The sequence below is a fragment of the Saccopteryx bilineata genome, chromosome 3 (assembly GCF_036850765.1).
Source record: "Saccopteryx bilineata isolate mSacBil1 chromosome 3, mSacBil1_pri_phased_curated, whole genome shotgun sequence".
Lineage (NCBI taxonomy): Eukaryota > Metazoa > Chordata > Mammalia > Chiroptera > Emballonuridae > Saccopteryx > Saccopteryx bilineata.
Window position 1 is genome coordinate 39733416 of NC_089492.1, and position 576716 is coordinate 40310131.

At 39.9% G+C, this 576716-nt stretch overlaps 4 protein-coding genes and 1 long non-coding RNA gene across 8 annotated transcripts; 3 read left to right on the plus strand and 2 right to left on the minus strand.

The window, feature by feature from the left end:
- Positions 1-113772: 113772 nt before the first annotated feature.
- PTDSS1 (phosphatidylserine synthase 1) lies at positions 113773-196604 on the minus strand. 2 transcript variants are annotated; one of them, XM_066266008.1, is made up of 13 exons: positions 196216-196604; positions 181925-182016; positions 167396-167440; positions 163942-164066; positions 158811-158969; positions 154958-155109; positions 152090-152231; positions 150171-150283; positions 144574-144639; positions 127062-127161; positions 118608-118676; positions 117795-117855; positions 113773-114863 (listed from the first exon to the last, which is right to left on the minus strand). In XM_066266008.1, the coding sequence occupies exons 1-13, from the start codon at positions 196392-196394 to the stop codon at positions 114754-114756; spliced, it is 1413 nt and encodes a 470-aa protein (XP_066122105.1). In that variant the 5' UTR covers positions 196395-196604; the 3' UTR covers positions 113773-114753. The 2 variants fall into 2 exon arrangements, with proteins under 2 accessions (XP_066122105.1, XP_066122104.1); XM_066266007.1 differs by having other exon boundaries at positions 117786-117855; positions 196216-196602.
- Positions 166291-229206, plus strand: UQCRB (ubiquinol-cytochrome c reductase binding protein). 2 transcript variants are annotated; one of them, XM_066266012.1, is made up of 4 exons: positions 166291-166294; positions 226720-226792; positions 227645-227811; positions 229008-229206. In XM_066266012.1, the coding sequence occupies exons 3-4, from the start codon at positions 227650-227652 to the stop codon at positions 229083-229085; spliced, it is 240 nt and encodes a 79-aa protein (XP_066122109.1). In that variant the 5' UTR covers positions 166291-166294; positions 226720-226792; positions 227645-227649; the 3' UTR covers positions 229086-229206. The 2 variants fall into 2 exon arrangements, with proteins under 2 accessions (XP_066122109.1, XP_066122108.1); XM_066266011.1 differs by lacking the exon at positions 166291-166294 and adding an exon at positions 224053-224169 and having other exon boundaries at positions 226721-226792.
- MTERF3 (mitochondrial transcription termination factor 3) lies at positions 196780-219756 on the plus strand. Of its 2 annotated transcripts, XM_066264645.1 has the most exons (9): positions 196780-196935; positions 202575-202602; positions 204010-204352; positions 206105-206257; positions 211024-211213; positions 213212-213359; positions 213696-213767; positions 214981-215142; positions 219497-219756. In XM_066264645.1, exons 3-9 carry the CDS (start codon positions 204025-204027, stop codon positions 219689-219691), a joined length of 1248 nt encoding a protein of 415 aa, XP_066120742.1. In that variant the 5' UTR covers positions 196780-196935; positions 202575-202602; positions 204010-204024; the 3' UTR covers positions 219692-219756. The 2 variants fall into 2 exon arrangements, with proteins under 2 accessions (XP_066120742.1, XP_066120743.1); XM_066264646.1 differs by lacking the exon at positions 202575-202602.
- A 273-nt stretch (positions 229207-229479) lies between the features above and the next one.
- LOC136329594 (uncharacterized) lies at positions 229480-418809 on the minus strand. The gene is made up of 2 exons (XR_010730228.1): positions 418595-418809; positions 229480-232916 (listed from the first exon to the last, which is right to left on the minus strand). It is a non-coding gene; the product is annotated as an uncharacterized lncRNA (long non-coding RNA).
- On the plus strand, positions 336446-354772 carry GDF6 (growth differentiation factor 6). Its single transcript, XM_066264647.1, has 2 exons — positions 336446-336866; positions 351912-354772. The coding sequence occupies exons 1-2, from the start codon at positions 336446-336448 to the stop codon at positions 352874-352876; spliced, it is 1386 nt and encodes a 461-aa protein (XP_066120744.1). The 3' UTR covers positions 352877-354772.
- Positions 418810-576716: the final 157907 nt, after the last annotated feature.

The window sequence follows — 576716 nt, forward strand, 5'->3', positions numbered from 1 at the left end:
GCCTTCTCCTCGCCCATTCCCACCACCTGTTAAAGGAAAAACGTGTCTTTTCCGCCTCAGCTTCCCCATTACCCACTTGGTAAATTCCATGTTTGCCAGCCAGAGGAGGACTTAATGGTGGGCACACCAGGTGCGTGCCCTGGGCCCCAACTTCTGAAGGGCCCCACAAAATGCCAACTTTACACTTTTTTCTAATGACATCAAGTTTGGTTTCATATATGCAATTTTAACATTAATAGTACATAATATTATTTATTTATTTAAAAATATAGTTAACATGTATTTTTATTTTCCCTGTCTCTATTTTTTTAAGGGGTCCAATATTTTCTTCTGCGCCCGGGGCCTCAACCAACCTTAATCTGCTTCTGTTGCCAGCCTGTCTTTTGGGATTTTGAGATTCGGGATAAAGCCCATGGATAACAGAGACCACAGGACTAGCAGCATAGGGAAGGAAGAGAGAAGAGAAATAAACTGACTAGGTTCATGGGCTGAGCTTTGAGGAACATTTTTGGTAGAGTTGAGAGTAATGTACAAACTGAGTTTTAGGTTGAGAGAGAAAGAGTTTTTTATTTCCCCTAAATAATTTACTGAGGTGAAATTCATATAACATAAAATTAACCACTTTAAAGCAAACAGTTAAGAGGCATTTAGTTATATTCACAATGTTGTACAATTACCACCTTTATCTCATTTCTAAACGTTTTCATCACTCCAGAGTAATATAACCTGAGAAAGGGTAGTTTAAAATGTGCTGATGTGGATTATAAATTAGATCCCTAATGTTCTTCAAGACATATAAGTGAAAATTGATATTTATTCTTAATAACTTTGAGTGTAGACTTTGGTAGGACTTTGACCTACCAAAACTGGGTCATATGGGCCCGGGGGTTATTTGGGTTCTGTACACACATACAGTGATTCCATGCTTACCCCATTTCCTCCAGGGAAGGAGAACTGCACGAGTATTTGCCCTAAACAAAACCTCTGGTTTTGCACATTCCACTCTGTGGGGTCCCTACAATGCCCTTGATATTTATAATGACATGATTTCACCAGGTTAGATGTTGGAGGGAAGGAGGCACTCTCTCTGATTTGTCCTGTACCCACATCTAAGAAGAGTCTGGTCTTACTATCTCACAAAAGAGGCCCCACCAGCAGCCTTAAAGTGTGAGTTTTGAGTGTATCCAGAACCCTAGAAATACCCCTCAGGTTAGCTGAAATTCTCACTCTCATCTACACATTTCCTGAAACTTGCCACTTCTTTATCTTCTCAAGTACATATCCCACCAGCTCTCTCTGAATCCAATCCCTTGCCCCCAGACAATCAAATGCCAATAGCTTCTCCATATATTTAGGGTTTTTTAGAAGTTCATTGATTATTTTGAAAAAAAGTGTGGTTTTTGTGAGTGTTTTTTAAAATATTTTTTATAGATTTTATTTATTCATTTTTAGAGAGAAAGGAGAAAGAGAGAGCAAGAGAGAGAGAGAGAGAGAGAGAGAAAGGGAGGAGGAGCAGGAGACATAAACTCCCATATGTGCCTTGACCAGGCAAGCTAAGGGTTTCGAACTGGCGACCTCAGAGTTCCAGGTCAACGCTTTTTTATCCATTGCACCACCACAGGTCAGGCAATCATGTGCTTTTAGCATTTTCTATTTCTCACTCAAAATTACCTTGTGAAAATCCTCATTAGTCACTGGGTATGGATTTAATTCCATTTTTTTTATTGGATACATAATAATCCATAATGAGGCTCAAATTATCCATTATTATCAATTTAAATAAGTAAAACATGTATTATTTTCCAGAGGTTTTGGGTTTCCAATCCTGATAAGAAAATTTTCCCAACTGTGTATTTACTTAGATTTGCTTCTAGGCTATTTATTGTTTTATTTTATACAAATGTAAAAAATCCTTATTATGTTTAGAATTTGTTTTTGTATATAGCATAAGATGGGATTCAACTTGTTCTTTTAGAGAATAGTAAATTAGCTGATATTATGGATTAAATAGGCTATTCTTTCTTTCCCTGCTGACTTGAACTTTCAATTTCGTCATGTATTAAATGCTCCCATACAGGGATCAAGTTTTTTATCCCCTATTTTGTCCCTCTCATTGGTTCCTTTTCCTGTACAAACATACAATGACTTGATGACAATGGCTTTTGGAGTGCTCTAATATATGATGAGGTTTGGCTACCCTTACTGTCATTCTTTATTTGTGTGTGTGTGTGTGACAGAGAGAGAGACAGACGGATAGGAAGGGAGAGAGATGAGAAGCATCAATTCTTCGTTGCGGCACCTTAGTTGTTCATTGATTGCTTTCTCATATGTGCCTTGACTGGGGGGCTACAGCAGACCAAGTGACCCCTTGCTCAAGCCAGTGACCTTGAGCTCAAGCTGGTGATCCTTACTCAAACCAGGTGAGCCCACGCTCAGTCTGGTGACCTCGGGGTTTCAAACCTGGATCTTCCGCATCCCAATCTGACGCTCTGTCCACTGCATGGATGACCTGCTCAGGTGGTGGCCTGTTCAGGCTGTTATTCTTTTTCTTGTTTTTCTTCTCTTCTGGACATTTACTCCTCCATGTAAGTTTTAAGCCTTTTTTTAGCCTATGAAATAACAAAACTGGTATACATAAAATAAGACTATGGTATTAGAAGTCAAGATAATAGGTTCCCCTGGTGGAGGATGTGGGTAGGGGCTTGAAGGGGACTTCTGGGGTGCTATTTGTTTCATTTCTCTGTGGGGATATTAGCGACACAGGCACGTTTATGACCTGTCCACATTTTTGTATATACGTTATACTTCAAACCATAATTTACTTACAATCAAAAAATTTGCGGGGATTATAATTGGGACTGTATTACATTTATATTCTTTGAGAAAATGAATTTTTTATATTAACCTTTCTGAACAAATTGTATGGTGTTAAAATTTGTTCAGTTTTTGTTTTATGTTTTTATAAGTTTTTTCCAATAGTCCTGTACCATTTTTATATTTTTTCTCAATATTTTCTAGATTTTTGTCACAACAATTAGTTGAATATTTTTCTCACTTCTATTTTTAGATAAACATGCTTCAGTATGGAGAAGTAATTAGTTTTGTATGCATTTTTGTGAGTTTTCCCACCTTATCAAATTCTCTATTAGTTCTAGCGTTAGTTTCTTTTTTAACTAGGATTTCCTGGGTTTTAGAATGAAATCATGTTGTTAGTGGAAGAAATGTACTTATGTTAGTTACTTAATTTTATATTCTTATTGTGTTTCCTAAAAATCTGAAGGCACAGTTAATAGTAATGTTGAGCGCAGGCATAAATCAGGAAAAAAGAGACAAAATCATATGAAGAAAAAGAAATATATCAATACTTTATTCCTGCTTTTAACTGTTTGTAATAATCACTTTATCTTCTTACTTTATTACATTTGTTTAAATCTTGAAGTCTTTAAGAAACTACTGAATTAGAATCACAATAATGGGCATTCTTGTCCGATTCTTGATTTTAATAAAAATGCTTTTAGTATTTTGTTAATTAGAATAATATTGGCTATTAGTTTTTAATAAAAAGACTTTATTTTATCCAGTAACTAGCATTTTGTTCCTATTTTCCTTAAAACTTTAATAAAGATGGCTGCTGAATTTTATCAAATGACTTTTCATGTACTATTAATAGGGTGATTTTTTACCTTAATTGATGAAAATATTTATATTGATAGATTTCTTGATATTGTGTTCAGCAATCCTTTTTCTCCTTCGTTTCCAAGTGAGAGGAGGGAGACAGAGAGAGAGTCTCCTGCATGCACCCTGACTGGGATCCACCCAGCCACGCCTGTCTGGGGCTGATGCTCTGCCCATTTAGGGTCATGCCCACAACTTAGCTATTTCTAGTGCCTAAGGTAGAGACTACACAGAGGCATCCTCATCACCTGAGGCTAATATGCTCAAATCAATTGAGAGAGAGAAAAGGGGAGGGAGAAGGGTGGAGAAGCAGATGGTCACTTCTCCTGTGTGCTCTGATGAGGAATTGAACCCAGGACATCTGCACGCTGGGCTGACACTCTACCATGAGCCAACTGGTCAGGGCCTGTGTGTGTGTGTGTGTGTGTGTGTGTGTGTGTGTGTGTGTGTGTGAGTGAGAGAGAGAGAGAGAGAGAGAGAGAGAGAGAGAGAAAGAGAGAGAGAAACAGGGACAGACAGACAGGAAGGAAGAGAGATGAGAAGCATCAGTTCTTCGTTGCGGAACTTTTGTTATTCATTGATTGCTTTCTCATATGTGCTTTAACCAGGGGGCTCCAGCTAAGCCAGTGACACCTTGCTCAAGCCAGCAACCTTGGGCTCAAGCCAGTGACCTTAGGTTTCAAGCCCCAACCTTTGGGCTCAAGCCAGCGACCCCACCCACACTCAAACTGATGAGCCCATGGTCAAGCCAGATGAGCCTGTGCTCAAGCTGGTGACCTTGGGGTTTCGAACCTGGGTCCTCTGTATCCCAGACCAATGCTCTATCACCTGTGCCACCACCTGATCAGACATGTTTAGTAATCCTTGAATAAACTCTGCTTAGCTACAGTTTGCCATATTGCTAGATTACATTTCTTAATATTTTTAGAATTTTTGCACGTATAACTGTAAGATTTGTCGATAGTTTCCTGTTTGTACTACTTTTATTAGAGTGTAATAATAAAATTATGCTTGCTTCTTAAAATAAATTGAGAATCAATTTTTTCCATGGCCTAGAATAAATTAATTACCATTGATATAATCTATTCTTTGATGATTAGAAACCTTAGCTGTGGAACCATCTGTCTCATTTTCTTTTTTAATAGTAGATCTTAATCATTTTCTTCTCTTCCACTATAATTAGTTATTCAGGATTTCACTTCTTGGATTAATTTTGGTAATTTCCTTTAGATATTCAAACTTATTGTTATAGAGTTAGCATATAATAAATTATTATAATTATTTTCATCTCTCATATCTGTGATGATGAATCTTTTTTCATTCCCAATCTACTTTTTGTTCCCTTTTCTTTAAATCAGACTTGAGAGGCGTTTATCAATTTTGTTGAATTTTTTGAGAACTAGCCTTGGGATTTGTTTACAGTGTCTACTATGGTTTTGTTTTCTATTTAGTTCACTCAGTGTTAATGTTTGCTATTCTCCTTTAAAGTGCTTTTCTTCCTCACTGCCCTCTCCCTCTCCAGAGGTGACATAATGACTTTGTTTTTTTGTTGTTGTTGTTCTTTTATTTTTTGGTTCCACCCCTCTCCCACTTCTAGTTTTAGCTGAAATACAGAACTTTTCATTGTAGATTATTATTATTATAAGAATTTCCTGGTATAGCCACTGTGGAAAGCAGTATAAAGTTACTTCAAAAAGTTAAAACGGGAACTACCTTATGACCAGTGATTTCACTTCTGTGAATTTATCAGAATTTCCTTGGAGCATTCCTTGCCTATTTCAAGAATCCTTATCTAGAACTTACATTCTCAGGCAGCCTATCATTATGGGCTTAGATATTCTACATATGTGTATAAATAGCATCACACTTCACTTTTATTTTCTATCTTTTTCTTCTTTTCTGACCTTGAGTTCTCTGTTCTGATTCATTTGTTTAATTAGAATCCTTTCCCTAGTATTTTTCCAGGTAGGTTATGAGAAAAATACATTCTCTGAATTTTCACATACCCAATATCTTTTTTCTCACTGACAGCTGAAGGATATCTTGACTAGCATAGGAATCTTAGGTTGCAGTCCCTTTTTTTTCCCTCAAAAGTCCATGAATGTTACTCACCTAACTCCAATACCACAGAATTGATTGCTACTCTGCTTCTCGTTGTTCATTCCTTTTACCTGTGATACTGAAAGACTTACTGCTTTATCTTTGCAACTCAGAAATTTACCAAGATATGCTTTGGTGTAGAATTTGGTGTAAACTTCCAAGCCTTGCCAGACCAGGCAGTGGCACAATGAATAGAGTGTTGGTCTAGGATGCAGAGGACTCAGGTTTGAAACCCCGAGGTCGCCAGTTTAAGCGTGAGCTCATCTGCCTTAAGCACTGGCTCACCAGCTTGAGTGCAGGGTCTCTGGCTTGAGCATGGGATCTTGAGCCCAAAGGTCACTGGCTTGAGCCCAAGGGTCACTGGCTTGAGCAATGGGCCACTTGCTCTGCGGTAGCCCCCTGATCAAGGCACATATGAGAAAGCGATCAATGGACAACTAAGGAGCTGCGAGGGAGAACTGATGCTTCTTATCTCTCTTCCTTCCTGTCTGTCTGTCCCTATCTGTCCCTTTCTCTGACTCTCTTACAGTCTCTGTTGAAAAGAAAAAAAATAAACAAACTTCCAAGACTTACTGGTCTTTCTTCAATTGCAGGAAATGTTCTTGCATTGTTGTTGCAGTGTTGCGGCTTCCGCAGGTGCTATCCACCTGTCCACCTCCTACTTCTGACATCTGAGTTTCTCTTGCGGTGGCCATCTTTTTGTATTGGCTCTGTGGTTTGAATGGTTTCTCCCACTTCATCCTCCAGGCCCTGAATTGAATCTCAGCACTGACTTTCCTACTCTTTATCTAATTAACTTTGTTTTAACTTGAAAGTCATATTTGCTTGTTTAACTTCTAGGCTGTCTTTTGAAAGCTTTTCTTAAATCTCCATTGTTTCTCTTATTTTTTTTGTATAGATTATAGACTATCTCCCCTAGTAGTATTACTTTTTTAAACACCTTTACTTTTTATATACAGATTTCTTGTTGTTTTCTCTCTCTCTTTCTCTCTTTCAAGATGTTGTCCTTCTCTGATATATTATTTTTCTTTGCTTACTTCTTGGGGTTCAGGTATAGCTGTGAGTAACTTCCTACGCTATCATTCCCAAGAGCACTAAAAGGCTCTGAGGTCTCTGAGACCCTCAGGGTGGGTTGTCAGACCTCTGTGAAGGTACACAGGAAGGAAACCTTCATTTTCCTCATCTTTTCATGGCTTCCCAACTTCAAGACTAAAGATGCCTCAACCTCTCTTTTCAGCCTTTGAGATGAGCTATGCCCACAAATACAGACATTTTCCTGGGATGGCTCAGCTTCAGGTTAACCCTCCCGGGTGCTCTGTGTTCAGTGCCTCACCTGAGTCCCTTGGAAACTAGTTCCTAGGCTTCCTGTGGCCTAAAGGAAAGAAAGTTGCTTAACTTTCCTGATGCCCCCTTACTGGTTGTCAGCATCTGGCAGGAGTAGGTGAGATGGACAGGCTAAAACTGTGGTTGAGAGGAAAAGAAGTCAGGATATATTTCCCAATTTCTGCTCATTTCTACAAGTCAAAACTCTACTCAGGATGCTCATAAAACCACTTCCCTCATGAGTCCCTTCTTGATACTCCAGTCCAGCGGCCCTCAACTCTGACTGAACATTGGAATCTAGAAGGAGGTAAAACATTCGTATTTATTGAAAGTAGAATGGGCTGAATAAGTGGAGAAATGCCATTTTATGAACATTTCCTTTTTTGCTATTTCTTCTTGCTTTTCAAACAAGATATGTCATATGCTGTATCTTCTATATTCCTTCCAATGTGTTACTATCCATCTCTTGTAGGTTTGGAAACTGTATCCTCAAACTCATAAAAACTGCATGTAAAGGAGAGAAAAATGATATTGGACGAGAGTTAGGTCTACCTAGACACAAAGCATCTGAGTGTCCATGCAGTCGAACATCTATCATCCCCAGCTGAGCTGAGAGCCCTTTTCATTCCACTATTGGTTCCAGATAGGTGAGATGTGACTCTAAATACAGTAAGTTAATAGAGGGGAAATGTTACTTTAACTTCATGGCATTTGTTCCGACTCAGAATCCAATCTTTGTTGCTCTTTCTGGTGCTTATACAATGTAGCCTGAAGGCAGCGTCTCCTCATAGACACCCTTTCTCTGGCACTCCATATGCACATTTTTGAAAACTTGTCCACATAAATGTTCACTGAAGATGAAAAAGATTACCTGGGCTCTGAGCCATGTACAAGGGATGATCAGGACAGATGGAGGGAAATATCCAAGAGGTAGGAGAACACCAAATTCTTAGATTGCTGGTCTTCCCCACTGCTCCCTACTCCATGGCACTGCCTCCTAACCAATATATACAAGATATCTCAAACATCAGGCTGCACCAGGGGTTGGGAACCTTTTTGGCTGAGAGAGCCATGAACGCCACATATTTTAAAATGTAATTCTGTGAGAGCCATACAATGACCTGTGTATGTTACGTACGCATTATCCAATAAAAATTTGGTGTTGTCCTGAAGGACAGCTGTGATTGGCTCCAGCCACATGCAACCATGAACGTGAGCGGTAGGAAATGAATGGATTGTAATACATGAGAATGTTTTATATTTTTAACGTTATTATTTTTTTTATTAAAGATTTGTCTGCGAGCCAGATGCAGCCATCAAAAGAGCCACATCTGGCTCGTGAGCCATAGGTTCCCGACCCCTGGGCTACACCAAAAATTAGTAGCTATAATTGCTGGTGTTAATGATACAAGTGTGCATGATATGCAACTTTTGAAGCTTCCCTATTCAAAGATCTCTCTGACTTTTCCCATTTATCTCTGTCAACAATTGACATGAAGGTCTTTATTTATTTCAATATTTTTTGTTTATTTCTGTTTTTCAAATTATTTTTCAATTACAGTTTACACTAAATATTATTTTTTATTAGTTTCAGGTGTACAACAGAGTGATTGGATAATCACATACTTTACAGAGTGATCCCCCTATATTTCCATTACCCACCTGGCACCATACTTAGTTATTACAGTATTATTGACTATATTTTCTACACTGCACTTTACATAGGACCTTTCCTCACAAAAACTCTTTTTAAGGCAGGGTGATTGAGCAGTCTGTAGCCATTGTTTTCTGGGCTTATCTTAGAAAAAAAAAATACAAGAAAAAGAACATCTTCGTTTGAAAAATATTAACTAAATTCACACAAGTGTGTAAATACTTTTACACAGAGACTTTTATTCATCTTTGAATCTTCCAGGGCTTGCCCCTTGGAGTATGGTAGATTCAAAATGTTTGTTGAATAAATAAATAAATAAATGAGGTGAGAAAGTGAATGACTAAATTATTGAGTGAATAAGTAAGTGAATGTGAGCTCAAAAAGCTAACTGGTAGGAATATAAATAAGTACACAAAAGGTATAATATAGGACAGATAGAATGCTGAGAGGAAGTGGGAGGAAATGATCACAGCAGGTAAGATCAGTGATCTCACCCCTGGCTGCATGGTAGAGTAACCTGGAGTCTCTAAAAACCCCAAAGCTCAGGCTGCACATTCAACCTGTCAAATCAGAGTCCTTGGGGGTGATCCAGCTTTCATACTCTTTGAAGTTCCTCAGGAGATTCCCCTGTTCAGCCAGAGTTGAAAACCACTGGGATTGGAGGAGCAAAAAGGTACTCATGAGGGAAGGTGTTTTGTGAACATCCTTTAAAACTGAATAGAGCTTTGACTTGTAGAAATAAGCGGGAATTAGAGAAAGATGTCCTGACTCCTTTGCTTCCCAACCACAATTTTAGTTTGTCTATCTAACCTACTATCTACAGATGCTGACAACTGGTAAGGGGGCATCAGGGAAGTTAAGCAGCTTTCTCTGTTGTGGACCATAGGAATGCTGGGAACTAGTGTCTGAGGGACTCAGGGAGGCTCTGAACACACAGTATCTCAGGATAGCTAGCTGAAAATTTGCCACCCCAGGAGAATGTCTGTATCCATGGGCACTGCCCATCTCAAGGGCTGAAAAGGGAGGTGGAGGCTGCTTTATTTTATTTATTTATTTTTTGACAGAGACAGAGAGAGAGTCAGAGAGATGGATAGATAGGGATAGACAGACAGGAAGGGAGATATATGAGAAGCATTAATTTTTTGTTGTGGCACTTTAGTTGTTCATTAATTGCTTTCTCATATGTGCCTTGACTGTGGGGTTACAGAAGACTGAGTACCCCTTGCTCAAGCCAGCAACCTTGAGTCCAAACTGGTGAGCTTTGCTCAAACCAGATGAACCTGCACTCAAGCTAGCGACCTCAGGGTCTCGAACCTGGACCCTCCGCATCTCAGTCAGATGCTCTATCCACTGCGCCACTGCCTGATCAGGTGAAGTTTCTTTATTCTTGAGATTGGGAGGCCATAAAAGGATGAGAAACATAAAGGCTTCCTTCCTGTGTACCTTCACAGGGGTCTGATAACCCATTCTTGGGGTCTCAGAGACCACAGAGCCTTCCATTGCTCTTGAAAGTGATAACATAGGAGGTTATTCACAGCTATACCCGAGCCCTAAGAATTAAACAAAAAAACTAATGTGTAAGAGAAGGACAACAACTTGGGAGAAAACAGAACAACAAGAAATCTGAATATAAAAGATGTTTGAAAAATTAGACTTAAACCACACAGCCAGTAAGAGATGGCCACCATGAGGAAAACAGTGGTGCCAGGAGAGGAGGAACACGTGGGGAAGAGGCAACCATTTAACCACAATAAAAGAAAGTTTTCTACAGAAGAAGAAAGACCAGAAACCATCTCGGATGTTTTCACTAAATTCTACACTTGATCTTGGTAAATTACTGAATTCTAAAGGTAAAGCAATAAACTTTTATGTTCACAGGTACAAAGAAGGAGGTAGGAGATTCAGAGGGGCACTCAGATCTACTGCATTGGAAGCTAGGTGAGACTGAGTTTGGACTTCTGACCACCAGATCTGGGAGAGAATAAATTGCTATTGTTTTAAGCCACCAGATTGTGGTAATTTGTTCTACCATTTATCTTAACTATTTGGTTGAATAATTGCAATAACTGTGTTTATAATTTTTATTTTTGCTATTTGTTTTTTAAAGTTATTTCTCTTATTTTTTATGTCCTTTTGGAAAAATGCATGCAAAGTTAATGGACCCAGGATTCATAATATAAGTAGCAAATTTTGATGCCTTTCTATTTGCATTTACTGAGCAATAAAGAGTTGTTTTGCTCAATATTAATCTTATCATGAGGCTCTATAGAGCTTTAGCACAATTTACATTTTAATACTTAATTTGTATTTTAATCTTTAATAAAGGATCTGAATTTAGAATATTATAAATCTGAAAGTTAGGTAAGACATTGTTTTTCTCATAATAAGTTGTTAAAAAACAATTAGTTATTAATGATATTTCTTTTTTAATGTTTATTTTATTGATTTTAGAGAGAGGTAGAGAGAAACAGGAACATCAATCTGTTCCTGTATGTGCCCTGACCAGGAATCGAACTGGCAACCTCTGCACTTAGTGACGATGTTCTAACCAACTGAACTATCTGGCCAGGGCTTATGAATAATATTGCTAATAAAGTAAATGTTGAAAACAATCAGCTTTCACTTTTTACAAAGTTTAGATTTCCCACAGTAAAATCATAGGCTGGAAAGCAATAAGACAACTCGTTGCTCTTTTTACTTTTCTAGAAAAGGTTCTAGAACAATTGAGTGGAATGTTTTAAACTGTGCACTCAAGGAAGAAGTGTGAGTTCAGGAACCCAGGACTCATCACTCTTTCTACCCTGTTTGCTGACTGAAAAAACAACAACCATTGTTTGATTTTCAGAGGAATCCTGTCAAGACACTGAAGCCTTTTCTCCTTGTAAAAATGCAAAGACAGTCAATTCTTATTATTCATAGTAGTTGTTTTTTCTGTAAAATCACCATAAACACCGAATTGACAAATACTAAACCATTACTCCTAGGGAAAAAGCAGGGTTAGATTTCTGCCAATCTCTGGTCACAATATTGTCATTAACTGATTATTAATACATAACCTTATTTCATTTTTTTATGTCTAAGCACATCTTATTGAGCATATGTTGTTGATTCATTAATACTGAACTCAAGGCCAACAGCATAAAATTTCATGCCTGAAAAACTTATCTGATCTGTTCTTCATAGGCACATCACAGCCCCTTGCACTGAGCAGCACTAGACAGCAAGCACTTCAGCAGTATACTTGAGCATCCTTTTCAATAGCAAAGTTACCAACAAAAAGCACAAAAATGCAAAAAGAAAAATGTGGCACCAAATATACTGTAAAAAAAAAAAAGACAATGTTTACAATAGAAGAACTGAAACAAAAAGGCAGGTCAGCTTGCTTTAGGTCAGCTGGGCAGGTGAGCTTCTGTGACAGGACAGAATCCCACCAGCTCCCCAAAATATGAGCTCCTGGAACCAGACAGGGCAGTTTAACCACTAGAGGTCAAGAGCTGCTGTGTGCCCCCTCATACTCAGTTATCCTGATTGAGATACAGAAACACGTGATGACTTAGGCAAGGGAGGTCTTGAACCATCCTCTCTGGCACTTGCTGCAAACCTGGGCTAAGGAGGTGAGGCTGGTTGGCACCCTGGTCCACCCACGTTTCTCTCTACCCAAGAGCAGCCTGGAGGCACCTGGCTTTTGGGCAGTTTTCCTGGGACTGGCTTGAGGCAAGATGAGTGGGGAGAGAATGAGGATGACGAAATCTCACAATTTGACTGAGCGCTGACTTTGAATGCACTATATACCAGTACAATGTTTTCATATTAACTTATTTCATCCTCCTGGCAGTGAACAGGAGGCAGGTACCATCATTTTTAGTGATGCTCTTTTTGGGAAAGGAGGAAATTAAGACTTAATAACTTAGCCAAGGTCATCAAGCTAGTAAGTGGTATACCCAGGATTCAAATCCAGGCAGAGTGGTACCAGAGCCTGTGCTCATATCTACCAGGTCTTGAGAGAGAGAGAGAGAGAGAGAGAGAGAGATTAGGAGCCTATTAAAGGAGCACCTCACACAGTGAGCGGCCGGAGCAGGGACTTCCCAACTGCACTGGACACTCTTTCTTGCAGTCCCCTTCGTCTCCCCCTACCCAGCTCTTTCTCACAGCAACCCCCCACTTCTTTCTTTTCATGTTGACCCTCATTTTCCTTCCTAGTCTCTCATCGTTGAGTTAGGTCTGCCCTGAGACAGAAAGTAAGAAGAAAGCTCACATTATCACACATTTGGATACTTTGATAAAAATGAGGTACTATTTTTCACAGGCCACAATAACCTCATAGCAGAAGGCAGGCCTAGGAAAGGAACCCCAAAAGCAGTGGGGTGCATCTAAGGAAGACGACAGCCCACCCCCCCTAACAGAGGCCTTCTGCAGTCAGCACTGGAAGATAAATGTTCCAAAGTAAGAGCATCTTCCCAAGCCTTGGGCTTGAGTTAATTGTTTTGATAAAATGTAGGAGATTTGGCCTGTTTTAGGTGTTCAAGTCAGGATGGTGAGAAAGCCCGAGGGCAGTGTCTGAGTTTATTGAGAAGGTGTATTGGCTCGGTCTGGGGTTCCCCACACTTGCTGCCAGCAGTGCCCTCTCAGGGCTGCTTTGGCAGCTCCAGAGCCATGTTCCTCTCATCACCAGCCAGGCTCCTTTTCTCTGATGACTCTAATCTCTCTATTCGCTCCCCTGGGAGGAGCAGAGGGTCCGATGGGATGGCAGATTTCAGAAGCAGACCTTGTGTTGATATCTTACCAAGAGACTGATGAATGAAGACATTTTGCCCCGCGTGGCAGCTGCTGGAAGACAGGTGTGTTGATGCGGCATGGACAGGGGAGTTATAAAGCAAGGTCACTACTGCCTGCGGGCCTCCTGGGGTCAAGTGGGTAAACTGCCTTTATTTGCATACCAGACATAAAGACCTAAAGTCCTCTGTTCTTTTGGGGCTGAATAGTAAAAGTTAATCTAGAATAATGCCTACTGTACAACTGAATTGGGATCTTTTTGCCCCATTCTCCTTTTCAGCCTGTTTTCTTGCTGGCTCCCTCAGCAGCGTAAAGGATCTTGCTCCTGGGGCCCAAGGCTAGAGACAAAACATCTTCTTTCAAACATTTTGGCTTCAGCTCTCATTAGGGTCCACTGAGAATACACCCAGGGAGGTGAGGGACCTAGAGGCACTTTAAGGGTACTTGGTATTCACTGGCACCTCTAATCCCAAAAAGGAGAGAAGAAACCTGATTTTAATATGAACCAAGCGCATGCATAGGAGCTTATAAAACACTGTGTGGCCTCTCTTGTTTTAAAAAGGATCAACTGCCTGACCAGGTGGTGGTACAGTGGATAGAGCATCAGACTGAGGTGAGGAGGACCCAGGTTCGAAACCCCGAGGTCGCCAGCTTGAGCGCAGGCTCATCTGGTTTGAGCAAGGCTCACCAGCTTGAGCCCAACATCACTGGCTTGAGCAAGGGGTTACTCAATCTGCTGTAGCTCCCCCCTCCCCAGTCAAGGCACATATGAGAAAGTACTCAGTGAACAACTAAGGTGCTGCAATGAAGAATTGATGCTTCTCATCTCTCTCGCTTCTTGTCTGTCTGTCCCTGTCTGTCCCTCTCTCTGTCTCTGTCACACAAAAAATAAAAATAAAAAATAAGATGGATCAACCACTCCAGTATATTTTTTTAAATTTAATTATGAAATAGTTCAGATATACAGAAGTCAGAAAGATCATTATAATGAATAGCAGTTTACCAAGTATCCATCTTAAATAGATGTTACCAGGACGGTTGAAGCCCCTGTGTGAATTACCCTGCTCACATGCATCCTCTTCACTCTGGAGGCAGGCCCTGAACTGGCTCTGGTGCTGACCATTCCCTTGTACGTCTTTGTGCTTTAATTACACTTATAAGAATCTCTGTATAACACATTGTATAGTTTTGCTTATTAAAACATTTATTTAAAATGGATTGTGTAGTGTATATCCTTGAGGCCTGCTTTTGTTATTAAACTTTTTAATTTTTAATTTCTTGTATTGACAAGGTTTTGAGTGATCCACTCAAAATATGACCCTCTCTACCCCATGCATAGTGCCCCCCATGCCGAATGCAAAGTCTCTTTCATTCCCATTTTACCCCCTTGGCTCCCCTTCCCCTAACTCCATTCCCCCTTTCCCTCTGGGAATTGCTACCCTGTTGTCTGTATCTATGTGTTATGTATTTATAATTTGGCTAATCCCTTTACCTTCTTTGGTCCCATTTCCTCTTCACCCTTCACTCTGACAGCTGTCTACCTGTTCTCTGTGACCCGGACTCTGTTTCTGCTTTGCTTCTCAATGTATACTGTGTTCATTAAATGCTACATATAAGTGAGATCATATGGTATTTGTCTTTCTCTGCCTGGCTTATTTCATTTAGCAAAATAATCTCAAGGTCCATCCATGCTGTTGGAAAAGGTAAGATTTCTTCTTTTTCATAGTTGAATAGTATTCCATTGTGTAAATGTACCATAGCTTTTTTTATCCACTCCTCCACAGATAGACACTTGGGCTATTTCCAGATCTTGGCAATTGTAAACAATGCTGCAATGAACATGGGGGCAAATATCTTATTTTGAATTAATGTTTTGGGATTCCTAGGATATATTTCTAAAAGTGGGATAGCTGGTTCATATGGCAGTTCCATTTTTAATTTTTTGAGGAAACACCATACTGTTTTCCACAGTGGCTGCACCAGTCTGCATTCCCACCAGCAGTGCAGGAGGGTTCCATTTTCTCCACACCCTCGCCAGCACTTGTTGTGTGTTGATTTGTTAATGAAAGCCATTCTGGCAGGTGTAAGGTGATATTTCACTGGAGGTTTAATTTGCATTTTTCTGATAATCAGTGATGTTGAGCATTTTTTTTCATATGCTCGTTGGCCATCTGTGTGTCCTCTTTGGAGAAGTGTCTATTTAGGTTCTTTGCCCATTTTTTAATTGAATTGTGTGCCATTCAATTAAAACTCCCAGTGTTGAGTTTTAGGAGTTTTAGGAGTGCTTTATAAATTATGGTTAATAAACCTTTATCAGATGTATTATTGAATATATTCTCCCATTGAGTGGGTTGTCTTTTTATTTTGTTAATGGGGTCTTTTCACTGTACAAAAGCTTTTTTATTTGATATAGTCCCATTTGTTTATTTTGTCTTTTATTTCACTTGTTTTCAAAGATATATCAGAAAAATGTTGCTACAGGAAATGTCTAAGAGTCCACTGCCTGTTTTCTTCTAGGATATTTATGGTTTTGCAACTTACATTTTAATTTTTCATCCATTTTGAGTTTGTTTTTCTGAATGGTGTAAGGTGGTAGTCAAGTTTCATTTTTTGCATGTAACTGTTCAATTTTCACAACACCATTTATTAAAGAGACTCTATAGTATACTCTTGCTTCCTTTGTCAAATACTAGTTGACTATAAAGGTGTGGGTTTATTTCTGGGTATGCTGTTCTGTTTCATTAATCTGTATACCTGTTCTTATACCAGTACCAAGCTGTTTTCTTTACAATGGCCTTGTAGTATAACTAGATATTAGGAAGTGTGATACCTTCCACTTTGTTCTTCAGTTTAAAGATTGCTGAGGCTATTTTGGTTCTTTTCTGGTTCCATATAAATTTTTGGAATAGTTATTCTAGATCTGTGAAGTATGCCATTGGTATTTTAAAAAGAATTGCATTGAATCTATAGAATGCTTTGGGTACTATGGACATTTTAATGATGTTAATTATTCCTCTTCATGAACACAGTATATGCTTAAACTTGTTTGTATCTTCCTTGATTTCTTTTTTCAATGTATTATATAAATAATTTTCCAATTACAAGTCTTTTACCTCCTTGGTTAAATTTATTTCTAGGTACTTTATTTTCTCTGTTATTGCAATAGTGAATGAGATTGCTTCCTTAATTTCTCTTTCTGACAGTTTACTATTGAGGTATAAAAATGCCACTGATTTCTGAATATTAATTTTATGTCCTGACACCTTTTTGAACTCATTTATCAGGTTTAGTAGTCATTTGGTTGAGACTTTAGTGTTTTCTATATACAGTATCATGTCACAGCAAATAATGACAGTTTTACTTCTTCTTTTCCAATTTAGATGCCTTTTATTTCTTCTTATCTAATTGCCATGACAAGGACTTCCAGAACTATGTTGAATAAGAGCAGTGAAAGGAGACACCCCTGTCTTGTTCTTGATTTTAAGGGTTTGCTTTTAATTTTTACCCATTGTGTATGATGTTGGCCATTGGTTTGCCAGATATGGCCTTTGTTATGTTGAGGTATGTTCTCTGTATTTCTACCTTGCTGAGAGTTTTGATCATAAATGGGTACTGAATTTTATCGAATGCCTTTTCTGTATCTATTGATATGCTCATGTGATTTTTATCCTTCATTTTGTTTATGTGATGAATCACATTTATTGATTTGCGAATATTGTACCAGCCTTGCCTAGCCTCCCCAGAATAGATCACACTTGACCATGATGTATGATCTTTGTAGTGTATTGCTGGATCTGGTTTGCTAATGTTTTGTTGAGAATTTTAACATCTATGTTCATCAAGATATTGGCGTATAGTTTTTTTCTTTGTAATGTCTTTACCTGGTTTTTTGTTGTTGTTGTTGTTTTTGTTTGTTTGTTGGGATTTTTTTGTATTTTTTTCTGAAGTTGGAAATGAGGAGGCAGTCAAACAGACTCCCGCATGCGCCTGACCGGGATCCACCCAGGGGCATTGCTCTGTTGCAATCAGAGCCCTTCTAGCACCTGAGGCAGAGGCCATGGAGCCATCCTCAGCGCCCGGGCCAACTTTGCTCCAATGGAGCCTTGGCTGCATGAGAGGAAGAGAGAGACAGAGAGGAAGGAGAGGGGGAGGAGTGGAGAAGCAGATGGGCGCTTCTCCTGTGTGCCCTGGCTGAGAATCGAACCTGGGACTCCTACACACCAGGCCGATGCTCTACCGCTGAGCCAACCGGCCAGGTTTACCTGGTTTTGAAATTAGGATAAGGCTTGCTTTGTAAAACGAGCTTTGAAGTCTTTCCTCTTCTTGAATTTTTTGAGAAAGATAAGCATTAGTTCTTCTTTGAATGTTTGGTAAAATTCACCAGCTATACAGACCAGGGCTTTGGTTTGCTGGGAGTTTTTGATAACTGTCTCATTTGTTGTAATCAGTCTGCTTAGATTTTCTGATTCTTCCAGATGAGTTTTGGAAGACTGTATGTTTCTAGGAATTTATCTCTTTCTCTCAGGTTGTCCAATTTTTTGGCATTTGGTTCTTCATAGTATTTTCTTACAATTCTTTCTATTTCTGTGATATCAGTTGTTACCTATCCTCTTAAATTTCTAATTTTATTTTTTTCAGTCTTCTCTCTTTTTTTTTTGTGATGAGTCTGGTTAAAGGTTCATAAACCTTGTTTACCTTTTCAAAGAACCAGTTCTTCGTTTCATTGATCTTTGATTTTGGGGGGTTTGGTTTTTTTTATTCTCTATGTCATTTATTTTTGCTCTGATCTTTATTATTTTCTTCCTTCTACCTACTCTGGGCTTTGTTTGTTGTTGTTTTTCCTGGTACTTTTTAGGATTCTATTTTATCTGAGATTTTTCTTGTTTCTTGTGGTAGTACTGTAATGCTATGAACTTCCTTCTCAGAACTGCTTTCACTGTGTTCTGTAAATTTTTTGTTTGTTTGTCTTTTGTATTTTTCCAAAGTGAGAAGCAGGGTAGGGGTGGCAGACAGACAGACTCCCACATGCACCAGACCGGGATCCACCTGGCATGCCCACCAGGGGGTGATGCTTGGCCCCTCTGGGGCATTGCTCCACTGCAACTGGAGCCATTCTAGCACCTGAGATGGAGGCCATGGAGCCATCCTCAGTGCCCGGAGCCAACCCTGCTTTCATAGAGCCCTGGATGGGGGAGAAGGAGAAAAAGAAAGAAAGGAGAGGGGGAAGGGTGGAGAAGCAGATGGGCGCTTCTCCTGTGTGCCCTGGCAGGAATTGAACCTGGGACTTCCACCTGCTGGGCCGATGCTCTACCACTGAGCCAACCAGCCAGGGCAGATTTTTGATTGTTGTATGTTCATTTTTATTTGTTTCAAAGGACTCTTTTATTTCTTCCTTGATCTCATTGTTAACCCATTTGTTACATAATAACATGCTACTTAGTCTCCAAGTGTTTGAATGTTTTCGTTTTTCTATTGCAGCTGATTTCTAGTTTCATGCCAGTGTAGTCAGAGAAAATTCTTGATATAATTTTTACCCTCTTAAATTTATTGAGACTCGTATTTTGTCCTAACACATAATCTATCCTAGAAAATGTACCATGAGCACTTGAATAGAATGTATATTATACTGCTTTTGAGTGAAATGTTGTGAAGATATCAATTAAATCCTGTTGATCTAGTGTGTCATTTAAGGCCACTGTTTCTTTGTTGACTTTTTGTCAGGAGGATCTATCCATTGATGTTAGTGGGGTGTTAAAAATCCCCTACAGCCCTGGCCAGGTGGCTCAGTGGCAGAGCGTCAGCCCAGCGTGTGGAAGTCCTGGGTTCTATTTCTGGTTCAAGGCACATGGGAGAAGTGACCATCTGTATCTCTACCCCTCCCTCTTTCCTCTCTCTCCCCTCCCCTCCTGCAGCCAAAGTGATTAGAGCAACCTGACTCAAATGATTAGAGCAACTTGGCCCTCGGCACTAAGGATGGCTCCGTGGCCTCACCCCAGGCACTGAAATGGCTCTGTTTTGAGTAATGGAGTAGTGACCCCAGAGGGGCAGAGCATCATCCCCTAGTGCAGGGGTCCCCAAACTACAGCCCGCGGGCCACATGTGGCCCCCTGAGGCCATTTATCTGGCCCCCACCGCACTTCCGGAAGGGGCACCTCTTCATTAGTGGTCAGTGAAAGGAGCATAGTTCCCATTGAAATACTGGTCAGTTTGTTGATTTAAATTTACTTGTTCTTTATTTTAAATATTGTATTCGTTCCCATTTTGTTTTTTACTTTAAAATAAGATATGGGCAGTGTGCATAGGAATTTGTTCATAGTTTTTTTTATAGTCCGGCCCTCCAACGGTCTGAGGGACAGTGAACTGGCCCCCTGTGTAAAAAGTTTGGGAACCCCTGCCCTAGTGGGCTTTCCAGGTGGATCCCCATCTGGGAGCATGCTGGAGTCTGTCTCTGCCTTTCTAGCTCTTTGCTTCTCAATAATAATAATAATAATAATAATAATAAACCCTACTATTATTGCATTTCTATCTCATCTTTAATGTCCATCAATATTTGCTTTATATACTTAGGTGCTCCCATATTGGGTGCATAAATATTTACAATGATTATATCCTTTTGTTGCATTGCTCCCTTTACCATTATGTAGTGACCCTCTTTGTCCCTTACTATAGCCTTTGTTTTAAAGGCTATTTTCTCAGTTATAATACTGCTACCCCAGCTTCTTTTTCTTTTCATTTCTATTTGCATGGAATATTTTTCCACCTTTTCACTTTCAGTCTATGTGTATATTCTGTTCTGAGGTGTGTGTCTTGTAGACAGTATACATACGAGTCTAATTTTCTTATCCATACAGCTACCTTATTTCTTTTGACTGAAGCATTTAATCCATTTACTGTTAAGGTTATTATTGATATGTGCCTATTTTTTATTTAAACCTAGAATCCTCTTTCTCTTGAATTTTGTTTCATTTCCTTTCTTATAGCAAGCCCTTTAACGTTTCTTGCAGTAATTGTTTGGTGGTAATGAATTCTTTGAGCCTTTTTCTTTTGTCTGGAAAATTCTTTGTTTCTCCTTCCATTATAAATGATAGCTTTGCTAGATGGAATAGTCTTCATTGTAGGTCTTGTTTTGCATCCCTTTGAATATTTTCTGCCTGTCTCTTCTGGCCTAAAGCGTTTCTGTTGAGAAGTCAGATGTCAGCCTTATAGAGGCTCCTTTGAAGTAATTAATTCATTTTCTCTTGCAGCTTTTAGTATTCTTTGTTTCTTATCATTGGCAATTTAATTATAGTGTTCTTGTAGTGGGCCTCTTGGGTTCCTCTTTATTGGAACTCTCTGTGTTTTTTGAACTTGTATAATTTTTTCCTTCATCAGTTTTGGGAACTTTTTAGCTATGATTTCTTCAAACAATTTCTCTATTCCTCATTCATTTTCTTCTCCTTTAGGAACCTGTAATATGCAGGTTGTTTCCTTCATTTTGTTGCAGAGGTCTCTTGAAGTTTTCTTGGCCTTCTTCAGCTTCTTTTTGCTTTTTTGCTTCTATTCTTACATTTTTCTTGTCCTGTAAACTTCTGATTTAATCTTCCATTTCATCTGGGCTGCTGTTAATTTTTTCTAGTGAAGTCTTCTTTACAGATATTATATTTGCCCATTTCTGATTGTTATTTTTTTTTATGGTTTCAATGTATGCTTACTAAGTTCTCTGGTAATCCATTCTTACTCTAAGATCCTTGAATATCCTAATAACCATTGTTTTAAACTTTGGATCTGGTAGTTTGGTTATTTCCATTTAACTATATTTTTTTCTAGATATTTCTCTTTTTGATTTATTTGAGTCATATTTCTTTATCTTCCCATTTTGTCTGTGTATTAGATAGCTCTGCTCTGACTTCCAAATTTCTTGTTGCCTCTTTATGAGGAAGATGGGCTCAGTGCTACTAACCTCTAGGCCACCTAAACTCCTTGCTCTAGGAATGATTCTTGAAGATTATGTGTACCCTCCTGTTGTACGTGCGTCTTGAATACTCTTGGCCCTTTGTGGGTGCAGTTATCCTTTCAAGCTGGATGGTCTTATGTGTCAACCTTGATCATGTGATTTAGACTCTGTGCAGTGTCTGTCCTGTGAGGCATAGTTATTCTCAGCAGGGGCTGGTGCCTGCTGAACTTCTCCTTTGAATGTGCTGCTTGTATGGCTAGCTGAATGTAGTGTTGGTGCAATCTGCCATCCAATACTGATTGTGTTGGTTCTGATTCTTTTGGGGCAGGGTTTGTATATGAGTTGATGTCAGAGATTAATCTGTTTGTTATTTAATAACATGTTATTTAGCCCCCCAAGTGTTTGAATGTTTTTTAGTTTTTCTATTGCTGGGGAGCCTCTGGTCTCAAGGAGGAAGATTGAGAGAGTATTCTACTAGGGCTGACTGTGCCCACCCCTCCAAAGTTAGCTCAGCCCCTCAACTGGTCGCAATAATCGTCTCCAAGGAACTCACACTTTGAATGCCATGGGTTACCTGTTTGGAGCTACCACTGCATCCACTGTTTGTGTCTGTGTTTTCTGTGCCTGGGTGTGTGTGGGAGGGGCCACCCTGTGTATAAGAATCAGCTTCTTCTTGTATAGAGCTGATAGCAGCTCTTTTAAAGGGCTCAAGTTCTTTAAGATTTTCTTCCACTTTTCAGCTGCTCCACCTTCTCTTGTAGCTGCTTGGTCTTCCCACAGAGTCTTCTGTAGAAAGACTGTACAGTATGTGTAGATAATGTGTAGATTGGCTTCATCCCACCAACCTCCACTGGTTGTAAGCTTATTGAATTAGGACAGTGGTCGGCAAACCGCAGCTCATGAGCCACATGTGGCTCAATCAGATTCAGGACGTTTTTAGCAAAAGCCAGCTTAGGAGTACCCTAATTAAGTTAATAACAATGTACCTACCTATATAGTTTAAGTTTAAAAAAATTGGCTCTCAAAAGAAATTTTAATCGTTGTACTGTTGATATTTGGCTCTGTTGAATAATGAGTTTGCTGACCACTGATAGGACAACTGTGGCTGGGATAATGTTAGCGGAACCCCCTACTACAAAGGTCACTTGTTCAGGAGCTCTGTACCATGACAGCATCCCCTATTCCACAGCCTGATCCCTCAGCCATTGTTGGATATTCCTATTCTGTTTCTCCCTAGCAAGGTGGGCAACAGGTTCAGATTAGGTGGGGCTGACAGTTCCCTCTGCAGCAGTTTTTTTCAGCTGGGGAGTCCCTGTTCTCAGGGAGAAAGATCGAAAGAGTCTTCCCTAGGGCTGGTTATGCCTTCCCCAAAAGCTGGCTCAGCCCTCGACTGATCCCAATAACAGGTTCTGAAAAACTCACACTTTGAATGTCATTTCTCTAAGCTTCTCTCCCTTCCCATTGTGGAATGCAACCCAGTGGGGGAGTATATCCAGGACTTTGGGCAGCTGACTATGAAACTCTACCTCATCCAATGCATGTGAGCTGCTGTACAGGCTTTAACCACTGAAAGCAGAATTTGCCTCAGCTGGGTTTGGTGCCTGATGAGCAATCCCTCTGGAGATGCTGCTCTGATATAGTCTGTAGCTGACCACTGAATGTGTTGATTCTGGGCCTCTGAGGAGAAAACTTGGTGTGTAGATCAGTGTAAGAAACTGCCTGTGACTGGTCCTCAGCAATTCTTTTGAAGCTATAAGCCATCCAGGATTTATAGCTGCCTCTGCTGGGCATAGGTGTACATGGAAGGACCAAGGTGCACACCTAGGCCAGCTTTTACCAGCAGTGGACTTGGGGGCAAGTCAGCAAAATTCCCTGAGGTATGCTTTCTGCTGCCTTTGTCTGGTAGCTGCTTGTTGGGCTCAGCCACTATAAGAACTCTGGTAGAGTCTAGAGCCTGGGGCAATTCAGGCATTAGAAAAGGTGATGGGTGTGGCTCCCACTCCAGAACCCCAGGTCTCAGTCCGTCCTGAATTTTTTCACAGTCCTCAGTAGGGTGTGGCCACTAGGAGTTCAGTAGTGTGGCTTCTGAAACCCAGGGATTTGGTCTGACCACAGTCTGGACAGTTTCTACTGAACCTCTGATGAGGCAGAAGCACCAATCATATTCTCAAGAGGGTGTGGGGAAAAACTCCAGCCTCAATGCCAGAAAACTGAATCATTATCCCCACATCTATTTCCTGGCCAAGGCTTACTTCTCAGAACAGCCCAATCTCCATAGGGTGGGGCAAGAGAAATTCTTGATGGTGGGACATTTGCTTTCACTCAGGCTGATGCCACAGGGAAGTGATTGCTATACCCAAGAAATATGGTGACTGCAGTATTGGAGAATGATTCAGCACAAGTGTTTTAGTGGCTGTACCCCAGCACATCTCTCCCCAGGGCCACCAATTGCACACTCTCATCACATGACTCTAGTCCTCTCAGCCCTCCTTCCACTGGAGGCCAGGGTAAGTGGTTGGGAACAAGATTTTTTGCATTGGCCCTTTAATAAGGTGTCTGCATCTCTGAAACCTCTGATCTCTTTCTTGCAGACAGAAATCTCACTTCTTTTCACTGCCAAATGCTATGTGGGCACTTCTAGGCTCTGGTGCTCTAGGCTGGGGCTGCTGACCTGTGGCTTAGGAACCACACCTCTCAAGGAAAATCACTTAGGAAAAACTTCCCCAACAAGCTGAGAGTCCCTCCATATCTCTGCCCTTCCTATCCATCTTGATGTGGCTTCTGCGACTTCTTGGTTATGGACCTCACTTCATTTAGATCTAAATTGTGTTTTCAGGATGATTGTTCTTAAATTTAGTTTTAACTCCAGTTTGGTCCTGGGAGCCAGCAATTGGAACATCAACCTACACTGTTGCCATCTTGGAATCTTCTCAAGCGTTTCTTTTTTTTTCACTTCTTCATCAGCACTTGTTTGTGGATTTATTGATGATAGCCATTCTGACAAGTGTGTGAGGTGATACCTTATTGTGGTTTTAATTTGCATTTCTCTGATGGTTAGTGACATTGAGCATCTTTTCAAATGTCTATTGGCCAGCTCTATGTCATCTTTGAAGAAATATCTATTCTTTCATTTTTAATTATATTGTTTGATTTTTTTGGTGTTGTGTTATATGCTTTTTTAAAAATTTTTGAACATTAATCTTTTAGCAGATGTACAGTGTGTCCGCAAAGTCATGGTGCACTTTTGACCAGTCACAGGAAAACAACAAAGGATGATAGAAATGTGAAATCTGCACCAAATAAAAGGAAAACCCTCCCAGTTTCTGTAGGATGATGTGGCAGCATGTGCACATGCGCAGATGATGACATAACACCGTGTATACAACGGAGCAGCCCACGGCCATGCCAATCAAGATGTGGACAGTACAGAGCAAAGTTCAATGTGTTCTGTGGCTCGCTAAATTCGAATCCATGACCAAAGTGCAATGTGAATATTGGCACGTTTATAATGAAGCGCCACCACATAGGAATAACATTACTCGGTGGGATAAGCAGTTGAAGGAAACCGGCAGTTTGGTGGAGAAACCCCATTCTGGTAGGCTATCAGTCAGTGACGAGTCTGTACAGGCTATACGGGATAGCTACCTAAGGAGCCCTAAAAAATCTGTGTGTGAGCCCAAATCGAACTGCACTGAATAGGTATGAAACTGGGAGAGTTTTCCTTTTATTTGGTGATTTTACATTTCTATCGTCTTTTGTTGCTTTCCTGTGACTGGTCAAAAGTGCACCATGACTTTACAGACACATTGTATTGTTGGCAAATATGTTCTCTCATTCAGTAGGTTATATTTTGATTTCATTGATGGTTTTATTTGTTTGAAAAAAAACATTTTAGTTTGATGTATTCTCATTTGTTTATTCTTTCTTTTGTTTCCCTTGCCTGAGGAGATATATCAAAGAAAAACATTGCTAAGAAAAAATTTAGTTCATTGCCTATGTTTTTTTCTAAGAGTTTTATGGTTTTCATTCTTACACTTAAGAATCAGTTTTGAGTTTATTCTTTTATGTGGTGTAAGAAGGAGGTCTAGTTTTTTGTTTGTTTGTTTTGCATGTATCTGTCTAATGTTTCCACCATCATTTATTGAATAGACTCTCTTTACCTCATTGTATGTTCTTCCCTCCTTTGTCATATATTAATTGAGCATATAGGCATGGGTTTATTTCCGGGCTCTCTATTGTATTACATTTATTTATCTGTTTATTTTTATGCCAGTATCAAGCTATTTTTTTGTTTTTTGGGTTTTTTTGTTTTTTGGTTTTTTTGTACTTTTCTGAAGTTGGAAACTGGGAGGCAGTCAGACAGATTCCTGCATGCGCCCGACCAGGATCCACCCGGCACGCCCACCAGGGTGCGGTGCTCTGCCCATCCGGGCATCGCTCTGTTGCAACCAGAGTCATTGTAGCGCCTGAGGCAGAGGCCATGGAGCCATCCTCAGTGCCTGGGCCTGGAACTTTGCTCCAATGGAGCCTTGGCTGCAGGAAGGGAAGAGAGAGACAGAGAGGAAGGAGAAGGGGAGGGGTGGAGAAGCAGATGGGCACTTCTCCTATGTGCCCTGGCCGAGAATCAAACCCGGGACTCCTGCATACCAGGCCAACGCTCTACCACTGAGCCAATCGGCCAGGGCTGTATCATGCTGTTTTGATGGCTATAGAGTTGCAATATAGTTTGATACTGGGTCATGTGATACCTCCAACTTTGTTCTTCTTTCTCAAGATTGCCATGGGTAGTTGGAGTCTTTTGTGTTTCCATATATATCTTTGGAATATTTTTTTCATTCTATAGAAAATGCCATTGCTATTTTGACAGAGATTGCCTTGAATATATAGATTGCTTTAGGTAGTATGAACATTTTAATCATGTTAATTATTTCTATCCATGAGCATGGTATATCTTTGTGTTAATTTGTATCTTCTTCAATTTCTTTCTTCAATATCTTATAATTTTCTGAATACAAGTTTTTGCCTCCATATTTAAACTTATTTCTAGGTATTTGTTATGAACAAGTGTAAATGAGATTGCTTTCTTACATTTTGTGATAATTCATTATTAATGTAAAATATACAACTGATGTTTTAATATTTATTTTGTACCATTACTTTACTGAATTCAGTTTTTAGTTCTAGTAGTATTTTGGTGGAAACTTAAGGTTTCTCTATATAAAGCATTATATCATCTGCAAATAATGACAGCTTTACTTTTTCCTTTCCAATTTGGAAGTCTCTTATTTCTTCTTTTTGTCTGACTGTGGTGGCTAGGACTTCTAATACTATGTTGAATAAGAGTAGTGAAAGTGAATATCCTGGTCTTGTTTCTGATTGGGAAGAAAATGCTTTTAGCTTTTCCCCATTGAATATTATGTTAGCTGTGGGTTTGTTATATATGGAATCTATTATGTTGAGGTATATTCCCCCTACTCCCTCTTTGCTTAGAGCTTTTACCATAAATAGGTGCTAGATTTTGTCAAATGCTTTTTATGCATTATTGATATAATCCTATGTTTTTTATCTTTTATTTTTTTAATGTTGTGTATTATATTAATTGATTTACAGAGAGTGAACTAAGCTTGCATTCCAGGAATAAATCCCATTTGACCAAGGTGTATGATCTTTAATGAAGTGCTGATTAGCTTTGGTTTGCTAATGTTTTCTTGAAGACTTTTAATCTATGTTCATCAATAATATTGGCTTATACTATTCTTTATTTGTAATGACTTTGTCTAGTTTTGAAACTGGGATAATGCTGTCCTTATATAATGAGTTTGGAAGCCTTCCCTCCTCTTAATTTTTTAAAATAGCTTGGGAAGAATAGGTTTGATTTTTTTTTTTTGAATGTTTGGTAATATTCACCTATGAAGTCATTTGGTTCAAAACTTTTATTTGTTGTAAACTTTTTAGAATTACTGATTCAGTTTTATCGGTCATAATTGGTCTGTTCAAATTTTCTGCTTCTTTTTTATTCAGTCTTGGAAGAATGTATGTTTCTAGGAATTTATCCATTTCTTTCAGTTGTCCAGTTTGATGGCATATAATTGTTCACTGTACTTTTCTATAACTTTTTTTATTTCTGTGATTTCAGTTGTTACTTCTCTATCATTTTGTTGATTTGGGTTTTCTTTTTTTTTTTCTTGTTGAGTTTGGTTTAAGGTTTAGCGATCTTGATTGTCTTTTCAAAGAACCAGCTCTTGGTTTTATTGATCTTTTGTATTTTTTTAAATTCTATTTATTTTTATTCTTACTTTTATTATTTTATTCTTCAACTCACTTTGGGCTTTGTTTGAATTTTTTTTTCTAGGTCTTTTAGGTATATGGTTAGAATATATCTTTGAAATTTTCTTTTTTTTTTTTTTTGAGGTAGTCCTGAATTACTATAGATTTCCCTCTTAAAATTGCTTTTGCGGCCCTGGCTGGTTGGCTCAGCGGTAGAGCGTCGGCCTGGCATGCGGGGGACCCGGGTTCGATTCCCGGCCAGGGCACATAGGATAAGCGCCCATTTGCTTCTCCACCCCCGCTCCTTCCTCTCTGTCTCTCTCTTCCCCTCCTGCAGCCGAGGCTCCATTGGAGCAAAGATGGCCCGGGCGCTGGGGATGGCTCCTTGGCCTCTGCCCCAGGTGCTACAGTGGCTCTGGTCACAGCAGTGTGACCCCCCAGAGGGGCAGAGCATCGCCCCCTGGTGGGCAGAGCGTCGCCCCTGGTGGGCGTGCCAGGTGGATCTCGGTCGGGCGCATGCGGGAGTCTGTCTGTCTCTCCCCGTTTCCAGCTTCAGAAAAATACAAAAAAAAAAATTGCTTTTGCTGTGCACCATAGAATTTGGGTTGTTGTGTTTTTATTCACATTTGCCTCAAGATATCTTTTGATTTCTTCCTTGATCTCACTGTTAATCCATGTATTGTTTATTAATCTGTTTTTTAGCCTACAATTGTTTGTATATTTTAATTTTTTCCTTGTAATTAATTTCTAGTTTTATATCAATGTGATCAGAGAAGATGCTTGATATGATTTCAGTCTTCTTAAATTTATTGTGATGTTTTTGTGGCCTAATATGTAATCTGTCATGCAAACTGTTCTATGTGCACTTGAAAAGAGTGTATATTCTGATATTTTTGAGTAAAATAATCTAAAAATATCAATTAAATAATCTAGCTTAATGTGTCATTTAAAGCTGCTGGTTCCTTGTTGGTTTTATGTCTGAATGATCTATTCATTGATATCAAAGGAGTATAAATTCCCTTACTATAATTGTATTTTTATCCATCTCTCCCTTTAAATCTGTCAATATTTGCTTTATATATTTAATTGCTCTATATTGGGTACAAAATGTTTATAAGGGTTATAATGTCTTCTTGTACTGATCTTTTTATTATTTGTAGTGTTCTTCTCTCTTACTGTATCCTTTATTTTAATGTCTATTTTGACAGATTTAAGTATAGCTACTCCAGCTTTTTAAAAAAATTTTCATTGGCATAAAATATTTTTCTCCATCTCTTTACTTTCAGTTTGTGTGTGTCATTTGTTCTGAGGTGGTCTCTTATAGATAGCATGTATATGGGTCTTATATTCTTAGCTAGTCAGCTAGTACATGTCTTTTGTTTAGATCATTTAACCATTTACATTTAAAGTAATTATTAATAGGTACATAATTATTGCCATTTTATTATTCATATTTATTTGTATACAGAAGTATTAATCTTGAAATGCTGTTTTTGTGGTGATGAACTCCTTTAGCTTTTCTTATCTGGGAAACTCTTTTTTTTTTTTTTTTCTGAAGCTGGAAACAGGGAGAGACAGTCAGACAGACTCCTGCATGCGCCCAACCTGAATCCACCCGGCACGCCCACCATGGGGCGAAGCTCTGCCCACCAGGGGGCGATGCTCTGCCCATCCTGGGCGTCACCATGTTGCGACCAGAGCCACTCTAGCGCTTGAGGCAGAGGCCACAGAGCCATCCCCAGCGCCCGGGCCATCTTTGCTCCAATGGAGCCTTGGCTGCGGGAGGGGAAGAGAGAGACAGAGAGGAAGTTGCTGCGGAGGGGTGGAAAAGCAAATGGGCGCTTCTCCTGTGTGCCCTGGCCGGAATCGAACCCGGGTCCTCCACACACTAGGCCGATGCTCTACCACTGAGCCAACCGGCCAGGGCTGGGAAACTCTTTATCTCTCCTTCTATAATATATGATAGTCTTTTGGGGTATAATAGCCTTGGTTATGTGTCCTTGCTTTGTATCACTTTAAATATTTCATACCAATCCTTTCTGGCCTGCAGTTTCTATTGATATAGCAGCTGACTGTTTTATGAGACCTCTCTGTAGGTAACTAACTCTCTCCCTCTTGCTGCTTTTAAGATACTGTCCTTGTCTTCAGCATTTGCCACTTTAATTATAATATGTCTTGGTGTAGGCCTCTTTGGGTTATTCTTGTTTGGGATACTCTCTGCTTCTTAGACTTATGTGTTTTTTCCTGAACCAGGTTGAGGATATTTTCAGTCATTATTTCTTCAAATAGGTTCTCAATGCTTTGGTCTTTCTCTTCTTTTTATGGTACCCCTATGATGCAGATGTTGCTTGGCTTGATGTTCTCAAAGGTCTTCTAAACTATCTTCAGTTTTTAATTTTTTTTCTTTTTACTGCTCTAATTGGGTGTTTTCTTCCTTGTTATCTTCCAGAGTTTTGATTTGATCCTCTGCTTCATCTAATCTGCTGTTGATTTGTTCCTGTATATTTATTTTAATTATGGTATTCTTCATTTCTGACTGGTTCTCTTTTATGGTTTCTATGTCCTTTCTATGTGCTGTTGAAATTCTCACTCAGTTTCTTGAAATCTTTATAACCATTGTTTTGAACTCTGTATCTAGCAGATTGCTTGACTCTATTTTTTAGGAGTTTTATTTTTCTGTACATTTCTTCTTTAATTTGGGACTTTTTGTCTCCCTATTTTCATTTTCTCTCTGTGTTTGTTTCTAGGTATTATATAAATCTTTTCTGTTTTCTAGTTTTGGTAGGGTGGCTTTATGTAGTAGGTGTCCTGTGAGGTTCAGTGGCTCAGTGACCCTGACCATCTGAGTAGGGTGCTCAAGGTATATCCCTCTATGGGTTATGTGTTCCCTAGTGTTGTGGTATAGCCTTGATTGCTGTTGACATATCCATGGGTAGGGTTGATCCTCAGCTGGCTCGCTGTGAGGACTGGCCCCAACCACAGTAGAGTTGCTATGGGGAGCCTGACTCCTTGAAATGAAATTTGCCCCAATTTGATCTTTTGCCTGATAAGACCTCCCTTTGGGTATGATACTTGTGAAGCTAATAGCATCGTGCCCTATTTTGGTCTGAAACCAGACATCAGGTGTGTTGGTTCTGGGACCTCTTAGGAGGGATTGTAGGCAGTGCCAGATGCTTTCTTTGATAAGCTCAGATTTACCTGTTAGGAGCTACAAAACAATCTACAGTTGATAGCTGTTTATTCCAGGCCTGGATGCATGTAGGGGGGGTGCCAAACTGAACACTGAGGCTTGCTGCCACCAGTACCAAACGTGGAATAGATCAGCAAAAGGCCCAATATGAGTAATGAGAGTGGACATCCTTGCCTTGTTCTTGATTTTAGGGGAAAGCATTCAGCCTTTTATTAAGTATATTATCTACAAGCTATTGGTACATACTCTTTAATAAAAGTTGAGAAAGTTCATTTTTATTCTTATTTTTTCTGAGTTTTTATTATGAATACATGCTGAATTTTGCTAAATGCTTTTTTTGGGTGCCAATTGATGAGATCATTTGATTTTTCCTCTTTAGCTATTAAAATGGTAGATTATATCAATTCATTTTCAAATATTGAACCAGCCTTGTATTCCCTGAGTAAACCTCCTTTGGGAGGGTGGAATAAATCATTGAAGCATACTTTGCTGAATTTTAAGCCAAGTGAGAAACAATATGAATTCACCAGGTAGTAAAAGAGTAAAAAAGAAAAAAAAAAGAAAAAAAATCCATGGTTAGATAGAACATTTACAAAGTCACTGAGTCATAAAACTGGCTTTTTTGAAGGAAAAAATTCCAATATTTCAGCATGGTTGGAATGTTTAGTTCAAGAGGGCAAGTGGTAGGAGATGGGGCTAAAATATAGGCAAGAAAGAGCTCCAAGTGTTTGTATGCTGTGCTCTGGACATTGGCTTTTCACTTGTGGGTGATGGCAACCACTGTTAGGCTGCGTATAAGGAATGATCCAGTAAATTTTGCCTTTTAGAAACTCTGTGATAAGAGAACTGGAGGACTGAGCCAGAGAAGGAGAATGAATAGAATACTATAGGAGCCCTTGTTGGTTAGCTCTGTTGGTTAGAGCGTCATCACTGTATGTCAAGATTGCAGGTCCAATCCCTGGTCAGGACACATAAGAATCAACCAATAAATGCATTAATAAGTGGAACAACAAATTAATGTTTTCTTTTTTCTCCCCTCATCCTCTATCTAAAAAAACAAAACAAAACAAACAAAAAACACTATAGGAAGAATCCAGGAAAGGAAGGATGGAGACCTGCATTCTAACACTGAACTCATCTTTCTTCTTCAAATGCTTCTCCTCTGTCCCCTGACTTTACACAAACTGACACCCTAGCCTCCTTATCCACCATTCTACCATTTGTCCCAGGTCATCTCAAATTCTTCTTTCTTTTGTCTCCTATTGGCCCATCCTGTTGGTAGTGTCTCTGTGTCCTTGTTCTCTTCTGTCTCTTTTCTCTGTTCACTGCCACCAACTCAGTGAACCTGGAATATTCATAGTCTCCTTATTATATCCCTACTTTGGTGTTTTATCCACCTCCAAACTATTTTTCATTTTAGCCCTTGCTTTCATCTTTGAAACTACTTCATCTAATCAAAAGACTTCTGCTTATCTACAACAACTTCAAAAATGGTTTGTGTGGTCTGGATCAAATGGAACAGACTTCTGGATGCCTTTGGGCAAGGATTGGATTCTCAGAGGAACTCCTTTGGGAATTCTTTGAGAGAAATCTCACGTGAATTGTTAGAGGGCCCCTTGTGCAAGGGCAGCCATCTGTAGGGCAGAGCTTTAGTGCCTGAAGAAATACTTCCCTTTGGCACATCTGCCCATCATTAAACTCTGATCATTTCTCTTTGTGGCCTTTCTTTCAATCAGACTAATTCAGCACACACAGGGGCACTCAGTGTGTACTTGTTGAACTGAACTGAACATGTTTTACCAGGTTATTGCTTTATTTTTTTTAACCTAATCTGCATTTCTGAAACTTTATTTACCCTGCTCATACCTAAATATTAGAAAATCATTTTCCTCTCTTTGCTTTCCTGTGTTTGGCCTCAAATTTATGGGAGGCAAAAACCTTGACTCTGCTATGCTCACCTAGGACCCCTGAACACTGAATCTGTGTACCAGGGTTATTTCCCCAGGCTCATGAGGCACTTTTTGGTCTGGATTGTGACACTCTTGGGGGCAGGAATTGAGCTGTCTGCGTGATGAAGGTAGAGCATGATACTCTAGTCCCTGCTCATCCAGAGACATAGGTGTATTTATTTAGTAAATAAGTGCTAATGTTTGGTTAGGTGTGAGGTTCTCAGCAAGTCATTCTAAGTACACAAACAAACATACTATCCTTAAACACCCCTCATCTAGTCTATCACCATCTCAACCCCTATGACACACCTGAATTCTTTACCTTCCTTTATTATATTCCTTTTATATCTTCTCCCCTAAGACCTTTTATGTCTCTGCACATCCTAGGCATTCACTCTGGATAGTATATGTACCTGACTCCTCCTCTTTCTCTCTTCCTGCTTTAGATTGTTTGTTCAAATCCAATGCATCTCCAAGTCTAGTGCATCAAAATATCCCCCAACACCTTTTCATGTCCATTTTATCCCCACCAATTATTTATTTGCCAAGTTCTATGTAGGAGTGGGAAATAAATGTCTATTGTGTTTATGCCATTAAATATATGGCTTTTTTGTTTTAGCAATTAGTATAACTAACTAATATAATATAATCTTCTTTTAATACTCACATGTGGGGAGATGACGTCAGAGTAATGGCGTGGTAGGAAGCGATACCAATAAATCTCCCCAAACACTCAACAAGATCTTCAACCAGAAACAGAAAAATCTATCCTTGGAGCCTCCAGATATTCCGCAATACACCCGAAGGCATGGTCAAGCGAAAAATTGGCTAAATATATAATCAAACCCCTAAGGAAATAGGAAGTAAGAAACACTCCGCCTTCCTCACTAACCTAAATAGGGCTGCTTTCACTGGGAACTGAGAGTATAGGAACTAAGGCGGGCAAAGGGGGTGAATAGATCCTGGCCGTGGCACAAATGGCCGAACCAGGCTGTGGCACGGAGATCCAAGCCGAGGAAAAACTGAGCTTGTAGCAATCCAATCAATACAAGCTAACGCTCATGCCAAATCCAGACAAAGAAAGACAAGTGGGGCAGCCATTTGCCCCGATCTCCTGGTCAGCGCGTGCAGATAGTGGGTGAGAGATTTCTGCTAGAGCCCCGGGAGTTGGAGCCTGTGTTACCCCACAGAGAGGCAGAGTCAGAGGCCTTTGTGGGGGCCAAAAGCAGAATCTCCAGGCCGCCCCAGCACCCTGAAAAAGCCACACATGGGGAGGGAGTGAGAGCTAATTCCAACACTGGAACTTTTCCGTGCAGGTGGGGTTCTCTCTTGGAGTGTGAGACGGCCGGCCTGATATCCTGGTTGGCGCACATGGAGAGTGGGCAAGAGATCTCTTCGAGCACCTCGGGAGTGGGCACCCATGTTACCCAAAGAGAGGCAGAGTCAGAGGCCTTTGTGTGGGCCAAAAGCAGAATCTTGGGCCACCCCAGCACCCTGAAAAAGCCGCACATGGGGTGGGAGTGAGAGCTACTTCCAATGCTGGAACTATTCCGTGCGGGCATGGGTCTCACTCAGAGTGTGAGACGGCCGGCCTGATATCCCGGTTGGCGCTCACGGAGAGTGGGCAAGAGATTCCTCCGAGTGCCATGGGAGTGGGCGCCGTGTTCCCGGACAGAGGAGCAGAGTCAGGGGCCTTTGTGTGGGCTGAAAGCAGAATCTCAGGCCACCCTAGCGCCCTGAAAAAGCCACGCATGGGGAGGGAGCAAGAGCTAATTCCAATGCTGGAACTTTTCCATGCGGGCGGGGGTCACATTCAGAGTAAGAGACAGCCTGCTCCATACCCTGGTCTGTGCGCACAGATAGTGAGTGGGAGATTCCTCCAAGCACCCCGGGAATGGGTGCCTGCCCGTGTTACCGGACAGAGTGGCAGAGTCAGAGGTCTTTGTGTGGGCAGAAGCCCTGCCTGATTATGCTAGCAGCTCTGACTGATTGAGCCTTACCCAGAGCCCTGTGCTGAGTGGGAATAGAGTGGGGATTTGCCAGCTCTTTAAGCCTCTTACTATCCAGGCAGAGGAGCAGCAACCCCATAGCTGAATCATCAGGCTACTAATTCAGGAAGGAAAGACTAGCAGAGAGGCTCAGGGAACATGGACTATCTCACTGTCAGAGCCTACAAATGCTAATGAGCCTCGACTGCCAACGAGACTGAAGCCCAATATATGACATCATCATAGAGACTTATCAACTGCAAACCTCTACCTGAGCGTGCCACAAGGGGCAGAACCCGGGGTACAGAGTCACTGACAAGGAAGAGGGAGAGAAAAGAAAAAGCAAGAAGATAACCTCTCAAAATCAAGAATAATCCATAGTCTTTATAACCTATCCCATTTTATTATATTTGTTTGTTCGTTTCTCTTATCTTCATGTCTTGATTATTTTTTCCTCTTCCAATTTGGTCATTTAATTCTCTGCTGGTCTTACTCTCTCCTCTCCTTGAACTACACTACCCATGAGTGTTACATCTCCCATTATCTTCTCTTTGTTCCTCCTTTCTCTCTATGAGGGTTGCACTCCAAAACTCTTAAATCTCTCTCTTTCTCCTTTTCTTCTTTTTTCTTCTTTTAGTGGTTCCCTCTTTTTTTTCCTCTCTCTTTCTTCTCTCCCTCTATATTAGTTTCTTCCTTTCTCCTTTACGTCTCCTCTCATTCAACACTCAATAATGAACAAACTATCTTATCTGGGACTCAAACTTATGTTTGTGGCATTTGGGGGGGGTTTACTTCACTTTTGTAACTCACTAGCAGTGCTCTCAACCCTGACTCTCCATTTTATCTAGTTCTTGTTCCATTAAATACAATAGTAATTTTTTAATTCCCCCCCCATTTTCAAGTTTCCCTCTTATTCCTTTCATCATATCTCTTAGTCAACCAACACCTAAAAGTAAATCATTTTATGCTTGACCCAAATTTTTTCATTATTTTCATTTTGTGGGTCCATACCGCCTTCTTTTGCCCCTTTATTACTTCTCCCAAACTCAGGCCCTCCATTATAGACATTGTTTGTTCTATTTAGCACAATGTAATTCACAGTTTACCACAAGATTTTCTCAAGAAGAAGGGGAGAGGAGAGGAGAGGAAAAATATGAGGTGGAGAATAACTTTTTTTTAAATTTTTAATTTTTTTAAAATTCTTTTCTATTCTTTATTTTTATTTTTTAACTTTTTATTATTTATTAAAACTCATTAATACTATCAACAAAACCACCCTCAGATGCCATTAAGGAAGAGAACATCGAATATCATGGATACAAAAGAAAGAGAGGTAACACAGATAGATGAGGAAAAATCTATGGAGAAAAAAATTAATATATTGGAAACCTTGGAGCCAAATGACAGAGAATTTAACACAGAAATCCTAAAAATACTCAGAGATATACAAGAAAACATGGATAGGCAATTTAGGGAGCTCAGAAAACAACTCAATGAACACAGAGAATATATTACCAAGGAAATTGAAACTATAAAAACAAATCAAACAGAGGTGAAAAACTCAATTTACGAGCTGAAAAACGAGGTAACAAGCTTAGCTAATAAAACAGGGCAGATAGAAGGTAGCATTAGTGAAATACAAGACAAGCAACTTGAGGCACAACAGAGAGAAGAAGAAAAAGACTCAAAAATTAAAAAAAAATGAGATAACCCTACACAAATTATCTGACTCCATCAAAGAGAATAACATAAGAATAATAGGTATATCAGAGGGAGAAGAGAGAGAAAGTGGAATGGAGAACATACCAAATAATAGATGAGAACTTCCCAAGCCTGTGGAAAGAATTAAAGCCTCATATTCAAGAAGCAAACAGAAGTCCGAGTTTTCTTAACCCCAACAAACCTACTTCAAGGCATATCATAATGAAATTGGCACAAACCAATGACAAAAAAAAAATTCTCAAGGAAGCCAGGGAAAAGAAGAATACAACATATAAAGGAAGGCCCATTAGATTATCATCTGATTTCTCAACAGAAACTCTACAAGCTAGAAGAGAGTGGACCCCAATATTTAAAGTCCTGAAAGAGAGGAACTTTCAGCCACGAATACTATACCCATCAAAGCTATCCTTCAAATATGAAGGAGAAATGAAAACATTCACAGATACAGAAAAGATGAGGGAATTTATCGTCAGAAAATCCCCACTCCAGGAATTACTAAAGGGGGTTCTCCAATCAGATACAAAGAACAAAAAAAAAAACAAAGCCCAAAGTAAAAGCTCCAAGGAGAATATAATAAAACCAAATTTAAACTGTGAGAACAACAACAAAAAAAGGGGGGGGTAGAGGATGGAGATTAACAGTAGCAAAGGATGATGGAGTGCAAAAGTACTCACAAGATAGTGCACTACAATGAACAGGGTAGGAACCCTTTTCATTACTCAATGGTAACCACCATTGAAAAAACCACCACAGAAGCACGTGAATTAAAAAAGATAACAACAGAGGAAAGATGTATGGAATACAACCAAATAAAAACACAAGATAGAAAAACTAAAGAGAAGGATTAAACAAGACACAAAACTAACAGAAAGTACTCTATAAAATGGCAGTAGGGAACTCACAACTGTCAATAATTACACTAAATGTAAGCGGATTAAACTCACCAATAAAAAGGCACAGAGTAGCAGAGTGGATTAAAAAAGAAAATCCAACTGTATGCTGCCTACAAGAAACTCATCTAAGCAACAAGGATAAAAACAAATTCAAAGTGAAAGGCTGGAAAACAATACTCCAAGCAAATAACATCCAAAAAAAAGCAGGTGTAGCAATACTCATATCTGATAATGCTGACTACAAGACAGCAAAAATACTCAGAGACAAAAAATGGCCATTTCATAATGGCTAAGGGGACACTGAATCAAGAAGACATAACAATTCTTAATATATATGCACCAAACTAAGGAGCACCAAAATATATAAGACAGCTACTTATTGACCTTAAAACAAAAACTGACAAAAATACAATTATACTTGGAGACCTCAATACACCGCTGACGGCTCTAGATCGGTCATCCAAACAGAGAATCAACAAAGACATAGTGGCCTTAAACAAAACACTAGAGCACCTGGATATGATAGACATCTACAGGACATTTCATCCCAAAGTGACTGAGTATACATTTTTCTCCAGTGTACATGGATCATTCTCAAAAATTGACCATATGTTGGGCCACAAAAACAACATCAGCAAATTCAGAAAAATTGAAGTTGTACCACACATATTTTCTGATCATAAAGCCTTGAAACTAGAATTCAACTGCAAAAAAGAGGAAAAAAATCCCACAAAAATGTGGAAACTAAACAACATACTTTTAAAAAATGAATGGGTCAAAGAAGAAATAAGTGCAGAGATCAAAATATATATATAGACAAATGACAATATGACAGTATCAGAATCTATGGGATGCAGCAAAAGCAGTAATAAGAGGGAAGTTCATATCACTTCAGGCATATATGAACAAACATGAGAGAGCCCAAGTGAACCACTTAACTTCACACAGTAAGGAACTGGAAAAAAAAGAACAAAGACAACCCAAAAACAGCTGAAGGAAGGAGATAATAAAAATCAGAGCAGAAATAAATGAAATAGAGAACAGAAAAACTATAGAAAAAATTAATAGAACAAGGAGCTGGTTCTTTGAAAAGATCAACAAAATTGACAAACCCTTGGCAAGACTTACCAAGGAAAAAAAGAAATAACTCATATAAACAAAATCCAAAATGAAAGAGGAGAAATCATCACGGACATTGTAGATATACAAAGAATTATTGTAGAATACTATGAAAAACTTTATGCTTCTAAATTCAACAACCTAGAAGAAATGGATAAATTCCTAGAATAATACAACTTTCCTAGACTGAGTCAAGAAGAAGCAGAAAGCCTAAACAGACCTATTAGTAGAGAACAAATAGATAAAAAACCATTAAAAACCTCCCCAAAAATAAAAGTCCAGGCCCTGACGGCTATACTAGTGAATTTTATCAAACATTTAAGGAAGACTTGGTTCCTATTCTACTGAAAGTCTTCCAAAAAATTGAAGATTAAGCAATACTTCCAAACACATTTTAAGAGGCTAACATAACCCTCATACTGAAACCAGGCAAGGATGGCACAAAAAAGAAAACTACAGACCAATATCTCTAATGAATACAGATGCTAAAATACTAAACAAAATACTAGCAAATGGAATACAACAACATAATAAAAAGATAATACATCATGATCAAGTGGGATTCATCTCAGAATCTCAAGGATGGTTCAACATACGTAAAACGGTTAACGTAATACACCATATCAACAAAACAAAGAACAAAAAACACATGATCTTATCAATAGATGCAGAAAAGGCATTTGATAAAATACAACACAATTTTATGTTTAAGACTCTCAACAAAATGGGTATAGAAGGAAAATATCTCAACATGATAAAGGCCATATATGATAAACCATCAGCTAACATCATATTAAATGGCATAAAACTGAAGGCTTTCCCCCTTAAATCATGAAAAAGACAGGGTTGTCCACTCTCTCCACTCTTATTTATTGTGGTGCTAGAGGTTCTAGCCAGAGCAATCAGACAAGACAAAGAAATAAAAGGCATCCATATCAGAAAAGAAGAAGTAAAGGTATTACTTTTTGCAGATGATATGATCCTATACATCAAAAACTCCAAAGAATCCACAAAAAGACTACTAGAAACAATAAGCCAATACAGTAAGGTCACAGGATACAAAATTAACATACAAAAGTCCATAGCCGTTCTATATGCCAACAATGAAACATTTGAGAACGAACTCAAAAAAATAATCTCCTTCAGGATTGCAACAACAACAACAAAAATACCTAGGAATAAACATAACAAAGAATGTAAAGGACTTATATAATGAAAACTATAAACCATTGTTAAGGAAAATCAAAAAAGATATAATGAGATGGAAGAATATTTCTTGTTCTTGGTTAGGAAGAATAAATATAATCAAGATGGCCATATTAACCAAAGCAATATACAAATTTAATGCAATTCCCATCAATATTCCAATGACATTTTTTAAAGAAATGAAACAAAAAATCATCAGATTAATATGGAACTATAAAAAACCCCGAATAGCCAAAGCAATCCTAAAGAAAAAGAATGAAGCTGGGGGCATTACAATACCTGACTTCAAACTATATTATAGGGCCACGATAATCAAAACAGCATGGTATTGGGAGAAAAATAGACACTCAGACCAATGGAACAGAATAGAAAGCCCAGAAATAAAACCACATATATATGGTCAAATAATTTTTTATAAAGGGGCCAACAACACACAATGGAGAAAAGAAAGCCTCTTCAACAAATGGTGCTGGGAAAACTGGAAAGCCACATGCAGAAGAATGAAACTCGACTACAGTTTGTCCCCTTGTACTAAAATTAATTCAAAATGGATCAAAGATCTAAATATAAGACCTGAAACAATAAAGTACATAGAAGAAGACATAGGTTCTAAACTCATGGACCTGGGTTTTAAAGAGCATTTTATGAATTTGACTCCAAAGGCAAGAGAACTGAAGGCAAAAATTAATGAATGGGACTACATCAGACTAAGAAGTTTTTGCTCAGCAAGAGAAAGTGATAACAAAATAAACAGAAAGCCAACTAAATGGAAAATGATATTTTCAAACAACTGCTCAGATAAGGGTCTAATATCCAAAATATACAAAGAACTCATAAAACTCAACAACAAACAAACAAACAATCCAATAAAAAAATGGGAAGAGGACATGAACAGACACTTCTCCCAGGAAGAAATACAAATGGCCAACAGATATATGAAAAGATGCTCATCTTCTTTAGTTATTAGAGAAATGCAAATCAAAACTGCAATAAGATACCACCTCACACCTGTTAGATTAGCTATTATTAACAAGACAGGTAATAGCAAATGTTGGAGAGGCTGTGGAGAAAAAGGAACCCTCATTCACTGTTGGTGGGAATATAAAGTAGTACAACCATGTTCATTGCAGCATTGTTCACAGTGGCCAAGACATGGAAACAATCAAAAAGTCTGTCAATAGATGACTGGATAAAGGAGATGTGGCACATATATACTATGGAATACTACTCAGTCATAAGAAATGATAACATCAGATCATTTACAGCAAAATGGTGGGATCTTAATAACATTATACGAAGTGAAATAAGTAAATCAGAAAAAACCAGGAACTGCATTATTCCATACATAGGTGGGATATAAATGCGAGACTAAGAGACATTGATAACAGTGTGGTGGTTACGGAGGGTGGGGGGAGAGGGAGAGGGAAAGGGGGAGGGGGAGGGTCACAAAGAAAACTAGATAGAAGGTGACAGAGGACAATCTGACTTTGGGTGATGGGTAAGCAACATAATTGATTGAAAAAATAACCTGGACATGTTTTCTTTGAACATATGTACCCTGATTTATTGATGTCACCCTAGTAAAATTAATAAACAAATATATATATACACTCACATTTGAATTTTATTTTAAGAAGAAATAAAGAAGTTACCGGACAAGAAAAAACTAAAGCAGTTTGTTACCACCAAATCCGTATTATAGGAAATATAAAAGGCCCTTCTTGAAGAAGAAAAAAACAGAGAAACATAGTTGAAAACAAAATGGAAACACATATGAATGTTAAAATAATCACTTTAAATGTAGATGGCTTACATGCTCCAATCAAAAAACATGGGTAGCTGAATGAATAAGAGAACATGACCCATATATATGCAGTCTAGAAGAGATCCACCGCAGAATAAAAGATACACAAAGACTAAAAAGTAAAGGATTGAAGAAAGATATTTCATGCAAAAAAAAAAAAAAGTTGAGGTAACAATACTTATATCTAACAAAATAGACTTTAAAGCAAAGGCTATAGTAAGAGATAAAGGACACTACAAAATGATAAAGGAAGCAATGCAACAAGAGGATATAACCCTTGTAAACATTTATGCTCCCCAAATAGAAGCACCTAAGTATATAAAGCAAATTTTGATGGACATAAAGGGAGAGATCAACAGCAATGCAGTCATAGTAGGGAATTTTAATACCTTATTGACACAATTGGATACATCTTCTGGATGTATCCAATCAACAAGGAAACTTCAGCCTTAAATGACACATTAGCTCACTTGAATATAATTGATATCTTCAAAGCATCTTACCACAAAGCAGCAGAATATACATTCTCTTCAAGTGCACATAGAATATTTTCTAGGATAGACCACATGGTTAGGACATAAAAAGAAGTCTCAATAAATTTAAGATGACTGAAATCATATTAAGCATCTTCTCTGATCATAATGGTGTGAGACTAGAAATCAATCACAAGGAAAAAAGAAATACACAGATAGAAAGGCTACATAACATGTTATTAAACAATGAATGAGTTAACAATGATATCATTGAACAAATCAATATATACCTTGAAACAAATAAAAATGAGAACTAAACAACCCTAAATCTACAAAACATATAAAAGTTGTTCTAAGAGGGAAAATTTTAGCATTATAGGCCTACATTAAGAAAAAAAAAACTCAACTAAAAATATTTTACCTATACTTAAAAAAACTTTAAAAAACAAACAAACAAAGCTAAAAGTGAGTAGAAAGAAGAAAATAATAGACAAGAGCAGAAATAAACAAAACAGAAACTAAAACAATACAAAAAACTAATAAAACAAAGAGCTGATTCTTTAAAAAGATAAATATTGACAAATCTTTCACAGATTTATCAAGAAAATAAGAGATAAGATCCAGAAAAATAAAATCAGAGATGAAAGAGGAGAAGTAACAATTGACACCAAAGAAATACAAAGCATTGTAAGAAAATATTATGAACAACTATATCCCAACAACTTGGACAATCTGCATGAAATGGATAAATTCCCAGAAATGTACAATCTTCAAAACTGAATCAAAGAGAATCAGAGAATCTACATAAACAGATTACAGCCAATGAAATTGAAGAAGAAATAGAAAAAAAAATCTCAACAAACAAAAGTCCTTGACCAGATGACTTCACTGGTGAATTTTGCCAAATACTCAAAGAATTAACATTTATCTTTCTCAAATTCCTCCAGAAAATTCAACAGAAAGGAAGACTGACTAGTTCATTGTAACAAGGCCAGTATCATCCTAATTCCAAAACCAGATAAAGACACTACAAAGAAATAATATTACAGGACAATATCCCTGATAAACATTGATGCTAAAATCCATTTTAACAAAATAGTAGCAAACCAGATCCAGCAATACATTAAGAAGGTCATATGCCATGATCAGATGGGATTTGTTTCAGGAATGCAAAGTTGGTACAACACCTGCAAATCAATAAATGTGATACACCACATAAACAAAATGAAGGATAAAAATCACATGATTATATCAATAGATTCATAAAAAGCATTTGATAAAATCCAGCACTCATTTGTGTTTTAAAAAATTTCAGCAAAGTGGGAATACAGGAAACATACCTCAATATAATAAAGGCCATATGTAACAAACCCACAGCCAACACTATACTCAATGGCCAAAAACTAAAAATGTTTCCCTTAATATCAAGAACAAGACAAAGGGCCCTGGTTGGTTGACTCAGTGGTAGAGTGTTGACCTGGTGTGCAGGAGTCCCGGGTTCAATTCCTGGCCAGGGCACAAAGGAGAAGCGCCCATTGGCTTCTCCACCCCTCCCTCTCTCCTTCCTATCTGTTTCTCTCTTCCCCTCCCGCAGCCAAGGCTCCATTGGAGCAAAGTTGGCCCGGGTGCTGAGGATGGCTCCATGGCCTCTGCCTCAGGCGCTAGAATGGCTCTGGTTGCAACAGAGCAACACCCCAGATGGGCAGAGCATCGCCCCCTGGTGGGCATGCCGGGTGGATCCCGGTCGGGCGCATGCGGGTATCTGACTGCCTCCCCATTTCCAACTTCAGAAAAATACACACACAAAAAAAGAACAAGACAAAGATATCTGCTATCATCACTTCATTCAATATAGTACTGGAAGTCCTAGCCACAACAATCAGATAAGAAGAAATAAAAGGCATCCAAATTGGAAAAGAAGAAGTAAAACTGTCATTATTTGCAGATGATGTGGTAGTGTATATAGATTCCATAAAAAAAAAAATCTATTAGAACTGATAAATGAATTAAGTAAAGTAGCAGAATACAAAATAAATACCCAGAAATCAGTTGCATTTTTAAAAACCAATAATGATCTCTCACAAAGGTAAACCAAGAAAATAATCCCAATTGCTTCAAAAATAATAAAATGTCTATGAATAAATTTAACTAAGGATGTAAAAGATCTGTGCTCAGAAAATTATGATAATGAAGAAATACAGTGAATAAGATACAAGCAAGTGGAAGCATATATTATGTTTATAGATATTAAAAATTAACATTATTATAATGTCCATATTACCTAAAGCAATCTATAAGCCAATGCAGTCCCTATCAAGATACCAATGGAATATTTCACAGAATGAGAACAAATATTCCAAAAATTTATATAGAACCACAAATAATCCAAAATAGCCACAGCAATCTTGAGAAAGAGAAACAAGTTGGAGAAATCATGCTACCTAATATCAAATTGTACTACAAAGTCATTGTCACCAAAACAGCATTGTACTGGCATAAAAATAGACATTTAAATCAATGGAACAGAATAGAAAGCCCAGAAATCTACCTAACTCTGTATGTTCAATAAATACTTGATAAAGGAGGCAAGAACACACAATGGGGTAAAGATAATCTATTCAATGTACAATGTTGGAAAAATTGAATAGATATATGAAAAAAAATGAAACTAAACCACCTTCTTACAACATACATAAGAATAAACTCAAAATGGATTAAAGACTTTAATGTTAGACAAGAAACTACAAAAATCCTAGAAGAAAACAGGCAATAAAATCTTAGACTTTTCTCATAGCAATATTTTTCTGATATATCTCTTTAGCAAGAGAAAAAGAGTGAAGATAAACAAATGGAACTACATCTAACTAAAAAGTCTTTAACAGAAAAGGAAAGCATCAACCAAATGAAAAAAAACAACACATTGAATGGAAGAATATATTTACTGATAAATCTGATAAGAGAGAAATACCCAAAATTTATAAAGAAGACCAGAACCCAACACCAGAAACAACAACAATCCAATTAAAAAATAAGAAAAGGACTTGAATAGACACTTCTCCAAAGAAGACATACAGATGGAAAATATACATATGAAAAGATGCTCAACATCATTAATCATCAGAAAAATGCAAATTAAAACCACAATGAGATATCACCTCGCACCTGTCAAAATAGTTATAATCCATAAATCAACAAACAGCAAGTGCTGGCTAGGTTGTGGAAAAAAGAGAATCCTCATGCACTGTTGGTGGGAATGCACATTGGTACAGCCACTGTGGAGAGCAGTATGGATTTAATTGAAAACAATAAAAATGGAACTGCCTTTTGACTCAGTGATCCTACTTCTAGGAATATATCCTAAGAGTCCAGAAACACTGATTTGAAAGAATATATGCACCTCTATGTTCATTGCAGCATTATTTACAATAGTCAAGACTTGGAATCAGCCCAAGTGCCCATCAGAAGATAAGTGGATAAAAAAGCTGTGGTACATTTATACAATGAAATTCTATGTGGCCATAAAAAGAAGGAAATCTTACCTTTTGTGATGGCATGAATGGACTGGAAGATCATTATGCTACATGAAATAATCCAATCAAAGAAAGACAAGTACCATATGATTTCACTCATACGTGAAAGCTAATGAACAAAATTAACTAACAAGCCAAATAGAAAAAGACTCACCCAGAGAGTAGGCTGACATCTGTATGCTGGCGGTTGGATGAAGGAGGTGGAGGGATAGAGCAAATAAGGACAAAAAATTTAAAAAAGCTCATGGACATGACAGTGGTGTGGTGATTGGTAGGGGCAGAGAGGTAAAAAGAGAGTATGAGGGAATAAATGTTGATGGATGAAAACTTGACGTGGGGGACTGAACACACAATTCTGTGTACAGAGATGTGTTGTAGACCTGGGTACCTGAAACCTGTGTGATTATGTTAACTAGTGTCACCCCAAGAAAATTCAATTTAAAAAAGCAAATAGTTGAATTTTTATAAGCAAAATGTCTAATACCATTTTGTTGCACCCTAAAGTTCACAATAGACACCCCACTCTGGAGATCCATGGCATAGGCATAGGTCATCTGTGGGCTTAGAAAGGAGATGGGTACTGTTAGCTGTGCTTGTGGGCTCTGGATAAGTAGAAGAGCAGTCAAGATGAAAGACATTTCCAGAGTATAGAAACAGGCAGGGTTGTCTGGGTATTGGGGGGGGGGGGGCAGTGAGTAAGCCAAGGGGCTAGAAGTAACTAAGATTCTGAGTGTCAGTGCTAAGGCTAATGACACAAGTGGACTAGCCAGGAGAAAAGCTAGATTTGGGGGGAAATATAAATAACATAATGTGAACAGAGGTCATTTATGTGGACCTAACTTTGAACAGGGTAAGCAAATGGTAGCTGGACACTGGATTTAATGTCAACCAAGGAGAAGAACGACACAAGATTTTGATAGGTGCTACTTAAGACTGATTTTATAAGCCAAATGTGGTAGGGTTTGAAGAAAACAAGTCAGGTGTTGCTGGGTCAAAATATCTCCTCTACTGACTGTCACAGTTTCTGAAAATTAATCCCAGTCAGTAAGGGACTGAAGACTCCAATTAAAGTGCAATTACCCCCAACAGAAGTGAAGTCTTTGTGTCTTGTGAGTTAATACTTCAAAGATGACAGGTTGGTTAGAGGAAAACAGTACAGAAATATTGTGGGGGAAGCTGGAGGTAGAGAGAGTGGGAAATCTAAGAGAACGAAAGGTTGTGCTAGCAGCGTATGATCTACTGAAGTGATTTTATGTTCATAAGCTGCATAGAGTCTTGGATTCTTCACTGAATTATAATATATAATTAATGTATGTAATTATACATTAACCTTGTGAGAAACACACATATATAATGTAATTATATATAACATAACACATATAATTATATATTTATATGTTACATATATGTATTTCTGAGTTTTCTTACAATTTTTTCTTGTGAGAAAATACATATGATTTATTTAATGTAATTATCACATATAATTATATTCATTAAAAGAATAATAAAATTATAATGATTATAAATATATTTATATTATATTATTATATATATGTGTGTTTTCTTACAAGGTGGTTTTGAGCAAAGGAAAAATTATTAAAAAACTCAGAAATAACCATTTTTAGCATTTTCTAAGCTTATAAGAACTCATGAAGGAAAATATCAATAGATTTGAATAATTTTAAAATGCTGGAAAAAAGGAAAAGCACCACTGAAATGAAGATTAAAAGGCAAACTGAAGAAAATATTTGCAACAAATACAATAAAGAGCTGCTCTCTTTGATAGATAAAGAACTCAAGCAACTCTATGATAAAAATGTGAGAAACCTTAAGCTTATACTGGCAAGGATATGTATATATAGTTCACAGAAGAATTAACACTAGTTAATGCTTATAAGGTCCATGAGGACTAGACCATGTCTTTGCTCTCACCAGCGTAGCCCCAAAGCTTGTATTAGTGCTGGGTAATTAATATCCAATGAATATAGTTAATAAGTATAGTGAAAAGGACTTTGTCATGTGAATTGATAGCCATGTAAACTAGTATGATTCTATAAGAAAGCAATTTGCCAATAATACCAAGCTTGGCATGACAGTGCTCATCTCATTCTGATGCATGGGAGGATCACATCTCCTCAATTTACTTCACCCTCTTGGAGTGTTAACTAGTTCTGCACAATGGGTAATGGGCAGAGATGATGTGTGTCACTTCCAGACTGAGGCATTTAAAAACCTTCATCTGAAGATGTAATCATAGAGAAGACCCTGGCTGAGATGATGAAGCCAAAAGACTCAACAGCCTGTACTGTTGAGTCCCAAAGAAGAAGGCATCTTCAGAGAATAACCTAAACCTGAAGATGATTTTGTATGGCTAAGAAGTAAATTCTCATTTTGTTCGGTCATTGAAATATTAGAGCTGCTTGTTACCACACCATACCTAGCTTAATCTAATATACTTATTTCATTTTTAATGAATATTTATTGAGTTAAGCACCATTTATAAAACAGATTCAGATATTCTTTATGAGGATGAAAATAATCCTAAATATATAAAAAAGAATATTTATACATGAAAATGCTCACTGTATGGTTATTTCTAAATCAGCATTCCCATAATAGGAGAGTTGGTTGCTGAGGGAAAAAATGACACATAGTAGATATTTATAAAGAAGATGCAATAACAGAAAAATATTTGTGACTGTCATCTTCATAAACTTAATATACATATTTTAAAAGATTGAAAGAAAAATCATCACATATATTAAGAACTACCTGTTGGGTAATGAAAATATAATTTTTTTCCTTTTTCTTTCTATAATTTAAAATTTTCTGAAAAGTAATTTTTACAATGAAAAGCATTCCTTCTCTCCCACTTACTCAAATTTGAGATTTATATGAAATAGGTTATTTTATTATCTTATTGATAATATTTTTTTTAATCCTGGAAATAGGCCTTTTCCAAGTTGCTCCAAAATCCAAATGGTGAGTTATCTTTATGCTTTATAATTTTTGCTACTTTTTTATTTGTATAAATTCAGAAAATACAAATTTTAAAATAAAAATATTATATTTATTCATCTCCTTTAAAGGCATTGCACACTGGTTATTGATGTTTTAAAACAGCATGAAAAAAACCCTCCTCCTTTGTGGAGCCTACTGTCCCTGTATGAGCAATGAAAACTGGTTTGGATGGTCCCTAAGACCCCTCCCCTACCAGCTCTAAATCTGAGTTCAAGTAGAATAAAAAGTTAATAATTCCATATATCAGAGGTGCCATTCAACCAAGTTTTGGAAAACACTTGTCTCCTTAGTCTTTGTAAACAGGTCTTAATGAAAACAATTTATATGTACACTCAAGGGAGACAATTATTTATAAATTTATCTCCCTTTAATAGTCACAAAGAAAAGTTGTGCCTAGGCTAAGCTTCTAACAGTATGCATAAGAATATACAGTTTTTCACCCTTTTTGATAGAATCAAGTAAAAAATCATCCTGCCAAACTGAGATACCATCAGAGTTTCAAAAATAGAAGGTTTTGCTTGAAAATATACCATAGGGATACTGAAAGTCACAGTGCAAAGTAGATACAATTTTAGAGAACTTGAGAGAAATGCACTTGGTTGGTGGCAGAACTACCCAAGTCAACATGGAAAGCAGAAGAGAAAAAATAATTAGATGCAAGTAGTATCATTTTTCATTCAACCTTGGTCAGTTTTATCCACTGATTCTAGAATGACCAGTTTGGTCCCTAATTAGCTAATCTTCTCTCTGAGCCTGAGCTTCTATCTGTAGAAATGAGGATCCAGAGGATATCTAAGGTACCTTGCAGTTCCAATAATATGATAACTAAGATAGCATTTATTTTTTTGCTATTATTTAATGTCTTCAGTACCAATTAAATAAAACAAAAGTGGAGATGATGTCAGAGTAATGGCAGCATGAGAGATAATCCTGATCTCTCTCCTTGAATTTCAACAAATTGAACAACTATAATGCAGTAAAGGAATCTCAGCTGGGCTCACAGGTGTGCCTGAAAGATCCACACAGAAAGAGGACTAAAAGTGGGATGGGTTGAAAAGGGGGGCAGAAGATAAAATGAATTTGCTGTCAGATCTGGAGAGGAGACAAGCTTGGAGTAACTGGGTTTATTTTTTCTCTGCTAGATTATGAGGAGGAGGGAAGCTCAGGCTATTTGGATTTGGTCTGAGGGGTACTGAGAGCGAAACGCAAAGTGACTGGGCCTTTTTTTTGCTGGAAGGAGTGATGAGATAGAGGGCAGAGGAGGAAAAACTAAACCAAAACCAAAGGGGCCAGAGCACAGGATTAAGGCCAGTGTTTCCATGGCCTGCCTGCAGCCTGCACTTGGTATAGACAGAGAAAACTAAAGTGTGGTCTTCTAGATCCCACATCCCTCACCTTGCAGTATGAAGAGTGGTGGAGACAGACCTCACAGCTAGCTCTCCAGAGCCACTCTTTCCCCTGAAGAACAGAGGTGTTCCACATCTAGTCCCCAGGTCTGTTGAGACATAAAGAGAAATGCCTGGAAGCTTGACATTTTCATTGCTAGAGCCATAAAGCCAGAAAGCTGAAACCATAAAGCCCTTAAAATATGCCTCACCCACCAACGCAACTGCAACCAAACCTACATCATTGAGACAGCAACATCTTAGCAGAGGACAGCTTAAGAATTTCACAGAGCTAAAACATGTACTACAGCAACACCTACTAGAAGAAGGCACTCAAAACCAATATTTATTTTTTTATTTCTATTTTTTCACTTTTTGCTTTTTATTTCTTCTTCTTTTTTCCTCTTTTGAATTTTATTTTCTTTAATATTTGTACTTTTCATTCTCATGTTTTTGTGGGTGTTTTGTTTTTTATTTCTTTCTGGTTTTTGATCTTTTCTTTTGTGTTTTTTCTTCTTTCATTGTCATAATTTTTTAAATTTTATATTTTTATTGTAGTTTTTAAATTTTTTTAGTGTTTTTTTTTTGGTTAGGGTTTTTAACAATAACACTCTCAAATGCCATCAGGAAAGAAGAAATTGAAAACCATGGCTACACAATACAGAGATGTAGTTCAAAAACAAAATAATACATTTCCAGAAAAAAAAAATCAATCACATGGAAACCTTGAAGTTAAATAATAGAGAATTCAAAATTGAAGTTTTGAAAATACTCAATGAGATGCATGAAAACACCTATAGGCAACTTAGTGAGCTCAGAAAACAAATTCATAACAAAACAATACCTCACCAAAGAAATTGAAACTTTAAAAACAGAGATGAAGAACTCAGTACATGAATTTAAAACTGATGTAGCAAGTTTAACTAATAGAACAAGTCAGGTAGAGGAAAGAATCAGTGACATTGAAGACTGGCAACTAGAGATGCTATTGCGAGAAGAAGAGAAATACTCACAAATTAAAAAAACTGATAGAGCTTTACAAGAATTGTCTGATTCCATCAGAAAGAGCAATATAAGAATAATGGGTATATCAGAAAAAGAAGAGAGGGAAAAGGGAATGGAGAGTCTAGTCAAACAAATAATAGATGAGGATTTCCCAAGCTTATGGAAAGAGTTAGAACTTCGAATCCAAGAAGCAAACAATGCCAAGTTACTACAACTGAAACACACCTGTTCCAAGGCACATTGTAATAAAATTGTCAAAAATTTATGACAAAGAAAGAATTCTTAAGGTAGCTAGGGAAATGAAGAACACAACATATAAAGGAAAGCCTATTAGGTTATCATTAGACTTTTCAGCAGAAACTCTACAAGCCAGAAGAGAGTGGACCCAAACATTCAAAGTACTGAAAGAGAGGCATTACCAGCCAAAAATACTATATTCATCAAAGTTATCCTTCTAACATGAAGGAGAAATAAAAACTTTTACAGACATACAGAAGCTGAGAAAATTTATCACCAGAAAATCCCCACTGCAGGAAATATTCTAAGGGATTATTCAACCAAACACAAAGAACAAAGCAAATAAAAACTAAAAGTAAAAGCTCCAACAAAGACATACTAAAAACAAGGATATTCTGTGACAACGATAACATAAAAAGAGAAAGGATAGCAATCGGCAGTAGCAAAGGAGAATAGAGTGCAGAAGCACTCATAATGCAAAGGACTGTTGTACATATGACAATTTTTCTCTTAATACCTAATGATAACTATCCACAAAAAAGCCACTACTGAAAAATACACCTTAAATAAAGAAGCAACAGGAGAAAGAAGTATGGAATACCACCAAACAAAAACAATTGACAAAACACAAAAAAGAACCAAATGAGACACAGAGCTACCAGAAAACAGAAAATAAAATGGCTATAAGAAATCCTCAAGTGTCAATAATTACACTAAAAGTAAATAGACTGAACTCACCAATAAAGAGGTTCAGAGTAGCAGACTGGATCAAAATAAAAAACTCAACTATGTGCTGCCTGCAAGACACACATCTAAGCTGCAAGAACAAAAGTAGACTCAAAGTGAAAGGTTGGGAAACAATTCTCCAAGCAAATACAATAATATCCAAAGAAAAGCAGATATAGCCATACTAATATCTGACAACACTCATTCAAGATAATACAGGTAACTAGAGACAAGATGGACATTTCATAATGACAAAGAAGACATGGTATCAAGAAGACATGGCCTGACCAGGTGATGGCGCAGTGGATAGAGCTTCAGACTGGGACATGGAGGAGCCAGGTTCGAAATCCCAAGGTCACCAATGTGAGTGCGGGCTCAAATGGTTTGAGCAAGCCTCACTAGATTGAGCCTAAGCTCTTGGCTTGAGCAAGGGGTCACTCAGTCTACTATAGCCCCCTGGTCAAGGCACATATGAGAAAGCAATCAATGAACAACAAAGGAGCAGCGAGGAGTTTATGCTTCTCATCTCTGTCCCTTCCTTTCTGTCTGTTTCTATCTGACCTTCTCTCTGTATCTCTCTGTCTCTGTCACACACACAAGAAAAGAAGAAGACATAACACTTCTTAATATATATACACAGAAGCAGGGAGCACCAAAATATATAGGACATTTTCTAACTGATCTAAAAATAGAAGCAGGCAAAAACACAATCATACTTGGAAATTTCAACGCTTCATTGACTGATTTAGATATATCATCCAAAGAGAAAATCAATTTTAAAAAATTAGCCTTAAATGACATACTGGACTAAATGGACATAATAGACATTTATAGGACATTTCATCCCAAAACATCAAATTACACATTACATATTCCAGTGTGCATGGAACATTCTCAAGGATAGACCATATGTTGGACCACAAAACTAACATCAACAAATTCAGGAAGACAGAAATTATACCAAGTATATTTACTGACTATAAGGCTTTGAAATTAGAATTCAACTACAAAAAGGAAATAAAGAAACCCACAAAAATGTGGAATTTAAACAACTTGCTTCTAAAAAATGACTGGATCAAAGAAAAAATAAAAGCAGAGATCAAAAGATATAAAGTCTTCCCTTGATATATCATGATTAACTTTTCATGGTCTCACTGTATCACAGATTTTTGAATTGTATATATCTAATTTTGTAATGTGGATTTTTCGCTATACTGTGGGATTTTGTGATATATAGGTATATCTATATATTTATTATTTTAATTATTTTGCAGTAAAATAAGCATTTTCTAACTTAAAAAATATAAAAAATTTAACTAAAACATATTAAAAGAATATTAAATTGAAATAAAGCCTTAAAATATATATAAATAATAAAATAAATATAAGGTCGCTACTTCATGGATTTTCACCTATCATGGGGGTTTCTGAAACATAACCACCACAATAGAGGAGGGACCACTGTATACAAACAAATGAACATGACAAAATGAGATATCAAAATTTCTAGGATGCAGCAAAAGTGGCAAGTTTACATCATTACAGGCTTAAATCAAAAAACAAGAGAGATCTCATGTAAACAACTGAACATCATATCTTAAAGAATGAGAAAAACAAGAACAAAGTCTATCCAAAGCCAGCAGAAGAAAGGAAATAGTAAAAATTATAGCAGAACTAAGTGAAAAAGAAAACAAAAATACTATAGAAAAAATTAATACAGCAAAGAGCTGATTGTTTGAAAAGATCAATAAACACTACTAAAAAACCACTGGCTAGATTCATTAAGGAAAAAATAAGAACTCATATAACAAAATCTAAAATGAAAAATAAATTACTACAGATATCATAGATATACAAAGGATCATAATATTATATAATATTATACTATGAAAGATTATACGCCACCAAATTCAACAACCTAGAAGAAATGAATAAATTCCTAAAACTATACAATCTTCCTAGTCTGAGTTACAAAGAAGTAGAAAACCTAAATAGACCAATATGCAGAAAGAAAATAGAAACAACTATCAAAAATATCCCCAAAACAAAAGTCCAGGACCAGATGGCTATACTAGTGAATTCCACCAAACTCAAAGATTTGGTGTCTATCTTTCTCAAAGTCTTCCAAAAGATTGAAGAAGAAGCAATACTCCCTAATATATTTTGTGAGGCCACCATATCCCTCATACCAAAACCTGGTAAGGACAACACAAAAAAAGAAAATTACAAACCAATATCTGTAATGAATACAGATGCAAAATCGTCAATAAAATACTAGCAAATCAGCCTGAACAGGCGGTGCACAGTGAAGAGAGCATCAGACTGGAACACAGAGGACCCAGGTTTGAAACCCCGAGGTCACCAGCTTGAGTGCAGGCTTATCTGGTTTGAGCAAGGCTCACCAGCTTGAGCCCAGGGTCACTGGCTTGAGCAAGGGGTCACTTGGTGTGCTGTAGCTCCCTGGTCAAGGCACATATGAGAAAGCAATCAATGAACAAGTAAAGTGACGCAATGAAGAATTGATGCTTCTTATCTCTGTCCCTTCCTGTCTGTCTGCTCCTATCTGTCCTTCTCTCTGTCTCTCCCTGTTTAAGGCAGGAAGGCAGGAAGGCAGGAAGGCAGGAAGGCAGGAAGGCAGGAAGGAAGGAAGGAAGGAAGGAAGGAAGGAAGGAAGGAAGGAAGGAAGGAAGGAAGGAAGGAAGGAAGGAAAGGGAGGGAGGAAGGAGAGAGAGAAAGAAAGAGAAAGAGAGAGAGAAAGAGAGGGAGGGAGGGAGGGAATAAGGATGGAAGGAAGGAAGGAAGGAAGGAAGGAAGGAAGGAAGGAAGGAAGGAAGGAAGGAAGGAAGGAAGAAATGAAAAGAAAAGAAAAGAAAAAGAAAGAGGGAAAGGTGCTGTGAAGGGAAACAATAATCACTGCATTAGTTTTTTATTACTGTGGAGCAATTCACCACAAACTTACTGGCTTAAAGCAGCACCATCTAGTACTTTAGGTCAGGAAGGCTGTGTGCAGCATGGCTGAGTTCTCTGCTCAGTATTTCCCAAGGCTAAAATGATGTCAGTAAGGTTTTATTCTCATTGGAAGGCCAGGGTCATCTTCCTAGGACCTAGGCCATGTGGTTGTGGCAGTATTCAGTTCCTTGTGGTTGTTGGACTGAGGTCCCCATTCGCTTGGTAGCTGCTCTTGGCTCCTAAAGGCTGCTTGCATTTCTTGACACATGGCCTCCTCCATCTTCAAAGTCAGCCTATGTTGGATCTATATTGCTCTTTAAATCTCTTTCACAAGGAAGATCCCAGTTTCTTCTAAGAGCTCACTTGATTAGTTTAACTTTGTCCTAGGAAATCTCCCTATCTAAAAATTAATTTATATATGACACCTTCTTATGTAACCAAAGAAGGGTCTGCTGTCCAATGCATGTAGAAGTGAATACTATGGCACCAGCTTTTGTGAGAAGAAAGGAGATTTATTTACCAGTCAACTCACAAGGAGACAGAGGCAATGCTCAAATCTGTCTTCCTATTCCAGAATTCAGAGCAGGGTTTTGAGGGGTAACAGTTAAGGGTTCTCAACTGTTATTCATAAGTAGTGTTTCACAAGTGTTACTCATGAGTGGTGTTGCCAAGGTTTAAACATTTGTTCTGGGTCTTGTTAGAAACAGGATAGGACCAGGTTCTACAGTTATAATTACATCCACAAAATCCCTTTGCAAGAGGACCTAGCTTAGTATTTGGCTGAAAACTGGGAGAAGGTATATCCTGGGGAACAGGAGGGTAGGAATACTTGGGACCATCTTAGAATTCTGCCGAGCATAGCTGCTATAGGAACTTAGGAAGGTTAAATCAGTTTTCTGTAGACATATTTCAAAAGGCCAATCATCCCAATACTAAGTCTACCTAAATCTTGAGCAACTAATTAATTTATCAGACTGGTTGCTTTACTCATGTAATCAAGTTTATTAAATTGATTTTTATTATTAATCTCTCTTAATGGAAGTTAGAGTACAAACTAAAAAAGAACTAAAAATAATTAAAAGCATGTTTTAAGAACCTTCTGCAAGCTTCTCCCCTAGATCACAAACTGTCTGATATTATAAACTCAATTTAGTCCCTCTGTTATATACATCCTCATGAGACTACATTCTTTCCGTTTGTGACTTATATAACATTCATCATTACCTACTCAACATCATTTCTACTAGACTATATACCACCCATACAGAATCTGTGTTTCCTATTTAATGCATTATTCCCAGTACAAACCACAGTGCCTGGCACACACAATCAATATTTATAGGATGAAAGAGGACAGGTGCCATACTGTGTTGTAGTCATTAATGACTCCTGTGCTTAAGGCAGTGCCAGCATATGGTGGGTGTTTAACCAAAGTAGAGGGAAGGGAAGAAGAGAAGAGGGGAGGCCACTGCACTAGGCCTTTAGAAAAAAAACAAAACAGCTAACTTGTGTTGTTCTGACTTGATCAAACTATATAAATAATTTCTCAGCATTTATTCTCAAGACAAATTATATAAGGTAATTCAATTATTTTGAAATGGTTTTTGAAACTCTCCAAAACTATGCAGCAATATGGGCACAAAGGGTTCCCTAGCCAAAACTGGCATCGGGTGTACCCAGAGGGAGTTTATCTGGCGGGGCTCCAGGCCAAAGGACTGTCCACTGGGGCTGTTCTCTCAGTCTGTTTTATCCTGAGCACAGAAAATTTTCCACTTCAGAGCTTTGCACAGGGAAAGTGCACCCGGAGTCAGTCACTTCTATAGCAGAGTAAATATGTACACCCATCCTCAGCCCAACAGCAGATAGGCTGGAAGGCAACCTTGACTCACAGAACCTGGAACTGATTACATAAAAGCTTTCTTATTATGCCTGGGAAGCCGATCTCACTTAGATATTAACTATTCCACTGCCTCCAGTGATATGGCTTTGGAGAGACTCTCAAGATTTCAGACATCTTAGAAAAAAATAACATATTTTGAGTCCAAAATGTTGGTAAAAATGTACAAACAGACCATCTTTACTGAAAGAAATTTGGGAAATAGCTTCCAGGGCCCCTGTTAATGACACTGTGTTGGTCTTCCCTGTCAGCCCTTGCTCATTCGCCTCACTCCCTACCCTGGCCTCACCCACAACTCTGCCCCTCTTGGAACCTTTTGACTGATGGTCATAAACATGCCCTCTACCTTAGTGGTATAATGTGTTTTCTGACTTTTTCTTTCTCTGACATATCAATAACTGAGGAAGATGTTTACAGATCCAGGAACAGCTGAGTGGGCGAGAGATGACTACTGGGAAGAACGTCTTCAAAGCCAGTTTCACACTCCCCCATCCCAGACCATGCTCTCTCCCTCACTTGCTTATCATCATGGGCTAAATGTTTGTGTCCTCTGAAAATTTGTATGTTAACCCCCTAATCCCCAAGCCATGGTATTTTGAGGTGGGTCCTTTTGGGGGTGATTAGATTTAGATATTTAGATGAGGTCATGGAGTAGGACCTTCAAGATGGGATTAGTGCCCTCTAAAGAAGAGGGAGACAGAAATCTTGGTCTCTCTTTACACCCATGCATCAAGGAAAAGGCCATTTGAGCACACAGCAAGGTGTCTATCTGTTGACAAGCCTGGAAGCAGGCCTTCACAATGGACTGAATCTTTCCACACCTTGAACTTGGATTCCCCAGCCTCCAGAACTGTGAGCAATAAATGTCTGTCATTTAAACCAGTGGTCCCCAACCTTTTTTGGGCCACAGACCAGTTTAATGTCAGAAAATATTTTCACAGACCGGCCTTTAGGGTGGGACAGATAAATGTATCACGTGACCGAGACAAACGTCAAGAGTGAGTCTTAGACGGATGTAACAGAGGGAATCTGGTCATTTTTTAAAAAATAAAACATTGTTCAGACTTAAATATAAATAAAACAAAAATAATGTAAGTTATTTATTTTTTCTCTATGGACCAGTACCAAATGGCCTACGGACCGGTACTGGTCCACGGCCCAGGGGTTGGGGACCACTGATTTAAACTGCTCAGTTTATGGTATTTTGTTATAACATCCTGAACTAAGACACATATTAATTACTACCATCAATTATTTGTATGATGGCAGATACCTTCACTTATATTACAGCATTCCAAGCGCATATTTTATTCACCGTTACCCTTCATGGTGACTAACTACAGCTACTTGACTCTATACATGCTTATTAAAGATTTGTTCTGACTTGTGGTACTCACCTAATAAAGCATTGTTCTGAAACACTGAGATCACCAGTTCAAAACCCTGGGCTTGCCTGGTCAAGGCACATAGAGGAAACAATTACTATGAGTTGATGCTTCCCGCATCTCCCCCCTTCCTCTCTCTAAAATAGATACATTTGTTAAACTTTAATTCTGCCCTAAAGAGTTTAGACTTAAACAGTGAGGACCAATAAGTATTTTTGAATGAGAAATGGTGTTAGCTGTGTCCTCTCAGGTGAATGACTCGCCCTTACTAGAAACTTCAAGATCCTAGTAAGAGGAATTAGGTTTCATAATGACAAAAAGATGCACAAGTTTCCTGAACAGCATAATTCATTACATTAATGTATGATAGCCAAAGGGCTTCACATTTGCACTCCTCACAGGGCAAGAGCTTCTGCTACAAGGCCACTTGGTAGCATGCTCATTTTGTTTCTGTTTATTTAAGCAGGGCTAGATTTGTGACAAGTAATTCATTCTAACCCTGTGCTTTTGCTGCCTCTACAGAGAAAGTGTTCAAATATGGAGAAGATTTGAAATCCTTTGTTATGGAAAAAAGATCTCCCATCATGCCTTGCTACTTTACCTCTAGGCAATAAGTGGAGATTCCTTTCTAAATAGTTAAAATTGACTTTGCTATCCAAGGAATACTGAAGGCGTGGAAACCTTCATTTTAAATTTGTCAACTAAAGGCAAATTTAGTTGCAATTTAGCAGCAATAAAGGCTATTTAAACTTACACACATATGCGTGTGTGCACACACGGGCACACACACACACATACACATTGCATACCTGTTCCTGTTGTTGCCAACCCATCCTTTGAATTATTTGGCTTATAAAGGCCACAATGCACTAAACACTTCCCACGAAAATATCTAAACTGGGGAATTAGCTTTGGGACAAGTATTTCCATATATGGCAGTGTGACTAAGAGCTGGGAGAAAATGCGGCTGTGACTGTTGGCTACAAATCTTGAATAATTCCCTGGGAAGGGGACTGAGAAGCCGAACCTGCGAGGGTGCGCAGGAAATGCCTGGCGGACAGGACAACTGAACACGCTCATGGGAAAGTGCAGTCTCGCAAGCACCAACTCCCAGCGGAAAGATGTTTTTAAATTAGTCTCTCCTATTTTTACCTTTTCAGATGCCTAAGAGCATCTTTGGGGACTTTTGAAACAGCCTTTGACACTTCAGGCCAGGACACTTAGAATAGCCTTTCACAGAGGCTCCAGGTCCCTTGCAAACTGCTGAATCCCTTCATCTCTAAACTCTTTCGAAGTCATAAATTTCTCTCCAAACGTCTGGGTTTTCAGAAGCCAACGTAGCACGTTTGACTTACGAATGACTAGAAGAAGGCAACTCTACTACCCAACTAAAAAAATATTTTTTAACTTTTATTGGCTTTTAATTTTACATAAAGTTATGCCTTGTTGCTAGATGTAGGGAGATGCAATAGCCTTGAAGTAATTTAATCCTCAGAATTATATTGGTTTCTAGTCTAAAAATATATATTTATACCAATCTGAAATGTTGGGCTTGCTTTAACAAAATGTAAATGAGAAGAGGTGAATGTCATATCGCTTGCTTAGCTTCAGCCATTCCGTGTCATGTGCAATTAGGCGTTTCTACTTGCAAGTCTCTGGTCCTTGATGGATTTCCATTCTGCCATCACCAGCCCCACAACAGGGCCACTGGTGGTCGGTGCAGAGGGGCCTGAATTACAGTCCCAGCTGTGCTCCTTACCTAGGCGTGTGTTTTGGAGCAAGTCACTTCACTTCACTGAAACTCAGGGTTCTCACCTGAAATGTGAGGGAAATAGAAACCTTTCCCAAAGATGAGTAAGGATTAAATGAGATGACAAAAGTAAAGCATTGATCAAAGTGCCTGGTCCTTCTTATGCTCTGACTAAATAAAAACCTGTTATTATTAGAGTCATTTGTCTCTGCCTAGACACCACTTTGGAGGGCAAATTGATCAATGGGTTCCACTCAGCTTTTGGTATTTCTAATATAAACCAAATTTGTAAGGGTCATTCCATTGAAAATGCTAAAGCCAGAAGATGTGGCACATATACACTATGGAATACTACTCAGCCATAAGAAATGATGACATCAGATCATTTACAGCAAAATGGTGGGATCTTGATAACATTATACGGAGTGAAATAAGTAAATCAGAAAAAAACAAGAACTACATGATTCCATACATTGGTGGAACATAAAAACGAGACTAAGAGACATGGACAAGAGTGTGGTGGTTACCAGGGGTGGGGGGAGGGAGGACATGGGAGGGAGGGAGGGAGAGAGTTGGGGGGGAGGGGCACAGAGAACTAGATAGAGGGTGGCGAAGGACAATCTGACTTTGGGCGAGGGGTATGCAACATAATTTAATGACAAAATAACCTAGTCATGTTTTCTTTGAATATATGTACCATGATTTATTAATGTCATCCCATTACCATTAATAAAAATTTATTTAAAAAAAAAAAAGAAAAAGAAAATGCTAAAACCAAAATGAGTTACTTAAGAAAGACTTCATATGCACAATCTGAAGAAGTTTGAAACCACTCACAGGGTTTCAATAATGGACTACATATATTGTTATATATCAGTTGATATTCATGTAGCAATCCTGCTTGACATGTCTCAGGATCTCCAACCCTGCTCATGTTCATTCAGATTTTTTTCTTTTTCTTCTGAATCTCTCTTTCTTTCTCTCTCTATCTCTCTCTGTCTTTCTCTGTCACCAGAGACATTAAGTTTCCAGACTAATGCTGCTACTGCTTCATTTTCTTTTGATAGTGACACTTAGGTTCAAATCCTGTTACTTGTAATTTACCCTCTCTGTTTCTCCATCTCCTCACCTATAAAATGACTTTGAGCAAGAAAACACCTGCTTCCTAGCAGTGTGAGGAAGGGAGGTATGGTTCTGCTGTGTTCAAGGCCCACACAATGCCACAGAAAGAGCCACAGCTTAGACCTGGAGGGGCTGGCTTCAAAACTCAGTTCAGCCATTCCTTAGCTATGTGGATGTGGACAGTTACTTTATGTCTCGTCTTGGTTTTTCATTTGTGACACTGAGTGGTAGGCTCTTGTTTCTTATCCTGTATCTATTTCTCATTTTTCTTCACCAATAAAACTCTGATTTTGTTTGGAGCTGAAATGTCCCAGATAAAAATCTTCATCTTCCTACTGTCCCATTTGATACAGTGTGGCCCAGGAGCTATGGTGTAGACATCACTGAGTACATCAGATTGGAAGTTCATTTCTTAAAGGACAGCCTGGGCTGGCATGAGCTTCCCCCTTTGCCATTTCCCCTCTTCCCTCTAAAACCTGGACATAATGCCTGAAGGGACAGCAAGCCATCCTGTAACCGTGGGGTGACAAACATGAGGAGGAAGGCCTATACTCTAAGACAATTGAACAGGAGGATGGAAAATGCTGGTTTCTGATGGCCTCACACAATCCATAGCAAACCCTGAGCTGCCTACCTCCAGACTTATAATAACTTGCAAGACAAATAGATGCCTATCTGTCAAGCCTTTGTTGGACATTTTGTCTGTTATTTGTAGCTAAACTTTTTCCAGATAAATACACTGAAATGACACTTGCTTCCTGGGGTCCTTGTGAGAGTGAAAAGAGATTTGATTTGTAAAGCATTTTGCACAATTGCCAGCACTGAGCAAACTTCTGATAATGTGTATTCCTTTCCTCTCTTTTTTGTCCTCACATTGTGAATTCTCTTACCTGCAACTAAATATCATGGGTGTTTTTTGAGCTTCCCAACTAAATGTTACCCCACAGTCTGATGTGACTTCCCAAAGCAAATACATTTCTAGGCTGTTTTCTTAGAGCAGAGTCTTGGAGAAAGGGAGCTAATAGCCAGACAATTTTCTGCACTAAGACATTCAAGCTTTGTGATAAATTCCAATCTCCACATTTCAGGACGGACTTTCCTACCTAGATGAAGGTCTGAAAAAATCACTGCCCTACTGTGTACCTTTGTATGATTAGCTTAGAAAAGCAAAGATTTAAGGGGAACATTCTTCAAGTATACTAGGGCCCCTGGGAGAGTTGGCTAACTATTAGCTGTGTGGACTCAGGAGCTTTTGAAACCCCTTCCAGATCTAGATGAGATGCATTATGGGGCCTTGGTTTTGAAAGGGTGACCATGATATATTCTCAGTAAATATTTAGTAATTAGTTAATTAATTAAAGGCCTAGGTATTTAACACTGGTGCTTCTATGGGAAAATGCATCCTGAGTCCCCAAAACCCAACTCATTAGTGAGAAAATGCCCTTGTGTGAAATGAAGTCATCTGAAATCCAGATTTACCTTTCTCTCCCTGATGAGCCCCTTTCTGGGAATGTTCAGGGAAAACCACCTTGAAGGGCTGAGGTCTACAACTGACCCCAGCCTAATTTCAAAGGCAGTGCCTAACAACTGGAATTGCTAAGATCGAAGAACTGGTTTATGCAAAAATATATATATATCATTTTTCTTAGTATCTTGTTTTATTTTAACTGAATTAGCATCACATATTTTAGGCATCTCCTCCGAGAAGTCTTATTCAGTAGACCGGAAGCATATAAAATGGAGCCTGAACCCTCGGAAATAGCACGTTGACTGTATTTGAAGTTATTAAATCTTAAACGCTTGGAAAGGAAAATGCCATAATGCTACCAATGGAGAAGAGAAAGCACATACAAAATCTACTAATGTGCCGACAGCATGTTGAGAAATGAAGCAAAAGGGAATTGTTCATTACTCGTATCTGGCTTTTATGTTATAGTGAAAAGTATCTGGCTATTACAGCTGGGTTTATGGACACTTCATCCATAACTACCTGAGCACTCCGTTGCGCTAAAATTTAATAAAACATCTTGGTTTCTAGTTAGTAGATTTGTGGCATCAATCGTAAAAAAAATATCCACTTGAAATATTTCTACCCGGGGTATAATAAATGTCCCCTTTTCAAATCCAGGTTAAAAAGAAGGAATTCTCTGATAGAGATAAGAGTATGAGTTCTCTCACTTTTTATTTTCACTTCAGACAACACATTCATTTTATCAAGGACACCTGGCATTAAGTTTGAAGTTTGGAAGAGTTGGAACTCATTTTTGAGGTGAGATTGGAAAAGAGCATCACATCTTTTTAATAAACATTTTCCCACTAACCATAAAAGTCACTTGAAACTTTTCCCATCATTCTTCACTCCTACACCTTGGCCTCAAATTTACCTTTCTATTCAAACCTGTCAAATTTCAAGAAAAATCCTTTTTCCCAAATTACAAGAAATTTAAAAATGTAATATTAAATTAAGCTACATGACTTTGGTAATGAAGGAAAAGATGATGTTCATTTGTATATATTTATTATGACTTACATAGATCGTTTAAAAAGCCCAGTATTTTTATACATTTGATTTTTTTGGGTTTTTTTGTTTGTTTGTTTTTGGGGTTTTATTTTGTATTTTTCCAAAGTTCGAAGCTAGGAGGCAGTCAGACAGACTCCCGCATGTGCCCAACCAGGATCCACCCAGCATGCCCACCAAGGGGTGATACTCTGCCCATCTGGGCTGCCGCTGTGTTGCGACCAGAGCCATTCTAGTGCCTGAGGCAGAGGCCATGAAGCCATTCTGAGTACCCAGGCCAACTTTACCCCAAAGGAACTTCGGTTGCAGGAGGGGAAGAGAGAGATAGAGAAGAAAGAGAAAGGGAAGGTTGGAGAAGCAGATGGTTGCTTCTCCTGTGTGCCCTGGCCGGGAATCAAACCCAGGACTTCCACATGCTGGGCTGATGCTCTGCTGCTGTACACTGGATTTTCTTTATATCCTATAAAAATAGATAGAATGTATCCTCTTGGAAAAGCAAGAGGAGGCTGTGCAAAAGGTTTATTTGCTCAAATGCACATCAGAGCCCTGAGCATGTAACTTAAACTTCTATATGCTGCAAGAGAAGTACTGGAGAGCTGGGATGAAGGAGGAACTGTGTCCTCCATACTTACAGCTTGTGAAACAACACCTGGAGTCTTGTGTTGAGCTCTGAGGCCCAATTTTAACCCAGCCACTGTCAACTCAGAGGACTTCCAAAGAGATTGAAGGGTAGAATCCCCGCAGCTGAAGCGTGCTTAGAGTTGCTGGTGTCCAGCATGAAGAGAGGCCCTGACAGGGGAGTGGAGCAGCTGCCCTGATGTTTGAAGCTCTGTAAGGGGAGAGAAGAAGCAGAATGATTAGATTTAGAAACCAACCTTCTAGAGTGGAAGGAAGAAACAGGGATGATGATCTCAGATAAAAATAAAGGAACACATTCTGATGTGGAGAATTGCCCCAAGTGTCTCATGAGAAGTTAATCTTACTAATAGCTGATGTCTGCAATTCTTTTCATAGCTTGTCACAAACTTTCATATGTATTATCTCAGTTGAAAAGTAGTATTCTTGTTTTACTGAAAAGAAAGCATTTTCTGAGAGGTCAATGACTTCTTTTTAGTCATATAGAGTCATCCTCGGTATCTGTATTTTGTTCTAAGACTGCCTTATACCAAACTCCAAGAATGTGCATTCTCTTATATAAAATTTGTGCGTAACCTGGGCACATCCTCCCCTATACTTTAAGTCATCTCTACATTCCTTATAATACTTAATACAATATAAGTGCTATGTTAATAGTTGTATAGTGTATTGTTTAGAGATCAACTTTCCAGAGATTTTTTTCCCAACTATTTTTGATCTGCAGTTGGTTGTGTTCACAGATGTGGATACCCCCCGACTATAGAAGGCTGAGATTATTCTAGAATCCTAGAGACTTAGAGGTTGAAGTGACAAAGAATGTCTTCCAGAAAAGGAAGGTAAGTGACAAATTTGAGATTGAAATCAGATCACTCAGCCTCTGGCCCAGTGCTCATAGCTCATACTTCATTTCTTTTCAGCCTGGTCCTTTTATTAGGAGTTTTCAAATTCTGTCTTGGAGGCTCAGTGGGTCATCCTTCACCCTTCTCCATTGTTGCTCAAAGGACTAATGCACAGTAGTTTAAAAAGTTATGCTAGCAAGCTTGGATTCTCAGGTCTACCACTTAACAAACTGTAACCTGAGTGGGTTTCTTAACCTCTCCAAGACTCAAGTTCATCAGTCAGAGTAGTACTGGGGGTGGCAGTAGCACTTATCGCATAGGTTTCATGCTACGAAGGTTAAATAAAATGATGCATGTACGCCTCTTGACAGAATTAATACCCAGTAGTTTTTACTTCTGCCATCACCTCATCCAGGCCTGTTTTTACTCACAGGTACTATAATAGCCCCTTAACTAGTCTTTCCTCATCCTTGCATGCTCTACCCAATTCTCTATACCGTAGATAAATGATGTTTCTAAAATGCAAATCTGATCATGTCACTCCCTGGCTTTAAACCTTTTAAAGCAGTGGTACTCAACTTGGTCCCTACCACCCACTAGTGGGCATTCCAGCTTTCATGGTGGGCAGTAGCGGAGCAACCAAAGTATAAATAAAAAGATAGATTTAACTATAGTAAGTTGTTTTATAAAGATTTATTTTGCCAAACTTAGTGAAAATCTGACATAAAGTACTTGGTAAGTAATTATTACTATATGCTTTAACTTGCTGTAACTCTGATTTATAAATTTTATAAAGTAAAGTTACTTCCCTACTTTATAAATCACCATGACTGTGGAACCGGTGGGTGGTTAGAAAATTTTACTACTAACAGAGATACAAAAGTGGGCGGTAGATATAAAAAGGTTGACTACCCCTGCTTTAGAGGTTCCATTGATTTTAAGAGAAAGGCCAGAGTGTTTAAGAAGGCCCATAACACCATGCATGTTTTGGCTGTTGTGTGCCTCTCCATCCTTAGCTCACAGAAGCCTCCTCTCTTTCAGCTCCGACCACAGTAAACTTCTTCTTCATCATCCAGGCCCTTTTACATCTCAGGGCCTAGAATGTTCTACCACTGCCTCAGGAAGTCAGGTTGCCTTACCCCCTATATCCCCCTATTACATCCTTTCATGGCACTACACCTGTGCACAGTTATAGACTTGTCTGATTTTTTACTACAATCTGTCACTAAATTGTTCAAGAGTAATGCTCACTGCTATCTGCTAACATTTCCTTGAGGCCTGTCATTTCATAGGTGCTCAAGGAACACATGGTGAATGAATAAATGGCTTTGTAGGGAACACATTCAGACTAGATTTCGGTGAAACTTATGGTGGAAGGTAAGACTGATTTACTCCCAAAGCCCTTCCTCTGAGATTAGATTATTCCAAGCTCTCTTGTATATCCTCTCACCATCCTTTTCAGATGTCACAGCACTTAAATGAGCCCACGGAAATCTAGCAATAAATCCTTGAGAATTTATGAACAAGCGATTCAGAGAAGTAGAAAATTAACTTTGAACTGACTACTATGAAGATTCTCATCTTGACATTATCTTTGCTCCTCCACATAAAGGTAGACACTTATTAGATATATGATTTGGGACAATTTAATTAGTATCTCAGAAGCTATTTCTTTATTATAAAAACTATTAGAGTTAGTAAAACATTTAGCTAGATTGTTGGATATAAGTTCAACATACAAAATATAAAATTTCTCCTGTCCAGGATAGAGTGTCGGACTAGGATGCGGAGGACCCAGGTTCAATGCTCCAAGGTCACTAGCTTGAGTGTGGGCTCATCTGGTTTGAGGAACGCTCACCAGCTTGGACCCAAGATCGCTGGCTCAAGCAAGGGGTTACTTGGTATGCTGAAGGCCCCACAGTCAAGGCACATATGAGAAAGCAATCAATGAACAACTAAGGTGTTGCAACAAAAAACTGATGATTAATGTTTCTCATCTCTCTCCATTCCTGTCTGTCTATCCCTCTCTCTGTAAAATAAATAAATAAATAAATAAATAAATAAATAAATAAATAAAATCATTTTTTATACCAGCAACAAATAGTTTGAAATGCAGAGCGTCGCCCCCTGGTGGACGTGCCGGATGGATCCCGGTCGGGTGCATGCGGGAGTCTGTCTGACTGTCTCTCCCCGTCTCTAGCTTCAAAAAAATACAAAAAACAAACAAACAAAAAAAAAAAACCCAACAAGCAGCCAGCAGGCAGAAGCAGCAGGAAGTAGAACTCAGGGAACCTTGGGCCTTTTACCGACTTGCCCCCAGGCTCAAGGCTGGTAAAAACCAGCCTAGATTTGCAACTTGGTCCTTCCATATCCTATTAAGTACAGCAGAGGCAGCCACAAACTCTGGTTTTCTTATAGCTCCAAAAAGGTTGATGAGGCCCTGGCCAGTTGGCTCAGTGGTAGAGCGTCAGCTTGGCATGCAAGAGTCCTGGGTTCAATTCCTGGCCAGGGCACACAAGAGAAGCGCCCATCTGCTTCTCTACTCCTCCCCCTCTCCTTCCTCTCTGTCTCTCTCTTCCCCTCCCGCAGCCAAGGCTCCACTGGAGCAAAGTTGGCCCGGGTGCTGAGGATGGCTCCATGGCCTCTGCCTCAGGCACTAGAATGGCTCTGCTCGCAACAGAGCAATGCCCCAGATGGGCAGAGCATCGCCCCCTGGTGGGCATGCCAGGTGGATCCCGGTCGGGCGCATGCAGGAGTCTGACTGCCTCCCCGTTTCCAACTTCAGAAAAAAATACAAAAAAAAAGGTTGATGAGGGTTGGTCACGGACAGTGAGTAGTTTGCACTAGGTTTCCTCATAAGAGGCCCAGAACCACCACATTCAGTAGCCAACTACCTTTATTAACAGTATATCCAAAGGGAGAGCATGTCAGGCACCAAACCCAGCTAAATGCAAATTCTGTTTTCTGTGGTCAACACCAGCACAGCAGTGCACACACACTGGATAAGGTAGAGCTCCACAGTCTGCTGGCCAAAGCCCTAGATATTCTCCCCCACAGGCTTAAGTTTCACAGAGAGAAAGGAAAAGACTTAGAGCAAAGATATTCAAAGTGTGAGTTCCTAGGAGCCTATTGTTGGGACTAGTCAAGGGGCTTCGTCATCTTCTAATGGGGCATAATCAACTCCAGTGAAACTCTCTCAAATTTCTTCCTTGAGACTAGGGGATCCCTAGCTGACAAAATTCTGTAGAGGGGACTGTCGGCCCCACCCAATCTGAACCTGGTACTCACATTGCTGGGGAGAATTAGAACTGGAATACCCAGCACTGGTTGAAGAATTTTGATCTGGAGTAGGGGACACTTTCTCCATACTGAGCTCCTGACCAAGAGACTCCCAAAGTAGAGGTTTCTACCAGAGTCATCATCCCAATGTCAACTGCCCTAACCCATTAAGTTTGCAATCTGGAAGAGTTGGTGGGGTGAGGCAGCCTGCATCCACTCTACAGTTTTTCTATAAAAGAGTCTGTGGGAATACCAAGCAGCTGCAAGAGGAGGTAGAGCAGCTAAAATGTGGAGAAAAATCTTAGAGAACTTGGGCCTAGTTTGGAGTTGCTGTAAGCTCTTAGCAGGAAAAAGCTGATCCTTATAAAGAGGTCAGCCCATTCCAAACAGTGGACAGATTGGTAGCTCCAGGCAGGTAACCCACGGCAGGTTATAAAAAAATGTCTGACATCAATTCATTCCTGAATTCTACCCAAGAGGAACCAGACCAAAACAATCAGTAGTCAGTGGCAGACCAAACCAATAATAGACTCAATAAACCATATAAGCAGCATGCCCAAAGGAGAAGTCCAGCATGCATCAGGCCCAGTTGAGAATAACTATGACCCACAGGACAGACACTGCCCAGTATCTAAACACATGATCAAGATTGACACATAAAACCACCCAGCCTGAAGGGATAACTCCACCCATAAAACAGCAAACAGCATTCAAGACTCACATACAACAGGAGGGTAAATACTACCCTCAAGAATCATTCCTAGAACAAGGAGCTGAGGTGGCCTGGAGGTTAGCACCACTGAGCTCATATTCCTCATAAAGAGGCCACAACAAATTTGGGAGTCAGAGAGCAGAGCTACCTAATACAAAGACAAAATAGGTGGACAAAGAAATATGACCCAAATGAATCAACAAGAGAAATCCCCAGAAAATGAAATAAATAAAATGAAGGTAACCAAACTAACAGATGCAGAATTTAAAATCATGATTATTAGGATACTCAAGGATCTTAGTAGGATACTCAAGCATCCTAGAATAAGAATCGATGATCAGAGTGAGAAGAACTAAGTAAGTAATAAAAAGGATATTGAAATCATGAAAAAAGAAACTATAAAATAAAGAAAGTCAAAGGCCCTGGCCGGTTGGCTCAGTGGTAGAGCTTCGGCCTGGCGTGCAGGAGTCCCAGGTTCGATTCCCAGCCAGGGCACACAGGAGAAGCACCCATCTGCTTCTCCACCCCTCCCCCTCTCCTTCCTCTCTGTCTCTCTCTTCCCCTCCTGCAGCCAGGGCTCCATTGGAGCAAAGTTGGCCAGAGCGCTGAGGATGGCTCTATGGCCTCTGCCTCAGGCGCTAGAATGGCTCTGGTTGCAACAGAGCAGCGCCCCGGATGGGTGGAGCATCGCCCCCTGGTGGGCATGTCAGGTGGATCCCGGTCGGGCACATGCGGGAGTCTGTCTGACTGCTTTCCTGTTTCCAGCTTCAGAAAAAAAAAAAAAGAAAGTCAAAAATGGCAAATACACTATCTGAAGTGAAAATCAAAGCAGGCTGGTTAAAGTGGAGGACTGAATCAGCAATTTAGAGGACAAGATAAATGTAAGGACAGAAATAGAGAATCAAAAATAAAAGAGGCTCAAAAAAGCTGAGGAAATTCTAAGAGATCTCTGGCATTGTGAAGAGAAACAACATGTGCATCATAGAAATTCCTGAAGGAGAAAACAATGAACAAGAAGTAGAGAACATGTTTGAAGAATCATACCTGAAAACTTCCCTAAATTGATGAGGAAAGAAGTAATAAAGTTAAAGAAGTTCAGAGAGTTCCATTAAAAAAGAACCCAAAGGAGTCATACCAAGACACATCATAATGATAATGGCAAAGATAAGAGACAAAAAAGAATACTAAAAGCTGCAAGACAAAAGCAATTAATTACCTATAAGGGAGCCCCCATCAGGTTGATATCTGACTCCTCAACAGAAACACTTGAGGCCAGAAGGGATTGGCAATAAATATTCGAAGTGATACAAAACAAGAACCTACAATCAAGACTACTCTATCCAACAAAGCTATCATTTAAACTGAAAACAGAAATAAAGAACTTTCCAGACAAAAAAGGCTCAAGGAATTCATTACCACCAAACCAGTACTTCAAGAAATGTTAAAAGGCTTATAAGAAGGCTTTTATAAAATGTTATAAGAAGAGAAAGGAAAAAAATTAAAAGAAAGCAGAGAAGAGGATTTGGGTATAAATAATAAAATGTCAATACATAAGTACATCAATAATAACCTTAAATATATATATGGATTAAATGTTCCAATCAAAAGGCATAGACTAGCTGCATGGATAAGAAAACAACACCTGTATATATGCTATCTACCAGAAATCCAGTCAGAACAAAAGATACACATAGACTGAAAGTAAAGAGATGAAAAAAATATTTTATAGCAATTGAAATAAAAAGAAAAAACTGCTGGGTTAGCAATACTTATATCTGAAAAAATAGCCTTTAAAACAAAGATTATAATAAAAGACAAAGGAACCTACATGATGAAAAAGGAAGCAAAGCAACAAAAGTATATAAGCATTGCAAATATTTATGCAACCAATATAGAAACTCCTAAATATATAAAACAGATATTGATGGACATAAACGGCAAAATCAACAGCAATACTGTAATAGTAGGGAATTTTAACACTCCACTAACATCAATAGATAGATCCTCCAGACAGAAAATCAGCAAAGAAATGGTGCCCTTAAATGACACACTAGATCAATTAGATTTATTTATATCTACAGAACATTTCACCCAAAAGCAGCAGGATGTACATTCTTTTCAAGCGCTCGTGGTATATTTCCTGGGATAGACCACATGTTAGAACACAAAACAAGTCTCAATAAATTTAAGAAGATAGAAATTATGTCAAGTTTCTTCTCTGACCACCATGGCATGAAACCAGAAATCAATTACAACAGAAAAACTGAAAAACACTCAAACACTTTGAGGCCAAATAGCATGTTATTAAGTAACAAATGGGTTAAAAATGAGATCAAGGAAGAAAGAAAAAATTTCTTTGAAACAAATGAAAATGAACATACAACAACCGAAAATCTATGAGACAGAGCAAAAGAAGTCCTGAAAGGGACGTTCATAGCATTACAGTCCTACCTCCAGAAGCAAAAAAAAAAAAAAAAATCTCAAATAAAATAGGATCCAAAAGTACTAGAAGAACCAACAACAAAGCCTAGAGTAAGTAGAAGGAAGAAAGTAATAAAGATCAGAGCAAAAACAAATTATATAGAGATTAGAAAACAAAACAAAATAAAGCAAATAAATGATCAATGAAACCAAGAGCTGGTTCTTTGAAAAGGTAAATAGGATTGATGAACCTTTAACCAGATTCATCAAGAAAAAAGAGAAGACCCAAATAAATAAAATAAGAAATTTAAGAGGATAGGTAACAACTAATATCACAGAAATATAAAGATATGTAAGAAAGTACTTTGAAGAACTATATGCCAAAAAGTTGGACAACCTGGGTAAAATGGATAAATTCCTAGAAACATACAATCTTCCAAAACTCAATCTGGAAGAATCAGAAAACCTGAGCAGACTGATTACAACAAATGAAATTGAAACAGTTATCGAAAATCTCCCAGCTAACAAAAGCCATGGCAGATGGCTTCACAGTCGAATTTTACCAAACATTCAAAGAAGAACTAAAACCTATATCCTTCTCAAGCTAGTCCATAAAATTCAAGAAGAGGAAAGACTTCCAAGCTCATTTTGCAAGGCAAGCATTATCCTATCTTCAAACCAGGTAAAGACACTATAAAGAAAAAATCTACATTCCCAATATCCCTGATGAACATAGACGCTAAAATTCTCAACAAAATATTAGCAAACATAATCCAGCAATACATTAAAAAGATCATACATTATGGTCAAGTGTGATCTATTCTGGGGAAGCAAGGCTGGTACAATATTCACAAATCAATAAACATGATTCATCACATAAATAAAATGAAGGATAAAAATCATGTGAGCATATTAATAGATGCAGAAAAGCATTCAATAAAATCCAGCACCAATTTATGTTCAAAATTCTCAGCAAAGGAGAAATAAAAGGAACATACTTCAACATAAGAAAGGCCATATCTGGCAAACCAACAGCCAAAATCACACTCAATGGGCAAAAATTAAAACAATTCCTTTAAGATCAGGAACAAGGCAGTGCTACCCCCTTTCACCACTCTTGTTGTTGTTGTTGCAATAGTGAATGGTATTGTTTTCTAAATTTCTCTTTCTGACAGTTTACTATTGGGGTATAAAAATGCCACTGATTTCTAAATGTTAATTTTATATCCTTCCACTTTGCTGAATTCATTTATCAGATCTAGCAGTCATTTGGCTGAGACTTTAGTGTTTTCTATGTACAGCAAATAATAACAGTTTTACTTCTTTTCCAACTTGAATGTCTTTTATTTCTTTTTTTTATTGCTGTAACAAGGATTCCAGAACAACCCTTGTTAGAGTGGCAGCTTAAAAAAGGGCTCCTCACACCTGACCCAGCTAAGACATAGAAAACGCTGACACAAATAGCAAAAAGAATAGTGATAGCAGATAAATAGTTCACAACAGATTACAAACAACAGCTGATGCCAACCCAAAAAGTCTTAGAAACAACATTGAAAATTGGAGGCAGACAATACCAAACCTAGACTCAGCTAGCTACACAAACAACATACCCAAAGGAAGAGTGTATACACAGACAAAATGGGAAGACAAAAAAATGCAATCCAAATGAATCAATAAAAGAAATCGCCAGGAAAAAGAACTGAGATGGAAATAACCCAATTACCAGATGTAGAGTTTAAAACGATTGGTAGGATGCTCAAAGATCTTAAAGCAACAATGGATGGACATAATGAACACCTAAATAAAGAGATAACAAGCATCAAAAAGGACATTGAAATCATAAAAATGAAACAGAAATGACAAACACAATATCAGAAATGAAGACTACACTAGAAGGAATTAAAAGCAGGCTGGATGAAGCAGAGGATTGAATCAGCGACTTAGAGGACAATATAAATGCAAGCACTGAAGCAGAACAGAAAAAGAAAAAATCAAAAATTCTGAGGAAACTCTAAGAGAGCTCTGTTACAACATGAAGAGAAACAATATCTGCATAATAGGGGTTCCTGAAGGAGAAGAGAAAAAACAAAGGATAGAGAACCTGATTGAAGAAATTATAGCTGAAAATTTCCCTAAATTGATGCAGGAAAGAGTCACACAGGTTCAAGAAGCAGAGAGGACCCCATTAAAAAAGAACCCAAAGAGACCCACACCAAGACACATCATAATCAAAATACCAAAGCAAAGAGATAAAGAAAGAATACTAAAAGCTGCAAGAGAAAAACAGTCTATCACCTACAAAGGAACCCCCATAAGGATGACATCCAACTTTTCAACAGAAACACTTGAGGCCAGAAGGGAATGGCAAGAAATATTCAAAGTAATGCAGAACAAGAACATACAACCAAGACTTCTTTATCCATCAAGGCTATCATTTAAGATGGAAGGAAAAATAAAAAGCTTCCCAGACAAAAAAAATCAAGGAATTCCTAACAACAAACTAATGCTGCAAGAAATGTTAAAGGGCCTACTGTAGACAGAACAAAGGGGAGAAAAACCTAATAAAAGAGGAATGTAAATTTAAAGAAAAAAATGACAATAAATAACTACATATCAACAGTAACCTTAAATGTAAATGGATTAAATGCTCCAATAAAAAGACATAGGGTAGCTGAATGGATAAGAAAACAGGATCTGTACATATGCTGTCTACAAAAGACCCATCTCAAAACAAAAGATACATATAGAATGAAAGTAAAATGATGGGAAAAAATATTTTATGCAAATGAAAATAAAAAAAAGCCAGGGTAGCAATACTTATATCTGACAAAATAGACTGTACAACAAAGACTATAGTAAGAGATAAAGAAGGTCACTACATAGTGAAAAAGGGAACAATCCAACAGGAAGAAATAACCATTATAAATGTCTATGCACCTAATATAGGAGCACCTAAGTATATAAAGCAGACTTTGATGGACATAAAGGGCAAGATCAACAACAATATTATAATAGTAGATTTCAATACCCTATACCATCACTGGATAGATCCTCGAGAAAGAAAATTAACAAAGAAAAAGCAGACTTAAGGGACATACTAGATCAGGGGTCCCCAAACTTTTTACACAAGAGGCCAGTTCACTGTCCCTCAGACCATTGGAGGGCCGGACTATAAAAAAAAACTATGAACAAATCCCTATGCACACTGCACATATCTTATTTTAAAGTAAAAATACAAAACGGGAACAAATACAATATTTAAAATAAAGAACAAGTAAATTTAAATCAACAAACTGACCAGTATTTCAATGAGAACTATGGGCCCGCTTTTGGCTAATGAGATGGTCAATGTGCTCCTTTCACTGACCACCAATGAAAGAGGTGCCCCTTCCGGAAGTGTGGTGGGGGCTGGATTAATGGCCTCAGGGGGCTGCCTGCGGCCCGCGGGCCATAGTTTGGGGACCCCTGCACTAGATCAACTGGGTTTAATAGATATCTTCAGAACCTGTCACTGTAAAGCAGCAGAATATACATTTTTTTCAAGTGCTCATAATATATCTTTAGGATAGACCACATTTTAAAGCATAAAAAGAATCTCAACAAATTTAAGAAGATTGAAATTATATCAAGCATCTTCTCTGACCACAATGGCATAAAACTAGAAATCAACTACAATAGAAAAACTGAAAAAACTCAAACACTTGGAAACTAAACAGCATGTTATTAAATAATGAATGAGTCAACAATGAGATCAAGGAAGAAATCAAACATTTCCTTGAAACAAATGAACATGAGCATACAACAACTCAAAATCTATGGGACACAACAAAAACAGTCCTGAGAGGGAAATTCATAGCATTACAGGTATACCTTAAGAAGCTAGAAAAAGCTCAAATAAACTTAACCCTGCAACTAAAAGAACTAGAAAAAGAATAGCAAGTAAGGCCCTGAAGTAGTAGGATGAAGGAAATAATACAGATCAAAGCAGAAATAAATGACATAGAGAATAAAAAAGCAATACAGAGGATCAATAAAACCAAGAGCTGGTTCTTTGAAAAGGTAAACAAGATCAATGAACCCTTAGCCAGATTCACTAAGAAAAAAAGAGAAAGGACTCAAATAAATAAAATTAGAAATGAGAATGGAGAAGTAATGACTAACACAGCAGAAATATAAATGATTGTAAGAAAATACTATGAAGAACTGTATGCCAAAAATTAGACAACCTAACTAAAATAGACAAATTCCTTGAAAAATATAATTTTTCAAAAATCAATCTGGAAGAATCAGAAAACCTAAATAGACCAATTACAACAAATGAGATTGAAACAGTTATCAAAAAACTCCCAACAAATCAAAGCCCTGGCCCAGATGGCTTCACAGGTGAATTCTACCAAACATTCAAAGAAGAACTAACTCCTATCCTTCTCAAGCTATTTCAAAAAATTTGAAGAGAAAGAAAAACTTCTAAGCTCCTTTTATGAGACGAGCATAATTCTGATTCCAAAACCAGGCAAAGACAACACAAAGAAAAAAAACTATTGGCCAATATCCCTGATAAATTTAGATGCTAAAATTCTCAACAAAATATTAGCAAACTGGATACAGCAGTACATGAAAAAAATCATACATCATAATCAAGTGGGATTTATTCTGGGGAGGCAGCCTGGTACTATATTTGCAAATCAATTAATGTGATTCATCACATAAACAAAACGAAGGAGAAAAAAACACATGATATTATCAATAGATGCAGAAAAAGCATTTGATAAAATCCAGAACCCATTTATGATCAAAACTCCCAGCAAAGTCAGACTATAGGGAACATACCTCAACATGATAAAGGCCATCTATGACAGAACCACAGCCAACATCATACTCAATGGGAAAAATTAAAAGCAATCCCCTTAAGATCAGGAACAAGGCAGGGTGCCCCCTTTTACCGCTCTTATTCAACATAGTTCTGGAAGTCCTAGCTACAGCAATCAGACAAGAAGAAGAAATAAAAGGCATCCAAATTGGAAAAGAAGAAGTAAAACTATCATTATTTGCTGATGATCTGATACTGTACATAGAAAACCCTAAAATCACAGTCAAAAAAGTACTGAACCTGATAAATGAATTCAGCAAGGTGGCAAGATATAGAATTAATACTCAGAAATCAGAGACTTTTTATATACCAACAATGGTCTGTCTGAAAGAGAAATTAAGAAAACAATCCCCCTCATTATTGCAACAAAAAAAAAATAATAAAGTACCTAGGAGTAATTTAACCAAGGAGGTTAAAGACTTGTACTCGGAAAATTATAAAACATTGATAAAAGAAATCAAGGAAGATACAAACAAGTGGAAGCATATACTGTGTTCACGGCTAGGAAGAATAAACATCATTAAAATGTCTATATTACCCAAAGCAATTTATAAATTCAATGTAATTCCTATTAAAATACCAATGACATACTTCAAAGATATAGAACAAATATTCCAAAAATTCATATGGAATCAAAAAAGAACACGAATAGCCTCAGCAATCTTGAAAAAGAAGAATAAAGTGGGTGGTGTCACACTTCCCGATATCAAGTTCACTACAAGGCCATTGTACTCAAAACAGCTTGGTACTGGCATAAGAACAGGCATATAGATCAATGGAACAGAACAGAGAACCCAGAAATAAACCCACAGCTCTATGAACAATTGATATTTGACAAAGGAGGTAAGATCATACAATGGAGTAAAGACAGTCTCTTTAACAAATGGTGTTAGGAAAATTGGACAGCTACCTGCAAAAAAATGAAACTAGACCACCAACTTATACCATTCACAAAAAATAAACTCAAAATAGATAAAAGACTTAAATGTAAGTTGTGAAATCATAAGCATCCTAGAGAAAAACATAGGCAATAAGCTCTCCAACATCACTCACAGCAATATATTTGCTGATTTATCTCCATGTGCAAAGGAAATAAAGGACAGGATAAACAAATGGGACTATATCAAATTAAAAAGCTTTGGCACAGCTTTTTTCCCATGTTTATGGCAGCGTTGTTTACAATAGCTAAGATCTGGAAACAGCCCAAGTGTTTGTCAGTGGATGAGTGGATTAAACAGCGGTGGTACATATACACAATGGAATTCCATGGGGCTATGAAAAAGAAAGAAATCTTACTTTTTTTTTTTTGTTTTTTTATTTTTCTGAAGTTGGAAACGGGGAGGCAGTCAGACAGACTCCCACATTCACCCGACCAGGATCCACCCAGTATGCCCACCAGTGGGTGATGCTCTGCCCATCTGGGGTGTTGCTCTGTTGCGACCAGAGCCATTCTAGCGCCTGAGGCAGAGGCCATGGAGCCATCCTCAGCACCCGGGCCAACTTTGCTGCAATGGAGCCTCGGCTGCAGGAGGGGAAGAGAGAGACAGAGAGGAAGGGGGAGGGGTGGAGAAGCAGATGGGTGCTTCTCCTGTGTGCCCTGGCTGGGAATCGAACCCAGGACTCCTGCACGCCAGGCCAACGCTCTACCACTGAACCAACCGGCCAGGGCCTTATTTTTTGCGACAACATGGATAGACCTGTAAACTATTATGTTAAGTGAAATAAGCCAGATAAAGAAATAAAAATACCATATGATCTCACTCATTTGAGGAATCCAATGAACAATATGAACTGAGGAACAGAATAGATACAGAAGTGGGATCAAAGGGTCCAGAGAGAAAGCAGACAGAGGGAAAGGGGATGATAGGATGGAATGAGAGCAGAAAAGCAAAATCCGAGGGAGGACATTGCGGGGAGGACGGCAAAAGGGATGTGGAGGGAAATATGAGGGAAGGGAGGAAGTATTTGGGGGGACACTATTATCTATGTAGACACAATAAATTAAAATAAAATAAAATAAACATGTAAAAAAATTGAAAATAGAACTTCTTTATGACCTAGCAATCTTACTTCTAGGAATATATTCTAAGAATCTGAAAACACGAATTCTAGGAAATATGCACCCCCATGTTCATTGCAGCATTGTTTACAATAGTCAAGATCTGTAAACAGCTCGTGTGCTCATCAGTGGAGAAGTGGATAAAAAAGCTGTGGTACATTTGCACAATGATATACTACATGGCCATAAAAAAGAAGGAAATATTATCCTTTGCAATGGTATGAATAGACCTGGAGATTATTACGCTAAATGAAACAAGCCAGGCAGAGAAAGACAAATATCATATGATCTCACTTATATGTGGAATCTAATGAACACAATACACTGAGGAATGAAACAGAAGCAGAGGCAGGGTCACAGGGAACAGATGGACAGCTGTCAGAGGGAAGGGAGAAGAGGGGATGGGATCAAAGAAGGTAAAGGGATTAACCAAATTATATATATGTAACACAGAGCTACAGACAACAGAATAGCAATTCCTAGAGGGAAAGGGGGAATGAGGTAGGCGGAGGGAGCAATGGATATGAAATGGCAATGGAAAGAGACTTTGCATGCGTTATGGGAGTCAAAATGAGGGAGGTAGAGGGTTTTATATTGAATGGGATACTTGAAACCATGTCAACACAATAAATTTTTAAAATAATAAAACTTAAAATTAAAGAAAGAAAAGGGAACACTTGTGCACCGATTGTGGGATTTAAGTATGGATGTTACTCAAAAAATTTAAAAAATAGAATTCTTTTATAACCCAGTGGTTCTACTTCTTGGTATTTATCTGAAGAAATCCAGAACACTAATTTGAAAAGATTTATGCATTTATATGTTTATTGCAACATTATTTACAACAGCCAAGATATGGAATCAAACTAAGTGTCTATCAATAGACAAAATCTGTGGTACCTACAATATATATAATGAAATATTACCTACCCATAAAAAGAAATAAAATCTTACAATTTCTGACAACATGGATGGACCTAAAGTAAATTATGCTAAGCAAAAGAAGTTACACAGAGAAATACAAATACCATATGCCTTCACTTGTATGTGGAATCTAAAAAACAAAATAAATTTACAAACAAAATAGAAACAAACTCATAGATACCAAGAACAAATTAATGGTTGCCAGGTGGGATGGGGGTTGGGGGACTAGATGAAAAAATGGAAGGAATTAAGAAGTACAGATTGGTAGTTACAAAATAGTCACAGTGATATAAAGTACAGCATAGAGAATATGGTCAATAATATTTTAATAACTATGATTTCAGTGGATACTAGACCTGTTGGAGGATCAACTTTGTAAGTTAAAGGTAAATGTCTAATCACTATACTGTACACCTGAAACTTATACAATATTTTATGTCAATTGTAATTGAAAACTAAAAATAATAAAAGCTCTGTTCTCCTTTACCATCATCATCATTATCATTTCTGTGACATCATAGTTACCATACATTGAGAGCTCACTCTTTTTCAGAAACCATGGAAAACATTTCACCTACCATCTAATGTGCCATTATAGTGTAATAGATAATTTAAGAGTATCAAGTGTCAGGCTGAATGCTGTGTAGTGCTGAGTGCCAGCTTTTCCATTTGATAGCAATCTGGCTCCAGTTACTTAAGCTTTCAAAGCCTCAGTTTCCTTGTCTACAAAATAAGGATGCTATTTGTTTTATAAAGTAATCCTTCATGAAGAGCTTTTAACAAATGCTTTGTACAACTCAAGCATTCCATAAATGTCAGCAATTCTTTAGTCTCGTTTAATTCTTATGACAACCCTGCAAAAGGGGTTTATAGCTGAAAAAGGTGAGGTTCAGAGGGCTAGGCAGCATTCTAGAATCCAAAAACAGCCAAAGAGTGTCAGAGGTAGAATTTTAAACCAAGCTCCTTGTAACCACAGTCTTAGCCCTTGGCCACTATTATCTTGTTTCGCCATTGTGGATATCAGCATGAGAGCTGAAGCTAACACTGCCTTAAGCACAGTGCAGAAAAAAAGAAAAACTGAAAACATACAGATAGAGTCTTAAACTTTGTGGAAAGGAATGCAGGAATGAGGAGGTTGCTGCAAGTTCGCCTGAAGGGTGCCAGGATTCTGAGCCTGAAGAGATGCGCTTGTTTTTGTAGCTCCCTAAACGGGGCAGCCTTACCCTGAGTCCCTTCTCAAAAAAGCTGAGCTGGACAATAGCCCCTCTGGAAAATGTTATTATAGGCCCATGATCTCTTATTCAAAAATTCTGATTCAGCCAATTCCCCAAACCGTTTTTTCATAATTCATTCAATGGCAAACCCTGACTTGATCTGAATTGATATGAGCTCTTCACCTTCTTTGTGGCCTCACTTGGGATGAATAGTCACATGTTTGCTGCAGACATATTCACGTGATGATTTACTGAGGTGTTAGTAAAATCTGAGAAATTCTGAATTTTGGAAGATATCTGCATCCCCCAAAGTATTCTGAATGAAGGCTTGGGAGTCTTTTTTTTAAAAAATCTCTGACCATTCTTATTACTTACCAGAGCAAAGAAGACAAATCCTTCATATTTTATTCACAGAAAGACCTTCATCCCAGAGCTCTTCAGAGGACCTTTTGTTCCCCACAAGAAAGACTAAGAATCCCCAGGCCATAGACACCTGTCTAGCTCTAACCGAATACAGACCTGGTACTTTCTAGAATTGTGGTTATCAACTCTGTAGTATAGAATTCTTCTGCCCAAAATGCTGATCCTGGCGTAACTTGGTGATGTTGGGGCTGTAGATGAAAGTTCGGAAGGGAAACAAGAACTCTGCCCCTCCCCAGCCCGCAGTTCCTTTCCTGGCACCTCTGGGGTCAGCAGTCATTTGCTCACAACATTTTTCACATAATGGAAAAGCATATAATTCATGTGTAAATGTCACATCACACTTACTCCTTCTTTACTATTTGTTTGAATGAGACAAAATGTCCAATGAGATATAAGCCTGGTCTTATTTTAAATCACAGGTTCAGGTTCAGATTTACAAAGAAGAGTAGCTCCAAATAAATGACCCATATCTCACTATTTCTGCTGAGTCTGTTTTATAATATTAAAAACCCCACTTAGCCACTTTGATGTGGTGTCGAATAGGTGGAACAACACATCATTTCATCACCATTTGTTTAGCTCCACTTTGGCAAATGCCAAGCCCAAGTCTGTGTATTTGGACGTGGTGGATAAAATAAGGTCAGCAGCCTCCCAATGGGCTTTCTGTTTGGCCAACAGCACCTTGCTGACTTTTACTCCACTAGGAATTGTGACTCATGGAAGCATCGACTCAGTAAGGCTTCTGGTTGTTTTTTTTCTCTTCAAGATAAACATCAGAGATCAGCCAACAGAATCCAGCTCCAGAGTTTACCCTGAGAACAAACTCAGTAAAGACTGGGAGCATTTAAAGTGAAAGCAGACTAAAAATATTCCTTTGTTTGGTCACTTCCAAATTATTCTCAAACTTAGGGTCTCTCCAGGGCTGTGCCTTCTCTATCCACTTCTTATCAGTTACCTGTTTTTGGCCAACACATCATCATTGGGGATCCCTTTTCTAACACATGGGTGGAAAGCAGGAAGGAAAGAAAACACAATTGTTTTGTTTTGAGTTTAATTAAATTTACAAACAAATTGAGCACCTTCTAGGCCAGGTATTCTGCTTAGTATGAGGGATAAAAGCACTGAGAATTATAGCCAGGTGAAGAGGATAGACCAGTTGACCCTCAATGATGTGAAGTTAGCATAGGATTCTACCAAAGTACAGAAAACATAAGAAACATAAGTAAGTCACTCAATTAGGCCTTGGTGAGGATGCGGGAGAATCAGAAAAGGCTTCCTGGAGGAGGTGACAGCTATTCTAAGTTCTGAAATTTGAACAAAAGTTACCCAAGCAAATAGAGAAGGAGATGAAGACGTTGTATGCAGAGAACAGCTTTTGCCAAGGTCCTGAGGCAAGTCTACCATGTGAATTATATTGCATTCAACTAATTTTTAAACATTTGAGCCTAAGTAGAGAAATGTATATGTTAATTTTAATCTACATCCTAGCAGCAATTTGTTAACATCCGAAGTACTCTGATCAGAATACACATTTCAGAGTACTTTCTAAGCTTCTAATGAGGGCTTCAATAATTTTTTTTCAGGCCTATTGATATTATTGACTTATATGTAAGCTTAAGATGTACAATGTGATCATTAGATGCATATATAATGGAAAATAATTCTACAATAAAGTTAATTAACACGTTCATCCCCTCACATAATTACCTTTTTTTGGGGGGGGGTATGTGTGTCATGATAAAATTTAAAATCTAGCCTAACCAGGTGGTGGTGCAGTGGATAGAGCATCGGACTGGGACACAGAGGACCTAGGTTCGAGGCCCCAAGGTTGCCAGTTTGAGCGTGGGCTCATCTGGTTTGAGCAAAGCTCACCAGCTTTAACCCAAGGTCACTGTCTTGAGCAAGGGGTTACCTGGTCTGCTGTAGCCCTCCTCCCCTCAGTCAAGGCACACATAAGAAAGTAATCAATGAGCAACTAAAGTGCCACAACGAAGAATTGATGCTTCTCATCTCTCTCCCTTCCTGTCTGTCTGCCCCATCTGTCCCTCCCTCTGACTCTCTCTGTCCCTGTCACATTAGTTAATTAATTAATTAAAGTCTATTTTATTAACAGTTTTCAAGTTTTTAAAACACTATTGTTAGGCCCTGGCCGGTTGGCTCAGTGGTAGAGTGTCGGCCTGGCGTGCAGGAGTCCTGGGTTCGATTCCCGGCCAGGGCACACAGGAGAAGCGCCCATCTGCTTCTCCCCCCCCTCCCCCCAACCCCCTCTCCTTCCTCTCTGTCTCTCTCTTCCCCTCCTGCAGCCGAGGCTCCATTGGAGCAAAAATTGGCCCAGGCACTGAGGGTGGTTCTGTGGCCTCTGCCTCAGGGGCTAGAATGGCTCTGGATGCAATAGAGCGACGCCCCAGATGGGCAGAGCATCGCCCCCTGGTGGGCGTGCCGGGTGGATCCCGGTCGGGCTCATGTGGGAGTCTGTTTGACTGCCTCCCCGTTTCCCCCTTTGGAAAAATATGGAAAAAAAGAAAAATTAAAAAATTAAAAAAAACCCCACTATTGTTATAGTCATCATGGTGCGCATTAGATCCCCAGAACATATTCTTATAGCTGGGGGCTTGAACCTTTGACCAATAACTTCTCATTTACCTCACCCACTCACTCCCAGACCCTGGCAACAACTATCCTATTCTCTGTTTCTGTGCATTCCACTTTTAGATTCCTCATATAACTAAGAGTATACAGAATTCATCTTTCTCTGTCTGATTTATTACACTTAACATAATGTCCTCAAGGTTCATTCATGTTGTCACAAAGTTAGGGTTTCCTTTATTATGGCTAAATTATATATGTGTATAAAAAACATAGTATATAACATTTTCTTTTCTCTATTGATCCTTTGATGATGAAGATTTAGGTTGTGTCCATATCTTGACTATTGTGAATAATAACACTGCAATGAATATGGTGGTACAAATATATCTGAGACAGTGGCTTCATTTCATTTGAACATATACCTAGAAGGGAGATTGCTGGACTATATGATAGTTCTATTTCAATTTTATAAGGAATTTACATATTTTTTTCCATATTAGCTGCACCAATTTGCATTCCCATCAACAGTGTATAAGGAAATTCTCTTTTCCCTACTTCCTCACCAACACTTATCTTTTGTATTTTTGACAATAGTCACTCTAACAAGTATGAGGTGATATCTCATTGTGGTTTGATTTGCATTCTACAAATGATGTTGAGCATCATTCTGTGTATTTGTAGGCCATCTGTATGTCTTCAGTGAAAAAAATATTTATTCAAGTCCTTTGCCCATTTTTAATTGGATTGTTTGGGTGTTTTGCTATTGAGTGATATGAGTTCCTTATATATTTTGTATATTAACACTTCATCAGATAGGTGGTTTGCAAATATTTTTTTCATATTTTAGGTTGCCTTTCTATTTTGCTGATTATTTCTTTTCTGGTGCAAAAAAAAAATCTTTTTAGTTTGATATAGTCCCACTTGTTTTGCTATTTTTTTGCTTGCATTGTTGGTGTCATATCTAAAAAATCTTTTCCACGTACAATGTCAAGGAGCTTTCCCCTTTGTTATACACTTTGGGGTCTTATTTGAAGTCTTTCTTTGAAGTCTCTAATCCATTTTGAGTTGATTTTTGTGAGTGGTATAAGATAGGGGTATAACTTCTTTTTCTGTATATGGACATCCAGTTTACCCAACACCATTTATTGACAAGACTATCTTATTCCCATTGAGTATTTTTAGCTTCCTTGTCAAATATAAATTGACCATATATGTATTTAATTCTGGGTAGAGCTTCGGTAATCTTTGTCTTTCTTTAGCGCTAGAAGGTTTGTTCATTTGTATAATGGGTTTAGAAATAATTTTACATTTGTAAAAATCAGTGGTGCAAAATATATGTGGATAGCTAGAAATACGATATAAACCCACAATGCTTACATAAAGAGAATATAAAATTTTTGGAGGCTCAACAGATTACACTCTTTATAATGGCCCACCAAGCTTGAGATGCCCCCTAATAGCTCAGATCAATTCTCCCACTAGAATATGGTCCATCTCATCATGCCAGGTGTGTGTCAGACAGAGAACAAAAAATGTCATCAAAAAAATAGTGCTGGCCCTTGCTAGTTAGCTTAGTCAGTTAAGAGTGTCATTCCCAAAGGACAAGGTTGTGGGTTTGATCCCTTGTCAGGGCAGACATGGGAAACAGCCAATGAATGCACAACTGAGTGGACCAACATATGAATCCTTTCCTTTGCCCTCCCCTCTCTCTCCCTTCCTCTCTCTGTCTCTGGGGGGGGGGGGGGGAGAACAAAAGCTTTGGCCAGATAGCTTGGTTAGTTGGAGTGTCATCCGGGAGCATGGAGGAGGTTGCCAGTTCGATTCCCTGGTCAGGGCACATACAGGAGCAGCTTGATATTCCTGTCTCTCTCTCCCTGACTCTCGCTCAAAAATAATAATAATAATGCCTAATTTACAGTACCTGCTTATTAGTAAATGGTTGTAAGTACAGTAGCATTTGGTCTGGGTCTCGCTTCAATGCCAACTACCACATCCCTTAGTTGGGCAGTTGGGTAGAGGAGATCTATAGTCCTCATCTCTCCTTAACTGTGGTAGGATGTGGATACCCTGCACAAAGAACCTAATGATTACATGCAGCCAAGTTGGCTGAAGTCAGTATTCCGCAGCATGATTCCTTTGTTTTTAACAGTGCTAGCCATACTTCCCCAGCACTCTGGGGAGGGAGTTAGTCAAGGTGGTTCAATTCAACTGAGCAGCAGGAAGGAAAGAAAGAATCCTATGGAAAGAAGCCCAAGTCCCACCAGAAAGACAATATCAGTTCTGACAGGTCAGGGTGATGCAATGACAAAAATAAGAGACCACTTGGCAAGTGGGAAAGCGGAGAACAGAATGAAAAAGGGTTTGAGGCACAGGTCAGGGTGAGTGAGTTAGGACTGAGGCTGTGACCAGCAGGTGATTGCCAGAGTATACCTTTGTCATGGTGCCAGAACTTATCGTGTGGGCCTAAAGGAGCCACACGAAGCTGGACAAGGGTCAAGTATCCATGGCCAAGCTTATTACCTGCGGCTGCTCTGCCTCCCGAGTCTGCACTGCCTCAAGTTTACTGTTCAGCCAATGGCATCACTACCCACTTCAGAATCATCCTGGGTGCCTCCAACATCATCTTTCCCATTTTTACCCATCACAAAATCACATTTCTTGACATCATCTCTGACCGCCTTCGTTCCAGCCCGCACCGTCTCCCCGTGGGACCACTGCTGCAGCCCGCACTGGAAGAGGCTCCTTGCAGAAGGTCTTCTTGCTGGTGCTTCCCTTCCCCTTCCTACTATGCCGCAGCTGCCTCTCTGCAGTAGCATTAAAACCCTTCAGATTCTCCCCATTGTCCTTAACAGACCAAATTCCAGCACATGGCAGATTAGAATGATTTTAACAAGGGATAGAAACCTAAGTAGGACTATTTTGGGTGAAAGGAGGAAATCTGTGGGTTTTCATAGCTGAATTATGGCAATACAAGGGTTGTGCCCCAAGAATTTGAATCAGGGGCTCACATAACTTTGGGATATTTTCTCTTTCTCTGTATATCTCTTTGTCCTTCTCTATAAGCCTAGACCATGACCCATGGCCACTTTACCTTGCTGCACCACTGGAGTGGGAAAGGCTCCAATTATTTCTTTTTAATTCCAATTTGAAAATTCCCACTGAAGACCTTGTGTTGTTCTGGCTGGGATAATAAGTCTATCCGTGGTCTAATGAATACAGCTTGGATGGGGATGGAGATTTATAATTACTGTATGCCAAGAGCATAAGTCTCAACAATATTGATGAAAATGAATGTCCTGAGATAATCTACCCAAGTTATAGCCATGAAACACAGTCCAACAATTCCCTCCCTGGCCAGCTAGCACCTAGTAGTATGGTACGGGAATCAAGCCCCTAGGTTCTGGAGTCAGAGAGATGAGATTCAAATCCCCACTTTCCCAGTTATAGTACTTGTGTGGCCTTGGGCAATGCGCATATCCCTAGAGCCTCAGTTTTCTATTCTGTAAAATGGGGAGGAAAGTATAATGACACCTATGTGAGAATTTAAGGAGATAGACATTGAGAGCACTTAGAACCAAGTCTGGCTCACAACGTGAGCTCAGTCAGTTCTTCCTGCTCCCAGCAGCCCCAGCAGGAGTGGGCAGCCTTCAGAAGGCAGCAGGGCCTCAGGCGACTGCCTGTTGCCAACAGAATGAGATCAGGGTTAATCAGAGGAACAGACTGACCTGATTCATACCACTCCAGTGAAGTGACCCATCTGACACCCTAGAGAAGACAGTGCCAGGAAGAGGAATTGCTTGGCACGTGATGTTCTCCAAAAGCAGGGATGAGGGGTCCTTTCAAAGCACCCTATCTCCCTGCAGAGGAGGATATCTGGGACAAGGTAGTTCTCCAGCTCTGTGGTTATGGTACCAGCAGCCTTGTGGGTCACAGCCTGAAATCATCCTCTTTATTAAATAATAATTAAGAGGCCCCTGTAAAGAAAATCTGGGTATAATTACCTGGCTCATTAAGCTGCCCAGTCGAAACCAGGAGGCTGTTTAACTCTAGTGGCCACACTCTCAGGCAATTTTCAGGTTTCTGGAAGCGGCAAGCAGAGTCTCACTTTGTGGGGGCTCAAATTCAAGATCCTGGGTTTTTCTTATACACATCCCTGAATCAGAGGCTCCAGCCAGGCCTCTGATTTAAAGGGTGAGTCCTCCCCTTTGCTGTACTACAAGAGTTAAATTGGTCTTTAACACAGAGCAGGGGGAAGGGCTGAGGGACCAGCTGGGCAAAGAGACAGCTCATTAGTGGCCTCTATAGAGGTGTTGATATAAAGCAAGTTAAAAGCATATTAGTTTAAATGAGACTTTGCATCAATGAGGGGAGGTGTTTAGGTAGGAAGCAAGTGTAATCATTTTGTGACAGGGAGTAATTTGATAATTAATGAGGAAGTTGTCAGTATAATCTTGAGGGAGACCCAGGAAATGAAGAAATCTGTCTTTATTAGGAAGAACCCAGGAGAAAAAGGTATTGGAACACAGACAGTTCACCAATTCCTTGGTACTAAGTTGGAACAGTCTTTCTGTCCCATCTGTTTGTCTTGATTTGCCCAGACCCACTGCCTCTCCTAATGGGCATACAGAGAATAGCAAAGGTTGCCAGAGGTTGTAAAGCAAGCACGTGTTTCTTTTTGCTTCTAAGAAGGGCAGGCCAGTGCCTCCATCATGCTCCTCAGGAACAGCAGGGAGAGAGATGAGACTAACCAGCTCCCTGGTGATCCAGCCGGGTTCCTGGGACCCTAAATTGGCAAGTAAAGAAGTCATAGGGCAAAGTCTTACAAAGGCACTCATAGCACAGTGGTTAAAGCAGAGCTATGGAACCACAATGCCTGGGTTCAGTTTTTCATTTGAGGACACCACAGTACCTCAAATCAGGCAAGCTACTTCAGCTTTCTGATCTTTTGTTCCTTGTAATGGGGAACAGCCCTATAGGGCTATTATGAGGATTAAATGAGTCATTCTATGTGAAGAATTCACAGCAGTGCCTGCCACTGAAAGTCTGCTCAACAAGTGTTAGCTATCACCTAGAACTTTGCTGTTTAGTGTGGTAACCACTAACCACAGGTGGCTGCTGAGCTTGAGAAATGTGGTTAGTTTGAGTTGATAGGTGCTGTCAGTGTGAAACACACACAGATTTCAAAAACTTTTACAAGAAAAAGTAAATATTTCATTGATTGTTTTTATGTTGATTATGTGTTGAGAGCACCGAATCCTAATAAGAGTATTTGGGAAACATTGGTTTAAATAAATATATACTATTAAAATTAATTTTTTCTGCTTTTTAAAAATTTTTTGTTGGTCAAAAGCACATAACATAAAATTTATCATCTTAAACATTTTTAAGTGTACTGTTCAGTGGTGTTAAGGACACTCACATTGTGTGATACAGATCTCCAGCACTTTTTCATCCTGCAAATCTGAAGCTCTACACCTATTAAGTAACAACTCCTTTTTTTCCCTCCTATCAGTGCTTGGCAGCCACTATTCTATTTAATGCTTCTAAGAATTTGACTACTTTAGATGCCTCCTATTAGGTGAAATCATACAGGATTTGTTTTTTTATGACTCACTTCTTTTGCTTAGCATGGAGTCCTCAAGTTCCACCCATGTTGTAGCATGAAACAGGGTTTCCTTCATTTTGAATGAAGGAAATGTTCATCCTTTTTATTTTTTTAAAGATGGCTACTAGAAAACCTAACACTTCGTATGTAGCTTGTATTACATTTCCACTGTATGGTGCTAGTCTAGAGACAGTGGTTCTCAATCATGTTTGTCCTTTATTCTTCCTTAGAATAATTAATTTACAACATCCTCTTCATTTTCCTGAAATAATTATATATAGTAATATAATTCATCTGCATGCATAATTTTAAGAAGTCAATACAATTATCTAAATGTAGTATAAACGATAAAGGAAAAAAGGAATCTATAGTTTAAAATGTATTACAATTTATAGTTAGACACAAGTGCTTGAAGACAAAATAATCACATTCTTGAATCCATATTCCAAGTCACCATTAATGGTCTAGCTATTAATGCAGAATAATAACTTGAATTCTAGGAATGATATTGCCATCAGAGATATGATTTTCTGAAATAAAACAACTCAGTCAAATTTCAATAAAACAAGGTACAATTTTTTTTATTTTTATGGTTACATTCTTCTGAAACTGAGTATTAATTTAAGTGGAGAAAAATGTATATGGATATATGGGAACTATAGCTGGATTCTAGGCTTAGAGACTTATAAATAGATTATTCACCTAATTGAATATCCATTGGGATCTTTAGAAATCAAGAGAACCCGAGAGTAATTTTTTATTGCTCAGAAGTGTCCTGTGCATTGTAGGACATCTTGTATTCCCATACATCCTGTATGACTATTGAAGAGCAGTGGCATCCTCCAGTCACTGGGACAGCCAAAAGGATCCCCTCTATTTTCCAATGCTTTGCCTCTAAGACAGCAGAGCTCCCACTGAGAAGCGGGAGCTTGTACAATATTGTACTATGAGGATCACAGGATGGTCCCAAAGTTTCAGTGGTCAGTGGGCTGCTCTGCTTTTTTGCCTAGTGGTCCTATTCATGGCCTTCAGTACCTCACCATGAGCCAGTCCAGCATTGACCATTTTCTAGCACAGACCAGAAGCTTAGGCTGCAGTTCTTCCAGGACCTCAAACACAACAGACTCAGCACCATTTCTTTCAAACCCATGTCCTGACTTGACATTCAGGTTTCAATATCACCATGTTTTATCAGGACCAGAAACTTCTTTTCCTCTCACCTCCAACCCCACCCCTGATCCCCATAAGCCTGCCTTTTCCTTGCCCATGGTATCTGTCATATGCCCTATTTCTAGCCCACTGCCCTTTCCCTTTATCTCCAGTTTTCTCAGTGGTTTTTCACTGCTCTCTCTGACTCTAATCATCACTCCTATCCACTCCCCTTGTCTATCCTAACCCCATATTGAGTTTCTATCCATGCTTCATTTCTTATTAGCTGTTTATGGGCAAGTGCATTTACCTCTGTGTATCTCCTTCTTCATCTATTAGATAGGGTCATGACATCTACCCTGTAGTGCTCTTATGGAGAATAAATGAGAACAAGCCTGGAAGACACCACAAACTAGGCCAGATCACAGAAGAAGTACAAATGCTGGGTCCTATCCCATTTCCTCTTCTTCAACTTTGTTCCTCTTCTCCAGGCACTGAGCTATAAATACTTGCTCACATCTCACGTCATCCCAGCCAGGAAGCTGTCTCAGAACAGACCACAAGGGGAACTAAAACAGGACTTTTCCAGATAAGCATCAAGCAAATATTTTAACACATTAATTTGAAGTGTTGTATTGATACCTTGTGTCTCCATCTGGGTATCAGTACTTAGGCTGCTGTTACCAGTTCCCAGGGCCCACTGGCTCTGGAGAACCTTTCCTGCTTTGTCCATTTTTTTTCTTTCTTTCTTTTTTTTTTTTTTGTGTGACAGAGACAGAGAGAGGAACAGATAAGGGAGAGAGATGAGGAGCATCGATTCTTCGTTGCGGCACCTTAGTTTTTTATTGATTGCTTTCTTATTTGTGCCTTGACCGTGGGGCTACAGCAGACCGAGTGATCCCTTGCTCAAGCCAGTGACCTTGGGCTCAAGCTGGTGAGCCTTGCTCAAACCCAATAAGCCTGTGCTCAAAATGCCAACCTTGGGGTCTCGAACCTGGGTCCTCAGTGTCCCAGTCTGATGCTCTATCCACCGTGCCATCACCTAGTCAGGTCTGCTTTGTCCGTTCTTGACTGTCTTTCCCTTCTTGGAAGTTTTGGAATACTCCTCAAGCACACATCTGATGAACTTCGCAGTTGGGTAGCCTTTTCTCCCAGTAAAATGACGAAGCTTTCAGGGCCAGGAACAGCATCCTCTGCTTCTTCCTGTCTTCACAGCCCCATGACACAGCTATGCAAAAAGATGCAAGTAAAATGTGACATAAAGAAAGGTGAAAGGTAAATGTTAGGGAAGTAAGGGAAAAACTTGGGAGTTTGGGGAATAAAAGAGGTTATGAACTCACTTCTTTAAGATGGCTTGGGCATGGTTGCAATGAAAGGAATCCCAGGGGGTTGGCCCTATGGTTCCACAGCACCTCTTTCCTGAGGAGCTTTGTTCTCCCCAACATACATGCTGGAATCTCAAAAGAATGCATCTACTCCTGGGCTGATTTTGCCACAAATTATTAGAGAGTGATAAAAATTAGGCACAGTGTCTTCTAATTAAAAAGTTGAAGACCACCTCAGAATGCCTTATGAAGTTGAACTTGTTCAACCAATGCCTATCAATAGCTGAGAGAAAATACCTTTGGCATGAAAATCCATGTTCATTGGGAGACCCCTACTAAAAAATTTTTAAAGAAAAACAGCTCATTTCTAAAATTGTTCATCCAAATATAGAACCTACTTAAACAAAGTTTAACCTTTCTGAATTTCAAGTTCATTTATTCTTTGCATATATAATTTCAACAGCTCCTTTATTTCTAAGAACAAAGGCTTGTTAAAAAGGAAAAGTCTCTAAAGTCTCCTTGGACATTCAATAGTTCTTCAGAGGAAACGCTTTGATGCATTAAGTGTAAATGAGTAAAAAACATACCGATTAGATTTCTCATATAATACACATAGATTTGAGAATTAAGAGGGAAAATTTTTTTGGAAAATATGGTTTGGATTTGGGTTCTGCCTACAACATAAACACTGATTAACTTAAAGAATATGGATTTTCCTTGTGCCTCGCTCCCCATCTTCAGCCTAAGACATTAGCAATCATTCTTTCTAAAGAGGTAATGTCAGATAATAAAGGCTAGAGAGGACTTTTAATTAGGAAATTCACAGATTACTAATGTTTAAGAACCAAATTATTATGTAACAGATTCACTTCCCACCAGACTGGTTTTTAAGTATATGTCAGGAATATTTTTCTGTTGGCTAAAGCAGCTCACTAACCAGGAAGAACTCAGAGCCCTGTGAACTGAAAACATCACCCTCTGGAAACCAAGCTCTGGCTGGTCATCCCATTTGAGGAGGTCTTTTTCTATCCTGGGGTAGATGATTTTACCAGTGGTGGCCTTGATGTGACATTCTGCACACACCACAAGTGAACCCAGTAGGGAATGTTTTCTTTAGTCAGCACATGTTTTCATACAGCATGAAGAAGGGATTAAATGGGTTTAGGGATGTGAAAGCAGTTGACTGTGTATGTGGCAAGTGGAAGGTGTTCATTGTATGTTGGTTCGGTCTGAAAGATCTGAAAATAGACCACTATCACTCTGAGGATGAGAACTGCTCATCCCGCACAGCCTTGCCTAAGGGGCAAGCCAGGTTGGAGGACCAGGCAGCTCGCTTCTCTGGCACTGACCCGTGCTGAGAAAACAAACTCCATGCTAGGGATTTAAAACCGGGTTGCAGAGATTTTTATTGTTTGGGCACTGGGGCACTGGGACACTGGGGTTGGATGGAATGTGGAGTAGCTTCGAGACAGCAGTTCTCTCCCTGTGCAGAGGAAAAGCCCAGCCGCAGAGAGGAAAGGGAATGGAGCAGCGACACAGAGCAAATGGGGATGAGAGGATGTGCCCTCCTCCTTCAAACCAGCAGCAGGTTCTGTCAGTTCTGCTTCCCAAGGAGAAGTCATTTTTTACACAGTTTTATTGAGATATAACATACAATACACCCATCTAAAGTGTGCAATCCAATGCTTTTTAGTACATTCACAGTCCTCATAGTCAATTTCAGAATATTTCCATTGTCTCAAAAAGGCCTCCACCCCCCATGTAGCTATCACCTTTTCTCCCATCACCTTCTCACCACAGCCTTAGGCAACCACTAATCTACTTTCTTTTTTTATCGATTTTCCTGTTCTGGGTTTTCATATGAATACAATTATAGATATGTGGCCCTTTGTGACTGTCTTCCTTCATTTAACATGTTTTTCATGTTTATCCATATTGTAACATGAATCAGTACTTCACTTCTTTATTCTGGTGGAATACTATTCCACTGTATGGATATACCATTTTGTTTACCATTCATCAGTTGATAGGCATTTGGATCATTTTAACTTTTCCTCTATTATGACTAATGCTGCTGAATATTTAGGTGTCCCAAGTATGTCTCGGCTTTTCTCCACCTGCCCTGTCACCACTGTCTGCAAGAATCTCATTCCCCAATTCTTCCCTCTCTCACCCACTCTCTACCCGACCACCAGAAGAATCTTTTAGAAATGTAAATCAGATAATGTCACTCCCTAGTTTAAAATCTGTGAATGGATTTCCACTGTGCTAGAGAAAAAATCCATTTCATGATAAATAAGACTCTATGCTTTCTGGTGCTATTATACTCCTTTCGATTTGTCACACTCCACATTACTTACCTCCCTCCAGGCCCATGATCTTCTCTCACATCCTTAACATTCTGTCCTCTCTGCCTCAAATTTCATGTGGGTGTCACCTCAGTGTAGCTTCAATGTGGCCTCCCCAGAGAAGCAACCAATACTCTGGGCAAAGTCAGGCCCAACCCCAACCCCATCTTTATTATATTCTTCCTCAGAGTATTTGTTTTTTTCTTCATATGATTTACAAAATTTAAATTTTTTTATTTAACGATTTATTACTCATCTTTCTCATGTAAAATGTTTTATTTACAATTATATTCACAAAGCCAATAACAGCAGTGCCTGCTATTGACAGAATGAACATGAGCTCTACAGAGATAAAAGAAAAGAACTTTTGGTTTTTAATTCCAGTTTCTGTTTCTAGTCTTTCCTAAGGCCTCACCTTCGGTACCATGAGACACCCACCTCTGTGTTTTTAAAATAAGTTCTTCTTTTCTTTTGAGCTTGTTTGAGTGGGTTCCATTCCTTACAACTCAGTAATCTATGACTAACAACTTTCCACCAGCTGTTCACTGGTATCCTCTCAAAACTGTCATTGTTGGGCACAAATTGCTTGAGTGGCTTCTTTGTCTCTACACATTTATTTTCCCAAATATCCCCCTACATCTTTCCAAACTCCTAACTCTGTATTCCTTTAAAATCATTTCCATATTTGTACACCTGTGCAGCATTATTCACAACAGCCAAGAGGTTAGATGCAATCCAAGTGTGTCCATCAATAAATGAGTGGATAAAGAAAATTTTATATATAGTGTATGATTTCATTTATATGAAGTATTTAAAGTAGGTAATCTCATAGAAACAGAAAGTAAAATGGTGGTTACTGGGGGATGGATGGAGAGAAGGATAAATGAGAAATTGTCTACTGAAAATTTACTTTTGCAAGATGAAAAATATTTGAGCTATGTTGCACAACAATATGAATATACTTAACATTATAAAACTTTACACTTAAAAATGATTAAATGGTAAATATTAGGTCAGGTCCTACATGGTTTGTTTGGTTTTTTACCACAATTAAAAAAATGTTTTAAAAAGCTTCTCTACTTCATTGTCCTTTCCTCCCATTCTAGTCAAGTAACTCTAAGTCCAGACTATGACCCATGCTGGGCTTGGCACTAACCAAGGTGCAGGTCCTGTTTGCAGATGCACTCTGCCCTCCACCCCAGGGCATGCCCATTGGACAGTGCCTATTTTTTAGAGTACAACAGGAGGTAGGACTATTTCCCAAGTGACTTCAGCTGGAAGTTCATTTGGTTTCCAGCATAGGCTGATTGCACACCAGGTGTTTCCCATAAGGATGTTTCAAAAGAGTTCTAGCCTTGTCATAGATTTTCTGGCCAAAGCTAAATTGCTCTACTTTAATGTCTCCATTTTTGTTTATTTCCAGTTGATTCCTCTTTGTCCCATCATGAATGCTACAGGAACTAGAGTAATAGATTTAAGTAGGCTTTGGGGCATGATAACCAGGAACACTGTTTAGGAGAAAATGTTTTTTAAACAAATAGATACAGGAAGAACCAATTCATCCCTAAGCTTCTTACTGTATGAACCTTTATACGAGTATTAAGTAGATTTAAGTTCACTCTGACAGCAACTACAAAAATAATGGTATCTGACATTTATTGTACACTTGTCTATCTAAGGACTTAAAATATTCTATCCATTTTATTTTATAAAGCTATACCTATTTTACAGGTGAGGAAATGGAGGCCCAAGGAGTAACTTGCTCAAGGTAACATGGTCAAGGAGAGCCAGGATTTCTTTCTTTGTCGTTAATTTTTGACAGTTTTAATACAATGTGCCTTAGAGAGGGCCTTTTCTGATCGAGTTAATTAGATGTTCAGCTTGCTTCTTCGGTTTAAGGATTTAGGTCTTTCTATAGTTTTGGCAAGTTTTCATCAAACGTTTGTTTGAATAGGCTGTGTTCTGTTCTCCCTTTCCTCTTTTTCTGGTATGCCTGTTATTCTTATATTGTTCTTTCTGATGGAGTCTTATAGTTCTCATAGATTTCTTTCTTACTTTCTTTCTTTTTTAATGTTATTTATCTGCAACATTTCTATATAGTAATCTTTGATGTCACTAATTCTTTCCTCCATCTGGTCCTATTTATTTCATAATCTTGGTAGTTCTTTTTCTTTTTTAAAAAAGCTTTTTAAAATTGATTTATTAGAATGAGAAAGAGAAAATTCACTTTTTGTTCCACTTAGTTGTGCATTCATTTGTCACTTCCTATATATGCCCTGACCAGAGATTGAAAACATGATCTTGGTGTTCTGAAACAACGTTCTAACCAATTGAGCTAACTGGCCAGGGCTAGTTCATTTTTTATCTCTTATATTGTGTTTTTAATCTCCATAATTTCTATTTGTTTCTCTTTTAAAATTTCAGTCTCTTTAGTAAAGTACTTATTTCTTTGTTGATTTTATTAGAGTGTATTAAATTGCTTATTTGTATGTTTCTTCTATCTTATTGAGTTTTTTTCAGAACTGCAAAATTGACTTCTCTGTCATTTGAGTCATATATTTCCATGCCTTTAAGTTTATTTCCTGGAGATTTTTAATTTTCTTTCTGAGCTGAAAGTTATTCAGGTATTTGATGGATTCCTTCTCTGTCTAGGTATCTATGTATGAGGGGCACTTCTCTAGTATATTGATAGAAAGAAATTTTTCTATTGTTTTCTAGTGGGTAGCACTGAAGTACAAGGTTTTTAGTGGCTTTATAGATCTCTACAGGGTAGTGGAAGATGTTTTATGTTCCCTGGGGAGGGGGAGCTTCTCCTCTGTGGTCAGGTCACCTTGGTCTCAGGGCATCAAACCTATGGTGAAATGTGGTGTGCAATAGGGTTCCAAATTTGTGAAACCTTGGCTGTCCCCTGCAATCAGACATTGCCAGTAGCATGATTACAGTGGGTGGGTGTGGAGTGAGCTTGGGGAGGCTGGCCAGTGCTTTGTTCTCCCTGTGATTGGCAGACTTCATCAGCCTCCTTTCTGTATCTTCACCAGTTCCTTGGATTAGTTAAAAAGTGCACCTGTTGCTCAGGCAAAAAGTGTTTCTGTAAAAGAGCCAAGATTTGAACACATGCTTATATGAGTCCAAAGTCTGAGTGTGTAGTCACTAGATCACATAAACCTCTCTTATTAGTCTATCAATGTTTATTAAGTACCCAATGAGAAAAAGTCCCTGAGTGAGAGTGTAACAGGTCCCCAGTGTGGGAGAAAAAGAACTAAAAAAAATAATTTTAAATAAGTTCACAAAAGTAGTACTTCAATATATATATGAATGGGAGTTGAATATGTATGAATTGACTACCTATAGAAGAGGACAATAAACAACCTGAGCCTTTGAATCATAAAATCTTAGAGTTGGAGGTCTGGGGTCATCTAATCCCATCTCCTACCCAATGCAGAGATCTCTTCTATAGAATTCGTGGTGGTTCATCTGTCAATGTAAAGGCAGCTGAGCCAGTTCCTTTGTTTTCCAGCTTTTGATTACCACAAGGTTTCCACTTTTCAGCAGCCAATATACCTTCTTTAAAGGAATTCACCTATTAGATCAGTAGTTTTCAACTGCTGGTGTAATGACCAGTGCTGGTTCACCGAGAATTTTGTACCAGTCCATGAAAGAGTTAAACACTCTGCTGTTTTATGAAATTGTAGAGTCTATAACCATTGGGTCTATAATCTTCATATAACATCAAAGTGGTTAACTTTTTTGCAGACTGGCATGAGATTTCTGACAGACTAAGACATGAAAACCACTATATCACCTTTGTCATGCTATGATTGAGCTTCTTCACATGGAGAAAGAGAAGAAAGCACGTGTTGACCGCCTACTCTTCTCCAGGACCATCACAATATCAGCACTAAATAGAAATAATAATTAATTGTTTAAATGGCTCTGAAGCTAAGAGATAGTAAGAAACTTGTCCAAGGCCACATAGCCTAGAAGTACTAGAACAGAGATTTAAACACAAACTGAATTATTTTCTACTATACCACACTGTCTCCCAAAGTCAGTCATCAACATGCCCCTTCTCTTCTCTTTTACAGGTCATCTAAATATCTCTGGGTTGTTGTTTTTTTTTTTTCAGATGTTTTTCATCAGAGCACATGATCTCTAAAACTTTTCTAATGTTGATCATTCTCTAAATGTGTTCTGATTTGTCACTGTTTCTCTCAAAAGGAAACAGAAGACCAGAATACCATTTTCAGTGCGGTCAGTCCATCCTGGTTGCCTTGTTTGCCTTGCAAGCCACCTTACCTGCCTAGGATGGCTTCACTGACTTTAGAAGCATAGTAGTTCTATCACACATCTGACCTGGGCTGATCTGGGTGTAGCTATGACCTTAGGTCTTTTTCATATAAGCTAGTTTCAGTCAGAATTTATCTATCTTTTATTTATACTATTGATTCTACCAAATCTCAGTGGAATGCTGTTGGGTTCCTTTCTTGGTTTTTATGAGTTATATAGCATATTAGCTGCTCCTCTCATTTTAGGTTATCTAAAAAATTTAAAAATAGGTCTTCAATGATGTGATACAAGTCCCTATAAGAATGTTGAACATTCCAGGACCAACGGCAGAGCCTCAAGACATTCTACTGTCCACAAAGTGACTACTATCGATTAATTAATGTTCTTTAGGTACAGTTGTGCAGTCAGCTGTGATTCCAATGAGCTATTTTTAGTTTTAATTTTTTTCAGCTCCTTAACAGTTTATGTAACAGAACACTGCAATACATCTTGCTGAAAGTTGCCCAAACCACCCCTTTCCCTTCCCCAAATGTGTTATGTGGAACACTTTTCAGTGGGATAATTTTTTTTCTTAAGTGAGAAGTGGGGAGACAGAAAGACAGACACCTGTATGTGCCCCAACATAGATCCACCAGGAAAGTCCCCTACTGAGTGATGTTCTGTCCATCTGGGGCTGTTGCTCCATTGCTTGGCAACTGAACTATTTTAGTGCATGAGGTGAGGCCATGGAGCCATCCTCAGAGCCTGGGCCAACTTGCTCCAACAGAGCCATGCCTGTGGGAGGGGAAGAGAGATAGAGAAGGGCTTCTCCTCTGTGCCCTTACTGGGAGTCAAACCCAGGATGTCCATATGCCAGGTCTACCCTCCACCACTGAGCCAATCAGTCAGGACCAAGTAAGATAATATTAAATAGGTTTCTTTGGTGCAGAAATTCTCAGAACCTTTAATGTGTTAATGTGCACTGTGACTCCCCAAGAGGAACTCTAATAGGATACTGGGTTTCTCAAAGTGGTTTTTAAAAATTTATAAATTATTTTAAAACTTATATGGGATTTATACTCTGAGATTTGTTCAGTTACAGCATTCACTTGATCTCCCAATCTGGTAATCTTTTGAAAAAGAAAGGATACACCAACCTTGTATGGTTTGTTCTTAGTAACTCTCTGCTAATATCTAGTAATCAATGCTTTCTTCTGTAAGGATGGTCACAGACCATCTTTAATAACCTGCTCTAGAATTTTACTGTGGTTTAATACCAAGTTTGTTGATCTGAAGTTTTCAAAATCTACCTCTTTCCTCCTAATGATGCATTCTTGTTTCTCAGAGTATATCTAACTATGGCCCTGAAATTCAACACCACAATATTTATATGACATTTATCTAGAGACAACATTTTTAACAGTTACATGTTATCTTGGGATTCAATTACCTTATACCAATGCAATGTTTTACCCGTCCAGGTTGAGTATCACTGTTGATGGAGAACATATAAATGCAACCTAAATAACTTAGCTCCATGGTCCAAACAGATTCTTAACTGACCTTGCTTCATACTTCCATGCTTCTCCCACTGCTTCCCACTGACTTCTGACTTCTCTTTGCTAATTCATATTTACTTCCTTCTAGGCTTAGCTGGATGATCTGTCACTTCATACAAGTCTTTCCTAACTAACCATATCTCTTCCTTCTTTTTTTCCTTTGCTATGTGTTTATTGACTTGTTCTGTTTTCTCTATCATCCGTTCATTAAAGAATTCATTCATCTAACACAGGGGTAGTCAACCTTTTTATACCTACCACCCACTTTTGTATCTCTGTTAGTAGTAAAATTTCCTAACCGCCCACCAGTTCCACAGTAATGGTGATTTATAAAGTAGGGAAGTAACTTTACTTTATAAAATTTATAAAGCAGAGTTACAGCAAGTTAAAGCATATAATAATAATTACTTACCAAGTACTTTATGTCAGATTTTTGCTAAGTTTGGCAGAATAAATCTTTATAAAACAACTTACTATAGTTAAATCTATTTTATTTATACTTTGGTTGCTCCGCTACTGCCCACCATGAAAGCTGGAATGCCCACTAGTGGGCAGTAGGGACCAGGTTAACTACCGCTGATCTAACAAATATTTGCTGAGTACCTTCTGCGATAGGTGTTGATTATCTGAGTCTGGACAAGCCAAAAACTGTCTTGGAATTAATTAGCTGACAGCGAAGATAGACACTGAACAAGAACTAAGAGTTACAAAAGAGAATGAACTGTGATGTGTGTGTGATAAGCTAGTCTGGGTGTGGATGAAAGTCTTCTATAGAAGTGATGTTCTAATTGAGAACGAAAGGATGCAGATGAGTTTACTACGGGAATACAGAGATGAAGGGGGAGGGTACATGGGAGTGCAGAGCTTGACTTTCAACCATGGTAAAGAGAAATCACGGAAGGATCTACAACAGCCAAAGATGTAATTAGATTGAACTCTTTTCTGAACAGTCAACGCCATTCTTTGTTTTCTCTTCCTTCTTGTGCTGTATGTGACTTTTGAAATCTCTCCCCACTTTTTTTTTAAGTTGTCCCTAACACTTTTAAAACACCTTAGATCACCTCAGGCTTTTGCCACTCCTGATGCTATTTACATGGGGTTTTGCCATCCTTTTATAAGCAACCTTGCCTGTGTGTGTTCCATTTGTGTATATGCCCGTTAAAATTCTGAACTTGTTAGTGAGTGAAAGAAGAATGCAGAGAGCAGAGCTGGGTTCTAAAGGTACAGTGATGTGAAAGGGAAAAAGAAATTTCGTTAGAAAGGACAAATCCTCTAGATTCCTGAAGCTTTTGCAGCTACACGAGCAACACACAGTTCATCTACTTCCATAACTTGTGGGAGGACACAGTGTGCCAGGACAGGAATGGTGGAGCAGAGATCTGAAAGCAGCACAAACTCTGGCTCTGGCACAGCCAGATATGTGACCCTGGGCAAATTTCTTCACTACTCTGGGCCATATTGTCTTTATGTTCGCCATATTTTTTTTCTATAACATAAAATTACCATCTTAACCATTTTTTTAGAGAGAGGAAGGGAAAGAAAAACATCAACTTGTTGCTTCTCTTATTTATGCATTCACTGGATGATTCTTTCATGTGCCCTGGCTGGGGATTGAACCCACAACCTTGGTATCTTGGGACGATGCCCTAACCAATTGAGCTACCTGGCCAGGATCCCATTTTAACCATTTTCTAGTGTAGGGTTCAATGGTTTTCAATACATTCAAATACTTTCACACTTGTGCACCATCAGTCTCCAATAACTCTTTCCATATTGTAAAACTGAAACTATATACCCTTTAGACAACAATTCCCCATTTCTCTTTCCTCCACCAGCTCCTGGAAATTATCATTCTACTTTCCATCCCTCATTTATACCAAGTTCCTCATATAAGTGGAATCACATGGTATTTGTCGTTTTACAATGGGCTTATTTCACTTAGCATAATGTCTTCAAGGTTCATCCATGTATCATATTGCAGAATTCTCTTCCTTTTTTAAGGCTGAATAATATTCCATTGTATGTCCAGACCACATTTTATTTATCCATTCATTGATGGGCACAAGTTGTTTCTACCTTTCAGCTATTGTACATAATGTTGTGACGAATATGCAAATCTCTTTGAGATCCTTCTTTTAATTACTTTGGGTATATATTCAAAGTGGAATTCCTAGATCATATGGTAATTCTATTTTTAATTTTTTGAAGACCCATCATATTGTTTTTCACAGCAGATGGACCATTTTACATTCTCACCAGTGTTTTAATTTTGCCACATTCTCACCAACAATTGTTATTTTGTTTTGCTTTGTTTGAACAATAGCCACCCTAATGTGTATGAGGGGAACCTTGGTGTCTTGACCTATGAACTACAGGGGTACAGGCATAGGCTGATCCTGAGCTTCCTCCTCCAAATGTCTCATTTATTCTGCCTATGTGTGTTACAAGGTGAAGTTTATGTCATGCGGTCTCCTTGCCACTCAGGCCACAACTTCCTTCTTGAATAATTTGTGAGTCAGAAGCTGGACTGCAGAAATAGCATCTGTGAGAACTCTCTTTGGATCAAAAAGGAGGTGAAAATGTGCTATTTTGTGTCACTTCCTTGGCCATGTTTTAATGCAGCTCAGCCTTCTGGCTTCACTCAGCAGAAGGGATTGGTAGTCTGACTATGGGATTGAAGTCTTGCAGAACGACAGGTTGGTTTCTCCCTGCAGCCAAATGAGTGACTCATTTTTGGCTCAGTTAAACCCAGAGAGAAGTCAGATTCACATAGGCACTTACTTGGAAAAGGCGGATGTTGCACATGGGGGTGGCTTTCTTGAGAAAACACATTTTCAAAAAAACACATAAATGCTTTGTTCAAAGGATAAAATATTTGACTCAGTGGTCTGTCATTGCCTGTTTGGAAAGCTTGTGGTGAGCAGATGCGAGAAGGAAGAACATTTGTGTTCAAAGCAGAAATAGTTCTCCAAACAAAACTGCTAACAGCAGGATAACGTTAGCCGGATGAAAGGTAATTATTTCAGTTTGGGGAAAACCACCAATGGAAGGGCCTTTTCTTTGGGGCTTCTTTCTTATTAAAGAAGTAATCAGGCCTTGCAAGGTCCAGAAGGAAGAACATCTTCCCTAGACACACAGAAGATGTAGCCCCTGGCAGCCCAGATGCTGTGGGTCTGGAAAGAACCCCCATGAACACTGCTGTCGCCATCTGAAACCAAGAGGGGCTGTGTCTTGTCAGGAAGAAAGCAGCTTATATGGGAGCAGGAACTCCTTTGTAAACTGTCAGACCCAATGAAGCAGATCCAGCCGGCTCCTTCTGGGAAACCACCACAAAGCTGGGAAACAGGGGGCCTAGGACAGCAGAGCTTCTTAGCTCTCTGCCTCTGTGACCTGGCAGGGCACCTACCTGTAATAGCCCCTGTGGGCAAGCCATTCCAGGCAGGAGGTGACAGTCACAGGGAAGCCAAAGGGCAGAAGCGGGCCGAGAGCTCTGCTCTTTCCTGCTAGCGTGGTACCTGTGGGACTCCCCTGGATGAACTAGTTGGCCCTGGCAGTGACGGATACTGAGGCCCCAAAGGAGGGAAGGAGGTGCCTCACTGGTGAACCGGGCTCTAGTGGGGGCAAGAGCTGGGTCTGGAGGAGGTGTGTTTGAGGCTTGACTATCTAATAGACTCCCCTTCCTGGCAGAGTTGGGCTACGGAAATGGCATTTAGGCAGGTGCTACCTGGCCACCCAAGCTGGACACCACTACAGCAGGATGGGAACTGACAAAATGTGCCAGGCAGTGGACTGCCCTGGAAGGTGAGCACCTGAATCACAGTGCTGTGAAGCCAGGGAAGTACTTCAGTGAGTGGAACCGAGCCCTAAGGTTTTTTTAGAGAATTTGGGTGGGCTACAATAAGCCTCAAGGGGCAAAGCTACACTTCCCGCTAGTAATGGCATCTTAGGGTTTGACAATTGGAAGAATTTGAGGTGTGGCTTGTTGGAGCCCCTGGCAGATGAGGCAATGACTGGTTCTAGTAAAGGCAGATTTACTGTGAGGTTAAGGAGTTTCCCTCCTCTAGCCTTGGTCTCTTCCAAGCCTATGAAGATTGCCCAGCATTGGGGTCACATGGCATTTGCTTTCATCACATTTTAAAAATAAGCATTTTTATATTATTTTTCTTAAAAACTCTAGAATTATGAACCCCAAATGGAAGGCTCCACAAAAGCTGTTGTTTTGAGTTACACCCATGCACCAGCATCCAAGGCAGAAAACTGAAGAATTCACGGGAATCTGGCTTTATGAAAGCAGGTGCGTGAGGAAGGAGAGTGGATGTCTCTGGCACCTGGCCCAGCCCTAGTGCTAAGAGTCAAGAAGCGGTCTCAGTCCTCACCTCCAGAAAATGGATGCTCTAAGAAACTAGAAAATAATTTTCTGATTAACACTCTAAAAGGGCATTACCAATATCCATTGTTGGTGATAGTATAACAGAAAAAAAGCAAGTAAGGCATCCCTCTGAAATGCTAGAGTACAGAATCAATAGACAGTTAAAAGTGCCAGATGAGGCCCTGGCTGTTTGGCTCCATGGTAGAGCATCAGACCAGCATGTGGATGTCCAGGGTTCAATTCCCGGTCAGGGCACAAAGGAGAAGTGACCATCTGCTTCTCCACCCACTTACTTCCCCAGCCGCTTCTCTCTCTCTCCTTCTCTCTTTCTTCCCCTCCCACAGCCTTGGCTCTATTGGTTTGAGCACATCAGCCCAGGGAGCTGACTCCATGGAGCCTCTGCCTCAGTTGCTGCAAATAGCTCTGTTGTAAGCATGGCCCCAAGTGGGCAGAGCATCGGCCCTAGATGGGGGTCACCAGGTGGATCCTGGTCGGAGTTCATGCAGGAGTCTGTCTATCTCCCCTCCTTTCACGTAGAACAGAAGAAAAAAGGGAAAGAAAGTGTCAGATGAATATATCATCAGGGAAATGGAAATTAAAACCACAATGAGATACCTTACACATCTATAGAATGAACAAACTCCAGAACACTGACAACACCAAATGCCAGTGAGGATGTGGAGCAATAGGACTCTCATTTATTGCTAGTGGGAATATAAAATGGTATAGTCAATTTAGAAGACAGACGGTTTCTTACCAATAAAAATAAATAAAAGGAGCCATAGTTGCCATGCCAGAGAAACCTCCTTTCATGTCTAATAACTCAAACCATTGGGAATGTTAAAATAGGTCAAAATAACATTTGGACAGAGCCTAAGCCACCTTGGGTCCGAAAGAACTATTTGCAAGGATACCAAGAAAGCACATGATTCCAAGACTGGTGGTTACTGGACTGAAAATTAAAAGCATTCTTTAGAATAAACATCACTATGTTATGTAATCTGTACCAACAGAAATGCTTTCCTTCTATTGATTAATTGTCCCCCCTTCTCTTTCTCATAAATACACACTGCCTTTGTCTCCTAACCAGAACATTTGGGTTTCTGCCTGAATCAGAGCAGCCCCAAATAGCTACTATTTGATCTCAAATAAGTGCTAGTTGCCTCTCACTTTGAAAGGCCTTTTATTTTTAGGTTCACATGAATGTAAACATACCCTTACCATATAATCCAGTAATGGTGCTCCTTGGTATTTACCCAAAGGAGTTAAAACTGAGTTCCACACAAAACCCTGCACACAAATATTTATAGCAGCTTTATTCATAATTGCCCAAAACCTGGAAGCAACCAAGGTGTCCTTCAGAGGAAGGGATAAACTGTGGTACATCTAGACAGTGGAATATTATTCAACGCTAAAAGAAAATGAGCTATCAAGCCACGAAAAAGCTAAGTGAAAGAAGGCAGTGTGAAAACTCTTCCAAATGCATGATTCCAACTATATGACATTCAGGAAAAAATAAAACTGTGGAGCCAATAAAAAGATCAGCTGCTGCCTAAAACTCTGGGGGGAGGACTGAATAGGCAGAGCACAGAAGATCTTTAGGGCAGTAAAAACACTCTGCATGGTACTATAATAGTAAATAAAGTCACACATCTGTCCAAACCCATAGAATGTACACCACCAAGAGTGAACCCTAATGCGAACTATGGGCTCTGGGTGATAATAGTCCACGTAGGTTCATTAATTGTAACAAACATACCATTATTGGTATGAATGTTTATAATGAGGGAGGCTATACATGAGTAGGGGTAGGTGTATCTGGGCAGTCTCTGTATTACCTGCTCAATTTTGCAGTGAATCTAAAACTCCTCAAAAAAAAGAGAAAAATAAATTTCTTCAAAAGAAAAATGTGTGGCAGCAGAAGCTAAATGCAGACCCAACTGCAGGTCAGAGTGCCTGGACCAGAGGACCCCATGCAGGATTTCTGTGGAATCAGAGGGAACTAGACCAACTCTTACACTGTGTCCCATCCTAGGAGGGTTTATTCTATGGCCTCTGTCCTATAGGCTTATGCACTCATTCAAAGAGCATTTCCTGAGCACCTGCTGTGGGCTAGGTGTTGGGGATGAAATAAACACTTTGAGGAGCCTAGGATGAGTGGAGGAGACACAAGTCATCACTGCAGTATAAGAGGTGATTACAGCATACAAAGGAAGGAGCATGTCCATGTCCATCAAGGACGTTGAGATTTGCAAGATGAGTGAAGTTTGCCAGGCAGAATGCCAGAGGCAGATGTTCCAGGTGTGGCAAAGATGCTGAAGAGCTTTGAGTGTGGTATCCTTGGTGGGTTGTAGGGAACAGCCAGGGCTTCCATAATGCTAAATATAAGTGGGGGTACAGGGGAAGAGAAGCTTATATTGGACATATGGCTGGATTAGATCATGCTTATACCTGCAAAGCCAAGGAGTGTGGGCTTGATCCTGAACTCCCTCTCCTGTGTATCCACCTCCACCAACTCACTGTCAGGCCTCTCCAGTCTGTTCCCTCCGCTGCACCAATGCTGACCAAGCTCAGGTCCTCACTAGCTCCTCCTTAGTCAACTGCAATCACCTCCTAATGCTTCACTGCCCCTAAAAATGCAGTCAGCATAACAATAGTGCATATTTATTGAGCACTTATGAAAGCTGTTATATATGCTTTCAAAAGAATGAATTTATTAGAACTTCTAAGCAACGATATGAAGTGGATATTATTATCATTCTCATTTTATAGAGGAGAAAACTGAGACAAATAAATGAAATAACTCAAAGTCAAGATCTGAACCAAAGAAGTTTGGTCCCCATGGCAGAGTTCTCACGTTACTGCCTCTCAGCCAAAGGGGACCAAGATTGCACTGTACTCTGGAATTAGACTACCTGAATCTTTAACTTTTTCAAACTTATTTACTCATCTGTAAAATGAAACAACACCAATGAGGATCTTTTGAGGAGTAAGTCAGATAATCCGTTAAAAGCACCAAGTAAGGTGTTGGGCATTAATTAACCCAAGCATTAGTTTACCTAAATTTTTTTTTCCTTCTTCCAGTCTGAACAGCTGAATAATAAAGATTTTATTTAACAAGATACAACTATTTTATTTATATATATATTTTTTTTCTTTTTTTAATCAGGGGCTGGAATAGGACAGGTAGGAAAGTTAGAGGCTGTGAGTCCAGGTATAATGCAGACTTCTGTTTCTGTTCTTGGGGTAACTTTACTGCACCCACTGGGGTTCATTTCATGATGCCCACAGCTGCTAAAGGAAATTGTGTTTACTCCACTGTTCTAAACTTAAAAGGCAAATCTGTTCTTCATAGCAATGTTATCTGAAAAACCAATGACAATGCAGTTAATTTACCAATGGTCAGATTTTGGAGCATTTACTACTTAAGAATCCTACTTTTATCATTTCCCTTTGTTAATATCACTTACAAACCTTAGTCCAAATACAAGACTAACTGTATTAGTATTCTTTAGAGAAACAGAACCAAAAGAATATAAATACATATAAAACGCAGGAGTTGGGGGCAGGCTGACTCCCCGCCCAGTGGAAAATCCAGGTATAACTTCCTCAAAACTTAAGCCCTAATAGCCGACTGCTGACTGAAAGCCTTACTAATAACATAAACAGCCAACTAACACATATTTTGTGTTATGTGTAGTATATACTGTATTCTTACAACAAAGTAAGCTAGAGAAGAAAAAATGTTAATAAGAAAGTCATAAGGAAAATACATTGTTTTTATTAAAAAAAATTCTTGTGTAAGTGGATCTGTGCAGTTCAAACCCGCTGTTCAAGGTTCAGCTATATACACATATACACACACAGGCACGTGCACAGTTCCTGTATATGTGCAATGCGTTACAGGAACTGGCTCACAGAGTTAGAGGCCAAGGCGGCTCCCATCACAGTGTGCAACCTGGAGACCCAGGAAAGCTGAGTGTAGTTCAGTTTCAGTTTGAGTCCAAAGGCCCAAGAATTCGGGCGGGGGGTGAGGGTGGGGGTGGCGGGAATGGTGTTCTATGCTGGTCTGAGTTTGAAAGCATGAGAACCAAAAAGAAACAATGTCTGAGGGCAGGCAGACGTCTCAGCCCAAGCAGGAAGGGAACAAATTCACCCTTCCTCCATCTTTTTCTTTTATTCAGTCCAGCAGTGGATTGGATTACGCCCACCACATGGCTTGGGTGAGGGACATCTGCTTTAGTCTCTTCCGGAGATACCTTCATGGACACACCCAGATATGTTGTACTTACTGTCTGGGGACCCTTGAGCCTGGTCAAGTTGACCCATACAATTAACCATCACTCTGAGGTATACATTTTCTATGGCCATCACTTCTGGGCTTAACTTTGCTGTTGCAATTATTTAGATGCACATACACAGAAACTCTTGACAGAGACACAATATTGAAGATTGGACCTGCAGCTGAGATTATAACTCCACTTAGACATATTTGAGCCCTCTCCTCTGTGCCCTATGTGTGGTCTGGCTAGTCCCATGCTGAGCCTGGCATTTTGTGAATCAAATGTGGTCCAAATAAAACATCAGGAAGACATGAGGGCGAGTGTAGGAGTGAATAGGTGTTTGTGAGATTATATATTCCTGTGGGTGGACACGTTTGTAATTTTAAGCATCATATTCTCACACACACTGCTCCACTGTCAGCATACTAGCTGACCACACAAAGGAAAACACAAGCCTATAGACTTTAATAGATGCTCTGGCACATGTGAGCTGTTATAACAGTAGCTTGGGAACTTTGAGACTCTGGGTGTTTTTTCAGCTTTCACCCATCATTTTGCACTGGAACGAGGTTGGGCTAAAAGGGAAAAAAGCAGAACACCAGCACAGCAATCTCAGGCACTGGGTTCCGTGGTCAGAGAAGGCAGCAGGAATCCATGCCATGACCAGCGGTCCCTTCCCACCTCAGCAGAGCAAGGCGCTGCTTCTGCCCCGTTTGTGAAATCTAAGCCTGGAGCTGACCCGTCACTAGAATGAAAATTCAAACCCATACTGCTATGGTCTCCAGGATGACTTTGTGGCTGTCCTCACTGTCTGCGGCAGCAGTAAGAAATCTGTTCCCAGTTAGTGAGCAGAACCTTGACTAATAAAGGAAACAGAAAGAGAATTTGGAAAATCTACAGGAAAACCTCCTCCCCGAAAGTTAAAGTTCTGTGGGGGTTCGGGTTTGGAAAGTGAGAACAGCAGAGGCTGGAGAGGAGGCAACACGTCGGCAGGCTGTCGCGAGTGAGTTATCAGGCACTCTCGGTAAAGCGTGATGTTTCAAACTAGCTGGCCAGTGAGTCATCAGAAAATGCTATTTTTCACTTTAGAAAAACACTGTTTCAGTGGGACACTTCACCATTATCTGTTCTCTCTAGAAATATGGTGGTGGGGGTGGGGGAACCTAGCCCCTTAGAAATTAAAGCCATATGCATACCATATTTAAAAACCAACAACCCAGTCCATTCCATTATTGCTGAGCGTAGGAATTTAGTATTTATAATTTACATTCTTTCCCATACTTTGCTATTTTTCAAAAGTGAAGAGCAGAGGTTTACGGCCTCACCAGATCATAAATCAGATTCCTCAGGGCAGCAGGAGCTGCTACAGGCAGGAGGCATTGCCTTCAAGTTAGCAGAATGCATCTAAACATCAGGAAAAGAAGCCAAGCGGAGATATGACCCTGCTTCAAGGGAGCATGAAAGACACCAAAGGCTGACAGTTATTCCTTCCGCCAAGACGAAATCACACCCGGGGCCAACATCTGCAGAGTGGCTTAGAGGTTTGGCCATCCCTACCGAAGTGAACACCTGGATCTGAGTCACACTGAGTCTCCTTCCAGAGGGGAGACAAAGGCAAGGGCATTCCAAGGACCTGTCACCATTTATTTGCTCAGGCTGGCTGGAAGCGAGGTGGGGAGGGTGAGTGGAGATGAGATAGGCAGGTGCGCAGAATCACGGAGACTGGAGTGGAAGAGAGAACATTCGGCTCGAGGTGACCTGATGTCCCCTCGTGGTTGTATACTCTTGTGCAAGTATTTCACCTCTAAGCCTCACGGCTCTGGAAAATGGGAATCGCACACCAAATTCACAGGATTTAAGAGCACACATATAGTTCTGGACATGTGATGGGGAGGGGGTTTGTGTAAGGGACACCCTTTCCCCTGGAAATGAAAGTGCAGCTCTGGCAATCAGCTCTCTAGCAAAGCCAGTTAAGAGCTAATGTGGCGGCTAGGCATTCAGGAGAGGAGGGTGTTCCAAGAGCCCCACCCAGAGGTCTTTCGAAGGTTCCCAGTGTTCCAAACGCTTTCAACTGGAAGATTTGCGAGCAGTGACCCTAGTGAACTCATCCCCCTGCCTCTGGTCTGGATTTCATCCACTCTAAGAGAAGGTGGAAACTTCTAAACATTTTGAAAGCTAGAGATCTTTCTTAAGCCTTCCCAAGGTTGCACCCGTAAAATACAGTACCTAGTTAGTCCATGATGTATGCAGGCAGATTAACAAGAACGAGCCAAGACGAGTGGAAATAGTCATGTCTACAGTCCAGATTTTCCAGCATGGATTGTTACATAAACCTTGCCTGCAATTCAACACTGTTCTTAAGGCTACAGTGTGTATACTTCGGACATAAAAATACAACATTTTGGTTCTCTAGTCTCAAATTTTTCTATTTTTCGTTTAAAGGTAAACAAACCTCATTTCCTGTGGGTTGTAAAGCCAGGAATCCCCTTCACTCGGCATCCCGAAAGGGGCCACACCCTATGTAGGAACACTGGTATCTAAGGCCCTGGGGAGACTGTGTGGAGGGGCAGGAGGCCAGGCAGCTCAGAACACCCTTTCTGCTCTTGCCAGGCATTAATTATCACAACGTACAAAGTAAACTCGGCCCCAACGCCTTTGAGCTACTTGGACTTACTGCAAATCCTTGACGGTATGAGATTACGACAACAAACATATCCTAGGAGAGACAGCTTCAAAATCCACCCAGCAGAGGCAAGAAAGGGAATGTTAGGGTAGACCAAGTCACAGATGAAGATCTGAAATGGATTCAAGACTGTCTTTAGTAAACATGGGAGACAAGGAAGATTTTTACAATTCAGTATTCCCACAAACTAAAAATTTCATGTCTATCTTTTCCCTTCTTTTGTAGACACTAAAAATTCCTTTAAATTCACAGAAGACGGCAAAATAGAAGAGCCATATTTATTGGATCAAAGTTAATACCAAAGTTTAATCTAAATATTTCGCCACCTTCATCTGTAATAGTTGTAGCATCAGGTCACCTGTGATTGTTGTAGCATCAGATTTAAAATAAAATGAGATAAAGGGAAGTGTAAAAATCTAATTATGGGCTGGCAACAAGACCATGTGGCACGTCGGCCTGAGTCATTACTAATGCTGACACCTGTAGAAAACCAAATCTCACATCTAACCCATAGCAACGCACACACACGAAGGACAGAGATGATTTGTAATGAAATTCTGAAAAACAGAAGTCTTAACTCTCCTTACATCTTGATTTTAATCATATAAATTGGAGATATATTAAAGGCTGCAGTAGCCTACCTGTGGGATTCCTAGTGTTGATGACAGTAACCAAGCTCCGGACGAAGCCCACCTGGTGAACAGTGGGGGCCCAGGAACTCCGCACAGCGGTCTCAGAGCAGAATGCATAGAGCACGCTAGTTCAATCCAGTGTTCCAAGTGCTCACTTAGGTCTGGCTTTTCCTTTCCCACCCCGTGTTTGGCCCTCCTTTCTGTGCCTAACCTCCCCCAGGGAAGGGTCTGCCCAAGTGCACTATTATAAACAAAACAATGGTGTCCAAGCCCAAAGGCAGAGAACTGACAAGAGCTATCACTTAGAGATGCCGCAAAGCAGCTTCTGAGGGAAGACCAAGAGGTCCGAACCTGATGGATTTGGTACAGAACTTTCTTTTATTTCTCCTGGATCAGAACTTGACTCATGAGCTCTCTATCGAAGCCATCCTAGTGGAAATGAGACTGACATTTACAGGATGTTTTTTTATCATTGAAATGCTAAGAGGTCACTGAAATATCCTAGCACTGCAGTGGGAGTAGTTGGGGCAAGGCTTTTACAAATGGTGATAAAAGACAACAGAAAAACAGGGAGAGGCCACTGAAAGAACAAGAGTGACAAAGGGCAACCTACCTAACATTCACTGCCATGCTACTGAAGGAGAAAGATGCAGAAAGCATTCTTCCTGCACTACATCCAAACTAATGGTCTTTTAACAGGGCAGCTGATACTGACGAGCATGTGATAATTTGCAATTAAATAATTTCCAATATTAAATGAGGTCTCTGAAACATGTATTCTATTTCCATCAAGGTGAGGTCCGTTTTCATAGAAACAGTGGGAAAGTAAGCCAAACCCCGCACTCTGGTTTCTGGGAGGCATGGCAGCTGTGCGTCTGGCCAGCCATGGAAAGCACTGGCTTTGTAACCACTGTAGCTGAGATTCTCATTGAAAAAAAGGAAAGTTTAAACTCCAAAAGAGGGCACGGAAAGTATCGAAGTCCTTTCCTGGCCGTTTAGTACAAAGCCGCAGAGGGAAAACTGTCTCGTGTGCACTCTGCATATTCCACTGGAAATTCAGAGTCACCACATGCTAAACAGGTGCCTCCCTCTCTGCTGGCCTTGGAGAAGGGAAATGAGCTATTAATCAGCTAATAATTAGGGGAGCAGGAAAATGGTGGGCCCAACTCTCCCGGAAAGCAGCCTCGCAGACATGTACGGAAGTGGCCCAGGCACGCGGAAGCAGAGCCGAGGCAAACACGTGCAGGAGACACAGAAACACTCGGTCCTCAGAAGAGCAAAATACGGGGGAAAACGAAACAAACTCACCTGCCTTCAAAGTAACACAATATATCCTGAGACCGCCCTTCCTGCCTCTCCTCAGTGCTTCCAGGGGAAGGATGGCGCGGCTACAAGGACAGCATGTGACAGCTCAGAGCTGCGGCTCCTTCTCCCTGTGCCGGCAGGCCACTGCCCAGCCAGTCTGGGTGAGACTCTCAACCAGTGGTTGCCAGAGGCCCAGAACACAGGCTATGACCCCAGCTTGCATGCTTCACTTAACCCCCTCACCCTGGAATTCTTCTGCAGAAAAAGGAAAACATTACACTTCTACGGTTAAAGATTTCCTGAAAGGGAGAAAAGACATGGAAACCTTTGTGCTCTGAGAAACGAGGGAACAAAAGGACTGCTTTCAGCACGTTCGTATATATCTATAAGCCAATCCGCTGGGTACTAGACACTTGTTAGAGAAAAAAAAATCCACTTGGTTGATGTAACCATTGCCACAGAGAAAAAACAATGATTGTATTGTTCATTTCCTACTGACCACTTGGGAAGTTTAGGAAATAGGACATATGTGTCTTTCAGCACCCCAAAATCCTTTCTTTTTCTTTTACCATATAAAATACATACAGTCATACTATCACAATGTCACTTCAAAAATACCATGATTGCTGATAAACAGTGGAAAATACCAATATGATGTAGAGAAATGAGCATTTTACAGAGACAGATCTTTGACAGGCTTTACTGTGAATTGTTTTATTTAAAACAAGGGACCATCAGAGGTGATGAACTATCCAGGTAAACATTCAGGGCATAGCATGAATGAAAGGCTACTCACCAGCACCTCACACAGGAGTAAAAGACAAGGTCTGCAACACGCCACAGGGGAACAAACAGAATGTGAAAGGCACCTGTATGTGGGAGAAGCTGGGTGTGCACTGCCTCTCGAGTAGGTCCACTTCTGTGCACTGTGGGGAGTAGGGACAGCGGCGGTCGGAATGGTACAGAAAAGGTTCTGATCTGAAGCCCCGGGTTCTATGTGGGTAGCTGACCTCTCCTCAGACCAGGTTATGCCTGCTGTGTGGTTTACGGCCCTAAAGAGGGGATGAGGTTTGCTAAACAGTAACACCGAAGCTCTCCCTATTCTTTTTCTGGAAGAAAGGGGAGCTGTCCCCAGTTCAGTTTCAGCAGTGGCTTGTGAAGGTTTTTAAGCATCCAAACTTAAAAACAAATAAATAACAGACAAAAAAGTGGCCTGAATGTAAACCAATCAAATGGAAAGGCAGATTCATAAAACAAACTGATGCCCAGTCCATTTAACTGTATGGTGAATGCCCTGTCTGAACGAAGATGTTGAACCTGTATCCACAACACTCACAAGCACAAAGCTGCTCTTGGCAACTGTGAGAAAATAGCTACCTTTTCCTTCAAATACACTGTACTGCTTGCTACTGGTGACCACATGCCAAATGCTGACATTAAAAGAGACCCTACCTTGGCAAAGGACCCCAGGCAGCGGTCTGCCTGATGTGGCCACATCTGTGGGAAACAAGACTTACACCCTCAAATAATGACACCCACCCCCAAAGTCCCCTCTCCTCTTCCTGTTTGCACTGTATGTTTTGACCTCCTAGCAGGGAGGTCCAAATGATTCCATTTCCCTCTCAGTTCTAGGCACTCTCTGGAACATCTTTGATTAACCAGGGTCTTTTCATTTCTTTCCAACTCCGTTGGTGACTTTTGACTTGGAATGTCGATTCCTTCTTCTGGAAGAATGGCTTTCATTGTTGCCTGGGTGCTTGGGTGGGCTGTCTTCAGAACCTGGCCAAAGGAATCAGAACAGAACATCATGGTCACTGTGGGATCTGGGGTTCCCAGGCTCACTCAGAAGTGTAGCTGTCCCTGCTCAGCATCCCTAGGCCTGTCGATCAAGTGCAGGCTCTTCCACTGATACTCGTGCTCCACCTAGCGGCCTCATTAATAAATTAAGGCAAGGCACTGAAACCCCGGGGCTGAACTATATAGTAGCACAGCAGCAGGTGGTGCCTGGCTTTGTAAGGCACACAGAGTCTGGGGTGAGGGTTCTGGAGAATTCCTGCATTCACACTCTGTGTAGGGTGAATCGTGGATATGGTGATAGGAATCAGAAGTGGGAGTACAAATGAAATCAAAGCACAAAGGAGGGACAATTCACACTTAAGGGGTCAAGTCTACCCTTACAACCAAAGAATGAATTACCTAGTTTTCTATACCTGGACACTCTACACACCTGAGTTTCTGAATCCTAAGTTGGACAGGATTCTTGACTTTAAAAATATTAAAGTTATCACATGTCCTCTATCATTTGATCTGGAGGCCACTTTTACAAATCTGCTCGTATCAGAGCACTGGAGCCACACCAGGAAGATGGCACATGTACTCAAGACGCTCACAGTCCACAGGGACATCATTTGTCACTGTATTACTTGAGAGCTCAGAGAAGGCCTTCTACATCACCTGAGCGCTGAGCCTCAGCCAGGTGGAGGGTGGGGCCGGGGGAGTTGGGGCAGGGGTAGGCATTCCACTTGGAGATGTGCACGGCTTGGCAGGCCGGCGGCAAACTTCCTGGCGTTGGGTTGGCTCTACTCTTAGGTTGTGTACATGGCCAAGCCCTGCCTAGCAGCCAGGCCAAAAAGGCCGTCGTCCCAGAGCTCTGCCCCCGCCCCAAAGAAAACCTCCACCTGAGACAGCCGCTAAAAGAAAGTTCTGAGGGTTCCAATCTCCACTGTAAGTAGCATTTGGCTTAGTCCAAGAGACACTTCTACTGCTCTAAAGTGTTTATTTCACTAAATGGGAAATGATATTTTCAAACAACAGCTCAGATAAGGGCCTAATATCCAAAATTTACAAAGAACTCATAAAACTCAACAACAAACAAACAAACAATCCAATAAAAAAATGGGAAGAGGACATGAACAGACACTTCTCCCAGGAAGAAATACAAATGGCCAACAGATATATGAAAAGATGCTCATCTTCTCTAGTTATTAGAGAAATGCAAATCAAAACTGCAATGAGATACCACCTCACACCTGTTAGATTAGCTATTATTAACAAGACAGGTAATAGCAAATGTTGGAGAGGCTGTGGAGGAAAAGGAACCCTCATACACTGTTGGTGGGAATGTAAAGTAGTACAACCATTATGTAAGAAAGTATGGTGGTTCCTCAAAAAACTGAAAATAGAACTACCTTATGACCCAGCAATCCCTCTACTGGGTATATACCCCCAAAACTCAGAAACATTGATACATAAAGACACATGCAGCCCCATGTTCATTGCAGCATTGTTCACAGTGGCCAGGACATGGAAACAACCAAAAAGCCCATCAATAGATGACTGGATAAAGAAGATGTGGCACATATACACTATGGAATACTACTCAGCCATAAGAAATGATGACATCAGATCATTTACAGCAAAATGGTGGGATCTTGGTAACATTATACGAAGTGAAATAAGTAAATCAGAAGAAACCAGAAACTGCATTATTCCATACGTAGGTGGGACATAAAAGTGAAACTAAGAGACATTAATAAGAGTGTGGTGGTTACGGGGGGAGGGGGGAGAGGGAGAGGGGAAGGGGGAGGGGGAGGGGCACAAAGAAAACTAGATTGAAGGTGACAGAGGACAATCTGACTTTGGGTGATGGGTATGCAACATAATTGAACGACAAGATAACCTGGAGTTGTTATCTTTGAATATATGTATCCTGATTTATTGATGTCGCCCCATTAAAAATAAAATTATTAAAAAAAAAAAGTGTTTATTTCTTTTTCTTTCCTTATTTTCTTCCTCCCTCTCTCTCTTTGAAAGTGCCAGGGACTGATCTGAAGGGGCTGATTGTGACTCGGAGCTCTGGGGAGCCCCTCTGCCCACTTTGGACTCAGTGTTCTAAACAGTTGCTGATCAACTTTTCGATTCAGCAAAAACCGTCTCCAAAAGAAGTGAGTGGCAACTCGGCAGCGGCGCCTCGCTAGCGGAGAGCTCTCAAAGCCTGACCTCGAAAGAACTCGGGGGCAACCGTGACAACAGTGCTTTCCCCTCCCCAGTCCCACCGTTTCTCTGAGCAATTCTGTGAGCCAAAATTCACAGCCTCTAGTATTCATAATTCTCTCCTTTCAGTCAAGCATTCCAATCGGCTCATAAGAATTAGCAAGAAAATGCTGTCCAGGGGAGCCTCCTCAGTGTCGTTGCTCCAGGTGCCTCAGGCTTTAAAATAACCCGGTGGCTCCAAAATGCTCCTTGGAGAGAGGCCAACGGGAGAGCCTGCCTACACCATTGAAATCCCTCTTCTACTGGCCTGCCTCTTGAATAATCGTGATACACCGGTCCACCTCTTTTGAAAGGCTTTTCCTCCTGGCTCACAATTCTTCCTAACCCATTTCATTCACAATAAAAGCCAAGAAGAAGAGCACTCCCATCAGGATGCTTGAGACATGTGGGCCTTGTACCGTCCTCCTGCCTCAGAACAGGCGGAACGATGTGGTGCCTCTTCTTACGAAGCAGGTTCCCTGGGCAGATGCTGGGAGCACTCTGCCCATTTCTCAGTAAGTAACAGGAGCCATGCCACGAGGAGGTCTGAGGCCCGTCAGGGCATATTTTCAACATTCAGAGGTGAAATATCGATTCTGAAGTTCCTTACTGGGCCTTGGGAAGGGCAGGACCCAGTAAAGTTCTAAACAATGAGCAAGAAAGAAATACCTTTGGTACCTTTCCCGTGAGGCCAGGAGATATCTGGGCTGTAGGTGCCGTCTTCACATTCCGAGTAGGTCTAGGAAGAGAGGCAAGCTTAGTGATGGAACCTGAAGTTCTCTCCGGGGGGTGGGGGTGGTGGTGGTGGCAGGAAACATGTGAGGTGCTTCTGTCCCTGCCTCTCCCGGCTCGGGGTCACTACCACCACCATCACCATGTGACACAACCTCCTCCTGCTTATGTTTCTCATCTACGAAATGAAGGCTATCTCCCAGGTGATGCAGAATAAATCCTAAAAAGTACCTTTAGTTCCTCAGGCTAAAGGTATGAATAAAAGACAAAAGATGTTATTTTACTTTTAAAAATTACAGCTAAAACTGCTACAGCGTTTTCAGCCCACGCACATCTATTCCCTATTTTAATCCTCATTATCTACTTGCAGTGGGCAGGGCAGGCATCTTACAGTGGAAGCTCCGGCCAGGGCACAAAAAGAGGCCTGCACCAAGTGGACTAAGATCCAGCCTTCCAAAACCTGGTTCAGGGCGCTCCACACAGTGTTTTTTTTTTTAAACAAAAAGTTAAGTTTTAAATCTCTTACAAAAGGAGGATAAATATACTGACTTACGGAATGGGGCAGTTACAAGCATGGCCAGCTGACAGAGAATGAATTCTGAATAATTCTGAACAGGTTCAGATTCTACATGGCAAGGCTGAGGCCCAGCTCTCACACACGGGCCATGCCGCATTCTCATACAACCGTGCTCTGCGCTAACACTCCAAACCAGACGTCATTGCTGTGAATACAGACCACCTCCGCCTTTCCTCCCGTACCTTGTCCCGGTGACCGTAGTGCTCTGCATACCACACCATGCCGTACAGACACAGGAAGGTGGTGAAAGCCTGGAAGGGGAAAACAAGCACGTTTTATAAAAGATGTTGCACAAATTCCATTTCCCAGAACCTGTGGGTTTCAATGGGGATTCACAAAAGACAGCTATGTGAGTTTCTGCCATTTCTCCTAGGATGCTGGTTAAAAATGGCTACATGTGGCAGAGATGCACACCGGAGATGAGTTGGGGGTATCCCCAAAGCTTTTGACGAGGACAGTTAGGAGAGCAATTATTATTTGTGACTGTGCTGACAGAACACAAACCACGTTTACATGTGGGATAAGTGGATGCATTCTCTGGAGGGCCTTGCAGGTTCTGTTCAAGAGAACATACAGGGTTCTTGGCTGTATTTCTGGTTTCATGGCCCATCCTCTCCCATCCCATCACCGGGAGACGTATAAAGACTCCATTTGTCAGTTCTGAGGGGAAGACGACTTCTGAACAATAAAGCAGTTTCATTCAGTCTGGGCACAGTCTAGAGGGCATGCAGGCAAGCACCCCGTGTCTGTGGCACAACACAGCGGGACCTGCTGCCCGGCTTGGCACTGCTTTTTAGTCTCAGTGGTCCCAGCCTGACCCCAGTTCTGACAGCTTCTGTTTTTGTTGTTTAAGACGACGGGAAAGTAAAGACAAAATAAAAATGCCTTGTAAACCCCTGAGTAAAATGAGAAGGGAGTGGCCCATGGAGAAGGCAAGGATAACCAAGAACCTCTACTTCCCCCCTCGCATCCCCACCCACCCTGCACCACACCCTAAATTATACTCTAACTGAAGGGAAGAACAGCTTCTATAAGAATCGGAAGTCTAAAATGGTCCAGAAACAGAGTCAGGGGAGAGTTCCCGGCTGCCCAGACTGAGCAGTAAAGGAGGGAGCGTGTGACCGGAGAGTGAGGACAGGTGGATCTTGGCCAGGCCTCACCTTCCCGACTGCAGGTGAATCAAGCAGAACAAAACAACTGCGCATTCTACCACTACATTTTTTCAGAACGCACTGCTTTAGGACCCATTTATACCACGCCAGCTGTGCCGCCCAACCTCCATCTTCCTGAGGACCTGACACCTCGCCCCAACTGTGGGGACAGGTGTGAAATTGTGGTGGAACCTTCTCTTCTTGAGGAATAATTTTCATTCTAAGAATCATAACTTTAAATCTAAAAGGGTCAACACGGATCATTAATTCCAACTCATTTCACCAAATAGAAATGAAAATGGCCCTGTTGAGGACACACAGCTAGTAGGTGGCAAAACTGGAGTCAGAACACAGGCCTACAGGTATCCCTGGACACAACATGCAGGGTTGGCTGTTGAGATAAATACTGACTTTATGCCTATAAACCTTCACATTTCTACCCATTCATCATCCACTCATCCATCCCCGGAGAATGAAGAGCATCACTGGGACAGCCAACACCCACAGCTTCTGCTCTGCAGGGCCCCAGTCTGGAGGGAGGAGACGCAGTGCCAGGAAGGCAGGGCTGGGAATCCTCAGCGCTGCAGCTGGTGGTTCAGCTCGGGCCCAGTTCTTTTCAGTTAATGATATTTACTAAGTGTCTGCTGGGGACACAGATCACCTTCAGTGTCAAAAGAGCCTGCCTGACCAGGCAGTGGTGCAGTGGATAGAGCATCGGACTGGGATGCAAGGACCCAGGTTCGAGACCTCGAGGTCGCCAGCTTGAGTGCGGGCTCATCTGGTTTTGAGCAAAACTCACCAGCTTGGACCCAAGGTCGCTGGCTCGAGCAAGGGGTTATTCAGTCTGCTATAGGCCCACGGTCAGGGCATATATGAGAAAGCAGTCAATGAACAACTAAGTTGTTGCAACGAAAAACTGATGCTTCCCATCTCTCTCCATTCCTGCCTGTCTGTCCCTATCTATCCCTCTCTCTGATTCTGTGTCTGTTTAAAAAAAAAAAAAAAAAAAAGAAGAGACGAGTCTGAGTGCTCTAATTGGCCTTCTCCCTCCATATCAATGAAGTGGGAAGAGCAGCATGGCAGAGAGATAACATATGCAAAATAGCATCTATCTATAGAGTAGAGATGAGTATTCTTACAGTGTATTAGCTTGTGCATGTGTTAGGTCCTATACAAGGAACAAAACAGGCCATCAATATGTTTCACAAAGAGGGGGATGTTGGGGGGATTGGGGAAAAGGTTCACCGCACTAGACCAATAGGAGCAGTGAGGGCTGGGCTGCCATTTTGAATTCTGCCCATCAGATGGCAGCTGAGTAAGGCTCTTCCCCTTCCTTCCCCAGCCCCACCTGTGGGAGGACAGGCAGGGCAGCTGGGCAGACCCATTTGCAGGGGACAGGCTGACACTGGCAGGGGGGGAGCTTATCATCACAAACACCACACAAAGGGCCTGCTGTGGCTGCCAAAGTCACCACTTCACCTGGCTACAAAGGGTCCGTTTCATACTTGTCCTAGGAGACAAAAGTTTGCAATTTGGGGTTTGCAATCACACCTGTGGAAATCTAGGCAAGTACCCACTTAAAATGTCAAGGCCTAATTTTTTTTTTCTTAAAATGTCAAGGCCTAAATTTAAAACAGCAATAGATTTTGTTTAAAGAAAGAGAAGAAAAATGTGAGGGGTGAGAGCCAAGGCTGTGGCAGCAATGAGGGCGTAGAACCAGCCTGGCCTGTACATCATGCCAGTGTGCACACAAATTCACCAGAACTGATCAGACAACTGCTGCTGGAGGAGCTGATTAGCCAGCAGACAGCTCTCTGCTCCCGCATTTATCTAGAATTCCAGACATGTTCCCTTCACCAAGCAAGGAGAATAATTATGGGCTTTGTTCCTCTGAGAAATGTGGGAAGCATGGTGTATGTAACTTAACACTCCTTTATTGAATGTTTGCCTCACTTCTGAGTTTGAGATCAGTCTTGATCTTTAATAAAGGCCATGAATACAAAAAAGCACCAGGATCTTGTTTCCATTCTTCTCCCTTAACTGGTAATGTGCAAGGCAGCAGAGACCCCTAATCATCCCAGCCAATGGCCTCATTTCAGATATGGCACTCATCACTGATAACACCATTTGGGGGCCTCTGCTTGTCTTCAAAGTCCTGCTCCCTAATGGCTGTTTCTCTGCCCCAGCCTTTCCTTTAAATGTGGCTGCTCCACAGAGTTCCACCCTCAGCAAGCTTTTCTTCCCCTTCGCTATGTCCTTATCCTCATCCAATGGCTTCAGCTGTGCCCTACACACCCATGGCCCCAACTCTTCCATAGCCACTGCTGATCGAGTCTATCCAATGTTACTGGACAGACTGAAATTTCCAATGATACAGGACACTTTTATCTGTAAGTGTTTTGGGTTTTTTAAGTGAGAGGAGGGGAGATAGACAGATTCCCTCTTGTGCCTGGACCAGGATCCACCTGGCAACCCCCATCTGGGGTAATGCTCAAATCAACCAAGCTATCTTCAGTGCCTGAGGCTGATGCTTGGACCAACCTCAGTGCCCTGGGCCGATGCTCAAACCAGTTGAGCCACTGGCTATGAAAGGGGAAGAGCCAGAGAAGGGGAGAGGGAGGTGAAGAGAAGCAGATAGTCACTTCTCATGTGTGCCCTAACAGGGATCAAACCCAGGACATCCGCATGCTGGGCTGACACTCTATCCACTGAGCCAACTGGCCAGGGCTTCATCTGTAAGTTTTAAGGGTCTCTATACCCCAATGCCCCAACCAAATTCCTCTCCTCTCAAGGGACTTCTTTGATATCCCCAATCTGTAACTAGCACTGACAGCAACCCAAGGGCACAAGCTGGAGAAATCTCTTCCCAGCTACCATAGGGATGGAGTCCTGTGGAGTTGACCTCTTGAGCAGTTCTCAAACCCAGACTTTCCTCTGCATCTTTAATGCCACTGCCCTGGTTCAGCCTCAGCCATTGCTCACTTAGTACCCTGCAACACCCTCAGCCCACACCTGTCCGCCAACCCTTCTTCTCTCTACACCAGTGGTAGTCAACCTGGTCCCTACCGCCCACTAGTGGGTGTTCCAGCTTTCATGGTGGGCGGTAGCGGAGCAACCAAAGTATAAATAAAAAGATAGATTTAACTATAGTAAGTTGTTTTATAAAGATTTATTCTGGCCTAGCGTGCGGAGGACCCGGGTTCGATTCCCGGCCAGGGCACACAGGAGAAGCGCCCATTTGCTTCTCCACCCCTCCGCCGCGCCTTCCTCTCTGTCTCTCTCTTCCCCTCCCGCAGCCAAGGCTCCATTGGAGCAAAGATGGCCCGGGCGCTGGGGATGGCTCTGTGGCCTCTGCCCCAGGCGCTAGAGTGGCTCTGGTCGCAACATGGCGACGCCCAGGATGGGCAGAGCATCACCCCCTGGTGGGCAGAGCGTCGCCCCCTGGTGGGCGTGCCGGGTGGATCCCGGTCGGGCGCATGCGGGAGTCTGTCTGACTGTCTCTCCCTGTTTCCAGCTTCAGAAAAATGCAAAAAAAAAAAAAAAAAAAAAAAAAAAAAAAAAAAAAAAAAGATTTATTCTGCCAAACTTAGTGAAAATCTGACATTAAAGTACTTGGTAAGTTATTATTACTATATGCTTTAACTTGCTGTAACTCTGTTTTATAAATTTTATAAAGTAAAGTTACTTCCCTACTTTATAAATCACCATGACTGTGGAACGGGTGGGTGGTTAGAAAATTTTACTACTAACAGATACAAAAGTGGGCGGTAGCTATAAAAAGGTTGACTAGCCTTGCTCTAGACTCTTTCACCCTCCAGTTTCTGTGAGATTTTGTTCTGCCACTGAAAAATCTTTAAGTCTCCTACCCTAACCCTAACACACAAAGTCCTAAGCAGACACACAAAGTCCTCCTAAGTGGAGGTCCCCTATCCTCTCCTTCTGCAAGTTCTCCTCACTCTTGGTCCCCATCTCCCTCAAACCGCTGGGCACTGGCATAGTTTCATGTCATTGCATATGTGCACCTCTCAGCCTGCCTGTACATCTCCCGGTCTCTGTCCCTTGAACTCATTCCTGTACTATCCATGCATGTGTGGAATGTTTCCTATGCATCAGGTGTTGTGCAGGTCAGTGGGGACAACCGAAGAAAAAAAATTTATACCTAATGAGAAAAAAGTGTAACACTGAGGAGATAGACATAAACACCACAAATTATACTGGGTTTAAAACTCAAAGAAATATGTGTAAAATGCAGCTGGTCCCTGAGGAGGGAGCTATCTAGTCTTCCTTGTAGGTTGGGGTGTATTTCATGGATGGCGGGCATTTAAGTTTGGACTTGCCATGAGATTTACTAGCTAGAGGAAGCAGGGGAAAGCATTCAGATCAGAAAAGGCACCATCCTGAGTGATGGCAGACATCTAGAAAGCTGACTCTGAGGTAACTAAGAGGAGCTGGTGGTGGCCGAGTAGACTACATATGGGTGTGTATGATAGATGACCCAGATGATGACCAAGAGTGATATTTATCTCTACACAGAGCTTTCCTGGTCTAATGCTCCTGCTTTTCCACACCCTATACTCCTTCTCTAGGGAGGACTGTCTCTTCACCGACTGATGAATCCCAGAGAAGGAAGCTGGGCACTTTCTCCCTCCCCGGGTGCGAGGCCACCAGCACAATGTGGGGAGGCCTGCTTCTTGGGGCTGGAGAGTGTGTCTAATCCTGGGGTTCACTATTTGAAAGCCCCTCATTCTCATGCATCTCAAACTGATGCTGAAGAATGTGGAATTTCAGTAATACAGATGTTACTCTGATGCCCAGGTCCTTCTCCCACTCCGCCTGTCTCTTAATCATTCTGAATGTGGTCGTGGAAAATATTGTACTACTGGACCCTCTCAAGCCCCCCAAACAGGGAATGGTTCTGATCAGGGGAAAGAGATTCCAATCTGAATTCTGGAAAATCGCTTTGGCAGCAGTGTAGAGATGGAACTAAAGGCAGAGTGAACAGCAAATCAGTGTCTAGACAGCTGTAAAGGCAGTGGGAATGAGAGGGCACATGGGTACATGGCTCAATGACTAGAACCCAGTGCCCTGCTGATTCAAAGAGTGACCGAGGAGAGAAGGCCGCCTCCCAGGTTCTCAGCTGGGGCACCTGAGGGATGGGAGGGCCGTTCTCCGTGGTCTCTCCAAGTCCTGCTCACCCTCGCCAACTCTCCACCTCGCCTGGTGCTCTCTCCAGTGCTCACGCAGCTCCATGCACAGGCCTTTCGAGATACTTAGTACATGTCGCCGTCATTCCTTTGCATGTATAATTCCAGTCTGGATGTGGGGACCCACCTGGAGGGGGTACCCTTGGAGGGAAGCAGGAGATCTCTCACCAGAATGTCTGGGTTTGAGTGCTGCCTCTGCCACTTATCCTCGGTGTGACCTGGGGCAAGGTAGTGAAACTTTGTGCCTTTAGTCATTCATCAATAAAAGAGGGCTAATAAAGTACCTCTCCTCAAAGTGTAAAGAAATATGCAATTCATAAGAAGGGCTTAGAATACTGTCTGCACATGGTAAGCATTAATAAATCTCATTATCACCATCATCTGTCTGTGGGGGTCTAGCATCAGGTACAGCTTTGAGGAGCACGCACAAAGTGTTGTGTGAGGGGATAACGGCCATACAGGGGACTATGCCAAGTGAGGGAGAGATCACTGGGAGGACCGGAAGTGGTGCACGTCCTTAATAAGGTTATAATCACATAGACACAAATGCAGATCTGAAGCCAGCAACATAAAGAAGCATATGTCAAGTGTCAAATAAGTAAAACAGAGAGCAGGTCTCTAAAACTTAAAGGGAAAGATGGGTGGGGTCCTTGAAGGTGGGGTGATCAGAGAGGACTTCTCAGACATGGCACTGAGGAGAAGAGCATTCTGACCACTGATGCCCTGGTGGGGAGGGGGCTTTGGTGAGAAGTGCCCCTGACATGTCCCAGGAGTCCATCCTGCCTCTACCTCTCTGGGGACCCTCTGGTACCAGGTGAGGGCAGTGGGTCATGTTACCTGAGATGCACATGCCAGAGACAGCAATGTGACAAGTGCTTGTTAAAATCTCCAGAGACATCTGACATGCTTCCCTAACAATTCTCACATCTAGTCTCACTGGACAGAAAAAATACATCTGAGCATGAACTCTAGAGGTTCAGTACAAAGGAAATCATTATTCCCTTTTGTTGTTCAAGATAAAATAGGCTAGAATGGGCTAAGGTGCCTTGCCATAGCTACGATTTCTTACAAGTAACCCTAAAACTAGATACCATGAAAGGTGATAAAACAAAAACACTTTAAAAATACACAGTTTCGTGTTGCCAAAAGAAAAATAAATAGACCTGAAATTGATCTAGATACAGCTTTCAATTTACAGAAAATACAGAGGACAAAGAAATCTGTTAAATACAGTATAGGATAAAATCAGTAAAATCCAGCCTGTGGGAAAATCTACAGGACAAAAGAAATGGTTTCTTCAACAAATGAACTGCAAAGATGAGAGAGCTAGGGACAGAAGGAAACTATAGATTGAAAGAGACTTAAAAGGCATGCCAACAAGTGTAAAAAGTGGGTATTGATTCAAATAAATTTAAAAATACTAAGTTTAAGAAAATGGCACTAATATGAACATTGATTAGATATTTGATAGCATTAAGGAATAATTATTTATTCTTTTTTCAGATGTGATAATGGATGGTGGTGGCATTAAACTCTTAAGAGATACATCCTGAAATATTACAGGTGAATCTGCTTCAACATAATTTGGGGTGAAGCTAGTTAGTGAGAAACAAGACTGGCTATGGATGGTAATTGTTGAAGCTGGATAATGGACACATGAGGGGTCATCTACTCTATCTACTTCTAAATACATTAGAAAATTTCAATAATTATAAAGCAAGCTCAAATTAATTTTCTGAACTAAGTAAACAAAAAATCATAAGCTTATAAAACTTTTCTCCAAAATAATAAAACAACTAAATTAAGGATAGTTACAGAATGTGTAAGCTAGGTAAGATCTTTCGCATAATGGTGAGGGAATGTCCTTCAGCTCCCAGGAGTCGGAGCTGAAGTCCCAGCGCTCTGCCTTCAGAGAAGCTCAGCCTCCATGGTCTGTGCTGGGAAAGCTGGCCAGCGGGCCAGAAACTGCACGGTCTGATCACCTTCACTACGGCAGGCCTGAAATTCTTAGCATGTGTAGATGAATTCCCATAAGTGAAATAAATGCATGTATGATGCACTGCGGAGGGCTGCTGACTAGACCCAGTAAAAGTGAACCATTTTGGATGCCATGAGGTTCTGTTTATTCTTGAACTTAAGACTGGTGACCAATCTCAGGTTATTACAAATAGAATGTCTTGTCTATGAATTTCTAAGGAACCCTGGTACACAAGACTTTTTTGTTAAAGAGACATCACGGCGAGGTTAGCTAACCCTTTGGGTAAAAAAAATAATGACTCACCACACAAAGAAGCCAAAGCACAACATAGAGTATCTGGGTCTTAGAGAAGAGATCTTGTCCAAATTTTATGCAAACAATAGCTTCCAGGAAACCAATGACCCTAGTTAAATGAAGAACAAGAGGTTAAATACTGATTTATATTATCAGAGCATATACATCACTACAAATATGCATTATTCTATTAAAAAGTTCAACTGGTCATAAAATTTCTGCCCCAAACACAGGTGGCAGGTCTCCTACAAAATGACATTGTTCTATCCCACTGCACTTCCTTCAAAAATTATGTAGTTCACCCCTGAACAATACAGGTTTGAACTATAAAGGTCCACTTATATGTGGACTTTCTTCAGTAAATATTATAAAAGTATTTTCTCTTCCTTATGATTTTCTTAACATTCGTATAAGAATGCAGTATACAATATGTGGCATACAAAATATGTGTTAACCGTCTGTTTATTTCATTGGTAAGGCTTCTGGTCAAAAGCAGGATATTAGTAGTTAAGTCTGGGGGAAGTCAAAAGTTACATTAAAATTTTGGACTTCAGCCTGACCTGTGGTGGCGCAATGGAGAAAGCGCTGACCTGGAATGCTGAGGTCACTGGTTCAAAACCCTGGGCTTGCCCGGTCAAGGCACATGGGAAGCAACTATTACAAATTGTTGCTTCCCACTCCTCCTCCCCCCCTTCTCTCTGTCTCTAAAAAAAAACCAAAACATTTTGGACTTCAGGGTTTGAGGGCCCCTAACCCCCATGTTGTTCAAGGGTCACGTGTGTGTGTGTGTGTGTGTGTGTATTAGAAAGTTTATTTTACTGTTACTTTATTTTTTTAAAGACTTTATTTTTTAGAACAGTTTTATGTTCACAGTAACATTGAGGAAAGGTATAGCGGTTTCTCTTATACCACCTTCCCCCACACAAAGCCTCTCCCACCATCAACATACTGCACCAAAGTAGTGCATTGGTTACAAATGATGAACCCACAATGACATATCAATATCACTTAAAGTCCACAGTTGACATTAGTGTTCACTCTTGATATTGTACATTCTAGGGGTCAGAAGAAATGCATAATGACATTTATCTACCGTTATAGCATCATACAGAATAGCGTCACTGCCCTAAAAATCCTTTGGACTCTGCCTATTCATCCCTCTGTCCCTCGCAAAAGAAGTATTTTTTACTTCTTCCTCCCCTCCAAGACTAAAATCTCAGCTCATACATTTTAATAGATGAAGGCACCTGGAATCATCTAACTCAGGGCCTATTATAACCAAGGTGGACAGTCACCACCTACTGGAACCCTCGCCAGGACAGGGAGCCCACTACCTTTGTAGGCAGCTTATTCTGATGCTCAGCCTCTGGCTATTTGGCTCTTGGGAAGTTTTACCTTATTTCAGGCTGGTATCTGCCCCCTTCTACATGTGGGTCCTAACGCCACCCTTCACAGCAGGACAAGGTGAATCTGAGCCAGCCAAGTGTGTCCTAAGGCAGCAATCACATTCTTTCCCAGCCTTCTAAGAATTCTCCATTCAATATCCCCTCTGGTGATATAAACTTTTTATCCTTTCTTGATCTGCAAGTAATTTTCCTGAATACAAAATGTTTTTTAAAACTTTGTTTTATTCTTTAATTAAAACATGAAAGAAAAAGCCACTCTTATGTTCTACACTGTTACTTACAAATACAAAAGTCAAATATTTATTACAGTTCAGAGACTAAGGTAAGAATGAGTGAGGCGAGGGCGATATAGCTGGTCTCGTGATCCCAAACACTGCTTAATACATACATACTGATTTCAGAGAAGCCCAATCCACTGCTCCTCGCTCCAGGTGGAACCTGCACGGTCAGGATTGAGTGCAGTTGTACAGAAACGTTCTAAAAGAAAGAAAAGGCCCAGGAGGCCCTGGTCCCCCTACCCACCAGTAGCCATGAAGGTCACTGCTATCATCAATGTATGGATGGCTCTAAACTGGGTGCCTGGAACCAGAACCACTTCAGCAAAACAAAAATCTCCTTAACGCATCTTCAGAGTTTGGGGCTATCTTTTCCCCTTGCCCCAGCCAAACAAGGTTTGGGAGTGGCTGGCCTGAATCTATGAAGACTGCCCCAACCCCAACAAAGCATCATGTCAGCTGAGGCACACAGGAGACTTTTAAGCATAGGTCTGAGTTTCCCGAAGATCCTGAAGTCTAGACTGTGAGACAACACTAGATGGCAGCCAAACGTTGGTTACTTCCAGGCTGCACAGAGAGGGCCAGTGTGCCTGAGACTGAATGTGAAAAGAATCTTTACACTTCAAAAGGGATTTCTTGAAGAACTACAACAGACAGTGTTAAACCCAGGAAATAAGTGTGCTTATCTGCCCTTCAGTTAGACAGAATACCCAGAGTTTATTATGAGAGATTTCTGAATATTGAACTCACGAGTCACCCTTCATAAGCAAGGTGACCAGCAGATAAGAGCTGTCACTCAAACTACTATGATGAGACCCATGGCTAGAATCACATTTTTTATTGTGACCCAGTATACACACACACACACACACACACACACACACACACACACACTAAAACAAATTTCACAAAAAACTGCCCCTTTACAATTTTTCTATTTCACTTTAAGAAAATGTTGGCCAACTGGACCCAACCATTTAAGTTCATAATGAACTAAATTTGTTCTGAAGACCACACTTTTCAGTCATCAACTTTCTGATGTTCTTTGCTCCTAACGTGCTAAGGAATCGTCGCTGAGCCACTGTCGATGTCTGTGGCCTTCTCAGTGAGGTGAGCACTGAGCAAAGACTGAGTGGGGAGGGAAGGCAGTGTGAGAGTCTGGAGAGAGGGGAAGGGGCCGAGTTGAGTCACAGAGTAACATGGGTCTGAGGACCTCCCTAGGGTTTGGCTTTTAGTCTGAGGGAGCCAGGAGCCCCTGGATGATGAGCAAAGGGTTAACATGTTAAACATGATTCAATTTACATTTCATTATGATCCATCTGGTGGCTGAACTGAGCCCTGACGATGAAGAGGCAAGAGCAGACGCAGAGAGGCTTCTCATGCAGGGTGGGGACTGGGGAGTAGCTGTGGAGCTACGAGAAGCGGCGGGGACTGGGAGGCACTAACCCAACAATCACATGGGCTCTACAACCACCAGCCACTGCCCCTAGACGAACTCCTTGTAAATAATGCCCTTTTGGAAGGTTAACATGATTTCTGTACAAGAAGCAAACGGCTGCTACTTTAGGGCTGAGGCCAAGCTTGGGCCAGGTGGGAGCCTGAGTCAGGCCAGTCAACTGAGACAGCACAACTGTCTCACCCACCTGTGGGTGAGTGTGGCTTCCTGAACTTAGTGCAAACTGAAATCTCTATGATCTTTACACAACTAAGCCAGGTGGCCAAATTGTGGTTTGGTGAAAATCTGGCAGAGCTGCCACTCCTTTTGGTGCATAATTTTTAAGGCTAATTTTTATCTTGAATTAACAAGATTAGAAGGCAAACCTCTGAGCTGCCTGAGGGTGAGGCTGGACAGCTCGCTCACACTCCCTCTATTTGGAGCCTGCTCTTGAGACAGGACGGAAATGAAGACATTAACGTAGAGCCAGGGTAAAGAGTTCTTCAGTGCATAGAACAAGAATGCAAGCACGGTTATTACAGAAATTGGAGTGCGAATGTCTAGGCTCAGTGTGTGTAAGCTGGGGTTCAAGTAGAGAAGTTCTCAGTTTGGCAGCGGAACCTGCTGTTGAACGCTGAGGCTGCCACAGCCTGCCCACATTGCACAACCACTGCCCTGGAGCTGGACAGGACGCTCCACTGGGCTGGCTCCGGACGTGGACGAGCCACTGTACCACCACTGACCGAGGCCAGGCAGGTTCACATTGGATTCCGGCAGATGGCAGAGAAGGGCGGAGACAGAAAGCATTGGCCCATTCCCGTTTACTAGATTCTCACAATGGTGAACGAGCAAACAGGCAGGGAAAACTGCTTCTCGTGGCAACAGGCAAATGAACAGCAAAACAGCCCCTCACAGTGGCAGGCAAACCATCTGCAATCCCTGAGGGCAAGTCTTACACAGGCTACACACATGTGGCTCTACCATGTGCTCACGCTAATCAGGCAAAGCACAAGTGAGCAGGCCTAACACAGCTGTTTTTCCTACCTTCCACCCCTTTAGGGTTGCTCACCTCACAATCTACATGACAGGTATCTTCCGCAGTGGTCCCTGTGTGAGGAGTGAGGTACATTGTATCACAAAAACAGTAAAGACTACAGCAACCGAATTACAAAGGCACAAGCTAGACCAAAAATGACAATTACAAAGGTGCCCTTCACAATGACATCTCCCTAAGCACTTTGCCCACGGAGTTAACTAGAGACCCACTTCTAGCCTCCTATCCCACTGTACTAACAAGGCCACCCAGGACCATGTTCGTTGAAGAAAGTGTCCTTGGTGCGTTTCTGCACCTGGATGGGAGCAGCTGTGTGGTGCAGGAGGGCCTCCACAGGTGCTTCAGCCTCCCCCATCAGGGTCTCTCATTATTGTTCACAAGCAGTGTCCATCCAGGAAGGAAGCCGGTGCCCCCTTCTGGCCGCAGTTCCTACTTCAAGAGTCCATTACACCGCTCAATGATCAATCCACACTAGCAGAACTGCCTTACAAATCACCAAAAGTGAAGGTTCATTATAGGCAACTAGCCATACAGCTCTTTGATAACGGATCTCAGTGTTCCTTCCTCCACAAGCACTGTCTGTTGCCACAAGTCCCATCCAAACCTCTTAACATCACAGGGCCTGGCAAGGCCAAACATATTTAAGGCCAGTGATGCCTTGACAGATCTCTTAGCTGCTGCAATTTTGCAGCCATGCAACCCAAACACCAGCCATTTTCTTGGCAGCTGCTAGGGCCACCCACTTTCCTCACTTTTTCAGTAGCTGGAATCTCTGTTCCAGCTTAAGCTGCCACCAAAGCTCTAACAGGACTTTATTAGACCTGCCTTCCAATTTCTCTCTATCTGCCTTGGCTGCAAAAAATTTACCCACATCTGTGTTCAGATAACCTTTATAAGCCAGTTTCTCTTGTTAGTCACAGGGACAGCAGCCTTCACAATCTTTTGGTTCTGTGCTGCCTCCACCTCCCAAAAATCTGCCACCATCTGTTTAACAACATTGATGGGCTTCCCCACAAGTCCCACACAGTGCTCAAGATAGCCATTAGTGACACCAAAAAGGGCTGACGGGACACTACAGAGAATAAAGTTTCTCATCCCTGCCGTACATACTTCCTCATCTGGCCCACAGGACCTCAGGTTGAAAACAGCATTCCTCATACTCAGTACCAGAGAACCTGCTGCAGCTCAGCATATGACTGCCACTGACTTACTGCCCTGGCAAGTCTCCAGCATTCTGTCAGACCGTAGAAAGGCGGCCATCACCCATTCTAACAGGATATGGTTTCCTGGGTTGTCATCGCCTTTCTAAAGACACTGCTTCACGGAAGATTATGTGGTAATGGCAGCTAATCTCTCCATCTCTGTTCCAGAGAGCCTGATGCTATCCACCCGTGTTCCACAACCACAGAAAACAAGCTGCCAGGGACTCAGTGGGTTTCTGTCTGAATTTCATCCCTAACTCCATCAACTCTGTCAGGGTATAAGGCCGGACCACAGAGTACTCAACTACTTGTGGAGGGGGCTGTGACTGCCCCTGAGTCACTTTTGGCTGCTGAGTTTTCACCTTCTGCGTGACCACCAGCCAAGCTCTGAATCTGCTGATGTCAGCTTCAGCCCGAACCTCTTCCTCCTTCTTCAGCAACTGCTTCGGCTCTTGTGGCTGCCAGTTCTTGGCCTGAAGCTGAAACTGAAGCTCTTAAACCCACAGCTATGTCTCTAATAACTGCCAATGCCATAATTCGGCTTCTAGGGCAAACTAGAGTTCTCAAACTCTCAATTCCTTCTCAAGTGACAGTTCCAATTCCAGGCACCACTGGTGTTCAGCCTGCATTTTACACTGAAGCTCTAGAAAGCAGTCAGCCTCCTTCTCCAGCGACTGTTACGGTTCAAGCTGCTGTCGATAATCAATCTCAAGCTCACACTGGAGTTGTAGAACTCGGGTGGCCTCTCACACAGATCTTTCAGTTTCTGCTTGCTGGGCTGTAAAAAATACCTAGCCCATGGCTCCCAAGAGTAGCTACCGAAAACCACATGCTCAAGAACAGCAGTTCCTCTTTCTACCCTTTAAGAGTGTCAGCGGCTCCACACCCATTTGATCCGAATCCTGCTCACATCACCAGATGTAATGCCAGTGACCAAGGCCAGGCAGGTTCACAATGGATTTGGGCAGACAATAGAGGAACTGTGGAGCCAGAAAGCATCGTCCCGTTTTCATTTAATAGTCTCGCAATGGCAAACGAGCAAACAGGCAGGAGAAAACTTCTCATGGCAGCAGATGAACAGGAAAATAGCCCCTCACAGTGGCAGGCAAGCAATCTGCAGTCTGCCCTGACGGCAAGCATCTGCAGCCTTACACAGGTTACACACATGGCTCTGACATGAGCTCACACACTAATCATGCAAAGTACAAGCAAGAAAGCCTAACACAGCTGTTTTCCCTATAACCGCTCTTTAGCCAGTCAGGAGGTGATCATCCAACAGTGGAGATGAGGCATGTATTACATTATCCAACTATTACACTACCACACAGGACGCCAGGAAGTGCTCCTGAGTGAGTCCAGTTCTGACTAGGGTGGGAAAAAATGCCTTTTTGGAGGGACTGGTAGCTGAGCCGAGCCTTGCCAAACAGAAAACTTTATAAACTGGGCTTCTGGAACTTTCTGACTTCCCAAGAACCTGGGGGCAGGGAGGGGAGGGTGTGAAGAGGGCAAAGCATCCTGGGTGAGGTACTCAGTACAGTTCTGCTCACTTGTTCTGAGGTACATTAGGGACTGAGGCAAGACAGCTATTGGGAAAACAGCTGTGTTAGGCTTGCTTGCATACACTTTGCACAATTAGTGCATGAGCACGTGACAGCCATGGGTGCTTTCCCTTGGCGTGAATTGCTGACCTGCCACCATGAAGGGTGGCATGCTTGCCTACCACTGTGAGGGGCTATTTTGTTGTTCACTCGCCTGCTGCCATGAGAAGCAGTTTTCCCTTGCCTGTTTGCTCATCTGCCATTGTGAGACTCTATGAAACGTAATGGCCCACTGCTTTTTGGCTCCCCAGTTCTTCTATAGTCGACCCAAATCCACTGTGAACCTGCCTGACCATGGCCACTGACATTGTATCTGCCATAGTGGGCAGGACTTAGGACAGATAGGTATGGAGCCAACAACACCCTTGAAGGGTGGGACAGAGGAGTGGCCATTCTTGAGTATATGGTTTCCTGTGGCTACCCTTTCGGGGGCCGTTGGCTGTGTGTTTTTTACAGCCCGGCAGGCAGACACTGAAAGCTCTGTGTGAGAGGACACCCGAGTTTGAGAGCTCCAGGATGAGCTGCAGACTGAGCACCAACAACAGCTTGAACTGGAACTGTCACTTGAGAAAGAGTTGCAGGTTTGAGAGATCCAGTTTGCTCCAGAACAGCGGTTCTCAACCTGAGGGTCGCGACCCCGGCGGGGGTCGAACCACCAAAACACAGGGGTTGCCTAAAGCCACTGGAAAATACATATTTATTATACAATACATTTTTAAATAAAATATGTATTTCCGATGGCTTTAGGCGACCCCTGTGTTTTGGTCGTTTGACCCCCGCAGGGGTCGCGACTCACAGGTTGAGAACCGTTGCTCTAGGTGATGCTGGTACCAGCAGTTGTTAAAGAAACAACTACAAGTTCAAGAGCTAAAATTTCAGCCTCAGGCTGAGAGCTGGCATTCACAAGAGCTGACGTGGTTGCTGAAGAAGCTGCATTTGTGCTGACAGAGTAGCTCAGAATCAGCAGTAGCAGGTGTTTCCAACTTCTCCTCCTCTGAGGAGGAAGAGGGTCTGGTTGAAACTGGCATCGGCAGACTCACGCAGAAGGTAAAAACCCAGCAGCCAAAAGTGCCCCAGAGCAGACACAATCCCCTCCACGAGTAGTTGAGCACTCTGTGGTCTGACCTTACAGCCAGAGTTGATGGAGTCAGAGGAAAACTCAGGCAGACACCCACTGAGTCCCTGGCAGCTTGGATGCTGTCATTGTAGAATACAGGGTGGATAGCACCAGGCTCTCTGGAATAGAGATGGAGAAATTAGCTGCCATTACCACACTTCTCCTTGAGGCATCTTCAAAATGACGATGACAAAAAAGGAAACCATACCCCAGGGGTCCCCAAACTTTTTACACAGGGGGCCAGTTTACTGTCCCTCAGACCGTTGGAGGGCTGGACTATAAAAAAAGACTATGAACAAATCCCTATGCACACTGCACATATCTTATTTTAAAGTAAAAAAAAAAACAAAAAAACGGGAACAAATACAATATTTAAAATAAAGAACAAGTAAATTTAAATCAACAAACTGACCAGTATTTCAATGGGAACTATGCTCCTCTCACTGACCACCAATGAAAGAGGTGCCCCTTCCAGAAGTGCGGCAGGGGCCGGATAAATGGCCTCAGGGGGTCGCAGTTTGGGGACCCCTGCCATACCCTATTAGAATGGGTGATGGCTGCCTTTCTACGGTCTGGCAGAATGCCAGAGACTTGTCAGTGGCAGTTGTAGGCTGAGCTGCAGCAGGTACTTGGGAGCTGAGTATGAGGAATGCTGCTTTCAATCTGAGGTCCTGTGGGCCAGATAAAGAAGGATTTATGGCAGGGATGAGAAACTTTATTCTCTGTAGTGCCCTGTCAGCCTTTTTTGGGGTCACTAGTAGCTATCTTGAGCCCTATGTAGGGCAGCCCATCAACGTTGTTAAACAGTGGCAGACTTTGGGGAGGTGGAGGCAGCACAGAGCCAAAAGACTGTGAAGGCTGCTGCCCATGCTGTCACTGTGACTAACAGGAGAAACTGGCTTGTAAAGGTCACCCAGACATGGATGTGGGTAGATATGATTGTGACTGGGGCAGACAGAAAAATTAGATGGCTGGTCTAATAGGGTCCTATTAGAGATCTGGTTGTAGTTTAAGCCGGAACAGAGGTTCCAGCTGCTGAAAAAGGAGGGGAAACCAACGGACCCAGCAGCTGCTAAGAAAATGGTTGGCATTTGTGCTGCACAGTTGCAAGATTATATGATAGAGACAGCTGAGAGAGAGGAGAATCCCTAAGACCCACTGTTCTAGTTTGAATGGGGGGGAGGGTGAAGGGACATATTTACCGAAGATAGGTCAGGGGCTGGAGGTCCCATGTGGAACTGGCAATCCATTGGTCCCCTTCTAGTTTGTAGCAGGTGTTGGCCTTAGACTATAATAGGTGCTTTTGCAGCAGCTAAGAGAACTGTCAAGGCAGCACAGGCCTTGAATGTGTTTGTCTACATCAGGCCCTGTGAGCTGGCTGAGGGGTTTGGATGGGGCTTGTGGCAATAGACAGAGTGCTTATGGAAAAGTGCTGAGATCTGTTATCAGAGCTGTATGGCTAGTTATCTGTAATGAACTTTCACCTTTGGTGACTTGTACAGACAGCTGCGTTATCATGGACTGTTCATTAAGCGGTGTAATAGATTCTTGAAGCAGGGATTGCAACCAAAGAGGGGCGTTGGCTCCCTTTCTGATGGAAACGTCACTTGTTGATAGTAATGAGACCCTGACGGAGGGGCAGGCACCTGTGGAGGCCATTCTGCACTGTGCAGCTGCTCCCATTCAGGTGCAGAAACGCACCTAGGACACTTTCTTCAGTGAACATGGCCCTGAACTACACAGGCCCTCATACCTCCCATGGGGTAGATGGTTAGCAGTGGGTCTCCAGTTACCTCCCTGGGCAAAATACTCAGGGAGATGTTATTATGAAGGGCACCTTTGTAATTCTTGTCATTTTTGGTATAGCTTGTGCCCTTGTAATTTGGTTGCTGCAGTTTATACTGTTTCTGTGACATAATGTACTTCATTCCTCGCTTAGGAACCATCACGGAAGATACCTGTCATGTAGACTGTGAGGTAAGCAACCCTAAAGGAGTGGAATGTAGGGCAAACAGCTGGGTTAGGGTTACTTGCTTGTATTTTGTGGGGTTAGTGTATAAGTGCATGGCAGAACCACGTATGTATAGTTTATGTAACGCAACAGGCGCTTTCCCTTGGTGCGTATCGCTGACCGGCCACCTTGAGGGGTGGATTGCTTGCCGCCACTGTGGGGGGCCGTTTTGCTGTTCATTTGCCTGCTGCCATAAGAGGTTTTCCCTGGCTGCTTACTCATCCTCCATTGTGCGAATCTATTAAATGGGAATGGCCCACAACTTTCTGACTCTGCAGTTAGTTCCTCTACCGTCGGCCCAAATCCAATGTAAACCTGCCTGGCCATGGTCACCAGCATTACAATATCATTTGTGGAAAGAGATTCAGCTGCTAAAAGAAATAACTACTGCCAGGGGTTTGAGGGGGCAGGGACAGTCAGGATGAAGGAGGAACAGTAGTCCTGAAGAGGACGAGATAAGGGGTAAGGCGCTAGGAAAAGGAAGCTACCCAAGCAGAGTGAGCACCGACCACCTGAAATAGATGAGTGCAGGAGAGAGGAAAAGTGAGGCTGGAAAGAGAGGCTGTGAAACAAACTCAACAGGAAAATGGTGGTGGCTGGGCAGTTCTGAGAAGGGTCGAGAGTTGAATGACACCTCCTACTGTTGCTCTCAGTACACTGCCTCTACCTGGATGTACTCTGTGCTTCGTATCTGCGTCTATCCTTAAAAAAAGAAAAAAGAGCCTGGAAGAAGAACAGCACAGTTAAAGGCACTGTGGATGGGAGAGGGATGGAAGGGCAAGCCAGCAGAGGACACTAAGAAACAGAAACATAGGAACCAACCAGGGCAGCTGTTGCAGAAGGTAGAGCACCATTGTGAGATGGCGAATACTGCGGGACAGCAGGGAGGTGATGGTGGAGAGAGGCCCTGCTGGGCTGGAGCTGAGCTCGGAGAGAACAAGTTAGCAGAGCAGCAGAGGCCGAAAGCACTGTGACGGAGCACCAGCAGGGTCTAGGTAACAGGAGGGAAAGTTGTGGCATGAGGGGCAGTTAGACAGTGAGGCAGCCTCCAGGCACCATCCACGCTTACCCAGCCCTGGAACTTTTGGGAAGAGGAAAAGTGCTCACTCCTGTTAAAGCCAAAGCTTGGACACCTTCCTTCCAGGGCCACTTAAACAGCTTTTCTTTTTAAGACAAGCCAATTCTTTTCCTTTCAGACAGAGAAGCTCAATTATACCAAGGGTGGAGTGAGAGAAAGGGGAAGATAGAAATAAAAAAGATAAAGCATGTACACCTATGGGATGTGTTCACACAGCCCCTCCCAAACACTCCCACAGAGCTGAAGCAATGGCATGTAGCTTTCCAAACGGAGAGTAGCCAACTTTCTCGCACTACTGCCCTCTCCCTGGTAGGTTCCCGTTCCCTAGCTGGATGCAGTCCTATCTGGGCTGAGCACAGCACATTTAAGCCTAAAAGCTTACAAGCTCAGATCTCTGGCACACAGAGTCTGCAGGAGACCAAACTGTGAGTCTGTATTTAGTTACATCAGTGAGTAATTAATACAAACTTGGTGAGACCATAACATTTACAGAAAATTGCCCTTTTCAGGAGAAAAAAGATGTAGACCTGTGGGAAAGAAGCCCTGGGAGGTCCTGTTTGACCTTTCCCCTCCCTCCACCTCACCAAATTCAAATGTCACGATGCAGGCATTCCTGTTGTTTCCTGACATCTTCCACACTTTGCTAAAGTCTAAAATTACTCCAAAAGTAGTGAAAAGCAAGCTGTAACACAGCTACTAGTTATTAAAGGAAATCAGACATTTAAATGTTTGCTGTTTTAACAGGAAACGAAAAATGAAAAATGAGGGCAATAGGGAGGCAGAGGAAGGATCGTACAGAAGAGGGAGGGGTGGCCCAGAGGGGCAGACAGAAGAGACCAGACCCAGACCTCCCGCACCACCTTCCACCTTCCGCAGCTGACTGGTGCAGAGGCAGCTCTGGGTCATGAACCCAGGCAGATATGCTGGCTGTGATTTATGAAGAGGGCTCTGTATTTTTCAGCATGGCCCACGAGTTCTCAAGATTCATTCATCTTGATATACTATACTGGGAGTTCTCAAATCTCAACAAACGTACTAAATTAGCCAAATGATCTCTTCTTTGCATTTCACTTTATCGCCTCCCAACAAGGCACACCCTCTGTGGCGGGTCTCCTGCCACTCTGCCCAGTCCACCGCTGCCACTGCTCCCACCACGGGATTTCATTTTTCAGCTACCTGATTAAAAAGAAATTATGCTGTAACACTACCTCTCTCTGATCTGCATCTCCTTTCCCTCAACAGGTAAACAGATACTGTTCTGTAGAAAATAAATCCGCTCCACAGTAGAAAAGACCTTGACAAGAACTGACTTTTAAATACAAAGAGAAAAATGTGTGTAGAAAGAACAGGTAAGTGGTAAAGGGCTCATATATATAGGAACGATCACTTCCTCTTTGGGCAAAACAATAAAAAAGACAAGAAAAAAGCAGCCCCTCCCCCTTTTATGACTACAACTGTACCTTCATCAGGCTCTTGCTCGTACATTAGAAATCAGGTAGGTGTGGGAATTCCTTTACCTGCTAGATCTCTAAACAACAGAAACCTAATCCACCTTATCACCCTCTAAGCTGAAATCACTCTAGATAGGAAAACCAGCTTATATCAGAGAGTTTATGAGAAACAAATGACAATTGCCCTTTGTCTTCAGCAAGGGGGGATTTGCCTTAATTTAACTTGAGTAACCTCTCAAAATCTGGAATGGGAGCTACACACACACACGTTTGGAAGGAACGACACAGCCATGTTAGCAGCAATTACATCTAAATGACCGACTTTGTATGATCTTTAGTCTCTTTTCTAAATGTATATCAATGTACGTTTACTAATTTTTTTAATTGGAAAAAGTTATTCTTTTAAAATATCTGTTAAGATAGTAATTTTTTTCCTACTACAGGTTTTCATCAATATTTTCTCAAATATAGTTTTCACACTCAACTTAGAACCTAGAGTAGACCTTGAATAAAAGCTACCCAAGGGATTTAATATCATGCATAGATTTGCTGGATGTCTAGAACTCTGAATGCTAAGTGGCGCGGTGAATTGTTAATGGTGTTTAAGAACCACTTACCTGGCAGACTAAAAACAGTCTCACACTTCACATGGGATAGGGGGAGTATAAATTAGATAACTTATAATTTTTTTTCATCACTTAAATAACAGTAAATTCAAATAAAGCATTTCTATCCATAACAAGACAATAAATAATGACCATGGGGCTATATATTAATTCTCTCTGGGATAATAAAATTATATCTTGGTATATATAAATAAAACAGCTGTTTTGCATGGTCTTTTTGATGTGAAAGTAACATAAAGTGTGGATAAGTCCATCACTAAACAATGTCCCAGGGTCATCATCATCAAATTCAGAGGAAACTGAAACAATATATTTTGTATCTAATTTATTTCATAAAAGAAGGTATCTGATTTCTAGGTGGGAGATACATTTTGATTTCCTATTTTGTTTATTTAAGTGTGTGGGGGGGGATAGTAAAACAAACTTCTACATGTATCCTGACTGGGATCCACCCGCAACCTCTGTCTGGGACTGATGCTCAAATCAACCAAACTATTTTTGGCACCTGAGGCTCACACTGGGACCACCCAGAGCTGTTCTCAATGATGGAGGCTGATGCTCAAATCAATCCAGCCACTGGCTGTGTCAGGGAGAGAGAGAGAGAAGGGGGAGAGGAAGGGGAGAGAAGCAGATGGTTGCTTCTCTTGTGTTCCCTGACTGGGAATTGAACTGGGACATCCATAAGCCAGTCCGATGCTCTATCCACTGAGCCAAGAGGCCAGGACCCTAATATTTGTTTAAAAGCAGTTTCTATACCCTCTTTCTATAATTTGCCAGTTAACTAGTCTAAACTTAAATCAGAAAAGGAAATGTTAAAAATGAAAGCTGGCCCTGGCTGGTTGGCTTAATGCAGTGATTTCAAACTTTTTTAAGTCAGGGCACATTTAAAACCCTACAAATAATTGTAGGTGCACTCTATACAAATTTCTGAGAGATATGTTATAATAATTAAGTCAAATATTAAAGAAAAAATATAAAGTCCAAGCGTGCTTTTATAGTAATTAAATGAAATAAATATGACAAAATTAAATTTATTGTGACATTAAAAAACATTTTTATGTTACATTTTTTGAGTTATGCTTTTTAGAATTTGTAAAAATGAGAGGTTAAAAAACAAAAAAACAACAAAAAAGTTATCTTTTTATATATATAGATATATTCTTAGTAAGATTTAGTAAATTCGGCAGGTCCCCACACGAATGTGTTAAGTTTTCTCATTCTTGTGTCTATAAGAAACGTGAGCCTGATGTGTCCTAGCGATTTCTTCAATGTTTGGTCATATATTTGAAAGGCAAACTCTCATTTCCTTGTCAATACATTGAAGAATTCCTCTCTTTTTACTCTTAATTGTGTTGAGTGCAGAAAATGCCCACTATACATATCATCTTAACTTTACACCAAACAAAAGATAGAAGAAACTTGCCTCCAGTCTTTCTGGGGAACACTGCAGGTAGTGTAAGCAATCCAGCACCACAGCTTAACAACCTTTTGCAATCTAATCAGGCAAGTGAGGTGGGGGGTTGGGCAGACTGTCAGCTTACAGCCAACTCCCCACACCTCTGTCCCCCAAAAATCTAAACTCCAAAAGCCCTGTTGGCTTTTTGGTCCCCAATAAGCACATATTTCTCTGGAATACCATAGGGAATAGCTGGAAATCTTCTCGGGTGTACCAGTGTGTCCTGGCACACACTTTGAGAACCAATGGCTTAGTGGATAGAGCAGGGGTAGTCAACCTTTTTATACCTACCGCCCACTTTTGTATCTCTGTTAGTAGTAAAATTTTCTAACCACCCACCAGTTCCAAAGTAATGGTGATTTATAAAGTAGGGAAGTAACTTTATAAAATTTATAAAGCAGAGTTATAGCAAGTTAAAGCATATAATAATAATTACTTATCAAGTACTTTATGTTGGATTTTCGCTAAGTTTGGCAGAATAAATCTTTATAAAACAACTCACTATCTTTTTATTTATACTTTGGTTGCTCCGCTACCTCCCACCATGAAAGCTGGAACGCCCACTAGTGGGTGGTAGGGACCAGGTTGACTACCACTGGGATAGAGCATCAGTCTGGTGTGCAGAGGTCCTAGGTTTGATCCCTGGTTGGTCAGGACACACATGAGAAATGACCATCTGCTTCTCTCCTCCTCTCTCTCCCCTTCCTCTCTCTCTATCCCTCTCACAGCCAATAGCTCAACTGATTTGAGCATCAGCCCCCAGTGGTGAGTATGGCTTGGCTGGTTGGAGCGTTGGCCTCAGGCGCTGAGGATAGCTCAGTTGATTTGAATATCGGCCCCAGTTGGGGCACATTCAGGAGTTTGTCTATCTGCCTTCCTCTCACTTAAAAAAAATGAAAGCCATATACTATCATCAATAAATCAACAGACAAGTGTTAGTGTGAATGTGGAGAAAAGGGAACCCCATGCACTATTGGTGGGATTGCAAATTGGTGGAGCCACTGTGGACAATTATGAAGTTTCCTCAAAAAATTAAAAATAGAACTACCAAATGACCCAGCAATTCTAATTCTGGGTATTTATTCAAAGATACCCAAAATACTTATTCAAAAGAAATATATGCACCCTTATGTTTGTTGCAGCATTATTTATAATGCCAAGATTTAGAAGCAACCTAAGTGCCTATCAATAGACGAGTGCATAAAAAGGATGATACAGCCTGACCAAGTGGTGGTGCCAAGGAAAAAGGGTCGGCCTCGGACACTGAGGAACAAGGTTCAAAACCCTGAGGTCACTGGTTTGAGTATAAGTTCATCAGCTTGAGTATGGGATAACTGGCTTGAGCAAGGGGTCACTTGCTCAGCTGGAGCCACCCGATCAAGGCACATATGAGAAAGCAATCAATGAACAACTACAGTGCTGCAACTACGAGTTGATGCTTCTCATCTCTTTCCCTTCCTATCTATTGTCTGTCCCCCCCAAAAAAGAGATGTGATACATATTAACAATTTATTTTGATTTTTTTAGAGAGAGAAGAAGGGAAAAATAGATCAAGTTCCACCTATCTATGCACTCACTGGTTGATTCTTGTATGTGCCCTGACTGGGGATAGAATTGCAATCTTGATGTATCAGGACAATGTTCTAACCAACTGAGCTACCTGGCCAGAGCTTATATAATGAAATATTACTGGGCCATAGAAAAGAATGAAATCCTGCCTGACCAGGTGATGATGAAGTAGATAGAGCGTCAGCCTGAGATGCAAAGGACCCAGGTTTGAAACACTGAGGTCGCCAGCTTGAGCACAGACTCATCTGACTTGAGCGCTGGCTCACCAGCTTGAGTACAGGGTTGCTAGCTTGCGCACAGGAACATAGACATGACCCCATGGTCGCTGGCTTGAGCAAAGGGTCACTTGATCTGCTGTAGCCCCCAGTCAAGGCAAATAGGAGAAAGCAATCAATGAACAACTAAGGTGCCACAATGAAGAATTAATGCTTCTCATCTTTCTCCCTTTCTGTCTGTCTGTACTTGTCTGTCCCTCTCTCTGTCTCTCTTGCTTAAAAACAAAAAAAAAGAATGAAATCTTAACATTTGTGATAACATGGATGGACCTAGAAAATATTATGCTAACTGAAATAAGTCAGACAAAGAAAGACATGTACTATATTATTTCACTTTTATGTGGAAACTAAAGAGCAAAATAAACAAATAAGTAAAACAGACTCATAGATACAGAGAATAAACTGACGGTTGCCAGATGGGAGGAGTGTTGGAGGACTGGGTGAAAAAGGTTAAGGGATGAGAAGTACAGATTGGTATTCACAAAACACATAGTCATGAGGATGTAAAATTCAGTACAGGGAATACAGTCAATAATATTGTAAGAACTATGTATGGTGCTAGGTGGGTACTAGACTTACCGGAAGGATCATTTCACAAATTATATAAATGTCAAACCACTATGTTGTATAGCTGAAACTAATATAAAATGATACTGAATGTCAACTGTAGTTGAAAAATAAAATAAAATAAATGTAAAACAAAAATATCTACTAAAAATTTGGAAAAAATCAAATTTGAAGTTTTTAATCAACCTTAATGTAAAGGGAAGGATATATAAGGTAATTATCAACTTCACTGTATTTTGTACTTTATTTTCTGAAAATAAAAAGGCCTAAAGTTAAAAAAAAATAATAAGTCACAAAACATCAGAAAAGTCTTCATAGAAAAAAACCATTGAAAGGCACTTAACACAGGGTCCAGAAATAATCATTTAGAGGCTTAAACCTCCATAATAATAGATACTTACCCAAACACCCAGCACTGTGTTCCTACGCGTTTGCACTGCGTATCGGTGAGGTAAGCGTAATACTGTCTGAAAGGACAAAGGTGGAATTCACTGAGAGCTTGTTTAAAACCAGCAAGTCATTATGAAGTTAAATTACTGTGACAGAATGAATATACAACATGTCCTGCCTTGTTCCACATATATAACTAGCTGCCTGGTCTAGTTCTACTCAAGGGACTAGGAAGTTGCTGCCTATTGAAACATTCCTATTAGGAGTTTGCCCTGGGTTGGAGGGAGGGGAGCATGGTTTAAAGAGCCAGATGATTGGCAAAAGTGGTCTTGGTTCAGGAACCAGCTCCCAAAGCCTTGAGCCAAAGCAATCCCAGTGAGTGCTTCAGTCTTCTATGGAGGTGATTCCCAAGAGTCACCCGCACTGTCGTTAACTGTCTCCTCGGGCTCTCTCCAGGATAAAGGTTGCTGAGAGTCACCAGGTAAGAAAGTTCTCAGAAATTGGAATAGGACCTTCTCTACACCTTGCTGTCACTGAATGCCAGTAACTTTAAATGTTACTGACAAGATTAAAAAAAAAAAGAGGCAATGACACGGAGTTGACAGGCTTAGAGCAACACCTTCCCAACAGAAATACAGTATGAGCCACAAATTGCACTTTAAAATTTTCTAGTAGCCACATTAGGAAAGTAAAAAAACAAACAAACCAGATGAAATTCATTTTTGTAATATAGGTTACTTAACCCAATATATTGAAAACATTACAAAGAAGTGTTTTATATTGTTTTTTACTGAGTCTCCAAAACCTAGCATGTATTTTATACTATAGCACATTTCACTGTGGACTAGCCCCAGTCGCAGCGCTCACAGCCACACGTGGTGAGAGGCTGCCATACAGGACAGGGCAGGCTTAGAGTATCACCCTGAAACCCAATCACCCCTTCAGAGGTTGCATTCAAACCAGTTCATCATCTTTTGGGAATCACAGACTTTGAGAATTTAATAAAAGCCATGACAAAGGCCATGACATGCACACAAAATTTTGCATTAAATTTCAGGGGATTTGCCTCTTCACACCAAAGAGCCCAGGAAAGAATCCTAGTAATAAAGAATTCAGGTTTTCACCCTGGCCAGTTAGCTCAGTTGGTTAGAGCATTATCCTGAAATGCCAAGGTTACTGGTTTGATCCCTGGTCAGGGCATATAAAGGAAAAGCAACCAATGAGTGCACAACTAAGTGGAACAACAAATGAATGCTTAACGCCCCCCACTTCTTTCCTGTCTCTAAAAGTCAGTAAAAAAAAAGAAAAAAAAATTCAGGTTTTCCTCTCACTTCTTATTTTCATTATCTAATTTGCTTTTACCAGTTCGGCTACTTTACCCTCTGTATCCATTCCCTTACACTGCACTTTATATATCAGATTAAAATAAGGTTTGCTGAAATGTATTCTCGTAGCAGATTCATGCGAAACTCGAACCAAAAAGGAAAGAAATAAAGACAAGGAGAGCATGAGTTACCCGGAAGCCTGTAAACTGTCTCTCTTTTTTAGGGCCTGCCATTTGCTAACTGGAGTAGCTGTTTAAAGCCCAGTAGAGCACTTCTATATTTCCAAGTCACTTGTTAAAGCATCTCCTTCTACAGGAACTGCCTCAAGTGGTATAAGAAATAACAGAAGGTGGCTCATTTTTAAACAAACAAAATATCATCTGGAAATGCATAGAGTCTGCCAAAAATCCTGAGGAGCTCTCAAAAAGTCAAAATATTGGATTTTTAGCCTCTGGTTTTTGTTTGAAATGTTTAACAATATTGAAATTTCATGATAAATGAGATGTGATTTGCTATTCTGTTTTATAAGAGATTTTTTTCCCCTGCTTATTGACTTTGTTGATTGCTCCTAATTTTTATTGAGAAATTGCTGCTAATCTTTCCTGAAAATAACTGTGAGCCTCAAATTAAATTAAATTTTAATAAGGAAGGGGGGCTCCAATCCACCAAATGAAAAACAGCATTTATAATTAAATACTTCAATAGACCACTGGTCTATAAAATGTTAAAATGCCGTCAGTTTACCAACTGTTACTTTCCTGTTTAGGTCAAAAGAAAAAGAAAAAATGGAATTTTGGGTCTAACTCCACAGGATTTAGCTGTGTCTTCCTTGGTCTGTTCAGTTCACAATATGGGGATATATGTCCTGAAATATTGTATTACAGATATATTTGTAATGATGGATAAAGTCAAGAACAGGTGCTTGCTGGGGGTGAGGAGTATGTGGCAAGTGAGGCCTGTACTTGTGTAGTTTGCAAGCACATTAAAAATAATAAATTAAGTTACCCTAAAGCTTTTGAAAAGTGAACCCTTTTAACTACTTAGTTTGGATTTGTATCAGCTATTCAGAGATCTTTGGTGCTTCTACTAATCAGTTCCAGTACTCCGTATCAGTTAAAAACCCATGAAGTTAAAACATCCATGAAGATTATAGACTCCATGTATGAAGATTACAGAGTCTATAATCATTGGGTCTATAATCTTCACACAATTATCAGGGTGGTTAACTCTTTTGTGGACTGGCACAAAATTTCTGGCAGACCAGTGGTTGAAGAATACTGGTATAAACATCCAAGCTTATCTCAGAATAAGGACTTTTAGTTCATCACCATGTTATGGGGAAAAAAACACGTATATATGAGTAATAAAATGGCAATAACAAAGTAACTATCAATAGTCACTTTATATGTAAATAGATGACATGCTCCAATCAAAAGACAGCATAGCTGAATGGTTAAGAAAACAAGACCCATACTTACAATGTCTACAAGAGACCTACTTCAGATAGAAAGAGAAACAGACTGAAAGTAAAGGATGAAAAAATATTTCATGTAAATGGAAACAAACAAAAAAGCTGGTGTGGCAACACTTATATCAGACAAAATAAAATTTAAAACGAAGGTTATAAAAAGAGACAAGAAAGAACACTTCATAATGGTAAAGGGATCATTCCAAAGGATATAAGGCTTGTAAATATTTATGCACCCAACATAGGAGCACCTAAATATATGAAGGAAGCATTGACAAACATAACAGGAGAGATCAACAGTAATACAGTAACAGTATGGGACTTGAACACCCCACTGAAATCAGTAGATTGATCTTTGTTAGGAAAACAGTTCTGTTAGGCTTGCTGGCTTGTACTTTGCATGATTAATGCGGAAGCTTGTGGCAGAGCCATGTGTGTGTAGCCTACAAAAAACTATGAATACTATCCCTCAAGGCAGACTGCTGGCCCACCACCGTGAGGGGCAGTTTTCCTGTTGCTTGCTTGCCACCATGAGAAGAGGTTCTCCCCTGCCTGTTTGCTCACCATTGCAAGAATCTAATAAACAGGAATGGCCCAATGCTTTCCAGCACTGCAGCTCCTCTACCGTCTGCCCAAATCCAATGTGAACCTGCCTGGTGTCAGCCACCAGCATTACTATCTTCCAGACAGAAAATCAACAAGGAAACAGTGGCCTTAAATGACATATTAGACCAGATTAATTTAACTGATACTTTTAGAGCATTTCATCCCAAGGCAGAATATACACTGCTCACAAAAATTAGGGGATCAGGGAACGTGCAGATACTCCAGTACTTTCAGCCTTTGTATAGTGCATTTTCACCAATAAAATAAAAGTTGGTTTTGTATCTCATGTGCATAATGAAACTATTTTCTTTGACTTGTCATTTGCTTTTCTAATGTCCTAGTTTAATTAAAAAAAAATCAATGCTTCCTTTTTTTGTCGTTTCAAATTCACTTTGAAACATACCCTAATTTTTGTGAGTATACATTCTTTTCAAATACACATGGACAATTTTCCAAGCCAAAGAAGATATAAATGGCCAATAGATATGAAAAGATGCTCAATGTCACTAATCATCAAAGAAATGCAAATGAAAACCACATGAGATATTACAGAATTTTCCCATGTAAAAGACACTCCTTAATTTTGGAGCCCCAAATTTGAAAAATAATAATGTATTACATAAAGCTATTGAACTGAAGTTTTATTCATAAAATTCTTTCAAGTCCTCATCACTGTCAAAACTCCCATCCATTAGCTTGTTCTCCTCTGTGTCTGATGACGAATCACTGTCTTCATATACTGCCTTGTCCTCAGTTCCATCTATGGCATTTCAAATGCCACAACCACTGTATAAGACGTACCCAGTGTTTAGACCCCAAATTTTTCGAAAAAGAGTGCATCTTATACATGGGGAAATAGCTTTCAGAATGTTCATCAATAAATCAACAAATAACAAGGGTTGGCGAGGATATGGAGAAAAGGGAGCTCTCGTGTACAGTTGGTGGGAATGCAGACTGGTGCATCCCTATGGAAAGCAGTATGAAGGCTCGTCAAAAATTAAAAACAGAACTACATAATGACCCAGCAATTCCACTTCTGGGTATTTATCCAAATAAATCCAAAACACTAACTCAAGATGTATGTACCTTTATGTTCATTGCAGCATAATCTAAAATAGCTAAAATATGGAAGCAACCCAAGTGCCCATCAACAGATGAGTGGATAAAGAACATGTGGTGTGTGTATATATACATAAACATACCTACATATATATATACACATATACATATATATATATATGCGATGGAATATTACTCAGCCATAAAAAAGAATGAAATCTTACCATTTGCAACAACATGGCTAGAACTAGAGGGTATTATGATAAGTGAAATAAGTCAGAGGAAGACAAATACCATATGATTTCACTTATATGTAGATTCTAAAGAACAAAATAAGTAAACAAAAGAGAAACAGACTCATAGATACAGAGAATAAACTGATGGTTGCCAGAGGGAATGGGGTTGGGGGACTAGATGAAAAAGGTGAAGGGATGAAGAAGCATAAACTGGTAGTTACAACAGTCATGGGGTATAAAGTACAGCACAGGGGATACTGTAATTACTTTGTATGGCACCAGGTGAGTATTACCCTTCTCGCAGGATCACTCTATAAATTATTTAAATGTCTAACCATTATGCTGTACACTTGAAATTAATAGAAATAATACTGAAAGTCAACTGTAATTTAAAAATAAAATCATAAAATAACAACATTATTTATGACTTTAATATCTACTATAAAAACATTTGTATTTTTTAATAATCTCATTAAAAAATATCTCAGCCTGGCCTGTGGTGGTGCAGTGGATAGGCCACTAACCTGGAATGCTGAGGTCACTGGTGCAAAACTTTGGCCTGCCCAGTCAAGGCACATAACAAGCAACCAATGAACAGCTAGAGTGAAATAATTACTTCCCCCAGCCTCCTCTCTCTGTAAAATCAACAAATAAAACCTTTAAAAGGACAACCTCAGAATCACTGCTACTCATTTACTTTTTTAAATAGAAGATTACAAGCAAAATAAAAACAAAAAACCCAGCAGTGAAGATTGAGGTAGTGAAAATTGAGGTTTGCAAATAATACAGTTTTGATTATTCACTTTTATTGTCGAGGTCTGAGAGCAAAACATTTCTTCATATTATGAATGCTATACAGGAGAATACAAAGCAGGTAACGTGCTCAAATAACAGTCAGACTTATATAGAATTACCTCACTGTGGGAGCCGTGATAACACCAATAAAGAGAATTCTACACCAACTTAACGGATGACTGGCTTGGAACACAAAGATATGTTTCAAGAAGAAGGTATTCAATTCAGTCAGCTGAAAAAGAAGGCGTATTAGTCAACTTGATACTTCATACTAAGTCATAATCATATATTCCCTTAACGGACATTCTACAACTACAAGTAATTGGTGTGCTCAAAGCATTTTCAGAAAGTAGATGGGGTCTTCCAAGAATTCCTATTCAAACTTGTTAACAGCCAGTACAATATGGGCACCAGCCAACTGAGGGTCAAGGGGGGTCAAGGTGGTGCTAGGAGAAGCACATGGGGGCACCAGCTATTTGTCGTGTTTCCTGGTTCACATGACTGTCACTTGGATCATGTGTGTGGTCTGCTGGGATAGTCAGGAGAGACAGACTTTGAAAACAGCCAAAGTCATGAAAAGACATGCCATGTAACAGCTATGGAGCCACAGAAATCAGGCTAGGTCTAAAAGCAGTCCAACTGTAGGAAAGCAAAGCTTTAATAACCAAAAGAGGCTTGAGCTATGTCACTGAGAGATGACTGAACTTGTTTAGCTTGTGCCTGAGACCAAGCAGATCCTTGACCAAAGACAGCTCTTAAAAGTAGGTGTGAAGGGTTGGGCCAAGTTGCATCTAGGGGCGGTGGTACTTTCCCCTGAGGTTGGCATCTGGTGCAGCTCAGCACATTATGAATCCTTAGCAGCACTAGGACCTCTGCAGGAACGTGCTCAATGCCCAGAGCCCAGGTCCTACATTTCCCCTTCAGATTAAGCAAGAGGCAGTGACTAGGTAAGGTCAGAGCTTTGAGAACTCACCATATAAACTAGCAGGTTCATTTCAGTGACATAAAACTCATGACCTTCCCCAGAAGCTCACTTCAAACATATAGAATGAAAAATGATTCACTAATTAACACTACATATAGGAAACTGATCACAGCACAATGCTTACTATCAGAGAAAGGTGTGCCCTTTCCAGGAGCATACTGCTATCTCTCCTGGACAAAGCCACAGTCCTTCTCAGGTCTTGTAACTGAAGAAAGCCTACACCTTCCCTGGCATTGCCCTGAGAAGGTAAAACTTAATCCCAATCCATTTACACTCCCATTTTTATACACACAGACGTCCTCAAACCACGGTGACTATTCACATACACTTCTGTATCCACAAACTGCACTTATTGAGGTGGGCATCATTATTCTGTGCGTGTCCAAGGACTATCATCTTAAAAGTGGCATGTGCTGATTTTTCCTTATGTTGGGAGTTTTTGTGCACATGTTCAAAACACATACAATTTCTGATAAGTCCAAAAGACTTCCAAAGTTGTAGAAAAATTAACTTGGGGACAGAAGGATCAATAAAAATGGCTGTGTCTGGGAAACAGAGATGTGTGGTCACCCTTCCCCAGGGCCCTCGGCTGTCCGAGGCCCTCTATCATGTAACGGTCTGCTTGCTATGAGAGCTTCTCTGCACTGCCAACACCACTCTGCAGGACCCAGGTCCCCCCGGGTGCCGCAGGTAGGACAGGCTTCTTTATTTAGCTCTCCGTAAATTACCCAGAGTGGCATTAGGTGAGACACAATTTCAAAACTCACACATTGAATTTGCAACATAAGAAAAAGCCTTCCATTTTTTCCTTTGGTCCTGAAAATGATCTTTCCAAAAAGTAATACAATGCCTAGACTCACGGGGTAATGAATACCGACCATGAGCTTCTCTCAGGGAATTTTAAAATGTTCCTTGCTTGTAATTCAAAGATTCATATTTTAAATTGCCTTCATGATGAAGCATCTAGCTGATAAGCAATATCAATTAGCATTACCTCCAAATTTCTGGACAGTTTTTGTTTTTTTCCTAGTTCTGTGCATCTGAAAAAAATACCTGCCAGATGATCATGAAAAGGTATATTCCAGCTACTCTCTGAAACGAAGACTTGGGGTCAAACCATCGAACGTAAGTCCAGCTGGCAGGAGTGAACTGCAGCACAGCTCGTTTGATCTTCCCAGTGGTAGTGTGGATGTCCCTGGAAGAAGAGAACAGCTCCAGTGAAAATCCGAAGAGGTAAGAAAGGGGAAGGAAAAACCCCTATGCACTGACTATTTTACAACCAATGCTCCCAACAAAGAGATTCCTTTCTACTTGAACTGTCTCTCCAACAATGGCCTCTCTATTCACAGGTGAAAATCAGGGTCATTTCAGGGATGACAGGCACAGTGCTGAGGTCAGGTCACTGCGGCCCAGGAGTGGCCTTACTTAGTAAACTGGTGACGAAAGGTGGTAAGAGGCATTAGAGACAATCTTCTGCGACCAGTCCAGGAAGGAGGAGGGTGCCAGCAAGAATCTGATTCCCACCCAGTTTGCCTCCCACATCAGGGTGAAAAAAACATGCTCCATTTTTGAGGTCTACCACATCATCATCACTTCGCCCCATTTCTTCCTCAGGTAAGGGAGCAGTAACTTTTAACCTTATTTTTAATCCTAGAAATGACTCAATTAAAAATTTCACAGTCCCACGACTGACACAAACAGCCCACTTATATCAAATGAGAACATTTAGGCTGAGAGAGCACAAGTGGCTGGCGCAGTCTCACTCCGCCAGCTGTGGAACTGGTGTGCATTCCAGCCCCATCCCCAAGTCTGGGAGAGCCAGCAGTTAATAAGTGGAAGTTATATTGAGGACCTTCATGTCTCAGACACTGTACTAATTGCTGAGGCCACAAGTGCAAATAAGCCAGGCCTTCTGCTATTTTGGGGGGATCTGGGGAGTGTGGAAGGAAACCAGGTTCAATTCCTCTGTTCACTCTCCTACCCATCAACAAGTATGTAGTGAGAAAACCCCACAGCAAGCAGATCTGAGGCAAAAACAAAACAAAAAAACAACAAAGGATAAAGACTATCTAAAAATAAACAAGAACTATGAAGAACCCGTATTTTAAAAAATGGCCAAACTTCATGAAAAGAGGTAGAGAAATACAGAGTACTGGAGATCTGGAATACTTAATATAGTAAAGAGGTTGATTCAACTTAAGTTAATCTGTATGCATTTGCACATTTAAAAAGACAACAATGGTATTTTCTATTTATTAGTTTGTGACCCAACGAAATGATTTTTCAAGTAAAATTTGAAGCATAAATATATGAAAGTAGGGAAGCATTATGTCAGGGTGTAAGGAACCAGACAGTCTAACACAAATTCAGACTCAGCAGTTTCCTAGCTGTGTGTCCTTAGACAAAATTACTAAACCCAAGTCTCTGTATCGTCATCCCTAAAAGGCAAAGAATATAGTGACTACTCCCAGGATTGACAGAAAGCTCAAAGGAGACACTGGGTACAGGCCTGCCTGGAGCAGTCTCCAGAACTGCTGCCGCTTGTCGCACATTACTACTGCCTTAAACAGATGAAAGTGTCCTTTCAAAGCACTGGCCAAAGACAGACTCTGAAAATAAAAGTTCCTCACAATAAAAGGACTAAACCAGTAAAGAACTAGAAGAAAATACAGGTTAACATTTACCTAAACAAAAAGATTTAAAGCTTTTAAAGTTTAAATGACAAGCTTACCGCAAACAGAATGACAAAATGGAAAATAAAGTCACATTTATGACAAGTATTAATATCCTAATCTATTAAAAGCACTAATAACAGAGAAAAATCCAATAGAAATACACTAGAAATTTAATATCACACAATTTTATGTGTAATAAAATTGACAAACTTTAAAAATAAAATTAAAAGAACTAGTGAAATGAACACATATTCATTGACATATAAAGGTGACAACACAAATTGGTCCATACTACTTCCAAGAATTTATGTTAAAAGGTCAAAGATACACATAAAGATACATATTCAAAAATGCCCACTCATTGAAAACTTTGAAATAATTAAGTGGTCATAAAAGGGAACTGCTGAAATACATAATGGTTTATCCATATGTTGGGATATAAAGAAACATTTTATAATCATATTTTTTAAAAGTATTTAAATGTTAAAAAATGCTCATATTGTTAATATAAATAAAGTTTTAAACATAATAAAAACTACATTTTCATTATCCCTACCATTCTTTTCCTCCCTCTCAATGACATGGTTCCTTGTCAGTCATACTGAGGAGCACGTTCAGAAAAGCAAGAAAACGGATGATGGGGGTGTACACTGTCTTCTACAGAGGCAGAGGAACATGAAACTTAAACTAGACAGTCAGAGACAACTACCTGAAGAGGTAACAAGTGAGCCAAGCCAGGAAAGTGAAGGGCTTTGGCCCATGGGGACACTGGTCAAACCCAGGCAAACAGGGCTCACGGCACAGGGTACACCCTGGAAAGTGTGAAGAGAGGGGCCTCACCTGGTGAACCCATGGATGTATACTTTGTCCTAAAGACTCTAAGAAGCTATCACAGGGGAATGAAATGATGAATCCGACATTCTTTAAATCACTCAAGCAGTGATGTGCGGAGGCTTTGAGGGGCTAACTTGGGGAAGGGGACTAAGTGAACCCAGTGATTCGAGTCTGAACACAAGCGGAGGCATAAAGATAAAAAGGAGGGGACAAAGTTGAGAAAAGCATAAATGACTTGGCACTTTCTGGACGGATGCCTGAAATTAAGTTTATAATCATTTATGAGTTTCAATTACTAATGGATAATTTAGTCCTTATCATCCAAGACCGTATTATAAAACTGCACGCTTCTATAGCAGTTAAATGTACACTTTGAAAACTGTGGCTTGTGTCCAGGAAGAAGAAAACTCACTTGAAGCTTGCCCAGTGGTAAGTCCTCATCTCTAAAAACTGGCAGACGACCATGCCCAGCCAGATGCCGCCACCATTGCACAAGAGGATGTCCAGAATGACCTGGTCCCACCAGCACTCAGCAAAATTGGGCAGAAGATGCATGAAGAATAGCTGAAAAACATGAGACAATGGTTGAGAAGAAGAAAAAAATGGAGAACCACACAGAAAGATAAATTCCCTTTTAGTAATACATGCTTTAGGAAAAGTTGTTGACATGTCACTTTTTTGTAATATATTAAAAAAATATAGGGTCGGTAGTCTGGTTCTTGTTTTTTATATTGTGGATGGTTTGCAAATAGAACTAATCCAAACAGCTCCTCTTCTGACATAGGGCTTTAAAGAAATGAAGGCCCCTCTTTAAGAAACGCTACTGAAGAATTACACCGGCTAATGACAACATGACAAGAACTCAGGAGGGAAAAGGAGAAAAGTTTTCATACCTGTCAACAAAGCACTGGCACAATAATCAAAATTAGCAGCTTGATAATTCAAGCTGTGCATTTTAGAAATATTCCACAGATATTTGGGTAAAACAGTGAGAAAGCTAGATTAAAAGTAGATTAAGTAAAAAAGGTTATGCTGACACTATGTAGCAAACTGATAACTTAATAGGAAATCTCACACTAACCGACTGGCAATAATGGTAATTTTTTATTAAGGGCCTATGTGAGCAAGGTGGTGAGACAAAATGAAGGGAACATTCTTGATCTCAAGGGCAGGAGACAGATTTTATTAGAACCACAAGATAAGGTAGGCTGAGGCAAGTGTTACAATGGTGACATAAAGGGAACACAGTGGGACAAGAGAGAGTCATTGTGACAGATGGTAATTGGAGCAGGCTTCTTTTACAAGGAAGATATACTGAAGTAGGATCATTAAGGACAAAAATGACAAAAATACTGGCTTCAAGAGACGGAGATGAAAATGGGGACATTTTAGAAAGGGGAACAGTGATGTCAAGGATGGAACAGGGAATAGAAGTCTACTACAAAAACTGTTTTATTGAAACAAGGGGCCAATCAGCTGTGTCCAGAGCAGAATACCCTGTTGTGTGAAGGCCCATTTTAAGGTCTGAAATTACAAAGAAATTGCTTGGGGTTCTCTGAAAGGAAGTAACCGCATAATTACAAAGTAATAGAATAACAAAGTAACAGAATTACAAAGTAACAGAATAGGATAGGATAGGATAGGATAGGATAGGATAGGATAGGATAGGATAGGACAGAACAGAATGGAACGGAATTTCTCTGAAGTAATATAATGAACATTACAAAATAAAACAATGCATGCCTGCTGCTGAGAAGATACAAAGCAGCTGCTGCCTGCGACAGTTTGTAACTGCATTGTGACCCCAGGTGGGCCAGTCACTACCCTGAGATGCAGTCCCAGTTCCCAGCCAGGAGATGGAACATTAACTCTTACCCTGAGAGAAACTTAAGTAGAAGTTGATGACACAGATTTGCTGAAACAAAACTAGGCAGGGGAGTGGGCTATAGAGGACATACTTCAACCTGAAGAGTATTCCTGAAAAGTACCCTGAAAGACCTGAGGAGGAGCTGGAGGGGATAGCAATAATTTCTTCTAGAGCAGGGGCCGGGAACCTTTTTGGCTGAGAGAGCCATGAATGGCACATATTTTAAAATATAATTCCACAAGAGTCATACAACGACCCGTGTACGTTATGCATTATCCAATAAAAATTTGGTGTTGTCCCGGAGGACAGCTGTGATTGGCTCCAGGACTCGCAACCATGAACATGAGCAGTAGGAAATGAATGGATTGTAATACATGAGAATGTTTTATATTTTTAACGTTATTATTTTTTTTAATTAAAGATTTGTCTTCAAGCTAGATGCAGCCATCAAAAGAGCCACATCTGGCTCGTGAGCCATAGGTTCCCGACCCCTGTTCTAGAGGGTTAGAGATTATTTGCCACCTGGGACTATGTGGATATGGGCCCTGCCCTCTTAAGGCATAATGTTTAGCAAAAAAGAGACACTCATCAAGTATTTAAACTATGCCGAGCATTTCAAGGAAGGACCAAGGGCTCTATGTCTGGTGTACAATAATGAAGCTCAGCCAGTGGAGCAAGCAGGGAAAGACAGGTAACAGCTTGGGGGGCTCAATGAGAGGAAAGGACACAGAATCTTTAAAACAAAGAAAACAAAGGTGACCAGAGCACAGGAAGCAAGGTAGAGAGCGGTCTTGAGGAGGCTGAGAAGGGGGGGCCCAGGACAGTTAACATTGAGCCTTGTAGCCTGGCTCAGAAATTTGGATTTTATCTCAACAGTAATGAACAAACACTGAGTTATTAGTAGGACAAGAACATGATCAGGTTGATGTCTGAAAAGGGTCACTTTGTGAAAAGATTGTGTGAATGGAAGGGACAAGTAATTCAGACAAGAGATGACAGTGGGTTAGACAGATGGCAGTGGGTGCAGAGGTGTGAAAAGATGCAGAGGGACTGGATGGTGTTTAGAAGAGTCTACAGGACTTGGGGGTGACGGGACGCTGAGGAGCAGGGACAGGAAGGTACAGCAGGCCCAGTCTATAGGGCAAGGGAAGAGGGAGCATGGGAGGTCCAGGAAGGCTACGTGCCTTGCACAAGGTCCCACAGCCGCCAGTTTATAAAGATGCCTAGAAGTGACAGAGGTAGACATGGTAAGAGAGAGGAACATGGGCTGAACATCTGGAATCCGATTCTGGGTCAACAATGAAGCAAGGCTCTGCGCTCTGGTTCCTTCATATGCACATGGGAAATATACACTGCTTCTTCTGGTTTATGGTAAGGATTTAGGATGACACATGTACAATGTTGGGCACCGCTCTGAATGGTGTCCCCCCAAAATCCATATGCTGATGTCCTAATAGCTAGTACCTTATAACGTGACTTTATTTGGAAACAGAGTCATTGCAGATGTAACTAGTGAAGAGGTCATACTTCAGTAGGATGGGTGCCTAGCCCAGTATGAAATGGCACTATAAAAAGAACACCATGTGAATGCACAAAGGGAGAACACCATGTGAAGATGAAGGCCAAGACTAGAGTGCTACATCTGTAAGCCAAAAAGCACCAAAGACTGCCAGCAAACCATGAGAAGCTAAGAGAGAAGCTTGGAACAGATTCCCCTTCACAGCTGTCAGAAGGAATCAATCCTGTTGACACCTTGAAGTAGGACTTCTAGCCTCTAGGGCCAGGAGTGGTACATTAATAGAAGCAGATTCTAACTAGCATGCTTCTCAGAATCAGGATAACGACAGCATGGTGAAACACACTGCACGCGTGGCTAAACTGTGTTCCTTGGGAATGAATAAAAATAATATTATAACTGAACAGTAAATGAATTTGTTTCCCAAATTTTATTTTGCTAATAGTTTTTCAAGAATATATATCTTTCATTCTCTGAATGAAACAATACTTTTGATTACTGAGATAGTAAAGCTATATTGGGAATTCATTACTCAGCTACAAAACATCATTGATGCCATTATAATTCCTAAACACAACAATCCTATTTATCTCACACTGGAAACTTATTAGTGGGTAAACCACCTATTTACTCCTAAGCAGATCTCATTATCCTTTATTTGTCTTCAATTTCATTCTTTAACTTTATCTTGAAGATTTGTAGTATAGAGGTATACATTAAAGTTAACAAGAAGCTATTTTTTTTCTCTCGCAAAGCTGTAAAGTGTAAGTATTCCTAGGAGGTGGCTTGAATAGAATTTTGTATTAACTGTATTACTGTCTGTTAACTGACAGATTATTCACACTGTAGGGTCCAGATAGCGGCCCATGCTCCACTTCCTACCTCAGTTAGCTCCCAGGTGATACTGATGGTCCAGCAGAGACCATAACTACGGATCAATAAGGCCTTCATGGCCCAGCCCCAGAAATGTCCAAATGCAAATATATCAAAGTGGCTGATAATCCTCTCCCAGGTGATAACATGGCAGTTCACAGCATACTCCTGTTTAAAGCAAAAAGGGAAATAATTAATGATAATCTAGAAATTAACTTGCTTCCAGGGTTCTGATAATAAATAGAAACTGATATGACCTTGATAACTAATATATGTTCTTCCCCCCAAAATTTTAATAACTGAAGGTTCTTAAGGAAATACGGGTAAGCATTAGAGTTTATAAATTAAGCTGCTTTGCTCTGAATTGCAAAGTTGAGTTAAAACGAGAAACAAAATAATTTTACAAAAGCTTACACATCTTAAAGAAATAGTATCACATAGCCTATGTCACCTGACCACAGGGCAACTATGTTAAGGCTAGTATAAAAACATAAATCCCAATAAATAAAGAATAAATATTTGGCATGGCCAGATAGCTCGGCTGGTTCAAGCATCGTCCCCATACGCAATGGTTGTGGTTTCGAGCCCCAGTCAGAACACATACAGAAACAGATGTTTCTCTCTCTCTCAAATCAATCAATCAATAAAAAGATAATAAAAAATAATAAAAAATAGAATCTCAACAATCTCTCACTCTCTCACTCCGAAGGCTGGTGACCTTGGAAGAAGAAAGAACATATGAACACCAATGTCTTTGGAAATTACTTGCCTACAGATGGCACAGAAAGTCCTTGTCTGCTCCCCTTCCCTTGGGAAGAAGTTTGTCTGTCCAATGGGAGAAGGGAGGAGAAGCCGACTAATTCAGGGGGAACAGGAGGCTGTATTAACAAGGCCACATGGCCAGGTCTAAAGCTGTATGCTCCACTGAGCTTTCACCAGGAAGAAATCAACTGATACTCTATACTTTTTTTTTTTTTTCTGTTTCCAAACTTGACCAAAGATGGGGGTATTATTAACTAACTCTTTAAAATACCAACACAGATTATATAACTGCTCTACTTAGAAACCTTCCACAACCTTTCACTGCATTCAGAGTAACATCCAAACTCCTCCTCCAAGTTTCCCCAGGTGGAGCACTCCACTTCCTCTACCTCTTGATTTCTACTCCCCTTCACTCTCAACGGACCCAGCTTCCCTCCTGAGTCAGGGCCCCTTACAGGGGCCCTGACTGAATAATGGTCCAAACCCCTAACCCCACTTTGCTTGGCCAACTCCAACTCCCACTCACTTTCTAGTTGTCAACTTACACATCAGCTCTGCACAAAAGCTTGCCTCGAATTCTCATATTAAATTGGACCCCTTTCGTAAGTTCTAAAAACACCCATTTCGCCTGACCTGTGGCGGCGCAGTGGGATAAAGCGTCGACCTGGAACACTGAGGTTGCCGGTTCAAAACCTTGGGCTTGCCTGGTCAAGGCACATATGGGAGTTGATGCTTCCTGCTCCTCCCCCTTCTCTCTCTCTCTCTCTCTCTCTCTCTCTCACTTCTCTCTCTCTAAAAATCAATAAATAAAATTTAAAAAAATCTTAAAAAAAAAAGTCATTAAAGACACCCATTTCTTTTCCTTTATTGCACTGTACACATCTGTAATCATTACTTTTTCTTGGTTCTGTGACATATCTTTTACACAGCCGGTAGTTAAACTACTGGGATGAAAATTTCAATATGTTATAATATTTGGGACATTTAATATAAGGTTTCTTTTTTCCCCTCCCAAAAGCCATACCTATAATTAATTGATAGCACATCTTAAAATTGATGTTGACTTCTTGACCCCCATGATTAATCTTATGTTATAGAAAGAGACAATCAGACATTATGGTCCTTGCAGTATAACACATAGCACCACCTGTGAAGTAGTTCCACTATAGGTCCCAGAACTCAATAGGAATCTGGAATCAGCTTCTGTATCTAACATTCAGTTTACAGGAAATATGGAGTACAGAGATATATTAAATAATACTTTTCAAGTGCAAGTTGCAAAATCCAAACATGAGAAACTATAAAGTAAACAATATGGCTTCTTTGACAAACAAACTTCAAGGTAAAAATAGGTGGGGAGTGACTACGAATTAAAAGATATTTCAGAGCTATAGCAAATATATCGTCTAGACCTTATCTGGATCCTATTTTGAACAAATCGACCGTAAATAAAAAACCTTTGTGAGGTGAGTAGGAAAACATAAACACTGTCTACTTACTATTAACTGTTAGGCAAATGAAAATGGCATTGTGATTATACATTTTTAAAGTCCATACATTTTATATATAATGTCTGAGAACTGTTTCAAAATAATCCAAAATGTGTGTGGGGGGGTATTAAAATGAAACAAGAGTAGGTTAGTGTTGATAAAATCTTTAAAAATTGCTGAAGTTGTCTTGAGTAAAAGAAAAAGACAAAAAAAGAAAAAAAAGCCTGACCAGGTGGTGGCGTGGTGGATAGAGCGTCTGACTGGGATGTGGAGGACCCAGGTTTGAGACCCCAAGGTCGCCAGTTTGAGCGCGGGCTCATATGGTTTGAGCAAGGCTCACCAGCTTGGACCCAAGGTCGCTGGCTCGAGCAAGGGGTCGCTTGGTCTGCTGAAGGCCCACGGTCAAGACACATATGAGAAAGCAATCAATGAACAACTAAGGAGCCACAACAAAGAATTGATGTTTCTCATCTCTCTCCCTTCCTGTCTGTCTGTCCCTTTCTGTCCCTCTCTCTGACTCTCTCTGTCTTTGCCACAAAAAAAAGAAAAGAAAAGAAAAGAAAAAGAGCCAACAATTATTTGTTTCATCTGCCTTCTTGTAGACTCTAAGCTCCAAGAAGCAGGCGGCAGCCTCCCCTTTGCCCACCACTACCCGCAGTGTCTGGCACAGGACAAGCTCAGTACATGTTTAACCAAACAGAAGACTGCTCCTTCAGACAACTCAACTTACAAGTGCGATGTACTCTGAAAGCCTGTCTGAAGCATACAACACATTTTTAATAGAATATTTATGAAAATAGCAAACTTCCCCGACAATTACACACACACACACACGCACAAACACACACAAAGTGCCTCTAATAGGGTTTCAGTGACCCCCCTCTAATCTATTTTATGATAATAATTCCAAGGGAAAAGAGAGGCTAAAGCAGATGACTCCGGACACCAGGGAACTGCAGCCTCTGTGCTGCATACAGTACTTCTCCTCACCACATATTCTATCAGAGGGAAGGTGTTTCTCTAGAGCCATCAATGAAGAGGTCCTTAGTAATGGGAGAGATTACTTTAAGGAAGTATAAGGTGACTAGAGCTCTAGAAGCAGAAAACGGCCTCATGCTTTGCTTTTGGCAAGAAAGAATTGGCCAATATTTGAAAACTAGATTTCAAAAACCAGTTCCAGCTCTTTTGGAGCTGTCATCATGAAAATTGAATATCTCTGTGAAGTCAAATCCCTAAGCAAGCTAGATGTCAAAAGTATCATTACCTTTAACCTCCACAGCTTGCTGTGAGAATGGGATCAACAGAGACTCACCTGGAAATTCATCTACAAGTCAGTTTAGTTCAAAAGCCTGAAAAATGCCTGACTTGTGGCGCAGTGGATAAGGCGATGACCTGGACTCCTGTGGTCGCCAGTTCGAAGCCCTGGACTTGCCCAGTCAAAGCACATACGGAGTTGGTGTTTCCCAAGCAGCCTCATGCCACACCCCGCCCCCCCCCCCCAAATGAATAAATAAATCTTAAAAAAAAAAAAGCCTGAGAAAATTGTGAGAGGCAGTATCATATCTGAGACATCTTTCTCCTAATCTCTATTTCATTGACTTCTATAAGCATCAGAGCACTTACTGTTATAACTGTATAATTGAAGGCTGGTCCAAAAGGAAAGTACAGATTTTGGAGTAAAAAGGATCTTACCAATTTGTGCTTTGAGCATGATACTTATCTATTTTAAGGTTCTATTTTCTCCTTGGTGAGATGGGGATATTAATGTCTGCCATGCATGCATGAGGCTTATACAGAGTCAGTATAAAGTGCCCAAGCAGAGGGGGGTATAGCTCAGTGGCAGAGCATTTGACTGCAAGTGCCCAAGCCCAGGGCCTGGGAGAGTAAGAACACCACAACCAGTCACTGCTATCCTCTTCTCCATAACCATCAATCATTATCATTCGAAGCTATAAGTCATCCTGTACCATCCTCTTCAAGTAAGAACCCCCCAACAGACTGTTCTCCCTGACACTTTGAAGTAATTTTTGGCATTCTTATTTTTGCCTTTAGTATGTCCTTTATAAAAGTTAAAAATAAAATCTGGAACACCATTCAGAGAGGGTTCTGACCAATCTCAACTACAGTGGAAGGATTACTTCTCAGACCTTTTATTAAGTCCTTTGCCATTGTTTCTTGTTCATCAATAAGCGTCTGCCTCTGGCCTAAATGTCTGTTCTCTTTTTCTGAGCATCACTAGCCTTTTCTTTAATCTGTACCAAATGTTGGGCATTTTAAAAAAGAGGGAGGGAGAAGAACTGCATTACAGTATAAAATGGTTTGTTAAAGCCAAAGTACAGAGTAGTTTAAGCCAAGAATAAAATTACTTTTCTGTGATTTAATACAAAGAATAAATGCAATGAATGGCCTTAATCATTACAGCTGGCCCTTCATGGCAAGCAGGCGGGCAGGAACATGGCACTGGGGCTGCAGTGGGAAGCAGAGGTGCTGAGGGTGACCAACCAGCCGAAGTGCCATCACTGAGGACCTGATGTGCAAGGCACCGAGCTAAGCCTCGTGGATCATGTTACTTCATTTAGTTCACAATAATCTTCCAAAACAGAGTAAGTTACACAAAGTCCTACAGCCAGCCAGTGACAGAGGCAGAATTCACACCAAGGCTGTCTCATGAAAGTGTTCATACTCTTGCTGCCACCCACTTTGCTCCAAGAGAGGATTTCATTTCTTTGACTCTATCACTCACGGAAACTACACACTGCACCAACCTGCCCAGAGACTTTTTGATCTTTGCACAGGAAATAGGGAGCAGGAACGATTTAGAATGTGCATCCAACTATCTGCAACACCCAGGAGCCCACCGATTTCTGAGACAACTGACAAGTACGTACCATGACATCTGCTTCCCTTGTGGCATATCGAAGATTTGGATCTAGCCAGTACATAAGGGATTTCACCTGCTCGATGTTCAGGAAGAGGAGGAAGACCAAAAACAGGAAGTAGAGCACACTGAGTCCTGTGGGAAACAAAAACAATCTCACACCGAGGGAAGGTTCGGGTGTCAGACACACAGCACACATTACACTCAGGTCACTATGGCAGAGCAGACACATTTAGCGCAGGGTGTCGACACCCCCCATTACAATGTGATATTTCTGTTGATGAGTCTGATACACAGTCCTAATTCAGGCCAAGAGGGTCAGTAACACAGTAATACTTGCTGAGAAAATTATGCTGAAGCTGAGACTTGCAGAAAGAAGGTATGAGGTGGGAGTGGAGGGGTGGGTGCAGCATTCAGGCCGAGAAAGGTGTATTGGTAGGTCCCTGGAAAGAGAAACATCTGGAAGCTGGCCTGTGGCTAAGTGCCAGCCGAGAGAAGAAAGGAGTGAGATGGCACTGGAGTGACAGTCAGGGCTTTGGGACCACGGCAGAGATTTCAGATTTTATCTTAAGTGAAACAAGGAGCACTTGATAAGGTTTAAATGGGGAAATAAGATGATCTAGGCAACATTTTATGAAGCTGACTCTGGCCCCTACGTGGAGAGTAGATGCAGGCGGGCAAGGCTGGATGCAGACAGTCCAATAGGGAGGCCGCTTCAGTCGTGACAGGTGTGAAGTGCAAGAGGAGGTCCCGCGCCACTCACCCACATCTTCCACACTATGTGAGCCCTTGAAGACACTACGTCACTGTCACATATCATAACAGGTGTCCTCATAATCAACCCATGTCATTTAGAAATAAACTTAATCTACTTTAAGAAGGCAAAAGCCTGTAAATATAAGGTCTACCGGAAAGTTCTGTCCGTTTCTATCACAAGTTTCGACTCGTAAGCACGTTTATTTGGCGCATGTGTGCCTCTCTATTTTTATCACTTAATGTATACATACTGACGTAGCAAATTAACTAAAACAAAGTTGATTTACGTTAGTCTTATGTGTGAAGCTACTGATAAAGTTCATTTACGCCACTGTGATTTTTACGAATTTCAACAAGGAAGAAATGCTACAGAAGCATGTCTGTCACATCCACCATATTCCCCGGACTTAACACCCTCCAACTATCACTTGTTTTTGTCCTTACAAAATTTTTTGAAGGGCAATAAATTCAAAAATGAAGAAGATATCAAACAAGCACTGGTTCAATTTTTTGCATCAAAAGATAAAACATTTTTCAAAAACGGGATATACAAATTGCCCTCACGCTGGCAAGAAATCATTAATAATAATGACAATTATATTATTTAATAAAGTTTATTGACAGTAAGAAAAATTTGTATTTTGTTTTATTCCGAAAATGGACAGAACTTTCCGGTAGACCTTATACAATTTAGAAAGATTTGAAAACCACCCACCAGCGGTTTTAGCACTTCCTTCTGTGGAACCTGCTAGAATTAAAATGTTAATATAAGACATCTAGACACTATGATACAAATAACCTTGGATCACAGCACCCCATCCAAACTTGGCAATGAACCATTCAGAGGAGGGAACATCGTGGCTGGAATGAAATGGAATGACTACAGTGCCAGGCCTTCCAACAGGGAGCTGGGGGACGGGAGTCTGGGGAGGACTCTGAGAGGAGACTGCCACCAGCTTGTGCATCCAGGGCCCAGAGAGACACGTGCTTAGGCTACTTGTGTAGCTATAGGACCTCCTCAGGTTTGCACTTTTACACCAACTATCTTTACAAATCTTCAACTCAAATTCACCCCCCCTCCCCCTGCTGTACCTTTCTGTTAATTACTTTGAGACAGAAAGGAAGTGTCTGTGGAGCAGGGGTTCTTAAACTGGAGTTGATGTTTGGGCTTCAAGGTTCATGAAGAACTGTGTGTGTGAAAGCAGGTGCAGGGGAGTGTACCATGTCTGTGTGTCTGTGAGGAGAGGAGGAAAGGATCTATAGTTATCATCAGATTATCCAGGGCTCCATGACCCCAAAAGGATCTCAGGTAAGAAACAAAACCGCCCATTACCAGTAATAGACCATTGGAAAAAGGAAAAATAGGAAATCAGAAGCAGCCAAGTTGCTGAAAATAACTTTTAACTTTAAGCAGCACATGAGATATAACTATGTATGATGCAAAGGACTATCGTTTTTAAAATGTAAACGGTCATCTCACTTCTCTGCAAAATACCCTCTCACAACCTCCACTGCCCTCACATCCCAATCCTACCGGCCTATAAGGCCTGTCAGGTTCCGGCGAGGCCTAACTCGGACCACTCTCTCACTGTTCTCCCAGGCCTGCTCTGACTGACTTTTCCTAGCTGGGAACCACTGTAGTAGCAGTTCCTTTGCTTGGCTCCCACCTCTCATCTCTGCACGCTAAGATCCACTTTACATGCGGGTTTGGGACTAAATATCCTGCCTTCAAGCCCCCCCCCACACACACACACACAAGCAAAAGCAGCCGCCCAGTCATTATCACCTCATATGGTTTTAATAAATATCTTAACACTTAAGCAACAATCTGATTTTTTTGATTATTGTGTTCTGCCGCTGCCCTCCCTCTGGAGGGCCCCTACCAACCGAACAGGCTGCTCCCAGGCTGTCTGGCCGCCCCTCCTGCAGCCTCAGGGCACAGCAGCATCTGCACAGAGGCATTGAGGGATGCCCTGCTCAAGAAATGTCAGACTGATCACTAAATTCAGAGGAATTTACCTACGATCCCTGAATACCGAAAGAAATACAGGCCACCTTGAGCGGAAGATCCATCTTTAGGGTCCCTTTTGCATAAGATTACATTTTCTGAAGTTAAAATAACTTATTTAGGCAAGATAAAGTCAGTATCTATAGTTTTGAAGGTCTGTTTTAAATCCACTCAGGTGATGTGACTATTTGGATTAGAAATCAAATAAAATTAAGACACCCAATATTTATATTAAATGTTTATCACTAAACAGTAGTTCAAATCAGGGCTCTTTGACTTTTCCCTTTTCCAAGTTCTTTCTCATCCATAACATTGAGATTGCTGGATTTTCAGTCCTCCTAGATGCCAATGAGACCAACATGCTCATGGGACACACCTGAGCTTGCACTGATGAAGAGAAATGTGAAGGTGCATAGAAAAAAATCAAGCCACATTCCCTTATGTCAAACCCTGTCTACATTAAGAGACAACAGCATAAGAACGGAGGATTAAAACAGTTCATATGTATGAGAATGTTGATTGTTGACTATCACCAGTTCTGTTTTTTGTGGCACATATTTTAATAAAAAATATTTATATTAGAAACACAAGTAAAAATCTATAAAGTTTTTCTGTAGAGTGATAAGTAAAACTGCTCTGATGATATACAGATAAAAAATTTTAAAGTAGAATATATTTTAAAATCTAATGGGCAACTCACCAAAAACCATTCGCCATAAGGCTGGATGAGGTCGAGTAAATGGACCTGCAGAGGGAACATGATACGGTTAGAAGGAACTGATTTCAGAGACAAAGACGAGAGAGAGCACCGCCAAATCTCCAGAGATAAACAGTAGTAAAAAGTTCTCCACTTAAAAATTTTTTGACAGATATTTTGAGATTAAAGTCTAGGTTGAAATTTTGTTTTCCTCATTGTAACAATAACAATGGGCACCAAATCTCTACAACAGTTCAAATTCTTTTTTTCTTTAGAGCTGAGACCATCATTTCACCAGGGAAACAATATTATAACCGAAAGTATGTACCAGGCTAGCCCTTAAGTGTGTATACTACATACTGTATCTCAACAAGTGAAATCTCCCTGCCCCCCAGGAGTTCTTAGGGAAGAGGTTCTGGAGATGTGTGTGTGTGTGTGTGTGTGTGCGTGCGCGCGCGCACCCGCGCACATGTGCGTGTGTGGCAGGGGTGGGTGTGGGAGGGTGGCTGACACATTTACTCTGAAAGTGAAAGAGAGAAATACTGTGCTTTGAAAATAAGTGATGTGAGCAGTGAGACAAAAACAAACCCTTTGAGAGCTGGAACATGCAGGCTAAGATCATGAACTATGGAAACAAAACAGGTTTTACCTGGCAAATCAGTTTCCATACACAGATGTCAATGATAACAAACGTTTCACAAGATGAAACAGTCTTACTATAAGTGACATAATAATAAGTTCCCTATTTTATTTCATTAAAAAAAAAAAACAATAGAAAAAAAAAGGCAAGTAAGCTTGACCTTTATCCACTGAAGTGATTCACAACCATCTGAAGGATTACAACTCGCAAATGTTGATCACTGTTCTAACGGGCACCTGACCTATCTGAGGCGGCCCACAGCTTTGGAACAGCGTTCCTAACACTTGGAGAGTTTCCAGCATTATGAATCCCATGTCTAACAGGGAGTTGCCAGAACTTGCTGCCCAGCCTTCTTTATAACTAGGGCTCGGTTCCTCAGTTGCACCTGTGCCAGACTTGACCTGAGCAGTTGGCGATAGTAGAGGTCCATATACACAGCCCTCCTCTCCTCTTTCTCACGCTGGCCAGCAGGGGCAGTAGTAGGGAGGTGACACTACTCACACTAGTGATTGTGGCAGTGGAGTTTTCATTAGAGTTTACTTCAGAAGACAATGGGACCAGCTATAGCCTACGCCCACTGTTCTGGGTGACATGCCAGTTTCCAGAAGCTTTCCTGGGAACTTGTTTCCTAGCCTTCTAAAATTCCTTCTCAACCCAGCCAATATTCTAATCAGCAGAGTCAGTTTCTGTTGCTTGCAACTGGGAATCCTGTCTGAAGAAAAGATTACATTATAATTTTTATTCTGGAACTCATTCTAAAATCCATCTCTTTTTAAACAGACTACATTAAAATATATTTGAACTGCTTTTTTTTGTGACAGAGAGAGGGACAGATAGGGACAGACAGACAGGAAGGGAGAGAGATGAGCAGCATCAATTTTTCAATGAGGCATCTTAGTTGTTCATTGATTGCTTTCTCATATATACCTTGACCAGGAGGCTACAGCAGACCGAATAACCCCTTGCTCAAGCCAATGACCTTGGGTCCAAGCTGGTGAGCTGTGTTCAAACCAGATGAGCCCGCGCTCAGGCTGGCGACCTCGGGGTTTCTAACCTGGTTCCTCTGCATCCCAGTCCAATGCTCTATTCACTGCGCCACTGCCTGATCAGGCTGAACTGCTTTCTTTTAATGAATCAAGTTCACATTAGGAAAATCCCCCACCATCCAATTCTATTCAGTTCTTGAGTTTAAATGGTGAGAATTCAGACAGCAAGTTAGGTTTGGGAGAGACTGCTTTATCCAAATTAATTTGGTGTCTGAGTTTTAGATGGCAAGTAGTGAGAGCTCACAGTGAGGAATACCTGTATTCTTTGTAATCATCTGCTCCTTTCTCAGAAAAGCTGTGAAGCAGAGAAACCAGAATCCCCTTTTCAGTAACATAACACATTGAATTTTCTTCATAGGTCACTGGAAAACTGATAGCTAATATTGCCATCTTTTTTTTTTTTTTTTTACAGAGACAGAGAGTGAGTCAGAGAGAGGGATAGACAAGGACAGACAGACAGGAACGGAGAGAGATGAGAAGCATCAATCATTAGTTTTTCATTGCGCGCTGCAACACCTTAGTTGTTCATTGATTGCCTTCTCATATGTGCCTTGACCGCGGGCCTTCAGCAGACCGAGTAACCCCTTGCTGGAGCCAGGGACCTTGGGTTCAAGCTGGTGAGCTTTTTTTTTTTGCTCAAACCAGTTGAGCCCACACTCAAGCTGGCGACCTTGGGTCTTGAACCCGGGTCCTCTGCATCCTAGTCCGATGCTCTATCCACTGCGCCACCGCCTGGTCAGGCAATATAGCCATCTTTTAAGTAATTTTCTCTTCTAACTTCTCTTCACTGATTTTTGGTTGATGTCTCTTGAGAGTTATCAGCATGAATAAAAGACCTCCATATTATGATGGTTTTTGGCTTACAAATATTACTTCATTCATACCACTGAAGTAACCTTTTGGACATAACAGCAGACAGGACCTCAGATTTCTCTATGGTTTCGTCTTACAAGGTCCAACTCTAAACTTTATTGGTCTAGCAATGGGCTAGCAACAGAACTCCATGCCCAATCAACATTTAAAATCATATGATGTTATTCTCAAGAGTAATCATAATATTGATTTATAATAGTCAGTAGTACTTTTCTGAGCCTTCACTGTGTACCAGCTGGGGGCTGAGACACCCTCCACATTACCTCTTAGTACTCCTGCCAGCTGGGTGATGAGGGTGGCACCATCATCCCCATTTCACAGATACGAACACTGAGTCCCAAGGAACTTGCCCAGGGTCACACAGCTCACAGAACTCCGCTGTGGTCTGAGAGCACATACGTACTTCTCCATGAACTGTCAGGCCTAGGCCAGCCAGGAGGAAAGACGGAGGGGAGCTGAGGGTCTGAGCCAGGACGATCTCAGGGCCAGGAGAAGGGCGGGGGGAGAGCAAGCTACGGGTGGTGTTGAAGTACTGCAAAGTGGAACTGAGAAGTGAGGCCAGGAAAAGCCTGGAAGGCCAGGGAAAGGCTGAGGAGCTGATGGGAGTTCCCTCACATCAACCAGAAGAAAGGCCTCCAAATTCCTCTTCCACTTGTGACTATTTTAAGAGAAGCCTTCTGCAAACACACTCATCCCCTGCTTGTCTGACCCTAAGCAGTATGTTCCAGAGTAAACAGGAGGATAGAAAGGGCGCTAAGGAACTTGAGGTCGAGGGGCCTCACGGCTCTCCTTAACCTGTCCAGCTCAAGGGCCCTTCCCTCTGCTACTCTGTGATTCCCTGTGACAAGCCATGCTGCTCCAGGACCGGGAAACAGAATCTTCATTTTATTGCAGTGCTGTCTGGTTTTTTTAAGCCTTAACTTACCCCTAATTGAATTCTTTCCTCTTTTTTCCCCAACTTATCCCTAACTGAATTCTTTCCTCTTTTTTTCTAGATTTCCCACTTACACATCATAATGTCACATAACAATGTTTCTCAAAAAGGCAAGTTTTAAAAGTAACCTTTCAGCTTTGCTACTTGAAATGTACTGGAACTGAAAAAGGCTTAGGAAATACGAGATGGTGGGTTTCAGAATAGACACAGGAGTCCAAGGTGCGCCGCCCTGCACCAGGCTGGTGGGAGCCGTCTGTGCCTTTACCTACAAAAGGAGATAAAGCCCTAGAGAAAAGTAAGGTAACCCTTTCGGTAGTGAACTTCAAATCTTCTCACTTCTTAGATGTGCATTCTAATAACATTACTCACTAAGAATACCATGTTTACCATTACGCAGTAATATTACTAAAAGTATTATTTTTTTAAAAACCAAGAATGAGGCTGACATTGTTTTATATCATAAGCCTTGATATTTATGCTCACTTGATCACCGACGCTTGGCTTCTCCAATCAAGTCACCTTTTTTAAGGCCATGCACCTGCCTAGGAGTGTTAGTACCACCTAGAGCAGGGGTCTCCAAACTACGGCCGGCGGGCCCCCTGAGGCCATTCATCCGGCCCCCGCTGCACTTCCGGAAGGGGCACCTCTTTCATTGGTGGTCAGTGAGAGGAGCATATTGACCATCTCATTAGCCAAAAGCAGGCCCATAGTTCCCATTGAAATACTGGTCAGTTTGTTGATTTAAATTTACTTGTTCTTTATTTTAAATATTGTATTTGTTACCGTTTTGTTTTTTTACTTTAAAATAAGATATGTGCAGTGTGCATAGGGATTTTTTTATAGTTTCTTTTATAGTCCGGCCCTCCAACGGTCTGAGGGACAGTGAACTGGCCCCCTGTGTAAAAAGTTTGGGGACCCCTGACCTACAGCCTCCTCTGAACACTGGCTTTATCTCAAGGCCTTCCCCATAAATCTTATCTTCCAAGCATCCCTTTACAAGAGTTCAAGTAAAGGAAGGACTCCTCCTCTTCCTCTGAAGTGCTCCATTTCAGGGCGAGCCTCTTACCGACTTTATTGCCAACCTGCTAAGAGCTGCCTGGAAAAGCCTGGGTCTCCAGTTCAGACACCCTTATCCTCGATCATGCAGGGGACCAGGGAAGGCTTCTCAGAATGTGGTGAGGAGAGAGGGGCTAATTGTTTTGGATTCGGGTTTTCTTTTCTTTTTTTTTTTGTACTTTTCTGAAGCTGGAAACGGGGAGACAGTCAGACAGACACCTGCACACGTGCGACTGGGATCCACCCGGCACGCCCACCAGGGGGCGATGCTCTGCCCATCCGGGGCGTTGCTCTGTCACGACCAGAGCCATTCTAGTGCCTGAGGCAGAGGCCACGGAGCCATCCCCAGCGCCCGGGACATCTTTGCTCCAATGGAGCCTCGGCTGTGGGAGGGGAAGAGAGAGACAGAGAGGAAGGAGAGGGGGAGGGGTGGAGAAGCAGATGGGCACTTCTCCTGTGTGCCCTGGCCGGGAATCGAACCCGGGACTCCTGCACGCCAGGCCGACGCTCTACCACTGAGCCAACCGGCCAGGGCCAGATTTGGGTTTTCTTACTAGGCACATTTAAAAACTACATGTTTCATCTTCTTCACCAGCCGCTACATCTAGAGTACATCATTTAAACCAGATATTAAGAGCAAGTTTAATTTCAAAAGAAATAAAAACCAAATGTCTTCCTCATGAGAAGAACATTTAAAAACTTACCTCAGAAATGAGAAATCAAGTTATTACTTGACTCTCCAGCAACAGATATACCTATAACTAAATTTAAGGGACCAAACCTTAGAGGATTCTTTTAATAAAAACTAGAAGTTCCATTTGTGTCCTCAGGCCCTCGCAGCCCGCTTCTGCCCGTATTATTTTTTTCAGCTTTATTGAGGTATAATTGACAAAACCATAAGATATATGATTATTATTAAAGTTTAAATGTCTCAGAATAAAACCTAAAGAAGTGAATAAAATGATTTTCATGCAAATTTTAAATCTAAGAAAAAAATTTTAATGGAAGAAACTGTAGTGGGGCAGGGGACAGAGAGTGAGAGGAGACAGGGACTCTTTTCTTAAATTAGAAGACAGTGACACCCTGTTAATTTTAATTTCTAAATAAATAAATAATAACAATAAAAAAGAAGACAGTGAACCTTCTAGATCACCTTCAAATCTCAGAGAAATGTAATTTGCACCATGCTGAGCTCAGAGAAGTCAAATGAGCCTGAAGGACAAACACAATGATAAAATCTGGAAAATCCAGAAGTACTACTATTTCACTCTCCTCAGAACACCTTAAAGAAGTGCTGAATGGTGTTTCTCTTGCAGATAAATCATGCAAAAGAGAGGGCTAATACTGTGAATGTTTTGCTGACAGATTCATTACTGAATTCAATATACATTCATTGAAAAGTCCACTGTGGGCCAGGCACTGGGGTACAAGGCAGGCTTGGGCTGTTTGGGTGGAGTGAAAGTGGGTGGAGGGGGTTGGAATAGTTCAAGGAAGCCTTCAGAAGTACACCAGACACTCACCTGTTGAAAGAAATCTCAAAGCCAACTGGAGACTGAAATAGGTTTCTAAATTTCACTCCAGTGATATAGTGATATAATTACACTCCAAAGATACAATATTATTGTTACAATTACACTTCCATTTGAATGTTACTTGCTGAAGGAGATGGAGGTAGTATTTAAAACTAATAAAACTAACAAACAGAATTCCAGGGAATCAACAGAGAGTGGGAGAAAAGAAGACGGCATGATAGAAGTGTGATGAGGTTGCCAGACCCTTTTCTTCCCCGTCTGCCTTCAGGATTTCTCCTTCCATGCCTGTTTACAGGCTGAGGAAAGAACTCCGCAACCTAAGCCTTTACTCATCCCGTTGAACGTCAAAGGAAATTCTACTGAATATGCATTCTCCTCACAGATGCTCTGGTAAACACTAAGCTGATGGCAGTGATCCTGTTCTTTTATTCTTCCGGTCAATGAGATCTACTGAAGATCTGCTACGTGCCCCCTCCGCTAGGCACGATAAAGCCCTGTCCTCGGGTCTGGCTGGGGAGAGGCATGTCGCCCAATCCTAGACAAAGAGAACTGAGGGCTAGTGTGCTGCAGAGTTCATAGAAAAGGTTTCTTCACTCTTAAAAAAAAATACAGAGGAAGAATTGACTTTTTCTTCTGCTGGACATTGTCCACAACCATACGTCTGGTACTACAACGGCTACCTCAAGATCATTAGGGCGAAAAGCACAGGTTAGGACCAACATGCTGAAGATGGTGGAACTGAAAGAGGTAAAGAACCTTGGTCTTCACGTGTCACTGAGCTGCTGAAATAGCCAATCTGAAACCACGCTACCTGAGAACTTCCGGCGATCCACGAATATAAACATTTTCCTTATCCTTTATGCTATTTTGAAATGGGTTTCCTATTACCTGTGGCCAAAAGCATTCTGACTGTTACAAAACCCTACAGAGAACATCAAGGACTTTCTTTGGTATTTACATTCTGAACGGGGGGGGGGGATCACAGGGTCCCCTTCCTGTAGGAGCTGATCGATTCCACCACGCAGATAGCATGTACGAACTCACACAAATGACATATGGACACAATCATATTTAGGTCTATACTCAAGCACGCAGGGAAGCCTTTTCTAGGTCAAGGATAAATGCATTTGAAGTTGCCAAAACAGAACCATTCTGGGAATGCCATCCACTGCACGCACTTCTCCAAAAGTGCCCTTCAAGGAAAAGACAAACGTTGAGCTTTGTTTCTCCGACTCATTTTCATTACTTAATTTAAGAATATGTGCCAAGGATGGGAGAATGGAGAACAAAGTGAAAAGACTGGAGCAAAAAGGGGCATAGGCCCTGGCCGGTTGGCTCAGCGGTAGAGCGTTGGCCTGGCGTGCGGGGGACCCGGGTTCGATTCCCGGCCAGGGCACATAGGAGAAGCGCCCATTTACTTCTCCACCCCCGCCCCCTCCTTCCTCTCTGTCTCTCTCTTCCCCTCCCGCAGCCAAGGCTCCATTGGAGCAAAGATGGCCTGGGCGCTGGGGATGGCTCCTTGGCCTCTGCCCCAGGCGCTAGAGTGGCTCTGGTCGTGGCAGAGCGACGCCCCTGGTGGGCGTGCTGGGTGGATCCCGGTCGGGCGCATGCGGGAGTCTGTCTGACTGTCTCTCCCCGTTTCCAGCTTCAGAAAAATACAAAAAAAAAAGGGGGGGGGCATAAATATTGCACTCAGAGAAGCAGCCATCCAGCACCGTGGCTCCTGGACAGGCTTGAAGTCTGAACGCTGGCTCTGGGAGGGGACAGCCCCACAGCGTGGGATCACCTGGCAAATTCCCCCATCATCTCTATGATGCCTCCCAGTCACCCCAACTTAAACATATTCAGTGACACTCTTTTTTTAAATTTTTCCATTGATTTGAGAGAGAAGGGAGGAAGGAAAGGTGGGAGGGGGAGGAGAGAGGGAGAGAGTGGGGAAGCATCAACTCGTTGTTCCACTTACTTGTGCATTCATTGGTTGCTTTCAGTAAGTTGAAAGTGCCTGACTGGGGATGGAACTCTTGATCTTGGTGTGGTGTGCTGAGATGATACTCCATCCCCTGAACCACCTGGTCAGGTAATATTCTTTAATGTAGAAAACTTAAGTTTTACTGTGTAAATAAATGGATCCTTAGGAAACAAGGTAGACACTGTGCTGCTATGTGTGCATGGCTTCAGGAGAATTCCTCTCAGCACTTCCTTCCCTAACATTCTAATACTTCTTCTGAAGAATACTGAACTGCCGTCGTTGTTTTCCATGTCTATCTGAGCCCTTGTTTGGGGCAAGTTCTGCCTAGATGAGTGGTGTAGGTGAGCACCATGGAGGAATAAGACAGGAAGAGAGTAAGAAAAGGAGAAAGTAGAGTCATTCAGATTGATGTTGGCTTCTGCTGGTCACAGACAACACTGGCAACACAGGAGTATGGGCACATCCAGCAGCCACCTCCTGCAGGACCCAGAGCACACTGTACAGGCCAACTAAGCCCCTAAGACCACACATCTGGGGAAAAAAAGGCAGGACTGATAGGAAGATAAGCATACACAGACAGGAACGTAGAAGAAGACAGAGATCAGAGATCGAACACCTCGCAATGAACCCGATATGAGAAATGAACAGAGCAACGGTGAGTAAAGAAAAAGTATGAGCCAGGGCCCTACTGCCAGGCTGACATCAAGTATTCGATGACCTCTGGTGGATGAATGACAATCACGTGTTCAGCCTTCTCAGTTGTACATGGAGCAGGCTGAACTAAGCGAGCTCTATGAAACTGCCCCTCTGTGTATGTATCATTAAGTCCACACAGTCAGGATAAAAAAAAAAAAGCATAAAACAAACAAAAGAGGAGCACAGCTCCTCTTAAGAGACAGGGCAGATTAAGTGGACTTTGAAGATTAGTGGACTTCATTAGTGACTAGAGGAAAAACCAGCAGAAATCAGAGAAAATGTTATCTCCAATAGATTTTAGCACTCAACTGTCAGGGCCTTTGATACCCAAGAAAAACATCTGCTAACAAAGCCCCCAAGCCCAGCTCTGGCTAAAGCTTCATGGATGGGATGACTGTAACATTATGGCTATTTTTTTTTTTTTTTTTTTGCTTTTTAATTGCTTTATTAACTTCACATGTTTCCATGCAAAAGGGTGAAACTACTGTTGACAGAAACTTTAAGACTGTGCCAAGGCAATCTGCAGTTAGAAGCTGGTAACACAGAACCCACTAGAGACACGGAACTTACAAGAGGTTCCCAGCAAATGAATCCATAAAGGCATATCAGGAAATGCAAAGAAAAAAGAAAACAGTGGGAATCACAGTATTAATCTCACGAAAAATTATGGCTATTGAGACTAATCTTTTAGGATCCTCGGGCTTCCAAAATGGCTCTGGACTCAGAAACAGCAACTTTAAAAAAAAGGCAAAAAAGAAACCTTCAGCTCTGGCAGGATAGCTCAGCTGGTTAGAGCATCGGCCCAATATGTAAAGGTTGCAGGTTCTGACCCCGGTCAGGGCACATATAGGAAGAGATCAATGTTTCTGTTTCTTTTTGCCTCCCTTCCTCTCACTCTAAAATCAATCAATAAAATCATAATAATAAAAAAAGAAATTTCAAAGTGTGAAGAGATAATCCTTAAAACTAAGCAATAAATTATCACGCTGCTAAAGAAAGCTGAAGACTTGAATAATAGATCTGATACTTTTCGATTGATCGGTTTCTTGAGCATGTACTCTACTATGATTAAAAAAAAAAGTAGTAGGACTGGGGACAAACAAGATAAGGAACAGAAATAGAGGGCACAGGCCAATAACTGTCCTGACATCAACTGATGCCAAGAAAGTAAGCAGCCGACCTTGCAGGTTACAGAGGCAGAAGGGCTAAGGGGGGGTGGCAGTCACCACCACCTATCACCTTCCTGTGGGGCTTTGGGGGCAGCTGGCCCTGTGCTGGTATCCCACCTGAGATGGGTCTGGCAATCTTCTTGCATTGGGCTATATTCTTATGCTACCTTTATAAAAAGAGCAGGATCCAGAGCTCAGGAGGACAATGCACAGCCTCGGATGGTTCCGGTGTGTGTGAAATGATTTATGCTGCAAGTGGCAACTTAGCTGGTACTACGGCATGGCACCCTTGAAAGAAGACAGGCTACATAACGTCCAAGCTCTCTAAACTAAAAATTCTGAGATTTCGTGTGTTGGGAGGTGGGAAGAAAAAGAAAGTTCCAAATAGCCAAAAAGCTGTTAAACATCAGGGACTTTTCCTAGAAAGTGAATTTTATAGCAAGTTAATTCATTCCATAACCTATCTATATCATGGACATCTGTTTTCACACCTTAGGAATTATGTATTATCAGACTCTCAATCACCAAACTATGTTTGCCATATCCACACAAGATATGGAGGTGTTAATGTCTGTCTCCCCAAAATTCATATGTTGAAATCCTAACTCCCAATGTGAAGACTGCTAGACTTATTAGACTCTACAAGACTGAATCACAGAGTTACTTGACTGGGAACATTGTCTATTCTTAAAGATAAGAAGGGCCCCAAAGGCAATTCAGAGATCATCCAGGTTGGGCTGTCACTTCCCTCAAAGGCTGAGAGTGCATGTCACTGGGGGGAGGGGGGGGGTAGGAAGCCTCCACCTGGGTTTCAAAGGGCAAGCACTGAGCCAAACAGGATTATTCTTAAACATTAAGACCTCTTGAACTAAGATATCATAGAATCTGCCTTCCTAAGTCTTGGACTTGCTTGGGACCCATGACCCCTTTCCTTCTTTTCCATTTCTCCCTGGAACAGGAATGTCCACCCTGTGTCTGTCCCACTGTCACACTCTGAAAGTACAGAACTCGTCTCGTGTCAGGTTCACAGGGGGAAAGAAATTTTGCTTCAGGATGAATCTGCTGTTAAACCTACAGTATTCTGTTAAAGCAGTCTACACTGACTAGGACAGCAGGTTTTCACTGAAAAACATTTTTTTTTAATGTTTTATATTTTTAATGATATTATTATTTTTTATTAAAGATTTGTCTGAGAGCCAGATGCAGCCATCAAAAGAGCCACATCTGGCTCATGAGCCATAGGTTCCCAACCCCTGGTCTCAGCTTTACTTGTACCTTGTCACCTGATTTCTTTTTTTTTTTTTTAATAATTTTATTTTTTTAATGGGGTGACAACAATAAATCAGGATACATATATTCAAAGATAACAAGTCCAGGTTATCTTGTCATTCAATTATGTTGCATACCCACCACCCAAAGTCAGATTGTCCTCTGTCACCTTCTATCTTGTGAAAAACAATTTTTTTTTAATCTAAAAGCCTGAATTGTTGGGAGAGTTAAACTCAGCTGCCCAATAACTTTGGCTGTCTACAATTCATTCCCTTAAGGCAGGGGTTCCCAAACTTTCTGAAGTCAGGGTGCATTTAAAATCCTACAAATAACTGTAGGTGCACTATATACAAATATCTGAGAAATATAACTAAGTCAAATATTAAAGAAAAATAATATAAAGTCCAAGCATGCTTTTATGGTAATTAAATGAAATAAATATGACAAAATTAAATTTATTCTGACATTAAAAAACATTTTTATGTTATATTTTTTGAGTTATGCTTTTTAGAATTTGTAAAAATGAGGGGTTAAAAAATAAAAAAATGACAAAAAGTTATCTTTTTATATATATAGATACATTCTTAGTAAGATTTAGTAAATTCAGCAGGTTCTGGCATGAATGTGTTAAGTTTTTTCATTCTTGTGTTTATGAGAAACATGAGCCTGATGTGTCCTAGCAATTTCTTCAATGTTTGGGCATATATCTGAAAGGTAAACTCTCATTTCCTCAATACAGTGAAGAATTTCTTTCTTTTTACTCTTAATTGTGGTGAGTGCAGAAAACCCCCACCATACATATCACCTTAACTTTACACCAAACAAAGGATAGAAGAAACTTGCCTCCAGTCTTTCCGGGGCACATGGGGGGCAGTGTAAACAATCCAGCACCACAGCTTAACAGCCCTTTGCAACCTAATCAGGCAAATAAGGTGGGGGATTGGGCAGACTGTCAGCTTACAGCCAATTCCCCACACCTCTGTCCCCCAACAATCTAAACTCCAAAAACCCTGTTGGTATTTTGGTCCCCAATAGGCACATATTTCTCTGGAATACCATAGGACGCACCTGGAAATCTTCAAGGGCACACCAGTGCGCCCTGGTGCACACTTTGAGAACCACTGCCTTAAGGATTCAGCCACAGTGTTATTGGTTGGGTTATTATTCTACTAGCCAATAATAATAATAACCATTGGTTGGGTTATTATGCCACTACCAAAAACCCACAGGCCTGAGCTGTGGTGATGCAGTGCATAAAGTATCGACCTGGAAGGTAACTAGTTCAAAGCCCCCGGGCTTGCCTGGTCAAGGCACATGGGGAGTTGATGCTTCCTTGCTCCTCCTCCCACCTCCCTTCTCTCTCTCCTCATTAAAATGAATTAAAAAAAAATTTTTTTTTTTAAAAAACCATAGAGAGCCTGACCTGAAACACTGAGGTCACCGGTTCAAAACCCTGGGTTTGCCTGGTCAAGGTATATATGGGGGTTGATGTTTCCTGCTCCTCCCCCCCTTTCTCTCTCTCTCTCTCTCTCTCTCATTCTAACTCTCTCTCCTCTCTAAAATGAATAAATAAAAATTAAAAAAAAACACCACAGAGTGTTACATAATATAAGCAAAAGTACAGAAGAAAATTCTACTGGCATCACCTTGAAAAGACTAAAGGCTCTGCCAGGTGCCATATACTGTGATTTATAATAAACATATACTAGGAACAGGATTTTCCTCCTTGTTTCTGACACATAGCTCCTAATTACCTAAGTGATGAGAGCAATAAAGTGTGTCTTGTTATGTTAATGAGGTGGCTTTTAGGAAGCACCTAAAGGTGCAAGCTGATTGCAGTGAAACCAAAGCCAGGATTGGAGGATTGGAACTTTCAGTTCCACTCCCAGAACTAGTCCAGGGGAGAAGAGTCGAGATTTCAATCACCAATGGCCAATGATTTAATCAACCATGCCTATGTGATAGGGTCTCCCTAAAACTCCAAAGATATGGGGTTTGGAGAACCTCTTCAGTTGGTGAACTAGTGCAGATGCCAGGAAAGAGGTGCCCCTGGAGAAGGCACTCCTTCCAACATACTTTGAGGACACACTTCATATATCTGCATCTGGCTGCTGATGAACAGCCTTTGTAATAAACTGAGAGCTTTATTTAGTGAGTAAACTGGTTTCCTCTAGAAAATTAATGGAACTCAAGTAGGGGATTATGAGAACCTCTGATTTGTAGCCCATTCAGTCAGAAGTACAGCTAACAATGTAGATTTGCAACTGGTCTCTGAAGTGGGGTCTGACTCCTTAACCTGTGCAATCTGACACTATCTCTGGGTAAAGTGTCAGAATTGAGTTAAATTATAGAACATCCAGTTGCTGTCAGCGCATTGCTTGTTGGTGGAAGAAAACTGCCACCCAAAACATACATATATGCTGGAATTGGTGCTAGAATCCCATTGCCATGGCACAATCAATAACATTCATAGTAAGATTCTTGTATTACACATTATATTCCACTGAATATTCAAATAAGATAGAGAAAACACACATCTTAAATATTTAAAACCTGAATGGGGCTTATGGAGTCTAGCTCACAAAAAAGATTGAAACAATTTGAAAATATCATAACTGTAAAAGAAACTGGAAACAAAATGGGAGCATTTAGAAATGGTTACAGAGAATAATAATATTCTAGGAAGAAGGCACTACAGGAAAAATGAGAAAAATTAAAGCAATTTGTAAAGGACACTTCAGAGGAAAGGATGAATTTTAAGTATGGCAGAATAGCAAACTAATTTTTTAAACAAAGTTTTTGCCTTATCTATAATCATGATGGGGTGGAGGGGGTAAAATTCAGTCTTTTTTACCTGCTGATAAAAATGTATATCCCAAATATATAATGAGCAAAGTTTACTGAGATAAAAGGTCACATGACAAATTAATACTCATTATGGCACTGACCCTGTCCTTAGCAAAAAGCAGTAACTGAACAATTGAGCACTTACAGCTAGAATGGTAAAAACAAAAATAGCAATAAGAACAGCAGCTGACATTCACTGAGAGTGTAATTTGTCAGTTGCTATGCGGAGAATTTACCAATGTATTAGTTGAGTTAACGCTTACAATAGTACCTACCTGTTATTTCCACTTTATAGAGTAACTGAAGCACTCTTAACATGGCCAGAGCTCGGAAGTGGCAGACTGGAGAGGCTGCCTCCACAGCTTGCGCCCCAACCGACAGACAGAGCTCCAATTATTTATTATTCCATCTTTTAGTCTCACTTCTATATGGCATGCATCTCAAAAATACCAAAAGGGCACAATACACAGGAGAAATGTGATAAAGCAGTACATCACTTACCATTGGGGAAAGCTAATACACTGATGATAAGAAAGAAGAAAATAACAGAGAGGATACCCCTCCAGATGTTGTCTTCTGGGACAGAGTCATCCCTGAAAACAGAAAAAGAACATTATTTATTTTCAGATCTAAACCTAGAAGGAGTCAGAGTTTCATGTTCTAAAAACTGTGGGGATGGCTAACTTTATTTTGCTGAGCAAAGGCATTACATATACTACTTACTATTCATTATCGTTTCTTTCTTTCTTTTTTTTTAAGTGAGAGAAAGGAAAACAGAGACAGACTCCCTTCCGCATGAACCTGGACAGGAATATACCTCGCAACCTCAGTCTGGGGCCAAATCAACTGAGCATCCTCAGCGCCTGGGGCTGACACCAAATGAACCACTGGCTGTGAGAAGGGAAGAGGGAGGGGAGGAGAAGCAGACGGTTGCTTCTAATGTGTGCTCTGACTGGGGTCAAACCCAGGATGTCTGCACACTGTGCCGATGCTCTATCCACTAAGCCAGATAGCCAGGGCTTATTCATCATCATTTCCTAAAATAATACAATCTCATAATAAAGTCCAGTTCTTATAAGGAAGGCAACTGGCAACCTTACATGCCAACACACATTCTGCTCTGACAACCATTTGAGAATCACTGTTCTTAAAAAACAAACAAAAAAACCCAGGATGTCAAAGGGTAAGGTTTATTTTGAAGAAATCCCTTTTGGATTCAAGAATAACCAAAGATGACCTTCACGATAGACACCTGGCAAAGAAATTTTTCAGGGATAATAAAAAAAGCATAAGATTATAAGGAGGAAGGGTATAATGCAATGAAATGATATAATCAATCCTTCAAGGTAGGCAATTGGCTATCTAAGGGATGAATGGAAAAGAGGGGAATATGGAGTAAAAAGAAGGCACCAGCCTGACCAGGAGGTGGCGCAGTGGATAGAGTGTCGGACTGGGATGCAAAAGACCCAGGTTCAAGACCCTGAGTTGCCAGCTTGAGCGTGGGCTCATCTGGTTTGAGAAAAAAAAAAATTCACCACCTTGGGCCCAAGATCGCTGGCTCAAGCAAGGGGTTGCTCGGTCTGCTGAAGGCCCGTGGTCAAAGCACATATGAGAAAGCAATCAATGAACAACTAAGGTGTCGCAACAAAAAACTGATGATTGATGCTTCTCATCTCTCCGTTCCTGTCTGTCTGTCCCTGTCTATCCCTCACTCTGACTCTCTGTCTCTGTAAAACAAACAAACAAACAAACAAACAAAAAAAGAAGGCACCAGTAAAACAATGTTAAAAGAAAAATCAAGAGAAAACAAAACACAAGCCTTAAAATCAGATCAGAAGACAAAGAATTGTATCAACTCCCATATGTGCCTTGACCAGGCAAGCCCAAGGTTTTGAACCGGCGACCTCAGTGTTCCAGGTCGACGCTTTATCCCACTGCGCCACAGGTCAGAAGACAAAGAATTGTAAAGAAAAGACATGAGCTTCCTCCCTGTCCTGCCTAGTCATTTCTAATTTATTACTATATTCAGCTCCTCTATAACTCTAGTAACTGAAATAATTCCATTTGTTGGTTTTTATGTTGTCTGTCTTCCCTACAGAAAGTAAACTGCAGGAGGCAGAAAATTATTTACTTGTATTCTCGAAGCCTGGCACATAGTAAGCCCTCAAGTAGTTATTAGTAGACTAATTATTGATTAGGGAGAAAATTTATTATGTAAAACCAAGTAAAAATACCCAAATGAAAATTTTCTTAACATTGATGATGAAGAAGAATTAGATTTTGACAATTCACATTAAAAAAAAAAGTCTAGTAACATATTTGGGGATCAAGAGAAGTAAACAAAAAAGGGAAAAGAGAAATATAAGACAGATTTTTTGAATTATTGACAATTACTGAGAAGCTTGGGAAAGGGAAGTTCAGTGTTTCAGTTTAAAAATATGCAGGATGAGTAGACAGAAAATAAGAAATGAAGAAGTGGAAAGAGATATTTTAGATACTGAAACATAGCAATAAATTTAAAAATGATTACAAAAAGTTGAGTTTATATGGGGAAGGATTTGAAAAAAACATTCAAAAACAAAAATTAAGCTTAAACATTACTAAAGGAAATGTCAAAAAGTATGTTAGAAGAAAACCAAGTTAACAGGAAAAAAATTTAGAACATCAGAATGCATGATAAAGTATGGAGTGAAACAATAGTGAATTACCTAACTAAAGAGTAGGTCCTGGGCTATTGTTTAAAAACAAAAGTTAATTTAGATCTCAACTTCTGTTTAGACTAAGTTTCTGTATTCCATTAAATAATTTCCAGACTTATGACAGCATTGAACATAAGGTACTAAGTAAGAGATCATATAGATCCTACATGCTTCCTAGATCTTCATATGACCAAACAGCACTAACACGGATGCTGGACAAACAATGCTTAACTGTTAACTCCATACAGATCTGATTACAAAACCAAACTACAGAATCAGACAGACTTCCTCCTGCAGCAAACTGCAATCTTGTATTAATGGGCATACTAATGATTTAACGTTTGCCCAGAAGTTATGAACATAGCCAGCCTGATAAGAATGCCAGCCAAATAATTACTAGGGTACTTGTGAAGCCCTTTGGCTTAAGTGGGGAAGCCATGTCCAATTTCCAGGAACACCAGCTTTTACCGAAGAATGGCTACCCACAGGGAGTAGGGGGCGCAATGTTCTCATTCAGACCAACATCACACTACTGATATTGGTAATGATAAAGACAATAATAATAGTTCTCCTTTATCAGATATCTACTGTGTGCCAGGCACTAAATGGGAGTTTATAAACATTATCTCTAATTTGCAAAATGGAGTATTAACAGAAATTTTCAATAGTTAATCATAAAGAGCAACTTGGCTGCCATGACCACAAGACCACATTGGTGGTGACTCTAGAAAATCCAATCCAATTGATTTACAAATGTGATAACAAAGGCTCAGAAAGGTTATATAGTTTGCCCAATGTTGCGTATGTAAGTTAAAGAGTAAGCATTCAAAATCAGGTCTGCTAGACTCTGAAGATGATGATCTTCATGACAAGCTGCCTTCTGGGAAAATTATATCTTCCTAAATCAATATGACCCATGTTAGTTGAACATGGATGGCATCAGAGAGTTTGATGGGGCACATAATTTGTAAGTTACAAAATAAAAGCAAAGCTGAAATGAGTGAGTGTTACCCGGGAAAAGAAAACTGACTCCATAATTCACACTTTATACCAAAATATGTTCTGGATCATTCAAAGAATAAAAGTAAAAAATCTAAACCAAAAAAATTCTATCAGAAATGATGGGAAAATAATAATAATAAAAATACAAAACTCTCAGAGTAGGGAAGACCCTTCTAAAGTAAGACACAAACTCAGAAGTGATAAAGAAAAAATTAGGCAAATAGGTACAGCAAAGAAATCAGTAAAGAAAAAGTGATACACTTGAAAAAATATTTGCAACTCAGGTCAAGGCAAAGTGTTAATTTCCCTAATATATAAAGTACCCTCCCTAATTAATTAAAAGAACAAATGCATAAAGAAAAACAAATAGAAATAAGATCAGAGCATATGAATAGACAGTTTGGTGTGGAAATATAATGGCTCTCAAGGTAAGTGAAAAGATGCTCAACCTTGCTCATGGTAAGAGATGGCAAAATAACACTGAGAGACCTTTTTTTCATCCATTTTATGGACACAGGTAAGAATTTAATGACTAAGCTAATAAAGATATGAAGAAACAAACAGGTATTCTCACACACTGCTGGTGGTAGTATAAATTTAAACCACCTCCATGGCGGGCAATTTGGCAACACATTAAATTTACACATTCATATACCTTGTGACTTTACAATCCCATACATGGGAATTTATTCCACAGATATACCATCATTTGTACAAAAATGACATGTTCAAAGCTGCTCACTGGGGCATTACATGTATTCACGCAACATTAGAAACAAGCTATATGTCCACCAAAAGTGTACTGATTAAATAAAATTATGGTCCCATCTCATAATAGAATATTAGGCAGCTGTAAAAAAAATGAAGAAGCTTTTTATGAATTAATTGAAACAGCCTGACCTGTGGTGGCGCAGTGGATAAAGCATAGACCTGGAACTCTGAGGTTGCCGGTTCAAAACCCTGGGTTTACCTAGGCACAATAGCAGTTTGTGCTTCCTGTTCCCCCCTTCTCTATCTTTCCCTCTCTCTCCCTTTCTCTCTCTCTAAAATGAATAAATTAAAAAAAAATAAAAGAATTAGCTGAAACAATAATTTAGGAGAAACCATGAAGTAAATAAAGCAAGTTATAGAACAAGTTTTTTGTACTATTTGTACATAAAAGGGGGTGTGTGTATGTGTATATAATTTGTAACTTGTGCTTATACCTGGATATCAAGCAATGTGGACACATTCTTCTTTTCAAAAAAGTTAATTAATTAAAATTTAAATTAAATAAATGACTAGAGTAAATCAGCAAATCAATTACCTACTAGTCAATATACCTGAAAACATACATTGACATTAAATTTCTAAGAACTGGAGATTAGAAATAAATACTGATATACAACCATTGAAATGACAATTTTGCAAATTTTGAACAATTTTATTAGAAAGGAAAGACCAAATGAATGCCCTAGTTTCAGGAGAAAAAAAGATCAATTAAACAACCTGAATAAAATTGCAGTGGGCCTGAAAAGTTGGTAGTTTTATATTTGCCTAGTTAGAAAAAAAAAAAACGTTATCAAAGATGGACAGCAAGTCATTAGATCAACTAAAAGTATACAGAACAGGAAGAGCAAAGACTGGAGGGCGGTAGATGAGCTTAAGAAGACATCTGAGTCGTATCAGGCATGGCCCAGCTACATACCCTGAGTTTCCTGAGTGGTAAGAATATGCTCAAGAGTCCAGAGGTAGCTGTCCAGAAGGAACTGAAAGCATTACACATGAAGTCGCCCAAGTCGTCCTACCACCAATCTCCAGACAACCTCCCCACACAGGGGCTATTATTCTCTATGGTCTGGTATGAGGATAACCTCTCTAAACTCTCAGTAAGCTTGAAACATAACCATACACTGAGGTATACAGAAATTTTCCATAATCATGAAAAGCAACTTGGCTGCAAAGGCCACAAGATCACATTGGTGACTAAAACACCCAATTAGAGGATAAGAACTAGTTAGCTCTGAACATCCACCTTATCTGTGCCTCACTCAGAATGCCAGCTGCCTTGCATGTTAGGTCTCTTAAGCTTTGTATCACCCCAAGAGAGGGAAATAATCGATCACAGTCACATTTTACTGATGGGGCCTGGCTCCAAAGTTCAAGTTTTCTCCCCTTTAAGAGGCTTGGGGCGAGAATGCCTGGGCTGGAATCCTGGCTTCAACATTCATCAGCCTGTGTGACCTTGGGCAGATTACCTAACTTCTCTGTGCTCTGGTTTCCTCTCCAGTTCATCAAGGATAATGATAGTTCTACCTCACAGGGCTCTTGGGAGGATAAAATAACAACACATGGCCAGTACTTAGATCAGAGCCTGGCACAGAAGGGTCAGTTATTAGTTCACAATGGATGAATGCTCTTCATTTACTTCCACTCATTCCCTCATGTAGCTACTGCCTATCATTGGGATAGGTACTATTCTGGGGTCTGAGAAGACAAAAATGAACAGATGTGATCCTTATCTTGATAGAATCACAATCAAAAGGAATAATGAGACATAAAACTAAATTATTATCTTAGCCTGTTAGCTTGAGAAAATATTTTGTATTTTGTTTGGTTTTAATTTGCTGGAACTGTCTCTGATAAACCTGACAACCCCACAAAGAACTACTCAATTGTTCACATGACTGGCCCTGCTCACAGGGCTGTTATGTCTCCTAGAGCAGAGGTCCCCAACCCCCGGGCCGCGAACCGGTACCAGCCCGTGGGCCATTTGGTATCGGTCCGCAGAGAAAGAATAAATAACTTAAATTATTTCCATTTTATTAAAATTTAAGTCTGAACGATGTTTTATTTTTTTTAAATGACCGGATTCCCTCTGTTACATCTGTCTAAGACTCACTCTTGACGCTTGTCTCGTAAATTCGACAATTATATTTAAAAATACCAGTTTTTACGCCGGTCGCATAATTTTATTTTGTGCATTTATCCATCCCACCCTAAAGACCGGTCCGTGAAAATATTTTCTGACATTAAACCGGTCCGTGGCCCAAAAAAGGTTGGGAACCACTGTGCTAGAGGCTTCATGAAGGTGTGGTCAGGTTCCCACTTCCCAGGGAAGTTCAGAACTTTCGGTCAGAGCTGCCTAATCCCCATCCCAACTTTTCCTGGCCTCAGGAGTCTCGCTCAGCTAAGACATTTTGCATCACATCAACAAAAAACAATAGTCCTCAAGCTTCCAACGTGATGCTGTGACGGATTTCTGAACTCTCAACTCCTAGGTCTACCGCAGCTCCAAAAGTTGCAAAGAACTATCCCAACTGGCATTTTATTTAACTGCTCCACAGCTGTTTTGGGGGGGTTGGTGGTGTAGAGGGTAGTGGGATTATCTTTACTTGAAGAATGAGGAAGAGCAAGCTCTTGCTTTATCTTGCCCACAGTTACACAGAAACAGAGTGGAAGTAGTAGCCAGGGTTTCTGGAATGCTGGCTCTAGGTTAAGACTACATTTACCAGTATGTTACAGACGTGTTTATGAAAGCGACCCCATTTTTTTTCTGCTAAATTTCGGAGGCGCTCCAGAGGCATGCATGCCAAGAAGTAGCCCTGACCACATACAGTGAAAATACAAATGGACAGATCACAAGAGAGCACGAGTCCTATCTTACACCTCCCAGGTCCCTCCAGTGTCCAGCACGATGCTTGGCAACAGCAAGCATTCTCTATATCAGGGGTCCCCAAACTACGGCCCGCGGGCCGCATGCGGCTCCCTGAGACCATTTATCCGGCTCCCGCCGCACTTCCAGAAGGGGCACCTCTTTCATTCGTGGTCAGTGAGAGGAGCATAGTTCCCATTGAAATACTGGTCAGTTTGTTGATTTAAATTTACTTGTTCTTTATTTTAAATATTGTACTTGTTCCCGTTTTGTTTTTTTTTACTTTAAAATAAGATATGTGCAGTGTGCATAGAGATTTGTTCATAGTTTTTTTTTATAGTCCGGCCCTCTAATGGTCTGAGGGACAGTGAACTGGCCCCCTGTGTAAAAAGTTTGGGGACCCTTGCTCTATATAGTGGGGTGCCAAAAAGAGCAAGATGTTATGACTTTCCTGTCCCAGTGTTTAGCTAAGCAAATATGCAGACACCTCAACTCCTGTCCAATCACTGTTTCAGCCACTACAAGGAACTACCCTGGGAAGACAGGCTGTCCTAAAAGATGGAAATGTTTAATGAAAGCATTGAGTGTTTAAAAAAAGAAAAAACTGCACTCAGAAAAAATTTTGGATACAGGCTGTTAGTTTAATTTCTGACTACAGGCAGTGGGTGACTACAGGAGACCACCACATACTCTATTCACTTACATACAATCTTTAGACTAGACTGTGTCCCTGGGTTGGGCACACAAGAAAGTCCAGCCTTTGTCCTGACTCCTAAGGCTGCTGCTGGGCTGTTCTCCCCTCCACCTCATATTTTCTCCTTCCCTTCCCTTTGATATGAGTCTTTGAACCTGAGACACAGGCCGCGTTCTTTTTATGAGGCTAGTCTCTGTTTAAGGATCCTCTCTCTCAATGGAATATTTAGTCTTGGCTTACCAGGTAGACAGGACTAGCTTTGGTGTTATATGTGAAGACGACATTCAGTTCACTTTATAAAAAGTTATGATCCTTGTCAAGAATTATAGTTAAGATAGCAACTACAGGGGGAAAAAACACACACACACACACACACATATAGCAAGAGAGACAGACAGACAGACAGAAAGGGAGAGAGACGAGAAGCATCAATTCTTTGTTGTGGTACCTTAGTTGTTCACTGATTGCTTTCTCATATGTGCCTGGACCAGGTGGCTCCAGCAGAGCGAGTGACCCCTTCCTTGCTCAAGCCAGTGACCATGGGGTCAAGACTATGATCCCACGCTGGCTATTCAAGCCAGCTACCCCACGTTCAAGGTAGATGTAGCCGTGGTCAAATCAGCGACCTTGGGGATTTCAAACCTGGGTCCTCAGCATCCCAGGCCAATGCTCTATCCACTGCGCCACCACCGGGTCAGGCAGAATAGTAGTATTTTTTAAAGTTCTTACTCGATAAATGTATTTCTTATTTTGATTTACTCAGCATTTATTAGGTGTGTTCCCTGGGAAGGTTAAGATATTTGGTCTCTAGAAACTGATATAGAAACAAATGCTGTGTTCCCTGGGAAGGTTAAGATATTTGGTCTCTAGAAACTGATATAGAAACAAATGCTGTAAGATACAATAATAAAAGGGCTTTGGATACATATAAGATTTCTTCCTGTATGCTTTCTAGAACAATCAGAAAGTGTCTGGGAGGGGCTGTGAAGAAGGCCATTAGCTCATGAGTAGGAAGGAGGTGCAGGGATGTGTTCTCCAGTCAGAGCGCTATCAACCCAGCCCTGGGTGTGAGGCTAGTGAACTGCCTGGGCCTGCTGTGTGTGCTGTGTACAGGTGGGGCTGGGGGAAGGCTGGAAGCAGATTTACTCTATAATGAAAAACCTTAGGGTCCAGTTGCACTTCCTACAGGTGATAGGGATCCAGAGAAAGGATGTATGCAGGGGAAAGTTGGATCACGATTTTGTTAAAAGGTCATGAGGACAGCCCTGTGGGGAATGAACTGGAGGGAGATGGGATAAAGGACTGTGAGGGTGTTATTCCAAAGGGCTGGGGGTTTGCTGAGCTAAGGCCTAAGCAGGAAAAGAGAACTCTGAAAGCTATAAAGCCCAATTAGACCTGGTGATGATAAACTACACAAGACCCCCAAAGAAATATATGACACATTTCCCCCTTCAGTATGTTTATAATCTTATTAGGAGCATAAAACACCAGAAATAAGTATAAGAATAAATGTAATAATAAGTATGTACTGTATAAATATAATAAAAATATGCTTAAATTCAATTTTAAAGTATGATTCAAATAGGAAGTAGGAAAGAAAAATGTTAAGGTCACTATTAACTGGACCTCTTTAGAGGGCGCTCTGGTCACCTCGAGGATTGGTTTAACCCCAGTACACAGCCTGGTGTACTGTCACTGAGTATAGCTGGTGTTGAGGAACAAGGACAGGCAGGCCTTCTGTTATAGGGAAAGAACATGACGTACATAAAGGAAACCGGACCGAAACGACTGAATCGGAAGTATCAGGAGATGTTTTCTAATGGGACCTATATAATCTAAAAGGGAGAGGGCAGTAAAGGCAAGCAGGTATCCATAAGGGAAGTGACATGGAGGGGGAACTAGATGGCTTAATGATATGAGAAGAATTGGAATTCCAAAGCCACTAAGGGAAGTGAAGTAAAAACCATTATTAATAGGTAAATACAAATAAAGAAATCAAAGGTCCGTCCATTTTTCTGCCTCTGTCCATTTTCTTAGCCCCATGTCAAGGAGAAACCTAGAACAGACCAGTTGAAATCACTTAGGTACAGCAAGCTGCAGGAAGACAATCTCTTCTAGGCAAGTGACACCATTTGGTGGACAAGTACCGTATTTTCCCATGTATAAGACTCACTTTTGGGGGGGAAAATTTGGGGTCTAAAACCTGGATGCATCTTTTCTACTTGCATTTCCTGCTTTTTCTCGCTTCTCTTTGTGCTCATTGTTGAAAACAGTGATTCATCATCAGACACAGATGAGGATAAACTAATGGATGGGAGTTTTGACAGTTATGAGGAATTGTATGAATTCTATGATGAAAAAAATTGAGTTCAATAACTTTATGTAGTACATTTTTTTTTTCCAAATTTCGGGCCCCAAAATTAAGGTGCATCTTATACATGGGAGCGTCTTCTCCATGGGAAATACGGTACTACTGGAGAGGCAGATCCCACTGTTTTATTGTGAGGTGCCTCTTAAGGAGAGTTGGGTTGCTGTGAATGTGATTTAGTAGATTTTGGTGTTTTCAAATATCCAGATTTATTTTTTAAGCTAAGACCATTCACATTTACAAGTGTAAAAGCCTCTGTAAGCAGAGTAAATATGAAGCACCTCAGTAATTATTATTATACTATGAGCTTAGAAGAAGGTTTTCCGTGCCCCACTTTGGCGAAAAAACTAATATATGAAAGCATTTAATGTATAGAAATGCTTATTATAAATGGTAGCAAAATGAGCTTTTTCAAATTTTGAAGAGACTGATTCAATAGCATCTGTTTTTATTTCTAATGACAGCAATAGGGACAGGACATTTTAATGCTATGATTTAACAGTGAGTTGGCTTAGTTGCTATTTAACAAAGAACTACTTGACAAATCCAAACCTGTCTCAGACTTCTGTGTGAGGCATCTAATCAGTCACTATCCTAAATTCTTGCTGTGCCTCTGGAGCATGTGACATGACCCAGGTACTCACACACTACTAATATGACACCCCAAAAGTATTCTATCGCCTATTCTCTACTATGAGTCTTTGAAAAACAAACTTTAAGACATTTTCTAAAGTTTTACTGAAAGAATTGCTCTGAACAGTCATCCAACTAAAATCCTGTTATAAGTATGAGGTACTAGAGATAATCATTACAAAAGAGCACAAATAATTTTTATTTAAGAAGTCACTACTTTCAATCTTTTATTTTTGACCTATACAGAAGTTTACTTAAGTCTACGGCCATATCACCCTGAACGCACCCAATCTCGTCAGAAGTTTACTTAACAAAAGTACAATGAGAAAATGTATACCATTTGATTTTTAAACTGTAGTAAATAATATAGGGGCTGTGGGAAGGGGACATGTGAAGCAGTTGATTTCTCTGGTGAACACAGCCATTCTTTGTACTTGTTCCAAGGCTTCCTCATGATGATACTATTTTCTCGTATTATCACCACTCCAATATTGTTCTGTTGCCCAGTCATCCCTATCTCCACACATTCATCTATCAAAAGATTCATAAGGGGATCAAAACCCCATAATATTCCTTTGACATATCTGTCACCATTGAATTTCAACTGTAATTTCTTGTCCATAAATTTTTTTTAACTCAGGCCTGACTAGGCAGTGGCACAGTGGATAGAGTGTAGGACTGGGACACAGAGGACCCAGGTTTGAAACCTCGAGGTCACCAGCTTGAGTCCAAGGTTGCTGGCTTGAGCAAGAGGTTACTCGCTCTGCTGTGGCCCCTAGTCAAAGCACATATGAGAAAGCAATCAATGAACAACTAAGGTGCCACAATGAAGAACTGATGCTTCTCATCTCTCTCCCTTCCTGCCTGTCTGTCCCTATCTGTCCCTCTCTGTCTCTCTGTCTGTCACAAAAAGAAAAAAAAAATTTAACTTGGGAAGGTGAGCTTTGCTTATAGTATTTACTCAGCAAGTTCAAACATACCAAACAACTGCTTTTGATTTTTATGGAGGAAGATACAGCTATCACTGTAATGTCCTACTTTAAAGGGTTCAAATCATTACTAAACATGAGTAGAATACAGTACTTACTAGTTGTATTAATGGTGTTTTTTATTTTAAGCGTAGTGAAATTTATTAGTAATTATTTCTTCAGTATGTGATTTCTGACCCTATGAGATTAATGGAAGAAATAAAATTATCCTTTTTGGAAAAGGCCGTAACTTGAGATTCAGATTATTTATGCCTTTTCTATTACTTTTGACAAGCTGTTAAAATTCGTTTTTATTTCCTATATTTTCCCTACTGCCGTTTATCAACTGCTTTGGCAGAATATGCAATAAAAGGAAAATTCCAGAAGAATGTGACTTCCTATATGAGAAAAGAGGAAGAGATCTATTCTGAATGGGTCTAAAAGGCTGAAGCAAACTGCTCATTGTTTCTCATTATATAAAATAAAATATAATTTCCAATTAAACTACACTAATTCCATCATTGCCAACCCACATATGGGATCAAGTAAAATTGAAGTTTATATGAAACAGGCATATATGTTATCCAAGCAAAGCAATGTCCATTTTTCCAATGCCTTTATATTTATACTTTTTCTCAGCATACTACATCCTCAATGACAAATACAATTTTGAAGACATTAATTAGCATACAATAAAATGATTAATAACAACTGCTACTGTTTATTGAGCATTTACTATCTACACTGAGCTAAACACAGATTCTGTAAAAAAAAAAAAAAAAAAAAAGAATTGCACTCTCATGACAGACAACCCTGTGACGTATTACTATCTTTATTTTACATACAGATACGGAAATTGAAGCTTAGCAAAATTAAGTGGTCACAAAGCTATTAAGTTTTAAAATCAGAGGATGTGATGAAGTATTTGAGGGTAATCATAATTAGAAACAAGACTGATTTCTCTCCAAAGCTAAAAATGTATTCTTGGTTGGATACTGTGAAAAGGTCTGGTTTTATGCCACAGCAGAGCATTAACAGAAGACTCTACAATAATAGTAGGCTGTATCCTCAATCATTAAGAGTAAGTAACTGTTATATATGCTTTATAGCTTTATAGTTTTAGGTAGATTCATGAAATTGGATAAACACTTAAAATAAAAACCAAGTCTAATGAATTACAGAGGCAAGAAACAAGTGTAATATGGGAGGATAGTATTAGTTTTATGAAAATCAGAAAAATTGCAATCATTCCCAAGGGAGTATGTAGGGGCAATGCTGTCCCTTGCATTATAATACGTTTAGCATTCTTAATCCCCCTCACTAAATACCAGAAGTTTTCCCAAAGCTTGTGATCACTAAATGTAGCCCTGCACACATGCTGTTGGCCTGGACTGAGAACCATTAGTTGTTGGATAAAAGTGCTGGGAAAGAAGTAACTGACATTAACTATGCATGGTGCACAGGGATTCTGCTAAGTGCATTTACACATGCTCATTCAATCTTCATAACCCCATATGAGGCAAGTACACATTTTACCCCATGTTACAGGTGTGGATCCTAGGGCTTAGAGAAAAGGTAACACACAGATAGTTTTGAAACCAACCATCTGGCTCCAAAAGCACACTTCCTTGAGGTGGTCCGTTAAGTCATAATGGTTGGTAAGCATGGCTTTCCTTTCTTTAAAAGGTTCATTCAGAATCCTTGTAAGTAGGACCCATGGGGTGTATGTCATTATGAACCAGGGACCAGTTAATTCCCTTGGGTTGGAGTTGAGGGGCCACATCTCCAGTGACAGTTATAAGATGTGGGTGTCAAGAGTTGGACTGGGTAGTAACTATGCACAGGTGTATATATATTAGAAGTGCTTTGACTATGTGTGTGGGGGGGTGTGTGTGGTTGTGTGTGTTTTCAGAGGGATGAGTTGTGCTATATTGTGTGACGTTTATGTGTTTTAACACTTCTATTGCACTTCCTATACACTAGGCATGTTACAATTGCTTGGCAATCTCATTTCAGCAAGTGTGTTAGGTGATTAAGGTGCATCTTGGTTATGTAGCATTGTACACGAGTGATGAGTACTGGCTGTGCTAGGAGAAAGGTCCACTTCGATGTGGGTGTCAGCAGTTCGTGTTGTGGTACAGATTGCCGTGTTTTAGGCTGGGGAAGGGGTTATGCTATTCGTGTGCCCTGCATATGGGAGGTGTAATGCACCTCATGCATTTTTTATGGTGGGTCGTGCCGAATTCTGAAGTAGTTCCACGGGAACGGGGCTGGGTTGCGGCCTGGGCCTGGTGAGTGGAGACGCTGTGGACTGTGGTGTTTACAGTGAGTAGCGGTATGTTCTCAAAGTGGTGCATACGAGATCATTCATGTGGTGTGTTGGGTAGAAACGCGGACTGGAGAGGAGGGGGCCGGTGTCGTGTTGTGAATGGGGAGAGATGCTGAGTGAGGCAGGAGAGTGGGGAATCTTGCTAGATGCTCCGCGAGTGTTCCCAGGTAGCCCGAGGCGCTGTATAGGGAGAGGCGGTAGAGACAGGAGTGGGGGTGGGGGTAGGGGCTGGAGGGTAGGGGGGAACGCCGGTGCAGAGGGGCTGCAAGGGGTTGAGTGTCCTGCTAGACACCGGGCCCGCGGAGGAGCCGCGTGGGCGGCAGGTCTGCGCGCGTGTGCGAGGAGAGGCCAGCCGCTTCCTCACCCGGAGCCACACCGGGCCACGCTCTCCACCACCGCCTCCCGCCCGCCCCTTCCCTGCGCCCACGGCGCGCCCCCCGCGCAGCCCGGCCCGCCTCGCCTCACCTGGTGAAAGCGAAGTACATGAGGCTGACGATGGTGAAACTGAGCAGAGTGATCGTGTGCGGCCGGTAGAAGAAGTCGATGGTAATGTCCTCCACTTGCTGCTCGTTGATCATTCGGAAATGCATCTTGTAGTTCACATCATCTTTGCTCAGGGTCCTGCTCCCCACGCAGGAGGCCATGGCCCGCCTCCCCGTCCTGCAGCGGCAGCGGCGGCCCCGGCCCTCGGAGGCTGGGACCGCGGGGGCGAAGAGCCGCAAGGGGCGGGAGGCCGAACGGCGCGGCCGGGTCCGGCGCGGAGCACTGGCTGAGAGCCGGAGGAAGGACAGGCGCCGGAGGGCGGGGTCGCGCCACCGCCAAAGCGGCCTCGGGAGGGGGGCGCTGCCGGCCGAGTCCCCGCCGGCGTTCTGGGAGGGGCATCTCTGCGCGCTCCTGGCGTCTTCAGATTCCCAGTGGGCGAGGTCTAAGGGCAGTGCCAAGCGGAGGAAGGGAAGCTGTGGGCCCGGCCCGCTCTTTCCCCCGCGCGCCGGCCGCTCCCCCCCGCCGCCTCTCAGATGGTCTCGCCCACTCCCGCCGCAGCCCACGTGGGTGAGGCAGCAGCGAGGCGCCCGCCCAGTGGGCCCACGAGCTGAGGTCGGGGCGGTGGCGCCCGGGACGCGCTTTCCTGCTGCTCTGACAGCCACTGAGAAACAAACCGCAAGACCCAGCTAGGCCTCGCCGCAGGTAAAGTGAGAGCCGAGGGAGCGCACAGGCCCTGTCCTGCCGGGGGTTGGATCCGGACCCACCCGAGGCTAGGCCGAGTCCGAGGGCCCCATGACCTTTTTAGGTCTTCGCAGCCCAGTCGAGAGGGTGATTTGTTTTGTTTTTACCCCTGACTGATAAGACCGAAACCATGCTTATTAGCGCGCTTTGCGGAGTTCGCGGAAGGACGGTATGGATGACTATAATGGAGTTAATAAAATGGCGTGGGGGGCGGGGGACGAAGAGCGGCTTACTTAGGATGCCGTCTTTCATCTCATTTATTAGCCTTGCAGAGGTAGAAATATTGGACCCTCGAAAAACAGCATTTCGGTGTCAATTCGTATTTCTAACGAAGTACTTACTAAGGCAGATAATTGAGAAGTATGTAATATTTTAATGGACTAAAGAGTTCTTGAAAGGTTTTTTTCTTTGAGATTCGTGAGGAGAGAGTTGTGTTAGAAAATGAGTTATCACCAAGTAGGGCTTTTTTTTTTTTTTTTTTCTGAAGCTGGAAACGAGGAGAGACAGTCAGACAGACTCCCGCATGCGCCCAACCGGGATCCACCCGGCACGCCCACCAGGGGCGACGCTCTGCCGCGACCAGAGCCACTCTAGCGCCTGGGGCAGAGGCCAATGGAGCCTCGGCTGCGGGAGGGGAAGAGAGAGACAGAGAGGAAGGGGGGGGGGTGGAGAAGCAAATGGGCGCTTCTCCTATGTGCCCTGGCCGGGAATCGAACCCGGGTCCCCCGCACGCCAGGCCGACGCTCTACCACTGAGCCAACCGGCCAGGGCCAAGTAGGGCTTTTATACATGGGAAATGTCTTACCCACTTTGTAGGCACATGAGTTAACCATAGTTGCAATTGATGTATTTCAGCCCAACAAACATTGGAACGCTGCAAGGCTAAGGGAATAATCACTGGGAGGGTGAATCCGGAGATGAGACCCTGTTCTCCTGAAGGAACAGTTAAACAGTTAATCGATTAGTGAGATACACATAGCGGTGAAATGATATAGAAAAGATAGTATGTAAACTGAATACTGTAAACAAGAATAGAAGGATAATCATGAGTTGTGTACATAAAGGTATTTTAATGACTATGGATGGAATTCAGAAGCTAATCTGCCTTATGTGGGAGGAGTATTAATTTGAGCCTGGAAAGGCTTCAGAGTGAGTTTGGGATTTCAGTAGTTTGCTTTGAAGTAGGTAAACATAGAAGTCAAAACATTTTAATAGGGCCATAAGAATCATCTTACTGACCTGTAAGCTTTTAAAATGTGTTATTGACAAATTGGTTATTGCCTGACCAGGCGGTTGCGCAGTGGATAGAGCATCCACCTGGGAGTTTAGGACCCAGGTTCAAAACCCAGAGGTCACTGACTTGAGCAGGGGTTTGCCAGCTTGAGCATAGGATCATAGACATGACCCCGTGGTCACTGGCTTGCGCAAGGGCTTATGGGTGGAGCCCCGCCCAATGAGAAAAGCAATCAGTGAACAACTGAAGTGCCACAACAAGTTGATGCTTCTCATCTCTCCCTTCCTGTCTGTAGGTCTGCCCCTGTCTGTTGCTCACGTGCACTAAAAAAAAAAAAAGTGGTATTGAACCCCCTCATGGGCCCAACCAGAGGTGGATTAAGGTCAGTTGAGGCCACGGGCACAGAAGAAAATATTGGGCCCTTTAAAAAAAAGAGACAAAGAAAATAGAAAACATGTTAACCATATTTTTAAATAAATAAAAGATTATGTATTATTAATGTTAAAATTGCACATATGAAACCAAACTTGGTGTCATTAGAAAAAAGTGTAAAGTTGGGGTTTTGCGGGGCCCTTCAGAAGTCGTGGCCCAGGGCGCTAGCCCAGTGTGCCTGCTGTTAAATCCGCCTCTGGGCCTGACCTGTGGTGGCGCAGTTGATAAAGCCTCAACCTGGAATGCTGAGGTTGCTGGTTCAAAACCCTGGGCTTGCCTGGTCAAGGCACATATGGGAGTTGATGCTTCCTGCTCCTCCCCCTGTTCTCTCTGTCTCTTTCCAATCTCTCTCTCTCTAATAAAAATGGATAAATAAAACCTAAAAAAAAAAAAAATCCGCCTCTGGGACCAACATTGTGCTAGACTACCTCAAGAAACTTAGTCTTGTCAAGGTAGCCTAATTGAGGTCTTCTGGCTTCCAATTCAGTGCTTATGACTTTGCTGTGCAAAGAATGAATGTTGTAAGTTGAAGGGAAAACTTGACAAGATTTGAACGCTCATTTCCTAACAAAATTTAATAAAAATTATCAGTCTCACAAGCTGTCGTGTATGCTTATTTCTTTTTCAAAAACACTTCAGAATGACAGTACGACTTTCACTTTTTACAAATCCCTTTCAGGAGACTTCTCTAAATAAAGTATTTTTGATTTCCGATTGGGAGCCTGCGTATGTAGACATGTATTAGTCAGTGCCCCGACTCTCCAGAGTGTTCAGTGGTAAACTTGGGCTAATTCAGAGCATAAAACAAGCCTAATTTCAATACATAGAAAAACAAAGTAAAAAGTTTATTGAATTCATTTATATTTGGCTGTGTAATCAATAATAGTAACTGGTAACATTTGCGGAACATTTCCCATATCCTGGACACCAGGCTGTGTTTTCTATGTATTAATTTATTTAAAGTGAAATTATGTACGCACCAAATTTACCTTTAAGTTTGCTAAATATAAATTCCTTCATATTCCTTCCAACCTTTTATCAGCCTTTTCTTATAAAAATCTTTTTAAAAGCAACTGTTTTCCGTCATAAATATACATGTATTCATTGCTTCTTGTCTATGTATTTCATTTTGCTTTCTAATTATGACTTTTTTTAAGGCTTTTCTTTTTTTTCCTACAAACAGAATTTGATGAAACTGATTTTCTTCAATTCCCTTTTGAGTTACAACTTTATCTGTGAAATAATCAACAGTGTTTAGCCTTGAGAATAAAGCAAGAACCTAGATAGCAAGGATAATACTTTGATGATTCATTTAATACAAAGTAGATTTCTTCTTGTTTTTTACTTGGTGACTAATGTACAGTTGCCCCTTCAAAGCACGGTTTGAACTGTGCAGGTCCACTTGTATGCAGATTTTTTCAATAAATATATTGGAAAAAAATTTTGCAGAATTGTGACAATTTGAGTAAACTTGCAAATGAAAAGCATAGCCTAGAAATATTGAAAAAATTAAAAAGCTATGTCATAAATGGGTAAAATATATTATTGATAGATACTAGTTTGTTTTATCACATACTATAATAAAATTACAGAAATCTATTTTAAAAAGTTAAAACATCAAAAGTTGTGCACATAATACAGACTGTACATGGTAATATTTGCAGCCATAATCAAGAGAAATGTAAAGATGTAGTATTATAACTGCATGAAAATCACTGTGGTACATACTGCACTAGTGTAATAATTTAGTAGCTAGCTGGTGTTGCTATTGCAGTGAATTCAAGTGTTGCAAACATCCACTTTTGAGTTTAAGAGTATCTGCTTAGAATGTAGTGTGACGCTAATGGTCTCCACATGAGCAGTTTCTCTCCAGAAAATTGCATATTGCATTGTGTTTAGTGTAATACCATAAACCTTGAATAACACTAAGGGACCCATACAGGGTACCACTAGTGATGCTAGAAGTGCTCTCAAGAAACAGGAAAGTTATTACATTACAAGAAAAGGCTGAATTGCTTGATGTGTACTATAGACTGAGATCTGTAGCTGCAGTTGCTCTACGTGTCAATATAAAAGAATCCAATATACAGAGCACTGCAAAAAAAAAAGGGAAATTCATGAAGTCACTGGAACTATGTCAGCAGGCACAAAAACCTTACACTTTTTTGCAAAATACCTTTTTATCTTGTATTAAAAATGCAGCTTTCATATGGTTGCAGGATTGCTATAAGAGAAGCATACCCATAGACTAGGATGTTATTGGAGAAAAAGCGAATTTATTATATGACAGTTTAACGCAAAAGGAAGGTGAAGGATCTGAAGCTGGAGAATTTAATGCCAGCACAGGATGATTTGATAATTTTAAAAAGATATTTGGCTTTAAAAATATCAAAATAACAAGCAGCTTCTGCTGAACAAGGGGCAGGAGATGAGTTCCCAGATATCATTAAGAAAATAATTATAAAGGATATCTGCCTGAAAAAGTTTTTAATACAGGAGAAAGTGTCCTGGAAAAAACACTGCAAAGGACATTTATTAGTAAGAAAGAGAAGGGGGCTAAAGGGTTTCAAGAGAAATTCAAGAGCTAGTAGACACCACACCAGAGGAATTAACAGAAGATGACTTGATGGGGGTGAGTGCTTCTGAACCTATACCAGGAGATGAGAAGATGGTAGAAGGAGCAATGCCAGCAAACAAACGCATTAGACAATCTAGCAGAAAGGTTTGATTATTCAAGACTGCTTCCGACTTCCTTGACTTCCTTTACGATGAACAGCCAGTAGTTGCCATCACAGCCATGCACATGCAGGTGCAGGTTCCCATTAGATTCAGACAGACGGTAAAGAAACAATGGAGCCGAAAAATGGTGGGCCACTCCTTTATTCTAGCCTCGCGCCAGCAGGCAAGTCAATAAACACACAGGGCACCAAAACCCACTCGCACATTCTCCTGTTCCACAACCAGGAGAATCTTTTCCAGTTTTCCCCGGAATCAAAGGCCCCCACCAATCTCAGTCACCTCTAGTTCCCCATTTGCACATCTCCCTCCATCTCCGCACAAACTGGCTTCTCTAGCAACCTCCCATCTTGGCTGCTGCTTCTTTCTCCTTTAGCACTCTGCCTTCTCTCTGCACAAACTGCAAAAACATGGCTTCCTTCTTCTTCTTAAAACTGGTGCGAAACCCCTCCTCCAGCACACACTAGCATGACAAAGCCCCTTCCCAAGCAGGAAGGTAATTAGCATTTTCATGTGGGCAGCGGCCATTTTTAACAACTAAAGTGAGTAAAATCAACACCAATTTTACAAACTTATTTGCCCAACATACAACATGGACCCTTCTGTGATGCGGACACTGAAACTGAAGTAAACAGTAAAAGAAGAATTGGTACTGTGTGGAAACAATTTTAGGGATAAGAAAAAGCAAAATTGTCAGAAAATAAAATATATTTCCATAAAGTTACAGCAATGTGCCTGCCTCTTCTGCCTCATCTTCCACCTCTTCAGCACCTGCAACCCCTGAGTCAGCAAAACCAACCCTCCTTTTGCTCCTCCTCCTCAGCCCCCTCAGTGGGAAGATGAGGAAGACCTTTCCTTCCTCCTCCACCTAATGAACAGTAAATATTCTTGCTGTGTACTTTATAAACTTACCTGCCGTATATGTATGTGCATGTCTTTCTGTGAAAATCTAATAACTGTTCAGTAAGAACTATATGAGACATTTTGTTTTATCATCATTGCCTATGTATTCATTGTGTAGATTATCATTTGTAAAACTCATATGAGAATGGATAGCCTATCCCTACATAGCCATAAGGTGGATAATATTTAATATAAAATTAATAATGTGTTACAGTTCTGACTGTTTTATAACTGCTTTCAAAGAATTACATCACCATAAAGTATCTCCTTTCTCCCTCCCTCCTTTTCTCTCCAGTAATTATAGAAACTGCATAGCATCACAGGTAAGTGGTTATTTTCAAGAATGTAATAATGTTTCTAATACTACATGTATTATGAATGTAACTAATACTGTATACCATAAAACAGGGGTCCCCAAACTTTTTACAAAGGGGGCCAGTTCACTGTCCCTCAGACCGTTGGAGGGCCGGACTATAAAAAAAACTATGAACAAATCCCTATGCACACTGCACAAATCTTATTTTAAAGTAAAAAAACAAAATGGGAGCAAATACAATATTTAAAATAAAGAACAAGTAAATTTAAATCAACAAACTGACCAGTATTTCAATGGGAACTATGCTCCTCTCACTGACCACCAATGAAAGAGGTGCCCCTTCCGGAAGTGCGGCGGGGGCCGGATAAATGGACTCAGGGGGCCGCATGTGGCCCACGGGCCGTAGTTTGGGGACCCCTGCCATAAAAAAATGTATAGGCATTTTTCATTGTTATATTCTATCAACACAATCATCGATTATACTAGGAAAATCGATAACTGTAAAGGAGTTATATTGGTGCTTCTTTGTTACCAGTGCATGAATCGTTATACCTGTTAATAAAGGCAAATTGTTTTTCATGTTATCTGTATTTTTGATGTCTAGTGTTAGTAATACATATAAAATCTACAGTTTTTTGTATCATAAGATAACAGTTTAGGTGCTGACAGTTTAGCATGTAAACTTATGCCACTGATAAATACAGTATAGTACTGTGAATGTATTTTATGATTTTTTTTAACATTTTCATTTCTCTAGCTTACTTTAAGAATACAGTATATAATACATATACTAAATATTTATCAACTGTTTATGTTATTGATAAGGCTTCTTCTGTTCAACATTTAGCTATTAGTAATTAAATTTTGGAGGAGTCTAAAGTTATACACGGATTTTCAACTGCGTGTGGTAGGGCCCGGTGCCCTTAACTCCCATGTTGTTCACTGGTCAGTTGTATATACACAAAATACATTTGCATAACTCAGTGTTGTTTTGGTCAGCAATCTGTTTCTTAAATGTTCTCAAACCAAGCTTCATGAACACTTAATTGCATCACCTTATTTTCTTTAACAGATATTATTACATTAATGGATATTATTGGGTTAAGCTATAATTTGAATATTTACAGATTTTTGTTTTAAATATTTTTCTTACAGTGCTTTTGCCTTTTTTTTTAATTGTAAAGTATATCATTATTTTTTCAGTTCAGAAGTTCCTGTCTTAGGTTCATAAATGAGACTGCCTTGTTTTTGGGTTTTCTTATGCTTAGGAAACATCTGAGGACTTTAGTCATCTAAATTTATTAAATACCTTTTAAATAGTTTTTATTTTGTCTTTTTGTTGTTTGAATATTGTTTTAAACATTTAAGTAAAATACGTTTCTCTTTTTTTAATGGTTATGTATGTCCTGTGTAGGCTACTTTAAGAAAAATGGCTTTGTCAGCCCAACAGATACCCAGATGGTTCAACTCAATTAAATTGAATTGCTTCATTACTGCTACACAACTCAAAAATCCTTTTCCACGGCCAGGAAAAACATTGTTGCATGGATTTTCTGCTCAGCGTCAGACGTCCTCTGACAATTGCTTTCTCCAGAGGGGATTTAAGACTTATAGGACTTCTCCCGTATGGAACAATAGTTCCCAGTCTACCAAATCAAGTAGCCAAGAGATTAATTCTGCCCAGAGCACCATGCTTCCTTTCATGAATGAGCAGTCACAAAAGATACCCAACTTTGATTCTGAGCTTTCTCTAGAAGGTAATTCTGAACTTTCGGAAAAATCCCTTTTGCCCCACTTTGGTCATTTGAATAAACTACTTGTTTATACTGTTAGCCTATTTCAAGTCGTATTTTGTACCTGACAGGAAAAATAACAATACCAGTTCTATTAGTTTATTTCTATTATACCTGTTTTGCTAAGATAAAAGGTTTGTAGGTTAATATCTATAAAATTATTTTATAGCTATATATATATATAACATTTGCTATATAACATACTTAATTTAGACTCAAATTTTTTTCTGGTAATAATTAGGTTTATTAGGGTATAATTTATATCAAGAAAAATTCATCCTTTTGGTGTGCACAGTTCTATAATTTTGACATACACATTTAGCTATGTAATGACTACCACAATCAATCAATACAATAATTATATCACCCCCTTTTAGCCAGTCCTCTCCCTGCTGTGCTTCCTATTCTAGGAATATTTCTCTGTAAGAATATTTCTTTATTGATTATTTTAGAGGGAGGAGAGAGATGAGAAGCATCAACTTATAGTTGCTTCATTTTAGTTATTCGTTGATTGCTTCTCATACATGCCTTGACCGAGGGACTCAAGCCAAGCTAGTAACCACTTGCTCAAGCCAACAACCTTGGGCTCAAGCCAGGGACCTGGGGCTTCAAGTCAGCGACCTTGGGATCATGTCCATGATCCCATGCTCAAACCAGGGACCCCATGCTCAAGCTGGCACACCCTCTGTCAAACTGACGACTTCGGGGTTTCTAACTGGGGATCTCAGCATTCCAGGTCAACTCTCTATCCACTGGTCCACCACCAGTCAGGCCATGCAAGAATATTTCACTGCAAATGAGATATTAGGTTAAGTAGAATATGAAAGACAATGAGGGGATAGGAGTTGGGGGCTAGGAGGAAAGGCTGGCTAATTGAAATGAGAAATTATAATGATTCGAAGCAAAAACAGAACAAAATCACGTCTTGATTTCTTAGCTTTAGTTAAGTTGTAGTTTCCAGTATCTTCCATACTGCGTTTAAGGTGAAACAAAACCTCAGAATCAAGACTGCTAGAGAGTCATTTAGCAAAGGACTACAGGTGGTAGAAACACAACCAGTTTTCTTAAAGATATTTGATAATAACTTGGAGAAAAGGGATTAAATTAAAATGACATTTTTAGTATGTGATAGCTTTAACCCATACAGTTCTCGCTGGTAGAATCTGTACTTGTGTACAAGTTAACAAGCTATGGTAGATACTATCTCTTTTTCATATTGTACTGAAAGAATAGTTGTTCCTTAGCATTCTTAACTGTTCATTAAAAGTGAAGCAAAGGGAAAAGAAGGGATTTTATATGGGATGAAATAGAAATTGACCAAGAAATTTATTGGAGGAAGAATAGTTGATATCTCTAAATAGCTTTACCCTTTCTTATTAGAAAGTAGAGCCTGACCTGTGGTGGCTCAGTGGATTAAACATCGACTTGAAACACTGAGGTTGCTGGTTTGAAATCCTGGATTTGCCCAGTCAAGACACATATGGGAGTTGATGCTTCCTGCTCCTCCCCCCTTTCTCTCTCTGTCTCTCTCTAAAATGGATAAAGTCTTAAAAAAGAAAAAGTAGAAAATTTTGGATCTAAATGTTTAATACTGAAATGATCCCCAAGATTTAAGAATAAGCAAAGTAGGGAAGAAGTTGTTTTTGTATAAATAGTTTTAAGTGTACAGATTGGAGAGCTAACTTTTTCTCTCCTTCCACGTGGCTGACTTCAAAGGACTGGACGACGTGCCTCCATTTTCTCCGTTGCAGCCAGTTTCCGAGGAGGAAGCTGTTCAGATTATCGCAGACCCTCCATTGCCCCCGTTTTCGTTCACACTTAGAGACTATGTGGATCATTCTGAGACTCTGCAGAAGCTGGTACTTCTAGGTGAGTCTGAATAACCTACAAGTACTTCTTGAGTGTACTCTTCATTTCTCTTTTTACTGTTTGAATTAAGTGTTTGTAATATTTATCGAAATAATACATACACATGAACAGAAGTCAAATAGTGTGAAAGGTCTCTAGAAAAACTACTCCCCACTTCCTCCTTTCTGAGGTAGCACCCCATTTCCCAGAGGTATCTATTTTTTATAGCTCTTTCTGTTTATATTTAACCTCTAAATGTTTTTGTAGTTTATAATGCTGTTGCTTGGTTCATCAGTTTTAGACATCAGTTAATCTTTTGTATGTACACGCATATTTTTTCCCTATTTATTCAATTCTCCCAGTATAGTTATATTAACAAGTTTTAGGTAAATCAATAGTCATTGATTACATTATGGCCCTAAGTATTGCTCACTGCTTTCCAGGTGTATTAGGATTGTTTTCCTTCTTAAAAAACTTTTCATTATTCCATGGTTAATAATTGCCTTGTTTTTCATTTGATTATCAGTTTTCTTTGTTCCTTGGTCTGCATTTTCCCACACCTATCAGTGGCCTCTCAGTTTTTCCTACAGTTAACCCTGTCAAATGGTGTATTTATTCCTTTTCCCCACGACCCCGACCTTCTTCCTAGAGCCTACAAGCCTCCTGATTTTGATGGGTTCTCTCGAGGACTGCTCCGTAAGTATCTTAGCTTCAGCTGACACGGTGTGCCTGGATCAGGGTAGTTGAAGGCAGCCAGGGGATCTCACTGTAAGCTTTTACTTAGCCCTCTTGTTTTGAGTTTAGCGCCTTACTGCAACCTTCTGCTTTTCCCCTTGTCCCTGGGTCTGGTACTTCTCTTGTGTGATTTACCCAAATGATAAACCTTTCTCCTGGAGGATTGAGAAGATAGGATAAGTAAGGGGTCTGTTTCAAACCCATCTGCTTCTCATTCTCTAGTCATTGCCTTAGTTTAGGTCCTTGTTTTTCACTGAAAAGTTAGGAGCTTCCTAACTTGATAGTCTGCTTATAAGCAATATTTCCCTGATAATCTCTCTAATAGTGCTCTTTCTAAAATGCAAATCTAACTATGTCAGTGACCTACTTGAAATCCTTCAAAGCTTCCCATGGCTTCAAAGTTACCCTTTTTAGCTTCTCCGCTTGCCACCCTTCTTTTGGTTGGCCAGCTTGAAAACTGGAGATCTTAATTCTAGTTCATGTAACTTCTAAAATATCTTCTCTGACCGTCCAAACAAAGGGACCCTCTTCTTGGCTCACCGCCTCCTGGTTTTGTCCCAGCTGTAATAACATTACAGTTTACTTACTCATCTGTCCTTGCACAAGTTACCCAGATGTATAGGAATGGCCTTAGTTCTCAAGAAACTTCAAGACCTCACAAGCATCTAAATATACATACAAAAGAATAACTAGAACGCAAAGATGAAAGTGATAAGTCCTATATAAGAGATACAAATAAAGTATTCTGTGAGTTCAAAGAGAAAGATGCCATCTGCTGCAAGCAGGAAAGCCCGTCTCCTTCCTTTTCGAACTCTTTCCCACCCTTGGGATCGGTGCTGTGGATGAGACAAGATAACATGACCTGGTTCACTCCCTTTACTCAGAGCTGCGGAATCTGAGCCATTCTTTCATCTATATGCTGATAACTGACAGCACATCTTAGAGGTAACTTCAACGACAGCATTATGAGAGATGATTGCATGTCAGGCAGTATTTTTGAAGACTCTAGTGATCATTTTCTGTCTGCTTTCCAGAGCTGTTTTCTGTCCTCGTCTGCCTGTTCTGCATCCCAGGAGGCTAACATCTATGCACTAGGGTTCCTTTGCCATGCGGCTGCTGGGCTGCTTGAGCCAGTAGGAGGCACCGCAGGAGTAGAGGGAGTTTTCCTGGTTCCCTCATTGCTTTGAGTCATGTAATTGCCTCCTCCTTGACAACAGCGCCTCCTGAGAAACCCTTTCTTAATCGCTTCCCTCTTGGTTTTGGTAATATTGTACTTTTTCTCCCTGTCTCTTTAGCACTAGGTGCCTTTGTTTGTTCTCTTATTCAGCTCACACCACTGTATAGAATCCCTTCATTAAAGTCGTTTTTCATTTGAACTTTCTAGGGCATTTCTTTTTCCTGCCAGACCCTGATTAATAACAATAAATATGTGTAGCACTAACTGAGCACAGCAGTAATTTTTGTAGTTACTGAGCTGATGGGATAAAGCCAACTTAGACTGTGTTCACATAGAAGTTAGAATCACATTATTTTTCATTTTATGTATCCCAAAGCCTACCAGAAGTGCCTAATCCAAAGTTGGCATTCAGTGACTATTTTTTTTTAACATTATTTATTTATTTTAGAGAAGAGAGACAGAGAGAGAGAGAGAGAGAGAGGAGAGCAGGAAGCATCAACTCCCATATGTGCCTTGACCAGGCAAGCCCAGGGTTTTGAACCGGCAACCTCAGTGTTCCAGGTTGACACTATCCACTGAGTCACCAGAGGTCAGGCTCAGTGACTGTTTTTTCAAGTTAATGAAATTGTGAGTAAGCCCAGGTGATCTGTGCTGACAGCAGTGTGCCCTCCTGATGAGTTTCTACTCCCCTCTTGCTGTTCAAAAGCAGCTTTTTTAGGATTTCTGTTTCAGCACAGGGTGTGACAGCTCACGCAGAGCAAGGCGCTTGAACACACGGAAGCCGTAGTATTCGGTTCAATTTGAAGTCTGAGCCCTTTATCCCCATTTGGCACAGATTTTTGGAACTAGTTTCTAATATATTTATTCATGCATTCAAAAATGTTACTTATTTTTCTATAACCCTTTGAGTAGTGAGTTTTTTTTATGCTCACTGAACCCCGGGAGTGGGTTTTTTTGTTTTTTTTTTTCAAAAAATGAAATTAGTTCCAGTTAGTTTTATTAACTTACAATCGTGTTTGTTTGATAACTAATTTATGGAAACAAGAAGAACATACAATTGCCTTTTTTTAATGTTGCCTTACACATTTTTAAAATAAATTGATCGGACTCTGGATGGTCAGGAGGCACGAGGACGTACATGAACGTTCATACTACTCAAAGGGTTAATTTTTCAAGTGGTCTCATTATATTCTAAATGAAGAGTTCTTTCCCCCTGTTGAATAGACTGCCATTAATTATTGTATGCCAGATTTTAGTTCATCCTGAATCTGTTTCTGGTCTTCATTTTGTGTGTATCTGTAATCTACTTTTCTGGTTTTGACCATCTTATATCAATACCTATTTAATATCCAGAAACTTGACATTAGAATTATATTTGGATTTAAAAATATGGAATTATAATTTTTCTAGTTGTGGACACCATTAAAGAAAGAATGTTTTTATTTTATTGCTTTTATATTTAAGACTGTAACATTACATCTAGAAATCAGTTTGAGAGTTCTTTTTAATCTGAAGTAATATGTTAATGAATATGAAATCTGTGTCTACACTTAAGATTTTACGTTTTCAAATGTTTACTCTAAAGATAAAGAATAGGCCTTTTCTATTCATGTTTACTTTATTTATTTATTTGTTTATTTTTCTTTTCTGAGAGGAGGGGAGATAGAGTGACAGACTCCCGCATGCACCCTGACCAGGATCCACCCGGCAAGCCCTGTCTGAGGCCGATGCTCTATCTGGGGCCATGCTCACACTGAGCTATTTTTAACAGCTGATGCAGAAGGCTCCCTGGAGCCATCCTAAGTGCCCAAGGCTGATGCGCTGGAAGCAGTCTAGCAATGGCTGTGGGAGGGGAAGAGAGAGAGAAAGAAAGGGGAGAGAAAATGTTGGAGAAGCAGACGGTTGCTTCTGCTGTGTGCTCTGACTTGAATCAAACCCGGGACATCCACACACTGGGCCAACACTCTACCACTGAGCCAATTGGCCAGGGCCTGTTTATCTTTTTTTTAAGTCAAATAAAAGGAAAAAGATAAAAGAATGCTCAGTTTTCATGAGGATTTCGAATTACAGGTTACTTTGATTCTCTGCCTAATTAATGCTGACATCTAATTATGGCCATAATCAAAGAATGATTTGAAATAAAAACCTGATATTTCTCCTTTTCATTCTTTCTCTCCTATTCCTTGTCTAATTTACTTAGATTACCTAAGATTACAAGAATCTGTGAAGGTTGAAGGTTGCATTCTCTCTGCTTTGTGGTGTACTTGAAGGCTGTAAATGCTCACCTGTTCTCAGAGACATTTCTTGAGCTCCTTCAAGGTACCTGCCTCTGTGCTAAAGACCTAGAGATTACAATGATGAGTAAGGTAGAGGATGTTTTTATTCCTCCTATGGAAGGGATTAGAAGCATATTTTAAAATAATGCTTACAACTAAGATAAAAACAACACTTTAAAGCCTAGATTAACAGTTTATTCATATGATTCATTACTCTATAGAATTATGTACCAGGTAGGTAACTACTGTGGAGCTAATTAGGGACTCATAAGCATCCTTCAAATAATACTTATTCAAGAACCATAGGTAGTGATGATGGTCCCAATATGACTTAGTGAATTTGTGTGGAAATTTAGTCCCAGGTGTACTGTTTTCCACTATATATGACTTTGAACTACATACTGTACTTTTCATTTTAATTTATTTTTATTTCTGTAATAAATTTGGTTTTAAAATATTTTAAGGTTTCTGCTGACCTATCTCAGTTCTCCTTCAGATAGGCTGTTAATCTCCATCACTGATTCCTTGAGCTTCTATATATGAAGTTTAATGGCTGAGTTAAGCAGTTATCGTCAAACCGTGTTTTTAATGTATTATAGGAGTGGACCTGTCCAAGATAGAAAAGCATCCAGATGCGGCCAACCTCATTCTGAGACTGGACTTTGAAAAAGACATTAAGCAAATACTCCTGTTTCTTAAAGATTTGGGTATCGAGGATAACCAGCTGGGAAAATTCCTGACTAAAAATTATGCCATCTTCTCTGAAGATCTTGAAAATCTTAAGACCAGGTAGGATTTTTAGAGGGATTCTCATATAACCCAAGGAGTTATTATTATGAAGGAAATATATGTGTGAGTTATTTTTTGTCACAGCTGTATAAGAATCTATTAAGATAATGAACATGAATGTCACTGTTTTGTTTGGACCCTCTTGGATCAAAATTAAGAATCTAAAACATTTTTTGTTTTGTTTTGTTTTAATTCCACAGCCCATTATTATTATTTTTTCCATTATTATTTTTATGTGAAAACAAAAACTATAAAAACTTCTAGCTGAGTTAGTACTTAACTATTTCTCTTTGGAAACTGGAAGGTTTTTTTTGTTTGTTTCTTTTTTTAATCCATTAACAAATGGCAGAATTATCTGAGAGTACACTTAAAAGAAAGAAAGTGAATTTTTATGTTTTTTACTAGCCATATTTTGATGATAAACAATTGACATTCTCTTTACAGATTATTGTATAATTTACTTAATCATTCCCGTAAGTTAGTTATTTTGGTTGTTTCTTTTTTTAGCTTTCAATAAGCACTGCTATAAACATCTTTGTGCCTCATTCAACATTCAAAGAATTTATTGATATCAGTACAATGAATTCATTTTGACCATGAGATAAGAATTCTTTTTTTAATAATTTTACTTAGAAAGTTAAACTTTTAATGGGGTGACATGAAGAGATAAGAATTATACTGGGATTGAGTAAAGCACAGAAAATTAAATGGAATCCGTGTCAGTAAGTACATACTTTTTTTGTTTTGTTTTTAGCAAGAGATAGACAGATAGGGACAGACAGGAAGAGAGATGAGAAGCATCAAGTCTTCGTTGCGGCGCCTTAGTTGTTCATTGATTACTCTCTCATAGGTGCCTTGACCGGGGGAGGGGGGGCTCCAGCCAAGCCAGTGACCCCTTGCTCAAGCCAGCGACCAGGGAGCCATGTCTGTGAGCCCGTGCTCAACTCAGCACCCTCGAGGTATCGAACCTGGGTCCTTTGCATCCCAGGCCAATGCTCTGTCCACTGTGCCACCACCTGGTCAGGCAATAAGTTCACACTTTGAATTCCAGACTATTCTCACACTGATTTTGAGCCTTACTACATTTCATGGGCCTTTGCAGTTAGTTCTCTGAACCTTCATAGTTTAATGGCATTTTTTCCAATTAAGAAAACAAAACATTACATTGCTTATATTGAACAATATGAGCTCTTATTATACATGCAAAGCACTGAGTTAGACTTGAGTCATATAAGATAGTCACGCTCTCTCCCTTCATGGGATTTGCATTCAGTACAGGGGAGAGAAAGAATGATTCTAGGAAACTCAACCTGACGTATGCAGATCTGCTCCTCCCGGCTATCTGGAACATTTAGTTTCTTCCCATTCAGAAACCAACTTGCCCTTATTGCTCAAGATTAATTCTGAAGAAGCATGCATACCAGGAGGTGGGGATCCCTGAGCCATTACAGAGGAATATTACAGTTCTATTACTAATAGCCCCATTTTATAGGGGAGACACAGAGGTTAAATAATTTGCTCAAGATTATGTAGCTAGTTTAAATGGCAGGCCTGTGATCCAAGCCCAGTTAGTCTAACTCCAGAGTCCTGGCTACTACACCATACTGTCTCTGTACTTTTAATTCTATTAAGGGAACTTGAGAGTCTTTGTAAAAGAATTCTGAATCTATTTTCTTAATTTGTATATTTTCTGTTCTTAGACCAAAAAAAATTCTTAAACCAAGTAACAAAATAAGTCAGATTTACTGAAATTCAGGGAATTATTTTCTGGTGTTAAGTGTAAATGGCCACCGTACTAGAGTTGAGCTTGACTTAACCATATTTGCATCATTATTCTAGAATGGTTATTTTTTAATATCTCTTTCCCCCCCCCCCCGTGTGTGTGTGTGTGTGTGTGTGTGTGCGCCTTTTTAAAAACAGTAACCTGACTCTAGTGCTTTGGAAAGTAACCTGACACTAGTAAATGTTTATAATGTATGTGCATTTTTGTTTCTTTAGAGTGGCTTATCTACAGTCAAAAAATTTCAGTAAGGCAAATATCACACACATGGTCAGAAATGCACCGTTTTTGCTGAATTTTTCAGTGGAAAGACTGGATAACAGATTGGGATTTTTTCAGAAAGAACTTGAACTTAATGTGAAGAAGGTAAAGAAAAAAAAGGGGAATTTATATGTTTCCATGTCAGCAATGTTTAGTAACTGTTAAAAGCTCCTGTTTCTAACAGGTCTGAACGAATAAGCCTGCTGGCTGTACTATTTTATAATATTCCTATAATTAATTCCTATATAAGCAATTCCATCTAATTGCTTCCTTAAGTTTTGTTTTTAGTCTTTGTTTTTCCTCAAGTAGTGTTATGTATTTGTGGGGTTCCTAGCACTTTTCTGACTGGGTCATTTTTAGTTTTGTATGTGTAGTAATGCTTTGGTTTTCTAAACTAGTTGAATGCATATATAGTAATGATTGACTATTTTATCACTATAGACTCGAGAGCTAGTAGTTCGTCTCCCAAGGCTACTAACTGGAAGTCTGGAGCCCGTGAAAGAAAACATGAAGGTAATATGACTTGAAGCTTTTGAGAAATCAGCTTCTTTCTTTAAGTGTTTAAGTCCTATAAAGAAGATAAATATCACAATTGTCATCTTAAAGAGAACTGTATTATAAATGAAGTTATTTCTAAAAAGATGAAACTAGAAAATGCTATACTAAATATCCAGCAAGCACTGTGTTTTAGTTGATAATATTGTCATATGTTCAGATGTTGCATGAGTAACTCACCTTGCAGACCTGACGGCCATGATCCTAGAGTAGACCAGGTATCTGGGTGGTCCCTGGAAACTGCTTCCGTTGTCCTCGTGAGAGTCTGTGTAAATGTCACCCAGGTGGGAAATGAGTTTTGGAGGCTGGATCCAAAAGACTTCTGTGAAAGGAATAGTGGCCTGCACATTGCTCTCCTTGGCCTGCCAATTGCCAGCTCTAATTTTTGTCACAAAATATACCAGACACTCTTCACTGTTTTTTCTCCCAGAGGATCATGCAGAGCCAAGAACAGCTGACTAGTTAGTATACAAAGCTGTAGTAGTATTTGAAATTATGTAAGGCCTATTTTCTGAGGTGCTTAAAGTGTTTTATATTCAGCTGTAAACATTGTTGAGCACCTGCCCATGCCGTACGCTAGGGAGAGAGTCCGTGCTCTCATGGAGCTCTCAGCCTAGCGGGGAGAGCGTGCGGAGTGACGCAGGCAGGGGGTTGGGGAGCACATAGGCTACTGGGACTGCACTCAGACTGAGCCTGTGTTTCGGTGTTTAGTGTTTTTATTTCTGTCTTGAATTTTGACATGTAGTTTTTCAGATAACACTTGGGAGCAGAGGCTCAAAAAGCAGTTTGAAACTCTTACACTGGTCTGTATGGTGGGGCCCGTAAAGATAGCCTGACCAGGTCTCCCATGCCCACCATCACTCTGTCTTTTAATCATAATCGCTCCTTCTGGATCCTCTTGATGGTCATCTTGCTGTGAGTAGCCATTCTCTGGAGAGGGGTTTAAAATTCAGGTTGCTCCAGAAGTAGGAAGCTATGATCCCTTGAGGTCATTGCCATAGCTGGCTCCCGATTTTATTGTCCTTATTTTAAATTGTAAAAGAATCAATGTGTCCTCTGCATAGTATCAAGGTAACTTTCTCTTTGTGATTTATAGCAACTCTATTTTTTTTATTTATGATTTTGCAACTCTTTTTTTTTATTTATAATTTTGCCACCTTTTTTTTTTTAGGTTTATCAGCTTGAACTAGGTTTTAAACACAATGAAATTCAACATATGATCACCAAAATCCCAAAGATGTTGACGGCAAATAAAAGGAAACTTACGGAGACTTTCGATTACGTGCACAATGTGATGAACATTCCCCACCACATCATTGTCAGATTCCCACAGGTAATGTGCACAACTCTCTGTAAGAGCTGTCCCTGCCCTCATCTGGGGCTGCCCTTCAGCATAACGCTGTTCACTTGTGAAGCTGCCTTGCTGTTTGTAAAGGAATGAAACGAAATTCAGTCTAGTTCTGAGAATTGTGTGGAGGTCATATTTCTTTTGCCCATCTTTTTATCAAAGAACACACCTCACAAACAGAGTAGAGGGAGGCATTGTCTGTGAAACATTTAGAACTTCTCGGGCACACATGTTCATTTCAAGAGGAGAAATAAGTGATGAATCCATTTCCCTGTACTTTTTACTTGATCCTAATTATGCCTGTTGCAATCTAATGTATTCTCTTTTTGTGTTTTTCTCCACTTAAATTTGAAATAGATTGCTTCCCTTAAAGTTCATTTCAGGGTTATGCTTGCTTTTTATTCACAGTCTACCTAAATTCATTAGTTAATAGCCATGTTGTAATGATCTCCTACCAAAGCGTAAAACAGTTCAAGTTTGCCATCAAGACAAAGCCTTAATTATATCTTTTAAGCTAATCAGACTCTCCTGTTCTTTACTTAGGAAGTGAATGTTAATTCTGACAGCAGAGGTCTTGTCTTATTTATATACACTGGTAAATCTCCAGTGCTTGGAACTGTACGTGGCAATCACTAGGTACTAGGTAAATATTTGTTGAACAAACTGATTGCATTTTATCAAAGTCATCCTTTGTGGTTTGTCATGGGAGTAGATTAAGTACTTATTGGGTAAATGGAAGGTTGAATTTCATTAAAGTGATCCTTTATTCCATTTGCTACATGTGTTCTAGATATAAAAATGGGCAAAAGAAATGACTAATAAAACTCAGAACTAGATTGCATTTGGTCCAATTCCTTCACAAATAGCAATGTTTATCTACCTATCATACTTCACTGTAAATGGGCCCTTCATACAGAATTTTTTCTGTTTTATCAGAGGCATATGTATTCATTATAAAAAGTGTTAGAAGCCCGCAGTGGTGCATATTTGACTTATAGAACAATTGTAAAGTAAGCAATTTTCAACTAAAACCAATGGCAGTTGGTTTTTCCCGGGGTTGGTAAATAATTCAGAGACAGTTAAAGCATGAAAAGAGATTCTGATTTATGGGTACAAAAAGCAATCAGACATGGCCTGTGCTCTTGTGGAACTTGTAATCTCACATGGAAGGTGGGTTTTAAAAATGTAATTGCTTTACATAAAGTTAGAATCTTAACATGTATCTTACAGAGTTATTAATTTAATTCAGAAGAGGTAAGAAAATCATAGAAATAATAACAGCTATTGAATGCTTACTATGTGCCAGCACTGTCTTTACCACTTTACTTGTATTAATTTATTTAATCCTCACAACCATATGAAGTAGGCACTGCTATTATCCCTATCTTATAAATGAAGAATGTAACCATGAAAAGTTCAGTAACTTGTCTAAGGTTACCCAGGTAACAAGGGGTAGATATGGGATTAGAACTTTGGCTGTCAAGTTTAAAAACCCATGCCCTTAACTAGGATGTGTTGCCACTCTAAGAAGTGACATTTGAGTTGTCAGTAGGATGAATGGCTTCTCAAAGATGGACAGAAACTTGACAAGTAGCGGAAACTATAAACTTGACCAGATGCATTAAAATCACGTTTAAAAACACAGATTTGAGGCACCCTAAACTTGAGACTCTGGAAAGCCCAGTTGGAGAACTATGGCTTCCATATTGAGACTCTTAGACTCCTAGAGGTCTTGGTAGTTTTGCTGGGGTTGGGGAGGAAAAAAGAGCCCGACCAGGTGGTTGCACAGGGAATAGAGTGTCGACCTGGGATTCTGAGAACCAGGCTTGAAACCCCAAGGTTGCCAGCTTGAGTGTGGGCTCACCAGCTTGAGCGTAGGATCACCAACTTGAGCATGGGATCATAAACATTACTGCATGTTTGCTGGCTTGAGCCCAAAGTTTGCTAGCTTTAGCAAAGGGTCACTGGCTTGGCTGGAGCCCCCTGGTCAAGGCACATATGAAAAAGCAATCACTGAAATCAATGAACAACTAAGGTGCCGCAGCTATGAGTCGATGCTTCTCATCTCTCTCCCTTCCCACTGTCTGTTTCTCTCTTTCACTCGCTTGCAAATAAAAAACAAAACAAAAATAAAACGCATTAATGAAAAATACATTAACTGATATTAGGATGTGAGGAAACTACTATATACTTTAATTTTTTAGCAGATGCTTTAAAAAGTCTGATGTGAAACTATTATACATTTCTCAAGCAAATAACCATTATTGTTGGCATATCTATTTTATAATTAAAATGGGGAAAACTATAACTTAGTAGGTATGGGGTATGGTTAGTTTAGTCATTTCAAAGCAGTAACGAATAACAGAAACAGTAGGGTAATGACACGAGGAAATCACTAGCTAAGGAAAGATGTATTCTGGATCCTCTAAACCCATGTTTCTTTTCTTCCACTGTGTGCTTCTCCAAAGGCAGAGCCTGAGTTCACATTAGGGAAACAGGGAATCAGTAATTTTCATGCCTGGTTTCTGTTTTAATCCCTGATAATTTAATGGATCATTAGCAGAATGAAATTTTTCTGACAATGGCAAAGTTGCCCCTGATGATTAATAATCAACAAACGGAAAAGAAAAAGCCAATCTGAGCTATGGCTTTTGGACTGGAATGATCGCCCAAATCTCTAAGAAAGTAACCTTGAACCTTTGGAGAAGTAACATAATATCTGGTCATAAGCCATATAAATGCTTTAAAGTGTCATTATATTTTGGAAATTTATAGTGAATAGTTGGGAGCTTCAGAGTTATTTATGGTCTTGTCTGTATGTTATATGATAATTTTATAAGCCAAGAGTCACTGCAGAAGAGTCATACTTCTAAAGCAGTGGTTTTTCAACCATTTTCATCTCATGGCACACATAAATTACAAAAATGCTGTGGCACACTAAAAATAATATATTTTTGTTGATCTGATAAAAAAAAAGGTATAATTTTGATTAATTTACACCAGATGGCTACTGTTATATTGGTTGTTGTTGTTTTTTATATGACAATCTAAGGGAAAACAGGTCAGTGACCCTGGCTAAATAGTCAAGTATTTCACATTTTAAAATTTCTTACAGCACACTGGTTGAAAATCATTGTTCTAAAGGAATACATCTAGAAGTTTCCCACATTTTTATGAGCAGTAATGGAAATTCACTTACCAAAATGAAGGCACAACAGCATGTAATTTGATTTTCAGAGAGAAAAAAAGATGTTTTGTTCAAAAACAAGCCAATCTCTAGCCCTGGCCAGATAGCTCAGTTGGTTAGAGCATCATCCCAAAATGGAAAAGTTGCCGGTTCAACCCCAGTCAGGGCACATACAGGAACAGATCGATGCCCCCCCCCCCACCTTTCCCCTTCCTCTTTCACTAAAATCAATCAATAAAAATTAAAAACAAAACAAAAACAAGCCAATCTCATGTTGAATTAACACATCATACATTTTTGGTCACTGTACTTTAGTTTTCAACAATTGTTTTACATATGTCCCTCTAGGTGATCTGTTATTATTTTGTTTCCACTTGAACGTAAGGAATGACACCAGGTTATGTGTATGTGGCGGGTCCCCAGTGTACCTTAAATATAGTCAAGAGAAGGACCTAATAGTAAATGTGGTTCGTTTGGGCCTTGCCAGGGTGCCTCACAGATGTCTGTCTCTTCAGCTTAGGGCTCTTTCAAATCTGGCCTGATATCCCAATTCTCCCTTTTTTCTTGCCGCTGGCTGTAAGGACTTAGCTTACTTCTGATGCCTTTTTAAAGTTGCTGCTACTCACTCTCCTCCTCAGGAGTTTTATCCTCCTTAGTACTTTTCTTCTTTAGTTGCTCCCCTAGAGGCCAAGTTCATTTCATTTTGATATGAGTCAGGGAGCAGCAGGAATTAAAAAAGAAGGGAGCCACTTCACAGATTGTGAAGTCTTACACACTTTTTGATGCCATAGCCCTTGGTCTTTAACTTTGGTTCTCAAACAGCAGGCATCTGAATCACCTGGAGGACTTGCCCCACTCTCAAAGTTTCTGATTACATAGGTTTGGAGTGGAGCCTGAGAATGTTAGCAACTTCTCCCATGTCTCTGTATTAATTAGTCAAGGTTCTTTGCCTACATTGTAGTCCTTAATTTTTTATAATTGTTCTGTTTGTTAGTTTGAGTCCCTTTTTAATCATTATTTCTTAGTGGAAGCTACAAGGTTTAAACCCTGAGCATGTGCTCAATACTTTGTTTGTTAGCCTGTTCAGCCATATAAACATTTTAATAGTTCATCTTTCAATACTCAACTTGATAAACTGTTTTTCTTTTGTAGGTATTTAATACAAGGTTGTTTAAAGTCAAAGAAAGACATTTGTTTTTGACCTATTTAGGAAGAGCACAGTATGATCCAGTGAAGCCTAACTACATCTCTTTGGACAAATTGGTATCAAGGCCTGATGAAATATTTTGTAAAGAGATTGCCAATGCCTCAGTACAGGACTTTGAAAAATTCTTAAAAACTCTTTAGTCTTTAATGAATGTTGAAATGTAAAGTAAATGTATATATGAATAAATTAATATGCTTCAAAATAAATGCCTCAAGCCTCACTTAATATTAGAAACAATTTCTTCATATTGTAAATTTGAGTCCAGCTCTGGTAGATCTTTCTCAAAAGTTCCTAGTAACTTAATTCTTTGACTCAACCATTTCCTTCCTTCTGGGAAAGTAGAAAATTCATAATACAGTATAGCAAGCTTAAAGAAAGAGAGTCAGCATATATATATATATATATATATATATAGAGAGAGAGAGAGAGAGAGAGAGAGAGAGAGAGGCTGGCTTGTCATTCTGGTGAAGATGAGAAAGTGGAGGATTTTCCTCTTATAGTCACAGGTCTTTTAAAGTGTTTTCATCACAAGGCAACTGTATTTTCTTTGAAAAGTTTAATGAGTTTCTGAAGTATACTATATTATTTAATATCTACTACTCAGATGATGCTACAAAACACTTACAATTTTGGACTCTGCACTGTTATTTCCCCAAGCACAGACATTCCGAGTTGCTCACATGTGGCTACTGAGAATCAGGAAAGGACAAAGGATAGGAAGGAAAGTAGTTTGAAGGTAAATAGATGGCAATGAGACATAGTAAAAGGTCATAACAAACCTTTGACATATTGCCTGTGTGCAAAAGATTTATAACATGAAGGCCTTGGCCGGTTGGCTCAGTGGTAGAGCGTCGGCCTGGCGTGCAGGAGTCCCGGGTTTGATTCCCGGCCAGGGCACACAGGAGAAGCGCCCATCTGCTTCTCCACCCCTCCCCTCTCCTTCCTCTCTGTCTCTCTCTTCCCCTCCCGCAGCGAGGCTCCACTAGAGCAAAGATGGCCCGGGCACTGGGGATGGCTCCTTGGCCTCTGCCCCAGGCGCTAGAATGGCTCCGGTCACAACAGAGCGACGCCCCGGAAGGGCAGAGCATCGCCCCCTGGTGGGCAGAGCGTCACCCCCTGGTGGGCGTGCCGGGTGGATCCCAGTCGGGTGCATGCAGGAGTCTGTCTGACTTGTCTCCCCGTTTCCGGCTTCAGAAAAAATACAAAAAAAAAAAAAAAAGATTTATAACGTGAATTGATACTTTTTTTTTTTTTTTTTTTTTTTTTACATTTACCATTTAGATGTAATCCTGGGGAAAAGAATTTTAACCTCTGAGTCTGATTATTTGGAAAATGAGGCATCATGACTTCAGTTTTCTGTCATAGGATCTCGAGATTGAGGAGAATGTTAATCCGGAGGCCCCTAGGAAAGCACACCTGGTATTTGCCTTTGCATAGTTTCCTCCAGGATAATATTGAGCCAATGCAGTTTGGTCCATGAGACATTATTAAGCCTCTACCTGATAATCACTTGCACATCAGGTCTTATCCTCTTTATGGAAAGAGATTTCTGGCACAATCTCAACTGTTCCATTGATGCCAACTGAGCACCAGACATGTGAGTGGAGAGGCGATCGTGGATATGTCAGCCTCGGCAAATACTACATGTAGCAGAACTACTCAGCTGAATTCAAAATTGGAAGAAAAAACAGTGTTTTACACCAGTAATTTTGGGAGTAGTTTGTTGTGCACCAGTATTTTATGATGTATTGGGTGTCCTAAAACCTCTTGAGAAACTAAATTTGTAATTGGTCAGGGCCAAGTATAGTGGCCTTCCTGTTAGGTATTTTATTTTCTGATGCATTTGAGTTCCTAGAATACTGTGGTGAGTGGCATAGCTATGTGCCTTCATGGAGTTCTTTAATGGATGAGATCAATAAACAGGAAACAAGGAAGAAGGTACAGCTAGGAGACAAAGATGGAACCATCCTGCCTGGTCTTGCTATGGTTGAGAATCTCAGTTTGCCTTCATTAATGACCTATTCATATCAGAATAGGCTAGCTGTGGTGCTGTACTGAATAGCACCACAATCTAAAACTTCAATTTAAAGCCATCATAGTTTTTATCTCATACATGTCCAACGTGGGACCAAAAAGGGCTCTGCTCCACATCATCTTTAGTAATATAAGTTGATAAAGCCTCCAACATGTGAGTGTAGCCAGTCTAGAGAATGGAAAGCAATGTGGAAAATTGTTCTTAATTCTCACAGAGAAATGCACTTCTACCATGTGCCAGGAGGGAAACCAAAAATTATTTCTAAATCAACACTAATGACTACCAGCAAACATTCATGTGCTCTAGACTGAATGCCCGTTGAGCTGGATTTTATGACAGTCTTGGGTCGCTGACCCCTTAACAAGGTCTTCCTTCTCTTGTCACTGAAACTTACAGGTTAAGGAAAAAGGGAGAAGACTTTAGTAAGTACTTTTTATAAGGCAATGTGCCGATGTACAAATGTATTACATTTCTTCCCATCTTTCAGACCATTATTTAGGTATGTGTTTAGTTATGCAAACAGGATGACTAATGGGAGAAATTGTGGTGGCACAGGGAGAAAATTGTGGTGGCAGAGAGGAGAAAAAGAAGGCAACAGAAAAAAAGAATAAACTAATATCATTAGATCTAACTTTTTAAACTTACAATGAAATGGATTCTACTGTCCTAGGTCTCAATTTAAGACCAAGGAAAACAAAAGTAGATAATAGAGGGTAGATGCTATGGACTGAATTATGTCTCCCCCCAAAATTTCTATGTTGAAACTCAACATCCGATGTAATGGCCTTTGGAAAATAATTAGGTTTAGAGATGTCATAACTGTGGGGCCCTCCTGGGAATTCGTGCCCTTAGGAGAAGAAAAACAAAAGAGCTTGCTCTCTCCCTGTCATGTGAGGACTTAGAAGACAGCCTACTACAAGCCACAGGAAAAGAGTTCTCATGATACTGACCATGCTGACACTTAGATGGGTCTTTAGCCTCCAGAACTGTGAGAAAAATTTGTGGCTTTCGTAAGGTCGGTGGATAATGGGGAAAGGTCAGGCCCGGGAACTTTGGCTGGGACCGCCCACAACCAAGCGTGCCAAAAGCAAACTTCCCTGGAGCCCTTTGGAAAAGAGAGACCGTCTGCCAGCCAGTGAGATTTCACCACCTCATATTAGCTCGACCACCCTAGGGACCCTTTAAATATCTCCTACACGGGTCACCACTTGCTACTTTCCTGGCCTCCATCTTTCCCCGGGGCCAGGGAACCTCGCCAGGCGGATGCGCGCTCTGTACTCAATAAAGCCTTTTACTATTCCACACTTCGTGGCTCCGGCCCCCTCCTTCCTTCTCCGCGGGGAAATATACCTTACAGCTTTGTTTGTTTGTTTTTTGTATTTTTCCGAAGTTAGAGGCAGGGAGGCAGTCAGACTCCTGCATGAACCCTACCGGGATCCACCCAACATGCCTTCTAAGGGGTGATGCTCTGCCTATCTGGGGCCTTGCTCCATTTCTGCCAGAGCCATCCTCAGTGCCCTGGGTCAACTTTGCTCCAATGAAACCTTGGTTGCGGGAAGGGAAGAGAGAGATGGATAGGAAGAAGAGGGGGAAGGGTGGAGAAGCAGATGGGTGCTTCTTGTGTGTGCCCTAGCCAGGAATCAAACCTGGGACTTACACATGCCTGAGCCAACCGGTCAGGGCAATAAATTAATGTTTTTTAAGTTTACCTGGTCTATGGTACTTGGTTATGGCAGCCTTAGCTGACTAAGACAGTAGAGATAGAAGTTCACCATAACTGAATGAGCATCAGCCATACTGATTTTTATTTTCTGTCCCTTGATTTTTAGGCCCTAGACTTACTATGTTGGAGTTGAGACCTTAAAAATGTACTTGCTTTTACCTTAATTGCATGCAAATTCTGCTATATATCCCCCAAAACTAATCTTTAACCTTGTAAATAAATGGATTGATGCAGATCTTCAGCTGGAGAAACTGAAGGCCAGAGAGGATTAATGTCTCCTGGATTAGTGTAGCATATGGCTTTAGAATTAAGGCGTTGCAAAGTTTTATCTGGATTCCGAGATTCTGCAAGATGAATCTGGATTCCTTCTAGCTGTGGGTCTTTGGACCTTTTATCCAACCCTTCTGAGTCTGTTTCCTCCACTTTCGAATTGGGATAATCATAGTATTTAAGATTAAAATTAAATGAAAGGATTAAATAAGAATTTGCCCATAACAGCGCGTTGCTTGGCACAAGGGGGCAATTAACATTGCCCAAGATCTCATAGCTCGTCTCTAACTGCACCCAGGAGTCAATCCCGGTGCCCCAATTCCTATATTAGGGTTTTTCCCATCACATCACACGTACAGCTTCTTGGAATCGGCTGCGCAAAATGCTCGGACTACTCTGGCAAGGACTCAGACGGGAAGGCACGCACTACAGGTGCTCAACGTCGGCTGCCAGAACTGCGCCTGCGCGGGCGACCTCCTGCTTCGTCACACGGAGCTGAGGCGCCTGCGCACTGGGTCCGGCGTTCCCCCTCGGACTTACCCAGTAGGCAACGCTTTAGTCCTGGGTCAAAATGGCGAGCAGGCCTGCCGGTAGGTGATTGATGTCTTATTTGGTGGGTGTCGCTACGCTCAACCCTTTATTTTCGCAGCAATTTACTACAATTCTTCTGCTCTCTCTAAGTTGCCAGTTTTGCGGCGTAAGGAAGGGGGTGGTTCTGGGCCGGCTTGAAGGACGCCTTTCGCTTGCGCCCTCTCTGTTGCCCATAGCAGGCTCGCCCAGGCGTTGGGGTGCGCACCTGCCCGCGGTGAAGGTGCCCGCGGTGGCTGCGACGCCCCTGGCGTTCCCTCCGCTAGGGCTCGGCGTCCCTTCCGCTTAGCCGTAGAGGAGTTCAAGGGCACAAGGAAGTAATTGGGTGACTTTCAGCCAGATCGAACTGAGCGCTCTCTGGTAGCCAAGTGCTGTCAGGTGCGTTAGCGCGAGGAGGGGGTGTGCATTCCCCCGTACGCTGATAGCAGAGGCAGAGTGACCAGAGAAAATAGGGCTGGAGGCAGCATTCCACCCCCTCGTGCGCCTCAAACTGGGAATTGAGATAACTGGGCAAGTGTTACGGGGAAGCTTCAGGTTTACCTTATCTGAAATGTCAGCTTGGTCTGTAGACTTGAAGAAATTTGTATTGTGGACACTAGAACAAATATATTTATTATTGAATAGTATACAGAAATTACCAGAATGTTTAAAACAGAACGTAAAGATCAAATAGAATCTTACCTTTTTCGTTATTGCTAATCTCTGCTCTCTGGTGGTATAAATTGACATAGCTTTTAAAATTTTTTGGTCCCCTACCTGATAAGGCGGTGGCACCGTGGATAGAGAATGGACCTGGGACACAGAGGACCCAGGCTGGAAAATCCAGTTTGAGCACCCGGTCTCTGGCTTAAGCGTGGGATCATAGACATGACCCCATGGTCGCTGGCTTGAACCCAAAGGTCACTGTGTTGAAGCCCAAGATCGCTGGCTTGACCAACGACACTGGCTTAGCTGGAGCCCCCCGGGCCAAGACATATATGAGAAAGCAATCAAGGAACAGCCAAAGTGCCTTGACAAAGAATTAATGCTTTTCATGTCTCTCTCTCTCTCTCTCTCTCTCTCTCTCTCTTCCATAAGAAAATATAAAAAAAAAATTTTTTTTGATCCCCTTCTCCCTGACTTCAGCAATCATGAAGCCATTAGGAAACATCAGATTGCCAGAAAAATTAACCCAAATAACATTGAGTTTTGGGGGGTGAGGGAGCCACTTAGGAATTCATTATTTAACTTTGCAAATATTGAAGGCACTCTACCCCTATGCAATTTTTGGAACTAGGCAGACCTGGCCTCAATTCTGTCAACTTTGATCTTGGATAGGATAACTCTATAACACATTCCTTTTTTGCAGGGTGCTATAAATAAACTGTGCTATAAGTTAATCTGGATAAAGCAAATAAGGCAGTACTTGGCACACAGTTTTCAATGAATATTAATTATCATCACCATCACTAGTTAATATACTTACAAATATTGATGTTCTGCAAGTATGTTTGTAGACTGTTGGCTCTTTGGTGCTAGTTTTTTTTGTTTGTTTGTTTTTGTTTTATTGCTAGAAGCCATGCTATCCATGATGTTTAATTTCCAAGGAGATTTAACAAAATCTTCTTCTCTGCGATATGCTAAGGAGTAGGGGCAAGGAGGAATTAGAGTGAAAGGAGAATTTGCTTTCCTTCCTTGGTAAGGGGCTAGCCCTAAACAAAATTTTAAAAGAAATTTTAAACTTGCTCTATCTCTCCTTCTGTACCACATCTCTCCTATAAACATCAGGCACTATCATGTTGCCTTTTGTAGCTCCTGGGTTACCCCATCAAGCTCAGTCCTGTTTCCCAAGAAGTTTTAACATGACCTGTTTCTCCTCAACCATTTTCAAATATCCATTCCCTTGGTGGAAAGTTAGCTGCTTGGGAGGAGGAAAATGGGCTTGTTTTGCTAATCTCTGTTAATGTTATATGAATAAGTCATGGTATCAAAATCCTCCCGGAAATACATATAGTCTTAAAGAAGGTAGCCAAGTAATAAAAAGATAATGTAGAATAAAAATTTTGGAGGATGAGGGTCATTTAGACCTGCTCGACTGTCCTGAAATCTCACCTTTTCATACAACCCCAACTCCCTTTAAAAGAAAGTTTACACTTACTATCTGTAATATATTTCTGAATCTACAAATAATGGAGAAATTCCGAGTTCCTTTCCCATACCCCCTTTAATTCTGAGGGTTGCAGGGGGACATAATGGGATGGCATGCTTGACTTAGAGAAGCTAGAGCTAGAGTGGCAATAATTGTACCTGTAAATCTTTTGTACATTAGGTATTGAGTTTATTTTTTTTCCCCATGACTTGCTCAGTTTCTTTTTTCACCTACAGTCCCTTTGCCTCATAGATAAAATATGTAGTTTTTATCTGCAGTATATAGAGTATATGCTTTTAAAAGGAAATTCCTTCCTGTGTTTGCATTCTCTAACAGGGTAACTATCAGAGTAGTGGTTCCTTTTCTATCAGCATTTTTATATAGTGTAGTAAGTGATTTCTAGCAGCTAACTGTGACAATATCAGTTGCAGCATCAAGCCGGTGGCTGGAGGGTATTCGAAAATGGTATTATAATGCTGCAGGATTCAATAAATTGGGTGAGTCTCTATGCTTTCTTCTTGTCATCTTTTCCTTTCTTTGGTTTTTCTGAGAGTAGTGCTTTTGCAAAAGTCATTACAAGTGAAACAAAAAACAACTAATTGTACTTGTATACATTAGAAGATATTAAAATTAAGTCACATTTAATTGTTATGTTAAATCACATCCCTTTTTTTTTTTTGAGAAGAGGGAGGAATAGAATTGTCTCAAATGTTTGAGGTAGAAATACTTTTATTTCTTGAAATGTGGTAGCTGGACATTTTCCTTATTATGCACTCCTTTTCCCAACTCCTCCACTTAGCATTCAAATTAAGTTCTATGAACTTTGAAAGTTGTGACTTTTCAAATTTGATGTATGTTTAAAAACAAGGTAGAAGTTTTAAATAAAATAAATTTTGTGGCGCTGGATTTTTAAAGGTTTGTTAAAAGCAGTGGATTTTTAAAAGGCTTTTATATATTTCATTTTATAAATAATTCATTAAATTACCCATTTTTGTATATGAAATATTGTTTCATTATACTATACCTAACTCTAGATATTCCACCCAAGTCTAAGTTCTGTTTTGTTTAGTTTAATGCTTATATATTGATTTTAGTGAGAGAGGAAGGTGGGGGGGGGGGGAGACAGACAGAGAGGGAGGAACATCAATCTGTTCCTATATGTGCCCTGACCAGGGATCAGACCAGCAACCTCTGTGCTTCAGGACAGTACTCTTAACCAACGGAGCTATCTGTCCAGGGCACCAAGTCTTAAGATTATGGCATCAAGATATTTTACTCTTTTTTTTTTCTTTTTAATTCCTGATTTTTGAGATACATACTTAATTTAATTTTCTTCTTTTCCAATATAGGGTTAATGCGAGATGATACAATACATGTGAATGATGATGTAGCAGAAGCCATAAGAAGGCTTCCAGAGAATGTCTATAATGACAGGGTGTTTCGCATTAAGAGAGCACTGGACCTGTCCATGAGGCAGCAGATCTTGCCTAAAGAGCAGTGGACAAAGTATGAGGAGGTAAGGCCCTTGCTGGTTGGCTCAGTGGTAGAGCGTTGCCACACATGTGGATGTCCCAGGTTCGATTCCCTGTCAGGGCACACAGGAGAAGCACCTATCTGCTTCTTTACCCTTTCTCCTCTCACTTCTCTCTTTCTTTTTCTCTCTTTCTCTCTCTCTCCTCCCCCACCTTTTCTCCTCCCCTCCTGCAGCCATGGCTTGATTGGAGCATGTTAACTTTGAGCACTGAGGATGGCTCCATGACCTCTGCCTCAGGCACTAAAAATTGGCTCCAGTTACAGTGGAGCAAGGGCCACAGATGGGCAGAGTATCGCCCCCTAGTGGATCCCGGTTGGGGCACATGCAGGAGTCTGTCTCTGCCTCCCCTCCTCTCACTAAATTAAATATATATATATATATATATATATTACATATATATTATATATTACATATATTACATATATATTATATATTACATATTATATATATTACATACTATATATATTATATATATAATATATATAATATATATATATACATATAATATATATATATGGAGGTAGAGGATCTTTTTGTGTATCTGAAACTATTGACCATTAAAAATTGAGTAGTACGGACAGAGAAGCATTCGTTTGCATAGTGTTTAGGGTTCTTAATGTGACAAAGATATCCTTATAACAATATGTTGGGGTTAATAGAGCAAATGTTAACTCCATTTTAGAGACAAACATATTGAGATGTTAAGGTGAAGTGACTGTTCAAAAATCACTGAGCCAGTCTCTGTTACCTCTGTAACAAGACTAGAATCCAGGTCTTGCCTCCTAGGCTGTTCTCCGTCTACATTCTGCTTCCTGCTCCAATAAAATAATGGTGTTCATGTGATCAGCCCGTCTAGTGGCTCTCTAGCTCCCAAGGTTCTCTAGGAAGCTAACCCTTGCCCCTTGAATTGTGTTGAAACTAGGCAAAAGGTTATAGACTGTCATTTTTTTTTGCAGTCAGACTTTCCTCTCATAACCTATCAAAGAAACTGATTACTTAATCTTTGTGGATTTTACATGTTAAAAAAGCAGACAGTTCTTAGTTTGCTTGAAAATATTTTTTCTTAAGTTAAAAATTAATTTTGATGACTTTCTTTTGTTGTTTAAGGCCTGTTGAGTTTTGGGATATACCAGTCTATTGTGGTAGCATATGATATTTTTCTTTTATTCGTTCTTTAGGATAAATTCTACCTTGAACCATATCTGAAAGAGGTTATTCGAGAAAGAAAAGAAAGAGAAGACTGGGCAAAGAAATAATCATGTAATCAAAATCTGTGGATGCATCGGTCCTTAGTATTTTAATGATGTTTAAGCATGAAATGTATAATTTAGAACATCTGAGTTGCAGATACTTTAAATAAATGTCTATTATAATTTTTGTTGGAGTTTTTGAATTCTAAATTTTATTCTTAATAAATATTGAATTTACTTATATGTTAAATTGTTTCCAAACTTACAAGGTATTTTTCAATTAGTGTTGAACTGCCTCCTCAATCTTAGAGAAGCAGTTTCAATTATTTTTCTTCACTGGTTGGATATCTTCTTGATTTACTGAGGGATATAATACTCTTCCAAGTAAAATATAGGCAGTCCCTGAGTTAAATAACGAGGTTGGTTCTGTAGGTTTGTTCTGAGCTTGAACTTGTATATAAGTTGGAACAGGTACATTTACCTGTTAAATGAAAAGTAAATTTAATGGGGTGACTTTGATCAATAAGAGTATATAACACAGTATTTATTTTTACCTTTTTATGCATATAAATACATAAACATTTTCAAACCTACAGAACCTAGCTCATTTGTAACCTGGAGACTGCCTGTCGTCACCTTAATGATTGCCTTTGTAGATTAACAAGACACCTAGAAGCCCCATTGAGGCCTAACTTGCAGGAATGGAATGGAGCAAGAGGCAAGCGCCAGCCACTCCGTTCCGTTTTATCCCCTTGAGCAGGCTTGCTGTCCGACTTCAAAAGTGACTTAATGAAAGGAGTCACCCCCTGGTGTGCCAGGATGGGGAATAGCCCTCTTCAACCACTGCTCAAATATATTGAGTTTTCATCCTATCTTTTAAAATGATGTACACAGCCTCAATATGGGTCTGTATAAGTTATATATATGTATGTTTATGTTATAAAACAATAGATAGAAACATACAAAAATAGAAAGACAAATGATATTTTCTCCTCACATTCCAGTGACTTTTCTGCTTTGGAAATGATAGTTATATAGAGTACGTTGTAAGAGTTAGATACTAATAATAGTTAAAGATCTTAAGGTTATAGGACAATTTTTAAAAATATAAATTAAAATCATTCAGTGATACAATCATTTCCACCCCTAAACTCTAAAAGCCTTTCTTTGTTGGAAGGAAGAGCATGGAGCCATAACGAGTGGGGAAGAAATTGTGGGACTTGCAGCCCCACAGCGTTCCCCAGGCTTCTGCTGTGTGTGATAAGATCTTCCTTCAAAAAACAAAAACAGTTGAAAAACAAGTTTTGTGTCAGAGTTAAAATTACTAAAACAATCATTTGGTGTGTACATTTGGTATGTACATTTTCACAAAATTAGATATGTTGACTGGCATTTATGTATGGTTTTTGCAACATGAACATAATGTCCTAAAAATTTGCTAAAATATTAAATTTTTTAAGAGCCTTCCTTCTCTTTGATAGATTATATTCTGAAATCATGATATTTTTTTTCTTTTGGTTTGATCTTAGTTACCTAGATCCTCATTTAATAAAGGTTTTGGTCATGGTAAAAGCAGTTTTTTTAACATGCTTAATATTTTGTAATATTTGTGACTTGACGTTGAAATAAATTTGAATTTTATTGTTGGAACAGTATTGCAAATCACAGAGAAACTGATAAAGATAATGGTAGATGCCCATGTTCAAGGACATCTTAGGGACTATATGCATAAGGGTCAGTTGATAAGTGCATACAGTAGTACCTTGAGCTATGAATTTAATTCGTTCTGTAACCGAGCTTGTAAGTCAGTCAACTCGTATATCAAACTGCTGATACTGGACCCGTGTGCCAACGCGCCAACTAGCAGCAGCCTCCCGAATCACGACTTGTATCTTGGAATTTCGCTTGGATTCCTAACAAAAATATGGACCGAGTCATAGCTCATATCTTAAAAAAATTCGTATGTTAGTCTGTTTGTATCTCAAGGTACTACTGTATTTTTGTATCAGAATGCTTCCCTGTTAGACCTAACTAGATAACAAAAATTCTCAGACTAACCAAGCACCTCCCAGTGTTTCAGTGGTCCAGTTTCTTTCCTCAGATCTTTCCAAATAAATTTAAATCTCATACATTGCTGATTAGTATTATATTCTTATAACCTATTTGGCTCATCATCCTGTAAACAGAATAATAGATTAATTTATAGCCAATTCTAGGTTAGCCAAAATCTGAGTCCATTCACTTAGTAGTATGGTTTAACTCGGGTTGGGAACCTTTTTGGCTGAGAGAGCCATCAATGCCACATATTTTAAAATGTAATTCCATGAGAGCCATACAACGACCCATGTACGTTACTCATTATCCAATAAAAATTTGGTGGTGTCCTGGAAGACAGCTGTGATTGGCTCCAGCCACCCGCAACCATGAACATGAGTGATAGGAAATGAATGGATTGTAATACATGAGAATGTTTTATATTTTTAACATTTTTTTATTAAAGATTTGCGAGCCAGATGCAGCCATCAAAAGAGCCACGTCTGGCTCACGAGCCATAGGTTCCCGACCCCTGGTTTAACTTCTCTGCCTTAGTTTCTTCAGCTCTAAAATGGGTTCAATGATAGAACCTACTTTAAAGGATTTTGAAAATTAACTGACTTTATTGTATGTCAAGTACTTAGTAGCTGGCACATGGTAAACACTATTCTGACTTGCTAAAAGGTTTAGTAATAAGAATAAAACTGGTCAAAGCCCAAAGTTACTATAGCCATAATCTATATTCATAAACAAGATGGTGTTAACATAGACCTATGTGTGGCTTTGAAAATAATCAAAGAATTTAGAATTAACAAGCTAGGTGAACATAAAAACTATACTAACCAAATACTTGAAAACCTGATGGGTGAACTGAAAATGGTTTACCCATTTGGGTGACATAAATTTTAGGAACTATAGTATTAAATATGAGTGCAGTAAAGGATGAAGGAGCTGTAACTAGAAAATATAGGGAAAAGCTCCCTTTATTAGAATAAGGTACTAGATTCTGCCACTAGGTGGTGATATACTACAACTTAAAGGTACACCACATAGCACTATTGAAGATTTATTTATCCATTCTGTACCCTCACTGACTCCCTCCCCTTCGTTTTTCAGGATGACAACACCTAGGTTTATGGCCATCAGGAGAATTTACTACTAAGCTATATATTGATGTAATGAAATCTAATATATGCTGTGCAATGAATTATGAGATGTTATTTAGTTTCAGGATTTTATTACTTCAATCAGTTATGACCATATTTCCTTTTATATGATTGCTCACTCTTTAAACATACTAGATGACTGTATAAGGAACACCTAATAAAATCTATAGATGTTAAAATCTAAATGTTTTAATTTATTTGCCATAATTTATTTAAATTCTGGTTATACTGGTGTTCATATTAAAAGCCATAACATTGGAATTTGAGATGTCAGGTCAGATGCTGCTCTGAATTATATTTTGTGAAAAAATTTCATTGTACATATTAGCAATTGAGCATGAGAGATGAACTGAATTATTTCAAGGTAGTTTTTAGCATAGATTTCAGAAAGCCTGTTAATATTTGAGGGGCTTAGGTATTATATATTAAGACAAAACTAAGTTATTCTGGATTCTGACTATATCTCTTCTACAATCAAAAGAATGTATTTGTTTAATTTTGTATTTTAATACATTTGCCTATTTTTGCATAAATGCCAAAAAAATTTTAAAATAAATCCCTGTGAAACTTCTGGTAACATTATTCAACTGAATCATATTACTATTTGAAGAAAATTGTATACATACATATAACAATTGTATTTACAAGCCAAATTCCTCAAAAATAACTTTTCATCTTACAAAAGAGTTTATAATTCCTTTTTTAGGCATGCATTTAAAATATGGTCTGCTTCTAAACTGGGAACCAAAATGGTATGTCAATGATTTAGGAATATCATTAGCTTTATAGACTGGGGCTTCTCAGCTATAAAGTGAAAAAAGGGTTTGACTACAAAGTCTGTATGATTCATTTCAACACCAAAACATTCTGGGTTTGTAATTTAATTTATATACCTTATTGTTAGGATGAACTAATATTGATGGAGTATCAGCTTTTGTGCCAGGCTCTGTTCAAATTTTTGGCATAGATATTATACCCATTGTATGGAAAAAGAAATTGGGTTTAGAAGATAATTTTACACTTGTTTATGTTGGGGGAGGGCATGCTTTTTATGTGCCATGCTAGACAAAAGCTAGGTGTAGGACAGGCTTTCTCAACATTGGCACTACTGACATGAGCTGAATGAATTTTTGTTGTGGGGGCTTTCTTATACATTGTAGGATGCTTAGCAGCATCTCTAATTTTCCCAATGTTGTGACAACCAAAAAATGTCTCCAGACATTATTACCAAATGTTCCCTGGGGGACACAAGTGCCCCCAGTTGAAAGCCACCAAGAAAGAAACCAAGATGGTGGACATGGATGTGTAAATAGATATATGAATATGTAAATGTGTAAATTACCTAAAAAATATGTAAATAGATATATAAATAAGTAAATGTGTAAATTACCTAAAAAACATATACCAAGTGTTATAAAGACATGGAGAAAGGAAACTAACTCAACCTGGAAGGTGATCAGAGAAGACCCTCTGATAACTTAGCTAATTCTAGAAGAGGAAGCCAAGCCAGTTAAACCAAGAAAGTGGTGAAAGACTGTACAAGAAGAGGAAAATAAATAGGAAATGGTCAGACACATGGAAGTGCAGGCGTAGGCTCGAGAGGAACAAGCAGGCAGTTTTGCTGTGACAGAGTGGCAGATACCATCTGGTAGATATGAAAGATGAAAGTTGGAATATACCACGTTGAAATGTTTGGACACGTGAGCAAGAAAGTGGGTAGATTCTGGGGAGTGAAAATTCCCAGAATTTTCAAGTTGGGTTAAAGGGGATGCATTTTAATTTCTCAATACTGAACTGTCAATTTGCTTTTCAAAATTTTATGATTTATACTTCTCTAAACAATTCTTGAGGGCCTTTTTCTCTGTACTCCTGCCTGCATTGAATTAAGAACAATCTTTGGGAATTTGATTGGAGAGTTTCTTGTTGAAATCTGTGTTTCTTAGACTGAGTAGTTAAACATTTCCCCACATGCTGTTATCAAGTTCTTTTTCCTCTTTAATCTTGTTCATGTTCTTTGCCTATGCATCTATTTTTATTTTCATAGCTTTTTCCTTATTTGTTTAATATTCTTAGTAGCCACCATTTCCCTTTCCCCAGCCCCCCAAAAAATTGGGTTTATACTTACCTATTTGTATGAGGACTTTATACTTTAGTAAGTACTCCTTTTACTTAAATTTCCTAAAATGATATTTTCTTATTTCATTGTTTGAAATTTGTTTTGGTTAGTTTTTGGTGACTCTTCAACTTTGTTCATGGTGGTTCTTGTCAAATGGAAGTTTCCAATGTTTTAAGAAGTACAATCTATCAGTCTTCTTTTCAGTGGTTTTGCATTTAAGGTCATGCTTTGAGAAGTCCTCCCTTTTCTCCAAGGTTATATAAATAACCAGCAAGTTTTTCACTTACTACTTTTAGTTATAAGAAGTAAAACTCTAAATCTTTAATCTCTATGGAACTTAGGTAGATGGTGTGAGCAGAATGTATTTTTGAGAGCTACTAGAAGGTCCATATGGCAAGGCTGGACAATCGGTGACATGCACTGGGGTGGGGGTAGGAGATAGAGAAGGTGGCATGGAGGGAACCAACTAACAGGGATTTCTTAAGGTGGGTGCAGGCTGGTAATCAGCCCGTCTGTGTAAGGTTGTTCACTGAGCTGGGTATTCCAGATCCACTCTGTTCATTTCTCCACTCTGCTCTGCACCCCTGGAGAACTGCATAAATAAACTCCCTTGCTCTCTGGCTTCTGGCTTGGACTTGTCCAATGGGAAGTTACCTGCAGGAGAGGACAGGCAAGGAGAAAGAGATGGTGCTATTTATTCCCTAGCCCACCCCTGCTGGACCATAGGTTGGCAATGGCTGTGTTCCTCTGCAGAAAGCAACTCTTCTCCCAATCAGCCCCTCTACAGGTCTCTCTCTCTCTCTCTCTTCCATACCCATTCCCGTTGTGCCCCTTTAACCCTGGTGGCCCATTATTAGTAGTCCCTTTATTGCACATTTCTCAGCTACCTGATTGGGTCCTACCAGGACCCTGAGTCACACAGACAGAGCTGGGCTCCCTGCAAGAGTAGTTAGATTTTTCCAATGGGAGCACCAAATGCTCCTACTAGGACCTGGATTGTGATCTGTCCCCAGGAAACCTCAAAGCTTGCTTCTTTGAGATTCACCAACTCATGGCCCAGAGTCAGCCTCCATGAGACCGCACAAATACCTGTCGAAGAGAATGGCCTTCCAAAGCCCATGTCCTGCCCCCACCCACTACCTCTTTGCCTGAAGAATCTGCTTCCAATCAGAGACTTACGCTTCTACACAATTTAATTCAGGAAAATGCCAGCGCAAAAAAGATGCTGTATGACAGAAAACAGAAGGCTAACCCATCCTGACATTCTGCTGCACTGTCTGTCTGGGCAAGCTCTTTCCTCCTTTTTAACTCCCTCATCCCCAATCACACTCTTAAAATTTTTACCTCTAACTTTTGTCCTTCCTGTTCCCTATCTCCTGCAACCCTCACAATTTTCTCTGCTTGACCAAGTTCTAGCTAAACGAGAAGCTCTCTCATATCACCACTTGACATTTTTATATTCTTTGAATTTATGAGGCAGTTACTGCTTTAAGCAATCATTTGTTAATTAACAATAGCTAACACTAGTTACCTAGTTTTCACTATGTGCCATTTATGGTCTTGTTATTCCTTTAAAAAACTCTCTAAGGCAGGTACTATTATCCACTTTTCATAGAGACTCGGAGATGCTGAGTAACTGGTACATCACAGCAGGTGAGCAAACTGAAATTTCAATTGTGTCCTCCTGGAAATTGCTGTGCTGTCTTTTCGATGTATGCCATCTCACACTTCCCATCTTTACATTTACAATTTCATTTTGTACTCATCTTTTGCTTATACTTTTCTTAACTCTCTCAGTTAAAATATTTAGTTTCAAAAATCATATAATCATACTTTTTTCTAAAAAGATGGCATTTAGTTATACCCTAAATATTAGAGAATAGACATCATGGGAAACCACTCTGGTTCTCAAGCTGGGCTGCGCAGAGTCACTTGAACTTAAAAATAAGCAGGCAAACCAAATCAAAACAACCTCATGCCTAGGAACCACTCTGGAGACTCAGAATTGATTGGTTTGGGATGCAGCCAGGGATGTAGATGGATTTGATGTGTAAGTGAGGCTGTAAAATACTGGTCCAGGGGATTTTATTCCCAGTGGAGAGAATAGCAAGTGCAAAGGATGACATGTGGTGGCAATGATCTGGGAGCATCCAGGAAGCTGATGGAGAAGGCCATTGTACTGAATCTGAACAGAGGAGGAGAGAGTGCTAACCCTGGGGTCAGAAACGCAGGCAGTCACAGGGTTGAAGGCATTTAGACCAGGGGAAAGATTGCTTCCCAGCCTTTTGGATACGATCAAGTGTAAACCACGGGAAGGAGTTTAAATTTTACATAAATGCAACTGAAACCCCTGTAGGGTTTTAAGAGCAGTGAACTATGATTTTAAAGCAAGTTGTATGTATAATAAAACTCTTATTCTTTTTAAGGAAAGCAGAACCCTCCAGATTATGGATGTCCCATAATTTATTCAACTACTTTCCCATTGATTGACATTTGGGTTGCTTCCAGTGGAATGCTATAACAAACAGAGCTGCAGTGAAAATCCTTGTGCACCTGTACTTTTGCATTTTTATAGGACCGAGTCCAAAGGCTTAAAGAATTTAGACAGAGAACATAGTTGTTGGGGAGGGGAGGAAATCTTTTTAAAATCCTGTCATACAAGGGAGAGAGATTTCTTAAACCCAAGTGTCTCAAATGCATGTTCCACACCGACCAGGATAACACCAGGTTTAGCAAACCATCAAGATTCTGCAATGAGCCACCGGAGTGGCTCTTACAGTAACACTGAAGTGTAAGAAACAAGGACATACCCAGTGTTACTGAAACAGACATTTCATTTCCCCTATGTTTTAATATCATAAATTGATTACATTTGCTCTGTTTTCCATTCTGCCCAAGCCATTTATCTAACATATTGTATTTTACGTTCACATAAAAGTCAACTTGTTAAAATTCTGTCATAGAACAGAATTTCTCTTTTAGATACTATTAAAAATTTCCATTATTTAAATAAAAGGAGCCTGTTTCTCCATTTATTCAAAAGTTCTTTAGTTCTTAAGGCATATCTACCTTTGTTATATGTTTGTATAAAAATAAGTTAATTTGTTTATTCAACTAATATTTATTCATCTATTGTGCTAGATTCTGGGGCCCAAAGATGAGTCACATTCAGTCCTTGCCCTCATCGAGTTTATAGTCTGAACGGGAAATCGCCCCGTAAGTACAGTCACAGTTTGAGGTGAGCAGGTCTTCTTTGTAGAAAGCAGGAGATGGTATTGGAACATGAAGGAATGGGCCCAACTAACATTGAGGTGATGGCTGAAGGTGGGTAATATTCAGTTGATAATAAGCAACAGAAATGGATTGTGGCTAAATTAAGCAAATATTTGTGTTGGGAGAATGTCATGGAACCAGTACAAAGTGTATTAGCTTTGCTGTTGTAACAAATCAACAACATGTATTTATTGTCTTATAGTTCTGGAGGTCAGAGGTCCATAATAAATCTCATGGACCCAAAATCAAGGTGTTGTCACAGCTAGTTCCTTCTAAAAGGCTCTGGGGGAAAATCTGTTTCTTTTCTTTTCCAACTTCTAGAGGCTGCCAACATTGCCTGGCTTCTGGCCACATCACTCTAATCTCTGATGATATCAGTACATGGCCTTCTTTTTCTTGACCCTCCCGCCTTTCTCTTACAGGAATCCATGTGATTACAGTGGGCCTGCCCAGATCCTCTAGGATAATTTCCCCATCTCAGAATTCTTAGCTGAGGCACATTTGCAAAGTTCCTTTTGCCATGTAAGGGGGTATATTTACAAGGACATCTTTGGGATTTGAGAAGGCAAGAAAGAAGGCGCTGGAATGGTTCGGATGGACTCAAGTACACACAGTGAGGTTCTGCCACAGAACCAGCCTGACTCATTGCACTAGTCACTGCAGCTGCTGGTCCCTGCTCCCACCCTGAGGGATTTCTCAGCTACCCCCATCTCTGTATTGTTCCCACCAGACGAGACAAAATTCTAATTTAAAATATCCAGTTGGTGGAGCCTGGCTGGCTCAGGCATCCCATGCTGACTGTCAGAAGGTTGTCTTGCCCTTAACCTGGTAACAGGAGCCAGGGGTTTGCTTTTCACCAGTTCTCACCTGTGAAGGATTGCCTCTATTAATCTGCCAGGAGCATGTCTAGATGCCGTGGACACAATAACACAGCAGTACCAGAGGAAGGAACCAATCCTCAGGGTCATCATCCTGGAGGAAGAGGTACCTGGGCTGAGGCCTGAACAAGACTGTTAAAGGAGGCCCTGGCTGGTTGGCTCAGCAGTAGAGCGTCGGCCTGGCGTGCGGGGGACCCGGGCTCGATTCCCGGCCAGGGCACACAGGAGAAGCGCCCATTTGCTTCTCCACCCTCTCCCCTCTTTCCTCTCTGTCTCTCTCTTCCCCTCCCACAGCCAAGGCTCCATTGGAGCAAAGATGGCCCCGGCGCTGGGGTTGGCTCCTTGGCCTCTGCCTCAGGCACTAGAGTGGCTCTGGTCGCGGCAGAGCGATGCCCCGGAGGGGCAGAGCATCGCCCCCTGGTGGGCAGAGCGTCGCCCCTGGTGGGCGAGCCGGTTGGATCCCAGTCCGGCGCATGCGGGAGTCTGTCTGACTGTCTCTCCCGGTTTCCAGCTTCAGAAAAATACAAAAAAAAAAAAAAAAAAAAAAAGACTGTTAAAGGACACTGGGTGAATTTTTCTTTTTCAGGTAGCTCATTTAAGGACCCTTGGGCCTTTTATAATGCTGTCATTTTCCAAAAGGACTTGAAAAAAAATCATATATAATGTTTTGAAAGCATTCAAATTAAAAACTGGACCAACTCACAAATTAATACATTTCTATGGGGTGTACAGATTGACAAGATCTTTGTCAACAGCAGTATATGCCAAGAGTCTTTAAAAGAAATACCATTTGACCCAGTAATTTTCTCTTTCAGAATGGGAAACAAAGAAAATAGACAAAAACACAGCAATTTTTATGTATATAGATGATTATTCCAACATTGTTTACAGCAGGGGTCTCAAACTTGCGGCCCGCCGAACAATTTTGTGCAGCCCGCAGACTAATCCACGAAGTTCAAAATATTTTGGATAAAATTAAGTAAGCCTAGGGGCCTACTTGTATTTTTCATTTCTCTAGCATCCTAGCTAGATATTAGCTTAATTAACAGCAGTTGTGATGCGAACTACAGTTTCTGGTTGTTTTGTGACACTGAGTAAACTGCATGTACGATTGTGCTTGTTGTACTGATTTTTTTTTGTTTTCAACTGCAGTGAGAAAAGTGTTGCATAACAGTTGCCTTTTGTAGACCTAGTGCGGCCTGCCGAATGGCTGTGATCTTGCTCTGCGGCCCACATGCTGAGTTGAGTTTGAGACCCCTGGTTTACAGTACCAAATATGGATAATATGACTGTCCAACAATGTGGAGATGGTGGATGGCTTATTACTCACCCTTTAAAAGTGATATTCTCAAAAGGCACCTAAGATGAAGGGAAATGTTGACTGAATAAAATAATTTTCAAACAAAACTTATTAACAAAACAAGCTAGGCCCTGGCTGATTGTCTCAGTGGTAGAGAATTGGCCTGCATGTGGATGCCCCAGGTTCTATTCCCAGTCAGGGCCCACAGGAGAAGCACCCATCTGCATTTTCACCCCTACCCCCTCACTACTCTCCCTCTCTCTCTCTCTCTCTCTCTCTTATTCTCTCTTTTCCCTCCTGTAGCCATGGCTTGAATGGAGCGAGTTGGCCCTGGTTGCTGAGGATGGCTCCATGGCCTCTGCCTCAGGTGCTAAGAAAAGCTCAGTTGGTGAATAACAGAGAAATGCCCCAGATGGGCAGAGCATCATCCCCTAGTGGTCTTGCTGGGTAGATCCTGGTTGGGATGCATGCAGGAGTCTGTCTCCACCTACCCTTCTCTCACTGAATAAAAAATAATAATAAGCAATATATATATATATATATATGTGTGTGTGTGTGTGTGTGTGTGTGTGTGTGTGTGTATTCTTGAATAAAAAAAGAATTTTCCATAAATTTTCAGAGTTTTGGACCATGAGTTCTCTGAAATCCATCCATAGGGGATAAGATTAAGACTCTCTGGACGAAAAAGACTAATGAAGAGATTCAAATTTGGCTGCAGAGTAGGTGAAAGCAACACTCACCTCCTCCCAATGCCAAACCAGATTTACAGCTAAATTATAGAGCAGTTGACCTGAATAACCAACTGAAAAACATCTGAACAGAAGAATTATAACCAAGGATTTATAGGAAAAGCCACATAGAGACCAGTAAGAAGGGCAGGGATGCAGAAAGGCTTAGCCCCTACACCCACGTGTGGCAGCTGAGAAGCCAGAGGGATATCTGGGCTATAAAAATGCCCCTCCATCAGGAACGTGGAGTCTCAACCTCATGCCAGGATCCCCAACCCAGAGCACCAGGGCCGAGAAGAGGAATCTCCATAGTAACTGGTGATGAAAATCAGTGGGATTCAGGCTGCCTGGGAGAGAAAGGAGTCTACTAGAGATCCAGACACCATCTTCCCAGGGTCAAGCACTCCTGTTGTTACAGCACTAGCCTGGGCAGTGCACCACCCAGTACTCCAACTACTGATGACACCAACCTGCTGAGCTTGAGTCATGCAGAAAGATCTTTTGGCTGCATCCAGCAGGGACCCTTAGGGCACTCTTTTTCTAGAGAAGTTCTTGGCAGAGACTCAGACAGTAATTGAGCTATGTAGCTTTGGAAACAGGCCATTCTTCCCCACCTCATAAGCACTACCAGTGTCCTCCACCCCACCCCACACACACCTGTTGAATCATCTGACCTGCACTTTCACTTCCTGTTGTCCCACTGCTGAGGTCAGTCCTGCAGAAATATTGAAGTGCTGTGCACAGATGAGATCTTTGGAGCATGTCACCTTGGGAGGTTCTTATCTGGGACTCAGATGGGTGCTGGGTTGTGCAGCTACAGCTGCATGAGGCCCATTCTTATCTCCCCTGCCCTCTCAGGCCAGGCCATTATCCCAGTGGGAGACCTATTTGACCTGTCTTTCTGACAAACAATGGCCCTGCCCTGCTGAGCTCAGTACTACAGGGTGATTGAAGTATTGCACAGAGCTGGGACCTTCAAAGCATGTCTCCCTGGGAGGCTCTTGTCCGGGACTCAGATAGGCAAGTGCTGGGTTGTATGGCTATATTATGGGTGGCCTCTCCAATCTCTCCTTCAAACTCAGCCTGCACCATTTCCCCAACAGAAGACTCTTTTGATCTATCTTCCTGAGTCCCAGTGGCCCTGTTCTGCTGAGCTTGCTCCTGCAAAGGGCCAGCTGGCTTCACCCAACCTGCATCTGCAGTTTGTTCTTTCTGGGAGAACTAAGGTTGGAGCCTTGGGCAGAGACTGAGTGCTATGGGCTCTGGAGTAGAAGCCACTTTTCCCCCATTGAGTGCTGCCCCCAACCAGGAAACCACTAGCCCCATGCTCCCAACACCAGTCACCCTGCCCTATTAAGCTTGTGCCTTTTGGAAGTGTCTGTGAAGCTTAGCCAGCCTGGGCCCACTCTACAGTCTTTCTACAGTAGGCTAATGAGGAAGACCAGAGAACCTTGGGGGGGTGTGGTTGACAACAGAAGGTAGAGCTCGAGGTGCCTTGGGTTTACTGGCACCAAGGGTTTACTGACTGGCCCTTGGCTCAGATCAGGAGGAAGCAGACACTTGTATACAGCTTCGTGCCTACCACAAACATCCAGACCCAGCAGAGGCAGCCACAAACAGTAATTTGTATGATAGCTCCAGATATATAGCTCAATTCTAGTTACAGACAGCATTTGACATCAACCTGAACAGGAATCCCACCCAAGTGGACCTAGGAACAATACAACCAATGGAAGCATTCAGAACATACCATAGCTTGACCCAGATAACTGCACAAGTAACACAACCAAAGGAAGAAGTCAGCAGGCACCAGAACCTGTTGGAAAAAACTACACCTCAGAGGATAGCCTCCTACAAAATAGCTCATGCTCTTGTAATCATCCAGTTTGAGGGTTAACTCCACCCATGAATAGGCCAACAGCATTCAAGACTCAACTACAAGAGGAGAGCACACATAACTCACACAAGAGACATTCTTGGAGCATCTAGCTCAGGTGATATGGAAGATTGTGTCACTGAGCCCTATCAGACACATACAATGTTGATAAAAACAGCTGTAACAAGTTAGGAGTCATAGTAAATCTACCTAATACACAGTGACAAACACAAAAAGGCAGACAAAATGGAAAGACAAAGAAACATGCTGCTTCAAATGAAAGAATAAGAATAAACCTCAGAAAAAGAATTAAATAAAGTGGAAAAAAACAAGATACCAGATGGAGAATTCAAAACAATGGTTTTAAAAATAATCAAGAACCTTAAGGGAAGAATAGAAGATCTTAGTAAAAGCTTAAACAAAGCAATAGTAATCATGAAAAGGGACATAGAAGCCATAAAAAAAGAACCATTCAGAAATGAAGGACACAAATCTGAAATTAAGAATACACTAGAAAGAATCAACAGCAGGTTAGAAGGAGCAAAGGAGTAAATCAGTGATTTAGAGGACAAGATAAGAGAAAATACCCAAACAGAGCAGCAAAAAGAAAAAAATAATTTTAAAAAATTAGATAAGACTAAGGGACCTCTGGGACAACATTCAATGTAGTAGCATTAACATTGTAGTGATACTGGAAGAAGAAAAATAGAGAAAAAAATAGAGAAGCTGTTTGAAAAATAATAGCTAAAAACTTTCCTAAAATGGTAAAGAAAAAAGACACTCAAGTCCAGGAAGCACAGAGAGTCTATCCCAAACAAGATGAACCAAAGAAGCCCACACAAAGACACATCAATATTAAAATGGCAAAGGTTAAAGGTAAAGAGGGAATCTTAAGAACAGGTATAGAAAGATGGTTAGTTACCTACAAAGAAGCTCCTTATAAGACTGTCAGTTGATTTATCAACAGAAACACTTCAGGCCAGAAGGGATTGGCATGAAATATTAAACATGATGAAAAGCAAGGACCTACAACTAATACTAAACCACCTAGCAAAGCTATCATTTAAAATTGAAAACAAAAAAAAAATATGAAGAACTGGAGAGAGAGAACACATGTATAAATAATAAAATGGCAATAAATAAGTACCTATCAACAATCACTTTAAATGTAAACTAATTAAATGCTCCAACCAAAAGACATAGGGTAGGTGAGTGGATATAAAAAACGTGACCCACATATATGCTGTCTACAGAGACTGACCACAGAACAAAAGACACACATAGACTAAAAGTTAAGGAATGAAAAAAACATATTTCATGCATATAAAAATAATTTTTAAAAAGCTGAGGTAGCAATACTAATATCAGATAAAACAAACTTCAAAACAAAGGCTATAAAAAAAGACAAAGAAGGACAATATATAATACTAAAAGGACTCATCCAGCAAGAAAATATATGTATAAAATAATTGGTAGACATAAAAGGAAAGATTGGTAGTCATACAGTCATAGTATGGGATTTTATCACCACATCAACATCAATGGATAGATCTTCCAGACAAAAAAATCAACAAGGCAACACTGGCCTTAAGTGACATACTAGACCGGATATTTTAACTGATATTTACAGAGCATTCCACTCCAAAGCAATAGAATATACATTCTTTTCAAGTGTACATGAAACATTTTCTAGGAGAGGCCACATATTAGGACACAAAACAAATCTTAATAAATTCAAGAAAATTAAAACTATATCAACCATCCTATCTGATCACGGTAGTATGAAACTAAAAATCAACTACAATGAAAAAATAATGGCTCTGGTTTGTTTGCTCGGTGCTTAGAGCATTGGCCTGGCATATGTACATTCTGGGTTTGATCCCTGGTCAGAGCACACACTATTACCTGCTTTTTTCTCCTTCCCAATCCCCCTTATCTCCCTCTTTCCCTCTTGCAGCTAGTAGCTCTATTGGCTCAACTGTTGGCCCTAGGCACTGATGATAGCTCAGATGGTCCAAACACATCAGCTTCAGGGGCTAAAAATAGCTCAATTGATTTGAGCATCAACCTCAGGGGCTGCTGGGTGGATTCCAGTCAGGGTGCATGTGAAAGTCTGTCTCTCTATCTCTCCTTTTTTCACTTAGAAAACAACAACAACAACAAAGAAAATATTAAAACATATAGAGGCTAAATAACATATTACTAAACAATAAATGGTCAACAATAAGATCAAGAAAGAAATCAAAAGTTACCTTGAGGCAAATAAAAATAAATAAACAACAACTCTAAATCTACAGGAAACAGAAAAAGGAGTCCTAAGAGGGAAATTCATAGCACTACATGACTATATCAGGAAACAAGAAAATTTTCAAATAAACAATGTAACTGAAATAGTGATGGAAGGAGACTTGACTTGAGGTGATGAACACACAGTACAATATACAGGTGATTATAGAAGTACCCCTGAAATCTCTATAATTTTATTAACCAATGTTATCCTAATAAATTATAAATAAATAAATAAGTAAACAAACAAATAAATAAATAAACTAATCTAAATCTACACCTACCCGGACTAGAAAAAGAACAACAAACAAAGCCTAGAGTAAGTAGAAAGAAGAAAATAACAGACTAGAGTGGAAATAGATGACATAGAGACTAAAAAACAATATAAAATATCAATAAAACCAAGAGCTGAATTTCTTGTAAAGATAAACAAAATTAACCAACCTTTAACATGACTCATCAAGTAAAATGAGAGAAGACCCAAATAAATAAAATTAGAAATGAAAGAGAAGTAACAACTAACATCAAAGGAATACAAAGAATTGTTATAAAATATTATGAAAAGTTGTATGCCCCAAAATTGAACAACTTGGACAAAAATGGAAAAATGTCTAGAAACATACAATTTTCCAAAACTGAATTAGGAAGAATCAGAAAATCTGAATAGACTGATTTTAACTAATGAAATTGAAGCAGTGATAAAAAATTACTAACAAACAAAAGTTCTAGACCAATTTGTCTGTACAGGCAAATTTTATCTAACATTCAAAAAAGAAATAATGCTTATCCTTTTCAAACTAGTCCAAAACAATTCAAGAGCAGAAAACACTTTCAAGAACATTTTTGGAGGCCAGCATTATTCTAACTCCAAAACCAGATAAAAACACTACAAGAAAAAAATTTATAGACCAATATTCCTGATGAAGATAGATGTTAAAATCTTCAACAAAATATTAGCAAATTGGATCCAGCAATACATTAAAAACATCATACAGCACAATCAAGTGGGATTCAATCTGGGGGTGCAAGGTACATACACTATCCACAAATCAATAAGTGTGATGGACCACATAAATAATATGAAGAATAAAAATCACATGACTATATCAATAGATATGGAAAAAGTATTCCATAAAATCCAACACCCACTTACATTAAAAAATCTCGGCAAAGTGGGAATGAAAGAAATATATCTCAATATAATAAAGGCCATATATAACAAACCCACAGCCAACATCATATTCAAGGAACAAAAACTACAAGTGTTTTCCTTATTATCAGGAGCAAGACACAGATATCCACTACCACCACTATTATTCAACATTGTACTGGAAGTCCTAGCCACAGCAATCAGACAAAAAGAATTAAAAAGCATCCAAATTAGAAAGAAAGAAGTAAAACTGTCATTATTTGCAAATGATATGATGCTGTGTATAGTAAACCCTAAGGCAGGGTCCCCAAACTTTTTACACAGGGGGCCAGTTCACTGTCCCTCAGACCATTGGAGGGCTGCCACATACAGTGCTCCTCTCACTGACCACCAATGCAAGAGGTGCCCCTTCTGGAAGTGTGGTGGGGGGGGGCGGATAAATGGCCTCGGGGGCCGCATGCAGCCCGCAGGCCGTAGTTTGGGGATGCCTGCTAAGGTCTCCACCAAACAACTGCTAGAACTGATATATGAATTCAGTAAAGTAGCAGGATACAAAATAAATATCCCAAAATCAGTTGCATTTTTATACACCAATAATAAGCTATCAGAAAGAGAAACTTAAAAAAAATCTCATTTACAATTGCATCAAAGAAAACAAAGGTATTTAGGAATAAATTTAACTATGAAGGAACAGATGTGCACTCAGAAAATTATGGGATACTGAAGAAAGAAATCGAAGAAGATACAAATAAGTGGAAGCATATACTATACTCATAAATAGGAAGAATTAACATCATTAAAATGTACATTCAACCCAAAGCAATTTTTAGATTTCATGCAATTCTTATTAAAATATCAATGGCATATTTCACAGATCTGGAACAAGTATTCTAAAAATTTTTATGGAACCAAAAAGACCCTGAATAGCTTCAGCAATCTTGAGAAAGAACAAAGTTGAAGATATTACGCTAGCTGATATCAAGCAATACTGTAAAGTCATAGCAATCAAAACAGCATAGTACTGGCATAAAAACAGGCATATAGGTCAATGGAACAAAATAGAGAGCCCAGAAATAAATCCATGCCATTATGCTCAATTAACATTTGACAAAGGAGGCAAGGTCATACAATAAGCTAAAGACAATTTATTCAATAAATGGTGTTGAGAAAATCAAACAGACATTTACCAAAAAAAAAAAAAAAAATGACACTAGACCACCTTCTTATACCATGCACAAGAATAAACAAAATAAATTAAAGAGTTAAATGTAAGTCACAAAATCATAAGAATCCTAGAAGTAAATAAACATAAGCAGTAAAATCTTGGACATTTCTCATAGCAATACTTTTTCTGATATATAGCCCAAGTCAAGGGAAACAAACAAACAAAAAAAAACAAATGTGACTATATTAAACTAAAAAATTTTTTACACAGCAAAAGAAACCATCAACAGAATAAAAAGACTACCCACTGAATGGGAGAACATATTCACCAATGGTACATCTGATAAGGAGTTAAGTTACAAAAACTCAAACAACTCAAGACCAAAGAAACAAACAATTCAATTGAAAAATGGTCAAAGGACCTGAATAGACACTTCTCCTAAGAGGACATGGAGATGGCCAATAAACATATAAAAGGATACTTGACACTACTAATCATCAGAGAAATGCAAATTAAAACCACAGTAAGATATCACCTCTCACTTGTCATAATGGCCATCATCAATAAATCCACAAGTGACAAGTGTTTGAGGATGTGGAGCAAAGGGAATCCTTGTGCACTGTTAGTGGGAATGCAGATTGGTGCAAAGACTTTGGAAAGCTGTATGGAGTAACCTCAAAAATTAAAAAACTGCCTTATGACCCAGCAATTCCACTTCTGGGAATATATCTGAAAAAACCTGAAAATTTAGCCTGACCAGGTGATGGCACAGTGGATAGAGCGTCGGATTGAGATGCGGATGACCCAGGTTCAAGACCCTGAGATCACCAGCTTGAGCACGGGCTCATCGGGTTTGAACAAAGCTCACCAGCTTGGACCCAAGGTCACTGGCTTGAGCAAAGGGTTACTTGGTCTGCTGAAGGCCCACGGTCAAGGCACATATAAGAAAGCAGTCAATGAACAACTAAGGTGTTGCAATGAAAAACTGGTGATTGATGCTTTGATGCTTTTCCTCTCTCTCCATTCCTGACTGTCCCTATCTCTGACTCTCTCTCTGTCTCTGTTAAAAAAAAAAGAAACCTGAAACTTTAATTTAAAAGAATACATGCAACCTTATGTTTATTGTTGTATTATTTAAAATTGCCAAGGTTTGGAAGCAGCCCAGTGCCCATCAGTAAATGAGTGGATAAAAAAGCTGTGGTACATTTACACATTGGAATACTTCTCAGCCATAAAAACAAGGAAATGCTGCCTTTTGCTACAGCATGGATGGATCTGGAGATTATTATGCTAAGGCAAGCCAGTCAAAGAAAGACAAATACCATATGATTTTACTTATATGTGGAATCTAATGAACAATATAAACTAACAAAAAAAATAAAAACAGACTCATAGATACTGAGAACAGACTGACAGCTATTAGAATGGTGGGGGATTGGAGGGCTGGGTGAAAAAAGGGAAGGAATTAAGCAAAGGGAAAAAACCTCATAGACACAGACAACAGTATGATGATTGCCAGAGGAAACGGGGGTTGGGGGAGGTAGAAGAGGGCAAAGGGGTGATAAGTGTTGGCAGAAATGTGGTAGGCAGTAAGAAACATGAGCAGAGCAAGGAGGATGGGTCAGGTGAAGAAGATCATCCGAGCAAAAAGCCCCAGTACTTAGCAACAGGCAGTACTGGGCTGGGATCTCACCCTCAGGGTTACCTTTCCTTTCTAACGTATCATAGGCCCCACAGTTTAGACCCTCCCCTGACCTTTCCTTTCTTGGCATGTGCTAGTCATGCTCAGAGGTGGGGAACAAACAAGAGAGCCAGAGAATAGTTCTTAAGCATTAAACCTCCAGGACAATGAGATTCTGCCCCACATCAAATACATCTAGTGTTTTCAGCTCCAGGCTCAAAAAACCAACAAGGGAGGCCATGGCTGTCAATAGGACCAGTTGTACTGACTAATTGTAACTGGGAATAAATATGCTATATTATTGATTTACTGATATTAGCCTGATTAGCCATAAAATAGAACTAAATAAGAATGTACTAACAAAGTAAGCTTATAAAAGAATTTCTGTAAAATATTAAATATAGTTTGTTGTTCTTATAACCATGAACCAATATTACTAGTTTAGTAACCACAATTATGTATTCTGTAACAAATCAAAAGTATGTAATCCATCCTGTACTTTCACGTCTGGCCAAGTTCTTGTCACAGTTAAAAGACCTGTTCCCCTGTGGCTGTTGCCCATCAACGGTTAACATCTGAACAAGAAGAATAAACATCAGTGGGAGATATGTGTACCTTGGCCTCGCCCTCCTGCTACTGCTCCCACCACACTGAAGCTTGTAATTCTGATTCTCGCTCAAGGTCAAGAAGAAAACCTAACTGTGCAAATCTGTGCATACTTGTTATATGAAACAAAAGCCCTAATTTATAAGTTACTTGCCAGCTTCAATTCCTGTAACAACCAATGGAACCAACTCCAACCTTTAGATGTGCCAGCTCCAGAGATGTGGGACCTTCGTCCACCTATCTGAACAAACGGTGCTAGGTTCACTCGGCAAAAAATTTTCAATCCCCTCTTTTTTATTCCTTTGTTCAGGTTTTGCTACGTTCCTTTTTCCTCCTTCCTTATAAAAAAAAACCCTGCCTGCAGCAGAAGAGGAAGATGGGATTTGAGGACAAGACCCCCTACCCCACACCATCTTCTCATATGATTGCCCCTTAAATAAACCTCTTTACTTCTTATCAGCACTTGTGCCATGTAATTGGTTTTCATGGCGACAGGAAGCCAGACCTGAGGGTCATTTTTCCAGTTTCATAATGATCCTCTGCCCAGGCACAGACCAATCAGTAGAGACCACAACCCTGAAAGGACACACCTGGCAAGTTGATGAATATTCTATTGGGAACCTCCCCTGAGTCCTCCAGAAAAATAACCTCAAGACTGAGGACCCAGTGCAGCTCTCTCTATGGAGCATGCCCATAGAGAGAAAAGCAGGGCCTTTCTTTTGCTTCTTTAACTTGTTCACTGAGCCCATGCAGCTCAGCTGGCTCACTTCTTTCACAGCTCACTTCTACCTTTGAATAAACTTTTGCGTTTATTTTATCTGGATCTGAATTTTTTCTTAGCCAGAACTCAAGTACTGTGGTTGTTAAACTGAGCTCCAATTGCCGGTAGCAACTTGTGCTGTTTTGGCTGCCGACAGAAAGAGACTTGACTTTGGGTGGTAAGCACATGGTAAGCAGTATGAAGATATTGTGCTATAGAATTGTACACTTGAAACCTGTGTGGTTTGATTAACCAATGTCACCCCGATATATTCAATAAAAATATATGAATAGACATGTAAAAATATTTAAGAATATAAAATAAAAGGACTAGTGGTATTCGAGATGATTTTAGCCTTTTAATGTGTGCTTTTCCATATATTCCAAATTTTCATCTAATTGTTTTTATAGTCATAATATTAATGTTAATGACATTTGAAAAAAATGTGATATTAGGGGAAAATAAAGAATAAAAAAAATGTATGTGGTACAAATTTTCTTAATCAGCATTGTACATAAGAACTACCTGGGGTGGTTTCTTCCTGTACACGTACCCAGAGGTTCTAACTCAGTATACAAAAAGGAAAAAAAGATTATCAGAATCATTTAGGTGCCCTTAGTTAAGGATTATGGATATGGTACCTATTTTTGTATTAACACAAACAAAAAAAACAAAAACAAACAAACAAACAAAAACAAGTCTTTCTCAGTGCCAGAGACTTATCTTTCATTTCTTCATGAATTGAGATTTTTAATGTGTCTTTATTTCTCTTCATGTCTTTACCTCTCTTTTACTTCTAAGTAGCACGCATCTTACCAGAAATCACTATTCTTTCTAAAGACTATCTTGGAAATCTTTCACTCTTTAATATGTGTTGTGTCATGGTTGTCATTTATAAAGTATTTTGGATTGAACCTGCTGGCAGAGCACTCCTGTGCAGCAAGCTATTGCTGCTTTCCTGCCATTTAAATCACATTAAATATCCAGCTACCAGAAAGTTGCTTTCATAGTCCCTTCTTGGAAGTCTGAGAGCAGTTTGTCCATGCAGAAAGAATAAGTCCTAAATTGCCCTCTAAAGCAAGGGTCAAATCTTAAAGCCTTTGAATTGGAGAATTGCAAGACTCGGTTACTTAACTTCATGAGCAAAACTTGGTAAAAACAACACATTCAAATGCCTTTTTTTGGAGGTGGGAGGGAGATTCCAACTGGAAATTGCTTGAGAAGCCAAAGAACATGCCGAACTGTTGGCTGGAACTTTTCTCCAGGGTTAGAGAGAGTGCCTTATGTCTTTACCTTACTCAAATATTTAAAGCACAGATGGGTGAGCCAAAAGAAAAAAAAAACAGTCAGTTTTGGGCAATTGTTCACTTTTTTCCCCCAAATTTCTTTTTTTTTAACTACATTGAAACTCTGGTATTAAAATTTTGTTAGCTAACTCAAATATTGAGACCTAAAACTATAGCTTAGTTCACTGACCGATAGTTTAATCTTTTAACTGTTGAGACTATTATCTGAAGATCAGGAAAAAATATGAAAACTAATTTTCCAATGAACAGATGTTTCAAATTATAACTTGTTTAATTTAAAAAGCAAAATATCAACATTAGACCTTAACACTTTAACTTGGAACTTGGCCTTGGGGCTTGACTGAATTTACAATCTTGATTCACTAGCTTCATCACTCCTAGGAAAAAAGGGTCTATGGATCTCAGTTCAGAGATTTAAAGTAGAGGTTTGAGAGTAGAGAAATTGATGCAGGAAATTGGTTAAATATAAAAAGAGAGTCTTTCATTGGACAAAAAAAAAATCTGTTTTTTAATTTTAAAGGTTGTACCTGAGTTAAATAAAAATAGAGATATAGTATTTTAAATTTTCTCTTTGATAGTTTGGAAAATCTTTAAGCTTATCATTACCCAACCTCATCCTTACTCTGAAACATTTATTTACTTTTAATTATGAAAATGTTGATAATACCTACAAACTGTAGCATATCTGCTGTCAGTCAACAAAGGTAACTTAGTCTAGTCAGAATCTAGAGACATTGTGTGAGGTTTGGACACATTGGAAGTTTCAGAAGAAAGTTGAAGACTGACCTTGATTACAGAGAGGAATGGAATAGTGTGAGTAATACAATTCAACACTTCTAGCTACGTACTTCTATGTTCCAAGCAATGGAACATTGGGGATACAGTGAACAAAACAGATAAGCTGTCTGCCCTAGTGACACAGTGGCATTAAATAAGCCTTTTGGGAACAATGTTAGAATTAAACCTTTTGTGAGCTCAGTCCAGGCCTTCACAGATTCTATCTCTCCTGGGGTGAGTGTGTGTGTGTGTGTGTGTGTGTGTAGTTTTTTATGGTGCTGGTGAAGTCTTATAGAATGGCATCTGCTATGAACTGAATGTTTGTGTCCCCCAAAATTCATCTTTTGAAGTCCTAATCTCCAATGTGATGGTTAAGCGATAGAGCTTTTGGAAGGTAATTAGGCCAAAGGTGGAGCCATTGTGATGGGATTAGTGCCATGAGAAAGACATGAGAAAACTTGCTTCCTCTCTGCTCTCCACTATGTGAAGATAGAAGACAACTGTCTGCAAACTAGGGAGCAGTCCTTGACCAGACACCAGTCTGCCAATGCCTTCATCCTGAAATTCACAGCCTTTCAAACGATGAGAAATAAATGCTTTTTATTTAAGAAACACAGTCAGGCCCTCGCTGGTTGGCTTAGTGGTAGAGCATTGTCTTGCTGTGTGGAAGTCCTGGGTTCGATTCTCAGCCAGGGTACACAGGAGAGGCGCCCATCTGCCTCTCAACCCTTCTCCCTCTCCTTCCTCTCTATCTCTCTCTTCCCCTCCTGCAACCAAGGCTCCATTGGGGCAAAACTGGCCTGGGCGCTGAGGATGGCTCTATGGCCTCTGCCTCAGGCACTAGAATCACTCTGGTTACAATGGAACAACACCCTGGATGGGCAGAGCATCACCTTCTAGTGGGCATGCCGGGTAGAACCCAGTCGGGTGCATGCAGGAGTCTGTCTCTCTGCCTCCCTGCTTCTCACTTTAGAAAAAAAAAAAAAGAGAGAAACACAGTTTATGGTATTTGTTATAATAGCTGACAAACTCCAATTGACCTTTTGGTTGTGTTATGGTAATTGAGCTGTTTATTTTGTAGTCCAAAAACTAAATTCAAAGTCCATAACTTTGGTAGGTCACTGGATGAAGATGTATATTTCTCACAGTTCAGAAAGCTGGGAAGTCCAAGATCAAGGCATAAGCAGGCTAGTGTTTTGTGATGGCCCCCTCCCTGGTCTGTAGATGGCCATCTTCTTGTAGCTTCACATGGAGAAAAGCAGAGAAAGGGGAAGCAAGCTCTCTCATGTCTCTTCTTATAAGGGCACTAATCTCATTATGCATATATAATGTCCAGCACATTGGCATCTCAATCCCATCCACATTTGAGGACAGTTTGCTATTGCATTCTTTCCCATCAGAGTGAGCATCCACTAACCACAATATAAGGTTAAGGAACCTCTTTTCTCTTTCTGGTTGGTTGGTTGACATGTTGGCATGCAGGGGCCTTGTGTCTTGCTCAGCACAGTAAGACCTGTATTCCTGACAGCCCTGACCCAAGGAGTGAATGCTGCTGCTGCTTTCTTCTTGTATGGTTGGTTCTCTCTGCTCTTCTAGGTAGACTTCACTTACTGCCCTTCATCCTTGGGAATTAGTGTGGGGGAGATGTGTTGCCCAGGCCACTAGAATATCAGTTACATAGTTAGGAGACAAGTTAGATCTGTGTGGGGGTGGTGAAGAGCATGGTCACTGAAGTCAGACTGCCTGGGTTCAAATGCCAGCTCTGTTGTTTACTAGGTGTGTAACCTGCGACAAGTTATTTAGTCTTTCTGTGCATCTATTTCTTTATCTATAAAAATGGAGATGATGATAACATTATTTATTTCATAAGACTGTGTGATTAAGTAGGTGAGCACATAGAATAGTGCATGACAGTAAGCACCTGATATGTGCTGCCCATTATGATTTCACACGTTGTGACACAGAATTAAACATTAACCTTGGCCTTCAGATTTCTAACACTAAAACAGATCTTTTTTTTTACATTTAGACTCCTTTGTCTTTTTTATTTTTTATTTATTTATTTTTTACAGAGATAGAGAGAGAGTCAGAGAGAGGGATAGATAGGGACAAACAGACAGGAACGAAGAGAGATAAGAAGCATCAATCATCAGTTTTTTGTTGCGATACCTTAGTTGTTCATTGATCACTTTCTCATATGTGCCTTGACCATGGGGCTATAGCAGACCAACTAACCCCTTGCTCAAGCCAGTGACCTTGGGTCCAGGCTGGTGAGCTTTGCTCAAACAAGATGAGCCTGCGCTCAAGCTGGCGACCTCGGGGTCTCGAACCTGGGTCCTCTGCATCCCAGTCCGATGCTCTATCCACTGCACCACCGCCTGGTAAGGCCAGGCTCCTTTGTCTTTAAGTGAGGGGATCTGACAAGGGTAGGAGGGGGAAAAGAGCAGGAGAAAATCAGCTGCAAGGACACGTTACCTGGAAGGTAATCCCAGGAAAGTGGATCTTGCTTCCAAAAAGTCATTATCAACTCTTTTAGACTCAGCAACTAGTCTGCAGAATATCTAGGCCCTGCTTCTTCCCATTTTCCCTTACTGTCTCATACCTTTTGGGGTGTGACTGCCTATGAGTAGCTGAGGATTAAGAAAAACAGGGGCAAGGGGCAAGGGTTGGTTTTGGTAATTATTAGCAACAATAGAACAAAGCTTGGCTTACGAATGGATCGTGTTTGTTCATCCAATCTGAACAACCACCGTGCCTGCTCCTCTCCCACCTAGCCGAATTAGCAACAAAGGATTGCTTGTACTTTGAGTGTTGAAGGGAAAAAAGTCCTAAATTTGTACATTTGTAAAGAAAATATTATCTGGCTCATATCTTTGCTTCCCATTGTCAATAGCAAATCAGCAGCTTCCAAAGTTCTCCAACCACAGAAAGCTGAAATTCTCAGCTCTAGCTTTTTCGAGTAAGGTGAGACTGGCCTCAGAGTTTTGTATTTATCATTGGATTTTGCCAAGCAAACCAGTTTAATGAAAAACATGGAATTGAGACTGTCTTCACAGGGCCAAAACCTGAACAGTAACAAGAACAGAAACTTGGCATTTGGGTCTCCATTTGTTTCTGAAATACTTCTTTTGTCTATCCCCTCCCATCCCCCAGGAGTGTTTAAACAGTTGAATAAAGATTTCATTCAAAGGGAACTGATTGGCTCTCCCACAACCCTGGGTGGAAGATGCGTCATTGAGCGTCATTGGGAGGAAGGTGGTATTGCTGGCACCTTTTATGTCAAGAGATCAGCTTTCTCTTTTGGCTAAAAGTGTTTTGTTATTAGAGTTTGTTTAAAACTGAAATCCTTAGAGTTCCTTTCTGAATAAGACCATCAGCATCTTTCTAACCAGCAAAGATATTTCTTTTCTACCTCAGATCTGTCTGAGTTAGAAAAAACAGATCATGTCTGTTCGTTTGTTTTCATCTTCTAGACAATAAGTTTTCAGACTTTTGAAGATTTAAGAAATTTAACCTTAAAAATAATGGGAACCTTTTTTTTTTTAAGAAAGAGGAGGGGAGGCAGATAGAGATTTCAGCATGTACCCCAATTGGAATCTACTGGAAAAGCCCACTAAAAGGCGATACTCTGTCCATATGGAGCCCTTGTTCAGTTGCAATCAGATCCATTTTTTTTAGCACCTGAGGCAGAGGCCATGGAGCCATTCTTGGTGCTTGGGGTAAACTTGCTCTAATCCAGTCATGGCTACAAGAGAGAGAGAGAAAGAGAGAAGTGAAAGGGGGAGGGATGGAGAAGCAGATGGGTGCCTCTCTTGTGTGCCCTGACTGGGAACCAAACCCAGGGCATCCACATGCTAGGCTGATGCAAGTTCCCGTCCTCATTCTTCTACCATGGATAAGGTCATCTAGCCAAACAAACCTCATTAACATGAGGACAAGGCACAGTTCTCGCTTATCCCTGAGTAACAACAAGCTTAAGTTCCCTGCCAGGCAATGGAATTTTTCAAATAAGCCAGTAACATTCTCTCAAGGGAGCCAGGGGCTACTACATGGTCTTGATCCTACAAAGCTTGCCTCTCACAGCCTCTGGTGCTTCACTCTGTTGCCAAGTGCAGTCCCTGAATGGCCCTGTGTTGCATTGATGTCCTCTCCCGTGTGGTCCTGTGTCACATTGATGTCCTCACTCAGGCTGTGAGCATTACATGACTAATAAAATGTTATCTTACCTGTCCAGTGCTGAGTGTCACATATTTGGTCTTCTCCATAACCTTAGGGCAGAAATACTTCCTTCAACTATGGAGTAAATAGGAGGTGATTAAAATAGGCCCCTTCAAAGGCATTAGGCTGCTAGATTCACCAGATCTAATACCCCATTTACAAATACTGCCTATACAATATTTCTAGCCAATCGCCATATCTTCAGCACTGTTCATTACCTCAGTAAAACATATTATAACACTCTTAATGAGAGTTTACAAACCTTATTGTAGCACTGAAGTTCTTTTAGTAGCTGTTTTGAGAGTAGCCTAATAGGATCTTCCAAATGCTAACTACATTTCTGATAAGAAACTCTTAGGGTATAGACTACATATATATCATTATATTTTGGATTATTCTAAATTAAATTATAGACAATATGAATAATTGTTTCCTTTAATGTTGAAATCAATTGTCTTCTTTTTCATATAGGGTAGGTACCTAGTACACCTTTTTCTAGTTCTCTGGGAATTTGATAGATGGGCTTATCTCTCTCCTAGTCAATTTCAAGTGATAAAACAAGAACAAGAAAGACTTTTGAAGTTTTGAAGGAGAATGGATGCAAACTTGAAGGGAATGGAAAACTTCAGAATTAAAAAAAATAGATAAATTTATGTTTATTTGTGGGCAGAAGTGGAGAAACAGTACAGATAGAAAGAATAAAGATGTCAGAGATAAATAAACTATGGATCGAGAATTTAAGAATAAAGGACCCCATTTGTAAACTGTCTGATAGAGTAGTGTTAGGGACTTAATCATATGCCCCTTGAATTCATATGTTAACATCTTAATCCCCAGTAACTCAGAGTGTGACTGTATTTGGAGATAGGGTCTTTAAAGACATAATGAAGGTAAAATGAGGTCATAGAGGTGAGTCCAAATTCAGTATGACTGGTGTCTTTTTAATAAAAGGAAGATTAGGACAGACATGCACAACAGGAAGACCATGTGAAGACATAGTGAGAGGGTGGCATCTCTAAGCCAAGGAGAGAGGCCTCAGAAGAAAGCAACCTTACCAACACCTTAATTCAGACTTGTAGCCTCCAGAACTGGAAGAAGATAAATTTTTTATTGTTTAAGCTCCCATCCGTGGTGCATTGTTATGGCAACCCTAACAAATGAATGCAAATGATACTTGTAGTATATAGAGCACATAGGCTTTGGGATGAGACAATGTGGTTTTGAATCCTGGCTAGGTTTCTTTCTAATTGTGTGATTTTGGATGGATGACTTACCAAACTTGAAAGCCTCAGATGCTCCCTCTGAAAACTGGAAAAAACAGTTGGCACCTTTTGTTGTTATGAGGATTGAATGAGATAATGCATATCACACCCTTAGCACAGTGTCTAAGTAAGTGGTTAAGTGCTCAATACCTTTATTCCTTCAACAAATATTCACTAAAAGACTTTGTGCCAGGCACTGTTCTAGGTGTTGTAGACTTATCAGTGAATTAAAAACAAACCTCTGTTTTCCAGGGAGCTTTCATCCTGGTAGGGAAACAGACAATAAATAATTATGTAAAGTTTGTAATAAGTTAGATAAAATGGTAAAATCTATAATATAAGTTCTAAAGAGAAAAAGTAGATCAGAAAAGAGATAACTAAAATTCTAGGGGTTATTAAAATTTTAGATAGAGTGAACAGGGAAGACCTCACTGAGGAGGTAAATTTTGAGTAAAGACCAAAAGAAAGGGAGGGAGCCAGCATTCTAGCAGAAGAAAGAACCAGTGCAAAGACCTTATAACAGGAATGATGTTGATCTACATGAGGCATAGCAAGGTCTGTGAGTGTGGACAGGAGAGAACAAGGATATATAGTAGCAGAAGATGAGGCAAAAGAGGTGAAAGGGGCATACTGTGTAGGGCCCTACTGTGATTAAATGGTGGAACCCTAAAATATATGTCCATGCCCTAAGCATGGAATCTATGAATATTCCCCCACAGTAAAAAAAAGTGTTATGAGTACTTTTCCATACTTCATATGGCAAAAATATGATAAAGGATCTTGAGAGGTGGAGTTTATTTTGGATTATCCAAGTGGCCTCTAAATCCAATCACATGCATCCTTATAATAGAGAAGAAGTTGATGGTGTAATCAGCATAAAAATTCTATATTGCTGATTTACTGATATTAATCTGATTAGTTATAGAATAGAACTAAATAAAAATGCATTAACAAAGGAATCAAATAAAAGAATTTCTATAAAGTATTAAATCCAGTTTATTGCTCTTGTAACTATGAGTCATTATCACCAGTTTGGTGATCAAGGTTATATGTTCTGAAGCAAATCAAAAGTACATATATGGTCAATCCTGTGCTTTCCCCTTTGGCCAAGTTCTTGTTACAGTTGAAAGGCCTGTTTCCCTCCTGGAAAAAAGAGCAATAATGCTGGTGATGAATCACAGACATTCGGCTGACACACATCAAAAGTTAACATCAGAACGAGAAGAATTAATCCTCAGGCTCTCCTCTTTCAGTCTGTCTATCTATCTATCTATCTATCTATCTATCTATCTATCTATCTATCTATCTATCTATCTACCTACCTACCTATCTTTTATCTATCATCTATCTATCATCTCACTATGATGTGAAAAAGGCCAAGAAGAAAGCCTGATCACGGGAATAGGTTACATGGTGTGGGAACCTGTTACATGAAACCAAAACCCTAATTTATAAGTTACTTGCTACCTTCAATTCATGTAACAACAAAAGGAAACGATTCCAACTTTCAGATATGGCAGCTCTGGCAGACGTGTGACCTTCAGTTATCTGAACAAATTCTGCTGAGTCGTCTCAAGAAAGAACTCCCAAACCTCTCCTTGTTTTATTTTTGTTCATTCTCCCTCCTCCTTCCCCATAAAAACCCTTGTCTGCACAAAAAGATGAAGATGGGTTTTGAGGACAGAAGGTCCCCATATTCTCAGTTGACTGGCACTTGAATAAACCTCTATTCCTTTCCACCAGCACCAGTCTTATGATTATTGACTATTTGGCAAACAGCTGGACCTGAGGGTCAGGTTTTTCAGTTTCAGTTTCGGTGAGCCAGCCAGGAGTATGAAGGAGTCCCCCAGGCTGCCTGTGGCTGAATGACCCCATGAGAGACTTTGGGAGTCTTTAGCAGCTGCTGAGTGATTTTACTGGGGACTGTCTTCCCACTGAGAGACACAGCGCTGATCACCTGCTATGTCCAGCTGATGAAAGAAAATGGGCCTCTGGCAAGTCACCCGGTACTTCTGCAGGAGAATTCAGCTCTTTGTCTCTCTGTCTGCCATTACTAACTCTAGGAAGTCAAAGGATTCTAGTACCTCCACAGGAAGAGTCAGTTATCTGTACTAACTCTGGGTAGTTGATGGACTCTATTGGGTAAGTTGCTGGTGTGCATGACCAGCAGCCTTCTGCCCTGCCATCCGGAGGTCGTTTGAACCATTTGGGATTCCATAAAGAATCAATGGGCACTGTCCAGTGAATGGCAAAGCTTTGTGATGCAAAATCCTAGCCACCTGCATGGAGATCTGTAAGCACTCACTTTTTTGGACTTCTGAAGTGCTCTGGACTTCTGGACTCCTGGGTGTAAATACTGCTTTGTTTGTTTGAAATACCATCCTGTATATGCATATATTTTGTAAGATATGCACTGTTGTGGTTGTGTATGCTCTGTAGGTAATGGCTTGTAAGAATTGCATCCTTTCCATTTCACTGGTTCTACTCTTGGCTGGTAAAATGGGAGCAGCATTGTCCTTCCCCATGCGCAGCCCCCTTGGCCACATTTTGGCTGACCTTTCTGCCTGTGGGTGTGAGCCAATGTCAGGAAAAAAATGGCTTTTTATTTTAATGCTGCCTGGCCTATGTGTATACTTGATTTGGGGTAAATACTGTCCTTGAATGGGTCTTTGAATTATTATACTGTTCTAAAGTTAAAAGTTGCTTTGCGGCCCTGGCTGGTTGGCTCAGTAGTAGAGTGTCAGCCTGGCGTGTGGGAGTCCTGGGTTCGATTCCCGGCCAGAGCACACAGGAGAAGCGCCCATCTGCTTCTTCACTCCTCCCCCTCTCCTTCCTCTCTGTCTCTCTCTTCCCCTCCCGCAGCCAAGGCTCCACTGGAGGAAAGTTGGCCCGGGTGCTGAGGATGGCTCTGTGGCCTCTGCCTCAGGCGCTAGAATGGCTCTGGTTGCAGCAGAGCAATGCCCCAGATGGGCAGAGCATCGCCCCTGGTGGGCATGCCGGGTGGATCCCGGTCAGGCCCATGTGGGAGTCTGTTTGACTGCCTCCCTGTTTCCAAGTTCAGAAAAATACAAAAAAAAAAAAAAGTTGCTTTGCCAAGGGTCTAATAAATAAGATCAGATCTCTTATACCATGTGTCCATAAAGTCATGATGCACTTTTGACCAGTCACAGGAAAGCAACAAAAGACAATAGAAATATAAAATCTGCACCAAATAAAAGGAAAACTCTCCCAGTTTCATACCTATTCAGTGCAGTTCGATGTGGGCTCCATTTGTTGCCCTGCACACATCCAAACAATAGTTAAGTTCTTGCCACACACGGGTAAGGACGTCTGGTGTAACAGAGTGAATGATGTCTGTAATTCTCTGTTTTAAGTGATTAATGTCATTGATATATTCTATATACACATGTTGCTTCACATAACCCCAAAAGTAAAAGTCTAAGGGCGTCAGATCCGAAGATCGTGGTGGCCATGCTTGACAGAACCCCACCTATCCACCGCTGGGGGAATGTTCTATCCAGAAACTCAAGAACAATGGTGGCGTAGTATGGAGGAGCGCCATCCTGTTGAAAGATGACACCTTCTGGAAATTGTGGCACTGCATAAAATTCCAACGTGTCAACATAGGACTTTGTCATCACAGACTGCTCCGTGAAAAAAAATGGGCCTATCACCTTATCATGCATCAGGCCACACCACACGTTCACTTTAGGGATGTTATGTTCATACTCAACATAGGCATGAGGATGTTCAGCAGCCCATATTCAGACGTTATGGCGATGAGCATGTCCACAGATATGGAAGGTTGCCTCATTGCTAAACACAATCTTCTGCAAAAATCTCGCATCATTGTCGATCTCATGAAGTATATCTGTAGCAAATGCGCATCGTGTGGGTCTGTCCGCCGGTTTGATAGCGTGCAACAGCTACAATTTGTACCCCGTAAAACAGAGACATTTCTTTAACACCTTATGAACTGTAGTCTTGCTTAGGTGTAATTGTTGAGCACATGTACGCACAGATTTTTTAGGGCTCCTTAGGTAGCTATCCCATATAGACTCATCACTGACTGATGGCCTACCAGAATGGGGTTTCTTCACCAAACTGCCGGTTTCCTTCAACTGCTTATCCCACCGAGTAATGTTATTCCTATGTGATGGGCTTCGTTATAAACACGCCGATATTCACGTTGCACTTTGTTCACAGATTTGAATTTAGCGAGCCAAAGAACACACTGAACTTTCCTCTGTACTGTCCACATCTCGAATGGCATGGCCGTGGGCTGCTCCGCTGTATACACGGTGTTACATCATCATCTGAGCATGCGCACATGCTGCCACATCATCCTATATAAACTGGGAGGGTTTTCCTTTTATTTGGTGCAGATTTCACATTTCTGTCGTCTTTTGTTGATTTCCTGTGACCGGTCAAAAGTGCACCATGACTTTACGGACACACTGTATATAAGCTTTCATGTTGTTACATAATCAGGATTCTACTCAGGAAGAAAATAAATTGATGATTCAAAGAGGGGAAAAAATATCACTCCTTTCACAGACAGTAAAACTCAGGAAAGAAAATAAAAGTAAATCTTTTAAACACCTAGAGCCTTCTACTGGAAAACTGGAAGTTGCCACAGTCCCAGGAACAATAGGGAATTAATAACATCAAAACCCTGCATAGGCTGTGGGTGGAAGCAAAATTGACAAGTAGTTTGACCTTCATATGAAAGAAATAAAATACCACTTTAAAATATTCAGCCTGACCTGTGCTGGTGCAGTGGATAGAGCATCAACCTGGAATACTGAGGCCACCAGTTTGACACTCTGTGCTTGCCCCATCAAGGCACATATAAGAAGGAACTTCTACAAGTTGATGCTTTCTGCTTCTATCCCACTCTCTCTCTCTCTCCTCCCTCTTCTTTCTCTAAAATTAATAAATAAAATCTTAAATAAAAAATATCAAGCAGCTCCAAGTCACCCATGCCTAATATCTCCCTTCCCTCCTGTCTAGCATCCTTGAAAAGTTGTCAAGGAGAAATGGAAAGTCTTGCCTTCTCTACGACTATTAATAATACAGTTTATATGCATAGTAGAAATATAAAATTATCCCAAATGCTTTTTAGAATCACATGGCTTGGGAAACCATTTGATATTACTACTGGTTTAAGTTTATTTAATTTCTTCTAAAGTTATTAACAAAAATAATGTGTTTGTTTTGCCTAGATTTACAAAAGGTCTCTGTTATCTATATTATGTCTTTTGATAATATGAGTTCGTTTGCCAATAAGAGAAACTGTTTCTAAAAGTTATTGAATATGTTCATAAAAGCATCAATCCAAAGAATGCTGATTATACACTTTTGATTGCCATTGAAGGTTAAGGTTTCTAAAAATTAAGAACTCTAATTAAATTGGAAAGAAACTGTTTGGTTTTAGTAATAAAAAAATATATATAAAGATACATTTTTGAAGAACAAGAACTGAAAAACTATTGTTTTAAAAATAGTCATTTCTGAATTAGTAAAAGAAGAGACTAGAAAAGTTCCAGAAGGTTTATGTTAAGATGCAGGAGGTAAGTCACAGAAGGTCTGTGCAAGTTGCAGAATATTTGTGTAGAAGGAAGAAGCAAAAAAAAAAAAAAAAAAGAGTTGAGGAAGTAAAGAGGTGAGAAAGGGGAATAAAGAAAGGAAAATACATATTACAGGAAGAAAGAACATTGGAAAGGCTGTCCTGAAAAAAAAAAAAGAAATAGAAAGAAGAGAAAAGACATGCAAATAGACATTTTTCACAGAAGCCTCCTTCCACCTATCACCCCCAGCTCGTAAATTTGACAGTGTGGAACAAATTAAAGTCCTTTTTTATTATTATTAATTTTTAATCAGTACTGGAGCCACTTATTCAGTTCTAGATACAAAATGAGTCAAAAGGAGTTAGGTAACTATCTCAGTCACACGAGTTGCTGAACAGATAAAACAAAAGGCCTTTCTCAAAACTTCCCAGTGTTTAAATTTTGAGAGACAGAAGTGACTCTGGGTTTCTCCATTAGGCCCTAGAGGCCTCAAGGACTTGTTCTCTCTCCTAATAAAAGAAGAATTTTAAAATAGTTAAGCTTACTTGATATGCTTTAAATTACAGGAAAATATTTGTAAAAATATAATAATAATAAATAATAACTATATTGTATTTGTATATATGTTTTTATTAAAGTAGATATCCTGGAGATTATGTGAAAATCTTCAAGATTCCATAAAGTTCTTATATACTTTTATTTGTAATTCTGATTATTAAAATGTAGTTTTAAAAAAAGAAGACAAATTCCTTTGTTAATTGCATTGGAACTAAGTCTATAACCATGTCATTTTAAGTTTTTCTTTTTGTCATTTAAACACCACTGTTTTGGTTTGATGCATTAGCAAATAAATTACATCTTCAGGAAGATCTGATAATAAATACTCAAATTATACTGTTGGACTGGATGAAAGTTTATAAGACTCTGAGAAATAACTGGATTCATGGAAATACTGGGGAATAACCAGTATAAGCAAAATTGGTTATATGAGACTTCATGAAGTAAGAATAATTATATTTCTGACTCTGTTCAAAATAGTTGATTTTTAAATCTTTTTGTTTTCCAGGTATAAAGAAACATACATTTATTATTTATTTATTTATTTTAGATGAGAGGGGGGTAGATAATGAGACAAACTCCCACATGTGTCCTGACTGAGATCTACCTGGCAACTTTGTCTGAGGCCAATGCTTAAGTATCAAGATATTTTTAGCACCTGAGGCCCATGCTCTGACTAACCGAGCTATCCTCAGTGCCCAGGGCCACATTCAAACCAACTGAGCCACTGGCTGTGGGTGGGAAGAAGGAGACAGGGGGAGGAGGGAAGAGAAATAGATGCTCACTTCTATTGTGTGCCCTGACCGGGAATTGAACATGAGATGTCCATATGCCAGGTGATGCTCTACCAACTGAGCAACTGGCCAGGGCACATTTCTTTTCTTAAAGCAACTTAATGAATTACACCTTTATAAACAATAGTGGAACATTTATCTTTTTCCCACTACTTTATCCCTACAGAATCTGGCCACTTTTAATAAGTCAGTATTATTATTATCATAGTAATATATCTATTTGCATAAATCTAATAAGAACCTGTTCTCTTTAAAATAGGACACATAAAGCCTGTTTCCAGTTAGGGTTTTATTAACCAAGACTTTTTTTTTTTTACAGAGACAGAAAGAGAGTCAGAGAAAGGGATATAGATAGGGACAGACAGACAGAAACGAAGAGAGATGAAAAGCATCAATCATCAGTTTTTTGTTGCAACACCTTAGTTGTCTATTGATTGCTTTCTTATACGTGCCTTGACCATGGGCCTTCAGCATGCCGAGTAACCCCTTGCTCGAGCCAGTGACCTTGGGTCCAAGCTGGTGAGCTTTTGCTCAACCCAGATGAGCCTGTGCTCAAATTGGCGACCTTGGGGTCTCAAACCTGGGCCCTTGGCATCCCAGTCCAACGCTCTATCCACTGCGCCACCGCCTGGTCAGGCTTAACCAAGACTTTGACTAGAATGTCATGTCTGAAAGGGACATGCCTAGACCCTGGATATCACCTAAAGCCTTGAGAAATTAAGATTGACCCTTTAAGCTAGTAAAAGTTCATCAGTGAGGGAATAGCCTGGTACCTTGATGTTCATGTCGTTCATAGCAATCTTTCCAAGTAAGAGATGAAGTTTGCTTTTTTGAATGTTTGCAAGAAAGAGACCTCAAGATATCTTTGGGGACCTCAAGGACTTGAACATCTATAGGTACTTCAGGCAAAGCCTGATGGCAATGGTAAGGCTTGGCTTCTTTACCCAAAGGGCTAATTAAGTCTCAATCTAAAGATTCCTTATAAAATTCTAGCAAATCAGTTTTGGAAAAACCTATATAATCAACTGCTATTCTTGTGTTTATGCAAATAATCAGGCCAAATTAAAACTAGACTTAATGCAGTGAATAGTCTTAACTTGACTATCTTTAATATAAATGAGGGTGTTTTTAGGGGGGCAAGGAATTATATTTCAATGGACTCCACAGCACATAGTTACAAATATCAAACTCTTGACTGGAACCTGACTTTTTCTAGTTTTCTTGAATATTTTAGCTGCAACTCTCTGAACTAATATTCCATTTTTTCTTACACTTTTGGTTTGAAATTATTGAAACTGGAAACTCTTTTGTTACTGAGCTTTGCAATTCCAAATTGCAGCTAAAGGATATGACATAAACTTGAACAATTTTGATGACTAATGCTGTATAAGCCACATGGCAGTTAGCTAAACACCTGATGAATAACCAAAGATATTCAGACTACAGATAAGAAAGATCTATCAGATTGTCACTGCTTGCTTTCCTGCCAGCAAAAGAAACAATAAGCCTCTACATCCATTCCAACTGGAAATAAGGTTCCACTAAATATCTGGAGGACACAGGGATTGGAGGCTAGTTTACAAGTTTATTCTTATGAATATCACAAGATTCCAGTCCATACTTAAAAAATTTTAATTGAGACTTACTCTCCTGTTTTAATTTTACTTGTTTTTATTTGCCTAAAGCTTTCTGCTACCTGTTTATCTTATATAGGTAAATGCATTTCTGCTGAAATATGCCTTTAGAAAATAAGCCTACTTTTAACTCACAAGATTTTACTTTATAACAGGCCCAAGTTTTCCACTCCCCTGGAAGATTTGAAAAACATCAAAAGCTCCATAGAAATGGTGCCAAAATTGACAATAGGGAATTATAACCAGGCATAAATACACTATATTACTGATTTAACTGATATTAATCTGACTAGCTATAGAATAAAATTAAATAAAAATGTACTAACAATGTAAAGTTAAAAAGAATTTCTATAAAATATTACATCTAGTTTATTGTTCTTGTGACTGAGTCAATATTACCAGTTTAGTGACTGAGGTTGTGTGTTCTGTAGCTAATTAAAAGGATATGGTCAAGCCTGCCTTTCACCTCTGGCCAAGTTCTTGTTACAATTGAAAGGCCTGTTCCCTTCTTGGAATTAGAAATGATAATGCTAGTAATGAATCACTGACATCCGGCTGATGCACATCAATAGTTAACATGAGAACAAGAAGAATTAATCCTCAGGCCCTCTTCTCTCTTTCTCTCTCTTACCACACTGCTGATAAGGCCAAGAAGACAGCCTCATCTTGGGAATGTGTGGAAACCTGTTATATGAAACCAAAACCCTTATTTATGTTACTTGCTAGCTTCAGTTCATGTAACAACAAAAAGAAACGACTCCAACTTTCAGATATGCCAGCTCTGGTAGATGTGTGACCTTCAATCAGTTATTTGAACAAATTCTGCTGAGTCCTCTCAGGAAAGAACTCTCAACCCCCTCCTTCAGCTTCTTTTGTTTTATTTTTGTTCATTCTTCTTCCTCCTTCCTCCTTATAAAAACCCTTGCTTGCCCCAAAAGATGAAGATGAGTTTTTGAGGACAGGAGGCCCCCATATTCTTAAGTGGCTGGCACCTGAATAAACCCCTTTTCTTTGTTCCAGCACCTGTCCTATGATTATTGACCATTCAGCAAGCCTCTTTCCAGTTTCAATGGGAAGACAGAGCAGAGAGAGATGAGCCAGATAGGAAGAAACCAAGCACCAGAAATGGGAAGAGATAAGGAAGGCATTCCCCCTAAAGCTTCCAGAGGGAATGCATCCTGCTGACAACTTGACCGTGTGAGAATAAATGTCTGTTTTTATAAACCATGAAGCTTGTAGTAATTTGTTACAGAAGTCACAGGAAAGTAATACAAGTCCTAGAGATTTTATTAAGGAATTTGACTTATCTTCTGAGTGATGTAGGGAAACATTGGAGGGTATTGAGTAGTAGAAGAATATAATCTGACTTTAAAAAAAATTACTTTGGGGGATACATTGGGGTGTGGGGTATAAGGGCAGAAGCAATGGGACTAGTAAGGAGAAAGTTGTTAGAATTCAAGTGAGCAATGATGGTAGCTAGGACCAGGGTAGGAGAGTGAAGGTGGTGAGTAGGGACTAGGCAAGGGTCCCCAAACTTTTTACACAGGGGGCCAGTTCACTGTCCCTTAGACCATTGGAGGGCCGCCACATACAGTGCTCCTCTCACTGACCACCAATGAAAGAGGTGCCGCTTCCAGAAGTGCAGCGGGGGACCGGATAAATGGCCTCAGAGGGCTGCATGCAGCCCACAGGCTGTAGTTTGGGGACGCCTGGACACGAGTCTGGACACATTTCAAAGGTAAAGCTGGGAGGAGCTCTGGTAAACCAGGTGTGTGGTATGAGAGAAGGAGTCAAGGATGACTCCAAGATTTTTTACTTCAGCCATTGGAAACATAGAATTTCCATTCTTGAGATGAGGCGGATAGTGGTTGGAGCTGGTTTGGGTGGTTAAGGTGAAGGGCCAGTACAGTGCTCAGTTTGGGCTTTGTTATCTCTGAGATGCTTATTAGACATCCAAATGGAGACAAAGAGTAACAGGCAATGTAAGGGGTTGAGACTGACAATTTAAATAGAGGACTCAACAGCACACAGTTTGTATTTAAAGCAGGGAGAAGCTAGCTCTTAACAGCAAGGGCAAGTGTTTGTTTTATTTTGTGTTGTTTTCTTTTATTTGACAAGACCATCACATGGCAAAAACTTTATTGAGTCAAAGGAGCACCAACAATTGCCTCTAGATGTCTCCACTCACATGGCTGGCTCTTGATGTGTCCTTAATTGACTCTGAGCATAGGGACTACTACCATCAGGATAATGGCGTCATCTGGCAATTGTATTGACTTCAGATTTAGTAAAATGCAAAATATTTAAAAATCAGTAATTGTATAATATCTGGCACAACTTCACTCCTCTTGCAAAATACCTCTCAGTCTCCAAACATTCCTCACTGAACACAGCTTGAAGAAGAGCTCTGTCTGGTGCTGCATTCTTCCTCACAGTCCTCACAGTGCGCCTCTGAGAAAAGGAAGTCTTTCACTGAGATCTGAGGAGTGGAGTGTATTTGCACATCTGTTTTATCTAATAATAAATGTGTGAATGTTTCAGGTTAAGTTGAAAGAGCTGCAAGAGCAAGTTAACTTTTGTGAGAAACATGTAGCTAATTTGAAAGTATTCAATAATAATGATGACTTTAGCCTCACAATCACTGCTTTATATAGCATTTTATATTCACAATTGGTTTTAATAAATGTCATATTTATTAACATAATAACTTTCATTCTTATTCTTCTGTTGAGGAACCTGAAAGTTTCACTGACCAAGAAAAAAAAATTTTTAAAAAGTAAAATAGCTTACTTAGAACACAATATTCTAATTTTTCTACTTTAATTTACTTCATTGATTACAGGACTTTATATAAGTCAAATATCCATTTGTTTAGATTTAGACAGGGCCCCAGGGGAGGCAACAAGGTAGAAGAAAGAATGCAAGCACTGGAATGAGAACCTGGTTCAAACCCTAAGTCTGCCCTTCACCAACCATGTGACCTTGGGCAGGTCTCATCAGCAATCTGACACTGAGTCTCTTCTCTTTTTATGGTGTTTGTGGGAGGCATTGCAACCACTTCACAAAGTTGTGAAGATGAAACAAAGCACTGCAGCAAAGGCACACAGCAGAGACCCGTCACATGGTAGACACTCAGTAAAGGTCAGTTGCTTTGCTGTATACACCACTAATTTGTGCCATTAATCAGGTAACAGTTCAAGTTTTGCCCTAGGCCTACTATTACTGGAAGTTGAAGAATGAGTAAGACACAATTCTGGCTCTGAAGGTTCTCACAGTCCTTTAGGGAATTCATTTATCCATTCAACAAATATTTATTAAATGCTTGTAATGTGACAGGCACTGTTCTAAGAATAGACAAAATTGTACTCAAGGAGCTTACCTTTAGATGACAGTTATCATACAAGAGAAGTGGATAAGTCCAGGCAGGTAAGGGTCAGAGCTAGAAAGAGAAAAGGAAATAGAAAATGATGAGTGTTGCTATTTTGATAGGATGTCTGAGGCTAGCTTTTCTTAGGAGGTTACCTGTAGACAATCTCAAAGGAAGAAAGGGTGTGAGCCATGTGGCTCTGGGGAGGACAGTTACAAGAAAGCACAAAGTTCCATGTGGGAATGTGCTTGGCTGAGAAATGGATGGGAGGACAGTGTGGCTGGAGCAGAAAAAATAAGGGGACAGTAAAGGAGATACGATTGGGGACATAACCAGGGGTCAAATGGCAGGATACAGATAGATATGCAACTCTCTGTAATGCAAGTGTTTTGCTGGTGGTACAGCGTAGTGCTTTGAGGATATAGAAGAGGGCTATATTAATTCTGTTTGGAAGTGAGAAATGATGTGGGTTGGAGCAAGTTGAGTCTCAAGAGCTGGAAATGAAACTAAACCATTCAACACATGTTCAAGCTCTGCTAAATGCTATGGTGCAAAGACAAAAAGAGATATATGTCCTCAAGGGGTTTTAAATCTACTGAGATTATTAAACAAAATACTTAACCTGATAAAGCCAGAATGGGGTGCAGTGGAGCCCCACTGAGGAAGAGGTCAGTGGTAAGTAGTGTGTAGGGCCATCACATAAGGTGGGTCAATGGGAGCCAGGAAAGCTCTTTGAGCAGTGAAGTAATGTGATTGGATTCCACAGTAAGTGGCAGCGAAGATTAACTGAAGAGGGGAGAAAGTGGCGTAAAAAATATTGGCAATAAATATGGGTTTCTGTTTTTAGACATTTGGTTGCAAACTGGATGAGTTTTTGAGGGGAATTTTTAGGATAGATTTTTAGGGACGGTTGCAAACATGCATTGGTTCAGTTTATGTGATGTGCCCTCCCATAGATACCAATTACTTTCAAGAAGTCAAATGGAGGGAGGGGAGTCAAGAGGGATAAATATATGGTGATAGAAAATGATTTGATTTTGAGTAATGGTCACAAAATGCAATCAACAGTTCAAACGCTATAGAGATGTTTACCTGAAACCTATGCACTCTTATTGATCAATGTTATCCCATTAAATTTAATTTCTAAAAAATGTATTTTTTTAAAAAATGTCAGGTTTGGTTCTTTACTCTGTCTAATAGAGAAAAAGGATAAAATCATGGCCATCCTAAGCCAGTACCAGAAGAGTGGAACAAGGACAGAGCTCTTGCTTAGAAACTACCTGTTGGGCACCTATAAGCTCTTTTGTTAACACTTTATTGCCATGGAAAAAACTTGACCCATTAGCCCCAAAGCAAATGACTTACTTATACTCTTTGGTTAGCTCATTGTCACCACTGAAGAATGAAAACAATCAACACCCTCACAATCTTTCACCACCCTGGGCACATAATACATACTCAATAATTATTTCTTGGCTGTGCAAATCAATCAATTCTTTTCTTCTAACCAAAAATTAAATCATAATCTATTGTTGGATGAAGCTCAAACTCATCGTAATGATTAAGTCTGATGATGAGATGATTTGTCCATTTTATAGCCAATTCAAGTTTATGGTCATAAATTGGAAATGCCTTGTAAAAAACTACTAAAATTTTCCCAGGTCATATGTATTTTATTAGCCCATGTTTGCCACAGAAGTGACACAGGTGGGACAGTAATCTAAGTTGTCTTTTAAATTTGTCTATTGAAAGTCTTTACTCCCTCTGAACAAAGAAGTAGTCAGAAGGCAATGCAGCAGAACCCTTAGCCATTGAGAAACTAAGGATATTAAGCCTTATTAGCTGAATTTAACAGCTAAAAAAATGATCATATAAGAAGGTGAAGTGGTTTGGTTAGTGTGCCAAATTTGGGGATATGTAATAAGGGTTAATAAAAACTTCCTTAGAAAATTCATCAAAATACTGCTAAACAAGAATTATTCCATTTTTTAACACAGAACTCAATAGAAGGCAGAGGTAGGAAAATGAAGATGATTAAGTAGTAGAACTCTTTTTAGAGAAAAGTAAAAATGTGTCCAAAGTACATAGACAAGGAACAATCTTAGAGTCAGCCAGAAGAGACCAAAGGAGTTACAACTGTTTAAATAAAATTGTCATTTTATATTCACAATGGGCCAGATTTTATCCCAGTATAGCTCTGCAAGAATTCTTTGGAAAGATTCCTAACTCTAGAATTACTTGGTGAGAGTGAATTGGGGCCCTATGAAAATGATACTTGGTGATGATTTTATGCAACTGCTTTTTAACCACCTAATAGACATAGAATTACTTTTCTACTAGTTCCACATTGGCACAACCCTGAGACAAACATTCAGCAAATCCCATTATACATGAATTCAGCTTTTCTTTCAGTTTGATAGTTCTTGTGGAAAGAAACTCCAATGAGTTGTGTATTTGTCCAACTATCCCAGTATAAATATTCTTTTCTACAGGGTATGTACACTATGCAAAGTTGGCTAAGCCATATAATCTTATAAAAGTACAGCACTTGCTCTAAGAGTCTCTTAAGTAATGAGAATAAAAAAATTCCAGCAATGTCTACATAGCAAGAGCATCAGATTGCTTCTACAGTTGCCTGTGTTCTTGCTATGAGCAGCAAATACTAAGGAAGTTTATTCTGTTTGTTCTGTTTCTTCCATCTGTTGGTCCTATTGTAATTACATCTTTGCCTCTAATATGTTTAAATGTTCTGGCCAAATGTTCTTAGTCCTTTCTTAAGTTGTTCTCCAATTTGGGGAACTGTTTTCCTCATGTTTCATTGTCCCCAACTCATCTTCTATGGGAAACCTCTCTGTCTTCCCTTCCCAATTTTTCTAAGCTCCCATTGACATGGTGATACAATATATCACAGTATTTTTTCCTTAAGAAGTTTACAGCCAAGTGAAAGTAGCAATGTGGTAACTGGGAGACACATGGAAATGCCAAATGAGGTGAATCTACCAGCCTGGAAGGAAATCCAGGAAAGCCTTCAAAAAGAGATGGCATCTAAACTGGGTCATAAAATATGAATAGAAGTTAGGGGTGACTAGGCAGAGGGAGGGTCAGAGAGAAAGACTAGAAGGCACGGGGGTCAATATGAGCAAAGGTAAAGTGCTGGGAGGTAGGATAACAGTGGTGTGGGGTGGGAGTGGAAATGTCCTTTGGGACATATGGAATGGCAAAGAGTGTGGTAAGCAGTTGAGGATATGGGGTTGGAGGGGCTGACAAAAACCATCTTCAGATCCAGTCATACTTAGAGGTTATCCTTCCAGAGCTCTTCTGTGCTAGAACTTTGGTGAGTTCTGTTCTCAAAAAATAATTTGCTTCCTTACAGTCATGGCTACATAACAGCACAAAATCAGAGGGATTTAAGATTGAATTAATGAAGAAATATTTTTCATAGTGAGATTCACAGAGTTATTCATATATGTTATTTATGAATAAATAAAAGACTAGAAGGCACGGGGGTCAATATGAGCAAAGGTAAAGTGCTGGGAGGTAGGATAGTGGTGGTGTGGGGTGGGAGTGGAAATGTCCTTTGGGACATATGGAATGGCAAAGAGTGTGGTAGGCGGTTGAGGATATGGGGTTGGAGAGGCTGACAAAGACCATCATCAGATCCAGTCATACTGAAATTTCTGAACACATCTCACAGCAAGAGCTTGATTTCCATGTAGATTAGTGTAGACACATAATCAGTTTGCATATTGATTTACTTAGTTTTATTACTTACCTTATTACCTACAATGTGCTAGCCTTTGATACAGCCACTATAAATAAAAATATAAATAAGACACTAGCATGACTACCCAGGGTGGAGTGTCCTCCATTAAAGATGTGTCCTACATAAAAACAAGACTAAGAGACATGGACAAGAGTGTGGTGGTTACCGAGGGTGGAGGGAGGGAAGGAGGGAGAGGGGAAGGGGGAGGGGCACAAAGGAAACTAGATAGAAAGTGACGGAGGACAATCTGACTTTGGGTGATGGGTATGCAACATAATTGAATGACAATATACCCTGGACATGTTTTCTTTGAATATATGTACCCTGATTTATTGATGTCACCCCATTAACATTAATAAAAATTTATTTATATATAAAAAAAGAAATATAAAAAAAAAAGATGTGTCCTAAAAGAAGCCTCCATCTTATGAAATCTATGTTCTGGTTGTGGGCAGTCAGGCAAACACTGTGTAAGTGCTGTATCAAGGCTTGAGTCAAGCAGAATAGTGCTGAAGCCACTGAGAATGGAAGAGGAGACAGCATGGCATAATATAAAGACTGCATGTTGGGAAGTCAAGACTTGATTTTACAGACTATACTCTAACTATTATTAGACATATGTGTGCTTGAAAAAGCTACTGAAGCTCTCTAAGTTAGTCTCTTATCTGTGAAATAGGGAAAATGAGGTTCATCTAATTGACTTCTTTCAAGGATCACGTGAAATAATGTGTTCCCAGAGCATTGTAGGCATAACGCATTTAATTTCAGCAAATATTCCTCAAACATGTAATTTGTTCAAGTCATATACTTATTTTTTTTTGAGAGAGAGAAAGGCAGGAAGAGAGAGAGACAAGAACATTGAGCTACTCCTGTATATGTCCCAACCAGAGAATCCTACCAGCAACCTCCACACTCCAAGACGATGGCCTAACAAACAGAAGTATTCAGCCATGCTGTAATTTTTATTGATTTTTTTAAAGAGACAGAGAAAAAGAGAGAGAGGGGAAAGGGGAGAAATTATTGTTCCACTCAGTCATGCATTTTTTGGTTGCTTCCCATGTGTGCCCTGACTAGGGATCAAACCTACAACCAGTTGTTTCAGGATGATGTTCATAACTGACTGAGCAAACTGGAAAAGGCCTATTTCTTTTCTTTTTTCTTTTTTTTTTTTTTTTTTTTGTATTTTTCTTAAGTTGGAAAAGGGGAGGCAGTCAGACAGACTCCCGCATGCGCCAGACTGGGATCCACCCGGCATGCCCACCAGGGGGCGATGCTCTGCCCATCTGGGGGGTCACTCTGCCACAATCAGAGCCACTCTAGCACCTGAGGCAGAGGCCACAGAGCCATCCTCAGCGCCTGGGCAAAATTTGCTCCAATGAAGCCTCGGCTGCTGGAGGGGAAGAGAGAGTCAGAGAGGAAGGAGAGGGGGAGGGGTGGAGAAGCAGATGGGCGCTTCTCCTGTGTGCCCTGGCTGGGGATCGAACCCGGGACTCCCGCATGCCAGGCTGACGCTCTACCACTGAGCCAACCGGCCAGGGCAGGCTTACTATTTCTAATACTCAGAGTACTAAGGATTCAAAGATGTGTAAGATACAGTCTGCACCTGTAATGCTGGTGGTTGAGACCAGGCAGGTTCACACTGAATTTGGGTCAGTGGTAGAGGAATTGCGGAGCCAGAGAGAATTGGGCCATACCCATTTATTTGAGTCGCACAAGGACAGGCCAGTGAATAAACAACAAAAGGAAAAGAACTAATAAACAAAGGAAAACCTGCTTTTCACAGTGAAGGGCAAAGGATCAGGAAAACTGCACCTTGCAGTGGCAGGAGAGTGATCTGGGAGAATCACCCCCAAGGAAAAGCACCAAAGCCTTACATAGAGTATCCACATGTGGTGCTGCCCCGTGCTCATGCACCTGTCCGGCAAAGTGCTTGGAGTACGTAAACCAGCGAGCAAGCCTAACATGGTTGTTTTCCTCACATTCCACCACTGTAGGGTTGCTCTTCTCACAATCTACATGACACGTATCTTCCTCAATGGTCCCTGTGCAAGGAGTGAAGAACACCACATAAACAGAAACAGTACAGACTAAAGCAACAGAATTACAAAAGTATAAGTCATAAGCAAAATGAGAAAGTGGTTAGTGGCACCAAGAGAGGCAAATCTTTCCCTTCTGGAAAAATACAGGCCAGAGTTTTGTCTGCAGACAGCACAGTAGCTGGTACCAGAGGCTGCCCTGAGCAGGCATACTACACCTTATTGGTCTGTACAGCAGGATCTGCTGGTTCTATGTCTAATAGAATGGGAGAACTCATTATTGGCCAAAACAAAACAACAACAAAAAAAGTAAAAAGGTGCCCTTCATAATGCTGTTTCCCTGAACACTCAAGGAATGATACACCCCTGTTGCACTTAGGTGGCCAGGTGCTGGTTAACCAGGGAGTTAACTGGAGGTCCACCTCTATTCCCTTGTCTCACAGTGCCAACAGAGCCACCCATCATAGTTGGGGGCCTGTACAGCCTGTGCAGTCCAGGGCCATGTCCATTGAAGGCGCTGGCCTTTAAGGAGGGCTGCTGGGACAGGCAGGAGCATGTTACCCTGCTGTCCAAAGCTCAGCTTGAGTAAAGCATCCATGGTGCATTTCTACAACTGGAAGGGAACAGCTGCACTGGGCAGGAAGGCCTCCACCAGAGCTGGGCCCCCTGATCGAGGTCTATCATTCAAAATCTGAAGTACTGTACAGAAACACTGTATCCATGTAGTAAGGGAGCTGGTATCCCTCTCCTGTCAAGGACCCTGCTTTGAGAGTTCATTATACTGCTCGATGATACCAGCGGCCTGTGGGTGGTCTAGTCTACCCCCAGGTATTGAGCCATTGCTTCATCATAGAAACAGTAAAATGGGTACCACTGTCACTTTCCAAGACCAGTGGCTGACTGTATGTAGCACTCAGGTGGTCCAGAGCCTGTATGACTGCCCTCTGGTCTGGGTTATAGGTGGGGTAAGCAGCAGGCGGACCGGTGGCAGTATTTACCCAAGTAACTGCATACTGGTACTCATTCGACTTTGTTAAGGATCCAATAATGTCTATCTGCCACAGTGTCAGTGGAACATAACCTCTCTGTACCTGTATAGGTGACACCAGTTGTCTCCGCGGGTGCTCCTTGGAACTCACTGCACATTGATCACAAGCTGAAAGTACCTCTGCATATGACACAGGCAAATTCCATGCCTTAACTGTAGCTCACATAGTTTTCTGCCCCATATGGAGCAGACACTAGTGGAATCACTGTGCCATATCACCTGCGGCATAGTGTCTAACCATCGCCCCCTTGCTGAAGTGTATGCCTCATCATTCCCAGGATGGGCTAGAGGAGCATGCCCTGTGACATGATATAATGTCACTTGCTTCTGGTGTCCTATTTCTCATAAATCCTGCCACATGGCCTGACCTCATAGTGGACGGTGCATTACCATCCACTGTTTAATGTGCCAAGTAGCAGTCAAAAGAGTCAGTCCATGATATTCAACCCCGCTGTCAGTGCAAATCACCAGAGCTGAAGGTTCATTATGGGCAACTAGCCATACAGCTTTTAATTCTGCCCACTGGCTGCTTTGGCTAGTACCTGTGTCCATCCAAATAGTCTCAGTTTCCAGGTGGAAGGCTATGGCCATTTGCTTGGCTGGTTGGCCCTTGCAAGAACCATCAGTACACCAGGCATCCTTGGGGATGGGTGCCCTCCCCTCCTGGCAAGGACTGACTTCATATTCTGCCTCCTGAGCCCCAGCTGCACCTGACTCTAGGGTCACATAGGTGACTGGACCTAAGACATCCTAGAGTTTTGCTCTCAATGGGCTGGTGCTAAGAGTACAGTATTGTTGCAAGTATGCACCACACTTGGCCAGGGTGGAGTTTTGGGCCATTTCACTATAAAGTTTGGTTGCCCAGTCTCTCACCCATTCTGCAATAAGGTATGTTGTTTTGACCATAACTGGAGTTGTGGTTGTTATACTCTCAGTTGCTAGGACAGCAGCATACATAGCTGCCAACTGTTTCTCCACTAATGAGTAACAAACTTCAGTGCCTTTCCACAATTGGGACCAAAACGTAATAGGTTGCCATAAGTGTCTGTACATTGCCACAAACCCCATCCGACCCCTCAGAGGATATATAGACATCAAGGTCTGGCAGGATCAAACACATTCAAGGCCTGTGCTGCCTTGACAGCTCTCTTTGTTGCTGCAAACACATCTTATGCCTGCTCAGTCCAATCCCAGTGAACCCTTTTCCAAAGGTTATATAAGGGGCATGGTAACAAAGCCAAATGGGATATGAATGCTTGCCAGTACCCCAACAGACCGAGGAATTCCTGTAACTGCTTACCATAACAGGCACAGGGAACACTTGGCTCTTATCTATAACTGCATCAAGTATAACTTTTGTCTTACCCAACCAGATAACTCCCAGAAACTTAACAGATAACCCAGGTCCTTTTAATTTGTCCTCACTGGCCACCCAGTCACACGTTTTCAAATGGGATAGTAGAGTAGGAACTTCTTGTTCCATTCTGGCAGAGAGTCACGTGTTAGCATAATGTCATTGATATAATGGTCCATGCAAACTGCCTCTGGCTGTTTCCATTTAGCCAGGTCAGCAGCCACCAGCCCATAACACAAGGTAGGGCTATGCAAATAGCCCTGTGGTAATATTGTAAAGGTTCATTGCCACCTTCCCAAGTGAAGGGAAATTGGTCTAACTTTAACTTTCTGCCGCTGTATCAATAGAGAAAAAGCTGTTAGTCAAATCTTCCACAAAGTGGTACGACCCCAACTCATGGTTTAAGCTGATCCAACAGGTAAGCAATTGATGGAACAGCAGCATGCAAAGGGGGAACAACTTATTAACTTCTCAGTAACTTACTGTCATTCTCCAGGTTTTGTCTGGTTTGTGCACAGGCCATACCAGAGAGTTTTAAGGGCTGTGTGCTGGCCAGATGATCCCCATCTTTTCTAGTTTGAGGATCATACCAGTGATTTCTTCATAACTGCCTAGCAGGCACTACTGCTTCATGCTAGTCACATGCTAGTCACAAGGGGGAATGTGCTTTGTGTCCTTACAACACTGCCTTCACAACCCAGACCTGCAGGCAAAACGCCCAGCAGTAGTTTTCAACCACAGTCCTTGTAAGGCATCTACCCCCCAAATATACTCAGGAATAGGAGATACATATACCTTTTATGGTTTAGGAGGCAGTTTTCCTATCACCAATGGGATAGTTATTGGCTCCACTTGAACAGTTTGGCCCCCATCAGTGTCAGTGGCTACTGGGTTCCCAGCGAACCACTCTGGGTTCCCATAGAGGAGGAAACATTCTGCACCTGTATCCACTAAGGCCAACTCTCATTGTATATTAGAAGGGACCAGTGGATTGCCAGTCCCATGTGGGGCTTCTGGTTTCCTACCTATCCCTGTAATTTGGGTCCCTTGGCCTCCCCCTATTCAAACTGGAACATTGGGTCTTGGGAGTCTCCCTCTACCTTGGCTGTCTCCATTATATAATCTTATAACCATGCCACCTGTGCACCAACTGTTTTATTGGTAGCTGCTGTGGCCGTTCTTAGTGACTGGAACCTCTGTTCTGGTTTAAGCTGCCACTAAAACTCCAGAAGAACTTTATTAGGCTTGCCATAGAATTTCTCCTTACCTTCCCCAGCCACAATCAAATCTACCAACATCTATGTTCAGGTAATCTTTACAAGCCCGTTTCTCTTGTTAGTTTGTGGGGCAGTATGGGAAGCAGCCCTCACAGCTTTATGATTCCCTGCTGCCTCCAACTCCTCTAAATCTTCTACCACCTGTGTAACTACACTGATGGGCTGCCCCACATAGGGGCCCAAGATAGCCACTAGTAACCCAAAAAGGGCTGATGGGGTGCTACAGAAAAAAAGTCCCTCATGCCTGCCATAAACACTTCCTCATCTGGCCCGTGGGACCTCAGATTGAAAGCAGCATTCATCATACTTAGTTCCCAAAGGACCTGAGGCAGCTCACTATAGAATTGCCACTGACTCACTGCCCCTGGCAAGTCCCCAGCATTCTGCCAGACTGTACAAATGGCAGCCATCACCCATTCTAATACAATATGGTTTCCTGGGTTGTCATTGCAGTTTTTTTTTTTTTCAGAGATAGAGAGAGAGTCAGAGAGAGGGATAGATAGGGACAGACAGACAGGAACAGAGAGAGATGAGAAGCATCAATTATCAGTTTTTCATTGGGACACCTTAGTTGTACATTGATTGCTTTCTCATATGTGCCTTGACCACGGCCTTCAGCAGACCGAGTAACCCCTTGCTCAAGCCAGCGACTTTGGGTCCAAGCTGGTGAGCTTTTGCTCAAACCAGATGAACCCATGCTCAAGCTGGTGACCTAGGGTCTTGAACCTGGGTCTTCCGTATCCTAGTCTGAGGCTCTATCCACTGTGCCATCGCCTGGTCAGGCATCATTACAGTTTTGAAGACACTGCCTCAAGGAGGAGTGTGTGGTAATGGCAGCCAATTTCTCCATCACTGTTCCAGAGAGCATGATGCCATGCACCTCCTTATGTCCCACAACCACAGCAACCAGGCTGCCAGGGGCTCAGTGGGTTTCTGCCTGACTTTTGCCCCCAACTCCATCTGTTCTTCTTGAGTGTAGGGCTGAACCACAGAGTGTGCTACCACCTGCATAAGGGGTTGTGCCTCCCTTGAGATGTCTTTGGCTGCTGGGTGTTTATCTTCTGGGCGACCACCAGCTGGGCTCTGAGTTTGCAGATGGCAGTTTCAGCTTGAACCTCTTCATCAGAAGAGGAGGAGTTGGAAGTGCCTCTTCCTTCCAACTTAGAGCCAGTCCACTGGCACGAATGCAGCTCTGTCTTCAGCATCTGCTTCAGATCTTGCAGTTACTGGCTCTTGGCCTGAAGCTGAGACTTGAGCTCTTGAACCTGCAATTGTTTTTCTAACAACTGTCACTGCCAACATTCAGCATCCAGGGCAAATCACAGCTCATGAAACCATAATTCCTTCTCCAGAGGCTGTTCCAGTTCCAGGCATCATTGGTGCTCAGCCTGCATCTCACACTGCAGCTCTCAAACCCAGTCAACCTTTTTTTCCAGTGCTTGTTCCAGTTCACACCATCATTGCCCTTCAGTCTCTTCTCACAAGGTTGTAGAAAACACCCAGCCCACAGCTGCCCAAAAGGACAGCCATGGGAAACCATATACTAGAGAACACCAACCACTCTTCTACTCCATTCTTCAAGGATGTTGGTGGCTCCATACCAATCTGATGCAAATCCTACCAACTATGCCAAATGTAATGCTGATGGTTGAGGGTTGAACTCAAGCAGATGGTAGAGGAACTGTGGCATCAGAAAGCATTGGTCCATTACCCATTTATCAGAGGCTCACAAAGTTTGGTGAGTGAATAAACAAAGGAAAACCTGCTTTCTGCAGAGGAGGGCAAAGAATCAGGAAAACTGCACCTTGCAGTGGTGGGAGAGTGATCTAGGAGAATTGCCTTTGAGGGAAAGCACCCATAGCCTTACATAGACTATAAGCATGTGGTGCTGCCACGTGCTCATGCACTAGTCAGGCAAAGTCTTAGAGCCAGCAAACCAGTGAGCAAGCCCCTAACATACTATTTTCCCCAGAACACTTTTAAGGAACTCTCCTTTAAGTGTTAGCTTTCTTCTGATAACTACAGATATAAAATTCTACTTTCATGCCTCAGTTTCTCATCCAGGAAATGACATTAATTATCTTGCTTTCCTCCTCTCCTCCATAGAAAGTCTCAGGAACCAGTAGAACTTACGCACACAGTGTTGCATTAAGCACACATTCTAGAAATAACTCATAAAACAAACAAAACCTCTTTATGTAAGGATCCCATTGAGCTGAGGCAGGTGATGCTTTGGCTGAGAAAGCTTTACAGCATGGTTAGGCCTAGAACATAGAAATCTGTAGGCAAGTTTTCTGGCTTATATCCAGAATCCCCTTATGGCTCCTGGGTGAGGAAAAGAAAGACAAATTCACAGGATCCTAAGGTTCCAATACCTCTCCCAAATTCTGGTGCTGTCACTGGGCAGGGAAGCAAGAATTCCACATGCCAAGTGCTTTTTGATGATCATAATGGGGTGAAGGCCTCTTTCCTTTGGATTTTGTTTCTTATGATGTATTACACTTGTTAATCTGTTCCATGTGTTCTAATTGTTAGGCAGCAGCTGTTTTTAAGTTAAAACAGCAATCTACAGGGATCTAGAGAACATTAGTGATAATTCACCTGATAAATCTATTTCTGTTACATGGTTTTCCTGCAGAGAAACAGGGAAAAGACCAGCATTCTGATGATATTCTAGCTTGTGGGGAACACATGCCCCACGTTTTAGGGACTCATTTCTGAGAATAAATTTTTTCCATTTTGGAAGGACAGCTACAGCTGTGACTCCTTGCAGGTGATATTTTATGGAAGGGAGCCAAATCTTAGGAGTTGGTGAAAATTTCAATCACTTTCAATGATGTGCTAATAAGCTTTAGTGAAGCAGAATCTGTCAAACGATATCGTTGTGCATATTTTTTCTTTCTTTCTTTCTTCCCATGGTCTTACCCAAACTCTTGTCATTATCAATAACTGCACCACCTTCAAAATCTTGATTTCCAAGATTCATTTCTTTGCTTAGTCCTTGCATGTAAAAAACTCTTTATTCCCATCAGCACTTCAAAACCATTGGCCTTGCTGCCTTTTCACTGTCCCTCACCATTGTCTTTTCCACCCCCCAAATTTTTATTTCTGTCTTAACCCAACATAGAATTTGTAATCTATTATTGTAGTAATTCTCTTAGATATGTTCTCAACTCCCTGCCCCTTCCTTTGTTCCACGATACTCACCGGAAAACTCCTAATTTTAATTAAACCCAACTCTCTGACTACTGGGCTATGTGGAAACCCAAGAAGCTATGGTAACTCAGCTGGGGGAAAACACCCAGGCAGGCTGATTTTTCCTCCTTTTAACTTATGACTATAACTCTTAAGTATGTTCTCTGTACACCTGGTAACCCTACTATCTTTCCTCAAGTTGCTCTTTCTTTCCCCAAGATTTCACATGTTCTCTTTTCTACTAAAACAATTATCCCACCCTACCCTTCACACTCTTCCTGAGGAGCTCTAATCTCACATCACTGAAAATAAGAATCTGTCAGAAGAGAATAATTTTATCACCATTAGAACAACAACCTGTCCATACATCTGCACACATATCTCGTATCCCCTTCTGTTATAAAGGATAAACTTTTGATTGCTTTTGTCTCTAGTATGAATTGAACCCCTCTACTTTGCACTAGGTCCTACCCTTCTCACCTACCCAAAAACTTTGCTGCTGCCATCTCTTTCCTCCTCTTGTTCATTGTTTCCTTCTGTATGCCACATTCTGTAGATTCTTCTATATTTAAAAAAAAAATGCTTTCTCCTGCTGATCTCCTGCTCTGGATGCTGTTTTATCTGTCTTCCACTTCATAGCAAAATTTATCAAAGGAATGTTTACAGTCACTGCTTCTACTTTCTCATCTCTCACTCTTTTCTCAATTGTCTCTAATTGAGTTCTGCCACCATCACGCCTTTGAAATCCCTCTTGACAAGGTCGCCAATCATCTCCATGCTGCCACTGAGGCTAGTTCTCAATCTTTATCATCTTCTACCTCTCCAAAGCATTTGTCCCAGTTAGTTATTCTTCCTTCTCAAAACACATGATTCATTTGCTCACCAGTGCACCCTACCTTCCATTTGCTTCTTTCTTCCAAGTTCTGAATGTGGCACTCTCCTAACCTCACTCCTCCTCTCCTATCTACCCTTGACTCCTTTGGTGGTCTCAATAGCATATTTAAAAAATAAAAACACAACATTTATACTGATGAGTTAACAATTATAGCTCCAACTTTAGCCTCTCCTTTGAGCTATGTATATATTAAAAATTTCAACTTTTTATTTTTCTTCTCCATTTGAATGTCTCCAAGTCATCTTCACCTTAACATACTCACCACAAAGCTCTGCATCCTGCTGTCACCCTCCTGCCAAGTGTTCTCAACTACCTTAAGTAGCACCACTATTCACTTGGTGATAAAGGAAAAAAATAAAAATAAAAAGAAGGAATCATTCTTAATGTTTCCTTTTCTCTGGTACCTCTTATCTAATTCATCAGTAAATTCTATCTGCTTTAACCGTTCTGGGTCTCAGTGTTCTCAGCTGCAAAACAAGAATATAAGAACCTACTATACAGGTAGGCCATGGAGTTTTAAGTGAGGTAAGTGTGAAAGATGCATTCTTAGACCATAGCAGCCACTCAATAAACTCCAATCTTTCATTTCTTTTCAATATTCTGTAACAGTACTGATGTCCACTGCATTAAACCACACCTCCACTTGGCATTTGAGTCTTGTCACTATCCGGCCCCTCCTCATCTCTCCACACTTCAGGCTCAATAATTATATTTCTTTTGTATGTGTCTGTGTGTGACAGAGACAGAGAGAGAGAAAGATAGGGATAAATAGGCAGGAAGGGAGAGAGATGAGAAGCATCAATTCTTTGTGGCTCCTTTGTTTCCTTAGTTGTTCATTGATTGCTTTCTCATATGTGCCTTGACCAGGGGGGCTATAGCAGAGCGAGTGAGACCTTACTAAAGCCAGTGACCTTGGGCTCAAGCCAGAGACCTTGGGCTTCAAGCCAGCGACCATGGGATCATGTGTATGATTCCACGCTCAAGCCAGCAACGCCACGCTAAGCTGGTGAGCCCACACTCAAGCGGGATGAGCCCACGCTTAAGCAGGCAACCTCAGGTTTCAAACCTGGGTCCTCCATGTCCCAGTCTGATGCTCTCTATCCACTGCACCAGTGCCTGGTAAGGCTCAATAATTATATTCTATAGTTATTTTTATTTTGCAAAGGTTTTTGACTTATTTACTTCTGATCATTTTTATATGAAGTACTATCATCTCAAGTTAGAAAACTCAGAAAGAGTCTATAATAAATTGCTAAAAATCACCAACCAGTTGACATTTGAACTAAAAATGAAACAAAGAGGTTCCAGTATGAGATGTCTTGCTTTTCCTATGAGGCTGTGTTGCTCCTCTAGCATAGAATATTATCATTCATAGGACAGGTTTCTCTTCTGACTTATCAGAAACCGACTTCATACCTTGGCTTCCCTCTTCTCCTGTCAATAAAGCTCTCTGTCCTTCCTCTTCCTTCATAATACTGTGGCTGAGTAGTACTCCAATGAACAATGGTCTTTTTCCTTTCTTTCTTTCTTTCTATCTTTCTTTCTTTCTTTCTTTTTTACAGGGACTGAGAGAGAGTCAGAGAGAGAGAGAGATAGGGACAGACAGACAGGAACGGAGAGATGAGGAGCATCAATCATTAGTTTTTCGTTGCAACACCTTAGTTGTTCATTAATTGCTTTCTCATATGTGCCTTGACTGCGGGCCTTCAGCAGACTAAGTAACCCCTTGCTTGAGCCAGCGACCTTGGGTCCAAGCTGGTGAGCTTTTGCTCAAACCAGATGAGCTCGTGCTCAAGCTGGCGACCTCAGGGTCTCGAACCTGGGTCCTCTGCATCCCAGTCTGACGCTGTATCCACTGCACCACTGCCTGGTCAGGCAACAATGGTCTTTTAAATTAATGTTTATTGTTTCATTAATTTATTTAGTCATTACTTCCTCTCTCATTCTCTCACTCATCAAATATTTAAAGAGTATCAACTCAATGCAAATCTCTGCACTAAGGATGGAATACGAAGATGAAAAAGACATAGATTTCAAGATTGAAGAGTTCACATTTTGGAACATGAATTCTCAGCAAGGCAATATCATACCTCAGGGAATGAAAATTGGTTCTTAAGGACCAAATTATCTTAATACAATGGTATGTGGCTCTGAAGCTCAAAGCTATTTGGCAAAATCTTATCCCTTACTAATTATCACTCACTGAGTTTTCTTGCATAGCACAGCAGCACTACTGAATAAATTTATCGCAAGCACACACAACAAACATATGCAAGATTAGTGCTATAAAACTATGGTGAGTGGATGGCTGTAACTGGATGTCATTCAGTTGACTGCATGATCTTAGATTCTTTTTTTTAAATTTTTTTTAATTTTTTTTAAATTTTTTTAATGGGGTGACATCAATAAATCAGGATACATATATTCAAAGATAACAAGTCCAGGTTATATTGTCATTCAATTATGTTGCATACCCATCACCCAAAGTCAGATTGTCCTCTGTCACCTTCTATCTTGTTTTCTTTGTGCCCCTCCCCCTCCCCCTTTCCCTCTCCCATTCCCCCCTCCCCCCCGTAACCACCACACTCTTATCAATGTCTCTTAGTTTCACTTTTATGTCCCACCTACGTATGGAATAATGCAGTTCCTGGTTTTTTCTGATTTACTTATTTCGCTTCGTATCATGTTATCAAGATCCCACCATTTTGCTATAAATGTTCCGATGTCATCATTTCTTATGGCTGAGTAGTATTCCATAGTATATATGTGCCACATCTTCTTTATCCAGTCATCTATTGACGGGCTTTTTGGTTGTTTCAATGTCCTGGCCACTGTGAACAATGCTGCAATAAACATGGGGCTGCATGTGTCTTTACGTATCAATGTTTCTGAGTTTTTGGGGTATATACCCAGTAGAGGGATTGCTGGGTCATAAGGTAGTTCTATTTTCAGTTTTTTGAGGAAATACTTTCTTCCATAATGGTTGTACTACTTTACAGTCCCACCAACAGTGTATGAGGGTTCCTTTTTCTCCACAGCCTCTCCAACATTTGCTATTACCTGTCTTGCTAATAATAGCTAATCGAACAGGTGTGAGGTGGTATCTCATTGCCGTTTTGATTTGCATTTCTCTAATAGCTAAAGAAGATGAGCATCTTTTCATATATTTGTTGGTCATTTGTATTTCTTCCTGGGAGAAGTGTCTGTTCATGTCCTCTTCCCATTTTTTTATTGGATTGTTTGTTTGTTTGTTGTTGAGTTTTATGAGTTCTTTGTATATTTTGGATATTAGGCCCTTATCTGAGCTGTTGTTTGAAAATATCATTTCCCATTTAGTTGGCTTTCTGTTTATTTTGCTATCAGTTTCTCTTGCTGAGCAAAAACTTCTTAGTCTGATGTAGTCCCATTCATTAATTTTTGCCTTCACTTCTCTTGCCTTTGGAGTCAAATTCATAAAATGCTCTTTAAAACCCAGGTCCATGAGTTGAGTACCTATGTCTTCTTCTATGTACTTAATTGTTTCAGGTCTTATGTTTAGATCTTTGATCCATTTTGAGTTAATTTTTGTACAGGAGGAGAGACTGTAGTCCAGTTTCATTCTTTTGCATGTGGCTTTCCAGTTTTCCCAGCACCATTTATGATCTTAGATTCTTATCTCAGGAGGTGGTCTGGGAGTAACTTTTGGCTAATATTAGCTGCCTTGAGAATGTTGTTTGAGTTTGCTCCTCAACTTTGCCTTTGAGAATTAAATAAACATAGTTAGTTAATAAATAGTTAATAAAAATATGTTTACTGTTAAATTCTATAAAACTTAGTTTACCTATAATTATGTCAAATGTTCAACAAATGTAAATGTCCACAATATCAAATAAATACCTAGCAGCTAAAGTAAGTTATTTTCTCATATTAATTTAAATTGTTTGTTAAAATTAATATTTAAGAAATTAATCTTTAATTATTTTACTTTTGCTTGTAAAAGAAGAGTAATGAATGATTTTTTAAATTATTATTAAATTGTTATTATTATGTATTTATATAAGTTTTGGCCTGCATATGCTATTTGATACATCACAATTTAAGTGACATTAACGTTTGCAAGTATAATTATGTCAAATAGGGACTCAGTATTTGTTGAACATGTAAATGAATACATAAATAAATAATGGAGCCAAAATTTGATTCTTGGTTTAAATCAGTGGTTCTCAACCTTTCTAATGCCTTGACCCTGCAATACAGTTCCTCATGTTGCGGTGACCCCAAACCAAAAAATAATTTTGGTGGCTACTTCATAACTGTAATTTTGCTACAGTTATGATTCGGAATGTAAATACCTGATATGCATTATGTATTTTTTGATGGCTTTAGGTGACCCCGCTGGGGTCGCGACCCACAGGTTGAGAACTGCTGGAAATGAAGCACAGCTTGAATTTTCCTTTTTTAACTTTAGGCAATCTTGCTACCTGACAGTGGTAGTGAAGGACCTAAAGGAAACAAACATTGCTTCTCCCTCTTGTGCATTCCTCTCTCTCTCTCCTTCCCTCGCTTGCTCTCACACTTTTTACATTAAAAATTGACGATATGGTCCAGGATCCTGAGAAGATAAACCTCCAGAGGGAACGCCTCCTAAGTCCTCCTCCCCCTCTGCCTTGTTTAAAACAAGTCTGTAATAAAATTTTCTGGATACACAGTCTTTGAAAGTGCTCTCTTTGCCTGGTTGCAAAGGGAGAGACATCCATCACTGGGTCACATACCGCTGGGATGAGCGTGGGTCTCCTGCCTGTTCTTGCCTCCTAGGTCCTGTTGTCAGGTGTGAGTTACTGTGTACTTGCAGGTCTCATCAGAGTATGATGACAGTCTCCTCCAGGAAGGTCATGCAAAACATTTCTCCTGGAATATATTACTCTAATCAATTTCAGACATTGCCTTAGATATCTTCAAAGCTCACCAGGAACCATCTGAATGTGCACTCCCATGAGATTCTAGCCCAGGACACCAGAACCCTTTGAAATTAAACTGCCTATGACTTTCGACTTGGCTATTACATATTTTGAGGTCTATCTCAAGTGCAATGTATTTTCTGTTTTGGGAAGAAATTGTGTTTGTCTGCCTTGTGAAATGGCAGAAAAGTAAATACATATTGATTTTTGCACATGTATACTTTTTTATGGTCTCTAAAGAAATTTTAAAAATCAGAGACTCCATTTGATATTGCCATATGGAATATAGTGTGAGAAAATTTTACCAGCCTGAAAAACTGTAGTTTCTCGTCTTAAATCCATTCTTACAAATGGAGATCCCTGAACATTTAAGTGGGGGACTTGCGTTTCCCTTGAATTGTAGTTCAACGAAGTGATCCTTTTCACTGGATTAGGTTGTTTAAATCCTTCTGCCATGAACATTCTTTTCTTTGTCAACCAGATTTCTTTCAAGAAAGTGAGTAGGTCAGGAGGAGAGATAGCAGCCTGGCTTAACTTTTGTGTGGATGACACGCAAAGTACAGCATACTAGTTAAAGGGTGAGCTTTGTAGTTGGGCAGATGTGAAAAAAATCTTGTATTCTCTGCATTACCAGTTCTGCAATTAGGGCAAGTTATTGAGGAAGGTGGTATTAAACAGTGATTAAGAAGATGAGCTTCTGGGTCTAACAACTGGGGTTGAAATCTTGGTTCTGCTACTTATTCTATGATCTAGGACAATCAGCTTTACCTTTCCAAATTTCAATTATTTCTTCTGTCTACTGATGCTTCCTTAACTGAGTGATTATGAGAATTAAGTGAAATAAAGTATGTAAAGATCATAACACAGTTTCTGGCACATAGTGAGGATGCAATAAATGTAAGGTATCATTCTCATCATCTTCATCTGTAACATTAGTATTTGTGGTATTAAGATCACACAGCCTAGAAACTGATGGAATCTTAAAAATTCTTAGTTGACTTATTCCCAGCCAAGTGATTTCCCTATTATGTCAAAATATATGGCTTTGAGAGAAGATGGGGCAAGAAGTTAAATAAATAAGGGTGTAGATGATGATGATGATAATGATGATGTTAGTGATGATGATGATCATTTGAACTACAGCTTTCTTTAAAAAGTTCCCATCTTTGATTACATATTAAAATCATCTAGGTAATTTCAAAAATACTGATGCCTGGATCTCACCCCAAAGATTCTGATTTATGTGGTTTGGGGTTCCACCTAAGTGATAGGATTTTTAAATACATCTAATTCTAATAATGTACAGTCAGTATTGAGAACCACTGGTTTAAAGGCACCTCTCATGGTTTGCAAATACTCAGTGACAATGGTCAAGCCAAGATCAAGCTCTAATGCTCCCACGGAGGAAGCCCACAGAGAGGTTTTATTCCTTGACTCCAAAATTACCTGCTGTATGAGACTGAGAGAACGTGAGCTTAGTGTATCTTGCTAAGAATGCAAGAGAGCAAACAAGCAACTGGCTACCTCCCAACTTTGGAACCACTAACTCTAAATTTTCTGTGAGCACCTGTCCATGCATTCAGCTGTCTCTAACTCAGAAGTAGAAACTACATATACATGTGGGTCTGCACATATTAAAAAGCACGTTGTCCTGGATATAGTCATGGGAATCCCAAAATATGTATGTGTGTGTGTGTGTGTATGTGTGTATACATGTATATGTATAAATGGGATCACTACAATCAAATTCAGATTTCCCTATTTTCAGCTATATTCAACACATAAAGATGAATATTGTACAGGAAGAGGACCATAACCTAGAGAGAACCTTGAGGGTGTTCTAAGCCACCAGGTGGCACCTTATTGCACATCTGGCTAATGGCCTTCCTTTTAAGAGGGTTAGTAAAGTCCACTTCAGGATTTATGGCCCTTATTTGTCAAAGTATGATCCCCTTTCTACCCAGAGGTGAGCAGAGAGAGTAGAGCCAGTCAGGCTTGAGCAGATCTCACAAAGTCGAATTGATGTCTCAAAGTTGTGATTCGTCAAGCTGGAGAAAAGAGGCTCAGAATCATGTCCATGAGGAATGCGGAGTCAACGCTGGAGGAATAAATTCAAGAAATTGGGTTCTGGAACCAAGGTGTGAAATACAAAAATGATGTTGTGACACCAGAGAGACAGAGGGTGAGCATTAAAGAAGCTAGAAAAATAGAAGAAGTCTTAGAATAATCCTAGTACAAATATAGCTCATCTGTAAGGGAAGCAGGGATCAGAGTACAGTGTGCAATTATAATTGTCTATATATATATTGTAAATTATTTGCCTTTTGAAACCCTGGCTACTTCAGCTTGCTGAAGCTGGTGATATTTTCAAGCCATCAATCTTCTTTTAAGCCTCTCTGTAGTCTTGTTCCTTGAAACTTGGTCCTTCTAGAGATTTTGCCAACCTTGCCCTAGATACTGCTTCTCAAGCCAAACCCACCTCGCTTCCTTCCAGGAGCACTTTCCTCTGATGAGCCACACCTTCCTTTCCCAGATCAGGTCCATAACTATCCCAGTAGAGCCCAAGCTCTACCTCGATCAGGCATCCCTAATTCAACTTCCCCATGAAGTGGGACACTCCTGCTTATCAGCGGGGCTGGTAGCCTCTTCAAGGATGCTCTTGAGGTGGCTATGAGGATGCTACTTATCAGTGCCTACAACAACTGCCACAGGAGGAAAGACATGACTGACACACAAGTTAGTTGCAATAATCACACAGGCAGTTTATTACTCACAAATCCTTCTGAAGTGCCTGAGTACAGCATAAGGGGGCCCCATCGGCGTGCTCCTCTTGGCTGTCTTTGGTCAGAGCAGCATGGAGACAGTCCACATTTACTGTTGGAGTCTGGGCTACTACCGCAGCAGGGGACCCCTCAGCTTCAGTACCTTTTCTGGCCAATGCCTTCTAACAGGTGTCAAACTACAAGATTATCATCTCAAACTACCTTTTTGAGAGTTCTTTGCAGGGAGCCCTTTTTATGTTAATATATTGAAATGTTACATCAAGCCCCTTTTAAGATGTTCCTAGGGAAGCCTCCTGTCAACGTCAACCCACAGAGTTAGCATCAAGCCATTTCTTATCTCTATAAAACTTCACACACACACTAACTGGGCTTTGTGTGAAAAGCAGAGTCTGTTTATCATATCTGTACACACTATATTAATTTCTATCCAGACAGCATAACTTTAATTTCCTTAATTGCTTTTAATATTATATCATAATTATTTTTATATATCTTCCATATTTTTCTATATTTCTGTATATTTAATTACTATAACCTTATATTACTGCAACAATAACATTGGACTGACATCTCTACTGTATGCCCTGGTCCAAGATTCTTTGCTCCCTCTTGTTAAAAACCAAGAGTCAGTAAGGCTTCCTGTTGAGAGGGATGGACAAACTAATATAGGCCATAGAATGACTAACTGAGAAAAGTTTAATATGTTATCTTCCCTTTAAGGTATCTGCCTTTTTATAGAAAAGGATATCATAAGGAAATAAATTTTTAATTTAATTGCAGGTGTCTGTCATTAAACCAGTGACAGATAGTTAAAATACTTTTGTAAGAAAAAAGGTTTTTGAGAATTAAAAAAATTATCATGGCCACTCTCTATGTCTCTGAGAGAAGAACTTTCCAAATCTAGTTCTATTTCTCCCAGATGCATATCTACACAGAGTTCAGGGTGGGGAGAGGGGAGTGAAGGATGGAGGAAAGAGCATAATATATAGAGGGGTCCCCAAACTTTTTACACAGGGGGCCAGTTCATTGTCCCTCAGACCGTTGGAGGGTCAAACTATAAAAAAAACTATGAACAAATCCCTATGCACACTGCACATATCTTATTTTAAATTAAAAAAACAAAACGGGAACAAATATAATATTTAAAATAAAGAACAAGTAAAGTAAATTTAAATCAACAAACTGACCAGTATTTCAATTGGAACTATGGGCCTGCTTTTGGCTAATGAGATGGTCAATGTGCTCCTCTTACTGACCACCAATGAAAGAGGTGCCCCTTCCTGAAGGGCTGCAGGGGGTGGATAAACGGCCTCAGGGGGCCATATGCGGCTCATAGGCAGTAGTTTGGGGACCCCTGTTATATAGAATCAGAGACCTGGGCCTGAGCCCAAGCTGTGACACCTACCAGTATGTGGTCCAGGCAATCTACCTGACCCTGTATCTTTATTTGGAAAATCAGCTCAGCCAGCATTTATTGGACACCCAGTAAGCTCACAGTGTGATGTTCAGGAATCCTGGGGATACAAGAATATTGTTTAGTAAGGAAGACAATGCCCCACCACAATGTTTTTCCAGATGTGCATACAAAGGGTGCTTAGAAGAAGAGTCCGATAAATAGATGAACTCTGCAGGGGGGTGTTGGAGATGTTGTCACAGAGGTAAATTTTGTGCTAGAACACAGCTGCTTAATGACCAGCACTGGGGACCGGCAGCATGGTGGTTAAGAGCTATGAGTTTTAGAGTGTTAGATCGCTTATAAATCCAGGTTCTGCCACTTACTGTGTAACATTGGGGACATTATTTGAAAAATAGAGATGATAATAGTATATATCTCGTGGATAATATGAGTTAAATGGTCAGAGCAATGCCTGTACATAAGAAATGACAGCCTTTATCTCTTACTATTGAATAAATGATAGAAAGGGGATTTCTAGGGGAAAAATAGAGACTGGGGAAGGGCATTCTAGGCATAACTTGAGGAAGGCAGAAATGTGAAAAGAGAATGATGTGTTGGGGACTAATAAATATGACAGGTATCAAAATGTGCAATGTGTGGGAGGTAGGTGGAGGACAAACTTGCAGAGGCTAGTGGGGACCCTGACAGGCCCTGCAGGGGCTCTGAGGAGTGTGGTCTCTCAGTATCAGGAAGCCATTCACAGTGGTTGTGAAGGTTGAAGTGTTATAGGAGAAAGAAGTCTCTGGCAACTTCATGGAGATTGGGCAGAGGAAGGGAGACTGGTACTGGGAAGGTGGGAAGATCAAAGGAAACAGTGAGTGTAAAAAAAGCTCATTTTGATCTGCAAAGTACAAGGTGAGTATGAGCAGTCCAGAGAGATCAAGGCGGGGCTGGGAGCGCCCCTTTGGTTGAGAGAACCTTGAGTAAGGACTGTTGCTTTCTTGACCTGGGAGGAAATGGAGAGAGTGGGGTAAGGCTTCAACCTCTTCTTCCTGGGCTTGTCTGTGCCTGAGGCTTGTGCAGGACACAGGAGTGGCAGACAAGAGTCATCTGAGGGGGCTCCACAACTCAGCCCACCTATTCAAGCACCTGCATGCAGTTCCTTGGGTGAAAACTGCCCACAGTGGCTCTAAGTAGAGTAAGAATGAAGGCTGTAAGAGGTTGGCTGAATCTGAATCTATTTCTCTTAATGACCAGTTCTGTGACACAGGCATGTTACTTAACTTTAACCTTCTCTGGCCTCAGTTTTTATATCTATAAAATGGGGTTAAAAATAATATAGCTCTGAGAATGAAATGAGTTAATATGTGGAAAGTACTAGAATGGTACCTGACGCACAGTAAGTGCTAAATAAGGATTTTTTAAAAATTAAAAATAAGTAAAATAATAATTGTACCTACTTCAAAATATATTGTGACTGTTTAAGCATTTGGGGTAATATGTGATATATAATATACCCTCGGTTAAATTAATCTAAGGGACACCCCAGAGCCTAGGGAGAAACCATGGGGTGAGGTAAAAGTAAAAACTAGAAGGGTATTATTCCTGTTTCAGTGAATCTACCTGAACACGGCCTTGCCTTGTTGCATTTATACTTGAAGTTTACTTTGGTTATGTTTATTTGTCAATTATGTTTTACATTTATCCATTTTTACCTATTCAAGCAGCAATGCCCATCTCTGATAAGATATTTAGTCCTACACCTTGACATAGGACCAGATTTTTATCTGTCTGAAAGTGTTTGAGTCCACTTTAACTCTGAGGCAGAAGGATGGACTCAATAACCTCCTCTCATCCTAAAGATTTTTTTTTCCTAAAAGTAATGTCACCAAGATCTCTCTGACAAGGCAGATTTCCAATGATGACTCACACAAAGTGCTCACTTTTCCTGCATGGCATTCATCTCAATTTCTTTGTAAGATAACTGTGAGATTGCTTTGTAGTTTCCTGAAGCTGCCACTAGATTGGGAGACAGAAGGGCTGGACATAAAGCTAGAACCTCAAGGAGGAAGAAAAGCTGAACATTTTGAAAAAACACAGAGAAGAAACCAGCAAATGGGAAGCTAGGAAAACAGAAGCATCTCTGCCATCCAAGAGCTTTGTGCCCTTGGCCTCTTCCATGCAGAACAGCGCAGCCTCCATGAAAGGACTAGATCCACAGGGGAAATCAGGAAGCTTGACTGAGATCCCAGCTCTGTCTTTTGAGCTACAGGATCTGGGGCCACTTACTTAACCTGCCCAGCTTTCCCTCATCTGTAAAGTGAAAACAATGTATATTGAGTGTTTATAAAGATTCATGAGACAAAAACCTTCTGTTTCTCAGATATGCAAAGCTTCTTCCCACCTCAGGGGCCTTTACACATCCTGTGTCCTCTACTCAGAGGGCGATTCCACCAGATTGGTGCGGCTCTTTTTTTTTTTTTTTTTTTTTTTTCATCATTCAGTCCTCAGCAAATATTCTCTTGTCAAAGAAGTCTTTTCTGATCACCCCATTAACAATGTCCATCTCCTGACACTTTTACCACACTACCTCATTTCATTGTTCACATAACACTTAGCACCACTTGATATGATCCCTTTTAGTTTGTGTATTTGGTTCTAGTCTGTCTTCCCTGACTAAAGCGTAAGTCCCACAGGTTCTCTATGGTATGTACATTGCTTGGCATATTTGATGAATGAATAAAATATTAAAAGCACCTATATATTCAGCACTTAAAACTCAATTCCAGTTCTGGGTGGGTAGCTCAGCTGGTTAGAGCACTGTCTTGAAGTACAGAGGTTGCTGGTTTGATCCCTGGTGCATATGGAAGCAGTTCGATGTTCTGGTCTCTCTCTTCCTTTCTCCCTTCCTCTTCCTTTAAAATCAATACAATAAACATTTTAAAAATTCAAAATTCAATTCTTTTATTATTATTCTTATTTTCCCAGGGGGGAAAAAATGTCACCTTTACCATTCTCTTGCTTTATTTCAACAATTCAGAAATCCCCAGGCTTTTTAGCATAGATGATAACTTCAAACTATGTCCAATAAAACTCATAAAAACACAACTTTGGTGAAAAATGCCTTTAGAAACATGCCATTCCCTCATTTTTCTAAATATTTCAGAAAAATGATAAATCCTGCCCCTTTCAAAGAGTGGCTTAGCTGAATTAAAGTGTGTGCTCTGACTTGAGCTTCACTGCAGCAATCTATGAGAAGTTACCTTAAGAATCATCTGCTGTTTGAATAATATTAGAGAGATGGTATTACAGTCTCAGGAGCCACTATGAGAAACCCCAGTATGAGAAATTCCTTCCAAATTCCAACTTTTAGAAAAAATTTTCACTTACTTTGAGGAAGATAGTAGGGAATTTTGCCTTCAAGAGTTGAATAACAGGCCATGTTTTTTCTTTTATTTCAGCTGCCAGGAAGCTCAGGTCAAATATTTACTTCATATATGTCATCTATGGAAGCTTTAAGGATCCACATATTTGCATTTTTCTTTTTCCTTAGTCTATACTTCATACTCTAGGTTCATCTTCAGTATAAGTAATTTCTAGGAAAATAAAAAGTTTGTTTTAGGAAAGAGGAGGTCCAGTGGAAGCCAGACAGTCAAAGCCACAGCCTAATCTTATCACGGGGACCACCTGGAAAGGACACTGCTGCCACGTTCCCTGGACACGGCCTCTGTTATGCAGCTGCAGTCCGGAGTGGGAGCATCCACTCAAACAAGATCAGTCACAGGTACAGGCCCTCCCAGTGAGGGGAGCAGTGCCAAGTGAGCGGCTGGCCTTCTGGCATCTGTTGGAGAGAGGACCCCACCTCTCATCCTGACCCAAATGGTAGGGAATTCTTCAAAGATGAGAAAAGGGTTCAGATATCAGACAAGCCCTCCACCCCCAATTTACTGTTCATTCGTTTATTTTTATTTGAGAAGGTCTTTTTTATCTGTTTATACCTCAAAGCCTTTGTGGAATAAATAAATACATATAACAGATGTGAATTGCTTCATGCCACAAGGTAAAAAAAAAGCTTTCATTTTCTTATTTTTGTAAATATTGTATACAAACCTGCTTTGGGCTCCATTCTCCAACGTTGGTGAGATGCTCGCTGTAAGTTAGTTGTTGTTGCTCCTTCCTCATTCCTTGGACCACCAATTTTCAGAAAGAATGGAAGAGGCAGGAGTCATTCTCTGGTGAGCCCGTCCCTGTGGTTGCCATGGAGATCTCTGTCTTCCAAATGCCTGGACCCTCTTCACTGTGAGCGATTCACTGGTAGCACCCACACCCTCTGGGCCAAGCTCTTTTGCTGCATTTATTGCTCTGGACCTAGACCATTGTGGGGGAAAAGCAGAAGTACTTTAGATACCTTTGAGTGGCTAGAATCACTTTTAGGTGGGAGGCAGTTAGGCTATGCAGTGGATTCTCTCTGGCTCAGCCAGGTGGAGGTGGAGGCAGAACCCAGAAGGGCTCCTCCACTGTGGGTTCTTCTCTCCAAATCCCTTCCCACTCCATATGCAGTGTTTGTGTCTTTAACTATCTCACACTCCATAGATTCCCTTCTGCTCTGACTCATTTGAGATATGAGGGAGACTTGAGTGTGGGATACTGGGGCATTGTTCTCCTCAGTGAGTGGGGGACAGTGATGTTCTATAGCTTTGAATCTAAAAAGAGGCTGGTTTGACCAAACTCCTCACAGTCAGTCAATCCCCGGATGACTTGGGCTACCAGGCCGAGTTTCCAGAGCAGCAGTGTTGAACCTTCCCCACCACAGACTAAAACAGAACAAGAGGCTTGTGGAGGAGACTGCCTCTCTCCTGGCGGTATTAAAAAGGCTCACGTTGCTACTTGAACACCAGGGGGCGCAGTTAGCCTGGTTTCTGCACTCCTGCCTCTTCTCTGATCAAAAAGAACCTGACAAATGCGATACTTGGAGATAAAACTCAGTATTTTAGACCCATTTTAGAGCCAGTAGCTGGCTCTTTGTTATGAAATAAGGTCACCAATAGTAAAATAGGGCAGACGCTCCTTGGTTTCTTTCTGCCTAATTTCAAGATGAGCAAGTATAAATGTCTGATTTAAATGATTGTCAAGGAATTGATAATTCCAGGCATATGGACAAATAATAGTGAGTCTGGGCATGCAAAGCACAACACCTTCTCATGGAGGATGAGGAATTTTTCCAAGTAATTTCTGTGACAAGTTTATCTGAGCTCTGCAACTTCACTCATCTCAAAACAAAGTGTCAGGTCCTCTTCCTTGCTCTGTAAAGCCACGGTTTCCATTAGGCCATCTGGTCAAGTAGTGTTTCCGGAGCGTCCCTTCGCAAGTAGCCCACCATAGGGACCAGTGGCAGCCTTCAGATTCCTTCCATTGAGACTGTATCATCTTTTTGAATCTGGCCTGATCAAGAGCAGTCTTATGAAGAAAACACTGGTTTAGCGTGACAAGGCAGTGGTGCAGTGTATAGAGTGTTGCCTGAGATGCAGAGGGCCCAAGTTTGAACGGAGAGGTTGCCAGTTTGAGAATGGGCTCACCAGCTTGAGTGCAGGATCGCTGGCTTGAGCAGACATGACCGCCTGGTCACTGGCTTAAAGCCCAAGATCGCTGGCTTGAGACCAAGGTTGCTTGAGCTCAAGGTCAGTGGCTTGTGCAAGGGGTCACTCAGTCTGCTGTAGCCCCCTGGTTAAGGCATATATGAGAAAGCAATCAATGAACAACTAAGGTGCTGCAATGAAGAAATGATGCCTCTTGTCTCTCTCTGTTCCTGCCTGTCTGTCCTTATCTGTCCCTCTCCTTGTCTCTCTTGATTAAAAAAATATGGATGTTTCTCATCTCTCCCCCTTTCTGTTTATCCCTCTCTCTGTCTCTCTCACTAAAATAAGAAAGACATAAAGAGAGAAAGGTAGAAAAAAAGAAAGAAAGAAGAAAATAAAAAAAGAAAAAAGGAAAGAAAGAAAGAGAAAGAAAAAGAAAGAAAGAAAGAAAGAAAGAAAGAAAGAAAGAAAGAAAGAAAGAAAGAAAGAAAGAAAGAAAGAAAGAAAGAAAGAAAAAACACTGGTTTAAGTAAATGAAAACTGCCAAGATTTTGGGGGTGTAATCAAAGCTTTTGGTCTACAGCTTTTTTTTTTAATAATTTTATTTTTTTTCATGGGGCGACATCAATAAATCAGGATACATATATTCAAAGATAACAAGTCCAGGTTATCTTGTCGTTCAATTATGTTGCATACCCATCACCCAAAGTCAGATTGTCTTCTGTCACCTTCTATCTAGTTTTCTTTGTGCCCCTCCCCCTCCCCCTTTCCCTCTCCCTTTCCCCCCTCCCCTCGTAACCACCACACTCTTATCAATGTCTCTTAGTTTCACTTTTATGTCCCACCTACGTATGGAATAATGCAGTTCCTGTTTTTTTCTGATTTACTTATTTCACTTCGTATAATGTTATCAAGATCCCACCATTTTGCTGTAAATGATCTGATGTCATTATTTCTTATGGCTGAAATAAGAAATACTATAGTGTATATGTGCCACATCTTCTTTATCCAGTCATCTACTGACGGGCTTTTTGGTTGTTTCCATGTCCTGGCCACTGTGAACAATGCTGCAATGAACATGGGGCTGCATGTGTCTTTACGTATCAATGTTTCTGAGTTTTTGGGGTATATACCCAGTAGAGGGATTGCTGGGTCATAAGGTAGTTCTATTTTTCAGTTTTTTGAGGAACCACCATACTTTCTTCCATAATGGTTATACTACTTTACATTCCCACCAACAATGGATGAGGGTTCCTTTTTCTCCACAGCCTCTCCAACATTTGCTATTACCTGTCTTGTTAATAATAGCTAATCTAACAGGTGTGAGGTGGTATCTCACTGCAGTTTTGATTTGCATTTCTCTAATAACTAAAGAAGATGAGCATCTTTTCATATATCTGTTGGCTATTTGTATTTCTTCCTGGGAGAAGTGTCTGTTCATGTCCTCTTCCCATTTTTTTATTGGATTGTTTGTTTGTTTGTTGTTGAGTTTTATGAGTTCTTTGTATATTTTGGATATTAGGCCCTTATCTGAGCTGTTGTTTGAAAGTATCATTTCCCATTTAGTTGGCTTTCTGTTTATTTTGCTATCAGTTTCTCTTGCTGAGCAAAAACTTCTTAGTCTGATGTAGTCCCATTTATTAATTTTTGCCTTCACTTCTCTTGCCTTTGGAGTCAAATTCATAAAATGCTCTTTAAAACCCAGGTCCATGAGTTTAGTACCTATGTCTTCTTCTATGTACTTAATTGTTTCAGGTCTTATGTTTAGATCTTTGATCCATTTTGAGTTAATTTTAGTACAGGGGGACAAACTGTAGTCCAGTTTCATTCTTTTGCATGTGGCTTTCCAGTTTTCCCAACACCATTTATTGAAGAGGCTTTCTTTTCTCCATTGTGTGTTGTTGGCCCCTTTATCAAAAATTATTTGACCATATATATGTGGTTTTATTTCTGAACTTTCTATTCTGTTCCATTGGTCTGAGTGTCTATTTTTCTTCCAATACCATGCTGTTTTGATTGTCGTGGCCCTATAATATAGTTTGAAGTTAGGTATTGTAATGCCCCCAGCTTCATTCTTTTTCTTTAGGATTGCTTTGGCTATTTAGGGTTTTTTATCATTCCATATAAATCTGATGATTTTTTGCTCTATTTCTTTAAAAAATGTCATTGGGAATTGCATTAAATTTGTATATTGCTTTGGGTAATATGGCCATCTTGATTATATTTATTCTTCCTAACCAAGAACAAGGTATATTGTTCCATCTCATTATATCTTTTTCGATTTCCCTTAACAATGGTTTATAGTTTTCATTATATAAGTCCTTTACATTCTTTGTTATGTTTATTCCTAAGTTTTTTTTTTATTGCAATCGTGAAGGGGATTATTCTTTTGAGTTCATTCTCAATTGTTTCATTGTTGGCATATAGAAAGACTATTGACTTCTGTATGTTAATTTTGTATCCTGCGACCTTACTGTATTGGCTTATTGTTTCTAGTAGTCTTTTTGTGGATTCTTTGGGGTTATCAATGTATAGGATCATATCATCTGCAAAAAGTGATATCTTTACTTCTTTTTTTCCGATATGGATGCCTTTTATTTCTTTGTCTTGTCTGACTGCTCTGGCTAGAACCTCTAGTACCACATTAAATAAGAGTGGAGAGAGTGGACAACCCTGTCTTGTTCCTGATTTAAGGAGGAAAGCCTTCAGTTTAGTGCCATTTAATATGATGTTAGCTGATGGTTTATCATATATGGCCTTTATCATGTTGAGATATTTTCCTTCTATACCCATTTTGTTGAGAGTCTTCAACATAAAATTGTGTTGTATTGTATCGAAAACCTTTTCTGCATCTATTGATAAGATCATGTGGTTTTTGTTCTTTGTTTTGTTGATATGGTGTATTACGTTAACCGTTTTACGTATGTTGAACCATCCTTGAGATTCTGGGATGAATCCCACTTGATCATGATGTATTATTTTTTTAATATGTTGTTGTATTCGATTTACTAGTATTTTGTTTAGTATTTTAGCATCTGTATTCATTAGAGATATTGGTCTGTAGTTTTCTTTTTTTGTGCCGTCCTTGCCTGGTTTTGGTATGAGGGTTATGTTGGCCTCATAAAATGTGTCTGGAAGTATTGTTTCTTCTTCAATTTTTTGGAAGACTTTGAGTAGAATAGGAACCAAGTCTTCTTTGAATGTTTGATAAAATTCGCTGGTATAGCCCTCAGGGCCTGGACTTTTATTTTTGGGGAGGTTTTTAATGGTTTTTTCTATTTCTTCTCTACTAATAGGTCTGTTTAGGCTTTCTGCTTCTTCTTGACTCAGTCTAGGAAGGTTGTATTGTTCTAGGAATTTATCCATTTCTTCTAGGTTGTTGAATTTAGTGGCCTAAAATTTTTCATAGTATTCTACAATAATTCTTTGTATATCTATGGTGTCCGTGGTGATTTCTCCTCTTTCATTTTGGATTTTGTTTATATGAGTTCTTTCTCTTTTTTCCTTGGTAAGTCTTGCCAAGGGTTTGTCAATTTTGTTGATCTTTTCAAAGAACAAGCTCCTTGTTCTATTAATTTTTTCTATAGTTTTTCTGTTCTCTATTTTATTTATTTCTGCTCTGATTTTTATTATCTCCTTTCTTCGGCTGGTTTTGGGTTGTCTTTGTTCTTCTTTTTCTAGTTCCTTCAGGTGTGAAGTTAAGTGGTTCACTTGGGCTCTCTCTTGTTTGTTCATATATGCCTGAAGTGATATGAACTTCCCTCTTATCACTGCTTTTGCTGCATTCCATAGATTCTGATATGTCGTATTGTCATTTTCATTTGTCTGTATATATCTTTTGATCTCTGCACTTATTTCTTCTTTGACCCATTCATTTTTTAAAAGTATGTTGTTTAGTTTCCACGTTTTTGTGGGGGTTTTTTTCCTCTTTTTTGCAGTTGAATTTTAGTTTCAAGGCTTTATGATCAGAAAATATGCTTGGTACAACTTCGATTTTTCTGAATTTGCTGATGTTGTTTTTGTAGCCCAACGTATAGTCAATTCTTGAGAATGATCCATGTACACTGGAGAAAAATGTATACTCTGTCACTTTGGGATGAAATGTCCTGTAGATGTCTATCATATCTAGGTGCTCTAGTGTTTTTTTTTTTTGTTTTTTGTTTTTTGTTTTTTTTAATTTTTTTTTCTTTATTTTTTATTTATTCATTTTAGACAGGAGAGAGGGAGAGACAGAGAGAGAGGAGAGACAGCGAGAGAGAAGAGGGGAGGAGCTGGAAGCATCAACTCCCATATGTGCCTTGACCAGGCAAGCCCAGGGTTTCGAACCGGCAACCTCAGCATTTCCAGGTCGACAATTTATCCACTGCGCCACCACAGGTCAGGCCTCTAGTGTTTTGTTTAAGGCCACTATATCTTTGTTGATTCTCTGTTTGGATGACCGATCTAGAGCCATCAGCGGTGTATTGAGGTCTCCAAGTGTGATTGTATTTTTGTCAGTTTTTGTTTTAAGGTCAATAAGTAGCTGTCTTATATATTTTTGTGCTTCTTGGTTTGGTGCATATATATTAAGAATTGTTATGTATTCTTGATTTGGTGTCCCCTTAGCCATTATGAAATGGCCATTTTTGTCTCTGAGTACTTTTGCTGTCTTGTAGTCAGCATTATCAGATATGAGTATTGCTACACCTGCTCTTTTTTGGATGTTATTTGCTTGGAGTATTGTTTTCCAGCCTTTCACTTTGAATTTGTTTTTATCCTTGTTACTTAGATGAGTTTCCTGTAGGCAGCATACAGTTGGATTTTTTTAATCCATTCTGCTACTCTGTGCCTTTTTATTGGTGAGTTTAATCCGTTTACATTTAGTGTAATTATTGACACTTGTGAGTTCCCTATTGCCATTTTATAGATTGCTTTCTGTTAGTTTTGTGTCTTGTTAGATCCTTCTCTTTCATTTTTCTATCTTTTGTTTTTATTTGGTTGTATTCCATACATCTTTCCTCTGTTGCTATCTTTTTTATCTCATGTGCTTCTGTGGTGGTTTTTTCAATGGTGGTTACCTTTAAGCAATGAAAAAGGTTCCTACCCTGTTCATTGTAGTGCACTATTTTATGAGTACTTTTGCACTCCATCGTCCTTTGCTACTGTTAATCTCCATCCTCTCCCCCCCCCCTTTTTTTTGTTGTTGTCACAGTTTAAATTTGGTTTTATTGTGTTCTTCTTGGAGCTTATACTTGTGGCTTAGTTTTTTTTTTTTGTTCTTTGTATCTGCAAAACATCTGGAGGCTCCAAGGATAGGTTTTTCTGTTTCTGGTTGAAGATCTTGTTGAGTTTTGGGGGAGATTTATCGGTGTCACTTCCTACCCCACCATTACTCTGACATCATCTCCACCTACAGCTTTTTTGTTGTGTCTAAACACGCAAAACTTGAAAATGAGTCTCACAGGTCAGAAAAGCTGGTTTCAGTAGGGCACTTACTTGGATAGCAGTTATGGTTTTGAAAATAATAAAAACCCATTTAAAAAAAACCCTATAATTTAGATTTTTTTCATTTTTTCATTATCCAATTAATAACTTTATAAACACTAAATATAAACACTAAAATATAACTTTGCCACAGTGTCCCATAGGTTCCATATAGGGAGATGAATGTGTGTGGCCCTTTACCTTGGGGTTGTTCACTGTCTTCTGAAAGATAAATATATGGGAAAGGGAATCACTGCAGAGGAGTAAGACTGGAATGCAAACAGTGCTCCTGGAACATAGGGAGAGAACAACCCATTATGGAGAGTTAAAGGTGCCTTTCTCTTTCAATAATGCTATACTTAACCATGAACTCATTTATTCTGCACATACTTACTACATGGCCCTCTGGTAACAGGCACTGTGAGGCAGGGAGCACACCCCAAGAGTCGGTGAGTACAATGGGATCTATTATAAGGTTAGAATAGCTTTCTGCAATTGGGGCTCAATAAGCTCTCAAAACTAACCAGCTAGGGCTCACTCATAGAACAAGGAGTCACTCTGATCAGAAACTTCTGGGAGACTCTTCTGGGAGTGTCATGGAGCTGACACTCTTTTCTTTCCTTTTCTCTCCTTGACCATTATATTTATGGAACCAAAATATGTTGTATGTCTCCAGAGGAGGAGCAAAAATATATTTTCTTTTTAAAGGTAATTGAGCCATGGAGAACTTGATAAAAGAAGAAATGAATCCATAAAAGTCAAATGCAAGTTTCAGAAATCCAGCTGAACAATCTTGAACTGACATCAGGATTTGTTGGAATGACACTTGACGTGGCTTATAGAATCAAAAGAGTATTTCATCATGCAAGCTTTAGAATTAGAGCTGAGGACATCAGTGACTAGAAGCAACTTCTGTATTAGTCAAGATTCTTGGTAGTAAGTAACAGAAGCCCAACTGAAACAGGCTTAGGCCAAACAGGGAAAGAAGGGGTCACAGATAGAGAGAACTAGAGTCTCTATTCCAGCTTTTCCCTCCTCTCACCTTAGCCGTTCTGGGATATGGTCTCCATTCTTTTTTATAGACTTCCAGTTTTCTTTAAGGGTCCTTGAACCAAGGTTTCTGGCAGTTTTCTGCTGACATCATTACAACTTTGCCAGGAGGGTGAAATAAGAGTCATCTTCCCTAACTCCATTTAGAAAAATCTTGGTGAAGGGTCCTGATTAGTTGAGCACCTGTCTTTTTCCAAAGCTAAACCCATCACAGAGGCTGAGGGGGAGTTGGAGTACTATGACTGATTGGCCCAGCCCTGGCCTGGGCCCCTCCTATGCCTGGAGTAAGAGGTGTTTGGAATGGGGAAACACAGATTTCCCAAAAGAACGTTCTGTCCAGAAGAAGGGGTGAAAGTACTGGTCCAATAAAAAAAGAACAGAGCTCTACTACTAAAGAAATAAATTGGAGAAGAAATTTATAAAATTTATAAAGTTTTGTTACGTTCCAGACACATGCATAATATCTCACACATGTTGACATTTGTATTTGAACCCAAAATTTACTTTATTAAGAATTTCTCTTCCAAAGCTCTAATGTGGGCTTTAGTTGGCCCTCCAGAAAGAACAATACAGACTTAATGAACAATACAGACTTTAATGGGGAAATTCAATTACAAATAAATTTTTTTAAACACAGTATAATAAGCAGGAATTTAACTTTTAACTTTTATTATGACCATGTCTTGAACAGCAATAGAACTTGCTTATTTTTGAGGAGTCCTTCTCAGATGCATAAATGTGAGTAGGCACTCACTGAACTTGGACAGAGGGGTAGCTATAACAGGATTTTTTTGTGGCAAAGCAAAAAATTTCTTCCCAATACTCATTAATATGTGGATCTGGCAATTTAGGAGAAGGATGAGAAATATGCCCATGGATAAAGAAGTTTCCTAGGAGGAAATGAAATCAAGACTCGCAGCTCTTCTTTTCCGATTAGAACCTTTCTGATAAACTGAGATGATCTCAACTAAAGTCCTTGGCAGGAAAGACCCTGAAGACCCTTGCAGGGAATGCAGGTCAAGGAAAGGTGGGTGTCCAGTGTATATTTGAGTCCAGGAGTCACTCTTGACTTTCACTTTGTTAGAAAGGGCAGAGTTGGAAACAATGCCTGAGCACAAACATAAAAGCTTCAATCAGAGATCACAAATGTGGAGCATCCTTAATTGAAAGTAAAATATAGGAGGGAGAGGGCAAGACTGGTTCTTTGGCCTGGCCAGGTGGTGGTGCAGTGGATAGAGTGTAGAACTGGGATGCAGAGGACCAAGGTTCGAAATCCCGAGGTCACCGGCTTGAGCGCGGGCTCACCAGCTTAAGCGTGGGGTTGCTGACTTGAGCGTGGGATCATAGACGTGACCCCAGGGTAGCTGGCTTGAGCACAAAGGTGGCTGGCTTAAAGTCCAAGGTCGCTAGCTTGAATGTGGGGTTGCTAGCTTGAGCAAGGGGTCACAGGCTCAGATGGAGCCCCCCTGTCAGGGCATGTATAAGACACAATCAATGAACAATTAAAATGATACAAACATGAGTTGATGCTTCTCATCTCTTTCTTTTCCTGTCTGTCTGTCTGTCTTTCTGCCTTGCTATCTCACTAAAATATAAAGAGCAAAGAACAAAAGAGAATGGATGCTCTGCTAACATCAAATTATTATTTGAATATTTTTTAAAAGATGAGATATTATTTGGACATCAGGCTGATGAAGTGGTCCATACTAGAAACATTAGAATTGATAAAATTATGAAAACATTTTTTTAAAAGATGTATAGCCGGCCCTGGCTGGTTGGCTCAGCGGTAGAGCATCGGCCTGGCGTGCAGGGGACCCAGGTTCGATTCCCGGCCAGGGCACATAGGAGAAGCGCCCATTTGCTTCTCCACCCCCACCCCCTCCTTCCTCTCTGTCTCTCTCTTCCCCTCCTGCAGCCAGGGCTCCACTGGCCCGGGCGCTGGGGATGGCTCCTTGACCTCTGCCCCAGGCGCTAGAGTGGCTCTGGTCGCCGCAGAGCGACGCCCCGGAGGGGCAGAGCGTCGCCCCTGGTGGGCGTGCCGGGTGGATCCCGGTGGGGCGCATGTGGGAGTCTGTCTGACTGTCTCTCCCTGTTTCCAGCTTCAGAAAAATACAAAAAAAAAAAAAAAAAGATGTATAGCCCACCTAAGTTTGGAGCATGAACTTTTAAAACAATTCTTTTTTAAGAATAAGAGTTTTGATATGGAACCTAAGGTATAATGTGTAGAGACTTTTAACACTATGTTCTACTGTTGGTTTGGAGCTTTTTCTTCAGCCAATGTTAACTTGCCTATTTGATTTACATTGATCTTCATGTTGGAGGTATGGTTGGGCTGGCAATGTATTGGCTGGTGTGTATTAAGAATAACAACAACAAAATGTTGCATTGAAGACTCTTAGAGGTCTGAGCACATATTCCATTGCTCAGAAAATTTTTTTCAACATTGCTGGTTTGTAGAAACTTTAAATGTCACATATTTTAAAAATTAGTTTCTGAGTCAAGAAGTTTATTAAATATTCATAATAGTGAGAAGAGTAAAAATGCTGTTAGAAACAGATTTTTACAAAATTTGTATTGTTTCTGTTTTAAATATTGGGCAGTATGTTTCATATCATAATAAGGATACCCTACCTAAGAATTTAGATTGATTCAAAGAAAAAAATGAGCTTTAAATTTTAATATGTTTACTGGGTTATATATGTAATGAATGGAGGCTGGCCATCATGGTTGACTCTCATTTTTTTGCAAGGCATTTTAAAGGGTCTTATCTATTTTGAGCACTGGTGAGGGAATAAACAGGAGTTGATTTGATTTATATAATAAAGAAGTGGAATTTTGAGATTTCTAAGATAACCTAAAGATAAGGGGGTGGGGGGGGTGAGCAAACATGGCAGAAGCCAGGGGAATGGGGAATAAAAATTGCCCTTAAGAATGTCTCAGAGGTGGGCCCAAATGAGGACTGTTTAAGAACAAAGACATCTGGGCCCTGGCAGGTTGGCTCAGCAGTAGAGCGTCGGCCTGGCATGCCGGGGACCGGGGTTTGATTCCCAGCCAGGGCACATAGGAGAAGCACCCATTTGCTTCTCCACCCCTACCCCCTCCTTCCTCTCTGTCTCTCTCTTTGCCTCCCACAGCCAAGGCTCCATTGGAGCAAAGATGGCCCGGGCGCTGGGGATGGCTCCTTGGCCTCTGCCCCAGGTGCTAGAGTGGCTCTGGTCATGGCAGAGTGATGCCCTGGAGGGGCAGAGCATCGCCTCCTGGTGGGCAGAGCGTCGCCCCTGGTGGGTGTGCGGGGTGGATCCCGGTCGGGCGCATGCGGGAGTCTGTCTGACTGTCTCTCCCTGTTTCCAGCTTCAGAAAAGTACAAAAAAAAAAAAAAAAAAGGAACAAAGACATCTGGCTCTGGCTGGCGGCTCAGTATATAGAGTGTTAGCATCACATATGGACGTCCTGGGTTCGATTCCTGGTCAGAGCACATAAGAGAAGTGACCATCTGCTTCTCTCCTCTTCCCTCTCCCCCTTCTCTCCTCTTCTCCTCCCACAGCCAGTGGCTCGATTGATTTGAGCATCAGTCCAAGGTGCTGAGGATAGTTCTGTTGATTTGAGCATCAGCTCCAGGCAGGGGTTGCTGGGTGGATCACGGTCAGAGTGCATGCAGGATTCTACCTCACTATCTCTCTTTCCCTCACCTAAAAAGAAAAAAGAAAAAAGGAACAAAAACATCCGATGATGCTTTTTAAGTCATCTTTTTTTTTAATTGTTTTTTATTTATTTATTCATTTTAGAGAAGAGAGAGAGAGAGAGAGAGAGAGAGAAGGGGGGAGGAGCAGGAAGTATCAACTCCCATATGTGCCTTGACCGGGCAAGCCCAGGGATTTGAACTGTGCCACCACAGGTCAGGCTTAAGTCATCTTCTAGGGCTATGTGACAGTCTAGCTTTTCTGCACCTTCAGCACCAGTCTGCCAAACACGGCATCTTTGTGTGGTAGGGGAACCATATGTCATAGAGATGATAACTGCATTCAACACGAGATGGCAAGAAGAGACAGTCTTAAGACAGAAGGTAAGAATCCACAAATAGGACATTGGAATAAGAGGGAACTGTGATAATCATACTCTTGCAACAATCTCCAGAAATATTAGGAATGGGAAAGATGCTGGTTTTTCTACCTCATGTGGGATACAGGATCCAGGCATTTTAAATTTAATTATTATTAAAGAAAGCAATTCCCTATAAGGTAACAAGATTCACCAACACCCAGATGGTTGGCCCTTTAGTTACACTACGATTTTGTAGGCACTCTGGTAGGGTTTTCCCACGGACTTTTTTTTAAAAATTGATTTCTTTATAGGTGTTCAACTACCTGGTCCCACGTCATGTTAGTGTACCCTGTGGATAAATGGCATGGATTTAGCTTTTCTACCAATTTCAGAAACCGGGATTTGATGGGAGCAAGGGAGAGAGTGAGAAATAATTAGGTTAAGTTTACTGTCTATGTGTTTGAGTTTTATGAGTCTTGAATGGAATAGTCACATTCAACAGTTGCTGTAAAGATCTTCCAGTGCTTTGTGAGGGAGAATGGCAGCTTGAATTAATTGGTCTCAGTTATTAGGTTTTATTTTTCTCTAGCATGTAAGAAAGATAAGCACAGGACTGTGGAAATTATAGAGTAATGAGAGCAATTTGTTAAAGATAAATGTAGCTGGTAGAGTACTAGAGGTTTTGTAAACATTTTGTCCATCTGCACAATGTGCAGACAACTTTTAAGGAAACATCAGCTAGTTTAACGGGCTTCCTTGGGTGAGCTCTGCCCTGGGAGAAACAGACTCCAGCTTTTAATCCTTCTTTCATTTAAGCTGATGCTTTTAATATTTTTTTCAGCCATCAATCATAAGGCCAATGCAACCTGTCCTGGTAGAAATTTGGGGGTTATGGCCAAAGCTGTGGAACTAGCTGACCCAAGGAATGGTTTTCTGGAGAACAGCAGCAATGCACAGCCCCCATTGAGAGCCCTGCTGATCTCCTATTTTTCTTTTCTCCTGTTTCTTTTGCTGAAACTGCTGACACTCTTGAAGTAGCTGAGCACCCAGGCAAAGAAATTAATACAAGAGGCCTTTCCTGATAGAGCCATTTATTCCGAAGTAATTAGGAGGAAGTTGTTTCTAAAAAATTTCCTATTTTCTAGATATATGCCATGCTGATAAGTGCTAGAGAATTTTTATAAAGAAGTGTTTTTCAAAAAAATGTGAACCACATTTCTTAGAATTTTACACAGACAGCCCATAACACATGCATGCACACACAAACACACCTCAAATAAGGATTCCAAGAGCATATTTGTACGATGCACAAGGCATTTTGATATATTCAATTCCTAGTCTATCCCATCCCATCCCAATCCATTTCATTCTATTCCATTCTATTCCATTCTTTCAATTAAAAAACTGCTGGTCATTACTCATTCCTCACATGTCATAACCCAACAACAAATCACAACCCACAATAATCTAGAGCATTTAGCATTAGATCACAATATTAAAATTGACATTTTTCCCCTTAATCCAGTATTCCTGGAAAGTGATTAGAAGACATTAATAAAAGTCTCTGCTCTCTGACCATTTTTTTTCCTGATCTATTTAATCATCCTTAAAAAAAATCACTAAGAACTTCATGAAGAAGGAGTAACCCTTCTCTTACCTACTCGAATAGGAGTCAGGAGAACATGGTTTTTCAACCAACACTTGTCCCAGCTCTGCCACTAACTGTGAGACTTTGTATATGACCCAATTCAGCCTCATTTCTCTCCTCTCTAAAATAATAATACTATTAACAGTTAAAATGTTTTCATGTGCCAGTCACTATTATGTGTTTTACATGCATTGACTTATTTAATCCTCACTGCAAACCTGTGAATTAGATGCTCTGTTAACCACCACATATAACTGAAGAACTCAAGACCAGGAAAGGTTATACAGTATGCCGAGGCTGTCAGCCTGTACAGTAGAGCCAGAATTTATGCCCAGACAGCCTGCACCATTATTCTATTTTCTTTAGAAAATTCTCTAACACTTACCAGCATGGCATATAGCTAGAAAATAGGAATATATTCTACATAGACTATTTTGGACCACTTAAACTGGATAATGTCCTAAGCTTTTTCAAATCTGATTTTATAATTCTTCTCCTGTCATGGTGGTTGGGAGTTTCTCAAAGTGAATCTCACTAAGTTGTTCTTTTTGTAGTTCTTCAGGAAAGTTCTGTGATATTTGATATATGGTCCCAGAGAATGATTACTTCAGTAAGGCAATACCCAAGCAATTGAACATGTGTGTGTGTGTGTGTGTATGTGTGTGTGCTTAGAGAGCAGGGAAGGTAGGAAAACTGACAAAATAACGCATGGAGGTTTTTAAAATTCTCTTTTATAGCCACATACACCTTCCTTACCCTTGAAGGACATATTAAGAGCTGTTGTAGAGGCTGGCACTACAAAATACATCTATTACAGTTAAGAACAGGTGAGGAGAGGAAGCAGGCAGGCTGGCCAGCCCTCTAGATTAGGTACATACATGCAACTGTGCAGAAGTTAAGTAGTGACACAACACAGTCAGGTTCAAAATGATCCAAGCACCAAGTGAAACACATTGCCAGGTGTGTATGCAGGAGTAATGGCAAACAACATTTAGGCTAGACTGTAGTGGGGCCATGACGAAGCAATGCTGGGAGAAGCCAAGTAGACCTTTGCCATTATATATATAATTTCAGGCGTTGTTCTGTTGGCCTAAGGTGATAATATTGGGAAATTGCGGATTACCTAATATTGCTAAAATATTAATATGACTAACTTCTAAGAGATGGTTGAAGAATCCATGACAGCCATGTGAACCTGTAAAAAAACACAGCAAGGGAATCATAGTGTTGACTCTACCCAATCATAAAAATGCACTGTACAGGTAAAGAATCAGTATTTATTTAAACAAATATCAAATAATAAAATCCCTCTGTAGGTGATAGGGTCTCCCCCCCCCCCCTTATGGGCAATAGTAAGAAAATAAATTTATCAAGGGTCATATTTAAATAAAAGGAAAAGTAAATTAATTTTAAGTGGTAGAGTTTTGTTTTGTTTTTAAGGAAAAATATAAGATTTGATTTATCTGGTGCTTAAATTAGGATCAATGTAAAAGGAAAGTTTTGAAATGTGCTTTAGTCCCCATTGCTAGCTAAAGAAATAGAGTGATGGAATGAAGAAGAGAAAAAAGAAAGGCAAGAATAAAGAGGAGGTGTGGGAATAGAAGGAGATAGAATAATGGACCAAGAGTGAGGGTAATGACAGCCAAAAGCTGTACTGAACTTCTTAGGCCAAACAAGGCAAGGATGCCTCATATTGAAAAAGCTTACAGTGGAAAAGGCTGCAGTAAAAAGAAAAGAAAAGAAAAGAAAAGAAAGTCTTGGCCCTGGCCAGTTGGCTCAGTGGTAGAGCGTCGGCCTGGCGTGCGGGGGACCCGGGTTCAATTCCCGGCCAGGGCACACAGGAGAAGCGCCCATTTGCTTCTCCACCCCCCCTCCTTCCTCTCTGTCTCTCTCTTCCCCTCCAGCAGCCAAGGCTCCATTGGAGCAAAGATGGCCCGGGCGCTGGGGATGGCTCCTTGGCCTCTGCCCCAGGTGCTAGAGTGGCTCTGGTCGTGGCAGAGCAACGCCGGAGGGGCAGAGCGTCGCCCCTGGTGGGCGTGCCGGGTGGATCCTGGTCGGGCGCATGCGGGAGTCTGTCTGACTGTCTCTCCCTGTTTCCAGCTTCAGAAAAATACAAAAAAAAAAAAAAAGTCTTAAAGAGTCAGGAGGACTGAAATAACTGAAAGCAAACTGAGATGATCTTATCAAAGGGGGAAAAATTAGAAGAGGAATTGAGGACAGCTCACATGATATAGTTTAAGAGATGAAGATTTGGATTTTAACCCCCAAAAGAGTAATACACATTTTCCACTTGATATTTTGTAGAGAGGTATAAATTCACCATCAGTTATTCTTATTAACAGAGTCTGTGCAAAGGGGTTAAGAAGCCAAAATTTTCAAAAAAAAAAAAAAATTAAGCTCTCTGTAAAGTTCTCTTTAGACATTAATTTACAAATGGATATATATTTTCTTTAAAAATTTTCTAAATTGATTGTTTTTAGAGAGAAAGAGGAAGGGGAAAGGAAAATACCCATCAATTTGTTGTTCCACTTATTTATGAATTCATTGGCTGATTCCTATATGTACCCTAACTGGTGATAGAACCTGCAAACTTGGCATATCAGGACAAGGCTCCAACCAATTGAACTACCCAGCCAGGGCTTAAAAGGGTAATTCTTAAGTTACTCCATTAAATCTTTGTACGTTTTATTGTGGTAAAATATGCACAATATAAAACAGGGAGCAGAGGGACAGCTGTCAGAGGGATGGGGAATGAGGGGATGGGATCTGAGAAGGTGAAGGGATTAGTGAAATTATATATACATAACACATAGATACAGATAACAGGACAGCAAGTCCCAGAGGGAAGGGGGTTGGGAGTTAGGGGGAGGGGAGCAAAAGGGGTATAACGGGGGACATGGGGGGTGGGGGTGAGGATATTATACTGAGTGGGATACTTGAATCCATGTTAACACAATAAATTAAAATTGATAAAAATTTAAAAATAAGAAAATAATAAATTAAAAAGAGGTAAAAAATAAATAAAAATAAAATTGGCCAATTTAGCCATTATTTTTCCCACTATAAACTTGTCATGCCGGTGGTCAAGACCAGGCAGGTTTTCATTAAATTTGGGCAGATGGTAGAACTGTGGAGCCAGAAAGCGCCGGACCATACCTGTTTATTGGAGGCTCGCAAAGATAGGTGAGCGAAAAAACAAAAAAAGAAAAGAGCTAATAAACAAAGGAAGCCTGCTTTTCACCGTGAAAGGCAAGGGAGCAGGAAAACCACACCTCACAGTGGTGGGAAAGCTATCTAAGAGAATCGCCCTGAGCACAAGCACCCATAGCCTTCCATAGAGTATCCACACATGGTTCTGCCAATGTGCTCAGCCACTAATCAGGCAAAGTGCTTGTAGTTGGTAAACCAGTGAGCAAACCTAACACAGCTGTTTTCCCCACATTCCCACCCTGGAGGATTGCTTGCCTCACAATCTATGTAACAAGTTTCTTCCGTGATAGTCCCTGTGTGAAGAGTAAGGTACATCAGTGGTCCCCAACCCCCAGGGCCACAGACTGCTACCGGTCCGTGGGCCATTTGGTACCAGCCCACAGAGAAAGAATAAATAACTTACATTATTTCTGTTTTATTTATATTTAAGTCTGAACGATGTTTTATTTTTAAAAAATGACCAGATTCCCTCTGTTACATCCGTCTAAGACTCACTCTTGACGCTTGTCTCAGTCATGTGATACATTTATCCGTCCCACCCTAAAGGCCAGTCCGTGAAAATATTTTCTGACATTAAACCGGTCCGTGGCCCAAAAAAGGTTGGGGACCACTGAGGTACATTACTGTACATGATCAGAAACAGTACAGACTACAGCAACAGAATTACAAAGCACAAACTATGGGCAAAATGAGAGCGTGGTCAGTGGCACCAAGAGAGACAAATCTTTCCCTTCTGGAAGAATACAGGGCAGAGTTTTGTCTGCAGACAGCACAGTAGCTGGTACCAGAGGCTGCCCTGAGCAGGCACACTAAACCTTATTGGTCTGTACACCAGGACCTGCTGGTTCTATGTGTAGTAGAATGGGAGAACTCATTATTGGCCAAAAAGAAATTACAAAGCTGCCCTTGATAATGCTATCTCCCTGAGCACTCAAGGGATGATACACTTCTGTTCCACTTAGGTGGCCAGGTGCTGGTTAACCAAGGAGTTAACTGGAGGTCCACCTCTAACCACTTACCCCACAGTACCAACAGGAACATCCATCCTAGGTGGGGGCCTGTACAGTCCAGGCCATTGTCCATTGAAGGTGTTAGACCTTAAGGAGGGCTGCTGGAACAGGCAGGAGCATGTTGTCCTGCCATTCAAAGCCCAGCTTGAGTAAAGCGTCCATGGTGCATGTCTACAACTGGATGGGAACAGCTGCCCTGTGCAGGAGGGACTCCACCGGAGCTGGGCCCCTGCCCTCTGGTCTGGGTTACAGGTGGGGTAAACAGCAAGCAGACCAGTAGCAGTATCTACACAGGTGACTGCATGCTGGTACCCATCCGACTTTGGTAAGGGTCCAATAATGTCTATCTACCACCGTGTCAGTGGAACATAACCTCTCTGTATAGGGAATGTCAATTGTCTCTGTGGGTGCTCTTTGGAACACACTGCATTGATCACAGGCTGCAAGTACCTCTGCATAAGACACAGGCAAGTTCCACTCCTTAACTGAGGACCATATAATTTTCTGTCCTGCATGGAGCAGATGCTGGTAGAACCACTGTGCCACATCACCTGCAGGTACAGTCTCCAACCATTGCACCCTTGCTAAGGTTTTTGCCTCATCATTCTCAGGATGGGCTAGAGGAGCACGCCCTGTGACATGATATAATGTCACTTGCTTCTGGTGTCCTATTTCCCATAAATCCTGCCACATGGCCTGACCCCATAGTGGATGGTGCATTACCATTCACTGTTTAATATGCCAAGTAACAGTCAAAAGAGTCAGTTCATGATAGACAACCCTGCTGTCGGTGCAAATCACCAGAGCTGAAGGTTCATTATGGGCAACTAGCCATACAGCTTTTAATTCTGCCCATTGGCTGCTTTGGCCAGTACCTGTGTCCATCCAAATAGTCTCAGTTTCCAGATGGAAGGCTATGGCCATCCACTTGGCAGGTTGGTCCCTGCAAGAACTATAAGTACACCAGGCATCCCTGGGGATGGGTGTCCTCCACTCCTGACAAGGACTGACCAGATTCTTCCTCCTGAGCCCCAGCTGCACCTGATTCTAGGGTCACATAGGTGACTGGACCTAAGACGTCCTAGAGTTTTGCTCTCAATGGGCTGGTGCTAAGAGCACAGTGTTGTGGCAAGTATGCACCACCGTTGGCCAGGGTGGAATTTTGGACCATACCACTACGGAGTTTGGTTGCCCAATCTCTCACCCATTCTGCAATAGGGTATGTTGTTTGGCCATAACTGGAGTTGTGGTCGTAATACTCTCAGTTGCTAGGATGGCAGCATACATAGCTGCCAACTGTTTCTCCACTAATGAGTAACAAACTTCAATGTCTTTCCACAATTGGGACCAAAATTCAATAGGTTGCCATAAGTGTCTGTACATTGCCACAAGCTCCATCCAAGCCCCCAGAGGTTATATGGATATCAAGCTTAGAGGACCTGGTGAAATCATACATATTCAAGACCTGTGCTACCTTGACAGCCCTCTTGGCTGCTGCCAACACACATTATCCCTGCTCAGTCCAATCCCAGTGAACCCCCTTCTGAATACTGTTGTATAAGGGGTGCAGTAACTGAGCCAAATGGGGTATGAATGCTCGGCAATACCCCAACAGACCTAGGAGTTCCTGTAACTGCTTTACCATAGCAGGCACAGGGAATGCTTGGATCTTATCTATAACTGCATCAAGGATAACTTTTGTCTTACCCAACCAGATAACTCCAAGAAACTTAACAGATTAACCCAGGTCCTTATAATTTGCCCTGTTGACTTCCCAGCCACAGATTTTTATATGAGATAGCAGGGTAGGGACTACTTGCTCCAATTCTGGCAGAGAGTCACTAGTTAGCATATTATCTTTGATATAATGGTACATATGAACTGCCTCTGACTGTTTTCCATTTAGCCAGGTCAGCAGCCACCAGCCCATGATACAAGGTGGGGCTATGCAAATAGCCTTTTGGTAATATTGTAAAAGTCCATTGCCTCCCTTCCCAAGTGAAGGAAAATTGGTCTTGACTCTCTGCAGCTATATCAATAGAGAAAAAGGCATCCAAATCTGCCACAAAGTAGTATGTCCCCAATTCATGGCTTAGCTGATCCATCAGGTTAGCTATTGAAGAAGCAGCAGTATGCAAAGGGGGAAAAACTTCATTAAATTCTCTGTAGTTTACTGTCATTTGTCAGATTCTGTCTTGTTTGTGCATAGGCCATATCAGGGAGTTGAAAGAGCTGTGCACTGGCCGGATAATCCCCACCATTTGTAGTTTGAGGATCAGTCCAGTGATTTCTTCATAACTGCCTGGTAGGTCATACTGTTTTGTGTTAGTCACATGCTAGGGAGCAGGTAATTGCAAGGGCAAATGTGCTGCATGTCCCTGCAACACTGCCTTCACGACCTGGACCCAAAGGCAGAACTCATCAGCTGGTTTCCAATCACAATCCTTGTCAGACATCTACCCTCCAAATATATTCAGGAATAGGAGATACATATTTCCTGTATGGCTTAGGAGGCAGTGTTCCTATCCCTGATTAAATAGTTATTGCCTTCACTCAAACAGTTTGGCCCCTATCACTGTCAATAGCCACTGGGTTCCCAGTGAACCACTCTGGGTTCCCATAGAGGAGGGTACATTATGCACCTGTATTCACCAAGGCCAACACTCATTGTACATTAAAAGGGGACCAGTGGATTGCCAGTTCCATGTAAGACCTCTGGTCCCCACCCATCCCTTTTAGAAGGGTCCTTTGGCTTTCCCCCTATTCAAACTGGAACAATGAGTCTTGGATGTCCTTCTCATCTTCAGCTGTCTCCATCATATAGTCTTGTAACCGTGCCACTTATGCACCAACCATTTCATTGGTAACTGCTGCAGCCATTTGTCTCAGCAGCTGGAATGTCTGTTCTGGTTTAAGCTGCTGCCAAAGCTCCAAAAGAACTTTATTAGGCTTGCCTTCTAATTTTTCCCTATCTGCCCCAGCCGCAATCAAACCTATTCACATCTGTGTTGGGGTAACCTTTACAGGCCCATTCCTCTTGTTAGTTGGGGGGAGCACAAGTAGAAGACTTCACAGCTTTGTGATTCCATGCTGCCTTCAGCTCCTCCAAATATGCCACCATCTGTGTAACCATGTTAATGGGCAGCCACTAGTTATCCAAAAAGGGTTTACTGGGTACTAAAGAGAATAAAGTCCCTCATACTTGCCATAGAGACTTTCTCATCTGGGTAATGATACCTCAGGTTGAAAGCAGCATTCTTCATACCTAGTTCCTGAAGTATCTGGGATAGCTCACTATAACACTCCCACTGACTCACTGTGCCTAGCAAATCTCCAGCATTCTGTCAGATTGTACAAATGGCAGCCATCATCCATTCTAATTAGGTATGGTTTCCTGGGTTGCCATTATAGTTTTGAAGACACTGCCTCAAGGAGGAGTGTGTGTTAGTGGTGGCCAATTTCTTCATCTCTGTTCCAGAGAGCATGATGCCATTCACCCTTTATGTCCCACAACCACAGCAACCAGGCTGCCAGGGGCTCAGTAGGGCTCGGCCTGCATTGTGCTTCCAACTTCATCAGCTCTGTCTGGGAGTAAGGTTGGACCACAGAGTGCTCCACTACCTGTGGAAGGAGCTATGCCTGCCCCTGAGAGACTCTTGGCTGCTGGGTTTTTACCTTCTGGGTGACCACTAGCTGGTCTCTGGGTCTGCAGACAGCAGTTGCAGTTCCAACTTCCTCCTCTTCAGAAGAGGAGTTGGAAATGCTGGCTCCTGCTGACTCAGAGCCACTCTGATGGTACAAATGCAGATCTGTCTTCTGCACTCACTTTGGCTCCTGTGGCTGTTGGCTCTTGGCCTGAAAATGAGACTCAAGTTCTTGAACCCTTAGTTAGTTGTTTCTCCAACATTTGTCACTGCCAATGTTCAGCTTCCAAGGCACATTGCAACTTGCCAACCTGTAATTCCTTCTCCAGACACTGTTCTAGTTCCAGGTGCCACTGATGCTCAGCCTGCATCTTACACTGCAGCTCTCGAACCTGGTTGACCTCTTTCTCCAGTACTTTTTCCAGTTCACACCATCACTGGTTCTCAGCCTGTAGCCTGACCTGCAGTTCTTAAACCTGCAGCTCTTTCTCCAGTGACCATTCTAGCTCATGCCCTCATTGCTGTCAGTCTGTAGCTCACCCTGGAACTTTCGATCTCAGACAGCTTCTCACACAAAGCTCTTGGTTTCTTTTCACAGGGCTGTAAAGGACAGCCAGCCCATTTCCCCCCAAAGGGACCATATGGGGAACCATATGCTGGAGAACAATGACCACTCATCTACCCCACCCTTCAAGAGTTTCAGTGGCCCCATACCAATCTGATCCAAATCCTGCACTTACACCAGGTGTAATGCCAGTGGTCAAGGCCAGGCAGATTCTCATTAAATTCAGGCAGACAGTAGAGGAACTGTGGAGCTGGAAAGTGTCGGGCCATACTTGTTGATTGGAAGCTTGTAAAACTGGTGAGCGAATAAACAAAAAAGGAAAAGAGCTAATAAAAAAACAAACAAACCCTGCCTTCTGCTTTGAAGGGCAAGGGAGTAGAAAAATTGCACCTTACAGTGGTGGGTGAGCAATCTGGGTGAATTGCCAAGGAGGGAAAGTGCCCATATCCTTACATAAAGTATCCACACTTGGCACTGCCACGTGCTCATGCACTAATTAGGCAAAGTGTTTGCAGCTGGTAAATCAGAAAGCAAGTCTAACACAGCTATTTTCCCCACAGTACTACATTTTATTTAATTTTATTATTACTTCTAATTGAATTTATTGTAATAGCATTGGTTCGCTAAACCATACAGGTTTCAAGGGCACAACTCAATAAAACATTGTTTGTACACTGCATCATGCACCCATCAGCCCAAGCAAAACCTTTCTGTCTCCATTTTACCCCCTTTGCCTATCTCCAACTAGCCCCTATCCTTATTTCCCACTGGCTAGCATCACATTGTTGTCTGTGTCTACATGTTATGTATATATATTTTTGCTAATCCCTTCACCTTCTTTCATCCACTCCCCCAACCCTCCTTCCATATGACAGCTGTCTGTCCCATGCCTCTGTTCCTACTTTGGTCGTCAGTTTATTTTGTTCGTTAGATTTTGCATGTAAGTGAGATCATATTGTTTTTGTCTTCCTCTGACTGGCTGATTTCACTTAACATAATAATATCAAGGTCCATCCATGCTGTAGCAAAAGGCAAGATTAAAAAAAATTTTTTTAAATGTACCACAGCTTTTTATCCACTCATCTACTGATAGACCCTTGGGATATCTCCAGATCTTGGCTATTGTAAATAATGCTACAATGAACAAAGGGGTGCATATATATATATATATTTTTTTTTTTTTACAGAGACAGAGAGAGAGTCAAAGAGAGGGATAGATAGGGCCAGACAGACAGGAATGGAGAGAGATGAGAAGCATCAATCATCAGTTTTTCGTTGCAACACCTTAGTTGTTCATTGATTGCTTTCTCATATGTGCCTTCACTGTGGGCCTTCAGCAGACCGACTAACCCCTTGCTCAAGCCAGTGACCTCGGGTCCAAGCTGGTGAGCTTTGCTCAAACCAGATGAGCCTGCGCTCAAGCTGGCGACCTCAGGATCTCGAACCTGAGTCCTCTGCATCCCAGTCTGATGCTCTATCCACTGCGCCACCGCCTGGTCAGGCGCATATATTCTTTTAAATTAGTGTTTTGGGATTCTTAGGATATATTCCCAGAAGTGGGATCACTGGGTTAAAAGGCAGTTCTATTTTTAATTTCTTTAAGGTCACTCCATACTGGCCATACTCACAGTGGCTACACCAATCTGCATTCCTATGAACAGTGCATGACAGTTCCCTTTTTCCACATCCTCTCCAGCACTTTGTTGATTTATGGGCAGGTGTGAGGTCATATCTCATTTTGGTTTTCATTTGCATCTCTCTAATTAGTCATTTTAAGTGCACAGTTCAGTAGCAGTAAGTACATTCACATGGTTTTGCAACCATCACCATCATCAAACTCCAGAACTTTTTAATCATCCCAAACTAAAACTTTGTACCTGTTAAACACTAACTCCCTACTCCCTACTCCCCCCTGCCTCTGGAAACCACTATTCTACTTTCAGTCTCTGTACTTTGTGGGGTATTTTGCTTGTTTTGTTTTTGAGAGAAACAGGGAAAGGGAGACAGAAACATGAAGCTGCTCCTATATATGTACTGACCAGGGAATCAAACTACTAGCAGCCTCCATGCTCTGGGACAACACTCCATGGCCAGGGCTTAGTTTCTTTATTTTCAGAGATACCGAGAGAGGGGAAGGGAAGAGAAACATTCTTACTTATTTATTTATTTATTTATTTATTTATTTATTTATTTATTTATTTATTTATTTTATTGTGTTTACATAGATTCTAGAGTTGCTCTGATTCATCCTCCCTCCCCCATATTCCCCTCAGCATATATCTTCCCCCCTCCCAAAAGCTCCCTCCCTCCTTCCCTTCAGGTTTAATTTCGTTCCTCAGTTCACACTGTTCCTTGGATTCCTCAAATGAGTGAGGTCATATAATATTTTTCTTTCTCTACCTGGCTTATTTCACTTAATATAATGGTTTCCAGGTCCATCCATGTTGTTGCAAAAGGTAATATTTCCTTCTTTTTCATGGTCCCATAGTATTTCATTGTATATATGTACCACAGTTTTTTTTTTATCCACTCGTCCACTGACAGACACTTGGGCTGTTTCCAGATCTTCGCTTTTGTGAACAATGCTGTCATAAACATGGGGGTGCATTTCTCCTTTTGAAAAAGTGCTATGGTGTTCTTGGGTATATTCCTAAAAGTGGGATAGCTGGGTCAAAAGGCAGTTCAATTTTTAATTTTTTGAGGAATCTCCATACTGTTTTCCACAGTGGTTGCTCCAGTCTGAATTCCCACCAGCAGTGCAGGAGGATTCCCTTCTTTAACCTCCTTGGTTAAATTTACTCTTATGTACTTTATTTTGTTTTGTTGCAATAATAGTAAAGGGGATTGTTTCCTTAATTTCTCTTTCTGACAGTGCATTGTTGGTATATAAAAATGCCTCTAATTTCTGTGCATTAATTTTATACCTGCCACCTTGCTGAATTCATTTATCAGGTCCAGTAGTTTTTTGACTGAGACTTTAGAGTTTTCTATATACCGTGTCATATCATCTGCAAATAATGATAGTTTTACTTCTTCTTTTCCAATTTGGATGCCTTTTATTTCTCCTTCTTGTCTGATTGCTGTAGCTAGGACTTCCAGTACTATGTTGAATAAGAGTGGTGAAAGGGGGCACCCCTGTCTTGTTCCTAATCTTATGGGGATTGCTTTTAAATTTTGCTCATTAATTATGATGTTGGCTGTGGGTTTGTCATAGATGGCCTTTATCATGTTGAGGTATGTTTCCTGTATTCCCACTTTGCTGAGAGTTTTGATCATGAATGAGTGCTGGATTTTATCAAGGGCTTTTTCTGCATCTTTTGAAATTACCATGTGGTATTTCTCCTTCCTTTTGTTTATGTGATGAATCACACTGATTGATTTATGAATATTGTACCATCCTTGCCTCCCAGAATAAATCCCACTTGATCATGATGTATTATTTTTTTCATGTATTGCTGGATCCGGTTTGCTAATATTTTGGTGAAGATTTTAGCATCTAAATTCGTCAGGGATATTGGCCTATAATTTTCTTTCTTTGTGTTGTTTGCCTGGTTTTGGAATCAGAATTATACTTGTTTCATAAAAGGAGCTTGGAAGTCTTTCTTCCTCTTGAATTTTTTGAAATAGTTTGAGAAGGATAGGAATTAGTTCTTCTTTGAATCTATGGTAGAATTCACCTGTGAAGCCTTCTGGCCCAGGACTTTTGTTTGTTGGGAGTTTTTTGATAACTGTTTTGATCTCATTTGTTATAATCAGTCTGTTTAGATTTTCTGACTCTTCCAGATTGATTCTTGAAAGATTATATGTTTCAAGGAGTTTGTTTATTTCACCTAGGTTGTTTAATTTCTTGGCATACAGTTCTTTATAGTATTTTCTTACAATATTTTGTATTTCTGTTGTGTCAGTTGTTATTTCTCCACTCTCATTTCTAATTTTATTTATTTGAGTCCTCTCTCTTTTTTTCTTGGTGAGTCTGGTTAAAGGTTCATCGATCTTGTTTACCCTTTCAAAGAACCAGCTCTTGGGTTCACTGATCCTCTGTATTGTTTCTTTAGCCTCTATGTCATTTATTTCCACTCTGATCATTATTATTTCCTTCCTTCTACTACCTCTGGGCTTTACTTGCTGTTCTTTTTCTAGTTCTTTTATATGCAGGGTTAGGTTGTTTATTTGAGCTTTTTCTAGCTTTTTAAGGTATGCTTGTAGTGCTATGAACTTCCCTCTCAGTACTGCTTTTGCTATGTCCCATAAATTTTGAGTTGTTCTATGCTCATTATCATTCGTTTCTAGGAATTTTTAAAAATGTCTTCTTTGATCTAATTGTTAACCCATTTGTTATTTAATATCATGCTGTTTAGTTCTCATGTGTTTGAGTATTTTTCAGTTTTTCTGTTGTGGTTGAGTTCTAGTTTCATGCCATTTTGATCAGAGAAAATGCTTGATATGATTTCAATCTTCTTAAATTTGTTGAGGTCTGTTTTTTGCCCTAACATGTGGTCTATCCCTGAGAATGTACCCTGAGCACTTGAAAAGAATGTCTATTCTGCTGCTTTAGGGTGAAATGTTCTGAAGATATCTATTAAATCCAGTTGATCTAGTGGGTCCTGTAAATCTGCTGTTTCTTTGTTAATTTTCTTCTTAAGGATCTATCTAGTGATGTTAGTGTGATATTGAAATCCCCTACTATTATAGTATTGCTGTTGATCTTGCCCTTTATATCCATTAAATACTGCTTTATATATTTAGGTGCTTCTATATTAGGTGCATAGATATTTATAATGGTTATATCTTCCTGTTGTATTGCTCCCTTGATCATTATAAGTGTTGCTACCCCAGCTTGGTTTTTTTTTGTTTTGTTTTGTTTTGTTTTTTGTATTTTTCTGAAGCTGGAAACGGGGAGAGACAGTCAGACAGACTCCTGCATGCGCCCGACCGGGATCCACCCGGCACGCCCACCAGGGGCGACGCTCTGCCCACCATGGGGCGATGCTCTGCCCCTCTGGGGCATCACTTTGCCATGACCAGAGCCACTCTAGCGCCTGGGGCAGAGGCCAAGGAGCCATCTCCAGCGCCCAGGCCATCTTTGCTCCAATGGAGCCTTGGCTGCGGGAGGGGAAGAGAGAGACAGAGAGGAAGGAGGGGGGGTGGAGAAGCAAATGGGCGCTTCTCCTATGTGCACTGGCTGAGAATTGAACCGGGTCCCCCGCACGCCAGGCTGACGCTCTACCGCTGAGCCAACCGGCCAGGGCCCCAGCTTGTTTTTTATTTCCATTTGTATGAAATATTTTTTTTCCATCCTTTTACCTTTAGTCTATGTGTATCTTCTGTTTTGAGATGTTTCTTTTGTAGACAGCATATGTATAGGTCCTGTTTTCTTATCCACACAGCTACCCTATGTCTTTTGATTGGATCATTTAATCCAATTACATTTAAGGTTATTATTGATATGTAGTTGTTTATTGCCATTTTAATCTTTAAAGCTGTCTTCCTCTTTTACTATATTTTTTTCTCCATTTGTTCTCTTTACTACAGGCTCCTTAACATTTCTTGCAGCATTGGTTTGGTTGTAATGAATTCCTTGAGTTTTTTGTTGTTGTTTTTTTTGTCTGAGAAGCTTTTTATTTCTCCTTCAATTTTAAATGATAGCCTTACTGGATAAAGTAGCCTTGGTTGTAGGCTCTTGTTCTGCATTACTTTGAATATTTCTTGCCATTCCCTTCTGGCTCAGGTGTTTCTGTTGAGAAGTTGGTTGTCATCCTTATGGGGCTTTGTTGTGATAGTCTTTTTTTCTCTATCAGCTTTTAATATTTTCTCTTTATCACTTAGCTTTGGTATTTTAATTATGATTTTTCTTGGTGTGGATTTCTCTTTAATGGAATTCTGTGTGTTTTTTGAACTTGTGTGACTTTTTCCTGCATCAATTTAGGGAAGTTTTCAGCTATGATTTGATCGAACAAGGTTTCTATCTCTTGTCCTTTCTCTTCTTCTTCAGAAACCCCTATGATGCGAATATTATTTCTCTTCATGTCACAGAGCTCTCTTAGCGTTTTATCAGACTTTTTGAGTCTCTTGTTTCTGCTCTGCTTCCATGCCTTTGTGTATCTTGTCCTCTAACTCGCTGATTCAATCCTCAGCTTCATCTGTCTTGCTTTTGATTCTTTCCATTGTGGTCTTCATTTCTGATACTGTATTTGTCATTTCTGACTGATTCTTTTTAATTATTTCAATGTCCTTTTTTATATTTGCTATCTCTTTATTTAGGTGCTTGCTATGTCTATCTATTGCTGTTTTAAGATCTTTGAGCATCTTAACAATCATTATTCTAAACTCTACATTTGGTAATTTGTTTATATCTGACTCATTCAAATCCTTTTCTGGGGATTTCTCTTGATTCATTTCAGTTGCATTTCTCTGCCTTCCCATTCTGTCTGTGTATAAGAAGGGTATGGCCACAGGAGTCCAATGGGTATGGACTCTGTGTTCCCTAGGTGTGGTCTGTCTGCAGGCCCACCACCCTCTCTGCGACTGCCTCAGGTGTTCGGGTATGGGCGTTGCCTGCATGGGCCCCAAAACATTCATTTTTTAAAAAAAAATTTATATATTCATTTCAGAGAGAGGAGAAAAAGAGAGAGAAGGGGGGAGGAGCAGGAAACATCAACTTTCATATCTGCCTTGACCAGGCAAGCCTAAGTTTTAAACTGGCAACCTGAGTGTTACAGGTAGAAGCTTTGTCTACTGTGCTACTACAGGTCAGGCCAGGAAACAGTAATTTGTTGTTCCACACAGTTGTGCACTCACTGGCTGCTTCTCGTGTGTTTCCTGATGGGGAATTCAACCCTCATCCTTTGTTTTTTTGAACTACACTCTTAACTGACTGAGCTAACTGGCCAGGGCCTGTACTTTGTTTTTCATACTACAGTGGTCCCTAGTCTATCACAGGGGTTAGGTTCGAGAACCCCCATGAAAGGTGAAAATCTGTAAAATAGTGACCTTATATTTATTATTCATATGTATTTTAAGGCTTTATTTTGATTTAACATTATTTTAATATGTTTTAATTAATATTTTTATAGTTTTTATAGTTTTCAATTTTTTAGGCTAGAAAATGCTTATTTTACCCCAAAAATAACTAAAATAATAAATACATAAAAATATCTATATACCGCAACATCCTGCGATATAGTGAAAAATCTGCGTTACAAAATTAGATCTATACAATTTAAATATCTGTGATACAGTGAGATCACATGAAAAGTGAACCACAATATGGCAAGGGTTGACTGTAATTCATTATAACTTGTACTGTGGCATTCCATAATCTTAGCATTTGAGAAGCAAAGTCATTGGCAGAGTGCTTTTTGAGAAAGGGTGGGGCTTAAACTGTCTTTTCAAACTTTTAAATCCCATATTTATTTTCAAAGTGAAATGTCAGACATTTATGAGATTTTAAGTGTTTATTTTATTAATTATAAGTGAATATACAACAAATTTGTCTTTATTTTTAGTGATTCTTTGGAACAGACATATTAAAGCAGTGTTGAAAAACATCACATTAAATTTTTATTTTAAAAGTACTTGAAATAGTTACATTAATCATTTGTATTTAAGTAGACTATATTGAAGCTAGTCAGAGTACTCTCATGACTTAAAGATTACCACAAAATATACAAAATAGTTTCTAAAATGATTGAGAAAGAAAGCATTCATTTTTTGATGGAGTAGTTCACGTTCTTTGCGATTTCTTTTACAGGAAAAACCTGGCATATTAACAAATAGACAAAAGAGCTATGAACAACAGATACTGCAATCATTTAGCTAATGCTATTTGGAGTCCAGAAGCAAAAATATATTATGATAAATTGATAGTAAATGTGACATTCTCAGTACATGTAAATAAACCTTAAATTCAAGAAACTGTTTTCCCAGAGTCCTAGTAAGTACACTTTTAACAGCAATCTTATATAAAGTAGCCATATGCTTATAATTATCCAAATATTGTAGATCCCTTGTGTGAAATTTTACATCTTTATTGTTTCTTTTTTAATGTTTCCAAAATTGGTAGTAATTTTTAAAACCAAATCTGATCCTAAACAGTAAAACAATTTCCTATGTAATTGTAATTTTCTATGCAAGATTTGACAAGGATGAAATTATTCTTAGAACTTAATTATCTTCACTCTCATAAGCATCCTATGTGCTCATTTGAGAAGGCACTTTACTCAATTTAAGTATCCCAATACCTATTAGCAAACTGCAATGTGTTTTTAATCTAGACTGTTTGGACAAGCATAAAATATGTTGAGTCATTACAGAAGAAAAGTGTTGCCACAAATTCACAGTGAAATAAAGTGAAAGCTCACTATGACAAACAAATTTAACATTGTTTGAGAAGTTATTTAACCAAAAAAATTCTTATGAGGATTTGAAAGTTAAATTGAATTCTTCTAAAATGTAATTCCAGGACAAAAGTATAAAGATTGAGAACTAAAATTAACACAATTATTTGATATTTTAAAAATCCAAATGTTTGAGTAACTAATGATCATCATGCTTACTAATATCTATAATAAGAATTTTCATATACTGTTGTATATAATCTGCATTAAAAAACCTAAAAGGGACTTATTTCACCCATGTCTGAAGTGCTGTAATGCCGGTGGCCAAGGCTAGACAGGTCCACACTGGATTTGGGCAGACAGTAGAGAAATTGTGGAGCCAGAAAGGGGTAGGTCATTCCTATTTAATAGAGACTCACAATGGTGGATGAGAAAACAGGCAGGGAAAAACTGATTCTTATGGAAATCAAATAGCAGAATGGCCCCTCATAATAGCAGGCAGGCAATCTACTATCCAGCATCTGCCACCCTGAGGGCAAGCACCCATAGTATTACATAGACTGACTATACACTCATGGCATTGTCACATGCTCACTCACTAAATCAGGCAAAGTGCTTGTAGCCGGTAAACCAGCAAGCAAGCCTCACAGAGCTGTTTTTCCCACATTTCATCCCTTTAGGGTTGTTTGCCTTACAATCTACATGACAATTATCTTCTGCTATGGTCCCTGTGTGAGGAGTGAGGTACATTACATAAACAGAAACAGTACAGACTACAGCAACTGAATTACAAAAGTATAAGCTATGGGCAAAACAAGAGTGGTCAGCAGCATCAAGAGATGCAAATCTTTCCCTTCTGGGAGAATATAGGCCAGACTTTTGTCCACAGACAGCACGGTAGCTGGTACCGGAGGCTGCCCCAGATGGGCATACCAAACCTTTTTGGCCTGTACACCAGGATCTGCTGGGTTTTTACCTTCTGAGCAACCACTGGCCAGGCTCTGAGTCTGCAGATGGCAGTTTCAGCCCAAACTGAAACTCCTCTGAGGAGGAGGATTTGGAAATGTCTTCTCCTGCTAATTCAGCACCACTCTGCCAGCATGAATGCAGCTCCATCATCACACCCGCTTGGGCTCTTGCAGATGCTGGCTCTTGGCCTGAAGCTGAAGCTGAAGCTCTTGAACCCACAGTTGTTTCTCCAACAGCTGTCACTGCCCATATTCCACTTCTAGGGCAAATTGCAGCTCATGAAGCTACAATTTCTTCTCCCACAATTGTTCTAGTTCCAAGTGCCATTGGTGCTAAGCCTGCATCTCACACTGCAGCTCTCCAGAGCGATCAGCCACCTTCTCCAGCAACTGGTGCAGTTCTTGTTACTGCAGTGCTCAGTCTGCAACTCATCCTGGAGGGATCAAACTCAGGAAGCCTCTCACACAGAGCTTTTAGTTTCTGTTTGCAGGGCTGTAAAAAATACCTAGACCAGTGGTTGGCAAACCGCGGCTCAGGAGCCACATGCAGCTTTTTGGCCCCTTGAGTTTTTAGCAAAGGCCAGCTTAGGAGTACCCTAATTAAGTTAATAACAATGTACCTACCTATATAGTTTAAGTTTAAAAAATTTGGCTCTCAAAGAAATTTCAATCATTGTTCTGTTGATATTTGGCTCTGTTGACTAATGAGTTTGCCAACCACTGACCTAGCCCATGGTTCCCAACAGGAGAACCACCGGATACAGCCATTCCTCTATTCCACCTTTCAAGGGTGTTGGTGGCTCCATTCTGATCTGATCTGGATCCTGCTCACAGCACCAGATGTAAGGCTGGTGGTAGAGTCCAGGAAGGTCCACATTGGATTAGGGAAGATAGTAGAGAAACTGTGGAGTCAGAAATCATTGGTCCATTCCCATTTAATAGACATTCACAACTGTAGACAAGCAAACAGACAGGGGAAAACAGCTTCTCACAGCAAATGAATAGCATAATGGTCCATCATAGTGGTGGGCAAGCAATCCATAATCTGCCATCTGCTGCCCTAAGGGCAAGTACCCATAATCTTTTTTTTTGTTTTGTTTTGTTTGTGTTTTACAAGAGATAGAGAGAGAGTCAGAGCAGAGAGAGGGACAGACAGGCAGGGACAGAGAGAGAGATGAGAAGCATCAATCATCAGTTTTTCGTTGCGACACCTTAGTTGTTCATTGATTGCTTTCTCATATGTGCCTTGACTGTGGGCCTTCAGGAGACCAAGTAACCCCTTGCTCGAGCCAGTGACCTTGGGTTCAAGCTGATGAGCTTTGCTCAAACCAGATGAGCCCACTCTCAAACTGGCGACCTCGGGGTCTCAAACCTGGGTCTTCCACATCCCAGTCCGATGCTCTATCCACTGCACTACCACCCAGTCAGGCAGCACTCATAATCTTACATAGACTGTCTACACATAGTGCTACCATGTGCTCACACACTAATCAGGCAAAGTGCTTACAGCTGGTAAACCAGTGAGCAAGTCTAACACAGCTGTTTTACCCATGAATGCCAAAACTAAAGTTAGAAGATTTTGAGTTTTTATAGCTAGAACATGGACAGAGCTGGGATCTAAACTATCACCTCCAAGACATTCCTCTTGTTTAACATACATAGTTTATAAGAAGATGTCTATAGTCAATTTTATTCTGATGCAGTTTTGTCTCCCTTTCTGGTTACTACCAGGTCCAATCCTACTGATGTTTAGAGATCTGGCCAGATTAGCCACATTTGGCCTGGTGTGACTGTAAGCAATTAAATACACCTGGTTTGCATGGGAAATGAAAGTTATTTGCTCATTAGGAATAAAAATCATTAATTTGATAATACAGTTGCATAGTATGTATTTTCTTTATAGCTTTCTCTTAAAAATCAAAACATTTCTTAAGTTCTTGGCAGGTAAATTGCCCCTATTTCATGGTGTGGACCAATGATTTACAAACCTCAGCATGCATTTAATCCCCCACCCCCAGCTTGTTAAAAAAAAAAAAAAAAAAATATATATATATATATATATATATATATATATATATATATATTGCTGGGCTCTGGCCCAAAGTCTTCAGTGGGGCCTAAGATTTTGTATTTCTAACAAGTCTTCAGTTGATGTTGATACTGCTGGTCCAGTGGCCACCCTTTGAGAACCACTAGCAGCGGTGGCAAACTACAACATTGTTGGACATCTGTGTACCCCAGTGTAACCAACAAAGGAGTGCAGTGATCGGATGGGTTTGATACCCACAGGGAGTCTTCATGCTTCTTTTAATATCCAGAACTGTACCCCATTACCTTCCTATCTGCGTGCTCTAGTACAGGCGGCAGGTGTGGGACTGACTGAATCTTCGGGGCACCTCAAGTTCAGCTGCTAGAGTAGAGAGGCTGAGGCCCAGAGAGGTTATTACTGTTTTATCATTGGGCACAACTCTTCATTTGATTTTATTTAACTTGTCTGTAAATCATTCTGTGAAGGAGTGGGAGAGCCCAAACAAACAAAGGAAATGAAAAAATCAGATTCAATATAAATTGGAGAAAGCAGGAGGAACTACAGGGCTTATAAAAGTCCCAGACTAGGTTGTGAAGTTTTATCTTGGGAGTACCCTTCTCTAAGAGGCTTTAAATGTTTTTTCTGTCTTTCCAAAGCAAACAGAACCCTCACCTTTCTTTCTGCTGATTAGGACTCCATATATTTGTCACTCTTGACCCCCTTTGAGAAACATTGCTCAGGACTCTAAGCCAATGGCATCTTTTTCTTTTCTTTGTTGATGGACATTTTTTACAGATAAAGTTTTATGGAAATGTTGAAAACATCAGAGCAGTGCTGCTCAGGTGGGAGTAGTGTGGGCAACAGGTGCCCCCCTGGAGTGCCCTTCCTGGTTAGTGTCTTCATTCCTCTTGTTGGTAGCTCTAAAAGCTAAAGTACAGAATTTTGAACCCACTGCCCTAGTTCTTTTTGTAATTATCATTCTTTTATTTTTTATTTTATTTTATATGAGAGGAGGGGAGATATTGAGACAGACTCCTGCATGCACCCTGACAGGGGGCCAATGTTTGAATCAACCAAGATGTCCTCAACACCCAGGGCCAATACTCGAACCAATCAGCCACTGGCTGTGGGAGGGAAAGGGAGAGAGAGGAGAGTGAGGGAGGGGAAGAGAAGTAGATGGTTGCTTCTCATGTGTGACCTGACTGGGAATCTAACCCAGGACTTCTGTATGCAGGGCCGACACTCTATACACTGGGCCAACTGGCCAGGGCCCTGGAATTGCCCGTTTTAAAAATTAAAATCCACAAGTGTAATGCCGGTGGCCAGGGCCAGGCAGATCCACATTGGATTCGTGCAGATGGTAGAGACACTGCGGAGCTGGAAAGCACTGGGCCATTCCATTTAATAAAGTCAAAGAAACAGCAAGAATGGCCTCTCACAGTGGCAAGTAGGCAATCCACCATCCACAATCAGCACCCCCCCCCAAGCCCCACAGCCCCACACAGGCCACATACATGGGGCACAGCCACATGCCCATTCACCAATCAGGCAAAGCGCTTGCAGCCAGCAAATCAGTGAGCAAGCCCAACACAGCTGCCCCACAACAAGTAGTCAGTCTCATTTCTTTTGAACAGCATAGGTTACAGCTATCTAATCCTAACAAATTATCAGTTTATCAACTTATTCAGTATAATAGTGGTAGTAAAATATGGCCTGACCTGTGGTGGCGCAGTGGATCAAGCACCGACCTGGAATGCTGAGGTCAGTGGTTCAAAACCTTGGGCTTGCCGGGTCAAGGCACATATGGGAGTTGATGCTTTTTGCTCCTCCCCCCTTCTCTCTCTCTCTCTCTCTCTCTCTCTCTCCCCCCTCTAAAATGAATAAATAAATAAAAATAATTTTAAAAAATATGCATGGGGATCCTACTGATGATATTTATATTGTAACTGGTATCTTATGAAGATATTACCTCAAACTAAAGAAATGATTTTATTTGTGGAAATTTTAGATGCTAGAATGTCTTCTCTGATATATTTCCAGAGCCTCTAAAAAATGATTACTCTAGCTGTGTGTGAGTAGGGGCCATACTAAAAGTAAAATCTCCTCAGTCACTTTTAGAAAAGTTGCCTTTTAAGAGACAATTCACTGAAAAATTACATAGTAAAAGAGAAAAATTTCTTTATTGATTTAAGAGAATATTTTCTATTGGGTTAAGACAAAATGATAATGTAAAGACAAAGGGGCAGCAGTTTCACGTAGGAGCAGAGAAATTGTATTTGTTTTTGGTCCTGTGTCCCTGGGCAGGCAGATCTTTCATGTTTAGACCTCTTGTTGCCAAATGCTGCATACATCTTACACATGGCTCTCTAATTTCTATTTATTTATTTATTTATTTATTTATTTATTTATTTATTTATTTATGCAAGTATGTAAGAGGAGGAGAGATAATGAGACAGACTCCCACATGCACCACTACCAGCAACCAACCTTCTCTGGGGTCCAATGCAACCAAACCAGATATTTTTAGCACCTGGGGCTACACCTCTCTCTCTCTCTCTCTCTCTCTCTCTCTCTTCACACACACACACACACACACACACACACACACACACACTCACGTACCAACAGAGCCATCCTCAGTGTCTGAAACCAATCCCCAGAGGGGAAGAGGAGGAGAAGCAAGAGAGGGAGGAGAGAGAAGCAGATCACTACTCTGTGGGCCCTGACTGGGAATTGAACCCAGGATGTCCATATGCCCGGCTGATGCTTTGTCCTTGAGCAAATCGGCCAGGGCCTCTAATTTCTTGAAATTATGGTAAAGATATCACTATTCCTTGCCCAACTTGCAACTTCCTATAAATGTCCCCAGGTCCAGCATGGTTTTTGTTTCTCCACGGGTAATTCCATCAGCGTCCACAGGGGGGCAGGACATACCAGTCAGCACAGTTGTCTGTATTTCCTTCCATGGGGTGAGGGGGGGAGTCTAACCACGAAGAGAATGCCCGGGTTATGTTGCTAAAGATGCCTTCTCACCTCTCAGCTCAAGTACATCGTGCCTTTTTAAAATGTTCTTCATAGATGAACTTGCTGAAGAAATATGAAAATCTAAGACTAAAAACTTAAATTCTATAACATTATTTCAAATTCTCCAAATGTGAGATCTAAAAGCAGACTTTTATTTGCAATTTGCTCTTCATATCTTTATTTTTATACCTCAAACTCACACACATACACACACAGGAGAGAGAGAGAGAGAGAGAGAGAGAGAGAGATATTTGTATTTGAAAGGAAGGAAAGTCTTTATACATTCCTGTGGATCATTGTCCCTATATTTGAAAATTAAATGTTTTTGTTTGTTTGCTTGCTTTTTAATACAGAAGAGTTGGATTGGGAGTCAAAGAGCTTGCCTCCTAGTTCTGGCTAGATTTCTGACAGCCTGTGAACTTGAGCCTCTCCACTGAGTTTGCCTGTCCCTCTCCTTGCTCACCTGTGAGAGCAGTGCTGCAATCCATTCCAGCAAAGGGCAGCCAGCACTTTCCTGACCTAGACGGGAGGCTGGCAGCAGTGAAGGAGGGTGATATCTGCCCCAGGGGAATCCTGAAGCCAGCAGGGACCACATCCTTTGTGGTCACTGTCCTAGTGTCATTTACTCTGACACATGACTCCAGCTAGTGTGCTGAGAGGTCCTGAGCCACAGCAAATAAGCTCATCACTTTGTTTCCTGTTTACTGATAACTTGAAACAGATAATAGTTGCTGTGGGCAAAACGAAAGGAGAATACACAAGGCTACAGTTGCTGGCAGGAAACATTTTATTGGATGGAGAGTCCGAAACCATAAATCATCATTAACCAGACTTTATACTGATAGAAATTAAAATACAAACCACAAATGTGCATTGCCCTGAGGGAAAGGGTGGAGAAAGACCACAAGGAAAAGGCCTTTCTGGGACGACACTCAGGCAGACGAACACAGCGAGACACAGAGCAGGCCAGACAGGACGCGTGTATCCCAGAGCTGACAGGTAGGTAGAAGGGGAAATGCTGTGCTGGGAGTGAGAACTTAGGCATTCTGAGTTTGTGGATTTGCAGAAGTGGCGTGGGCCAGGTGGTGAAGACCTTTAGAGATGGGCAGAGGGCACAGAGGAGAGATGGTGAAGGAAATGTGCTTGGCAGTAATACAAATTTAAATACCTCCCAAGACAAACAAACAAACAATAATAAAAAACTCCGTGGACATGCTTTGGCTATAATGTTTCGTTGCAAAAGAAGAATACAATGTAAGCATCTATTTTGGGGTTATAAAATAATATGTGCACACAAAAAATTAAGAAGGAATGGAAAAAAAACGCTAAAACAAAAATATTTGATTTGTTGTAACAAAATCTGAGAAGCACTTTTTTTATTCAGTTCCATTTTCTTTTATACTGTTACTTAGTCAATAATAAACTACTTTAAAGCACAAAGAGCAGAAGGAAGAAAAGGTTATGATAAAACACCTTAGAATCTCAAATCTCAGAAGTTAAAACTCATGAAATCAAACTAGAGTGGGACCAGAAGGGACAGCCACAGAGGGGATTAAGAGGAGAGCTAAACAGCCCATGGGGTAAGGGCCCAGACTTTGCTACAGTGTGATCTTGAGCCTCAGTTTCCCTACATGTAAAATAGAGGTAATATGCATTTACTTTATGACTGTTTTGAAGATTAAATGAAATCATATATGTAGAGAGTTTACAACCCTGCCCAATTCCCAAATACTCTTATTAATTAATTAATTTATTTATTTGCCGTTACCTGAGGGAGGCCAGCGCTCAGGGTGGAGTGCACAGCCCAGACCTGAAGGAAGTGAAGAGCGAAGGGAGCAGTGTAGCAAAACTCCCTCCCCCCCCCTGTCAGGTGAGTGGTCCCTGCAGGGGCAGTAAAATACATTTAAAAAGCAGAAGACAGAAAGGGAAGAAAAGTGAGAGGGAGTGGGGTAGAGAGGATGGGAACACACACACACACACACACACACACACACACACACACACACACAGCAGTGTGGGGGAGAAATTGTCTGAGATCAAACCCATAAGGGGCAGGGAAGGCAAGAATGGAATCAAGATATTGGGCCAGTGACGGGTTCTTCTGTGTTGGAGTGGGAAGAACACTGGGTTGGGCTCTGAGTCCTGGGGCCAGTCCATGGCTGCATGGACTCTTGGCCTTAGAGTCCTTGGAGAAGTCATTTATCTTCTCAAACTCTCTTTCTCTTGTTTTAATCTGTGAAAGTAAAAATAGTGAAACCAACCTCACAGAGTTGGTGGGGCTTTAAGAGAGAGCATTTTTTGGTTAGGGGCCGAGCACCCAATAAATGCACAGAGAAACTCTAGTCCTTAGCGTTCCAGTTGCACTGAGCGCTCGCTGTGGGAGAGAAGCAGCCTTCCTCCTCGACTTGCAGCGTCAGGCCCAGGAAGGAGCGGGGCAGTGGGCGGGAAGACAGGCCCGGAGAATCTGGGGACAGATAAAGGAAACTCGTGATGGGGCGAGGCTGGGCTGAAGAGAAACAGATTGGGGAAGAGCTGTAAAGGGAGGGTCCGCGGACGGGGAGGTGGAGGCCGAGGCGGGAGAGAGTGGGAAGGCAGAAAGGGATGGGAGGGCAGAGTGAAGAGAGAGCGGGCTGGGGAAAGAAGGGTTGGAATGCAGAAAGGACTTGGGGAAGGAGGAAGTATTGAAAGCGGAGGTAAAGAAGAGAAGGAAAATGGGGATACAGTGGAGGCGGGGGCCATGCCGCCAGAGGGAAGAGGACCCGGGGAGCAGACGGAGAAAGGAAACGGCTAAAGCCAGAGTCAGAAGAGGTTGGCGACTTCAAGAGAAGGGGCTGCGGCCTGGAGGAGAGAGAGCACAGCAGCTTTTAGCATCCATCCTACTCTAACTGGTGGCCTTTGCCTGACCTCGAGGGTCGGAAACAGATGCCCTGTCTCTGTGGAGAGCTGTACCTCACCAGGAGGACGGAGCTGTTCGGGGCTGGGCCCTGTGCCTGACGCACCGAGAGGCGTCCGGGCCGGGGGCTGGGCCCTCGGGGAGCGAACAGCCGGCCTGGAGATCGAGGCAGAGGAAGGACGGTGCCACCGCCCGGAGCGGCGCGCAGTCGGTTGCGGGGGGTGCCTGCACCGAGCTGTATTTTGGGGGCGCCGCGGCCGCTTCCCTTCTCCGGCGTCGCACTCTCCAGGAAAGTGGAAGCCGCTGGTGAGTCCGGGGACCCCGTGCGACGCTGCAGGACAGAGCATCGGACAGTGCTAGGGGGACCCTGGCTCTGCGGATGTCCCCGGGTTCCTCGCTGTGGGGCGGCGGCGCTCGCCTCGCCCTGCCCCGCGCCCTGGGCCGGCTCTGCGCGCACCGCGGGGCCGCCCCGAGCGCTTCCCTCGGGGGCGCCGCGCCTCCCCGCCGCGCCCGCACGGGGCCGACCCTCTCCCCACACCCCGCGTCCGCGCACCCGGCCTCCCCGCCCCCTCCTCCCCCTGCCCTCCCTCCCCTCGCTCCCCTCCCGGCTGGGGGCGGGAGGGGGCGTGGCAGGCCGGGGTTTGTGTGGCGGGGACCCGGCTCCTCGCACTCGGAGTCCACCCCGGGAGCCCGGCCCCAGCCGCTGTCCAGCCGCTCCGCGCCCCTCGCGCCCCGCGCCCTGCGCCGCTGTCTGCGGGAGACGCTGCTCCGCGCTCGCCATGGACACTCCCAGGGTCCTGCTCTCGGCCGTCTTCCTCATCAGTTTCCTGTGGGATTTGCCCGGCTTCCAGCAGGCTTCCATCTCGTCCTCGTCCTCTGCCGAGCTGGGCTCCGCCAAGGGAATGCGGAGCTCCAGGGAAGGGCAGACGCCGCGGGCGCCGCAGGGGAGCGCCCCGGCGCGGGCGGCCCCGGAGCTCCAGGAGCCGCGGCCGCGGGCGCAGCACGAGCCCCGGCGGCCGCCGCCGCCGCAGCCGCCGGCACAGGCGCCGCCCGGCAGGGGCCCGCGCGTGGTGCCCCACGAGTACATGCTGTCACTCTACAGGACCTATTCCGTCGCCGAGAAGCTGGGCATCAACGCCAGCTTCTTCCAGTCTTCCAAGTCGGCGAACACGATCACTAGCTTTGTGGACAGGGGACTGGGTAAGTGGCAAAGCAGATCCCGACTTCTTTCCCGGGCGCTCCGCCGCGGGGGCTCCGGTCCGGCTCTTGCAGGAGGCGGTATCTGTGGATTCCATTCTCGCTCTGGACACCTCCCCGTTCTTTCCTTAATCAATTTTTTCAAAAGTCTGAGTAAGTTTCTGGATTCGGCTGCAGACTTAATTACAGTTTGCCGCCCGGCCCTCTTCCTTTCACTGTCCCTGCCTTCTCCCCCTCATCCTTGCAGAAGGCGGCGCGGTGGCCGCTCCTCTGGTCGCTGGTGGAGTGAGCGTGGAGGGCGGAGGTGGCGGGCAAACGCCCAGGGCTGGGTCGGGGTCGCGGCGGGTACTGTGGGAGCTGCGCCGCGGGGCGCCGGGGTTTGCAGGACCAAGGCCTGACCTGCCTGCGGGCCGAGCGGACCCCGGGGCAGGAGGGAGCGCTGGGGTGCCGCGAGTTCCCATCCGCTCCGGAGAGAGACTGCAGAAGCGAGTCCCGCGGTCGTGGGAGCGAGTCGGCGAGCTGCGTCTGGCAGTGCCCTCTCCCGGCCGTTGCAAGGGTTCTGGGCGCGTCCCAGGAGCTGAGTGTGGGGACTGTCAGCGGGGAGGGAGCCCTGCGCCCTGGGACGTCTTTGCAGCGGTGGTGAGCTTCCCGCCGCCCGGAGGCCGCCACCGAGGGGCTTCTGCAAGAGACGGCGGCAGCACCTGGCAGAGCGGCCGGGGGCAGGAGCCAGCCGGTCCCTTTGAGGTTTGTTATTACAGTGTGTCATCCACATGGGCGCGTGGGTGGGCTTGTCCACCCTTCTCGGCCAGCCGGCTCCCCTCTCTCTGCGCCCCTGTCAGGGCCCGGCCACTGGTCTCCGGTGCCGGCGCGGCGCCTGCTGAGTGTCCGCGGGAACCCTGGTGCCCGCTCTCCGCGGCAGGTCGGTCTGCGGCGTGGGCAGGGCCTTCGGGAAAACCTCACGGTCCCCACTGGTCCCGGAAATCGGAGAGGAACCCGCAGGCGCCAGAGGAGAGATAACAGTGCGGATGGAGACTGCAAAGGAAGGGAGAAAAAGAAAAGAAGGGAAAGGGGAGAGAGGGGATGAGGAGAAAGGAAGGAAGAGATGAGAGGTTTATGCTGTGACCCACGCCGCGGTCCTGCCCAGAGTTAGCTCCCCGCGGGTACCTTTCCCGCCTCCCACTCCTGGGCAGCGAGAGCGGGGCGCTCAGAAGCCTGCGAGCTCTGGGGCTGGGGCTGGAAGCACTGCTCTGCCCCTGGGGCCTTGGGCGCCCTCACATCCTCGAAGCTTTTCAGTGCCGACTGCTGGTCCGGGGCTTCCTCGGCTCCAAACGTCAGACTTTCCCCACGCGACACGCAGTCGCCTTCCTTGCGCGCCAGGTTCCCGCTGGTGCTGGATTCACGCTGCAGCCGGAGGTCAGCGAGGTTCATGAGCTGCTGAAAGGTTCAGGCGGCAAATGAGCGCTGGGTGTTTCACAGTGATTTTTAAGACCACTAAAGTCACCTTTGCAAACACACGTGTCTTCTTCGTAGGGCTGGAACTGGGTCCCGGCTACCAGGCTGCCGGCGCGGCTTGCCAACTTTCTCCTCTGCCCCCACCTTTGCTTCTGCCTCCTTCGCTCTTCATCTTCTGCGTATTGCCCGCCTTTTCTACCACCCTAGTCGAAGACGATACTAAGGAAGCTCAGAGAAAATTGTTCGAGAAGCCTTTCCCCAGGGGAACAAATCTCGGAGGCCCAGGCTGGCGGGTGGTTGGGCGTGCGTTTTCTTCCCCCCCGAAGGAAAGCCTCCAGACCCTCCGCCGCTCCCCCAAACATACCCCCCTGGCTTGTTCTCTGCGCCCCGTGTGTTTGGCACGGGACCAAAGGACTCTGCGGGCCGTTCAAAGGTGTCGTCTATCGAAGCCTGTGTCGTTCAGGCAAGTGGAGGGAGTCTCTGGGGGCTTCAGGTCCGGGTCAGACAAGTGCTCGCTTCACCGTTACCTACGCTCCAGCCTCTCCCCCGGCACCTCGCCGGACGCCCTCGGGCATCGGAAGTAGGGAAGGGCCTGGCCGCGCGCCCTGGCTGGGGGTTCAGGGAGAACTCGCTATTTCCAAGCCAAGGTCTCTAGGCTAGCCGGACTCAGATCCAGACGTCGAGCTTCAGCTCCGAATACCTTATGGAGCTAAAGTTGCGCGCGGTCTCCTGCGGGAGGAGATGCGGAATAACCACTTGGATCTCAGCTTCAAATGCGCGGTCTCTTCCACTCTCTAGGTTCCCAGAAAACGAGAAGAAAGACGGTTAGTTGACTGGGAAGGCTATGCAGCCAGCACGCAGCGCGGGGGCCAAGGAGTCGGAACAGCGGGCTGGAGGGGCGCACGGAGGAGGGGGCGCACAGAGGAGGGGGCGCACGGAGGAGGGGGCGGACGGAGGAGGGGGCGCGCGGAGGAGGGGGCGGACGGAGGAGGGGGCGGACGGAGGAGGGGGCGGACGGAGGAGGGGGCGCACGGAGGAGGGGGCGCACGGAGGAGGGGGCGCACGGAGGAGGGGGCGGGCGGAGGAGGGGGCGCGCGGAGGAGGGGGCGGGCGGAGGAGGGGGCGGGCGGAGGAGGGGGCGCGCGGAGGAGGGGGCGGACGGAGGAGGGGGCGCACGGAGGAGGGGGCGGACGGAGGAGGGGGCGCGTTGGAGCTACAGCCCAGCTTGATAAAGGGAAAGCCTCACTTTCCCTCTCACTGATTTTGATTTGATGTGTCACCGGCGGTGACCTCGGGCTGGACCTTCCGGGGCTTGCTTAGCATCGGGCCCCTGATTGGAGTGTTTCAACTCAGCGATCTAATTGAGGGTTCATGTCATAACACATCAAACGGTGTCTAGTCTCCCGTGATGGAAGGAACCCGCCAGCCGCGCATCCCCGGCCCCTGGCAAGGACTTCCGCCCCTTTCACGTGGGTTCTCCCAAACGCGCCAAACCCTCCAACACCCCCTCCCCCAACCTGTGGACGGCGGGGCGAGAAGGAGAGAGCAGCGGCCCGCCAAGAGCTGGTCCAGCCGCGCTCACTTGGCGCTTTTCCTCGAGGATGTTTAAATCGCCATCGAATGTGGCAGGCTTGGCTTCGAGGAGCAGGGGTCCCTCAGGGGGGGAGGAGCAAAAAATATGGCAGGAATCCCGAAGCCGGCTCACAGGGCATGAACTACTTACTCACGTGCAGAATTGGTAAAAATTCCCTCACCCGGGAATCCGAGACATCCAAAGTTCCATCTGAGGGTTTCCACTAAAAGTGCAAGAGCAGGGGTAAAGTCTCTCCAGAGTGCATGAAGAGCGTTGGAGGTCTATAAAGACTGCACGTTCTGGGCTACTTTACCCCTGCCACCTTCTCTCCCTCCCCCACCCACAAGAAGAGCTTATTGCAGTTTTGTGTGGGTTTTTTTTTTTTCATGAATATGTCCCTTCTTTCGATTTATTTAAACATCTAGGGGTAATACCAGTAACCAAGATATACTGAGGGTTTACTGTGTACTAAATATTATGCTAAAATCTGTTACATGAGTTATTTCTAATTTTAACAGCAACCTCCCAGAAAGTGTTACAACCACAGTTTTACAGGTGAATTGAGGAAGACAGAGGTTAAGCAAGTTGTTCAAAGTCACACAAGTAGTGAGAGGAGAAGTTCATACCTGGTTTTAGACCCTGTGTGCTTGGCTTTGGCTCTATATAGGTAGGATAAAGAGTGAGAACATTTCTAAAAGAGCAAGAAGCAAAACAATGGACAGATTTCCTACCCGGTCTGATATCCCTCTGCAGTCTCTCAAGACCCAGTTAGTAATTGGAATGGGACTTTGGATTTAAGGGTCTGCCTTGTTTCCTCTTTATACACCTTGTAAAGAGCACAAACTATGCTATCCCCGATACTTTACAATGTTTTTATATCGTTCTTTTAAATGATTTTGGATCTATCAAGATGAGAAAGTGTGTGCATATGTATGTTGGTACAGTCATAGGACCAGAATGGACCAGGCTGGATATAGAAAAATTAAAGTTAGAACAAGATATAACTCATTACAAGATTGGACCCCAGGCCCTGGGGGCCTGGGAAAGTCAGACAGTTAGAATTTCTATGAATTCAACATGGCTGAGATAGAGGGAAAGGGAGAGAGAGAAACAAAACCCAGACTTGCAGTTTATGTAGTGAGGAGCGCCACAAAATTCCAACCAGGAAAAAAAAAAGACACACAACTCCCAAGGATGAGGAAATCAAAACGAGTCTAAGAATATTGCTGCGACTTAGGTTTCCAGATGATTTTGAAATAAGAACACGCTTTAAAGGTATTTTTTTTCTTTTGGTTGTTGTCACAATAGCGCTCTCAGAAAGGAGGCAGTAGGGAACAGATAAACCCCAAACGAGATCGGAACATCCTTGAAGAACTTGAGACCCTAGAAATGAATCTCCTGAGAGTTTTCAGCTGATTGTGTATTGGCTTCTTGGTTTACCCTCCGGGCCGTGATTAGCAGGGGGCAGGGCAGGACAATTGTGAAGTAACTGGGCTGCGGGGCGGGCGTTCTAAGGGCCGCGAAGAGCTCTCTCGGGATTGAAGTTGGTCTGGTACAGCACGTTTATGCAAAACAGCGAATTTCTGGGTGGACCTGGGCCGCAGAACGCTTTTGCAGTCAACTCAGCAGCGCTTTTGCCGGGATCCTGTTGTCGTTGGCAAACGGAAAATGAAATATAAGCGGGGAAGTATTTTAATGGGGACGGAGGGAATTCACAACTGTTAATTATTTGGTGACCTTGTATTCGATTTGTTTGAGTCTCTTATAAAAACACTAATGCAGACCAGACGGCCAAGCAAGCAAGGAAGCCGGCAGAAGGTTCCAATCTAAGGTTTATTTCCCCGGAAAAAGGGAACAGCCTTGGAATAGAATTGTTGAGCTTCCAAGTGTGTGCGTGTGCACGCGCGTGCACGCGCGCCTGCGTGAGCGCCGGCTCCGGGTTAGTGTTGCTCAGCAGGTTCAGGACGCTTCTCCAGCCAGGTGAGCCCGAAGGCCCTGGAAAAGGCCTGGGAATAAGGGGAAAGGAAGCCATAAACCACAAGTTTGTTCTGCACTTCTGGCTGGAATGATTTATGCACTAAGGCCACAAACCTATCGCCTATCCATTGGTTTGTTGTTAAATATCATTTGTCACCCGCATCCCTAAGTCCTTGAAAACTGCCTTAAAGACGCTTACAAGGGCCGCCTTAGCAAGAAGCGAGGACCATCCAGAATCAACGGAAGCAAGAGTGCAGATTGGCGCCGGGATCCTGGGCGAGGGTCCTAGACAGGAGAGCTAATCTGACGGCACCGAGTGTCTAACCCACCGCAGGGCTCTTTGGTTCTGAGAGTTTGGCTGGTGGGAGAAGGGAAGAAGAAACCGTGCTTGGATATCCTTGTTATTTCTGCACATTAGAAAAAAAAAAAAGTTACCTAAGCCACAGCCACGACAAGCCTTGTAAATCCTTTTCCCACAAATCCGAAACGAGACGTGAAAGCTCCGCTTTTGGACTAGAGAGAATGAGCGCAGTCAGAACCCGCGTGGGGGGAGGGGCGTGGGCGTTGCATTGACCGAGGCCTTAGCACACCCGGGTTTTCTCCAGTTGGACTTCTCGGGGTTCTGGCAAGCAGCACACCTTGAAATTGGCGATGTCTTCTTGCTGGAGCGGCGTGGGGAGAGAGACGGAATCTGATGGACAGGTGGGGGAAAGAGAGCGTGACAGGAATAGGGTAGGAAGAGAACGTGAGTTTCCCTCCAGGACTGTTGCGCGCACTGAACACCCTCCAGCACATCAGCAGTAAGTCCAGAGCTTTAAGTAAAGTGAAGGACATTAGTTCAATAACCCCTCGCGTGTCGAATAACTGCTCAAAAATATTCTCTCTACTCGGAGAAGGGATCTGAGCCGAGGCTGTGAGATGTGGAAAGCGAGAATGTCGATCCAACAGGCCATTTCGTTGCTTGGCATCTAATGCCTCTCTCTTTTCCTTATAAAGCCCTGGCTGTTTATTTTTTAAGTTCAATGTTGGTTAAATGGTATCTCCTGTTTACAGGAATTGAATAGGTCCTCTTCGGCCTAATGGATTCCAGGGTTGCTGTTTCCTGCCTTTGAGGACAGTCCATTAGCGCTGCTGGGGAGCCGAGGACTGGGTGCGCTGGGGTGAGAGGCTGTCGGCGCTGGGAAGAGGCAGGCGGCGCGCAGCCCCGGTCCGCGTTCCCCGAGCTGCACGCTGCGCTGCGAGTGGCCCGGGAGCCGGAGGGCGGAGCACGGTTTAGGGACCCGACAGTGGGCGTGCGGGAGAGAAGAGGGCGGGCCTCCCGCCCAGGCCGGCTGGGTTTAGCTTCAGGAGCCCCACAGAAAGCGAGCAGGGGCAACGCAGAGAGCTGGCTTTGAGGTGGTGCTAGCAGCGGTAAGGGTTTACACACCTCTTCCTAAAGAACAGAGGAAACAAAGGGAATCGGCACATCTGCTTTGCAGATCTGGCTTCAAGGTCAGTGGTCCAGCCACCAGCACGCTTACCAGTCACGGCCGCTCCCACGCCCTGGAGGACGATGTTGAGCAACGCTAGACAATGTCCCCACAGCCTCCACCAGGAATCTCATTTGCTGTTATTTCGGTAGTCTGCCGGAGTGGAGTGGGTTGGGCCATCTCTTCGCGAAGCTGCGCCCTGCCGAGCCCTCTGAAGAACACATCAGTGAGGCTCATCCTGCACACAAGTCTTGGGCGCTGAGGGTCCACTACCTTACGCACAACAACACTCCACTTTGATCGCTTTCCCCATCTGCAACCTCAGAACTGGTCGGAGAGGGAAAGACAGATGATGTGGGAATCTTTTCTTCTACTTTTGACCTTGAAGCTCGCAAGACAAAAGGCCCAATTCTGTTCCCGCCCAGGCCGTGGTTTTATATCTGCCACTCTCTCCTCCCGTGCCCTCTCCGCCCTCGGGCCTGCAGCGCTCCCCTGGGCTCCCGGGAGGCCCTACGGGGGGTCGACGGTGTAAGGAGGGTGGTCCCTGGCAAACCAGCCGGGTCTGGGCGCTGCCCGCGTGCCCAATCTTTGGAGAGTTAGCGGAGCGGAGGACGGCGTCGGGGCGCAGGCTGCTTTCGCAGAGTAGGAAGGCGGGGAGGGTGGGGAGCGTGTGGGGACTGTACCGAGCTTCTGTTTGGGATTCACCTAGGGTCATGTCCAATTCAGATTTGAGCTCTATAATCAGGAGGCTAGGCTGGGCCCGCAGTGAAAAGAAACGCCTTGTAAAGTGTCCTGGAGCTCGGCATCGTGCCTCTTGCTCTTGAGCTCCTCTCAGAACGTGCAGCCATGAGAGTTTGCACCAAGTTCATGGAAACTACTTTGTAAATGAATTCATTTGAGTCTAGAGAGGAGTCTCCTTGAAGCACCTTCGGAATCCTGCTGGGCGTGCCCAGTGCTCAGTGCTCAAAAGAGAGGGCTGGCCCTTGTCTCCAGCAAGACACTGGCCTTATTGCGTTGGAGGCTGAGGCTCCGAGGGCACGAGAGAAGTGTTGTTTTCCGGCTGGTGGTAGTCTGAGTTCCCCTTACCTCCCTCTTCACTCGTTTGCCTCACGCTGAGACAGAGCTTACTTTGCTAACACTGTAATTTCTCTCAGGATACAAGCAGACCACCAGACTCGCTTAATCTGTGGGGTTTGTAAGGCCCAGGCTCGCCTAGGAAGGAGCGTAGGGTGGGAGGAGAGACTTGGACAGAGGATGGGTAAGCTTCCCGAGACGCTGGAGGATTTGCCTTGGGCCCCACTAGTCTTTGAAAGGAGGAGAAAAGCTGAGAAATTTATTAGGGAAAATTCTGGGGAAGCTGAGGGACCCAGAAAGGAGCTGGGCTGGTGAGTGTGTGACCAAGAGGCACACACCCTTATATACCAACCAACAGGAACCTCGCGGGGGACTCGCTGCTGGTCTGGTCTGGTGGCCTGCAGCCCAAGGAGTCATTCATTGCTATAACCACTCTCCCACTCCTTTCCAACATGTGCCTAGTTTTTGCCCAGAGAAGAAGATCGGGAATATTGCTCTCACCCCCATCCCAGACTGCTTCTGTGGACATACCATGTCTCACAAAAGGACACTAAAGGGAGGAGTAGGTGGCAGGACAAAGAGACTAATATTTCTCCCCCTCAGGACTGCCACTGCCTGGCCAGGGAGCCAAAAGGTTAGCATATGAACTAGCACTGGTCCTAATCCCATAGAGGAGGGAGCCTTTAAGGAGGGCCTTCTCCTTGAGGTTCAGGCTAGACGTTCTCTGCTCACCTGGCATTGTGGGAAGGACCACAGTAGTAGGTATGGCCCCAGAGGGGTGGTGATGGAAAAGAATCAAGATGATGGGGGTGAGGATTTGCCCTTCTCTGGAATTTATATAACCAAGAACCCTAAGCCTCTGCTTCTCTCTTCATCCCTCTTGTTCGACACTTTTCCTCTGCTTACTTTTGGAAGTCTGTGGAGATAACTGAACTCACCTCCTCAAATAAGGCCAAGAGGAGACCTGGTGCCCACACTTTTCCCTACCCAGATGCGAATAGTTGTAGTAATCCCGGCTTCATGTATTGAGTGCTGTGTGTGTCATGCACTGCCCTGTGTGCCTTGATTCTGACCTTGACGATGACTCTGAAGAGTAAGGGTGGTTCTTCCATTTTATAGGCAAGGCATATGAGATTGGTAGAGATTATACTCACTCCACCCAAGGTCATTCAATCAGTAAACCACAGGTCAGGGTTAAAATCTATGTCTCCTAGACTCCAGATTCCTGTGCTCCATCCATGTTGTCAGTAGTAACTAACATTTGTATATATCACCAGATATCTTTCCCACTTTTTATCTCACTTTTCACCCCCCCCCTCAGTGACTGTGAGCTGGTGTTATTCTCATTTTGTGGATGAGAAAATTAAATTTTCTTGTAAATTTTCCTTCAAAAATCCAATAGTTGGCCTGACCTGTGGTGGTGCAGTGGATAAAGCGTCAACCTGGAAATGCTGAGGTCGCCAGTTCGAAACCCTGGGCTTGCCTGGTCAAGGCACATATGGGAGTTGATGTTTCCAGCTCCTCCCCCTTCTCTCTCTCTGTCTCTCCTCTCTCTCTCTCTCTCTCTGTCTCTCTCTGTCTTTCCCTCTCCTCTCTAAAAAAAAAAAAAATGAATACCCCCCCCAAATCCAATTGTTGGCATCCCTGCAGTTCTGCTGATTAGAAAATGAGTGACTCTTGGGGACCAGGGGTTGATCTCTCCCTCCAGAAATGTGCAGCCAGAAAAAGCTGGAGCCCTCTTAGAGATTCTACCAGGCACAGAGATCAAGGGCTGGGGCGTCCAAGGTGGTGGCACAGATACTCAGCCAGGCCTCTTTTATCTTGGGCAAGTTACTTTTAATCTCTGTTTTAGTTTTCTGATTAATAACATGGGCATACTGGCAATATATATATGTATATATATATGAGTAATATATATATTATATATAATATACACATATTTAAACGGTTTTGAGACTTAAATGAATTATTGTAAGTTTAGAATTTAGATTATGCTCAGCACACAGTAAGTGCTACACCAATGTTTGCAATTATGATTATTATGTGGTGTGGTCAAGCAAGAGCACCCTGGAGAGGCTGAATTGTGCGGATTGCCCCCTGACTCCGAGCCTCTGTGAAGATGCTTAGCAAACTCGGCAGTTTGCAAGGTTCATATCTCAACAGAAGTCTGACTTAGGACAAGAGTACAGACAGATGCCCTGAAGATCACTGTGTCCCAGAAAAGGTTAATTGCTGGAGCACCCAAAGGCCTCTTTTATTCAGGACTTAAAGGGAAAGGAGGCTAGTGGGAGGGAGAGTGCTGGTGGCTCCTTCTTTCTCGCCCAAGACACCTGATTCTATTTCCAACTTGTGAACTGTGGCATTTCAGGGCATTGCTAACCCCGAGGGACCTGGGGAAGAAGTGGCTCCAAACCCAGCTTTGAATTCTCTGCTACCCCCCCCCCCCCCCGCCCCAAAGACCTATTGGAGTAATCCAGCCTGCCTTATGTTGATGGCATTGATGACGAATGTGTGTCCTGTATCCTCCCTTTCTCCGTTTTTGCTCCAGGGCTTTATCAGAACACTGGTAGAGAGGATGTGGCTGCAGGACTGAAGGGAGGGGTTGGAGCTAAGACTTTCAGACCCTGTCCCTGGCTAGCTACAAGATAGTGGACAACTGAAGACATCCCATGGAGCCCCACTTTCTTCATCTATAAATGAGTGTAACTGTAGGATGGACCTTGGACACTAGAAGCCATCAAAGCTGTGAGCACGTGCCTGGCACCAAGAGATGCCCCGTAAAGCTTCAGTGCTGCCTTTGGCTTAAAATGAAAAGCGAGGGAGAGGTTTAGCTGCAAAGACTTCTGGAGTTTCCTTTATAAATATGATCACCAGGGGAACTGAAGTGGGAAAGCTGGGTCTGTGCTTTCCTACGGCATGGGGCGTGACATGTGGCTGGACGGCTGGAGGAGGCAAGTGGCGGCAGACCAGACACCTGGACAGTAGCGGTCCAAGTCGCCACGAGTGGGACTATCGTGGAGGAGCGTTGGGGGCACACAGAGTTTGTGGAGCAAAGGGCCTCGGGGGTCCGGAGAGCTGGAGCCCAGGGCGCACCCTCAGGCGCACCAGCGAGTGACAGAAAATCCAAACAGGATGCTCAAAAAGGACCTCAAGCTGTGTACTTACTCAGAGATGTCTTTGGGGGGTGGCGTGGAGGATGCAATGTTGGCCCTTTTTGCCCCAGACCAAACAAAGTGGGAGGTTTTTAGAAACCCTGGACAAGATGGTACAGGGAAGCCATGGACAGCAAGGTGCACTTCCCACCGCTGCACAGCCCTCTCTTAGGCCACCCTCCAGGGGCTCAGGCTCCCAGGGCGTCTGGTCTTTGGGGCCTTGGCCATCCTTTCCTTACCCATCTAGTGCGTGCTTGTCTAGTTTCCTCCAGCCATGTACTGTGACCCTGCACAGATGCCTCTACCTTTCTTAGTCAATTTCCTCACTTAAAATGGGTTTAATAGTCCCTACCTTGCAAGTGATTAGCTCTTTTTTTCTGTTTACTTATTTTCTTTCCTTTGTTTCTTTTCTATTGATTCCACACCAGATGTGTATGTTTGAGGTGTTCTTCACCTTTTACCAACTTGCTCTTAACTCAGAAAAGGCTGACCTATTCATGAAGAATTGTTTTCAAATCCGCAGGTGCTTTCCTCCTCCTCCTCCTCCTCCTTCACCCTTCCTCCACCGCCCACTGGGAAGGTCGGCAAGGACAAATCCAGTGATTGTAACTTGCAAGGTCTCAATGTCTAATAGTCAAGAAACACTGAATTAACTGGGGTCTGGTCCAAGCTGTAATAAATCAGGTTGATGTAAATTAAAAGCAAAAAATAAAAACAAAAATTTTATGATGTAAAACTGACCAATTTCATTAAAAGGCCTAAAAGAAATGATCCACTTCTAGGATGTAAGAAAATGCCACAAACAAACTTTGAAATGAAAAGTACAATGTTTCTCCTCAAGGGCAAGGAAGAGAGAGGGTCATTTGATGACAGCCCTCATTTATATAAGGGAGGGGAGGCTTGTGAAAAGGAGTGTGAAGAGCCAGCTTCCTACCCACAGGTGACCATGACAGCAGAGCCAGACCTTACGATGCCCTGTTAGTCAGCAAAGTGTCTGCAGGGTCACTGGGGGTGGACAGTGGTGTGTGCTCCCCAGGTCAGGTACCTCCTCTGGGCCGTTTCTGTGAAGCACGTCTCTAGAGCAGGTCCAGACAAGTGGGGAATGTGGTCTGCAGGGGAGCTACGCAGAGCAGTCACCTTCTTGGACCCTCTGTTTAGGGGGCAGAGCTTCACTGGCAGACCCAGTGAGAGAATGTGTGGCTGAAAGAGTAAAACAATATGAGGGGGACTGGGGGGTAGACAGGATAGGGCTGGGGTAAGAAGGTAACTTGATTCCTGAGTACCACCTTCCAACCCTGCCCGGGCCCTGTGCTTTGGACAGCCCTACTTTGTCCATTTCCAATTGTGTCCTCCCCAAATGGTGGGGAATCTGAAGAGCCAAGGGACGTACTCATCTAGATTAGGTATTCTTAAAATGAGATCCCTGATCAGCAGAATCATATCACCTGGAAGCTTACTAGAAATGCAAGTTCTGGGCCTCAACGCAAACCCATGGGGTCCAAGAGAATTTACATATTTAACAATTTCCTGTGTGATACTGAGGATGCAGATGGAGGGGCCCCAGCAGATTCTGTGGTTTTGAGAGCTACTACTATTATGGTACCTGAGCTATAGAGTTCTTATCCAAATAGCCCTGAGTCCATCTCCAGGGCTTGGAGAGCTTCTCCGTCAGATCTGTCCCCCTAAGAGTGCATCACAGGACCAATGTGTGCACCTGTACCCTGAGAGTGTCCATGTGCATGCACGTGAAGCCCATCAAACCACAGAATGGAGCTGGCTTTAGAGGAGAAGGAGCAGGATGTAGGTGCTGAAACGCCCATCTGCACTCTTTGCCAGTCCCTGGAAAGAGTAAGTGCCCAAGGTTGCAGAATCAATAGAGCCCTATCTCTATAGATACTTTCCTTTGTTCTGACCACACTTGAGGACTAGAGAAATGTGATTTAGCTTTGCAGACTAGGTAGTAATTAGTTCACACTTAAAAGAAAAAAAAAGAATGCAAACAAAAGCAGGCTGATCTCTTCATGTTGCACCCGAGAGAAATAAATCAACCTTTACACTGCCTAATGTTTTCCAGCCAGTGGCAAACTCTCTCAAGAATTACATAGTAAGCGGACGTGGATTTTATCTGAGCAAGCCCTGCAAATACAGTTTGGACAATATCTTATTCCTTATACCATGGCAACTACTGGTTGCTTTTAGATTCTTGTATCTTGACTGTAATAGAGAGGCAATGGGCAGTGGGGTTTGGGGCTAAATGCTGCCACTTTGGAGTAGACCTAGGTTTGAATTTCAACTTTACCACTTACTAGCTCTCAGATTTTGGTAATTAACTTAATTTCTCTGAGCCTTGAGTTTCCCATCTGTAAAATGAGAGCCATAAGGGTACTTACTTTACAAAACTGTTCTGTGCTTGTGAATAAAGTAAGGATGAAAAACATGTCAGCCCTCCCTCGCAACACTTCGCTGGTGCAGCAAGTGCCTTAGGTTTGTGCGTCTCATCACATCCTTCGTTTAGGGACGAAAGTAAAGCCTAAGGCCATAGTTCTAGGGATCTGGGTGGTGGCTGAGCATTGTTCGACACAGGATTCTTTAAAGGAGGAGAAGAAAGCATGCTGAATTCCTACTGATTTTAATGTGACCCTGATCAGTCTGAAGGTCTTTACTTCCATAAATCAACGGCCTCTAGCAGCTTTTCCCTTTTCACCTCTCTAACCCTTCCCACAGCTCCCTCTCAGGTTGGGACTTGTGTGTCAGAGTGAGGCAGCCAGCCCTGCGGTCTGCCCATCGTGGGGACTGGGTGTGGCTGAGGCTCCAGATCTAGTGCCCTGAGGCTACATCTGGACTGGCAGTTAGGGTTGAACCCGGGACCCAGTGACACTTTTACTATTGAAATTGACCCAAACTTTACTAGCTTCTGGGGAAAGCTGGGGGCTTTGGGGATTTTTGTATTTGCTGGGTTGTAAATATTTTATGAGAAGGCAGCCCAGAAAAATCTGTTTAGTTTTCTGCCTTGCATAGTGAAGTGGGGCTGGCTTTATAGACAAATGTGTCAAAAAAAGAAGTCCAACTTTGTCTTCATTTTAAAGAATTCACCTTGGATGTTCAAAGTCTGTTGCTCCCCCCCACATGGCCTACATTTCTATTTCTCACCTGTAACCAAAGATTTATCTTCAGGATTAGTTGAAAAGCATGAAAGTTTCAGGTTGTGTGGGTGGAGGAGGGAAGAATGTCAGTGTGTGTGTGTGTGTGTGTGTGTGTGTGTGTGTGTGGCTGAGCTTTTCTCCTTTTAGGAATGTCTATTTCTCATTGACTGCAGGATCTCCTCAATGGATAGATACCTGGTGTGTGTGTTTCTTCATGGCAAATGAAGAAATACTTTTGAAAACTTCATTACTCTTTGTTTTTAAATAGTGAATTTAAAAGAAAAGGAAAGAAATCACACCTCTTTATTCTGTCTGCTTTGTGTTGGGTCAAATACTTTAGCAAAACTTCTTGATGGGCAGCAACTTCTCCCTAGACCACAAGTGGTTCTAAACTAGGAGTGCACCCTTAAGTAAAAACCAATAAAACCCCAATACCCAAGCCCTGTCTGCAGATATTGATTCACTTGCTTGAAGCACGCCTAAGGCATCTGGTAATTTTTTTAGGTTTTCTAGATTATAAATGGGTAGCCAGATTGAGAATGGCTAGTCTAGAAGTTTCTCACTTATTGACCTGCAAGTATATACTAGGTCAGACGCAACTCTAAGTGCTGTAAAAGGAGCAAGATGGACTTGACATGGTCCTAGCCCCCGTCAGCTAGTGGGGGGGGGGGAGGGCTGTTGCTAGGGAAATCAGACCACTAAAGAGAAATATGAACGAGGTCATTGTAGATAGTGCTAAGTGCCACGAAGATAATAAAACAGGGTCCTGTGATCGTGAGCGAGGGAGGCTACTTTAGATCAAGGTGGTTGACGATGGCCTCTAGGAGGAGATGACATTTAAACCGAGAAGAGAATAATGAGAATGAGCCAGCTGAGAGGAGATCTGGGGGAAGTGCGGCCCAGGTCCGCAACCACAAAGGACACGTTAATGGTTACTTGCAAACTCCTGGGGGGGAAACCCGGGAGGCCGCGGCGGCCCCTTCCCCAGCCGCCGCCCACTTCCGCCCCGGGAACCCGAGGCCGACGCGGAGGAGGGGGCCTGACCTGGTGCGCCGCCCCTCGCCGGGAGGTCAGGTCCCGGGCTGGCCGAACTGAGCTCCCGGCCGGCCTGCCCCGCTCCCCGCCCTTTTCCTCCCGGGGCAGCCGCGGAACACCGGGCTGATCTCCCCCTTAAGTGAAACTGACTGTAATTATTTTTTATCTCGCAGACGATCTCCCGCACACTGCTCTCCGGAGACAGAAGTATTTGTTTGATGTGTCCACGCTCTCAGACAAAGAAGAGCTGGTGGGCGCGGAGCTGAGGCTCTTGCGCCAGGCGCCCTCCGCGCCCCGGGGGCCGCCCGCCGGGCCGCTCCACGTGCAGCTCTTCCCCTGCCGGTCCCCCCTGATGCTGGACGCGCGGACCCTGGACCCGCAGGGGGCGCCCCGGGCCGGCTGGGAAGTCTTCGACGTGTGGCAGGGCCTGCGCCACCAGCCCTGGAAGCAGCTGTGCTTCGAGCTGCGGGCCGCGTGGGGGGCCCCGGACTCGGGGGAGGCCGAGGCGCACGCTCCGGGGCCCCAGCAGCCGCCGCCGCCCCCGGACCTGCGGAGTCTGGGCTTCGGTCGGAGGGTGCGGCTCCCCCAGGAACGCGCCCTGCTCGTTGTGTTCACAAGATCCCAGCGCAAGAACCTGTTCGCCGAGATGCGCGAACAGCTGGGGTCGAGCGAGGTTGCCGGCCCGGGCGCGGGCGCCGAGGGGTCGTGGCCGCCGCCGTCTGGCGCCCCAGACGCCGGACCTTGGCTGCCCTCACCTGGACGCCGGAGGCGGCGCACTGCCTTTGCCAGCCGCCACGGCAAGCGGCACGGCAAGAAGTCGAGGCTGCGCTGCAGCAAGAAGCCCCTGCACGTGAACTTCAAAGAACTGGGCTGGGACGACTGGATTATCGCGCCCTTGGAGTACGAGGCCTACCACTGCGAAGGCATGTGCGACTTCCCGCTGCGCTCGCACCTGGAGCCCACCAACCACGCCATCATCCAGACGCTGATGAACTCCATGGACCCCGGCTCCACCCCGCCCAGCTGCTGTGTGCCTACCAAATTGACTCCCATCAGCATCCTATACATCGATGCGGGCAATAACGTGGTCTATAAGCAGTACGAAGACATGGTGGTGGAGTCGTGTGGTTGCAGGTAGCGGCGCCTTCCTACCGCCTTGGCCCGTGACCGTAGGGGAGGCCTGACTGCAGAGAGGCAGAAGAGGAGATGGCCTTGGAGGCAGAGGGTGGGGGAACAGCCTGGACAGGCAGCTCGGTGGGAGAGGAGAAAGCTCAGCCTTCCCAGAACCTTTCACCTGCCAGCCCAGAGAGAGATACGGATTTTCACACCTTGCCTTGCTGCCCTGGTAAAACAAGCCAAGGAGGATTTCTTTAGTTTTTATCTTTATTATTGTGGCTTTGGATTCCCTTGTGTGTCTCACGAGTTTTGATAGGAGGTGGGCGGAGGGGAGACACATACCTGTTTCTCAACCACTTCATGAATTGAAAAAAAAATAATACGGTAGTTTAAGAAGGGAAACCGTGTGGGAGGAAGAATCACGTTTGACCACATCTCGGTTTGATTGTTTTCTAACTATGTAAAGAAGGTGGGTCTTTCTGGCTATATCATAGCCAATGCCTTGTGACCTCCCAACTAGAAAGTGTTAAAATAGAGAAATTGGCACAAGGAATAATAAACCAAGGAAGGCTTTGCCTTTCGAAGAGCTTTGAGAGAGGTGGGCCCAAGAGGGCCTTTTTTACTTGTATACTTTCTGGCAACCTGCATCTCACTCTCACTCCAGGGGGCTCAGGTCACACTGCCTTTAGAGTTGCTTTTGCTGGTGGGAGCTGGTATGGATGGAATGACAGGAATGAGTCCAAATGGAACCCCCTGAAGGAGAATGAAAAACTACAAGGCAGGCCTCTGACTCCTGACACAGAGGTGCATTAGCCCTGGCTGGAGGTAACTTAGGAAATGCCCTTCCTGGTGTTTCTTTGAACAGAATTTGCCAAAATTGAGACATCCCCTTTTAAGGGGAAGGTGATTTTCCAGTTAAACAAACAAACAAACAAACAAAAAAAATAGAAAGGAATGGGGAACTCTATAGCTAAGGTAAGAGGTGCAGAGGGAAAGTGACCCCAGAAGTAAAAGGGTGAAGTCAGGAGGGGAGGTGGTAGGCCCCACAGGAGGATGGGGAGAAAGGGCAGGCCAGGAGCAGAGAAGAGAAGGCTGAAAAGGGAGACAAGTCCCAGTTTCCCAAGTTTCTTTAAAATCTGTGTTTCCTCCCCTCTCTCTGACATTCCTGAAAGATTACTAGCCAGTAATAGCCCAGGGCTTCCCCAAAAGAATTGTTTCAGATTGTAATTACCAGTTAGACAATGTTTTAAAAACTTGGTAATGAGAAACTGTGAAAAGAGCAAAGTGTTACATTGATCTTGGGGTGGGAGATGGAGACCTGGCAGTGAGAAAGGGGGCAGGGGTGGAATTCATCTTCAGGGAGGAAGCAGGAGAGAGCACAGAGTAGTGGAAGTACCCACTCCCAGAATATCAAAGACATGAGCAGCCTGCACCAGTATTATTTTCAAATATTGCCCATAAATAGGCCCTTTGAAAACTTTGCTTCCTTCTCATCTTTGATCATGAAATGGTTTAAACAAGGCAACTTGTACCATTCATTTAAAAAGTTTTGTTTTTCCAAAGTGGTTTTGCTCTCTCTTGATTTCAACCTGTTGCTTGTTTGGTTCAGAGAATTACAATATGTCAAAGAAAAGTTGAGAATGATAATAAATGCTAATATAAAATGCTGAGTAAAAATAAAAGACTCGGCCAGGAGAAGTAATTTAAAATGCACATTTGCTTTGGATGCACTGTTGTTCTGTTAAAAGGCTGTATATATTTGTTTATTTAAGGTGACTGAAAGTGCAAAGAGGAAATGGACAGCATGCAATTCATCTTAATGTACAAAACGTTATATGCACTCAAATGTTATAATTTCTAATATTTTTAAAGTTTATATTCGAGTTGTATAAAGTTAAGCATTAATCAGATATTTCATTCTTCCTTAATGTTATCATTTTCTTAAATATTATTACAAAATTTTAATTCTGTCTAATGGAGAGTTTTTTTTAAACTGTCTACCTCACTATAATACAAGTATTTGCAAACACTAAATTTACCAGAGGTCAATTAATATTCAAAACATTTTTTACAGTATACTTTTCCTGGATGATAATCTAATACTGTATCATTAAACTCATTTTCTCCCTTAATAACTCAGCCTGGTTTTATGGATCTACTTAGAAAAATTATTTTCTCAAGGAATTACTGTCAGTGGTGAGGGACTGAATGTCTGAAAAGACACTGGTTATTTTAAAAGCCAAAATTTGAATTTTCATAACTCTTCCATAACTCTTTCCATAAAGTTTTCATTCATCAAATACCTTTCATCTATTAGAACAGTGTTTATAAGCCTGTGCCCCATTTTAGCATCTCAAGAGCTCAAATAAGAATTGGATTATTTCTTGGTTTATTTAATGTTCAAAAAGAAAGCTGTAAATTACATAGACTAGCCAAAATGTCAGTAATTACTATTTACCTTTATGGCCTATTGGAAGCTGAAGATATGAAATGTTTTTCTGTTTATCTCTTGCTGCAAATCAGGGAACCTATGTACAAGTGGAATTCTGAGTGTTTACTACATGTTAGAAATAATGTTGCACATGCATTCTCTCCCTTCAATCCCTCAGAAACTCCATAGGTATTATAATAATTCCCATTTTACAGATGAGCAAACAGGTGCAGAGTTCAAGTAGCTGAGGAAGTTAAATCTAGTATTTAAGATTTAACCTAGTTCTTTCACATCCTAGAGCCTACGGAGTTAACCTTTACATAATTGTGCCCCCAGATTTTCTATCTGCTCTCTAATTAGTCATTAAGTGTCAGGGTGAAAAATTGCAATTAACCACCATGATTGGGAGCAGCCAGCGTGTGGAGAAACTGCCACAGAGGCCACTGAAATTGCCTTTGGTTTTGAAATATATGAATTGTGGCTGCTGGGTTACTTGGATATGGGTTGCAAAACTCAGTGAATTCTTGGCTTCTGTCTTGCCTTGAGAAGCCCATAGTTTAGGTCATTGACGGGCTTCTGTAGATTTTCTACAATTTCCTGAACCAGCTTTGGTTGTGGTTTTTGTGTTTTGATTGTCAAAGTAATGGTCAATTTACAAATAGATCATGTTTCAATAGCTAGTTGCAAGTAGGCTGTTTATAACAGTAATATTTTCCTATGGAAACAATGTTTATTTGTGTTTCCAGGTCATTTTGCAAAACTTTATTTACCCAAATGGATTAAAAAAATTTTTTGACAGAGAGAGAGAGAGACAGACAGACAGGAAAGGAGAGAGATGAGGGGGCGTCAATTTTTCATTGCGGCACCTTAGTTTTCACTGATTGTTTTCTCATATGTGCCTTGACTGGGGTGGGGGGGCTACAGCAGAGCGAGTGACCTCTTGCTCAAGCCAGCGACTTTGGGCTTCAAACCGGTGACCTTTGGGCTCCAGCTAGCAACCATGGGGTCACGTCTATGATCCCACACTCAAGCACGCAACCCCACGCTCAAGTTGGTGAGCCTGTGCTCAAGCTGGTGATCCTGTGCTCAAGTTGGATGAGCCCACGCTAAAGCTGGCGACCTGGTGGTTTTGAACCTGAGTCCTCCACGTCCCAGTCCAACATTCTGTCCACTGCATCCAAATGGAAATTTTTAATAAAATAATTTTGACTTCTGGATTTGAGGAACAAATAGTCTGGAAAGCAAAACAAAACAAAACAAAAAGGTCTTTTCTCTTTCCTGGGTGGTGGCTGTTTTTGAAATAGCTGAAGATTCTTTGCATTTTTCCGCTACTCTTTCTATACCACTCATCCAATTCTCCCAACCTCCCAACTGCCCTAAAGACTCCCAGCCCTGAACCTTAATTTGTCCCCAATTCAGATATTTCCCTTTTCTGCACAAATGTTTGTATCTCCAAAGTTATTTTTTTCTCTTACTTCCATCAGAAAGTTTATTCCTTAAATCAGATGTTAGGAGAAACACAATCTATTGAATTACATGAAGATGTAAATATCCTTAACTCCTTAATCTTGGAGATAACTTGCATTTTAAGAAGAAAATCTTATTATAATTACTACTACTATCTTATTAGGAAATCATTACAAAAACTTTAATTATCACTCTGTTTTATAGATCAGAAAACCGAGGCTTAGAGAGGCTCAGTCACTTGCTGGGGAAGAGCAAGTGCACATTCTCATCTGCTCAGTCATTATCAGTTATTTAGAAAATTCTCACAGTTTGGCAAGCACTGTTTGAGACTCTGAGAAACTTTACAAATAGAAGGAGAGATAAAGGAAATTGCAAGATTGAGCTGTACTTCTAACGATTTGCAGAATTCTAGAGGCAGGTTACACTCTCTGCTCAGTTCTGCTTTTTATGATTTATTCATTTTCTTTGCAACTCATGAAATCACTGAAAACCTTAATCACCCTCCTCCATTATTACTACTGCAGAAGCAGGGAGAATAGGATTAGGGTCGAAGGTTAGGGAAAAGGGTAACATTTACAGCTATGGGTTCTCTGTACCATTTCAGTGTTCAACATTACAAAGGGTGTAATACTAACCCTTCAAAGAAGGCCAAACTTATTAGGAATAAAATGTGTTTGATTTAAAAAAGAGAGAATTTAATAAATACTTATTCCATATTAGTATACTCTGTGACCGGGGGCAGAATTCATCAGGTGTTACTGAGAATGGTCACCTGACTGTAAATTAAAACCCCCTGATGTAACTTTGTTTTTTAAATTTTGTGTTTATATTGAGAATTCTTAATCATGATAATTATTCAACAGCAGGAATGTTAAATTAGTTAATATACTCTTTCTCTTCAAAACAGCTAGGAAAACAATACAGTATGTGCAGAAAGTTTCAAAACAAGTTTAATAAGATTATTACTCTTAACCTAAGATAATGGCTGAATGGGATACATCCATGATGCAGAGATTTGACTATCCACAGCTCCATGTGTGATCAATCCTCTTTGGAACAGAATCTTGGAAAAATCAAGTTACTTACTCCAGCCAGTTGTGTCCTATTTTTTTTAATTTTTGATTTGATCTCTACTAGTTTTCTTTTATAAATTCTGGGAAATAATGTTCTCCAATTTGTTAAGAAAAAGGGACACTTCGACTGCCAAATGTCTTCACTCCTTCCCTTTGACACTAAAACAGTCATCTATACAGGGGAATATTTCTTTGTCCATGTTGAGATAGTCTTAAAAGTTTCAGAGGTTCAGTGTAATTTTGAAATTTCCTTATATTTAGTTTTATACCTAAATTCTCTGAGAATTTGAACAATGGAGATAATTAGCTTCTGAGTTATATTATTATTTTTGTCCTTACTAGTGGTCAATGTTTATTGGGCACCAACAGCATTCAAATCATTGTAGAAAATTTCAAGTTATTCAAGGCGTTCGGTCAGAAGGTTCAGTTCATACTTTATTCACATCAGAAAGAACTTTTAATATTGCTCACTTTTAAATTGCTGGCTAGAGCAAATGGACCACATTTATCTTATAAGAATGTTTGGTTTCAGATTAAACAAAACTGTATGTGTTCACTCCAGATTTTAACTTTTACTGAAACCCAACTACTGATATTTGTTCGGAGTGAGTTGTCATTGAGCAAGAACTTCTGCTGTTGCAGTGTACAAATGGTTTTCTTTCTTTCTTTCTTTCTTTCTTTCTTTCTTTCTTTCTTTCTTTCTTTCTTTCTCTTTCTTTCTTTTTCTTTCTTTTTTTTACAGAGACAGAGAGAGAGTCAGAGAGAGGGATAGACAGGGACAGACAGGAATGGAGAGATGAGAAGCATCAATCATTAGTTTTTCGTTGCATGTTGCAACACCTTAGTTGTTCATTGATTGCTTTCTCATATGTGCCTTGACTGCGGGCCTTCAGCAGACTGAGTAACCCCTTGCTCGAGCCAGCGACCTTGGGTCCAAGCTGGTGAGCTTTTGCTCAAACCAGATGAGCCCACGCTCAAGCTGGCAACTTCGGGGTCTCGAACCTGGGTCTTCCGCATCCCAGTCCAACGCTCTATCCACTGCACCACTGCCTGGTCAGGCTCTTTCTTTCATTATTTCTCCTTCATTTCCTCTCTCTCTCTCTCCCTCCTTCCTTCCCTCCCTCCCTTCCTCTCCCTCCCTCTTTTCCTTCCTTCCTTCCTTCCTTCCTTCCTTCCTTCCTTCCTTCCTTCCTTCCTTCCTTCCTTCCTTCCTCACAAATGGTTAAGAAGATAACAATATTATTAAAAAACAATTTTTAATTTTCTGGTTTATTTTTATTGATTGGAAAATGATCTCTTAGCAAATTGGTAGTTATTGTTGTTTGGTTGGCCATAAGAATACCCTGAATCAAACAGTGGGCCAGCATAGTGGTTAAAGAAGACCTATTTAAGGCATGATCTGAATAGCTACTCTTATCTTAGAATTTCTCCAGATTATCCCAAATCTTTGAATTTAGGCCATTTGTCTAGTGGTGGGGTGCAAGTACAGGCAGATCTAGTTTTTTGTTTTTTTTTTACATCAAGGTCTCTGTTTTTGGTATGACCCAAGCTGTGAGTGGTTATCCTATGATACAGGCTCCTGGGTTGTGTAGGTCCACCCTTGTTTTCTAGCAGGGAAGTAGCCAGGAATTTGTATCTTCTGAGCAAGTTCAGAGTTTGAAGGAGAGGTCATTAGGACAGGCACTTGCTCACTCTTATTGGTGGATTTAGTAGTTGAGGGTGAGATTTGTTTCTCTGCTGGTTATATAAAGTTATAGACAATGATGATGATGATGATAATGGTGGTCAGTCACTTTAACCTTTAAAAATTAGAGATACATTTTTGACAGTAATAGATGGTTATACTACCCAGGTCTTTGTTTATATTTATTTAATAGAAACCCTCAGGTGAGGAATAGCTTAAATAAGAAAAGTTTAGTTCTTACATAAAAAAGAAAAAGTCCAGTTTTCACATAAAAGGAAAAAAAGTTTAATTTAACAGGAACCCTCAAGTTAAGAGTAGCTTAAATAAGAAAAGTGTTTTCACATGAAAAAAAACATTTTAAAGTTAGACTTTAAAACTTGGACTGCCTATTGATGACAGGGAATCTAAGGCTTAATGAGAGTTTCGCAGTGTCTCAGATCTTGAGATTTTTTTCACCTTTCAATTCCACTATTCTAGTGCATTCAAAATTATCTCATAGCCCAAGTTGGCAGCTGGAATTCAGACATCATATCCCATATGGTAGCCAGAAGAAAGAAAACCAGAAGGGCAAAAAGGGCTCTTCCCAGCAAGGTGAACTTCCTTTAAATAGCCTGCCCAGAAGTCCCAAACAACATTTTTCTTTATTTCTTTTATTGGCCAGTACATACTCACACCTGGCTTCAAGGGGAATTAGAAGATGTAGTCTTACTCTATATAGCTTAAGACTGTTCTTCCATTAGGCAACAAGTAGCCTCTTAATACTGTGGTATTAAAGCATGGGCCCAATCTTATCTCTTATACGTTGTTATCCCTTGGGCTTTCCAACCCAGAGAGCTCCTTACACAGAGTACGATGAACTATAAGGGAAACCAGTGTCTCTAAAGTGATAGTAGAGAAATGCAAGCTCCCTAGTAAAAGCTTGACTGAGAACCAAGCAGAGGTTTGGAAGACAAAGGTCTTTGCTCCCTCTCTCCAGAATTGAAGATGCCTGGATTTATAGGACACAGCAACCTACCTTAGCTTCTTTACTGTAAGAATAAAGAAGGTTAAACTGGAAGAAGAGAGCAAGTGTATGTTAAGACAAATGATTGACTTTGATCAACCAGATTAGGAACTGTTCCTCTCATGGGAAGGAGTTAATAATAAGGGAAAGGGCATAAGGTGGATGATCCCATCCTAACTAACATCCCTATTGTAGGTGTTTTTACTACGCTGTATGTGTATCTAGACATAATTATAGATATATAAATAATCATGATTATAGCTACATAGATACACATATCTTTATATGTTCCATGTGCTCTATATAATGTCATATATAATCTCATAACTCTGAACTTTGCATCTGAAAGAACTATAGGTTTGTTGATATATTGGGCCTGAAGCAGCCGACACTTGTAGCAGAGGACTTCTATGCACTGTGTTCCACAAACAGTAGCACTTGCTTGTGTGCTCTGTGCCCCCCAAAGTGGAACAGCACTGCTAGAAATTAGTTTATTTAAGGAAATCTCATGGTATGTGTTATGACAATACTGCTTTTACTGTCATTTACCAATCATGAACAATAAGTGAAAACTCACGTGAGCTGTAGGTGCTAAGTGAGTGATAATTACTGTGATTGAGATGCATTGCTGAACTGGGTTTTTGATCAGTGGACAGTGGCTAGACTAACCATTGTTGAAAACTGAAAATACCTTAGACTACAAACCAAAGACCTTTAATAAGATAGATGAAACGATCAGGTTACTCCAAGCAGTTATAGTGTAAATGACACTTGTGACATTGTGTATAATAATAATAAAAATAAAACATACCAAAAATGCATACAAAATAACTTAAAGCCACATTTCACTACTTGGATGGCTCCAGTAGGCTTATGTGAAGTTCTGTAAATAATGAGTATGCATTCAAATGGTGTTTTTTGCTCCACATCTAAAACATTCTACATTGTTCATTATTTAACACTTTGATCTTTTGTTTACAGATGGTCATACTAGTAAACTCATATAAATGTTAGCAGTTGAGTTCCATTCACGCACTAAGACCTGAGTGCTTAATAACCACATATGTTATTTTGCTTCTTTAAGGTAGATTACAGACAAATATTTTTTCCAAAAGTATGTTCAACAAATCTTAAGAAGGCAGTTTAGACTCTGGGATTTTAGGGTGGTATGTGGAGAAAAGAATCTTTCAGTGATCATGGTGCCAAATTACACAGCTTCTTGTGAGATATGTGTGACCTGAAGCATAGACCATATATATATATAAATAATACAGAAATGCACACAAACACACACATATATGTATACCTATTTTATAGAGTTTTTTCAAGCTTAACAAATGATCTAGTACGTAGAAAGTACTTAGTAGTTATTATTATTTTCATTATTATATTATTTTTGGACATACTTTTAAAGTGGCATTAATTTTTGATTGGTGATAGAAATGATAGTTCAAATGAGTATCTAGTAAGGTATATCACTCATTAAAGAGTTATGAATATTATTGGGACATTTATCACTTGCCAGGTGCTGTGCTTGGCACTAAAAATATAGACTTAAATAGAAAAAGAGAAGACTTATTAAGATCATTGCGGCACAATGTGGTTAGCATTATTAGAGATTTGAGTAACACACTGGAGAGGAGAAAGTAGATCTCCATCATACAAAAGTGGCATTCTTTTGAATTTTTAGTGATTCATCCACCCTGATTATTAATTTCTCACATTGGTGAGGTGGGCTGCCAAGTTTAGTGTATAGCATGTAATCACAAAATTATTTTTTCCTTTTCTGAAATGAATAATGGCTTTGGAAAATCAAAGTTTTGACACACATCTTATTAACCATGCTGAGCTAACTCATCTGGACTCTGTATTTTATTTTATATATTTCACTTTTAAAATTTTTATTAATTTTAATGGGGTGTCATCAATAAATCAGGGTACATATATTCAAAGAAAACATGTCCAGGTTATCTTGTCATTCACTTATGTTGCATACCCATCACCCAAAGTCAGATTGTCCTCCGTCACCTTCTATCTAGTTTTCTTTGTGCCCCTCCCCCTTCCCCTCTCCCTCCTTCCCTCTCCCCCCCACAACCACCACACTCTTGTCCATGTCTCTTAGTCTCGTTTTTATGTCCCACCAATGTATGGAATCATGCAGTTCTTGGTTTTTTCTGATTTACTTATTTCACTCCGTATAATGTTATCAAGATCCCACCATTTTGTTGTAGATGATCCAATGTCATCATTTCTTATGGCTGAGTAGTATTCCATAGTGTATATGTGCCACACCTTCTTTATCCAGTCTTCTCTCTCTCTCCTTCCCTCTCTCTCTCTCTCTCTCTCTCTCTCTCTCTCTATATATATATATATATATATATATATATATATTACAGTGATTAAAGCCTTTAAGCAAACTCTTGGCCAATACAACAAGAATCCATAAAAGAGTAGTGTCCTTAACATGTTCACCAAGTCCAAGTTGGCACCAACACCACTCCAAATATATATTTTACTTTTTAAAAACAGTTTATATTCAACATTATTTTGTTTTAATTTCAAGTATATAAGACAATGGTTAGAGATTCATATACTTTACAAAGCGATTCTCCCAATATTTTAAGTACCCATCTAGCACCACACATAGTTATTATATTATTGACTATATTCTCTATACTGTACTTTACATCCTTGTGACTATTTTGTAACTACCAATTTCTTTCTTAATCTTTTACCTCTTTCATTCTGTCCCACAACTTTCCTTTTCTCTGGCAACCTCAGTCTGTTCTCTGTATCTTTGTGAACTCTATATTCTAGTAAACTATCTTAAAGGTTATGGAGTGGGCATTCTATTAAACTTGCTATGCTATCTTGGGTAGAATGACCTCTGGGAACAAATATTCAGATGAGTCAATGCAGAAAATTCATTCTGAGTCCCCTCCCCCCAAAAGTGTCAATTAGGATCAGTTTCATCTGCTTAAAATAGGAAACATCAAACAACAGTAGCTTAAACCAGATAGTTTACATCTTTTTTGTAGAAAAAAAATCAATATGGTGATTTCAAAGTCATCAGAGAATTTTTTCACTTTTTAAATATAGTTTCTACCTTCAAGTTGGCCACATAGTCTAGAATAGCTGCTGGAGCTCTAGTTATCTCATGCATGGTATAGTAGTAAGAGAGAGAGAGAGGAAAAGGAAAAAAAGGTACACGTCATCTCAGCAATATTAGCCACTTTTAAGGAGCTTTTCTGAAGCTCTATGTAACATTTTTACTTATATCTCATTGGTTGAAACTTAGTCATGGAGGTTAATCTGGCTATAAGAGAGGGTGAAAGATATAGTCTTTTACCTGGTCAAATTATTGTTGGAAATAAAACCCATGTTCTGTAATTATGAAAGAAGGAAGAAAATAGATATTGGGAAAATATGGGCAGTTCCTGAGATAAATACGAGTATAGATGATCAGTCTGCATGGGTTTTAAGAAGAGTGTTGGCATAAATTCTTCTTATACTATAGGATGCACCATTGGGAATAGAAAAGGGAAGAGAACCAGGAATATTAGGTGAGTCTTTTTTATAAAAAAATAAACCAGAAAAAGTCTACTTTTTTCAGTTATGAAGCTGGTTTATTTTTTTTCCATTATTAAGTGTTATTGTACAATATGCTTTTAAGAGATTGCTTTCTTGAATGATCTGGGAAACTGTGATCTTGTGAGGAGAGAAAGCTCATGTTATGGGAGAGGTGGGTAGAGTCTTCACTCATATGCTCCAAAGAGCAGAGGCGGTTGGTTTTCCAACCTGCTGAACAGCAGTGGAAGGGTTAATGAGTTAGTGCTTACCCAGAGCTGGAAGGTGAAAACCAGTAGGCTGAGTTATTATTTTTACTGTGTTGACACAAATGCATTTTCATAAAGTTTTATAAGAAATTTTTAATTTTTCAAAATACTCTGCCTCTTGCTTTTCAAATTCCATTTTGCTTATGTATGTGTCAATTATGCTGCAGCCTTACCAGGGGAGAACAAGACAAACGATTTATTTTTTTTCTTTTTTTTGGTTTGCTTCTTTGTATGTAATATTTTCATTCATGTAGAATATTTTTACTGAGTCAATAAAATATTACTTACCAGTGAAGGTTCCCCAAAGGAAATAATCTTCAGAAAATTTTCTGAAATTTAGACAAAGTCCTAATCATTCAGAAAGAGGGAACAAACAAATCGAACCTACTACTTTTCAGGAGAAGCAGAAGGTTCTGCATGATAACATCACCACCAACAATAATGAAAAACCGTATCGTTTATTGACTTCTTATAATAGAACAGGAGCAATTCTATGTGCTTTCATGCATCCTGCCCCTCCCCAATTGACAGATAAGAAAACTAAAGCTCAGAGAGGTCAAAAGAAATGTCTGTGGATACACAGAGAAAAAGGAAAGCTGTGATCCACACAAAGCAATCTGATCCCCAAGCCCACAGCGGTCTTAACCACTGTATAATATCGTGCCGTAAACATCCCAAGAATCTACTCCATCTCTTATGGGCGACAAAGCCTTGGGTTTGCTGGTAGAGAAAAAAAAAATGCTTGAACTCTAACTGGGCTCCTCTAGTATCTGTTTTGACAGCCGAAATTAATTGTTCATTTTCTGAGAACTTTTTGGCTTCTTTCTAACAACGCTTACAGCTTGGCAGGGCTCCCGGGTGTGGAGTTGACAGGGAGCGGGGTGGGCCGGGATTCCCAGCGACACTGCACTGCCTGCTGAGGCTGCAGGCTTTCAGGAGAGGAAGAGACCCCTCTCACCCTCTGCAGTACCTGAGAGTGATGGTGGGCACTCTCTGACCCTGATGAGCGTGAAAGCCTCACAAAACTGATGAAAACGAATGTGATAATTGGGTCAAGTCTATCTCACGTCTCTATGTTTGTCTTGCTAAAGTCAGATGCACCATCTTTCTCACGCTTCACCTCAGTGTGCTCAAAGGGAAAAGAAAGATAGTCCTTTCTCTATGCTGTCCCTCAGCATTGACCAGAAGAAGGAGCAGGCTCCGTGGGAAGGTGAGAAGCAGACAGATAGGCACGTGGTAAAATGGGCACCTATCTCCAAAAATGCTCTGACTTTTAGGACTAAAATAATTTGTTAAATTGAAAAATGCCACTGAAAAAAGGAAATTATCAATATTTCCTGGTGGCTTTGAGCCCCTAGGTATAATTTTAGGCAACTTTATTTTGAAACATACATAAGCCCCCAAATGTGCACTAATTACTTGAGAAAGTCCCCAACATCCTTGATATTGTTATTGTCAAGATACACAGGTGCTAGTGTTTGAATCATGCATAAGGCATGACTCCTATCTGCAAGGTACTTTCAGACTAACATGTGCATAAACACTATAATTTCCATGCTTCCCCCTTTATTTTCTCCACATCTCTTTCTAATAAATAAGGCACAGTGCAAATACATGCAGGAGTTAATGTTTGGCTTTGGATAAGAGTATTTTCTTCCCTGATTCTTCAGAATTGTAGCAGGATTCCTGGTAAAGGTGAACTTCAGGTTGGGTTTTAATTACAAAAAGAAAAGTAAATTGGAACTATGAAGGGGGGGCTGTGATTCCTATAGGTAAAGACTGGATGAAAGAAGAGACCAAAAGAAAGAAATCTTCAGTCTCTGCTTGATGGAACAAAAACTTTGGATCAAGCAGACTCATGACAAAGTGCAGGAGAAGGAGGAAGTAGGAACTTGAGGCTGGAGTGCAGAATAAGGAGATGGTGGTGGAAACCTCAGGTAATGGTAGACACATTTGAAGAAAAGAATCCTGGCAGGGAAAATTCAACTAATTGGGCTATAGTTAGGTAGGCCAGATGTAATGATTGGCTAGGCATGGTACCAGTTTACACTTGCTGCTCAGGTGAAACTATTAATAGCTGCCTTGTTAACTGTCCAAGCATCTGGTTTAGTTGTCAAATGACATAGTCACCTTCACCATAGTTTACATATGGAGGGGGAAGAAATAGATTTTGGAGAGATTGTTGTAAAACAAACAAACAAAAAAATTAGGATGATCGAAAGAGTAACCTCGTTAGCAATCTCTTGTCACAAGGGGACCACAAGTGAATGATATATTTATGGCAAAATCCTTAAGGACAACAGATATTAGACAGAAATATTAGTACATACTTGTTAGATGAATTAAATTTTGCACAGGTGGAGGCAGTAGAAATTGACGTGAAGGGGAGAGCGCAAAGCCTGAGAGTTATCAGTTGGAAGTAGATTTGATTGTACAGAACAAATATGTCTAAGAAGAAGTGTGGAAGGCTCTGTGAATTCTTGCTCCTAATGGATCAGATAAAAGAGACAGAAGAGCAGCTATATAGATATAGTTTTGGAAATAAAAGAAATGTGAAGTAGATGAAGTTTTGGCAATAGAGGGCTGGTATAAAGATCTCACTTACTGTGTGTACCAGGCACTGTGGGAGGGATAAGGGACAGACACAAGAGATGTATAGAGGCAACTCTCACAGTGTTCATGGTCTGGTACTTTTAGACAATCACACATAGATAGTTACAAATCAGGTTGATAACTCTTAGAGGAGCACAGTCAGAACAGCTTAATCTTGCTTCATGGTGGGAAGAGGGATCTAAAGCTGGTGTCAAAGAGGTGGAGATGGTGTCTTGAAGAAAGACTAGGCATTCTTCAGCTACAGACATGGCAGACAGGAGGATGAGAACGTTATCGTAGGTAGAAGGATCAGTGTGAGCATATGCAGGGAGATGCAGCTGGAGTGCAGAGTAGCTCTAGGAGTACAACAGCAGAGGAGGGTACATGATGAGCGGTCTTGAATTCTAAGCTAGAGCATAGGAATTTTACCCCACGGGTCATCATGAAACGTTCCAGAAGGGGAGTGTTTGACACATCAACTCTGAGCATTGGTGGAAGGACAGATTGAAGAGTGAGCTATGAAAGAATTCCTGATATGGCAGAAAGAATAGAGAAAAGGGGAAGGAGCTAAAGGACACTGTAGGGTCTATTTGAAGGGTCCTGAGGTACATTTTGATGTGGAAGGTGAGGGAGAAAAAGGACAAATATTTTGACTGTGAGGAAATCTTTGTGAGGGTGGTGAAAGGAGACAGCCCCAGAAACAGAACTTCAGGGATGTAAGAAATGAGTTTGGTGAAAGAAAGCAGAGACAGGCTTAAGCCTGGAGGGGGTTGAGATGGGGTGATAGTGTGATGGGGGAGGGGACAGAGAACAGGAAGGAGAAGAGTGGGTGCTGGCATGCTGCCAAGGCTGAATGAAAGTGGTTTTGTCTTGTTTCCAAGATGGATGAGGAAGCCTGGGTATATTTGGTTTTGATGGGGTTATAGAAACAGAAGGAAAAGCCGATAAAAAATGAGGGAGATTCTGTGGTCACTAGAGAAAGCAAACAGTTTCAGCAGATGTTATAGTTCTATTGGGTTTACTACCAGCAGGTACGCCAATTCTAAAAGATAATGGCTGCGAGTTAAAATCCAGGTGCAAGTTGTGGAAAAAGGCAGAAAAAAAGACATTGCTTAAGAGGTGGAGAGCACCAGGGACAAAAATGGAATTAATATATATTTGATGTAGGGACCAAGGTATCAGTGGAGATACCAGGAAAAAAGTAAAGAGAAAGAGGGAATATGTGGAATCATATCATGTGAGTGCCGATGACAAGAAATAATAGGAAAACTAGAAAGCTAGTTTAAAACGCTGGTGAGTGTTTGTTGTTTTTGCCATCTGACATTCACACCCACATTCTGAAGTGAAAATGCCCTAAGCATATTTTAGGGAAACCACCCTTAGTCAAGGTGACACTTGGTCTAATCTTAACAGTGTATGTCATCTCCTGGGCATAGTGATTGGCACATATGTATGCACATAGCACATCAGAGCTAGGGGTCTCAATTCTGGGATTTATTACTGAACTATTGAGGGGGAAGAACCTTTCTATTACACTGAACTTGAACCTAGAAGGATATAAGCTGGAGCTGTTGCAGACACTTGCCAACCTCAAAGGGAGAGACCCTGTCAGAGACTACAGACAACATACTAGACAATTAATAGATGGAGAGAGAAACAGTCTTCATGATATAATGTGAACCCCATGCTTAAAGCTAGCTCTAGCCCTGGGATGTTCTATTACACGAGCAATAGACTAATTCTCTTGCACTTAAGCTATTTGGATTGGCTTTTCTTCCTTGCCATAGGAAGGGTTACATCTGATAAAAAGATATAGGGCAATGTTCGGGAAGCACAAGTAGGTGACTTAAGAAGGGAGTCACCTAGTTGAGTGTAGGAATAGAAGAGAGACAGAAGCAAAGAGACTGTTAGAGTTTATAAAAATAAGGTTAATAGAGATGACCCAATAAGGACTAGCCAGACATTTAGCATCTGAAGGGAACCCTTGGAGTAAAGCATGTTTCACTGGTGAATATCCACTAAGAATTAAAGCTGCCCTGGGGATTCATTCTTTTTCTCTCATGTACACAAAGAAAACAACTTGTAGCGATGATTATCATACACTGGAATACTGGTAGAAGCCAATCCATCCATCCATCCTCCATCTGTTCATATATTCATTTATTGTTCCCTTCATTTGCTTGGTGTAAGTTTATAAGCATCTGCAAAACACTATGTTAAGATTCAGAAGGTGGAAAAGACATGGTCTTCTCCCTTAGAAGTGCTTCATTGAAACAGGGCAGCAGTCTGATGTTATTATAGTGCTGACTAGTCTGTAGAATGTGGATAAGTCCATGAGTTTGACCTCAACGGGAGCCAGAGAGAGGAATCTATATGACCAAGATAAGTAAAAAAAGTCATGCAGTTAACAGATGCCTGATCAATTGCTGGTGCTGGCATCGGCAATCTAAGGTGAGCTTTGCTTTCTCTTGAAGTCTTGGTCTCACATTGGAAAAAGGAACCAGATGAATATGGCCTTTTCTGTTTTCCTGTTCTGTTTCTCTTAATGCAAATGGACACTTGCTTATTAACTGTGTTAACCTCTGGTTATTGTAGGATGCTGTTCATTTAGGCAGTCAGATGTGGATTTTGAAAGTCCTCATGACTTTTGTAAACTGGTTGCATTAAGTATAGTTCTTTTTTATACTGCCTTGTAAACGTAGGTTGAATGACTCACTCTATTTGTCTCCAAAGAAGTGTGTCTAAGCAGCTGCAACACATATTTGATGCAATGAAAAGAAATTTTTGTCTTTAAAATAAACACCAACTTTTCTCCATCTGTAAGCCTGTCTAGATGATCAAAAGCAAGATAAGACCCTGAAACAAATTCCCTTTTACCATTTGCAGTGTAAAAAACTCCTTGATTCCCAGTGAACCCTTCCCTTTCATTAATGGAAGCACAGCTTTTATCTTGATATATGTGTAGCTGGTGCTTCTTCAGTGCTGACAACAAGAAAAGTGAGCAATGGAAAATAATGGAGCCCTGAAAAATTGCTGCCCTGATACCACTGAAATCTCTCCCTTTTTCAAGGCAAATATACCCATGTGTCACATCTGAGAAATGAAGAGCATGACCAATATCTGTTAAGCTAAGAGTCTGCAAAGTTTTTTTAAAAATTTTGAACAGTCAGTGATTATTCAATCACTGTATCAGTTAAAAGAATGAAGAAGACACTCTCTTTGCCCTTTATACTCTTCTAAGCTAATTTTTTTTAAATGGCAGAAGAACCAAAATTGTAACAGTTTTAGAATCTCTGAACTTAGACATAATGACTGCAACTTCCTGGGCAATGTGCCAGTCTTTTTTTTTTTTTTTTTTAGATTTTATTTATTGGTTTTTGGAGAGAGGGGGAGTGAGAGAGAAAGAGAGAGAGAGGGGGGGGAGAGAGATAAGGGGGGAGAAGCAGGAAGCATCTACTTGTAGTAATTGCTTCTTGTATGTACCTTGACCAGGCAAGCCCAGGGATTTGAACCAGTGACCTCAGCGTTCCAGGTCTATGCTTTATCCATTGTGCCACCACAGGTCAGGCAGCCATGTGTCATTCTAAAATTGTATAAGTACAAAAAAATGTGTGATTCTCTTGTTCTCCACATACTTGGCGATGAGTAAGAAATAAAAATAACTTCTATCCCTGAGAGAAACCTTGCTTATCCACGCTGCCAATGTGGCAATCATGTGAGTGCTAAGTTGGTGTTTGGTGATGAGCACTTATAATTGAGATGTGATCTGTAACCAGATCAGATCTCCAGGTGTTGTAATGAAGCCACAGGTAGTAGCTTATTTCCCATGTTATCTAGGATGATTATAAACCAAAGACTATAAAATATGTTTGCTCAAGTCCTTTTGACCATATCTTTAGGCCACATAACTTTATCTTTAGTCAGTCTGGAGCAAGCAAAGTCCACAGAAAAGGACAAAGAAGAGATAAAAGAACTAATCATAATAAGGTATCTAAAATTATCTTGCTAACTTTAAGATTTCATCATAGTAAGGATGTATAGCTGATACAAGCTTTAGGGTTTCCTACTGATTTACTGGCTGGTAGGAGACTTGCAGTCTGGTATGGGAACTCTTCTCATTTGTAAGATCTGTGACCAGGACCCTGAGCATTTCATGGTAACCTTCACCATAGTATCCTTACCCAAAGTCTCAGACACCATGACCAAAGACCATCTTCTCTGTTTACAGGTGGTGGAGACCATTAATAATGGAGTGTTCCAATTTGCTCCTGAAACTTTGAACTGATCACTCTGATAGATGATGATCCAAATGTTATTGACTGTTTTTGTGTCCCCCCTAACTCTATATTTTCAAGTCCTAATCCCAATAATATTTGGAGATGGGGCCTTTGGGGTAATTAAGTCATAAAGCTAGAATTCCTATAAAAGAGATTAGTGAACTTGAAAGAAAAGACACGAGAGAGCTTGCTCCCTTCTTCCTCCCAACCCTACCCTTGTGAGGACACAGCAGGGAGGCATCCATCTGTAAACCAGGACATGGGTTGTCACCAGGAACTGAATTGGCTGGCACTTTGACCTTGGTCTTTTCAGCCTCCAGAGGTGTTAGAAATCAATATTCACTGCCTAAGCCACCCAGTCTTCTGTATTTTTGTTATAATGGCTGAAACTGACTAAGACACTGCAGTCAGTCCCATCTTGGTCTGCCTATTTCCATTTCCTTGGCCAATTAAATACTAACTTCCACAAATTGGTAGTCTGCCTAGTCTTTATTTTTTATCTCACTTTTTTTCCCTTTTTGCCTCACCCACTAGCCTAGGCAACTGGTAGTATTGAGTTCTAACTGACTCACAGCGCATCCAGCAAACCTTCGATGCCAAAGCAAGATGGCAGCATATGACCTGTGTCATGATATTAACAGTGCTGTCACCATTTTCTGAGGACAGAAGTCTGTGAAGCATGTGCACAAACAAATGTTCAACTGAAGAACAAGAGCATCAACTACTTCAAAGTATAGAGCCCGACAACAAGGAAAGTGTCTGCAACATTCTACCACACAGGCTTAAGGTAGCTATTAATGAAATCCTCTATCCAAGAGCTCTTCCAAAGAATCCCATAGTCTAAGCAGTTCAGTGCTAAGTCCTGTCTCAAAGCTTCCTTTAATAGAGCACGGGGGAAAAATAGATGAAATGAAATTCCCACAAAATGAGAGCAACATGCCTTTGTCTCAAAATCAGCAGTGTCAGGATACTACAAGAAAGAAGAGGGGAATTTCAGCAAAGAGGCTGAAAAAGAGGCCTGAGGGAGTGGCCCTATTTCCATGTCTCTCCTGAATTAGCATTTTCTGCCCCCTTTTTCATTTGTTATACTGAAAGGGTTGGGTGTGTGGGGGTACTTGTCTCTTTCTTCTCTTGGGGAAATGAATTTCTGCCTTAACAGGGAAATGTGTGTTTCCTTCTAATGTCCTCCTTACTGCCCCTCCAACACACACCATAAAATCCAGTAAAATATTTCCATCTGGATTGTTTCCCCACCCGAGATTCTACTACCGAGTGCCAACAATTCAGATGGCCACTGATCTGAGCTCAGATTATGGCCAAGAGAAAAAGGACCAAGATAATGAACTCTTAGTAGATAGACCACCGGGACAATCTGATATTCTTCTTCATTTACCATCCACAGGTGTTTTCTGGGTTTTTATGTATTTTTTCTCTTTCTCCTCTACCTCAGCTTCAGTGCTAGATATTGTTAGTTTTATTCCCATTGTAGAGTTCTCCAAGTTCTGCTCTCAGCTTTTCTTCTCCTCAGGAGGAGACATCCCACTGTGTTGAGGCAGTTCCCCTATGTTACCTCTTGGGGCAGGCAGGAAGAGGACAAGAATAAACTGATTTGATCTCCTTTTGCCTCTAGGGAAGACCTCCCTCCTCCTCTTCCCTTGCTCATTACAGCCCTAAAATAGGGAAAGGAATGCATTGTTGGATAAAAAGAGAAAAAAAAATTCCCCAGGGCAATTCAGAAGACACCCAGCCACCCAACCACAACTCCTGGGTCAATTTCTCTTTCTCTCCCATTGAGGTCCTTTCTGTGCCTTTCTTTTTCCTGTTATACCACTCAGATTCTGTTTTTGTGTAGCTTTATGCTTTTTGAAAAGGTGATGTTATTATATGAGCCAGAACAGAACAGAAAACAGAAAAAGAAAAACTGAGCTCATGTACTCAGACCCACCTCTTTTGTTTTCATTCAATAACTTTCATTAAGTGCTTGTTCTGCGCTGGCTGTGTGCCAGGGAGGGACGCACACACGGCCACACACGGCCACACACGGCCGCCACAGCAGCTGGCCTTGCTTCCTCTTTGTCGGAGTTGAGACAGATGGGAGCTAAGGAACAGTGGGCCACCCTTTGGAGGACAGGAAGGAAAATGGGATGGAGGAACTAAAAGTGGCCAACTAAGACTACAAGGATATGAAATGTGTTGAGATAATTTTCTGTAATCTTATAACTCTTCAAAGGCACTCTGAGGAAATTCCCAGGTTAAGAAAAACTCTTTTTACCCAGTGGCACATATGCATTTTTATATAATTTTTGCTGCTTATTCTAAAGCAGAGGTTCTCAATCTGGATAGAGGTTTACCTTTCCTCCCCATCCTTTAAAAGAGATATTTAGTAATATCTGAAGGCATTTTGATTGTCATAACTGCCCCTTTTATGACTGCTGTCATAACTGGGATGGGTAGGCGAGGCAGGGGTGAAAAGTGGACAGGAGATTGTTACTGACATTAGTAGAGATAAGAAATATGGCTAAACATCTTTCAATACACAGCCTCCCACAACCAAGAAGGATCAGGTACAAAATGTCAATAGTGCTGAGCTGAGAAACCATGTTCCGAAGGAGGAGAGCCTGACCCTTTACTAACTGTAAAATGATCATAATAACTACCATCTGTTCAGCACTTGCCATGCGGCAGACACTGTTCTGTGTGCGGTATCTTGTTTTATATGTGGTACCTTGTTTACTTCTCATAACAACAGCTCACAGGGTAGCTTCTATATTATTACCATTTTTTTTTCAGATTAAGAGAGTGAATTCTGGAGAGTGGTTTGCTGGGAGACGAAAGGTTGAAAAGAAGATGGGTTAGGATTCAAACCTCAAGAGTTTAGAGAAATGCATTTACATTGCACAATTGGTCAGCACCCCCTTCCACAACAGAGCTTACGAAGTCCATTTTTCTCAGTTGGGAAGTGTGATGACTGTTCCCCCACCCCTCAGGCAACAGAGAAATGTAGAAGAGGGAGTAAGGGAAAAGGGACAATCCAACAACTTGTCTTTAAAATGAAAATAATCGAGGTTTTTTTGTCTCTAAATGCTGAACTAGGGTAGGTGGATGCTGGTGAACATGAATGAGGAGGTGCACCTGATGAGACAGGACCCCCGTTAATGACAGGCCACGCTGTGTCAGGCGTGCCTCGCCTTTGAAACCACACACACCCTGCTCCCTGGTGCTCCTGCACTGGAAAGTCGGTCTGCAACGTCAGCCAGACCAGAACCCTTTGAAATAGCACGTTGGAAACTTGGCAAAGCCTAACAATGGAAACCAAAAGCAGATTCTAAATTACCGTTATCATTAATCGGGGTTGACATTTAACAACCCCCTCCTAAGTACTGTTCAATCATTGTCCCTTTTTATTTCTTTCTCCCAGATTCCCACAGGCCTTCTTAGCGTGAAGGGTACCTGAGCCTTGCCCCAGTGTGTGGTCCTCAGCAGAACAATGGAGGCAAAGTGATCTCTGACAGAGTGGGCTGGGACCTTCGACATAAAGCAGATATGGGGACATAGCCGGGGCCCTGCAATCTGAGAGAGGGCCATAGGGAGCAGCCCAGAAAGGAAAGTGGACTGGGAGAGAAGCCAGGCATTAAGGGGCAGGGTGAGGGGAACAGAGCCAGTAATCCCGGTGAAGGAAATGGAGCAGGGAGAGCACGGTTTGTGTTCATACACATTCAGAGTTGTCACTTTAATGGATTTCTAAGAAGGCAGACAAGCTCTTCAGGTAGCCTGGGAAATCAGCTGTATAGAAGATTTTTTTTTAAGGCTCCTGATTCAGGAAATATATTTATAAACTATTGTTTTAGAGCATTATTCTTTTTAGTAACTATTAGTCATGCTTTGGATTTCATCCACTTTTGCAGTGCACATGGGTTTTAGGAACTGAAAATAGCCTGGGCTACAACTCTGACCTGTCCATTCACTCATTCATTTATTTGAGAAATATTTGTTGAGCTTCCACTGAGTACCAGGAACTGTTTTGAGCACTTGGGATACAGCTGTGGATAAAATAGACATGGCCTTGCCCTCATGGAGCTTACATGCTAGAGGAGGAGACAGATAATAGTAAGTATAGTAAGTAATGACTTCTGTGCATTGAAGGACACAATCAACAGAATAAAAAAGGTAACCTATGAAATGAAAGAAAAATTTATAAGTTATGTATCTGATAAGAGATTAACATCCAGAATATGTAAAAAACGTCCACAATTCAATAACAACAACAACAGAATAAATAACCAGGTTAAAAAATGGGCAAAGGATTTGAATAGGCGTTTCTCCAAAGAAGATATTCAAATAGCCAACAAGCATATGAAGAGTTGTTCAACATCACTGATAGAGAAATCCAAATCAAAATCACAAGGAAATAGCATCTCACACCCATTCAGGTGGCTACTAAAAACAAAACCAAAAAACAACAAAAACAAAAAATATTAAGTGTTGGTGAGAAACTGAAACATTGTACACTGTTGATGGGACTGTAAAATGGTATAGCTAGCATGGAAAATAATATGGCAGTTTTTCAAAAGAATAAAAATAAAATTACTATATGATTCAGCAATTTCACTTCTGAATATGTTATTGATATATACCTCCAAAATTGAAAGCAGCTTCTCAAAGAGATATTTATATACCCATGTTCATAGAAGCATTATTCACAATAGCCAAAAGGTGGGAGCAATCTAAGTGTCTGCCAATGGATGAATGGATATAAAAACTGTGGTCTCTACATACAATGTAATATTATGTAGCCTTAAAAAATTTTTTTTGACATATGCTACGACATGGATGAAGCTTGAGGATATTATGTTTAATGACAAAGAAGTCACAGAAAGTCAAATATTATATAATTCCACTTATATGCGATAGATACCCAGGGCAGTCAAATTCATAGAAACAGGATATAAAATGGTAGTTTCCAGGTACTAAGGAGGGGGGGGGGAGTGGAGAATTTTTGTGTTGAATGGGTATAGAGTTAAAATTTTGCAAGATGAAAAATTTCATTTGAAGTCTGATGGAAAGACAATGAAAGTGTAATTAACACTCCTGACCTGTACAGTTCAAAAGGGTTAAGATGGTTAACTTTATGTGTATTTTACCACAAATAAAAAGAAAAAAAATTATAACAGTTTTGTTAGAAAGTGATTATATTATGGAGACAAAGTAAAGCAGGGAGTGACAGGGAGTGGGTGTGCAGAATGGATTTGGCGTTGCAACTAAAAAATGATGTCTTTGGCCTGACCTGTGGTGGCGCAGTGGATAAAGCATCGACCTGGAAATGCTGAGGTCGCCAGTTTGAAATCCTGGGCTTGCCTGGTCAAGGCACATATGGGAGTTGATGCTTCCTGCTCCTCCCCCCCTTCTCTCTCTCCTCTCTCTCTCCACCCCCCTTTCTAAAATGAATAAAAAATGATGTCTTTGGGGTAAGCCTCATTGAGAGAGTAGCATTTGATACTTGTAAATGGTGAGGGAGTGAGCCTATGACTTTGGGAGAAGGGAGTGTAGCTAGGGCAAAGGCCTCAGTGGCTTGGTATGTCTGAGGAACAGGGAGTACTGAGCTAAGTGAGCAAGAGGTAGTACTGAGCTAAGTGAGCAAGAGGGATAGAAGCAACGGATTGTACTGAGCCTTGGAAACCACTGTAATGATCTGGCTTTTATTTGAGTAAATGCAAAGCCATTGGAGGACTTTGAAGAGCAAGGAGCTTGCTGTAGTAATGGGATTACTCATTTGCTGTGTGGAAAAAGGATTTTAGGGGGGCACAAAAGGAGGTCAGGAGACCAAATGAAAGAATTATGGTGGCTTAGACCCAGGTGGGAACAGAGGAAGTGTAAAATACCTAGATTCTAGATAAAAGTTAAAAGTAGAGTCAATTTTCTAATGAATTGGAAATGGTGTATGAAAGAAAAAAGTCAAATCAAGGGTGACCCCAAGACTTTTGTCCTGAGCAACTGGAAGGATGGAGTTATTATTAACTGAAATGGAGGGAGAGGCAGCTAGAGCAAATTTTTTGGGGGAAGTGCATGTGTTTGATTTATACATGTTAAGTCAGAGATGATGATCACATACTCAAGAGGGGCACCAGTGATCAAGGAAGTGGTCCCAGTTGGAGAAGTCAATTGGGGAATCATGCATATATAAATGATATATAGATTGAAAGCCATGGGTCTAGAGAAGGTCATCCTTAGAGTGAGTGTAGATGGAGGAGGAAAGAGGCCCTAAAATGCACCAGCATGAACTAATGTTGATAGGTGCAAAGAAAGGGAAAGAACAGAGTAGGAGTCAGCAGTCATTGCTCAGAGCCCACAGTTATTGAAGAGAATGGTCAAAACAGAACATGGAGTCTGCATTTGGAGATGAAAAAAAAATGAGTCCCAGAAGATAGAATGATATACTCATCATATAGCTAGTCAATGATAAACTGAAAGTAGACATTTCTAATAGAAAGTTGCCAATTCAGGAGTCAGAAACAGAACACCTAATTTTAATCAGGGTGGGGCCAATCCTTCAGAAATGTAGAAAAATTTTTTATTTGAAGATCATCTAGACCAGCATGTAATTAGACAGTACATTACAATTGCTATAAAACTGACAATACAATAAGCAAAGCCAAAGGAAAGAAGAATTACTTGTGGATTCTGGTGACTTCATGGGATCTAGCAGTTCATAAGCTAGCAACACTAATGCAGTTATGCATTTAACTTCCAAATCTGCTTCTTCAGAGACATTCTGTGTTCAACCCTCTAAAAAGCTTCTCATTCTCAAACTCTTTTAAATGAGCAGACCTATCAGAATACCTGGAGATGTTTTAGACACTCTTGTTGAAGTAATTCTCAAAGTTCACCAAATAGAATAAATAATTTTTTTTTTTTGCAATCAGATGTTATCTATTAGGAGAAGCCTCAAAAGATGTGAATTGATTATTTTTTACATTATTATTTCAATGGCATTATTAATGCACTGCATGTTATAACATGGCCTAATCTATCTTCAAAAAGAGTTTATAAATTGATGTTGTGAATATCTTCAATAATATCTCAATTATATATTTTCCCCACTGTATATGCACTATTTTGTCTTTTTCCTCCAATAGCGGTTCTATATCTCACTGCTCATAGTCTCAGATTTTCAAAAAAACTTGAAAGAAGGGAGAAATTAAAAGCCAAATCTCCCATAAGACCAATTTCCAGAAACAATAGCCACTACTAACATTTTAGCATGTTTACTGCTAGTGGATTTCGCCAATATGCTTTAATTCCTCTTTAGTTACTGATGATTATATATGCATTATATTTTATGTGGTTTATATTCCCAACCATCTGCACTATTCTGGGCTTATTGATTTTGAAGAAATATATGGTTGAGCAGAGATCAGAGAAAATAATCTCTCCCTTGCTTTGGGTTTGAAAAGCCAATGCACTTAGGTATGTAGAGATCACAGACCAGAGTTCTAAGAACAGAGCTGGAAGAGTGCAGGACCTTCCTTTCCTTCACCTCCCCAACACACACACACACACACACACACACACACACACACACACACACACACACACACTCCACCACCACCACCACTTCCCTGGGAGAAGTGAAAGGAAGCATAGGGGAAAGTAAGAAGGTTCCAGAGAGAATTCTAGGCCCTGTCCTCAAGGTTTATCCTTAGGGAAATGGCAACAACTGAAGACCAGTTGTTGGATCTGAGAGCAGAGCTTGTCCCCATCTTCCAGGTGGGACCCAGGGAAATGGTAAACTTATACAGACGAAATGGCTGTATATGTGTCCAGGCTACAAAGCTTAAACAAGTCTCACAGAGTGTCCTATACTTCATCACGGTTTGGAAGCAGCAGGATTACCCAAGATTGGAATTTGACTTTGGCTGGAGTAGGGCATGGATATTTCCATAGGGGCTCACCCACCCAGTTGATACTGGGAGCAGCTAAGAGAAAGCAAGCAAGCTTGGATTTCGAGGGTAAGTTTCTAGCACTCTAAGGAACATACATCAAAAGGGAGATTGAAATGTCATAAAAATACTTTTTTACCCTTGGGTTTGTGGACTAATATTTTTTTTATTTTTATTTTTTGCATTTTTCCAAAGTTGGAAACAGGGAGGCAGATTCCCGCATGCGCCCGACTGGGATCCACCCGGCATGCCCACCAGGGGGCGATGCTCTGCCCACCAGGGGGCGATGCTCTGCCCATCTTGGGGTGTCGCTCTGCCGCAATCAGAGCCATTCTAGTGCTGAGGCAGAGGCCACAGAGCCATCCTCAGCGCCCGGGCCAACTTTGCTCCAGTGGAGCCTTCGCTGCGGGAGGGGAAGAGAGAGACAGAGAGGAAGGAGAGGGGGAGGGGTGAAGAAGCAGATGGGCGCTTCTCCTATGTGCCCTGGTTGGGAATTGAACCCAGGACTCCTGCATGCCAGGCCGACGCTCTACCACTAAGCCAGCCGGCCAGGGCCTTGTGGACTAATATTTGTACCAGTTGGACATACTATATTTTATTCTATTTGCTGATTTTTTTTCCATTATCTTCAAGATTTCTGACTAAATATAATTCTTAATATTGGCTTAATGTTTCATTGAGTGGAAGTCATAATTTTCTTTAAAATTAAAAACATTTTTTCCCAATTCTTATTGTTAAACATTTGGTAATTTATAAATTTTTATTATTATAATTAATACTGTACATATCATTCATTAGGCACAATAATCTAGCATAAGTGGTTTGAAATAAATTCCAGAAGTGAGGTTATTGGTCAAAAGATATGATCCATTTTAATTCCCATAATACATAATGCCAAATTACTTCCCAAAACTTTTGTAGAAATTTATACTCTCATGAGTCATCTATAAGAGTTTATTGTTTAAATTAAACATTATATTATATACTATGGAATACTACTCAGCCATAAGAAATGATGACATTGGATCATTTACAACAACATGGATGGACCTTGATAACATTATACTGAGCAAAATAAGTAAATCAGAAAAAACGAAGAAGTATATGATTCCATACATAGTTGAGACATAAAAATGAGACTCAGAGACATGGACAAGAGTGTGGTGGTTCCGGGGAGGGTGGGGGTTGGAGGAGGGGAAGAGCACAAAGAAAACCAGTTAGAAGGTGGTGGAAGACAATTGGACTTTGGGTGATGGGAATGCAGCATAATCAAATGTCAAAATAACCTAGAGATGTTTTCTCTGAACCTATGTACCCCGATTGATTAATGTCACCCCATTAAAATAAAACAAACAAACAAAAACATTATATTAACATCAAAGGACTTTACTGTTTTATAGCTGAAGAAGATATTTCACTGTTTTATATCTATAATACAATATTTTTTCTGATTAAAAACAAAATATGTTCATGTTAGATAATTTTGAAAATATAGAAAAGTACAAAAGAGAATTAAAAATCACTTATGATCCCATTACTCAAAGGCAGCCACTGTTCACATGCTGATATATACCTCCCAGTCTTTTTTTCTATGATTACTCATGTCTACTCACATGGTCACGTGAACCTATAATTTGCTTCTTACAAAACTGGAATTATTGTATATATCATTATAAAAATATATTTTTTTAGAGAGGAGAGAGAGAGAGGGAGAGAGAAAGACAGAGAAGGAGAGAGAGGAGAGAGAGACAGAGAGAAAGAAGGGGGGAGGAGCTGGAAGCATTAACTCCCATATGTGCCTTGACCAGGCAAGCCCAGGGTTTCGAACCAGCGACCTCAGCATTTCCAGGTCAACGCTTTATCCACTGTGCCACCACAGGTCAGGCTCATTATAAAAATTTTTGATTTAACAATGCCACGAGCATTTTCCAATATCATTAAACTATTTTTCCAAAATGACTGTTTACATGATTATTGTCCTAACCAAAATAATAATAGCTTGTTGCTGACATGACAGGATGAGGATATTCATACACACACACAAGTACACACATTTACTCCACATAGATTCTGGTGTGTGATTCCAGCCCTCAAAAATGCATGATTATTTGCTATGTAGACTAGTGGAATGATCACTGACAATGAATTAGAAAATAAGGACTTTGAATTTGATTCCACTGTTTAGCAATCAAGTGACTCTGGGCAAAATAGATACATGTTACTATTCTCAGACTATCTTTATCTCAGTTAATTGGGAAGTGAGTAGGAAATGAATAGGAAAATGTCATGTCTGACATCTTTCATCCATGTACTGTATTCTCCACTAAACATTATATTTAAAGCCACACACAACCCAATGAATTGTCTGAGACCTAAAGCCCAAAAGCATCATTTCTGGTTTGGCATCTCAGAGCTTTCTCCCTATCCAACAATTGTTTAACAAAGTGCTTGTGAGATCTAGGACTATTGGATGACTACTAGCTAGACTTTAAATACCAACTTTTGTGGGTGTTTTTATTTTTCAGAACTGGACTAGAACAAAGTACTTTTTTTTAAATCTTAGGTTATCTCTAGCTTAGTGACAAGTTAATTCTCTTGTTGGCTTTTTTCAATATGCTGTATCCAAAGGCGATTGCTGAATACTCAGTTCTTGGAAGTAATTGTCTCTTTCTTTCACTTTGATAAGAGGGTGGCCCATTTAAAAAGTTGTCTCATTAAGTGGAGCAACTTCTAAATAGGTTGTCATATGCTCAGCAAAAACAATTATGACACAATCAGGCTGGGATTTGCCTTGCCATATGTGGGGGGGTTTCAGCACTGAGACTTGTACTCTATATTGTGAACTATCTGACCAAACTTGACATGACTTGCAGGCTGCACTACTTTCCTCATTGCAGGGGTCCCCAAACTTTTTACACAGGGGGCCAGTTCACTGTCCCTCAGACCATTGGAGGGCCGCCACATACAGTGCTCCTCTCACTGATCACCAATGAAAGAGGTGCCCCTTCCGGAAGTGCATAGGGGACCAGATAAATGGCTTCAGGGGGCCACATGCACCTGCTGGCCATAGTTTGGGGACGCCTGAAAGAGAGTCTCTCTTTGAAGACACTGGCTACTGAAAAACATGTGAGTGACCGGAGGGGAGGGATCCAGGGCTCTATCCTATTGAGACGTATTTTAGGTTTAACCCATCATGTTTATTGGCAGTATTTTAGCAGTAAGATGTTGATTTTACTCAGGAGTGTAATTATTAAAATTTGTTACTATGCTACTTATAAAATAGTTGATTCAGGTGGATGTTTAACAGCAAAAGTGAATTATTAATTATTTACAAATACTCTTTTGAATTTATTTAGAAAACATTATTGTTTTACTTCCCAATTTTTCTACCTAAGTGTCAAAAAGACTCCCTGAAGCCAATTCCTTCAGTACCCTTGAGAAAATCTACCTAGCCAATTTAGTTTCCTGAATGCAGAAACCAATGTTTAGGCCTGTCCAATTTCCTGAAACCATTAAAGAAAAGGAGCCTTTGAGAAAATTTAGATGAAGTGGGGGAAAGAAAGAGAAGGAGAGAGTGATAAGGGTACTTTGCTCTCTGAAGCATGAAATGTGTCCTCTAAAGAAACTTCTTTTCTTTTTCATTGTTGAAATATATTGAGTCACTGGGGGAATTCTAGTTTTCTTATCCGATCAGCAGAATTTTACTGTGGACAGATCCCTGCTCTGCTCAGCTACGTGTAATGTATGCATGCATATACACACACACTTGTACACACACACACACACACCCCACACATAGATGCACACATGCATACACACATGTGCACATGCACAAGATTCAAGGATTTTGGAGAATAGTCACAGACTTCATGAATAATTAGAACTAGCATTTATTGGATGAATTGAGCACAGTTTGTATTATCTCATTTTATGGTCACCAAAAACTCTTCCTTGAGGTGGTTATTTTTGCCCCTTTTACAGATGAGAAAACTAGGGCTCAAAGAGATTATATTATTTGTTTGCTCCAATGCAGCTATTCTGTGTTTGGGGAAAATAGCTGTATTAGGCTTGCTTGCTGGTTTACTGGTTGCAAGCACTTTGCTTGGTTAGTGCATGAGCAGCAAAACATGTGGATAGTCTATATAAGGGTATGGGTGCTTATGCTCAGGGCAAATTGTAGATGGTGGGTTGTGGGTTGCCTGCCCATCACTGTGAGGGGTCATTTTTGCTGTTTGTTCACTTGATGCTGTGAGAAGAGGTTCACTTGTTGTCTGTTTGCTCATCCACTGTTGTGAGAATTTATAAAACTGTAATGGCCCAATGCTTTTTGGCTCCACAGTTTTTCTACCATCTGCCTGAATCCAATATGGACCTGCCTGGCCTTGGCCACCAGTGTTATATCTGGCATACTGGGCAGGATTCAGATCAGATTGGTATGAAGCCACCAACACCTTTGAAGCATGGGATAGAGGAATGGTTGTTGTTCTCCAGTGTATGGCTCCCCATGGCTGTCCTTTTGGGGGCCATGGGCTGGGTATTTTTTACAGCCCCGTGAGGAGCCTGAGCACCAATGATGGCGTGAACTGGAATGGTCTCTGGAGAAGAAATTATGGGTTCACGAGGGGCAGTTTTCCTTGAAGCTGAATATTGGCAACAATAGCTGTTAGAGAAATAACTGTGGGATCAAGAGCTTGAGTCCCAGCTTCAGGCCAAGAGCCAGCAGCCACAGGAGCCAAAATGGTCACTGAAGAAGGAATAGCATCCATGCCAGTAGAGTGGCTCTGAGTAAGAGGGAGCAGGTGTTTCCAACTCCTCCTCTTCTGAGGAGGAGGTTTGGGGTGAAACTGCCATCCACAGACTCAGAGCCTGGCCAGTGATCACCCAGTAGGTAAAAACCCAGCAGCCAACAGTGCCTCAGAGGCAGACACAGCCCCCTTTGCAGGTAGTGGAGCACTCTGTGGTCGGGCCCTACACCCAGGCAGAGATGGTGAAGTTGGAGGAAACCCACCGAACCCCTGGCAGTCTGGTTGCTGTGGAACAGAGGGTGGTGGGTGGCATTATGCTTTCTGGAACAGAGATGGAGAAATTGACCACCATGACCACACACTCCTCCTTGAGGCAGCATCTTCAGAACTGCCAGGACAACCCAGGGAACCATACCTTATTAGAATGGGTGATGGCTGCCATTCGGACTGTCTGGCAGATAGGGCACTTTCCAGGGACAGTGAGTCAGTGGCAGTCCTATTGTGAGCTGCTCCAGGTCCTTTGGGAACTAGGTATAAAGAATGCTTCTTTCAACCTAAGGTGCCATGGGCCAGGTGAGGAAGTGTTGATGGCAGGGATGAGGACCTCATTCTCTGTAGTGCCCAGTCAGCCCTTTTTGGGTCACTAGTGGCTATCTTGGGCCCCTGTGTGGGGCAGCCTATCAAAATGTTACATAGATGGTAGCAGATTTTGCGGAGTTGGAGTCAACATGGAATCATAAAGCTGTGAGGGCTTCCCCCACCCCCGACTAACAAGATAAATGGGCCCGTAAAGGCTACCCAAACACAGATATAATGATAGGTAGATTTTATTGTGGCTGGGGCAGGTAGGGAGAAATTAGATGGCAGATCTAATAACAAAAAGCTCACCCTGTTAGAGCTTTGTTGGCAGCTTAAGCCACACAGAATTTCCAGCCACTGAAAAAGTGGGGAAAGAGGGCGGCCCCGGCAGCTGTCAAGAAAATGGTTAGTGTTTGGGTTGCATGATTGCAGGATTACTTGATGGAGACAGCTGAGGGAGAGGATGATCCCCTAAACCTGTTGTCCCAGTATGAAGAGGGGAAAGACTGAGGGACCCGTCTTACGGGGATGGGGAGGGCCTAGAGAGCCTCATGTGAACTTGGCAATCTACTGGTCCACTTCTAATGTGCAGCAGGTTTTGACCTTAGAAGATAATAAGTATGTTTTTTTTTTGTTTTTGTTTTTGTTTTCACCAGCAACAGCTAAGAGAACTGTCAAGGCTAACAGGCCTTGAATGGGTTTGACCCCACCAAGCCCTGGAAGCTTACTGAGGGGTTTGGATGAGGCTTGTGGCAATGAACAGAGCACTTATGGAAAGGTGCTAAGGTCTGTTAATAGAGAGTTGTATAGATAGTTGGCTATAATGGACTTTCACCCTGAGTGATTTGCATAGACAACTGGGCTGTGTACTGTGGACTGATCATTGAGTAGTGTAATGGACTCTTGGACTGCAACAGGGGTGGGGCACTGGCTCCCTTGTTGTATAGACATGCTGCTTGTGTACAGTATAAGAGACCTTGCTAGGGGGTCGCGGCACCTGTGGAGGCCCTCTTGCACCAGGAAGCTGCTCCCATCCAATTGCAGAGATGCACCAAGGGCATTTTCTTTAATGGACATATCCCTAGACTATGCAGGTTCTCCCACCTATTGTGGGGTAGGGGGCTAGAGGTGGGCCTCCAGCTAACTCTCTGGACAGAGTGCTCAGGGTGACATTGTGAAAGGCACCTTTGTGATTATTGTAATTATTGTATAACTTGTGCTGTTGCTGTAGTCTGTGTTTATGTAATGTACCTCACTCCTCACACAGGGACCATTGCAGAAGATCCCTATCACATAAATTGTGAGGCAAGTAACCCTAAAGGGGTAGAATGTGGGGAAAACAGCTGTGTAAGGCTTGCTCGCTGGTTTACTGGCTGCAAGCAGTTTGCTTGATTAGTGCATTAGCATGTGGCAGTGCCATATGTGTATACTCTATGTAAGGCTATGGGTGCTTCCACTCAGGGCAGGTGGTGGATTACACACTGTCTGCCCGTCACTGCGAGGGGTTGTTTTTGCTGTTTGTTCTGTTGCTATCCTGAGAAGAGGTTTTTCCCTGCTTGTTTGCTTGTCTGCTGTTGCGAGACTCTATTAAATGATAATGCCTCAATGCTTTTCGGCCTCACAGTTTTTCTACCATCTGCCCAAATCCAATGTGGACCTGCCTGGCCTCAGCCACCAGAGTTACACTGTGCCAGTCAGAATTCAAGCACAAGTCAGACTGACTCCAAAGTCAGATTCTCAGCGGAGGCTGTGGTCTCTAAGCTTCTTAGAGATCTGACCTTGAAGCATTGGAGAATTGTCTCAGGACCCTCAGTTTCTCAGCTGGTGTGGGGTCTGTGTGGACAAGAAGTGGATATTCAAGGCCCTGGAAGTGTTGAGGTGTGCTCACACCCTTCACACATATTATGTGCTCTCATTTTCTCTCAAGAACCTGTTATGGTTCATTTTATATGTCATCTTGGCTGGGCTATAGCGCCCAGGTATTTGCTCAAACAGATGCTTCAGTGAGGGTGCTTTTTTTGGATGGGTTTCAATAACATTTAAATCAGTAGGCTTTGAGTTAAGCAGATTGCCTGCAATAATGCAGGTGGGCCTTATCCAATCAGTAGAAGGCCTTCAAAGAACAATAACATTTCTGACCCCCCACCTTCTTCAGCAAGAAGGGATTCTGCCACCTGACTACTGGAATCAGCTGCAACTCTTTCCTGGCCTGTCTGCATACACTGAGGATTTGGGATTCACCAAACCTCCATAATGGCCTGAGCAATTTCTTAAAATAATTTCTCTTTCTATCTACACCTTCCCTGCCCCCTGCCCCCCCCCCCATGCCTAGTTGGTCTGTTTCTCTGGATAACCCTAACCAATATGGGACCTGTTCAATATAGGACAGAATCTCTTCAAAAACCATCACTGGTTACCAAACTTCTCTTCTAGTAACCCCTGCAGCTTAGCTTGTTATTTCCTTCTTCCTGGAAAGCTTTGTCTAAATGCTACAGACATTTAGCAAAGACATTTCTCTCTTCTAATTTTTAAAACTTATGTCTGACCCTACCACTTTTCTTTTCCTTATGCGCTTGCTTTTTAAGTGTGAACTGGAAGGGCTGGGAGTTTCTGGTCCACAATGGACACCCTCCTCTTATCGTCCCCTCTCACGCAAGGCACACCTGCCTTCTTCTTGTTCATTCACAAGGTCTGTATTGGAGGCTTGTGGTGCTCATAGCCATATTTCTCAAGATGGTATCATCATCTTGTTTTTCTGTCAAGGTATCAATTCAGGCCTGTCTTTTTTATTTGGTTAGTGTTTGTTTAATATTTCCCTACCAGAACATCAACTTTGTGAGAGTCTGTCTTTTCACTGCTATCTTCCCAGTATCTCTAGAACATGCCTACCTCAGAGCTAGAGCTCAGCGAACAGTCACTGAGTGAGGGAATGAACGAATGAACAAATGCTTCTTATCTACAATGCTCAGCTGGGGAGGCAAGGGTGTACAGGTGTGTGATATCCTACTGGTGAGAAGAGAGTAAATTGCTCATTTTTGAAGGTGCATTAACTCTTTCAGGCCCCTAGGGTATCATTTAGTTCACTGGAACAGTAATTTACTAAACAGTACCTTAGGGGCCTGAAAAAGTTAATGCACCTCCAAAGTTTCTAATTTACACCAGGGAGTAGTTTATTTACCCAGCAGGGTTTGACCTAATAGGTCTTAACTCCATTTAAGAGAGTCATAAGGACTTTATCACTTTTCCACCTTTTCATTTCCTACCCTTAGTATTTGTCTGTTTGTGGAATACTGTTGTCAGCTGTTGGTGTACATACACACACACTCACATTCTCTCTCTCTCACACACACATGTAACACATATCTATATTAATACCAAGACCTAAGAAGAACTTTGCTGTCTTCTAGCTCTAGTATAAATCTTCCATGTATATTTTAGTTTCTATAATGAAAAAAAAAAACACCTGTATATTGCAATCCATTCAAATGCTATTTTTGTGGTTTCATGGTATATATTACTAATAATTGCTTAATTAGTTCACATTTTGTTTTTTAGACAATAATTAGATCACTAGATATTAGAAAATGTCAAAAAATCCATGCATTTATGTTACCAAGCTTTATATAAAATATATAGCCATTTATTTATTTATTTATTTATTTATTTTGTTGTTTCAAAGCTGCTTCCATTCCTAATCTTGAACACTTTTGTTCTGAGGTTTTCCAGATTTAATTTTTCCTCATTTACTAATCAGTCAATTTTGAATTGTAGCATGTAATTTTTTTCCTTTTACTCCTGAGTTTATTTTTTTTAAATAATTATTCTTACCAATAGAAACTATGAAAATACCTTTTTAAAAATTATTGTCACACTGCTGTTACAGGACTTGGTAAATGTTTTTCTCAACTGTGGGGTCCAATCAGGTATGATTATTACTAGCACTAGGGAGCAGAATGTTTCATTGAACAAGTTCTGGTCAGAAGTTTCCAAAAATGATAAAAATCCATTAATAAGTGTTCCTAATTTAGACCTTGTGATAATTTATCTTGAACTGGGTCTGAAATATGCTGTTATCATGGAATAAGAGGTTTTCTAAGGAAATAGTGTCAAGCCAGATTGTGGAGAATAGACTGCTTTTGGGAATACTGGCATAATTTGGTAAAATCCTGATAGGGTCATTTAATTTTTTGCACTATGAAGTTTCTTTTTGTTTTTAAACATTGTAAAGTATTCCCTCCCTCCTTTTTTGTCTTGGATAATATAGTAATTAATTTAATTTATAAATATATATATTATCAGAGATATTATTTTGAACAATATCATAAATCTGACTAGGCTAGTAGATGTTAATAAATAGGATATGAGTTGTGGAAGTTTTAAAGATATTTTCTGATGCAGATCTATGGTTTTTGATTTGATACATTCTTCTAAAAGTGGATTGCAACAAAAGGTTAACAGGATTTAAGAAAAACAGAAGTTTTGATTATGGTTCTTTAAGTTTATAGAGATTCTATACAGGTTTACAAACAGGTACTTATTATAGCAAGCAGTTTGTGCATTTGAAATAAACAGACTTCATTTTAAAATTCTATTGTTTAGCTTTTTTACTATTTTAGATTTTATTCTTCCTATTCATTAAAGTAGTTGCCTGAACTATTACTATACTAGAAAAGTATGTGTAGTAAGTAGATTTCAAAAGTGAGCTTTTCTGGCCCTGGCCAGTTGGCTCAGCGGTAGAGCGTCGGCCTAGCGTGCGGAGGACCCGGGTTCGATTCCGGCCAGGGCACACAGGAGAAGCGCCCATTTGCTTCTCCACCCCTCCGCCGCTCTTTCCTCTCTGTCTCTCTCTTCCCCTCCCGCAGCCAAGGCTCCATTGGAGCAAAGATGGCCCGGGCGCTGGGGATGGCTCTGTGGCCTCTGCCTCAGGCGCTAGAGTGGCTCTGGTCGCAATATGGCGACGCCCAGGATGGGCAGAGCATCGCCCCCTGGTGGGCAGAGCGTCGCCCCTGGTGGGCGTGCCGGGTGGATCCCGGTCGGGCGCATGCGGGAGTCTGTCTGACTGTCTCTCCCTGTTTCCAGCTTCAGAAAAATGGAAAAAAAAAAAAAAAAAGTGAGCTTTTCTGCATTAGTTTTTTTGTGTTAAAAAGAACATTAAAACTGGACATTATAATGGAAATATAGATAATGTTGGAGAAGGGCTTGGGTAAGTGCTGTCGCCATGGTGATCTTTGTTGGTGTCATCATACAGAGATTTTCCTACCTCTTTGTTATGGACAGGTGGTAACAATATTTGAAAGATCAAGGGTCTAAATTTACTAACTTGACCCTGGCATTCTAAAGAGCTACCCCTTAAATTCCTAACTCCTTAATGAAGCTCGTGCTTGGCTGTCAGGTTGTAGTAATAGCTCATCCCCTGACTGTGCTTCTATTTCATATCTTCAGGTTTGAAGGCTGTACCTAAACTCACTTTTTTTTTTCTTGAGCCATGTAATATATGACTGGGCTTTCATTTTGTCTGACAGCTGAGGCTGAAAAACAATATCCTAAAAAATGATCTTGTCTTACAAATAGAAGAGTCTGAACTGGTTCATTATTGATGGACAGTGTGAGTTTCTTTCAAGAATATCATTCGGGTTTTGTTATATTTTTTAAACATATATTTTGGCTTCCCAAGGATGAAAGACACCAAGAGTTTCTAGCATTTACATAGCAGATTTATGTCAGAAAATGGGAAGAATGAGTTCAGAGGAAATAGCAAACTGGGAATGCTTTAGTTAAATCTAATTGTTTCAGTCAAAATGACTTGTTTGGTTGAATGACATTTAATTTTGTATAACCCCTGTAGATCTTCTTAACTGATTCTTCAGTCAGATAAAGTTTTAAATACTGATGAAATCTAATGCTGATTCAGTCATAATCAGATTGAAAACTATTCCCTGTGGTCTGCAAGAATGCAGATAAAGTAAGTTCACATGAAAAATCCAAAATGTTACAGGAAACATACAAAGTCCTAAGTGTTTTAGGAGTGGTGAGGCATTATTCTAATTTATTATTGGATGCTCTATGCTTTCAGGGAATTTGTTATATATTTATTGGTAATTGTTCACAAGATTTCATTACATTGAAGAGAAATGTAAATATGTGTGAGAAAGCTGTAGTTAGCCTCAAGTAACAAATAGTAATTGTTATTTTAATCTCATATTTCAATTAGCCTTAATCTTTTGTTTGTATAGCCTTGAAAAGCTGTAAAAATCAGTCATTATAGTTTAATTACTAACCATTATCCCAGGTGGCTAACTCCACTTCCTTCTAAACAAGTTCCTTCTTTCATTTCACTTTTAAACGCCACCATTGGCATTCTCTAACAATAGTATTATATAGCAGGTTTTGTAGATTACACTGTAGAATATTTAAATTTTGTTGGTTCCTCCTGGTACCAGAGATCTTCTTTTTCCTTCTTTTTGAACTGGCCTGTTTGCTGTTCCACTTCAGGATAGAATCACACTTAAGTTTTACATAATGACAGAAGTTGAATGTTTCCTGCTCTAGTGTTTATTTAGTAAAACATTTTACATTCCTGGATAGATACCAGTCTGTCATTAATGGATTCTTGGCTTTGGGCCAATAGCTAATAGTTTTATTGGTCCTCATAACATAGCTATGTGATCTTTGTAACCACAAGGGGCTTTTTTTGGTGTTTTTCCTTTTTCTCTTCTCTTCTCTTCTCTTCTCTTCTCTTCTCTTCTCTTCTCTTCTCTTCTCTTCTCTTCTCTTCTCTTCTCTTCTCTCCTCTCCTCTCCTCTCCTCTCCTCTCCTCTCCTCTCCTCTCCTCTCTTCTTTCTTTCTTTCTTTCTTTCTTTCTTTCTTTCTTTCTTTCTTTCTTTCCTCTCTATCCCTCTCTTTCTCCCTCTCTCCCTCTCTTTCTTTTTCTCTCTCTCCCTTTCTTTCTTTCTTTCTTTCTTTCTTTCTTTCTTTCTTCTTTCTTTCTTTCTTTCTTTTCTTTCTTCTTTCTCTCTCTCTCTCTCCCCTTTCCTTCCTTCCTCCCTTTCTCCTCCCTCACTCCCTCCCTTCTTTCCTCCCTTTCTCCCTCCTTCCTTCCTTCCTTCCCTCCTTCCTCCCGTTATTTTTTTCTTTCTTCCATAACCTAATAGCCCTGAGGTACACCAAATTTAAGAACACTACGTTTTTCTTTAAATTATTATCTACTCCTATTAATTCATTATTTTTGCTCTTAGAAAATTCTCACTTATCTGGATGTACTTTGAATAAAGGCTGGACACAATCTCTTGGTTCTATTCCCAGCTTTCTCATCACTCTAATGAAGCCTGGTAAAACTCATTTCTCTGTTAGGTGGTATTTATCTGCTTATCTAAATAGGGGAGGAGGCAGGGAGGCTTATTTATAGTATTGGGGCTTGTGAAGCTTTACTGCTTTAAGCATTGGAGTAAGGAGAACCAACGCTTTGAAATCTTAGAATCAGGTACCCCAAATACAAAAGAAGTTCTTACCACTGCAGAGTGTGAGTGAAGCATGTACAGTTCATGTGTTTTATCCTCTTAGATACATAGGCATTAGTTGTAAATTCAAATCCTGCTAATTTGGTCCTGACCTCACATAAGGCTATGCTGTGATTTCCTCATAACTTTCTTGTCATTTCTTCTCAGTGATGTTTCCTTTTTATATCTCCTCCGCCATGTATTTTAAAATGGAAGTTAAAGTACTTTGCGTCTCTAAATTTTCCCCCAACTCAATCTTCTCTCAAATGCATAAGTTACTATGCAATTCCAGGATCACAAAACCATCTTGACAGAAGTTAGACATTGGTCATGGTGATAACTAGGCTGTGTTCCAGGAATGGCAGATCCTGTCCTGTTCTTCTTCTTTGCCTTAATATCTGCAAAACAGCAACAGCCAAACATGGGGCTAATACATGCAATTATGTAACATTTGGAAAGTATAAAGTATAAACAATATAGAACAAGATAATCGCTGTCAGCTCCCAGGCTCTATCCCCATCCCTTTCTCATCGCAATGGTAGATACACATTTTAACCTATTGTTCTCAGAAAATTCTTTTTTCTATACTTTTACATGTAGCAGAGACCATTCTGTACTACGCATTCTGATTTTACTTGTTATAGAGTGCTCATTTCCATGTGCCATCTAGACTCTTTATTAACATAATTTTAAAGGATGCAGAATATTCCTTCACAAGAATTAAACTATAATTTACAATTTACTCACTGTCTCTCAGTCTTGAGCATTTTGTCTTCCTTTTCTTTGCAGTTATGAAGAATATTGTAGTGAATATGTTTGTGCATAGATCCTTGCCTGATCCTTAGGATTCTCGAAGGCTTTGCCCCGTATTTAACCCAGTTCCACAGTGCATTATCGGAGTCCAGCCCTATGGTTGTACTATCAGTTCTGGCAGCTAACTCCAGGGAAGATAGATACTACACCCAGGGAATAGGAGAAAATAACACTCTACTTTTGGTGCAAGGGTTTTGCTTTCAAAAAGAAGTAAGATTCTGAGAGTTTGGTAGTTAAAGAGAAGGTCCTTATTAATTCTCAGAGGGAGGTTTATTCTCGGTCAGCTGGAGAAGTTACGCCATGACATATGTGCAAATGCATTTTGGTGGCATGGCACAGCTGGAGAGGAAAGAGCACTTTAGTGCCACAGGTCAAGTTTACTTAACACTGCGATGTTTTAAAACAGGATGATGCCAGTTCAATTAAATGTCTCAGAACAACAGTGTGTTTTTCAAGGCAATTCTTTGACAAAACAAAATATATGTTTTCACTTTTGAAACAGTGCCTGCAAATAATTCAGATAATACATACAACAAACCAACCACAAAATAAGATGTATAGGAAAACCAAGAGAAAAGTTTCCTCATAAAAACAATACTAATCACTAACATTTATCTCTTAGCCATAATTGCTTACTTTAGATGTTCTGTGAAATTATTGTATTTTACTGTTTTATTAAAAATTGTGTATGATTTATGGAACTTAAATGAACAACAATAGTTAAAATTAAAGCCCTTTTTAAAAAATGTGATAAAGTTTGCTTAGATTTTCTTAGCTGATGCTTTTAAGTAGGTTTCTGCTATTGAGTCCAGCCTCACTCTCTCTTCCTGTTCATATCACAGTCTGGTGTATTTGGAAGCTGAATGGAAGAATAAAAATGAGTTATTGCCGTTGTTATTTCTGATTATTAAATTAACTGTCACTTATCAGATTTTAGGGGAAACATTTTTTTCACTCTGGATAGCATAGATCTTCTTTTGTGTAAGTTCTGTTTAAGCTGCCACACCTCGTTATAAATTTTGTTAACTATCTTGGTTGATGGTTGAGTAGAACCCCATCCAGCAGGCCAGCAAGGGAAGAACAGTTTCTTTTGTGAATTACTTTTGTGTGAAACTCTGGGGTGACCAAATGGATTTCACAGCTCAGAGCATTCTCTGAGTCTCTTGAAGGTCCCATACTGGTACTCTAACTCTGGCTGGAAGAAGAGAGGGTGATGACTTTGGCAGTGGTTGAGACTTTAGTTTGGCTCTTATCCAAGAAATAGCTAGTAAAGGGGCATAGTTCCAAAATCAGAGGATGTAGTTTGATTTCTATCTGGAGTAACTTCTGGCCTAACCACACATTCAAGAGAACAGAAAACCTGGATTGTTTTGAAGAATCACATCCTCTTCATCTTCATCTCCCCGTTGGCACTTAAGTACCATGTCTTGTGTATGGTAGTTCATTGTGGAACATTTGCTGAATGAACCATCAAACAAATTATTTAGGATCAAGTATTAGAGACTGAACTATATTAAACGAGTCAAGTCTAGTGCTAAGTCTAGGAGTTGTATTTTTGCCTTATGTACATGAGGCCACAGGACCCAGAGAAAAAGGAATCATAAGGGTTCCCTATAAATCGTGATCACAGACCTGCCAAGCAGCAGAGAGGGTGACTTGTTTTGAAGTAGACTCTGAGGAGGGGACTGAGCAGAAAGTGGCCACCTGGTTTACAATGAATTCTCACCAAGCAGGGCTGACTATAAACAGGAGTGTTTTAAAATAGCAGGATGATAACGTGAGGGATTCCACAAACGAACATTTCTCTCTCAAGTTCCCTCTTCTTAAATGGGTTATGAAGTAATGTTCTTGTCTATGCATTTTCCTTTCATTTTGAACTCCCCATCTCAGCCTGAGTAAGAATTTTGCAAGCTTTGAAATATGTCAACATAAAATAAGCTTTGAGACAGCTTGAAAAATGTAAGATTCATAATGGACTCCACTAAAAATATGGTTTGTTAAAAAAACAAACCAGGCTCGATCTTCCTCACTTGGAAAAACAATCAGATGGAACTTGAGCTATCACTATCCTTTTATAGATTCCTGTCCATGAGAAGCCAAGCATTTCCCAATTAAAGCAGGCATATTTGTGATGTTCCTTTCAACTACTTGCCCAGTGACCTCTGTGACCTCTTCAAATTCTCCTTGACATTCTTCAAGGCTCTTACAGAGGCTACCTATTCCATGAAGCCTTCCAGACTACTCCTCAGGTGACAACCTGTCCACTTGATTTCATTTTCAGCTGTGTATTGGCTTATATTATTCTTGGATGGATTCATCAGTTCTTTCTCCCCTTTTCCTAATAGACAAGGTCCATGGTGGTAGGAATGAAATCTTTTACTTCATGTCTTAGCAGGACAAATGTTTATTTCTCATTTATGTAAATGCTGATGCTTGTTTGCACGGGTAGGCCAGGAGGAACTCGGGATTTAGGCTTCATGGAGAGAAAGTGCTGAGATGGCTGCCGGTTCTTAGATGCCTCAGCCTGGAAGTGACACACAGCATTACTTTTCATTTCAACTGCAAGGTGTCTGAGAAAGTGTAACTGTCACATGGGTTCAGGAAGGAGAGGAAATTGTGTGTGGGTGATCCTGAACAGTGTCTGCTACATGGTTAAACCGCCTCAAACTAGTCTTCCTGGCTCTAATCTTATCCATTCCAATCCAGCCTCCATAGTGAAAGAGAGAGAGAAAGAGAGAGAGAGAGAGAGAGAGAGAGAGAGAGAGAGAGAAAGAAAAAAAGAAAGATAGAAAGAAAATCATATTATCACACTTTCTGTGTCATCGATTATGTATAGGATAAAGTCCCACCTTGGCAAAAGGTCTCAGAAGCCCTCCAGAATCTGCCCCCGGCCTCCATGCCCCTCAGTTGTCCATCAGTTGCTCATAAAGGCTCTGCTTTGTCCTGCCTGGATGCCTTTCCTGTGCTATTGCCTGTGCCTGGAATGTTCTTCACCTTTGCCCACATAGAACATCCCAGCTCACCCTTTCCTTTAGAATTCTCCCTTTCTTTGAAGGACCTCTGTTGGCAGATTTAGGGCCTCTTTCTTTGAGCTCTCATTAAACTCTCTATAATGGTTCTCACTGGTTATATGTCACTTTCTCCTATTCAACCTGGTTCTGGCTTAAGGAAGATGCCATGTTCTCCTCAGCTCTGAATCGTCAGGCCTAACATTGTGCTCAGCACTGAATGGGCCCTCATGATATACTTTTTGGGTGACTACATTTAAATTGAAGATACATATTGATGCTAATAATATTAAAAATAATAAAATAAATTTTGTTTATTTTAAAATTTATCAAGATTTTTGGGGCTTGGGCTGGTGAAAAATGATGGGGTTTGGCTGAGGTTTAGGAGATGGGGGTTTCATAGGTTTGGCTTAGTGCAGGCAGTTGTGGGGTAAAATAGATGCTGGCTGTTGGAAACAGAAATGAATACAGGAGGGAACACAACTTTGAGGCCAGTCTGATTTCATCTTATTCATTTTTCACAGTAGTCTTTGATTTTTTAAAATTCATTGATTTTCAGTGGTCATTGTATCATGTTCTCTGATGCTTTGAAGTACATTCTGCCTCCATTGTCTTTCTTATTTATGACTTCTCCCAGTTATTTGCTGTTCCCCCACATTAGTTAGGTATTCTCAACCTTCATTCTAGCTAAGCTCCATGTATGGAAAATCCACCACTTTATGCCCACTCCTGTTCTTCAAAACTTAATTCAAGACTCTCCTGCTCCAGGAGGCATCATCAGATTTTCTTAAACACTTGGGAGGAATGCCACCCATCAATGTGGTTATAGAAGTGTTTGAGGGGTTGATAAGCAAGTTGTCTTAGCCGGACAGCTAAGAATGTTGAGAAGTCAGGCTGAGAAGGAGTTAGAGAGGGTAGAAAGAATTCTAACGTTAGGCTGAAAAGTTTAAGCTGGAGGTTCTCAATCCTGGAAGCAGAATAGAATCACTCGGGCATGCTGAAAACACACACACGCAATGGGCTCCACCTCTGAAGATTCTGATCTAATTGTTCCATTTGGGACTCAGGTATCAATATTTTTAAAAGCTCCTCCAGTGATTCTTCTGTGCAAGCAGGTTTGACGCACTCATTTGTTGGCAGAACCTTTGGAATCTATAGGATATTATTGAAAACCCATGGAGATGGTTAGGAGTACTGGCTACTAATGGTCATTAATCTTTTTATTTTATTATTAAAATAAACCTCTTGTCTCTTCTTTCTCTTTCTTTTCAACCAGGAACTGAAAAGAAACTTTAAGATTATCAATTTTTTTTCAGTCAGGGTTTAGCAGAGGTGCCTCAGGACTCCAGGCACCCTCTTTCTGAACCAGAGAGCATTCACATTACTCATTTATTTTTTAAAAATTGGGGTTATGGTTAGGGGTATGTTTAATATTTTATTTAAAAAATGGATTCCTTTACTACAAAATATTTTAAACATTACCTGCTTCAACTATTTTATTTTGTTCAAGTAGTTTTCTTTTTTAAATGTAAGTTGAATTTATTAGGGTGACATTGGTTAATAAAATTCCATAGGTTTCAGTGTATACCATTCTATAACACATCATCTGTACACTACACCACGTGTTCAGCACCCCAAGTCAAGTCTGTATTGATGAATGGATAAAAAAAGCAGTGGTATGTTTACACAGTGGAATACTATTCATCCATAAAAAAGAAGGAATTCTTACCTTTTATGAAAGTATGAATAGAACTAGTTCAACTATTTTAAAGATGGATGCACTGTTTAGAAATTTGCTGCAGGTTATACAGATGACAGCATTTTGAGACTTAGAGAGCATGTGATAAACAAGAATGAAATACTGACCTTGGCTGGGCCACTTGGCACTTTACTTCTAGCACCTAACAGTTACGTTGTTTCTATATCATCATGATATTTATATTAATGCCCTACCCCCAACTGAGTTATTTTGGTAAGAATTCATGTGATAGCATGTTAGAAACACTGTACAGTTTACCATATGAGATACCTTTACTAACATTTGGGAAATTTTCTCCTCTTTACTGTGATGTGGACAGACAAAAGTCACTTAAAACTAAGTTCCTTTGCAGGAGATGAGCATTGGTGTCAAAATTAGAAGTCATCTTAAGGAGACCTGAAGTATCTTATTTACTTAAAAGCATTTATCGGGCCCCTAATATGTACCAGGAATTGTGCCAGTTCTGAGACTTACAGCTAGCGAGATGAACAAGGTCCTTGGCCTCCAGTAACATTTGAAAATAGACTCTGAAGGGAATTTTAAAAGGGGTTCTTGATGGTTGGATTGCTGGGGTCAGGGTGCCACTTGCTGGGGCAGCTTCGAAGAAAACACTCAGAGGCTTAATTAAGTCCTTGAAAGTTTGTTACTCTTTAGTCAGACTCCTATTGTGCTGTTCTTTCCTTTCCTTTCTCCTCTATTAGTTTTAGATTTGTGCTTCCAAACTGTAAGAGGACACAGAAGGGCTGACACCTTACCCTGTCCTTGAGAAAATTTCTCTGAGTCTTAGGCAGTGATTAGTTCAGCGTGCTTCCAGGGGCTTTCTAAAATGTGTTATCATTGCCTTGAATTCAAACTTTTCAATGCTGTGGAATCATCTCAGATGGTGGATAAGCAAAAATAACTTGACATTAGCAGCAGCTTTTTCTTTCATTGCAAAAGCATAAAATTATGTATGAAACAACAACAAAATTAGGTGCAATTTTTGCCCCTTGCTATAGGTAACAACACTCTAGTTTTCATTTGAGGATATCCCTCCTGTCCTCTGCCCTGCAATTCTGTAGGGGCCTACCCTCCAATCCAGAAATAGACAGGAGATGCAGGCTGGCAAATCAGAAAACCAAATGTTTGAGTCTTCATAATTTGCTCAGGGGGTGGACCGGAGCATCAAATTCTCTTGGCCTCTGTGGTTGGTGGAGGGTGAATCACTGAGAATTCCAGCCCGTTTGTGCAATACTTACTTCTGTTGGGATCGCAGAGGGTTGCACGTATTCCTGGAGTGTTGGTAGTCCCGGGCAGAGCCTATCTGGAAATAAAGACAAAAGAAAGCCACACTGAGAGATGAAGAGAAACTACACCCTGATAACATTTTTTGTGTCACCTTATTCATCTGGACCTATAACCAGACCAGACCTGATTTTTTTAACTTACACCAGAGAATAAATCCTCATCTCTTAGGTTTTTTTTTTTTTAAATTATAACCCAATTTGAGTTTTCTTTATAACCAGATACTTCTGAGACTGTCTGGACTAATACTACACCCTAAACATTTATTCATTCAACACATGTTTATTGAGGGGCAAATGGTTACAGCATACCAGTATATTAGAATCAAAAGGGTGTATAAATGAGAATATATTTATATAAAATCATGATTATGACCTATATGTATTTAGTTTGCATTTGTTTGGATCTTTAAAAGATCCTCTCTATACAGAGGTTTAACCCAGGAAGTCCTCCAATCTGAATACAATTTGTGGATCACAAAGTTTAGGTAGATTATATAGGTATGCAGGGAGATATTTGGTTAAGGGCTGTTTTAAATACTTGCACATTGATGTTTGACTCTTGAAGTCTTGATTTTTAATAGATAATATCATATGAAAGTTTCACATTATCATTTGGAGGAAATTCAGATGTTTTGAGATGGAGTGATATCCAGCAATATTCTCTATTTCTGGGAATTTTGATTTCTATATCCTTTGTTGGATTGTAAGATATATGCATGAAACTCTTTTTAGGGAAGACCTGCCATACTGAACAAAACTGGCTCATAACCACTAATTTTTTTTTTTAAATCCAAATGACAGGCAGAAAGTTTGCTCACATGGGCATCATCTAATGCTCAGGTTCATAGCTGGTTCATCAGTTCTGCCTTGAACCTGATAGGCTTTCTGAGAGCTTTCAGCTTGCTGAACTGGACTTGTACTGGATACCTGTTGCTTAAACCAATTGCCAGTATCTCATCCAAAAATAGTGTAATTCCTCCAGAAGTATTTGTTCCCTGTTGCTTCCTATTATGTTCTGCAGGGACTTTTTAGTGATATTTTGTTACATCTTGTTCCATTTTGCCATGTTAGCTGATATTTCATAAAGGGAGGAAGCAGGATGAATGAAAAAAAAAAGCATACATTAACATTGGTTTACTTGGACATTTTTTAAGAGAGTTTTTTAAAAAAAAATATATTTAAGACTTTATTCATTTTAGAGAAAAGAGAGAGAGAGAGAAAGAGAGAGAAAGAGAGAGAGAGACAAGAGGGTAAGAGCAAGAAGCATCAACTCCCACATGTGCCTTGAATGGGCAAGCCCAGGGTTTCAAACTGGTGACCTCAAGGTTCCAGGTCAACACTTTATCTACTGTGCCATCACAAGTCAGGCTACTTGGACATTTTAAAACAAGTTCCATACCATTTGACCAAAATGTTGTGTGTTTTTTTTGTTTGTTTTTTACTTAACCACAGTATCATCATCACATCTACCACAACGAACAAAGTTCCCTAAATATGGATACATAATTTCTTTTAACTTTTTCTTTATTTGTCTCTAAATATCTTTTTACAGTTGTTTTTTTCAAATAAGGATTCAAACAAGGTTCATACATTGCATTTAGTTATGTCTATTGTCTTCTTTCATCTATATAAGTACCCACCTCCCTCCTTGCTGTTTATTTGTTAAAGAGAGTGGGAAGTCTGTTTTGTAGAATGGCTCACATTCTAGATTTGGCTAATTGCTTCTTTTTAATCCCTTCTTCTTCTTCTTTTTTTATTCAGTGAGATGAGGGGAAGCAGAGATACAGATTCCCACATGCACCCAAATGGGGATCCACCTAAAAAGCCCACTTAGGGGGTGATGATCTTCCCATCTTGGGATGTTGCCCTGCAACAGAGCTGTTTTAGGGCCTGAGGCAGAGTTCATGGAGCCATACTCAGCACCTGGGGCCAACTCACTCCAATCAAGCTGTGGCTGCAAGAGGGGAAGAGAGAGAGAGAGAAAGAGAGAGAGAGAGAGAGAGAGAGAGAGAGAGAGAAGTGAGAGGGGGAGAGGTGGAGAGGCAGATGGGTGCTTCTCCTGTGTGCACTGATTGGGAATTGAACCTGGGACATCCACATGCCAGGCCGATGCTCTACCAATGAGCCAACTGGCCAGGGACTTTTAATACCTTTTAACTCACTATTTTATATCTCTTATTTTCCTATAAACTGGTTGTTAGGTTAGATCTAGCATGAATTAGATTTATGTTCATTTTATTTAGGCAAAATTATTTGTATTTCCTGTTCCATTATGCCAGAAGTGACATAATGTATACTTCTTTTTTTAGAGGTGCTGAGATTGAGAGTGGGTTTGGGTGCTGTCAGGCTTACCCATTTATTATAAGGTTTACCCGCATTAATTTAGTTTATTGTTTTACTAAACATTGACAATTGTTCCCTGCATTCATTTTTTTGTTAGGGGTTACAAATGGTGCTTTATTTTTTCTTATTTATTAGCTATAAATTTTCTATAAAGAACTTCTGCTGTCATTGATGCTATAACTATATACCGAGAAAAAGAAGTAGCCAAATATTTCAAGGCCTGATTCAACTTTATATCTGTGGACTCAAGAGGTCACAGACTGATTTAGTGTAAGGACACACAGGAGCTCAGTAATAAGTGGAGTTCTAGTTTAGATTTGGTACACAGTGGAACCCATGTGAACATGAACACATCTGAAAACACTTTATAGTTGGTTCCTTAGCTTCCAGGATAAGAGCTCTTGTAGTGGTAAAAAGCAAGTGAAAGACTCCTTTTTTTTCATTCAGTGAGAGGAGAGGAGGCAGAGAGACAGACTCCCACATGTGCCCTGACAGGGATCTACCTGACAAGCCCACTAGGAGGTGATACTTTGGCCGCCTGGGATGTTGCTCCATTGCTCAGCAACTGAGCTCTTCTTAGTACCTGAGGTGAAGTCCTTGGAGCCATCTTCAGCACCCAGGGACAACTCCAATTGAACCATGGCTGCAGGAGGGGAAGAGAGAGAGACAGAGAAAGAGAGAGAGAGAGAGAGAGAGAGAGAGAGAGAGAAAGAGGAGCAAGAGGGGGAGAGGTAGAGAAAGAGATGGTCACTTTTCCCGTGTGCCCTGGCCAGGAATCTAACCCAGAAAATCCATATGCCAAGCCAACGCTCTACCACTGAGCCAACCAGCCAGGGCCACAAGTGGAAGACTCTTAAATTGCTCTCCTTTTCTAGCCAAGATAGTAAATCAAAACCAACATTGTTTCACTGGAGATTGAGAGAGATTGCTGCCACCTTTAAAGGTCTAACATATGCAAAAATAGTGGTCTCTATTATGTCCATATTTAATCCATCAGTCTGATCCTTACAAAAAACAGATGATTGAAGAAGATGATAGTAGATTCATTCATACTCAACCAATTAGAAGCCCTTATGTAAGGCTGCTCTTCAGATGTGGTATCTTTGCTAAAACAGATTGACCAGGCTTCAGGTAAAAACAGCCACTGATCTGGAATCTGGTAAATAATTTTTTCCCCACCCATATCAGAAAAGAGGATCAGAAACAGTTGACATTCACTTAGAGTGGACAACAGGAGGCATTTACAATATTGGCCCAGAGCTATGGTAATTCACCTTTCTTCTGTCATAATATAGTCAAAGGAACCTGGGCTGTTTGGACATTCGGAATGTAACAATGATCTACTCTACTGATGACAACATGCTAACAAACCAAATGAGTAAGAAGTGGCAAGTAAATATAGAGCACTAATAATGTATGTGGGCTCCAGAAGGTGAGAGATAAACTAGAGAAGATTCAAAGGCCTACCTTATGAAACCCTCAGCAATCCAGTTAGAGCATACCAAGACATCCTCTTCAAAATAAAGGACAATTTACTGCATCTAACACCTGGAAGTACAGTAGTGTGTTTCACACTTGGGTATTGTACTCCTAAGATGCAAAGGGCACTGTTGAAAAGGGTAAAAGGATTTGGCAACTGGTCAGATCTACTATTTGCACAAACATGGAGACAAAGAAGATACTAAGGTTTCAGTTCTGAGAGTCTGAAATCGTGGTGATGCTAGGAACTCAATATCTGCATAAAATATTAGGCCAGTTTTGTTTGGCATGCATGTAAACAGTTGGATATGTTGGGCTAGAGCCTATGAGAGGTGTTAGGGCTAGAAATAACATGACTCCACTTAGTCATTCATAAATATACAATATATATATATTTTTTGTATTTTTCTGAAGCTGGAAACGGGGAGAGACAGTCAGACAGACTCCCGCATGCACCCGACTGGGATCCACCCGGCACGCCCACCAGAGGGCGACGCTCTGCCCACCAGGGAGCAATGCTCTGCCCCTCTGGGGCTCGCTCTGTTGCGACCAGAGCCACTCTAGTGCCTGGAGCAGAGGCCAAGGAGTCATCCCCAGCGCCCGGGCCATCTTTGCTCCAATGGAGCCTCGCTGCAGGAGAAGAAGAGAGAGACAGAGAGGAAGGAGAGGGGGAGGGGTGGAGAAGCAGATGGGCGCTCCTCCTGTGTGCCCTGGCTGGGAATCGAACTCGGGACTTCTACATGCCAGGCCAACGCTCTACCACTGAGCAAACCGGCCAGGGCCTCATAAATATTTTTGGGAACCAATAATGTGCTTAAAGCTGGAGCTAAATCTTAGCTCTGTGGCATAAGGGTATTACTAAATGGCTTCTTAAGATGCTAAATTTCTATCCAGGAATAACTTGTAGTTTATAGGGCATGGGTGTGATTAACATGGACATAATGGACAAAGCCATTAGTCCCTTTATTTACTCATTTATCACTCATTTACTTGATGATATTTTTCATAAAGAGAAAGGGTAAAACAGCAATTTCCATTTTATATGTGTATCAGAATCACCCAGGAAACTTTAAAAAATTGAATGGCTGCTCTCTACCCCAGACATAGCAAACCAGAAACTTTAAGAGCACAGTTAGGTGCATATGTTTTTCCAAAGCTGGACAGGTAATTCTGACATTCAGGCAGAGCTGAAAACCATCCATTGAATAAACAAAGCACATCCTTGGTGAACAACTCATTTAACATGGAAAAAGAGAGAAAGACTCAGAATATGAAGGGATCAGCAACATAGAAGATGTTTCAAAAGAGGTTAATGTGCCTGACCAGGCAGTGGTGCAGTGGATAGAGTGTCGAACTGGGATGCAGATAACCCAGGTTCAAGACCCCGAGGTCGCCAGCTTGAGCGTGAGCTCATCTGGTTTGAGCAAAAGCTCACCAGCTTGGACTCAAGGTCGCTGGCTTGAGCAAGGGGTTACTCCGTCTGCTGAAGGCCCACGGTCAAGGCACATATGAGAAAGCAATCAATAAACAACTAAGGTGTCGAAACGAATAACTGATGATTGATACTTCTCATCTCTCTCCATTCCTGTCTGTCTGTCCCTCTCTCTGACTCTCTGTTTCTGTAAAAAATAATAATAATAATAATAAAAAAAGAGGATGATGTGATGAAAGCTAGGGAAACAGACAACTTTAAAAATTCTCTCTGTGTGTGTGTGTGTTTAGAGGGTGGGTGGAGAACAAAATAAACTTATAACTTGTTAGGTAGGGAGATGTGGAGGAAGGGAGAAATTGCATCAGTATGGTTTCTATTGAGGGACAAGAAGTCAGAGGAGGCTCAGTGGAAAGAAGAATGTGTGTGTATTGTTTTTATAGGAACACGATGGTTCTTAAGTCACATTCAGTTGTAATTTTGGTGTCAGGCATGGAGTTCCACTAGTGTGATCATTTGGAGCACCCCTGTCTGGGAAAGAGATATGTTCCCAGGCCTCAAATCAGAACCCAGAAGCAAGACCGTATGTAGGTACAAGAGGGCAATCAATCAACATCCCCTTATGTTTCCAAACTCACTCCATCCTGGGGGAGCTACTTTGGTTGGCATCAAGATGGTGCTTTCATAGGGACAAGGTATTAGGCTTGGTGGGAAACTATGGTAAGATCACTGTCTTGTGTTTTTTTTTTTTTTTGTACTTTTCTAAAGCTGGAAACCGGGAGGCAGTCAGACAGACTCCCACATGCGCCCAACCGGGATCCACCCGGCACGCCCACCAGGGGGCGATGCTCTGCCCATCTGGGGCGTCGCTCTGTCGTGACCAGAGCCACTCTAGCGCCTGGGTCAGAGGCCAAGGAGCCATCCCCAGCACCCGGGCCATCTTTTGCTCCAATGGAGCTTCGGCTGTGGGAGGGGAAGAGAGAGACAGAGAGGAAGGAGAGGGGGAGGGGTGGAGAAGCAGATGGGCACCTCTCCTGTGTGCCCTGGCCAGGAATCGAACCGGGGACTTCCGCACGCCAGGCTGACGCTCTACCACTGAGCCAACTGGCCAGGGCCCTGTCTTGTGTTGTTTTGCTGATTGCATATCTCTTATGAGTCTGCTTTTCCCTTGTCAGAAGGCAAAGTCTCTTGATATTTGTAGTCTCACTCAGCTGCAGAAGAGAAGGAAGGGGAAGCATTTGGTCCTTCTGAGTAAAAAAAATAAAGCACAGGGTAGGCAGCAGGGTGGTAGCAATGTTTGATGCAATGAGGATCCAGAAGGGTGTTCTTTTAGACTTTAAACCTGAGGCTTTTGGGTAATGTTTTAGGAAGAAAGATAGTATTTACTGACAGGAACATTCTCAGTCAATGGTATGCAATGAGGGAGCTTATATATTTAATTATTATTTATTTTAAAATGTATTTCTTGTTGATTTCTCTTAGGGAGACTCCTTCCACAGAGAGGTCATAACTAGGCTGTTATCTTTTTATCTCCAAATTTATATTGCAAAATATTTTAAAAACTTGAAGATATTTTAGTATATTGGTCAGTCATATTACTACCTAGATGCAACAATTACTAACATTTGGCCAACATTTGCTTTAACAATTCACATTTTCTTCCAGGATCATTTGAAAGTAACTTGCAAACATCATTATATTTCATCCTGATAATACTCCATAATTCATCTCTCAAAAAATAACGACAATTTCATACATAACCATAATGCCATTATTATACCTTAAAACTTAACAATAATTTCTGATTTATTCTAATATTGAGTTTATGTTTGAATCCCCACTGTACCTAGGTTGTCCTTTTAGCTGGATGGAAAAAAAAGATCTAATTAAACTCTAGGCATTACTCTTAGTCATTGTGTCTCTTTATTCTCTTTTAATCTAACACAAATCCCCATGATATGAGACACTAGTTTTTTGAGGCACTTACCATTTTTATCTCTAATCTTAATCTGACCAATAATAGGCATAATGGTAGATTATTGCTTTTGCAGCTGCCCTTTGGTAGGTTTTTCTCTTTGAATCTGGGCTGACCCTCCAACTGCTTTGCCCAATAGACTGTGGTAAATGTGATGTTCTGGAACTTCTGAGACCATGTCTTTAGAAGAACAGGCAGCTTCCAGGTTTACTCTTTGGGTACTATCCAGCCCTTTTGAAATAAATCTGACACTTAGGTTCTGCTATAAAAAGCCCAACTTTGTCACATTGAGAGGTCAGCTGGAAGAGAAATGAGGACCCAGCTGAGCTCCCAGACAATGGACAGTAGCATCTGGCCAGTCAAGTGAATGAAATACCTTGATAGTGGATCTTCAAGCCCCAATTGAACTGCCCTAACTGACGCTATGTGGAACAGAGATGAGGGGTCTCCATCAAAACCTGCCCAAGTGGCAGAATTGTGAGCAAATATGTATGTATTGTTTTAATTGCTAAGATTTGGAGTGTTTGGTATTCAATAACCAAAGAAGGCACTCAATAACTGTTTGTTGAACTAGCTGGGATAAAACTCTGAACATAGGCAATAAGAGAAGAGTGGTCAAAGGTATAAGGAAAATATAGCATTCTGACTAAATCAGCAGGTACTTTATAGCCTTCTTCTAGATTAGTAAATCAAAACTTGGCCAAACCCTAAAATCAGTGGCTGTCTTCATCCTTGCCTTCCCGTCAGTCACAGAGTATTCTTTCCTGCCCCAGTCTCAGCCATTTCTTTGCTCTTCACACCCTACTGTAGTAAACTTTTGTAACTTCACACCTGCCTCCCCTTCATGCTATGTCCTAGCTCATCCTGAACTTCCAGGGCCTCTGGTGATCTTTCTCCTCTGTGCAAAATGCCATCTATCTCATGCATTCTCTGAGTCTATCCACATGTCAAATGCCACTTCTTCTGTGAAACCATTCCTAGTGTTACACCAAAATCTATCTGGTCTTTCTCTAAGTTCCTGCAGCAATGTGTCTGTACTTCTCTTATCATGTCTGTCACATTCTGTTTTGTACTGCAGTGATTTTTATGCTTCTTTCGTGTAGCTCACAGGATCCTCGAAGCAGAAGCCATGTTCTTTTTTATTGTTCTGGTCCTCTCACCAGATTGATTACAATGTCTGGCATGGGATAAGCACCTAAGGTTAGGGAGTATCACGGCCCAGTGGCTAAGAGTGGATTTCGAGTCAGATTTCCAAGTGCTTTTCCTCATCTTTTACATAGCAGCTGTGTGATACTTAGCAAGTCACCTAACCTCTCTGTTTCTTGGCTTCATCATCTGTAAAATGTGGATGGTAATAGTACTTACCTCAAAGAATGTTGTCAGAATTAATGAGACACATATAATTTTTGGAATAATGTTTGCCACATAGTTCAGACTGTGAATTCACTGGAGTGAATTAAGCATCTCTTAAATTTCGTGACAATGACCAGATATTGTTGTCCATTGTCTGGGAGCTCAGCTGGGGCCTCATTTCTCTTCTGGCTGACCTCTCAATGTGATAAAGTTGGGCTTTTTATAACAGAACCTAAGATGATTAAATCACTGAAATGAATTAAGTATCTCTTCTCTACACTGTAGTTCCCTCTTCTTTTTCTCTAGTCCCCCCCACCCCCCGAGTCCCCATTTCAGGCGGTGTAATTTTCTACAGCAAGTAGCATTTCATTAGATTTAGAGGAAGTAATAATGGGTCAATCCTTAGGGCAGAGGAATATAATGATGTGAATAATACGATATACAAGCCTCAGGAAGAAGTTGCATTCTAAATGCTCAGAACTTTCTTTAAAAATTTCTCAAAATAGATAGACTTCAGACTGAAGAGGTATTCGTGAATGGGTGTGGAGGAGAAGAAGAGTTTGACTAAGAAAGAATAAAGTCCCTGGGTTTTGTTCTAGAGTGGCTGATAACTATTTCTTGAGAAAACAAAGGAACTGTGTTCCTCTGCCCATGTCAAAAGACCTTGGGTGGGTTGGTTTTAGCTGGGCCCCGCTCTCATGCCAGGGCAATTGTTTATTTCTAGTTTCCTTTAAGAACCACATTAGAAAGGACCTACGTTTTGGGTCCCCTTGAAAGATCCTGTAAAAATGAAGACACTCCCTTGAAAGTAAAATATCCCTGAATGCAACAATATTTGGATAATTATAGTCTCCCAGGAGCATAATCCTTAAATGGTTGAGATAATTATAGCATCCCAGGTTGGTGGCACTTCCCTTTTAAGAACCTAATTCCACAAGCAGAGGAAAGTGGGGACCCCAGGATGTTTCTTCTGCTGAGTCCCCTCCCCGCCCCCAGCCCACACCCTACTTTGGACCATTGTTCTAGAAAGTAAGTCCTGTGAGCTTTACAACCAAGACTTTCTTGCTCACCTTAGGGTATAGCAAGGAGCTCAGCATGAAGCAGTGTGCATGAATGAGTGCAATTATTTCTGACAAATAGAAGGCAATCTTGTGTGTAAACAAATGAGATGAGAAATGATTAATTGGATCTACACCTCTGAGAGTTATTACAACCCTGATGGTTCTTTCTAACACAGTCTTGGGCAAAAAAGAGCTCAAGTCAAAGTTCATGGTTTGTGGTATAACTTTTATATTTATCTTCTAATCTAGTCTGGGAAGCTAGTTGCAGCAAGTATGACGTTTTACCTATGTTTACATTTGCTCTCTCAAAAGGACAGATGGGTTTGAAGAAAAACAAATGTAGCTGTGGGCTGCTTCAAGGGGCCTCTTGAAAGCCAAAGCTCCCAGTTTAGTGGTTTGGTGTAGCCCATTACTCCTATTGGGAAAACAAGCCCAAGTGAGTCTTCAATAGATGGGCAGTCAGAGGTGTCCTACCTGTCTGTGAGTGACAGGCTCTCTTTCTCTTTCAGAGGGTGGTATAACATTACTTTATTTCTGGATGCCTCCCTCTTTATAGCTTACATTCTCTTAATTTGCTCTTGAATGAAAGTGGTTCTCAGAGTGACTTAAAGTCATTGTGAAGACTGAATGTTTTTGTTTTATCATCTATCCTGTAAACTCCCCAAAGATAGCACCATGGTTGATAAGATAGAGGAGAACACTCTCGAGCCTGTTACACACTGTCTCCGGGCCTTACCCTACGGTTTATGGGAACAGTCTACATTTTCCTTTTATAACCTGCCATTGTTTGGTTCCCACAATTAGAAGAGGTTGTTATGACTCACTTTGCTCACAGGACTCTTTCCTTTTGAGGCTTGGCAAGGATACTTCTCTAGTTCGGTTGACTTCTGTGGGCTCTGGGATAATTTTTATAGGTAAAAATAATAAACTCTTTAATGACCTCTATTTCATGATCTGGTAAAGAAGGGGGACATGTAAATGTATCTATAAGATCCCTTTGGGTCTACACAGTTGCTTTTTCTTTTTTTTGCATCTACATCTTTGTAACATTCACTCGTTCATTCATTTACCACGATTTGTTTCATTCCACTTGGCAGACATGTGCTGGACCCTGGAGAAGACAAAACTAAGAAATGGTTCCTGTCCTTTTAGAGCATGTTCCCCTCACAGGACACTCAATGAATAGTGTCTCTTAAAGGACAGCCATACATCTGGATTACATTGTTATGAGTTTCTTCATGACCATTGATAAATTGAACATCAGCTTCCTTGTACCACAACTATTTTTCCAGTGAAATCTTTTTGCCATTGTTCTGCTAGGATAATTTATAAAAGTGTGTTGATAAGGCTTTGCCTTTTCTGATTTGTTATATTTATAGCATTTTTTTTCTTTGAATAATGTAGGTGTCAAACTAACTATATCTCTTGGGACACGTGTTGTCATGGTGTCTGTTAGGGTCTCTTACAGGTTGTACAAAGAAGCAGAGGTTGTAGCAACAAAAAGCAAGGCAGAAAAAGTTTAACCCAGACTCAGAACAACCCTCCAGGCAAGCATTTTGACAGCAGCAAACTCAAAAATCATGAACAGCATTTCACAATAGTATTTCACAAAGTGGCATGCTGACTTGTCAGTAGACAGCAAGTCAATTTTTCCTTAATTCTTGAAAATCTGAGTCAGAATGTATAAAGGATCCATTCCCAAGATTTCTGTGTACAGTAGTTTCCCCTTAACTGCAGGGAATATGCTCAAAAATCCCCAGTGAATGCCTAAAACAGTGGATAGTACCAAACCCTATGTATATATACTATGTTTTTTTCTATACATGCTACTTAGGATGAAATTTAATTTATAAATTAAGCACAGTAAGAGATTAACAATAATGACTTACAGTAAAATAGAACAATTATAACAATATTCTGTAATAAAAGTTTATGTAAATGTGGTCACTCATTTTAGGGGATCCCTTGCTGAAGATTTTGTATAGGCCCAGTGTTCAGGTGCAGCATGTTGCTTCAGTTGGAACACATTTTCTGCTCATGTCCTCCACAAATTTAAGGGCTTTTCCATCTTAACTAAGTACTTACTATACTCTGTTGCCATAAATTTTGCAGTTTGAGGTACGACAACAAAACTAGCATGATTTCTTTTTCCTTTTTCACAATTCATTCTTACTATAGACCTTAGCAAACAGCACAACAATTTTTCCTTATTAAGTCAAGAACTTTCAACTTTTCACTTAAAGAAAACAATTTATTTTATTTTTAATTTTTTTTTCTTAAGTGAGAAGTGGAGAGGCAGAGAGACAGACTCGGATCCACCTAGCAAGTTCCCTATGGGGCAATGGCTCTGCCCATCTGGGGCTGTTGCCCTGCAATGGAGCTATTTTAGCACCTGAGGCGAGGTCATGGAGCCATCCTCAGTGCCCCGGGCCAACTTACTTCAGTCAAGCCATGCTATGGAGGAGAAGAAAGAGAGAAAGAGAGAGAGAGAGAGAGAGAGAGAGAGAGAGAGAGAGAAGGGAGAGGGGGAAGCTGGAGAAGCAGATGGTTACTTCTCCTGTGTGCCATGACCAGAAATCTAACCCAGGACATCCACGCACCAGGCTGATGCTCTGCCACTGAACCAACCAGCCAGGACCTAAAGGAAGCACTTTATGGTTTCTCTTTGGCATATTTGAATTATGAGCATCACTACTCTTGTGCTTTGGTTGTTATTCAGTCAAATAAGTGTTACTTGAACACAATCACTGTGATACGTTGTAATTTGAAAACAGATAGGAGATGACGTCAGAGTAATGGCGGGGTAGGAAGCAATACCGATAAATCTCCCCCAAAACTCAACAAGATCTTCAACCAGAAACAGAAAAACCTATACTTGGAGCTTCCAGATGCTTCGCAATACACCCAAAGGTATGATTGAGTGAAAAATTGGCTAAATATATAACCAAACCCCGAAGGAAATAGGGAGTAAGAAATGCTCCGCCTTCCTCACTAACCTAAACAGGGCGGCTTTCTCTGGTAACTGTGAATATAGAAACTGAGGCGGGCAAAGGGGGTGAATAGATCCAGGCCGCGACACAAATGGCCGAACCAGGCTGTGGCACGGAGATCCAAGCCGAGGAAAATCTGACCCTGTGGCAAGCCGGGCAATACAAGCTAACACTTGCACCAAACCCAAACAAAGAAAGACAAGCGGAGCGGCCATTTTACCCGGTCTCCTGGTCGGTGCGCAGTTAGTGGGTGAGAATTTCTTCCTAGGCCCCGAGAGTGGGTGCCCGTGTTGCCCCACGGAAAGGCAGGGTCAGAGGCCTTTCTGTGGGCCGAGGGCAGAGTCTCTGGGCAGCCCCAGCACCCTGGGAAAGCCACGCACGGGAAGGAGTGAGAACTAATTCCAACGGTGGAGATTTTCCGTGCTGGAGGGTGTTTCACTCAGAGGGAAATGCGGCCGGCCTCATATCCTGGTTTGCGCGCACAGATAAGGAGTGAGCGATTCCTCCGAGTGCCTCGGCAGTGCGCGCCCGTGTTATTGCACAGAGGGGCAGAGTCAGGGGCCTTTGTGTGGGCCAAAGCAGAATCTCGGGCCACCCCAGCGCCTTGCAAAAGCCGCGCACGGGGACGGAGCGAGACTCAATTCCAACACTGCAACTTTTCCCTGCGGTTGGGGGTTTCACTCAGAGCGTGAGACTGCTGGCCGGATATCCTGGTCACAGACAGTGAGTGAGAGTTTCCTCCAAGCGCCCCGGAAGTGGGTACCCGCTTGTGTTACCGGACAGAGTGGCAGAGCCAGAGGTCTTTGAGTGGGCGGAAAGCCCGCCTGATTATGCTAGCAGCTCTGACTGACTGAGCCTTACCCAGAGCCCTGTGCTGAGTGGAAATAGAGTGGGGAGTTGCCAGCTCTTTGAGCCTCTTACTATCCAGGCAGAGGCAGCAGCAACCCCATAGCTGGATTATCAGGCTACTAATTGAGGAAGGAAAGACTAGGAGAAAGGCTCCAGGAACACGGACTCTCTCACTGTTGGAGCCTATAAATGCTAATGAGCTTCGACTGCCAATGAGACTAAAGCACAATACATGACATTGCCATAGAGACTTATCAGCTGCAAACCTCTACCTGAGTGTGCCAAAGGGGCAGAACCCGGAGTACAGAGTCACCGACCAGGAAGAGGGAGAGAAAAGAAAAAGCAAGAAGATAACCTCTCAAAATCAAGAATAATCTGCAGACTTTATAACCTATCCCATTTTATTATATTTGTTTGTTTGTTTCTCTTATCTTCATTCTTGATACTTTTTTTTCCTCCTCCAATTTGGCCGATTAACTCTCTACCGGTCTTACTCTCTCCTCTCCTTGAACTACACTACCCATAAGTGTTACATCTCCCATTATCTTTTCTCTTCTCTTCCTTTCTCTCTATGAGGGTTGCACTCTAAAACACTTAACTCTCTCTCTTTCTCTCTCCTTTCTTTTTTCTTCTTTTAGTGGTTCCCTCTTTTTTTCTCTCTCTCTCTTTCTTTTCTCCCTCTATATTAGTTTCTTCCTTTCTCCTTTACATCTCCTCTCATTCAAACCTCAATAACAAACAAATTCTCTTATCTGGAACTCAAACTTATGTTTGTGGCATTTTGGGGGTTTTTTACTTCACCTTTTTAACTCACTAGCAGTGCTCCCATCCCTGGCTCTCCATATTATCTAGTTCTTGTTCCACTAAATACAATAGTAATTTTTTAATTTGTCCCCCCATTTTTCCGTTTTCCTCTTATTCCTCTCATAACTCTTAGACAACCAACACCTAAAAGCAAATCATTTTATTCTTGACCCAAATTTTTTCCTTATTTGCTTTTTGTGGGTCCATACGCTCTTTTTTTTTCTTTTTTCTTTTTTTTTTTTGCCCCTTTATTACTTTTCCCCAATTCAGGCCCTCCATCACAGGCATTGTTTGTTATAATTCACAGTCCACCACAAGATTTTCTCAAGAAAGAGGGGAGAGGAGAGGAGAGGAAAAAAGGAGGGGGGAATAATTTCCTTTGTTATAAATTTTTATTTTATTTTATTTTTTTAATTATTTTTCTTTTAAGAAAACAACTCTTTTCAATTTTTAATTTTTTAATTTTTATTCTTTATTAAATCTCATTAATACTATCAACAAAACCACCCTCAGATGCCATTAAAAAAGAGAAAATCAAATATCATGGATACAAAAGAAAGAGAGGTAACCCAGCTAGATGAGGAAAAATCTATGGAGAAAAAATTTAATATATTGGAAACCTTGGAGCTAAATGACAGAGAATTCAAGATAGAAATCCTAAAAATCCTCCGAGATATACAAGAAAACACAGAAAGGCAATTTAGGGAGCTCAGAAAACAACTCAATGAACACAAAGAATATATGTCCAAGGAAATTGAAACTATAAAAACAAATCAAACAGAGATGAAAAACTCAATTCACGAGCTGAAAAATGAAGTAACAAGCTTAGCTAATAGAACAGGTCAGATAGAAGAGAGGATTAGTGAAATAGAAGACAAGCAAGTTGAGGCACAACAGAGAGAAGAAGAAAGAGACTCAAAAATTAAAAAAAATGAGATAGCCCTACAAGAATTATCTGACTCCATCAAAAAGAATAACATAAGAATAATAGGTATATCAGAGGGAGAAGAGAGAGAAAATGAAATGGAGAACATACTCAAACTAATAATAGATGAGAACTTCCCAAGCCTGTGGAAAGAACTAAAGCCTCAAGTTCAAGAAGCAAACAGAACTCCAAGTTTTCTTAACCCCAACAAACCTACTCCAAGGCATATCATAATGAAATTGACACAAACCAACAGCAAAGAAAAAATTCTCAAGGCAGCCAGGGAAAAGAAGAACACAACATATAAAGGAAGGCCCATTAGATTATCATCAGACTTATCAGCAGAAACTCTACAAGCTAGAAGAGAGTGGACCCCAATATTTAAAGTCCTGAAAGAGAGGAACTTTCAGCCACGAATACTATACCCATCAAAGCTATCCTTCAAATATGAAGGAGAAATAAAAACATTCACAGATACAGAAAAGATGAGGGAATTTATCATCAGAAAACCCCCACTCCAGGAATTACTAAAGGGGGTTTTCCAATCATATACAACGAACAAAAAAAAAACAGAGCCACAAGTAAAAGCTCCAAGAAGAACACAATAAAACCAAATTTAAACTGTGACAACAACAAAAAGAAAGAGGGGGAGAAGATGGAGATTAACAGTAGCAAAGGACGATGGAGTGCAAAAGTACTCACAAAATAGTTCACTACAATGAACAGGGTAGGGACCCTTTTCATTACTCAAAGGTAACCACCATTGAAAAAACCACCACAGAAGCACATGAGATAAAAAAGATAGCAACAGAGGAAAGATGTATGGAATACAACCAAATAAAAACAAAAGATAGAAAAATGAAAGAGAAGGATCAAACAAGACACAAAGCTAACAGAAAGCAATCTATAAAATGGCAATAGGGAACTCACAAGTATCAATAATTACACTAAATGTAAACGGATTAAACTCACCAATAAAAAGGCACAGAGTCTCAGAATGGATTAAAAAAGAAAATCCAACTGTATGCTGCCTACAGGAAACTCATCTAAGTAACAAGGATAAAAACAAATTCAAAGTGAAAGGCTGGAAAACAATACTCCAAGCAAATAACATCCAAAAAAAAGCAGGTGTAGCAATACTCATATCGGATAATGCTGACTACAAGACAGGAAAAGTACTCAGAGACAAAAATGGCCATTTCATAATGGCTAAGGGGACACTGAATCAAGAAGACATAACAATTCTTAATATATATGCACCTAACCAAGGAGCACCAAAATATATAAGACAGCTACTTATTGATCTTAAAACAAAAACTGACAAAAATACAATCATACTTGGAGACCTCAATACACCGCTGATGGCTCTAGATTGGTCATCCAAACAGAGAATCAACAAAGACATAGTGGCCTTAAACAAAACACTAGAGCACCTGGATATGATAGACATCTACAGGACATTTCATCCCAAAGTGACTGAGTATACATTTTTCTCCAGTGTACATGGATCATTCTCAAGAATTGACCATATGTTGGGCCACAAAAACAACATCAGCAAATTCAGAAAAATTGAAGTTGTACCAAGCATATTTTCTGATCATAAAGCCTTGAAACTAGAATTCAACTGCAAAAAAGAGGAAAAAAATCCCACAAAAATGTGGAAACTAAACAACATACTTTTAAAAAATGAATGGGTCAAAGAAGAAATAAGTGCAGAGATCAAAAGATATATACAGACTAATGAAAATGACAATACGACATATCAGAATCTATGGGATGCAGCAAAAGCAGTGATAAGAGGGAAGTTCATATCACTTCAGGCATATATGAACAAACAAGAGAAAGCCTAAGTGAACCACTTAACTTCACACCTTAAGGAACTAGAAAAAGAAAAACAACAAAGACAACCCAAAACCAGCCGAAGAAAGGAGATAATAAAAATCAGAGCAGAAATAAATGAATTAGAGAACAGAAAAACTATAGAAAAAATTAATAGAACAAGGAGCTGGTTCTTTGAAAAGATCAACAAAATTGACAAACCCTTGGCAAGACTTACCAAGGAAAAAAGAGAAAGAACTCATATAAACAAAATCCAAAATGAAAGAGGAGAAATCACCACGGACACCGTAGATATACAAAGAATTATTGCAGAATACTATGAAAAACTTTATGCCACTAAATTCAACAACCTAGAAGAAATAGATAAATTCCTAGAACAATACAACCTTCCTAGACTGAGTCAAGAAGAAGCAGAAAGCCTAAACAGACCTATCAGTAGAGAAGAAATAGAAAAAACCATTAAAAACCTCCCCAAAAATAAAAGTCCAGGCCCTGACGGCTATACCAGCGAATTTTATCAAACATTCAAAGAAGACTTGGTTCCTATTCTACTCAAAGTCTTCCAAAAAACTGAAGAAGAAGCAATACTTCCAAACACATTTTATGAGGCCAACATAACTTTCATACCAAAACCAGGCAAGGATGGCACAAAAAAAGAAAACTGCAGACCAATATCTCTAATGACTACAGATGCTAAAATACTAAACAAAATACTAGCAAATCGAATACAACAACATATTAAAAAAATAATACATCATGATCAAGTGGGATTCATCCCAGAATCTCAAGGATGGTTCAACATACGTAAAACGGTTAACGTAATACACCATATCAACAAAACAAAGAACAAAAACCACATGATCTTATCAATAGACGCAGAAAAGGCTTTCGATACAATACAACACAATTTTATGTTGAAGACTCTCAACAAAATGGGTATAGAAGGAAAATATCTCAACATGATAAAGGCCATATATGATAAACCATCAGCTAACATCATATTAAATGGCACTAAACTGAAGGCTTTCCCCCTTAAATCAGGAACAAGACAGGGTTGTCCACTCTCTCCACTCTTATTTAATGTGGTACTAGAGGTTCTAGCCAGAGCAATCAGACAAGACAAAGAAATAAAAGGCATCCGTATCGGAAAAGAAGAAGTAAAGGTATCACTTTTTGCAGATGATATGATCCTATATATCGAAAACCCCAAAGAATCCACAAAAAGACTACTAGAAACAATAAGCCAATACAGTAAGGTCGCAGGATACAAAATTAACATACAGAAGTCAATAGCCTTTCTATATGCCAACAATGAAACAACTGAGAAGGAACTCAAAAGAATAATCCCCTTCACAATTGCAACAAAAAAAATAAAATACCTGGGAATAAACATAACAAAGAAGGTAAAGGACTTATATAATGAAAACTATAAACCATTGTTAAGGGAAATCGAAAAAGATATAATGAGATGGAAGAATATACCTTGTTCTTGGCTAGGAAGAATAAATATAATCAAGATGGCTATATTACCCAAAGCAATATACAAATTTAATGCAATTCCCATCAAAATTTCAATGACATTTTTTTAAAGAAATGGAGCAAAAAATCATCAGATTTATACGGAACTATAAAAAACCCCGAATAGCCAAAGCAATCCTAAAGAAAAAGAATGAAGCTGGGGGCATAACAATACCTGACTTCAAACTCTATTATAGGGCCATGACAATCAAAACAGTATGGTATTGGCAGAAAAATAGACACTCAGACCAATGGAACAGAATAGAAAGTCCAGAAATAAAACCACATATATATAGTCAAATAATTTTTGATAAAGGGGCCAACAACACACAATGGAGAAAAGAAAGCCTCTTCAATAAATGGTGCTGGGAAAACTGGAAAGCCACATGCAAAAGAATGAAACTGGACTACAGTCTCTCCCCCTGTACAAAAATTAACTCAAAATGGATCAAAGGTCTAAACATAAGACCTGAAACAATTAAGTACATAGAAGAAGACATAGGTACTCAACTCATGGACCTGGGTTTTAAAGAGCATTTTATGAATTTGACTCCAATGGCAAGAGAAGTGAAGGCAAAAATTAATGAATGGGACTACATCAGACTAAGAAGTTTTTTCTCAGCAAGAGAAACTGATAACAAAATAAACAGAAAGCCAACTAAATGGGAAATGATATTTTCAAACAACAGCTCAGATAAGGGCCTAATATCCAAAATATACAAAGAACTCATAAAACTCAACAACAAACAAACAAACAATCCAATAAAAAAATGGGAAGAGGATATGAATAGACACTTCTCCCAGGAAGAAATACAAATGGCCAACAGATATATGAAAAGATGCTCATCTTCTTTAGCTATTAGAGAAGTGGAAATCAAAACGGCAATGAGATACCACCTCACACCTGTTTGATTAGCTGTTATTAGCAAGTCAGGTAATAGCAAATGTTGGAGAGGCTGTGGAGAAAAAGGAACCCTCATACACTGTTGGTGGGAATGTAAAGTAGTACAACCATTATGGAAGAAAGTATGGTGGTTCCTCAAAAAACTGAAAATAGAACTACCTTATGACCCAGCAATCCCTCTACTGGGTATATATCCCCAAAACTCAGAAACATTGATACGTAAAGACACATGCAGCCCCATGTTTATTGCAGCATTGTTCACAGTGGCCAGGAGATTGAAACAACCAAAAAGCCCATCAATAGATGACTGGATAAAGAAGATGTGGCACATATACACTATGGAATACTACTCAGCCATAAGAAATGATGACATTGGAACATTTATAGCAAAATGGTGGGATCTTGATAACATGATACGAAGCGAAATAAGTAAATCAGAAAAAAACAGGAACTGTATTATTCCATACGTAGGTGGGACATAATAGTGAAACTAAGAGACATTGATAAGAGTGTGGTGGTTACGGGGGGGAGGGGGGAATGGGAGAGGGATAGGGGGTGAGGAGGGGCACAAAGAAAACAAGATAGAAGGTGACAGAGGACAATCTGAGTTTGGGTGGTGGGTATGCAACATAATTGAACGACAAGATAACCTGGACTTGTTATCTTTGAATATATGTATCCTGATTTATTGATGTCACCCCATTAAAAAAAATAAAATTATTAAATTAAAAAATAAAAAGAAAACAGATAGCTACTAAGTAACTAATAGGTAGGGAGTGTATACAGCATGGAGATGCTGGACAAAGTGATGATTCAGGTCTCGGGCAGGATGAAGCGAGACAGTGTGAGATATCATCATGCTATTCATAATGGTGCACAATTTTAAACTAATACTTTTTTTTATTTCTGAAATTTTCCACTTATTATTTTCTGCCCAAGGTTGACCATGGGTAACTGAAATCACAGTAAGAAAAACTGCGGATAAAAGGAAACTATTGTGTGTCTTTTTATTGTGTTAAGAACATATACAGGCCCTGGCCGGTTGGCTCAGTGGTAGAGCGTCGGCCTGGCGTGCAGAAATCCCGGGTTCGATTCCCGGCCAGGGCACACAGGAGAAGCGCCCATCTGCTTCTCCACCCCTCCCCCTCTCCTTCCTCTCTGTCTCTCTCTTCCCCTCCCGCAGCCAAGGCTCCATTGGAGCAAAGATGGCCCGGGCGCTGGGGATGGCTCCTTGGCCTCTGCCCCAGGCGCTGGAGTTGCTCTGGTCGCAACAGAGTGACGCCCCGGAGGGGCAGAGCATTGCCCCCTGGTGGGCAGAGCGTAGCCCTTGGTGGGTGTGCCGGGTGGATCCTGGTTGGGCGCATGCGGGAGTCTGTCTGACTGTCTCTCCCGGTTTCCAGCTTCAGAAAAATACAAAAAAACCCCACAAACCCCCCCCCCCCATAAAAAACCATATAGCATAAGAACTACCCTCTTAAATCTATAAGTGCATAATACAGTATTGTTACCTATAAGTACAGAGTTGTATGGTAGATCTCTAGAATTTATTCATCTTACTTAAGTAAAACTTTACACCACCAACTCTTCCTTCCCTTCTCCCCCTAGGCCTTGACAACTGCCATTTTCCTCTTGTTTCTATAAGTTTGACTATTTTAGATTACTCAGAAAAGTAGAACTATTGAGTATTTGTCCTGTGACTGGCTTATTTCACTTAGCATAATGCCTTCAAGGTTCATTCATGTTGTTGCATATCACAGAATTTTCTTCTTTAATTCTGAATAATATTCTGTTATATGTATATACATTTTCTTTGTTGATAGCCATTTAAGTTGTTTCTACAACTGCATTTTTACATAAAACTAGCATCTAGAAGATGAGAATTTCTTCATTTGGTATACTGTATTATTGTTAACACCTAATTTAAAATGCTTTAAAATTCCAGAAGTAAAATCATAGATCCCTAACAGAATATAAAGTCCACCAAAATCTGGCTTAGTCTGCATCTCTCTAGCCTCATTTCCCACCTTTGTCTTTCTTCCCTTTATGTTTCAGCATCACTGAACTCCATGGGTTTGCTCATATATTAAATTGCTTTATGTCTCTTTGCTATTCTTTACCTTATTCTTTCCCAGAAATCTCTTTTCTTCCCTTCAACCTTTAGACCCAACCTTTAGTCCTTGGTGATTCCAATGCAAGTGTGAAGATTTAGTTCATGTGTCACCTCCTCCAGGAAGCCTTCCCTGAACTTTAGTTTTTTTTCCATCCTCTTGTTCCTCTCCTGTGCTCCAACAGTACCCTGTTTGTAGGTCTTTCATTTGACTTTCTGTAATATTATAATTCTCAATTTTTGTGTCTGTAACTGTTACTAGACCTTGGGTACCTTGAAAGCAGTGAAATTTTATCTCTGTAAGCTAAGGGCCTGGAAAAATGCCTTGAAGAGTTCTAAGTACTCAATCTACACTCATGGACCTAACTAATGAAACTCACTTAATTTTTCTAAGTCTCTGCTTCCTCATCTGCAAGCTGGGGACAATATCTTTGTTGAAGGATTTTTGTGGTGCTTGATAAAATATAGGTAAAGTGCCAGTTCAGCACTGGCAAATGAAAGAAGCTCAATGAAGGGTGGTCCTCTTTCTTATCAATGAAAGTGCAATAGACACATGGCAGCGAAAGCTGTTCTCTAATGAAGGCCAGGAATCATAGCCCAAGAGTGAGTATGGGGTTTACTGGGGCATTGTGTGGTTAGCTTTACTCTCAGGCCAGATTAGTGGGATGACACAGAGGTTGATTCCCAGATCATGTTGCTGCTAATCATGGTTCATAGATTCTTAAAGAAACTAACTTCTATTCATTTGATAGACTGATCAGGTGACTCACAAAAACCATGCAACACAGTGGAATTAGCTTGAGTATATTTACTTTTTGTAGGACCTTTGGTTTTCTTGGGGTTGCAGCAGCTGATCCTGGCTGATGCTGCTTCAAGTGCTCAACTTGCTCAGGACTCAGTTTGTAAGCTGCTCCTAATGTTTGCATTAAAAAAGAGCAATGATATTTTGCATTTGTACAGTTCAAACTCAATTAAACAGGACACAACTACTTTGAACACTCAAATAACTAAGATTGAAGTCATTCCAAAGAAAGAAGTAAATCTTATGGTATACAGAACAAAATTAAAATTGAAGTTAAACCAACCATCCAACCAACCAACCAACCAAAAAACAAACAAACAAAAAACAAACCGAAGACTAAAATACCAGTGAACAACCAAGATTTAGAAAGTACCACTCATGAATGACTCCTAGAACTTGGTTAGATTTAGTCCAGAGTTAATTTCAAACTCCCATACCTTTGCTATATATAGAATAAACAATTTGAGTTTTGGAGTTAAGAAGACCTGGTTTTAAGTTCCAGTGCTTCTATTTATTATTTTTCATAATACTGAACAATTTATTTTACCTGTTTAAGCTTCAGTATTCTCATCTGTAAATAAGGCATAGCAATGTTAATTACTTATCTCAAGAATTAACTAAGATAATACATGTAGGGGTTTAATGTAATGTCTAGTACATGGTAAGAGCTGGATAAAATTTAATTGTTATGATCAATATTTTAACAGTGGAAATAAATATTTAGGACCATTACATCTATACATAAAAAGCTAAATTGTATACAACAGTCTTTATTTATAAAAGCAGAAAATGGATATTTTTGAAGACTATGGGAATTCCAAGATGGCTGCAGAGTAGTAGGTAGAAGCTATACTTACCTGCTTCTGGCGCCAAACTGGATTTACAGCTGAAATATAGAGCGGTAACCTGAATAGCCAACTGAGGTCTAGCTGAACTGAAATGTTGTAGCCAAGGATATGCAGAAGAAGCCACAAAGAAACTGGTAAAAAAGGTGAAGACACAGAAAAGGCTGGTCCCCAAAAGTGTGGCAGTTGATAAGCCAGAGGTATATTATGGTGGTGGGACTCTCTCTCCCCAGGAGCATGGCATCTTGAACCCACACAGGGATGGTGGTGAAAATTAGTGACCATTCAGTCTGCCTGGGAGACCCAGACACCACCTTCACAAAGACTGGCACTCTTATTGCAGCACCAACCTGGGGAGTGAACTGCCCCTTTCTAACTGCTGGGAGGGCCACTCTACCATGTTTGGCGCTATTGAGAGGTCTGTTATCTGCATCTAGCTGTGTCTTTGGGGCACCCTTTCTTTCTGAGAAGGCTTTTGGCAGAGACCCAGTCAGTGACTAAACTCTGTGGCTTTGAAAAGAGGGCCGGTCTCCTCAACCTCAGTGCACAGCAGGTGTTTGTTACCCCACCTGTTGAATTATTTGTTCTGTCCAGTCCTGCTGAGTTCAGCCACACTAGGATATCTGAGTGTTGTGCAGAGACAGGACTCTCAAAGTGGGTCTTTGGGGAAGTTTTTGGGAACCAGACGAGCAGAAGCTGGGGTTTGTGGTTACATTGTGAGGTGGAAAACTACCATATTCTTGAAGCGCTCAGCCCCTCTTCCCCAGGAAGGGGAATAATCTTTTCCCTCTCCTATATGTTTGTGGGCACCACTTCCAACAGGACTGTTTGGATTAGTCTAGCCAAGTCCCAGATTCCCCTCCTTGCTGGGCTCAGTTCTGTGAGGGAAATGGAGAGCGGCTTAGAGCTCAGACATTCAAAATGTGAGTCCCTTGAAGACTAGCATTTGGGATGGGGATGAAGTGCTTACCTCTCTTCTGTAGGCTGGGCCAACCTCACTGAAAATGGGAAACTCATTTGATCTGTCCTACTGAGCCTGGTGGCTCTACCAGGCTAAAACTGCTCTTACAGAGGGGGAGAGCTGGATACACTTAACCTGACCTGCAGCTCGCCACTCCTGGGGGAGCTAGAGTTGAAGACTATGGCAGAGACTGAGTAGTTTGGCTCTGAATTAGGGGCCACGTTCCCCTCATTGAGTGCCTGAGTGCTTTATCTCTAAGTAGGGGACTCAAAGCCCTGTCCTCCTGACCCCAGTTGCCCTACTCTACCAAGCTTTCAACCTGTGAAGGGTCTGTGGGTCATGGCCAGTCTGGGACCAGTCTACAGTCTTTCTTTGGAAGGCTCTGGAGGAAGAGGCAACCTCAAGGGGAAGTTGAGTATATGACAGCTGGAGGTGGACCTCAGATAGCCTGAGTCCTTTTATAGATCTAACTCTTAAATACAGATTGACCTTTCCCTCACACACACAAGCCCAGTAGATGCAGTCCCAAATACAAACAGTGTAGTAGTTCCAGACAGGTAGCAGCCCAAGGCAAATTATGTCAATCTATATCAGAACTGTACCCAAGTGGACCCAGAACCAACATAACCAGTGGTAAGATTCAGACCACACCAGAGCTATACCCAACTTGCCACACAAGTGATATACCAAAAAGATAAGTCTGATAGGCACCAGGCCCTGCTGGGAACACCTCTGGCCCAAAGTGCAAATCCTGCACAGTGTCTCATACATATGATTGAGGTTTACTCTTATAGTTAGTCAGCCTGAAGTGTTAACTCCACCCACAAAATGGCATCAGCACTCAATATTGAAATACAACAGGAGGCTGCACAGAAACCACAATAAACATTCCTGGAACACATGTTATTGAGTCCAAAAAGGCACCTTTATTATAAAGCCATCATGACAACTTTGGAAGCTGTAGCAGATTTACCTAATACACAGAGATAAAATGAGGAGACAAAAAATATATGCCCCAAATGGAAGAGCAAGAGATATCTCCAGAAAAACAATGAAATGAAATGGAAGCAAGCAAAATACCAGATGCAGAGTTTAAAACAATGGTTATAAGGATGCTCGAAGATCTTAGGGGAAGAATGAGTGATCTCAGTTAGAACTTAAACAAAAGATAGTAATCATAAAAATGGATATAGAAACCATAAAAAATAACCACTGAGAAATGAATAATACAATATCTGAAATAAAGAACACACTAGAAGGAATCAATAACATGTTAGATGAAGCAGAAAATTGTATCAGCGATTTAGTAAGATAACAGTAAGCAACCAAGCAGAGCATCATGAAGAAAAGAGAATTAAGAGAACTGAGGAATGTTTAAGGGACCTCTGGAACAACATCAAGTATAACAACATCTACATTATAAGGGGTACCAGAAGGATAAGAGAGTGAGCAAGAGATAGATAATCTGTTTAAAGAAATAATGGCTGAAAACTTCTCAAACCTGGTAAAGGAAAAATTCACACAAGTTCAGCAAGCGCAGAGTTCCAATTAAGATGAACCCAAATATATATTAATAATTAATATATATAATAATTAAAATGCCAAATATTAAGAACAGAGAAAATCTGTAAAGCCATAAGAGAAAAGCAATTAGTAACCTACAAAGGCATCCCCATTAGGCTGGACATTTCAGGCCAGAAGTGATTGGCAAGAAATATTTAAAGTGAGAAAGAACAAGGACCTCCTACTCTATCTCGTAAGGTTCTCATTTAGTAGCAACGTGAAATAATAAGCTTCCCAGACAAAAAAACAAACAAACCAAAACTAGTTCTTTTTATTAAAAAACCAGAATTGCAAAAAAGAGCCTGCTTTAAGAAGAGGAAAGGAAAAAAGAAATCGGAGAGAAAGTATCATTGGTATAAAGAATAAAATGGCAAAAATTAAGAACATAGCAATAATAACCTTAAATGTAAATGGACTAAATGCTCTAATCAAAAGACATAGAGGAGCTGAATAGATAAGTAAATGAGACCCATATTATGCTGTCTATAAAAGACCCATCCCAGAACAAAAGATGCACACAGAATAAAAGTGAAAGGATAGGCCCTGGCCGGTTGACTCAGTGGTAGAGCGTCGGCCTGGTGTGCGGGGGACCCGGGTTCGATTACCAGCCAGGGCACATAGGAGAAGCGCCCATTTGTTTCTCCACCCCCCCTCCTTCCTCTCTGTCTCTCTCTTCCCCTCCCGCAGCCAAGGCTCCATTGGAGCAGAGATGGCCTGGGCGCTGGGGATGGCTCCTTGGCCTCTGCCCCAGGTGCTAGAGTGGCTCTGGTCATGGCAGAGCGATGCCCCAGAGGGGCAGAGCATCGCCCCGTGGTGGGCAGAGCGTCACCCCTGGTGGGCAAAGCGTCGCCCCTGGTGGGCGTGCCGGGTGGATCCCGGTCGGGCGCATGCGGGAGTCTGTCTGACTGTCTCTCCCCGTTTCCAGCTTCAGAAAAATACAAAAAAAAAAAAAAAAGTGAAAGGATAAAAAAAGACATTTCATGCAAGTGAAAATAAAAAATGCTGGGGTAACATAATACTTTATATATGACAAAATAGAATTCAAAACAAAGGCCATGACAAAGAAGATCACTACATAATACAAAAGGGATCAATTCAACTGTAGGAAATAACCTTTGTAAACATATATGTATTCAATACGGGAGAACTTAAATATTTAAAGAAAACCTGGATAAATACTAAGGGAGAAATTGACAACAATACTGTGAGATTTTAACACCTCACTGTCATCAATGGATAGATCTTCTAGACAATAAAATCAACAAGGCAATAAGGATTTTAAATGACACACTGGATCAGATAGTTTTAATTGATATTTACAGAACACTTCATCCAAAATCAGAATATACATTCTTCTCAAGTGCACATGGTACATTTTCAAAGATAGGCCACGTGTTAGGACACAAAGTAAGTCTTAACAAATTCAAGAAAGCAGCTCCTCTGACCACAATGGTAGAAAACTAGAAATCAACACAATAAAAAAGAAATTTAAGCCTGACCTGTGGTGGCGCAGTGGATAAAGTGTCGACCTGGAAATGCTGAGGTCGTCAGTTCAAAACCCTGGGCTTGTCTGGTCAAGGCACATATGGGAGTTGATGCTTCCTGCTCCTCCCCCTCTTCTCTCTCTCTGTCTCTCTCTCTTCTCTCTCTCCTTTCTAAAATGAATAAATAAAAAAAATTAAAAAAAAGAAAGAAATTTAAAAACATTCAAACATATAGAGGCTAAAAAGCATGTTATTAAACAATAAATGGGTTAACAATGCAAACAAAGAAGAAATAAAAAGTTACCTTGAAACAAATAAAATAAACACACAATAACTCAAAATTTTTTGGGACGGAACAAAAACAGTCCCAAGAGAAAAATTCATAGCATTACAGGCCTACCTCAAGGAGCAAGAAAAATCTCAAATAAACAACCTAAACCTATACCTATAGAACTAAAAAAGGAACAATGAAATAAGCCTAGTATAAGTAGAAGAAAAGAAATAATAAAGATCAGAGTGTAAATAAATAACAAAGACCAAACAAACAAACAAACAAAAAACAAAACCAAAAAACAAAATATAAATCAAACCAAGAGCTGCTTCTTTGTAAAGATAAACCAGATTGATGAACCTTTAACCAAGCTCATCAAGAAAAAAAAAGGAAGAAGACTCAAATAAATAAAATCAGAAATAAAAAGATTAATAAACAATATCACAGAAACACAAAGAATTATATAAAAATACTTTTTATATAAACAACTATATGCTAAAAAATTGGACAACCTGGGCAAAATGGAAAAATTCCTAGAAGATACAATCTTCTAAACCTGAATCAGGAAAAATCAGAAAACTTGAATAGACTGAATACAACTAATGAAATTGAAGCAGTAAAAACAAACAAAAACCAAAAAAATGAACAAACAAACAAACAAAAAAACTCCAAGAAAACAAAAGTCCTGGATCAAATGTCTTCACAGGCAAATTTTACCAAACAATCAAAAAACTGACACTCATCTCTCAAATGATTCCAAAAAATTCAAAAGAAGGGAAGACTTCCAAGCCCATTTTATAAGGCCAGCATTATCTTAATTTCAAAACCAGATATAGACACTGGAAAGAAAGAAAATTATAAGCTAATATCTCTGATGTTCATAGATGAAAAATACTTTAAAAAGATCATACACCATGATCAAGTGGGATTTATTCCAAGGATTCAAGGTTGGTACAATATTCTCAAATCAATAAATGTGATTCTTGGCCCTGGCCAGTTGGCTCAGTGGTAGAGCATTGGCCTGGTGTGCAGGAGTCCCGGGTTCGATTCCCGGCCAGGGCACACAGGAGAAGCGCCCATCTGCTTCTCCACCCCTCCCCCTCTCCTTCCTCTCTGTCTCTCTCTTCCCCTCCCGCAGCCAGGGCTCCATTGGAGCAAAGTTTGCCCGGGCACTGAAGATGGCTCTGTGGCCTCTGTCTCAGGTGCTAGAATGGCTCTGATTGCAGTAGAGCAACGCCCCAGATGGGCAGAGCATCGCCCCCTGGTGGGCATGCCAGGTGGATCCCGGTCGGGCGCATGCGGGAGTCTGACTGCTTCCCCGTTTCCAGCTTTAGAAAAGCACTAAATAAATAAATAAATAAATAAATAAATAAATAAATAAATAAATAAATGTGATTCTTTGGTTGTTTTTATGTCTTGACCACTGTGAATAATGCTACAATGAACATGGGGTTCATGTGTCTTTATATACCAATGTTTTTGAGTTAGATACTCAATAGAGGGATTGCTGAGTCATATGGTGGTTCTATTTTTCACTTTATGAAGAACCACCATAATTTCTCCCATAATGGTTGTATTAGTTTGCGTTCCCACCAGCAGTGAATGAGGATTCTTTTCTCTCCACAGCCTCTCCAACACTTGGTATTACCTGTCTTGTTGACAATAGTCAATCTAACAGGTGTGAGGTGGTATCTCATTATAGTTTTTATTTGTACTTCTCCAATAGCTAGTGAAGATGAGCATCTTTATATATATCTGTTGGCCATTTTGTATGTCTTCTTGGGAGAAGTGTCTGGTCAGATTCTCTCCCTATTTTTTAATTGGATTGTTTGCTTGTTTCTTGCTGAGTTTTGTGAGTTCTTTATATATTTTGGATGTTGTTTGCAAATACTGTATCATCTTTCATTTAGTTGGCTGCCTATTTGTTTTGTTGTCAGTTTTTTTAGGTTTTTGTTTTTGCTGTGCAAAGCTTTTTAGTTTGATATGTAGTCCTATTCATTTATTTTACCTCTATTTCCCTTGCTTTTGGGGTCAATTTCATAAATGGTTTTCTATAGCCAAGGTCCATGAGTTTAATACCTATGTTTTCTTCTATGTAATTTATTGTTTCAGATCTTATATTTAGGTTTTTGATCCATTTGGATTAATTTTTTTTTAATAAATTTTTATTAATGGTAATGGGATGACATTAATAAATCAGGGTACATATATTCAAAGAAAACATGTCTAGGTTATTTTGTCATCAAATTATGTTGCAAACCCCTCGCCCAAAGTCAGATTGTCCTCCGTCACCCTCCATCTAGTTCTCTGTGCCCCTCCCCCTCCCCCTAACTCTCTCCCTCCCTCCTTCCCATGTCCTCCCTCCCCCCCCCCACCCTTGGTAACCACCACACTCTTGTCCATGTCTCTTAGTCTCATTTTTATGTTCCACCAATGTATGTAATCATGTAGTTCTTGTTTTTTTCTGATTTGCTTATTTCACTCCTTATAATGTTATCAAGATCCCACCATTTTGCTGTAAATGATCTGATGTCATCATTTCTTATGGCTGAGTAGTATTCCATAGTGTATATGTGCCACATCTTCTTTATCCAGTCTTCTATTGAAGGGCTTTTTGGTTGTTTCCATGTCTTGGCCACTGTGAACAGTGCTGCAATGAACATGGGGCTACATGTGTCTTCACGTATCAATGTTTCTGAGGTTTTGGGGTATATACCCAGTAGAGGGATTGCTGGGTCATAAGGTAGTTCTATTTGCAGTTTTTTGAGGAACCACCATACTTTCCTCCATAATGGTTGTACTACTTTACAGTCCCACCAACAGTGAATGAGGGTTCCTTTTTCTCCACAGCCTCTCCAACATTTGCTATTACCCGTCTTGTTGATAATAGCTAATCTAACAGGGGTGAGGTGGTATCTCATTGTAGTTTTGATTTGCATTTCTCTAATAACTAATGAAGCTGAGCATCTTTTCATATATCTGTTGGCCATTTGTATCTCTTCCTGGGAGAAGTGTCTGTTCATGTCCTCTTCCCATTTTTTTATTGGATTGCTTGTTTGTTTGTTGTTGAGTTTTATGAGTTCTTTGTAAATTTTGGATATTAGGCCCTTATCTGAGCTGTCGTTTGAAAATATCAGTTCCCATATAGTTGGCTGTCTGTTTATTTTGATATCAGTTTCTCTTGCTGAGCAAAAACTTTTAATTCTGATGTAGTCCCATTCATTTATCTTTGCCTTCACTTCCCTTGCCATTGGAGTCAAGTTCATAAAATGTTCTTTAAAACCCAGGTCCATGATTTTAGTACCTATGTCTTCTTCTATGTACTTTATTGTTTCAGGTCTTATATTTAGGTCTTTGATCCATTTTGAATTAATTTTAGTACACGGGGAAAGGCTGTAGTCGAGTTTCATTCTTTTGCATGTGGCTTTCCAGTTTTCCCAACACCATTTGTTGAAGAGGCTTTCTTTTCTCCATTGTGTGTTGTTGGCCCCTTTATCAAAGATTATTTGACCATATATATGTGGTTTTATTTCTGGGCTTTCTATTCTGTTCCATTGGTCTGAGTGTCTATTTTTTTGCCAATACCATGCTGTTTTGATTATCGTGGCCCTATAATATAGTTTAAAGTCAGGTATTGTAATGCCCCCAGCTTCATTCTTTTTCCTTAGGATTGTTTTGGCTATTCGGGGTTTTTTATAGTTCCATATAAATCTGATGATTTTTTGTTCCATTTCTTTAAAAAATCTCATAGGGATTTTGATGGGAATTGCATTAAATTTGTATATTGCTTTGGGTAATATGGCCATTTTGATTATATTTATTCTTCCTATCCAAGAAAAAGGAATATTTTTCATCTCATTGTATCTTTTTCGATTTCCCTTAACAATGCTTTGTAATTTTCATTATATAGGTCCTTTACGTTCTTTGTTATGTTTATTCCTAGGTATTTTATTTTTTTTTGTTGCAATCGTGAAGGGGATAATTTTTTTGAGTTCGTTTTCTAATATTTCATTGTTGGCATATAGAAAGGCTATGGACTTTTGTATGTTAATTTTGTATCCTGCGACCTTACTGTATTGGTTTATTGTTTCTAATAATCTTTTTGTGGAGTCCTTCCGGTTTTCGATGTATAGGATCATATCATCAGCAAAAAGTGATAGCTTTACTTCTTCTTTTCCGATATGGATGCCTCTTATTTCTTTGTCTTGTCTGATTGCTCTGACCAGAACTTCTAGCACCACGTTGAATAAGAGTGGAGAGAGTGGACAACCCTGTCTTGTTCCTGATTTAAGGTAGAAAGTCCTCAGTTTTATGCCGTTTAATAGGATGTTGGCTGATGGTTTATCATATATGGCCTTTATCATGTTGAGATATTTTCCTTCTATACCCATTTTGTTGACAGTCTTAAACATAAAATTGTGTTGTATTTTATCAAAAGCCTTTTCTGCATCTATTGATAAGATCATGTGGTTTTTGTTCTTTGTTTTGTTGATATGGTGTATTACGTTAACCGTTTTGCGTATGTTGAACCATCCTTGAGATTCTGGGATGAATCCCACTTGATCATGATGTATTATTTTTTTAATATGTTGTTGTATTCGGTTTGCCAGTATTTTGTTTAGTATTTTAGCATGTGTATTCATTAGAGATATTGGTCTGTAGTTTTCTTTCTTTGTGCCATCCTTGCCAGGTTTTGGTATGAGGGTTATGTTGGCCTCATAAAATGTGTTTGGAAGTATTGCTTCTTCTTCAATTTTTTGGAAGACTTTGAGTAGAATAGGAACCAAGTCTTCTTTGAATGTTTGATAGAATTCACTAGTATAACCGTCTGGGCCTGGACTTTTATTTTTGGGGAGGTTTTTAATAGTTTTTTCTATTTCCTCCCTGCTGATTGGTCTGTTTAGGCTTTCTGCTTCTTCATGACTCAGTCTAGGAAGGTTGTATTGTTCTAGGAATTTATCCATTTCTTCTAGGTTGTTGTATTTGGTGGCATATAATTTTTCATAGTATTCTACAATAATTCTTTGTATTTCTATGATGTCTGTGGTGATCTCTCCTCTTTCATTTTGGATTTTATTTATTTGAGTCCTGTGTCTTTTTTCCTTGGTGAGTCTTGCCAAGGGTTTGTCAATTTTGTTGATCTTTTCAAAGAACCAGCTCCTTGTTTTATTGATTTTTTCTATAGTTTTTCTGTTCTCTATTTCATTTATTTCTGCTCTGATTTTTATTATCTCCTTTCTTCGGCTGGTTTTGGGTTGTCTTTGTTCTTCTTTTTCTAGTTCCTTAAGGTGTGAAGTTAAGTGGTTTACTTCGGCTCTCTCTTGTTTGTTCATATAGGCCTGAAGTGATATGAACTTTCCTCTTATTACTGCTTTTGCTGCATCCCAGAGATTCTGATATGTCGTATTTTCATTTTCATTTGTCTGTATATATCTTTTGATTTCTGCGCTTATTTCTTCTTTGACCCATTCATTTTTTAGAAGTATGTTGTTTAGTTTCCACATTTTTGTGGGTTTTTCCCCCTCTTTTTTGCAGTTGAATTCTAGTTTCAAGGCTTTATGATCAGAAAATATGCTTGGTACAATTTCAATTTTTCTAAATTTGCTGATATTGTCTTTGTGGCCCAACATATGGTCAATTCTTGAGAATGTTCCATGTACACTAGAGAAAAATGTATACTCTGTCGCTTTGGGATGAAGTGTCCTGTAGATGTCTATCATATCCAGGTGTTCTAGTATTTCGTTTAACGCCACTATATCTTTATTGATTCTCTGTTTGGATGACCGATCTAGAGCCGTCAGCGGTGTATTGAGGTCTCCAAGTATGATTGTATTTTTGTTAGTTTTTGTTTTAAGGTCAATAAGTAGCTGTCTTATATATTTTGGTGCTCCTTGGTTTGGTGCATATATATTAAGGATTGTTATGTCTTCTTGATTCAACTTCCCCTTAATCATTATGAAATGACCATTTTTGTCTCTGAGTACTTTTTCTGTCTTGTAGTCAGCATTATTAGATATGAGTATTGCTACACCTGCTTTTTTTTGGGTGTTGTTTGCTTGGAGTATTGTTTTCCAGCCTTTCACTTTGAATTTGTTTTTATCCATGTTGCTTAGATGTGTTTCTTGTAGGCAGCATATAGTTGGATTTTCTTTTTTAATCCATTCTGCTACTCTGTGTCTTTTTATTGGCAAGTTTAATCCATTTACATTTAGCGTAATTATTGACACTTGTGGGTTCCCTACTGCCATTTTATAAATTGCTTTCTGTTAGTTTTGTATCTAGTTTGATTCTTCTCTTTTGTTTTTCTATCATTTGTTTTTGTTTGTTTGTGTTCCATACTTCTTTCCTCTGTTGCTACCTTTTTTAAGTCAAGTGTTTTTGTGGTGGTTTTTTTAAGGGTGGTTACCATTAAGTAATGAAAAGGGTACCTACCATATTCATTGTAGTACCCTATCTTATAAGTATTTCTGCACTTCATCATCCTTTGCTACTGTTTATCTCCATCCTCTCCCCCCTTTTTTTCCTTTGTTGTCACAGTTTAAGTTTGGTTTTATTGTGTTCTTGGTGGAGCTGTTACTTGTGGTGTTGTTTTCTTTTGTTCTTTGAATCTGGTTGGAAAACCCCCCTTAGTATTTCCTGGAGTGGGGGCTTTCTGTTGATAAATTCTCTCATCTTTTCTGTATTTGTGAATGTTTTTATATCTCCTTCATACTTGAAGGATAGCTTTGATGGGTATAGTATTCTTGGCTGAAAGTTCCTCTCTTTCAGGGCTTTAAATATTGGGGTCCACTCTCTTCTAGCTTGTAGAGTTTCTGCTGAGAAATCTGATGATAATCTAATAGGCCTTCCTTTATATGTTGTACTCTTCTTTTCCCTGGCTGCCTTGAGAATTTTTTCTTTGTCATTGGTTTGTGTCATCTTTATTATGATGTGCCTTGGAGTGGGTTTGTTGGGGTTAAGAAAACTTGGTGTTCTGTTTGCTTCTTGAATTTGAGGCTTTAGTTCCTTCCACAGGCTTGGGAAGTTCTCGTCTATTATTTGTTTGAGTATATTCTCCATTCCATTTTCTTTCTCTTCTCCCTCTGATATACCTATTATTCTTATGTTATTCTTTCTGATGGAGTCAGACAATTCCTGTAGGGCTTTCTCATTTTTTATTATTCTTGAGTCTCTTTCTTCTTCTCTCTGTTGTGCCTCAAGTTGTTTGTCTTCTATTTCACTAATCCTATCTTCAATCTGGGCTGTTCTGTTAGCTAAACTTGTTACCTCGTTTTTCAGCTCGTGAATTGAGTTTTTCATTTCTGTTTGATTTGTTTTTATAGTTTCAATTTCCTTGGTAATATATTCTTTGTGTTCATTGAGTTGTTTTCTGATCTCCCTATATTGCCTTTCTGTGTTTTCTTGTATATCTCTGAGTATTTTTAAGATTTCTATTTTAAATTCTCTGTCATTTAGCTCCAAGGCTTCCAATATGTTAAGTCTTTTCTCCATAGATTTTTCCACATCTATTTGTGTTACCTCTCTTTCTTTTGTATCCATAATATTCGATTTCCTCTTTCTTATCGGCATCTGAGGGTGGTCTTATTGATAGCACTAATTAGAATTAATAAAGAGTAAAAAGAAAAAAAAAAAGGGTAAAACACCCCACAAAAAAAACAGTAATAATTTATTATTTCCCCCTTTTTTCTCTCTTCTCTTTCCCTCCTCTCCCCTCCTCAGGGAAATATCGTGCCTATAATGGAGGGCCTGATTTGGGGTGAAGAGTTCAAGGGGCAAAAAAAGGGAGTAGGGACCTACTAAATGCAAAAAAAAAAAAAAAAAAAAAAAAAAAAGGAAGAAAATCTTAGACAAGCATAAGATGATTTGCTTGTAAGTGATGGTCAACTAAGAGATATAATGAGAGGGATAAGAGGGAATCAGAAAAAAGGACCAAAAAAGAATAATAAAGAAGAAAAAATAAAAATAATAAGTAAAAATCTGTTGTATTAAGTGGAGCGAAGACTAAATACAATGGAGACCTTGGGTTGGGAGGACCCAAAATGCCACAAAAATAAACAAACAAGAGAAAAAAAAAAAGAAAAACAAAAGCAAAAAAGAGAAATAAAACCAAAAAAAAGCCTTGAGTGCCAAATTAACTAATTTGTTCGTGATTGAGGATTATATGGGAGGAAAGTAAAATGAGAAAAGAAAAAACGAATAGAAAGGAAAAAATAAGAAAAAGAGAAAAACGAAGGAAGAAATAAAATAGGAGGAGAAAAAAACAAAATAAAGCAAGACAAAAAAAAAAACAAAAGAGGAGAGAGTGAGAGTTAAGTGTTTTGGAGTATAATCTTAAAGGAGGGTGAGGATGAAGAAGAAAAATAAAATGCAACACTCATGGGTAGTGTAGTTCAAGAAAGGGGAAGCATAAGATGGGCAGAGAATAGAAGGACCGAGGTGGAGGAAATAAAGGCAAAAAGATAGAAGAAACAAGCAACAACAACAACAACAAAAAAAAAAATTAGTCGATCAAGTTGTAAAGTCTGTGGGTTTTTCTTGATTTTGAGAGGTTAACTTCTTCCTTTTTCTTTTCTCTCCCTCTTCCTAGTCGGTGACTCTGTACCCCAGGCTCTGCCCCTGTGTCACTCTTAGGTAGGGATTTGCAGTTGATGGCATTCTATGGCAATGTCATATAATTGGCTTTAGTCTTGCTGGAAGTAAAGGCTTGTTGGCGTTTGCAGGGTCCAACGATGAGAGAGTTTGCTTTCCTGGGTTCTCTCTCCTAGTCCCCCCTTTCTGAATTAGCAGCCTGGTGATCCAGCTATAAGGCTGCAACTGCTTCTGCCTGGGGAGTAAGAGGCTCAAAGAGCTGGGAAATCCCCACTCTATCCCCACTCAGTGCAAGGCTTTGGGAAAGGCTCTGAGAGTCAGGGCCTCCAGTGTAATCAGGCAGGGGTGGGAGTCAATTGTTGTCAAGGTGAGTTCAGCGCCTATCATTTAGTTGGACCTCTCAACCCAGGCTTTCCACACTTTGTAGCCTGTTTTTGCAGGGAAGAAGAGGCACTAGTCTCTGCTTACGACTAGTGTAGTATAGACCTTATTATCTGCCAAGTCCTTCTTGTTAGCGTTTATCCCTGAATATGGAGGCTCTATCAATCAGAAGTTGCCCCCGCCCCTTTAGCTAGAGGCACTAAAAAATATCACGCCTCTTGTCTTGGATCGCTGAACTGAGAGAGATCTTATCAATTAGAACCGAGGGTGCGCACATTTTATGGGTTAAGCTAATTTCAGTGATTGGGTCGCAGCTGTGTTTCTGAAGGTATTTTAGGCTGCCTGCGCGCGCCCCTCCCCCAACGCTTGATTGTTAGCTTGAATGGCTGGGTGAGGTGCCCCGCCCACGGAGAGAATCTCCCAAGCCTCTCCCGATCGCCCCGCCGCTGGCGGCTGGACCGCACCAGGCACAGGACAATGGAGCCCCCTGGGTGTGCGGGCCAGCAGGGCGCCCTGGGCGCGTGGAATGCCCAAGGCACGCGCGCGAATGGGGCGCTCAGGGCACCGGTGGCCGGCGACCCCCACTCGCAGTGTGCGGGCCGCTGGGAACATCAGCAGTGCTCAACCGGACCGGGGACGCGCCGCTCGCGTTGGCGGTTCGCGGGGGCTCGCGGCAGCTCGCGGGGGCGGTTCGCGGGGGTTCACGGCAGCTCGCGGGCTCGCAGCGGCTCGCGGTCGGCCGCTCGCGGCGGCTTGCGGTTCCCAAGTATATGGGCTGACTCACCGCGGGCGCACTCCCTGGCGGCTTGAATGAGCGTCGCTGCGGTAGCTTCCTCCACACCCTCGTCTCTCAGATTCAAGTGATAACAGTCCTTTTGCTTTCAGTTTGTGTGGAACTCCAGAATGCTCCGAGGATAAATTTTTCTGTTTCTAGTTGATAAATTTGTTGTGATTTAGGGGAGAGCTGTCGGACGCGCTTCTCACGGCGCCATTTCCGTGACGTCACTCTTCATTTGGATTAATTTTTGTGCAGTGGACAAACTGTAGTCAAGTTTCATTCATTTGCATGTGGCTTTCCAATTTTTTTCAGCACCATTTATTAAAGAGGCTTTCTTTTTTTAATTGTATATTTTTGGCTTCTTCATATACATGTTCTTTTACTTCTGGGCTCTTGATTCTGTTCATTGGTCTGTATGTCTGTTTTTCTGCCAAAACCATGCTGTTTTGATTATTGTGGCTCTATTATATAATTATAATTTAGAGTCAGTTAGTGTGATATCTCCAGCTTCATTTTTTACCCCTCAAGATTGCTACATTCTGTCTGATTTTTTTTTGTCCTGAATAGCTATTCTTATTGATCTCAAACAAACACTTATTTTTTCTTGCTTTGTAAGGTCTTTTAATTTTTAAGTTAACACACTCTACAACATTGAGCTATTGGTTAACCTCTCTATGTCCATTTCTGAACTTCAGTGTACATTTCCTCATATTTGCTACACACAAAAAAGAAATTAACTTCAAATTGAATGGTGCTTCCCCAAGCAAAGACTCCCAGGAGATTTTTATATGCATTCACTTTTTGTTGTATGTGACAGAAAACCTACCCCATCCTGGCTTAAACAATAAAGGGGTTATTTTTTTAATCAGAAGATGTTCTAATTAGGTTAGGTTTCAAAAGTAGATTAACATTCATGGCCCAGCCCTCTTTCTCTGTGATTTCACAGTTTCTGCTCCCCGTCATTTATTGGCACAATTCTCAGGTTGACCTACCTTATGGTGTCATAAAGGATTGTAGCACTTCACGGATTCAATATTCCAAAGCCAGTTTCCTCAGATTCACTCCCATTGGTTGCCAAATGTCACATATGCTTCACACCCTCCCCTGAGCCAATAATGATGGCCAGGGGAATAGAATATACAGATTGTTTAAGCCAATTAAAGTTGGAGTTGGTGGAGTAGAAGGTCACCATCTTAGAAGTTGGTCAGCTTCTAAGATGTATATCTGGGTAGGGAAAAGGAGATGGCATGAATAAAAATCTTTGAGATATAAATTAATGAATTGGGTCCACAGATAACAAATATCTACTATAGTCATGAGGGAAGTTGTTATTTGAAAGAAAGTGCTATATTTTTGTAGGCTGGTTGAATTAGGTCAATTCAGTCTCTATAACTATATCTCAAAATCATAAAAAGTATTACTGAAGATTTCTATAATACCAATATAATTGTAAAATAGTTAATCACAAGTTTTATAAAATTGTGTCATCTAAATAAAAGTTATCTCCTTTTGTTGAAGAATTATATAGAAAAAAATTGCCTTGCCAACAATACCTCATAGTTTTAGAAAGAGATTGAGACTTTTTGCATCAAGTTCCAACAGAAGGTTAGTGGTTAATGGTTAAGTTACACAATATTCACAAAACCAGGACTGGTTCATAATGTATAAAGATCTCTAAAAACTTTAAGTGTACAATCTGGCCAGCTGCACCTCAGTCCTTCCTTTCTGTTTAAAAAATAAAGCTACCAGTTTATAAACAACTTTCATACCAAAGGCTTGACCCCCTGGGTGATAAGTGACAAGAGAAGTGTACTAATGGACATTTTAAGAGTCCTACATCAGCAGACTTACCCTGTCTCAAACTGGCTTGGGGTTATCAGTTAATCTTTTAAAAATTACTTTCTAAACAAACTTAACAACTAAGATGATTGGTATAAGGGAAGGAAAGTTAAAGCCAAAAATATTTCAAATGTAGCTTTGAAAAGAATGATGGCACATCTATTACTGATCAGTTTCAGAGTTCTGGACATTTTCCTGTTTTCTTTGTAGAGCAGAAGGGTATTCATCTGCTCTTGTGCCTTTGACCTCCTGCCACACATCACAATCTTTAAAAAAAGAATGTGAAAATTGTAAACAATATTCAAAATTATTCCTGCACATGGTACTGTGTTAGGTGTGATGGTACATAAGATAAACAGATATAGCCTTTCCCATGAAGCAGCATTTATTTATTTATTTATTTATTATTTATTTATTTATTATAGAGGCAGGGAGAGAGAGAGAGAGAGAGAGAGAGAGAGAGAGAGAGAGAGAGAGAGAGACAGGAACACTGAGCTGCTCCTGTATGTGCCCTGCTGCTCCTGTATGTTCCCTGACTGGGGAATCAAAGCAGTTTTTATTTTAAAACAGTCTTAACTAGTCTTTCAGTTAGGTTGATGCATTGACTTTATGTGTTTTACTCCTCTCCCTCAACCTCCAGAAACACCAAAAAGGAAGAATAAAAGTTAAAAAGATGAGAAATTTAAACAAATTCTTGGGAGACTGAAAACGGAACAAAGAGTTGTTCCTGGAATAGTAGGATAGAGGAGGTTACAGCCTAAATTACCTATGAAGAGAGATGCTGACGAGGAACCAGGAGAAATATTGATGGCAGGCAAATCAACTGTGCCCTGTAAACCTGCTCCTATAATACCTAAGAATATACAAATGTCAGGAAACTCTAAGGGCGAGCACGAGCTGTGGAACTGAAAACAGGAGATATTGAATTTAAATTCTGTAGAGGGAACAACTGAACCCCCAAATCCCCTCCCTAATGTGTTAACAAATTTTATTCCAAAAAATAACTGAAAATTTATTCTTTAGAATTATTCAGGGATTCCAGAGACAGGGAGGTTAGGGAGGATGTTGAATTGAAGCAGAAGATTAAGTAAAATTCTCCGTAATGAAATCTGGAAACCTTAGGATGCTTCCTTCCTTTCCCTTCTAAAAACAGAAAAAACCAGGAACTGCATTATTCCATACGTAGGTGGGACATAAAAGTGAAACTAAGAGACATTGATAAGAGTGTGGTGGTTACGGGGGGAGGGGGGAAAGGGAGAGGGAAAGGGGGAGGGGGAGGGGCACAAAGAAAACTAGATAGAAGGTGACAGAGGACAATCTGACTTTGGGTGATGGGTTTGCAACATAATTGAAAGACAAGATAACCTGGACTTGTTGATCTTTGAATATATGTAACCTGATTTATTGATGTCGCCCCATTAAAAAAATGAAATTATAATTAAAAAAAAAAAAGAAATAGCCAGGGATCTACTTTTCAGACAGGACACCGGAGAAACGGGCCTTTGGAGAAACTGCTCCCGAGAAAATACCTTCACATACTGACAATAAGGAGTTTCTTAACAAATAGCTGGTCTGCTCACACATTTCCCAAGAGTGGAGGCTACCAACCTATAAATCTTGATTATGCACAAATTTTCCAAATAGCTTATTTAAACATCTCTTTCTCTAGAAAATTTCAAACATATATAAAAGTAGAGAGAATAATACAATAAACCCTTATACAACCACTGCTCAGTGTGAACAATTAGCAACTCATGGCCAATCTCACCATCTACACCTTTACCTAATTTTACTTACCTATATTATTCTAAGGCAAATCTGAGACGTTATATTATTTCACCCTTAAATATTTTAGGTTGTATTACACTTTTTTAAAAGATAATGACTCTTTAAAAAATTAGAATACTATTATCAGAACTGAAATATTTTAACAATAATTCCTTACTATCTTCCAATATCTAGTCAGTATTCAATTTTCAGTTGTCTAAATGTCATAATTTTATAGTTTGTTTGAAACAGGTTGAAATTAGTTTTACTCATTGCAATTACTTGGTATGTCTTTTAATCTCTTTACACCTATAGTGTCCCTTTCTACCTTTTTCTTTTCATTTGCAATTTATCTATTGAAGAAACCAGAGTTTCTTTCCTGGACAGTGTACAAATGGTATGATTTAATGGTTGCATCCATGCGGTACAGTTTAACATGTTCTTTTGTTTTATTTATTTCCTGTAAATTGGCTCTAAAGACCCGATCAGATTTAGGTTGAATTCTCTTGGAAAGAGACATTTCCAGATGATACTGTATTCTTCCATCAAGGCACATACAATTTGTCTGTCTTTCTACTTTCTGATGCTAGTAGTTTTTAAAGTTCCTCCATTAGTTTATTAAGGAATACAAAATATAAAATTATAATTCTATCAGTCTTCTTTTAATTAGAATGTTTCTATAAAGAGAAATTTCCCCTCATTTGATGTTTGGTTAACTCTAGGAAAGGTGTGATAAAAGCATAATTGTCCTCTTTATTTGCAGTTTTCTAAATAATGAAGAGGTTTCATTATTTAGAAAACTTCAATAAATAACTATATTATTTGTTATCATCTAATAACCACAAATTAGATTTTATTTTGCTTCACTGTTCTTATGAACTCATGATTTTAACATATTTAATGTATTCCAGTCTATTGAAGTTATTATCCTATTGAAGCTGAAATTGTAACATTTTTGTCAGTAATTTGGCTACTGAATCCTTCTGACATAGCATAAGTAACCTTAAGAGTTTGCTTTCTGGCTGACAGAATGATCCTGGCTCACTTTGACATTTCTTTCTTTAAATCATAGTCTTTGGAGAAAAGCATCCAACATGAAAATAAAAAACATCAAAAGAGAAACCTAAAAGGAGCAAAGATAAAAGTTAATCATAGACACTGTCAAAAATACCCACTTAGATCACTAGGATGAGAGATAAAGCAAAGGAAATCTCTCAGGGAAAAATAAATGAAAAGAAAAACAAATGGAAAAGTGATTATGCTTAGGTCCAATTGTAAGACTGAAAGAAAAGAATAGAAAAAAAGCCAAAGGAAAAAAAAAATTAATTAAAAAGAACTCTGCGCCCTGAATCTAAATCTTCCCATGATTAAAACTATGAATATTTAGACTGACAGCTCCCAGGTATGAAATTACCCCTAAAGTATAATATTGTGAAATTTCATGAAGTTTCTGATCATGAGAAATAAAGAGAAGATCCCCTAAAAAGGTTACATATGATGAAAAGAAATGAGAAAAGCTTTGTGCATCTCAACATTAAACACTACAAGACAATATAGAGACTTCTCTTTTAATGGAAAAATGTAATTTAATGTAAAAGTATATAATTGAAACCCTTTTTTGTAAAATCAGTGAAATATACTTTCCAAATATACTTATGTGTGTGTACCTACATGACCCCATTCTCTAGAAACAATTTTTGTGCTTTATATGTACTCTTAAAAGACCAATGAGGCTTGAGATGAGCTTTGAGTAATGGCAAAGCTTTGTGCAGTACAGAAGAGGAAATGGCAATGGAATACAACTCAGCCATAATAAATGAGGACATATTGCCATTTATGACAGCATGGATGGACCTTGAGAACATTATACGAGTGAAATAAGTAAATTAGATAAAGCTAAGAACTATAGATTTTACACATAGTTGGGATATAAAACTGAGACTCATGGACATAGATAAAAGTGGTTAACGGGAAGAGGGGTTTGGGGGAGGGGAGTAAAGAAGAACAGATATACGGTGACAGGAAATAATTTGACTTTGGGTGGGGAGTACACAACACAATCAACAGTTCAAATGCTATAGAAATGTTTACTTGAAACCTATGCACTCTTATTGACCAATGTCACCTATTAAATTTAATTATCTATTTATTTATTTTTAATGAGTGGAGAGGAGATAGTGAGACAGATTCTGCATGTCCCCTGACCAGGATCCACCCAGCAATCCCTGTTTTAGGTTGATGCTTAAATCAACCAAACTATTTTTAGCACCTGAGGCTAATGCTTGTACCAACTGAGTTATCCACACTGCTTGGGGTCTACACTCAAATCAATCCAGCCACCAGTTGTGGGAGGGTAAGAGAGGAGAAGGAGGAGTGAGAAGTGGATGGTCGCTTCTTTTGTGTGCCCTGACCAGGAATTGGAACTGAGATGTCCATAAATTTAATTTCCTAAATAAAATTATTTAAAAAAATTTTTTTTTAAAAAGAAGAGGAAATGACATTTCAAGTAGAAAGAATAGCATGAGCAAAGATTAGAATGTCATCATATAATAAGGGTGGTCTGATTTTGAGGAGGGTTCATTTGGAGGATTAAGGTGAAAAAATTGGGAGGCAGTATACATGTTGGTTAAAGGCACAGATGTTGGTTAAAGGCACAGATTTTTTGAGTTAGATGAGTTTGAATCTTGAGTCTATACTTAACTCAGCAATCTTGGACAACTTTCATTTCTTCCTCAAGAGTTAATTTTTTTAGCTTTAAAAGTGGGGGTAGTAAAAAATATGGAATGATATAAGTAAAAGACAGAAAGATGCTTGGTTTATAATAGCATCAAGTAGTAATAATATAGCAATACTAATAATAGATTATAATTCTTTTTTTTTTTTTTTTTTTTTTTTTTAGAATTGAGGCAATAATTATCTCTAGTTTTTTCTATAGTTAATTCTATACACTGAACACATGAGATAGATTTATCTGGCACAGGGCTGTCATACAGATTGGGGAGAAAGCATCTACCAGGAAGTTACTAGACTAACCTACCTATAGTTTCCTTATACTCTTTTTCTCTCTCAAGTTCCTGACCTTAAAGTTTTGCAACATCTTAGTATTTATCAAGTGGCTTTGAATGTTTTTGGTTAAATACTTTGGTTTTATTTATATTGGTACTTTTTACTTGTTCTGTTCTGGGGTTTCTACTGATGTGGTCTTTCAGCTTACCCCTCTCATCCTCCAGGTGAAAATTTATGTTGAGAAGGTGGCCAATCCTCCCTTTTACGGGGACCCTTTAGACCGGTCCCACAAATTTTTCTTCTTCCTCTGGGTTCCATGCTCTTTTAGGTGGGGGGAGATAAACCAGGGATATTTCTTTTTATGTTTTCTAGGAGTACTGAGATGGAGAAAAGGTGGACCTGATTTTTGCCACACACAGTGCATTACAGCTGCTTTTCACTTCATGGCCTGAAGCCTTCTTTACATCCAGACACTAAGCAGACATCAGTGTCAATGATTATTACACCCCTCAAATTTGGGAAATGTCATCAAGCTCTCAGGTCCAGAGTGGGTCAGCTGATATTTTGGTTTAGTGAGCATCTAGCCAAAGAGCTCCTATTATTTCATTTTATTAATTTTTATTAAATTTATTTGGGGTGATATTACTAACCAATATAGGGACTTCTGTTTCCATCTCAGACAGATATGTTTATAGATAATTATGAGATAAAAGGGAGGTAATAGGTAACACCAGTAAAAAATAAAGTTGTATAAGAAGAATAAGTATATTGTTCTATTTGGCTGTTTAGAGAACAACATTTTACATTGTTACAATAATTGAAATGAAAGAGTAATTTTATTAAAAATATTATATTGGGAAGGTAAAAGTATGCTGGTGTAAGAAGATTTAATATCTATTGTAACAGTATAAATAAAACATCTATTTGATAAACCAAGAGGTAGAACTATACTGTCTTATTTAAAGTAATGAAAACAAATATCAGAAAAAATAGTTTTTAAAAGTTAAGTGATATTTTTTGAAAATTACACTAGAAAAGCAGAACAAGAAAGAGTGGATCAGAGGATTGATATTCTCCATTTTAAGCTCTCTTTAGTCTTTAAGATAAAATTCTATGAAGGTATTTTTAATAAAATATTTTAACAAAAATTAAAGCAAATAAATATAAAGCAGCTATATCTCCTATTACTCTTTACTTCCACAGAGGACAGAAAAAGACAACAATGAAATGGTCACTTTCTTAGAAGTGCCCACCAGCATCTGAGCTTTAGCAGGTAAAGCAGAATATGCCTTAGGTATTTATACTAACTTCTATAGGATTTAACTGAATTCGCTAACTTGTAATGCTGGATTATAAGGGTGATGCTGTTTTAAAGTAACACTTCAAAAGACAATGGGGAATAGGGAAATACACCCAAAAATCGAATTTTAATAAAGATGAAACTGTATTGCTTATTTTTTATTTTGTGTCAGGCTCCAATAAGGCATGGAATGCTTAACTTACAAATAATAAGTGTTCTAATTACTGGGAGAATAATACTTATATCCACTTTCATACCTCAAAATTCAGTGTGAAGATTGTCATCACAAGGGAGAGCTTTTTGAAGACTTTAACATACTGTACAAATGTGAGCTGCTTCAAATAATCTCCATAGTATTACTTATTAAATTATTAATTCTGATCAAAGGTGTATATGATTTCTGGTATCTTCTAGCAAAATCAGAAAATTTCTGTTTTCTTCCATGCTCTTAGCAAAATGAATAATTCTTATGGATATTAATTTTATTGCAGGCTACTTATGTTTAATATTATTAAATATCTGTTTACTTTATTTCTCATAAGGAAGGATAATTTGTTCAAACTCCACTGTTGCCTTTTTCCTGCACTCATATCATGGACTGTAACAACAGGGTGGGACTAAACACATTTTCCATCCAGGAGAAGGTGCATCTGAGAACGTGAGCTATAGAGCCCCAATATTGAAAATGGGAATTTGAAAACCATTGGGCAGTTGGTAGAGGAAGTAGAGTCATACTTTTGGGGAAGCAGCTTCCTTTAAGACCTATTTCCCTCCAGGTCCGTCTTTCTAATTGCTGACTTTGCACAGGCTCCAAGACAACCTGCATACCATAATCTGAAAGGAAAGGTCATTCTAAAGGTCGCGGTTTTAAGGGTGCTACTTCAAAGACATTTATCTCCTTTACAACACCATTAGTCTTGGGTAATGGTCTATTGTCTTTCATCATTCCAACCTCTTCACCTGCCTGTTTACTTTGAGTTCAACCTCAGAATTCAAGCCCTGGCAAAAAATGGATGCGTTTCTTTGCTACTTAATATTGGTCCAGTGGAAGGTTGCTTCTAGTCTGGTTTCCAGTTGTCAATTGTTTAAAGAATATACAGTTACTAAGGGTGGCATATGTTTTAATGTTTTGGATAAAACATGCAAAGATCTTCTTAGGGGAATAGTGAATAATAAAGAAAAGAGTTTTATAAATGTTTATTGTAATTTTATGTATAAATATAAACAAAAAATCAGAAACCTAAATATTCAACAATAAAAATAGCTACATTTGTATAGTACTGATCTAAATATTTTATCTCTGATGCCTCACTTCATTGTAACCCTATGAAGTAGGTATTATTATTTGCCCCATTTTACAGGTGGAGAAAAAATAATAAAGAGATGAGTAATTTTTCAAGGCCCTAATAAATAGCAGAACTGTTGTTTAAACCCAGCTAGTGTACCTGTGAAGTATAGGTTTTTAATCTCTATGCTATGTTGCCTTGCAGTAAAAAAAATTGTATAGCAACTTGGTGAAATACTATTCAGCCTTCAAAATTTTATAAAGTCTATGTAGTTACATAAAGATAAAATATAAATTTCATGATGTAATTTAAACTGCATAAAGTATTATAGAAGTAGGTAAAGACTTAGAGGTAATAGGACAAATAGTTTGAGGCCAAGGACCCCAGGTGATGAAGAGAAAAAGAAATCACAAAACTAAAATATGAGAAGCCCTTGGTAGCATTTGTGAATTGTTGCTAAGAACTCTGTTTCTGAATCAATCCCATTTCTCAAACTCAGGTTCATATTAAGATTTTGACTTTTTGGAAACTTCTGGATATGTTCTTAGGGAAGTTGCTAGCTAATTCATGTTATCCAACTCTGCTCAGATTACAGACTAATTCACTCTAGCATGGCTAATACTCACCATACATGCCCTAGTCTCTGGCTTTGCTTATTCCTCTTCATACCACAAACAACAGTGATGATATAGTTTTTATAGTATGTTAGATTATGGTGATCATTTTTTTTTTGTGACCGAGATAGAGAGAGAGAGGGACAGATAGGGACAGACAGACAGGAAAGGAGAGAAATAAGAAGTATCAATCCTTCCTTGCAGCATCTTACTTGTTTATTGATTGCTTTTTCATATGTTCTTTGACTGGGGGGTTACAACAGAGCAAGTGACCCCTTGCTCAAACCAGTGACCTTGGGGCCATGCCTGTGATCCCATGCTCAAACTGGTGAGCCCACGCTCAAGCCTGCAACCTCAGGGTTTCAAACCTGGTTCCTCCATGTCCCAGTCTGACACTCAATCCACTGTTCCATCACCTGGTCAGATACTTTTTCTTACCAAAAATAAGAAAAATGTCTTAAAATATTTTAAACAAAAAGATGTGTTGAGTTCAGTTGTAAGAATGATTGTGCTATATAAATTTACTTCTTAAAATTACACCTTGATTGATCAAATATGTCATGTTTTATTAATACACAAGGTATTATGTGAGTATGCATATTTTTTAAAAATGCCCCCTCAATTATGTATAAAGTGATATTTGGAGAAACAAGTTGTATGAGAGAAAAAGAAAATGATGATTTCCAGACAGAGTCAGTGATCAAAGTACATCAATCCATTTGATTGTTCAACAAATAATTATTGAGCACATACCATGTGCCAGGCATGTGTTAAGTGCTAGACATTTGGAGTTGTTACAATAGACAAGTTCTCAACATTTATGGATTTAATCATTAGTTAGTAGTGAAAATAAGTAGGAATAAATGTATAATTACTAACTGTTGAGTGCTTTGAAGTAAAAAGCAGAGTGTCATGACAGAATAAGTTGGACACCTACAATGACCTCTAAGTGTTCAAATGAAAGGAAGAGTCACAAATCTCTTTAAATCAAAAGCTAGAAATGATTAAACTAGTGAGGAAGGCATGTCAAAAGTCAAACCAGGCCAAAAGCCAGGCCTATTGTGGGAGTTAAGTTGTGAGTGCAAAGAAAAAGTTCTTTAAAGAAATGAAAAGGGCTACTGTAGTAAATACACGAATGATATGAAAGTGAAATAGCCTTATTGCTGATATGGAGAAAGTTTTAGTGGTCTGGATAAAGGATCACACCAGCCACATTTCCTTAAGCCAAAGTCTAATCCAGAGCAAGGACCTAACTCTCTTCAATTCTATGGAGGCTGAGCAGTAAGGAAGCTGCAGAAGAAAAGTTTGAAGTGAGCAGAGCTTGGTTCATGAAGTTAAGAAAAGAAGCTGCCTCCATAACATAAAAAGTTGTCAGAAATTGCTGATTGAGAGTTACAGCAAATTATCCAGAAGATCTAGCTAAAATAATTCATGAAGGTGGCTACAGTAAATAACAGACTTTTAATGTAAATAAAACAGTCTTGTATTAGAAGTAGATGTCATTTAAGACTTCCACATCTAGAGAAGAGAATCCAATACATGCCTTAAAAAGCTTCAAAGGACAAGCTGACTCTTTTGTTAGGAGCTAATACAGCTGGTAACTTTAAGTTGAAGTCAATGTTCATTTACCATTGTGAAAATTCTAGGGCCCTTAAAAATTATTTTAAATCTATTCTGCTTGTGCTCTATAAGTGAACAACAAAGTCTGAATGGAAGCACATCTGTTTACAACATGATTTACTGAATATTTTAAGCCTGCTGTTGAGACCTACTGCTCAGAAAAAAAGGTTTTTAAAAAATATTATCACTCATTGACAATGCACCTGGTCACCCAAGAGATCTGATGTAGATATGCAAGATTAATGTTGTTTTTATGCCTGCCAATAAAACATTCATTCTGCTCCCCATAAATACAGGAGTAATTTCAACTTTCAAGCCTTATTATCTAAAAAGTACATTTTTGTAAGGATATAGCTGCCATACTTAGCGATTCCTTTAATAGTTCTAGACAAAGTAAACTTACAACTTTCTGGAAAAAACCCTCATTATTTTAGATATCATTAACAACATTCATGATTTGTGGGAAGAGGTTAAAATACCACATTAACATGAGTTTGGTAAAAGTTGATTTCAACTCACATGGCTGACTTTTATGGACTCAGGATTTCAGTGAGGGAAGTACCTACAGATGTGGTGAAAATATCAAGAAAACTAAAATTATATATGGAGCCGGAAGATGCTACAATCTCATGATAAATTTAATAAAGGAAGAGTTGCTTTTATACGTGAACAAAGAAAATGGTTTCTTGAGATAAACTCGACTTCTGGTAATGATGTAAAGATTGTTGAAATGGCAAAAAATGATTTAGAATATTATGTAAATTTAGCTGATAGCAGCAGCAGGGTTTGAGAGTATTGACTTTTATTTTGAAAAAAGTTCTACTATGGGTAAAAAGCTATCAAACAGCATCACATGTTACAGAGAAGTTGTTTGTGAAAGAGTAAATTGATAGAGCAAACTTCACCATTGTCATATTTTAAGAAATTGCCACAGCTACTCCCACCTTTAGCAACTACCACCTTGATATATGAACTGCTTTCAACATCAAAGCAAACCTCTCCACCATCAAAAAGATAATGACTCACTGAAGACTCAAATGATGGTTAGCATTTTTTACTAATGAATTATTTTTAATTAAGATGCAACATTGTTTCCTAGACATAATGCTATTTGTACACTTAGTCGACTACAGTCTATAATGTAGACATAATTTTTATATGCACTGAAAAACCAAGAATGTATTGTGACTCATTTTATTACAATATTTACTTTATTGCAATATCTGCTTTATTGTAGATATATTATGGGTCTGGGACTGAACCCATAATATCTCCGAAGTATTCTTGTACTGACCTGGAGAAGACTTGGGAAGGAACAAGTTTTTGTTTTTGGAAGAGATCACATAATTGGTTTTATAATTCCTAAGCTTTCGATGCTCAGGCAGAGATGTTAGATGGGCAGTTTGATATGCAAGTGCTGAGTTTAATTTTTGTCTATATTTATAAACTACTAGGATATCTAGATAATTTGTGCCTGGCCATGTGTATTGATTTTGTATTTGTCTGGCTATTTACTTAGAATAGTTGCCCTTTCTCCATGGGAAATATGTTTCAAGACTTCCAGTGGATGCTTAAAACCACAGATAGGACCCTATATACACATCCCTATCATAAAGTTTATAAACTACACAGAGTAAGATATTAACAACAATAACTAACAATTTAGTTTATCATAAATTTATAAACTACACAGAGTAAGATATTAACAACAATAACTAACAATAAAGTAGAACAATAATAAAATATACTGTGATAAAAGTTATTCAGATGTGATCTCTCAAAATATGTACTGTGTAAGTATACTGGACAAAAGGATGATTCATGTCCTGAGCAGGATTGAGCAAGGTAGTAGGAGATTTTATTATGCTACTCAAAACAGCATAAAATTTTAAAGTTATGAACTATTTATTTGAAAAATTTTTCATTTAATATTTTTGGGTTGATGTTGAATGTGGATAACTTAAACTATAGAAAGCAAAATTGCTAATAATTGGGGACTGTTGTATTTATCACTTAGCAAATATTTTCTTAGTACCTATTATATTCCAGGTATTATTCTAAGCATGGTCAAACTGTGCTATACAAAACAGATAATATGTTTAGAGCTTAAATATATATACACATATATATATATCATATTATATATATATATTTACTTGAGACAAACAGTAAGCAAGGTAAATAAGTAAAATATATAGTATGCTGGATTGTGATAAACTCTAGAGAAAATAAGATGGAGAAGGGAAATAGAGAGAGGAGTAGGATATCCGATGACATTGGTCAGGAAAGACCTCACTACTGAGTAGACTTATGAGCAAAGACCTAAATAGAGGCATGTGTTTAATTGGAGAGTGGGAATTTAGGCCAAGAGAATGCTAAATGTAAATGCTTTGAGATAGGGGTACAACTGTATCTCTGGCCAGATTCAAGTAGGGGAGGAAAAGAGAGAATAAGAAGTGGATGAGGTCACAGAGGTACAGGGTAGGGATTGAGGCATACCACGCAGGCCCTGATGCTCTTTTAAGGACTTTGTTTTTCACGTTAGCTATACAACTTATATTTAAAGTTTTCTTCTAAAAGTTGAATAACTACCCACTTCCCCAATTTCCCCTCGTTCCACTCACTTAGTTTAGAACAAAATATCAAATACATAAAATCATATATTTTTAGAGTAACACATTGGTTAGAGTTCTTATTTCTGGAGGGCAAGCTGTTATACTCACAGATTTATTAAGCAAGAGTCACCAAATGTATATATTTTTTCAATTACCTATTATTTACTAGTTACTAGGTTATGAAGTGGGTATACAAAGATAAAAGGGATATGGTTTCTACATTTAAACATCCTCTTGAAACAGATCATTTTAATATATTGTGTTAAGTGAAATGATAGGTTTATGGAGGGAAAGGAAGCCTCATTCAGCTTAGGGGAATAAAATATTGTCTGGAGGGGTTATTGCTTGAGCTAAGACTTATGGAATGACAGCAACAAATAAGCAAATAATTCAATTAAAAAATAGGGGGAGGATCTGAACAAATACTTCTCCCAAGATGACATACAAATGGGCAACAGATATATGAAAAGATGCTCATCTTCATTAGCTATTAGAGAAATGCAAATCAAAACTATAATGAGATACCACCCCACACATGTTAGATTGGCTATTATCAACAAGACAGATAATAACAAGAATTGGAGAAGCTGTGGAGAAAAAAGAACCCTCATTTACGGCTGATGGGAATATAAATTAATACAACTATTATGGAAAAAAAATATGGTGTTTCCTTAAAAAACTAGGAATAGAACTACCATATGATCTAGCAATCCCCCTACAGGGTATCTACCCCCAAAACTCAAAAACATTGGTACATAAAGATACACGTACCCCCATGTCTATTGCAGCATTATTCACAGTGGCCAAGACATGAAAACAACCATAGTGTCCTTCGATAAAGGATTGGATAAAGAAGATGTGGTACACATATACAATGAAATACTACTCAGCTATAAGAAATGATGACCTATTGCCATTTGTGACAACATGGATGGAGCTTGAGAACATTATACTGAGTAAAATTAGTAAATCAAAAAAACTAAAACTATGATTTCACACATAGGTGGGATATAAAACAGACTCATGGACATAAATAAAAATGAAGTGGTTACCAAGGGTGGGTCTATGGGGGAGGTTGTGGCAGGGAAGGGAATAAAGAGGAACAAATATATGGTGACAGAAAAAGATGTGAGTTTAGGTAATGAGTATACAATGTAATCAACTGATCAAATGCTATAGAAACATTTACCTGAAACCTGTGTACTCTTATTGATCAATGTCAACCTGTCAATTTTTGTTTTCTAAATAAAACAATAATAATAAAAAGACTTGTGGAGTGAGTAGTTTTTAGAAAGGCAAAGATGAAGGGAGTAAGATTTGGTGAAATAAAACATCAGTGTTGAGAAGGACAGCTAAGACAGCACAGTGTCAAATAAATGAATGTGATATCTAATAAAAGGTAAGAAATTTTGAACCAGGGAATATTTTGGAAAGAAGGTTTTATGACAACATCCTCATCTCACAAATTCCTATTAAAAAACACTTATAATAACTTCCAATCTGAAATACATACATAAGCTCCTGGAACTAAAATATCTAAATCCAATCTTTCAGATTAGGGAACTAAGACCTGAAGAGGTCTAATGCACCACCAAAAGGCATATGAGTGGCTGTGTGAGGACCCAACATTACGGGATGGTGAAGCAAAAGCTGTCCCAGTGTTGCAAGAACAAACAGATTTTCTATTCTGATTATTTATTATTTGGAATATGAACCTCTTTGAGTATAAATGTATTTACCAATGGTTGGGAACTTTAGCATGGTTCCTGAACTTCCCATGAATTCATTCTCAATAGGACCTGTTATAATTGGTCCTATTCATTGGTTTTTGTGTAGAGGATTATACTCAGTTCAATCTGTTATTTTACAGAAAATTTCTCCAGGAAACACTGCATTTGTTGGTTCTACTTAATTTTAGGGTTTGTTCCCTTACTCTTTTTCTCCTGGTCTTGGAGAACACAGAGAATTTATGAGGCTAATTTAGGACAGATAAGCTGAGTTGAAACTAATGTTTTATTTTTCTGGAAAATACCCCATGGGCAGAGAAGGCAGGAAATTGTGTGTCACTGTGATGAAAAACAAATGAAATCCCTTACAGCAGAAATGTCAGTCTCCTATCATCTAACAGGTCCATCACTGCATGCCAATGCAGACACGTTGTGGAGGCAACAGCCAACTGAGCATCTCCCAAACCAATTTCTCCCATTTCCTTCTCACAATGTCTTCCATAATGATTCTCAGGGATTATAAGGAGGTAGCGGATGTGCTTAAAAAAATAATGTGAGTGCATATGTAACTTTTATGATGATTAGATTAAAATATGTGTATCGTATGGCCTTGAAAATGGGAAACAATTCTTTTGTAGCTATAGTGTGTTCATCTTAATGAAGGAGTACCATTGTTATTTTCTTATATTCAGATATGGTTATTGTGATGAGATCAATCCTGTCTCAATTACCTAGAGGAAGAAGAATATCCTCAGACAAGTAAAATAAGTTGAGACAGAAGATCCTGAGAATGTAGGCTGGAAAAAAACACTTGGTCTAGTCTTCAAGTATTCCAAGTCCTGGGAAGATTTTTCTTAACAAAGGTCAAAGGTGTCATTTGTCAAGGGGAAAAAACCAGGAAGTAGAAAAAAATCTCAAAATTTCATTTCTCTGTGTTTTGGTCAGCTGCATTTTGTCAATCAGATTATTTAGATTATGTTTCTCTCTGAATTAATATTTCTTTGTGTTATCCCAGAAGCAAGGTATTTGGGGAACACTTGGCCAATTTTAAAGAAGTGAAGCATTTTCTCCCAAGCCCTGAAAAAATCAAGGAGAAACACTGAAGTAATGATTCCATCTGGAAGCAATTTTTCCTTCCAGGAGACACTTGGCATCTATGTCATCCCAGGGGTGGGATGCTACAGGCATCTAGTGGTTAGACCAGGTATACTGCAAACATTCTGCAATGCACAGGAGGTCCCTACTGCAAAGAGTGATGCAGTTTAAATTGAATGTAATGCCAAGATTGAGAAATTCTGCCCCAGAGTAAAGATGAATCCCAGAACAGAGTTGGCATGATGTGGCCCAGCTGTTCCACACTTCCAGGAGATTTTCCTGATAGTACTACCTTTGAAGGTTCTGGGGTATTATTGCTATTGAGACAAGTAACTTCTTTACTCCTGTCTCAGGTAATATGCTTCCCTTATTTCCAAGTCAGAGAGACCTCCCAAGTCCCTCCACTCTCCAAGTCATTAATACCAAATAGTATTTATTGAGCGTATACTATTTGTATAAAGTAAACTGTGCACCGAGGAGACAAAGGAACTTAAGATGTTCCTTCTAAGAGATGATTAAAGCTTTAGTTGGGAGAGCTGAGCTGTCATTGCCATCATAAAAATACTTTTATAAAAGAAGATAATTTAGAAAAATGGGTCTTTCATCCCACTGTTTTCAGGTAAGCTCCACTCTTCTACTGAGTTATTCCCAGACTAAGGAAGTCATTCTTAAATTTTATAACTAATACCTGTGACATTAAGACATTTTCAATCCTCTTAATCTAATCAATCATGGGACCTAAAAATTGCTCAGCATTAATTGTTCATGATTCTCAGATTGTTTTCTGCTTTTATTTATTTGTGGGTTTATTTTTGTGTTTCACAACATGTTGTTCACTGTGTTCTCCTTTGAGAGGCTAAGGATTAGCTTATATTTTGTGTGTGTGTGGCAGAGACAGAGAGAGTCAGAGAAAGGTACAGATAGAGACAGACAGACAGGAAGGGAGAGAGATGAGAAACATCAATTCTTTGTTGTGGTTCCTTAGTTGTCCACTGATTGATTTTTCATATGTGCCTTGATCAGGGGGCTACAACAGACCGAGTAACCGCTTGCTTGAGCCAGCAACCTTGGGCTCAAGCTGGTGAACTTTGCTCAAACCCGATGAGCCTGCACTCAAGCTGGCAACCTCGGGGTCTCGAACCCGGGTCCTTCACGTCCCAGTCCGATGCTCTATCCATTGCGCATCCTGGTCAGGCTAGGGTTGGTTTATTTCTTAATGAAGAACTGTTTCAGGAGTGTAATTTTTGAATCTTGTTTCCTTTAAAAGGAAAAGGCAGAGTTGGAGGATGTCAAATGTTCCTAGGGACCATTATTTCCAAATTCTGAACAGACCAGGACTTATCAGTATGTATTTATATTTTTTCCCCTACACACAGACACACACACACACACACACACACACACACACGTACAAAAGAGCAGAAACGCTGAGCACCTTCACCTGTGTTGGGGTAGGGGCAAAGGGGAGAGGGAGGAGGTAAATCTATAATCCAATAATTTATATAAATGATAAGATAAATAAGAAGAAAATCCACTTTGGCATAACAATTAATATACTAAGCAACATCTTAGTATTTCAAAACTGTATGGTTTTTCCTACAAATATAACACTTTTCTCTGATTTCTACACATACATTGCTTTGTTGATTATTTATTTAATTTAACTTTACACAGTGACTTCCCCCCTTTATGATATCTGCCATGTGAAAGGTCTAAAGTTTAGATTTTGATTCTGACTGGTGTACACATAAGAATGTTTAGAGCTCTTATTTCTACAAAGTAAAATAAAGTATATTAAATAATTTATTTAGCCAAAATCTCATTAAGAAAGAAGTTAATTAGGTTAAAGGTATCCTTTTCCCAGGAAAAGGTATTATAGGTGAAAACTGTATCGATATGCAGTAGAAAATGAGACCACCTTTTGGAAATTAGGGAGTTAGTTTGGAAATCTGATCACATAAAAGAATTTGTTTAAGTTGATATCTACAAATACTGTTTGCCTATTACATATACTGGAATTAAAATAAAATACGATTTTAACCAAGAAATCAGTGCAACTGTTTTATTTGATATAAAAATGATTATGCTTTTTCAGTTAAAATTTATTAATCCTATCATGAGGATGTCTGATACTTTTCTGGAATTAAATCATCAACAAATTAAAATTAAATAAACAAACATTTAATTAACACATTTAAATCAACAAATATTTATCAAGTAGCTCCTATGTGCAAGTAGCTGTTTAAAACAATTATGGTAAGGTAGGGTTAGAAGGTAATGTAAAGGCTCCTGACATCAAGCATCTTACAGATTAGACTATTTTAGAGTTAATTCATTCCCATATTGTAAACAAATGTGTGAGTGAGTGTGTGTGTGTGGTGGGCTGCATGTTTTTACAATGACATTGTCCTACTAAAAACTGAGAAAGAGATGGTCAAGGGAGTAATACCAACCTTCCCTGTATAGTCTTCCTTAGTACTATGAATAGGATGTACAGAGAAAGTTTAAGATCTTTCATAAAGAGTTGACATTTGTTTAGAAACCATGAACAATTACAGATTTATGGAGAGATTTTGAAACAAAAGCCGAAGCCAGAAATAAACTATTGCATATCGAGTGATAACTTGTAGTGGAGAATGACTTCTTTTCTCACTGCTGCCCTTCACTCTTTCATTCCCTCCATGGAAGAAGTATGAATACAAAAGAGAAAGGAAAGGTATCTGGCTATTTACATGAAAAATGACTCTCCTACAATCACCTTCTGTCAATAAAATGCTTATTTTCTGACATGTCAATTAGGTGATTCATAATCCAGATGACCATCCCCTTCCATTTAGTACTGTTGGACTGGGTTAAATGTCTTAAGTGTTTACCCTTTATGACCAGTGGCTTGGATCTGTTCTCAGTCAAACTGGGCAACTCATGACATGTTTGCCTGTAGGATTTCTCTTGAGGTAAAGTAACCATTATTATCAGATTTTAAACTGAATGACAGATTAGGACAGTGGCTTTACCATCAGCAGTGAAGACTGCTTGTTTCACAGTACCATGTATCCAAAATACGAGTTTGTGGGAAAAGTTCAATGCAAAATAAAATAGCCTGTAATTTACAGAACCACAGTGAAGGAGGCTTATGTGGCAGAGTTTGAAACTTCAAAGGGATCTTCTGCTGTTCAAAAGCCAGTTAGTAGGGAGGGGTGATTTGTTCTAGCATCTCAGCGTATTTTCTAAGATCTGACTTATAATGAAGTAATCATGTTTAAAATTGAGATAAAATTCACGTTATATAATATCCACCATTTTAAATTGTACAATTCCGTGACCTCTAGTAGATGATGTAATGCTTTTTTTTTTTTTTTTTAGGTGAGAGGAGGGGAGATAGTGAGGCAGACTCCCACATGTGCCCCCACTGGGATCTACCTGGCAACCCCATCTTGGGTCAATGCTAGAGTACCCAGCTATTTTTATTTTATTTTAATTTTTAATAAATTAATAAATAAATTTATTTATTTGACAGAGAGAGAGTGTCAGAGAAAGGGACAGATATGGACAGACGGACAGACAGGAAAGGAGACAGGAAAGTCTTCCTTGAGGCATCTTAGTTGTTCGTTGATTGCTTTCTCAAATGTGCCTTAACCGGGGAGCTACAGCAGAGCGAGTGACCCCTTGCTCAAGCCAGCGACCTTGGGCTTCAAGCCAGTGACCATGGGGTCATATTTGTGGTCCCACGCTCAAGCCAGTGACCCTGCACTCAAGCTGGTGATCCTATACTCAAGCCGGCAACCTTGGGGTTTCAAACCTAGGTCCTTCATGTTGCAGTCTGATGCTTTATCCACTGAGCCACCGCCTAGTAAGGCAGTACCCAGCTATTTTTAGTGCCTGCGGCTGATGCGCTTCCACAGAGCTGTCCTCAGAGCTTCAGGCCACACTTGAAGCAATGGAGTCACTGGCTGCTGGAGTGAAAGAGGGAGAGAAGAAGGAGCGGAGGGGGTGAGAAGCAGGTGGTCACTTCTCCTATGTGCCCTGACTGGAAATCAAACCCGGGATGATGCTCTATCCAATGAATCACTGGCCAGGGCAGATGTAATTATTTTTTAAAAGATTGGTGACTAGGATTCTAGAGGTAGGGAAATAAAAATTAACCTGTTGCAATTTTTATTCATAAGTATATTCAATTACATCAAACAAGTGTTAAATAATTGCAATATTAACATATTAAAATATTCTTCTGTGCTTCTACAAAACAATTTACAGATACATATATTTCTATTCTACTGAAGGCATGAATTATTAACCAGTTTTGAAATTACAGTTATGAAGGCATTTAAGTTTTAATTCTGTAGACAGGCAGATTGAGTTTAAAATACCTACAATGATAAATTTCTTTGTAAAGTTGTTTGGAGACTATTTGAAAGGAATTTAAAAAATTGTTCTGGAAACTAGAAAACATGTATTTGATAAACCAAAATACAGTTTTGTAAAATCATTTTTGCAAGTAGGCTGAATTTCAGATAAGTTTTCTTTTTACTCTTTTGGAGAGGTATGAATAACAAAGAACTCTCAATTTTATATTTATTTTATATTTTCTAGAACTCTCAAATGTACTGTCAAAATGCTAGGTAAGTAAAACGGTCTGGTTAAATAAGCTGATAAGAGACTTCTAGGTAAATTAGTAGAAAACAGAAGACAAAAATTTCTCTTAGATAAAAGTAAATTCTTTAAACCAGTGATTTTCAGCTAGTGGTTGAAGCATGTTCCCAAACAGATAAATGAAATATTATTGAGGCTTTGGGGCAACCTTCCTCCTCCTCTCTGCCAAGACTTTCAGTTTTCTTCCTAATGAAGTGAGCAATAGCCCCCTCCTCAGGTGAGATCAAGCAAAAGAAGATTACCATTGCTCTTAACCAATAAGATCTTGACTACTAGATATAGGAATAACATTTTCTTTAAACCACAGCCAGAATTTATAATCATTTAGTAAAGAGTTAAGAATTATGTCTTCATTATATGTGAAAAAAAGGTTTGCTAAGTAACTATGGCAAAAATTTTAGAGAATAGTATTTTATTTAACTTTTTTAAGAGTTTCAGTCATTTAAAAGCACTTTGTTTCTAATCATTTACATAGGCTCCAGTGTTGATGAAGACATAATTCCAATAGCACACAGGAGGAGTGTGACTAAGTTGTCCCATGAAACCCAGGAATGTGGGAGGAAAAGTCAATATGAGTATGTTAATTACACAGTCTATGTTTGCTGAAATGTAAGATTTTTAAAAAAATTAAATATTATCAGACAAAAATAAAAATTCAATTTTATTAAAATAAAACTGACTTTGACCTCTGCCTGGCCATCTTTTTTACACTATAGATATGTTTCCTGAAGCAGTAGGGATGAGAAAAATTTGATAAACTAATTTGAGACACATCAGGTGAAATAAATTAAAATTAATTTATGCACATGAGACCTCAAGTTCTTTAATTTGCTACTGACAATTCTTGTCTGATGAGAAAATCTTGCCATTTACTTGGTGTTTTGATTTGTATTTTTTTGATGTCATTTATTTTTATTTTTTTAACTTTATTTTTCAATTATGGTTTACGGTCAATATTATTTTGTATTAATTTCAGGTGTACAGCATAGTGGCTAGACAATCATATACTTTACAAAGTGTTCCCCAATATTTTCAGTATCTACCCAGCATCATATAGGTATTACAATATTATTGACTATATTCCTTATGCTGAACTTTACATCCTTGTGACTATTATATATCTACTAATTTCCACTTCTTAATCCTTTCACCATCCTTACCAGCACCACAACCCCTGTTCTCTCTGACAATCGTCAACCTGTTGTACTTTTCACTAGTAAAATTGTAGACAATTTTTGTATCTTTTTTTTCCTGTACATTGTTTATACATATTCTTTACCTATTTCTCTATTGGGTTGTTGGTCTTTTACTATCTGCTTTTTAACAGTTCATTCCTTTTCTATTGCACCCGTTGCAGATATTGTCATTTGTTCTTTTATTGATGGTGTTTTTCTTGAAACAGAAGTTTTTATTTCTGGAAAGTTAAATTGGCAGTCTTCTGATGATTTCTAGGGTTTAAATTTTAGAAAAGCCAGACTACTCCAAGGTTATAAAAATATTTTTTTCTAACAACTTATAATATTTAAAATATTTCAGTGCTAATGGAGTATTCTACAGTGATAGAATTTTTTTTATCTGTCCCATATCAAATGGGACAGATATATCAACAGCTGACTTTTGAACACTTGAAATGTGGTTAATGAAGCTAAAGAATAGAAGTTTTAGTTTTATTTAATCAAAACTTAAATTTAAATAGCCAATGAGGGTAGAGGGTACGTGTTGAACAATACAGATAGATTTTTATCTGAAATTTATTTTCATGTACCCTGTGGGGTAGAAAGTTTTTCCTCTATGAATATCAAATTCTCACAACATTTATTATTTTTTTCATTTTTATTTATTTTTCTTTTTTTTTTCCTTTTTTTTTTTAATAAATTTTTATTAATGGTAATGGGATGACATTAATAAATCAGGATACATATATTCAAAGAAAACATGTCTAGGTTATTTTGTCATCAAATTATGTTGCAAACCCCTCGCCCAAAGTCAGATTGTCCTCCATCACCCTCTATCTAGTTCTCTGTGCCCCTCCCCCTCCCCCTAACTCTCTCCCTCCCTCCCTCCCATGTCCTCCCTCCCCCCCCACCCTTGGTAACCACCACACTCTTGTCCATGTCTCTTAGTCTCATTTTTATGTTCCACCAATGTATGGAATCATGTAGTTCTTGTTTTTTTCTGATTTACTTATTTCACTCCTTATAATGTTATCAAGATCCCACCATTTTGCTGTAAATGATCTGATGTCATCATTTCTTATGGCTGAGTAGTATTCCATAGTGTATATGTGCCACATCTTCTTTATCCAGTCTTCTATTGAAGGGCTTTTTGGTTGTTTCCATGTCTTGGCCACTGTGAACAGTGCTGCAATGAACATGGGGCTACATGTGTCTTCATGTATCAATGTTTCTGAGGTTTTGGGGTATATACCCAGTAGAGGGATTGCTGGGTCATAAGGTAGTTCTATTTGCAGTTTTTTGAGGAACCACCATACTTTCCTCCATAATGGTTGTACTACTTTACAGTCCCACCAACAGTGAATGAGGGTTCCTTTTTCTCCACAGCCTCTCCAACATTTGCTATTACCCGTCTTGTTGATAATAGCTAATCTAACAGGAGTGAGGTGGTATCTCATTGTAGTTTTGATTTGCATTTCTCTAATAACTAATGAAGCTGAGCATCTTTTCATATATCTGTTGGCCATTTGTATCTCTTCCTGGGAGAAGTGTCTGTTCATGTCCCATTTTTATTTATTTTTCAACAGAGACAGAGAGAGGAATAGATAGGGACAGACAGACAGAAATGGAGAGAGATGAGAAGCATCAATCATCAGTTTTTTGTTGCGACATCATAGTTGTTCATTGACAGCTCTCTCATATGTGCCTTGACCGTGGGCCTTCAGCAGACCAAGTAACCCCTTGCTCAAGTCAGCGACCTTGGGCCCAAGCTGGTGAGCTTTGCTCAAACCAGATGAGCCCATGCTCAAGCTGGCAACCTTGGGGTCTCAAACCTGGGTCCTCCACATCCTAGTCCGATGCTCAATCCACTGCGCCACCGCCTGGTCAGGTCTCACAACATTTATTGAATCATCCTTATTTTTCTCCCATGATTTGAAAAGTCACTTATACATATTATATGTTAAATTCTCTTGAATATAGGTGTATTTCTGGAATCTAACTTGTTTCATTGATCTATTTGTCCATTCTTGAGTGGATATATCATGTTTTAAATTGCTCGTTAGTTGCTAAGACAGTTTTGTTATTTTACTTCATTTTCAAAATTTATTGGCACCTCTTGCATATTTTTTTTCCACATGAACTTTAGAACTGTCTTGTGAAATTTCATAAAACTAGTCTATTTGATTTTTGATGGAGATTTTGATGATAGGATCTATATGAAAAATAATTGATGTTTAATGATATTAAGCTTTTTCTTTAGCTATTCTTTTCTATTTTTGATCTATGGTTTTACTCTTATATTTTTTGTTAGATTATTCATATATATATTTTATAGTTTTTGTTGCTATTGCAAATAATCTCTTTTGTCAATTATATTTTGGAGTGTAAATAAGCTGTTGATTTTGGATGTTGATCTTATATCTATTTACCTCACTGGACTTCCTTAATTTTAGTCTTTATTATCTTTGACTTTCTAGCTAATCAATTACAAATTCTTTGAATATGTAATGCCAATGATATCTCTTCATTTCCAAAATTTATACTCTTTTGTATTTATTGCATTGGCTCAGAGAATGAGAGCAATGTTGAGTAAACACAATCAAGACTTATTTTCTTTTCCTTTATTTTTGAGACTGCTTTAAATGCTTGATTATTTTATGTGTAGCTTGGTGAACTACTCTTTCCACCAACATGCTCATCCTATAGTCTTCCCCATCTCAGTAAACAACACCTCCAATCTTCTAATTTTTCTGATTAAAATCTTGGGCATTATTTTTGACTGGAATCTTTCTCTCAAATATTACACCCAATCCATATGAAAATTCTCCAGGCTCTATCTTCCAAATATATATAGAATCATTTCACTACCTCCATCACTTCTATCACTTGCACATGGGTTCAAGCTATCATCATCTTTTGCCTGGATTATTTCATTAATCTCCTGTCTGATCTCCTTAATTCTTTGTTTTACAGCACCCAGAAAAATTCTTTAAATTTATAACTCAGATTATATCTCTGTTCAAGTCCCTGTGAAGTTAATTTTCTAAATAAAATTTTTTTAAAAATTATGGGATATACAAAAAGAGATATTAAAACACTTGGTTCTGAAGTCAACAAACCATTCAATGGTTTTAAATAATACACTATCATGCATATTTTAAGGAATAACCATAAAACTTTGTATACAACAAAGAAAAAAAGTATGTATTCTCAACACCCAATGCATTTATTGGAAAAATAAATATTATCAAGCCATGTGCTACAACTCATTAAATTTTATAAATAAAAAGGCTTTTAAGGTGCTGATTCTGAGCATAATAAAGTAAAAATAAGCATAACAAAAGATAAAATAATATCTATTTGTGATTTGGAAATTTTAAAATACCTCTGAACAATTATTGGATAAAAATAAGTCAAAATGGCCCTGGCCAGTTGGCTCAGCGGTAGAGCGTCGGCCTGGCGTGCGGGAGACCCGGGTTCGATTCCCGGCCAGGGCACATAGGAGAAGCGCCCATTTGCTTCTCCACCCCCACCCCCTCCCTCCTCTCTGTCTCTCTCTTCCCCTCCCGCAGCCAAGGCTCCATTGGAGCAAAGATGGCCCGGGCGCTGGGGATGGCTCCTTGGCCTCTGCCCCAGGCGCTAGAGTGGCTCTGGTCCCGCAGAGCGACGCCCTGGAGGGGCAGAGCATTGCCCCCTGGTGAGCAGAGAGTCGCCCCTGGTGGGCGTGCCGGGTGGATCCCGGTCGGGCGCATGCGGGAGTCTGTCTGACTGTCTCTCCCCGTTTCTAGCTTCAGAAAAAAGAAAAAAGTCAAAATGGCTCAAATAATTTTATACACTTAAATAATCTCATTAAAATAATAAAACAGACAAAAATTAAAAATAAAAACCTAAGCATTCAACTCAAGAATGTAAACAAATTAAGCTGAAGGGAAAAAATAATAAAAAATAATAAATAAAATAAAACCAAAAGTTCTTTTTAAGAGACCAATGTAAAAATAACTTTTGGAGGCAGAAAATAGAAAAGACTCAAATAAGTATCATAGAAATAAAGAGGTAACCATTATATGCATGTACATTTTAAATTGCAAAGTAAATGAAAGAAGTTATCAAAATTAAATATTAATTTATATCAAAATTAAATCAAGATAGAAAATTTGAATAAATCAATTGCCATTGAAGGAAAATTGAATTGACAGACTCTAAAATTCATACTATGCTAGATGATTTTTATATAGAAATTTTATAAAATACCTAATAAAGATCACTGCATAAATGGTTATTGGGCATAGAAAAAAAGGTAGAAATCTCCCCTTAATCTTTGTTGATGAGATAAAATGATTCTGATATTAAAACTGAGCAATTATAAATAAAACAGAAAACTTTCAACTAATTTGCCTTAAAATAAAAATGCAAAAATCTTGACTAAAACACACCAACTCAGAATCAACACAATATAAAAATACTGTTCTTTAAGACCAGTGACACGTTACTCCAGAAATACAAGTATGGCTGAACATTCATTCAATATTTACAGAATGAAGGAGAGAAAAAATATATATAGCCATTATTATTCACCAAGCACTCTTCTAAGCAATGGGGATGCAGTAATATAATGAACAAAACAGAAGAAAGGCCTGCATAAAACTTAGATTCTAGTAAGGAGAGACAGATAACAAACAAATAAATACAATATGAAATAAATCAGCTGGCATCAAGAGCTGTAAATAAAGCAGAGAAGTAGAAAAGGGAGGATTAGGGTCTTCTGGAAGTTTTAATAAGGTAGTCAGAAAAGGGTTTACTGAAAAGCTGACATTTAAGCAAAAACTTAAATGATAAGGGAGAGTAAGAGTTAGAGAATATGAGTCAAAGAGATTATGAAGAAGGCTGATAATGTAGAGCTTTAGGATACTGTAAGGTTGTGGCTTTTAATCTAAATGAGCTGGGGAAACTTCAGTGACATTGATAAAGAAAAGTACAAATGTTTCAGGTAAAGCTTTGTATAGCACTTAAACTGTTGATTATGTTGTATACCTATCACCCAAAGTCAAATCATTTTCTATCACCTTATATTTGTCCCTCTTAATACTCTTCCTACCACCCCTTCCTCTGTCCTCCCTAACCCCTCCCAGTAACCACTTCACTTTTTTCTATGTCATGAGTCTCAGTTTTATATCCCACCTTTGTGTGCAATCATATAGTTCTTAAGTTTTCCTGATTTACTTATTTCACTCAGTGTAATGTTCTCAAGATCCATCCATGTTTTCATAATTGGCAATAGGTCATCATTTCTTATAGTTGAGTGGTATTCCATTGTAAATGTGTACCACATCTTCTTTATATAATACTCTGTTGAAGGACACATTGGGTGTTTTCATCTATTGACCACTATGAATAATGTTGCAATCAACATGGAGGTGCATGTGTCTTGATGTGCCAATGTTTTCGAGTTTTTGGGATAGGTACCCAGGAGAGGAATTGATGGGTCACATGGTAGTTGTATTCCTAATATTTTGAGGAACCACCATACTTTCTTCCATAATGGTTGTACTAGTTTGCTTTCCCACCAGCAGTGAATGAGGGTCCTTTTTCTTCATAGCTTTTCCATCAATTTTTAGTGCCTGTCTTGTTGAGAATAGCCAATCTAACAGGTGTGAGGCAAAATCTCATTGTATTTTTGATTTGCATTTCTCTAATAGCTAGTGAAGATGAGGGTCTTTCCATGTATTTGTTGGCCATTTGTATGTCCTCTTGGGAGAAGTGTCTGTTTAGGTTGTCTCCCTACTTTTTAATTGGATTGTTTTCTTGTTTGTTGCTGAGCTTTGTGAATTCTTTCTATTTTGGATATTGCCCCCTTGTCAAAGCTGTTGTTTGAAAATATCATCTCCCATTTAGATGGCTGCCTATTTGTTTTGTTGTCAGTTTCTTTTGCTGTGCACAACCTTTTTAGTTTGATATAGTCCCATTTATTTATATTTGCCTTTACTTCCCTTGCCCTTGGGGTCAAATTCATAAATTGTTTTCTACAACCCAAGTCCATGAATGTAGTATTATATTTTCCTGTATGCAATTTATTGTTTTAGATGTTATATTTAGGTCTTTGATCCATTTTGAATTAATATTTTTGCAGGGGGACAAGCTGTAATCAAGTTTTATTCCGTTGTACATGGCTTTTCAATTTTCCCAGCACTTTCTAATTTATTGAAGAGCTTTTCTCTTTTCCATTATGTATTTTTGGTTCCTTTGTCAAAGGTTATTTATTCATATACATGTGGTTTTATTTCTGGGCTCTTGATTCTGTTACGTTGGTCTGTAGGTTTGTTTTTCTGCTAATACCATGCTGTTTTGATTATTGTGGCTCTACAGTATAATTTGAAGTCAAGAGTGATTCCTCCAGCTTCATTCTTTTTTCCTCAGGATTTTTTTTTATGGTTCCATACAAGCCTGGTGATTTTTTTCTATTTATTTAAAAAAAAGACATTGGGATTTTGAGGGGGATTGGATTAAATTTGTAAATTGCATTAGGTAATATGGCCGTTTTAACTATGTTGACATTTCCAATCTATGAACATAAAATTTTTTATTTCATTGTATCTTTTAAAATTTATTTCAATAGTGCTTTCTAGTTTTCAGTATATAGGTTTTTCACATCCTTTGTTTACTCCTAAGTATTTTTTGTTGTTGTTGTTTTGCAATTATAAGAAAATTGTTTTTTGAGTTCATTTTCCAAAGTTTCATTGTTGGTGTATAGAAAATCAATTGAGTTTTCTATTTTGATTGTGTATTCTGTGACTTTACTGTATTGGTCTTTTGTTTCTAATAGTTTTTGTTTGTGTGGAATCTTTGGAGTTTTCTATGTATATATACGGGATTGTATCATCTGCAAAAAGTGATAACTTTACTACTTTTTTTTCTGATATCAGTGCCTTTTATTTCTTTCTCATTCCTGATTGCTGTAGCTCAAACTTCCAGAACTATATTGAATAAGAGTGGAGAGAATTGGCATTCCTATCCTGTTCCTGATTTTGGAGGAAAAGCCTTCATTTTTTTTTTGCCATTTAATATATTAGCAGATAGTTTGTCATATATAGCTTTCATTTGTTGAGGTACTTTCCTTCTATACCCATTTTATTCAGTGTTTTAAACATATATGAATGTTTTATCTCATCAAATAACTTTTCTGCATCTATTGATAGGATCATATGATTTTTAAAATTTTATTGATGTGTATGAAATTGGTCAATTTACATATGTTGAAACATGTTTGCTCCTGTAATGAATCTCACTATATCATGATGTATTCATTTTTAAAATATGTTGTTGTATTCAATTTGTTAATATTTTATTTAGAATTTTTGCATGTTTATTTATTAGAGATATTGGTCTGTAGTTTTCTTTTTTGTGTTGTCTTTGCCAGGTTTTGGTATCAGGGTAATGTTGGCCTCATAAAATCTAAGAAAGATAAGTGCCAAATCTTCTTTGAATGTTTGATAGAATTCACTAGTGTAGCCATCAGGTTCTGAACATTTTTGTTTTTGATTTTTTTAGGGGAGAGGATTTTTGATAGTTGTTTCTATTTTCTCATGCTCATGGGTCTATTTAGGTTTTCCACTTCTTCATGAATCAGTCTAGAAAAATTTTATAGTTCTAGGAATTAATCTATTTTTTTCTAAGATGTTGAATTTGGTGGCATATAATCTTTCATAGTATTCTACAATGATCCTTTGTATATCCATGATGTCTATAGTAATTTCTTCTCTTTGATTTTGGATTTAGTTTATATGAGTCCTATCTCTTTCTTCCTTAGTGAGTCTAGCCAGGTGTTTGTCAATTTTATCAATCATTTTAAAGTGTCAGCTCTTTGTTGTATTAATTATTTCTATAGATTTTTTGTTTCCTATTTTATTTAGTTCTGCTCAAATTTTTACTATTTCCTTTCTTCTGATGACTTTAGGCTACTTTTGTTCTTTTTTTTTTCCTAGTTTCTTAACGTGTGATTTTGGTTGTTTACTTGTGATTTTTCTTGTTTCTTAATGTAAGCCTGTAATGAGATAATCTTTCCTCTTATTATTGCTTTCACTGCATCCCAGAAGTTTTGATATGTCATGTTGTCATTTTTGTTTTATATATCTTTTGATCTCTGCTTTTATTTCTTCTGTGACCCAGTCACTTTTTAGATGTATGTTGTTTATTTTCCACATTTTTCATCAGTTTCTTTACTTCCTTTTTGCAATTGAATTCTAAGTTTGAAGCCTTATGATAAGAAAATATGCTCGGTATAATTTCAATCTTCCTGAATTTGTTGATGTTAGTTTTGTGGCCCAACATATGGTCTATCCTTGAGAATTGTTCATGCACACTGGAGAAGAATGTATAATCTAATGTTCTGGAATGAAATATCCTATAAATGTCTATTAAGTCCATTTGGTCTAGTCTACTATTTAAGGCCAATATTTTTTTTATTGAATTTCTATTTAAAGGATTTATCTAAAGCCATCAGTGGTGTGTTGAGAATTGCAAGTATGATTTTGTTTTTGTGGGTTTTTATTTTTAGATCAGTTAGTAGATGTCTTATATATTTTGGTTCTCCTTGGTTCAGTGCATATATATTGAGAAGTGTTATGTTTTCTTGATACAATATCCTCCTTATCACCATGAAATATCCATTTTTGTCTCTGATGACCTTTGTTGTCTTGAAGTTAGCATTGTTAGATATGAGTATGAGTACACCTGCTTTCCTTTGGATATTATTTGCTTGGAGAATCTTTTTCCAACCTTTCACTTTGAATTTACTTTTTCCCTTGAAGCTTATACGTGTCTTTTGAAGGCAGTACAGTGGTACCTTGAGATACAAACAGACCAACATAGGAATTTTTTAAGATATGAGCTGTGACTCAGTCCATATTTTTGTTTGAGATCCAAGAGAAATTTCGAGATATGAGTCATGATTCAGGAAGTTGCCACTAGTTGGTGTGTTGGCATACGAGTCTGGTATCGGCAGTTTGATATATGAGTTGACTGACTTACAAGTTCGATTACAGAACAAATTAAATTTGTATCTCAAGGTACCACTGTATATGTTTGGGTTTCCTTTTTTTATCCAGTCTGCTACTCTGTGCCTCTTTATTGATGAGTTCAGTCCATTTACACTTAGGGTAATTATTACACTTGAGGATTTCTTATAGTCATTTTATGTTTTGTTTTGTGATAGTTGTGTCTCATTTGGTTCTTCTCTTTTTTGTTTCTCTCAGTTATTTTTGTTTGGTGTTATTCCATACATTTCTTTTGTTTATTCTTTTTTTCTAAGCTGTATGTTTCAGCAGTGGCTTTCTCCTGGGTGGTTACCACTAGGTATTAAGAGAAAAATTGTCTTATGTTCAGAATTCCTTTGTCTTATAAGTACTTCTATACTCCATCCTCCTTTGCTACTGCAGATCTTTATCATCTCCCTTTTTATGTTATTGTTATCACAAATTATCCTTGTTTTATTGTGACCTTTTTATTGTGGAGCTTTTACTTTAGTTTTGAATTATTTTGTTCTTTGTATTTGGATGAATAACTCCCTTGAATATTTTCTGCTGTGGTATTTCCTGGTGATAAATTTCCTCAACTTCTATATATCTGCAAAATTTTTATTTCTTTTTCATATTTGAAGAATTACTTTGATGGACATAGTATTCTTGGGTGGCAATTCCTCTCTTTTAGTACCTTGAATATTTGGGTCCACTTTCTTCTGGCTTGTAGAGTTTCTGCGAGAAGTCTTATGATAACCTAATGGGCCTTCCTTTATATGTTATATTCTTCTTTTCCTTAGATACCCTGAGGATACTTTCTTTTTTAATTCATTTTTGACCATTTCACTAGAATGTACCTTGGAATAGGTCTGTTTGGGTTAAGGTAACTCAGCATTCTGATTGTTTCTTGGGTTGGAGGCTGTTACTCTTTCCATAGGCTTGGGAAGTTCTCAGCAATTATTTGTTTGAATAAGCTCTCCATTTACTTTCTCCCTCTCTTCTTATGATATAGCCATTATTCTTATATTACTCTTTCTGATGTAGTCAGACAAATTTTGTATAGCTATCTCACTATTTTTAATCTGTGCATCTCTCTCTCCTTTCCTCTCTGTTGCCTCTCTAGTTGCCTGTCTTTGATGCCACTGATTATTTTCTTTATCTGGATTGTCCTATTAGTTAAACTTACTACCTTAGTTTTTATTGAGTTAGTTATTGAGTTTAGTTTTATTGAGTTCCTTATCTCTGTTTTTAAAGTTTCAATTACCTTGGTGAAGTATTTATTTTATTTTCTGAACTCATTAAGTTGCCTAATGTGGTATTTTAGCATCACCTTGAGTATTTTCAGAACTCTAATTCTGAGTTCTCTATCATTTAACTCCAAGGTTTCCATGTGATTGAGGTTTTTTTTTAATGGAAATTAAAAAAAAAATTTTAAACTATGTCTCTGTATTGTGTAGCTGTGTTATTTGATTTTTTTTCTTAATAGTTTTTGAAAGAGGTGTTGTTAAAAACTCTAACAAAAGAACTAAGAAATTTAAAGATAAAAATAAAAAATACAATAAAATATTAAAATAAAAATAATGATAATTAAGGAAGAAAAACCACAGACTACAAAGATTAAAAACCAAAAGAAAAATTAAACACAAACAAAATACCTCCAAAAATAAGTATTAAAATATAAAAATTAAAGAAAATGAAATTCACAAAAAAAGAAAAATGAGAAAGGAGAAATGAAAAAAATAAAATGATAAAAAAATTTCAGTTTTGAGAAGTTACTTTTTCTTCCAGTAGGTTTTGCTGTATTATGTTTTAGCCCTATGAAATTTCTGGGCTGACCTGCTCTGAGATGTTATTTTCACAATGATGTAGTGAGGACTCTAGTGACATTGGTGGGTTGGGCATGTTGTTATGGCTTTACAACTTTACAGCTTTAACAATGGTAATTTCAAGCCTCTGTGTTCCCTTCCCCAAGTCTCAATACTGGCTATGATCCCTCATTCCACTATTGCTTTGGTTTAGTATCACCCCCTCTACCCCTCTATATCTCTGCTCCTCAGGGCATAAGGAGGCTCAGACATTCTGGGCTTCCCCCTCTGTATACCAGTCATCAAAACCCAGACAAGCTCAAGCTTACCTTCTTTCCATAGTCCAACAGAGGAAAAAAAAAATCTCAGTTACTCCAGATTTGTTTCCTCTCCAGGCATGACTGTGAGTGTGTTTTATCTTTAATCTCCCATTTCAACCTGTCCCAACTTTAGTCCATTCAGTGTACAAATATTAGGTGCATTTATAAGTTCAGTTGGTATTTCTTTAAATTTTCCTTGTGGATTGTTACTTTTATTTAAAAACAAAATAGTTTTTTCCTATTACTATTTTTTTGTCTCAAGTTTTATTTTAAATGAGTTTTGCCAAACTTGCTTTGTCATTGTTAATACTTTCTTGGTATATATTTCCATATTTATATTTTTAATCTTTATTACTTAAATTAAATGTGTCTGTTCTAAATATTGTTAAAATATATACTAAGATGTATTAAAATTTTTAAGACTCTATTTGAGAAAAAATAAATTTTGATCAAGCAGCACCAGAATAGAAGTGGATAGAAGTACATTTCCAACACGTGCTGAGGGAAAACTTTTACAGGAAAATGCTGAAAACAAAGTAAAGAATTGGTTTGCTTTCATCGGTCATCAAGATATTAGTAACACTTCATTCAGTCTAATGGTTTCTTTGTTTAATTAATTTAACAATATATAACTAGATTGTAACTCACACCTTTTATTTTTGTTATTGCAGAAACATAACATATAAACCTGACAGATTAACATTCATAAATTCTAAATAATATTCCAATATAAAATGCATAAGGAATATGAGCAAGGAATTCATAAAAAAAATCAAATGACCAATACACATGTGAAATTAAATTCGACTTCATCAATATTCAAGAAATAGAAATTAAAATAATAACATTATCTTTTGCAAAAAAGAATAGTAAAAACAAGAAGATTGATAATTTTCTTTAGTAATAATGTAGAATTCTCAAGTGTGTATGCTATAATCTTTTTTGCAAGAGAAGAATGACAATCTCTTTCAGTACTTTTTAAATAACCCTGAAGAACATTAACTGGCCCAGGACTGGCTAATGCCTACCCCAAACCAATTGGTTTTGGTGAGATTGGTGGTTTGGGTAGGTAGCAAAGTGCTATGATTGACTGAGTTTCAGTAGATACTCACTCTGGACCCATCAATTATGGTTAAGGTGTAAGATCAGGTAAGAACACTACAGTGTCTAGGGTTATGGGAGAAGGGAATAAGGGATTAGATCTCAGAGAAACTTAATGAGGGTTGCTGTGCTGACAGTGTCACGGGTGCTTACTAAATTTTACCTTACCACATGTAAAACTGAGGAAATAATATAAACATCAGATATAGGGAAGCATGTGTTATTTGTACTGTCCACATTTGCCAAATAAGCATATCCACTTGGAAAGCTTTTTTAATTTCAAAGGAAATGAAGCCAGTGTGAGCCAATGTATGTGATTTGTCTTGCAATCTGTAGATGACTGAATAAGTACAAAAACTTGAGGTGTTAATGACTTATAAAATTATAAGAGAAAATAGAAGCATATGTCATAACTCTCAGAAGGGAATTGATGAGGTCTACAGAATAGAAATATTATTAATTCTTAAAAAGAGAAGCTCATAAAATGCGGCCTTGCAGGTGAGGCATTTCAGCAGTATAGAAGTGAAGGGGAATTTCAGACTGTTCATTTATCAGTCTTCTCACTGAGACTTGAATGATGTGTTTTGCAGTTTGGCTGAGATGGCCACACGTTCTTAATAAGCACTTCTGCAAAGCAAACCTTTACTCATATGGAATAAAAGGCAAAGGAGAGTTACTGAACCATGTAATTTAAAGCTAGACAAAAGGAAGGAAAGAGGAGAGTTCTTTATTATTTAACAACCTGAATTATGAAAGACATTTAAATATATGTAATTTTATAATCTTAAGTACATGTTGTGAACTAAAATACAAATAGACGTCAGTAAGAAAAGTGAGAAAAGGAAGAATGACATTTACCTGAGTTTACTTCACAAAGTAAGATCCTGTGGTGTAATGAGAGATGCCAGCAGCCTCAAGAATTTTAACTGGCTTGGTATGCTCTCTTGGGAAATGTGCTTTTGGCATTTGAATATATTGCATTATAATTATTTGGTTTCATGTAACTCATATATTAGTACACAGACTCTTTGAAGGGAGGTATATGTCTAATTCATTTTTGTAACTATCTGGCTCAGAGCTCCAGTTACTCTCCAAAATGTAGTTGGTACTCTACCAGGGTTTGCTAAAAGACCAAATGTATAATTGGATACAGAAGATTTATATAGACTGGCCACGATCTATCATGCCTTTATCTCCATATATTACAAACTCTTGGTGGATGAAATAATCAAATTATGTACAAAATGAGTTCTCTTCACTTAGCACAAACTCAGAGTTAGTAGAATATAACCTACTGAGAACTTCCTTTGTTTGTTCATCAGCATGGGGCTGAATAAGAACAGAGGTGGAGATTCAATCCTAAATCCCTCAATTTTTTCTGTACAACTTGGATAACATCAAGTCTTGGTGTGCCCAGGAAAGTCACAATTTATGCTGTTGTCTCAGTATAATTATTATTAGTGTCCCATTTCTAAAGTGTTTTGTTTTAAAAATAAATTATATGGTCACACTACTTACAGCATCTTTTATAATGCTATGTTCCTGAACCTACATGCCTTTCTAAATGGTGGAGATTCGTTACATTGAAATCGTACTTAAAAAAACCCCACCAGGATAAACTTGTTTCCTGTGCATCCCTGAAAAAAAAATAAGTCTTAGAATTCTGAGAGAGTTGAATTTTACAGCTTTGGGAGATGACAGCTTTGGTTGTCTCAACATACAAGACATACTAGGACAATTTTGAATTGAGTGAGACTCCAAGGGGCTTAAATATGTTGGTCGAGTTTTTAATAACCTGAGCTACCTCTGTTCATTGCTTGACATTTGACCCATTTGAAAAGGAAGAAGTATCAGGTTTCTTCAAGGCTCTGAACATGAAATTCTCCCACATTCTGGGAGAATTATACTGCCAAGAGAACTGACACAAAAGTAATGAAGGCAGTGACGATAATTTGGAGCTTCATATAATTACAACTCCAAGTATCAAATATGTGATAAAAATAAGTTAGAGACCTGTAATGATGACTGCTCCATGCCCTGACTTTTTGTACTGTTGTAAAGTACTGTACCCCAAATGTTGTAAAGTACATTGTTGGTCAAATAAGTTTTAAAATATAATATACATTTGCTTGCTTATAGTTTGCATTGGGTGTAGGGAGAAGAGTGATTGCATTCTAGGAGGAGGGCAGAGAGCAGGTAGGAAAGCAGAGAAAGGCCACATGGAGGAGAGGAGAAGCAGTCAAGATGGCAGAATGCTAAAGGAGAAGCCAGTTTGTGCAGAGAGAAGAAGATGGGGAACAGAGGTGAATAAGGCTAGTGAGCTAGAAACCTTTGAATCTAGAAAACTCAGATAAGTCAGTAGCTTTGTGAGCCCTAAATGAGTGGGTTTTGGAGCCCAGTGTGTGTTTTTACTTGCCCACCAGGTGCAAGCTAGGATTAAAGGTAATGGCCCACCAGTTCTTGGCTCTGTTTTTTCATTACTGACTGTCCGAATCTAATGAGAACCTGCATGGGCCAGGTGGCTGTGACAGTGGCCATGGCTACTGGCCATACATTTGGCGTAGTCTGTGGCAGGATTCGATACAGTTCGGTATGGAGCCACCACCACTTTTGAGTGGTGGAGAAGAGGACTGGCTCCTGCTATGGTTCCCCATGGCTGTCCTTTTGGGGACAGTAGGCTGGCTGACTTTTACAGCCATGCATGAGGAAACCAAGAGCTCTGTGGAAAAGGCTGCCTGGGACTTGCAAATCAAGCAGTGGAAAGAGCTGGAGCAAATGTGGGAGAAACGGATGCTGACTGTGGAGCTGGAGGAAGTGCTGGAGGAGGAGGCCGACCAGGTTTGCAAGATTTGCCTGGAAATGGAGCAGCTGCTGGAGGAGGATTCACAGGTTTGTGAGTTGCAGATTTCCCTGGACATTGTGGAGAGCCAGCAGTAGCAGGATGCCGGGGCCGGAGCTGCAAGGCCTGCTGAGCAGAAGGCGGCAGTGGCCTGGAGCTCAAGCACGGCAGCACAAGCTGGTGTTTACAGTTCCTCTTTGGAGGATGAGGAGAATCAGGCTGGAGTTGGAATCCACAGTCTCCAGAAGATGAGAACCCAGCAGCATAGAGTACATTCTACACCCCTGGTAGGTCTGCAATTTTGGGACATAGGGGTGAATGCCATCATGCTCTCTAGAGCAGAGATGGAAATGCTAACTGCCATTGCCACATGCTCCTTCTTGGGACAGTATAAGACCTGCCAGGATGGCAGAGATAAGAGGGGTTGGCTGAGGCCTCATGTGCTTGGACTGATTTCTGGATTATAACTGGAGTGAGCACTGGCTCCTTTGTTGGATGGACTTACGAATTTTGGACAATGTGAAATACCCTGATGGGGGTGGTGGGCGGCTTTGCTAGAGGCCCTCCCCTTCCCAGGGAAGCCTTTCAAATGGCTAGAAAGAAGGCCGAGGACATTTTGTGCTTTTGGCAAAGTGCTCAGAGACTGGTGAAATGTACCTTTGTAATTGTTTAAATTGTATGATTTGTCATGTTGTTGTAATTTGTATAATGTGCCTAATTTCCTTGCATAGGGATGCTGATGGTGTAGATTGTGGGTAGTAAAGTGAGCATAGGGGTGTATTGTAGGGCAGATAAAATATATTATGCTCACCTTGTTAAAGATGGTGCTGCCCATGTGGAAGCCCATCGCCCAGGTGATATTAATGTGTGTTGGGGGTGGGCTGTGGGCAGGCAGGATCCTTGTAGCCTGGGGCTTGGTTTTAGGACTAAGCTTTTTCCATCCTTTTTGATACAGGGTGGTGCAATCCCATTATGCCTCAGATAAGTGATTTTGTATTAGAGACTTCCCTATTTTGTATATTGGATTAAAGGTTTTGGTTTCTATACTATAAAGTGGGGCAGACCGGGAGCTTGCTCTCTCGGTCGCTGAGATTAGCATTAGAGAAGAGAGCAGAGAGAAGAGCAGAGAGAGGCCACATGGAGGAGGCCAGGAGAAGCAGGCAAGATGGCGGAGTGTTGAAGGAGAAGCCAGTTTGTGCAGAGTTTGTGCAGAGAGAAGGAGACAGGGAACAGAGATAAATAAGGCTGGTGAGCTAGAAACCTTTGATTCTAGGAAACTTGGATAAGTCAGTAGCTTTGTGAGCCCTGAATGAGTGGATTTTGGAGCCCCGTGTGAGTTCTTACTTGCCCACCAGGTATAAGCTAGGATTAAAGGTAATGACTCACCAGTTCTTGGCTTCATTGTTTCATTACCGTCTGTCTGAATCCGATGCGAACCTGCATGGGCCGCGTGGCTGTGATGGTGCCCTGGCTACTGGCTTCACATTTGGCGTAGTCTGTGGCAGGATTCGAACATTGGTATGGAGCTGCCACCCTTGATGTGTATGGTAGAGGACTGGTTCCTGTTATGGTTCCCCATGGCTGTCCTTTTGGGGGCCATAGGCTGGCTGACTTTTACAGCATGTGTGAGGAAACCAAGAGCTCTGTGGAAGAGGCTACCCAGGACTTGCAAACTGAGCAGTGGAAGGAGTTGGAGCAAATGCGGAAGAAAGAGATGCCAACCCTGAAGCTGGAGCAAGCACCAGAGAAGGAGGCTGACCAGGTTCGTGAGACTCACTTGGAAATACAGCAACTGCTGGAGGAGGAATCACAGGTTCATGAGTTGCAGACTGCCCTTGTGTAGAGCCAGCAGTGGCAGAAGGCCGGGGCTGAGGCCAGAGCTGGAGCTGCAAGGTCTGTGGGGTAGAAGGTGGCAACAGTCCAGGACTGGAGCCTGGCAGCGGCTCAGGTCTCAAGCCCGGCAGTGGGAGCTGGTGTTTTCAGTTCCTCTTTGGAAGATGAGGAGAATCGGGCTGGAGTTGCAATCCACAATCTCCAGAAGATGAGAGCTGAGCTGGAAGGAGCACCTACTATGGCCCTGGTAGGTCTGTAATTTTAGGACATAGTGGTGAATGCCATCATGCTCTCTAGAACTGAGATGAAAATGCTGACTGCCATTGCCACGTGCTCCTCTTTGGGACAGTGTAAGACCTGCTAGGATGGCAGGAATGAGGGGTTGGCTGAGGCCCCATGTGCTTGAACTGATTTCTTGGACTATGACTGGAGTGAGCTCTGGCTCTTTTGTTGAATGGATTTACGGATTTTGGACAGTGTGAAATACTCTGATGGGGGTGGTGGCTTTGCTAGAGGCCCTCCTCCTGCCCCGAGAAGACTTTCAAATGGCTAGAAAGAAGGCTGAGGACATTTTGTGCTTTTGGCAAAGTGCTCAGAGACTGGTGAAATGTACCTTTGTAATTGTTTAAATTGTATGATTTGTCATTGTCAAGCCAGTAGCCATGGCCACCATCACAGCTGCCTGGCCCATGGAGGTTCGCATTTGATTTGGATAGTCAGTAATGAAACAACAGAGCCAAGAACTGGCAGACTATTACCTTTAATCCTAGCTTGCACACAGCGGGCAAGTAAGAACTCACACGGGGCTCCAAAACCCACTCATTCAGGGCTCACAAAGCTACTGACTTATCCAAGTTTCCTAGAATCAAAGGTTTTAACCTCACCAGTCTCATTCATCTTTGTTCCCTATCTCCTTCTCTCTGCACAAACTCTACACAGACTGGCTTCTCCTTTAACACTCCCACCATCTTGGCTGCCTTTTTCCTTCACATGGCCTTTCTCTGCTCTTCTCTCTAATGCTAATCTCAGGAACTGAGAGAGAGCAAGTTCCTGTTCTGCCCCATTTTATAGTGTAGAAATCAAAACCTTTAATACAATATACAAATAAGGAAGTCTCTGATACAAAGTCACTTATCTGAGGCATAATGGGAATTCTCATAAGACTGCACCACCCTATATCAAAAAGGGTGGGAAAAACTTAGTTTTAAAACTAAGCCTTAGACCAGGGGTCCCCAAACTACGGCCCGCAGGCTACATGTGGCCCTCTGAGGCCATTTATCCGGCCCCCACCACACTTCTCAAAGGGGCACCTCTTTCATTGGTGGTCAGTGAGAGAAGCATAGTTCCCATCGAAATACTGGTCAGTTTGTTGATTTAAATTTACTTGTTCTTTATTTAAATATTGTATTTGTTCCCATTTTGTTTTTTTACTTTAAAATAAGATATGTGCAGTGTGCATAGGGATTTATTCATAGTTTTTTTTTATAGTCTGGCCCTCCAACGGTCTGAGGGACAGTGAACTGGCCCCCTGTGTAAAAAGTTTGGGGACCCCTGCCTTAGACTATAAGGATTCTGCCTGCTTACAGCCTGTCCTCCCACATCCAATGCAAAGTATAAGCGAGCAAACATATATATCATATTTACAAACTTATTTGACCAACAGTCATGTTGTTGTAATTTGTGTAATGTGCCTAATTTCCTTGTGCAGGAATACCTGTGCTTTAGATTGTAAGTGAGCAAAAGGGGTGGAATGTTGGTCAAATAAGATTTTAAATATAATATATGTTTGCTCGCTTTTAGTGTGCATTGAGTGTGGAGAGAAGAGTGATTGTGTTCTAGGAGGAGGGAAGAGAGCAGGGAGGAGAGCAGAGTAAGGTCACAGGAGGAGAGGAGAAGCAGCCAAAATGGAAGAATGCTAAAGGAGAAGCCAGTTTGTGCAGAGAGAAGGAGATGGGGAACAGAGGTGAATAAGGCTAGTGAGCTAGAAACCTTTGATTCTAGGAAACTCGGATAAGTCAATAGCTTTGTGAGCCCTGAATGAGTGGGTTTTGGAGCCCAGTGTGTGCTTTACTTGCTCGCCAGGTGCAAGCTAGGATTAAAGGTAATGGCCCACCAGTTCTTGGCTCTGTTTTTTTTATTACCGACTATTCAAATCTAATGAGAACCTGCATGGGCCAGGTGGCTGTGATGGTGGTCATGGCTACTGGCTTTACAAGTACCGTACCTCACTTCTGTGGGTTTATGTAGAGACAACAAGTCCAGATGAATTTTGAAGGAGTTTTATTAAAGGAGATTTATTAAATATGCTGGCTACATATGACTAACACGGGGCATAGCAGACCCAAATTGTGCAGCTCCAAATGTATATCAGAGGATGGTTATATACCCTTTGACCACATACAGGTTGGGGGGGATCATGACAGCATGACACAATCATTAACAAGGTTATAACATTTGTCTAGGGGATTTAAAAAATGTTAAAACTTTCAAGGTAATACAATGGTGATGGCATTCTACATATCAAAATACATTCATAATCCTTTTAGTGTCTATCTTTCCTTCTTTGCTTAGAGGTACACATTAATCTCAGGATTCCAGAAAGTGAAGGAGAGCTAAAATCAGTGTAGGGTGCTATGTAAATTTTGTCTCTTATTGAAAGGGAAAGAAAATCTTCAGATAACCTTAATCCTTTCAGAGAACTAAAACTAAATGACCCAGTTGTCCTTGTAAATCAGGAGATTTCTATATCCCTTTTCCTCCATTTCCCTCTCAAAAAAGACAGGACAGAAAGCCTGACTTTTTCTCTTTAAAATGGAATTTCTAATACTAAATTTTATAGTTCTCTGGCACCTTACCATAGTACCAGCTTATTCTCTCCCCCCTTCCCCAATCAGCCAGCCTGTCCTCACTGTGTCTGATTGAGTCTCCTACATTCTTATTAACCTAAATCATACATGTGGTTACTAAGTCAGATATTTGTTCAATACACATTTATCAAATATGTGTCATGTACTAAAACTAAGAGCATATAGATTTTTCTAAAGTTCTCTGCATTCTGTGAACTAACATTCTAAAAAATAAGACTGAAACATAGATGGGTCATTAAATTATAGAAGCATATGATAAGAACTGTAATAATAGTTTATCTAAAAGCTTTACAAACATTTGAGGCAAGAATGCTTGATTAGTAGTTAAATTTGAACTATTTTGTCATATATTTGAGTAAAATGCATTGTAGGAAGTTAGGTGTATGGCCAGTATTCAGGGCCAGCATCACAGCTGCCTGGCCTGTGCAGGTTCACTTTGGATTCGAACAGATGGTAAAGAAACAATGGAGCCAAAAATTGGTGGGACATCATCTTTAATCCTAGCTTGCACCCGGCGAGCAAGTAACAACTCACACTGGGCTCCAAAACCCACTCATTCAGTGCTCACAAAGCTACTGACAGTACTGGAGTACTGTATGTGGTGGTGCTGCAAAGCGCGGCATCGCTCACGTACAGTACTACTTTCAGTGATGCGTCACGGCTCTGGAAGCACATCATATCACTTGTTAGGCTAGCAGTGACAAATATGGAACTGGACATTGACCATCTCATTAGCCAAAAGCAGGCCCATAGTTCCCATTGAAATACTGGTCAGTTTGTTGATTTAAATTTACTTGTTCTTTATTTTAAATATTGTATTTGTTCCAATTTTGTTTTTTTACTTTAAAATAAGATGTGTGCAGTGTGCATAGGGATTTGTTCATAGTTTTTTTTTTATAGTCTGGCCCTCCAACTGTCTGAGGGACAGTGAACTGGCCCCCTGTGTAAAAAGTTTTGGGACACCTGCTCTACACAAACTCTGCACTTAACTGGCTTCTCTTTCAGCACTCCACCATCTTGGCTGCCTCTCCTCTCCTCCACGTGGCCTTTCTCTGCTCTCCAACCTGCTCTCTGCTCTAATGCTAATCTCAGGAACTGAGAGAGCAAGCTCCCATTCTGCCTCCATTTTATAGTGTAAAAATCAAAACCTTTAATCCAATATACAAAATAGGGAAGTCTGTAATACAAAGTCACTTATCTGAGGCATGATGGGATTGCACCACCCCACATCAAAAGGATGGGAAAGGCTTAGTCCTAAAACCAAGCCTTCAGCTATAATAATCCTGCCTGCCCACAGCCCACCCCCAACACACATTAATATCACCTGGGCGACAGCTTCCATGTGGGCAGCTCCATCTTTAACAAAGTGAGCATAATATATTTTATCTGCCCAACATTAAGATGTGGAGCGGAGGCTGAAGAGAGGCTGGAGCTAGACCAAAGAGTTTGTTATTAGAGTTGACCAGAGCGGCACACAGTGTAGCACAGAATTTAAAAATGCAGCTTCCAGAGTTCAACTATTTGTAGTAAAATCTTGCTGTGGAAGATGTTAAAAAGAGCTCTGCTTTATTTTTAAACTGTCTTAATTATGGTTGTAAGGCCAGGAGCTGCCATCATGGCCATTCACATGCAGGTTCCCATTGGATTAGGGCAGATGGTAAAGAAATGGCGGAGTTGGATGATGGTGGGCCATTCTGTTTATTGGTGTTTCACCGAGACAAGCAAACCACAAGAGAAGACAAGGGAAAAGCAGAAAACCAGCTTTTCCCATGAAGGGCAAAAGATCAGGGTGGCCCCTGCAATGGTGATAGCAGGAACCGAGAAAGCAAGCTCCTGGTCTGCCCCACTTTATAGTGTAGAAACCAAAAACCTTTAGTCCAATATACAAATAAGGAATTCTCTGATACAAAGTCACTTATCTGAGGCATAATTGAATTCCTCATGAGAGTGCACCACCCACATCATGCAATCAGTCCAGGGTGTGGGGAAAAGCTTAGTCTCAAAACGAAGCCTTAGGTTATAATGACCTGGCCTGCTTACAGCCTGGCCCCCACACCCAATACAAACTATAAGTGAGCAAACATATATATCATTTAAAAACTTATTTGACCAACAATGGTTTATTTTAAATTATTCCTGTTGAAAACATAGACTTCACAACATTATGTCAACAAATGTATATAACACTTTTTAGAAGTCTTCCTTTCAATGGGCAAAGGAAAATTTTTAACTTTTTATTTTGGGTGAAAATAGATTTACTCTATTACATATTATAATGATTCTTTAATGACTATCATCTATCTATATCTATCTATCATCTATCTAACATCTATCTGTCTATCTATCTATCTATATCTAGTAACAGTCTATCTGAAACAATTGAAAGTGTTACTTTCTGTGTTACTGGTGGTCAGGACCATTCTGTCATGTAAATGAGCACATTGTGGAACTATCTTCAAAATTTCTACTGTTCTTATCTCAGGTGTGTGAGACAAGGCAATTAAAGTTTTATTTTGGAAATGACTCAAGGAAGCTAATCCTAATTGGAGACATCTGGATAAAAAAATCCCTATCTCCTTTGCCGCTTTTACCCTCAGGACATAGAATAAGACTAATACCTACCCTTATACCCAGAATCTCTCACTACCGGGATAATAAAATCTTCCGGCAGCAAAGATTAGAGACACTTCTTGACCAAAATGACAAACGAAGACAGTGGTGCAAGTAGAAATAATATTTGGGACTCTCTCCAAAATCTTTCTTAAATAATGTTTTTGTTTTGAACATGAATGATTGATAATGTAGGAGTAATTTGCTTTAAAAACCTTGCAGGAGAAAACAATTGGGAGTGGGTATATATATTTATATGTCTTGAGTGAATCTCACATGAGGAAATAAATTTAAAATTTTTTATATATTTATATATTTATATTATTATAGGGAAACTGATGTGAATGGTGATAATAAAAAATAATAAAAGTAACAATAACTAAGATAATATTAATTGTTAATAGTTATATAGTAATTATTATGTACCAGATGTACTTCTAACCACTAATTTAATCCTCTCAATAACAACTTCATGCCTTGGCAGGTTGGTTCAGAAGTAAAGTATCAGCCTGGCATATGGAAGTCCTGAGTTCGATTCCCAGTCAGGGCACACAGGAGAAGTGACCAACTGCTTCTCCACCCCTTACCCTTCTCTCTCTCTCTCTCTCTCTCTCTCTCTCTTCCTCTCCTGCAGCCATGGCCAAATGGTTTGAGAAAAGTTGGCCCCGGGTGTTGAGAATGGCTCCATGACCTTGCCTCAGGTACTAAAATAGCTCAGTTGCAGAGCAATGGAGCAGTAGTCCCAGATGGGAAAAGCATCATCCGGTAAGGGGGCTTGCTGGGTGGATTCCCCATCAGGGCACATAAGGGAGTCTGTTTCTCTGCCTCCCTGCTTCTCACTTAATTAAAAAATTATAAAAAAGAACAACTTCATACGGTAAAAATATTATTATCCTCATTTTACAAGATGAATCAAAGGCAGCATTTTCAAGACGTTTTTGAAGCAGATCTGGGATTCTAACTTCATTAAAATTATTCTATCTCAAGACCAAGTTTTTTTTTTACAAGTGCATGAGAAATAATGGGAATTATCAGGAAAATGTGATAATTTTTCTTGAATTTTATTCTGGAATATAAAGCTGTTTAAAATTAAAGTATAGTTGACATACAGTATTATATGAGTTTCAGATGTACAATTTAGGGATTTGACGATTATATACTTCACAAAGTTGGCACCATGAAAAGTATAGTAACCATGTATCACTATACTGAGTTACTGTGATAGTATTGACTGTATTCCTTATGCTGTGCATTACATCCCTGTGATTGACTTCTAAGTTTGTACTTCCTAATTCCCTTTACTTTTTTGTCTATCTCACTATCCCCCAACCCTCTGGCAGCTCTCAGTTTGTACTCTGTAAGAGTCTGTTTTGTTTGTTCATTTGTTGAGTAATATTAAATTTATATATACAGTGGTACATTGAGATACGACCAGACCAACATACAATTTTTTTTTTAAGATACAAGCTGCAACTCGGTTTGTATTTTTGTTTGAGATCCGAACAAAATTCCAATATACAAGTGGTGATTTGGGAAGCTGCTGCTAGTTGGTGCATGGGTCCAGTATCGACAGCACAACACCATCATCTCATTCTTTTTCACATGTTACCCGCAGAATCAAGTCAAATCTTGTGCGCTGTATTCATTCTTGCATCATTTTTGCATTTTTTACTAACTGTTTTTGTGCACTATCATGGGGCCGAAGAGAGAGAGTGTAAAGGACAGTGGTGAGAAGAAGGAGAATGATGTCAATAGAAGTAAAACAAGAAATAATAGAAAAACATGAATGTGGTGTACGAGTGATTAAACTGGCAAGGCTGTACGACAGCAATACATCTACAATTTGCACCATTCTTAAACAAAAGGATGCCATCAAAAGTTGCAAATCCAGCAAAAGAAACTATAATTCTGTCCCAATTAAAGACAAATATTCATGAAGAAATGGAGTAGCTTCTGCTGGTGTGAGTGAAAGAGAAAGCTGGCAGGAGATACAGTGACAGAGATTGTAATGTGCAAAAAGGCATGTATTATTTTTGGCAACTTGAAGAAGAAAGAACTATCAACCTCAAAATAGTCAGCAGAAGAAACGTTTAAGGCAAGTCACCTCTGGTTTGAAATTTCAAGAAGAGATCTGACATCTACTCGGTGGTGAGGCATGGTGAAGCTGCGAGTGCTGACATTAAGGCAGCTGAGGAGTACATTGCACATTTTGCTGCACTTATCACAAAGGAAGGCTACATCCCCCAACAAGTGTTCCACTGTGACAAAACAGGATTGCTTTAGAAAAAAATGCCCTGGAGGATTTTCACCACTGCAGAGGAGAAGAAGCTGCCAGGCCATAAACCTATGAAGGACCGTCTGACCCTTGCATTGTGTGCAAATGCTAGCGGTGCTGTAAAGTAAAGCCACTGCTAGTGTATTATTCCAAAAATCCTCAAGCCTTTAAGACTCACAAGATTCTTAAAGAAAAACTGCAGGTTATGTGGCACACCAATGCTAGGGCATGGGTTATGCGGCAGTTTTTTATTGAGTGGGTAAATCTCGTCTTTGGTCCTGTAATGAAGAAATATCTTCAAGAAAATAAACTCCCAATGAAAGCATTACTAATCTTTGATACTGCTCCAGCCCACCCACCTGGTCTTGAAGATGACATTCTCAATGAGTTCAAATTCATGAAAGTCTTCTACCTCCCACCCAACACAACTTCAATCTTGCAACCTATGGATCAGCAGGTCATTTCCAACTTTAAAAAGCTTTACACAAAGCACTTGTTCCGCTGCTGCTTTGAGGTGACTGATAATACAAATCTAACTCTTTTTGAGAGTTTTGGAAAGATCACTGCAACATCGTGATATGTTTATGCATTATTGACTTGGCATGTCAAGAGGTTACAAGAAGAACCTTAAACTCAGCATGGAAAAAGTTACAGCCTGATGTTGTTGCAGACAGGGACTTCAAAAGATTTGAACCAGAGACCGAGAACAAGGTAGAAGCGTTGGAGGAGATTGTGTCCCTCGGAAAGTCGATGGTTGGAGGTAGATGAGGGTGACATAAAGGGGTTTTTGAATTACTGTTTATTGTTTTTATTTTTTGTAGACATCCAAAACTGAAATTATTGAATTGTATGGTAATTCAATTATTATATTTGTGGAACTTCCATCTTGTTTTCCTTAGTAGCTGTGCCAATTTACTGTCCCACCAACAGTGCACAAAAGTTCTTTTTTCTTTACATCTTTACTAACACTAGTTGTTTCTTGTATTTTGATTACAGCCAATCTGACAGGTGTGAGATGGTTTTATTTAGTTGATTTAAATTTATTGTGTTTACATAGATTCATGTGTGCCACCAAATACATCCCCCCACCCCCATGTTTTCCTTAACATATGCCTTGCCACCCTCCCCTCAACGCCCTCCCTCCTTCCCTCCAGGGTTTGCTTTTCTGCTTTCTATAATGCTGTGTCATGTATGTAATTTCACCAATCACTTTCCCTTCTCTGATCCCATCATCTCATTCCTTTTTCCACTGTCTGCTTTCCCTCTGGTCCCTTTGATCTTGCCTCTGCCTCTATTCCATTCCTTAATTCACATTGTTCATTGGATACCTCAAATGAGTGAGATTATATAATATTTTTATTTCCCTGCCTGACTTATTTCACTTAACATAATAGTTTCCAGGTCCATCCATGATGTCGAAAAGGTAAGATTTCCTTCTTTTTCATGGCCCCATAGCATTCCATTCTGTATATGTACCACTGATTTTTTTTTTTTTGTATTTTTCTGAAGTTGGAAATGGGGAGGCAGTCAGACAGACTCCTGCATGTGCCCGACTGGGATCCACCCAGCATGCCCACCAAGGGGCGATGCTCTGTCCATCTGGGGCATTGCTCTGTTGCAACCAGAGCCATTCTAGCGCCTGAGGCAGAGGCCATGGAGCTGTCCTCAGGGCCTGGGCCAACTTTGCTCCAATGAAGTCTTGGCTGCGGGAGGGGAAGAGAGAGACAGAGAGGAAAGAGATGGGGAGGAGTGAAGAAACAGATAAGCACTTCTCCTGTGTGCCCTGACTGGGAATCAAACCTGGGACTCCTGCATGCCAGGCTGATGCTCTACCACTGAGCCAACCAGCCAGGGCCTGTACCACTGATTTTTAAAATTTTATTTATTAATTTTAATAAGGTGACATTGATAAATCAGGGTACATATGTTCAGAGAAAACATCTCCAGATTATTTTGACATTTGATCATGATGCATTCCCCTCACCCAAAGTCAAATTGTATTCCGTCACCTTCTATCTGGTTTCTTTATGCCCCTCCCCTCCCCCATGCCCCCTCTCTTCTACCTCCCTGCCCCCCTGCTGTTACCATCACATTCTAGTCCATGTCTCTGAGTCTCATTTTTATGTCCCATCTATGTATGGATTCATATAATTCTTAGTTTTTTCTGATTTACTTATTTCACTCAGTATAATGTTATCAAAGTCTATCCATTTATTGTAAATAATTTGATGTCATCATTTCTTACGACTGAGTAGTATTTCATAGTATATATGTACCAAAACTTTTTAATCCACTTGTCCACTGATGGACACTTGGGCTGTTTCCAGATCTTTGCTATTGTGAACAATGCTGTCATAAACATGGGGGTGCATTTCTCCTTCTGGAACAGTTCTACGGTGTTCTTAGGGTATATTTCGAAAAGTGGAATATCTAAGTCAGAAGGTAGTTCGATTTTTAATTTTTTGAGAAATCTCCATACTGCTTTCCACAGTGGCTGCACCAGTCTAAATTCCCACCAGCAGTGCAGGAGGGTTCCCTTTTCTCCACATCCTTGCCAGCACTTACTCTGTTGTTTTGTTGCTGAGAGCCATTTGACTGGTGTGAGGAAATATCTCATTGTGGTTTTAATTTGCATTTCTCTAATGATTAGTAATGTTGAGCATTTTTTTATATGCCTATTGGCCATCTGTATATCCTCTTTGGAGAAGTGTCTATTCATTTCTTTCGCCTATTTTTTGATTGGATTGTTTGTCTTCCTGGTGTTGAGTTTGACAAGTTCTTTATAAATTTTGGTTATTAACCTCTTGTCAGACATATTGTCAAATATGTCCTCTCATTGTGTAGATTGTGTTTTTATTCTGTTTTTATTGTCTTTAGCTGTGCAAAAACTTTTTAGTTTGATAAAGTCCCATTTGTTTATCCTGTCTTTTATTTCATTTGCTCGTGGAGATAAATCAGTAAATATATTGCTGCAAGAGATGTCAATGAGCTTACTGGCTATGTTTTCTTCTAAGATACTTATGGTTTCACAACTTACATTTATGTCTTTTATCCATTTTTAGTTTATTTTTGTGAACCGTGTAAGTTCGTGGTTTAGTTTCTTTTTTTTTGCAGGTAGATGTCCAATTTTTGCAACATCATTAATTAAAGAGGCTGTCTTTATTCCATTGTATGCTCTTAAATTCTTTGTCAAATATCAGTTGTCCATAGAGCTGTGGGTTCATTTCTGGGTGCTTTGTTTTGCTCCATTGATCTATATGCCTATTCTTATACCAGTACCAGGCTGTTTTGAGTACAATGGCCTTGTAGTATAACTTGATATTGGAAAGTGTGATACCTCCTGCTTTATTTTTCCTTTTCAAGATTGCTGAGGCTACTCGTGTTCTCTTTTGGTTCCATATGAATTTTTGGAATATGTATTCAATATCTTTGAAGTATGTCATTGGTATTTTAATTGGTATTGCATTGAATTTATAAATTGCTTTAGGTAGTATAGACATTTTAATAATGTTTATTCTTCCTAACCATGAGCATGATTTATGCTTCCACTTGTTTGTATCTTTCTTGATTTTTTTTCTCAATGTTTTATAATTTTCTGAATACAAGTCTTTAATCTCCTTGGTTAAATTTACTCCTAGGTACTTTATTTTTTTGGTTGCAACAGTGAAGGAGATTGTTTCTTTAATTTCTCTTTTTGACTGTTCACTGTTGGTGTATAAAAATTTCTCTGATTTCTGAGTATTAATTTTATATCCTGCTACCTTGCTGAATTCATTTATCAGGTCCAATAGTTTTTTGACTGAGACTTTATGGTTTTCTATATACACTATCATATCATCTGCAAATAATGATAGTTTTACTTCTCCTTTTCCAACTTGAATGCCTTTTATTTCTTCTTCTTGTCTGATTGCTATGGCAAGGACTTCTAGGATTATGTTGAATAAGAGTGGTGAAAGGTTCACCCTGCCTTGTTCCTGATCTTAAGGGGATTGCTTTTAAATTTTGCCCATTGAATATGATGTTGGCTGTGGGTTTGTCATAGATGGCCTTTATTATGTTGATGTATGTTTCTTGTATTCCCACTTTGCTGAGAGTTTCAATCATGAATGGGTGCTGTATTTTATCAAATGCTTTTTCTGCATTTATTGAAATTATCATGTGGTTTTTCTCCTTCCTTTTGTCTATATGATGAATCACATTGATTGATTTGCAAATATTGTACTAGCCTTGCCTCCCCAGAATAAATCGTACTTGATTATGGTGTATGATTTTTCATATATTGTTGGATCCAGTTTATGAATATTTTTTTGAGGATTTTAGCATCTATATTCATTAGGAATATTGGTCTATAATTTTTTCTTTGTGTTGTCTTTGCCTGGTTTTGAAACCAGAATTATGCTCACCTCATAAAAGGAGCTTGGAAGTCTTCCTTCCTTATAAATTTTAAAAAATAAGGAAGACAAGATGGCGATGGAGTAGGCAGATGTACCAACTTCTACCTACCAGAACCAAAATGGATTACAAACTAATTTTAAGAACCATCATCTGGAAAAACCAAATTTGGACTAAAGAAGAGGACTCTTCAACCAAGGAACACTGAAGAAGCCACACAGAGACTAGTAGGAAAAGCGGAAATGTGGAGTGGGCTGCCCAGCTCCCTGAATCAATGGCAGCTGGGAGAGACTCACATGGTGGGAAGTGAGTTTAGCAGAGAGGGGAGGGTTCTGAGTCCCAGGAACAAAGCCTCAGCCTGCAGCCCCAGAGCCTAGAAGAGGTGTATGGACAGTTTTTAGCTGGAAACAAGACAGGATACCACTTGTGAGAAAGAGACTGATTTCTCAGACCCAGGATTTTTCTTAAAGGGACTGCACAGAAATCTCTTCCACAACCACTCACCCGGGGCTCCAGGGACAGGGAGAGATGAATGGACCGGAGGAGCAGAAGGGAGTGTAATATAGGAGGCAGAGGGAGAAACATTTTGAGAGACAACCAACCTAACCTCTGAAATGAGTCACTCCCCAATCTGAAGTAAATACTTTCCCTGGAAACAGCAATATCAGCAAAGGGAAGCAGGACAACAGCCAAACAAACTCTCCCACAGCACTTAAAGCAGAGTCACTTAGAAGGAGGGAGCTTTCGGGACTACAGTAGTGAGCCTTAGGGTCTGAGCTGCAGCGCCCCCACCCACACAGCTGAGGGCTCACCTGAGGGTGGGTGGCAGCGGGATGTGGAAGCACAGTTCTGTTGGCAAGTGTGGAAGCCGGCTGGCCACCACTGAGGCCCAGGTTTTGAGCTCAGTCTTGCCCAGCTGAAGAGGAGGGCGCATGCAAAATAGTCAAGCCCAGCTGCATGATGTCTGCAATCCAGCCTGTGGAGGAATGGCAGGACCCCAGATGGGGTGAAGACCCGTCCTTGAGCAAGGGCGCAGGAGAACAGCCTTGCACTACCCATGGAACCATGGCTTGTGGCCTGACCTGGGAGCTGACTCCTCTTACAGGGGTGAAGACAGAAGCCCAGAACAGGCAGAGTCCTGCTACTGAGCATGGGCATGCAGTCCTGCCTAACCTGTGGAACCAAGGCTTGCAGCAGTACCACAAGTGGGCTCCTGCAGGGGTGGGACAAAAGCCCAGAATCAGGTGAAGACCCACAGCTGAGCAAAGGTGCTCACCCCTGCCTTCAGGGTTGGGCATAATGCCCCCCACAAGGCCAAGGCTACTGAGGCTTGTACACCTGAGCACATGATCACAGCCAATCCTGTGAAGGAGAGGCAGAAACCACAGCAACAGCCCAACCCCAGTGGGCAGGCACCGGCAACGCCAATACCCAAACGCCCTAGGCAAAAACAGCAGAGGGGTTGGTGGGCCTGCAGACAGACCAGACCTAGGGAACACAGAGGCTACACCCAGTGGCCAAAACTGTCTTTTACACAGAAAAAATGAAAAGGCAGAGAAATGCAACACAATTAATCAAGAGAAATCCCCAGAAAAGAACTTGAATGAGTCAGATATAACCAAATTACCAAATACAGAGTTTATAATATCAATTGTTAGGATGCTCAAAGATATTAGAACAACAATAGATGGTCATTACAAAAAGCAAAATAAAGAGATAGCAAATATAAAAAAGGACATTGAAATAATAAAAAAAATCAGTCAGAAATGACAAATACAATCAGAAATGATGAACACAATGAAAGGAATTAAAAGCAGGATGAATGAAGCTGAGAATTGAATCAGCGAGATAGAGGACAAGATAAAGGCACAGAAGCAGAGCAAAAAAAAAAAAGAGACTCAAAACATCTGAGGAAACTCTAAGAGAGCTCTGTGACAATATAAAGAGAAATAACATCTGCATCATAGGGGTTCCTGAAGAGAAATAACAAGGGATAGAGACTTTGTTCAAACATATCATAGCTGAAAACTTCCCTCAATTAAGGTAGGAAAACATCTCAAAAGTTCAAAAAACACAGAGAACTTCATTAAAGAGAAACCCAAAGAAATCTACATCAAGACACATCATAATTAAAATACCAAAGCTAAGTGATAAAGAGAAAATTTTAAAAGCTGCTAGAGAAAAAAAGACAATCACCTACAAAGAAACCCCCATAAGGATGACATCCGACTTCTTAATAGAAACACTTGAAGCCAGAAGGGAATGGCAAAAAATATTCAAAGTAATGCAGAGCAAGAACCTACAACCAAGACTACTTTATCCAGCAAGGCTATCGTTTAAAATTGAAGGAAAAATAAAAAGCTTTTCAGACAAATAAAACCTCAAGAAAATTACTATAACCAAACCAAGGCTGTAAGAATGTAAGAAATGCTAAGGGGCCTGTTATGAACAGATCAAAGGAGAAAAAGAATATAGCAAAAGAGGAATACAGTTGTTTTTTTGTTTGTTTGTTTGTTTTTTCATTTTTCTGAAGCTGGAAACAGGGAGAGACAGTCAGACAGACTCCCACATGCGCCCGGCTGGGATCCACACGGCACGCCCACCATGGGGCGACGCTCTGCCCACTAGGGGGCGATGCTCTGCCCCTCCGGGGCGTTGCCATGTTGCGACCAGAGCCACTCTAGCACTTGAGGCAGAGGCCAGAGAGCCATCCCCAGCGCCCGGGCCATCTTTGCTCCAATGGAGCCTTGGCTGCAGGAGGGGAAGAGAGAGACAGAGAGGAAAGCACAGCAGAGGGGTGGAGAAGCAGATGGGCGCTTCTCCTGTGTGCCCTGGCTGGGAATCGAACCCAGGTCCTCCACACGCTAGGCCGACGCTCTACCACTGAGCCAACCGGCCAGGGCCCAAGAGGAATACAGTTTTAAAGAATAAAATGGGAATAAACAATTATATATCAAAAATAACCTTAAATGTAAATGGATTAAATGATCTGATTAAAGGACTTAGTGTAGCTGCGTCGATAAGAATACAGGACCCATACATATGCTGTCTACAAGAGACACACCTTAAACAAAAGATGCACATAGACTGAAGATAAAAGGATAGAAAAAAATATTTCATGCAAAAGAAAATGAAAAAAAGGTGGGTTAACAATACTTAAATCAGACAAAATGGACTTTAAAACAAAGAACATACTAAGAGATAAAGAAAGTCACTAGATAATGATAAAGGGAGCAATCCAACAGGAAGATATAACCGTTACAAATATCTACGCACCTAAATTAGGAGCACCTAAATATATAAAGCAGACTTTTATGGATTTAAAGGGCGAGATCAACAGCAATACTATAATAGTAGGGGATTTCAATACCCCATAACATCAGTAGATAGAACTCAAGAAAGAAAATTAACAAAGAAACAACAGACTGAAAGGACATACTAGATTAACTCGATTTAATAGATATCTTCAGAACCTTTCATCCTAAAGCAGTAGAATATACATTCCTTTCAAGTGCTTATGGTCCATTCTGTAGGATAGATCACATGATAGGGCACAAAAGCAGTCTCAACAAATTTAAGAATACTGAAATCATGTTGACCACTTTCTCTAATCACAATGGCATGAAACTAGAAATAAACCACAACAGAAAAACTGAAAAATACTCAAACACTTGGAAACTAAATAGCATGTTATTCAATAATGAATGGGTTAACAATGAGATCAAAAAAGAAATTAAAAAATTTTTAGAAAGGAACAATTATGAGTATGCATCAAATCAAAATTTATGGGACACAGCAAAAGCAGTCCTGAGAGGAAAGTTCATAGCATTACAGGCATACCTCAAAAAGCTAGAAAAAGCTCAAATAAACAACTTGACCCTACATCTAAAAGAACTAGAAGAAGAACAGCAAGTAATGCCCATAGCTAATAGAAGAAAGGAAATAATAAAGATCAGAGTGGAAATAAATGACATAGAGGCTAAAGAAACAATACAGAGGATTAATGAAACCAAGAGCTGATTCTTTGAAAAGGTAAACAAAATTGATGAACCCTTAACCAGACTCATCAAGAAAAATAGAGAAAGGACTTAAATAAATAAAATTAGAAATGAGAGTGGAGAAATAACAACTGACACAAAAAAATATAAAATATTGTAAGAAAATACTATGATGAACTGTATGCCAAAAAACTAGACAACCTAGATGAAATGGACAAATTCCTTGACATATAATCTTCCAAAATCAATCTGGAAGAATCAGAAAACCTAAACAGACCGATTACAACAAATGAAATGAAAACAGTTATCAAAAAACTCCCCAAAAAGAAAAGTCCTGGGCCTGATGTCTTCACAAGTGATTTTTACCAAATATACAAAGAACTAACTCCTATCCTTCTCAAGCTATTTCAAAAAATTCAAGAGGAAGGAAGACTTCCAAGCTCCTTTTATGAGGCGAGTATAATTCTGATTCCAAAACCAGGCAAAGACAACACAAAGAAAGAAAATTATAGGCCAATATTCCTGATGAATTTAGATGCAAAAATCCTCAACAAAATATTAGCCAACCGGATCCAGCAATATATGAAAAAAATCATGCACCATGATAAAGTGGGATTTATTCTGGGGAGGCAAGGCTGTTACAATATTTGCAAATCAATCAATGTGATTCATCACATAAACAACAGGAAGGAGAAAAACCACATGATAATTTCAATAGATGCAGAAAAAGCTTTTGATAAAATCCAGAACCAATTCATGATTAAAAATCTCAGCAAAGTGGGAATATAGGAAACATACCTCAACATAATAAAGAACATCTATGACAAACCCACAGCCAACATCATACTTAATGGGCAAAAATTAAAAGCAATCCCCTTAACATCAGGAACAAGGCAGAGGTGCCCCCTTTCACCACTCTTACTCAACATAGTCCTGGAAGTCCTAGCCATAGCAATCAGACAAGAAGAAGAAATAAAAGGCATCTGAATTGGAAAAGAAGAAGTAAAACTATCATTATTTGCAGATGATATGATATTGTATATAGAAAACCCTAATGTCTCAGTAAAAAAAAAAACTACTGGACCTGAAAAAGGAATGCAGCAATGTGGCAGGATATAAAATTAATACTCAGAAATGAGAGGCACTTTTATACACTAACAATGAACTGTCAGAATGAGAAATTAAGGAAGCAATCCCCTTTACCATGAAATCAAAAAAATAAGGTACCTAGGAATAAATTTAACCAGGGAGACTAAAGATTTGCACTCGGAAAATTATGAACCACTAATAATAGAAATCAGAAAAGATACAAACAAGTGGAAGCATATACCATGCTCATGGTTAGGAAGAATAAACATCATTAAAATGTCTATATTATCCAAAGCAATTTATAAACTCAATGCAATACCAATTAAAATACCAATGACTTACTTCAAAGGTATAGAACACATATTCCAAAAATTTATATGGTACCAAAAAAGAACACAAATAGCCTCAGCAATCTTGAAAAGGAAGAATAAAGTGGGAGGTACCAAACTTCTGAATATCAAGTGATACTAAAAGGCCATTGTACTTAAAACAGTCTGGTGCTGGCATAAGACCAGGCATATAGATCAATGGAACAGAACTGAGAACCCATAAATAAACCCACACTTTTATGGACAACTGATATTTGACAAAGGAGGTAAGAGCTACATTGGAGTAAAGACAGCCTCTTCAACAAATGGTTTTGGGGAAATTGGACAGCTACCTGCAAAAAAAAAAAAAAAAATGAAACTAGACCACCAACTTACACCATTCACAAAAATAAACTCAAAATGTATAAAAGGCTTAAATGTAAGCCTTAAGACCATAAACATCTTAGAAGAAAACATAGGCAGTAAGCTCTCTGACATATCTTGCAGCAATATATTTGCTGATTTATCTCCATGGGCAAGTGAAATAAAAGACAGGATAAACAAATGAGACTATATCAAACTAAAAAGCTTTTGCATGGCCAAAGACAATAAGAACAGAATAAAAAGACAAACTACACAATGGGAGAATATATTTGACAATATGTCTGATAAGGGGTTAATAAGCAAAATTTATAAATAACTTGTAAAACTCAATACCAGGAAGACAAACAATCCAAACAAAAAATGGGCGAAAGAAATGAATAGACACTTCTCCAAAGAGGACATACAGATTGCCAATAGGCATATGAAAAAATGCTTAACATCACTAATTATTAGAGAAATGCAAATTAAAACTACAATGAGATATCATCTCACACCAGTCAGAATGACGCTCAGCAACAATAGAACACAGAATAAGTGCTGGCGAGGATGTGGAGAAAAGGGAACCCTCCTGCACTGCTGGTGGGAATGCAGACTGGAGCAGCCACTGTGGAAAGCAGTATGGAGATTTTTTAAGAAATTAAAAATCGAACTGCCTTTTTACCCAGCTATACCACTTTTAGGAATATGCACCAAGAACACCATAGCGCTGTTTGAAAAAAAGAAATGCACCCCCATGTTTATGGCAGCATTGTTCACAATAGCAAAGATCTGGAAACAGCCCAAGTGTCCGTTAGTGGACGAGTGGATTAAAAAGCTTTGGTACATATATACTATGGAATATTAGTCAGCCATAAGAAATGATGACATCGGATGATCATTTACAACAACTTGGATGGACCTTGATAACATTATACTAAGCGAAATTAGTAAATATGAGAAAACTAAGAAGTATATGATTCCATACATAGGTGGGACATAAAAATGAGACTCAGAGACAGGGACAACAGTGTGGGGGTTATGGGATGGGGAGGAGGAAAGGGAGGGGATTCGGGGAGGATAGGGAACAAAGATAACCAGTTAGAAGGTGACAGAAGACAATTGGACTTTGAGTGATGGGAATGCACAATCAAATGTCAAAGGAACCTAGAGATGTTTTCTTTGAAAATAAGTACCCTGATTTATCAATGTCACATCATTAAAATTAATTAAAAAAGAGCTTGAGAAGAACTGGATTTAGTCTTTCTTTGAATATTTGGTAGAATTCACTTGTGAAGCCATCAGACCCAGGACTTTTCTTTGTTGGGAATTTTTTGGTAACTGTTTTTATCTCATTTGTTGTAGTTGGTCTATTTAGGTTTTCTGATTCTTCCAGATTGATTTTTGTAAGATTATATGTTTCAAGGAATTTTCCATTTCAACTAGGTTGACTAGTTTTGTGGCATACAGTTCTTCATAGTATTTTTTTTTTACAGTGCTATGGTTTTCTTGGAGTATATTCCTAATAGTGGTATAGCTGGGTCAAAAGGCAATTTGATATTTAATTTCTTGAGGAATCTCCATACTGTTTTCCACAGTGGCTGCACCAGTCTGCATTCCCACCAGCAGTGCAGGAGGGTTCCCTTTTCTCCACATCCTAGCCAGCACTTATTCTGTGTTGTTTTATTGATGAGCACCATTCTGACTGGTGTGAGATGATATCTCATTGTGGTTTTAATTTGCATTTCTCTAATAATTAGTGCTGTTGAGCATTTTTTCATATACCTGTTGGCAATCTGTATATCCTCTTTGGAGAAGTGTCTATTCATTTCTTTTGCCCATTTTTGGATTGGATTGTTTGTCTTCCTGGTATTAAGTTTTACAAGTTCTTTATAAGTTTTGGTTATTAACCCCTTATCAGACGCATTGTCAAATATATTCTCCCATTGTGTAGTTTGTCTTTTTATTCTGTTCTTATTGTCTTTAGCGGTGCAGAAGCCTTTTAGTTTGATAAAGTCCCACTTGTTTATCCTGTCTTTTATTTCCCTTGCCTGTGGAGATAAATCGGCAAATATATTGCTGCAAGATATGTCAGAGAGCTTACTGCCTATGTTTTCTTTTAAGATGCTTATGGTTTTATGGCTTATATTTAAGTCTTTTATCCATCTTGAGTTTATTTTTGTGAATGGTGTAAGTTGGTGGTCTAGTTTCATTTTTTTTGCAGGTAGCTGTCCAATTTTCCCAATATCATTTGTTGAAGAGGCTGTCTTTACTCCAATGTATGCTCTTACCTTTTTTGTCAAATATCAGTTGTTCATAAAAGTGTTGGTTAATTTATGGGTTCTCAGTTCTGTTCCATTGATCTATATGCCTGTTCTTATGCCAGTACCAGGCTGTTTTGAGTACAATGGCCTTATAATATAACTTGATATCCAGAAGTGTGATACCTCCCACTTTATTATTCCTTTTCAAGATTGCTGAGGCTATTCGTGTTCTCTTTTGGTTCCATATAAATTTTTGGAATATGTGTTCTATATCTTTAAAGTAAGTCATTGGTATTTTAATCAGTATTGCGTTAAATTTATAAATTGCTTTGGGTAACATAAACATTTTAATGATGTTTATTCTTCCTAACCATATTCACGGTATATGCTTCTACTTGTTTGTATCTTCCTTGATATCTTTTAGCAATATTTTATAATTTTCGGAGTACAAGTCTTTAATCTCCCTGGTTAAATTTATTCCTAGGTACTTTATTTTTTTGGTTGAAATGGTAAAGAAGATTGATTCCTTAATTTCTCTTTCTGACAGTTCATTGTTAGTGTATAAAAATGCTTCTGATTTCTGAGTATTGATTTTATATCCTGACACCTTGCTGAATTCATTTATCAGGTCTAGTAGTTTTTTTTTATAAATAAATTTTTATTTTAATGGGGTGACATCAATAAATCAGGGTACATACATTCAAAGAAAACATTTCCAGGTTATCTTGTCATTTAGTTTTGTTGCATACCCATCACCCGAAGAGAGATTGTCCTCCGCCACCCTCCATCCAGTTCTCTCTGTACCCCTTCCCCTCCCCTTCTCCCTCCTTCCCTCCCCCCACCCCCCAGGTCTAGTAGTTTTTTGACTGCGACTTTAGGGTTTTCTATACACAATATCATATCATCTGCAAATAATGATAGTTTTACTTCTTCTTTTCTAATTTATGCCTATTATTTCTAATGTATGCCTATTATTTCTTTTTCTTTTCTGATTGCTGTGTCTAGGACTTCCAGAACTATGTTGAATAAGAGTGGTGAAAGGGGGCACTCTTGCCTTGTTCCTGATCTTAAAGGGATTGCTTTTAATTTTTGCCCATTAAGTATGATATTGGCTGTGGGTTTGTCATAGATGGCCTTTATCATGTTGAGGTATGTTCGCTGTATTCCCACTTTGCTGAGAGTTTTGACCATGAATGGGTGCTGGATTTTATCAAAAGCTTTTTCTGCATCTATTGAAGTTATCATGTGGTTTTTCTCCTTCTTTTTGTTTATGTGATGAATCACATTGATTGATTTATGAATATTGTACCAGCCTTGCCTCCCAAGAATAAATCCCACTTGATCATGGTGTATGATTTATTTCATATATTGCTGGATCCGGTTTGCTAATATTTTGTTGAGAATTTTTGCATCTAAATTCATCAGGGATATTGGCCTATAATTTCTTTCTTTGTGTTGTCTTTGCCTGGTTTTGGAATCAGAATTATACTCGCCTCATAAAAGATGCTTGGAAATCTTCCTTCCTCTTGAATTTTTTGAAATAGCTTGAGAAGGATAGGAGTTAGTTCTTCTTTGAATATTTGGTAGAATTCACTTGTGAAGCCATCAGGCCCACGACATTTCTTTCTGAGGAGTTTTTTGAAAACTGTTTCAATCTCATTTGTTGTAATTGGTCTGTTTAGGTTTTCTGATTCTTCCAGATTGATTTTTGGAAGATTATATGTCAAGGAATTTGTCCATTTCATCTAGGTTGTCTAGTTTTTTGGCGTACAGTTAGTCATAGTATTTCTTACAATATTTTGTATTTTTGTTGTGTCAGTTGTTATTTCTCCACTCTCGTTTCTAATTTTATTTATTTGAGTCCTCTCTTTTTTTCTTGGTGAGTGTGGTTAAAGGTTCATCGATCTTGTTTACCTTTTCAAAGAACCAGCTCCTGGTTTCATTTATCCTCTGTATTTTTTCTTTAGCCTCTATGTCATTTATTTCCACTCTGATCTTTATTATTTCCTTTCTTCTACTAGCTCTGGGCTTTACTTGCTGTTCTTTTTCTAGTCCTTTTAGATGTAGAGTCAAGTTGTTTATTTGAGCTTTTTCTAGCTTCTTGAGGTATGCCTGTAATGCTATAAACTTCCCTCTCAGGACTGCTTTTGCTGTGTCCCATAAATTTTGAGTTGATGTGTGCTCATTATTGTTTGTTTCTAGAAATTTTTTAATTTTTTTTATCTCATTGTTTATTCATTCATTATTTAATAACATGTTATTTAGTTTCCAAGTGTTTGAGTATTTTTCAGTTTTTCTGTTGTGGTTTATTTCTAGTTTCATGACATTGTGATCAGAGAAAGTGCTTTATATGATTTCAATCTTCTTAAATTTGTTGAGACCACTTTTGTGCCCTAACATGTGATCTTTTCTAGAGAATGTACCATGAGCACTTGAAAGGAATGTATATTCTGCTGTTTTAGGGTAAAAGGTTCTAAAGATATCTATTAAATCGAGTTAATCTAATATGTCCTTTCAGTCTGCTGTTTCTTTGTTAATTTTCTTTCTTGAGGATCTATCTAATGATGTTAATGGGGTATTGAAATCCCCTACTATTATAGTATTGCTGTTGATCTCACCCTTTAAATCCATCAAAGTCTGCTTTATATATTTAGTTCCTCCTATATTAGATGTGTAGATATTTATAACAGTTATATCTTCCGTTTGGATTGCTCCCTTTATCATTATGTAGTGGCCTTCTTTATCTCTTAGTATGTTCTTTGTTTTAAAGTCCATTTTGTCTGATATAAGTATTGCTACCCCAGCTTTTTATCATTTCCATTCGCAAAAATATACTTTTTTCCATCCTTTTATCTTCAGTCTATGTGCATTTTTTGATTTAAGGTGTGTCTCTTGTAGACAGCATATGTATGGGTCCTGTTTTCTTATCCATGCAGCTACCCTATGTCTTTTGATCGGGTCATTTAATCCATTTACATTTAAGGTTATTATTGATATGTAATTGTTTGTTGCCATTTTATTCTTTAAAACTGTATTCCTCTTTTGCTATATTCTTTTTACACTTTGATCTGTTTACAACAGGTCCCTTAGCATTTCTTGCAGCCTTGGTTTGGTTGTAACAAATTCTTTGAGTTTTTTTTGTCTGTAAAGCTTTTTATTTCTCCTTCAATGTTAAATGATAGCCTTGCTGGATAAAGTAATCTTGGTGGTAGGTTCTTGTTCTGCATTACTTTGAATATTTCTTGCTATTCCCTTCTGGCCTCAAGTGTTTCTGTTGAGAAGTTAGAAGTCATCCTTATGGGGGCTCCTTTGTAGGTGATAGTCTTTTTTTCTCTAGCAACTTTTAATATTTTCCTTTTATCACTTAGCTTTGGTATTTTAATTATGATGTGTCTTGATGTTGATTTCTTTAGGTTTCTCCTTAATGGAGTTCTCTCTGCTTCCTGAGCATGTGAGATGTTTTCCTGCCTTAATTGAAGGAAATTTTCAGCTATGATATGCTTGAACAAAGTCTCTATCTCTTGTTCTTTCTCTTCTTCTTCAGAAACCCCTATGATGCAGATGTTATTTCTCTTCATATTGTCACAGAGCTCTCTTAGATTTTCCTCAGACTTTTTGAGTCTCTTTTCTTTTTTCTGCTCTGCTTCCATTCCTTTATTTATTGTGTCTTCTAACTCGCTGATTCGATTCTCTACTTCATCCATCCTGCTCTTAATTTCTTCCATTGTGTTCTTTATTTCACATATTATATTTGTCATTTCTGACTGATTCTTTTTTATTATTTCAATGCCCTTTTTTATATTTGCCATCTCTTTATTTAGGTGTTCCTAATGACCATCTATTTTTTTGTTCTAATATCTTTGAGCATCCCAACAATCGTTATTTTAAACTCTGCATCTGGTAATTTGGTTATATTTGATTCATACAGGTCCTTTTCTGGGGATTTCTCTTGGTTCCTTTGTGTTGCATTTCTTTGCCTTCACATTTTCTCTGTGTAAAGAAAGTTTTTTTGTGACTGGAGTTTACTGGGTATGGCCTCTGTTCCCTGGTATGGTCTGTCTGCAGGCCTGCCACACCCTCTTCTTTGCTGCCTAGGGCTTTTGGGTTTGGGTGTTGCCAGTGCCTGCCCACTGGGGTTGTTGCTGTGGTTTCCACCTCTCCTTCATGGGAGTGGCTGTGATCACGTGGTTGGGTGCACAAGCCTTGGTGGCCTTGGCCTTTGCACCGCTCCCATGGATGGCGTTATGCTCGACCCTGAGGTCAGGGGCAGCACCTTTGCTCAGCTGCTGGTCTCCGCCTGTTTCCGGGCTTTCACCCCGCCCTTGCAGGAGGAGCCCGCTTGTGGGTTGGCTTCAAGCCCTGGCTCCACAGGCTAAGCGGGACTGCATGCCCACACTCAGTAGCAGTAGCGGGACTCTGCCTGTTCTGGGCTTTTGGCTCCACCCCCACGGGAGGAGCTGGCTCCCATGTCAGGTCACAAGCCTTGATTCCACGGGCAAGGCAAGGCTGTGCTTCTGCGCCCTTGCTCAAGGGTTGGTCTCCACCCCTTCTGGGGTTCCCGTCCTTCTCCCACAGGCTGGATTTTAGGCTGCCAGCAGCTGGGCTGGACCGCTTTTGCCTGCCTACTTCTCCCAGCCAGGCAAGACAGCTCACATGTGAGCCCAGTGGCGGCCAGCAGGCTTCTGCCTCTGCTGACAGAACTGCGCCTCTGCATCTTGCTGCCACTGGTCCTCCTGTGAGCCCTCCACCGTGTGGGGTGCGGGTGCTGCAGCTCAGACCCTAAGACTCACTACTGTAGCCTTGAAAGCTCCCTCCTTCGAAGCAACTCTGCTCTGAGTGCTGTGGGGGAGCTTGTTTGGCTGCTCTCCTGCTTCCCTTTGCTGGTATTGCTGTTTCCAGGGAAAATATTCACTTCAGATTTGGGGAGTGATTCAACCCAGGAGTTAGGGTGGCTGTCTCCCAAAATGTTTCTTCCTGTGCCTCCTAGATTACACTCTCTTCCTGCTCCTCTGGTATCCTCCTCTCTCCCCATCCCCTGGAGCCCTGGGTGAGTTGTTGTGAGAGAGGTTTTCTGCGTAGTCCCTTTAAGAAGGATCCTGGGTCTGAGAAATCAGTCTCTTTCTCACAAACAGTATCCTGATTTGTTTCCAGCTAAATACTGTCCTTACACCTCTTCTGGGCTCTGGGGTTGCAGGCTGGGGCTTTGTTTCTGGGGCTCAGGACCCTCCCCTCTCTGCTAAACTTACTTCCCACCACGCGAATCTCTCCCAGCTGCTGTTCACTCCGGGGAGCTGGGCAGCCCTCTCCATATTTCTGCTTTTCCTACCAGTCTCGGTGTGGCTTCTTCAGTGTTCCTTGGTTGAAGAGTCCTCTTAGTTTATTCCAAAGTTGGTTTTTCCAGATGATAGTTCTTAAAATTATTCTGTAATCCACTTTGGTTCTGGGAGGTGGATGTTGGTACGTCCACCTACTCCAGCACCGTCTTGTCTTCCTTCAATATATATATTTCTATATCAAGGGACACTTTGGTTGTTTCCATGTTTTGGCCACTGTGAATATTTTTGCAATGAACATGGGGTGTATGTGTCTTTATGTACTAATGTTTTCAAGTTTTGGGGTTTGAAAACAAATAGAGGGATTGCTGGGTCATATGGTAGTTCTATTTTTAATTTTTTGAGAAACCATCATAATTTCTTCCATAATGATTATACTAGTTTGCATCTCTACCAGCAGTGAAAGAAGGTTCTTTTTCTTCCATAGACTCTGCAACACTGTTATTACCTGTCTTGTTGATAACAGCCATTCAAACAGATGTACAGTGGTATATCATTGTAGTTTTCATTTGTACTTCTCTAATGGCTAGTGAAGATGAGCATCTTTTCATATATCTGTTGGCCATTTGTATGTCCTCTTGGAAAAAGTATCTTTTCAGGTCCTTTCTCCATTTTTTAATTGGATTGTTTGGTCTTTTTTTTTTTTTTTTTTTTTTACTAATTTTTAGAGAGGAGAGAGAATGAGTGAGAGGGAGAGAGAAGGGGGAGAGAGGAGCAGGAAGCATCAACTCCCATATGTGCCTTGACCAGGAAAACCCAGGGTTTTGAGAGGAGAGAGAATGAGTGAGAGGGAGAGAGAAGGGGGAGAGAGGAGCAGGAAGCATCAACTCCCATATGTGCCTTGACCAGGCAAGCCCAGGGTTTTGAACTGGCGACCTCAGTGTTTTCAGGTCGATGCTTTATCCACTGTGCCACCACAGGTCAGGCAGATTGTTTGGTCTTTGACTTCTTCATTGATCCATTGTTTGTTTGGTAACATGTTGTTCAGACTCTACATGTATTCTTTCTATTTTTCCTTTCATAATTAATTAGTAGTTTTATACCACTGTAGTCAGAAATGTGCCTGACATGATTTTAATCTTCTTAAATTTATTGACTTATTTTGTAATCTATTCTGGAGATTGTTCATGTGCACTTTATTTATTTTTTAATAAATTTTTATTAATGTTAATGGGGTGACATTAATAAATCAGGGTACATATATTCAAAGAAAACATGTCCAGGTTATCTTATCATTCAATTATGTTGCATACCCATCTCCCGGAGTCAGATTGTCCTCCCTCACCCTCTATCTAGTTTTCTTTTGCCTCTCCCCCTTCCCCTTCCCTTCTCCCTCCTTCCCTCCCATGTCCTCCCTCCCCCCACCCCTGGTAACCACCACACTCTTGTCCATGTCTCTTAGTCTCATTTTTATGTCCCACCAATGTATGGAATCATGTAGTTCTTGTTTTTTTCTAATTTACTTATTTCACTCCGTATAATGTTATTAAGATCCCACCATTTTGTTGTAAATGATTCGATGTCATCATTTCTTATGGCTGAGTAGTATTCCATAGTGTATATGTGCCACATCTTTAAAAGAATGTGTATTCTATTGTTTTGGGGATAGGGTCATAATTCATTGTTTATGTGGTGTAATGTCTCACTTAAGGCCAATAGGTTCTTGTTTTTGTCTGTATGGTCTATCCATTGATATTAGTGAGATATTTAAGTCCCCTACTTTTATTGTATCATGATCAATCTCTCTTTTTACATCTGCTAATATTTGCTGTATATGTTTAGTAAATACATACTAAATTGGGCACATAGATATATATGTGTTATATCCTCTTGTTGGATTGATCCCTAAAATATATTTTTAGAAACAAATTTTAAGGCAAATTAATTGAATTTAAATTAATATAATTTAATTTAATATATACACTTGAAATCTTTTTTATCTTCTAAAATTGGGATATACTTGGCTTAGGAATGGTACAAAAAACATATTCTAAGTCATGATTTATTTTTTGGACCACTTAGTTTTGAGTTTAGCTGAATACATGTTTTTTCTGCACCAACTTGGGACTTGAGCAGGGGAGAAGACAATCCTTAATTAATCTCTTCAGTGGTAAATCACTGAAGATACTTGAAAACTTTTTATATTTCAAAATAGTGTTTATCTATAAGTGATTGAAAAAAATATTCACTTTTAGAAGTTCTCAGAAAGTTTGAAACTTGGTAGCATATTAAAAATATAGTTCGAAAGGTTCCAAGATGGTTACAGAGTGGCGGATATTTCAACCACCACCTCACAAGACCATACTGCATTACAACTGAATTTAAAAACAATCACCTTGAAAAAACAACTTCAAACTAAAAGAGGAAGAGTCCATAACCATGGAATCACAGAAGAAACCACACTGAGAGTGCTCCAGTCTCCTGCACTAGTTTGTACCAGGTTCCCTTTAGAATGGCCCATGGCTGGCACATCCAGTGGCCAGTTGCAGAGAGCATTGGTTTAGAACCTAATGATCCTTTCTGGTGATATTTCCTTAGGGAGGGCTCATTGGACATGGGGCCCAGCTGAGTTGAGCTCAGCATGCTGTGGTCAGCATTTGCACAGTGGCTTATGTGTGTATTGGACAAGGTGGAACTTCACAGCCAGACAGCCCAGGTCCTGGATATCCTGCCCTGCTGGGTTAGGTTCCACAGGGGAAAAAAAGAGAGACTTGGAGCATAGTCATTCAAGGTGTGGGTTCCCTTGAACCTGTTGTTGGGTCCAGTGGAGGGGCTTAGCCACTTTCAGGGGGGCACAGTCAGTCTCAAGAGAGGTCTCTTTTTGTCTTTCTCCCTGAGACCAAGCGCTCCCCAGCTGGAAGAACTTCTGCAAAGGGAACTGTTGGCCTTTCCCAAACTAAAGCTGGTGCTTGCCTCACTGAGGAGAAATAGAATTGGCATTTCCAACAGTCTCTGAGTGATTAAACTCTGGTGTGGGGTCCACTTTTCCTGTACTGAGATCCTGACCAAGAGACCCCTGCAGTGGGTGTGTCACACTAATGTTGTATTTCTAACCTCAGCTACCCTAACACACCAAGCTTGCAACCTGTAGAGAGGTTGTTGGGGTAAAGCCACTCTGAGCCCACACTACAGTCTTTCTACAGAAGACTCCATGGGAAGACCAGGGGCTACAAGAGGAGATGGAGTAGCTGAAAAGTGGAGGCAAATCTTACAAAGCTTGGGTCATTCTACAAAGCTGCTGTCAGCTCAAAATAAGACAGAGCTGATCCTTATACACAGGTTTGCCACTCCAACCCTGACTAATAGAAACCAGAATTAATACAACCAATAGTGAATGGCAGTCTTCACCAACACTAGACTCAGCTAGCTACAAAATTGGTATGCCCAAAGGAGGAATCCAGCAGACACCAGACACTGAAGAGAATAAATATGCTTAACAGGACAGACACTGCACAGTGTCTAGTATGTATGATCAAGGTTGACCTTAGAGTCAGCTAGCTGAAGGGAAAGCTGTACCTAAGTAAGGGCCAACTGCATTGAAGACTCACATAAAACAGGAGGGTAAGTATAACCCTCAAGAAGCATTTCTAGAGCAAGGAACTCTACCGGATTGGAGGTTAGTACCACTAAGACCATCTTCCTCATAAAGATGCCACAACAAATTTGAAAGTCAGAGAAAAGCTACCTAATACACAGACAAAATGAAAAAAGAAATATGAGCTTAATGAATCAACAAGAGACATTCCCAGAAAAAGAACTAAATGAAATGGAAATAACCACATTACAAAATTCAAAGTTTAAAATAATGGTTATTAGGATGCTCAAGGACTTTAGAGCAACAGTAGATGATCACAATGAGAACATAAAAAAAGAGATAGTAATCATTAAAAAGACATTTAAATAATAAAAAAGAACCAGTCAAAAATCACAAATATAATATCAGAAATGAAGACTGCAGTAGGAGGAATCGACAGCAGGCTGCAGTAGGAGGAATCGACAGCAGGCTGGATGAAGTGGAGAATTGAATCAGTGATTTAGAGAACAAAATAAACAAACACAGAGCAGAGAAGCAGAAAGAAAGATGCTCAAAAAGACTGAGGAAACTCTAAGAAACCTCTGTGACAACATGAAAAGAAACAACATTTTTATCATAGGAGTTCCTGAAGGAAAAGAGAACAAACAAGGGATAGAGAACATATTTGAAGAAATCATAACTGAAAACTTCCCTAAATTGAAGAAGGTAAAAGCCACACAAGTTTAAGAAGCACAGAGAGTTTCATTAAAGATGAACCCAAGGAGGCCTATGCCAAGACACATCATAATTAAAATGTCAAAATTAAGACACAAAGAAAGAATCCTAAAAGCCTCAAGAGAGAAAAGCAATTAATTACCTAGAGAGGAGTCCCCATAAGGCTGACATCTGACTTTTTTTTTTTAATTTTATTTATTCATTTTTTTAGAGAGGAGAGAGAGAGGGAGAGAGAGAGAGAGAGAGAGGAGAGAGAGAGAGAGAGAGAGAAGGGGGGGGAGGAGCTGGAAACATCAACTCCCATATGTGTCTTGACCAGGCAAGCCCAGGGTTTTGAACCGGTGACCTCAGCATTTCCAGGTCGACACTTTATCCACTGTGCCACCACAGGTCAGGCCAACTGACATCTGGCTTCTTAACAGAAACACTTCAGGCCAGAAAAAATTGGCAAGAAATATTTAAAGTGATACAAAACAAGATCCTACAACCAAGACTACTAAATCCAGCAAAGCTATCATTTAAAATTGAAGAAGAAATAAAGAGCTTTTCAGACAAAAAAAAGCTCAAGGAGTTTATTACCACCAAACCAATACTGCAAGAAATGTTAAACAGCCTACTATAAAAAAGGAAAAAAAAAATTGAGTGAAAGAGCCTTGTGAGTTTAAGAAATAAAGTGGCAATAAATAAGTACATATCAATAATAACCTTAAATGTAAATAAATTGTTACAATAAAAAGACATAGGGTAGCAGCATGGATAAAAAATCAAGACCTGTGGATGTGCTAGCTACAAAAGACCCACTTCAGAACAAAAGATACACATAGACTGAAAATGATGGATGGAGAAAAATATGTCATGCAAGTGGAAATGAAAAGGAAAAGGAGCTGGTGTAGCAAAACTTATATCTGACAAAATAACCTTTAAAACAAAGGCTATTGTAAAGTATAAAGAAGGTCACTACATAATGATAAAGGGAACAGTCTAACAAGAGGATATAATCATTGTAAATATTTATACACCTAATATAGGAGCACCTAAATATATAAAGCAGATTTTGATAGCTATAAAAGGTGAAATTGACAGGAATACTATAATAATAGGGGATTTTAATACCCACTAACATTGATGTCTAGATCCTCTAGACAAACTTTGACAAAAAAACAGTGGCCTTAAATGACACACTATCAGGGGTCCCCAAACTTTTTACACAGGGAACCAGTTCACTGTCTCTCAGACTGTTGGAGGGCTGGAATATAAAGAAAACTATGAACAAATCCCTATGCACACTGCACATATCTTATTTTAAGGTAAAAAAACAAAATGGGAACAAATACTATATTTAAAATAAAGAACAAATAAATTTAAATCAACAAACTGACCAGTATTTCAATGGGAACTATGGGCCTCCTTTTGGCTAATGAGATGGTTAATGTCCTGTTCCATATTTGTCACTGCTACCTGTAACAAATGATATGACGTGCTTCCAGAGACATGACGTGTGCGTCCCACATCACACGAAGTAGTACTGTATATGAGCGATGCCGCGCTTGCCGCCACATACAGTACTCCAGGAGCATCCTGTGCTGCTCTCACTGACCACCAATGAAAGAGGTACCCCTTCCGGAAATGTGGTGGGGGATGAATGAATGACCTCAGGGGGCCACATGTGGCCCACGGGCTGTAGTTTGGGGACCCCTGCATTAAAGCAACTGGATTTACTTGATATCTTCAGAATACTCCCCTCCAAAGCAGCAGAATATATATTCTTCTCAAGTGCTCACGGTACATTTTCTAAGATAGGCCACATGTTAGAACACAAAACAAGTCTCAATAAATTTAAAAACATTGAAATCATATCTAGTATCTCCTCTGACCACAATGACATGAATTTAGAAATCAACTACAATAGAAAAACTAAAAATATTTTCAAATACTTGGTGGCTAAATAGCTAGTTATTTAATAATTAATGGGTTAACAGTGAGATCAAAGAAGAAATAAAAAAAGTTCCTTGAAACAAATAAAAATGAACATACAACAATCCAAAATTTAGGGGACTTAATAAAAGCAGTCCTGAGAGGGAAGTTTATAGCATTGCAGTCATACTTTAAGAAGCAAGAAATATCATGAATAAATAATCTAACCCTGCACCTAAAAGAACTAGAAAAAGAACAACAAGTAAAGCCCTGAGGAAGTAGAAAGAAGAAAATAATAAAGATCAAAGTAAAAATAAATGACATAGAAGCTTACAAAAATTACAAATGATCAATGAAACCAAGAGCTGGTTCTTTGAAAAGTAAACAAGATTGATGAATCTTTAACCAGACTCATCAAGAAAAAATAAGTGAGGACCCAAATACTCAAATAAATAAAATTAAAAATGAAAGAGGAAAAGTAACAGCTGACATCACAAAAGTACAAAATATTGTAAGAAAATACTATGAAGTTCTGTATGCCAAAAAATTAGACAATATAGGTGAAATAGATAAATTCCTAGAAACATACAATCTTCCAAAACTGAATCTGGAAGAATTAGAAAACCTAAGCAGACTGATTACAACAAATAAAACTGACACAGTTATCAAAAAACTTCAAGCAAACAAAAGCCTTGGTCTGGATGGCTTCACAGGTTAATTTTACCCAACATTCAAAGAAGAACTAACACCTATCCTTCTCAAGCTATTCCTAAAAATTCAAGAGGAGGGAAGACTTCCAAGCTCATTTTAGGAGGCAGGCATTATCCTAATTCCAAAACCCAGTAAAGATGCTACAAACAAAGAAAACTATAGGCCAATATTTGTGATGAACATAGATGCTAAAATTCTCCACAAAATTTTAGCAAATTGAATACAGCAATACATTACAAAGATCATACATCATGATCAAGTGGGATTTATTCCAGGGAGGCAAGGCTGGTACAATATATGCTAATCAATAAATGTGATTCATCACATAAAAAAATGAAGGATAAAAATTACATGATCTTATCAATAGATTCAGAGAAAGCATCTGCTAACATTTAGCACCCATTTATGACAAAAACTCTAAGCAAATGGAAATACAGGAAACATATCTCCACAAAATAAAGACCATACATGACAAACTGACAGCCAACACCATACTCAACAGACAAAAACTAAAAGCAATCCCCTTAAGATCAGAAACTGGACAGGGTGCTTTCTTTCACCACTCTTATTCAACATAGTTCTAGAAGTCCTAGCCAGAGAAATCATACAAGAAGAAGAAAGAAAAGGTATTCATATTGGGAAAGAAGAAGTAAAACTGTTGTTATTTGCAGAGGAGATAATACTGTACACAGAAAACCCTAAACTCTCAATCAAAATGCTACTAGACCCAATATATGAATTCAGCAAAGTGGCAGAATATAAAATTAATAATCAGAAATCAGTGGCATTTTTATGCACCAATAATAAGCTGTCATAAAGAGAAATTAAGAAATCAATTGCAACAACAAAAAAATAAGGTACCTGGAAATAAATTTAACCAAGGAAGTAAAAGACTTGTACTTGAATAATTATGACATTGAAAAAAGAAATTAGAAAAGATACAAACAAGTGGAAGCATATACCATGTTCATTGATAGGAAGAATAAACATCATTAAAATGTCTATATTACCCAAAGCAATCTATAAATTCAATGCAATTTCTATTAAAATATCAATGAAATACTTCACAGCTCTAGAACAAATATTCCAAAAATTTATATGGAACCAAAAAAGAACCTGAATAGCCTCAGCAATCTTGAAAATGAAGAAGAAAGTAGGAGATATCACACTTCCTGATATAAAGTTATACTACAAGGCCACTGTACTCAGAACAGCTTGGTACTGGCATAAGAACAGGTATACAGATCAATGGAACAGAACAGACATCTCAGAAATAAACCCATGCCTTTATAGTCAATTGATATTTGACAAAGGAGGTAAGAGCATACAATGGAGTAAAGACAATCTCTTTAACAAATGGTGTTGGGAAAATTGGACAGGTACATGAAAAAAAATGAAACTAGACCACCAACTTACACTATTCACAAAAATAAACTCAAAATGGATAAAAGATTTAAATGTAAGTTGTAAAACCATAAGCATCTTAGAAGAAAACATAGGCAGTAAGCTCTCCGACATCTCTCACAGCAATATATTTGCTGGTTTATCTCCATTGGCAAGTGAAATAAAGGACAGGATGAACAAATTGGACTATATCAAACCAAAATGAATAAAAGACTTAAATGTAAGTTACAAAACCATAAAAATCTTGGAAGAAACATAGGCAGTAAACTCTCTAACATCTCTCATAGAAACATTTTGGCTTATATAGCTCCATGGGCAAGTCAAATAAAGAAAAAAATAAACAAATAGGACTATACCAAACTAAAAACCTTTTGCACAACAAAAAGATAACCAACTCAGTGGGAGAACATATTCACTAATTCATCTGATATGGAGTTAATAACCAAAATTTATAAAAAATTTCTAAAACTCAACACCAGGAAGATAATCACCCAATTAAAAAATGGGAAAAAGACCTGAATAAACACTTCTGCAAAGAGGACAGATGGCCAAAAGACATATGAAGAAATATTCAATGTCACTAATCATCTAAGAAATGCAAATTTAAAATTTTTTTAAATTTTATTTTATTTATTCATTTTAGAGAGGAGAGAGAAAGGAAGAGAGAGAGGAGAGAGAGACAGAGAGAGACAGAGAGAGAAGGTGGGGAGGAGCTGGAAGCATCAACTCCCATATGTGCCTTGACCAGGCAAGCCCAGGGTTTCAAACCGGTGACCTCAGCATTTCCAGGTCGACGCTTTATCCACTGCGCCACCACAGGTCAGGCCCAAGAAATGCAAATTTAAACCACAATAAAATATCACCTCACACCTGTAAGAGTGGCTCTCATAAACAAATCCACAAACAATAAGTTCTGGCTAGTGTGTGGAGGAAAGGGAACCCTCTTGCTCTGCTGGTGGGAATGCAGACACATGCAGGCACTGTGTAAAACAATATGGTGTTTTCTCAAAAAGGAAATATGGAACTGCCTATGACCCAGTTATCTCAATTTTAGTAATATATTCGAAGAATTCCAAAACACTAATTCAAAAGAAGATATGCACTCCTATGTTTATTGCAATATTGTTTACAATAACCAAGATCTGGAAACAGCCCAAGTGTCCAACAGTAGATGAATGGATAAAAAAGCTGTGGTGTATTTATACAATGTAATACTATGTGGCCATGAAAAAGAAGAAAATTTTACCTTTTGCAATGGCTTTTTGCTGGCGATTATTATGCTAAGTGAAATAAGCCAGGCAGAGAAAGACAACTATCATATGATCTCATGTATATTTCAAATCTAATGGACACAATAGACTTTGGAACAAAATAGAAACAAAGGCAGAGCCAGAAGGAACTGATGGACAGCTGTCGGAGAAGGGGGATCAGGGGACGCAATCATGGAAGGTGAAGGGATTGGCCTAATTATGTATACATAGCACATATATACAGATAGATAACAGGACAGCACATCCCAGAGGGAAAGGAGGGAAGGAGGTAGGGGAATTGGGGGCCAAGAGGGTGAAATGGGGGCAAGTTATGGGTAGTCATATGGAGTGGGACACTTGAAAACCATGTTAACACAGTAAATTAAAAATTAAAAAAAAAATTAAATATTGAGTTCAAGAGACTACCTTTACCAGTTTTGGAAGGGGGAGGAAAAGCCATGTAATGCATTTTTGTTACTATTTTAAGGAGAAATTAAAAATATTGTGCTCAAAATTTAGAAATTTTCCTGCACAGTGTTGTTGACTGGGTCAAGTTGATCTGATGAATCAAGCCACAGATTAAATGATTAGGAGGTAGCTGCCTTTGGATGCCAGTATGCTGGATGCTTTGTGCAGAAATATGAATGTCAGAATGATGGAGCTCATGCTCTCTGGGGAACTGATAAGAGATCAATGTGTAGAGGGAAAAAGAACAGGGTTGAAGCCAAAAGCCCAGAGTTGGAGCAGCAGCTCTGTAATGTAGTGAAATCATAGTCATGAACAAATTGCCTGGGATTTTCAGGCCGTAGGTTTTTCTTTCTTTTCTTTCTTTCTTTTTCTTTCTTTTTTTTTTTTTTTACAAAGAGAGAGTCAGAGAGAGGGATAGATAGGAACAGACAGACAGGAACAGAGAGAGATGAGAAGCATCAATCATCAGTTTTTCATTGTGGCACTTTAGTTGTTCATTGATTGCTTTCTCATATGTGCCTTGACCAAGGGGCTACAGCAGACCGAGTAACCCCTTGCTCAAGCCGGCGACCTTGGGTCCAAGCTGGTGAGCTTTTTGCTCAAACCAGATGAGCCTGCGCTCAAGCTGGTGACCTCGGGTTCTTGAACCTGGGTCCTCCGAATCCCAGTCCGATGCTCTATCCACTGCGCAACCACCTGGTCAGGCCAGGCCTCAGGTTCTTTATCATAAAATAAAATAAAAATCTAGTTTAATATTAATCACAACATTAAGTGAAAAAATACAGGTATTTTTAAATTATGAAGTAATAAATGAATGTTTTATTGATGGTAAAAATAGCAAGGCACTTTAATTATTTGTTCTGCAGATAATTGTTGAGGGCCTACTGTGTGCTAAGAAAACTTCTAGGCACTTATGACATAAAAGTGACTGAGTTAGATTTTCTAGTGGGGAAGACAGACAATGAATAAATAATGCTATAAACCTTCTTTTGATAAGTAACAAATTACCTCAAAACCTAGCAGTTTAAACCAATGAATATTTCTTACCTAATAGAGCCTCTGAGGCTTAAGTGGTAATTCTGGCTCAGAATTTCTCGTGACATTGTAGTCAAGGTCTTGGCTCAAGCTGCAGTCATCATCTCAAGGCTTATCTGGCCTGGATCATCACCTTCCATACTCACTAGTGAGGCTGTTGGTAGGAACCTTTTTCACCACATGGGGTTTGCCATAGGATTGCTCACAACTATCTGCTTTCCTCCAGTGTGAGTTCACCAAGAAGGAAGGGAGAGAAAGAGACCCGATGGATACTACAGTGTTTTTTATAACAAAGTATCAGCAGTTACAGGTCATCACTTCTATATTCTACTGTACACAGGTCAACTCTTGTACAGTGTGGGGAGGAACTATAGATGATTAGAATTGCAAGAAGTGGTGATCACTGGGGGCCATCTTAGAGACTAGCTGTCAAAATACTATAATACATGTAGTAAAAAATGCTGCTGAAGTAATCAAGTGCTATGATAGTGGGGCCTCACTTAGGTATCTTTTCTAAGAAAGTGACCCCTAAACTGGATCTAATTGTAGTGAAGGAGCCAGTCATAGGAAAGGCCAGGGAAGAGCACTGGGGCATGGGCGGAGGCACCCTAGGCAACAAAATGCTGTGAGATGAAAGAGGTTAGTGTTTTTCTAAGAATTGTTAGAAAGATGGTGTGAATGATACTGGTGAGAAAGAAAGAGAGTGGCTTGAAATATCACTGGAGAGTCAAGCAGGGGCCAGATCATAGAGGTCTTGTAGTTTTAGCAATAGTTTGCATTCTTTTTTCAGAAGGCAATATGGCATGTATTTAAAAAATACTTGCCTGGTTTTTTTTAAAAACTGCATAGGAGATGAGCAAAAATGGAAACAAGGAGACTGGCTTTTAAGTTATTTTAGTAATCCACAGTACGAGTGAGAGGTGATTGTACCATGTATAAGTTGGTGACAGTGAAGATAAAGAATAGGGCCCTGGCCGGTTGGCTCAGCGGTAGAGCGTCGGCCTAGCGTGCGGAGGACCCGGGTTCGATTCCCGGCCAGGGCACACAGGAGAAGCGCCCATTTGCTTCTCCACCCCTCCGCCGCGCTTTCCTCTCTGTCTCTCTCTTCCCCTCCCGCAGCCGAGGCTCCATTGGAGCAGGGATGGCCCGGGCGCTGGGGATGGCTCTGTGGCCTCTGCCTCAGGCGCTAGAGTGGCTCTGGTCGCAACATGGCGACGCCCAGGATGGGCAGAGCATCGCCCCCTGGTGGGCAGAGCGTCGCCCCTGGTGGGCGTGCCGGGTGGATCCCGGTCGGGCGCATGCGGGAGTCTGTCTGACTGTCTCTCCCCGTTTCCAGCTTCAGAAAAAAAAAAAGAAAAAAAAAAAAAAGATAAAGAATAGTGAGAATTACAGCTGGAGGAGGGTCTTTCAAGATGTGCTGATAGATTAAAATTGCATATGTGTGTGTAAGTATGTTGTAATGACAGGGTCAAGAATGAGTCTCGAGTTTCTGTTAGTGCTATTTACTCAAATGGAAAACCATAGGCTGAAAGAGTTTGGTTGGTGGTGAGGGGTTAGTGTGCTGGGCATCAGAGAAAATCAAAGATACCATTTAAAATAGCTATGAAATACAATTAACAAGAAGGTAGTGGTAGATATGAGACTGGGGTTTTGAAGACAGAGTTATGAATTTGGAAGCTATCAACATAAATATATTTTTAAAGTCATGGAATAAATGGGATCCTCTAAAGCGGGTGTAGATGAAAAAGTAAAGAGCCCAGGGATTCTTAATTTTTTTCTGGGGATAAATAGATTACTTCAACCATAAGTACTGTCACTCTAATTCTTTCTGTGAGTGCCAAAAACAAGTATGAAAGAAAGAAGGAACAAAAGAAAGAAAGAAAAGGAAAGGAAAGGAAAGAAAGGAAAAAGAGGGAAGGAAAGGTCTGCCAGAGCAGTAGCTGCTAAGATAGCAGAAAGCTTGGCTATGAATTGAGCAGAAAACAAGATGAGGGTAGGACCTAGCATGGAGAAGAAAAGGGAGAGTGATCAACTGAATCAAAGCTGCTGAGATACAGCAAAGCTTTTTGGGTTTGTTTACAAGGAGATCATTTGTGATGTTGACAAAGGAGGTTTTGGGAAACGATGGGTAAAACCATAGTGGACAAAATATTAGTTGGAAGTGGGGAAGAAGAGACTGGATAAGCAGACAACTCTTCCAGAACTTTTGTTGCAAAGGGAAACAGAGAAGAGATATCTTGAAGGGAAATGAGGGAGTAAGGGAGGTGTGTGTGTGTGTGTGTGTGTGTGTGTGTGTGTGTGTGTGTTTCAGAGTGAGTTTATGTTGTTGGAAATGAGAGAGAGAGACTTCTGATGCATTAAGGAGCAAGAGTGAGAGTGAGAAAGAGAGAAAGAATGAGAGGATGACATCTAGATAACACATGAGGCAAAATAAACATGGAAACAAAGTTTAAAAATCCTTTGTCCTTTTTGCCACTACTCCACTTGATAAAAAAAAAGATTTTAAAAGTTAATTCTTGCCAGATTTATTTAGGATGTGGTAGTATGTTCTTCCTCTAGTTTGTAAGGAGTTTTTTCCTCCAGCAGTCTGAGTTAGTCATTCTCAGCCTGACTCATGCCTGGATGAAGGATCTTGAAGAATGAGCCCAGCTGGGTGTGGAATAATATCTTCTACACAGCATAAAGGTCTTGTGATAATCCATGAGGTAGACTGAAAGGAACATCTAAACAGAAAACAAATAGATTTTTCATGGTTTAATGCCAACCAAATGCTTGTGGGCAAAAGGCAGCAAGAAGGGAGATAGGACTTGTTCTAATGTACTGGATAGCTTCGATAGTCCTGGCATGTTGCCAGGGTTCTTGTTCCTCTGTATGATGTGTTATGTAAATGCCAATCAAGTTATTAGGAGAAGAATAAGTTTGCATAGTAGCTTGTTTAACAAACCCGTTTCTTTCTTCTTCCCCTCCCCTCCCCTCCTCTTCCCTCTCTTTCACTACTTTCTTCTTTTCTCCTTTTGTCATTCTTCCTTTTGTTCTTTCTTTCTTTGATACATATTCCTGGCATTCATGGGAAGGTTTGGAGCGATAGTGCTGATGGCTGAAGTCATCTATTTATCCCCAGAATAAGCAGAGAACAAACTAGAAATTACGCAAATTAACATGAATTGTCCATCCAAAAGTACTTTGGCTGTAATGAGAAAGAAGGGTGGTTATCCTGATCTTTGACCTTCCTTTGGACTGCCCAGACTTCCCCTTATCAATGAGAACAGTGCTAACTTGTACTGAAGGGCCAGGTATCATGTCAGACATGTATTATTTCATTTAGTCCTCTTCAAAGTTCTGAGAAGTATCAATTATTATGTTCATGTAACTGTTGAAAAAAATTATCACCAAAATATATTAAGAAACTTGGCTGATCTTGGGTTATATTTATTTTTTTCTTTCATACCTTATCACTTTCCATGAAGCATGTAAGATGATATTAAATGATGGTGGATTAAAAGGAAAGCACTGAAAGGCAGGATGGTCCTTGTTAATTTAGAGGCATCCACTCAGGACCAAAAGCTATTAGATCTCATCATGTTTGAATCATCCCTTTCTTTTCTTAAGGATCTTATTTTTCCACTCACACCATAATAGGCTAGTGTCAAAGAGACTTGTTTAACCTCAAGCAAGAGAGTGATTTAAGCAAAAACTTTGTCTGTGTCCCTGACATCTAATTTCTTCCTTTTCTTCCTCCAGTGCTATCCTTACTGCACCTCCGCTCCACCATTGTAAGTGTCTCCCAGGCCTTTCCCTCTTATTCAATCTTGGAGAAGAAACAGATAAACTCATTTTCAGTGAGGTACAAATTGCACATCAGTCTCATTAGGTACATAGCTTCTCCCAGTGGAATTTTCTTTTCTTTTCTTTCTTTTTTTTAAGAGGGAAAGGAAAAACTTGAACAAAAGAATGTCAAGCTTTCATGGCAGAACATTTGTAATCAGTGGGCAATTGGGCAATTGCGTAGAGTTTCACCTGGAAAACTTCCTTGGGGCTCTGGAGAGCAACCTAGACCCTCTGAGGGAGTTGCTGGGGGAAGAGGCCAGCTTGGCAGAGACATGATAAAACTGTTGCAGACTTCTTCCTTCATTGCCCTAGGGCTAACTCACATTTTGAGATTTACCAGTTTATAAGTATATTCTTAAATTTGGATGGAGGAGGGGAATATGACTTACATACATGCCATTGATTATCAAAAAGAGGAAAACTACAGGGTCCTTTAAACTGTAATTTAAGAGAACTAAACTATTTTTCCAAGGTGAGGTATAATGACCTAAAATTTCAAGATTCTGGCACTTAAAAATATATTGAAGACTGTATATCTTTATATAAGGGGATTTGGGTAAAGAAAGTCAACATTCTCTTTAAATTCACTGTTTTTATTAGATTTTAAAAAATCTCTAATACATGCTCATTGAAACAAGTCATCATGTATTTGAAGGCTTATAAGGAAACAGGTCTACTCCCTCCTCCTTTTAATGTTGTTTTCCTGAAGATATTAGATTGTTGTGTACCTTGTCATTACTTTCTCTTTGTTCTTACAAACATAGCCATAAAAATATATGTATATTATAATAAATGTGTAAACACAGTTACAAATAATAAATAATTACTACATAATAAATAAAATGTATATTTACACACAAACACACACACATAGTTGGGTTTATCAAATTTATGTAAATAAAAATAGAATCATACTAAATTACTTACAACTTGCATCTTTTCACTGACAATAGGTCCCAGACATCTTTCCAGGTCAATAAAAACAGATATAGGCATTCTTTTAAAGTATAATATTTGTTTTTTTAAGAAAATTTATTTAGAAAATTACATTTAAAAGGGTGACATCAATCAATAAGAGCACATAGGTTTCAGGTGAACATTTTTATAGCAATTGAACTGTTGATTATATTGTTTACCCATCACTCAAAGTCAAAGCATTTTCTGTCACTATATGTTTTTCTCTTAATTCTTCCTTTCCTCCATCACTATCCCATATCACCGTTCCCTAATAATTACTTCATTTTTATTTATGTTCATGAATCTCAGTTTTATATCCCACCTATGTGTGAAATCATATAGTTATCAGCTTTTTCTGGTTTACTTATTTTGCTTAGTATAATGTTCTCAAAGTCCATCCATGTTGTCGTAAATGGCGATATGTCATCATTTCTTATGGCTGAGTAGTATTCTAATGTATATATGTACCACATCTTCTTTATCCAATACTCTGTTGAAGGACATTTTGGTTATTTCCATTCTTGGCCATTGTGAATAATGCTGCGATGAACTTGGGGGCACGTTGTCTTTACGTACCATTGTGTTTGATTTTTTGGGTAGATACTCAGTAAAGGGATTACTGGGTCATATGAAAGTTCTACTCTTCATTTTTGAGGACCCACTATACTTTCTTCTGTAATGGCTGTACTAGTTTGCTTTCCCACCAGCAGAGAATGAGGGTTTTTTTTTTCTCTACGGGCTCTCCAACACTTGTTATTACCTGTTTTGTTGCTAATAGCCAATCTGACAGGTGTGAGGTGATATCTCACTATAGTTAGATTTGCACTTCTCTAATAGCTAGTGAAGATGTGCATCTTTCCATATATCTGTTGGCCATTTGTATGTCCTCTTGGGTGAAATATCTGTTCTGGATTTTGTTTTGTTTTGTTTTTTGCTGAGCTTTGTGAGTTCTTTATATATTTTGGATATTACCCCCTTATCAAAGTTGTTGTTTGCAAATATCATCTTCTAATTAGTTGGATGCCTATTTGCATTGTTGTCAGTTTCTTTTGCTGTGTTGAAGCTTTTTAGTTTAATATAGTCCCATTCATTTATTTTAGTCTTTACTTTCCTTGCCTTTGAAGTCAAGTTCATAAATGGTTCTCTAAGGCCAAGGTCCATGAGTTTAGTACCTATATTTTCTTCTTTGTAATTTCTTGTTTTGGATCTTATACTTAGGTCTTTATTCCATTTTGAATTAATTTTTGTGCAGAGGGACAAACTCTAGTCAAGTTTCATTCCTTTGCATGTGGCTTTCCAATTTTCCCAACACCATTTATTGAAAAGACTTTCTTTTTTTCATTGTGTGTTTTTGGCTCCTTTGTCAAAGATTATTTGTCCATATATATTTGGTTTTATTTCTGGGCTCTTGATCCTCTTCCATTGGTCTATATATCTGTGCTTCTGCCAGTACCTAGGTGTTTTGATTATTGTGGCTCTATAGTTTAATTTGAAGTCAGATAGTGTGATACCTTTGACAGTCTGATTTTTGTTTTTGTTTTCCATAGCTGAAGCAAAGAAACAAAACAAAAGAAAACCAAACAAAAAATGTAATTCTGGGCTTTTGTCCTTTTATCATTCTGGGCTTTGTCTCCCCTGGCAGACAAACCTATATAGTCCAAGCCTCCACTCTCTGTATCCCTGTCAGAAAAGAAAAACTCAGTCAATGCGGGCTTCCCTCCTTTCCAGGGGATGAAATCCCGTACAGTCCATGCCTCTCTCCTCTCAGGAGTTGACCATTATTGTGCCTTATTATCTGCCCCCTTCTCAACCCTTCCCACCTTTAGCTCACTCAATGTGCAGATGTTGTAGACAAACTTGCAAGCCCAGCTGGGGCTTCTTCACTGTGTTATAGCTGTTCATTTTTTTGAAATTTCAACGGGAGAGATCAGCGGTATCTCTCATGCTGCTATTACTTTGAAAAATACAATATTCTTTGGCATGTTAGTGTAACCATTTATTTGGCCTTTGCCCCATTGATGTTCTCCCTCCCCCAAGAAAAGAGCAATTATAAGATCTAAATATAAAGAACATCAAATGGGTAAGAAAAGTAAAATACAGTAGTAAGTGGGAAAAAATTATAATAGATTCACAAACTAAGAACTGAAAATGTCCAAACATATACAAAAAGATGCTCAATTTTCTTAAGTCATAAATATGCAAATAAAACAATTCAGTACATTTTCTTACACATCAGATTAACAAAATTGAAAAAGTCAATAAACACCAATGGTGGCAAAGAGTAGGCAAGCAGATACCTTGCACTTTGTTGGTGGGAGTGTGTGTTGTGATCCAGTAGTGTCTTTAAAAATAGGACTGTTTATTTTTTTGACACTGCAGTCACACCTTTGGGATTCTAGATGACATAGTAAGAGTATCAGTATGTGAGAATAATTGTTCAAAGATGCTTACTGTCAGTACAACATTTAGATCTAGTGATTTTATTTTACTTGAGGCTCACAAAAAAGAAGTCCACATACTGAATTCAGAAACATTAGAATACTGCCAGGTTCATAATGATTACTCAATTAATGTTTACTGTTACTTTTATTGGTGAACTAGAAATAAAACAAAAAATAATAAAAAAATAGAGAACAAAAAAGGAAAATACAAACCAGAAAAGGTAATCAACCATGAAAAGATATTAGTTAATACCTGTAAAATATATGTGAACCTGAATTCCACTCTTCTGAGAAATATAAGCCCCAAAATGTAGAAGCCATGTAATGTGTCTGCTCAGGCTGTGGGTGTGTAATAAATGTTAAAGAAAAAGAAAACTCCCCAAAGGCTGGCTCTAATTATTTGTTCAAATGTGTATACTTCTATGTTCCTCTGATCTTATTCATAAAAAGCAATGCAAGCTTTCTCTCTTTTCCTTACTTTTCAAAACTATTGACCTCTGTTCAAATTGAAATGTTATAGTTTATACTCCAATATCCTCCTTTGAGCCTCTGAACAAATCATATAAACCTTACAGCACATCACCCAACAAATTGGGGTTGTAAACCTATGACAATCACTGAAAAAACTGAAATGGTGCACAAGATAGGTGTCAGCCTCAGAAGGTTTAGTGGCCCCATCTGAGGTATAAGGGATGCAAGGCAAGAAGATGTACAGAGGAGATGGTTGCAAATTATTAGAATGTAATGTGATCAACTATTAAAAAAGAAGAAGTGAATCTTTTTTTTTTTCAGAGTCAGAGAGAGGGATAGATAGGGACAGACAGGAACAGAGAGAGATGAGAAGCATCAATCATCAGTTTTTCGTTGTGACACCTTGGTTGTTCATTGATTGCTTTCCCATATGTGCCTTGACCGTGGACCTTCAGCAGACTGAGTAACCCCTTGCTCAAGCCAGCGACCTTGGGTCCAAGCTGGTGAGCTTCGCTCAAACCAGATGAGCCTGTGCTCAAGCCGGCGACCTCGGGGTCTCGAACCTGGGTCCTCTGCATCCCAGTCTGATGCTCTATCCACTGCGCCACCGCCTGGTTAGGCAAGAAGTGAATCTTTTTAAGAAGAGGTGACTTTTGCGTCTTGAAAGATGAGTAGACTTAATTCTGAGGGGTTGGGCATTTTATATAGAGGGAACAACATATGCAAGCACAAGTATGGTAAAAGACAGGAAAGGACAGTAATTTTCCAATTACTGATGTAGTGCACCATGGGAAAAGAGACCCAGATGTTTACATCTGAATCACAAAAGGATTTGCGACTCCAACTAGAGGAAGTCAGTGGGAGATATAAGTGAGGGAAAAGACCTGAGTTACACTTTTGTGAAAGAAATTCTGGAGAATTTCTTAAGGCCGAGTAGAGACCTGGTGGCAAGGAAGTCACCAAGGACACTTCTGTGATTGTTTTGGAGGTACAGACACCATGTTGTAATGGTTAGGATTACAGCCTGGAACCAGACTGTTTCTGTTCAAATCCTAGCCCTCTCATTTATTAGATATGCAGTCATGAACAGGTTACTTACTTGTTCTGTGCTTCAGTTTTGCAATCTACCAGTACTGATAATAAAAGATCTGTTTCATGGGATTGCTAGTTAATATTTAAAGAGTTTAAAATAATGCTTGAGAGTGACGTCACGGAAATGGCGCCGTGAGCAGCACATCCGACAGCTCTCCCCTAAATCACAACAAATTTATCAACTAGAAACAGAAAAATTTATCCTCGGAGCATTCCGGAGTTCCACACAAACTGATAGCGAAAGGACTGTTATCACTTGAATCTGAGAGACGAGGGTGTGGAGGAATCTACCACAGGGACATTCTTTCAAACCGCAAGGAAGTGCGCCTGTGGTGAGTCAGCCCATATACTTGGGAACCGCGAGCAGCCGCGAGCGGCCGACGCGAGCCGCCACCGTGAGCCGCCGCCGCGAGCGGAGCGGCCGCCGCGAGCGGCCGCCACGAGCCGCCGCCGCAAGCCACCGCGAGCAGCCGCGCGCGCCCGGTCCGGTTGAGCACCGCTGACGTTCCCAGCGGCCACCGGTGCCTGGAGCGCCCCATTCGCGCACGTGCCTTGGGCATTCCACACGCCCAGGGTGCCCTGCTGGCCCGCACACCCAGGGGGCTCCATTATCCTGCGCCTGGTGCGGTCCAGCCGCCAGCGGCGGGGCGAGCGGGAGAGGCTTGGGAGATTCTCTCCATGGGCGGGGCACCTCACCCAGCCATTCAAGCTAACAATCAAGCGTTGGGGGAGGGGCGCGCGCAGGCAGCCTAAAATACCTTCGGAAGCACAGCTGCGACCCAATCACTGAAATTAGCTTAACCCATGAAATCTGCGCACCCTCGGTTCTAATTGATAAGATCTCTCTCAGTTCAGCGATCCAAGACAAAAGGCGTGATATTTTTTAGTGCCTCTCGCTAAAGGGGCGGGGGCAACTTCTGATTGATAGAGCCTCCATATTCAGGGATAAACGCTAACAAGAAGGACTTGGCAGATAATAAGGTCTATACTACACTAGTCGTAAGCAGAGACTAGTGCCTCTTCTTCCCTGCAAAAACAGGCTACAAAGTGTGGAAAGCCTGGGTTGATAGGTCCAACTAAATGATAGGCGCTGAACAGTCACCTTGACAACAATTGACTCCCACCCCCGCCTGATTACACTGGAGGCCCTGACTCTCAGAGCCTTTCCCAAAGCCCTGCACTGAGTAAGGATAGAGTGGGGATTTCCCAGCTCTTTGAGCCTCTTACTCCCCAGGCAGAAGCAGTTGAAGCCTTATAGCTGGATCACCAGGCTGCTAATTCAGAAAGGGGGGACTAGGAGAGAGAATCCAGGAAAGCAAACTCTCTCATCGTTGACCCTGCAAACGCCAACAAGCCTTTACTTCCAGCAAGACTAAAGCCAATTATATGACATTGCCATAGAATCCCATCAACTGCAAATCCCTACCTAAGAGTGACACAGGGGCAGAGCCTGGGGTACAGAGTCACCGACCAGGAAGAGGGAGAGAAAACAAAAAGGAAGAAGTTAACCTCTCAAAATCAAGAAAAACCCACAGACTTTACAACTTGATCCACTATTTTTTGTTGTTGTTGTTTGTTTCTTCTATCTTTTTGCCTTTATTTCCTCCACCTCGGTCCTTTTATTCTCTGCCCATCTTATGCTTCCCCTTTCTTGAACTACACTACCCATGAGTGTTGCATTTTATTTTTCTTCTTCATCCTCACCCTCCTTTAAGGTTATACTCCAAAACACTTAACTCTCACTCTCTCCTCTTTTTTTTTTTGTCTTGCTTTATTTTGTTTTTTTCTCTTCCTATTTTATTTCTTCCTTCGTTTTTCTCTTTTTCTTATTTTTTCCTTTCTATTCGTTTTTTCTTTTCTCATTTTACTTTCCTCCCATATAATCCTCAATCATGAACAAATTACTTAATTTGGGACTCAAGGCTTTTTTTTGGCTTTATTTCTCTTTTTTGCTTTTGTTTTTATTTTTTTTTCTTGTTTGTTTATTTTTGTGGCATTTTGGGTCCTCCCAACACAAGGTCTCCATTGTATTTAGTCTTCGCTCCACTTAATACAACAGATTTTTACTTATTATTTTTATTTTTTCTTCTTTATTATTTTTTTTTTTGGTCCTTTTTTCTGGTTCGCTCTTATCCCTCTCATTATATCTCTTAGTTGACCATCACATACAAGCAAATCATCTTATGCTTGTCTAAGATTTTCTTCCTTTTTTTTTTTTTTTTTTTGCATTTAGTAGGTCCCTACTCCCTTTTTTTTGCCCCTTGAACTCTTCACCCCAAATCAGGCCCTCCAGTATAGGCATGATATTTCCCTGAGGAGGGGAGAGGAGGGAAAGAGAAGAGAGAAAAAAAGGGGGAAATAATAAATTATTACAGTTTTTTTTTGTGGGGTGTTTTACCTTTTTTTTTTTTTTTACTTTTTACTCTTTATTAATTCTAATTAGTGCTATCAATAAGACCACCCTCAGATGCCGATAAGAAAGAGGAAATCGAATATTATGGATACAAAAGAAAGAGAGGTAACACAAATAGATGTGGAAAAATCTATGGAGAAAAGACTTAACATATTGGAAGCCTTGGAGCTAAATGACAGAGAATTTAAAATAGAAATGTTAAAAATACTCAGAGATATACAAGAAAACACAGAAAGGCAATATAGGGAGATCAGAAAACAACTCAATGAACACAAAGAATATATTACCAAGGAAATTGAAACTATAAAAACAAATCAAACAGAAATGAAAAACTCAATTCACGAGCTGAAAAACGAGGTAACAAGCTTAGCTAACAGAACAGCCCAGATTGAAGATAGTATTAGTGAAATAGAAGACAAACAACTTGAGGCACAACAGAGAGAAGAAGAAAGAGACTCAAAAATAATAAAAAACGAGAAAGCCCTACAGGAATTGTCTGACTCCATCAGAAAGAATAACATAAGAATAATAGGTATATCAGAGGGAGAAGAGAAAGAAAATGGAATGGAGAATATACTCAAACAAATAATAGACGAGAACTTCCCAAGCCTGTGGAAGGAACTAAAGCCTCAAATTCAAGAAGCAAACAGAACACCAAGTTTTCTTAACCCCAACAAACCCACTCCAAGGCACATCATAATAAAGATGACACAAACCAATGACAAAGAAAAAATTCTCAAGGCAGCTAGGGAAAAGAAGAATACAACATATAAAGGAAGACCTATTAGATTATCATCAGATTTCTCAGCAGAAACTCTACAAGCTAGAAGAGAGTGGACCCCAATATTTAAAGCCCTGAAAGAGAGGAACTTTCAGCCAAGAATACTATACCCATCAAAGCTATCCTTCAAGTATGAAGGAGATATAAAAATATTCACAAATACAGAAAAGATGAGAGAATTTATCAACAGAAAGCCCCCACTCCAGGAAATACTAAAGGGGGTTTTCCAACCAGATTCAAAGAAAAAAGAAAACAACACCACAAGTAACAGCTCCACCAAGAACACAATAAAACCAAACTTAAACTGTGACAACAAAGGAAAAAAAGGGGGGAGAGGATGGAGATTAATAGTAGCAAAGGATGATGAAGTGCAGAAATACTTATAAGATAGGGTACTACAATGAATATGGTAGGTACCCTTTTCATTACTTAATGGTAACCACCCTTAAAAAAACCACCACAAAAACATTTGACTTAAAAAAGGTAGCAACAGAGGAAAGAAGTATGGAACACAAACAAACAAAAACAAATGATAGAAAAACAAAAAAGAAGAATCAAACTAGATACAAAACTAACAGAAAGCAATTTATAAAATGGCAGTAGGGAACCCACAAGTGTCAATAATTACACTAAATGTAAATGGATTAAACTTACCAATAAAAAGACACAGAGTAGCAGAATGGATTAAAAAAGAAAATCCAACTATATGCTACCTACAAGAAACACATCTAAGCAACAAGGATAAAAACAAATTCAAAGTGAAAGGCTGGAAAACAATACTCCAAGCAAACAACACCCAAAAAAAAAAACAGGCGTAGCAATACTCATATCTAATAATGCTGACTACAAGACAGAAAAAGTACTCAAAGACAAAAATGGTCATTTCATAATGATTAAGGGGAAGTTGAATCAAGAAGACATAACAATCCTTAATATATATGCACCAAACCAAGGAGCACCAAAATATATAAGACAGCTACTTATTGACCTTAAAACAAAAACTAAAAAAAATACAATCATACTTGGAGACCTCAATACACCGCTGACGGCTCTAGATCGGTCATCCAAACAGAGAATCAATAAAGATATAGTGGCCTTAAATGAAATACTAGAACACCTGGATATGATAGACATCTACAGGACACTTCATCCCAAAGCGACAGAGTATACATTTTTCTCTAGTGTACATGGAACATTCTCAAGAATTGACCATATGTTGGGCCACAAAGACAATATCAGCAAATTTAGAAAAATTGAAATTGTACCAAGCATATTTTCTGATCATAAAGCCTTGAAACTAGAATTCAACTGCAAAAAAGAGGGGGAAAAGCCCACAAAAATGTGGAAACTAAACAACATACTTCTAAAAAATGAATGGGTCAAAGAAGAAATAAGCGCAGAAATCAAAAGATATATACAGACAAATGAAAATGAAAATACGACATATCAGAATCTCTGGGATGCAGCAAAAGCAGTAATAAGAGGAAAGTTCATATCACTTCAGGCCTATATGAACAAACAAGAGAGAGCCGAAGTAAACCACTTAACTTCACACCTTAAGGAACTAGAAAAAGAAGAACAAAGACAACCCAAAACCAGCCGAAGAAAGGAGATAATAAAAATCAGAGCAGAAATAAATGAAATAGAGAACAGAAAAACTATAGAAAAAATCAATAAAACAAGGAGCTGGTTCTTTGAAAAGATCAACAAAATTGACAAACCCTTGGCAAGACTCACCAAGGAAAAAAGACACAGGACTCAAATAAATAAAATCCAAAATGAAAGAGGAGAGATCACCACAGACATCATAGATATACAAAGAATTATTGTAGAATACTATGAAAAATTATATGCCACCAAATACAACAATCTAGAAGAAATGGATAAATTCCTAGAACAATACAACCTTCCTAGACTGAGTCATGAAGAAGCAGAAAGCCTAAACAGACCAATCAGCAGGGAGGAAATAGAAAAAACTATTAAAAATCTCCCCAAAAATAAAAGTCGAGGCCCAGACGGTTATACTAGTGAATTCTATCAAACATTCAAAGAAGACTTGGTTCCTATTCTACTCAAAGTCTTCCAAAAAATTGAAGAAGCAATACTTCCAAACACATTTTATGAGGCCAACATAACCCTCATACCAAAACCTGGCAAGGATGGCACAAAGAAAGAAAACTACAGACCAATATCTCTAATGAATACAGATGCTAAAATACTAAACAAAATACTGGCAAACCGAATACAACAACATATTAAAAAAATAATACATCATGATCAAGTGGGATTCATCCCAGAATCTCAAGGATGGTTCAACATACGCAAAAAGGTTAACGTAATACACCATATCAACAAAACAAAGAACAAAAACCACATGATCTTATCAATAGATGCAGAAAAGGCTTTTGATAAAATACAACACAATTTTATGTTTAAGACTCTCAACAAAATGGGTATAAAAGGAAAATATCTCAACATGATAAAGGCCATATATGATAAACCATCAGCCAACATCCTATTAAACGGCATAAAACTGAGGACTTTCTACCTTAAATCAGGAACAAGACAGGGTCGTCCACTCTCTCCACTCTTATTCAACGTGGTGCTAGAAGTTCTGGCCAGAGCAATCAGACAAGACAAAGAAATAAAAGGCATCCATATCGGAAAAGAAGAAGTAAAGCTATCACTTTTTGCTGATGATATGATCCTATACATCGAAAACCCGAAGGACTCCACAAAAAGATTATTAGAAACAATAAACCAATAGAGTAAGGTCGCAGGATACAAATTAACATACAAAAGTCCATAGCCTTTCTATATGCCAACAATGAAATATTAGAAAACGAACTCAAAAAAATAATCCCCTTCATGATTGCAACAAAAAAAATAAAATACCTAGGAATAAACATAACAAAGAACATAAAGGACCTATATAATGAAAATTACAAAGCATTGTTAAGGGAAATCGAAAAAGATACAATGAGATGGAAAAATATTCCTTGTTCTTGGATAGGAAGAATAAATATAATCAAAATGGCCATATTACCCAAAGCAATATACAAATTTAATGCAATTCCCATCAAAATCCCTATGAGATTTTTTAAAGAAATGGAACAAAAAATCATCAGATTTATATGGAACTATAAAAAACCCCGAATAGCCAAAACAATCCTAAGGAAAAAGAATGAAGCTGGGGTCATTACAATACCTGACTTTAAACTATATTATAGGGCCACGATAATCAAAACAGCATGGTATTGGCAAAAAAATAGACACTCAGACCAATGGAACAGAATAGAAAGCCCAGAAATAAAACCACATATATATGGTCAAATAATCTTTGATAAATGGGCCAACAACACACAATGGAGAAAAGAAAGGCTCTTCAACAAATGGTGTTGGGAAAACTGGAAAGCCACATGCAAAAGAATGAAACTCGACTACAGCCTGTCCCCGTGTACTAAAATTAATTCAAAATGGATCAAAGACCTAAATATAAGACCTGAAACAATAAAGTACATAGAAGAAGACATAGGTACTAAAATCATGGACCTGGGTTTTAAAGAACATTTTATGAACTTGACTCCAATGGCAAGAGAAGTGAAGGCAAAGATAAATGAATGGGACTACATCAGAATTAAAAGTTTTTGCTCAGCAAGAGAAACTGATATCAAAATAAATAGACAGCCAACTATATGGGAACTGATATTTTCAAACGACAGCTCAGATAAGGGCCTAATATCCAAAATTTACAAAGAATTCATAAAACTCAACAACAAACAAACAAGCAATCCAATAAAAAAATGGGAAGAGGACATGAACAGACACTTCTCCCAGGAAGAGATACAAATGGCCAACAGATATATGAAAAGATGCTCAGCTTCATTAGTTATTAGAGAAATGCAAATCAAAACTACAATGAGATACCACCTCACTCCTGTTAGATTAGCTATTATCAACAAGATGGGTAATAGCAAATGTTGGAGAGGCTGTGGAGAAAAAGGAACCCTCATTCACTGTTGGTGGGACTGTAAAGTAGTACAACCATTATGGAGGAAAGTATGGTGGTTTCTCAAAAAACTGCAAATAGAACTACCTTATGACCCAGCAATCCCTCTACTGGGTATATACCCCAAAACCTCAGAAACATTGATACGTGAAGACACATGTAGCCCCATGTTCATTGCAGCACTGTTCACAGTGGCCAAGACATGGAAACAACCAAAAAGCCCTTCAATAGAAGACTGGATAAAGAAGATGTGGCACATATACACTATGGAATACTACTCAGCCATAAGAAATGATGACATCAGATCATTTACAGCAAAATGGTGGGATCTTGATAACATTATAAGGAGTGAAATAAGTAAATCAGAAAAAAACAAGAACTACATGATTCCATACATTGGTGGAACATAAAAATGAGACTAAGAGACATGGACAAGAGTGTGGTGGTTACCAAGGGTGGGGGGGGAGGGAGGACATGGGAGGGAGGGAGGGAGAGAGTTAGGGAGAGGGGGAGGGGCACAGAGAACTAGATGGAGGGTGACGGAAGACAATCTGACTTTGGACGAGGGGTTTGCAACATAATTTGATGACAAAATAACCTAGACATGTTTTTTTTGAATATATGTACCCTGATTTATTAATATCATCCCATTACCATTAATAAAAATTTATTAAAAAAAAAATAAAATGCTACTAAATTAAAAAAAATGTTACTGAGAAAGTTTAATTTAAAAAATAATTAAAATTATTAAAATAATAAAAAAAATAATGCTTGATACGTACTAAATGTATTACAGATCATTGTTAAGTAAAAATATATAAATCTTAGTTAGAAATACTGAACGGCAAGACCAAATAATTAGCAATAGAAGTAGAAAGGAGGGTCTAACTAGAATTGTAAAATATTTATTTTTTAAGGTAAAACTTAAGTGCTTTTGGTGATCAGTTGGATTGGAGATGAGTAAACAGTAAGCATGAGACTCTGAAGCATAGTGATTAACAGATAGACTCTGAAGTAGCACAGCCCTGGGCCCTATGAGCAGGCAATTTAACATCACTTTAAATTTCATTTTCTCTCTCTTAAATCTTATTTTCCCTTTTTATAAAATGTGGCTGCTGCTGCATAGTAACCTCAAATGCTTAATGCTTAAATCAGAAAATGCTTACAGAATGCCGAGCACAATGTGGAACAGTTAGTAAGTCCTCAATTAATGTTATTATATCATTATGACATATTATTATGTCAAAGATAACAGAGAGGATTAGAAAAAGAGAGAAAGAATGGTTTGTGGTGTCATTCCCCAAGATGGTATGCATGGTGTGGAAGAGATGGATGAAAGACAGAGAATTCCATTTTGAACTAGTTTGATATATCTGTAGGATATTGTAGAAAAAATTTAGTTGGGAAGTGGCTCTGGATTTCCTGGGAAAGATTTTGAAATTATTCTTACTTAAGACATGGAAACAGATAGGATCACCCACAGAGAGCAGAAGGAAAAAAAGGAGACCAGGATAGCACCCAACTTGTTGGAGGAAAGAGTCAGCAAGGGAAACCAAGGAATAATCATATCCCTAAAGCAGATACACTGATAGATGTGTCTTGTAATACTGTGAAAATTAGATGTCTGTCCACAAAAATGGTCTTATGTCTGAAAGGTTATTTACAGCACTTTCACATGCATTACCTATTTTAATCTCCTGGCAACCCTTTAAAGGCTTCTTTGTTTTTAAATATTATTTAGAAAATTAAATTTAACAGGGTGACATTGATCAATAAGAGTACATAAGTTTCAGGTGAACATTTCTAGAGCATTTGAACTATTGATTATGTTGTATACCCATCACCCAAAGTCAAATAATTTTCTTTCACCTTATATTTGTCCCTTTTTACACCCTTCTCCTCATCCATCTCCCATGTCCCCCTATCCCACATCACCCTCCCCCCCGTAACCACTTCACTCTTATCTCTGTCCATGAGTCTCAGTTTTATATTCCACCTATGTGGGAAATCATATAGTTCTTAGCTTTTTCTGATTTATGTGTTTCACTCAGTATAATGTTCTCAAAGTCCATCCATGTTGTTGTAAATTGCACTATGTCATCATTTCTTATGGCTGAGTAGTATTCCATAGTATATATGCACCACATCTTCTTTATCCAATCCTCTATTAAGGGACACTTTGGTTGGTTCCATGTCTTGGCCACCGTGAATAATTCTGTGATGAACATGGGGGTGCATGTGTCTTTACGTACCAATGTTTTCAAGTTTTGGGGGTAGACACCTTGTAGAGGGATTGCTGGGTCATATGGTATAAAAGCTTCTTTAACTATGTAAACCAAACTCAGGTTTTCAAATGGCAGAGCTAGGACTTGAAACCAGGTTTTTTTCTGCCCCAAATCCAGTGCTCCTTTTACAGTTCCTAGCTTTTCTTAAAATAAACAAAGAAACAACCCAAGTGAAATATAGATTTGAGCTATATTGTTCTTATAATTCTTGAGGTTAGATGACCTGTTGAGATTATTTGATCATCTAATGAGCATTCTCCTCAATCCCACCCATGACTGGAAATCTATGTTGGTACCTGCTCTTTAGCACACCCCCCAGATGAAAGGAAGAACAGCACAGAGGGACCAGAAAGATGAGAAATAGGCCCCCTTCTTTAGGGCAGGCGACTGAAGAAAAATAGGGCACCAAAGTTCTTGCAAGTATCCAAAGGTGGTTGTAATTTTTTGTTCTCCCTTTACCCAAGTGAGGGGAATATGCTGATTTCTTCAGTATTTTTGTTCATTCCTTTCCATTGGATGATAGAATATGAGTTTTAAAGTTGAGATAGTCTGGGTTTACATTCTGCTTCTGCCACTTGCCAGCCAAATGCCTTGGACATATCACTTAACTCTTTTTTTCCTTTTTCTTTTTTTTGTTCCTTGTTTATTTTTTCCTTTAATCATTTTTTATTTTTTAATTACAGTTGACATGGACTCCAGTGATTAGATATCACATAATTTACTAAGTGATCTCCCAATAAATTTAGTACCCATCTGACACCATAGATTGTTAGTAGAATATTATTGAATATATTCCTTATGCTGTACTTTACATTTCCATGTTACAACCAATTTGTAGTTCTTAATATGTTCACCTTTATCAGGCACCCTCAAACCTCTTCCCATCTGGTAACTATCAAAATGTTTTCTGTATCTATGAGTCTGTTTTTGTTCTGCTTGTTTGTTTATATTATTTTTTGATTCAAATGTTGATAGATATGTTTATTGCCATTTTATTGTTGTTAATTTTTATAATTTTTCCCTTCTTCTTCCTAAAGAAGATCCTTTAACATTTCGTGTCATACTGGTTTGAGATGAACTCTTTGTAGCTTTTTCTTGTTTGAAAAGACCTTTGATTCTCTCTTTCTCTCTCTCTCTCTATATATATATATATTTTTTGTATTTTTCCAAAGTAAGAAGTGTGGGGGTGGGTGAGGGGGGACAAGCAGACAGACTCCCACATGTGCCTGATGGGGATCCACCTGGCATGCCCACCAGGGGGTGATGCTCTGCCCATCTGGGGTGTTGCTCCGCTGTAATCAGAGCCATTCTAGTGCCTGAGGCGGAGGCCATGGAGCCATCGCCAGTGACTGGGCCAACTTGGCTCCAATGGCACCTTGGCTGTGGGGGAGATGAGAAATAGAGAGAAAGGAGAGGCGAAAGGGTGGAGAAGGAGATGGTGCTTCTTCTGTGTGCCCTGGCCAGGAATCAAACCTAGGATTTCCACATGCCAGGCTGATGCTCTACTCCTGAGCCAACTGGTCAGAGCCTGATTCTATTTTTTATGATCATTTTTATTTTTATTTTAGTCAGAGAAGGGGAGGCAAAGACAGACTCCTGCTTGCTCCCTGACCAGAATTCACCAGGCAAGCCCACTGAGGGACAATGCTCTGACCATCTGGGGTCCTTGCTCCATTGTGTCAGGAGCTATTTTTTAGCACCTCAGGCAGTAGCCATGGAGCCATCCTCAGCGCCTGCGTCCAACTAGTTCTAATAGAGCCATGGCTGCAGGAGGGGAGGAGAGAGAGAGAGAGAGAGAGAGAGAGAGAGAGAGAGAGAGAGAGAGAGAAGCAAGAGGGGGAGGGGTGGAGAAGCAGATGGGTGCGTCTCCTGTATGCCTTGACTGGGAATCAAACCCAGAACATCCACACGCCAGGCTGATGCTCTACCACAGAGCCAATAAACCAGGGCCAGCTCTTTGATTCTAAATGATAGCTTTGTTGAGTAAAGTAATCTTGGTTGTAGGTTCTTGCTTTTCATCACTTTCAATTTTTCTCGACACTTCCTTCTGGCCTGAAAATTTTTGTTGAGAAATAAGCTGACAGGCATGGGAGCAATTAGGTAACTAATTGCTTTTCTCTTGTTGCTTTTAAAATTTTCTCTTTACCTTTAACCTTTTGCATTTCAATTACATTGTGTCTTTGTGTGGACCTCTTTGATTTCACCTGGTTGCAACTCTCTATGCTTCCTGAATGTGTATGTATATTTCCTTCACCAGATTAGGAAATTTTTCTGTTATTATTTTTTTCAAATAGGTTGTCTATTACTTTCTCTCTCTCTTCTTCGTTCACCCCTATGATGCAAATGTTGATAAGTTTGAAGTTGTCCCAGAGTCTCCTAATACTGGCTTTCTTTTTAGGATTATTTATTTATTTATTTATTTATTTATTTATTGCTGTTCTGATTGGATGTGTTTTGCTTCTTTATATTCCAAAACACTAATTTGATTCTCAGCTTTTTCTACTCTACTATTGATTACCTGTAAATTATTCTTCATTTCAGCTAATGTATACTTCATTTCTGACTATTTTTTTTTTGTGCCTGGTATGTCTTTTTTTTATGCTGTTGAAATTCTCACTAAGTTCCTTGAGTATCCTTATAACAATCATTTTGAACTCTATATCTGGTAGTTTTCCTCCATTTCATTTAGTTATTTTTCAGGAGATTTCTCCTGTTCTTTCATTTGGGACTTGTTTCTTTGTCTCCACTTTTTGACTGCTTCCCTACGTTTTTTTTCTATGCATTAGGTAGAGCCTCTACATCTCCTGGACTTGGTAGAGTGGCTTTGTATAGTAAATGTCCTATAGGATTCAGTGGTGCAGCCTTCTCAGTCATCAGAGCTGAGTGTTTCAGGTGTTCCCTATGTGGGCTCTGCGTACCATCCTGTTGCAGTTGAGCCTTTTTAAATTTTTTTAAATTTTAATTTATTGTGTTTACATAGATTCAAATGTCCCATTGAATATATTTCCCTCTTCCCCACCCCCATATTCCCCTTGATACCCCCTTTGCCCTCTCCCCCCAATGCCCTCCCCCTTCCCTCCAGGATTTGCTGTCCTGCTCTCTTTGTCACTGTGTTATGTATACATAATTTCAATAATCCCTTTCCCCTCTCTGATCCCATACTCTCTTCTCTTTCCCTCTAGTCCTTTTGACCCCACCTCTGCCTCTATTCCATTCCTTAGTTCACACTGTTCATTAGAATCCTCATGTGAGTAGGGTCATATCATATTTTTCTTTCTCTGCCTGGCTTATTTCACTTAGCATAATAGTCTCCAGGTCCACCCATGCCTTCACAAAAGGTAAGATTTTTTCTTTTTTATGACCATGTAGTATTCCATTGTGTATATATACCACAACTTTTTAATCCACTCATCCACTGATGGGCACTTGGGTTGTTTCCAGATCTTGGCTATTGTAAACAATGCTGCAATAAACATGGGGTGCATGTCTTCTTTGAATCAGTGATTTGGTATTCTTGGGATATATTCCTAAAAGTGGGATAGCTGGGTCAAACAGCAGATCCATTTTTAATTTTATGTTGAAACTCCATACTGTTTTCCACAGTGGCTGTACAAGTCTGCATTCCCACCTGCAGTGGAGGAGGGTTCCCTTTTCTCCACACCCTCCCCAGCACTTACTGTATGTTGATTTGTTAACAAGCACCATTCTGATACGTGTGAGGTGGTATCTCAATGTAGTTTTAATTTGCATTTCTCTGATGATTAGTGAGGTTGAACATTTTTTCATATACCTACTGGCCATCTGTATGTCCTCTTTGAAGAAGTGTCTATTCAATTCTTTTGCCCATTTTTTGATTGGATTGTTTAGCTTCCTGGTGTTGAGTTTTACAAGTTCTTTATAAATTTGGTTATTAACTCCTTATCAGATGTATTGTTGAATATGTTCTTCTATTCTGTGCTTTGTCTTTTTACTTTGTTCATATTGTAGATAGCTGTGCAAAAGCTTTTTAGCTGGATATAGTTTCATTTGTTCATCCTGTTCTTTATTTCACTTGCCCCTGGAGATAAATCAGCAAAAATATTGCTGCAAGAAATGTCAGAATGCTTACTGTCTATGTTTTCTTCCAAGACGTTTATGGTTTCATTACTTACATTTAAGTCTTTTACCCATCTTGAGTTTATTTTTGTGAATGGTGTAAGTTGGTGGTCTAGTTTTATTTTTTCCCAGGTAGCTGTCCAATATTCCCAAAATCATTTGTTAAAGAGACTGCCTTTACTCCATTGTATGCTCTTACCTCCTTTGTCAAATATCAATTGTCCATAAAGGTGTGGGTTTGTTTCTGGGTTCTCTGTTCTGTTCCATTGATCTGTATGCCTGTTCTTTTACCAGTACCAAGCTGTTTTGAGTACAATAACCTTGTAGTATAACTTGATATCAGGAAGTGTAATACCCCCCCACACACACTATATCTCCTTTTTCAAGATTGCTAGGGCTATTTATGTTCTTTTTTGTTTCCATATACATTTTTGGAATATTTGTTCTATATCTTTGAAGTATGCCATTGGTATTTTAATAGGAATTACATTGAATTTATAGATTGCTTTGGGTGATATAGACATTTTAATGATGATTATTCTTCCTATCCATGAACACGGTATATGCTTCCATTTGTTTGTATCTTCCTTGATTTCTTTTATCAATGCTTTGTAATTTTCCAATTACAAGTCTTTAACTTCCTTAGTTAAATTTATTTCTAGGTACTTTATTTTTATTGTAATAAAGAAGGGTTTTTTTTTAAATTAATCTTTCAGACAGTTCATTTTTGGTGTATAAAAATGCCTCTGATTTCTGAATATTGGTTTTATATCCTGCCACTTTGCTGAATTTATTTATCAGGTCCAGTAGTTTTTTGACTGATAATTTAGGGTTTTCTATATACAATATATTATCTGCAAATAATGATAGTTTTACTTCTTATTTTCTAATTTGGATGTCTTTTATTTCTTTTTCTTGTCTGATTGCTGTGGCTAGGACTTCCAGTACTATGTTGAATAAGAATGGTGAAAGGGGGCACCCCTGCCTTATTCCTGATCTTAAGGGGATTGCTTTTAATTATTGCCTATTGAGTATGTTGTTGGTTGTGGGTTTATTATAGATGGCCTTTATCATGTTGAGGTATGTCCCCTGTATTTCCACTTTGCTGAAAGTTTTGATTATAAATGGATGCTGGATTTTATCAAATGCTTTTTCTGTATCTATTGATATTATCATGTGATATTTATCCTTCCTTTTGTTTATGTGATGAATCACATTGATTGGTTTGCAAATATTGTACCAGCATTACTTCCCCAGAATAAATCTCACTTGATCACGATGTATGATTTTTTTTTTTTTATGTATTGCTGGATCTGGTTTGCTAATATTTTGTTGAGTATTTTAGCATCTAAATTCATCAGAGATATTAGACAATAGTTTTCATTCTTTGTTTTGTCTTTGCTTTGTTTTGGAATGAAGATTATGCTTGCTTCATAAAAGTAGCTTGGAAGTCTTCCCTCCTCTTGAATTTTTTGAAATAGCTAAGAAGGATAGGAGTTAGTTTTTCTTTGAACATTTGTTAAAATTTGCCTGTGTAGCCATCTGGCCCAGGACTTTTGTTTGTTGGGAGTCTTTTGATAACTGTTTCAATCTCATTTGTTGTAATTTGTCTTTTTAGGTTTTATGATTTTTCCAGATTGCTTTTTGAAAGATTATATGTTTCAAGGAATTTTTCCATTTCACCTAGGTTGTTTAATTTATTAGCATACAGTTCTTCATAATACATTCTTACAATCTTTTGTTTTTCTGCTGTGTTAGTTGTTACTTCTCAACTCTCATTTCTAATTTTGTTTTTCCTTGGTGAGTCTGGTTAAGGTTTATTAATCTTGTTTACCTTTTCAAAGAACCATCTCTTGGTTTCATTGATCTTCTGTATTGTTATATTAGCCTCAATGTCATTTTTTCCTGCTCTGGTCTTTATTATTCCCTTCCTTCTACTTCCTCTGGGCTGTATTTGTTGTTCTTTTTTTAGTCTTTTTTAGATGCAGGGTTAAAATATTTATTTGAGCTTTTTCTTGATTCTTAAGGTATGCCTATAATGCTGTGAATTTCTCTCTGGGGATTGCTTTTGCTGTATCCCATAAATTTTGAGTTGTTGCATGTTTATTTTCATTTGTTTTAAGAAAAATTTTTGATTTCTTCCTTGATATCACTGTTAACCGATTCATTATTTAATAACATGCTATTTAGTCTCCAAGTGTTTGCATGATTTTCAGTATTTTTATTGTACTTATTTTCTAGTTTCATATCATTGTGATCAGAGAAGCTGCTTCATATGATTTCAATCTTTATAAATTTATTGAAACTCTATTTGTGTCCTAACATGTGGTTTATACTAGAGAATGTACCCTGAGCACTTGAAAAGAATGTATATTTTGCTGCTTTGGGGTGAAATATTCTGAAGATATCTATTAAATCCAATTGATCTAATATGTTGTTTAAGCCCGCTGTTTCTTTGTTAATTTTCTGTCTTGAGGATCCATCCATTGATGTTAGTGGGGCATTAAAACCCCCCTGTTATTATAGTATTTCTGTTGATATTGCCCTTTATGTCAATCAAAATTTGCTTTATATATTTAGGTGCTCCTATATTAGGTTCATAGATATTAATAATGGTTAAGTCTTCCTGTTGGATTGTTCCTTTATCATTATATAGTGACTTTCTTTATCTCTTTCTATAGCCTTTGTTTTAAAGTCTATTTTTTCAAATATAAGTATTGCTACTCCAGCTTTTTATTCCTTTCCAATTGCATGAAATACTTTTTTTTATCCCTTCACTCTCAGTCTATGTGTATCTTTTGTTCTGAGGTGTGTCTCTGGTAGGCAGTATATAAATGGGTCCTATTTTCTTATCTGTTCAGTTACTCTATGTCTTTTGATTAGAGAATTTAATCCATTTACATTTAAGGTTATTTTTATATGTAGTTGTTTATTGCCATTTTATTATTTAAATGTACAGTTCTCTTTTTCTTGACTTTTAAATAATTTTTATTTATTTATTCATTTTAGAGAGGAGAGAGAGTGACAGAGAGATTGAGAGAAAGGGTGGAGGAACAGGAAGCATCAACTCCCATATGTGCCTTGACCAGCCAAGTGCAGAATTTTGAACCGGCAACCTCAGCATCCCAGGTTGATGGTTTATCCACTGCGCCAACACTACAGATCAGGCTCTTCTTTTCTTTTCTTTTCTTTTTTTTATTAAATAATTTTATTTTTTAAATGGGCGACATCAATAAATCAGGATACATATATTCAAAGATAACAAGTCCAGGTTATCTTGTCATTCATTTATGTTGCATACCCATCACCCAAAGTCAAATTGTCCTCTGTCACCTTCTATCTAGTTTTCTTTGTGCCCCTCCCCCTCCCCCTTTCCCTATCCCTCTCCCCCCTCCTCCTGTAACCACCACACTCTTATCAATGTCTCTTAGTTTCACTTTTATGTCCCACCTATGTATGGAATAATGCAGTTCCTGTTTTTTTCTGATTTACTTATTTCACTTCGTATAATGTTATCAAGATCCCACCAAATGCTGTAAATGATCCGCTGTCATCATTTCTTATGGCTGAGTAGTATTCCCTAGTGTATATGTGCCACATCTTCTTTATCCAGTCATCTATTGACGGGTTTTTTGGTTGTTTCCATGTCCTGGCCACTGTGAACAATGCTGCAATGAACATGGGGCTGCATGTGTCCTTACGTATCAATGTTTCTGAGTTTTGGGGGTATATACCCAGTAGAGGGATTGCTGGGTCATAAGGTAGTTCTATTTTCAGATTTTTGAGGACCCACCATACTTTCTTCCATAATGGTTGTACTACATTACATTCCCACCAACAGTGGATGAGGGTTCCTTTTTCTCCACAGCCTTTCCAACATTTGCTATTACCTGTCTTGTTAATAATAGCTAATCTAACAGGTGTGAGGTGGTATCTCATTTGCAGTGTTCATTTGCATTTCTCTAATAACTAAAGCAGATGAGCATCTTTTCATATATCTGTTGGACACTTGTATTTCTTCCTGGGAGAAATGTCTGTTCATGTCCTTTTCCCATTTTTTTATTGGATTGTTTGTTTGTTTGTTGTTGAGTTTTATGAGTTCTTTGTATATTTTGGATATTAGGCCCTTATCTGAGCTGATGTTTGAAAATATCATTTCCCATTTAGTTGGCTGTCTTTTTATTTTGTTATCAGTTTCTCTTGCTGAGCAAAAACTTCTTAGTCTGATGTAGTCCCATTCATTAATTTTTGCCTTCACTTCTCTTGCCTTTGGAGTCAAATTCATAAAATGTTCTTTAAAACCCAGGTCCATGAGTTTAGTACCTATGTCTTCTTCTATGTACTTAATTGTTTCAGGTCTTATGTTTAGATCTTTGATCCATTTTGAGTTAATTTTAATACAGGGGAACAAACTAAGTCAAGTTTCATTCTTTTGCATGTGGCTTTCCAGTTTTCCCAGCACCATTTATTGAAGAGGCTTTCTTTTCTCCATTGTGTGTTGTTGCCCCTTTATCAAAAATTATTTGAATATATAATATATATGTGGTTTTACTTCTGGGTTTTTTATTCTGTTCCATTGGTCTGAGTGTCTATTTTTCTGCCAATACCATGCTGTTTTAATTGTCGTGGCCCTATGATATAGTTGAAGTCAGGTATTGTAATGCCCCCAGCTTCATTCTTTTTCTTTAGGATTGCTTTGGCTATTCGGGGTTTTTTATAGTTCCATATAAATCTGATGAGTTTTTGCTCTATTTCTTTAAAAAATGTCTTTGGAATTTTGATGGGAATTGTATTAAATTTGTATATTGCTTTGGGTAATATGGCCATCTTGATTATATTTATTCTTCCTAACCAAGAACAAGTATATTCTTCCATCTCATTATATCTTTTTCAATTTCCCTTAACAATGGTTTATAGTTTTCATTATATAAGTCCTTTACATTCTTTGTTATATTTATTCCTAAATATTTTATTTATTTATTTTTGCAATCGTGAAGGGGATTATTCTTTTCAGTTCCTTCTCAAATGTTTCATTGTTGGCATATGGAAAGGCTATTGACTTCTGTATCTTAATTTTGTATCCTGTGACCTTACTGTATTGGCTTATTGTTTCTAGTAGTCTTTTTGTGGATTCTTTGGGGTTTTCGATGTATAGGATCATATCATCTGCAATAAGCGATGCCTTTACTTCTTCTTTTCCGATATGGATGCCTTTTATTTCTTTGTCTTGCCTGATTGCTCTGGCTAGAACCTCTAGTACCACATTAAATAAGAGTGGAGAGAGTGGACAACCCTGTCTTGTTTCTGATTTAAGAGGGAAAGCCTTCAGTTTTGTGCCATTTAATATGATGTTAGCTGATGGTTTATCATATATGGCCTTTATCATGTTGAGATATTTTCCTTCTATACCCATTTTGTTGAGAGTCTTCAACATAAAATTGTGTTGTATTTTATCGAAAGCCTTTTCTGCGTCTATTGATAAGATCATGTGGTTTTTGTTCTTTGTTTTGTTGATATGGTGTATTACGTTAACCGTTTTACGTATGTTGAACCATCCTTGAGATTCTGGGATGAATCCCACTTGATCATGATGTATTATTTTTTTAACATGTTGTTGTATTCGATTTGCTAGTATTTTGTTTAGTATTTTAGCATCTGTATTCATTAGAGATATTGGTCTGTAGTTTTCTTTTTTTTGCCGTTCTTGCCTGGTTTTGGTATGAGGGTTATGTTGGCCTCATAAAATGTGTTTGGAAGTATTGCTTCTTCTTCAATTTTTTGGAAGACTTTGAGTAGAATAGGAACCAAGTCTTCTTTGAATGTTTGATAAAATTAGCTGGTATAGCTGTCAGGGCCTGGACTTTTATTTTTGGGGAGGTTTTTAATGTTTTTTCTATTTCTTCTCTACTAATAGGTCTGTTTAGGCTTTCTGCTTCTTCTTGACTCAGTCTAGGAAGGTTGTATTGTGCTAGAAATTTATCCATTTGTTCTAGGTTGTTGAATTTAGTGGCATAAAGTTTTTCATAGTATTCTACAATAATTCTTTGTATATCTACGGTGTCCGTGGTGATTTCTCCTCTTTCATTTTGGATTTTGTTTATATGAGTTCTTTCTCTTTTTTCCTTGGTAAGTCTTGCCAAGGGTTTGTCAATTTCGTTGATCTTTTCAAAGAACCAGCTCCTTGTTCTATTAATTTTTTCTATAGTTTTTCTGTTCTCTGTTTCATTTATTTCTGCTCTGATTTTTATTATCTCCTTTCTTCGGCTGGTTTTGGGTTGTCTTTGTTGTTCTTCTTTTTCTAGTTCCTTAAGGTGTGAAGTTAAGTGGTTCACTTGGGCTCTCTCTTGTTTGTTCATATATGCCTGAAGTGATATGAACTTCCCTCTTATCACTGCTTTTGCTGCATCCCATAGATTCTGATATGTCGTATTGTCATTTTCATTAGTCTGTATATATCTTTTGATCTCTGCACTTATTTCTTCTTTGACCCATTCATTTTTTAAAAGTATGTTGTTTAGTTTCCACATTTTTGTGGGATTTTTTTCCTCTTTTTTGCAGTTGAATTCTAGTTTCAAGGCTTTATGATCAGAAAATATGCTTGGTACAACTTCGATATTTCTGAATTTTCTGATGTTATTTTTGTGGCCCAACATATGGTCAATTCTTGAGAATGATCCATGTACATTGGAAAAAATGTATACTCAGTCACTTTGGGATGAAATGTCCTGTAGATGTCTATCATATCCAGGTGCTCTAGTGTTTTGTTTAAGGCCACTATATCTTTGTTGATTCTCTGTTTGAATGACTGATCTAGAGCCGTCAGCAGTGTATTGAGGTCTCCAAATATGATTGTATTTTTGTCAGTTTTTGTTTTAAGGTCAATAAGTAGCTGTCTTATATATTTTGGTGCTCCTTGGTTTGGTGCATATATATTAAGAATTGTTATGTCTTCTTGATTCAGTGTCTCCTTAGCCATTATAAAATGGGCATTTTTGTCTCTGAGTACTTTTGCTGTCTTGTAGTCAGCATTATCAGATATGAGTGTTGCTACGCCTGCTTTTTTTGGGATGTTATTTGCTTGGAGTATTGTTTTCCAGCCTTTCACTTTGAATTTGTTTTTATCCTTGTTACTTAGATGAGTCCTGTAGGCAGCATACAGTTGGATTTTCTTTTTAATCTATTCTGCTACTCTGTGCCTTTTTATTGGTGAGTTTACATTTATTGTAATTATTGACACTTGTGAGTTCCCTATTGCCATTTTATAGATTGCTTTCTGTTAGTTTTGTGTCTTGTTTGATCCTTCTTTTTGGTTTTTCTATCTTGTGTTTTTATTTGGTTGTATTCCATACATCTTACCTCTGTTGCTATCTTTTTTATCTCATGTGCTTCTGTGGTGTTTTTTTCAATGGTGTTTACCTTTAAGTAATGAAAAGAGTTCCTACCCTGTTCATTGTAGCGCACTATTTTGTGAGTACTTTTGCACTCCATCGTCTTTTGCTACTGTTAATCTCCATCCTCTCCTCCCCCTTTCTTTTTGTTGTTGTCACAGTTTAAATTTGGTTTTATTGTGTTCTTCTTGGAGCTTTTACTTGTGGCTTTGTTTTTTTTGTTCTTTGCATCTGATTGGAGAACCCCCTTTAGTAATTCCTGGAGTGGTGGTTTTCTGACGATAAATTCCCTCATCTTTTCTGTATCTGTGAATGTTTTTATTTCTCCTTCATATTTGAAGGATAGCTTTGATGGGTATAGTATTCGTGGCTGAAAGTTCCTCTCTTTCAGGACTTTAAATATTGGGGTCCACTCTCTTCTAGCTTTTAGAGTTTCTGCTGAGAAATCTGATGATAATCTAATGGGCCTTCCTTTATATGTTGTATTCTTCTTTTCCCTGGCTGCCTTGAGAATTTTTTCTTTGCCATTGGTTTGTGCCAATTTCATTATGATGTGCCTTGGAGTATGTTTTTTGGGGTTTAGAAAACTCGGAGTTCTGTTTGCTTCTTGAATTTGAGGCTTTAGTTCTTTCCACAGGCTTGGGAAGTTCTCATCTATTATTTGTTTGAGTATGTTCTCCATTTCATTTTCTCTCTCTTCTCCCTCTGATATACGTATTATTCTTATGTTATTCTTTTTGATGGAGTCAGATAATTCTTGTAGGGTTATCTTATTTTTTTTAATTTTTGAATCTCTTTCTTCTTCTCTCTGTTGTGCCTCAAGTTGCTTGTCTTCTATTTCACTAATCCTCTCTTTTATCTTGCCTGTTCTATTAGCTAAGCTTGTTACCTTGTTTTTCAGCTTGTGAATTGAGTTTTTCATCTCTGTTTGATTTGTTTTTATAGTTTCAATTTTCTTGGAAATATATTCTTTGTGTTCATTGAGTTGTTTTATGAGCTCCCTAAATTGCCTTTCTGTGTTTTCTTGTATATCTCAGAGGATTTTTAGGATTTCTATCTTAAGTTCTCTGTCATTTAGCTCCAAGGTTTCCAATATATTAAATTTTTTCTCCATAGATTTTTCCTCATCTAGCTGTGTTACCTCTCTGTCTTTTGTTTCCATGATATTCAATTTTCTCTTCCTTAATGGCATCTGAGGGTGGTTTTGTTAATAGTATTAATGAGATTTAATAAAGAATAAAAAGTTTAAAAAAATAGAAAATTGAAAAGTTTTTTTAAAAAAATTTATAATGAAATAAAGAAAAATAAAATAAAAAATAAAATTAAAAAAAGGAAATTATCCCCCCTCCTTTTCTCTTCTCCTCTCCTCTCCCCTCTTTCTTGAGAAAATCTTGTGATGAACTGTGAATTATATTGTACTATTAGAACAAACAATTCCTGTAATGGAGGGCCTGAATTGGGGAGAAGTAATAAAGGGGCAAAAAAAAAAAAAGAAAAAAGAAGGGGGTATGGACCCACAAAAAGCAAATAAGAAAAAAACTTGGGTCAAGAATAAAATCATTTGCTTTTAGGTGTTGGTTGACTAAGAGTTATGGTGAGAGGAATAAGAGGGAAATAGGAAAATGGGGGGACAAATTAAAAAATTACTATTGTATTTAGTGGAACAAGAACTAGATAAAATGGAGAGCCAGGGATGGGAGCACTGCTAATGAGTTAAAAAGGTGAAGTAAAAACCCCCCAAAATGCCACAAATATAAGTTTGAGTCCCAGATAAGATATTGTTTGTTATTGAGGTTTGAATGAGAGGAGATGTAAAGGAGAAAGGAAGAAACTAATATAGAGGGAGAAAAGAAAGAGAGAGAGAGAGAAAAAAAGAGGGAACCACTAAAAGAAGAAAAAAGAAAAAAGGGGAGAGAGAGAGTGAGAGAGAGAGAGTTAAAGGTTTTGGAGTGCAACCCTCATAGAGAGAAAGGAAGAGGAAAGGAAAATAATGGGAGATGTAACACTTATGGGTAGTGTAGTTCAAGGAGTGGAGAGAGTAAGACCGGCAGAGAGTTAATCGACCAAATTGGAAGAGGAAAAAAAAATCAAGAATGAAGATAAGAGAAACAAATGAACAAATAAAATAAAATGGGATAGGCTATAAAGTCTGCATATTATTCTTGATTTTGAGAGGTTATGTTCTTGGTTTTTCTTTTCTCTCCCTCTTCCTGGTCTGTGACTCTGTACCCGGGTTCTGCTCCTTTGGCATGCTCAGGTAGAGGTTTGCAGTTGATAAGTCTCTATGGCGATGTCATTTATTGTGCTTCAATCTTGTTGGCTGTCGAGGCTCATTAGCATTTATAGGCTCCGCCAGTGAGAGAGTCCGTGTTCCTGAACCCTCTCTCCTAGTCAGTCTTTCCTTCCTCAATTAGTAGCCTGATAATCCAGCTATGGGGTTGCTGCTACCTCTGCCTGGATAGTAAGAGGCTCAAAGAGCTGGTCACTCTCCACTCTATTCTCACTCAGCACAGGGCTCTGGGTAAGGCTCAGTCAGGCAGAGCTGCTAGCATAATCAGATGGGGCTTCCGCGCACTCAAAGACCTCTGGCTCTGTCCGGTAACACGGGCGCGCGCCCACTCCTGGGATGCTTGGAGGAAACTCTCGCTCACTATCTGCACGTGCAGACCAGGATATCAAGCCAGAAGTCTCATACTCTGAGTGAAAACCCCGCCAGCACGGGAAAATTTCAGCGTTGGAATTGGCTCTCGTTCCGTCCCTGTGCATGGCTTTTTCAGGGCGTTGGGCGGCCTGGAGATTCCGCTTTTGGCCCACACAAAGGCCCCTGATTCTGCCCCTTTGTGGGATGACACGGGCGCCCACTCCCGGGGTGCTTGGAGGAATCTCTTGCTCACTATCTGCGCGCGCAGACCAGGATATCAGGCCAACAGTTTCACCCTTGAGTGAAACCCCCACCCGCACGGAAAAGTTCCAGCATTGGAATTAGTTCTCACTCCCTCCCCGTGCGCGGCTTTCCCAGGGTGCTGGGGCAGTCCGGAGATTCCACCTTTGGCCCACACAAAGGCCTCTGACTCTGCCTCTCTGTGGGACAACATGGGCGCCCACTCCCAGGGCTTTGGAAGTAATCTCTCGCCCACTATCTGTGCGCGCCGACCAGGGGATCGGGGAAAATGGTTGCCCCACTTTTCTTTCCTTGCCTGGGTTTGGCGAGAGTGTTAGCTTGTATTGCCCGGGTTGCCACAGGAACAGTTTTTCCTTGGCTTGGAGCCTGGTTTGGCCGTTTGTGCCGTGGCCTGGATCTATTCACCCCATTTGCCCGCCTTGGTTTCTATATTCTCAGTTCCCAGTGAAAGCCACCCTGTTTAGGTTAGTGAGGAAGGCAGAGCATTTCTTACTCCCTATTTCCTTTGGGGTTTGATTATATATTTAGCTAATTTTTCACTTGACCATACCTTCGGGTGTATCACGAAACATCTGGAGGCTCCAAGGATAGGTTTTTCTGTATCTGGTTGAAGATCTTGTTGAGTTTTGGGGGAGATTTATTGGTATCACTTCCTACCGTGCCATTACTCTGACGTCCAGCTCTTCTTTTCTTGATTTTTTTTTCTTATTTTGCTCTGTTTACAGCAGGCTCATAAACATTTCTTGCAGCATTGGTTTAGTTGTGATGAATTCCTTTAGTTTTCTTTTGTCTGGGAAGCTCTTTATTTCTTTCAATTTTAAATAATAACCTTGCTGGATAAAGAAGTCTTCATTGTAGGGTCCTGTTTTGCATTACTCTGAATATTTCTTGCCATTCTCATCTGACCTCTAGTGTTTCTGTTGGAAAGTCAGATGTCCTGCATAGAGCTGTCAGCAGCTCCATACAAGCTTTAAGTTCTGAAGGATTTACCTCTACTTTTCAGCTGTTCCAGCTCCTCTTGCAGCTGCCTCATCTTTCCAAGTCCTCAGATTCGGTATGGCTTCTTTTATGATCCTTGGTTATAGTAGAGTCCTCTTTGTTTCATCCAAAGTTGTTTTTTCATGATGGTTGTTCTTAAATTAAGTTGTAATCCAATTTGGTCCTAGGAGGTTGCTGTTATAACGTCTTCCTACTCCATGGTCATCTCAGAATCTCTGCAGTTGAGTCTTGATTGCTGTTGGTATCACTGGGAGAGATTGACTACCTGGATGACTAACTGCAAGAACTAGCTGTTATTACAATAGAGGAGCTGCTTTACAGTTGTTGACCTTATGGAGCATGACTTACTTCAGTGGAGCTTTGATGCTCACTGAATTTGCCCTTGATATGTCATTCATGGAGATGGTAGGGTTATAATATGACATGTTCTGAAGCTGTCCACCGGGTACACTGGCTGTGAAATTTCCAGGAGGTACAAAGGCAGCCACTGCCTATGCTCTGCCTGAGTCCACTGAGCATATGCTGAGTTTTTTCAGGTGGCTGCTACTTGTGCTGGACTTAGAAGTATTCAGAGAGGCCAACCTGTGAACCAAATCCAAGTGCCATTGGTACTAGACATAGGGCCACTTAGCAAGAGGCACAGGGTATGCTGAGGCCAGATGCTGCTGGTTTGAGAGATTTTAAGGAAGCCTGCATTAGAAGAAACAGAGGCTTGATTTTCATTTGTATAGAAAAGCCATTGGAAATAGATTGGGTGGGCCCACAAGTTGGGTGGGGCAGGGTCCCAGGGAGTAACCAGGATAGGGGAAATAGTATCAGCCAGGTTGATGGAAAGTCAGATATGGCACTCACCTGCCAGCTATAGCTTCTGCCAGCACTGTCCAATAAAAAGCTGCCTCCCCACTCAAAATAAATATCCTGAAGCCAAACAATGCATTTTCTCCCATATGTTTCTAGTTTCTTTCAAGCTACTTCCCCAGTGCTGGAGCTTAGAGGGAGTGAGTCCAAGTAGGTCCATGCAAAGGCTCTTTAAGAGGATCTGCCTGGGACTCCTACAGCCCTTTGTCTATCTCAGCCACAATCCCCACAGGTTTTTACAGCCAGAAGTTATGAGAACTTCTCTTCCTGGCTCTGGAACCCTGGGCTGGGAGGTATGGTATAGGGCAAGGAGCCCTTGCTCCTTGGGAGGAACTTCCATAGCCAAGATATCCCTTCCAATTTTAAACCACCATATGTGAGTGTAGAACCAATCTGTTCTGCAACTCTGCCCCTGCTACCAGTCTCAGTGTGGTTTTTTATATTCTTAGTTGCAGGACTTTTGTTCAGCTAGATTCAGATAGTTCTGAATGACAGTTGTTCTATAGTTTAGTTGTACTTACAATGTCATTACTCAACTCTGAAAAGACTCAGTTTCCTAGCACTCTCCTTCTCAAGAGCAGTCCCACACTTTTCCTGTCCCTTCCTCTTCCTCCTAGGGCACTGCCTTTACCCTTCTCTCTTCTAAGCAACAAGGGCCTATTCTTTTGCTTCTATAATATATTTCCTAAGCCCATTTTTTTCCATGACTTATTTCTTCTACCTGTGTGACATTCTAAATAATATTCTCTTTAAAAAGGATTCAGTTTCCTTTCCCAAGAAATGGGTATAGTGATATCTCTTTAAGCAAATAATTATTTTTGTTTGGCAAATAAATGATGCTCAAGAAAAAATGGTTGAGTCTTGACTGAAATTAAAACCTTAATTTGCTCCTCATTGGACTGGGATAAGAACTGCTTTATCTTCACTGGGCTAGAAAGCCTTGTGAGATCTAGTCTCTATCTCCCACTCCAACTTCCTCTTGCAGGATAGATTTCCTATGCCTTCAACTCCAGCCATACTGGCCTCTTTTCACTCCTCCTTACCTTGATTCCTTTACCAAAGAGCCTTTGCATGTGCAGCTCCTTCTGTCTAGAATGTTCCCACCTCCATTCCTTAGCAAGTTAACTTTTACCTTTCAGAACTCAGTTCACATATCCCTTTTCCAGAGAAGCCTTTTCTGACTTCTAGGCCAAGTCTGGAGGTTATAAGAAGGACTGTTAAAAAATTCCTGATGGTCAGAAGCAAAGAGTCTTGAAGAAGTAAAATAATAATGTTTAGATTAACTAGTGAATGGTGAGGATGAAACCATGTTACCTCTGGCTAAATATTTGATCAAGTCTATCAAACACACCAATACTTTTTAAGAGTACAATTTTTATTTATTTACTTGGTAAAAACTGTAGGAAGGGCAGAACTTCATGCTTGAGTTAATGTAAGGTGAACTATATACAGGATGTATGAGATAGAAAAATAATACACAAACTGGCTGAATGAATCGGGAGACAAGAATTCAGAGCTGTGGATGACCATAAGAGTTCCAACTTCCTTGGAAATTTGCAAAAAAAAAAACTTTGCACTTTTTTACATGTGAAATGGGAGACTTCAGATAATCTAACTTAGATGATGATACCCAGGGATATCTTAATTTCAATTTATAAAACATCAAGCCTACAAAAGAGTCTTTTTGAATGTTGCTTTTATTTCTCCATCTCTGATCCTTTCTAACCAAATTTAAGCAGGTTTCCCCCAAATTTTATTCATTAACCACTATGATTAACTACTCAAGATGGTTGCAGTAGGCATTATAAAGTAGAAGGTAAGATAAAGTCTTTGTTTCCCAGGTTCTTGAAGTTGAGATGGGGAAGTTAAGCTAAGGCAATGCAGGCTACTAAAGCTATGGAGATGTTTGGTTAGTAAATAATTTTTTTTTCTTCCTAACATTCATCTCTTCTCTCAATGGAACAATGAATTCAACTGGATGATATACAAGTTGGACAATATTCAATTGCTCTCTCAATAGGGCAATAAACTAGTTAATGGAATCATTGCCATAATAAGTAGCCTCCAAATTTCAGTGACTTAATCAAACATAAATTTATTTCTTGCTTATGTCCCAGTCCAATGTGTATCAGTTAGAGTTGAAAGAGTAGAATGCTCTACTCCACAGTCAGTCAGGGACCCAGGCCCATTCTTTATAGTGGCTCCTCTGTCCCTTCATGACTCAGAGTTTTCTGCTGGATTCTTGCCTCTGATTGGCCAACAGATGAAGAGAGAGTGTGTGAAGGATCCCCTGATCTTAGTTGTCTCTATTCAGTGGTAGCACATTACTTATAGTCATATGCCAGTGGTAAAAACTGTTCATGTGACATTACCTTTATGCAAGGGAGGGGAAAATGTGGTTTACCTGAATACTGATGAAGAGGAACTGGGGCTAGTGAGCATCCAAATTTTAGATAATTCCTACCATAGGCCAGGAGGGGAAAATGACATAATTATATAAGAAGCTTTTTAAGCAGAGAGCATGTCGAAACCTGGGTGCAGGAAAAAGACTTTTCAATACAGTTTACTTCATAAGAGACAAATTAAGAACACAAATGAGATGGTAAGGGTATTAAATCTATTTTATAGCTAAGTGCCTGATGTTAAAAGATCCCATCAAGCCCCTTTCATTAAAATTTTAGCATTTATTTATAGACATAATTATGTGCCTGTTCAGGTGGTAAAATCAGCCTCTTCTAAATGGGCTTCTGGATCAAGTTGAGTTCTAAATCACTTTTATCATTGGACTAACATTGGGGAAACTGAAGTTTCTCAAACCCAATTTAGGCAGTTTGAGGGCATTTTCTTTCTTTTAAAAAAATTCTTTTTAGAAAGTTAAATTTAACAGGGTGACATTGAACCATAAGAGTATGCAGGTTTCAGATAAACATTTTTATAGCATTTAAACTGTTGAGTATGTTGTATACCCATCACCCCAAAGTCAAATATGTTAACTTTCTAGAGGAAACTAGGACCTAAATATGGAGTGAAGGTAAAGACATGTGTATTTTTACTTTCTTTCTTAGGGGATAGATCAGATATTCAACTCAAGGGATAAATTTCAAGCACAAAAGTGTTACAGTGGATATAAAAAAACAATTCTTATTTCTAATTCTGACAAGAGAATAATAATATGAATAACATTCAAATAAAAGGCTTAGAGGAGCCTGAAATGGTATGGTTAATCAGATTTCATCATCCTCAAGCAAAATGCTAGATAGGCATCTTTTTCCTCTTTGTGGTTGAACTGGAGTATTTGAAGAAAAGCATCAGCAGGCACTGTAAGAAGGTAGGTAAGCAACAGAAAAATTCTACAGACAGTTTATAAACCAAACATACAATTTTAAAAGAATACTGACATCTTAGAGTAAAACCTTATATTTTGCTGTGTCTAATCATATGTCATTACTTAAAAGTTTATTACCAATACAGTCTTGAAATATGAGATTTCTTTTAATCAACATCCTCATGTACCTTATCATCAGGTTCAATGTGATTTTTTTTGTTGATATACTCACTCTTTTGCCCGAGGCTGCCTACAGGAGGCCATGTCCCAACTTTCCCATAAAAATGACTTCCACATTCCACATCCCAATTACTCTGAAGAACCTGCCCAAGATGCCTATAAAATTCTACTACAGTGTACACCACCTTCTAACTAATATTCTACATGTGTTTTTGATCATTGAATCAGATTTTCAAAAGTCAGAATGGTTCTCCACATGGAGTTTGAGTAAACATATAAACCTTTGTTATTTATGTACATGGTTCAAAAAATAATATATTAGGCCAAAGTTGTGGAAAGAACATTGGACTTGAAGTTGGTTGAGTTCAATTCTCAGTTCAGCCACTTATTCTCAGAGTAACATTGGGAAGGTTAGCTAATCTTTTTGAATCTCAATTTCCTGATTTGTAGTTATCTCTAGGGTTATTGTGAGATTTACATAAGATAATGCCTGCCAAATGCTTATATAGTGAGGGTTTTAGAATAGGTGCTTAGGAGATAAACTTTCCCTTGCCTTTATTCACTGCTTCTATATGCCAAGGAAGAAACTCATTCAGGTTAAACTGCTATTGAGAGTGCTGTTGGTTACAATGGATAGAAAGCTTAAACCAAACTGATTTAAAAAATATAAGAAATTTATTGTATTGTTTATGTGAAAATTCCAGAAGTAGGGCTTAGTTTAATCCAAAGGTTCAGAATGTCATCAGGGTTTCAGGTTTATTGTAACTCTCCTTCATGTTTTAGCTTCATCCTTAGGTTTGCTTTTCTTATGTCACATGGTTGTCCGCTGCCCAGGGTTATAGTATTCTCATTTTTATCCAGGAGAAAGACAGTTGTTCTTGTCCCAGATATCAAACAATAGCTATAAACTTTCCTCTAGTTAGACCAGTTTAGGTCATGGGCCCATCATTGAAATCCCTGTGACTAGGTAAATCTGATTCCTTGATTAGCTTAGATCCATTAGGAATAACTTCTGGAACTCAGGGTGAAGTTAAAGCTTCTGAAACTACAAAGCTGGGGAATTTCTTGTCTTCTTAAGAATGAGGAAGGAGGAAATAATATTGAGGAGTGGACACATTGTTAAATCTACTCCTTTGGTATTCTTCTTTCTTCCCATATATATAGTTTCAAAAGTTTATGCTTCGTAAAGCACATGCATTTTTTTTTCAAAAGGAGATGCCCTCAGTCTCTTTTTGAACTTTAAATATAGAATCTATAGCTTATGTGTCCTTTTCTAGGTCAATTTTTAAATAAAACTCTTCATAGTCTGGTAACTTTTGTCTACATAATATTATCCTCTCCTATGGAAGAGCCTGGAATAGTTCCTATTATTCAATCTCCCAATCCTCCTTATAATAATAGAATTCCTGAATTTTAACTGGGCACATTGTCACTAGGTTATTGGAACAAGAAATGCCCCAAATTTCAACTTCAAACTAAATTAAGAAAATAAAGAGGCACTCAAGATCTACTTGTGAAAATTTGCTGGGTACTGGAGTGTTTCAAAGAATTTCAGAATAAGGTTAGTCTGTGTCTAATAGACTACATAAAACTTTTGGATGCATGGCTCATCAAAAGCTATGGGTTGTTCTGAAAGAAATGAATGTGCTTCAGCATCTGATAGTCCTGATGTATAATTTTTATTGTGGACAGGAAACTATTGTCAGAAAAGAATGTAGAAAGACAAAATGGTTTCCTAAAAGCAAAGAGGTCAGAGAAAGGTGTATTTTATCCCCCTACTTGTTTAATCTGTACATAGAACATATCATTTAAAAAACTAAGCTAAACTCAGAGGAAAGAAAAATGAAAGTTTGTGGAAGAAATATAAAAAACTTAAGGTTTGAGTGACGTCACGGAAATGGCGCCGTGAGAAGCGCGTCTGACAGCTCTCCCCTAAATCACAACAAATTTATCAACTAGAAACAGAAAAATTTATCTTCGGAGCATTCCGGAGTTCCACACAAACTGAAAGCAAAAGGACTGTTATCACTTGAATCTGAGAGACGAGGGTGTGGAGGAAGCTACCGCAGCGACGCTCATTCAAGCCGCAAGGGAGTGCACCTGCGGTGAGTCAGCCCATATACTTGGGAACCGCAAGCCACCGCGAGCCGCAGCGAGCCACCGCGAGCGGCCGCCGCGAGCCGCCGCCGTGAGCCGCCGCAAACAGCCGCGTGCGCGCCCGGTCCGGTTGAGCACCGCTGACGTTCCCAGCGGCCCGCACACTGCGAGTGGGGGTCGCCGGCCACTGGTGCCCGGAGCGCCCCATTCGCGCACGTGCCTTGGGCATTCCACGCGCCCAAGGCGCCCTGCTGGCCCGCACACCCAGGGGGCTCCATTATCCTGCGCCTGGTGCGGTCCAGCCGCCAGCGGCGGGGCGAGCGGGAGAGGCTTGGGAGATTCTCTCCGTGGGCAGGGCACCTCACCCAGCCATTCAAGCTAACAATCAAGCGTTGGGGGAGGGGCGCGCGCAGGCAGCCTAAAATACCTTCGGAAGCACAGCTGCGACCCAATCACTGAAATTAGCTTAACCCATAAAATCTGCGCACCCTCAGTTCTAATTGATAAGATCTCTCTCAGTTCAGCGATCCAAGACAAGAGGCGTGATATTTTTTAGTGCCTCTCGCTAAAGGGGCGGGGGCAACTTCTGATTGATAGAGCCTCCATATTCAGGGATAAACGCTAACAAGAAGGACTTGGCAGATAATAAGGTCTATACTACACTAGTCGTAAGCAGAGACTAGTGCCTCTTCTTCCCTGCAAAAACAGGCTACAAAGTGTGGAAAGCCTGGGTTGAGAGGTCCAACTAAATGATAGGCACTGAACAGTCACCTTGACAACAATTGACTCCCACCCCCGCCTGATTACACTGGAGGCCCTGACTCTCAGAGCATTATCCAAAGCTTTGCACTGAGTGGGGATAGAGTGGGGATTTCCCAGCTCTTTGAGCCTCTTACTCCCCAGGCAGAAGCAGTTGCAGCCTTATAGCTGGATCACCAGGCTGCTAATTCAGAAAGGGGGGACTAGGAGAGAGAATCCAGGAAAGCAAACTCTCTCATCGTTGGACCCTGCAAACGCCAACAAGCCTTTACTTCCAGCAAGACTAAAGTCAATTATATGACATTGCCATAGAATCCCATCAACTGCAAATCCCTACCTAAGAGTGACACAGGGGCAGAGCCTGGAGTACAGAGTCACCGACTAGGAAGAGGGAGAGAAAAGAAAAAGGAAGAAGTTAACCTCTCAAAATCAAGAAAAACCCACAGACTTTACAACTTGATCAACTAATTTTTTTTTTTGTTGTTGTTGTTGTTTATTTCTTCTATCTTTTTGCCTTTATTTCCTCCACCTCGGTCCTTCTATTCTCTGCCCATCTTATGCTTCCCCTTTCTTGAACTACACTACCCATGAGTGTTGCATTTTATTTTTCTTCTTCATCCTCACCCTCCTTTAAGGTTATACTCCAAAACACTTAACTCTCACTCTCTCCTCTTTTGTTGTTTTTTTTTGTCTTGCTTTATTTTGTTTTTTTCTCTCCTATTTTATTTCTTCCTTCGTTTTTCTCTTTTTCTTATTTTTTCCTTTCTATTCGTTTTTTCTTTTCTCATTTTACTTTCCTCCCATATAATCCTCAATCATGAACAAATTAGTTAATTTGGGACTCAAGGCTTTTTTTTGGCTTTATTTCTCTTTTTTGCTTTTGTTTTTATTTTTTTTCTCTTGTTTGTTTATTTTTGTGGCATTTTGGGTCCTCCCAACCCAAGGTCTCCATTGTATTTAGTCTTCGCTCCACTTAATACAACAGATTTTTACTTATTATTTTTATTTATTCTTCTTTATTATTCTTTTTGGTCCTTTTTTCTGATTCCCTCTTATCTCTCTCATTATATCTCTTAGTTGACCATCACTTACAAGCAAATCATCTTATGCTTGTCTAAGATTTTCTTCCTTTTTTTTATTTTATTTATTTTTTTGCATTTAGTAGGTCCCTACTCCCTTTTTTTTGCCCCTTGAACTGTTCACCCCAAATCAGGCCCTCCATTATAGGCACAATATTTCCCTGAGGAGGGGAGAGGAGGGAAAGAGAAGAGAGAAAAAAAGGGGGAAATAATAAATTATTACTGGTTTTTTTTGTGGGGTGTTTTACCCTTTTTTTTTCTTTTTACTCTTTATTAATTCTAATTAGTGCTATCAATAAGACCACCCTCAGATGCTGATAAGAAAGAGGAAATCAAATATTATGGATACAAAAGAAAGAGAGGTAACACAAATAGATGTGGAAAAATCTATGGAGAAAAGACTTAACATATTGGAAGCCTTGGAGCTAAATGACAGAGAATTTAAAATAGAAATCTTAAAAATACTCAGAGATATACAAGAAAACACAGAAAGGCAATATAGGGAGATCAGAAAACAACTCAATGAACACAAAGAATATATTACCAAGGAAATTGAAACTATAAAAACAAATCAAACAGAAATGAAATCTCAATTCACGAACTGAAAAACGAGGTAACAAGCTTAGCTAACAGAACAGCCCAGATTGAAGATAAGATTAGTGAAATAGAAGACAAACAACTTGAGGCACAACAGAGAGAAGAAGAAAGAGACTCAAAAATAATAAAAAACAAGAAAGCCCTACAGGAATTGTTTGACTCCATCAGAAAGAATAACATAAGAATAATAGGTATATCAGAGGGAGAAGAGAAAGAAAATGGAATGGAGAATATACTCAAACAAATAATAGACGAGAACTTCCCAAGCCTGTAGAAGGAACTAAAGCCTCAAATTCAAGAAGCAAACAGAACACCAAGTTTTCTTAACCCCAACAAACCCACTCCAAGGCACATCATAATAAAGATGACACAAACCAATGACAAAGAAAAAATTCTCAAGGCAGCCAGGGAAAAGAAGAGTACAACATATAAAGGAAGGCCTATTAGATTATCATCAGATTTCTCAGCAGAAACTCTACAAGCTAGAAGAGAGTGGACCCCAATATTTAAAGCCCTGAAAGAGAGGAACTTTCAGCCAAGAATACTATACCCATCAAAGCTATCCTTCAAGTATAAAGGAGATATAAAAACATTCACAAATACAGAAAAGATGAGAGAATTTATCAACAGAAAGCCCCCACTCCAGGAAATACTAAAGGGGGTTTTCCAACCAGATTCAAAGAACAAAATAAAACAACACCACAAATAACAGCTCCACCAAGAACACAATAAAACCAAACTTAAACTGTGACAACAAAGGAAAAAAAGGGGGGAGAGGATGGAGATTAACAGTAGCAAAGGATGATGAAGTGCAGAAATACTTATAAGATAGGGTACTACAATGAATATGGTAGGTACCCTTTTCATTACCTAATGGTAACCACCCTTAAAAAAACCACCACAAAAACACTTGACTTAAAAAAGGTAGCAACAGAGGAAAGAAGTATGGAACACAAACAAACAAAAACAAATGATAGAAAAACAAAAGAGAAGAATCAAACTAGATACAAAACTAACAGAAAGCAATTTATAAAATGGCAGTAGGGAACCCACAAGTGTCAATAATTACACTAAATGTAAATGGATTAAACTTACCAATAAAAAGACACAGAGTAGCAGAATGGATTAAAAAAGAAAATCCAACTATATGCTGCCTACAAGAAACACATCTAAGCAACAAGGATAAAAACAAATTCAAAGTGAAAGGCTGGAAAACAATACTCCAAGCAAACAACACCCAAAAAAAAAAGCAGGTGTAGCAATACTCATATCTAATAATGCTGACTACAAGACAGAAAAAGTACTCAGAGACAAAAATGGTCATTTCATAATGATTAAGGGGAAGTTGAATCAAGAAGACATAACAATCCTTAATATATATGCACCAAACCAAGGAGCACCAAAATATATAAGACAGCTACTTATTGACCTTAAAACAAAAACTAACAAAAATACAATCATACTTGGAGACCTCAATACACCGCTGACGGCTCTAGATCGGTCATCCAAACAGAGAATCAATAAAGATATAGTGGCCTTAAACGAAATACTAGAACACCTGGATATGATAGACATCTACAGGACACTTCATCCCAAAGTGACAGAGTATACATTTTTCTCTAGTGTACATGGAACATTCTCAAGAATTGACCACATGTTGGGCCACAAAGACAATATCAGCAAATTTAGAAAAATTGAAATTGTACCAAGCATATTTTCTGATCATAAAGCCTTGAAACTAGAATTCAACTGCAAAAAAGAGGGGGAAAAACCCACAAAAATGTGGAAACTAAACAACATACTTCTAAAAAATGAATGGGTCAAAGAAGAAATAAGCGCAGAAATCAAAAGATATATACAGACAAATGAAAATGAAAATACGACATATCAGAATCTCTGGGATGCAGCAAAAGCAGTAATAAGAGGAAAGTTCATATCACTTCAGGCCTATATGAACAAACAAGAGAGAGCCGAAGTAAACCACTTAACTTCACACCTTAAGGAACTAGAAAAAGAAGAACAAAGACAACCCAAAACCAGCCGAAGAAAGGAGATAATAAAAATCAGAGCAGAAATAAATGAAATAGAGAACAGAAAAACTATAGAAAAAATCAATAAAACAAGAAGCTGGTTCTTTGAAAAGATCAACAAAATTGACAAACCCTTGGCAAGACTCACCAAGGAAAAAAGACACAGGACTCAAATAAATAAAATCCAAAATGAAAGAGGAGAGATCACCACAGACATCATAGATATACAAAGAATTATTGTAGAATACTATGAAAAATTATATGCCACCAAATACAACAATCTAGAAGAAATGGATAAATTCCTAGAACAATACAACCTTCCTAGACTGAGTCATGAAGAAGCAGAAAGCCTAAACAGACCAATCAGCAGGGAGGAAATAGAAAAAACTATTAAAAATCTCCCCAAAAATAAAAGTCCAGGCCCAGACGGTTATACTAGTGAATTCTATCAAACATTCAAAGAAGACTTGGTTCCTATTCTACTCAAAGTCTTCCAAAAAATTGAAGAAGAAGCAATACTTCCAAACACATTTTATGAGGCCAACATAACCCTCATACCAAAACCTGGCAAGGATGGCACAAAGAAAGAAAACTACAGACCAATATCTCTAATGAATACCAATATCTCTAAACAAAATACTGGCAAACCGAATACAACAACATATTAAAAAAATAATAGATCATGATCAAGTGGGATTCATCCCAGAATCTCAAGGATGGTTCAACATACGCAAAACGGTTAACGTAATACACCATATCAACTAAACAAAGAACAAAAACCACATGATCTTATCAATAGATGCAGAAAAGGCTTTTGATAAAATACAACACAATTTTATGTTTAAGACTCTCAACAAAATGGGTATAGAAGGAAAATATCTCAACATGATAAAGGCCATATATGATAAACCATCAGCCAACATCCTATTAAACGGCATAAAACTGAGGACTTTCTACCTTAAATCAGGAACAAGACAGGGTTGTCCACTCTCTCCACTCTTATTCAACGTGGTGCTAGAAGTTCTGGCCAGAGCAATCAGACAAGACAAAGAAATAAAAGGTATCCATATCGGAAAAGAAGAAGTAAAGCTATCACTTTTTGCTGATGATATGATCCTATACATCGAAAACCCGAAGGACTCCACAAAAAGATTATTAGAAACAATAAACCAATAGAGTAAGGTCGCAGGATACAAAATTAACATACAAAAGTCCATAGCCTTTCTATATGCCAACAATGAAATATTAGAAAACGAACTCAAAAAAATAATCCCCTTCACGATTGCAACAAAAAAAATAAAATACCTAGGAATAAACATAACAAAGAACATAAAGGACCTATATAATGAAAATTACAAAGCATTGTTAAGGGAAATCGAAAAAAGATACAATGAGATGGAAAAATATTCCTTGTTCTTGGATAGGAAGAATAAATATAATCAAAATGGCCATATTACCCAAAGCAATATACAAATTTAATGCAATTCCCATCAAAATCCCTATGAGATTTTTTAAAGAAATGTAACAAAAAATCATCAGATTTATATGGAACTATAAAAAACCCTGAATAGCCAAAACAATCCTAAGGAAAAAGAATGAAGCTGGGGGCATTACAATACCTGACTTTAAACTATATTATAGGGCCACGATAATCAAAACAGCATGGTATTGGCAAAAAAATAGACACTCAGACCAATGGAACAGAATAGAAAGTCCAGAAATAAAACCACATATATATGGTCAAATAATCTTTGATAAAGGGGCCAACAACACACAATGGAGAAAAGAAAGCCTCTTCAACAAATGGTGTTGGGAAAACTGGAAAGCCACATGCAAAAGAATGAAACTCGACTACAGCCTGTCCCCGTGTACTAAAATTAATTCAAAATGGATGAAAGACCTAAATATAAGACCTGAAACAATAAAGTACATAGAAGAAGACATAGGTACTGAACTCATGGACCTGGGTTTTAAAGAACATTTTATGAACTTGACTCCAATGGCAAGAGAAGTGAAGGCAAAGATAAATGAATGGGACTACATCAGAATTAAAAGTTTTTGCTCAGCAAGAGAAACTGATATCAAAATAAATAGACAGCCAACTATATGGGAACTGAAATTTTCAAACGACAGCTCAGATAAGGGCCTAATATCCAAAATTTACAAAGAACTCATAAAACTCAACAACAAACAAACAATCCAATTAAAAAATGGGAAAAGGACATGAACAGACATTTCTCCCAGGAAGAGATACAAATGGCCAACAGATATATGAAAAGATGCTCAGCTTCATTAGTTATTAGAGAAATGCAAATCAAAACTACAATGAGATACCACCTCACTCCTGTTAGATTAGCTATTATCAACAAGACGGGTAATAGCAAATGTTGGAGAGGCTGTGGAGAAAAAGGAACCCTCATTCACTGTTGGTGGGACTGTAAAGTAGTACAACCATTATGGAGGAAAGTATGGTGGTTCCTCAAAAAACTGCAAATAGAACTACCTTATGACCCAGCAATCCCTCTACTGGGTATATACCCCAAAACCTCAGAAACATTGATACGTGAAGACACATGTAGCCCCATGTTCATTGTAGCACTGTTCACAGTGGCCAAGACATGGAAACAACCAAAATGCCCTTCAATAGAAGACTGGATAAAGAAGATGTGGCACATATACACTATGGAATACTACTCAGCCATAAGAAATGATGACATCAGATCATTTACAGCAAAATGGTGGGATCTTGATAACATTATAAGGAGTGAAATAAGTAAATCAAAAAAACAAGAACTACATGATTCCATACATTGGTGGAACATAAAAATGAGACTAAGAGACATGGACAAGAGTGTGGTGGTTACCAAGGGTGGGTGGGGAGGGAGGACATGGGAGGGAGGGAGGGAGGGAGAGAATTGGGGGAGGGGGAGGGGCACAGAGAACTAGATAGAGGGTGACGGAGAACAATTTGACTTTGGGCAAGGGGTTTGCAACATAATTTGATGACAAAATAACCTAGACATGTTTTCTTTGAATATATGTACCCTGATTTATTAATGTCATCCCATTACCATTAATAAAAATTTATTAAAAAAAAACAAAAAACTTAAGGTTTGCTGTTGATGCCATTTTACTGGCAGACAGCAGCAATGGTTTCAAACAACTTCTAATGAAAGTGAAAGAAGATCCTGACCAGGCGGTGGCACAGTGGATAGAACATCGGACTGAGATGCGGAGGACCCATGTTTGAGTCCCCGAGGTTGCCAGCTTGAGCGCGGGCTCATTTGGTTTGAGCAAAACTCACCAGCTTGGACCCAAGGTCTCTGGCTTGAACAAGGGGTTACTTGGTCTGCTGAAGGCCCACAGTCAAGGAACATATGAGAAAGCCATCAATGAACAACTAAGGTGTCACAACGAGAGACTGATGATTGATGCTTCTCATCTCTCTCTGTTCCTGTCTGTCTGTCCCCATCTATCCCTCTCTCTGACTCTCTCTCTGTCTCTGTAAAAAAAAGTGAAAGTAGAAAGTGCCTAACAAGATTGCATTTGAACATCAAGAAGACAAAAATCATGACTACAGGAGAAATAAACAGCTTCAACATAAACAGTGAAGGCATCAAAATTATTAAAGATTTTGCTTAAATTTTCAGTCATCAATTCAAATGGAAACTGCAGCCAAGAAATGAAGAGAAGGCTGAGACTCAGAAGGGCAGCAATATAAGACTTAGGAAAGAGCAAAGATGTGTCATTAGATATTTTTGATCTTACAGACTCTTAGCCTTCTAAAATCACCTATGCTCTTCTATTTCCAATTACTGTGTATGGATGTGAAGGTTAGACAGTGAAGAAGGATGGTAAGGGGAAAATGATTTTTTTGAAATATAGTATTTGAGGAGTGCTTTATAGATACCCTGGACCACCATAAAGGTGAATAAGTGGACAGAATAAATTAATCCTAAAACATCTCTGAAGGCAAATATGACTATTACATGAAGCTGCCCTATTTTGGGCATATCATGAAAAGGCAAGGTTCTGCCTGACCTGTGGTGGCACAGTGGATAAAGCGTTGACCTGGAAATGCTGAGGTCGCCGGTTCGAAACCCTGGGCTTGCCTGGTCAAGGCACATATGGGAGTTGATGCTTCCAGCTCCTCCCCCATCTCTCTCTCTCTCTCTCTCTCTCTCTCTCTCTCTCTCTCTCTCCTCTCTAAAAATGAATAAATAAAATAAAAAAAATAAAATAAAATAAAAAAAAATTAAAAAGGCAAGGTTCTTCAGCCAAAATGATAATGCTGGAAGAAATAGAAAGCAGCAGAAAAAAAAGAAGACCAAATAAGAGATGAATTGACTCCATAAAGGAAACCATGAGCATATGTCTACAGGCAGAAGCAGGACTGCTGAGGATAGAACACCATGGACATCATTAATTTATATGAAAATCAGTAGGCAGAATCGACTCAATGGCATGTAAGAGACACACACAAAGAGCTAGAGGCTACCCATTCCCAGTCTTCTTGGCACATAGGCATGGCCATGAGTCAAAATTCTTAAGAATAGAGTTGGGCAAAAGTCACATGGGCAACTTTCCCATTGCATTCTTAAAATATACTTATTTGTCCTCTATTTCCTTTCAGCCTCCCTTTCTGAGAGCAAGGATACCATGTGGTGGTGAGCCAGCCAGGCAGAGAAACACAGCAACCTAAGAAGTGATTCTCTAAAGAGCATGAGTATCACCTGGAAGATCATTAGAAATGTGTATTTTGGGGTCCCAATCAGACCTACTGATTCAGAAACCATGTCTTTGAAGTCCAGACATCTCTTTTTAAAAAATTAATAGTTTTATAAAGATATTGTTAACTTTATAAAGAAAAAAAGCAAGTGAATTTTAATAATCTAGAATTATAGTGAGATCTATAAGCAATGAATATGGGTGGAACAATAAAGAAAGTTAATAGAAACTTCTGCTTTAATCTATTATGAAAGGGTTTGCAACAGAACAATTTTTTTTTTATTTTTTATTTTTTTGTATTTTTCTGAAACTGGAAACAGGGAGGCATTCAGACAGACTCTCACATGAGCCCTTCCAGGATCTACCCGGCACGTGCACCAGGGGGCGATGCTCTGCCCATCTGGGGCATCGCTCTGTCGTGACCAGAGCCACTCTAGCGCCTGGGGCAGAGGCCAAGGAGCCATCCCCAGTGCCCGGGCCATTTTTTGCTCCAATGGAGCCTCGGCTGCAGGAGGGGAAGAGAGAGACAGAGAGGAAGAAGAGGGGGAGAGGTGGAGAAGCAGATGGGTGCCTCTCCTGTGTGCCCTGGTGGGTAATTGAATCCGGGACTTCCACATGCCAGGCCTACGCTCTACCACTGAGCCAACCGGTCAGGGCCAACAGAACAAAATTTTACCAAGAAAAACTTAAAAATCAGATAAAATAAGAAAGACTATCTGTATAAAAGCATCAGAGAGTTACTAAGGCGTCAGAGCTCGAGCAATCTCTGTTTTAACAAGCTCTCCAGGTCATTCTAATATACATTTAAGTTTTAGAATCACTGCCAATGGTGATTTGAACCTCTACTACCCAAGCATTTGGCAAGATTTTGGATTGTCATAGTCTGGGAGGAAGGGAGGGAGGTGGTGCTTCTGTCATCTAGTGGGTAGTAGACAGGAACACAATAGTTGTGTGTGGTTACACATGTCATAGTGCACTAGTTAGTTCCCTACAGCAAGGACTTATATAAGTGGTCTCAAATAGCAACAGTGCTGAGGTTAAGAAACATCCTCTTTAAGAGATGGTGGAATAATGAAATTGAAGAACTGGGAATCTCTGGCTGACCTTGTAGAGCAAAACCGTCTACTTGCCCTGGAATGTCCTCCTTTCTTCCTGTCCTCCTACCTATGCACTGTCCAACACAATAGCTACTGGCCACATGAGGCTATTGAGTACTTGAAATGTAGCTAGTCTGAATTGAGATGGGTTGAAAATAAACACAAATAAAAGAATGTAAAACACCATTGTTTTATATTGATTACATGTTGAAATGATAATATTTTGGACGTATTAGGTTAAATGAAACATGTTTTTAATTAATTTTATCTGTTTTTTCAATATGGCTTTTAAAAAATTTAAATTACAAATGTGATTAGCATTATATTTCTATTGAACAAGGGAAATAAACTTCTTTCTTCTTTGAACCACTGAATATTTATATCTATTGTTGCAGCAGCTAAGCCTAGAACTCTTTCTAATAAACACATTAAATATAAAATGGTGGGGAAAAACTGCAAGGAAAATTTTATTTGAAGAAGTGAACAATGAGAAAATAACACCTAGTAGTCACCTGCTTGACAGGGACAGTGCCTGCCTTGACAGTGCCCTGAGTTTCTTTGTCAGCCAGCTGGCAAACCCTGACTGTGTTCTCTGGAATGTCCATTGTCCTCAGCTCATCTGAGATGGATATTGTTATATATATCCTTTTTAGAATCTGTGCATCTTTGGAGCCTATTCTTTTTTGGTGCGAATCTGGTTGGCCTGAAACTTACTTAAAAGTTGAGTAATTACAGACTGTTGTCAGTCAAGGTTGAGTTTCTCAGGTTGAACCAAATTTCTTAAAACCCTAGAAGACTTCCTGTTTATTTGCCTCCCATCAGTTCCATAAGCTGGTAATCAAAGCCAGAGTTCTTGTCTAGCCATCTCTGAGCCTGGAAATTCTTGTCTCTTAGTAACAAGCTTTTGTACTCTGCGCTGCCAAAATGACCAGCAATGAGGATGTGGCCAAATTCAGCCACTCATGACTGTTCAGCAGTCTGTGAGGCAGCCAGCCCACAGAGGTACCTGGTACTATGTAGTGAGTGGTGATATTGCAGGGCTCTCCCTGAGAGTGTTTGTTTGAGGCATATGGGGAGTCAGTCAGTCAGCAGTGGCAGAAGAAGATGCAGCAGAAGCAGATAGGCATGTGTGTGGGAATCATTGCAAAGACTGAAACTTGAACCAGAAACAGTAGCCTCAGCTACTGAGGGACAGCAAGGTCAACAGGCCCACAACTATTTGTATCCCGAATAACACTCCAGCTTCAGAATACTATTCTGGGCTCCATAAAGCCTGGAAGTGTGGTCAGGGTGGTAGGTTTCATGATTGAGAACAGAGTGACCAATCTACATGAGAAATTTCTTATATCTTTCTTGGGCTACACAGTACCCCCCCCCAATTGTGGACCCCTGCCATGTGTCTGCAGTACAGTCTACTCTTAATGCATATTTGTCAGGCTCTCTGGGTCCTCTCTCTTTGAAATGAACAGAATAAAACTCCACTCTTAGATTTGTGAGTAGGTTTGTAGGTTTTCTGGCAGAATAATGAGCCCCTCTTGCCATTAATCTTAATAGGTTTCGGGGCTAACAAAATCTATTTTCCCAAGGTCAGAATTATTCTTAAATGGACTTTGGGAAACATTTTAGCCTTTTTGTTACTCATGCTAAAGAATTAAAACACATTTCTGAAATTTTTTTCTGGGGTTACTAGGAAGCCAGAGTGAGGTGTGGTTACTTTTTATTTTTCTTCATAAAACCCTTGATGTCAGGGAGCACGGGCCCTTCTTAGCCCTGGTTAGTGTTTGTATTTCCTGTGTAGTACACATTCCATGTGGATATTTCTAGGAAATGTATAAGTGGCACAATGATGGCCCCAAAAATAAAAATGTTTTTATGAAACATTACAAAACAGAAAAAATAACTATGATTATGACACTGATAACCCACCATGGTTATAACCCAGGCAGCTGGGTTACTGGCTTTGTATTAGAGTCTCAGACTAAATTCTTCTAATGTAAAACAGTGCATGGCAACCAAATTTCTTATTTCTTCCCAGGTAGAGTGACATAGTAGGAGATGTCACTTTAAATACTCCCAAATGAGAAAGAAAGATGACAGATTCAACTGCTGCATGGTTCAAAGATGCAGGAAATGGATACGATACAGGGTGTCATTTAGATTTAAAATAAGGGTACTTGAGTGTTTAGTCTTACTTGCAGTACATATATTAGATTTAAACCTCAGTTTGAACCTAACCATAACTGGACTCCTAACTATCTGGTTTAAATGGCTGGTAACATAAGGCATTTATAATTTCTGGTCCATTAGTGTGATCAGGTCTCAACTCAAATTCCAGGATCTTGCTTTAGCCAACCTACATGGAAAATTTGAAGTGGAAGCACATATTTGGGCAGCCTGTGCCTTTAGTATAGTGTTTTTCAGGAAGTCTGTATTTTATTTATTTATTTATTTATTTATTTATTTATTTATTTATTGCAAGGTCGAAGTGGTGGATGTTACCAACATTTCCTTTGTTACTATTAACCTAGGCTGTATGTATTTCCTGTCCAAAGATGCTTGCCTGCTTTCTTTCTTTTTTTCTTTCTTTCTTTCTTTCTTTCTTTCTTTCTTTCTTTCTTTCTTTCTTTCTTTCTTTCTTTCTTTCTTTCTTCTTTCTTTCTTCCTTTTTCTTTCTTTATCCTCTCTCTCTTTCTTTTTTATGACAGAGATAGAGAGAGAGACAGAGAGAGTGACAGACAGACAGGAAGGGAAAGAGATGAGAAGCATCAATTCTTTGTTGCAGCTTCTTAGTTGTTCATTGATTGCTTTCTCATACATGTCTTGACTGGGGGGCTACAGCAGAACAAGTGACCCCTTGCTCAAGCTAGCAACCTTAGGCTCAAGCCAGGGACCATGGGGTCATGTCTGTGGTGCCACACTCAAGCCAGCAACCCTGTGCTCAAGCTGGTGAGCTCATGCTCAAGCTGATGAGCCCGTGCTCAAGCTAGTGACCTCAGGGTTTTGAACCTGGATCCTTTACATCCTAATCTGATGTTCAATCCACTGCACCACCACCTGATCAGGTCAAAGATGCTTTCTTTACATAATGCAAGGGAAAACACTTCTCTGATAATAAAAAAATTTCTTATCTATTAATCAAAAAGCAAACCTCCACTTCTCTGCTTCACTTGTATGGCTGAGCGGGAAGTGAAACTTTCTGCTGCCTCATATTATGCAGACTCATCTAGAAAACCCATGTTATGTACAACTGACACCTCCAACACTAATCTAGTCTGCTCTTGTGGGGCCACTCTTTCTCTCACGGAAAGCTGGTAGCTTCTTTTTAAATTTGAACTCATTCTTAAACTTGTGTATAAATGACTTGAAAAAGAAATATTAGAAGGATTCTGATTCTTTACCCAAAAGGATATGACAGACAGAGTCATCCCAGGCAGGGTGTTTCTTTTTTAAAAATTTTATTTAGGCCCTGGCTGGTTGGCTCAGCGGTAGAGTGCCTAGCATGTGGAGGACCCGGGTTCGATTCCAGACCAGGGCACACAGGAGAAGCACCCATTTGCTTCTCCACCCCTCCTCCGCGCTTTTCTCTCTGTCTCTCTCTTCCCCTCCCGCAGCCAAGGCTCCATTGGAGCAAAGATGGCCCGGGCACTGGGGATGGCTCTGTGGCCTCTGCCTCAGGCGCTAGAGTGGCTCTGGTCACAACATGGCGATGCCCAGGATGGGCAGAGCATCGCCCCCTGGTGGGCAGAGCGTCGCCCCTGGTGGGTGTGCCGGGTGGATCCCGGTCGGGTGCATGCGGGAGTCTGTCAGACTGTCTCTCCCTGTTTCCAGCTTCAGAAAAATGAAAATAAATAAATAAATAAATAAAATTTTATTTAGAAAATTAACTTTAACAGGGTGACATTGATCATTAAGAGTACATAAGTTTTAGATAAACATTTCTACAGCATCTGTACCATTGATTATATTGCATACCCATTACCCAAAGTCAAATCATTTTCCAGGCAGGCTATTTCTAAACAACAGCCATTAAAGTGACCAATGCTAGACTTGAGAAAAGGACAGTATTGATGGAGGCTGACATCACTGCATTATCCAGTCGCCAGGCTTTAGAAAGTGTTGCTGATGCCCGTAAAAAGAAAATATGTCTTTTTATAAAAATTAAAATACTTATTTGTTTATTCAATTACTTGAATTTATAAGGGTGACATTGTTTTAATAAAATTGCATAGTCTTCAAGTGTACAATTCTATAATACATTATATAGTGCATTTTGTATTCACCAGCCAAAGTCAAATCTCCCATCACCACATATTTGACCCACTTTATCCTTTGCAACCTTTTCCCCTACCCCCTTTTCCCTCTGGCAACCACCACTGTTGTCTGTGTCTATAAGCTTTTGTTTGTTCATTTGTTTTCAGTTCTATATCCCACATATGAGTGAAATCATATAGTTCTTGACTTTTTCCATCTGACTTATTTAGCTTAGCATGATAATCTTAATGTCCATTTATGCTGTCACAAATGGAAGTATTTCATCTTTTTTTAATGACTGATAGTATTTAAGTGTATGTAGATAACTCATACAGCTCAATAGTAACAAAAAGAACCCCCAAAATTTTAATTAAAAATAGACAGAGTAACTAAACAGACACTTCTCTCAAAAAGATACACAAATGCCCAACTGATATATGAAAAGATGCTCAAATTCACTAGCTATTAGGTGTAAGAATACATTATGAACATATGCAGAGTTAGGATGACAATTAGAGATAGTGAGGTGCCCTAGGGCGAGAACCCTGAGTGGATGAGAGTTCAGGGGTCTCTCTGACCTGTACTGGAAACAGTGCAAGCTGGAAACAACAAAACAGCAGGATAAGATTCAGCAACACAGAATATGTTTAGGCTCCAAGAACAGAGATTAGGCATCAGCTTGTTTCTTGTCCTTTACTTTACCTGAAAACTTCTGCTGTCTGCTTCCTTGAGTTATTTGTACCTGCTGATATATATCTGAGTAAGGCTGGGGACAGGGCTTCAGTCCTTCGGTCTGCTGACCGTGGCTGTTGCTTCCCCTCAGCCTCACAGATCTTGTCATCCGGTCTCCAAGTAGTTCATTGTTGCCACGACAAGTGATTTCCCATGTGAGGAACCAGAAGAAATGACCTCCCAAAGCCTGGGGAAAAAAGGACGTCTGCTCACCCATTTGGTAAAGGACACAAGTAGCAGGTGGAAAGCCCTTGAATACTTACAGCGAGGTCACTTTTAGGGATCAGGCGAAGAAATTTTCCTTTCCCCTGAGCAGTGGAGTCTCAATTTACAGCTATTGGGACTCCTTCAAGCTGCAGGGTGACAGATCAGAATTTAACCACCTTCTTACTCCTGATCTGACAACAATGCCCTTGGTATCCAAAGGAGGGACGATTAGACTTAGAAGATTGGGAAAGCACTTTTACAAGGGGATGGTTGAAGCAATCAGGACAAGATATAAAATGACTCTGTGGGATTGGAAAGAACTTGTAAAAACTATTCTTAACACCTAGCCCAAACCTCAGACGAGATCCCCACCTAGACCCTAATCCGTAGGAAGTAGCTAAAGAAGAAGAGACCTTCACCCATTTTCCTTGAAAAATAAAAGGCCAGAATGTTAGTTTTGGGTTCAGGGTGCCTTTAAACATAAGGAAAGCTAAAAAAATGGGAGGGGGAATGCCAGAACCTCAATGTAAAGAGAAAAAAAAAGGGGGCAATTTAAAAATCCAAGTGGTTCAGTGGCTTGTCACTTCCCTTCTTTTCAGTCACCCTAGAAGGCTGCCAAGGACAAATAAAGAGTTTTGCCTTCTTTACAATTATTAATAATAGTATAAAATATAAAGTTATGCCAATTTTTTTAACCATGTGGTCTAGAAAAGCATTTGATATTACTACTAGTTTAACTTTAATTAATGTCTTTTAAAGTTCTTAACAAAAAATATGTTTGTTTTACCTAGGTTTAAAAAATATTTCTGTTATCTCTGTTATGTCTTCTAAAATATGTTTGTTTGCCAATGAAAAAACCTGTTTCTAAAGGTAATGAAATATGTTCATAAAAGTACCAATCGAAAACTGCTAACTACTAACTTAGTCCTCACTAAAAGTAAAGGTTTTTAGTAGTTGAGAATTCTGATTAATTAGAAAGAAACTGTATGGTTTTAATAATAAAAGGTATAAGGTATAGAGGTACTTTTGAAAAGAAAAGGAAGAAAGTAAGTTGTTTTGAAAGTTGGTTATTTCTGAATGGTGGAGAAGGTTTGTGTAAGTTGCAGAAGGTTTGTGCAGGTTGTAGATTTGTGCAGAGAAAAAGAAAAAAAAAAGAAAGGAAGGAACTGAGAAAGCAGGCAAAGGTGAGAAAAGGAAAAAAAAATGAGGTTTAGAAAAAGGGTTGTCCTGAAAGGAAAATAAAAAGGAACTTTAGGACATTCTTAGGGGCCTCAGGAGCTTAAGAAATTTACCCAAACTTACAGGTATTGCAGAAAGAGCCAATAGCCTTCCTAAACCACAACTACACAAACAAAAAAGGGAGAGTCAGGAGGAGAGACTCACCCACAAAAACAGTTGTATAAGGCTCTTTTTACTCTTATTTTTTGAACATTTTCTCATCTAGACTTACTGCAGTAGAGAGACATTTTATATCAGCCAAGCAGCATTTTATACCTGCTGAGTAATAACCTAAGCCTCTCATGTGGTACCAGGATGTATTAGCTGTTCCTGAATGGCAGAATCTGGTCAAATTATTAATGTGGGGATGAAAGTATTTTGCAATTTTGTCATCAACAGTTCCTCTTCGAATACCAGGAGAAACGTGAAGCCTTATCATGAGTTGGCTTTGGCCCCTGGAAAGCAACTCAGTTCCAGGGATCCAGAAACTGATAATGAATCCACCTCCAGAAATGAACCCGAAAAAGGAAGGACAACGGGCTTACTCCCAAGTGCTCATGGAGTGCCTGGCATCAGCTGAGACACTGGGACATCTGACCAGATGTGCTGAAGAAATTTTGCAGAATGCAGACACTCCTGTAACCCTTAAAAACCTGTTTCTCTCTATGCTTGCCCTTCTCCTTCTACCACAACCACCTAACCATCTTACTTTCTATTAATCTTTACTAAAACAAAAAAGGAGGATATGTAGGGATATGCTATAAAAATATGCAGAGTTAGAATGACAATTAGCGACAGAGAGGTGCCCTAAGGTGAAAGCCCTGAGCAGATGAGAGTCCAGAGGTCTCTCTGACCCTGTACAGGAAACAGTGCCTGCTGGAAAAAGCAAAAGAACAAGATAAGATTCAACAACATAGAATATGTTTGGGCTCTCAGAATAGAGATTAGAAGTCAGCATGTCTTTTGTCCTTTTCCTTAACCCCTGAAAACTTCTGCTGTCTGCTTCCTTGAGTTATTTATATTTGCTAATATATATCTGAGTAAGGCTGGGGACAAGGCTTCAGTCCTTCAGTCTACTGATTGGGGCTGTTGCTTCCTGTTGGCTCCTCGGAGCATGTCATCTGGTCTCTGAGTAGTGCATTGCCACTGTGACAATTAGGAAAATGCAAATCAAAACCACAGTGAGATATCAACTCTCACTTGTTAAAATGGCTATCATGGTAGTGGCACAGTGAATAGAGCATTTGCCTGGGATGCAAAGGACCCAGGTTCCAAACCCTGGGGTTGCCATCTTGAGCGTAGGCTCACCAGCTTGAGTGCGGGGTCACTGGCCTGAGTGTGGGATCATATACATGACCTTGTGGTCTCTGACTTGAGCCCAAAGGTCACTGGCTTGAAGCCCAAAGTCACTGCTTTGATCCCAAGGTTGCTGGCTTGAGCAAGGGGTCACTGGCTTGGATGAAGTCCCTTCACCCTGTAAAGGCACAAATGAGAAAGCAATCAATGAACAACTAATGTGCTGCAATGAAGAATTGATATTTCTCATCTCTCTTAATTTCTGTCTGTCTCCCTATCTGTACCTCTCTCTGTTTCTCTCTCTTTCTGTGTCTTTCTCTTGCTAAAAAAAAGCAAAACAACAACAACAACAACAACAAAGCAAGAAATAAGTAATGAAGAGGTTGTAGAGAAAAAAGAACTCATACACTGCTGGTGAGAATGTAAATTAGTATAGTCACTATAGAAAACAGTATTGAGGTTCCTCAAAAAAGTAAAAATAGAGTTAATATTTGACCCAGCAATTCCTCTTCTGGGTATCTAGCCTGAAAACTTGAAACCATTTATTTTAAATATATATATATATAATTTAAATATATATATATATAAAGTATATATATATATTCCTATGTTCAATGCAACATTATTCATAGTAGCCAAGACATGGATACAATTGAAATGTCTTGCAATAGATGATTGGTTAAAGATGTTTTCCACTTATACAATGGAATATCTTTAAAAAAGTTTAGCTTCCTTTATTCAATTTCTAAGTTTACTGTAACTTATGTACCCAGGAAAGATCTGAGGGCAGATAATTTTATATCTATGACAAGCTTGTCTAATGGTATTATCTTTCCAAGATTCCAACTTTCACTGAAAATACCCCTTGTTTCAGAATTGACCATTAATGCCCAAGTAACTCCTTGAGTTTTCAGATTCTCTTGGCTGGAAAGAGCATGTGGAAGAGGTGCAGTGCCCTACCTGAAACTTTTACCAGCACTGGGGTTTGTTTTGCCAGAGTGTTCCTGATGGTCAGGATAAGTAAACACTGTGACCTTTGTGTACTTGATTCGATATTTTGCATCACCATAAATTGGTCCTCTTCTTTCTGTTCTATGGACACCACATCTGTCACTATCAACCTCATTACCTCTAACCTAGACAGCTGTAATCATCTTATAACTTGTCTTCCAGTATACATTCTTGTTCCTCTAGCCTGATGACAAGTAATATTTCTGGATTCCAAATCTAACTATCTAATTTCCTTCTTTAAAACCCTTATATAACTTCTCATTGTCTTTAGGATAAAGTCTCAAACTTCTGAGATGACCCCGAACACTTTGTTTGCTGGAGCTCCTCCCTTTCTCACCAGCCTCCTCCAGTCCCTTGGCCACTTTGTTCAGTGACAGTCTTTTTTCTTCAGCATGCAACAACCATGAGACCAGATTGGGGATATCTTGCTCACTGGGAATACCATCACCATGTTGGCATGATACCTTTACAGAGCAGGTACTTATTATTTGCTGAGTGAATAAACAAATCAATAAATAAAAGAATGACTTCACTAATTGCAGACCTGGGTTTAACCATTGAATGGATAATCTGTATATTAAGAGACAGTTAAAACCTAAAAGACCAAAGATTTTAGCTCTTTAAGGATGAATGCAGGTAGAAAGAGTAGGTATATCTGACTGGTCATGAAATAATACATTAAATAGAGTTAGAGAAAAATTGCAAATTGGAGATTTAAATGAAATGTCTAATAGCACTTGGTTTTTTTCTTTTTTCTTTTTTTTTCTGGACTAAAATGGGATAGGAGTGAGCTGATGGTTCCAGGATATATCTCATCTCTGGGTGTGGTTTAACAATCTGCAAATACTTTTTGCCTCAGCAGGATAGCTGTTCATGTTCTCATGTATGCCTTTATAGGTTTTGCATTGGTCACTGGAGAGCTTTTCTGTAGATTAATGTTCTTTCTGGTTCTATTCCCATGCCATTTTGGAAGGACTATCGATGAACAGTCTAGTTTGGCTGCATGAGAATTCTTTCTTAGAGGTGTTGAGATATGTTTTTGATGATGGATTAGCTACTCACCAAGCTTCTATAGGAAGAAGAGGTGAAGGAGGTAGGCATAGGCTTCAGGCAGAGATCTGTGAGCCCAAACAAAACTTTATGAATGAGACTCATATAATAAATAGATCTCCAACTTCCATGTCACAAAAAAGTCTTGATGGATGGTATTAGAAAGGAGGTTTTCCTCCCCTCCGTTTTTTCTAGCATCAGCTAGAGTCTGATTCATTTCTCACTTATTCAAAGTAGGTAATTGATATGATGCATTTAGTCAAATGCATCTAGAAAGACAAGAACTTCCATGTACTTCTAACATAATATTAGTAATTACTATATGTGATTGTAGCTATCTTCCAAATAATCATAATCAGAACAGTATGATACATTTTGCACACACATCCCAATAACAGATATACCTCCTTTTTATTTGATCTTCAATGGATATGTAACTTAAATTACTTGTGGACTGCTAGCTTCTCATCTTACCCACAGGAGATGAACAGGGAGAACAAACTGATGACCTATAGGTAGAAAAAAGAAAAGCATCTGTTTCCTTCCCTTTCTCTATTTTCTGAAAAGTTATTGGCACAAGTGCCAGGGGCTACTAATTGCCTATACCAACATTTATTATTCCTTCCTTCTTAATAAAAACACCCTGATATTTACCTAGGCACATTGCTTCTAAGAAGAAGGGCTATATTTTCAAGCCTCTTTTGTAGCTAGATATGATCATATGGTTAATTTCTAGCCAGTGAAATATAAACAAAGTATTGTGTAGAAACTCACCTTAATAGTGAGAAAGTATGTCTCTCTTTTCTCTCTTTTGTCATCCTGCTGACTGGACCTCACATGTCATAGCTGGAACTCCAGCAGATATTTTGGACCATGAGGACAGTGGAGAGGGAAACTAGAAGAGGCCTGGGTCCTTGATGTATGTTAGTTTTGGTGACATATTTCCAGTCTTTTACATAAGAGGGAAATCATCTTGTTGTAAGTTGCTGTGTGTGTGATATGTAGCCAAATCTAAGGCTAACTGTTATACTGTGAACAAGGAAAGAGAGGGTGGAATGAGTTCTCGTTCTTGGCACCCAGTATCTAACATTTTCCTGGAGCACATCCCCCTCCCCAGGTGAAATATTAGGTTTTGTTTGTTTGTTTGTTTGTTTTTTTAAATATTAGTTTTATATGAAGCAGACATTCACTTCTCAGACTTGGGTCTAAGCAACAAATGGCAAGATTTGATTGGTAGGGTCATAAGGACCTGGGCTCTCTGTCCCAGCTTAGAGGCATGATTTTGCTATCATTAAGAGAACACATGAGGGTGGGGTACTATACTCTGGGTATTTTACAGTATGACTTTAAGTATGTTAGGTGTTTTAGTTAAATAAGCTATTTTGAAATTTAGTCAGACCTAGTGGTGTGCTAGACCTGGCTTGTATTAACTCATGACAGTACCTCTTCCCAGCTCTATGCTCAGTGATACCATGTTGGTAGTTTATATTAGCCTTGTTGGGATAATTTACATTACAGAAATCAGCAAACATTAAAAATCAGGTTTTTTTCTTCTTCAGATATCCTACTTATTAGCAGACCACTGGCTAATACTGGGCTATTGTTCTAAAAAAAATCTTTTTCATTGAACTATCACAGAAGAATATAAGACATAATAATTGTTTACACAGTTCAGAGTTTTATAAAATACAAAATGCTTTTCCTGACATCATATCATTTGAGTATTATAACCACCTCTGAAATAAGCAGATAAAGTCTTATCATTACCCTGTATAAGAGAGGCTGATGAATGAGGAGTGTAATTGGGATCCGAAGCCCATGCTGTCGTTTCTTTCTTTTTTCCTTCCTTCCTTCCTTCCTTCCTTCCTTCCTTCCTTCCTTCCTTCCTTCCTTCCTTCCTTCCTTCCTTCCTTCCTTCCTCCCTCCCTCCCTCCCTCCCTCCTTCCTTCCTTCTTCCCTCCCTCCCTCCCTCCCTCCCTTTTTCCCTTCCTCCCTTCTTTCCTTTTTCCTCCCTTCCTCCCTCCCTCCCTCTTTCCCTTCTTTCTTTCTTTCTTTCTTTCTTTCTTTCTTTCTTTCTTTCTTTCTTTCTTTCTTTCTTTCTTTCTTTCTTCTTTCTTTCTTTTTGACAGAGACAGAGAGAGAGTCAGGGAGAGGAATAGATAGGGACAGACAGACAGGAAGGGAGAGAGATGAGAAGCATTAATTCTTCATTGTGGCACCTTAGTTGTTGATTGCTTTCTCGTATGTGCCCTGACCTGGGAGCTACAGTAGACCAAGTAATCCCTTGCTCAAGCCAGCGACCTTGGGCTCAATCTGGTGAGCATTGCTCAAATCAGATAAGCATGCGCTCAAACTGGCGACCTCTGGGTTTTGAACCTGGGTTCTTCACCTCCCAGTCCAATACTCTATCCCAGGGGTCCCCAAACTTTTTACAAAGGGGGCCAGTTCACTGTCCCTCAGACCATTGGATGGCCGAACTATAAAAAAAAAAACTATGAACAAATTTCTATGCACACTGCACATATCTTATTTTGAAGTAAAAAAAAAAAAACAAAACGAAACGGGAAAAAATACAATATTTAAAATAAAGAACAAGTAAATTTAAATCAACAACCTGACCAGTATTTCAATGGGAACTATGCTCCTTTCACTGACCACCAATGAAAGAGGTGCCCCTTCCGGAAGTGCGGCTGGGTCTGGATAAATGGCCTCAGGGAGCTGCATGCGGTCTGTGGGCTGTAGCTTGGGGACCCTTGCTCTATCCACTGTGCCACTGCCTGGTCAGGCACCATGCTATTGTTTCTTATTCTTCCCAATTCCACAGGAATCAACTAGATTTTCCCAAAAATACAGTATAGGCACAAAAATGAGAAAAATTCAATTTAGAGGGGAAAGTCAGGTCAAGAAGATGGTAATTTTTTTCATTGTCAATTTTACTTTTTCTAAAATAAGCCTACAAAGATAATATACAAGATAACAATGGAAAACAAATATCTCAATTGGAAAATAGTACAGTATTTTTCTCTGAGTACTAGTACTGAAAGTAGTTATTTATTAAACTGTGATGGGAACCAGTGTGCTGTTGGGGAAAGAGCTTTGGTTTTGGAATCAGATCCTGGTACCAGAGAAGATGCTCTCATTTTACTACTGTGTGAGCTTAAGTAAGTCACTTAGCTTTTTTTCTGCACACATCAGTTTTTCCATCTGTAAAATAGATATAATGAAGACTACTCAGGTCTACTGTGAAGATTAAATGAAATAACTATGCGAAGAAAACAGCACAAAGCCTGTGAATATTCTTTTATTTATTTATTTATTCATTTTAGAGAGAGAGGAGAGACAGAGAGAGAGAGAGAAGGGAGGGAGAAGCTGGAAGCATCAACTCCCATATGTGCCTTGACCAGGCAAGCCCAGGGTTTCGAACCGGCGACCTCAGCATTTCCAGGTCGATGCTTTATCCACTGCGCCACCACAGGCCAGGCCTCATGGTGAATATTCATAAAAAAATATGTTCCTCTCTGGTTTTAGATTTTGAGGTACTGACCCTGGATGGATAATTTAGTTGATTAGAATAGATCATCTTCCCAATATGCCAAGGTTGCAGGTCCGATCCCCAGTCAAGGCACATACAAGATTCCACCAATGAATGCATAAATAAGTGGAAGAACAAATCAGTGTTTCTTATTCCCTTCTTCTCTCTCTAAAATCAATTAATAAATAAAATTTAGGTTTTGAGGTACTAATTATTATGATGTAAATCTCAAGCTGTGATTCATACTTATTTTTCTCAGAATAGGTAAAAATGTCTCTAATCAAAAGCCACATCTATTAGAAATGTTTCAAAGGGACTTCTGGGTGTCCAAAGCCAGAACCAGAATTATAGGTTAGTGGAAGACTGAGAATTTGGAAGAGAAGCTTGTGAGAATAGGCCTGTAGTTTTTTTTTGTTTTGTTTTGTTTTTTAATTTAAAAAAAATTTTTTTATTTATTCATTTTAGAGAGGAGAGGGAGAGAGAGAGAGAGAGAGAGAGAGAGAGAGAGAGAGAGGAGAGACAGAGAGAGAGAAGGGGTGAGGAGCTGGAAGCATCAACTCCCATATGTGCCTTGACCAGGCAAGCCCAGGGTTTCGAACTGACAACCTCAGCATTTCCAGGTCGACGCTTTATCCACTGCGCCACCACAGATCAGGCCAGGTCTGTAGTTTTTAATTTTGCTCTCTGTCTGTTACACATTCCATGCTGACTTTTGAGACCAAAACCAAATCTGGCTGCAGCAGGCAATCATAGAGTTTTCATGTAATTCAATAATTTATCACAAAAAA

Coding starts and splice junctions, on each gene's coding strand:
- PTDSS1 (XM_066266007.1), bottom strand. CDS start 196,394: ATGGCCTCCTGCGTGGGGAGCAGGACCCTGAGCAAAGATGATGTGAAC. Junction 158,970..163,941: donor CAAGGGAAGCAGATGTCATG/GTACGTACTTGT, acceptor TGCTTTAAACAG/GAGTATGCTGTGAACTGCCA. Junction 118,677..127,061: donor TGCTTTGGCTTCTTTGTGTG/GTGAGTCATTAT, acceptor TTCCCCTTCCAG/GCTTTCACCACCTTCCTGTG.
- UQCRB (XM_066266011.1), top strand. Junction 226,793..227,644: donor TGCAGGATTCAATAAATTGG/GTGAGTCTCTAT, acceptor TTTCCAATATAG/GGTTAATGCGAGATGATACA. Junction 227,812..229,007: donor AGTGGACAAAGTATGAGGAG/GTAAGGCCCTTG, acceptor TTCGTTCTTTAG/GATAAATTCTACCTTGAACC.
- GDF6 (XM_066264647.1), top strand. CDS start 336,446: ATGGACACTCCCAGGGTCCTGCTCTCGGCCGTCTTCCTCATCAGTTTC. Junction 336,867..351,911: donor CTTTGTGGACAGGGGACTGG/GTAAGTGGCAAA, acceptor TTTATCTCGCAG/ACGATCTCCCGCACACTGCT.
- MTERF3 (XM_066264645.1), top strand. CDS start 204,025: ATGGCTTTGTCAGCCCAACAGATACCCAGATGGTTCAACTCAATTAAA. Junction 204,353..206,104: donor TTCTGAGCTTTCTCTAGAAG/GTAATTCTGAAC, acceptor CTGACTTCAAAG/GACTGGACGACGTGCCTCCA. Junction 213,768..214,980: donor CCGTGAAAGAAAACATGAAG/GTAATATGACTT, acceptor TTTTTTTTTTAG/GTTTATCAGCTTGAACTAGG.